Source organism: Petromyzon marinus, chromosome 36 (assembly GCF_048934315.1).
Source record: "Petromyzon marinus isolate PM22_M1 ecotype Great Lakes invasive population chromosome 36, UKy_Petmar_22M1.pri1.0, whole genome shotgun sequence".
NCBI classification, from domain to species: domain Eukaryota; kingdom Metazoa; phylum Chordata; class Hyperoartia; order Petromyzontiformes; family Petromyzontidae; genus Petromyzon; species Petromyzon marinus.
In genome coordinates, this window is record NC_133702.1 from 6,515,643 (window position 1) to 6,965,000 (window position 449,358).

The 449,358-nt window shown below is 47.2% G+C and overlaps 7 protein-coding genes across 22 annotated transcripts in view; 4 read left to right on the plus strand and 3 right to left on the minus strand.

Moving 5' to 3' along the window:
- The first annotated feature begins 14,287 nt into the window (after nt 1–14,287).
- On the plus strand, nt 14,288–44,987 carry LOC116949358 (zinc finger protein 800-like). Its single transcript, XM_032966583.2, has 6 exons — nt 14,288–15,649; nt 27,183–27,294; nt 27,899–28,010; nt 28,979–29,068; nt 35,159–35,296; nt 35,869–44,987. The coding sequence occupies exons 2-6, from the start codon at nt 27,202–27,204 to the stop codon at nt 38,016–38,018; spliced, it is 2,583 nt and encodes an 860-aa protein (XP_032822474.2). The 5' UTR covers nt 14,288–15,649; nt 27,183–27,201; the 3' UTR covers nt 38,019–44,987.
- A 3,557-nt stretch (nt 44,988–48,544) lies between these two features.
- On the plus strand, nt 48,545–60,742 carry LOC116949357 (sarcospan-like). Its single transcript, XM_032966582.2, has 3 exons — nt 48,545–49,744; nt 56,645–56,731; nt 57,612–60,742. Exons 1-3 carry the CDS (start codon nt 49,388–49,390, stop codon nt 57,990–57,992), a joined length of 825 nt encoding a protein of 274 aa, XP_032822473.1. The 5' UTR covers nt 48,545–49,387; the 3' UTR covers nt 57,993–60,742.
- A 10,002-nt stretch (nt 60,743–70,744) lies between these two features.
- On the minus strand, nt 70,745–160,619 carry LOC116949356 (protein bicaudal D homolog 2-like). Of its 3 annotated transcripts, XM_032966579.2 has the most exons (10): nt 159,017–160,619; nt 109,884–110,096; nt 91,369–91,521; nt 87,281–87,567; nt 85,797–86,031; nt 84,215–85,171; nt 83,829–83,980; nt 81,288–81,519; nt 78,113–78,198; nt 70,745–74,700 (listed from the first exon to the last, which is right to left on the minus strand). In XM_032966579.2, exons 1-10 carry the CDS (start codon nt 159,479–159,481, stop codon nt 74,559–74,561), a joined length of 2,922 nt encoding a protein of 973 aa, XP_032822470.2. In that variant the 5' UTR covers nt 159,482–160,619; the 3' UTR covers nt 70,745–74,558. The 3 variants fall into 3 exon arrangements, 2 of the variants coding, with proteins under 2 accessions (XP_032822470.2, XP_032822471.2); XM_032966580.2 differs by lacking the exon at nt 78,113–78,198 and having other exon boundaries at nt 74,583–74,700; nt 159,017–160,617; XR_012946044.1 differs by lacking the exons at nt 70,745–74,700; nt 78,113–78,198 and having other exon boundaries at nt 81,389–81,519; nt 83,745–83,980; nt 159,017–160,616.
- An 8,690-nt stretch (nt 160,620–169,309) lies between these two features.
- On the minus strand, nt 169,310–192,017 carry RTCB (RNA 2',3'-cyclic phosphate and 5'-OH ligase). Its single transcript, XM_032966578.2, has 12 exons — nt 191,813–192,017; nt 189,646–189,724; nt 188,490–188,557; nt 187,818–187,917; nt 187,370–187,526; nt 185,683–185,839; nt 184,477–184,636; nt 182,729–182,904; nt 179,917–180,105; nt 177,991–178,101; nt 176,348–176,467; nt 169,310–170,290 (listed from the first exon to the last, which is right to left on the minus strand). The coding sequence occupies exons 1-12, from the start codon at nt 191,903–191,905 to the stop codon at nt 170,183–170,185; spliced, it is 1,518 nt and encodes a 505-aa protein (XP_032822469.1). The 5' UTR covers nt 191,906–192,017; the 3' UTR covers nt 169,310–170,182.
- Nucleotides 192,018–193,411: 1,394 nt separating this feature from the next.
- On the minus strand, nt 193,412–210,111 carry LOC116949354 (mRNA-decapping enzyme 1B). The gene is made up of 11 exons (XM_032966576.2): nt 209,934–210,111; nt 208,467–208,507; nt 206,271–206,398; nt 203,430–203,496; nt 202,226–202,334; nt 200,703–200,801; nt 197,588–197,908; nt 196,248–196,859; nt 196,041–196,097; nt 195,221–195,406; nt 193,412–194,219 (listed from the first exon to the last, which is right to left on the minus strand). Exons 1-11 carry the CDS (start codon nt 210,060–210,062, stop codon nt 194,145–194,147), a joined length of 1,824 nt encoding a protein of 607 aa, XP_032822467.2. The 5' UTR covers nt 210,063–210,111; the 3' UTR covers nt 193,412–194,144.
- LOC116949353 (voltage-dependent L-type calcium channel subunit alpha-1D) lies at nt 207,891–434,208 on the plus strand. Of its 12 annotated transcripts, none has more exons than XM_032966575.2 (49): nt 207,891–208,254; nt 227,552–227,894; nt 230,220–230,325; nt 308,870–309,009; nt 317,688–317,830; nt 323,417–323,569; nt 324,500–324,696; nt 329,675–329,778; nt 333,974–334,146; nt 342,429–342,503; nt 344,524–344,611; nt 346,547–346,573; nt 349,369–349,529; nt 351,761–351,986; nt 352,491–352,698; nt 353,375–353,495; nt 354,402–354,516; nt 355,189–355,270; nt 357,072–357,132; nt 357,730–357,925; nt 359,673–359,802; nt 363,139–363,198; nt 366,011–366,117; nt 368,593–368,680; nt 369,771–369,878; nt 371,569–371,621; nt 372,531–372,677; nt 373,209–373,410; nt 374,335–374,493; nt 377,592–377,702; nt 381,766–381,849; nt 385,246–385,314; nt 385,761–385,889; nt 389,993–390,058; nt 390,959–391,050; nt 393,245–393,404; nt 393,899–394,026; nt 397,143–397,239; nt 400,591–400,693; nt 401,186–401,287; nt 401,426–401,556; nt 407,840–407,959; nt 409,083–409,459; nt 411,838–411,867; nt 415,018–415,146; nt 417,931–418,079; nt 420,549–420,670; nt 422,922–423,389; nt 425,875–434,208. In XM_032966575.2, the coding sequence occupies exons 2-49, from the start codon at nt 227,695–227,697 to the stop codon at nt 426,178–426,180; spliced, it is 6,603 nt and encodes a 2,200-aa protein (XP_032822466.1). In that variant the 5' UTR covers nt 207,891–208,254; nt 227,552–227,694; the 3' UTR covers nt 426,181–434,208. The 12 variants fall into 12 exon arrangements, with proteins under 12 accessions (XP_032822466.1, XP_032822457.1, XP_032822460.1 ...); XM_032966566.2 differs by lacking the exons at nt 207,891–208,254; nt 329,675–329,778 and adding exons at nt 221,732–222,127; nt 329,062–329,165; XM_032966569.2 differs by lacking the exons at nt 207,891–208,254; nt 385,246–385,314 and adding exons at nt 221,733–222,127; nt 384,084–384,104.
- A 7,842-nt stretch (nt 434,209–442,050) lies between these two features.
- The window catches only part of LOC116949350 (voltage-dependent calcium channel subunit alpha-2/delta-3-like), a 118,753-nt gene continuing 111,445 nt past the window's right edge, over nt 442,051–449,358 (plus strand). For 2 of the 3 annotated variants that reach the window (XR_004403898.2, XM_032966559.2), the window contains exons 1-2: nt 442,052–443,099; nt 447,360–447,441. Coding sequence is in view for 2 of the 3 variants with exons in the window: in XM_032966559.2 (XP_032822450.1) it covers nt 442,990–443,099; nt 447,360–447,441 (192 nt within the window). In the remaining variant the exon portion in view is untranslated. Of the gene's footprint in view, nt 443,100–447,359; nt 447,442–449,358 lie in introns of all 3 variants that reach the window. The other variant, XM_032966560.2, reaches the window with a different exon arrangement.

Below are 449,358 nucleotides of genomic sequence, written 5' to 3' on the forward strand. Positions count from 1 at the left end.
GATGGAGGACTCCCCACGCTGTCACCATCCTTCAACGATCCGTTCAGCTCCTGTGCACGAGCTGGCCTCATCGCTCCATCTTCCCGGTCACCAATACGATCCCCCCCCCCCCCCACCACCACCATAATTCGAACAGTGACGATTGTTTAAATAATAAAGTGTTGAAAAAAATGGACTCTGCAAACACATCCGTTTTGTTAAGCATCTGCTGCATGAGGATCTCCCCCATGCTGGTCATTGGGCCTGGTGGTTATCGCACTGCTCTATAAACCTGGACACCCGAGTTTGACTCCCGCTCACGGCCAACATCAATAACAAATATCTGAACTGGTCCTGGGTCTCCCCTAGGTCGACTCAGCCTTAAATCAACGCTGGGGCGACAAAGACGGTAGGGCGTGTTCCTGGTCACAAACCCCCTTGGCTTGCTCATAGCACTTGCCCCAGCAGTCTGTGAAAGGCTAAACAGCACTGAGGATATTTTTATTGATATAATACCTCATCAATGCGAGTGGAATGCGATATAGTTTACTTCGCTGTCCTCTGCTGCCCACCCACGTAGCCCCTCATCAGCCTACATCACCTGTTTCATACACCGTGGTCGGACTACGCAGGCACTAATTTACACATCGTTTGGAATGTCTGCCCCCAATGAAGCCTTCCATGTGGTAGAGACGACGAATTGGGCTTGGCATATCGTGCAATGAGATTTCAATGGGAAATTAACGTTGCTTCCAATGACGTTACAACACTGTGCCAATCAGTGGCTGATCCAGGAGGGAGGGTCGATTTCACCCACCCACACTTAAGATCCCCCTACAAATAGTATTTGATTGCATTGATTGTTTTGTTGTATTATTAACGTCGGGCCCTATTTCAAAAAAGCGTGACATTTCGAAACCAACTTCCCCCGCTTTCCTAGATCCGCCACTGACGTCAATTACAATTTAAAAAAACGTGTCTTCCAGATGAACATTCTTAACCATCGCTCAACGTCACATCACCACCATCATCATCAGCTAAGCATCCGTATAATACATTGGATCTCTCTCTTCATTGTGGCCAGGGCACTCATCAAAACTGACCTTTGATCTGAGGCCGTCTCGCGCGCCACGTGTTGCGAGTCGCGTTCACGCGACCCAGACCCGCATTGTCTTCGCGATTTACGTGTAAATCCAAACGTGTAAGCGCGCATCGATGTGTTTCGATTCGTGAATGTTTTCTAAACCGGTACTTGGCAACCCAAACGCTTCACTAACCTGCACCGACAAGCCTGGTGAATTACGGTCAAATAGAGACAGAGATTCCCCACCCCCCGTATAGCCTGGACAGACTTGGGATAAGTGCTGTTAGCGAGCACCTATAAAGGCCGGCACGGCGCACGTGGGGGTACGTGGCCAATACCACGCCCGAACGCCTTTGTCTCTCCAGTGGCGATGTTTACACACCGCACCAGGAACTCATTTGAGGCCGAGTCGACCTAGGGGAGGCCCAGGACCGGTTCAGATAATTGTCAGTGTTGGCCGTAAGCGTGAGTCGAACTCGTGTTACCGGGTTCGTAGCGCAGCGCGCTAACCGCTACACCAGCGCTCCCCACCTCCACGACCGACATGTTATGTAAAGGGCCTTCATCCAGCAGTGGATTGTCAAAGGGGTTGCATATGTGATGAAAACAAAACACGCTTTAGTTAAAGCACTAATTGAATTACTACCAACAGCATAGAGATAACGTCGTACCTTGCATTTCAATCGGGCTGAGACTACGGTTCCCATGAGCAAGCAGTCTGATGTACACGCATTACTATGCTAACGCTATGCCTTTTGTCATTCGTGCACGCCCCTGGTACGACCACGAGCTAAAACGTGGTCTGACCCCCTATAGGATTGTGCTTTGATACAGCCAAGTTACCCAAAACATGTTGAAGTAACAAAGCATACATTCTGTAACGCCATAAATAATAACGCAAAGATACAAATGACGAAATGTGCAGTGGACACCGACGGGCTATCTACCCATGGACCGTGATGATGATGAAGATAAAATACTGACATTGAATCGAATACAACTAACTTATATACTGTGTAAAAAACGCTTGTCTAAACTAAAACTCAACTTTGAATGTACTTTCCACCGCCAACATAGACTGAAACAAATTATTTGGTGATGCTGCTTTAGCAGTGGCGTACAAGCACGATTAAATCTGAAACTCAACACGTTAATCAATAATACCATGTTAAAATAAAAAATAGGCGTTATTTCGGGAAATGGTCCTTCTTAATAGCAGATGGCATACACGTGCCTGCATTCAGACACATTTTGATGCGAAATAGGCCCACTTGAATTAACAACAAAGCCCCAATTTTCATTAACGAACACGCTATCAATCCATAATAGAGGTTTTTTTTTTGGGGGGGGGGTGAGATCGCTGTAAATATAATTGTCGTTAAAACGCTTTTAATCGACAAACTTCAGGTGACTTTTAATAAAGCCCGAGGTCTGCAGAAAAAAAATTATTTAACCATGCCCCCTGCTGTTGAGATCGTTGGTCCTTCTATTATCCCAATCGATTAGTCGTCTTTTATGCAGGTCATTTAATTGTCCGTAGTATTTAAATTAATTTTAAAGAGGATGCTAATCAAAGCGCATACATTGCGTTTCGTCCATCTCATGCCTCGACCCCCCCCCCCACCCTTGATGTAAATTACTACTGAGGTGCACGTGTAGGACTGTAGCCATTGGAGGCTCACAGCACACAAGTTATCGTGGCTTTGGTGGAAATGACGATGTATATTTGTTAGAGGGAAAGCTTTGCATCGGCGTGTCTCGTCACGCCTCTGTGCCTGTTGTTAATATACATTTTGTCCTCTGTTCCTTTTCTCTCAATCTCTCTACGTGGGGTTCTGTCCAACATTTAAGAAAAATGAATCAAACTCGGCGTACACATTCTCCCATTGAGTAACAATACGAAGCATGTATTGACGTATCGAATCCGAACTTCACTGCACACTGGATACTGCCCTTCCTGACCCATGCGCTGCTTTTTGAGACTCTACAGTACTCCCCGTCCTCATCCGTGATCTATCGACTGCTGGATTAAGGCCTTGCACTGTATTTTAGGATACAATATTACAAGTAGCAGTAAACAATTACTGAGCCTTAAGCAGGAATTTACACAAGCATAATCGAGGTTTTTTTGGGGGTTAGATCGCGTAAATATATAAATGTGTCGTTAATCCCGCCACCACCTGACACAGCCAATTAGTAAGGTTTGTCACGTAAACATAACATGCCAATTCGTCACTAGTACAGCACACCGGTTGTGTTGGAGAGCAATGCCACAACATTTACAATGAGTACGACGTTTCGCCAGTAATTATAACTTGCTTCATCAGGCAACAGCCAGATTTGTGGAGAAATCCTCCTGTTTCGTTCATTTTAGAACCCAGTTCTACCCGTGGGCTCTAAATGGTAGCGAGTTGATTATATCAACCTCGTTACAAACGTTTGCTGAGAAAAAATATCCCATCCTATTACATTTGGTTTTGCGCTTAATTTGCCTAAATGTATCTGTGTTACAGGGTGTGTGGGAAAGTGCACCTCTGAGTGTATGTGGATGAAGACGTCACTTGATGGAATCTTAAGAAAAAGTTCTGCGATATCTGCTTCTGCGGGCAATTATATATAACGGGGTCACACTGCGCTCCGTGAGAGTTTCGAATCGACTCTTCGTCTCAACGCCACGACGCCAATAGCACAATTAGAAGAGAATTGCGGAATACAAAAAAAAGACAGAAGTCTCATGAATTCCTCAACTTAAGGGAAGGACGTCACACTAATTATCAATGGGTATAAACTGCATCTATGTTCCGCGGGGAATGGGCAAGATGTCGACGCGGTGAGGACAGAGGCTGGCGCGAGGCTGCGGATTCAAATGGGGCAGTGACGGCGCCAGGCGGAGGCGACCTTTGGAATGAAGTCACTCCCGCTGCGCGCCGTGCTCCGGACCCCTTTTTGCTGGATTAAGCCGGTGTCGTTGCCAAATTAACCACCGCGACCAGGAAAAACGGCGTTCACTGCTATTTTAATAACACCATCCAATGCAGTGTGGGATGTACAGAGCGTCTAAATGCAAGCGTAGAAACAAGGGGCATATGTGTTGCATAGCGAGGGGCAGGTTTTTTTTTTATATATATACAAGGAATTGAGCATAGACTTGAACAGGGGCAAGGGAGTCTACAGCACGGGTGGCATGGAGGGGGAGTTCAAGATTATGGAGCAGCAGAGGAGAATGAGCGACCTCCTACTGTGTTAAGGTCGCAGGGGACAGGAGGGAGATTCCATGGTGAATTTAAATCGACTGCTGGATGAAAGCCTGGCCCACGCTGTGTGAGTCATCGGAGTTGTTTGATTGAAATCCATTCTGCTGGTCAGTGCGGGTTGTTGAAGTCCAGAACTGGTTTATTTAGTACTCGTCACTCTTGTTAGCTGTGGCCGGGGATTGAACTCGGGACGCTGAGTCATTGTGCACTGAGCTAACCATTGCACGCAGGCGCGTTCCCACGTCCCACTGTGATAATACCGGAAAAATAGTAAATAAAAAAATGTACACATTGCGTTTACAGTTCTCTCTGTAGAACACACGTTTACAACTGGAACTTAAAGGATAGTGCGTCCTTTTATACAAGAAAGCCTCTATGATTATTACTTTTTTTGTTTCAAGAGGGTCATGTTTGGACGGTCAATGAGTTGTTTTGCCCCTGTGATGAAATCGAAGTGCCCAGAGAAAACTCATGTACACGAAGAGATAACCTTTGAATGTCCGCACAGAGAGGTTCACAACATATTTGCTCTACTGCCATCCCCTAGCCACCTCGCAGATCAGCTGGTTTGGAAGTTTGACAAATCTGAACGTGATCCACCAACCCTTTCATCCAACGCGCTCGATCAGACTGTGCATGGTATTGTTTCCTGTCTATCTGTCTCTTTTGTACAGTTTTGTTCGCTCGGTTAGGCTAAATGTCATTTTAATTAATTGTTAATATACTTTTCATCGTAAATAATACGATCTACAGCATAATTAATCGTACGATTCGATGCACGTATCGTTAGCTTATCAATATTCATCGGTAGATAAATACTTGTTTCCGTTATCGCGCCCGAGGCTCCGGGGCGTCTCATCAGAGCGCTTTAGATATTATCTCAACACGTTTGTCCGCCTCCTATAGTCACTAAATCGTTCATTAACAAGTTATTAGATCAATACCCGAACAATTTTACACTCCCACGATGGGAATAACTGTCACGATTGGATTCTTAAAATCTAGTTTTTTATTGCCTAACTCGAATATTCTCTCGCATATACGCCAAGTCGTTACTGTATTTATAATGTGCATATAACGTGATTGATTCCATGCATGCATTGTGAGCGTATTCATCGATTTTTATAGGATTCATCTTTACACGACATGTCTACTAGGAGTATATTGACCTGTCGAGTAAATAATCGATTCTTAAAGCAAACGATGTTTTAATTCGTGTATAAATCATACCCGTCGCTAGAGGCCGTTCACAAAAAAATGTGGATCGTCGAATCAAACCTTCAACCGAGAATATCAACAATGCGTCCAGAGCTCGGCAGGAAGTGTGAATTGGTGTTCCACACCTAACGGACGCCATACACGTAGACTCAGGGCCGTCCATAGGTAGGGGAGGAGGGGGCTGCGAGGCCCGGGGCGAATCTCCCCTGACGCCTTCAAACTAAACCAGAAGTATTACATCTGACACCGTGACTTCAAAGCGCCCCCCCCCCCCAGTGCTGGGCCCGGGGCGGTCGACCCGATTCGCCGTACCCCAAGAGGGACACGGCTCTGCCTGTCGTACACGCGTCGTGTACAGACAGTTAAGGATACGTAAATTTGACAGTAAAGAAGAAATCAATAAGTGGACTTGGGTGAGGAAACATCGCGAAAAGTTACGATGGCTGATGGAAGAGTCCGGTGGCGGGATGGCAACCTGAAGGAGGGAAGATGTCAGCGAGACGCAGCGATGAGATGAGATGGTGTGCAGGAAGAATCTCGATGGATTGCTGCGTCGCACGGCCGTGAGATGGCCACGGCGTGCGTAGTAACTCATCCAGCAGTTGATAGATCGTGCCTGATGGCGCCTATTACGATGATAAAATAAACGCGGGGCACTGCAAGTGTGTGTGTGTGTGTTTTTATTTGTAGTTAAATGTTTATGGTACTAAGCTATCAATGCCACGGTGTAAACATACACAAGATGTCTGCGCAATCATCGTGAGATGTACGATTGTGCTTAGATTTATCGATTAAAGTCGATGTTTACCGGCACGATCCGTGCATCGTATGTCGTATGATGTAATGAGCAACTCATGACCCCACTTCAGTCACGAGACGCCGAAATATTGACCACAATGCAACAAAAAAGAATATTTTCAAATGAAATCGCGACAATAGGACTGAGGTTTTGATCGAGACATGGGTTGGGAGTCCAACTTGGAAGAGTAACGTCGTATGAGGGAGTGGAGTAGGGTGGGATGTTTGACCATACTTCACCACACTAACCAGTGTGGGTTGGTGAAGGAGAGTGGCCCAGGTCAGGTTCGATTCCCGTGCCCGGGAATCGAACTTAGGCAATAATGTGTGCAGTGTTATACTGGTAGGAACGAAGTTGTAAACTGAGTGTACCAGCCTGCAATAGATTAATGTGTCCGTCCGTCCGTCCCCTTTCAATACTTTAACGAAGTGAAATCTCGTGCTGTTGGGTGTAAAATCAGCAATAGACAGTGCAGAGACTTGTCCTACCAGCCCACCCTGCAGGGACCTGTTAACCACTGCCGCCACCGCTCCTAATAACATGATCCCAGCCGGGAGAATTCGCGGCTCAGGCAGAGAATGTGTGTGACAACTCAAGTGACTGCGCGCGATCGTGCGTCTTCTTGCCGACACATTTGGAGCTTATTTGTGACATTTTGGAACAACCCCTATCTTACAACTAAAAAAATATACGACGGCAGTAAGTGGGCACGGTGTCCTTGCGGTGCCTGTAGACTTGTTCAAAGGTTAAATGAGGGGAAATGTGCAGCCGTGAATTTACCTGCGTACGCCACGGCTGGCAGGAGGGTCTCTTAAAAGTCGAGAGAGCTCCAACTGGAGGATATCTTGGCTTATTCTTCCACGCTGACCAGATTATTTTGAAAGTGATGGGCATGCAACCTGCCGCAGGGTTCGACTAATTGTGATGCACCCCCACTTATACCACCGGCTGCTCATGGGCGGAGTGCGGTGAAATTTAAGACACTTGCTCCAACTTTCAACTGCCACGCCCGGAGGTCGAATCGATCCGGCGACCTCTGGGCTCGCAAGTCCACCCAGTGTGAGAAACCATTCTTATAAGTACGCGCGGCGGTGGCGACCAGGTGCCTGCTTGACCCAAATGTTAATAAGGTCCTCGTGTTCTCTAAGCCCTCCTCCCTTCCACGTTGAAGTAGCAGATGAACGACGGTAGCGCGGCCATTGGAACATTGTCCTTGTACGTTGAACTTCTTTCGCACCGCACGCAGCCAACCGTGCTAATCGGATGTGCGGTGAAATGGATACATCGTTAACAAGAACAACCCCCCCCCCCGCCCCCACCAGAACAGAATAATAGCGCAGGCCCAAAAACCATGAATTTCAAACAGCACGCGAGGCCTTGCTTTATTCCGTGTGTATTACAAAAAATGGACTTGGCAACAACAACAAAAAAGAGCAACGGTAGTCCCAACAAGAAGCCAGACACGTGTCGGCTCATTCTCGATTTCTCTTTCCTCTTCAGCTCTTTCAGGTCCTCCACCTCCGCGGCGATTCTGCATCTCAAGGCGAGCAGCCCTTCAATTCTTCTTCAGGGACACCATTCGTGACTTTGCTCCAGCTACAACATTTGATCTTTTTTTTTCATTTAAGAAATTAGCGTCGTGGGTGTGACTTATATTCGATGACTTTACCATGAGTCGAACACATTTGTTAATTTTACAAGGGGGAAAACGTTTGATGACTTCATATTTTTTTTTGCAATATGTAATACAGTCGTACATAGGTCCTTAGGCGTTTCTCTCAGCCTCAGGCCCCTCAAAACCTTAGTCCGACCCTGGCGGCGTCACCATCCAAAAAGTCTCGTAATGATTAACAACGTAACGCGAGTGTGGTTAAATGTGGTATGGGAGTTTTTTTTTATAACACCCACGTGTTCCATCAATTCGATGAACACGTTAACCCACCACGTGCAACGCACACATCGAGCGGGAATGTGATCCCGATTAAAAAGGCAAACAAACGCTCCAAAAAAACAAAAATCTACGAGCGGATGATTGCTCGTCTTTTGGGATATGTCCGTTCAAGTTTCCTGCTAATCAGACCCGAAGTAAAGACGGCCCGTGTGTTTGAGCTGCTTTGCACGAAGTTGCTTTAAAATATAACAAAGGAGGGTTGAGTGGGACTCCCCGTTCCTTCACGAGCAACCCTCCACACCTCCGATCCCACTCCTTTCAAACGTGGAAATGAATGACAGCGCTGTACTTGATGGGCCATGCACCAACGCTGCAGCACACGTGCTCGCCATGGCGAGAAACCGCCCACACTACTCCCACGCACGTGGGAGAAATTTTCAATGTTCCAATCTCAATTCAACGTTGAGTCACGATGGACTTCTTCTACCCTCGTCGTGTCCACGATTTACGCATTACGCGATGTAGCGTGTGTGGAGCTGGGACGATACATCTATTAATCTACAAAAAAAAATATCGACCGTTTTTTCTTCTAATCGATTTAATACTCGTGTCAATTTAAATATTGGTGGCTGCCTCCAATATCTTGCCCTCTGAAAGCTGGGAAACCCCCATAATCGAGAACAAGCCCTGCAGTGTTAACGACGCGGCTGATGATGACCTTGATCAAGTCCACCCCCCCCCCCCACTTCAACTCCCGCCCAGCGGTACACGTGGGAGAACATATCCGACTTTGTTCGTCATCCGATTGAGTAATCGAATCGGCAATCGGTAGGGTCATTGATTACATACTTGATCGGACAGCACAGTTGTAATTGCGTGAAGCGGCGAGGCCGTGTTGCCCTGACCCCCTCCCGACCCCCTTGTAGGAGCGGGACGCTCCAATGGGAATAACCACAGCCTTAATCTGTGGGGCAATCGTCCGAGTTATGTTTGAAGCCAGCAATGGAGCAGAGAGAACCGGCGACCTATTTTGTAGTCGCGTGACGCGAGTTTCTCTGTCGCTTTTTGGTGACCCCCCCCCCCTTAATTGTAAAGGCCATTCGCCGTCCAAATCCCATGCGGTGTGTAAACAACAGGACTGAGTGGAACAAATGCGTTCATAGGTGCTCGCTAACAGCTCTTGCCCCAACAGTCTGTTAAGGCTATACAGGGTGGAGGCGTGGTGGTGTGTGGGGGAGGCGGGAACTTTATCTTTTGTTTGTCATCTCGATGCAAAAAGTGTTGGAAACAAAGATCAAAGACTCGCGCGCGCACGCGCGGCCCACAATGATGGGGGGGGGGGGGGGGGAACTCACCAACGTGTGATGATGGATGCCACTGCGAGACAACGCGAGACACTCGCTTGCCTGCCATCTCTTCGGAAAACAACAGCGATGCAAAATAAATTACCCACGCGGTACAGTGTGTCTTTTGTTGTTGTTGTGCCAGCGTGAACAACGTTGCGACATTCGCACGTGCGAGCGATTGAAGGAATGAAGGCAAACCTCGTGGTGTCGTGCAGATGACAGGGCGCAGGGTTCTGGCGGTGCGGGTGTCGTGCACAGGGGCTGAAAAAGTCACGCTGCCAAACTGGCTTGGGAATATGGATTATTATCGGTGTAAGGCACCACCACTAGAATACTTGAAAGGCGAGCTACGCCTATTGATGACAATCCCGAAGGAGACCTGGTGATCTGAAGCACTTGGTTTTTGTGTGCACACCACATACTTCCAGAGGTTTTCCCACTTTCGCCGATAAGGCATCACCGATGTGAGTGAGGGCCGCTACACATCTTACACCATTGGGTTTGCCATCTTGATGGGATGTGTTTTTAGCACGTTGCGTATATTGTCGGGTGCCGCACGTCAAAGGGCCGCACTAAGGTCCACCAGGGGCCGCCATTGGCCTCGCGGGCCTTGCAATGAACAGCACTGGGAGGAAACCAACGTAGTGTGGTGGATGTGACAACATCGGACGAGGATGCAGCGTATACCAAAACAACTCTGATGCCGACTCTTCTGGTTCTGATGTTCGGCACTGGTCGTGAATGACTCGGTGTGTTTGTCTTGGAAGGCGGTGACATGGTCGAGACGCAGCGCGTTTGGCCGCTTGCTGCAGATGTGCATTGGTTCAAGCCGAGCGGCCGCCCTGGTTAATATTGCGGGCCTGTGAACCGTAAATTCTCTACGCGCAGAGTGGACGTCGATGGTCGCGTGATGTTTTTCCGCAAAAGTAGACCACGTGTGCCGGTGCCAGGGTTCAAGTTGTACAATGTGTTGAACTTCTTTCGTGCTAATCGAAGGTGGCCAAACTTGAAAACGGCTCATTTGGTTAGAGCCACGTAGCAACATCACCCCACACTGTCAGGGGCTCAAGGACTTATTTAAACGGGGCAACGCAAGCTAGGACTGTGGGCCTCCCTCCTTTCTCTCACGGCTCACTTTTACTGAAATTGCCACGGATGTGTTTAACCCGTATACATCAATCTGAAGGCTATATAATTATATTGTTGTCAGATTTTGTTTTGTTTTCCTGTTGATTCGGGGCCCTCTTGTGGCCGACTGGGCCCCTATGCGTCGCATCACGCTGCATATTCCACGGTTGCATACCGTGAAACGACTACAGACCTATACTATGGTCTGTGAAACAAAGCGCTTTGAGAATAGTGCGAATACCAAATGTACAAAATAATAATTTGATTTGAATTGCGTCGCTGGTGTAGCCCCCACTCCCATTTCACTCCCCTGCCCCCCCGTATCTAGAAATCCCCCACCAGAATCAGTGTCCTTGCCAGCACCATCCTACTCCACCATCCACCCAAACATTAGGGGTAGTCACACATCCTTAGCAGCATGCCCGGCCGCCTTTGTCTCCCCAGTGGCGAAGTTTACACACCGCACCAGATTATCAAATGAGGCTGAGTCGACCTAGGGGAAACCCAAGACCGGTTCAGATAATCGTCTGACGTGAGCGGGAATCGAACTCGGGTCGCCGGGTTCGCAGACATACAGACAGAGGTACTCCCCCTCCCTATATAGCCTTGACAGACTGTTGGGGCAAGTGCCTGGTAGCGCACCGAGGTGAGCAAGACGCATGCGCACACACACACACACACAGAGTCACGCCTACACAGACAGAGTCACGCACGCGCACACAGAGTCATGCACACACACACAACAAAGATCTCCCATATAGCCTTAACAGACTGTAGGGGCAAGTGCTGTTAGCGAGCACCTATGAAGGCCGGAACGGTACACGAACTTCTTTCGGGGGTGGGTGGCCAGAACCACGCCCGGCCGCCTTTATCTCCCTAGTGGCAATGTTTACACACCGCACCAGGTACTCATTTGAGGCTGAGTCTACCTAGGGGAGGCCCGGGACCGGTTCAGATAATCGTCACTGGTGTTGGCCGTGAGCGGGAATCGAACGCGGGTCGCCAGGTTCATAGCCCAGCGCGTTAACCGCTACACCACCGCTCCCCACACGGGCATGCACACACACACAGAGTCACGCACACACAGACAGTCACGCACACACAGAGTCACGCGCGCACAGACAGTCACACACACACAGACAGAGTCACACACACACAGACAGAGTCACGCACACACAGAGTCACGCACGCACACAGACAGAGTCACGCACGCGCACATAGACAGTCACACACACACAGAGTCACGCACGCGCACACAGAGTCACGCACGCGCACACAGACAGAGTCACACACACAGACATAGTCACGCACGCGCACACAGAATCACGCACACACACAGACAGAGTCACGCACACACATACAGAGTCACGCACACACACACAGACAGAGTTACGCACGCGCACACAGACAGAGTCACACACGGGCATGCACACACACAGAGTCACGCACACAGACAGAGTCACGAACGCACACACAGAGTCATGTACACACAGAGTCACGCACGCACGCGCACACAGTCACACACACACACGGGCATGCACACACACGGGCATGCACACACACACAGAGTCACGCACAGACACAGAGTCACGAACGCACACACAGACAGAGTCACGCACACAGACACAGAGTCACGCACGCACACACAGACAGAGTCACGCACACAGAGTCACGCATGCGCACACAGAATCACGCACACACACAGAGTCACGCACGCGCACACAGACACACAGAGTCACGCGCACACAGAATCACGCACACACACAGAGTCACGCACGCGCACACAGTCACACACACACAGACAGTCACACACACACAGGCATGCACACACACACGGGCATGCATGCGGTGTCGGGAGCAAACCGTGACGCACACTCGGCTGACTTCTAAAATGGAGGAGTCGGTTTGAGCAGGGGGGGGGAAGCGCAGTGATTGAGACTAAAGGGACGATACTAAAGGGGGGTGGGGAGGCGGCGGGGGCAATACTAAATTAGAGGGGACGATACTAAATGGAGAAGTGGGATTTGGGGGGTGGCCAAGTGTCCGGAGTAATTCCTCCCGAGATATTTAAGGAAACTCTCCGCCCTTTAGTGGCGCGACTTTGACTGCTGCAGCACCAAGTCTTTACGGATGAAAAAAACCCCCACACACATCGCTCCGCGGAATCATCCCCACGCCGCGCGTCTAATCCGCAATCCACTTTTACATTTGTAAACAGCATTCAACAAGAACACGATCGAGCCATATGTAGCCCCCCCCCCATCTCTCTCTCTCTCTCTTCCCATTAAATGCCCCCGTACGCACGTGTCTAGACATTTGGTTCGAGTGTCAAAGCGCACATCGACGGGTCCCTTGATCACAACGACGTGGGGAGTGGTGTACGTGGGCATACGCACTCATGCCCCCACGGACAAAGATCCCCCGTATAGCCTGCACAGACTGTTGGAGCAAGTTCTGTTAGCGAGCACCTATGAAGGCCGACACGACACACGAGGGGTGGGGGGGGGGGGGGTGACCAGCACCACGCCCGTGCCGCCTTTGTCTTCCTAGAGGCGATTTATTTTTTTCTCGTCGCAACAGGTACTAATTTGAGACTGAGTCGACCTAGGGGAGGTCCAGGACTGGTTGAGATCATCGTCACGGCTAACCCCGAGGTGTCGGCCGTGACCAGGAATCGAATCGATCTCGGGTCGCAGTGGTCGTAGCGCAGCGCTCCCCACACTCCAACAAAAGACAAAGACGCCCCGTATAGCCTTAACAGACCGTAGGGGGCAAGTGCTGTTAGCGAGCACCTATGAAGGCCGGCACGGCACACGAGGAGAGGGGGGGGGGGTGGGCGGACCAGCGCCACGCCCGGCCGCCTTTGTCTCTCTGATGGCGATGTTTTACAAATCGCACCGGGCAGAAACGCGAGGCTGAGTCGGTTCAAATGATCGCCACGGTTGTCGTCGTCGTCCGCGTAGCAGCAAAAAAAATCGAATCGGAACTCGAGTCGAAAGCGTTCGTAGCGCAGCGCGCTTAAACCGCTACGCTACCGCTCCCCCGCGGGTGCCTCGACGAACTCGGGGCGGCCGCACCACCACGTGTTCAGGTGCGCACCACCACGTGTTCAGGTGCACACCACCACGTGTTCAGGTGCGCACCACCACGTGTTCAGGTGCGCACCACCACGTGTTCAGGCGCGCACCACCACGTGTTCAGGCGCGCACCACCACGTGTTCAGGCGCGCACCACCACGTGTTCAGGCTCGCACCACCACGTGTTCAGGTTCGCACCACCACGTGTTCAGGCGCGCACCACCACGTGTTCAGGCGCGCACCACCACGTGTTCAGGCTCGCACCACCACGTGTTCAGGTTCGCGCCACCACGTGTTCAGGTTCGCGCCACCACGTGTTCAGGTGCGCACCACCACGTGTTCAGGTGCGCACCACCACGTGTTCAGGTGCGCACCACCACGTGTTCAGGTGCGCACCACCACGTGTTCAGGTGCGCACCACCACGTGTTCAGGTGCGCACCACCACGTGTTCAGGTGCGCACCACCACGTGTTCAGGCAACTTGGCCAGGGGCAGCTGTGGGGGGTGGGGGGCTGCGCCTGTGCGCACGCTTCAAGAAGAGGGTCTCGCCGTGCGTAACAGCGGCGTGCGCGCATTCGCAAATCGTCGCGATCAACGTCGTCGCCGTCACTTTCATCGTCGACACTTTCGATCGATTCTTTGTTTTACGCGTCGGTTTTGTGTTTTTTTTCTCTCTGCTCAAGCGTATCTCTCGTGTTTCGTTGGTTATCATCATCATCGTCGTCGTCGCCGTCGTCATTATCATCGCCGAATGGGTCGTCGTCATTATTATTTGTCGTGTTCTTCGGATCGAGCAGTGACCGCCCTCCCCCATCGTCTGCCCTCGATTCGCACCGTGGTTGTCCCGGATCAGACATCGCCACCCCGAGACAGATCGCGACCCCCCCTTGCTCTGCCGAGTGAGTTATCGAACACCCCTCCTCCTCCCACCAACGTCGCTTCGCACGGCACCGTCACGACACACGCACGCCACGGGGGGAACGCGCGGCTCCTCCTCCTCCTCCAGCTTCCTCCTCCTCTCGAGCTTTCTCCTCCTCTCCCACCGCCACCACTACCAACACCACCACCACCTCCTCCTCCTCGCTGTGTATAATCCGTTCGGCCATGATCGGCGCCGGACACGCGAGTGCTTCAAAGATGGCAGCGCCCTTCCTGATTTGCGCCGTGTTCGCACTTTCTGTGTTGTGAGCCCCGCGCTCTGCCAGCCTCCTCCTCCTCCTCTTTCCCTTCCCCTCCCCGCTCGCCCTCCCTGTTTGTGTCGGCCGCTGTGGCTGGAGCCCCCGGGGCTGGAAGGGAGGGGAGGGCCGCGCGACTCTCAACTGCGGACGCAGCAGCTCGTGAGGTTGCGAGCGCCGCCGCGCACTCAACTCGCTGCGTGCGGCGGCGACGACGACGAGGAGGAGGAGGGGGGTGGTGGTGGTGGTCGCCGCTTCCCCTTCTCGCTTTACTCGGCGGCGGGGGCGGTCACCGCCGGACGCCGCCGCCTCGTCGCGACATCGGCCCGCGCCACCATCGCTCGCGTCTCCCACCAACCCCCCCCCCCACCACCACCACCGACGACGACGACGAAGACGACTCCCGACTCCGAGCCGTGGCAACTCAGCGCCGTCCCCTCGCCGCCACTTGGCCCGCCCGCTCGCCCGCCCGCTCGCGGCAAGTTTCCACTCGAGCACTTCGCGAATTAAAGCCGCGCAAGTCGCCGACGACGACGCCGCCGACGACGACGACGCAGCTATCGCTACCGACAACGACGCCGCCGCTGCCGCCACCACAACGAACAACCACCGCCGGCCACAACCACCACGACCATCACCATCATCATCGTCGTCGTCGTCGTAATCGGCGCGTCTCGCAACAAACAGTGACGACTCTCGTAAGGCCTCTCGTGCGACCGCGTGATTAACGTGTTCCGGTGGCTTTTGTCGAGGTCGTTGTCGTCGTCGGGACGAGGCGAGTGTCGATGAGGTTTGCGAACAGGAGGAGGAGGAGGCGGTGGTGGGGGGGGAAGAGGGCAACGGACCGTGCCGCTGAGATGGAAATGCGTAAACGTGCTGCGCCGCGCCGTTGCGGTCTTGAACAGGATGCCCGGGTGGCCTACACTTTGTCGCTGGCTTTGTACGACTCTTTTTATTTAGATCGTCACACTCTGGCAAGAGGTGCTGGTGAACGTGCAGTTGTGTAGTGTGTGTAGTGTGTAGAGTGTGTGTGTGCGGGGCACGGCACCCTAACATCATCAACACGTGCCTCGTCACCCGTGTCGGACCGCACCTCCCAGTCGTCTTAACACCGAGAGGAGGGGGGGTGGTTAGAATTCTCACGACTCGCGGCCACGTTTCATCGGAGCGTTGCGTTTAGAACCATTGCAGTTCGGCGTCTGTCTGCGGTGTGCGGGTTGGTGGTGGACAACAACTTGGAGGCAGGGGGGGAGGTCAACAACCACGCAAAGTCCATTGACGTCTCGCAGCGTCCGTCAAGTTTTTGTTTTCCTCCTCCACCCCCCGATCGGTGAGTTCGTGGTAAACTCTGCGAGGGAAACACGCAGTCGCTTCCGTGGCAAAAAAATAGGGGGGGGGGGGCGGCGGGATCCAAGGACGAAGTTACTGTAAAAGCTTTGAGTAACGCGACGCGCTTGGTACAATCGTGCGAAGCGGGCGGCTCGTCCGTCCGCCCGCGTGTCGCACAATACAGAGCAGCGGTTCGGGATAAAGTTTTTATTTCGCTATTGTGCGGGACGTTACGGCCACGGTTATAACAGGCTGCTGCTGCTGCTGCTCGCTGCTGCACTTGTTGTTTGTGTTCAGCCACGGCGCGACCCCCTCTGCACATGCAGGAGTGGTGCGTAACTGAGTGCGCGAAAGATACGCGTGATAGCGACGGTGGTTGTGTCGGTGGTGGTGGCGCGGCGATGGTGATCGTGATTGGTGATGATGACTGAAGCCTCGGTAGCTCGTCCTTCGTACACAACAGCACGAAGCAGTACACGGCGTTTGTGTACTGTATCATGATCAGGTGTGCGTTATATAAACCTGCCTGCAGGGGGGGGGGTTAGAGGTCACGTGTTGTGCTTTCCCCAGTTCGCAACAGTGTGACCCCCCCCCCCCGCTTGGGCTAGGCTATTAGAGATTGTGTCCGGAATAAATCACTCACAATGTAAGGTATATTACCTGGGACCTGTGGACGAGTCCTTTGGGTGACACTCATGATGGTGTTTGCACCTGGTGGGACGTGCTACGAGAGTCGATCCATGGCTTGACTTTATTTGGTAAAATCCACACGACAGTGCAATGGCATGGAATTATGTTAATAACAGGTCCTTTGCAAATCCACTGCTGGATGAAGGCCTCTACACAACTTTCGGCCTCGGCGATACTTCACCGCGATGGTCACTATGCGTTTGTGAAGGGGTGACCAGGACCCAGTTGATGTGTCACTTGTCACTGATGTTGTTGGCCTTGGCCTGGAATAAAGAGGAGGTTGCTAATCCCCCTATGCCACCACTCTCCACATTAACAATATGATAGTGGTGGCCTCAACATGTTGGGAGTGAGTTTTTAAAAGTTCAAGTGACCAACTTGGCATAGAGAGTTTGCGTCGGTTTGCATTGTTCCATATTCGTTGGTGTTTTGTAGACTGGTGACGAACTTGAATCGACAATTCAACTTGGCACAAATCAGTTATCATTGCAACCAGAGTGCACACACGTGTTAGACATTTGTGTAGTTGAAGAGTGACTGAAGAATTACCTTTTTTGTAAACTTAGTTTGATTTTGATCGGTATAGTTGTCAAGATTTTCAGAGGACACATCCAAACACAATTGTGTGCAGCTCATGATGTGTATGATTTAAAAAGCCAATGCATGCTCAGCCCAGTTGTGACTGGCAGTGGTGATCACCCATCATTGTTGGTTTGTGGATAGGCAAGGCCAGAGGTAGGGTGGGGGGGGGACACATAGTTAAGTCTCTTCAGCCCAGTGTCCGTTAATATTGTAGCAATAATACTAATACTGGTGCGCTTTAAATGATAAATTCCCACGTGGTAATATGCCACTTTGATGAGCTATCGTGTGTTGGCCACGTCACTTCTGAAGACGAACTACAAAGCTCAGTAGGCTTTACCGAGTGAAATAAAATAGTTTACTTCAAAGTTAACTGCAACTAAAACTGAATCTAGAAAACCCCCACTGAACCTTAAGACGTTTTTTTTTTCATGTTGATCCTGCTGCATTGGGATGTGTTTCACCAATTCCATTAATGAGTGGCATGAGGAAGTGAACCAGAGAACTCGTAAAAAAACCCCACACATGAGGGGCCGACACTCAGCACTGCCATTTCCTGGCCACCTCTTCGCTCCCCTCCTCACACCTTTAACACCCGGTGTTTCCCAGGCAGTCTTCCATTGCAAGCACGAATCAGGCTCGTGGCTTCTGAGATTCGACAAGCATTTGGCACGTTCAGGCCACATGCCCCCCCCCCCCACCACCACCACCGCTCCAGCCACCACACCATGGGCCCCCTCAACTCACTCGGGCCGCGGCACACAGAGTGATCACATTTCCAGGCGGCGTTAGTAAGGCACTCGTTTCGCGCCGTGTATTCGTATGATTTAGCGATATGAAGGCATTCGTTTCGCGTCATGTATTTGCTTCGTCCTGTCGCCACGAAGCGGCGCTGGCGTTCTCCGCGCACATTCGATTACTTATCTTGCACGGTATCCATGCCGCAGCCTTCGCCCTCCCTTAAAAGGCTTTCGTGTTCTCCTGGCAGGGTTGGGCAATGCGGTGGGGTGGAGGGGTTGTCGGCGCGACCCGTGTGTTGAGAACCGCTGGGTTCGAGGCAGGGCACCAGGCAGCTCCCTGTTCAGTGGAGGATTCACAAGGGAGGAAGGCATCGACTTAGCCTGGGGGTATGTGGGGGGGGGGAGACGCGGGGGCGGGTGGCAGACTGAAAAAGCCGCATTTGTAGGGAGAGGATGGGGAACCACAAAAGACCAGTCAGAAACATTTTGGAATCTGCCACCTGTTGGTCGGTCCTCATTCACCATAAACGGCTTACTTTTTCTTTTTTTACGGGATGGGGGCGCATTTAAACGAATGCGTGCAAAACTACAGCGTCAGACGCCATACATTGACCGTGTTCCCGGTCGTGCATAGTGATCCGTCGATGTATTTGTGGATATAAACTCGCGGGGGTGCTCTGGGAAGCGCGCGGGGGGGGGGGGGGGCACACTTTCACTCACGACTCACGTTAAATGAGCTCAAAGGAAGCGGTTGTGTCGACTGACCGGTCACACGTGAGCACGCTTGGGGACACCGCTTGTCGCAACAACAACAAAAAAAGACGCAAAAAAACTTGGTGATAATGTGCGGCGTCCGTGTGACCGCCCGTTATTCCGCGCGCGCACGTGCGCGGGGGGAGGGAGGGAGTGCAAGGGAGCGAGCGTTTGATGGCTTCGAAAATCCCGATCAACAATGCTGTGAACGCGCGTTGCTGCCGTCGAGGCGAGTGCCTTTGCGGTGAATAGAGCTTTGACGGAAATTCAATGGGGGTGGGGTGGGGGGGGGGCGCTTCTCTCTGTGCGCAAAACAAATTCACAACCGCTGCAAATTCACTGTGTCGCCAACCGAGCCGCTGGGCACGAACGCGTGGTGCAAATTGACCCCGGGGCAGGGCCGCGAGCGGTCACACGGAGTTATGGCCTGGCTGTGCCAGACCGGCTCGGTTACCTTGGCGCAAACGGCACGGCAGACGCGGGACACCGTTATAATAATAATAATCGTCGTCGTCTTGTGCGCATGCGATGGTCAGAGCGTACTCGCGCACGCAGGGTTTTTTCCCCGGTCGGTGGACGATCGTATACATGGGGAGCCACGGCGGCGAGATGTTAACTTTCTCGCCTGGTATGCAGGAGGTCATGGGTTCAATCCCAAACCTGATGCATGTATATTTGGAGTTTGCGTGTCTCCCCGTGGTCACATGGATTTTTCGCAGGTTCCTCGGGTTTTTCCCCCACATTTAGACTCGCCGAGTGTTTAGAGTATTGGGCTGCTGTAAATTTCCACGTGATAAGCCACTTCGTTGAGCGATGATTTGTGATAGCCATGTCGCTTCTGAAAAAAGGATTTATAGCTCAGTGGGTCTTACATGGAAAACAAAAACAAATGTTTCATAGTTTTAAATAGTTTCATATGGGGGGTTGCCATCCCTGAAGTGTAAAAAAAGGCCAGGTCATATCACGGGAACCAGAGCATCTCACAATACTGGAATAAATGCCATTGTCGTGAGTGGTGTATTGTTACACAACTGACAACTTTTTTTTACTTTTAATGCCCTGGGGACACTAGCAGATTTTCCACAATGGCTACTACCTCAACTAGAGGATGATCCTGGGAAATCTAGGACAGGTGGCAGCCCAATTGTATACAGTGGTGATCTATGACCTTTAGATTGTAATTGCTTGTGTTACCTAAACTTGATCATTGTAGAGCTCTAACCCTAACCCCCAGGGCTTCATTTCAGCCAGGTCTGTCTGGTTGAGCGACCCGGAATGTATTTCTGTAACACAGCAAACCATATCCAGGATAACTCTCGCTGTGGCTGTGGCTACTGGTCACGTGTCACGTACTCTGGCCTGGCAGCGACCCGGAAAATATAGCAACTAGGTCCCGGCCTAACCCTAACCGATCACTCGCAGATTACCAGACGAGAATAATGCCCCCAACTTGGGCTGTGGTTCGCAAGGTGCGTGTTGCGAAAGTGCAGCATGGACATGCCCTGTGTGGCGCCGTGGTAGCGAGATGTTAACTACCTCGCCTGATATACAGGAGGTCGTGGATTCGATCCCTGACCCTGACGCTTGCTGTATATTTGGAGTTTGCACGTTCTCCCCGCAGTCGCATGGATATTTCTCCAGAGTATTCGACAGTATAAACTTCCACGTGATGATAAGCCACTTCGTTGAGCTATCAATTGAGGCCAGGTCGCTTCTGAAAAAAACATGCATAGCTCAGTGGGCCTTAACCTGGTAAAATAAAAAAATGTTGAATAGTTTAAATTGACCACGCGGCTCTATGAGATGCGGTTATTGCGTAGCAGACGTGGGCACGAAGGAAGGTAGGAAAGGCTGCTTATAAGCAAGAGACGAGAATGCGAACATGAATGGTGAGATTACAGCATCTCGTTAGGGGAAAGGAAGCGCAATGAAGGAGTTTGAGCCCTGGCAGTGGTTGCTGATATTCTTGAAAAGATGAGGGAGGCGAGACTTGGGTGGTTTGGGGCACGTGTCGAGAAGAGACGAAGAAGACGCGATTAGAAAAAGTTAAAGAGATTAGAGATCCAAAGACTCATCGATGCAGAGCCCCGAAGACTCGCACAGAGACTTGCAGATGCACACAGTCTGAGTTTATTTTATTTGGTAAGTGGGATGATCCCATTTAGCCATTTGCCCAGATATTTTACGAGGCAGATCCATAGTGCGCGAGCGCAGCATCGGCAAAACAAAAACAATAACATCAATATTAGAGAGTACAGGGGTCCTTAAGGAATATTACACAACTAGCACAACTAACAAACACAGAGACTGAGAGACACACAGAGACCCAAAGACTAACACAAAGACCAATCGACTCGCACAGAGACCCATAGACTCGCAAAGACACCCCTAGACTCAAACAGAGACCCATAGACAAAAGGGCTATGGAGATGCCACTGGTGCAGTGCAGAAGGAGTAGAGGGAGACTCAGGGTGAGATGGGAGGATGCGGTGGAACACGATATGAGGAGCGTGGATGTGACTAGAGACGAGGTGCGGAACGGAAGCGCACGGAGAAATAAAATCCGTGCATCTGACCCCGCGAAGTAATGAGACGCGTGGCTTAGGAGAAGAATAAGAAGCTCGTGCAGCAGTGAAGAGCCGCACGAGCACAGGGCAGCACTCTCAGAGGAGGTGGGCGACCGTGGCAGACTGCCGTGCTTCAGCCGAGCACCCGACACGGGCGAAATGTTTCACCTTCACTTTGGCAGGGTAGCACAGGACACGGCTGCATTGGCGGAAAGGAACAGTGACGCAGCAATCGAGGTGTGCAGGCGGTGCGACTGCACCAGGGCCCCAGGGGGCCCAGGTGCCGGGCAACGTGGCGGGAGGCGGGGGACGTTTCAGTCCTTCCCGTCAGTTCCGATGCCGACCGCGCCACGCTAGTAAAGGGCGGGCGAGGCAAAGTGCTCCTCTGCAAGATGTGTAAATGTAACAATGGCGATATCGCGCTAATGCATTTTTAATTGCAATTAATGGAGCACTCGGGACGCACGGACATCAGTGCCGCACGATCCACGTTTCAAGGTTGCATCATGTTCGTCGGTAGACGCGCACAGATATGACACACACACTTGTGTGTGTATATATATTCGATTAGTCCTGCCCAGATATTTTCACTGGTCGGTGTACCACCTGAAGTGGCGCAGCTTTAGAGGTTCCAATTTACTTATGTGGCCCATAATAGGGATTAATTTGATAACCGCTTGAAATGAGTGGGATGATCAAGGAAATTCACTCTTCATTAGCTATGAAAAGAAATCGGTACAGGGAAAGTTTTGGCACCTGAGGCGGTACCGATGTCTGGTCTGGCCCATGGAATCAAAAGTGCAAATAAATCAGAGGTGAGGACTAATCCCAGTGCTAATACAGTATTTCCAGGTCAAAATATTCCCCTCTAGTACCCGATTGGTGCGGCTAAATTCCTCACAGCGATGGAAAATGAGGTCATGGACCTACAATTCAGATTACAATCATCGTCGATGTTATCCGCAAATTTACTCCCACCATTAATCTGGAAATATATTTGGAATAATAAGATTCATTATTATTCACGATAAATTTGCAGATAACAGGAAGGCGTTCCGTAATGCGGGATGGAAAAACTGGATGGTGGGAAGAACAGGACCACGGATAAATAGGAGTTTTTGTGGACCCTACAGTTCCCGTAGATAATTGGAGCAGTTTGGAGCAGTGGGTAGGAGGATCGCAGATAAGGGGAGATGTGCTGTGTTAACCTGTAATGTTAGGGTTGTGCGAGGGATGCTTTGCTACACACGGAGAGGTCAAGAATCTGAGTTGATCTGCCCACGTGAGGGTAGATGGACTTTCTCATGTTCAAAGAGCTCAAAAGAAACTTCCACCGCAGAATGAGGAGCAGGGTGAAATATTGTAAAGAAATGTTTAATAATTGCTGTTTGAGTCTAGCAGGAAGCACAAATGTTCGAATATTCATGGCAGCGTCGATGGATTAACTCGCACTATCTCACGCACAATAAGGGAATGTATGTGGCTGTCAAGGAGAGGCATTTCAATTTATGTCTGTTTGGAAACAGTTTTTGTCGCAGCGTCCTTTGTGTGATCAGGGCTTAACTGCAGCCGGGTCCGTTTGGGTCGGTAATCCGGAAAATATTTCTGCACTCGGCACACGCCATCCAGGATACCTCTTGCTAATGGCTGCGGCTGCGAGTCGCGCGCCTGCCCCAGTTCATCAGTGACCGTAAAAAAGTACCGCGTTCTTTCGGAAAATAATGCCCTGGGTGTGATGCTTGATCCGGAGCGGAGCAAGCCGCACTCTCTTTCACCTCGTTTGGTCGCATCTGGCGGAGGCAATTTTCTAAACACGCACGGGGAGCCGTCGGTGCGTGAATTCTCACTCCCACACTCTCTGCCCGACTTTGAAGTCCAATTAAGGGGGGACATCGCCGCCGTCGCCGCCGCCGTCGCCGCCGCCGTCGCCGTCGAATCTTGAACTCTTCTTTTATCCACGCCGTACATTCTGACAGCCGCTCTCTTAGCGTCGCTATTACGGCAAATCGCGCAGCCGTTGCCAACGCCGCCATCATCGCCATCATTACCGATATTAACGTGCGGCGTGGGAGCCCCGCTGGACGCCAATCGTACCCGCCTGTACGTGTGCACGGGTGGGGGGGGGGGGCATGGTGGGGTGGGGGGGGGGCATAGGCCGTGCCGTCGGAATGCTGAATTGCAAATCGGCACCTCGAAGGCGACGTTTGTCTGGCTCGTTTCGTCACGCGACTCGACAATTTTTGTCGGAGCAGGCCGCTATGTTACATCCCACCGTATACCCCCTCGCACTTGTTCTCCCCATTGCTGGATAACGGCCCTTTCCAAGCCGCTGCCATCTCAGAGTCTCGCGATGCAACAATCTGTATATATATCTCTCTGGCAGGCAAGGTGGTTCAACTGCTCCATCTTCGCAGCGGACGTGTGGCCAGTCCGTTGGGCCGTCACTCCTTTGTTAATCTTAACCACCGGTCGTCCTCCTTGTCTTAAATTTGCGTATGTCCTCTAATCCATATGTTCCTCTTCCTGTCTCTTAGCGTAATTCCAAGCTTAAGTTCCGTACGTCACAGCGGGTCATACGCACTGATTAACATTTGGCCTTTTAACAACATTGCTAGGTTGCCTCTTCCTTACGAGTTTCAGCTTTGTAAATGCAAGCATCTCACACCGGCGGTCACTCGCCTCTCTCTTGCCATCTCTTTCATCCCAGTCCGCATTCGCTTCACTGCTCTGGGCACGCCACACACTGATATGCTTCCCAGGCGTTTCCCTCACCGCAAATTAAACCGTGGTTACAACACACTGCAGGGGGAGTGGCGGCCCAAGCCGCCACCAGTGGCCCAGGTGCTGATCAGGAAGCCAGCTTGGATCTCTTGGGCGCTCTGCCTTCTTGGCTGGCGATTCGTGCTCGCGGGATGTTGCGTTGGAGAACGAGCCAGCAAACAACGCTGCAGTTGGGCTGCCCAAACGCCGGAGTTGGCCCCCCGATTTAGCAACGGCAGATTCGAGTAGCGGCTCGTGGCAAATTTCACTGGCTATTTTCGGCCCCTCTTTGGCAGCGCGACCCTCCAATTACTGTAACGACCGGCCAAGTCACGCGCCGGGATGTGCCGTGGCTCGCAGAGAAATTGTCTAACTCACTGGCTACATGTCGGCGAATGTTTATATCCGCTTTGTTAGTTCCGCACTTGCTCAACTTTTTGTTCCCGTTTTCACCTTTCGTACGCACGGTGGGCAGTGTTGATCGACAAGCATTCCCCACGTTGTTTGCGTCGAGGTTGGTCAGTGAGTGAGCGAGTGAGCCAGTGGACTGGGTCAGGAGTAGCCGTGAGGTAAATTATTATCTGGAACGCCGCCGGCGAAAGATCGAGACGGGCCAGAGGCGTTGCTGTGTGGAGGTGTTATCGGCAGCACTGGGGGCTTAAGTGGTTCAAGTCGGAGGTGGGATCAGGGTTAAGGGTCGGCTCTTGAGCAGCGTTGGGATTTCGAGCCGTGGGGTTAGCGCGCGCGGGGGGATTAGGAGGCTGAACGTTAAATGGGGCGGGCTAGGAAGTTTAGGACAATGCCAGAGGTTAGAATAGGGGTTTAGAAATTTAGAGAGGTCAGGGTTAAGTGTTACAGGCATTCGGGGTGAGGGTTAAGTTGAGGGTCCGACGGTCACGAGGTTAGGGCACTGCCAAAGAAGTGTCCCCTCCCGTACGAGAGACAAAACAGCTGGAGCACCCGGCGCAGCTCCACGCTCGCGCCGCATACAAATCGGCAACGCGGGGGGGTGCTCCCCCTGCTCAGAGCCCCGGGTGGTTCCGTTTGTTTCTGCGTCGTGTTCCATAAACAACGCGGCTTCCCCCGCCCCCCCCCCAGCCAGGCTGGGACCGGACACGGGCCTTGAACCTCACGATTTACGACCGGGGTTTATCGCAACGGCGAGTCCGCGGGGGCCATCGTGACTGGTTTCAAACGGTGGCGTCGCCTCCCCCCTCGGAGGCGGCGGCGTCGCCCCGACGTTTGGGCCCACCTTGCCCACGGCTCGAAGCGGAAGCGCGTGACGCTTAAAACGTCCACCCGTCGCACGGTCGGCTGCGTACGATGCGAAGGAAGTTAAACGTACATGCACGCGGAACGGTCACAGTGGTTAAGAACGGAGTGGTTAAGGGACCCCCGCGGTTGGTTTTGCCCGTCGAGAGAGATGAGAATCGTTCGGTGGAGAAGCAGGAAGAAGCAGGCCCGTGCCAGCAGGTGGATTGGCTGTGACCGCAAGTGTTGCTGCCCCCTCCCCCCCCCCGTGTACCGAACGAGTCACCGTGGAACTGCCGCCGTTCGTGGCGTCATCGCTGGTATCGGGAGAGGCTATCGCGTCTCACAGTAGTCGCTGAACTACTGCAGTGCCACGCTTCTTTTGGCAGGGGGCAATAGAGCCACGTTGCTGCAGTGCCACTGGAAAATGTAATTTCGTTTCGTCGATCCAATTTCGATTGATACAGCACGAGCGTCTTTTTTTTTTAAATGAGCATTTCCGGTCACTAAAACATACAGTTGCAAAGAGCACAATCGCAGTTGCAATTTGTATTTCTGTGCCGTCGAAATGTAAACGCATCTTGAATCGGCAGAAAAAAAGGTGGGCTTTCTTTTAGAGAGATAGGCAGCCAGTCGGTTTCAGGCAGAGGACAAAAAAGCCTTGATCCTGGACTTGTTTAGGGGCAGGGAGATGACAGCACAAACGATTGAGGGAAGGGAGTATTAGACCATCATTGCGGTGTCGGAGAACGAGTGACCTCCCATTGAGTAAAGGTTGACTTGGGGCTTCGACAGAAATCCGTGGTTGCTGGAGGTGAGAGTGCGTTGAGGAGAGGAGTGGAGAGTAGAGTGAGAGGAGAGGGGAAAGGAAAGGCAGGCGTGTGCATGGAGGGAAGTCGAGTGAGATGAGAGGGGAGAGGTAGGAGAGTGCGTGGAGGGGAGTAGAGTGAGATGAGAGGGGAGAAGTAGACCAGGGGTAAGTCCATAAAGGCCCTTTAAAGTGATGATTACTTTGTGAAGGAACATACATTGTGCTTTGACTTTACATATTCACCACACTTTCACCAATCAGGACTGACCAGCTTGGTGAAGTATGGTCAAATAACCCCCCTGACTCACACAGGCCTTCAACGAGGAGTGGGGGGATTCCATCTAGCAGTGAATTGATACAAAAGGGGGACCGTGCATGTAGGTGTTGCCAGAAATGATTGTCACACAAAACACACCTATATTGGCTTTCGACAGGTGTGTTCCATCCATTCGCTCCAGTGAACAACCATTTCACCTTCTAAACAAAGTAGCTCTGTGCGAGGCTGCGCGTCTCTGCGAGTCAATGGGTCTCTGTGTGATCTCGTATCGGTGCTTCCCGCGGGCACGCGTGGTGTAGGCGCTCGCTGCGCTCTAAAGGCAAAAGCAGCTGGACTTACGACTTGGAAGACACTGCTTTGTAGTCGCAACTCAACTCGTATCCACACGCAAGGAGGGGAAGAAGCAGCGCTACAAAAACCTAATACCGTTTCTCGTTTTGCCTTCTCGGTGCGTCGTCCGCGATGTCGCAGAGCGTGACGCTGGGGCGCGATGCAGTCGTCCGACTGCGGCTCGCTGATGGACGCGACGGCTCTGCCTCCTGACTCAACGAGAAGCAGCTGCCCGGCCGAGCTGGAGATGGAGGTAAGCGCCAGTCGTCAGTCATGCCCAACAAACTCGTATCCGACTTAACACGTCGTATTGTTCACGGCGAATGTGACGATTCGTAACAGGTTTTTTTTTTTTTTGGCCGGGCGGCGTAACGATCCGGCCAAATTTGTGTTGTTAAGAACCCTCCACCACCCAACACGGCCAGACAATTAAATTGCCGCATGTGCACGAGTTTAACAGCGCACCAATTTTCATTCTTTCAGCTCACCGGGTGCCTGAGGAACAATTCTCACAACTAATCGCGAAATTTGTTTGTGAGAATTGCTCTTTAACTTGCCGGCGAACAGAAACGACGACGATCGGTGCTTTTAAACGCTCGCACACGCACACGCACACACGCACACACACACACACACACCGCGCGCGACAATTTCTGCGTGGCTGCGTTGGGGTGGCGGAGGGTGGCGCGACACAAGTTTGGGGCCCGGACCGTCAGGCGGCCGAACCCAACGCCAAAAACAACAATTCCGAATCCCAACATTAAACTGCGTGCACCTCGCACGCGAGGGCGGGCAACGCGACGCCTGATCGCCGTTAGATCGGCACAACGCTCAGCGTCTACCGATGCCGTCTGCAGGTGGAGGGGGCGCAGGGAGCGGACGAGCCCGGGGCAGCGGCCGGGGGTTGCCCCGGTGTGCGGGACCAGGCCTGCCAGGCTGACCTGCGGGCCACGCGAAGCTGCGCGGAAGGTAACCGGTGCCAATTTCGACGTCCGTTTGTAATGCGCGCGTGTGTGGATGTACGTACCGTACGTAGCCGACCGTGCTAATCGGAGGTGTGGAGGAAGGATAACGAACTAAATACGTTATCCTGGACGTTTGTGGGGGGGGGGGGGGGTTTCTCTTAGAAAAATACAAAATCAAATTACGTTCTACGCGACGCTGTGCAGAAATTTACAGGTGCTGTGGGTGTCTTATTTTTATTGTTTTGTAAAGCTGAGTTTGCACGCTTTTGTCTGTTCGTACATTTCAAGAATAAAGTCGACTATTATGGCCACATTATCAGGCCTAATATCGAGTTTCAATGGGACTGCCACATTGAGTCCAGCTGCACTGACTGAATCGGACTGATCTTTCCTACGATTGAGTTGAAGACAAACTAAAACTTAATCTGGCAAAAAAAATAAGTAGTGTTTCCGTGATTTGCCGAGTTGCTCGAGTCATCTCTGCGTGGCCCAGCGGCGGTGCGTTCGCCGCTCGTTGCAGAGGTTCACGGTTCAAATCCGGCGGCTCCCTGGTTATTACTGCACTTGTGATAATAATAATAAAAACACTAAACGCCCAGTCTGCATCACAGTGAATGTTAAAGATCCCATGACGTCATTCTCAAGAGTAGGCCCATTGTATGCTGGCCAATTTTGCCACATTCGAAAATTACTAGTTTGGGATTACACACACCTCCTACTCGCAGACGAATGCCCCAGGCCACTCTTGCACGTGAGACGTTGACTTCTCAGCCGGTTAAACAAAATTACCTTAAACTCTCCCAGAAACACATCTGAGTTAAGATTTTCCCCCCCCCCCCCCAGAAATCCCCACGAGTTAAATAGCCAAAACTGCCTTGCTAGACAAAGTTAAGATTTTTTTTATTTATTGTTAATTTAGATTCAAATTCAGATGCGAGTTGTGCAAGGGCGTGTTTGTTACCTCCATTCCAGCGGCGGAGCTGGGGGACCCTCCTCTCGTGCAGCAGCAGCTTCACACGTCGAGGCACGGCGTCCGCCAGATCCTCGAGTGCCTCCGCGTCGGTACACAGCAGCCCGCGCACACACACACGCACGCACGCACGCACGCTCGCGTGTGCACGCACGTACAGCAGCGCGCGCACAGCAGCCTGCGCTCACACGCACAGCGGCGCTCGCGCGCACACACAGCAGCGCTCGCACACAACGCACAGGGGCACACGCGCACACAAAACAGCGCACGCAAAGTGTGCTGGCTGAACACAGTGTGGTGAGTGAGTGTGTTGTGATCTGCGGTGTGCTGATGAACACAGTGCGGTGAGTGAGTGAGTGTGTTGTGATCTGTGGGAGTGCTGATGAACACAGTGTGGTGAGTGAGTGTGTTGTGATCTGCGGTGTGCTGATGAACACAGTGTGGTGAGTGAGTGTGTTGTGACCTGTGGGAGTGCTGATGAACACAGTGTGGTGAGTGAGTTGTGATCTGTGGTGTGCTGATGAACACAGTGTGGTGAGTGTGTTGTGATCTGTGGTGTGCTGATGAACACAGGGTGGTGAGTGAGTGAGTTGTGATCTGTGGTGTGCTGATGAACACAGTGTGGTGAGTGAGTTGTGATCTGTGGTGTGCTGATGAACACAGTGTGGTGAGTGAGTGTGTTGTGATCTGTGGTGTGCTGATGAACACAGTGTGGTGAGTGAGTGTGTTGTGATCTGCGGTGTGCTGATGAACACAGTGTGGTGAGGGAGTGTGTTGTGATCTGCGGTGTGCTGATGAACACTGTGTGGTGAGTGAGTGAGTGTGTTGTGATCTGTGGGAGTGCTGATGAACACAGTGTGGTGAGTGTGTTGTGACCTGTGGGAGTGCTGATGAACACAGTGTGGTGAGTGAGTGTGTTGTGATCTGTGGGAGTGCTGATGAACACAGTGTGGTGAGTGTGTTGTGATCTGTGGTGTGCTGATGAACACAGTGTGGTGAGTGAGTTGTGATCTGTGGTGTGCTGATGAACACAGTGTGGTGAGTGAGTGTGTTGTGATCTGTGGTGTGCTGATGAACACAGTGTGGTGAGTGAGTTGTGAGCTGTGGTGTGCTGATGAACACAGGGTGGTGAGTGAGTGAGTTGTGATCTGTGGTGTGCTGATGAACACAGTGTGGTGAGTGAGTGTGTTGTGATCTGTGGTGTGCTGATGAACACAGTGTGGTGAGTGTGTTGTGATCTGCGGGAGTGCTGATGAACACTGTGTGGTGAGTGAGTGAGTGTGTTGTGATCTGTGGTGTGCTGATGAACACAATGTGGTGAGTGTGTTGTGATCTGTGGTGTGCTGATGAACACAGTGTGGTGAGTGTGTTGTGATCTGTGGTGTGCTGATGAACACAGTGTGGTGAGTGAGTGAGTTGTGATCTGTGGGAGTGCTGATGAACACAGTGTGGTGAGTGTGTTGTGATCTGCGGTGTGCTGATGAACACAGTGTGGTGAGTGAGTGTGTTGTGATCTGCGGTGTGCTGATGAACACAGTGTGGTGAGGGAGTGTGTTGTGATCTGCGGTGTGCTGATGAACACTGTGTGGTGAGTGTGTTGTGACCTGTGGGAGTGCTGATGAACACAGTGTGGTGAGTGAGTTGTGATCTGTGGTGTGCTGATGAACACAGTGTGGTGAGTGAGTGTGTTGTGATCTGTGGTGTGCTGATGAACACAGTGTGGTGAGTGTGTTGTGATCTGCGGGAGTGCTGATGAACACTGTGTGGTGAGTGAGTGAGTGTGTTGTGATCTGTGGTGTGCTGATGAACACAATGTGGTGAGTGTGTTGTGATCTGTGGTGTGCTGATGAACACAGTGTGGTGAGTGAGTTGTGATCTGTGGTGTGCTGATGAACACAGTGTGGTGAGTGAGTGTGTTGTGATCTGTGGTGTGCTGATGAACACAGTGTGGTGAGTGAGTTGTGATCTGTGGTGTGCTGATGAACACAGTGTGGTGAGTGAGTGTGTTGTGATCTGTGGTGTGCTGATGAACACAGTGTGGTGAGTGTGTTGTGATCTGCGGGAGTGCTGATGAACACTGTGTGGTGAGTGAGTGAGTGTGTTGTGATCTGTGGTGTGCTGATGAACACAATGTGGTGAGTGTGTTGTGATCTGTGGTGTGCTGATGAACACAGTGTGGTGAGTGTGTTGTGATCTGTGGTGTGCTGATGAACACAGTGTGGTGAGTGAGTTGTGATCTGTGGGAGTGCTGATGAACACAGTGTGGTGAGTGAGTGAGTTGTGATCTGTGGGAGTGCTGATGAACACAGTGTGGTGAGTGAGTGTGTTGTGATCTGCGGTGTGCTGATGAACACAGTGTGGTGAGGGAGTGTGTTGTGATCTGTGGGAGTGCTGATGAACACAGTGTGGTGAGTGAGTGAGTGTGTTGTGATCTGTGGGAGTGCTGATGAACACAGGGTGGTGAGTGAGTGAGTGTGTTGGGATCTGCGGTGTGCTGATGAACACAGTGAGTGAGTGAGTGTGTTGTGATCTGTGGGAGTGCTGATGAACACAGTGTGGTGAGTGAGTGAGTGTGTTGTGATCTGTGGGAGTGCTGATGAACACAGTGTGGTGAGTGAGTGAGTGTGTTGTGATCTGTGGGAGTGCTGATGAACACAGTGTGGTGAGTGAGTGAGTGTGTTGTGATCTGTGGGAGTGCTGATGAACACAGTGTGGTGAGTGAGTGAGTGTGTTGTGATCTGTGGGAGTGCTGATGAACACAGTGTGGTGAGTGAGTGATTGTGTTGTGATCTGTGGGAGTGCTGATGAACACAGTGTGGTGAGTGTGTTGTGATCTGTGGGAGTGCTGATGAACACAGTGTGGTGAGTGAGTGTGTTGTGATCTGTGGGAGTGCTGGCTGAACACAGTGTGGTGAGTGTGTTGTGATCTGCGGGAGTGATGGCTGGATAAAGTGTGGATAAGACAAATCAGCTTTTCTGATAGACTGGGTAGCCAAGCTGGGTGGAGGAATCAATGAGTGACGTTCACAGGAGCAGTGACAATGGTAGTAGCGATAGACGAGTGATAGGGAGGCGAATGACCGCCGGTGAACGAGTGACTGGAGTGACTCATTGAGGTCTGCAGCATCACTCATCCTGACTGCTTTGCGTTGAATTCCGTGGCTTTTTCAATTGTGGCTCCTGGCATGGCAGCAGATAAGACGTTTCCATTCTAAAGTCTCACAGGGAACTGTGCATCACCCTGTGTTGGAGCAGAATATCACAGCGGGCAGTGCTAGTTCTGCAGACATGGCTTTGCGTGGTCTCTTTTTGCGTTGTGAAAAAGAAAGAGATTTTGCTTTCTTTAAAAGTTATTTGGTGCTCCCACAGCTGCGCGCGCTCCCCAGATTCACCAATCCGCGACCGACCGATGTGGTTAAGTACGGCCGAACAACCCCTGGTTAAGTTCTCGGAGCTGACATTTGCCAAATGAAGTTTGGAAAAAACAGAAAAATCCAATTCAATACGAATTTTTTGTGCGTGCGGTCGTTGGTGACCAGGCTGAGGACCATAGACCTGGCTACACATGAGAACCAGGTTTAATCACGGGGTGGTTGCTCAGATTTTAAGCCAGGTGATCTCAGTGGTTGCAGCCTCAGCGCATTGATATGTTTGCCGCTCGTGCTGCCCTCCCGTCTACTTTATAAATTACAATAAACAAAACTCCACGCGTTTGTCAATAACACTGTGGCCTTAAGAGGAATAATTTATACTCGGTGACGTTTCGGGGGAAATAGCCCTTCATCCTAAATAAAGAGAGAGGCCAGAGAGACAGAGTGGATAAGAGTGGGAAACTGCACAATGCATTGTGGGGCCGAATAAAAAATATAATAATTTTTCAAATCTTTCCCCGATTATGTGTTTTTAATTAGTGTATGAATAGTTACACTGAGTAGATATTGATTAACAGACAAACCCTTCAGCAGTGAAATTTAATGTTAATTAATTACTTTAGTAATACAAAGTTAAATTAAGTAATCCTTATAAACATCGTTTCAATATCATTGTGTTTTTTTTGCTCATCGCTTCTGTGTTGAATGCCACTGTAAGGGCAGGCTGGATGTAATATAAAATAACTATTGAAAATACATTGTGGAAAAATTGTTAAAAATATATATAAAACGTCAACCCAATTTAATAATTAAATTGTGTAAAATCACTATTATTTAGGCTCACGTGTGTGTCTGGAAATCTGGTTGAGGTCTGCCATGGCCATTATATTCCATGAAATTCACTCCTTAATAATTCCGACAAGGACTCATTCTTGCCATGGTGATTCGTGCCCCTCGCACCCCCACTACGGTCCACAACCACGCTGCAGGAAGAATCTTACTGAATCAGAATCTTTATTTAGACTGGAGGAATCCGATGATATGATTTTTGTGTATCCAAGGTCTCAAAATATTAGGATGTATTCCGGGTAATATGGTGAGATTTCAAAAGCTATCAGAATATGTTTTTGTATTATCATAATCACAATATCTATTTGAACTGTAGGACATCCGATGAGCAATGAAGCTCTTTTACACAGATGTCCAGTCGGGGCGGGTCAGCAAGTTACAACAACAAACAATACAAAAGCGCTTCTCACCACAATATTTTCCTCGTATGGCTTGACTTTGGTACTCCCTCCTGTCGTCTCATTCTAAGCCCCTATAACCTTGAACCATTCAATTAACGTGTCGTTTTTTTTACCTTCTCTGCTGTCATTAGTTGTGTATGCTACACTGGCTTTAGAACTACCTTCCCATCGTCTCATTTTCCAAGCTCCTATAACCTTGAACCATTCAATAAATGTGTGTTCTTCTTTATTTGCTGTGCTATCATTAGTTGTGTGTTACTGGCTTTGGAACTCATTGTCTCTTTGTCTGAGTATCTCTAATCTTGCTCATTTCCCAAAAAAACCGTGTTGGCTCTTATCTGCTGTTCTGTCATGTGTGCTATCTATAGCTTGCTGCTTTACTTGGCAGTTGCGATCAAGGTGTACTTAATTGGCAAGAGAGAGAGGAAGGAGCCTTACTATCTACAGAAGAGCTCTGACATGCGTGAGGTTTTTAGGCTGTTTTAAAACAAACCCCCCCCCCCTCAATTTATATGACAATCGTTTTAATCGGCATCACGGTATTGAGGCGAAGAAAATGCTGTTGGGAACTCTCACGGAACGGTGCATCGGCCTGCGTTGGAGAACAGCCTGCCGCGGAAGGTGATATCACAGAAGTACTTCTGAGTTCCCTTCATGCGATTGCTTATCCACACTCCGTGTTGGCTCTTATCTGCTGTTCTGTCATGTGTGCTATCTATAGCTTGCTGCTTTACTTGGCAGTTGCGATCAAGGTGTACTTAATTGGCAAGAGAGAGAGGAAGGAGCCTTACTATCTACAGAAGAGCTCTGACATGCGTGAGGTTTTTAGGCTGTTTTAAAACAAACCCCCCCCCCCTCAATTTATATGACAATCGTTTTAATCGGCATCACGGTATTGAGGCGAAGAAAATGCTGTTGGGAACTCTCACGGAACGGTGCATCGGCCTGCGTTGGAGAACAGCCTGCCGCGGAAGGTGATATCACAGAAGTACTTCTGAGTTCCCTTCATGCGATTGCTTATCCACACTCGGGGGCAACTGCACTTTCACACGTGCCCTGCTATGGAGGCGTTTGTGGTATGGCAATCAACTGGATATCTTGTATTCTGACGACTGCACCAGTTGCCCAAATTGAGTGCAGAACCAAATTTAACGTCATGGATTCCTCGTGCAGTCGTTGCCGACTGGGCCGAGACCATTGGTGTGCAACTCTGAAGAGGCAAGCGTTAGCACGGGCAGCTGAAGTCTGGAAGAAAAAAACCCCAGGGTCTCACCGGTGCCGGCTTAAAGCTCTGACCCCTGATCCACCCGGACCACCTCCAGAGATTATAACCTTCCCTGAAGCTGTGGGGTTCAATTATAGGAGTAATTGGAATTAAGAGTTGGCTTGCGGCTTGTGTAAGTTCCTGCCACTGTTCGGGATAAGCGTTTACTCTTATTAACGTTAACCCCGAAGGCAGTGGTCTCAGAGATGGTGCGACTTGCTTGGAGGGTGGAGGGGAGACCGTCATCCAACAGTGGATAAATCATGCTTTATTTTGATGCTGTCCCACCCCCTGCAGGGACGCCACGTCTCAAGCAGCTGCTGCTGTGCGAGGTGGACATCATCTTCGAGTGCCAACTGTGCCGCAGCCTCTTCCGGGGCCTTCCTAACCTCATCGTGCACCGACAGAACTACTGCCACCCCTACGCGTGCACAGGTAGCGCCGCGTGCAGGCACCCCCCCCCCCCCCCCCCCTCGGCTCTTGGTGCTCATGAAACGCCGCCACGGGTTCCCCCAACGACAGATTCCAGACAACCTCCCCCACCCTCCACGCTTTGCCAGCATCGTTTGATTAAACGACGCATGCCAATGAGTAGCCCGTCGAGCAAAACGTTCCCCCAGGTTTTTGTGGTGAAGTAGGCTGAAATGACTCCCATTTCAGGGCGATAACAGCAATGTTTGGACAAATAAAAAACCATCGGTGATGCGCTGTTTTGGGCGAGGGGCTGTATACACCAACCAAGGCGATGAGATTCAGGGAAAATCTGAAACTGTAAGTGGAGTCTGCTGCTTTAACCAAACGCTGCTGGCAAATGTTGACTGAAGGCGATAAGTCCGATGGGTGAAAGTGTGATTTTATTTAACATTTTAATGGCTGTCTTTATTTATCCATGATATTTTTAATATTATATTCTGTCTCAAGTATTCCTTGACATTTTTTGCAAATGAAAAACGGCACATTCGCAATTTGCTCCACACTCTTTTTTCCTGCGTTCAATCCCCTGTTAGAAGACGACACCTTTTTTGAAGAGGACAACAACAACAACAACCACCACCGCAACCACCGCCGGGACACCATCCCCGAACCGGCACGGCCACAGGAGAAGCGCGTCGACTTCGTCATCCAGCTGGACCCCATCGCCACTAACCGCAACGCCGTCTACCAGCACGTCATCACCTCGGACGACCCCGAGTGGGAGGCCCGCGTCGCGGCCGAGCCGGGCCGCCAGGGCCCGTCGGGCACCGCCCCCGTGGTCCCGACGGAGGCCAAGGAGGCTGGGCCCGAGCCGAAGGCGGAGGCGACGGTCGGCCCGGCCGCGGACCAGACCGCGAGCGTCCTCTCGCCGATCTCGCTCGGCTACTCGTGCGCCGTGTGCGCCAAGAGCTTCCGGCTGCGGCGCAGCGTGCGGCGCCACATCCGCGTGGTGCACAAGAAGCTCGCCGAGGAGGTGAACCGCTACTTCTGCCTGGACGCGGCGGCGGCGGCGGCGGCGCTGGCGCAGGGGCAGGCGACCGCACCGCACGACCGCAAGGCCTGCCCCGTGTGCCACAAGAGCTTCGCCAACAAGGCCAACGTGCGGCGGCACTTCCACGACACGCACCACGACGCCAAGTGGGAGGTCGCGTGGAAGGAGTCGAGGTCGCCTGGCCGGGCACAGCCGTCGGCGCGCTCCTCGCTCTCGCCGCCCTGGTCGCTGACGCCCGTCAAGGTGCCGGCGCCCGCCAAGCGGCACGGAGGCGCCGGCGCCGAGATCCTCGTGTGGATCTGCCCGATGTGCAACCGCAAGCACGGCTCGCTGATTGCGATCAAGCGCCACCTGCAGCTCTTCCACAAGCAGAACAACTTCATGACGGAGGGCGACGAGGAGGCCGCGCCGCCTTCGGACGCCCCGACGGAAGGCGGCGACGGTGGCGGCGGCAGCGGCGGCGGCGGCGGCATCGGAAGCGGCAGCGTCGGAGGCGTCGGAGGCGTCGGCGGGGATCAGCCCGAAGATTCCTCAGTCGCGGACGTCCAGGAGTCCAAGGGGAAGCCGCCGGAGCAGAAAGAGACTCCCACGAAAGCCGGCGCCAAGGACAGAGACCCGAAGGCGCAGCCGCCCCCCGACAAACTGACGCACAAAGATAACCTGTGCACGATTTGCGGGCATGCATTCCCCAGCCGGGTCGAGTACAGGAAGCACATGTCCACGACGCACGCCGGCGACGTCAAGCCCGAGCAGAACGGCACCCGGCAGCCGGCGGAGCCGGAGACGCCCGCCAAGGGGGGCGGCGCCGAGCGGCAGCAGTCGCCCCGACAGACGGCGCCGCGGCCGGAGACCAAGGCCAAGGGGAAGCTGTTTGACCTGCGGCAGCTGTACTGCCGGCTGTGCAAGCGGCGCTTCTCGACGCGGCAGAACCTGCGCAAGCACATCGAGATGCACACGGACGGCGACCGCCTCTACGTCAAGTTCTTCCGCTGCCCGCTGTGCTCCTACGAGTCGCGGCGCAAGTCCGATATCCTGCGGCACCTCACGGTGGTGCACAAGCACACGAGCTGCTACCTGCGCCGCGTCGCCGGCAGCCTGGAGAGCCGCTCCATCAAGAAGCCGGTCGATGCCTTTCTCAACCGCAAAATCCGGCGCGGGCGGCTGCCGCACAGCGCCGGTCTCCGCGTGAAAGCGGAGCCGGGGGCCGTCAGCCGCACCGCGGACGGCGCCGCCGGCGGCGCCGGCGGCGGCGGCGGCGAATCTTCCGCAGCATCGCCGTTGGAAAACGCCGGCACGCCAGCGTCGGTGGCCACGCCAGTCAAAGCGAAGGGCCAGGCTGCGGCGCCGACGACGCCGACGACGCCGACGACACAGACGACGGCGCTGACGGCACCAAAGGCGTCGGCGCCGCCGGCGGCGCCAAAGACGCCAGCGGCGCATCCAGCGAGCTCGGCTCTGCCGTACCAGTGCGACGAGTGCGGGAAGACGTACACCAAGAAGTCCTTCCTGGACAACCACAAGCTGGTACACGTGCGGAGGGGCAGGAAGGCCGGGCAGAAGACAGCGACGGCGGCGACAGAGAGGAGCAAGCGAAGCTCCTTCCCGTGCCGCAACACGCGCTCGCGCTCGGTGAACCTCAGCGACCGGCGACGGCAGCAGCAGCAGCAGCAGCAGCAGCCGCCCGCCAAGTGACGGGAGCGGCTGGCGCCAGAGGGCCGTTGCGCTCCTCCGCTCTGTCGCGGTTTTGCCGTCTGGAGGACGCCGCTTCGTTTACGTCGTCCGCTGGTGAACAAGCGGACGATAAGCTGAACGTAAAAAAATTTTTTTTTTTTAAAGGTTCTTTTTTTTTTTTACTACACATCCCATCAGCCACACCGGCCTTCTGGGAGTGCATGATTTTAGCAGCATTGTTTCAACACAAGCAAACTCTGTACCGGTTTTGACATTCAAAGTCTCATCAGCAGTCGAAAGGGCATGAAACAATAGTGATGTGCATGTGCAGTGCGCTTGCTTAGATCCTTCTGCAACTTCAAGCGCAATGCATCCCATCTCATCCATCTTCATTTCCCCTGTGGCTGTACAGCACAAGGTATACGAGTAGGGAGGTGATGCTGCAATGTGGTTGTTTTCCCCCCCAAATCGGTCACTTGCGAGTAATTTATCAAATTTGGCAACTTTTTCACCACAATGCCAATGCTCATGGCCTATTCTTTTTCCGATCACATCAAAGGACCTTCAACGTCCACTGCGAAGCAGACCGTTGGCGTATTTATGGCCATTGCACCCCAGCCGCATTTACCAGGGCGGTCGCCTGTTTGGAAACCACGCGTGACGATGATTCACAACTTGAATTACAAGTTGCGTGAAAACAATTCGCGAGCGTCAGATGTGTCTTAACGGAAGCTAGCAAACTGCACGAACGAGATGGGGAGGGAGAAAAAAACGACAGAAAATAAAATGGGACGAATCGCGATGATTCTACAAATCTCCGCGACAAAGGGGAATGGCTCGTCCGACGCCGAATACAGACTGCAGCGTGTCTATCAACAGGCCAGCGTAATATTCTTTGAGCAACACTCAAAGGGGGAGGAGGTTGGTGGGTGTGAGGGGCAGCGGGGCGATGGCTTCCCTTTCCCTCCAGGAGATTACATTTCTCTCGAGCGGGCCACGTCACCCCCCCCCCCCCCCCCACACCGCATCGAGCGGGCAACGTCACCACGTCGCCCCGCGTCATCAAGCGGACCCACGTCATGACGTGCCGGTGGACGAAGCGACGCGAATGACCGACCGACTGTGCGGCCTCGGTGACGGTGAGACGTGACGATCGGGCTGCGTTCTGGATCGGCGGGGCGCGCGTGCGCAACGGCACGCCGGTGTGACGTAGTCCACACGCCAGCGTCGTGGCACGCACGGTGGCACCGGCAAGAAGCTCGCCGTAAATTCACGCAAAAAGGCCGACACGTGGTGGTAAAGTGGGGCAATTAGGCGCCCGTGAAAAACTTTAGTGTGTCTCAGAGGCGTCGATTTTAGCGTCGAGGAAAGAAGGCTTGTGGCAGGACACGGCCCTGGTAGGGATGAGCGGTCCCGTGGTCGTGGCTAACGACAGAGTGGCAGCCAAAGGAGGAAAACACGCCCTGCGTGCAGGAGCAAGATGAGCGGTTTCATCGCAAGGTCGGAGTGGGGGATGATGACGGCTTGGGGAGACCTTCACTCAGCAGTGGATAGATCATGGCTGTAGAAGTCAATGATGAAAATTAGCGAAGCTTCAAACTCGCATTGGACAGCAAGGGGACGCTCGCGGTGCATGCCAGGGGTTTGGTGATACACTTCGCCCGGCGATTCCATCATCAGTCATTATCTACGGTTGTGATTTTATTCAATAATTGGTAATTACTCAATTGGGATTACACAGAGCTTATCATCGCCATCCCCCCCACTGCTCCCCCACCCCCAGCCACCTCACTACCAGCTGACTAGTGTCCGTTTGCAAGCCAGGTGCTGAGTCACTTTGTGCCGCACAGGGACAGCTGCCACTGGGGGTGCCCTTTCACATGTGTTGAGATGAGACGTGAGATGTCAAGCGCCCTAGCGAGACGCCCCAGCGTATACGAGGGCGCTGTATCAAAAACAAATCATTGTCATCATCCTTGTCCTCTCTCCTATGTTCTGTCTCATTCGTATTGTCTGTCTTGGTTGTGCCATTAGAATTTGCGTATATAATCGGTATGCTTATTATTTGCATAAATTGTAAATTATCGATTAGTATACACCTGTATAGGAATCGATTTTAATTGATGTATTATTACATGCCTACTGAGTACATAGCTACAAGATGAGATATGTTTGTCTCATTTGGTTTAATTTTCCTTTAACTGTGATGTACACATACAGCCCCTTTGTCATTCCACTGCTGGCTGAGGGCCTCCTGGTGATGTAGCCCTCGACAAAACGATGGATCAGCGAAAGATCTTCGATAAAGATGGAATATCTACTGCACTACTTAGTCCGTGGGCCAGAGATAAAAAAAACGGTACCACCTAAGGTAGCAACACTTCAGTCCTACCGATTTACTTAGGTGGACAATGAGAGTGAATTACCGGGTGACCCACCAATTTCCAACGGGTTATCACATAAATCGCTATGATTGGCCACATCAAATCATTGGAACCACTAAAGTTACGCCACATGTGGTGGTACCAACGACGAGTGAAATATCTGGTCTGGGTTGCTCATGGACCAACCGAGCAAATCCAGCATCCTCACACAGTCACATACATCCCTTACCGTCACGGCTTTCAGCCGTGAATGGCAGAGCAGCCTCCCAAACATCTGACGCGGCGATGTCAGTGTCCACGACTGGACGAAGATCATCTCCCTATGCCTTTTGGGATTTGTAACATGGTTGCTATTATTATTATTCCGTTCAAAAGTGTTATTGTTGTGTTTTTCTTTAATCCTATCGCCGCGCGAGCGCACGGATTACGACATTCTGTAATCTGCCTTTGCGTCGAGGTGGCTGGCGGTCATCGGGAGTGAGATCAGACGGACCGCGGGGCGGTAGCGATGGGCGGCGCCATGCCCAGCAACGAAATGCGCCCCCCGGGAAGGAGGAGCGTGCGAACCCCACACTTGATCTTTTTTTCATGATTAAAGCATAATTATCACAACGCAGTACGGACATAAGGAAAAATATATTATCGTAACAAACCATCATGGTAGAGATTACAGCACATTACTAACTAGTTATTGTTACAATTTTCGGTGTGAAATTGTACAAGGTAGTACAAGGGTTGTGTTGAACGTTTCCTCGATATAAATGACAGTAACAATCGGTGGTGTAGCATGGTTGACGTGGGCCCTAGTGCAAGGAATTGAATGCGGGGCCCCCCCTCCTGTTCAATTTACCCCCCCCCCCCGTCTTCGAAGCCTGACGCTTGGACCCCATCGGCTCCATTGCAGTTGCACTGCCTGCACACTCGGTAGCTACGAAACCGAACACGGTAATAAAATGTGCGTTTCACAATTAATATTGTGAATGTGATCGCATCGCAAGACACTGAACATATTTGGTCAGCGCGCACACCAAGATGATTTGAATGTAGATTATTTTTGTCGCTTTTGTATGGGAAGGGACTGAGCGGTGGAGGAGGCCCACAAGCCAGGGAAGGGACCGTGTGGTTCGAGATACAAAATGAAAGCAATTCAAAGAGAGAGAGAGAGATGCACAAAGACGTCTGCAGAGGAGGGGAGGGGGAATGTCTTGAGCCTGCACTTGAACAGTGGGCAGGGTCTTTGCAGCATCGCGAGAGGCCGGAGCAAAGGATGAAACTTTACCGCACAAACTTTGCTTTTCACCAGTATACTTGTACATGTATTTCTGAATAGCAGCTTCAAGTGTAACTTGGGCAAATATCTGCAATAAATACTGTACCCGCAAACAGCGGTGCATAATGGGTTTAGGTGAATTATTATTTGTTGACACGATCATTCGTGATAACTGTATCGCCGGGGTAAAAAAAAAACATTGGAGACAACTTGAATTCATGAACGGTCTGTCTCCAATGTTCTCTCAATCATCGTCGTCGCAGCTGGCGGGGTAATCGACTGACGTGTACATGCGTTTGTTCAATTAAAGACTTAAAACGTGGAATTGATGGCATTACGTTTACGGTAAATCTGCCAGTTTTAGGAATCCCTATCTGCATTCAACTTTAATCGCACATTATCTTGGGAAATCCAGCTTTCATGCGGGATCGGTTAACCAGGTGGAAAAAAAATATACGTTAAACTTTGTTACGGTATTCTGCGGGCTATCAGATACACTTTACCCCCTCCCCTTGTATTGACACCGGGCCCAAGTTGTGTGGTGTGTCTTCTTAATCGGGTGAACGCGGCACACACAATAGAATTTGTTTTGGGTTACATCACGTGAATATATCAGTGTCGTTAAACTCAACACCATCCGACACAGCCAATTAGTAAGGGTTGTCACGTAAACAGAACATGCCAATTCATCACTAGTACAGCACACCGGTGTGTTGGAGAGCAAAGCCACAACATTTACAATGTTGAGTACGACGTTTCGCCAGTAATCAACTAGCAACATCGGGAGGACCAATTGTCATCATCAGGCGGACAGATTGCTTGATGAAGCTGGTTGTAATTACTGGTGAAACGTCGTACTCGGATTGTAAATGTTGTGGATTTGCCCTCCAACACGCCGGTGTGCTGTACGAGTGACGAATTGGCACGTTCTGTTTACGTGACAACCCTTACTAATTGGCTCTTGGGTGGTGGCGGGTTTAACGACACATATATTTACGCGATCTAACCCCAAAAAAAAACTCTTATGGATGACATTGGTCGCGAAAGCCGCCCACGTTTTAAACGGCACGCACCACAATCTGTCGCGGCGACTTGGTCCAACGCCATCTGTTGCGCAACAACAAGCGGAACCTTTCGACCCGTAGCCAGGAGATCATCGGAGTCGTCGCCTGGTCTCGAGAACGTCCTCGCCGTTTGTCTTCACGCGTCGGCGTGTGAACGCGACTTTCTTCGTCAGGGCGAAACGCCGCTGTGCGCCCCCAGCTCGGGTGAAGCGAGAGTTCGTGTTCCCCAGCCGCCACGTTCACCTGTGTTCATTTATTACACGGCATGATGCGTTCGGTATGATTATGATAAGACAAAAAAAATATTACAAAAGTTCGGTTTTATCGAGAGGTGCCTGAACGCGGCCAGGTGGCTCCGTGGTGGAGAGAGCGGCGAGCACATCGGAAGGTTTCGGAGTTCAAGTGTTGTTTGGGGGTGGGGTTGACTCTGCCCATCATCTCTCCAGGGACGATAAATTTGGTACCAATTTGTTGAAGCCAACAGTTGGTTGTCCTGTGGCTAGACCTGTCCTCCCCTCCCCCTGTTATAGAAATGTGGAAATTCCACTGCTGGCTCAGGGCTGTAAACAGGAGATGAGCACTAATGCCTCGGTGCTCATTTGAGCAGAAAATCACTTTGACTTTCATCTCAAAACATTAACAAATGCAATTTCTACAACGCATTTTAGCTCAACACATGGTGCTTAATTGGCGCATTGCCTGCCGCTAACGTGTTATGACCCCACCAACTGTGATCGTGAGTTAGGTGTTAACACATCTGTCGACTGCGTAAATTAAATCCACATACTTTGTGGCCAATTGCCACGTTGACAACTACTGTAATGTATAATTCAAAATTGTAATGATTTAACAGCCCATTTTCAACCCACTGCTGACTCAATATTCCCCATGCTGCACCAGTCACTGGGGTTGTTTGACCATACTTCACTATGCTGGTCATTGCAGGTTTTGTAAAAAGTTGGGGGGGGGGGAGGGAACCCCATGACCACTTTAGATTCATGCACCGTCATGCAAAGTTTCACATACGTTCACAACAAATGCTTTCTTATCGCAGACGATACAACCAGGGCCGGATTAATATTGTCTAGGCCCCTGGGCTACAGGTACTGCGAGGCCCCCAGTAATATTTCCAAAAGGAAAACAAAGTTAAAGAAAAATAAAGTGTTTTTTTTTACTAGGCTAACAAATAAAATTCAGCATTCACAAATGAAGTAACTTTTCACTTCATCTCTGGAGGCCCCCTGGGCTGCAGCCCCTAAAGCCCCCCACGCCTCTTAATCCGGCCCTGAATACAACCATACGTTTTGGCCAGGGTATTTACGTTGCGGTTCATCGGCAGAAATCGATTGACTTTAGTGAGGAGTTCGTGGAGCATGACCACTTGGCAAAGCATAAAAAAGCAGTTGTTGGGGGTGGCTTTTACTCCTGCGTAGGGTTTTGTGGGTTTGTTTTTCTCTCTCCCCCGCTCGGGGTTCTCGCCGCCGTGGGTCGCCCGCGGTTGGCCTCTCTCGGGTTTCCGCCGCGCTCGTCGTGCGGGCGGCAATTGGCGATTTTTATTCGTCTCGACGTTTCGGTTTCCTCCCAAGATAGCCGGCGGCGGCGGCAACAACAACAAAAACGTGGGCCCAGAAACTTCGGACGTCACGCGGAAGATCGGGCGGGGGGCGCCGACTTCCCGGTGAAGCAAAAAAAAATAAGTTTTATCGTAGGGTTTTGTAAACGTTGAAAAGTTGGATGAACTGCCTAACGACCTAACACGCCTTGGATATGTACAGAGTGCGACACGTAGCCGTTCAATGAATGTTGAGAAAAAAAACATTTAAGCAAAACTTTTTTTTTAAAAAAGCAAGTTTGAGTAGAATATGTAGCCAAGAAAAAAAATGTTCGCTTCCATCACGCGTGAGCTTTGTCTGAACCAAGCCACGGGGCTGTTTGTTTTTGTGTTTACTGTTTTCCTCCCTTCGCCCATCACCCCCCCTCCCTCCCCTCTCTCATTGGGCAGTTTTGCTCCTGCGAGCTGCTGAAAATGACCAAAGAATGCTAATGAAGAAATAAAAAGAGGGATATATATTTTATCGCGAGGTCGCGTCAAGTGCCGGACAGGAATGCCCGCGTTTGCGCGTGTACAGACGAGAGGCGGGAGGAGGAGGAGGAAGTGTTAAAAATGAAGCTCTTAAGTTTCTTGCTGCTCACAAAGTTGTTCCTGGTTACCGGTGGAGCGCGCGCGCGCACGCACGCACGCTGTGAAAATAAATAAAAAGTTTGTTCGGCAGCTGCTGCTCTCTTGCCACCTCTCCCCCTTCTGTGGTTTGGAATGATGTCGTCGGCGCCCGTAGCGAGAGGACGACACCGAGGCGCGAGCTGGGAGGAACCGCGGGGAAAGAGGTCACCACGCGGCGAGCCAGACCCCGCTGGCCCGGTGATCTCATTAGCGCAAGTAGCCATGTGCTGCGGGCCCTCCACCCACCCACTCACCCCCCGGGCTTTCAAGAGCCCCGCGCTAAATGCTTTCAAGCTAGCCAATTCCGTACTCTATTATTTCGGTAAAGTCACGTAGGTAGACAAATAAATCACGACGTTTCGATCGCAACACAAGCAATCGTCATCGGGTAGAAAGATACAGCAGTCGAAATGCTGAAAGGGCTGTTGCAGTGATTCTGCACTTGCTCTATTACTATAGTACTATACCACCGCCTACTTTTACGAACTACTGGGGTGTTTAAGGTTAGCCATTTGTCGTATTATCTGGCTGTATAGCAAATGAATAAAAGTACAATTACTTTACTATGCAAGTAAAAAAAAGTGTTTTAATATTTATTTATTTAGGGCCCCTTTATAGCATGCTACAGGGCCCGCACTAGCTTTAATCTGGCGCTGGAGCCGCCACCAATATTTGCCCAAGCTTGTGCAGTTCCTCTCTGTGTGAAGGTGTTATCGGCCAATTCAACCTTATGGCGGTACCCCAGGGTATACCATAGTGCCCCGGCTCTCGCATCATGTCCGTGATGCAGCTATTTTTAGTCTGTTGATGGTCGGCGATGCGGCAATCGACTCATCTCGACGAGCTGTACACGATGCACCACTACGGTGCGTACGAGCGTTCAGGGTTTCAGCGCAATCGTCCTCGCTGCATTTTGACATCGCGGAGTGGGGCACTGATATCGGATTGATTGGTACCCCAGTCGCGGAGTGAAGTACACCCCTGGAAAAAAAATAGTGTCCCAGAAATAAAATATTTAATTGCCTCGGCATATTTTGTATTATTTGGTACCCCGGATCAAAGAACGAGTGTTCACACGCGGGGGGAAACCCGGAGCGCCCGAAGGGAACCCCAAGGTTGCCAGGGAGAAGCACTCAAACTCAACTCCAGACGGAACGGGTGGAGTGAACATTTTTTGCTGGATTGCCGTGGTCTGGCGAGTCAGGGTATGTGCACCTCAACGCCCCACGGGGAGGGAGTTTCACAACATTTGTGCAGTGATTTCCCCCCCCCCAGCCCTCGGTAACTCCACAGTGCTGGATTACAGGCCACGTGCATAGCCACCGCCGCCGCCTAGCTGAATGGCTTCTATTATTTAAGAGTATTTCGAGGCTATACATTTCCACATAAGCCACTTCGTTGAGCTACCATTTGTGATCGGGTCGCTTCTGAAAAAATAAGTTAATAGCTCCGTGGGCTTTACCTGGTAAACTAAACAGATAAATAGTGATTTCGCTTACCGTTTCTCCACTTTGAACTCCTATCGTGTTTTCGTAATGTAACGGTCTGTCCCTGTGCCCTAACTGGACATGTGTGAAAAAGAGCTTCATAGCTCATCGGATTCCTCTTGCAGTCTAAATAAAGATTCTGGTTGACGTTAGGCGAAGGTAAATGTGCAGCTGACGTCATTTGTTGCTCCCGCAACTGCTGGCAGGAGGCCCGCCACTCGAGGGACATCTTAAGATTGCATCTTGGCCTACTCTTCCACACGAGACAGACTCGTTGGGGTTAGTCTTGACATTCGCCCAGAATTACACCCGATCTTGTCAGACCCTCAGAAGCTAATCAGGACGTTGAGCCTGGATAGTGCTTGCATGGGTTGTAATGTGCGCTGATGCCTACTTTATTGAGGGCGACATTAGCACGGAAAATAAAGATAGATTAGTGGGTGACTACCAGGCACAAAAACAGGTGTTGTGGGCAGTAGAGGGCAGTGCAGTTAATGTAATTGTTCTAATACCAACCTGGACAGACCAGTGTGGTGAAATGTGGTCCAATAACTCTCATCAATATATCCACACAAGTAGTTTCGTGATATCCGTGGAAGCAAAAATCCCCAGAGATCCCTTCAAGCCACATTTCTTATCCACAACAAGGGGGTACTAGCCCCCCCCCCCCACGACAGGGGGGTACCCCCCCCCCACAACAGGGGGGTACCCCCCCCCCCCAAAACAGGGGGGTACCGGCCTCGCGACCTCTTCATGCTTTTTGCCGCATGGCAGCCAAAATGATAATGTCATTTCGAGAGCTGGAAATCAATACAAATGAATTTCAGAACCAGGTCGAAGGTGATTGGTTTTTATTTGTGCATTCATTGGAGGCCAGGCCGAGAACAGAATCAGCAGTGGGCTCGGACTTGAACTCAGGCTCTCAACGTTACAGGACTCTGTGCTTAAACCTCCCAGAGCCACCCGGTCACACGTCCTGCAAGGAATTGACGAACGACCTCTCTGGAATGTACTCTGCATCAGAATTGTCGCGGCTGAGCGGTAATCAACCTCAATGCATACACGCGCTTATCCGATTAAAGATACAACTGCCAGATTACCAAAATCGGTACGCAAAAATAACAAAACGTTACCTACGCCTGGGAAAGTAACGAATATATTTCCAATGACTTTGCGCTCCGTCTTTCCCAAACAAAAATGAGAATCTCAACGGGCTCGCAACTGAATTCATAAAAGCACGATGATATATTTGACACGTTGTCTTGAGGCTGCATTTTAAACTGTGAACGGTCCCTCTGCGTGGGCGGCTGCACGCGTTGGAATCGATGGTATTGTACCCCGCAGGAAAGGGAGCGCTGTTGCTCAAAGGTGTGGCTAAATGATTAACTGCTCAGAAACAAAAAAGTGTGGTGTGAATTGCATGCAAGTTGAGATCTCAGGTTTCACAATGCCCTTTTGTCGTCCCGATCACACTCAAATGATCATTAATTTCGCCATGACCTATCCACTGCTGGATGAAGGTGTCCAGTCGAGTCGACGTGAACGCTCTGTCCCATGTAAAACAAAATTCAACGTGGATTTTACGCAGCTTATGTCTCATTGCGAGTGCATCGGATCACGACCTCTCTGGAGCGGCGTTCTTCCTTTGCCAGGCGCGCGGGGGGCCCCGTGGCCTTGAGTGCGGCCCCCGACAATACAGCAACACGTGACAACACATCCCATCATTTTAACACACAGTAGGCTTTCGCGAACAATATTATCCATAAGAGTTAGGTTTTTTTTGGTTTGGGTGAGATCGCGTAAATATAAATGTGTCGTTAAACCAGCCACCACCCGACACAGCCAATTAGCAATGTTTGCCACGTAAACAAAACGTGCTGTCAAACCCCGATGGTTTAGAATGTGTGGCGGCCCTCGCGCTGATGATGATGTCCTATCGGCAAAAAAGTGACTCCACCTCTGACACAATTAGCGAAGAGCCACTGCTTTAGAGAGAGAGAGATAAAAACAGTGAGCTCGCATGTTCTACGGAGGCGAGGCAAGTAACACGTCGTGGCACGTAGCAGCGACTACAAGGAAACGCACACACTGATGGCTGGACAGAGGCTGGGGAAGGATGGCCGTTTCGGGGGTGGGGGGGGGAGTTAGGAAACTTGCCCACTGTTTAAAATGCCGAGCCTGGAGATCGAACAAGCAACCACGAGGTTGCAACCTCAGCGTGTTTAAAGCAACCATTGCACCACGACAGCGTCATGGGGTTTATATTAAACCTCACACCCATTGCAGACGAGTGCAGACTTTGACGCCTCCAGCAACCCCTGTCATATCCAATGTCTTTGCGCCAGAGGCTCTGGGCTGGCTCACTCGCCGCATATGGGAAACACGTAATGCGAAAACATTCCGTGGTAAGGCAACCCCCAACCCCCCATCCTTCTCTTTTCCCTCCCCCTTCCATCATCTCTGCTCTCACTCGTGGCCGTCTCCTCATTCCCTCCCATGGTGACTCTCTCCACGCCGACGCGATTGGGGCTTGTCAACAATCCAGCCGCAAAATTTGTCGCCTATCCGCTCGGCAGCGCCGCTCCTGTCGCATTTTCTGCCCGGCCTCCTCCTCCTCTCTCTCTCACAGCCAGAAGAAGCCCGGCATCGAGGCTTTCGACCGATCCAGCAGCCAGCCTCCGCGTCTGGGAAGCTGCTGTGTTCCACTTCGCGGACATTCTCTCCCTCCCTACAGCCCCCACCACCTCTCCCCCCCACCCCCCCCCCCCAAAAAAAAGTTGGAATTTTAGTTTTGGAATTTTTAGCCGTGTCGAGTTGGCTTTTTGTCCGCGCGTGAAAGTCAGAGCGGAGTAGCAAGCAAGCGCGTAGCAACAACAACAACAACCACCACCAACCACAACAACAAAGCCAAGCAAGGTTGAAGCGCATCTCCAGCGGGGTTGGAGGAGATTGTCACGAACAAAGATGTCCAATTCCAAGGGCAAGGAGCGAGGAGTCGTGGGGACTCAGCCCAGCAGCCCCTCGGCTCCGGGTGGGGGCCTTGAGCCGTCCACTGCTCGTGGCGATCGCAACAAGGGACCCCCCCAGCAACAAGGTTATACTTCACCCAGCGGTGCACAGGGCTCCGGGACACGTGTGGAAGTGCAGGAGCAGCAGCAGGAGGAAGAGGAGAAGCTGTACAAGTGCTGTGGGTGCCGCTTCCCGCTGTTCGCCGCGATCCTGCAGCTGCTGTTCGGAGTGTCCATCGCGGTGGTGGCCTTCGTGATGCTCGGTGTGGCTCCTCTGGCGACCAGGGATGCTCCGCACTGGGCCGGCATCCCCGTAATACCGCACGCGCATTATCTCACTCACTCTCTCACTCACTCTCTCACACACTCACACACTCACTTACTCTCTCACACACACACTCACACACTCATTCTCTCACTCACTCTCTCGCTCACTCTCTCGCTCACTCACTCACTCACGCACTCACTCACACACTTACTCACACACTCACTCACACACTCACACACTCACTCACACACTCACACACTCACTCACACACTCACTCACACACTCACACACTCACTCACACACTCTCTCACCCACTCACTCTCTCGCTCACACACTCACTCCCTCTCTCACCCACTCACTCTCTCGCTCACTCTCTCACACACTCACTCACACACTCCCTCTCTCGCTCACTCACTCACACACTCACTCTCTCACACACTCACTCACACACTCACTCACACACTCACACACTCACTCACACACTTACTCTCTCACACACTCCCTCTCTCACCCACTCACTCTCTCATCCACTCTCTCACTCACTCTCTCGCTCTCTCACACACTCACAAACTCACACACTTACTCTCTCACCCACTCACTCTCTCATCCACTCACTCTCTCACCCACTCACTCTCTCACACACTCACACACTCGCTCACTCACTCTTTCACTCGCTCACAAACTCACACACTTACTCTCTCACCCACTCACTCTCTCATCCACTCACTCTTTCACTCGCTCACTCTCTCACACACTCACTCTCTCGCTCACTCTCTCACACATTCACTCACTCCCTCTCTCACCCACTCACTCTCTCGCTCACTCGCTCACACACTCACACACTCCCTCTCTCTCACCCACTCACTCTCTCGCTCACTCGCTCACACACTCACACACTCACTCACACACTTACTCTCTCATCCACTCACTCTCTCACCCACTCTCTCACCCACCCACTCACTCACTCTCTCACACACTCCCTCACTCACTCCCTCATTCACTCTATCACTCAATGTCTCATGCACTCCCTCTCTCACCCACTCACTCTCTCACCCACTCACTCTCTCACCCACTCACTCTCTCACTCTCTAATACACTCACTCTCTCACACACTCACACTCTCACCCACTCACTCTCTCACCCACTCACTATCTAATACACTCATTGACTCATTAACTCTTTCACCCACTCACTCGCTTTCTCACCCACTCACTCTCTCACACACTCTCTCTGTCATTCACTCTTTCTCTCACTCGCTCACTCTCTCACCCACTCACTCACTCTCTCACCCACTCACTCTCTCACCCACTCACTCTCTCACCCACTCACTCTCTAATACTCTCACTGTCTCATTAACTCTTTCACGCACTCACTCACTTTCTCACCCACTCACTCACTCTGTCATTCACTCTTTCACCCACTCTCTCACCCACTCACTCACTCTCTCACCCACTCACTCACTCTCTCACCCACTCTTTAATACACTCACTGTCTCATTAACTCTTTCACCCACTCACTTTCTCACCCACTCACTCTCTCACACACTCTTTCTGTCATTCACTCTTTCACCCACTCTCTCACCCACTCACTCACCCTCTCACCCACTCTCTCACCCACTCACTCTCTAATACACTCACTGTCTCATTAACTCTTTCACCCACTTACTTTCTCACCCACTCACTTTCTCACTCACTCTGTCATTCACTTTCACCCACTCTCTCACTCGCTCACTCTCTCACGCTTCTGTGTGTGTGTTCGTGCGCAGTGCGGGCCTCAATAGGGGCTATCTAAATTTACTTGCTGCAACCTTTTATACAGTACGGTATGTCTATACGGGGATCGTTGTCTTTGTGTCGATATGCGTGTGTGTGCAAGGGAACGTGTGTCTCTGTGTGTGAGACAAAGTGTGTCTCGGTGTGGGAGCACCCCCTCGTGTACCGTGCCGGCATTCACAGGTGCTCGCTAACAACACTTGCCCCAATAGTTCGTTAAGGCTATACGGGGTATCTGTGTCTTTGGTGTTGCAGCGGTGAATGAATTGCACTCCGAACTTGGCCACTTGAAGTTCAATTCCCAGCCACGGGTTCAACTTAGCTTGGTGGTGGTGTGTGTGTATAGGCGGTGTGTGTGTATAGGCGGTGTGTGTGTATAGGTGGTGTGTGTATAGGTGGTGTGTCAGTTTAACACGTAGGCTTTCGCGACCAATATTATTCATAATAAAGGTTTTTGGGTTAGATCGCATTATTATTATTATTTTAACTCGATCTAACCCAAAAACCTTTATTATGAATAGGTGGTGTGTGTGTATATAGGTGGTGTGTGTGTGTATATAGGCGGTGTGTGTATAGGCGGTGTGTATATAGGTGGTGTGTGTGTATAGGTGGTGTGTGTATAGGTGGTGTGTGTATAGGTGGTGTGTGTGTATAGGTGGTGTGTGTGTATATAGGTGGTGTGTGTGTATATAGGTGGTGTGTGTATAGGCGGTGTGTGTGTATATAGGCGGTGTGTGTGTGTATATAGGTGGTGTGTGTATAGGTGGTGTGTGTGTATAGGCGGTGTGTGTGTATAGGTGGTGTGTGTGTATAGGCGGTGTGTATGTGTATAGGTGGTGTGTGTATAGGTAGTGTGTGTGTATAGGCGGTGTGTGTGTGTATAGGCGGTGTGTGTGTATAGGCGGTGTGTGTGTGTATGCGGTGTGTGTGTATAGGCGGTGTGTGTGTGTATAGGCGGTGTGTGTGTGTATAGGTGATGTGTGTGTGTATAGGGGGCACAGGTGGTGCATCGGCCACTCATCTCAGTCGACCCGTGGCACCCGCTGGGTCTGCCCCGTGACCTCCTGCCAGCGGACGTTCGACGCTTCACGTAGCCTCAACGTGCACCTAGCCTGGCACAAGCGACGTGGTGACGTCACCGCCACTTAGTGGCGAATGGCGGTTGTTGTTGTGTGTCTTTGAGAGAGTTGGTACGTGCGTGTATTTGATGTTCGAGAGCGTGTGTTTGCGTGGATTGGTGGGGGACAGCAATTTAGCAGAGGACATTTCATATGCTACCCTTTCTGTGTGCGTGAGTTCGTGTGCGAGTCTGTCAGTGTGTGTGAGAGAGAGTCTGCGTGTGTTCACGTGTGGGAGAGTGTTAGAGTCTCGATGTGTGTGTATGTAGGGACGAGAGAGAGGAGTGTGGGAGAGTGTGAGAGTCTCGATGTGTGTGTATGTAGGGACGAGAGAGAGGAGTGTGGGAGAGTGTCAGAGTCTCGATGCGTGTGTATGTAGGGACGAGAGAGTATGATAAATGTGTGTATGTATTAAAAAAAGGCTGCGTGCACGCGTCTGTATATGTATGAGTGTGTGCACGTGTGAGAGAATGTGTACCTGGTGCGGCGTGTGAACATCGCCACTGGGGAGACAAAGGCGGCCGGGCGTGGTGCTGGCCACCCACCCCCTCGTGTGCCGTGCCGGCCTTCACAGGTGCTCGCTAACAGCACTTGCCCCAACAGTTTGTTAAGGCTACACGGGGGATTTTTGTCTTTAATTTTTTGCTGTTATTCTACGTATATATGTTGAACTTCTTTTGCACCGTGCGTAGCCAACCGTGCTCATCGGGTGTCGAGCAACAGCTCTAACGTTACATTGAGGAGGTTGAGCCAGATCATTGGGTCAGGAGTAACGGAGTGGTGTAATCGCTGTGATGATGCCTCCTTTGTATTTATGAATCGGGCATTGAGTCGTGAAATGTTTCATGGTTTTTATCTGGGTGACCGAAACCGCTCAGTTGGAGAGTTTTTTTTTAATTTCCCATTTGTGCCACGGTTCGTGTGGGGATGCGGTTTAGGGGCTCTGCCTCCCCTCCCCCCCATAGGCTTCACGGAAGATCGAAGCCAGGGAGGGATTATCTTCACCGGCTCTTCATTCTCTTAACACGGCGTACATGATCTCACTCGTTCTCTACTTGCAAACTCACGGCAAGACCCGCTTCTATTTTGACCACAAGCAACAAGAGGAGCCAGCCCACTTGTAAGGCTGGTCATTGCCCCTGACACTTCGCAGCACGTGGCGTTAGTGCAATCAATCCTGGTGGTTTAATAATGGACTGAGCCGGGCACGCGGCTATCTGGATATACTTTTGCCCGTGGGCTAATTTGGAGAAGTGTGTAAACGCCTGATGTTTGCGTCTAACAGTTGTCATGAGCAGCGCGGCTGCTTGGGAGTTTACCAATAACAAGTATGATATTTGAGCGTAGATTTACGTGACAAATTCGTTCTGGGGGAAGGGGTGGGGGTATAATTTTAAACTGGTAAAATAATCATGACAATGCTGCTAAAGAATTGTGGTTTCGTGGAATAGAGCCACAGTTCAGATAATTCCATACATGACGCTGTCCCTTATTTATCCACGAATGCCTCACGGAGTCTCAAGACTCTTGTTCAGAAGGGTCCTGCCGCACTGGTGAAGCTTGGTCATTGCCATCGGAGAGGTTTTTTTCGGCTTCATGTGTTGGGGGAGTAAACCGGAGCACCCAGAGCAAACACGCACGCGAATATGAAGGGATACCGAACACTCTCAGCACTCCGCACAGACGTATTGTACGCTGAACTTCTTTCGCGCCGTACGTAGCCAACGGTGCAGATGGATTCAATTTAAATACTCAATGCACGCAATCACCTGCAGGCTGAACCCGTTGTTCGACCTTGAGCACACTACACGTGGATTCAAGGATCCGTTATTGTGCCGCTATCGAACCGGCCAGCATGCAGCCCCCACGCACGGCACATCACGAGGTGTGCACACTGGCGGTCAGCCATCCGAGTCGGAGCCAGGCTCCAACCCCTCCGAGACCAGATGAGATCAGGCGGATTCAGGTTGATTTTTTTTTTATCATAGAGAATGATGACGTTTAAAGTTATTGTTTAAAATGTGTTTGTGTGTGTTGCTAATGGATTTGCCAGAGATATTTTTTTTAAAAAATGTAATCCAGTTGAGTGTTTAACCTTTTGTGTTGGCAGGCAACTTAATATTCACAAGGGGTGATGATGTATAATTAAAAAAGCATTGATAACAAATTATTAGTAGGTTCAAATGTGTTCGGCCTATGTTTGAACACTCGCTGCTCTGTGCATTAATCACAATAGCAGTCTGGAGTTGTTCAACTCAACAATTAAACTATGCGTGTTACAATATTAATTTTCTTCACAACACAGTACCCATGCCATGCATAAATATGTTCATTTATAATCAGTGTTTTACAATTAAAATCATTATTGACTCGCAGACTTCATTTTAAAGAATCTCCAAAACCGTCTTATTACAAACAAGATTTAAAGCGTGCAGCTGCATAATCGTATTATTAAATCCATTAAAATGCACATTTTAAATTACGTAATAAATGTATTCATTCACAAAACTCTCAAAAATCTCCACTCACCACATGAACATGGGCACAGGCCAAATATTATACTTGTTGGTGCCATACTCGAGATGCCAAAACTCCATTTGTACCAACAACTTTAAGTTGGTAAAAACATCCAATTATGTATTTGTCCCTCTAAAGATGACACCTCGAGTCATTTTAAATTCTAATGGCGATGTTGTGGCAATGGGTCCTTAAATATATATGCACAGAGCCTTTTACAGATGAACAGTTTATTAAATTAACGATAAATTTTAGTAGATATTTAGCAGACGACCCTTTACGTAATCAAATACTGTACGCATTGCAACATAAACTAATATATATTCAAGGTTTGATAATGTCTTCACTTGAGACGTTCCAATATGCTGCCTGTGATACTCAGCTCAGCGCCTCTGATCACCAAGCACTCGGTTAAAGCGCCGGCAGCACGCGTCAAGGGACTCGCTGTACGCGTGCCCAGACCAGACACTTCGCCTGCTGTCAGTCCCCGCACCTCCGATTAGCACGGTTGGCTACGCACGGTGCGAAAGAAGTTCAACGTACAGTAACATGTGCCATTGCTTTAATGTGCTTACAATGTCTTTATGTGGGCCAATGAGAGTGACTGACGGCTTATCGAACAATTCACTCTTATTATGAGTCATTGGGACAGAGCAGGAAAAAAAAATAACATCGTTAAGGAGAACGGGGGTGTGGAAACGGGCAAAGAACAAACCATTCGCCCGAACCTTTGATGGCTATTTTATCACCAGGTGTTGCATTAATGGGAGGAAGCATTTACATTTAATCTGGTTTCCCATCTCAGTTTGGACGAGATTCAACTGCGATTAGAGACAACTGTGTGTGCGGTCACGTGTAAATGAGTCCTGAGGACCAATTTGCAGGAGACATTTATACCACATCTGGCAGCCAAAACGAGACCGCGCGGTAATTCATTGTAATTGCATTCAAATTGGGTTCCCTCCGTTTGTTAGCCTGCTAAACTTAATTACAATTGAAGCGCTTTACAATTATACTGCTAAAACAACGTTCTAACCGCACTCTGCCCCATCCCAGAACATTAAGGCCATATGGATGTCCCATTTTTTTTTAAATCTGCATCACCTGGCCTCTGTATACCTTGCCCATATGCCATAATAACTTCAGAGCAGGTGATGTGCGTTTAAGTTGGGAAATTCCAAATTCCAGGTCGGGGATGTTGAGTGTACATTGGGAGATACAAATAATAATAATAAACGATGCAATTTATAACACGCACAACAATTCACGGACAAATAACCTGAGGTGTGGAGTCAAGCTCGGTGTTACCTGAGAGCCAGGCGACACGAGGCTCGTCGCCCTCGAGTGCCTCCTAGAACTCGGTGGAGATCGAACGCTGCTAACCTTGAGCGGGGCGATGGTGCTCCAGACGGCGGGGTTTGCCACGGATGAACGACGGACGCTCGGCAAATCCCAGATGGGGCACGCGGCGTTCTTGCCGAACGGGCTGTGCTCAATCACCGCCCCCCCCCGCCTCGATCCTCTCTCTATCTGTGCAGGTCTGCATCGTCGCCATCATTGGACTGGTCGTGCTGTGCGTGAACTACAAGGCGGAGGAGGACACTTCGCTACAGTTCTGCACAAAAGTACGCACGAAAACCGCGCTTTGACACGAAACCCGATTGGTTTTCCCAAACCCAAGAAGCGGGGTCGCTGTAGAGTGCGCAGGTGGTGTAACTACAGCAGCACCCACGGGGCCAGACAGGCCCCGGGCGTTTGGCTGGGATTAGGGGGGTTAAACTAGACATGCCCCCACACCCCAATGTAATTTTTAGTAGCAGGGCCCCCAAACGAAGCACGCTATGCCACTGAACCGTAGTCCAATATTCTATATTCAAATACTTATGAGGTTGTTACATGCTACACGCGCCTGATGATTGGTTAACACGTCTGACGTGACAAGAGAGCGTTGATTCAATTGAACGTCATCTATCAAAATGTAATCAATGTTTTATGCGGAGCGTGGAACAGACATACACACATTTGAATCAACACTATGTCTCATGGGATACATTAATGCACTTATATTACATGTTCTGTGTGTGTATATTAAGTGTGTAGGTGTATGTTTTACATCTAATGTAGATTTTTTTTTAAATTTACAATTAAGAGAGAAATTTCACTAACCTGCCTCTATTTATCTAGGCTATGCATATGTTCACTAATGCATATGTTCCTCTTTCTGTCTCGGTGCAATTTCAATCATGCACTTCTCCACATTTCTTCGTACACTTTTTAATATTTGTTCAACTTGTTTCATCAATGTCTGATCCATGTCATGGCAGGTAATACGCACTGATTTGAAAACTCTCTTCTTTATGCACAATTATGTACGTTTCCGCTGCTGGACCTGGCATTTATCCTGGGCGCTCGCGACACGTGACAGCTGCTTGGATCGCTCCACCGTATTGTGCGTACTTCATCCTCCCTTCCTCCCCTACCTCTCTTCTCAACCGCCGTGGCCAGATCACGTACTTCCTCCTGTGCGTGCTGGGTATGGCGCTGAGCCTGCTGGCCGTGTCCTTCTGCGGGCACCACTACACGCAGCTCACGCGCTACAGCTGCCAGCTCAACGCGCGCAGCGGCACGTGCGAGTGCCGCGTCGACCCCAGGGACCCTATCGCGCGGGTCGTGCGCTACGCGGGCGTCAGCGACTGCTCCGACGTGACGGGCAGCCTCAAGGCGTTCCTGCTCCTGCAGGTCGCCCTCAACCTCCTGCTCGCCATCGTGTGCCTGCTCACCTGCTACATCATGTGGAAGCACCGCTACGAGGTCTTCTACTCGGGGCTTCGCCTCTTCGCCGTGACCAGCGTCGGAGCGGCGGAGGCGAGCAAGCAGAAGGCCTAGGGAGGGAGGTGCCATCGGGCGAAGCTGCCACTCGTCCTGGGTTTGCCCGGGGCCACTGTTTTCGTGTCAAGGTGCCAGGCGGAGCGTTACACCGCAGGTTCGCGAGAGGCTGTGAAGGTGGTTTGGGTGGAGGCCTTTATCCAGCAGTGGATTGATCATGGTTGATGATGATGGTGAGTCTCGGTTTGAAAAAGTCTATTCCCGGTGTCCCGAAGAAATTTGATAAACTTGGGATTTTTGTCCCCGGTTTAAACATTTCTGGCCTCATGCTTGACCCATGATGTGGGCAAAGGGTGAGGGCTACTTGAGTAGTGGTGGGCAGAGTTGGGCGCCACGGTGGCTAGGAGATGTTAACTGCCTCGCCTGGTATACAGGAGGTCGTGGGTTCGATCCAGACCCTGATGCCTGCTGCTGTATATTTGGAGTTTGCATGTCTCTCTCCCCGTGGTCGCGCGTGAGGTTTTCTCCGGGTCCTCCAGTTTTTCCCTCCACATTTGCTTGCTATAGATTTCCACGTGATAATCCACATCGTTGAGCTATCATTTGTGGCCAGCTCACTTCCAAAAAAGAGCTGTACAGCCCATTGGGCCTTATCCTGGTAAAAAAAAATAATACTATTTGGTTCTTTCGGTAAAGTCACGTAGGTAGAAAAATAATAGATCACGACGTTTTGATCGCAACACAAGCAATCGTCATCAGGTGGGACAACTTAATTAAATAGACTTTTTAATAAATGTTTTCTCATACAACATCAGAGTGCAGCGCTACATTAAATACGCACTACAATGACAATAGTTTAAAGCGATTTGAAGCATGTTTTATATATATTTTTTGGGGGGGGGGCAGAGCTTTCTGGCGCTATATTTGAGGGGGGGGGGGTCTGACTTTTTGTGACGCCGTGTGACGAGGTAGGGGGGGGGGGTCAAAAATCGTCAAAAATCGCGTGACGTCATTTATGGCCGGCCCCTAAGTTATATTTGAAATGTGAACTCCAAGCGCGGTTCACGATGGCCGTCCTGGACTTTTTATCTATAATGAATCGCGAGGATCACGTGCGGTGACGGATCTGGGGCAGGTTGTTTCTGCAACTTATTTCCCTCCAGCCGTCAATTCCCCCACGGTGTGGATGTTTGCAGCACGAGGCCAGACGCACCGTAGTCTCTGATGAAGCAAATTCTGCATTGTTTCGTGTCAGCAGTGGTTGCGTGGAGGGAGGGGTCCAAGACATATGCTCCCGAATCCCCTCGCTGTCTGTTGCGTTAAAATTCTCATTTATTTTTCGCTCGCCCGAGACTATAAAATCTGCCGTGCTTCTATTACGGCTGAGATATCATAACAGAATGAAAATGGGGGGGGGCGATGGAAGAAATAAACTTATCTGTGATATTCTCGCACACCGATACATCATTGTTCGCCGGAAATGTGAGCTGCGTTTAGTTTGTAGCATTGCGGTAAATCTTTGGAAAATCTGTTCCTTGCATGGCCGATTTATGCAGTGAGGGAAAAAAGTATTTGATCCCCTGCTGATTTTGTACGTTTGCCCACTGACAAAGAAATGATCAGTCTATAATTTTAATGGTAGGTTTATTTGAACAGTGAGAGACAGAATAACAACAAAAAAATCCAGAAAAATGCATGTCAAAAATGTTATAAATTGATTTGCATTTTAATGAGGGAAATAAGTATTTGACCCCCTCTCAATCACAAAGATTTCTGGCTCCCAGGTGTCTTTTATACAGGTGACGAGCTGAGAGTAGGAGCACACTCTTAAAGGGAGTGCTCCTAATCTCAGCTTGTTACCTGTATAAAAGACACCTGTCCACAGAAGCAATCAATCAATCAGGGGCGGAGCCACAGGGGGGGGAGCTGGGGGGGGGGGGGCTCAGCTACCCCTGAAATTTTGGGAAAGTCGGTAATCGGGATAACCGGATATCCTGCTGCTGCAAAATGCTGCAGGCTGCCACCTTGTGCTGTCCTGTAGGCTGCCACCTTGTGCTGCCCTGCAGGCTGCCACCTTGTGCTGTCCTGCAGGCTGCCACCTTGTGTGCTGCCCTGCAGGCTGCCACTTTGTGTGCTGCCCTGCAGGCTGCCACCTTGTGCTGCCACCTTGTGCTGCCCTGCAGGCTGCCACCTTGTGCTGCCCTGGAGGCTGCTTGAGCGGCAGCCTTTCGAACTTATCGAACTTATTAGCCACATCAGCGGCTCCGACCTATTAATAAACTCCGCGTTCAAATCCAATAAAATTTGTTTTATGCATTTGTGTCGCCCATTGGAAAACATAAACACTGGATATCTCAGAATATTGAAGTCAGCCCCCCCCCAAAGTCAAAACCCTGGCTCCGCCCCTGACTTATAGTACACATGTTGAAAGTATAAACATGCTTTTATGATGTAAGATCTCAACGCATGAATTTTTTTTTATAGCTGTGGATTAAATTCCCCTTCCTACCTGAAAGTGATTCTGTAATTCGATTCAAGAACGAATTCTTTTTTCGGCGTTGCAGTGAATTGTAGCACCTCCAGTGGTTGCATGGATGATGTATGAACCCCCATTATTTAAAATATGTACAAAAATAACATTCATTCTTGATGCGATGCATGTCTCTTGAGCTCACGTATCGACATTAATCGACGGTTCCACCCCGATCGTTACCCGCAACCATTATAAACCTCATGTCAGTCCAGTATGATTTTGAAACATTTGTATACGGCTTCTATGTATTGTATGAATAAATGTGAAACTTGCAAGACTTCGCGTGTACCGCATTTAGTGTGTGCATTATTTGCTATGACACAGATCAGAAATGTGGACATAAACTAATAATATGGAAAAAAGGCTGAAAATTATGTAATCAAATGTGCCGAGAAAGACAGAAAAAGGAACACATGAGTTTTTGATTATTTTTTACCAGGTAAAGTCCACTGGGCTATGAGCTCTCCTCGCGATTTGACTTGGCCACAAATGATAGCATAACTAAGTGGCTTTTGTGGCAAAGTATAGCAGTCAAAGAATGTAAACGTGTGTCTAAACGTTGAGGGAAAAACCCGGATGCCCCAGAGAAAAGTCCACGTGGCCACGGAGTGCGAGAGAGAGACATAGAAACTCCAAATATACAGTGCGCGCCACAGTCGCGATCGTACCCACGACCTCCTGCATACCAGGTGGGGGAGATAACATCTCATAGCCACCGCAGCGTTCAGAGAACATAGAAATGAATGGGCCGGCCGGTCATCGAGGATAACGATGGAGTAGCAGGCAGCCTTTTCTTGAGAACTGCTTCTCGTGTTTAGTTTGTTGCCCTTCCCCCCGCACCTCCGATTAGAGCGGTTGGCTACGTACGGTGCTAAAGAAGTTCAACATCCGTACTGACATACAAGGGCGAGAACACGCCCAAACGGGGAATCGTCCCACTGCGGAGATGGAGCGATGAAATCGGCTCACGCGCAAGTGCTCGGTGGATTGTAGCACCGGGGGCCTCCTTGAATGTGTCCGCACGTTTGAAACCTCAGGGGGCCTTGCAGAGGAGATGCAGCTGGAAGGGCTCTGGAGGCCATGATGGGGTAAGAGGGAGGACCGAGGGCGAGACGGGAGGGAGGGTGGATGTGACCAGGGCAGTGCTTCTTCATCTTGACCGCAAGCCTGCCACCGTTTTGGTTTTTCAATCATAAACAAACAAAAAATTGTATGATGTTAATAAATGTATAGGGTTTGATGAAACAAGGTCGTTGTACTTGCGTGCCCGTGCCTAATTTGTGTTTTCGATTATTTACCGTATACAATAATCTGTGATAATGGATGATATCTCCATATATCTAAAAGGAAAAGTTGTGATTATGTGTGTGTGTTCAAAATGTTTAGCGTACTTCCCGACATGTAACAAACTTTAAATTTGCCATATGGGTACTTTCCAGACTGTACACCATGCAAACATTTTAAAATACACTTATTTTTTTGGGGGGGGGAGGGGGGGCTCAATAATGCATATATTTTATTGCACGGCAAGTGATCTGTGACGTCAAATCTGTCACGTGACCCGCGCATGTGGAAGCGTAACGCATTGTAGTGTAGTGGTTAGCGCGTTGCGCTACGAACCCGGCGACCCGAGTTCGATTCCCGCTCACGGCCACCACCGGTGACGATTACGGTATTTGAACCGGTCCTGGACCTCCCCTAGGTCGACTCAGCCACAAACGAGTAACTGGTGTGGTGTGTGAACATCGCCACTGGGGAGACAAAGGCGGCCGGGCGTGGTTCATCCAAGTCCCGTGCGGAGACGGCAAAAATGCAGATAACCCGCGCAAAATTGCCGCTTTGTTAACATTGCAGATAAAAGGCACAATTATTGAACAACACATGTAGCTGATTTTGAAAAAATTCCGATTACACCGAAATTTGCGAATAGTTGCAAATGTTGGAAGAATGGGACATTGATTGGGACATTTGATTCAAAAGGCAAATTGCTGAAAAGATGGACATTTTTCGAATAGAAGTGGAACATTCTACGAATTGCCGCCGACGGCGAAAATACCCAAGAGACGGGAAAAACGACTGGGCATGTCTCGCACCCCCAGAAAGGACATCTGGCACCCACTGGGGTGCGTGCGTGCGTGCACCCCCAGGTGAAAAGCCACTGCACTAGAGGAAGAGCCATGGGAGTAGATGGGGGGGGGCAAAGTAAAGTCGTGCCATCGACTCCATGTAATAAATGGAAAAGACGAAGAATCGTGAATGTTGGCGACGGTTTGTGATTTGGCGACAACTTCATCTAGCAGTGGATCGATCATGGACGGTGACAACGTGTGCGCGCGCGCGCTGCGCTAGGAACCCGGCGACCCTAGTTCGATTCCCGCTCACGGCCACCAACACCCAGTGACGATTATCCGAACCCGTCTTGGTTCTCCCCTAGGTCAACTCAGCCTCAAATGAGTACCTGGTGCGGTGTGCAAACGTCGCCACTGGGGGAGACAAAGGCGGTCGGGCGTGGTGCTGGCCACCCGCCCCCTCGTGTGCCGTGCCGGCTTCCACATGCGCTCGCTAACGTCTGTTGAAGGCTATACGAGGTGGGGGGTGAGTGGGGGCGTGAAGATCTTTCTTGCTACCTAACGCGCAGAAGATGAAATCGTTGCGGCTGGAACCACACCCCAGCGGTGATGTCACGGGATTGCAATGCTGGGGTAGGGCGAGTGGAGCGGGCGCCAGCGCCCAGTGGAACCCTCGCCTCTATATATATCGCGGCAAGTTCCTGTTTACGGCCACTCCGCTTCTCCCCATACAAGGCACGGCAACTTGCTGCGATCGCCTCCCCACACACACACACAAAATCTCCATCGGTTGAAGACTTTTGAAGCGTCCCGTTGACAACTCGGCCCCAACTGCAGGTTAAGCAATGCCATCGCCAAGCTGTAAGGCACTTCTCCGCCCTCTCCCCTCCTGCGTCTCTGTGTCTCCCCGCTCTGAAAAGGAGACGCATCGCTCGAGATAGTCGGGACCTGTTGAGCGGGCGTCTTATGCGCGCACGGAGTTGTTTCTATTGGGGTCGGGCCGTGGTGGTTGGAGCGTCTGAGCGACGCCAAACCAGTCGGGCAAAGACATTCCGCCCAAAAAAGTCCTTGGCCAAATATGAGTTTTTACATTTATTTTATTTTGTTAATTTTTTTACCTACGTCACTTTACCGAAAAAAACAAAGAGAATGAGACGAGCCCCCCAAAGCACTGCTACTACATGTGTAGTAGTAGCTACTACATGTGTAGTAGTAGCTACTACATGTGTAGTAGCTACTACTACATGAGTAGCTACTACTACATGTGTAGCTACTACACGTGTAGTAGCTACGGGCCCTGCACTTTCAAGGGCCCCGCGCTAAATGCTTTAAAGCTATCAATTCCGACTCTATCAATTTCAGTTCAGTGATTCTGCACTTGCTCTATTACTATAGTACTATACCGCATCCAAATTTTTATGAACGACTCGGTGTTTAAGGTTAGCGATTTGTCGTATTATCTGGCTGTATAGCAAATACAAAAAATACAATTACTTCGCAAGTTAAAAATGTGGGCATTAATATTTACGTGTTTTATTTAGGGTCCCTTTAACCATATGCTACAGGCCCCGCACTAGATTAATCCGGCACTGCCCAAAAGGACTGCTGTGGATATGCAACCATGACCTCGTGCTTTCAATTGTATCTTCGGCTCTCGACAACGTACCTTGCCATTCCACTGCTGGATGAGGCTCCCCCTCCCCCCATACCATGCTGACCACGGGAAGAGGGGTGATGAGGTTGTTTGGCCGTGCTTAAAATAACACTGCACCGTTGTGTGAGCGTACACAAAATCCCCTGCAGCAGCAATGCAGACCGTTGGGGCAAGTATGTTTTTTGTTGTTGTTGTTGCGAGCACCTATTAAGGTCCTTGTTCCCCCTAGACCCGTGGACCGATATCTGAAATTGTTTACAATTCCTCAAGCATGTTGGCCGCTGCTGCTCCCGCCTGCCGAATTAAAAATACGAGCGGTGTGGAGAAGCGGAGCGTGACAGGTGCTCGTGCTGCTATATCAATATTCAGAGTGCGCAGAAAGATATCATCCATTATTACATTTTTTTATAATTAGACAACAGTTTGAGGCTTGAGCTAGGCTGCTAAAACTACCCAGTAAACATGCAACGTTGGCAATGTGGTTGGAAACGATGGACCGACATTCCATGTTCATGGGGGATATACATAGACACACACACGCACTCCCCCACCGAAGGATCGTAACAGTATCGTGGTGGTGGGGTTTGTGTGTTATAATGACCCTATGAGCTATGTCGCCTGGAGTATTGTACTCCTGGGTAGGGTCTCCCTTGGCGAACAGGTCTGGGGGAAGGTTCCCCGCATGAATGGTTAAACAAGGATCATCAGAGAACCTCGCCCAGACAAGAGATACCGGGACACCGCCCTGGAGCCAGGCCTGGGGGTGGTTATTTGCCGGCAAGCGCCTGGTGGCCGGGTGATCCACGAAACCCGGTCGGGCCCAGCCCGAAATGTCTACGTGGCACCATGCTGTGGGCCCAGGATGAATGGTGAGGGGTGGGTGCGATGCCAGTATGGCAGGGAGAGGGATGGTCTCAGGCGGACTGGACCTTGGCGATGGACACTAGCTATTAGGACGTGGAATGTCACTCACTGGGGGGGAGAAGCCAGTGGAGGAGTTGTAAAGATACCGACTAGATATAGTCAGTCTCACTTCCACACTCAGCATTGGCACTGAAACCAAACTTATCGAACGGGAGTGGTCTCCCTCTTCCGGAGTAGCCCCCGGTGAGAGACACCGGGCGGGTTTGGGGATACTCACAAGCTCCTGGCTGGGTGCTGTTCAGTTGGAGTTTGTCCCAGTGGATGAGAGGGTTGCCTCAATGAGACTTCGGGTCTCACGAAAGGAAAACTCTTACTTGTCTGTGCTTACCACGAGAACAAGCCGCAAGGCAGCAGCAGTAGCCAAGCGCTGACTCGGAAACCAAATTCCACCCCACGCTCGAAATTTGTGGGTGCCATCGGTCAATTCACGAGCGTTCATATGAGTGTCATATCCACCCTGGGGCAGGGTGTGCAGGCAACGCTTTGGTGGTAGAAACGCTGTCGGCGGTGCGGACCTCCGAGCGGGGGCAGTTTGACTCCCTGCCAAGATGCCAAATGCCTCATCCCACGCACACACTCGGTCATCCCGGTCGCACTGTACGACGCTCGGCATGGTTCAAGCCACGCACCCGGCGTGTGAGAGAGTGGCATTTAATCAAACGGTCTCCCTCGCGTGCCCACGTATGATTATTATTATTCTTAGCTCTTTCGGTAAAGTCACGTTGAAGGGAAACAATAAAATAATAAAATATATTTTACCGAAAGAGCTAAGAATATGAATTACTGCAGTCACGAAAGCTTTAAATCAAAATTTATGATTATTATTGTTGTTATTTACTGCAAATGAGAAGGCAGCTGTAGTTACCTACAAAACTACACGCTTTAAAAAAACAGATACTTTGTTGACTGCTTTGCTTCTCTTGGTGGCTTGTTGTTACCGCACCTTCGATGAGCACGGTTGGCTACGTAGGGGTGCGAAAGAAGTGCAACACGCACACGTCCCGTGCATTTAAAGGACTCGACTTTGTTGAACAAGGCAACCAGCTACGTATCGCTACGTCCAATAAATTGTATGTTTCTCGTGTCCGTTTAGTCCAACCGGAGGACACTTCATTCTTTCAGAAAAACTTCCAACACCACCAAATAAATTGCTACCACACAGATTGCCAATACAAATGGCCCAGAACTGTATAACAATTTTTAGCAAGACTGGCAATTAAATAAAAAAGATATTTTTAGAAAATTTAACATTCTCGAATGCCTTGTAAAGGTAAAGGGGCAGCCCTGAATTATCTTACTCGTAGCACTGCTGGTAGATAGACTTCCACTAGACGGAGCTCTAGAGGATACGTTTCACCTCGTCTTACAGTACACACTTGCCAGATAGTCTTGGAATGAGTGTGAGTACCGCAACCCTACCCAACTTGCACGCGACCTGCCGATTTACTGGGCGTGGTGAACCCATTTTATACCACTGGGTGGCCAGAGGCTGGAGGGGGGGGTAGAATTTAAGGTCGTGGGTTTGATCCCGACCCTGTCGACGCCTGCTGGAAATTTGGAGTTTGCACGTCTCTCCCTCTCTCCCCGTGGTCGCGTGAACCTTTCTTCGGGTCCTCCGATTTTTCCCCTCCACATTTAGAAACCAGCGTTCAGAGTATTTTGCTACTATACATTTCCACATGATAAGCCAACTTGATTGAGCTATCATTCGTGGTCAGGCCACTTCTGAAAAATAAGTCAGTGGGCCTTACCTCGTAAAATAAAATAAAAATTCTAGTTTAGAATCTTGCCTTATTGTTTCATCTCCCATGCCTGGCAATTTCTTTGCATAACGTTTCACTCTCGCCGTGCTTCAGTTGTGCTCAGCGGAGGCTGGCATAACAATAGCCCACTGTGTGTTTGTGAGAGCCAGCCAGCCCTTGTCTCGCCCCTGCAATTGAAACCTGAGCCGGTGGCAATAACCTTTCAAAGACAATTGCCACAACAGGAAAAAGTGGCTCGACTGATGTTATTTAAAATGAATATCGAGTATTACGTTTCAAGTTTTGGCAGCCCAAAAACAAATTCATAACGTCTTCTTTCATGTCAGGGGAGGGCAGATTGAGTTTATACTGCGAGCGTGCGTGTTCGTGCGTCATCGGACGCTTGTGTTGCGACCGAAACGTTGTGTTCTTTAATTATATTTTTTCTATCTACGTGACTTTACCGAAAGAACCAGAGAGTATCTCACTTTCTATTTGAATGATCCAAATCTCACTTTCTGTTTGAATTCTCATTGTGCATCAGCTGACGGTACCCGTCGCACTGCGCGACTTTGGAATTCCCTCTTTTCTGTCTCGTCTTCCTCAGTTCTTACAAACGCTGTGCAATGAAAGAAATGCAATTAACGCGTATCCGTTACACCTTCAACGGTGCTATTTTGTTCCTGGCTGCTTGGCGATGCGGGCCTTTGGGCCCTGTGCTAAGGAACCATGATTAAACACACACACACACAACAACAGCAACACCCAAAGCCGTTTTCCATACTGTTTCCAATAATATGACATATTCATTATAAACGTCCTTGAATCACAACGTAAACATTATTTGTATTCAACGTACCACTTACACATTTTCCACTAACAGAATTGCATTCTCTTGTATCAACCCACGACTGACGCTAAAGTACCGCGTCGTAAGCATTGATTTCACAGCGGCAGCGTCCAGATTATAACTGTGATCGAATAGAATCTGTCACGGGTAGCATGTTTCTATCCGAAGTTAATTCACTGCGTCCAAAGGGCATTTGTTTGAACGTGAATGTACGTTCACATTACCATCCCGTTCGCGAGCGGAATACGGTTTATTTATTTTTTTCTGGGGGAAGACCTATACGACGTTGTTTATCCGTCGTGTCGATTTTCAAAATAACCTTCATCCGATTAAAAACAAAATATTCACATCCCTCTATCTCTCCTGCTGGATGAACACCTGCGGGATCGCCAGTTTAAAGAGTGCTGATCGCCAACCTTTACGACCACCGCTGCACCCCTCATTAACAGGTCCCTGCAGGGTTGGCTGGTAGGACAAGTCTCTGCGCTGTCTATTGCTGATTTTACACCCAACAGCACGAGATTTCACTTCGTTAAAGTATTGAAAGGGGACGGACGGACGGACACTAATCTATTGCAGGCTGGTACACTCAGTTTACAACTTCGTTCCTACCAGTAAAATCGGCACTTATTCCGATAATCGAACTGGAAACACGTTCTAGATTTGAAGCTTTCGTGACTGCAAGGATCCATACTCTTTGGTTCTATTCGGTAAAGTCACCGAAAAGTATAAAACAGCAAAAATAAAATGTAAAAAATCGTCGTGAATTTTAAATTTTTGTTGTTTTATACTTTTACGTGACTTTACCGAATAGAACCAAAGAGTATGGAAACGCGTTAGCTGATAGCAGCAATTAGGCGACACGACGTGGGCCCACTCTCTCTTGCCGACAGCCGGGCAAGGCCCTTTGGGGCACAGATGGCCACCATGGGATCCCAGCGTGGCTTGAAGCGCGGGCTTCGTGCGTTCCGGCGTTCCGGTTCCCCGCTGTGGAGCGAGCGTCGCTCCACGATGCAGCGCGACGATCGGTGGTGGGAGTTGATGTCCAGGTTGGTGGGCGACGTGGACGACTTCAGGATCGATGCTTGAGATACTGCATCCCAAAACTGGTATTTTATCGATATTTATCAGAGAAAATGCATTCTATATGTTTCATTACTATTAATGTAGGGCTCCATTAAAACAAAAATGAGATTTCAGGATTGCCACCACCCCCCCCCACCCCTCTGGCAAGTTTCTAGATCGACTAAAGCCACAATACGAAATAAGTGGTGTTGCAGTTCTTTGCTGAAGCCAAAGCCACTCACTGAGACGCCTCTACTGAGCCGGGTGCTCCCCACACGACGCCGTGCCCAATGTTGAGTGGCGCGTGTGAGCTCTCTGCAGATAGTGTGTCGCCGCAAGGCTGGTCCTTTAAACCTTCCAGCCCTTCAACGGCTACTACACTCGCCAGATACGCTGCCACATTTGTGAGTCCAGGATCGGACTCATCTCCCACTTTAGAAGCAAAACAAAAAATAGAGGCCAAAGTTCAAAGCCAACAAATAGCTGAACACTCATCCATCGAAGCAACGGGATAATCCTGAACAGGACTCGGCCATGGGCACTCCTAGCGTGGCTATTTCGGTCGGTGTCTGGAGCTATCGCCGTGCCGCACGCGGTGGAATCCGACGCATCTCGAGCCGGTCGCGTCCCCGCTGACGACTTCCACCACCGATAGCTCGGTGGCCAACAGGTCAGAGCAGTGGGGTGCCCAGATCTGGATTTGTTCATGGCACTGCATCATGTGTTTTTTTTGTAGGAAGCCACCTCGCGCGCACACGTGCGCAGCTGCAATTGCTTTCGATACTTTGGTGAAAAAATTGTTCCATAGCAAATAGGAGACAGCGGCGGATGAAGGCATGGCGGAGGCAATCATCAGCCCCCATTTGCTCCTCGAGACCCCAAAAATGTATGTTTTATTTAATACTTACCAGAGACAATACACTGAGCGATTTTTCTTTATGATTCTAGAGCCCACATTTAAACACCTTGACATTTTAGGACTGTCCCCCCCGCTCCCCATCTCAATTCACCTCTGAAGGGAGCCGAAGAGGTTTTAGTGTAAAAAAAAAAATAGCAACCCAACATCTGTTTTCAGTTAGGATGCAATGATTCATTCCTCCCCGTGAATTTGGTGAGTGTACTGCGTGCGATGCACCCAATGGCCTGAGTTTGATTGCCAGTCAGGGCTATCATGAGTGGCGAGTGATATCTGAACCGATCCTGAGCATCGCCCCATCCCAGCGACTTGCACCGAGCAGAGTGGTGAAGTATGTTCCAATAAAACCTGATGGCCGACATGTCGCGGGGAGACCATCGTCCAGCAGTGGATTGACAAAGGGCTGTACATAATGACGATTCGTCTTTAATCCGTGCTTTAAGAAGTTATTAAATCAATGTAGATTGCATGCAATGACGTGAATTAGACACAACGAAACTGACAAGGAAATTTGAACAAAAGTAGAAAAATCTGCAAAGTAGCACGTAGAGGTTTACATGCTTGGAATTTCACTTTGAGAGAGAATGACCAACACACGGATCAAAAAATATATGCAGAATAGACAAGTTTCAATCGACCATTTAAAAAAATGAACAAGGCGATTCTTGAGCATGTCACGAGAAGGAATGACTGCCGATGTTTGAGACTAATGATGGAGTGGAAGCCAAAGTAGGGAAAACACCAAAGAGGAAGACCAACGTGGAGATGTAGCATTGAAATCAGCTCATGTGCAGGGGCTATATGGATCGTTGCATCGATTACGTGGACATGAGAGATGGCGACATCTCGGGGTGGGGCTTCATCCAGCAGTGAACAGACCCTGGCTGATGAAGATGATAAAAATGTCTTCACGTGGGAAGCACCAAAGTTTGGTTTCCTCCTGAATTTAGAAGTGACCTTCACATTGCCACTTTTCCGGGGGGAAAAAAAACACAGACACGCGGTTAGGTTGAGGGTGTGACGACTCGCTCGGCGAACACAACGGCCAGAAGCAGGCGGTGAAGTTTAAATGTTTATTTGCAATAGCCAATCAATTCCAGAACAGGACTGGTTTGTACCAATTCAATGACGGGTACGTCGCATCCGTTGGAGGGCACGACCGCGCCACACACTGTGCATGCTGTGTATATACGGACACTTCAATGCAAGACAATTTGCTACAACAATATTTCTCTATCTTATGTCGTTACAGCACACACGTTGGCAAAAAAAGCCAGCGAAATCCACGGAAGGCTTCAGAGGCGATAACTTACGCAGGAATAGTTTACTTCGACAGTGGAGGGGCAAAAGCAACCCGCTGGTGGCAGTGGGCACCTGGTAAACTGGGAAAGCTTTTGACATTTTGTGGTGAAGTTAGGTTGATTTTTTTCGGTTCCGTCAAATGGCAATGGATCTGTAGCTCGGTCAAACTTCGCCCCCACATTAGCCAGTTCACAACACCTATCGGTGGTACTGCACCGCCAACTGGTTATTTCCACGATGACAGTGGTTAATGTGGAAATTTGACAATTCTTGCTTGAAATATACAATTCGGTTTTGATGCCCTGATGGTGCATTTGACACTCAAAGTGTCTACTGGTAGGAAACTGCTCAACATGTGAACAATAACTTTCTTAAAACATTTCCCAGTTTTCACAGCAGGGCCCCACGGTGTAAAATGCGATCTCCAACTATAAGTCTATCAACTATAAGTCAATACATCTCTTTGCCTCGTCTCTCTCTCTCTCGGCTTGAATGAAAGTGCCATTGCCAAAAAAAATCAGTCTGTTATAAAGCAGCATTAATGATGATCACTGTGAGTTTTTTTATCACTCCTCTCTTTTAGTTTGTATAAAGTTGAATTATTTATGGTTTGTCAACGTCCATAATTTTTCGTAAATAAATGAAAATAGAGAGAGATAAAGCATTTCCACATCCATTGCATTGTAATTGTATTTTTGGTCCTTCCGTGCATTTCCCTGGGCTCAAGACTTTGCCGCCTACTAGCAATGTGCATCTACGTGCCATAACAAATCGCACACACGTTGTCTAGCATTGGTGATAGCATTGCACAGCCTATGAGGGTGACGGTGGTCTGTTGCGCGCGTGCACTGCAAAGGCTCATCGTCCCGAGATGTGCCAGCAACGAGGCAACGATTTTCATGGAAGCACCATCCCGTGATAAAACTCCCAACAACTTTTCCAAATCGGATTTTTTTTCTTTTTTTAGGTTTTCGTTTTTAAAATTGTAAACAAAAGTAGTAGTATTTCTTATTTTTTTTTTTATAACAATAAATATCGCAAAAACGGTTTGGTTAATCGTATTCTTTTTGATATATGATATTTTTTTGCGCTTTATTTTTTGTAACGTTTAAATAAAGTTTTGCTTTGCATGGCGTGAAGGTGATAGTTTATTTTGATTGGAAAATTTAAAAAAAAACGGCTGCTGCCCAAGTCGTACTCGAGCAGCGATGGGAGAGTGAAACGCTCGACGTTTTTTTTTCCATTTCAGCAACACAAACGAACACCACGGAGGTCAAACGGAACATTGTTGTGCTTTAAGCTTTCTTAAAGCGCAATACGATGGGTTCAAGTTTGCCATCATAATTACGCATATTCATACACTTAAAACATATTTGTAACAGCTATTAATATCCAAGGACTATGCTTCAAACAGCATACCTGTTTTTTTTGCAAATTTCTGTTTGGCCTTTACCAAATTGCGAGCTGTTATTTCAACTAAAACATAGGCCTCTGTTTTGCAAGAGATTTTTAGGAAAACAATGTTTATTTTTTTTTTACAGTAAGCTGTAGTCTACTTTCGTTAAGGACATTAAAAAGTCGGTAAAGAAAACCGTAATAATAAAACAATAAAATAAATATTTAAAATACCCACAACAAAAATGAGTACGCATCTGCGAGCAGGTGCAAATTGTTTAGAAATAGCAAGTGGCAAGACCGCTAAAGTGATTGAAATATATAAACAAGGCACAACTGGTATCAAAGCAAAACGAAGTTTCAAACGTTGTAAGAATTATCTGTCTCGTTACTCTGCATGCAGGTAAAATCTGACGATCACTGCGATGGGCAGTGCCACTTCAAACATTCCAATTTGGAACCAATTTAACAGAAGGGTATGCATTGCCCACGATAGAAAAAGTTTAGTTTTTTTCTCTTTGTGCAATTGAAAACGCACGCTAACCGTATTCTTTTTTTTGTTCGTATCTTTAAAAAAAAAATCACTTCTCGTAAATGTACCGCAATACAAAGAATGCTGAAACTGCGCAACTTTGCATATTTTTTTCGTAACACTTTAAAATACGTGAAAGTCTGCATTAAATGACTGCTCAAACGCAACGTAGAAAACAACGCGCGGGTAATACTTTTGCCGTCGGGTGTGCAATCCTGGATCACGATCGTACAAAACGAGGGGTTTTGATTTAATTTGAAAACAGAGTGGGCGACGAACCCGAATCGGTGTTCACGTCACGGGGGTAACCGCCTGTTAAACACGCGTCGCTACGACACGCGCCCCGCACACTCACGCAAGGGTCGCTACGGCCAAGACGAACGACTACCCTAATTCAATGCCAAGGTACCTGTAAAGAGGGAGAAAACAATGCCGGTTGTTGTTTTTAAACGTAAGACAAAGCGGCAATGCAAAGGCGGGCGGGACAAACAAACAATAACACAACATCGGGTAAAACGTCAACAGCGGGGGGGGGGGGGATCAAAAAATCGAAATAGACGCAGCTCAAGGTGGCATGGAGGATGTAAGCCGGACACCTGAGGGGAGCGTTTGTTTCGGACGGAAACCGAACATACATTTTTAGCGGGTAAATTGCTGGCCGAGAGTGCATGGCTGTTTTCACCGCTCTCTCTGTCTGTTCAGAGGTTCCAACCAAACCGGCGTTTGACCGAAAATGGAATAAAATACAACTATTTGCAAGTTCATGAAAAGCCGGTGAGGCCTTGCGTGAGTCCCGATTTAAATCGAATTTGGAAATCTGGGTTTTCTTTCTCGACTCAAAGTTTCCTCCGTTGCCGTTAGTCTTTGGTTGATAGCGTTATAATCCTGTCGATGAAATAACATCCGGTTATTAGAGTTTGTGAGACTTTCATCTTGTGTTCAATTAATATGCTGAAGTGCCTCCTGCATTAACAATAGGCATTGATGGTCCTGAATATCTAAAACCAAGATTATTTTGTGACCAATAATATTTGGCTTCTAACTGGCCAAAAACGACAGTAATAATGTACTTAATAAATTGTTATTGCGCATAATACATACACGAGTCTCTGTATTAACTGTCCCCTGATATTTAATTTAACGAGTGTTAAAAATTGTAGTAACAAATACAAGCGTTATGTTAAGAATCCTAGATCATCGATGTGCTCACTGTAATTGTTAATGTCTACTTTTGACTGAGTAGACCAAGTAAGAATTTTTTTCCGTATTTCTAAATGTAAAGAGAAAATAACCTGAATTTATCAATACCACCTCTAAAGCTGCTAATCATGTAAACGCAGCACAATGTCTCTATGACGTCTTCTCGTCGTGGGAAAATTTCAACGTTTGCTGAAGTGGAGGCAGAGCGAGGGCTCTTGCCTTTTTAAACGGATGGAAGACTCGGTACAGTCATATTTGGATGCTGTATACATTTGAACCTTATGGCGGGACCTTGGGTTCCCGAATAAACGCAAGTCAAAATCGTAATTAATTAAAACACCGCGCACATGAACGCCGGCGACCCGCCTGGCGCGGACCACTCTGTTGTCGTGTCGCCTACGGTTGCACAATCGAAGACCCAAGCCCTCGGTTTACGCGCAAGGCCTAGGGCCTGGTGCGAGGCTCCGAGTGAGTCCCGGAGAGCGACGGCGGAGGCCTGGCTAGGCCCGAGTTTGTTGCGCCGAGCGGCGACGGCTCCGGCGGCGCGTGACCCAAGCGCGTCTTGACTTGGCGGGACGAGCTAGCGCTGTCGACACGAGGGAGAACAGTTACGGCCGTCAGACGCGAGCGTCAGGGCATCCTCCCCACCGGCACTTACGCTCGGGCAAAAAAAAAACGTCGTGCGCGCAACAGCTGAAGAGCCAGGATGGCGTGCGGGTCAGCGCTGCGTTTTTTTTAATGCGGTTAGTTCTCATTCGCCGTTTGTTACGGTTAGTGCTTGTTAATTAGACGAGCGTATTTCGGGGGGAATTGCTCATGCCAGCGACTGGAGTTCCTGAATGGGCTGCTAGCCACGATTAGCAATGTGCTTATTTAGTTTTGTTTTTGTTCAAAGTGAAATCAACAGCCATGCATTGCAAGTCAGCGTTAGTCCTGAATGATGATGAATCTACCGCGGGCAACTCGCGCTGCCCTCAAGGTGTGCGTATGCCAAGCTGCTACCAAGCCATGCCCCGTTAGTTTATTACTGTCAGCAGGCACAGAACATTTCAGCACAAGGTTCATACGTATATCGCACCATTAGGGAGTGCCTTAGCATGTACTACATGCACTTTCAACCCTCTTGGTATCGAATGCTGTGTCAAGGTCCCTTGTTGAAAAAGTCCAACAATCGTTTCACCCCAGGCCACATCACGCTTAAAACAGCGAATATTCTCCGGTAGACACAGCTGGAATTTGACTAGGAATTAAAATTAAAAAAATACGTCGGTCGCGGCACAGATCACAAAAGACGTAATTGGGACGTTTACGTGGTTTCATGGTCGGTGACCGACTGTGTTTTTTTAAATTTCCACTGAAGGCATCGAAGAGGCACTTTATTTTTTAAATCAACGTTATTGACTTCACTTGTCCAAAACTTCCCATAACGGGGAAGAGAAAGCACGGCGGAATACTGACTTGCCTTTTGTTTAGGTGTCTCATCTGTTACGCGAATTGACCTCGACACTCACAACCAAGAGGGTTATTTAGTTACCGACGACAATTCAATTCACCGACGACGGTACATCTCGTAAAGCACCATTTAACAATTTTTCTTCCTTTTTTTTTTCCTAAGCCAAGCAGGGGATTATACAGCTGTCACAATATTAGCCACCGAAAACGAACTAAACGAGAAAGTAAAAACAACACGGAAGAATCGGGTCCGTCTCGCGAAGGCAGCCCGACCACGCTATTCAACGTCAACTACTCGCACATCACAACACCTTTCCTCGGGAGGAATTCACCCAACGCCCGGGAATACAAAGTTTTTCGGCCTCCGGACGATAGACCATTATCCTCCGGAGACGATTCACCGTGCGTCGGACAGCTTGCAAATCGAGACTACTTTTTGGCACGAGGATCGCGGCTAAACACTGAACAACACACGCGTGCACGCGATAACGGCCGCACGTTTCTGGTCCCACGTGAAACGCGCGTGACACATGCAGCGCCAGCAACGTTTTTCTGCATCCGGTGGGGGGGTTAAGGGGTGATGCTACGAGGACGGCTCGGAGGAGGCCCAACTAAATGGGTCTGAGATTTGAAAACTGCGCAGGTTCTCCAGTGACGATTTGAGACCGTTATATTGGCCGCACACTTTACGGCCGAATATACGGCAGGATTACCACCTAATTAATGTTCCATTGGAGTGAACTTTAGGTTCAGTGAACGTGTGCGTGTGTTTTGGAAAAAAACCCCACACAGATTCACTTTAAACGGACAGAGTGTCGGACGGACTTTGTAGCGCTTGAAGTGACTATGAGGCCGATAAGAAATGTGAAACTGCCATTTCATGAATAAAGAAAAAGAGAATCTCATGCAGCTCATGGCCCCTGTTTTAATAATGGCAATATTGAGGGATACGGAAGTGAATGAAAGAGTTCAGGCAAGACAGGAGGCAATATAGTTACGGTCGAAGATGTTCTTGTTGAGGAATAAAAAACGCTGCCAAATTGCCATGCGATGTGTTGTCATGGCTTTCTCTGTAGACGTGCGGCGCAAAGCTCAGCTGCACAAAGGCCTCCGAAATATTTAAAAGCGTCCTCCAATAAATGTTCCTCGCATCACTCCGTTTGCCGTCTCGGCGGCCAACGTAACTGCGCGCCGCGTCCCATCAGCAGCAACCGAGTCTTTGAGTAACTTCAGCTCTGGCTTTTCGTGGACTCAAGTGGTAACAGATGCTATTCCCGAGAACAAGAAGTCACTGAGAATTTGGAACCACTGGTGATCCTCAAGCCCAGGGTCTGGCTGTGCACAGCCTCAAGGGGGAGCTGTGCGCGTACAAAAAAAATATCCAGTGTTCATCTTAAAGCCGCTTTGCAATTCCTACTGTGCCATGGGCAATAGAAACGTGACCTTTCATTTAGCCTTTTTTTTTAATCGCGCGTGCGCCAGGGGCTTATCTTACACCCAACGCTGCCCTGACACCGCGTGCCTTTGCGAGTGGTGCCGCCTGCTGCTGCCGGGTGCCCGATTGTGAAGTCGCCCAGGAGACTCGCAGCAGGAAAGGCCAAATTCTGGCAGCTCACTGCGTTACGGCTGTGTGCACTTCGTTGGCTTACTCGAGTACCCCCCCGCCCCCACACCCAAGTCAGCAATGCCGGCTCGACGTTTTTTGGTCGTTTGAAATCATTTATTACAAGCGCGCTATCGGCGTCGTAGCGCGAGAGACGAATAAGGCGCTGGATCATTTTTTGCAACGTACCCCCGTGTCTCGGAGATTGACCTGCGGAAGAGATCTTTCACAGGACTACTCCCCAAATAACCCTTCAAGTGGCCTTTTTTGTAAATCCTTTATACCGTAAGAGACGCATTTAATCCACTCACTCTGCCAAGAGATGTCGCACGACACTTAACGCGATCTTTTTTTTTTAACTCTCAGAGCTGGAATTTAGCCAAATGCTGTCATTGTCGACCGGCCCGAGACCATCAACTCACTACCCTGGCGAGCTCAGTTTAATCAGGAAAAGCTGCCCGGATTCGAACCCGGGCTCTAAGCTGTGTGGGCTTAACGCTCCGCTCTCTGAGCCATCGGCTCACCTCCACCGCTGCGAGACAGTGAACGAGCGCTGCCTGGTGTCGCTGCCACCAATGGCTGCAATCGTGCTCGGTGCTGCGATTCGGCGCAAGGACCCAACGAGCCGGACACGAACCCTGGTGCGCTGAACCCTGCTGCCCGGCCTGCAGGGATCGAGTCGTCGCGATCGGCGTGCTCCACTTTCCGGTCGGCGCACGGTACCGACGCTCGTCCGCGGCTCAAGCCCGCAAGCTCGTTTTCGTTCGCGTCGATGCAACCGTGTGGGAACCATGGATCGCACAGCGGCATCGTTATCGCGACCGGGGCGGCCGAGCCGCACGTGGAAGCCGATAGCTCGGGGACTTAGCGGGGAGAGGGCGGGGGGGGGGGGGGGAAAGCCGGAAGGAGAAGCGACGGGCGTCGGGGAGGTTAGCGGAGTTACCTCTCGCGAGCGACGCCAAGAGCGCCTCCGTGGGAGGAGTGGCTGGAGGAGAGAGCCAGCATGGAGTGGTGGCGCACGGCAAGAAACTGCCGTCAAGGAGAGACATTGTGGACAGACAAGACAGCGCGTCAGGTTAGGGGCGCCACGACAAGAGATTAAAAAGCTGGCGCTGAAAGCCACGGGGCGTGCAATGCAGCACAGCGGGAGGGAGGGAGGGAGGGAGAGGCAGAAGAGGCTGAAGATTTCCAAGCGACGATCGGCAGTCGTGACCGAAGCCTTATGAGGTCAGACGACCGTCACGCACGCTCATTGATTAGGATAAGACAGCGCCGGTGAGCAAGTGCAAGTCCCGAAGTGCATTTGTCCCAAAGTAATGAATTAATTTCAGGACTTGCACCCGATGCCTTTCGCTGGCGTTTCTCTCTCCAGGCAGAAAGGAGAGCGCTGCAGTGTGGGTAATTGGAGGCTGGCTGTGCGAGCGACGCCCAGCCACACTCGCTGTGGTCTGGGAAAAAGGGGCGGGCCTTCAGGAAAAGGAAATCTGGTATAAAATGTCAACGGCACATATTCGCGATAAAAAAATTTCAATGTAAAAATATAGAAAGTCTCTCAAGTTGTTAAAAATCTCAACACTGACAGATCGCAAAATGATTCTCGAGGTTTCGTCGTCACTAAACGTCGATGAATGCGATTGCTTGATTATTTTTGCCCGTATAAAAATAATTTGATGTGAGAGGTCAAATGAGTAAAAATTTGTTGCAAATTTTTTTTTTATATTCCTCATTTTAAGCACTTACTTTTTGACGCGTTTTGTTTGCGTCATTATCCGATGTACTAAGACAATGAACACTATTGCATATTTAAACACACCGAATTAAGAAGCCGCATAAGCTGGTCTGCGCTACGGGACATCATTTCCAATGAACACTGTAAATATACCCACGTGCCTGTGACGTCATACGTGGCCTCGATGTATTTCACAGGCATCACTTAAAGCCTTTGTCGTCATGTTCTCCGATTGTGTGTTCGGGCTGTACCGCGTGGATGTTTCAGCACGATGTCTGACATTTCACTCCTCGTGCCTGGGAGCTTTCCGAAACAGCTTCCCGAAGAAGCTCCCTGGCACGCGCGTGGCACGAAACGTCGGACATCGCGCCGGCAAAAGAAGCGCGGCACCACCCGAAAACGCACAGCAGAGGTGGACGCAGCGCGAGTACGAAGCCCTACGCAGAAACCGTCTCCCCTCTTAGATGGCCCAAACAAATTCGAGTAACGGCCTCCCAGCCATGCAGTCATGCACAGCCAGTAAAGCACTGATGATGCGGCGGTTACGCGAATGCCATCCCCAGTCCTTGCGCGACATGCCAACCCCGAGTGCGACTGGCACTGCGGGTGCACGCACGCACGCACGCAATCACGCCACCCCGCGCCGGAAATGCGTGGCGAACGAACGCATGCAGCAAAACCCACGTGCGGAGACTCGGCTCCTTGGTTAACCTCAGCGGGGCCTCGATTGCCTGCTCCGGGGGCCAAGTTTATCCGGGCCCTCTTTGAAACGGGGGGGGGGGGGGGGGGGAAACGGCAGTTTAATCTAAACGACCATTTGATGTACCACCGTGATCTCAAATCACATTAAGCACCGAACGGTTCCCTTTTGAAAGGGAGAGCCTTCTAGGGAGCGTCAGTTTACGCCTCAAATTGCTGCGGACGTGCGCGAAACCACCCAGGGAGTTCGTTGCATGCAAATGCACGCGGCTTGTTTTAAGTGTTTCCTTCGCTTGCGCCGCGCTCGAACCGCGCTCGCCCGCCCGCCCTGCGGCTTCAGCGCCCGTCTTTACCGGATGAGACAAGATGCCCCCGCCCATTGCGCAGAACTCCGATGCAGAACAGGGCATCGCGATATGAGCAGCAATGCACAGCATGCGGGTGTTGGCCTTCTGCCAAGGTTCATTCCAAAAGCGAGCAAATGCTTCTTCTTTTTTTTACTTACTACTACGAGGCCACCTGGTACGGATGCCAACGTGCATGCGCGGGGGAAAAGCTGGTCCGCGCAACGTCTAACAACACTCGAGAGACGGGTTGACGAGAAGCCATTCCGTTAGAAGCTAAGAGCTACAACACGCAAAGCATTCGCACCTGGTACTGCGAGCGCTCGCTGCGGCTGCCAGTGTGGCTGATAAAGTTACGAACGAAGCAACGGTACCGTATGTGTTAATTTACGATTGCGACTGTTAATACCACAGTTATCATTATTGTGGTTCTTAACGCGACCAGCAACGCGTCAGTTGCATTACCGACGATAACATTGATGGTCGCATAAATGTTATCAATTATCATTTAGAACCGGTTACTTGTGCTCACAACTGCACAGTTGCAAGTTTGGGGCAGCTTTTGTGCTGTGGCCACCAATTTAAATCGATGTGAGAAAACCAACAAAAGCCTCAGTAAGTTGGCATTTCACCGCGCTCACGGTACCAGTCGCTTTGTACACTCGCTCCATTTCGGCGACTCAGGTGACAGTGCCGGCTCTTATTTTGTACAGGCCAATAGGGCGCGGGCATCTTCGACGTTTAACAAAATAACAGGGCTAAACCTTCAGTTACAGCGTCACTACCCACCACTAACCAGGCATGTAACGATTCATCTCTCCACCCCGCAAATGTCAACCAACCGGGGGGTGTGGGGGGGGAGGGGTCATAATTCTATTCAAGAATTAATGATTTTTGTTTTATAATTTTTACCATTTCGTTCGTCTCGTTTCTTATTATCTTTTGTCTCGTTCGTACAGTTTTGTTCTCTTCAATGGCCACATTAGCATGCAATTTGCATATCATTATTACTCGCACAAATCAGAAAGATATCAAGATTCTCACGCGCGCGATTCAACGCACGCGTCGCAGCGCGTGAGAATCGACTTTCGACCCGCGGACCGTTACTCCCGTTACTCCCCCCCCCCCACCACCCCACCAGCCCCCGCCGACCTCGGCCGCATCCCGCGTCGTGACCCGCGACGCCGCCTTCACTGGCTGCCGTAGCTCGACGCCACGGGCGCCGGATGTCGGACGGACGATCCCAGCCGACCGGCGCCGGGCAGCGGCGCGACTCCCGGGGGCGGCAGCAGCAGCAGCGCCGACGACGGCGGCGGCGGCGGCGGTGGCGCCGGCGACGAACTTACTTTGGAGTGGGACGCGGCGACCGCGGCGGTCGACCCGGCGGCGACGCGGGGCCGGGCCCGGACGCGTCGCGAGCCGTCCACGTCCGTCATCTCCAGGTCCTCGAGGCGCTGCGTGAGCGCCAGCTTCTGCTGGATCGCCATGCGCAGCAGCGAGTTGAGCGTCTTCTTCTCGTCCTCAGCAGCGTTCAGCTGGCGCTGCATCTCGTCGAGCTGCGACACGTACTCGTCGCACCTGCGGGTTGGAAACGCCGGGCCGCGCGTCAAACATATATTTTTTTTTTTATCGATCGGAAATCGCTTCTTAATTTGAATGATACTTTCATTTTATATAGCGTCATTCGTGCACATACAGGAGGTCGTGGGTTCAATCACAACCCTGATGTCTGTATATATGAAGTTTGTGTGTCTCTCTCCTCCAGGTCCGGTTTTTCTCTCCACTTTGAGAAACATGCTTTTAGAGTATTTGGCTGCTATACATTTCCGCATGATGCTAAGCCACCTGGTTGAGCTATCATTTGTGGCCAGGTCGTTTCTGAAAAAGAGCTGTGTAGCTCATTGGGCCTTACTTGGTAAAAAAAAAAGTTTCAAGTTTAAAAGTTTAGTTTTATATTGATCCCATAATGCTGTATATTAATTGTATATCAGGACTAAATACCATATACAGGCAGTACCAAGCAAACGAAAATTCGACTACGAGGCCTACTACTACACATCCCAGACCACAATCCCAACTTCCCAATAAAGCCAAGGGGAAGCCTTTACAGGACGGGCGGTTGGCGGAGTGCCAAGAAAGTTACGCCTCATTTATAATTTATATCAATTGGTCCACTGTCCAAAATCTTGAAATGCTGCGGCCGGCGATGGTCGACCGCGATCCGGCACCGCGAGGGTGGAGCCGCGCAGCGAGCCCGCGGTGCATCGTTGAGCGGCAGCGGGATATCGGGACGTGCCGATGAATCGATCCGTCGGCTAGAGGAGGGTGTCGGACGACGTAATTTACCGCGTGAAAAAATAAGGAATGTGTTTTTTTTACCCTTTTACTTTTTTACTGTATTGTGAATCATTTTGGCCGTGAAAGCCTATGGGCTGAACTTGGTCCTCAAGCATAGCGAGTTGATGGTCTTGGCCCAGTTACCAATGTATGCACGCAAAGCCATCAGAGGAAGATGGATTTTTTTAAAGACTTAATTTCCCATATTCTCGAAGTGGCCCGGTGGCTCAGGGGTCAGAGTGCTGAGGCAGCACCGCTTATATCCTGGGTTCGAACTAGGATTGTCAAATAACAACCCAGTAATGGTTTTTGTAATAGGTTACCGGTCGCAGTGGTCAGGAATCTGTTAACAGTTTCCATTAGAAGTTTAACAACCAACGCACTGATTGCAACGAGTGAACGTGCAAACCTCGTGGTCCATTTTGCCGTAATTTCTCAGTTAAAAGGCAACGGTGGAATCGCGTGATTGCTGCTGGTTTGCTCACGCCACTGCCGGCGGAAGGATCCCCAACGAGAGGAAGCTCTAGGGGTTATTTGGTCTACTCTTCCAGGCTGGATAGTAATACCATTGTGCTAATTATTACACCACAGCAGCTCCTTTCGCTTCTCAGTTAATAAGATAGAACACATGTTATGTTTATCTATATGTGCAGCAAATTGGAAGCGTTTTTTTTTACCAGTTGTTTTCATTAGGAGTGAAAAACCCAAGTTCAAACCCAGGAAGCCGCCTGTGATTAAACCGGATTCCCAGTTTGGCTGACCACTGACTGCACAACAAGCCCACATTTAAATGTTAATTTTCATTGCATTTGGCTACTAACATGGGTTTGACTGGCACGTGACGAATGCCAATCTCACAATGGAGCGTGTGGGAAAACAGACAGGAATTCTCCGTTGTAAGCGGACGCCTGTGAGATTGAAGAGTACGATTTACAAGCGTGATTTAGACCAGCCATGATGTACGGTGCTGAACGCAAGGGCACCGCAAAGACGGACGTTACCCGCAGCGGAAATGAGAATATTAAGGTGAGCCTTAGGAAAAGCAATAGCAAGGAAAATTAGAAATAAGAATATTCGAGAGACGACGAAGTTGGAAGCAATGAATGACGAGACGAGAGAAGCGCGGCCGAGGTGGTGGGGGCACGCGCCCTAGCGGACAGACACCGAGGGCGAGGCGCGGAGCGTTCTGCCTGCGGACGTGCCAGGGCGAGAGACCAAGGGGCGGAGGAGCAAAAGGGTGAGCGTGAGAGACGAGGTCGAGCAGGCCATGACGGGCGACTGATCCGGGAGGGGGGGGGGGCCGGCACAAACGTGGCGAAAGCGGAGACCCCTCCCCCCCCCCCGCGAAGCGGCAGACTGAACCCGTCGCGAGGGCGAGAGCGCCGGTTTACCAGGCCGCTCCGGAAGGAAGAGGCTGCGTTAGGGCGGCATCAGTTCGCTCGTTTGTTAAAATTAGCCTTCCGTACCATGGATCTCCGCGAGTTTTCTTTCTTCCACTAAAACGAACCAATCTAGGGGATTACTGCCACGGGGCGCGTGGTGGGACGGACCGCGTGGCGAACATGGATCTCAGCGAGGAGAACGTCGCCGCGTCCTCCTTCAGAGCCTTCAGCTCGTTGCGCAGCTTCATCATCGTCTCGGCCACCATGGACTTCTCGTTCTCGTACTTGCTCTTCAGGTTCGCCAGCGCCACCTCGGCCGTCTGTGGTGGGGGGGGGACGACACCAGGGTCATTCGGGGCAGAGGGAGCAGGTGGGTCGGAAGCGGGGAGCGGGAAACGGCTCGGAGCACCTCGCGAAGGCCGACACGGCGCACGGTGGCGATGCTTTGCACGTTGCGCCAGGCGCTCTTTGGGATCGATTCGACCTCAGGAGAGGCCCGAGCGCCGGTGCGGACGACCGCGGGTGGGTGGGGGAGGCGAGCGGCGAGCGCGCACCTGCTTGTTGGCCTTGAGCACGGTGCGCAGCGTGGCGATCTGTTCGCGCTTGGTGCTCAGGAGCGACTTGAGCTTCAGGATCTCCTCCATGAGCGCCTCGCGGTCGCCGGACGGCGGCGCGGCGTCGTGCGCCGCCTGCGCCCGCTGCCGCGACAGCGCCGCGGAGCGCTCGACGGCGCGCTGCAGGTGGTGCACCTGGTCGCGGATCACCGACACCAGGCTGTGCACGCTCATCGGCTCCCGGCGCAGCTCGGCGGTCGGCGACGGCGCCGCCGCAGGGCGGTCCGTCGCCACGACGGCGCCCTTTTCGCCGCGCCGGAGCGGAGCGCCGCCGCCGCCGCCGCCGCCGCCCGGCTGTTCCGCGTCCTTGGCCGCCGGCGTCGGCGAGCGCCGGCTCCTCGGGTCCTTGTAGAAGTCGAGCATGACGCGGCTGGGCGTCTCGTTGTTGCACAGGCACACGTGGTGGTAGAGGCCGGCCAGTTCCTCGGTGAACGTCACCAGCTCTTCCTGCGCCACGCTCAGGCTGCCCTGGCTCTCGGCCGCCGCCGCCGCCAGGCTCTGCACCTCCTTCTCGAGGCCCAGCTTGCGCTCGCGCTGGCTCCGGTTCTCCCGCTCGAGGGAGCGCAGCTTCTCGCCGACGGCGACCAGCTCGCGCTCGTGCCTCGTCCGCTCCTTGTCGAAGAGCTCCCTGTACTCCTCGCCGAGCGCCCGCGAGCTCTTCAGGTCCTCCTGCAGCCGGGCCAGGTCGGCGACGAGGGCGCCGAACTCGTGCGACGTCGCGTCGGCCGCGTCCGTCTGCCGGCCGTCGGCGGCGGCGCCGGGGCCGCTCAGCGACTGCACGTGCTCCGCGAGCTTGCTCACGCGCTCGTGCTGCTCCGAGAGCACGCCCCTCGTCTGCTCCAGCTGCTTCTCCGACTCCTGCAGGTTGAGCAGCAGCGAGGCCTTCTCCTTCTCCATCTGCGGAGGGGACGCGCGGGTAGAACGTCACCCCACCGAACGATACGCGGGCAAGGTCGTTGATGTTTTGCCCCCCCCCCCCCGCCCCGGCTCCCAGCCCCTGACCCCCCCACCCGTTAAATAAATGTTTTGTTTTTGTTTGTTGTCGTCCCTCGACTGTGGAACCAGTTGTTTGACATCGACGTCGTGTCACGTTCATCGGCTTAAAAAAATCTCTCGCAGCTAGCGGCGCACCACCCTGCTGCCAAAGGATGGGCCTCGTAAGACGATGTTACGGAACTAGATGGAAATGCGGCTTAAACGGGGATCTGGATCTCAGGGCATGCCCTGCCGAGCTGGAGTAAGCCAAAGTAATTTAAAAACTAAATTTATCCGACGCATTGATTCTAAACCCAGGATCTCTGTGCGGTACCAGCTCAGCTCCGTGACTTCTGTGCTTTCCAGCTACTTATTAACAAAATAATTATATATTTGTCCCCAGAGCTGGAAAGAGCTAAATGAAGTGGCAAATAAAATTTTTATTTGCTACACTTGACAACCGGTGTAATCTCGGGGCATCCGAAAGCCTCGTGGATTCTAACCAAATGATCTCGCTTTGACTTGCCGTGGCGGCGGAGTTGCCCACCTGTGACAGCTGCTGCTGCAGTTTCTTCATCTCGCTGAAGCTCAGCTCGCTCAGCAGGTCCGACACGAGGCTGGGCGCCGGCGCGGAGCGCTGATCGCCAGGGGCGCCGGTGCCCTCGGCGTGGCCGTTGCTGCGGCCGTGGCCGTTGAGGGAGGGGCCCTCGCCGTTCGGCGCGTCCTCCTCCGCCAGCGACGGGCCACCAACCAGCGCCGAGCTCAGCTCCAGCGCCGACATCCTGGCGTTGGGACGACGGCGGCAACAACGGAGGAGGAGAAACGAGGCAGCAATGCGAGCCGATGAAATGAACAGCGACGTCCGGTTTGCTGCCTTCGCCTGGCAGGCGACTGTCGGTTGCCATTTCAGTTGGCCATACGAGTTACCGCCCGGCAGACGGCACGGACCTTGCCGCCGCACGCGCACGCCACCGCTAGTGGAAGAGCCTCCACGAGAGGGAGCGTTAGCCCATCTAAACGGGGTCTTTGGCCTGCTCTTCCACACGGCCAGATGTCTTGGAAGAGATGGGGGTACCCAAGAGTTTTCCCCAACACACGCGGTCAGCTGATCGACTCACTGCAGTGTCACCGTTTGTACTGCTGGGTGGACAGAGGCACGAGGATTTAAGAAACTTAAAGGTCCAGCGGTGGATCGACAAAGGTGCTATAAATCGCTGTTATTGTTAGACAATTGTGAAGAGACTGAAAACTGACATAGAGATCCTTAGACCTACAAATCTTCACATAGAGAGCCAAACACTTCACCATCCACACCAGACGGTCAGACCCAACCTGGCAGAAAAAAAACAACAGCTATGATTTGGATAAACTGGCCTGCGCCATGGAAACGTGGAATTGCCACAACTCGCTCAGAACCTCGATCCGTGTGATGATGCGACTTTGGCGGCAGCACGCTCGCCGATTGTTGCAGAGGCTCTCGGTTCAAATTCAGCAGATCACCCCGATTATTAATAGCGGACGTTAAAGATCATGCGATGTCACTCGCGAGCGTAGGTAGATCAGTCGGTGCCGGCGTCAGGATCCAGATTGCCAAATTTGAAAAATTACTCGAAATATTTTTCGATTGTATTTTGAATACAGCAATCATCGTCCCCTGCTGTGATAACTTGGCAGGACCCCCTTGCAAACGAATCCTGAGACTCAGTGAGGATCTCCTGGGTAAACAGTATTAACACCAATAATAATCCTGCCGTGAGAATCTCCCATACGAGCAGGATACGTGAACAACTCTCCGACGTGTTTCCGGATTGCTGCCGCGTGTCGACGTTCGACAATGATGTCCAACGTTTCTGCCTCCAGGAACCGAAGCTCCAAAACTGAAGAAGCTTCCAACCCACGGAGCAAACGGTGGGCAGGCATCATACTGAACAACAAATCGTAAAACAACCGCAGAAACACATTGGAGAGCCGTAAGAACACCTACGAAGGAGTAGAACTTACAAAAGTCTGCCCAAGTGAACCGTCGCTCACCCTAAGGGCTGCTGCTGCTGTTGCTGCTGCTGCTGGTGGTGACCATTGGAGAAGAGGCCCTGGATGACCTCCCCAGCGCCGCCGCCTCCGGTCACGGAGCCGTAGTTTCCGAGCTCGCGTCTCAGCGCGTTCTTCTGCTCGCGCTCCGACTTGAGCGTCTCGAGCGCCTCCTCCAGCTGCCGCTCAGAGATCGCCTTGAGCCGCACGGACTCCTCCAGCTGGCTGTTGAGGAACTCCGTCTCCTCCTCCAGGCGCCGGATCTCGTGCTTGAGCCCCTCGAACTCCACCTGCGACGGCGCGGAGTGCGCGCCGGCGATCACTATTAAAATACGATTCGCTATTTTTTGTTTATTTTACCGGCTAAGGCCCACTTGAGCTGTGTGGCTCAACGGAAGTGGCTTTTCATCACGTGCGGATTTTGTAGCAGCAGCCCAATACTCTGAACGCACGATGTCGATTCTCAATGCGGAGGGAAAAAACCGGAGGACGAGGAGAGAAATCCACGCGACCACGGTGAAGAAAGTGACACGCAAACTCCAAATATACAGGCGCCAGGGTCGGGATCGAACCCACGACCTCCTGTATACCAGGCGAGGTAGTTAACAGCTCCTAGCCACCGCGGCGCCACCGTGGGGGGGGGGGGAGAATTTTCAATGTGCCCGGCGCTTCGCTCGCTCTCGAAGACGGAGAGATCGATACGGAGGCAGCGGGAAACCACGGACAAGAAGACGCAAGGCAGCCAAAAACCACCGCCAACAATGACCCAAGCTCTGTGGTGCTACATTGGGATGTTGAACCAACTTCACTCATGGGTGGAAGCAAACTGGAGTACCCAGAGAGAAAAAAAACCTCTGGAGGAGGGTGGGGGGGCGACAATGCCCATATAGCTGGAATTAACCCACTTGCTGTACTGCCATACTCTGGAAAGCCAGAAGATGGCGACCTCGACACCAATGGGTAAGGAGATTCGTGGAACCGTGTGATCTACCAACCCTCGCCCCCCAAAGATGCTGTATTTAAGGCGTGCGCCACCAGCGCCCCGGGATATTTACTCCTACGCTGGTTTTAGTGACTGTGCTGTGTGGCTCCCCGATGTGTTTTTTTCAGGTTGCTCTGCGTGTCGTTCGGCACGATGTCCGACGTTTCGGTCCACGTACCGGGAAGAAGCTTCCAGCACATGGAGCAAAAATGACGGACGTCACAGCCTTAAAACAACGTCGGAGATCTACACGGGACGTTGGACCAGGGCCCAAATCTACAGAAAGGTCCACAGGAGAATATAAACTAAAAAAACATTTAAGGTCATAAGCTTGCCCAAGGCCGTTTTATCGAACGCGTGTTTCGGATATACACGGTTCACTGAACGAGGTACGTTTTTCCCGTCACACGGCGGTGAGGTTTCGGCGACACGCGGTTTTCACTCTGCCGAGGTTCGCATCTCCGCATGGACAAGCAGTGCGGCGCTTCCGCTTGAAGATGCTGCAGATGAATATCTCATCACCATCATTCGCCAACACACGAATGGAGCCCCCTCTGACTTCACAGGGCTGGTGTGGGAAATCCTAGCTACAGAAGGGAAATGTTTTTTTTTCCAAGCATTTATACTCCGGTAGTTTCTCATGGTTAACGTGGCCTACATGTTCAGGTGCAATGCATCTAAAGCCAACTGGGATACACGTGACGTGACACACTTAATGCTTTCTGTCACGCGACTGTGATAATCGAATTCACTGACCCAATAAATTGCTAGTTACATGTCCAACTTGTAAACCAAATTGTAAAATATTTATTGCATTGAACGGCCCTTTATAAATCCTTCTGCTGGATGAGGACCCCCTGAGTCGTGCAGGTTATTTGACCATATTTCACCAAGCTGGTAAGTGAAGGTTGGCGAAGGCAGGGGAGCCATAGATACAAGAGCATATGTCAGTATGAGCAATGGATTTTGCCGCACTGCCTCTCCGTGAACCTGCAAGCCTACGCCCGTTGTGTGCTCGGTGGACGCCCACCCAAGCACCGTGCAGCCTTAACCCGGCATAGCTTCCCGCGGTCTGACGCGTTCCCGGAGATGTGGACAGCGGCGGCAAAACATTACCGTGGTGGAAACTTGACGCTCTTCCCTCCCTTTCCGACGCGCGTGAATTCACGAGTTCCCATAAGCCGCCGGCGAGCCCTGTGGCCGCTGGCTCAATAACTCGTTAAGTCTTATCTCGGTCACTTCGGCTGGTGTGGTCTCTTGATTGATTTGCCCAATTCCCTCTCCGCGTCTCGCGAGCCAGCGGTTGGCGGGTGGGGGGCAACGGACGCCTTCGGGAAATCTTGAACGGGAAGGCGGAGTGTCACCCTGACCGTGTATGTATATATGTTGAACTTCTTTCGCACCGCACATAGCCAACCGTGCAAATCGGAGGTTCGGTGGCCATGTGGCCGCTCCGTTGAGCCAGCTGCTTGCTGATGATCACCACCAGCGGGCGTGCCCCCCCCGCCTGCTCAATGACTGAAGATGTGACTCAAAATTCAAGTGGCTCTTGTCTTGTAGATACGCCCCCAAGCTGTGGTAGGCGTCAACAGGGAGGTGTCCTGGGAAATGGCTGTGGATACTATAAGATATCTGTGATGAGTTCTGAAATTTTCTAAATACGTCCGACTTCTGCTTTACAGAGCCTAACATTTCGATTTAAAGCTTTCGTGACTGCAGGGAATCATCTTCTTTGGTTGAAGCACTGTCGTCCCGACAGTTCTGTTCTTTCACCTGAAGAAGGCCGCTTGTGTTGTGGCCGAAACGTCGTGATAATTTATTTGTCTTATTTTTATTTTATTATTTTATTCTCATTCTACGTGACTTTACCGAAAGAACCAAAGAAGAAGAGCCTAACATTTATTACACACTTTGGTGACATGAACCAAAATTTTACGGATAATGCTATTGGCGTCACATGAGATGAAGGATACTTTCAGAACTCTCTCAAAACGTAGTAAGCGTCCGCCTCCTCGTGTTATGGAACAGTCCGCTAAAGTGGATATCACAGAGTTACCTCTGAGATCCCTTCGAGTGCCCCCCTCGAGTCCACAAGGAAGTGGGAAGTAATTTCCCATCTGCCCTGCTGCAGAGTATTACAGTCATACTTTTTAATTTTTTGAGATGAAATTTATCCACGCTAAGAGAATAAAATAACACTGCCCCTTGAGGCCCAAATAAATTGTTATTTTATTGACATTTAGCAGACAAAACATGTCGATTTATTTATATACTTCCTGTGGGACCGCACTTCCCTGAGGAAATTTCTCGATCCGCATCTGGACATGGCTGAACCTATCAATTGACTATGCTCCAAAATCAAACAAACCCAAGAACTCAGCAGCGGCAAACTCGGGGACCGATGCCAACCATGCCACCAGGCCACCAAGCCACCACTCCACCCCACCACCAGACCACCACTTGACCACTCCACCACGCCACCATTCCACCACTCCACCCCGCCACCACTACACTACTCCACCACGCTACCACTCCACCCCATCACCACTCCCCCACTCCACCAGGCCACCACTCCAACACGCCACCACTCTACCACGCCACCACTCCACTACGCCACCACTCCACCACGCCACCACTCCACATCACCACGTCACCACGCCACCACTCCACCACGCCACCACTCCACCACGCCACCACTCCACCACGCCACCACTCCACGTCACCACTTCACCACGTCACCACCCCACCACGCCAACCCCTCCACCACGTCACAACTTCACCACGTCACCACGCCACCACGCCACCACTCCACCACGCCACCACTCTACGTCACCACTCCACCACGCCACCACTCCACCACGCCACCACTCCACCACGCCACCACTCCACCACGCCACCACTCCCCCACTCTACGTCACCACTTCACGCCACCACTCCACCACGTCACCACTCCACCACGCCACCACTCCACCACGCCACCACTCCACCACGTCACCACTCCACCACGCCACCACTCCACCACGTCACCACGCCACCACGCCACCACTCCACCACGCCACCACGCCACCGGCAGGAGGCAGGAGAGATGCGCCGAGTTGCGGGGGCTCACCTGGTTCTGGCGCAGTGTGGAGGCCTGCTTCTGCAGCGAGATGTTCTCCTCCTCCAGCTCCCCATAGTCCTGCAGCAGGCGGGACTCGCGCACCTTGTACTGCTTGATCTCGTCGCGCAGACAGCTGCGCTGCCGCTCCAGCTTCTCCGAGTTCTGACGGCCACGACCACACGCACGCGCACACACACAGAATGTTGATAATTTTAGGACTTGTATAATTAAATGATGTATTATTTATTCATATTTAGTTACTGGCTTAGCATTTTCTCGATGTTGCAGTCCTACCGTTTTGTGTATTCTTTGCCGTTGTAACTTGCTGACCCGACCATACTGGACATCTGTCAACAAGAGCTTCCTGGCTCATCGGATTCCTCCTGCAGTCTTAATAAAGATTCTGATCCTGACATATAAAGATCCCCCGGATAGCCTTCAACAGACTGTTGGGGCAAGTGTTCTTAGCGATCGCCTACGAAGGCTGGCATGGCACACGAGGCAGTGGGTGGCCAGCATCACGCCCGGCCGCCTTTGTCTCCCCAATGCTGATGTTTACACACTCCACCAGGTACTCATTTGCCTACCCAGGGGAGGCCCAGGATCGGTTTAAATATCCATCACTGGTGTTGGTCGTGAGCAGGGAATTTAACTCGAGTCGTCGGCTTTGTTGCCGGACGTGCTAAACACTGTGCCACTGCACGCGCGAACACAAACACGGACCGATTGCACGCGAAGACAAAGATTGTCCATGAACTCACGTGCCACTTTTCCCACCCAAGGCTGTGTCACGTGGTATCGGGTGATGTCACTATTGTCAGCCTGAAGGCATTTTTACTTCTTTGTACGCCTGATGCTGATGGAGAGCTTAAATTTGGGGTGGTTGAGCCAGACGATTGGGTCAGTAGTAGCCGGAGTGTTATCGCTGCGGTGATTCCTCTTTCTTATTCATAAATCAGGGCATCGAGTCGTTATTTGTTCCACGGGCTGTTATGGGTAACCATAGTCGCACACGGGATATTTTATTATTATTATCCATTCGTACACCAAATAACTGAACTAAAAACATATCATAAGGAAATTGTACAATACAAATTGCCCTTAAAACCCCAAAACATGAAATTTTAAAATCAGAAACGAACACCTAGCGCGTGCGACACCCCGCTTGCTTATTTACGCGTTAGGTGCGAGACGTTCGGCTTCGTGTGCAGTGGCCCATCAATGTGCGTGGGGAGCGGTGGCGCAGCGATTAGCGCGCCGCACTACGAACGCGGTCCCCCCCAATTCCATTCCCGCTCACGGCCAACACCCGTGACGAAATATCTGAACCGGTCCTTGGGCCTCCCCCAGGTCGACTCGGCCTCATATGAATACCTGGTGCGGCGTGCAAGACTTCACCGCTAGGGAGACGAAAGCGGCCGGGCGTGGTGCTGGCCACCCACCCCCTTCCCGTGCCGTGCCGGCCTTCATAGGCGTTCGCTAACAGCACTTGCCCCGCGACAGTCTGTTAGGGCTCTACGGTGGCGCTTTGTCTGTGTGTTGCGTTCGCTCTGTGACATGCGCCCTTCACACCTCCGGCGTGTCCTCGCCTCCTTCAAAGTCACGCCGCCTCCCCCCCCCCCCCTCCTCTTGGCCTTCGCTCATTTCCACCGCTGCGTGGGAGCGGGTCCGTTAATTGCTTGCATCATTATCAATATAAATACGTGGCAAAGCAAGATATGTAATTGAAATTGACCATAGTGGGCCCTTTGAAGAATGCGCGGGACGAAAATGAGCCGGCGGATTATGGTTCACCTGGTGATCCAGTTTCTACTTGATATCCTTAATCCCGTAAGCCTAAGTTAATTCGAGCCTTTGTCTTTTCGCGTCTATTTCTACTTCTGAAAGGAACCGCCTAAAAAAAAATAACTCTTTGTGAAACGCCTCAAGGACGCGAGGATCTCGCGAGATTCACCACTGCCTCCTTCCCCCCCTGGAGGTGACCGCTAAGCTCGAATGGCCGTCTGGAACGCTCTTCCTAACGATATTAGGATGTCACTGGAGCTGTGCACTTTGACATCTGGATTCAAAACTAATTTATTTAGAACTGTTTAGTCTGTTGTCCTTCCCCCCACAGTGCGATTTGGTTCTGTGTCCGTGTTGCAAGGGAGGTTCTCCAATGTGCGTGTTTTTGTTTGGGGTTGAACCAGGTGGTGATCAGAGTGTGATGTCCGACGTTCCACTCCACACTCCACGCGCTTGGGAGAGCTTTCGTGGGAACTGAATTCGGGTCGGATAGAGAGCGTGCCGAGCGACACGGGGGCCCCGTCCATAAATGACGTCACGCGATTTTGGACGATTTTTGACCCCCCCCCTCGTCACACGGCGTCACAAAAAGTCAGACCCCCCCCCTCAAATATGACGTCACAAAGCTCTGCCCCCCCCCCAAAAAAACATATAAAACATGCTTCAAATCGCTTTAAACTATTGTCATTGTAGTGCGTATTTAATGTGCCGCTGCACTCTGATGTTGAAGGAGAAAACATTTATTAAAACGTCTATTTAATTAAGTAGAACGTGTTGTCTGTATTTAATTCAAGCTACGCATTTTGACGTGACGTCACATTTCTCAACCGCCCCCCCCCCACCACCCTCCCATCGTCACACATCGTCACAAATGTCTGACCCCGTCCCCCACCCAGGTGCGTGACGTCATTTATGGACGGCCCCACGCGGTGCAACGCGGGATGCGCATCGGAGAGCTGCAGGGCGGCGTAACGACGGACGCCTCCGCAGGGCGGGACCCGACATTGTCCCTGGGCCCCGTGAGCCGCACGAGAGGCGAATCACTCGGCAATGGCAGGAACAGCAGCAGCAGCAGCAGCGTTAACGTGCAGAGTCTAGGAGGCTCTCAGTGCTTCTCAAGACACTTTACGGGGGACGGGGGGAGGGGGGGGGGAAATGCGGATCCAAGACTCGGGATGCAGGCACGGAAGGTGGAAGGCCGGGCGATTGCTCGCAAAACGTGCAAAGTGGACCGCGTCTGGAGGATAATCCCAAAGGCCAATGCGAGTTCCTCGTTTCAAAGGCACTGCCTGCTAATCCTTCCCGTCTCCACACTCGCCCTTTTGTTAAAATATTAACATCTCAGCGGTTCGTAAATATCAAAGTGTCCAATGAGCGAGCCTAAATGGTAATACAGAAATTAATCATACCATTAAGCAAATAAAAAAACCCACCGACTCCCTCCACCGAGCAATCATTGTAGTCAGGTTCTATTTACATTTTTGCAAACCTATGCGGACACGTAGGTTAACCAAGAGATGCTGTAATTTTCCCAGCCTTATCATTTCATCCTCATTTCCTTTATTCCTTACACATGAGAGGCATCTGAGCAACATGAATAATGTACAAAGGAAACCCATCCCTTTGCCTCTACCAAATAAAAATATCCCCCATGTAGCCTTAAGAGACTGCTGGGGCAAGTGCTGTTAGCGAGCACCTATGAAGGCCGGCACGGCACATGAGGAGGGTGGGCAAGCACCATGCCCGGCCGCATTTGTCTTCCCAGTGCTGATGTTTACACACCGCACCAGGAACTCATTTGAGGCTAAGGCAACCTACTGGAGGGCCTAGGACCGGTTCAGATAATCGTCACTGGTGTTGGTGGTGGCCGTGATTGGGAATCAAACTCGGGTCACCGGATTCATAGCTCGGCGCGCTAACCGCAGCATCACCGCTCCCTACGACTTTCCCTTGACCGCACACACGCGCGCGCGCACGCAATCGTCAGATACCCAACACAAAAGGACACCGGGGCACACGTGATGACAATGCAAGTGCACTTAGGCACCCTGAGAGATTCGTCTCAGTCTCCCACTTTGCTTCTGCTTCTTTTCCTGCTCCCCCCCCCTCTCCACCCTGCGGGAGAGCTTGCCTGTGGCAGAGGAAGGGTGTGGGCCCCCGTAAGTAGCCAGACTTGAACTCGTGACCCCCGAGGAAAGTGGGTCAGTCGCGATGGGACCGCGCTAATTCCTCGCCAGAGGACGGGAGATTGAGCGCACGCAATCGCGGCGGATGGCAATTCGTGGCTCGACGACTTCTTTACGCTGTTGTTTATTTAAATGTGCAGAGCCCGACACGGAGGCAATGATCTTTCAAGTATTAATGTTTGTCTTGCGTCTGCGCGGTTTGTGAAAAGCGCTTTCCGACGTATAATGCCGCACTGCGCATACTGACGTGCAGAATTAATAACGGCGGCGAGAGATGAAAACTCACCGAGGCTCTCAGGACTCTTAGATCAGGAGGGCCCTGCATTGGGATGTGGTGGCCAATGCCGGCAATTTGAGTTTTTGGCGTATGGGAGGAAATTTTAATACCTAGTGAAAAGCCACTTGGTAGCAAGGTTAACTCATCAAGCCCCACGCAGACAGATTCAATAATATATCGATATGACTTCGCTTAGAGAGGCAAGTTGAATTCCTGGCCATGTAGAACACGAGTGGCAGGTGGTATCTGAACCTGTCCCGGGTGTATACGAGATCAACTCAACCTGAAATGATTGCCTGATGCAGTGTGCGAGCATCAGCACTGGAGAGACAAAGGTGGCTCTGCATGGGTCTGGCCACACCACTGCTCGTGTGCAAATGAACAGCACTTGCCTCAACACTCTGAGGGAATTGTCCCTGTGTATCTTTGTATGTTACTTATGGGTATGTATAAAGATACTAATTATTATTACATAATTATTTACACCCATTAGTCAATCCACTGCTGGCTGAAGGCATCGCCATGTCGTGTTGGTCACGTGTGTTTATTGACCATACTTCGCCGCACTAGTTAGTCCAGGCTGGTTTAAGTCGGGTTCGGTACCACTGATTTTAAATAATTTTCTGGTCATGTTAACTGTTGCAAGGATTTAAACTCGGGTTACCGGGTGTGCAGGGAGCTAATCACTTTATTACTTTTCCCTTATGTACACTATAATGCACATATGCATGATAATACTATATATACACACACAAACACATAGATGTGAATACAAACAAAATCACTGGTTTGGCTGAAATTAATTCACAACAATATCTCATCTATTTAATATTGCATGGAGAAAAAGCAATAACCCACTTTCATATAAACATGACAAATCATCTCATTTGGAATCTGATCTGGAGAAGCAGATTCATTGCCATCCCCTCATTCTCATCGACACCATCCCCCACCCGCTCCCCACCTCTTCCCAATGTGTTTTCGACAGACAGTGGACCACAGCAGCGGCAGCTGCCTCAGCAATGTTTCCAAAGGGAGGGTTTAATCGTCTGCGGAATCGTCCACGGAAACAAAACGGCACTTGAGGCCACGGCCCTGTGAACTTTGCTACCGCGACTTTGGGCAGCGCAGTGGCACAATCACGTGCCTGGCGTGCGGGCCAGCGACCCGCCACACCGGCGGCGGCGCTCGTCGACTTCACGGCGCTCCCGAGCTGCAATTCTTCAAAAACGCCGCTCCGAGGGGAAACACAATTTACGCGCTCGTAAAAAGAGCGACTCCGACCAAGGGCAGAGGAGACGTTGCGCACGAGAGACATGGCGTCTTCGCCTCTCCCCGCCCGCCCGCTCGTCCGCCCCTTGCATCCCTCGATCGCTCGTCCCCCCGGCGATGATGATGATGATGACAATGACGACAGTCGTTTGTTGTGGTCCCCTTTTCAAAGGGGCTCGGGCGCTCGCGTTGGAAATGTTGGTGTTTTTTGGTGCCGTCGATGAAGTTTTGTTGTTTCAGCCAGTGATAACGACTCGCACTAGCGACCGAGGGATGACCGACTGACGAGACGATAATAATTATTCTGAATGATGACGCAGAATAAGTTAATTCAGTAAAGTTACTAGAGGGAACTGCACACAAACATTTAATAACTGAAGGCATTTGACTAAAAACGCTTTACCGCTTTAGTCAACGAGACCAAGAGAATGACTCCATGAAATGCACAGACGAGGCCTCGAGTGAGATCCCACATGCCGGCGTCGACCGGACTGAGGCTGCGCCTAAAATAAACGACGCTGACGAGAGTGACACTGGCCTTATGCAGGACTTCACCTCCGTATGGCGGAGAACCGCGCACTTTCTTTCCTTTAATTGCCTTCCTCAGAGGTGTTTTTTTTCTCACAGAAAGCAAGGCTCAGGGGGAGGACGGGGAAGTGACAGTCCCAGTCGGCTCCGTCTAGACGCCACATGCCGTCACACCGCGACCTTTAAAAGAGCTTGGGGCAACAACAAAAAAATAAAAAAAACCCGCTGCCGCTGAAATGTAGCTCGAGTTCTTTAAGGTGGGAAAAATAAACAGAAAGGTCCGTGTTACTTAGCAGGGTCGTTAAACTCTTAAGGCGGAGAGGACCAGATAAATAAAGGGATGAATAAAAGCGACCAATTAAATTTGCCCTGACAAATTAAAGGCACGGGACTACTACGGGAGGCACGGGACCGGACGGTCAGGTCTCCCGGGAGACGGGCACAAGGATTGTAGAATCTTGGCAAAAAATGTTTTAACTCGGCCAAACGTCCGTGAGCCATTTCCACTCCTAAATCAGTGGCCGAAGCCAAGTGCTGTCTCCACTGGGCCTCCCCCCACTTCCCAAACAGCCCCCACCCGCTCCACTCCTCCTTTACTAAAAACAACAAAAAGTGTCACCGATGTAACATTCCCGAGTCATTTTGGCGACGTGCATGCAAGCCCTCCTTGCATGCATTCGGGCCAGTCCGCTAGGTGACGCCGCACCAGGTATTCATACAGAGAAACACTTCAACGCGGTGCCACGAACTGAGTTTCTGGGGCTCATGGAAAAGCGGTCAGAGTCTCAAAACTCATTTTTTTCAGGAGGGTCTTGAATTGGGGATATTTGTAAAATCCCATTGAAGAACTTTTGGCAAAAATTTGGAGGGGTGCACCCCGGTGGAAAGCCAATTACGTACATGAGAGTGTACCACTCAAAGCTCCACACAGATTATATTTAAGAGTCTGTTGCTCTGCATCGCCCGCCATTTCACAGCAAGTCTCCCATCCAAGTGCTATCGAGGTTTAATCCGGCGTAGCTTCTGGGATGCGCCGAGTGTGGACGATACCATCAGCGTGAATTGGGTCTCAGGCCCTTGATCCAGCATGGAGCAGCTGTTGCGTGAAGCATCTGAACCCATGGAGAATCACGGCAGATGCCCGGGCTTTATTGACAATGTCATCGAATTGTTAGAATCGCACACGCCTTGCGTTAGCGTCTGTATTCAGGGCACATTGAAATGAGCATATTTATCGATTTTGTTTAGCAAGCCAGAGTTTGTCAAGGCTTTTCCTGTGCACCCCCCCTCCTTCCCCTTGCTGAAGCAATGCAATTATGGTGAATAACTGCGGTCAGCGTTTTCCTGTGGTGGGATTTAATGAGGGGGAAAGAAAAATAATTGCGCAAAAGGCATTTCAAAAATAAAAAAAATGTGAATAAAGTTATGGTTCAAACTGACAGGACGTCAATGTATTTTTAATGGGATATCATTCGCGGGTTAAAAGTGTCCGGCTGAAAGACAGCCCCATTCATCGGATGTTACAAGTCACCCTTTTATTTGAATAATTGCTGTTTATTCAAATGAAAGTTGTTTGGAATAATCACTACGCGCCCTGTTAAAAACCGTGTCCTTTTTTGCAAACGGGATAAAAATGTACATATCCTTATTATATGCTGGAGAGTGGTCGGGCATGCCTATAATTCGGTAACGTGGAGGCGAGGGTTGGTGGCTCACACAAAACGTAGCGAAAGTCTCTTCCCGTGGGACATCAAGGTGCCATGCTCTGGCTCGCCAGGAGAAGGCGGTACAGCAAATGTGAACTCCTCCGGTCCCTTCTGTACGGGATACAGCGTTTCCCCCTTTGCACGCGTGGGTTTTCCCTGGATGCCCCAGTTTCGTCCTTCATGTAAACGCTCATTAATTGGCCGATAACACCTTCGTATAAAGAGGACCGCAGAGCTTGGAAGGGAAGGGTCGAACGGCCGTAGTTCCTCATCGCCCCAAAGCTATTATGTCTCTTTGAGGGCGAGCGGATGCTGTACACTTTTAAAAGCTGAAATCATTATTATTTTCCAAATAATTGTGCGTTAATCCTGGAGGTCACTCGTTTGTTCTACCCGACGCGGCAGTTAAAAAATTACGCAGGTTTCTCGACATTTCACTGCCTACGTCCACCCGGCAGCGTAAATGGGTTCATTACGGTTAGCGGATCGGCAGGTCGCGCGTGGGGTAAACTGTGGGAATACTCCCACTTTTTTCAAGACGCCTGGCCAGCGTAGGAAAGTAGGCCCCTCCTCTTTTCCGAACATAGATGGACTCGTCCATCTGAACAAACTGTCAAATCGCTCTCCGTGGTGCTAACGTAAAAAAAAAAACCGCCACTTTTTTCAAATTTTCTTGCTGTAGTTTTCACACCTGATGATGATTGCTTGTGTTGCAGTCGAAACGTCGTGAGAATTTTATTGTTATATATATTTTTTTATTTTATTGTTTCCCTTCTAAGTGACCTTACCGAAAGAACCAAGAATATGAATCCCTGCAGTCACGAAAGCTTTAAATCGAAATTTAGGCCGAAGTACCCAATCGAGGGGCTAAGGCTGCCTCTTTAGTGGAGGCGCCTCTGCCAACAGGAGTGTGAGAGTCGGCGAATAGAGGGCTGCTGCTACCTCTGAAATATTCTACTTTGAAATTAAGCTACGTGGGATGGATTCCATCCGAATCGTGGAAAGTTATAATCAGCAGATTACCGTAAGAACAATGATGCCAGTAATGACCGATCAAGAGAATTGATTGCATTTTGTAAAACGGTAAACATCACTCGAGTCGTAAGAATCGATTTCGATTGGAATAAACGGCGTTATACCTCCTTATTGTACAGTCGGTGAATGTCACAGGGCGTGCGACTGAGTAGGTGTGTACATTGCGATTTTATACAGAATATTTATGGAGATTAGAAACAGTGCTTGCAAAATAGACTGGGCTTTTGATCTTATAAACTTCACCTATTTTAGGTATTAATTTGTTTGTGATTTGCTGACTTTTCATCCACGTTGCACTCCTATCGAGTTTTTGTATGGTTTGTCGTTGTACCTTTTTTGACCAGTCCCGACAGTACATCTGTGAAAAAGGGCCTCATAGCTCATCCGATTTCTCCAGGATAAATAAATATTTAGATTCTGACTATATTTTAAGTGTAAAGCAGGATCCCTCTTATCATTCATCCACTATACTGAATTTCTCCTTCATGATACTTTCATACTGGCAAAAGAGGTCCCATGATATAGCTGCTCAACCGGAGCTCTAAGTGTTCTGATACTTGCATTGTACTTGTACTGTTCACCCTTTGGCATTCTCCCGTCTGACACTGGTAGTGAGACAAGGCCCTAAGGAAGGCTGTCTCTGGTGTAGGCAAATCAGTTTCAAAGACAATGCCATATATTGTCAGAGCACGTTTGTTTGCATGTTCACCACAAGTACTGCATGTGGTTAATGTCGACTTGATTCCTTACAAAAGGGATCGATTTGGTGTTTGAACATCTTAACACCTCGCGCTTTATTGCCAGAAAGGGTAAAACCTAATCTTACGTTTCATACTTTGATACCGGCAAAATGATAGGAGATATTCCAAAATAAAACAGTATCGCAAACTGAATTACAAAGAACACTGCAACACCGCAAAAGCATAGAGCGTGGCAAGGTGTAATCGTCAAGAGGAGGTAGAGATGGGTGGAATGTGCATGGAGGAGGGCGTCAGGTCACCGAGACGGGGTCAAAGGAGTGGCACCCCGGGAGGTCGGCGACCAGGGGGAGGAACCTAACAGCCAGACCGCCACAGCGGTCCGTGACGGTCGGGCGTCGACTTTACTACTGGACCTAGCAGAGGGAGGGGAGAGCGATGGAAAAGCGAGGTGACATCAAAGCACTGGCCACCATAACCTCTTGGCCTTCGGCGACGAGGTCGTGATCATTATTTTCCACGGTTAATCCGGTTAACCGTGGAGAATCGGGCCTTTGGCTGTCATTCTGCGACCAGTCTCATGCAGTGGCTGTCATCCCTTCTAGCAGCGTGCCGTTCACAAGCACACTTAACATTTCTTAATAATTACAACGATGTTTTTAACATGCGTATGTTCTATAAACCACGTGGACCACTCTGTCTCTCAGTGTAATTCCGCGCCTGCATCTCTGCATGCTTCTTCGTGCACTTATCAGCTTTCCCCCCCCCCCCCCCCCCATTTCTATTTGCCATCGTCTCTGTTTACGAGCCATATACGTCATCCGATGACTACCGAGCCAGCTGAACAATATTATTGCTGTGCATAAGCCTCCGCAATACGTACGGTCACAAAGACACGTCCAGGCAAACCAACGTTCATTTATTCGGAGTGGCCCCCCCCCCCCGTCACGATCTCAACCCCAGGGGGGCTTTCGGCGTCCACAATCGGCCGCGTGTCTCCGCGCCCGCCAAACTGCGCCGCCGCTCTCGCTCGCGAGCCACCAACGCTTCGCGGGCGCTCGCTGTTAAGCACCGACGGGAGGCCACGTGACGGGAAGGGGAGCCTCCGTCATCGACCTGGCAGATGCGGGAGCTCGGAGGTGAGCGCAGAGTCAACGCGGTGCAGAAGGACGCCGAGCACAGCAAAGCCCGCCCTTGACACCGCCGAGAGAGATTGATGCAAGGGTCCGCGAGGCAGCAGAGAGAACACACTTTCGCTAATGACGTTTCCCTGCAGGCCATTGCTGTATTAAAGCGCAACAACAACAAAAAACACTCGAACAAACGCGGGTTGTGGTTTCGTCGCAAAACTCGAAACAAATCAAGTAAAAACACTTGAGGCCATGAGGCGACGTGTTTCCTGGAGCGATGATTTCCAGCAGATGCCTCCTTAAGCGGCACTCCCCGGAGCGGTTTTGACTTTTCCGAGTCTCATCAGCAGCGTGTTACCCGTTAAACGAACGCTGCCAGGTTGCCTGATGTTGTAGGCATACGAGCGATCTGCAAACACTTTCCAGTACATTTTAGCACAAGTGTAAAACATAATTTCGCACTCCCTAGCTATCCACGTAGACGGTGCTTCTTAGTGGGTAGAGCTGAATGGAGTTCCAAACAAATCGCAAGCACCAACCACCTTGTGAAAGACCCAAAGCAGAAGATCCCTAGGTTTGAGATTCCACGAAGCTCATGGTACACCCTGAACCACCTCTGGACAAACCATGGCAGATGTGGATACCTGATTCACCAATGGAAAATTAAAAACCCTCCAGTAGTGTGCCACTGTGGTCATCCAAAACGGACCGTACAGTGTATCACGACGCAATGACCCGATCCACAAATACGAAGGAGACATCGCAGCAATACACTCCACGAATCCTGACGTGGTTTTCTGGCTTGGCCACCTGAATGTGAAATTGTAGCTGTTGTTCTGCATCTACATCAGCCATACGAAAGAAGAAGATACTTTTATCACTACACAATATTGCTGCATTATATTTTGAAACCCGACTTGATGTCTTCAGCTTATTTTTCCATAAAATATAAGTTTACATTGAGTATATATATCTAGCAATGTACACATGTTACATTGGCTCATAATGACATTTCTTTGCATAATAATTTGCAGCTTCTTGGGTCAACCCACTGCTGGATGATGGCCTTTGCAAGCCGCGTCGGCCATGGCAGTTGTTTGACCATACTTCACCACGTTGGTCAGTGTGGGTTGGTGAAGCCGGGAGCCCGGGAATGGTTCAGGCGTCACTCGGCACCGACGTTAACCGTGGCCGGCAATCGATCGAATTCGGGTCAGTGCGCGCACCACTGCGTCGCTGGGTGATACAGCGCTTGCAATTAAACGCAGACTATTTGATACAAACAGACACAGCCAGACATGCCCCAACACACAAATTGTGTTTAAGCCACAACGTGTTCGGGCACAAGCACAGACACACCCAGCGGAGGCAGGGCATAATGCCGAGAACTACAGCCGTAACTTGTTTTTTTTAGAATTACTTTGTTGTTGTTACGTCGACTTGTTTACTCAGGAAAGCCTCACTGAGCTTCAGGAGTCTCTTTTAGGCGCGTCCCTGCCAAGTTTATTTCAGTCGAGGCGATGTTGCTGCCTTGTGTGATGTGCAATCACAATTGAGTAATTTGCAGGTAATTTTTCAGCATTGGGATGTTTTGGCCAATACCTGTAAAAAAAAACAAAGTTTAGCCATGGGAGGAAATCAGATGAACCGGAGGAAACCCATGCTGAACAAGGAGAGAACATACCAACTCCACACACAAAGGCGCCCCTCCAAAGTGACGAATCGAACCCAGGCTCCCTCACATTGTGAGGCGCAAGTGTTACCGCTCCTCCGTTCTGCCTCCCAACCTGCCCCAGAGATTCTAGAGGCGCTCTCCCCCACCGGCTTGGCGAGAGTGACGCCGTGCCGTCTCGAGTCGTGGCCAAGAACTCGACGGAGGGACGGCAGCCTCACCTCCCGGGGTACCGACAGAAATGTCATCCCCAGACCCCGCGTCTCATTTGGCGGAAAGTCAAAACGTTGAAATCACCAAATTAATCACGCCACGGATTCATTGATTACAATAACCAAGTTAACCCATCCATTTCTTTGTTCGTTCAACTATGTGCTTATTTACGTATCGAATTATACAGTCCACACTCGTTTCATATATATTTTTTGCCTTTTGCCATGGGCTGATCTCGGCCGAAAGGTGTTCAATTTCAGCTGCGGGGGGCGGGGGGGAAGTGTAATTTCTCAAGAGCGGCCGTCTTGCCGACGCAGCATGGTGCGTCGATCCTGCTGACACGCGCTCCCCGAAGGAGCCGCTCCTTAATCAAACGACAGCTCCGGCGCGGGGCGGGGGAGGCGCTGGCAGGCGTGGGGAGGTGAGCGGAGGAAATGAGAGTGACTTGGGAGCTTGTGGGGAGGTAAGGGGGAGATGATGCGGGGGTGATGATGCGGGGCAGATGATGCAGGAGAGGTGAAGGGAGGCGCAGTGAGGTGCAGAGAGGACAGTCGAGGGGCTGGGGAGGCACGGGGAGGTTGAAGGAAGGTGCGGGGAGTAGAGAAGAGGAGTTGCTGGAAGTTGCTGAGAAGCGATTGGGAGATGCTTGGAGATGTGGAGAGGTCATGTGAGGGGACGGCAGTTGTGAGGAGGTGCAGGGAGGAGAGAGGAGGTAAGTAGTCACTGGAAAGCATAGGAAGATGTAGAGATGTATGGCGATGTGACAAGAGGTGCTGGGAGGTGTGGTGAGGCAGAGAGGCCGAAGACGCTTGGAGGAACAGGTTCGGCTCCTGTTCAACACCACCGGATGGGTGCCACACCTCTCATGCTCCCAGATGAGGAACAATATCCCTAGATCTCGGATCGTCCATTCCCCCCCCCCCCCCATGCTCTCTAATCACTAATGTTGGTGCAGGGCGATATTCTCCACCCTTGGCTAAACCGTGACTGGGAAGTTGTTTCATGGTGTGGCGACGCCTTTGGCTCCAAGAGCTTCCAGTGACTGACAGCGCAAACTTGACTCTTCCAACTGTTCCAATGCAACATCTCACAAGCAAGCGTTAATGAGCACAATGTAATGCTGAGGCCAGATTCACATCTTGAAGCAATGGTTGAAACTGTGCAATTTTCCCCGTTACGAATAACAGAGACGTTGGCACACTATACCAAAGATCGGAAATAAAGTGGCGTTTCCCCCTATTTTACAAGAATACATATCTGTACTAACTCAATTCTTCCGAGGCCCTGTTAGTTCAGAACACGCTCGCTTGGTAAAATCGTGCCCCGTTTATATTCAAATATTTTGAATCATTACTGCAACTATGTAGGTTTCCACCGTTGGGCTGTAGAGCTCTCCGATGCATTTTCATCATCGCCATCACATCAGCGCAGATATTTTCATTCATTCCAGAACACGTGATTTAATTTTGCATTGACCACGGCGATATCCGGACACGGCTGTGATCTACGCGACAGGCGATGTCCTCAACCGACGATGCCACACTGTCGACCGTCTCTTGCGGCCACACAGCTCAGGCCTGAAATAAAAACGTGGTATCCCATTCCACGTGCCCTCCGTCCCCCACAGCACACTCGCCCAGACATCACCGGTGGAAACGGCGTTGTGGCTGACGTCCGCTTGCGTGGAACTTGCTATTAAAATCAGACAGGCTAAGTGGCTTTACACCAGTCACGCTCAACCACTATGTGTCAATGGTTCTGCCATCAGTGTGGCCAGGTTGTTCTCCCACGTGTATCCTTCATTCCAACGGAAAGTGGAGTCCAATTTTGCGTGACAATCACAGCCCCCCCCCCCCCCCCCCCATACATGGTGCGTCTGTGTGACAGTGAAATGGGCGAGCCTCAAATGAGTACCTGGTGCGGTGTGTAAACATCGTCACTGGAGAGACAAAGGCGGCGGAGCGTGGTGGTGACCACCGACCCACTTGGTGTGCCATGCCGGCTCCCAGAGGTGCTACTCGCTAACAGCACTTGCCCCAACAGTCTGTTAAGGCTATACGGGAGATATTTGTCTCTGGGCGAGGCTTGTAGTGGGGAGCAATAGCGAAAAGTTGAGCGGTTAGTGCACTGGGCCACAAAACCTGGCGACCCGTGTTCAATTTCGGGCGTGGAACATCCGAAACGGTCCTCCAGCCTCCCCTAGGTCGATTGAGCCCTTAAATGAGCGCCCTAGTACGGGGAGCGTGTAATCATCGTAACTGAGGAGACGAAAGTGGCCAAAGCACAGTGCTGACAACTGCACCCCAGCCTTAATAGGTGCTCAATAATGCGCTCACTCGAAGAGCATGCGATAAGGATTTAACAAGAAACCCCATTGTCTTTGATTATGGGGAGTGGTGGTGCAGTGGTTAGCACGCTGTGCCGTGCTTCCACTCTACAGTCATCCTCCTTGCCGCGATGTCCTTTCTAAAAGCTCCGTACGTGTGTATTAAGTGCTGTACATGTATTGTACACGTGCGTGTACATGCTACGATCATAGTTTCCAGAGTTCGATTCCCGACCAGGGCTAACGATCAGCGTCGAGTGATATCTGAACAGGCTCTGGTCCTCCACTAGATCAACTCAGCCTTAGATAGGTAGCTCGTGCAGTGCATCAACATCAGCACTGGGGAGACAAAGGTCGTTGGGGGCATTGTTCTGATACCACCACCACCACCACCACCTCATGCGCCATGCCATGTTCTGATACCACCACCACCACCACCTCATGCTCCCTAACAGCACCTGCAACCAACAGCATAAAAAACATGGCTATATGGGTGAGCTGTGTATTGCTTTGCATGAAGAGCAGTCGGGCAGTGGTGAGCTCACCGTGCTGTGAATGTGGCGATCTGCGTTCCATCCCCAGCCACAAGCTAACATAAGTGGTGAGCAAAACCTGAACCACACACAAAGTGCTTGCCACATGAAACATAACACCTTGCTGATCTCGTCAAGGAGCATAATCCATCATGCGAACTCCAGTCAATCCTCGCAGCGGTTTTTGGCTTGGTGCCATCACGAGGGCCCGATGCCGTCACGAAGGCCCGGCGCCGTCACGAGGGCCCAGCGCGTTGAGCGGTGGGGACAGGCTGGGAATTACCGTCTAAAAAGGTTGGCTATGACCGGCTGATCGGGTTGACGTGGGATTTGTGTTCCCGTGGGATAATTACGTGAAATGAATTTTTCCCCATGCAGGGGTTATCGTACGTGACACAGCTCTTGTTTGTTCACTCGATTTCTCTCTCTCTCCCTGCCGGCGGAATAATGCTTATTGAGATTCGGTCACATTTTACACGCGACATTATTCCAAATGTTTTATGGATTTTATTGTAAATTTAAAGCGGCTTTTGACCGGTTTAAGCGTTTGGTGCCATTTTTACGATAACTCACATGACTCCCCATAACCTTCCACAGTTATGTACTTATAAATTATTGCCATTCAGGTTAACAATGCAATCAACAATACTCTTTTTTTTTCCATTGCAATAAACGGAGCGGCCACTAGTGGCTTCAGAGTTCATACGATCCCATAACGTACAACATATATATGTATTGAATATATAATATTAAAACATTGTTTTTACCACTGTTATTTCAAACATATATCTTGATCTTTAGGAATCTATATTAATTGATTCATCCGTGCATTGTTACACCCCTAATGATTACTGTGTATTTCATCACTTGTAAAAAAATTAATACGTATGTATACAAAATTCAGTTGTGTCTCCACATATGAATATAATTATTTTACTTTACCAGCCTATTGGGCTTTCCACACCGACATTATCGAGCGGCGTTTAAGCAAGCAAATTCTGGACCAGGTTTCCACTTTTTGGGTCTCATCAGCAGTTAAGAATTGTTAAACAAATGCTGCCGAATTATCAGATGTTATTGGCAAGAGCACACTCCGTTTATAATTTGAATCCCCATTCACACTTGTAATTTTGTAATATGGGTTGCATCAATCTGCACATTTTTACACTCATTATTTTGTGCAAACATTACAAAATATAATAATGGGCGTTTGCTTCTGGCACGAAAGGCACTCCCATTGTGAAATCCGCGTTGACCCTGCCCTGCAAAAGTGAGTTGGTGAATTCGGGTGTTCGTTGCCATCTGACCACATCATCAGGTGTGACTAAGGTGCATGCTACCACACGGCACTCGTAATCGCCGTCCCATGAAGCCCTCCCACCGTGCCCACCGTGCACGGCCTACGCACCTTGAGGTGACTCAGAATTGCTCATTTTGGGTGCAGTTTTTGGCATTTGCCAGTCACCATAATCTCCACCATCCCCTACCACACGTATTCTTTGGATATTTCGGTAAAGTCACGTAGATGAAAAAAATAAAAATAACAATAATGAAAATAATAAAATGAAAAGAACTAAATTAAATCACGACGTTTCGGGCGCAACACAATTGTCCGTCATCAGCTTGTGTTGTGCCCGAAACGTCGTGATTTAATTTTGCTATTTTCATCATTATTATCATTTTTATTTTTTATCTACGTGACTTTACCAAAAGAACCAAAGAGTATGGATCCTTGAAGTCACGAAAACTTCAAATCTAGAACCACTACCACACGGTTGGGGGGGGGGGGGCGGTCTTTAATGGCTGCAAACAATTAATTGGTGGATACGCCGTGGTTTACACCACGTGATCATCATGGGACCTTTTTCTTGCCAGTATCAAAATATAATAATAGGTTTTACCCTTACTGGCAATAAAGCAGGTGCTAAGCTGTTAAAACACCAAACAAGAACCCTTTGCAAGGAATCAAATTTGCATTAACCACACACACGTGTGGTGAACATGCAAACAACAAAAACACGCTCTGGTAGTATATGATGATGCATCGTCTTTGAAACTGATTGGTCCACACCAGAGACAGCTTTCTTTAGAGCCGAGTCTCAAACAGTGTTAGACCAGAGGACGTCAAAAGGCGAACAGCACAAAGACAACGCCACTATCAGGACATTTATAGCTCGGGGTGAGCAGCTACAATATGGGACCTTTCTTGCCAGTATCAAAATATAAACCATAGGTGTTTTTTGTTTGCATGTTCACCACAAGTACTGTGTGTGGTTAATGCAGACATGATTCCTTGCAAAGGGTTTATGTTTGGTGTTTTAACATCTTATATGGCTGTCACCTGATGAAGCGAGTTGTAATTACTGGCAAATCGTCGCACTCAGATTGTAAATGTTGTGGCTTGGCTCTCCACCACACTGGTGTGGTGTACTAGTGACGAATTGGCAACTTTCTGTTTACGTGATAAACCTTACTAGTTGGCTGTGCCAGGTGGTGGCGGGTTTAACGAGATCTAACTAAAAGAAAACTGTATTATGGATGATATTGGTCGTGAAAGCCTACGTGTTAAGCTGTTTTCACATCTTAGCACCTGTTTTATTGCCAGAAAGGGTAAAACCAATTCTTACACCACATGACCAATCTGCTTAGCACAAGACCAGCCTTGATGGGCATTCCGATGGGCCATATGGGCAGAAGGTGGGCCTCACGTCGGCATGGAGGTGAGAACATTCCTTCTGTGGCCAGCGGTTAGCGATTGAGTTGGAGTGGCCATTTAAAAATGGGTGGTGCTGACGGAGGGTGGGGGTGCGAGCTCACCACTTGTCCCGGTTGAGCCTCCCGGATATTTAGGATCTCCAGCGGCCACTTCTGTTTCCGCTCAAATCGCTCATTGAGCGACGGCCACCGTCGTAGGGGGGGGGGAAACGACCTTCGAACCCCGTGTCAACCGATCCCGGCGTCGCGCACACGCACACACAACAAGACAAAGATCCCGCCTACAGCCTTAAACAGACTGTTGGGGCAAGCGCTGTTTGCGAGCAGCACCTGTGAAGGCCGGCACGGCACACGAGGTGGGGTGTGGGTGGCCAGCATCACGCCCGCCCGCCCGCACGCCTTTGTGGTGCAGGCCGCTCCCCTCGCACGCACGCACGCACGCACGCACCTCCTTGAGCTGAGTGGCGAGCGTGGCGAGTCGATCGACGTCGGCGAGGGCGTTGCTGAGCGCCGTGCGCGCCGCCTTGAGCTCGCCCTCGAGGCGCAGCCCCCGTGCCAGGTGCAGCGCCTCGCGCGTCGCCGACTCCTCCAGCAGCGTCTCCTCGCGCGTCTCCCCGTCCTCCGCCGCGCGCTTGTGGTTCGAGTACGCCTGCCCAAACGCCTGGGGGCGGGACAGGCCACACGAAGGCGAGTTCAGACGGACGGGCGGGTATCGGGGGGACGGAGGAGTTCGGATCGGGGTTGTTGAACGACACTCCGGGCAAACACGTGACCGCTTCCGTCGCCGATTACCGGTTAACGAAAGTTTTCAGGAGGAATTTAGCGACCGGTGCACCGCTTGGCACAGGCGGACGTATTAAACGGCACAGCGGCTCAACTCATCGCGCGGCACCTTTGCCATTATTTCCCGGTTAAAAAGCTAAAGGTGCAGCCCTGCAAATTTTGCTCCCATGCCTCGTCACGCCAGAGGGAGCACTCGAGAGTGTATTTGGTCTGCTCTTCCATGCTGACCAGACGTCTAGGAAGAGATGGCCGTACCCAAAGACTTTCCCCTACCGCACGTGACCTGGCGATCGACTCGCTTGCGGTGAACCCATTTACGCTGCCATTTACAACCAGGCGGACAAACAACCAGAGAGAAAGACAGACAGAAAGACAGACTGCCTGACAAACAAAAAAAACAACAAATATACGGACAAAATGACAGAGAGACAGACAACCAGACGGACGGACAGCCAACCAGACACCCATACAGACATAAGGTCAGCCAGGCATTTTCCTCTAAAACTTTCACAGGAAACCGCTCATCGTGCCGGCGAGGGGAATGCAAAACACCTGACGAGGCCCTCCCCACGAAACCCAGACGGCGACAATCGCCCGACTGGTTGATGGAACTCGGCCAAATCCCCGCTCCTCTGTTTAAAACCGAGGCGCATTTGCCCACTTTGGCCGTGAAATTGCATTATTCAGTTTACAACCGAGCTAAGTCGGCAGGGACAAAAGCCCGACAATGCAGCTCAGTGGGCCTGTCCCCCCCCTTGACAGTATGGATTTACGAGTCCCCGAAGGCTTCCCCCCCCATTACATTTGCCCAGAACTGCACTCGCTCTCGACGGGGGCATTAAGAGCATAACCGGCGGCTTCTTCTGTGCTGGTGCCATGCGAAGGCAGCTTGTGTTTGCGTTGTGCGCTCTCTGTGCCCGAGCGCGTTGCACATCACAAGCATCGTCGATGGCGAACGGGCCCTCTTTGCGATGCCATCAAGACAAATACCCCACCGCCACCCGTAAAGGGCCGTCCATAAATGACGTCACGCACCTGGGGGGGGGGGGTCAGATATTTGTGACGATGTGTGGCGAGGGGGGGGGGGGTTGAGAAATGTGACGTCACGTCAAAATGCGCAACTTTAAATAAATATAAACACGTTCTACTTCATTAAATAGACTTTTTCAATGAATGTTTCCTCCTACAACATCAGAATGCAGCGGCACATAAAATACGCACTACAATGACAATAGTTTAAAGCGATTTGAAGCATGTTTGATTTTTTGGGGGGGGGGGGGGAGCAGAGCTTTGTGACGTCATATTTGAGGGGGGTCTGACTTTTTGTGACGCCGCGTGACGACGGGGGGGGGGGGTAAAAAAAATCGCGTGACGTCATTTATGGACGGCCCCTAACCTGTAAGGGGCAAGTGCTGTTAGTGAGCGAGCACCTATGAAGGCCGGCACGGTACACGAGGGGAGTGCTGCGGTCAGCATCGTACCCAGTTGTCTCCCCCAAGTGCTAATGTTTAATAAACACTGCAGTAGGTACACATTTTAGGCTGAGTCGACCGAGGGTAGACCGAGGACACGTTCAGATGATCGTCACCGGAGTTGGCTGCGATCGGAAATCGAAAGTGGGTTTCAAACAAGCAGTGGGCCAACCACCGCACCACCGCTCCCCACCACAATTGCGGCGCCCCCACATACAAACACAGACTCCCAGGAGGAAGCCAAAGCTCCCACCCCCCTCCCCCGTCTCTCACGTCGACAAATTAAATTCCACGAATGCCGATGCGAGCAAACTCCACAATGTGTCGGAGGGGCACGGAGGGGCACGGTGGGACGTAAGATTGTTTTCCTACCCTTTCTGCCAATTACATTTCAAATGTGCCATCACATAGTCACGTTACGAGACAAAAACACACATTTGCATTTATAAAGCGCGCCGGTTAGCAGCACATCATAATTTTGCGTTATAAGAATTGACCGCAGGATGACATCGCACAAACTACTTCTAAAATAACTTTATTAAGTCTCATGGCCACACGAGGCAATGCCCTTTTTATGTCCTAAAAAAAAAGAGCATTCCTCACGTATATTTCATATGTTTGAATTATTAGGACTGAAACAAGCTAATTGAACTGACAAACCCAATGTATTATTGCGAGTGCTTTTGTACAGTTAGGGACCGTCAACGCCCCCCCCGCCCACGTTTAATCACAGGGGGGGGGGGGGGGAGACCAGTAGAACTAAATGAATATCAGCGGTGTGTGGCTCAGAAATCTGACACAGTCAAAATTTATCTCAGAGCCACCCAGCCACCTCTTGGCCTGAGGCAGTCTTAATTATGGTTGGGTCGCAAAAACCCGCAATTTGGAGCCCGTCTGTCTCAGCAGTGGCGGTTCGGCGATCCGATACGGCACTGGAATATCACCCCCTCAGCCACCCGGCCTCCTCTCGCTCTGCGGGACACTTTGGGGAGCAAGGAAGCTCGGAGTGTCTGCTTCGAAGCGCCTGCGGCCGTCCATGAGCTCGCACACATCAAGAGTTTCTGACCCCGACACCCCCGCTCTCGCAGACAGGTGCTGCAGGAAATCAAGAGAGAGCCCCCCCCCCCCCCGCCTGCTCGCTGCGTGTCGGTGCAACGGCCAAATTAGCGGCGGAGTCATCCACTGCATAGCCCTCCGCTACGCCTGCTCTTCACCGCGGCACGAGCCCCTTCCAGTACAGCGGGATACAAAGTGAGAAAATAAATCAGTTCTGATGCGGGGGTCTCGAGGAGTCAATTTGCATTTTGCTTTGACACGGAGAAAAAAAAATTACCCGGTAACTTTTTCCCTCTCCGACGCGCCGCGTGTAATACCTTCAGCGCCAGGTAAAAAAAAAATATGCCGCCGCCACCGCCATCTGCTCCGTCGGAGGAAACGAGCGGCAAGACCAGAGGCCCGCCGTGGCGGAGCCGAAATTCGGTCAAATTAGCTTCCAAAGTGGACCGGCGGCACCGCGGTGCTGCTGCGGAAAATCAACTCAATCAGCGGACAGCGTCGCGAGAAAAAATGCACTAGGATGCTCCCTCCACCCCAACCGACAAATCCATACATTTTTTATCGGTCTATTTGAAAGTGGGTTACTGTGGAGGGGGGCATTGCCACAAAGTGGATGCTTTTCAACAGACGCCGGCTACCTGCGCTGCAGTGGAATACAAATGTCTTGCGTCTCGTAAAGAAGAAACCGGGTTCTGCCTCGGGCTACGGGAACTGCTGTCCGTGCTGATAAACATCAAAATGTGTGGTCGGGCGTCAAAATGCTATCGCTTGCAATCAGCGTGCAGAGGTCAACATTAAGGGCCGCCAGGTCACGTGCAGGCACGCACGCGACCGGTTACAAACGACACAACGGAAGAAACGCGCGCGAAGCAAACAGGGCGCAACGCTGCTGTTCCAGCCGCTGCTTTTTTCGGCACGTGCCGATGCGTCGATTCGTCTTTTTTTGAGTTCGATTCTCTCGATTGCGACACGCGAATCACCCTGTGCGTGTTTTGGAGTGAATTATTCATGATTTATTCAAAACGACGACGTGCAAATGGTCTGCCAACGTACATTAAAGCGAACTGATGAAAAAATTAGAGGGCGAATATCACCGAGGGACATGACAGAAATGAAGCAATAAATATGATCAAGTAAAAGGGACGGCATGAAGGAGACAGGACAAGATACGGAACAAACATTACGAACAAAACTATGTCAATGACACGGAAACGGTACAAATGATAAAAAAAAATATTCTCAAATCTTGAATCATGACATTTCAACAAATCGTTGGAGGATCAGGTGAATCTTTACACGCCTGATACTCGTTGCGTTCGTACATTATGCAGAGCGTGCACAGCTATTGGAGTTCAGCGACAGCTGCCTCGTGTGCGCGTGTCTGAGTATGTGTGTGTCTGAGTGTGTGTGTGTCTGAGGGCGGAGGAGCGACGCTCACAACAACGAGCGGAGCGCCGGGTGGCTAAAGCACAGCAAGTTGGCACAGTAGGGGGCACAGGTGGTGCATCAGCCGGTCATCTCGGTCATCTCGGTCATCTCAGTCAGTCGACCCGTGGCACCTGGGTCTGCCCCGTGACCTCCTGCCAGCAGGCATTCGACATTGGCGAATGGCGGTTGTTGTTGTTGTTGTGTGTCTGAGTGTGTGTGTGTCTGAGTGTGTGTGCGTGGAGCGGTGGCGCAGTGGTTAGCGCGCTGCGCTACGGCCAACACGAGTGACGATTATCTAAACTGGTCATGGGCCTCCCCTAGGTAGGCTCAGCCTCAAATGAGAATCCTGGTGCAATGTGTAAAAACATCGCCACTAGGGAGACAAAGGCGGCCGGGCGTGGTGCTGACCACCCACCCCCTCGTGTGCTGTACCGGTCTTCATAGGTGCTCGCTAACAGCACTTGCCCCAACAGTCTGTTAAAGCTATACAGGGGATCTTTGTCTTTCGAGCAGTGGTGCAGTGATTAGCACACCGCTCTATGAACCCGGCAAACTGAATTATTTTCCTGGGCCACGGTTCACATTGGTGGCAAACAAATAAGCCGGTTCTGGGCCTCCCCTATTTTGACCCGCGTCGCCCCTCTTTTTATAACAGACGTTCGAGAATTATAATCGGGACATTTGTTAAACCACTTCGTGTGCACAGATGTAAAAACGTCAGCAATGGGTAGACAAAGGTGTCCGAGGCATGGTTTCTGGCCACACCACCACCTCGTGCGGCGCCGTGGTCGGCCCCAACAGTGTATTAAAGGTTACACGGGGTGGGTGGGGTGGGTCTTTGCGCTTGGCGTGCGTGCGTGCGTGCGAGCGAGCGCGTGCGGCATTTTCCGCGCGAACGCTCCGGTGGGCCGGCGGCTCCTCCGTCTCAGGAGGAGGCTGCCGCGTCTCCGCGTCTCCCGGCATCGCGGCGGAGAGCCGTGGTGTCACCACCGCCGCCCCACGGCACCGGGGGGGAGGGGGGGGGTTAGCGGGTTTAATTACGGTGCAGATCCCGGAGCCCACTCGCGCTCTCTCTCCCACAGCCACGGTAGGGGCTTTGGTGGGGGGGGGGAATAATAATGATGATGATTAAGCTACAACGAGGATTTTGTTGTGCTTGCCGCGTAGGTGTCCGCGGTTGTGCCGCGTTGGCTGTTCCCCGACGCGTTTCTGGGGTCGCGCCGCGGTGCCGTTCGGCGTTGTGCCGTCGATCGCTGAATGGGCTCCCGGCACGTGAGAAGCCAAGGGTCACATGGTGCGTGCAATAACAGGCGCTACAACACAAAAAAACACGCGACGGAGAGGTTTTGTTTGGCTTTGAATTGCCTCTGTTTTGTCTATGGCAAGCTACAATTGTAATTTTGCACGTTGTGCAATTGCCTTTTAGTCTTGTCATTGCCTCATAATTCAGGTCTGCCTTGAAGTGTCGACTTGTAGGCTGAATTGGCTCTCACCCGGTTGAAACAATGGAAATTAATGAATACATTTTTATTTTATCCAGGAAGGCCTTAATGAGTCTGAAGGGTCCTGCTTGGGTTGTTTGGCCGTCTCCTTTTTTGAGTCACACGGTTAGAAACTGGAGCGCCTGAAGAAAACCCACAAATATACAAGAGGACATCATACATTGACGACATGCTTGTGGTACAATCTCCTACAGGCACCTCAAACCGTTATAAGAAAAACTTTTAGCGGACGTTTCATTTGTCATGCAACTGGCAAGTGCAAGTCCTTGTCTTTTAAATGTGACAGGTGCTGACATCTGCAGAGTGATCCTAACCTCGTATTGCTTGGGATGGTAACACATCTCTGATCCTGCGATGATGAGCTGCCCATCAAGTCCCCGTGCATTTCGAGAAAGCATTTCCCCTCATCCATCAGCGGCTGTGGTTGCCACTTGTCCTGGCATTCCCAGGATTATCCTCTCTTTGTGGTAGCAGCTGCCCTGGGAAATATGCACATCTTCTTGGGACATTAAAAGCCCCGTTCTTTTTGCTGGTTACGTGATAACGCAACACTCAAGAAAATTTAAAAACACGTAATTCTCCGCCCCCCCCCCCCCTTCCATTATCGTGAGACAATCCTTTTTTCCCCCGTGACACGTTCCCGGTTTTCCTACACCTCGGAGTTGGCAACCCTGGGTCTGAGGCGGAGCAACGGCCTCAACGTTAGAAGCAGCACGGCCACCCCCTTATTATTGTTCGGATGTTTCACGGCGGGGAATGAGACAAACTCGAAAGCCGAGCGAGATCAAACGCGCGGCCGAGAAAGTTAGGGGCATTGTGCGGCGCGCGAGCCGGCGCCACCGTCGCTCGCTGCAGGGCGCTTTCTGACCCGGCGATCTCATTTTTCCCAGTCCGCTGGCACGCTTCACCCTCCTCGCTTCCCCCCAGCCCCTCCGCCGCCCTCTCGCTCGCACACGCTCGCGAGCGTCTCTTTAACCTTCCCGCGGTACAGGTTCAGGCAGCGGCGTGTCACTCCGCACGTGCGTGGCCGCTGCCCTCTATCAGGACGGAGAGGGGAGAAAGTATAAAGTGCGCGCTGCGGTTAATGGAGCGCGGCGGCTGGGAGCCGGTAACGGGAGAGGCGGCGATAAATTGGAACGCGGCCGAAAGCGCCTTCCGGGCCAAGCGTGGGTGCGGCCACGAGCGCGAAACTCTTTGCAACCCAGCGCCCAACTTGAAGGGGGGGGGCAAATGGGGACGTTTTTCGAGGTGCCCAAAACTCCCAGTGGGGACTCGGGAGTAAAAATAAAATAATAAACCATGAAGAATGTACCATCGTCGTCGGCCATGGTCTAATCCACCGATTGGATGAACGCCTCTCCAAAGCCACTGCCGCCTCTCACGATGCTGAGACGCGACAATCAGCTCGGGCTCCTCCACCCGCAAACCGATGTCGTCGCCCCACCTCCTGGCTGCACGCTGCCTTCTGGTGGACGCCCTCTTGGACGCGTTACGTTCCTCGGCTGCCGCTCCGCGATTACTCCTGACCATCGGCCACCGTCCCTTCCAGTGACGTATCCTACCCGAGCCGACTCACTTTTCGGAACGGTTTGATGCCATGAGCCTGCGCACGCTCTCGGTGTCTTTCTCTTTCCGTCACTTAATGCGACTCTTTGCTTTTTTCGTGCGCTTTTCAGCTTTTGTTCTGCAGTGTGTATTTTTTCTTCTTAACGACCGTGTTTATGAACCACGGTGTCACAACAGGAGGTAGATTGCACTGATTAAAACGTCTCTTCCTACGGCACATTGGAAATGTCATTTTGTAATGATCAAGTTCAGCTTTCCAAAAGCACTCAAACTTGGATAGAAGTCGACCCCGTTCATTCCTGTAATTGTTTTAACATGAGCAACATGAACAATGCTGCATTTCATTAATTGCTGTTTTATTAGGTTGTTTTAATTTCATGCTTCAATTTTCCCCATCTGACACAGATTCACCCTTCCTCCCGCCTCGCACGCGCATGCGTGCATGTGTGCGTGCGCGTCTGTTCGTGTGTGCGTGCGTGCGTCTGTGTGAGCAGAGTGTGGTGTGCGTTGCTGTTTTTGAGAGCAAAGATGCATGAATACGGCCCTGTAGAGCAACTACTTGGCTCTCTTTTGCAACGAACTTGGAGAGATCAAGAACACAACTTGATAATAATTCATATTTTACCATACATGGCATAGCCATCGGCGCTACAGGGCTGCAATCAGGTGATTCCTGGAGGCCCTCATCCAGCAGTGGATAGATCATAGCTGCTGACGCTGACGATAATGACGACAACTCATATGGAGAAAATGGGAAGAACCGCACACGTGTCAACACAGGAATCCCTCAAGGTAATGACAGGAAGCAAACCGCTCGCAAACGCAGCCACTCCCATCGCATTTATCTCCCTGTAAACCTCCAGAATTTTATCAGGGACCTCAATTATGGCTCATATCTGGCTCGCGCGTGTACAAAAAAAAAAGGAGGAAAAAAATCGCAGTAATAATTACAATTTAGCATTTTTTATTTACGGCAGGCAGAGAATTAATAGTTTGGCACATTGTTCGGTGACTGCTGGGTTATGTCTCCAGGCAACGGGGTGTTGACGTTTATCAACAACAAGGATGTGGTGGTTATGGGCAGGATTGGACAAAAGGGGGAAGACAGGACAATGTCCTTTAGTTCCTGCGTTCCGTTTGCCATCGCCGTGCGAGTTGAATTCCCCCGGGGGGCGTACGGCAGTGTGAAAACACAACACCAATTAAAAGCCCGTGAAAATATTTGCCTAAATAAATAAATAACCGTTTATGCTTCGAAGAACCAGACCAGATGCTATTTAGATAGTTAATTATCATCGTCATCATCATGATCATATACCATCAGCCATGGTTAATCCACTGCTGATTGAAAGTCTCCCCCAAGCCGCTACTACCTCTCACATTTCTGCGATGTAACAAAGTTTCCATGACAATAATAATACAAATAAATTATTTATAGTCCTGTTGATCCACTGCTAGATGAAGCCCCCCCCGATGCTGTGTCAGTCATAGGGATGTTATTTGACCATACTTCACCACGGTGGTCAGTGCGAGTTGAAGGTGCTTGCTGGTAATCGAATTCAGGTCGCCGAATTAACATTGCAGTATTTAGGTGCCAAAACATGTAACAAAAATCTCCAAAAAATCTATATGCAATTCAGTAAAAAAAAATCCGCTTTTTTTCATCGTCAACCCCTTTTACAACACAATTCCTAGAAACTACTCGGTCAATACCACCCGCCGGAATCTGCCATGAAAGGCTCGGTTTTTAATAAATCACATCCTCACTGTGGGTGTCGTTTTGTCTGCTCTCTGTGCCTCGGCGACTGTGAAATGTGCTTGGCACTGGAGGGAGGGGATCTCGGGGTGGTTTGGGCGAGCCATCGGACAAAGGCGGTTCACCGCATCGCACGCGTTCACATGCGCTTCTGCGGCCGTCTGGAACGCACGTCCCTTCCGATATTCGGAAGCTGCTGGAGCGGTGCATTTTTAAATCATCTAGACGGAAAATTCATTTCTTTAGAACTGCTTTTTGTGTTTAGTTTGTTGTCCTGCGCCCCCCCCACGCCGCACCTCCTATTAGCACGGTTGGCTATGTACGGTGCGAAAGAAGTTCAACATACCGTACATGCATGCATTAAGGCGGGGACCGTGAATCGCACGAAAACTGCTGAGCTATCGAGGCTTGCACTGTGGAATGCCGCCGCCCCTCCCAAATAGCCAGAGAGAGCTCCGCCACCCACTCGCAGCTGCCCCCACGCCTCGTGGAATTGTTGACATTTTTGTTTCTCCGAGATCCCTCGAGTGAACCGCGATCTTCTGCTGTGTAAGGATCGGCCAGAAAGTATAAATCTTAATCTTAGGTAATGCCAAGACCGCTGGACCGACACTCTCAACCGCCCTGCAATCGTCCCAGGCATTCAGCCCTGTTGTGCGACCTTGATAACAAAACAAGTGGGGAGTGTATTAAAAACTGGATAAATGCACTTATTTAAAAGGTTATTTTCCAGGCACATTTAGTCTTTGCTTTTAATGATCAAGCGACAATTTAAAGAGCACAAGTGGGAAGGTCAAGGATAGCAAAGTGGGCTTGGGCAGGACGCCACCGGGAGGGACCGGTGGCCAAGGATGGCGATGGGAATGGCAGCCAAAGGGGGTGACAATTGCCCGATTGGACGGCTCCCTCGGAGATGGAGCGATGAGGCCAACTCGCGTGCAGCAGTGTGTTGCATCGTGGCCTCGCAGGACCGTGAGTGACGGGTGATGGCATGGGGGGAAGCCTTCATCCAGCAGCGGATAAATGAAAATGATGGTGACAAACTGTACACACTTTACAGTAGTAAACTGCGGTATTCTCCAGCCTATCATGAAGATGCTTTAGATGCAAAGAAGCATTTTTGGATCTAAAAACGTATATGAGGCACCACATTAACCCACACCGAGACTACTTTAACACAATTAAATTATCATTCACAAACACCCGACGTGTATATATAGGACATATTTAGGAAACCGATTTTTCAGGCGACGATTATATTATCATGGTTTGAGGATACTGATCAGAGAAGGGTTGATTTAAATTCTGACTCATCTATAAGTCTCCAGGTGTAGGGTCACAAAAACACAGCTCGCGGAAACGATAACGAAATCAAACACAACCTTAATAAATCCACTCTTTGCACCTTATTCGCGTGAGGGTTTACTTTCTTCCTTCCTGTTTGGGAGCCCCGACATTCCCCCCCCCATCCCCCCCACCCCGTTACGTCTGGCTCACATTACGATCAGCCGCAGCAAGCAATTGCGCTCCGCGCTAATGAAATGTAAATTAAAACAAAGAGCACAGCGTCGAATTTTCACCGAGGGGTTTTTACTGTTTCGTCGCAAGGGTGAGTCAGGCCGGCGGGGATAGCGAGCGCCAAGCCGTTTGTCGTCGCCAGCCGTCATCTATACTCCCCGCTGGACGAAGGCATCTCCACGGCGCAAAGAATGCAGCTCACCCTGCGTGCACGTGAGCTCATCTCGTCACTCCATCTTCTCGGTGGTGGCACTCTGGGGCACATTATCTCCGTTAATACACACACTAGGCTTTCGCGGCCAATGCTATCCGCAACAAAGGCTTTGTTGAGGTTAGCTCGCGTAAATATCAACGTGTCGTTATACCAGCCACCACCCAACCCAGCCAATAAGGTTTGTCATGTAAACAAAACGTGCCAGTTAGTTACTGCTGCAGCACACGGTGTTTTGGAGAGTGTAGCCCGCAACATTTACAATTCGAGTATGATGTTTCACTGGTGATTACAAGCGGCATTAATCAGGTCTGACATGATAGGCTTACAGTGATGCCATCACCTCCAACTCAGGTAGCTCGGCCAAAAATTTATTGGGCGAGCGCATTTATCCCACAACGCACCTGCGATTGGCTATGTATGGTGCAAAAGAAGTTGAACATACATGCGTATGACCCGTTAAAAAAAGGAGGCGCTAACAAGGCTCGTAGCGTGAAAGCACACACACACACAACACAGCCGGTGTGCCGAGTCCAATTTGTGCATTAATTGTCACCATCAGCACAGGGCAAACTGCAAATTATTCAAACGCGAGCCAGGCACGGCTCCACAGGTTTAACGCAGCCAGGGAAAATTGGGCGATAATGAAGATGTCCTTTGCAAGGAGAGGCGGGCTGTGGTGGAGGGAGGGCACGTGCCAGGCTCGCGAGCGTCGGGGAGACACCGCCACCGCTACCAAACCGCCCTGGCCACCTCCACAGACAGAAATTGATTTTTGCAGGAATGGTTGCGGTGGTGGTGGTGGAAAAAAAAGGCGATATTGATCGTGTCGGCCTTTTAGCGAAACGGCCTGGACCCAATGAGGAGACTGTTGTAGCTGCTATAGGGGCGCGCGCCGTTAGCAAAACGGCGGATATTCCAATTCCCGGCCGGTGTTTCACCGCGGGCACAATAAAGTGTCGCTCGTGACGTCTGGGGTAAAACGACCGCGTAACAAGCCAGCGCAAACGCGGGCAAAGTGGCATCCTGCGTGAGGGAGGCCGGTGGTGGTTGTCGCCCGGCATTTGTGACATCTCGCCGGCGAAGGTCAGCGCTCGCTCTCAATGTCGCCCATTACGATTGGGATCAATCCCATTATTGGCCGCGCCACGCGGAGCATGGGGGCAGATTTATATCTCGCGTCCGCAGCAGTTTTTTTTCCGAGCGCGAACTATTCCTCCCCTGATCTGAGTGAGCTTCAACGAGAAATAGAGAGAGGAGTGAGGGAGGGAGGGAGAGAGAGAGAATGCGGCACAGTGGCGGAGGGGTGGGGGGCAAGACTGTGGGACCAGCAGATGGGGGGAAATAAATATCGAAGGGAGGTGGAGGTGCCAAGCAGTGTGAAGGGTGTAACCGAACTGAAGGAATATGGCAATGCAAAACCAGCGCACTCGAGCGCTGTTTATCTCAAGTGGCGCTGGCTCCTCAGCGGTCCGAGGGTGCCCGCATGCGCCTAGGCAGCGGCGGCAGATGTTTTAATTTAGGGGCCAAATCCGAAGAGTCCACGCGGCCAGGCGCTGTGCCCTTCATCGAGCGGACGCTCAAGGTGGAGTGGAGCGCAGCCAGTACAGTGAACCCCGGAGGAAAGGGAGAGAGAGAGAGAGAGCGGAGGGAGGGAGGGAGGCACAGAGGAGTGCATAATCCCATCTGCTGCCACAGATCGAATCGGGGCCATACAGTAAACCTGCACGGGCGCACGGCCACGAGGATCGCGGGAGCATGGATGGCAGCAGTGGTAGCGGTGGTGGTAGCAGTGGTAGCGGTGGTGGCAGTGGTAGCGGTGGTGGCAGTGGTAGCGGTGGTGGTAGCAGTGGTAGCGGTGGTGGTAGCAGTGGTAGCGGTGGTAGCAGTGGGAGCGGTGGTAGTAGCAGTGGTAGCGGTGGTGGTAGCAGTGGGAGCGGTGGTGTTAGCAGTGGTAGTGGTGGTGGCAGTGGGAGCGGTGGTGGCAGCAGTGGGAGCAGGGATGGCAGTGGTAGCGGTGGTGGTAGCAGTGGGAGCAGTGGTGTTAGCAGTGGTAGCGGTGGTGGCAGTGGGAGCGGTGGTGGTAGCAGTGGTAGCGGTGGTGGCAGTGGTAGCGGTGGTGGCAGCAGTGGGAGCAGGGATGGCAGTGGTAGCGGTGGTGGTAGCATTGGGAGCAGTGGTGTTAGCAGTGGTAGCGGTGGTGGCAGTGGGAGCGGTGGTGGCAGTGGGAGCGGTGGTGGTAGCAGTGGTAGTGGTGGTGGCAGTGGGAGCAGTGGCGGCAGTGGGAGCGGTGGTGGCAGCAGTGGGAGCAGTGGTGTTAGCAGTGGTAGCGGTGGTGGCAGTGGGAGCGGTGGTGGTAGCAGTGGTAGCGGCCGTGGGAGCAGGGATGGCAGTGGGAGCGGTGGTGGTGGCAGTGGGAGCGGCCGTGGCAGTGGGAGCGGCCGTGGCACGCGACGCCGTGGCGATTAAACGCCGCTGCCGCCAATGGCCAATGAAAGAGCCACCCCCCTCTTGGGCAAAATTCATTCGAATTACAAATTACTGGAGCAATGCGACGTATATACAAATGGCCTGACACCCGTTCTGTTGTGTTCCCTAGATAGACATGACTGATTGCTCTGAAGTGTGCAAACTTAGATGGCGATTACAAATGACAAAAGTGATCAAAGTGAGATATTTCTAATACATGGGATTTAGATACCGCCCCATGTCTGCCTTGAATGCGCCCTCTTCTCAGTGAGGCTAAGCAGGGATGAGCCTGCTTTGACCTTGGAAGGTTGACTACAAGGGCTTGTGGGTCGATGTCAGCCGGGTGGAGGAACGGTGCTGCAAGTGCATAGATGGCAGTGCAACAATGGGCTCAGTCCACAGATGAATCAGTGCATTGTATCTAACTGTGGATTGTATTATCCCCTCAAAGGTGTGTAGAGTTTGCTTGTTTTTTTTTATTCTCCAGGTTAAGGTTTCCTCCCACATGAAGCCAAATACTCATGAATGGAAGTGGCCAAACATCCCAATGGATGTTCCTCCAGAAAAACATAATAATCTTGAGACTCGGTTGTGGCTTTTGCCAGGTAATTAAAGGGCATTATAATATTATGATTATTGTTTAATTGCTTTTGGAGCTCATGCGTGAGGTAAAAAAGCGTGTTAATCGGCCATGCCACAGCCATGTGTGGAAAAAGGGGATGGGTCGGGTTGGGGTTTGGGATTATGAGCACCGATTGCCTGCAGCATTACGATTTGAGTAACAATATTTTGGACTATAGTTCTTTTTTTTTTACACACAAACAACAATACAAAATAAAGACCAATGGGTGGGGTCATTCCAAACATTGTGTGTTGTGTTGTCATTTTTTGTTATTTTCCTGGCTTGCATCCTGGGATACGTGCATTTATTGGTATTATTTTACATATAGTAATGGTGGCGAGATGTTAACAAGCTCGCCAGGTGGGTTCGACTATGACCCTCACGGCTATAAATTTGAAGTTTGCGTGTCTCTCTCCCCGTGGTCACGTGGATTTATCTCCAGGCCCTCCGGTTTTCCCTCCACATTTAGAATCAACATCGCGCGTTTAGAGAATTTGCCTGCTATAAATGAAGCAATTGGCGGGACCCTGGGGTCCCATCACTGGGGAAAACCGCGTAGCGACACGAGTCTTGCCTAACCGACAACAACAAAACTAGTGGTCAATCGATTGGCCTCGTCGAGAGCTACTCGGGGCACTAAGTTTCGTAAAAAGTTGAAAAATTACATAAACACGTTAAATTCACTGCCTGGGGGGCGGCGGGCTGGCCTTGGCCAAGAAGCTGAGGATCGACGGCTGACCGGAGGGCGTCGTCGCCGCGCGCGACTGCGGCGGACGCCCCCGAGGGCTCGCGTTTGGCCGGTGGGGTGGCGCCCATCGTGTCGATCGCCGCCTGCTGGCGCTTGTTGGCGCGAGTTTGAGCGGGCGGCGCGTTGCTGTCGGGATCACGAGTGGGCGGACTAAAAAATAATAATAATTATTGACCTGATTTTTGCGGGACCCCAGGGTCCCGCCAAATTATTCAAATGTCCACGTAATAAGCCACTTCGTTGAACTATCATTTGCAATAGCCAAAGTCGTTTCTGAAAAATACCTACTGTATGTATCTCAGTGGGACTTACCTGGAAAAATAAATAAAGATGGAAGTTAGAGAGATGTTATTGACTGTGAAGAGAAGCGGGCTAGATAGAACACTTCACCAGGAGGGAATGATTGCCTGTGACGGAGGCTAACACCAGAGTGGCAGTCCTAAATGAGGACACACACCTAAGGGGTGCCCACTGTGGAGATGGAGTGACGAAATTAGCTCATGTGCTGGAACTGGATTGATCACTGTATCGCAAAACCAGCTTGGGGGAGGGCATTCATCCAGCAATGAGTAGATCTTGGCTACCGATTACGACGATGTCATTTTAACTATTCAAACCAGAGGTCTCCTATTGGCACCTGCTTCCGTTCCTCCGCGGTTGGCTACGTATGGTGCGAAAACATGTCTAAACTTACACACCCTAGCCCATGGTTGGCAAACCAAAAGAACAAGAAGGGCCATTTTATTTCGAATTCGATAAACAACTCAATATTTAAATAGCCGCAAGGCAAGTGGTGAACACGTGACGGTGGGTTCTTAATAAAAAACGTCACGAGGCCAGTCCTTAAAGAGCCGCATGCGGCTCCGGACCCGCAGGTTTTCCAACCCCTGCCCTAGCCCATCTTGCTCCTGCTACTTCCTGCCCCTGCTCCGCCAGCTACGACCAGGCCTAACCCAACCCCTATCACTACCCCAACCCCTCTGATTAGCGCGGTGAGAAAGAAGTTCTAAAGTGCGTACGGTGAAGCTCCCCTGGGTAATTGTACTTTTAATTTAATAATAACTGCTCCATGCTGGGATTAAGAGTTTAAAGTCCCCACGTCGGGCGGGGTGGACTCCAGTTGTGCAATCTAATTATGATACGGTGTGTAATGCAGAGGCCACATTTAGCTGGGTATGAATCCTGCGCATTTCTAACACAGGCCTGAACACATTGCACACAGCTGACAGGAGTGAGATTCTGAAAGGACGGCATAGTTTACAAAAAATCCGCTCTCCATCCCTCTCTCTCCCATCCTCATGATGGCACCACCGTATGATGCTGAAAATTCGATGACGTGAAATTTCCCAGTTTTCTCAAGCTCCCACAGTGTAAAATAAAAACCTCAAACTATAGTCGATAAATCCCTATCACATCCCTCTCTGGTCTGCAAAAAAGGTCATTGCCGTCTTCAGTATATGCAAACCGTTGTGGAACTGACCGTACTTTGAGTTTAATTGAAGCTCTGTTTGAAAGGCAATTTCCTCTTTGTCCTGATGGCGATTAGGAGTAATGTTTACCGCCTTTTTTGTTTTTCAAATTTTAATATCTTCCATTAGTGCCACCATAACAGGGACCCCTCGAGAGTAATTAAGCCTCCTGTATGAGTAAACATTACAGCAAACAAAAATAGTTAAAGTGAAATAGTTTTGATGCTTTAAACTCCTTGGAGAAACTGTGACCTTTTCGTGTTTGTGTGTGCGTGGAGTTTATTCGATAAGGAAGCAGCCACTGGGGAAAACGGCGGGGGGTTCTCTGAAAATCTAAGCACATTTACCCAATCGGAGCGCATTACGGTGCCCGTTTAAATATTTAACGCAGAAACCGCCTCTGTTTGGTTAATCAAGCTCATGCCGCTTGCATGTAAGTGGGCGAAGGCGAAAAACGGTAGAGGAGGAATAGGGCTCACGCAATATGAAGACCATGTCCTTGCTTTCAACCCTGCACAGTGTGGCTTTTTAAAGAGGGCGAGGGGGGGGGCATAGAAAAAAGGCTCTGGGGGTGGGGGGGGGGCAAGGCACAGTGGGTATGAAACGAACTTTAAACACATTTTAAATGCCAAACAATGAATAATGCAATTACTATACCTTACTTTGTCCTTCTCGAGCACTCACCTCCTCTGTCTAGGGGGAGAGGCTGTGATGGCGTGTCGCTTAAATTGCACTCATTTATGTGCCAATATTTTCTGACTTGAATATAAGAATTTAGCAAGGAGGGCTGAGCCTTCCGAATGGGCGGCGGCGGGGGGGGTCTCAGCCCTTTCCAGCATCCCTCGCCCCCACCTCGATGCTGTGAAGGTTGCTAGCGCTTGCATCATTCACAGGTTCGTTTCTCCTCCTTCACATAGGGAGGCGATGAGGAGGTGATAGCCTCAGCCGTTTGCGCGCCGTGTCGAGGTGAATTACACCGAGTCCTCTGGGGGGATAGGATCTGCTAAATCTGTCAGTGTCGGTGCCAATCAACTGGATGCACGCCAATTTGTGCAGCTTGATCGTAAATGAGAAATGGCGGCTTTCAGCTCTCCGATGCGTTTTCGGGGCTATCCCGCCTGTTGTTGAGCACGATGCCCGGACCTTGCACTGCTACATGCTGGGAGCTTCGTCAAGAAGTGAAATGCGGTGTTCGGTTCCTGATGAAGACGCTCCCAGAAGGGAGAATCTGTCCCCGAAAATCACAACCTGAGCGTCGTGCAGCGCAACCGCGAAAATCTACGGCAACGGTGGAGCGGTGTGTGCTGAAGAGGACCGCTCCTCTTGTCTGCAGCTGCCGTCGAGCAACCTTAATATCGTCTCGACGCCGCTGAATTCTCAATTCATTTTGTCACCCGGCTCAAATAAAATTTGCACATAAAACCCGATGTGAAATGCAAGAGGCCGTGGCGCGCATCGACGCTTTACATAAATCGCTCAGATAGCGCCGGGGATGCGCGGCGTGAAGTTTCCCCTCGCCGCCTCTGTGGAGGCCCTGGCGCTGGCTCAGCGGCGAAAAGGAGGGTTTTTTAATTTACGTTCCGGTTAGAAAATTGGGGGTTTAAAGAGAAAAAAAAAGCCCAGCAGGACCATTGTAGCCGCGGCCATTTAATTCCCAGCGCGTGCGTGGCAAGGCGTGCGTTCGACTTGCTTTTTTTCCTCCTTTCCTCAGCCGAAGTCGATCTGTAACCTTGGCTGAAATTAAATACCAAATAAAAGCCGCGCGTTGAGGTCATTTGAGGTATACATGCAACAGCATTGGCTGGAAGTCAGTTTGTTTTATTTCGGTTTTTTTATCCACCCTGCCCCCGCCCTCCCCCCCTCTTAATTTGTTTGGGCTCGGATGCTGCCACGGTGATGCAGTGGTCATTGCACTGGACTAGCTCAGTCGCTTATCCCTACGCAGTAGGTCATGGTTTCAACCCCAACCCTGATGCCTGTATATTTGGAGTTTGCGTGTTCTCCCCGTGGTCATGTGGATTTTTCTCTGGGTCCTCCGATTTTTCCCTCCACATTTAGAAGCATGCATTTAAAGTATTTAGCTGATATTAATTTCCACGTGATAATCCACTTCACTGAGCTATCATATGTGGCCAGGTTGCTTCTGAAAAAGAGCTATGCACCTCAGTGGGCTTTACCTGGTAAAATTAAAATAAATGTAATGGTTTAGCTTAAAAATTCCCACAGTCGCCTCTGCCCATCCACACATATATAAATGGATGCACCACAGTCGGTTGATTGGCAGGCCACGTGTGGTGGGGTGAATTGTGGGTACTTCCACCTCTTCCAAGATGTCTGGCTGGACGAAGATTAGGCCAAATATTCTCTAGAAGATTCCTCTCTAGAGCTCCCCTCTCGTGGAGGCCCTTCCACCAGCAATGGGATGAGCAAGAAAATTTCGGTCCTGCACCTTTTGCCTTTTGTCTTTGCTCGTTAAAGTGGAGGCAGCAGCTGCTGCTGTTGCGAGGAGAAGGAGGAGGAGTAACAGAGACAAGGAGCAGAGGGTTAATTCGGGGCCCTCCCCCCTGTTTGAGAGCACACGTTTGTAAATATTTAACGCCCCTGAAAATCTTTAATGGCATGCTGACCATTAAATAAAATGAGCTTTAAAGGCATGCGCTCAACAAGTTGAAGCCGAGCGCTCTAAATGCCACGCATCTCTCGGCTGGGAGCGCTGTTCGTTGTGATTTGCAGCGCACCGCAAAAACCTGACTCCTTGCTTGGCTTGAGCGTCCCTTCAAAAGTTTGTAAACTGGCCATGTGTGTTGTGTTTTTTTGTTGTTGTTTCTACAAAAACACCGCCATCCAGTGAGTAGCCAGTGGTGGCACAGGCCCGTTTGGGATCCTAAACAGGAATAATTCAATGTATTAACTCCTCGTCAGATGGCAGAAGTGATATAGACGAGGTAGAGATGTAGTCTGTTAGAAGAACTGCGGACACAAATGAAGATGTCATGAGATGAGCGACAGAGAAATTCAGGATGCAATGAGAGCTGTGGCGAGACGAGAGACACAGACAAGACGGAGTTGAGAGAGCTCAAGTAGATTTGTTGAATGTGAAATGAACTTGCCATATTTATGATGAGCATTCGAGCTCCCATCTGAAACCCCTCTCTCTTGCTTTAGCGCCGCCACCGTCTGCGACGATCGAAGCTGTCGCTTCCCAACTTCTGAGCCCCGGGGCGTCGCGATAGCCGCAAATTTGGTGGTGCCGAAGGTCGCTCGTGCAAGCAGAGCTTGATGGGCCGTTCTGCCCAGAGCGCCCGCGCCAAGCGGACACACACTTTGCATGCTTAAATTGCTCGGTTAATTCGACCTTGAACTCAGATGACCGTGCACAATGGTTCTGCGGCGGGCTGCCAAAGCGGGAGGAAGGTTTGGCAGAGGCAACGCATGCGGAATGTGCGATCCAAAGGCTTTTCGAACCCCGCACAAACACGACTCGTGCCGTTATTAAAGCTCTCACGGTATCCGTTGTGTGCACGCGGTGACATTTATTTGTTTTCGTTTGCCGAGCACACAAAAACAAGTGCATTATATAAGCGGCGAGTGAAGACTACATGTGTCTGTGTAGAATTGTTCTGAATGGTAGTAAAACGTTTAATAAAGTTAAAACAGAATGTAATTATTAACAATCCATTATCATCATTGAAGGCTGTAATCACTAACTGTTCGGCGATTCACGCCTTGCATGAATATGGGCTCGCCGAAGACAGAACGGTACGGCGATGTAGTACGAGCTGAGAAACGCACACACCCCGGCCATACAGTCACGTCGGTAGAATGCCACCGGACAGCAATCGGTGCAAAAGCAATGGCAAGACCGGTGGAGAGAAACGGTGGGACAAAGCACGGCAGAGAAAAAAGATGGACCGATGGAGCTAAAGAGGAGGCGGAGGAGGGGGCATTAAAACAAAGAGGAATGGCACGAAAACATCAGGAACTAACGGGAAACGGTCTTCGGCAAGAATTGAGGGATGTTGCTGCTGGAAGTCCGTGAACCCAGCGGCCTACAGAGAAGGGCGGCTGAGAGGGGGGAGGGAGTGAGGGAGAGAGAGATACCCGAGCAATTGCCCAAGCCGCTTCTAGGGCAGTCATTGATTCAGGATTATCACAAATTAGGGCATCAAAGAACGGCAGGACTGCTCTGCAGTCGGAGCCGGGCTTAGGTCACCGCTAAGAAGCCCCGTGTAATAAATGTGTACAATAAAATAGGACACTGCTTCTCCTTCCATACAAATGAGCACCAGTCCCTAATAAACACTCCGGGATATTGAACAGTGCCCTTGTACTCTAAGGCGGGTTTAAATGTTAGACACTGTGCGACTACCAATCACAAAACATTCCGCTTGAACAGAACAAGTAAACATTTTTTCCCCATAATTAATCTTCAAATTTAAATAATGGCGAAGTTACTATCGGCACGAGGACTCACAATGGAGGTTAGCTTGGCAAACCGGGTAACTGGGCATGAGCCTGCAATGCCCGGCTGCCATGGAATTGGGCCATCTGACAATCAGCTCCAGCTGCCAATAGCCTCTGGCTGAACAAAGTTGAGGTTTTCAGTTGGGCCCAAATGTGAAACATGACCAGCTTCCCAGGTAAATTCCCAGCGAGCTGGCAACTAAACATTTGCTGATGCTGTGCACAGTTCTCAATTATACTACTGTGGTGTTTTGTTGTTTAATTAATTCTATTGATGTTTGTTTTTAATACTGTTTTGTTGTAGAATTAATTTTCTTCATCGTGTTATAAAATCTTTTTAACTGCAGGTGTTATGTTTGCCTCTGAAACTGTTATGTTGTATGCTTTATGACGTTTGATTATGCATTTTCAGCTGCAGTGCTCTAAAACCTTGCACTATTACGACACGACGTTGAGAGAGAGATACACACCATGTGTGTGTCTCTCTCTCTCTGTGTGTGTCTCTCTCTGTGTGTCTGGCTGTGTGACTCCGTGTCTGTGTTTTGTGTCTCTCTCAAATTTAGCAATCTTTGAAAGAACGTAATCAACCACGTAGGGTGTTGACTGTTGTGTTAGCCGACTTTCTGGGTTGCATTGCATTGTGTTTCTAAGTTTACTAGGTTTATATTCTTAGTTTTTTCGGTAAAGTCACGTTGAAGGGAAACAACAAAATAATAAAAAATATATATAAAACAATAAAAAATTCTCACGACGTTTCGACCATAACTCAAACGGTCGTCTTCAGGTGTGTTGGTTTGCATAAATTTATTTTTAAACGGCGCATTTATTTATAAAAAAAACCGTTAGCGCCACGCGCAACGATTTGGCAGTTTATTTAGGACTAGTCCATCTATATTCTGAAAAGAGGAGGGGGGAGACGAAAAATTAATGTATGCTGTCTGAATGCCACTGTAAGCGTGAACAATCAATTAAGACCTGAAATGGTTTATCAAATCTTTCCAATGATTGCTAAGATAGAATCCATCTTCTCGGTTGAAATTGTCTCTGTGCTTGTATATGTGGATAGCCTCATGAACGAATCGAAACGAGAGATTCGTTCATGAGGCTATATTTTGTTGTTTCCCTTCAACGTGACTTTACCGAAAAAACTAAGAATATGAATTACTGCAGTCACGAAAGCTTTAAATCAAAATTTACTAGGTTTGTTTTCTACCTGATGACGATTGCTTGTGTTGCAATCGAAACGGCGTATTCTATTATTTAATTTATTTTCTTTCTACGTTACTTTACCGAAAGAACCAAAGAGTAATAGAAAAATTGTTCAACTCATGATTATTAATGGGGGGGGTGGGTTGCCCCATGTGGAGGGACGTCACCTGCTAATGATTATTGGGGAGGGGTGCGGCATGTGGAGTGACGTCACCCGCTCATGATTATTAATGAGGGGAGGGGTGCGGCATGTGGAGCGACGTCACCCGCTCATGATTATTAATGGTGGGGGTTGCCCCATGTGGAGTGACGTCACCCGCTCATGATTATTAATGAGGGGAGGGGTGCGGCATGTGGAGTGCGCGACCTTCTTGTGCGTTAGTGTCAATTTCCACGCTGGCATGAATATTAAGAAGGGGGGGGGCTCTTTTGCAGTGACGTCACACACGGATGTAGCTCTGTGTTGCGTAGATGTATTATTTACCGTCACTTTCTGTAAAGAAACGTCATATCTGAAGCGACTTTGCGAACTAAATTGTTTAATTCAGCTCGACCTTCCTCTGCGTTAGTGTAAAAATCCACCCACTAATGAATATTAATGGCGGGGGGGGGGGGCTCATGTGGAGTGACGTCACGCGCGGGACGGACAGACATTTCTGGGTGATTATAGTAGGCAACTAGCAGGTAATAATCGACGGAGTGGCCGCAGAGGAGTGGGACGAGTCGGAGGGTTGGTACCTCCAAAAAAAAGGAGACGGAGCGACGAGATCGGCTCGTGTGCAGGTGCTGGATATAATTATCGCATCACGTCATTGTGAGTGTCACGTCATTGTGAGCGTCACGTCATTGTGAGCGTCACGTCATTGTGAGCATCACGTCATTGTGAGCAACACGTCATTGTGAGCAACACGTCATTGTGAGCATCACGTCATTGTGAGCATCACGTCATTGTGAGCAACACGTCATTGTGAGCGTCACGTTATTGTGAGCGTCACGTCATTGTGAGCGACACGTCATTGTGAGCAACACGTCATTGTGAGCATCACGTCATTGTGAGCATCACGTCATTGTGAGCAACACGTCATAGTGAGCAACACGTCATTCTGAGCGTTACGTCATTGTGAGCGTCACGTCATTGTGAGCATCACGTCATTGTGAGCGGTGGTGGTGGCTTGGGGTGGCGGCCTTCATCCAGCGATGGATAGATCGGAGTCGGCGATGACATTTGGTGTTCAAATGTTTAACGAGTACGGTAAAACCTTGGATTTTGCGAGCACAATTCGTTCCGGAAACGTGATTGTAATCCACAGCGCTCGTAAATCAAAGCACAACGTAGATCAGTTGTGATCACGTGACGCTCGGCAGACAAAGCGTATACACGTACTTGCTCGTATTGTAAGACCCTCGCTCGTTTATCAAATTAATATGTATTAAAAAAAATTTGCTCGTCTTGCAAAACACCCGCAGAGCAAAGTTACTCGCAAATCCAAGGTTTTACAAGTATATATTGTTGTTGTTGCCACTGCTGCACTGGCTGTTTGCGGTGTGCGATTCCACGCGATTTGCTGCTGTGCACCTTTGCGGATGCATTCATCGTTCCTACCAGGACTGCCTTGAAAAATATTTATGGCCTCAACAGGTGCTAGCCAATGGTCCTTAAACAAGGAAAAATGTAATTAAATCGTTCTTGTGTTTCTCGTTACAAGGTCACCGTGCCAATGAATGCGGCTGCAGAATAATGATCATTCATGCAACTTTTAATATCCCTTCCTCAGTGCTGCTTCATCACTGCTGGAAGAATGCATGTTTGCTCAAGATCACCGCTCGTAAAAATGTGAATCCTCAAATGTATTATGTTTACGAGCGACCACGCCATTGAATGATGTCACGCCTGCCATTCCCGCTTGCTTCGTTTGTTTGATTTGTGAATTGCAGAATCCACAAATAACATCAGCGAGATGATCATTTTTTTCGTGGAACAAAATTGCAGGCCATTTGTTGTGCACAACTTGTAGCATAAGCAGCCTAACGTTTTCTATTCTACGTTCAAGATAAACGCATCGAATCGTGCAGTCAAAAAAAATCGATTTTTGTTGTGATTTATGCAAACTGTATGCTGTTACTTCTAGGCTATTGGAATAAGTGAGAAAGAACAAACGAGAAAGACGACACACAAACTAGACAAACGAGATACATAAGAAACACATATTTTTTCGCGTGACCACAAATCATGACAATTCATCAAATCTGCGAGTGGTGTGGTGAGAAGTGGAATAATCATCATCATCATCATCACGTGCTAACAGGCAACACCAGAACCGGAGCAAAAAAAATATATATTTTTGTAACCAAATTAAAATCCCACAAAATTTCGCTCATTTTACGCCATCCCGTCTGTAGCTAAACAAAGCAGCACCCTTGAAGGAGCAAAACAAAATTAAATGTAAACAAAACCGAGGAAGACTTTTATTGTTTGTTCTCTTGGGCCCCAGGGGGTGCTGCTCTTAAGAGTAACAGGCGGCAAGCAGCAGCACGACTCGTTTCGACGGTAACAGGCGAAGAAGGTGAGAACCGCCGTCGACTTTGAGGCCACCCCCCCCCTCTCTCTTTCCCTGCCCGGCTCGGTCCTGCTCAGGGCAGTCTATGGGAGCTCCTGCCCCAGCTGCCCTTCTCGCAAAGCGCCGTGGGGAGCTGCTGTTGAGAGGGCGAGCGAGTCCAGTGTGGACTGACCACATAGGAACACGGAACGCCGGCGCGAACATTTGTCCCGTCTTGCATTAGGTTTTGTTTGTTTGTTTTGGTTTGTTCCTCCTGCAAGAGGAGTTGGAGGTGTTGGGGGCGACGATTGTGATCGAGACGCTCGTGGGAAAACGGTTGAGGCACACGTGGCCGAGTCAGCAGAAAGCAATACTCCGCACGGGATGTGTACACCGTGGTCTGTGTGCATCACACTCACATACTGTGTATGCATTAATGTCATAATGAGTACACACGCATAGGCATACAAATTGTAAATGTTGTGGATTTACTCTCCAACACACCGGTGGGCTGAAGTAGTAACTCATTGGCGCGTTCTTTGCGTGACAGGTGTATACACAGGTGTGTGCACATACAGACACAGGTGTGTACACAGGTGTATACACATACAGACACGGGTGTGTACACAGGTGTATACACATACAGACACGGGTGTGTACACAGGTGTGTACACATACAGATACGGGTGTGTACACATACAGACACAGGTGTGTACACAGGTGTGTACACATACAGATACGGGTGTGTACACATACAGACACGGGTATGTACACAGGTGTATACACAGGTGTATACACAGGTGTGTACACATACAGACACAGGTGTGTACACAGGTGTGTACACATACAGACACGGGTGTGTACACATACAGACACGGGTGTGTACACAGGTGTATACACAGGTGTATACACGGGTGTGTACACATACAGACACGGGTGTGCATGCAGGTGCAGGAGGGATGGGGTATATCCCCAGGATGTGGAGCAACTCGTCCGTGACTGATGTATACAGTATATACATACTGTATATACACATTGTGTATACCAGTTTAATACGTAAGGAAGCTTTCGCCACCAATGTTATTTATCATACATGTTTTTGGGTTAGATCGCCGTAAGTATAAATGTGTCGTAACCCTCCACCACCCGACACAGCCAGCAAGGTTTGTCACGTAAACGACGAGTGCCCATGAGTTTACTACTTCAGCCCACAGGTGTGTTGGAGAGTAATTAAACGATTACTAATCTATTATACAATTACAATAACCCCCCTGCTCCCCCACCTCTGACCTCTGCATCTGATGGGTCCAGTGATGAGGTCGTTCTGCTGCTCGATGTAAGATCAGAAGCAGGTGGATTGCTTCACTATTCTGGCAAATCGCCCGATGTTGCTGGTTGATGTAATTACTAGCGAAAGGTCACGGTACTCACGTTGTAAATGTTGTGGATTTTACTCTCCAACACACCGGTGGGCTGAAGTAGCAAACTCCTTGGCACGCGTTGTTTACGTGACAAACCTGACTGGCTGTGTCGGGTGGTGGAGGGTTACGACACATTTATAATCTTGATTTGAAGCTTTCGTGACTGCAGGAATCCATACTCTTTGCTTCTTTCGGTAAAGTCACGTATGCTCTCTCGCTAGTTCAGCAGTTCCACTGCAGGATTATATTTATTCCGCCTGAGGACGACCACTTGTGTTGCGATCGAAACGTCGTGATTTATTTTATTTCATACCTACGTGACTTTACCGAAAGAACCAAAGCGTTTATACTTACGCGATCTAACTAAAAAAACCTTTATTATGAGCATAGGTATTACACACTTGGATATTAATATGGCCGGCGATAAAATCACCCTGAATGCGCCTGATCTTTGGTCAGATCTCGGAAGCTAAGCAAGTCTGAGCCTGGTTAGTACAGAACTCGTACTGATGGGAGACTGCCTGGGAATAAAACAATTGTTATAAGCGTTTAAGTTTTAGGAGGCCAGGTAATGGCTGGCAGTGGAAAAATGGAATCGGTCCTTTTGTGATTTATGCAACTTACAAACAAATAAAATGGTCGTGCCATAAACACACAGATCATAAAAAAACGAGACGTAGTGTACAAAGTGACGAAAAGTAGAATATTATTTAATCAAACCGTGACACCGAATCGTGTTGATTGATCCATCTCATTCGGGGCAGGAGGAGTGTTTGTTTATGGCATGCCGACTTAACGTCTCGTCATTGCTACCTGCATTAAACATTCTATTGATGCATCCTCTTAACGCCCAATAATTAATTTTCAGTCGGAACGCCATCTCTGATTAATTGTGTCTCCCGAACACAAAAGTTGTAATTAAACGCGCACTCTAACTAGCGGGGAGCTTCAAACTCTCACCCATCTCGCGGTAATAATTCATCTCATCCCACTGCATATATTAATCATTTATTTAAAAAAAAAAACCCATAAACAATCCCGTGGCATTAATTGAACGCTGCTACTACTTAATTCCAAATTTCGCTCATTCGCAAATAAGTACAATATTCTTGATGGATGTTTTTTTCTCTTCTGTGTGCCACGTACCGCTATTTGTCAAGGAGTCTCTGAAACTGATTGATTTGGTTCACTGACGCTGGTTTTGATTTAATTGGTTGAGCTAAATAAAAAAAAGCCCCCCCCCCCTCCATCATGGCTTGCAGCAAGTAGATTGACTTGACCTAAGCAACAAACGATTATCCGTCATAGCTATTAATCTTGCTAAATTTTTTTTGTATCGCAGAACAAAAAAAACGTACTCTTGCAATCAATTAATTTGTGCCGAGGAGCTATACATCTCTCGCCGTTTTACACCCAAAATGCACTCGCTTCCAACAAAAATCTTGGCCTCCAGAGAATTAAATTGATTACGAAAAAGCCTCGGACTTGACGCTTTAATAAAGGATCTTGACAAAAAAAAACAGTTACAGTATCCGGGCCCAAGGATTATTTGCAATCGACAAGTAAATCTTGACTTAAAGCTTTCGTGACTGCAGTAATTCATTTTCTTTGGGTCTTTCGGTAAAGTCACGTAGAACAAAAAAAAATACAACAAAAAAACTACGACGTTTCGATCGCAAACACGAGCAATCGATCGAAACGTAGTTTTTTGTAAAATGATTTGTTCTACGTGACTTTACCGAAAGACCCAAAGAATATGAATGGACAAGTACTCAGGCGCATGAATAATAAAAAAATGTTACGTGTGCTGTACTGTACAAACGAGCATAGACGGAATGTATAGGTGGTATATGCATAGCAATTATGCACGAGAGGGAGGAGGTGGGGGGTATCGTCGACAACGTGACCGCTGTGAAGGTAACCATACAATGGAAACGCGTCGTCAACTTCTAGCCCGAAGCGACGCTTCACGGCATCAACGGAAACGCCGCCGCGTACCCGAAGCTGTGATGGGAGGAGGGTGCTCACGACACCACGACATTCAGGTTGAGATGTTCACGCACAATCTAGCCGTACGCCAGCAGAAGAAGATGAGTTGCTGGAGACGATTGTGTCAATTGGCAGAGTGCTCCGCACGATGTTTTGTACAATATTGTTATTTTGTTCTCATACCTGTCGACCCCTTATCAGTGCCCTACCTTATTACAGGCCAATTCAGACAGTATTGGTCATCCCGTGGTGCCCTTATAAATCTCAACGTTCATCCTACAAAGTCCATCACAAGGGAGAAACACAAACAAATAGACAAATTGTACTATTATTTTTGCCCGTATTGAAACGGCTGTGCGCCGTATGGACCCGAAAACTCAATTTCCCTGTACAAGAATACGGGGTAACCCGTATGGGTTGACGGGTATGTGTTCTCACTGTCCATGGTATAGAGAAAGGGAATTTGTCAATGGAATATGATAATCTAGCGGAATGTGTTCGGAATGATGACTGCTGGTGAAACGTTAATTTGAGAAACCGGTGCAGATTTTTTCGGGCTTAATCAAATGTTTCTGCTTCACGTACGTCTGGAAGATCGGTAGGCCGACAGCCTGAAATACATTTAATATTCACGTAGACATGCAGAGCGATAGTTTAACACGTAATTGTATTAATTAGCTAGAAAGCTCTTTAGCAGTTGTCCATTAGGGGCGGGTTAGAATGTTACGACAACAAATACGAAAACACGATAGGAGTGCCAAGTATGGGAAAGGTAAACACATCACAAAAAAAAAACATTAAAAGAAAACTAAACTTTTTATTTCACCAGGTAAATCCCACCGAGCTATTACCTTATTTTTAAGAAGCGACCTGGCCACAAATGAAAGTTCAACAAAGCGGCTTATCATGTAGAAATTCACAGCACTAAAATAAATCTTAACGCATGAGCATATCGTGTGCATACTGAACCCTTGTCCGTTAACCCTCCGCTGCAAGAGAAGTCTCCACCCACTCGGGATTAACCTGGACGGACTTGGAGTTGGCATCTGTGTTCACAGTTGGCGGAAAATGATTTGCACCGAGATCTGGTGTGTACCGCGTTGAACTTCATCACGTTGCACTGCATAGTTTTCATAGGCCGAGGCCGCCTGAGAAACGGCGTCCACGTCGTGCGGGCCATGGGGGTCGTTTGACCATACTTCGCCGCCACGCTGCTCAGTTTGGGCGAGTAAAGGCGGCGGGAGCAGACGACGCGGGGTAATTCACACTTGCGTAAATTGTGGGGGATACATCGGGAGCGTAAGAATCAATTTAAATCAATGAACATATGTATGCGTTGCAGCGTGCCAATATAACCACTGCAATCCTGCAGTATACAAAAAATCTAAGAGCAAGAAGCACCAACGGCATCCACGTACACACAAACACGTGGGTGTGCGTCTCGCACACGATAATGAAGACATACCAAACACACACACACACATGGGCAGCGCACACATTACGCAAACGACAAAGCCAAACCAACTAGCAGAGTAGGACGGATTCCAATCATAACCCTGTCTTCGTGTCTGCAGGCAAGTCATCCTGCCAGACCGAGACAGCCCCGAACCGTCCCGGTGGCCCATTAGCACATCGTGAAAGGTCAAGTCTGCTCAGCTATGCGGTACGGATGGCTCTTTATGGTGACCCTTTGATCTCCCTTCTGCGATGGCTTGCAAGTAGCATTTGCTATCAAGCGAGTGCCATATGGAATAAAAGGTTAAAAAAAAAGTTTGCCGTGCAGGATGCGGCCCTGAAATTGGCTGCGCACTGCGAGCGCAAGGGCCTCCAAAGGAGCGGGCTCTAGAGAGGTCCTCTGGAGCAGTGTTCTTTATTGCAAGGCCCGCGGGCCACTGGCGGTCCCTGGTGGCCTTGAGTGCAGCCCCCCTCAATACACAAATGCAAAAACACCCCTTGCAGGCAGTGTGGCGGCCCTCACACTGATGATGTTTCATCGGCGAACGTGGCCCCCCCCCCTCTGAAAATTAGTGAACACTGCTCTAAGAGGATATTTGATCGAGTCTTCCAAGCTGGTCAGATGTTTTGGAAGAGGGCGGGAGTGCCCACACTTCACCCCACCACACGCAAACTGCTGCTGATCGATTCACTCTGCGGTACCCATTCACACTGGATAGGGGCGTGGGCAAGGGGGGGGGGGGGGTATTGAAACACCCTTACCCGTTGCTTCAACTGGCACCGGGAGATTGGATCGAACTGTGGATTTCAAGTCCAGTGTGCTGACCGCTACACCAATGTGGCAGCATCCCGTATGGAATGTTGTTTTTTTCAAGTCCGATTTGCTTGTGTGTGTGTTTGTTGTTCCCGAGACGTCGCTTTAAGGCAAATGATTTATGTCTGAAGCTGTACTCACAATAGCAGAAGGTCCTCAGGCAGAGTTAAACACCTCAATGCTCTTTGGGTTTATCACGCCAATTAATTACTCACGAAAGCCTCGCTGAATCTCAAGACTCATATTCAGATCAGCCCGACCCTGAATATTTCGGCAATTCCATTTATGATTAATACTGCTGCGTAGGTTTTTTTTTAATGACCGTACTGGATAGCAGTTCTCGAATGTGTTTTTAGGGTTGTACCGCATGTTGAACATGCAACGCATAAAACACGTCAAGAACGCATCCAGCGTTTGGTGTGTGGGAGGAAACCGGAGCGCCTCGAGAAGGCCCGCACATACGAGGGGATGATGCTCAAAAATCTGTGCAGATTGATGTAATCCACCGAGAGAGACCCAACCCATTGAATCCATGTGCAGACTGAACCCACTGCTACCTCTGCCTTTTCGTGGCCACTTCACAGCCGCACGCCTGCAACGTCAGGCGAAGCCCTGCCGGTCACCCATCCAAGGAGGCCGCGGTGACCAGATGTTAACGCCCTCGCCTGGTCTACATGAGGTCGTGGGTTCGATCCCGACCACGACTCCTGTATATTTGGAATTTTCACGTTCTCCCCGTGGTCGCGTGGATTTTTCTCCTGGTCCCTCGGTTTTTGTCCCTCCACATTTAAAAGAAACGCATTTAGAGTACTTGGCTGCTATAGCATTTCCACTTCGTTGCGCTAACGTTTGTGGCCAGGTTGCGTCTCCAAATGAGCTATATAGTTCAGTGGGCCTTACTTGGTAAAATGAAAACTAGTTTATAGTAAAATTTATAGTTTAAGAACCGACCACCCAAACTGAGATGGTGTGCATTCAGGGTGATTTGGCCACAGGCCTCTTCATCAGAACTTCTGAACAGAGAGGTCACGAACGAGATGGGGGCCCATTAGGCCCCTCCAGCTCGTTAGGGCAGGACACTACGGACAGGCAGGAAGGCAGCCAGAAACCGGCGCCAACAATTATCTAAGCTCTGTGGTCTGTCAGCAGGGGAGGCGTGGGGTGGATTCTTACGTACAATACCAATTGACTACTTCGCAGATACTTTTTTTGTGCTAATCTGACACACTTGAGACCACGACACCGGCACACAATGGCCCACTCTTGCAAAAGACGTCACGGGGTCTTTAACGTCCAATGTAAAGCAGACAGTGCGTATATTCTCACTGTTGATAGACGCCACAGTATTACCCAGGGCGGCCGCTGGATTCTAACCGTGAACCTGTGCAACAACCGGCGAACGCCCTACCACCGGGCCGTGTCGCTGCCCCTATTTATAGGTCTGCTTGCATGAATCCAATGCTGCTGAAAATATCAACCCTGAAGGCTCTGCAGCCAATGGGATGTGTCAAAAAATACTGCTATTTTATTTGTCATAGAGACAAATATGGGAAGGGGCATTATGTCTGCTTATTGATTTTGTTACTTATATTCTCCACCTAAATTATTATTACTGGTGTGTTATATACATTACCATTAGGTCACTGGTTATGTCACTTCTAATTCGTGATGGTAAGAGCTGCGAACAAGGCACAAGTGAGTGGGAATGCGGAACGACGACACGGCAAACGCACGTTGTCAGCGACTATGCAGGCGCAGAGGGCATTTGGCAAGCACGCAGCCCACGGCCATTTAAGGATGCATTTTCTTCCTATCGGCGTTTGTCACCAACCGGGAGGGTGAGCCCCTGAAACGTAAACAAAGCACAGAGGCGCTATCTGATCCATCCACTTGCTCTTTCTGGCAAGAGGGGGCTTCTTTGCCACGACGAGCTCACAGCAAAAAAGGGAAAGTTATTCACAACTTTGAAAGTGCTGCGCTAGTTTGCCACTAACTACATTTACCACAGCAAGCAGGATCTATTCTTTAAGTCAAATCGTGACCCAGCATCGCAACAATTATTTTAACTGCTGGGGAGGTAAACTGTTACACCTCTAAAAGTATACTGAATCTTGTACTGTTGAAGCGTAAAAAAGACGAATATCCTCCGTATCGCCTTAACAAACTTTTTGGGCAAGTGCTGTTAGCGAGCACTTATGAAGGACAGAATGGTACATATGGGGCAGGATGGCCAGCATCACACCCGGTCACCTTTGTCTCACTCATAATGATGTTTACACACCCCACCAAGTACTAATTTTAGGCCGAGTCGACCTAGGCCAGGCCCAGGACCGGTTCAGATAATCATCACTGGCGTTTGCTGCGAGCAGGAATTTAACTCGGGTCACCGGGTTCGTAGCGCAGCACGCTAACCTCTGCACCACCACTCCCCACAATATAAGCGCAAATCACACACACACACACGTCAAGTCCACGAGAATTCATCATAATCTGAAAGCCCCAGCTGCAGATATGTCTGACAAAGTGGCATGAAAATTGCAGACTTGAATGTTGAGGCCGTGTAATTAGTCGGGGTTCCAAAATTGGAGCAGATGTCTGCATATAATACCTTCTCACCCCATTAGACAGGGGGATCCCAATCCCACGTGGTGCAAAAGGGCGATTGTGAGTACCGCTAGCAGCTGCCCTCTGCAATCACTCGTGTCAATAACGTGCTTTATTTACGATTAGGCAACGCGGCATCAATGCTGCAACATGTTATTACCCTAACTGGTAATCAAGTGCGTCATTTGTGAATATATACATACAAAGACCCTCCTGTGTTGCCGAGGGGAGGAGGGCCCAAGACCGGTCGAGATCATCGTCACTTTGGTGTTGGCCGTGAGCAGGAATGCAACTCGGGTCTCCGGTTAGGTAGCGCGGTGCGTTAACCACTGCACTACCGCTCCCCAACGTACACACAACTGTACATACACATGCTGCACTTGTACACGAAAGGGCATTCGAGAACTGTTGCATTATGCTCGATGAGCTAAGCGCTTATTTTGAAATAATTAATTAAATATGAAACAATAAAGGTTCCACTGTTCTGAAACTAGAAGATTAATACTCGAAATATGTTGGGGCAAATAAGATTTTTAAAAATGCCTTTTTCGGTCGCACAGTGTGGGGAGCAGTGGATTTGAATTCAATTGTTCATTCTAAATTATGAAACCAGGTTATAATAAATCATTTCATTCACCCAGGGAGGTTTCGCTGAGGCTCACAACTCTTACTCTACAGGAGTTCTACATCAAACTCTCTTGGGAAAGTTGGCAAATTCCTTAATAATTAATGTGTTCAGTAAGTTAGATGCGCTGTTTCAACTAATTAGGCATTTTACGTATCAAAATGCCATTACAGCTTAGACCCAAATCATCAAAACTACTGCTGTGGCATAATCAACAAAAGAGGTAAACTTTTGCGGACAGCGAGGCTTGCACTTTTAAAAATAGATTCAGGCCTCGTGACTTTCACGGATGCGCAGCGGTGTTTCACGGGCTTGTGCTCTACAGCTCTCCCCGGGGTTGTTACCGTGGCATGTTCCATCGTTTCGCACCATGTGGCAGCCAGCATCGTGGGCAGTTTGTCACGAAGAAATTCCACCTCCCCCCCCCCCACAGCGGTGTTTAAATTCCCAGTGGACAGTATCGCGTCCCAAAAGTTAGTTCATTCTGTGTGTAGGTTGGAAGTGCTACGTAATTTAATATAATGAACGCATAAACTTTGACGTCTACTGGCCCACATGGGTGCAGAGTCAATTCCAGACCACCGAACGGACTTTAACTGGAGCCTATGGAGTTTTCAGCATGGGCGTGACAATTCACCCCCTTGCGATTCAACGAACAGATTCACCACCTTGCGGTTCGGTCAAACCTGCCGGCACGTGGCGGAGCGAAACGTCGGGCGTTAACGCCGAAACGGCAAGCGGCGCAAACCCCGAAAAAACACAACACGATGATAGCTGCTGCTGCTGCTGCTGCTGCGGCGGCGTCAGCTTATTCTCCGACGACAGCAGGCGCCAGCTGAGCCGAAGGGGTTCCGACTCGTTGTAGTCTGTACCCTCCGCCGCTCGTGAGATCCCTGGACCCGCAAGCGCAGCTGTCGGGAACAGGTGCGACCCCGATTCCGCGGGGGTTAGCCACACCATACGGCTGGGCTAGCCGCACCACCGGACGTCACGTGACGGCGGGGGTCACCATTCCTTTTTCTCACGCCGAAGGAGAGCGAACGTCCTTCTTTAACCTTGCCGAGAACAGCGGTGTGACTTTGAGAAATAAACGGCATCGCTTGCAGAGGTGGCCCCGGGGGTTTCTCTGCAACGACATCCTGAGTTCAAATCCGGGTTGCATCCGCCCGTGATTGAACCGGTTTCCAAAGTGCAGTGAGTTGATGGTCTCAATGTGGTTACCGACGTGATAGCACAAAGGGCCATCATGTTCAATTACCTTTTTTCACTTACATTTTGATAAAGTCAGCATCAGTTTTATTGAAATGAGACGAATACCGTTTGCAGAGAATTAAAAGTTCTGCCCCACTTTGAGCGGATGAAGAGGCCTAATGAAGTGACTTCACAGGTGCTGCAGTACTTCCTGCGACAGCATCTTACGGGGAACGTTTTCTAGCACAGGGCGATGCGCTGCTGGATAGCTGCAGAATTCCGAAGGGAAGTTTCTTCACCTCGTGACGTAATGCTAACGGGAAGTATTAACCGTTAAGTAGAAACGTGAAGGTAAAAATGCACCTCCGAAATTCCCTGTCTCACCACTGATGGCAGAAGGACTTCTCCCTACAGGGTGTCCTAGCAGGGTGTCCGAGAGAGAGGGCCCCTCTCTGAGAGGCTGTTGGACTCACCGTTCCACACTGGCCCAGTTACGTTGGAAGAGGTGGGAGTACCCACACTTTACCCCCCCTCCCCCCCCCCCCATATACCTGCAGATCATCTAGCTGCAACACAATCGCAGCGCGAAATGAATAAACTACGATGCGAATACTTGTGACGTGACCGACACCCCAATTCCTGGCCTCTTGTTTGGCGCCGCTGGACACCCGCAGAGAAACGACGATGCCACGTCGGCCGCTGTGTGTTCCTCCAAAGGGCAACGTGGACTCGTTAGGGCCCTCAGTGAAGGGAAGGGCTGCATGTGAAGGGCACTTACCCCCCCCCCCCCCCAGCCACCATGGCCGTGTAATACTGATCCGAGCTCAACTTTTTAGAAGCTACAACGCAGCCCTTGTTGTGCGAATATGGCCTTGTTTTCCCCAACCAATAAATGCTTATTGGAAAGAGAGAGGAGAAAAAAAAAACCCCGCCACGTGTTCGTACAGTATCCGTGGCCGTGCGTGTCTGGCAGTGGGCCCCAGTGCAAGGAATGAAATTTGGTCTCCCTGTGATCTGGGTTATAGATCCCTCCCGCTCCCCCATCTCCCTCTTCACAGACCCGGTGGCTGTCCTGCCCCAAACCCTGCCTCCAGCCCGTTGGGCAGTTCAGTTGCACCGCCTGCACACACGACAGCTACACCACGAAACACTTCTCTACGTATTTGTCTTCCCGCTGCCAGGGGCGTTAGCAGATTTGATACCTCCAGACACTGTCAAGACGGAGAGAGGAAACCGTGGATGAGAGAATAAACGTTTAAGGTAACGGACCTTATATGTAAAGTGTATCCAGGTGTGTTGTACTAGTGACGAATTGTCATGTTTTGTTTACGTGACAAACCTGACTAATTGGCTGTGTCGGGTGGTGGCGGTTTTAACGACACATTTATATTTACGCGATCTAACCCAACCAGTCATCCTGCAGCTCACCATGGTAGAGTGCATACAACAATTATGCTTCCATGTATACATGCAACGTTGGGCCAATGTTGTCTTTGGGAATCCACATGACACCAACGCTTAGCAATTCCCGGATAAGTTTGACTATTGCGTATGTATGTTGAACTTCTTTCGCACCGTACATAGCCAAACGTGCTCATCGGAGATGCGGGGCGGGGGGGGGGGAAGGACAACAAGCTAAACACAACAAAGCACTTATCACGAAATTAGTTTTTCAATCTCAATTTAAAAGTGCCATAGCTCCAGTGGCTTACTAACATCAGTAGGAATGGTTAGCCAGAAGCTGCTGTGAGGATGACCGGCAGGTTCGCGTGATGATCTGTGCTCCTCGACTGTGATCGGCAAAGGGTGTCTTGCGTTTCACCTTGCGGCAAGCACTTCTCTGTGTAACGAGCAGCGACTATTTGCGGGCGGGGGGGGGGGGGGGGGTGAAGCCCCCCTGCTTCCCCCTCCAAAAAAAACCCCCAACAAACGTTGCCCCTATTCTTTGGGTCTTTCGTTAAAGTCACGTAGATAGGTTAAAAGAATATAACAAAAAAAACTACGACGTTTCGATCGCAACACAAGAGACCTATCTCCGTGACTTTACCGAAAGACCCAAAGAATATGAATTCCTGCCGTCACGGAATCTTTAAAGTCAACGTTGCCACCCCACCCCCTCTCGCGTGGCCCACCGACTAATACGGCACGAGGCAGCGAGGCATTCCATCGATGCCTAAAACACCCACAACCACCACCAGGCAGAGACTCCCGCACGCCATCCCATAGTTCATCATAGTTCATCGGTTCATTTATTTGGTATAGCCCTGTGAGCCATTCGGCTCTTGAATCGGGTGCAACCGCAACAAACAAAAAACAAAAACATGAACAAGAAAACATCTTAAAGTGCCTTTATGTGACTGTGCAAACAGAAAATCCAGGAAAAAAAACCATCAAAATATTCCTGAAATAGCACCGCACACCAACGCTGTGTGCAAAAATCCCAGTGGGATGCAAGTCAAATAACAACAACAACCACAAGACAACTAACATTAAGGCCATCAGTCTAACTCCGTACTACAATAAACAAAAACATGGCCAAAACAAAAAAACCGTTTTCGAAATCACCAAAATAAAAGCCATAAATGCATCCCACGTTGAAATAAGAGCCCCGGGTTTTGCAGCTGTGGTAGGAGCAGAGCGCACTCCGGCACGGACGATGTGCACGAATGGGGAAAGGGGGCCGTCCATAAATGACGTCACGCGATTTTGGACGATTTTTACCCCCCCCCCCTTCGTCACACGGCGTCACATAAAGTCAGACCCCCCCCTCAAATATGACGTCACAAAGCTCTGCCCCCTCCCCCAAAACCAGATTTCCATTTTGAAAATAAAACACGCTTCAAATCGCTTTAAACTATTGTCATTGTAGTGCGTATTTAATGTGGCGCTGCACTCTGATATTGTAGGAGTGTTGTTATAACAATTAGTGTTGTTATAACAATTCTATATTTATTTAAAGTTGCGCATTTTCATGTGACGTCACATTTCTCAAACCCCCCCCCACTCCTCGTCACGCATCATCACAAATGTCTGACCCCCCCCCCCCAGGTGCGTGACGTCATTTATGGACGGCCCCAAAACAAAGAGGCGGGCACTGTTTGCACGACGTTTTAGCAGCCAAAGTTTTGGAATTTTTTCGCTTGGAGGTGGTGGTGGTGGTGGTGGAGGGAGACGTGGCCGGAGATTGTTACCAACAGGGTAAACATTCATACCGTGGAGCTCGCGTGTTGGAAGGAGTTTTACACGCTTTGCAACGGCGTAATGTGTGTGGCCACGAGGTGCGAATGTACGCTGATGAATGTATCACTCGACTGCGCGTTTTGTTTTTAAAGCACCGTCGCTGCACACGTTTATAAGAGTTTGGAAAAATAGAAGATGAGAGAGAATTTTTCCAAGTCCAGCAGTGCGAGGGAAGAGAAGCAGTGTGTGTGGTGGTGGTGGTTGTTGTTGTTGAGCAGTGTGGTGAGTGTGGTGTTGTGGTCTGTATTGGTGGTTGTTGTTGAACAGTGTGGTGAGTGTGGTGTTGTTATCTGCAGGGTGGTGGTGGTTGTTGTTGAACAGTGTGGTGAGTGTGGTGTTGTGGTCTGTAGTGTGGTGGTTGTTGTTGAACAGTGTGGTGAGTGTGGTGTTGTTATCTGCAGGGTGGTGGTGGTTGTTGTTGAACAGTGTGGTGTTGTGGTCTGCAGGGTGGTGGTGGTGGTTGTTGAACAGTGTGGTGAGTGTGGTGTTGTTATCTGTAGTGTGGTGGTGGTTGTTGTTGTTGAACAGTGTGGTGAGTGTGGTGTTATCTGTAGTGTGGTGGTGGTTGTTGTTGAACAGTGGTGAGTGTGGTGTTGTTATCTGCAGTGTGGTGGTGGTGGTTGTTGAACAGTGTGGTGAGTGTGGTGTTGTTATCTGCAGTGTGGTGGTGGTGGTTGTTGAACAGTGTGGTGAGTGTGGTGTTGTGATCTGCAGGATGGTGGTGGTTGTTGTTGAACAGTGTGGTGAGTGTGGTGTTGTTATCTGCAGGGTGGTGGTGGTTGTTGTTGTTGAACAGTGTGGTGAGTGTGGTATTGTGGTCTGCAGTGTGGTGGTGGTGGTTGTTGTTGAACAGTGTGGTGAGTGTGGTGTTGTTATCTGCAGTGTGATGGTTAACCACAGTGTGGTGAGTGAGTGTGACGTTGTGATCTGTTGCTTCTCACATCCGATTAGTACGATTGGCTTCGTACGGTGCGAAAGAAGTTCAACATACATCCACAGTTTGGTAGTAGTTGAGCACAGTGTGGCTGAGACGAAACAGTAATTCTGATAGACGAAGTTCTCAACATGAGTGAAGGTCACGAGAACAATAGCTATGGGAGTAGCTACAGAATAGCTATAAGGAGGCGACCAGTCAGAAAATGAACGAAGTGAATCCGTGAATGCTGGATCATCAATCAACCCAAGTTCCTTGCCACTAAATTATCTAAAGCGCAGTGAGTTATGAATTGGGTGCTCTGCCTCTTGGCCGAACGTCTGCTGTGTACAGCAGCAGTAATAATAATTATTTTGAGTTAGTTAAGGCCTTGGCACGTAAGAGAAAAAAAAACAAGCTTTCTTCGACGCCAGATTATAGTTACACGGCCCTTCCATAACAAGGTCACGTGAGATTAATTCTAGATTTGATTCTAGAGATTGTGCCAAGCAGATTAATTTGGCTTTTGCTATGGACAAGAATATCATTGTTGAATGAGCAGTGGTGTAGGGTTGCCAAATTGTGTCTGACAAGAGTACACAATGGTCTGCGACATTGAGGAACCTGCTACCCGTGTTGAGCTTTCACGGCTCTGCTGTGTCACTCTTCGACGCGTTATCAGGTGGTACCATGTGTTGTTACTCTATTTAACCAACTATTAACTTTTTTTATTTTACCAGGTAAGGCCCACTGAGCTATACAGTAGAAACCCCTCTTACCGAACAACAATGGCAAATAGAGCCCAATTTTCATACTCTCTGGTTCTTTCGGGAAAGTCACATAGATAGAAAAAAAAAACAATGAAAGAAAACACGACGTTTCGGTCGCAACACAAGCGGCCGTCTTCAGGTGAGAAAAATTATCTGCTGTTGTGGCTTAATATAGGCACGGGGGGGAAGGAGGAGTTTGGCTGTAGGAGTTAGGAACAGGGGGGAAGGAGGAGTTTGGCTGTAGGGGTTAGGAACGGGGGGGAGGAGGAGTTTGGCTGTAGGGGTTAGGAACAGGGGGGGGGGGAAGGAGGAGTTTGGCCGTAGAGGTTAGGAACGGGGGGGGGGGGAGTTTGGCTGTAGGAGTTAGGAACAGGGGAAGGAGGAGTTTGGCTGTAGGGGTTAGGAACAGGGGAAGGAGGAGTTTGGCTGTAGGGGTTAGGAACAGGGGGGGGGAGGAGTTTGGCTGTAGCGGTCAGGAACAGGGGGGGGAGGGGGAGGAGGAGTTTGGCTGTAGGGGTTAGGAACAGGGGAAGGAGGAGTTTGGCTGTAGGAGTTAGGAACAGGGGAAGGAGGAGTTTGGCTGTAGGGGTTAGGAAAAGGGGAAGGAGGAGTTTGGCTGTAGGAGTTAGGAACGAGAGGGGGGGGGGAGTTTGGCTGTAGGAGTTAGGAACAGGGGAAGGAGGAGTTTGGCTGTAGGGGTTAGGAACAGGGGAAGGAGGAGTTTGGCTGTAGGGGTTAGGAACAGGGGAAGGAGGAGTTTGGCTGTAGGAGTTAGGAACAGGGGGGGAGGAGGAGTTTGGCTGTAGGGGTTAGGAACAGGAGGGAAGGAGGAGTTTGGCTGTAGGGGTTAGGAACGGGGTGGGGGGGAAGGAGGAGTTTGGCTGTAGGGGTTAGGAATGGGAGGGGGGGGGGAAGGAGGAGTTTGGCTGTAGGGGTTAGGAACAGGGGGGGGGGGAGGACGAGGTTGGCTGTAGGAGTTAGGAATGGGGGGGGGGAGGAGTTTGGCTGTAGGGGTTAGGAACAGGGGGGGAGGAGTTTGGCTGTAGGAGTTAGGAACGGGAGGGGGGGGAGGAGTCAGAGCCCAATTTGTTCGCTTACCGACCCGTTCCCCTGTTAACGACGGGCTGTTGTAGGTACAGTAAATATTAATTAACGCATTGTTTAACCATGCTTCTTTTAACATGCGTCTATAATGTCGTTAGTATCTTTATGTATTAATATCCACTGTTAAAATATAAAGTACGTTTTTGGGTAAAAAAAGGTAACTTTCGATGCTATCGCAACGAATTAAGCCCTTGGCGTGTTTCCTATACTCCGTTTTTATCGTTAAGAAGGGTCATACTGTATAGCTCTTTTGCAGAAGCGATCTGGCCACAAATGATCGCTCAACAAAGCCGACTTACCGTGTAGAAATTCAGAGCAGCCAAATACTCAAGTCGCGTGATTCTAAATGTGCAGGGAAAAATCGGAGAACCCAGAGAAAAATCCACGCGACCACAGGGAGAACACGCAAACTCCCAAGACTTCAGCGTCGGGATCGAATCCACGACTTCCTGCATGCCAGGCGAGGTAGTTAACATCTCGCCACCCCGGCGCCCATTCGGCACGATGTCCGACGTTCCGCTCCACGTGCTGCGAGCCTCTTGGCAGCAAAATCGGACAACCGTGCCGAGCTACGCCACGCGGAAATCTATCGGTGAGCGGTAACCACTGCACTTGCCTCTACGCACAGAGGTTCTAAATATGACACCGGCGTGACACAAAATGCTAATCAAGCTGCCAGTGCAAGCAAAGGCGGCACACGCAGCTATCGGCTATGCGGTGCTGCATTTTGTTCCACTCTAAGTTTAGATTTTAGTCAAACAACTGAGGTGACACTTGAGAGGGATATATCAGAATAGAAGTCTGTAAGTGTAACAGATTTTAGACATGTTGGGAGTAAGAAAATGGATGTGCTCCCAGCTTATGCCATGACGTGCACAATACCCGTACACAGCCTTGGATTGACACCGTGCGGATCGTGGTTTTTACTTGACCATACTTCACCATGCTGGTCAGTGCGGGTGGGTGAAGGTAAAAGGCCATAGATGCAAGGGGTAGAGAAGCACAGTAGAATTGGTGTTTGCAGCAATGCCCTCTGACACCCACGATGTAGCCCCATAGCCTATAAGATCGGTTATGCACGACGAGCACCCATTAAAAATAATTCAAGTGATACTATCGTAGGGTTGAATAGCGTCGACTCTTTAAATGGCCTACACTAAAGTCATTGCATATGACAAAAATAAACTACGGCCCTTTGTCAACCAGTAAACGATATTATATAAACAACTAAATATTTCACATTATAAATGGATACTATAAAATATATCGGCTATGAGTATATATCATGTAGTAAGGGCTATTTTTAAATCTGTATAGGAATTGCCTATAGCAACACCATCAAAGGCAAGCCGAAGGGGCAGTGATAGCCAAACAGCGGACAAAACATCCTTGAAAACAGTCATTGTTACTCATAGTTCATAGTTCCATTTATTTGGTATAGCCCTGTGAGCCATTCGGCTCTTGAATCGGGTGCAACCAAAACAAACAAAAAACGAAAACATGAACAAGAAAACATCATAAAGTGACTATGTGACTGTGCAAACAAAAAATCCAGGAAAAAAAACATCAAAATATTCCTGAAATAGTACCGTACACAAACGCTGTGTGCAAAAATCCCAGTGGGATGCAAGTCAAACAACAACAACCACAAGACAAATAAGATTAAGGCCATCAGTCTAACTCTGCACTACAATAAACAAAAACATGGCCAAACCAAAAAAACGTTTTCGAAATCACCAAAATAAAGCCATAAATGCAATGTAACAGTGATCATAGGGACTGTGACCAAACTTTTAACAATAAACTACATAAATAAATTATAACACCAAACCCTAGAGCCATAGCTGGCTGCATGAGTCACTCCACAACACACATTGTAATTTACAATGAGTATGGAAACACAATCATTATCTGTCGATCCCCAAACTCTGCATGGGCATGATCTCGATCGTGAAACTTCCAGCCACACCAAATTAGTAAACCAGCGACAACTCCTGCTCGAAACTTCAACGCAGCCTAGGGCCATCCTCTGTGCGTGCAGCATCGATTCATTAATGATCGGTGAGGTGTGTGTGTCATGTATTTGAAGAGCAGGGACAATTTCCCCAGAGGCCAAGCCCGTCTCCGCACAATTCACGCCCCCCACACCCCTCCCGTCTCCCTTATTTGAATTACAATGTGTAATTTAACGTGAATTGATGAGCTTCGTTCACCTGATAAGAGCCCCCCCCCCCCGCCCAGAATAGAATGCCACCTTCTCTGGGAGTCGCTTTGTCACATCGGTCAATGTTCCACTTGGTATGCACGAACGGGGGAGGATTTCTATAACAGGAAAAAAGCAATCATTAATGTCACCTGCTCCGCCTTCGGTTCAGCCCAGGTGAAGAGGCATCCTTTCTGCCGCGTGTCGTGCCGATGTCCGTACGTGATCGGACGGCGTTAAACACGGCGCGCACCAATGTACGGACGTCGAGCAACGTGTCCAAACAAACCGGTGACCCAGCTACCAACCGGACCGCCGTGGAAACAAAAGGGCAGGACTTTCAACTGTAAAACTAGAGAAGATGCGGATACCTAATGCATGAGTGGGAATTCAAAAGACTCTACCCATGTGCGACTGCGGATATGAATTGCAAACCACGGTCACCTGAACTTCGCGCTGCCCCAGATATAGATTTAGAGGCGATGGGCGCCTCTTCAATCCGCCTAATGTTAGACACAGCAATTGAGCGGCTAAGTTATGGACAACTGAATCTGTAAATGCCGTATGAAAGAAGCGTAAAAACAAATCTTACGTCCACTCACACAGCAGATGTTCAAATGTGTCTGCATCACCCGCTCCTGGCCATACTCGCAGAAGAGTTTGACGCGGCCAATACTGCTCGCCTGCCATGAACGCAGAGCACATGCCACTGGCACGGACACGTGAACACGTGGACATGTGAACACATGGACATATGAACAAACCGACATGTATATAATATTACCTCGTTATTCACGAACTTGCTATCCGCAATTGTGGCTATGCGCGAAGTGCATCCGGCACTCTACACGACTGCATCATGCCAGAGAGAGAGATACAGTCATGAGAAAGACAGTGATGAGAGAGAATGTGATGCAAGAAAGCGATGAGATAATGAGATCAGAGAAAGTGATGAGGGAGACAGTGGTGTGATAAAGAGATGAGAGAGAGAACTTTTCGAAGCTTTAAAAGCATCTGCAGACTTAGCGTGTACGAGATATAACTTTAAAGCAATGCATGTTTTTGTCTTTTGATCATTTTTACGTATTTAATAGATCATTCATGTATTTACGGAAGGTAATTCATTAAAATTTTGCTATTCACGAGCATCTCCAGAACGTACTCGCAAATAGCGAGAGAATACTGTATTCCATCCCTCCACCTCTGCAGCAGTCATCCTCTCTGGCGTGTTTGGCTGTCACTCTGTCGTTAGTCTCGACCGCCGGTGGTCGCCCCATCGAGTGAGGCGTCCTGCCCAAGCCCGTTTACTTTACTTCACAGTCTTATGTGTACGTACGTGTGTCGAACGTCTTTCGCACCGTACATAGCCAACCATGCTAATCGTAGGTACGGCGGGGAGGAGGTACCGACAATAAAAGTAAACAAAAAGCAGTTCTAAAGACTTTAGTTTTCAATCCTGATTTAAAAGTGGCTTCCAAAGTCAATTTAGGCGTCTCTCATTACGCGTTTATTTTCTCATTCCCGGTTTCCTCTTTCTGTCAGCCGGTGCCATTTCCAAGCAGCTCACATGCACGTGCTTTCTTTGCCTGCTCTACAGGGTTCAATCTTCTCTGTCGGTGTCCCCATGTTTGCGATGCGCGGGGCCCCGTCAGGCGACGTGCACTCGTTGGAAAAATATACTCCTCTTTCAAGATAAATGCGAGAAAACAAAAAGGTCATCACGCGCGAAGAAAAAAATCGCTCGGCAAAACGGATATAATTGTTGAAGGGACACACAAGTATAAACACGGAAGGGTTTTTTTTTTTACAGTACTGCCATATCTCGGGAAACAAATTAATGAGATGGTGGCAAACGAGGGCAGGTTGCAGTTATTTTGAAAAATCTGAACTTGATTATGCGTCTATTCATACCAAAGTAAGGTCATTACACAGACGATCGGGGGAAGATGGGGTTTCGGATGGTTAAAAAGCCCACCCATTTTCAACTGTCACATCCAGTTAGCGGTAATAAGCATTGGGTTAAATCGTACGGTTGCCAAATTACACATCGAAGCACGGCTGATTATCCGTCTTGCTTGGAAAAATTAGGTGGACGACCGCATGTGCGGAAATGTTATTTGGCAAGGAAGATTCCTTTCCCTCTGAAAGCTGAAGAGTCATCGCGCAGGCATTTAGAATGTAAGCACAACAGCAGATGGTCACGTGACCCTCTGACACTTAGGGGCCGTCCATAAATGACGTCACGCGATTTTTGACCCCCCCTCCCTCACACGGCGTCACAAAAAGTCAGACCCCCCCCCTCCCTCAAATATGACGTCACAAAGCTCTGCCCCCCCCCAAAACATATAAAACACGCTTCAAATCGCTTTAAATTATTATCATTGTAGTGCGAATTTAACGTGGCGCTGCACTCTGATGTTGTAGGAGAAAACATTTATTAAAAAGTCTATTAAATTAAGTAGAATGTGTTGTCTATATTTATTTAAAGTTGCGCATTTTGATGTGACGTCACATTTCTCAACCCCCCCCCCCCCCTCGTTACACATCGTCACAAATGTCTGACCCCCCCCCCCTCCTAGGTGCGTGACGTCATTTATGGACGGCCCCTTTGCAGCCGCACACACACTTGCAATCCTACTGACAATGCAGTTACACATTCGCACAAGTGTCATGTTCACCTTAACCTGTCCGCCTCGACAGAATGAGTGCAGGTCGTATGTACACTTTGTATGTTGAACTTCTTTCGCACCATACAAAGCCAACCGTGCTAATCGGAGGTGCGGAGCGTCGTACGGAGGATTATAATTATCTGACGAGAGAGTCAGCACTGTGCTGCAACATCTTGGCACTCGTGTTCCAATCACGAACAGCACCTCCGATTAGCACGGTTGGCGGCTACGTACGGTGCGAAAGAAGTCCAACGTACATACATGCAGGACACTGTTGTATTGCACATCAACGTATAACACAGACACATTTGTCAATACTCAGGTGCGTGTACAAGTACTCCTACTGCACGACCCCATGCCGTGCAGGTAGTGGGGCTTATCTGACCATGAACCACCGCGTTGGTCATGGGGTTGACGAATGCCGAGAGCGTAGACGTTTTAGCATAGTACAGTACAACAATAATTGGTATGCATAAATACATGTATTAAGCATGGTGGTCACCCATCCAAGAACTATCCAGGTCCAACACCTGCTTAGCTTCAAAGATGTAAATACATTCATTTACATCTCTATGTCATGCCACTGCTGGACGAAGGCCTCAACCACACCGTGGTTGTTCTTTGACCATACTTCACCACGCTGGTCAGTCAGAGTTGATGAAGTGGAGGTGGATGGGGAGGGGGAGCACACAGGACCGGTTCAGATATATCACTGGGACTCGATGCAGACGTGCATCGAGAACAGACTTTAGGGGTCAGGTGTCTACTCTGTGACAGCTGAGGGATCCTAGCATAAGGTGGGGAGGGGGATAAGGTTTGCTGCCATCATCGGCACTGGTAATAATGATCTCGCCACCTCGATAGGTACTGTATATGGTCACACGGAGGTAATTTGCATACCAAATTTATTGCACATTTGGCACGGTTGGCTACGTACGGTGCGAAAGAAGTTCAACATACATTGTGCACTGGCGAGGAGCATTCTGGGTTAATGACATACGCAGCCCACCCTGATGTGTCTGCATATGCATGTCAAATGTGTTTTAGTCTAACTTAAAACTTCGGCTGTACGTCGATGCTGTTGGATGTTGATTTTCAATTCAACAGAGTTTATTCGTGGAGTGGGCAGACATCCCAATTGAGGAGTTTCTTAAAAGAAAACGCCGCGTGGCACGGCGAGGCATATTAGTCTTTATATATGCATGTACTGCATCCATACGCACCGCGTGCGTGTGGATAATACATGGCATGCGCCACACAAGACGTTGAAGATCCCGAGAGGTGTAAAGCGTGTGTCGTGGACAACACTAACATCCAGTTGCGATGATGGCACGAGATGGATAGGCAAAACAACACAGCGGACACGCATTATAGGGGTAATCTGCTCCGCGACCGGCATGCCACAAGAGACGTCCTTGGAGTGCCGCGGTGTTTTTTTTGGCAGAGGAAAGGAATGAACCTTACTCTTCGCAAGCCATCACATACGGACCCTCTGTGCCGTTCAGTGGCCGATCCAGCTCCCCCCCCCATACCTCCCGCCCTCCCCTCTCCCCATTGGTCGTGGCGCTGTACATCAGATATCCGTCAGCACCCACTCCCGGCCCTCTGTTGAGATGCCACTTTTATCGTGGATTGTGTACACAGGAGGAGCTGTGGAAGCTCTGATTGGCGCATTCTTATATGAACCCTGTGAACTCGACTCACATCTGTGGCGAGTGATATCAGAATTGGTTGACGCCCCCCCACCACCAACCTGCCTTGACCTACGTGGTGAAGTATGGTCAAATACCCCCCCCCCCCTCCCTTCTTCCTCCACATTCACGACAGAAATATCGTATCGATTAATGGCTGGACATTATTGTGTAAACAGGTACATACGAACTGTAATTCACATTGGCAATGGACGTAATTGTACTCTAAATAGATTGACATTAAACAATGCATATATGGCCAGGGTATATATGCACAAGTAGTTTAAACATTATGTAAAACTGTTTCATAAAAGGCGATTTTTCACAAAACATTTCCAACAGCCATTTGTATATTATGTAAACGGAGAGACACATAATGCATTCCGGAATAATTCATTCAAGCAAATATATCTGGACTGATTTTTTCCAGTTCTTATGAGTCTGATTTCATGCTGTAGGGCAATATTCAACCTCGTATCAACCATTCGGCTCGGCGCATTTCGCCAAACACAAACGAGGTACACAAAAAGACCACATTGGCGACGCAGTCATTTGAGAATGCTAATCATGACCCGCAGCCGCAATGCGGGATGGAGTGTGTGTGTGTGCACGCGCTGGGGATTTCACTGCCCAGGTGTGCAGCCACACCAAACAGACGCGCACGCGCCTACAGGTAAACACAGGTGTAGGTAGCGGAGTTAGCGCGCCCTGAGCTTCGAACCCGAGTTCGATTCCCGCTCACGAACAATAACAGTAGGGGCGGGGGGTAGGGACGGGGGAGGGGGGGGTATCTGAACCCGGGTCCTGGCGCTCTCGTAGGTAGACTCAGCATTAAATGAGAACCCTGGTGCGGTGTGTAAACGCTGTGTGGGGTGGACGTGCGTGTGTGTGTATTTGCGTATGGGGAGCGGTAGTGTAGCGGTGAGCGCGCTGCGCTACGAAACAGGCGAACCCCAGTTTGATTCCAGCTCACGGCCAACACCAGTGACGTTTATCTGAATCGGTGCTGGGCCACCCCTAGGTCGACTCAACCTCAAATGAGTACCTGGTGCGGTGTGTAAACATCGCCACTGGGGAGACAAAGGCGGTCGGGCGTGGTGCTGGCCACCCACCCCCTCGTGTGCCATTTCGGCCTTAACAGTTGCTCGCAAACTGTCCCAAAAGTCTGTTAAGGCTATCCGAGCGAACCTTGGTAACAATATTGACAGATCACGTTGAAGACCAGGCCAAGAGGCCATGAACGATGACAAACGAATGGAAAGAAATCTTGAAAAAAAAAAGTGCTCCGAAAAAGAAGCAGCGTGGAGGAATTACACAGACAGGAAAGAGGGACACGCGGATCTGGGGGTAAAAAAAAAAAACGCAAATCACAGAGACATCGCATTGACCTGGGCGGGATAGTCTGGTGACAAAATGTCAGCCCGGGGAATGGAACCAGCGCGCCCGAGAGGACCAACCTCCTCGGAGATGGCGAAATGAGATTAATGGGTTCGCGTGCAGGAGTGAAATAATTGATTGTGGCACCGGAGGCCCGTGAGGGAGGGCGACTGCGTTTGTAGGTAGCTCTTCATTCTCCATCCATCAGTGGATAGACCATGGCTCACGATTATGTTAAAGATCCCCCCTCAAGACCATCAGTCTCTTAATCAAAGGACACCCAACACACACACACAGATGTCTACTGGACATCTGTGAAAAATGGAGCTTTACAGCTCATCGGATTCCCCCAGTTAAAATTCCGTATTCTGATTCAAGACTAGACATCTGTGAGAAAAATAACTTTACAGCTCATCGGATTTCTCCAGTTAAAATTCCGTATTCTGATTCAAGACTAGACATCTGTGAGAAAAAGAGCTTTACAGCTCATCGGATTTCTCCAGTTAAAATTCCGTATTCTGATTCAAGACTAAACATGTGAAAATAAAGCTTTATAGCTCATCGGATTCCTCCAGTATAAATTCCGTATTCTAATTCTGACTAGACATCTGTGAAAAAAGAGCTTTATAGCTCATCAGATTCCCCCAGTATAGACGCAGAATTCTGATTTTTGGTCAACACACAGCCACGGAAGCGTGCACCCACCTCCTTGAGGATCTGCAGTTCCTTGCGCATGACTTCGCACGCCTGCTCCAGCTCGTCGTGTTGCTGCTGCAGGATCTGCTTCTCCTCCAGCACGACCAGGCCGTACTCGGCAGCCTGGATCTTCTGCTTGCTCGTCTCCGCCAGCTCCCGACTCAACCTATCCACCTCGCCGAGGAGCCAGCTCTCGCCCTCCTCCATCGCGGCCCGTCCGCGCGACGCGTCGCCGCCGATGTCCGCGCCGGCGCAGGGAGACGAGCAAGAGGATGAAGCCTTGGGTGACGATGTCGACGACGATGATGAAGACGACGACGACGACGATAGGGATGAGTAGGACGAGGTGGTGGAACGGCAGGAGCTCGACGGTGAGAAGCCACTGCACATCGTTTCGTCTCCGTGGCCTCCGGCAGTCGTTCGGCACAAGACGGTTACGTCCTGAGCGCAGTTGGCCACTGCGGTGCTATCCATGGTGCAGGACCCTCTTGGATGTCACGCCACGGGTGACGCCGGGAAGAGCCCAGTTTCTCTCTCTCTCACACCCTCCCACCCCGTTCTCTCTGTTGATCTAATAATCTCTGATTCAGTCACGCCGAATGACAGACTCGCTCCTTGCTGCAGCGTCTCAACCTTCAACTGCTGTGTCCTACTACAGGAGCACACAGGACTGCGCATGTGTGTGTGTGGCTATGTATGTGTGTGTTGTGTCCTTGAGTGTTTGCGCGTGTGCAAGATGGGTGTTTGTGTTTTGTTTGTGTGTGTTCTGTGGTCGGCGTTTATAGTTGTGTATGTGTGTGTGGTGTGCTGGATGTTTAGAGCTGTGAGTGTGTATGAGTGTGCATATGATGTGGTGGGTGTTTCTAGCTGTGACAGTGTATGGTTGTTGTGGTTGTGCGTGTTTTTTTTAGACGTGTGCTTAAGTGTTTGCGACTATGCGTTTGGTTTTTGGGTTATGCAGTATCTATGCGCGCGCGCGTGTGTGTGTATGTGTGTGTGTATGTATGTGTGTATGTATGTGTTGTTGTATCCGCTAGCGCAGTCCGTCCGTCAGTCGAGCCACCCGCTCCGTTGCTTTGCGGCGTTTACGCGACCGGAGAACACCGTCGTGAAGTGGCGCGCACGCTTCGGACACAACCCCTCCGCTGTCCTATTCCGCTCCTCGTTCGCTCCCCTCGCCGCTCGCTCCCCCTTCTCTCTCCTCGCTGGCCGGGCGAGCCGAGCGCCTTGCCTTCATCTCGCTTTAAGGGGGCGCGAGGAGGAGGGCGAGGAAGGCGATGGTGAAGAACGGGGAGCAGCGTGGAAATCCCTCCCCGCCACGCGCGTCGCCATCTGTGCGCGCCGCCCTCGCGGCGAGGAGCGTAGCGCAGTGCAGAGCCGGTTGACGGCGAGGGGGGGAGGATGAGGAGGAGTCTGCGCCTGCTAACGCCCCCGGTTTCTTGGCTGCACAGATGCCTATTCCTTTGGTGATGTCATGGCTGGGCCTCCCCCCCCCCCGCCTCTCTCCCAACATGCCAGAGTGTGTGGGTGCAGAGACTTTGCGGCTCTGGTGGTGACACGTCAGCTGCCGGCTACAGCAGCATTGGCTCAGAGAGGCACATTGCACAGGGAAAGATTGTGGAGATTTGGATTTGGAGAGGGTCGTTGCGGGGAGATGATGGTGGTGGTGGTGGCGGGGAGGGGGGAAGGTGGGAGGTCTCCTTCCTTTTTATTTTGGGGAAGAGGGAGAGAGAGAGAGAAGTCACTGCGCCGAGAGAAACAAAAGTGGTTAGCCCACCGTGCTTCGAACCCGACGGCTCCGGCTAAACAACAGGGGCGCGTGATAATTCTAAGACAGGCCTTGTTCTACTCACTCGTCACCAACCCTGATGGATGGTGGCACAACAACACAACACATTCATGACCGACATTGTATGGCGAGGCATTTATTTTCCATTCGTGGATTTAGAATGGCTGGAAGTCAAATTTTGTATATATTAAAAAGTGCGTGGCCCAGAAAACATGAATTTCCCTTGCTGCAAGATTATATATCATTCGCCGTCTGCCAGCCCAATTCGCAGCGTTTAGAGGGCTTATCTTGTTCCTCAAGCCTATTCTGTATTAACGGGTTTGGAAATGTTTTCAGGGCGAGTTAAAAATAATCACCTTGTACAAGGCTAAAGGAATGCCCTTCCTTCCTCCAGTAATGTCAATGTGCAGTACTGTACATGGTAGAAGCGTATACTGGATTTAATGTTTGCAACGGAACTTCATAACGTTTTTGAGCATAAGTCACAACGTGAAAATTATTCCCAGTGCTTCTTTTCTGTGCAGCCCAGACTCAGTGGTGGAAATTCCCCATTCTTATGACGAGGATTTCCAAAATAAAACTTTTATAATTAAAAAATTTAGCGTGTTTACTGTACATAGAAACTGTAAACAAAAATGATTCAGATATATTTAGGCCTACACGTGGAAATACAGTACATAATTATACTCACGTAGTCAACGAATCACGATGTCTAATTAGCTCTCTGATATAATTGCCTGCCTGTTCAAAATATGCAGCTGGTAAAGTCGTTTTTTCACCGCGGCGATCGGTGCGCATGCGTGAAAGTTTGGGGAGCATAGACTTGGGAACGTTGTGCGGTACAATAATGAATGTTGCAGCACACTGCCCTCTGCTGCGCGGCACGTCGGCCATCGGCAGCTTTAAGCACCCGTGTAATTGCACGTTGGGGCGACCCATCCAAGGAAGGCTTTTCAAGCTCAACGGCGACATCTAACAAGATGAAGAGGGTCTAACGACAGTGTCGTGAGGTGAGGTCAATGGCTGGGGAGGCACTGGCTAGTGTCAGAGCCAGATTCACACACTGAGGGGGGCGTGGCCTCACGGAGGGGGGCGTGGCCTCACGGAGGGGGACGTGTCTAACACGCCCCCATCAGTGAGGCAGATGTGATGGCTGCCTCCCCTGGTGCTTTTTCATTGCAGTTTCATGACGAGACCAGCGAGCCTAAATATCTTTATACATATACGTGAAATAAGTTACCTGGAGTATGGAAGGCGAGACAATTAAATGAAGGGGTCTACAAACATTACATTGGTGACATACTGAGATAGTAACAGGCACGTGCTTATTGCCCGCGCTCCATCCAGTTACTGAGGGGTTGTGCAATCAGAGGGGAGGCTGAGCTCGTCGCTGCCTCACCTCTCGTCTCTTCCTGTATTTGCAACGGAGCTTCGCAAATTTGGCGATTTTGACTATAACAATGATTGGAATCGTACAGAAATGACATTTATAACACAGATCAATGGAAAAATCTTAATTTTCATTAAATTTTTTTTTACTTTTCGTAACAGCTATTTTTCCATTGGAGTATGACAGGTGAGGCTCTGCCTAACCCTGCCTCCCCTGACCGCACGTCCCTGGTCTACGAAATAAGACGGTCGCGATCAACGTTGCCATCAAAGGAAATTATGAACAATTCCTCTCTTGGTGGGTTTCACAGGGTAAGCAGGTGTTAAGGGTGTGCCGCGATCTTCGGCGACATAACGCGGCGCAAAGCGATCAGACGTGGGTCTTTGACGGGACGCCGGGTCCAATGGCACAGCAACAGTGCCACGCCAGACCGCGCGCGCAACTTTGATCGCCCATTCACGCAATGGCACTTGTGACGCGCGCACAAACACCGCCGCCACGTGGAGTCTCAACCGAGCGCTTGTTGTCCACTCACACGGCGCCCACAGTGCCCTAGCCCAGGGGTGCGGAACCTTTTTTTGTTCTGCCAAGGGCCATTTGGACATTTCTAACGTCATTCGCGGGCCACACAAAATTATCAACTTAAAAATGAGCCTGTTATATTTGGTCAAACATTTAACTCGCCCCTAGTGTGATGGCTGGAACTGCTTCTCTTTGGTGAGGCGTGTGATGATGTTAGCTGGTATTGATGATGTTGCTACTCGCAACTGCTTTTCCAAGTTTGCTCCTAGATTTGTTGAATTTCGAGTCCCGCCTGCGGTTGCCTTGGCAGGGCCACACCAAATGATTTCGCGGGCCTTATACGGCCCGCGGGCCGGGCGTTCCCCACCCCTGCCGCCTAGCCCCTCGTTCTCCCATTCGCACGTGGCTTCTTGATGTGGTGACTCAATATAGCCCCCCCCCGTCCCATACGGCTTGTTTGTTAATCCACTTCTGGATGACGAAGGCTCCCCGCAACATGTAGGTTCCCGATTTGAAGCTTTCGTGACTGCAAGGATCCATACTCTTTGGTTCTATTCGGTAAAGTCACGTAAAAAACAAAAAATAAAAAATTCACGACGTTTCGGCCACAACACAAGTGGCCTTCATCAGGTGAAGGGACCAGACACTCCAGCGCTGTCCTCTAGACAGTCTGGTCCCTTCACCTAATGAAGGCCACTTGTGTTGTGGCCGAAACGTCGTGAATTTTTTTTATTTTTTGTTGTTTTTTACGTGACTTTACCGAATAGAACCAAAGAGTATGTAGGTTCCCGTCAAGACGTTTGCAAATGTTTGCCTGGACTGTGTTGCTGACCGAAATCGCCCTGAAATGCGCTCGATATAGTCGGATGTCGGAAGCGGATCGCGTCTGAGCCTGGTTCGTATGCGTGACGGGCCACCAGAAGTTGTAGGTGTGGCGCGGCGAGGTAGCCAGGTGGTGTGTATCACCCCCTGAGAATGCGCTCTGGGTTCTGGAAGAGTCGTCACTCAACAACTCTGTGGTTCTTTCACCTGGGTGCGAGATGCCCTTTCTGGGAGTAGCTAGACGTGGTCAGATTTTCTTCGAAGGTAAATCATAGAAACAAATGAAGCACGGGCACGTAATTACAACTACGTTGTTTCATGAAACCTATGTATTAACATAAAACTTGTTTTTACGATTGAGAACCAAAGGTTAAGAACTATTGCTCTACAATGTATCGATTATAATCGATACTTAAGCTAATACGGATATGTGCATTGAACGTAAGCGCATGGGTTACTGGCGATTTGTGTAACTTGTATGCCTGTGTTAAATGTAGGCTAATGGCATTACGACTATAATGAGCCAAGAATGTCTGTGTGTAACGCGCGTGATGTCACTCCACATGCCACACCCCCTTCATTAATATTCATAAGCAGGTGGATTTTTAAGCTCACGCGGTCGAGTGGAAATATTCTTTTAGCAAATTTGCTTTAAGTTTGACGTTTCTTTATTGAAAAGTGAATCTAATAAATAATTCTACGCTGCAACAAAGTGGATTTGGTGTCTTGATTTATTTCTTCAGCACTTGAGACAAAAGGTAAGTCTAATTAATGCTTCTACATTATGGTAATATAGACAATTCTCGGTGATTTCCCTGATATTGTATCGAATTCAAATTTCTTTCAACCCCAGCGACCGAAAGCAGAAGCGAATAAAGTATCAGAGCAGTGAATTTGAACCACTTGATACTCTGGTCAAAACCATCACACTACCATATATAGCAGGCGTTACTAAAAAGATTTCCAAAATTCTAAACAAACACAAGATCCAGGTCCGGTTCAATACAGTACACAAAATTCGTGATCTGATCCCATCCGTGAAGGATGTCATTCCTGACTTACAGTACCCCGGGGTATACAAATTGAGTTGTACCTGCGGTGATTGCTATATCGGGGAGACAAAACGACATGTCTCTGATCGAATTCGCGAGCACAAATCAGATTTGAAACACGGCAAAACGAATTCTTCTGCCGTGGCTGATCACTGTTACAACGCTGTGGGTGATCACGATATAATTTTCTCCGATACCAAGGTTCTTTGCAAACCCACGGGTTTTTATCAGAGATTTGTTCACGAGGCAATTCAGATCTACAAACACAGACACAATTTCAACCGAGAAGATGGTTTCAAATTAAGCAACCATTGGAAAGATGTTCTAAATCGAACTAAACATTAAACTAATTTCAATGGTACAGTATATTTTTCAAGTAGTGGTACCCCAAACTTTCGCAGCTCTTATAAATTCCCTTTTCACACCATCAATAGGTAAACTCCCCCCCCCCCCGCGCCAAACGGCAAGTCCACCGGCACGTACACCACCTCTTTTCTAAAATCGGCCAATCAAATGCTAATTTTTATGCTAATTTCTTTGCAGGGCACCTTGTTTGCTCGCACACCGGTCTGGGCGTGGTTGTGTTTCGCTAAATTCTCCTGTTTGATTTGTACTAGGTGCCTCGGTGAATGTATATGCTCTGACTTTAACATAGCTATTTCTGTGACCAGTTACAAGCTAATCACTCAGCTATTTCAATGCTAAATTCTATGCTAATTCCTTTGTCAAGGGGTGCCTCTGCGGATGTGTATACTTTAACTTAGCTATTTCAATGAGCCATTTCAATGCTAAATTATATGCTAATTCCTTTGTCAAGGCGCTTTGTTTCTTCTCACACAGCTTAAAGGTCGCGATCTGAGCGTGGCTTTGTTCGCTCCAGCGCTGTCCTCCAGACAGTATCGTCCCTTCACCTGATGAAGGCCGCTTGTGTTGTGGCCGAAACGTCGTGATTTTTGTTATTTTGTTTTTTACCTACGTGACTTTACCCAATAGAACCAAAGAGTATGGATCCTAGCAGTCACGAAAGCTTTAAATCTAGAAGTGTAGTGAAGTGTTTTATGACTAGTTTTGTGCAAGAATCACTGCCATTACATTTACACAAAATATACAATTATGCTCAATTTTTTCGTAAATATTACAGCTTCCGTCCTAGGACGGGCAAACAGGCTCGTCAATAAATTGTACAAAGGAGACCAACGAACAATACGAGGAAGTTAAAAACGAGATGATAATCAGACCGCGACCCGAAACGTCGCACCTAATTCCATAGCTGGGGGTGGGGGAAGGTTTGTAATAATAACAACACCAGAACTGTTACTCTGCTCTTAAGAAGGGGCATTGCCTGAAACGTCAGTTTTATTCTAAGACAGTTATAACGACGGATGTGATTTGTTGCCTTTGTGCGTTAAATTACCATTACTATCGTGATCGATGGCGGCGGCTTTGGTAGGCCTTCATCCAGCAGTGGATCGATCATGACCGATAATGCTGATGTATTCAGTTACAGCCTTAACAGACTGTAGGGGAAAGTGCTGTTAGCGAGCACCTGTGAAGTCCAGGACGGCACACGAGGGGGTGGGTGGCCAACACCACGCCCGGCCGCCTTTGTCTCCCGAGTGACGATGTTTTTACGCACCGCACCAGGTACTCATTTGAGGCTGAGTCGACCTAGGGGAGGCCCAGGACCGGTTCAGATAATCGTCACTCGTGTTGGCCGTGGAATCGAACTCCGGTGGCCAGGTTCGTCGCGCAGCGCGCTAACAGCTACACTACCGCTCCCCATTAAATTACATACACACATACTGTATATTACTTATAAGATATATATGGGTGTTTAGCTTACATTTACACATGGTTTAACAATGGACTGTAATGTCGCATCGCTTATGTTTAAGGCTATAAAAGGCAATTGTATGGTTTAGGTTACTTTGGCTGACACGTGTTAAGTGGCCAAATTTGATCAAGGGGAAATCGAGATTACTGCACATTAAGCTGCACAGATGAAGGGCAGTGCATGCTAATTGCCTCGCTTTGCAGCATCTGACGGCGAAGTGCTGACTGAACACAACACGCACGCTACATGGCATTGCCTCCGATCTCACGCGCCAGCATTGCCCCCACAAGGTTTATTTCACTCGATGGTAGCCAACTCTTGTTTCCATAATTTGCAATCCTTAATTCCCCCCAGTTCATTCGCCGCTCTCCTCCCCCCCACCACCATCCACCACATGTAAATGTGCTGAAATTAAAGCTGTCATGGCACAAGTGAATGCATTGATTAATCCCACAAACCGTAGTGATGCCGAGTGGGAGGCGTTGCATAAGCACGGGAATAACAACAGCTCAGCACAATCGTCAATAACACTGCCCAAAAAGGAAAATAGATATTTAATAGGCGACGTTTCGGACAACGGCCCTTCCTCACAACAGAGATATATTTCAGAGCAGAGGTGCAATGAAGAAAGGGGCATAACAGGCACGTTGTCAAATTTCTATTTTCTCCTTTTTCGGGCAGTGCTGTTAAATTAATTGCGATTATCCGTGTCCCACTTGTTGCTCGGTCACGTTTTCGGACAATAGCTCTTTGGGATCACGTGCGCGAACGTGGTTACTTGCCTCCACGTGGCGAGAAAAACTCGTCGCTCCGCGAGCCACTTGCGGTGGCGATGCACATATGTAACCCCCCCCCCCCGTGGGGTTGGTGGATCAGACACGGATGGGAGCAAGGCCTGCAACGATGATGAATCATCACATTTGTTTAACACCTAAGCCATTTGAGACCGAAACAGGATAACTTCTTCACACAGTTGGCAAATAGTCGGATGACGCTGGCTGTAAACACTAGCGAAACGTCACAGTACTCAAATTCTAAATATCGTGGATTTACTCTCCAACACACCGTTGTGCTGCTGATGTAGTAACTGATTGGCACGTTTTCTTTACGGGACAAATCTTGCTAATTGGCTGTGTCGGGTGGTGGCGGCTTCACGACACATTGATATTAACGCGATCTAACCCTAAAAAATAACTTTATTATGGATCTTCACGATTTACAGTCGCTACTCGATTCAAGAACACATTTTTGTGTCACGTGAACATTGCGGCGCCTCTCGTGGCTGTCGAAGGCAGGAGGCATGCAATTACATTTGAATGGAAATACCAGTCTCACATGCGAGTCAAAGGCAAGTACTGAGCGCAACATTGGATTTTAATGGGATGCATCGCTACATACCCAGGGTGAGCCCCATCCAAGAACTGCCCTGTGATCAGCGATCACTTGAGGTCAACCGAGATTTACATCGATTGGGACGGACGCAAGCTTGTTAAATCCCAGTATCAAGGTCCGTTATCACAACCCTTCAACCCCTTTGACGTGCGGCACACGTTTATTGCCGATAGCGCATCAACAATAACTGTCCCTCGCCGCCTGTAAAGGCAGCGGACAAACCCTCGTCATATCTTACCCCCTACAATGTTTTAACTCGTAGCTCCAGCTCAGCTGCAACGATGCTATCACCATCAGCAACCGTGGTTTATGCACGGCCGGATAAAGGCCTCCGCGTGCTGTGGCCATCCCTCACAGTCCTACGATGCCACAATCCCCTACTGCACATTAAACGAGGCAATCGCTCACCTCCGCAATGATCGTGCTTTTGGGAACATCCTCGTCTTTGGTTGTCATTCCATCACCAGTCTCGTCAATTGGCTAGCAGCCCTCCTGGCGATGTGTCCATCCCCCAAGTCCACATTTCTCAAGTCAATACGAGCAAGCCTTATTTTAGTTTGTTACCTGATAAATGTGCTCCCGTTTCTGTCGAAGTGTATATGCAAGCACGCTTCAGCCCCTCGCTTCCTTGCACATTTCAAGTTATTTTTCAAATTGATTGCTTCCGATCCATATATTTCCACAAAATAAAACATCGGGTAGTCGTGGCAGATATAAGTAAAATAAATAAGCAGACGGTCTCCGTCATAAATCTATAAATTGCAGAGCTATATGGAGACAGACGTGTGCATATACCCACGTGTCCCATACGGCAGAATACACCGATTGAAAATCTTCGTTTAAACATTGTTGTTGCGTTTTATGACATTATATATCCATTTTGTCGTTTAAAACAAGGTTACTGTTTCTCTACTTTACTCTTTAAGTTAAAAAAACACCCCAAGCAACCCACAAAACGACATCTTGTTTTGCAATTTTAACAAACCTTTCCATTAGCCCCGAATGCAATTGATGTATGATGCAAACGCATACCTTTACACACTGCAACACGTAGAAACGTGATGGTACTAGCAAATACACAGACCTCACCCATTTGGGGGCGGCGCAGACGTCAAACATAAGAGCCTATTTGAAGATCCTATGGCCGAACCTCTTCGCTTTGCTTCATCCTGGCGGTAGTGGGCGATCATAAACGAGACCAGGGCCATGTGAACCATGTCCGATGCACGATTGGCAATGATTACAGGACGATCCGCAACTGCAGCTGTGCAGACGAACTTCACACAATGGAACACATCGTCAACAGTCGCCCATTGTACTCGCTTATCATTGGTGAAGACGAAAGTTAAATCCGCATCCGATGATGTACTTGACGAGCCATCTAAACTGATCTACCCTTTTGTAAATGTTGCTATTTCCATACGACAGACCCATTTGGGTTGAATTTACTGTAAATGGAGATGTGAAAAAATGATTAATAGCAGGCGTAATGTTGCAATAATTGAATTTAAGTGCAATTTTATTCAAACCATTCAGAACAATGAAGAATGGATCATTTTCCCAGTAGTGTACATTCTGCAGACCTGGCTTACCTATATATGAAAATAAATCACGACTACAAGTGTCTCTGCAGTAGCATTTGTGTTGAGAGCCACTTTCTTTTCACAGATGCTGATAAATAAACATGACTCCTGCTAGAACGCTCGTTGGCAACGCCACACCTCGCACAACCACTCAAGACAGTCTTTGCTTTTCACATCTATGAATTAGCTATGTGCATTGTGCCATATCCCCTAATGCACGGATCAATTGACACCCAGGATTGAGCGTGAAAATTGGCCACCATGGAAGAAAGCAGAAGCGGAAAATGTTTCGAGATAGTGGCTTTATGAACGAGAATTTTCACAATATTAAGCCCTCAAATTAAAAATACATAAAATGTAAATTAACGGACTACACTTCCAGGTCACTCTTGCAACTTAGACTATCCTGGTATTTTAAGTTCTCACCTGAAATCAAATAAAAATCTGCATTTAAATGCTCCCATAATTGCTGTAAACGTCGCGCTGTGCGCACGCAAGGCTCTTGCGAAAACTCCAACCCCCCCCCCACCACCGTGAAGACTCAGACTCAAAAGACTGCTTTCTCTTTACTGTTAATAGATATGTTTTAATGGCTCCAAGGCATTCCTCATTATGCCGAGGCTACCAAAGGCAGGACCTGCCCATGCATGCGCGCACGATCTTGCGTGTGCGCGCGTGTGTGCGCGTGCGTGTGTGCGTGCGTGCGTGCGTGCGTGCGTGTGTGCGTGCGTGCGTGTGTGTGTGTGTGCGTGCGTGCGGACGAGAATGGGGAGACGGGGTGCTGGGCCTCATCAGCCCTTAATGACGGCAATGGGTCGCAGCTTGATGGCCTTCTTGCTGATGCCAGCCGAGTGGCACGTGTCCACCACATCCGTCACGTTCTTGTACGACTCTGGCGCCTGTCGGGTGAGAGGAGTGACAGATCAGACAGGATTCTCTTAGACACATTTGCTCACAAATGCCCCAGGATGTGTACAATAGGAGTGCAGCGGATGCATCGATTAAGCAACTACAAATGAGAATCAATTATTAATATTTACATCATTTATATGCCGTTACATTTAGGTTGATGGAGTGAACAACATTTCACCAATGAGACAGAAACGGCAAGACAACACTTAACAAGACGGGACAGAATTGACTCTTCAACTGAAATGCTCTAGGGGGAGAATCTTAACACGCCAACTGAAATTCACGATGGTGTAAAATAAAGAATTACCGCACTACTGTGAGACAATGCTATATGAGCATAAATGGGAGAGAGGGTTATCATGCAAACATTATTTGCAATATAAATAAGTGGCACAATAGGCCCTTTGCCAAAAAACGCAGGTCAAAATGAAAGGATGGAAACACAAGTACTCAAAATTAACCGCGTGAATCGCAAGATAGGTAACGTGGTTACATTGCAATTTTGGCGACCGAATAAAAAAACAGATTGAACGACGCAAACACATAGCACATTCAATTAGATATTGCGGGGCGTGATTGGGCAGGTGGAGAGAGGTGCAGGAATTAGGTGGGAAGGAAGGGGGGTGGTGGTGATGAGCAGACGGGCGGGTGATGAGAGCTGCTGGGAGAGGAAAAACAAAACGCTCGCGCACGCTTCCTAAGAATAGCTTCTCCCGTCTCATACACAGGGGCATGCTGGAGTCACTGCTTTTGCGCAATATTCAGCACAAGTCGGGGGGGGGTTGCGAAAATTGCTCCAGATGCAAAAGTGTGTTGATTAGTTACAGCGTGGTTATACACAGGCACACTTAGTGAAGGTGAGATAGAGGGTAACCAATGCTAATGTAAGATAATTTACGATGTATTTCTTACGTGCTAATTATTAAACGGCTAACACTTTTCGTATGTATATTTATAACAAAGGGGAGGGGGGATAGCGGTGGTGCAGCGGTCCATGCAAAGTCTTATTAAAGTGGGAGCCCAGGTTTCATTCTCTGCCAGAGCTAACGTCGGTGGTGAGTGCTATCTGAACTGCTCATATCATCCGCTCCTTACCCTTCACTCACTCGACATGACCGGCACGGTGAAGTAGTGAAACAAGCTCCACAATGTGGGAAGGCTTTCATCCAACAGCAGATCGACATAGGGACGTATATTTCTCATAACAGGATTGCAAAATGCACAGTAAATATACACGTGCAGGCATGTACACATACACACATGATGGGCGACGTTCGCAATTTCCCCTGCTGTTGAGGTGTTCAGACACTCAACAAGGAGAGTGGAACATGCAGAACATGTTAATTAAGTGTATGCATCATCAGTGCAATTCATCATACCAGAAACAATCCCATGCTTCACCGGTTTAGCAACAAAAACCTTCATTTCCCAGACCTCCTAACTTGCTTGAATTGAATCTTGACAACAGAGTGCAGTGGAAATATGCAGAGTGCTTGGTTTCTATTTCCAGCTAAAGCTGCGTCCACACCGGCAAGTAACCACAGTAGCTAATTTCCCATGTCGAGGGGAGAAAATTGAAAGGAGTGATATTCTTGTTCTCATTGTAATAGACCAATTCCAAGTGATATATAAGCCTTAAAACTTGGTAAACAGTACATGAGATAGACTCAGTGTGTGCACGATATGGAGGGGTGGGGGGGGGGTTAGAGGTGTTGCAGTGGTTAAATCATTGTGCGATAAACTCAGAGACCCGAGTTTGATTTCCAGCCACTTCTAACATCGGTCTAGAATGATATCTGAATCGGTCCTGGGCTCCCTCTTCACCAAACCGCGCTGACTGGCCAGGTGATTTATTTTTCGAAGAACTCCATCAGTGACACACCACAGGGATGCTTTTATCGAGCGGTGAATTGAGAAAGGGCTGCAAATAATTATTCTTATTTTTGTGCATTTTATTGCACAGCAACACATTTTTGCTGTCACCAACCACTACTTATTAAGAAATTAATTTATCCACTCGTTACGAGAGGTTAAGAATGTATAATGGTCAATGCAGGGAACCCAGGGAAACCCAGAAATGTTTCAGATATCACTCACCACTGATGTTCGCCATGGCTGGCAATCAAACTCGGGTAACTTGGTTCAATGCTCTAACCACTGCATTAACCATCCCAATCACCCTTTACTGGAACAACTAGGAAGTAAGACTATATTAACCCCGGTGCACCCAGCAAACAATATATTTTTAGACTTTACCAGGTAAGGCCCACTGAGCTATATAGCTCTTTTTCAGAAGCGACCTGGCTATCACAAATGATAGTTCAACGAAGTGGCTTACGATGAGGAAATTTAAAGCAGCCAAATATTCAAAATGCATGTTTCTAAATGTGGAGGGAGAAACTGGAGCAGGAGAAAAACACACACGACCGCGGGGAGAGAATACAAACTCAAAATATACAGGCGTCAGGGTCGGGATCGAATCCACGATCTCCTACATACCAGGCGAGGTAGTTAACATCTCGACACCATGGCGCCCCTACACACGGGTCAACTTATCTTGTGGAAACACAGGACCCTAACCCAATTTTTAAGAAACAATTATTTGGTAGACTGCCTCATAACACTCACAAACGCTGCTGCCAGCGTTGATAACATTGCTTTACCGCAAGCCTGGGGGGACAGGAGCAATCTCTGGGCTTGCTGACACATTACCATCAGCAGAAGCAGCAATCCTGGCGTGACTCGATACACGTGGGGGGGGGGGGGCGGTGGTCGGAGGGGAATACAGCCACGTGCCTCATATGCAGGAGAGATCACAATCGCGGAATCCTCATGGTGTCTGCCACACGACATTAAGTCGGATCAATCGAATGTCGCAAAAGAAACCCCAAAGTCATTTAACCGGTGTCTATTATCTGCCGTGTCCCCAAAGCACGCTCTCATGCAGAGCTGCCAATCTCTATCTCGCTGTAATGAACTGCAACGGCGTCAAATTCAAAATGAGGGTATTTTTAATTCGTCACCCCCACGAGTCTCTGCTTCTTTGGTCAGCATGCATAATAGCAATGCCTAAACGATGAGCATTAATATTTAAAAGCTCTGCAGACCAAAAAAAAAGAATGCATTTCCAATGTGAATTAATTTGATGCTTTAATGCTGTGCAAAAAACTATATATTATAGAGAGCAGCATTTGCGTTTCATGAAATGTTCTCAAACAGAAATTACATTTGGTAGAATAATCTTCCAGTGGCTGTACTTCGCTTTAAACAGTCAAAGGTTTTCACAAGTTCACTAAGTAAGCGTGGTTTCATCTCTCAGCACTTCAGATGTATACTGCACATTATCCTGAAATGAATGTATAGTATGGTAATATCTAAGGAAAATGTGGCTCTATCTCCTTGGATGCAATAACCTAATTGGAATGAGTTTTAATTGTTGACAATGTCAAGTGCAAATGAACAGAGCTATGGAGCCATCATCGAGGGGATTTCTGGTCGGTTCCGTAAATGAATGGGAATTACAACGTTCAGGCAAGACAAGCTTATTGATGAGACAAAAACGTGGTAGGCCAATTTACAAGCGAAACAACACCGAGGAATGAGGACACAAGTTAATCAGTGTTCCCTTGGATCGGCAGGCACGTTGCCCAAACATAATTGGCTTGCACAGTGTATTATATTATTAACTCTATATGTAGTGTGTGGATATATACAACCTAAGGATCAAGAAAAAATATATGAATAATATATAATTTTTATAGGGGTGTAATGATGCATCAAGTCATCGATTAAAATCCATTTTCACACTCAAAAACACGTGCACAGAATCATATATGTGAGATTAGCCTATTTGATAGTTATAGATGTTGCACTTAATTAGTTAATGTGAAAAATAATTTTATAATTGCAGAATTTCATCAAATCTCCAGGGTAGGGAGGGGGTGGGGGCATTCGGTGTAAGCCAAATGTACTAAGTGCAATGCACTCAACTGAACTAACGACATAGAGACATGTCAAAGCAAGGAATACATATTTTCCAAAGTTCACGCGAAAAAAAATATACTTTCAAATTTTAACGCTATGCAAATGGCGAAGAATAAAGCAAAGGGTAGCGGCAATGAATCTCAGACAGAGGTGGTGAGTGCCTCGCAGGCACACTGAAGGTGACACTTGAGCCGGGCTGGCTATGGATCATTTCCCACACAACCTGGGGCGGCTTCATCAGAGCACTGAGCACAACAACCCGTCCTCATGAACACTCGAGCCACAGCCATCGTACCCTATTGATGAGGCCAGACAGGAAAGTGCTAACGACCACATTAAATATCAAAGCAGCGCGCGGTGGGGGCCTGGGAGAAGGTGGCGGTCGTGCGAGTGTGGGCCCCATGCCGCGCCCGTCGCTTACAATTTACGGCACAAGTACACTGCAGACATCAGCTGCGATGTCTGGGTTTACGGCAGCCCGTTTCACGATAATAACCCGGGGTTAAATGAAGGCTGCAAAATTGCGATTTTAAATCAGTTATGCGAGGTTCCTATATAAAGGAAAATACGCAACAAAGTGTACGAGGATGGCACTCACGTTCCAGCCTTGGATTTCACTTGGCTAAGCAAGGTTTTTTCGACATGTAGTTATTCGTGCACGGAACATTTTTGCGAGCGAACGTCACAACTGGGAGCAATGTTCGTGAAAAAAATTGAAGCTGTTTTATGGGGCGTGTGTCCGAAGCACGTTTCATCACAATAGCCTGGTTGTCAGCAGCCAATGGCGTGAAGTCAATACAGACGGTGTTCCGTACTAGTAAGATCAGATTCTGTACTGGTACCACCAAGCTAGCTGGTACTATTTATTACGAGTTAGTACTAGCGAGCATGAGCTAGCTAGTTGATGTACTCCCCTCTGTGGAGAATGTAATCACTGACATGCACACACCTACATCGTTCCAGTCTATTTCACATGAATGATAAATGGGCAGAATTCATAGGATGAAAAATTTCACGTGGCGGTGGAAGGGAAAAAACTTAAAATTTTTATGACTCATGACACTTAATCGGGAGAAGTAAAGTTTACAAAGAGAATGCTTATCGCCGCAGTGCAGTGTCGCCAAACTGCTAGCTTCCGAGGCTCAATGCTTCTTTTGACGTCAAACGGCCTTAATTAAAATCTTAACATTGGGTTGGCTTCAGTTAAGGTGCACGCCGCTACTTGTATGTATGTCGAACTTCTTTTGTATCGTACGTAGCCAACCGTGCTAATCGGAGGTGCCGGGGCCCTGTTTGTGTCAGTGGATTATTGCCGAGCAGAAAATGCAAAATTCAGCCTCAACACCGGCACAGCATGGCCTAGTTTTTGCATAAATGAGCGAGAGCAGGGTCCCTTAATGCCCACGTAAGAGCGAGCTTAACGTTCCCTTTGATATGCCGCACCAATCACATCACTGTGGGGTGCCGGATTGCGTTTTGAACCAGAACCGTCTTGGACGCGAGCGATAACTGCTCTCGCACAGAGCTTACTCCGGGTGCCCTGCTGCCCGCGTGATAGAGGCCAACAGCCAGAGAGACAATCGCGCACACTTTAACATTATCGTCGCTTCGGGAGAGTGCTGCAATGCATCACCCACTGGCAGGAACTCTTAAAAAAAAAAAAACTCCATTCGCAACAGATGGCTCTGAATTAACTGCTCATTAGTGCTGTATCTCTAAAGGCATGTGGCAGCAAATAATAGATAATGGATGGGTTAATAACGAAAAAAAGCACGAGTCTCAAGCACACGCGTGCGGAACGGCTGGCATTTATTATGCCCGCATTCCGGGGAGATGGGTGTAGTTTTTGTGTTGTTTTTAAGTGGGTGATCAGACGGGGAAATGTACGATCTGCGACGGCCACTGACGACTGCCCAATTCAAGCAATGCTCGCTTCTGATATAAGGAGGGGGGGGGAGGGCGTTTGAGGGCTACGGATGGGAGCGGAGGGGCTGGGTGTGCATGAGTGAGGTGGGTGCAGCAGGGGAGGGGCGGTGGAGAATGCAACCATGAGGACGTACCTCCTCCATGACAAGCTTGGGCGAGGCGACCCGGATCGCGATGCCTAGGTCGGCAAGTTTGTTGAGCACATCCTGGTAGTCCAAGTTGCGGCGAGACTTGGCGCGAGACAGGGCCCTCCCCTGTCGAGCATGCAACAAAAAAAACATGCGAATTAAGCAGATTATCGCAGTGTGTGTGATCTTAATTATAAGAAACTTAATTTCTTCGCCTGTGACTCCGTCTGTCAGTCGCACATCACTTAGTTGAGTCATTTATATAGTACAGAGTTGATCAAGGGCTCATTTTGACCAGAAGAAACAAAGGAATTATGGTGACCTTGGTCAAAAAAACCATGGTCAAATATTTTCACCATGCTACTTTTACAGGGATATTGACATTCCTTAATGCTTTTCATATTCTCCAGATTTCTCCGAGCTGAGAATTACATATAATTTGTAAAATAATAATCCGGGCGACACATATAGACATATGTGTCTACATCGGCCACTTGAGAATTTGGGATGGGCTTAATGCAGGCAGACATTATTTAATTTAGACTCAGGTCACTCGTGCAATTCATTTCTATTAAGGATTGTGATTTACAAAATGATTCATCCCATTCATCGAATGGGCTGGTTGCAGCCTATATGTATAATTACCTCTGAGTCAGCACGCTTGCCACTTAGGCATGCATGGGTACTGATTTCATCGGGGTGTTACAACTTTGAATATACCAATATTACATAATTTGAAATACAGTGGCCACGTGGTACCGTATAAAAGTGCAATGGCATTATATCCTCATTTGAAAAGCACCTGTAATTAATTTTAAAAACTTTACAAATCTTTTTGTAGGTATGGTAACCCAAATCTTTTTCGAAAAAAGAGATAATGTGCATTATATACGAACTGCAGATATAGCAAATGTCAGCGTCATAAAATACGAAAAGAATTCACACCTGCAACCTTGATTAAATATTGCACAGTTGTACGTACTATGATAACATTCTAAATTGAAAGTCAATGGGTCAAACGGCTCCCCAGTTATGGGTCATTGAAGATTTGACCTTTTTTGGGTGTCCGAGGTGTCAAGTTCAACCTTACAAGCCATAACTCCCGCATTTTTAAATCTCCAAAGAAACACTGGTTAATTTAATTAAATGAATAATTCAACTAACAGAATTTCGATTACTCGTATACTTCAGGCCTACATCATTTCAGAAAAGAATTAACTGCTGCATAAAACAGTAATAAAAATAAACATTTGCAGAAAAAATTGAAATGAATTTCTGCATGAACAATGAACATATGTTCATGTAAGAATGCCTCATTTATTTATTCGCCGCAGCATAACACGCCGCGCAATAGATTTCTCATGAAACTTGATTTAGGCGATGTAATTAAGGCACGGCGAGATAATTTCAATACCGTGCTGAGGAAAGAAAAAAAAAATTAACAATGGTTGAAGAAAATGAATCAATCAATTACCCGCGCAGGTTTCTCGGCGCATAAATCAGGCGGCGCGAGCAGATTTTTCGCAAGCGCGGCAGCACGGCGTCGCAACGACAGCGCCATTAGAACACCGCGGGGAAAATTAATGGATTCATTCATTTTGGTAATAGTCGGCGCACAGAACAAAGCATTGGCCTCGGATGGGGCTCACCGCTCCGTGGCACGTGGTACCGAAAGTCTGCCTCATGCCCTCCTCCGTGCCCGTCAACACGTAGCTGCAGGTGCCCATGGTGCCGCCGATGAGCACCGGCTGCCCGATCAGCTGTGCGGGAGGGTGGCGGAGATAAGACGGGACAGAATTCAACGTGAGGCAGTCAGGTGGATTGATGACCCAGCTCTCACCGATTCACTCCAGTCACCGATTCATCGGAAATCATTAGACTCATCACTCTTCTATGGCTACTGCCATTGATAATGTTCCCACGAACAGTAGTCCCTAGATTTCTTCACCAATGTTGAAGACTCGGGACTACCAGGCTGACTTGTTTTGTTTCATCCATACTGTGCTCAACAGCCACACTGCTGCTCACAACACCTCTCTCTTTACGCATCTTTCCTCGTACTGATTGACTTTGGAATTTACTTAGATCATGTCTTTTCTCAAGTTCATATAACCTTGGTCAATTCTAGAAAGGTATTAACTCTTTTCTATTATACCTTCAAGAGTACTCTTGCTAATAATGTCACAAGATCTTTAATGTCCGCTGTAAAGCAGAACGTGCGTATTTCTAGGGTTATAACACAGAGTATTAACCAGGGCGGCCGCTGGCTTCGAGCCTCTGCAACGAGCGGCGAACGTGCTACAGCTAAGCCATGTCACCGCCCTAATAATAACATTGAAGATCATCACGGGCCAGTGAAATTGGTGCCACCACTTCTTTCCTTCTGCCAGATCATTCAGCAGTTGCATGGTTGAAATCGAACCTACGAGGTCTAACCCTTACAGGAGCCTACCGTGTGGACGCTATAGTGCTTTTCAGCAGAATCCAAGTAGCTGTTACAAAAAAATATATATTTTTTAACAGCCAGGGGCTGAACACTCAATCACGATTTGTCTTTTTTTTTTAAAGCCCAAGTGCTGCGCTTTGAAAATAAATAAATGTAAAGCTCTTTGACCTCAAACGAGGGGTAAGCAACAAACAGGGTTACAATTCTTCGTCCACATTCAGGAAAACTGACGTGCTGTGTCAGTCACGGATCAGACGTACAAATTTGCAGTCACGGTTTGAGGCAGTGCCTTGTCGGAAAGGTCAAAAAGTCTGAGATACTGCTCAGGCAAAAAAACAGTCTCCTCCACCTTGATAACACACGTTCAACACCCAAACCAGGGGCAATTCCTTCCAGAATATAACAAAAATATCACCACCAGATCAACATTAATGGTGGTAATCAATAGCAGATGTCCTATAGATAGACTTGTACTACCTGCCATGGAATGAGATGTTTTTAAGCAGTACAATATTTTTCTTTAAAAAAATTTTTTGGCAAAAGACCCCAATGCAGGACGATCCTTGAAATTGGTAATTTGGTCTTGAGGCTCAGTGTGGCTATTCTTCAGCGATAAATACATGGTACTGTTATTACATTATTCAAGAGGAATTGGCCACAGTGCAGAAACCTCTTTGAAAATAGTCTGAAGACTCATCTCGGCTTTTCTGGACAAATAAGTGGGACTATTATTATACCACAAGCGCTAGACCGCCGAAATTGATGCACACCACCGATCATTCTCTTGAGCATGGGGACACCGATTCTAGACTTCACAATAGTGGTATCTGGTTGACGAAATGCACTGATCTACTCCCACCCTCCGAGTGCTTTGATTGCAACTGCGGCCATCCAGCTATAAGTTGCTACAGGGTTATATTGTCAGCAGAGAGTATTGCGTTATGATCTGCACAGTGTGGGGCAGGCGCTAAGCTCGTAGTGGATTGCCAAAAGGGTTGTAAATGTAGATGCATATTGTGAACAAAATCATCTACTTGCATTTTTATATCACGGCATGGTATGTGGAGGCATGGAGGGCTGTGTCTGCTCAGTGGTTCGGGTCTAAAGGCACAGGCCCCTGCCCGCATACCTGGTAGTCGACGGGGATGAGCGGGTGGTGTGGGGGGAAAGCTCGTGTCGATCCCTTGCGATGAATGAGCAGCGTTCGAATCTTCCCATCCACGATGTGCTCCTCCACCTTAGCGATGTTGTGCGAGACGTCGTAGATCACGTGCATGTCCAGGTCGTCGGGCGTCGTGTTGAAAACCTTTGCAAAAGCCTGGACAACAATAACATGAATGACATTGGCACCACGTCGATAACACATTCTTGCGGAGGGAGCTGGTAGGAACGTTGGGTTGCTCGTTCAATGGCCAGGGTCAACGCCGGTTTGTGCCCGACTGTGAGGGCGGGCACAAGCTGGCGTGAGTAGGTTAAACGTTGAGTTTTTTCAGGGCACCACGGGGTGACCAGCCCCTCCCCACCCAGGCCCACCCCTCCCACCCAGCCCCACCCTCCCCACCCAGCACCTCCCCACCCAGCCCCTCCCCACCCCCTCCCCACCCTCCCCTCCCAGCCCCTCCCTCCACACCCAGCCAACCCCACCCTCCCCAACCAGCCCCTCCCCACCCTCCCCTCTCCACCCAGCCCTACCCCTCCCATTTTTGGATGCACGACGGACGGACACAATAATCCCCTGTGGGCTGGTGTAACCAGGAGGTTCCTACCAGTATAATTCCTGTGCTGTGTCCCACGAGACAACATACCGACACGGTTAAGAAAAGTAAATGGGCTTAGGCAGGACACACCACCGCGAGAAGGCGTGACGGCACATGAATGAGACTGGAGACAGCGAATGGAGAGAACGCAGAGATGGAGCCATGAGATCAGTTCACGTGCAGGGGTGAGATGGATTGGAGCAGCTCTGGATTGTGAGGAATGGTAACGATCCGAGGTAGCCTTCATCCAGCAGTGGATAGACAATGGCTAAATTGGTAACAAAAATCATTCTACCGTAATTGCTGCTCGTGCATGTTATACTGCAACCCTTTGATGTTAAGCAACCATCCACTGCGCCACTGCTTTGACAAAACTATACCTATTTTAAAATGGGTATAACAAAATCTTCAGTTCTATTGCAATGTATAAATATTAGAAGCCCTAAACTTGTATTACTTAGGATTTTGTGCATTGACGTTGTTGACCGTTTGTCATACCGGATCGTTTTTTTTTCCCACCCAGGGGTTCCCTTGAAAAAAGATAATTAATCTCAACGATTTCTAACCTGGCTTTAAATAAACCCCATAAATGAATTCATGAGAAATGAATGAACACAGGTATTCCATGGCCAACTTTATGGTAAATCAGAAAATATTATTCTTTGGAAAATATGAAGTCACGCCCCTTCTGTCCGAGGCTCCTGCACACGTTTTAACGAAAGCTTAAAAAACCCCAAACCAATCGCTATACAACTTAGCACACAGCTTACCAACAACCATTACCCAAATCTGTCTATAATATGGGTACAGATGGCAGTGAAATATGAAAAAAGAAAATGTTTTTAAAAATTAAAAGTGAATGCAATGTGATGCTATGCACCATTATCATGCGTGCCTGCGTTAGGATGTTAGCACGTAGCTTAAGTCACCGACCATTTGTGCGTTGGTACGTTTGCACGACCGCTTGTGTTGCGATCGAAACATCGTGGCTTTTAATTTTATTTTTTGTATTTACGTGACTTTACCGAAAGAACCAAACAATATGAATTCCTGGAGTCACGAAAATTAAGTCAAAATTTAAGCACATTTATTTATACATTTCGAACCCCCTAACAAAACGGAGTCTCCCTTAATCGACTGGCCCATCTGTTTGTTTGACAAATGATTATGTGAAGGATATCCAACTTGAGATTTTTTTATGTTCTCATTAGTAAGTAATAGTTGTGCTTAAAAAAAAATCTCTGTAGGTTAATAAATCTCCTTTTACATTTCCAAAGCCATTTGTGTGAAGGACGTAACCATAAACCATAATGTAAACATACGCAAGTCTGAAACAGTAAAATCTCCTACGCTTAAATCACCTTCAAATATGTGTCGCAGAAATCAATTATTATCTATAATTATAGATGCAAGTACGAAAGTAAAGATGATTAATTATTGGAGGTAGGCTTACAGGCTCATGCCAAGTACTATGTGGAAGAAAATCAAGGTACAAATTACAGGTGAGAAAGAGAGCTTCCAATTCAGCCTTCACTTCAGGGTCACTGCATTACTTGAATAATTTTAATAAAATAACAGCTGAATGAGTGCTCATTCTGACCAAAAAGTATTGGTGATGAGCTCATACAAATCGACTGAAACCGTCACTACGTTAAGCTAAAGGGTTTCTATATATTTCAAAACTCTTCCCATTTTTTATCTTTTTGACCTGTAAGTAAGAAATAGTTTCATAAAGGTGCATCCCAGCAACTGCTCACTCACGCCACTGCTGGGCGGAAGCGGCCTCCAGAGAGATCCTCTAGAGGGTATTTGTCCCACTCTTCCACGCTGGCCATACGTCTTAGAAGAGGCGGGAGTACCGATGCTTTACCCCAACACAGGCAACCCCGCTGATCAATTGTGGCATACAAAAATACATACGGTTGGGATGAGAGGCAAAGGGGGATTCAAGAAACTGGCGCATTTCTTCAAATGCCACGGTGGGAGGTTGCAAATCCAGTGCGCGCTAACCACCACAGCCAATGCATGATCAAGTAAATGAAGAAAGATACGGGTAACGTGTAGGAGGCAAATTGGGATATCAGTAAAGGAGGGAAGGTACATAAACCATGCCATCTCACGAGCGTTTTCTCGAAATTCCACAAGCGACCGCCGAGTAACTGAAGCGGACTACCACGGGGGTACCTGACGGGTGAGGAAAGTCATGGAGGAGCGGTTGACCCAGGCGTAGTTTCCGGCAGCGGCCATGGCTTTTAAGTAGTCCTGCCCCTCCTGCGACTTGATGCGAGCGCAGGCAAGCTGCCGGTCGTTCACGATGATCTTATCTCGCTTCATTGCCTTCTCCATCGCCACCAGCGCATCTGTGTGCACCAGCACAGGTTCAGTGTAGACGTTTAACAAAAAGGACCTTTTTTTATTCTCATATGAGCAGTTTTTTTTTTTTATCACGTTCTTTTACATGGTAAACCTCGTGGAGTTGAAATTGCCTGCCTTGTGACGATGTCGAATTCACCAGACGCCGCAGGGTTTACAAATGTGCTTTTGTTTTGAAAGAAAAAAAATGCAAATAGGACAGAATTCAATTATCAGTGTGCACGAGTAACTATCCACTAACAAGTGGGATCCTTTGGAAATGTACAAAGCAAAAAGACCACAGAGTCCCTAAGGCAAAACACAAAATAATTTTAAAAATTCTCACATTCGTTTAAAATGCATTCCAAGTATCTCTTCTAAATAGAGTAAAAACATTGTAAATGCATCTCTTGGACACACGAGACACCGTTTAGTATAGGCCATGAGATAATAATAAAAGAATGGTATTGGTGACCTATGAGAGGAAATATCTGAAATAAGAAAATAAATCCATTATTTGATGAGGATGATATTCAGCACCCATATAATTACGTCTTGCACCACTACCAGTTTTCTATTTGTAATGAATCTTACCCTGCAGAGAAATTAGCGCGAGATTATCTTTTACATTTTTTTGCGCGCACCCGATAATGCATTCATAGAAATGTGTGGAATAATTAAAGTGTCAAAATCCGGCTCGTCACTCAGAAGACCAAGTGTTGACACCAGCCTGGAGCCGAGGATGCACTAATTGTGGTGGGCAAAATGCTGAGACAAATTCAGCATTAAAATAGAGGGGAAAAATTAATGAACGCACACATCCTCATGTTATTTCTGAAATAATCAGCTTCATTTGGCACATAAATTATGCACCACCAGGGGTTTTTTCCAACAAAACCGTGAAAAAACCGTGAAAAAACTGTGGGTGTTAAATTTTAAATCTGAAAAGCAATTATCCAAAATGTCACTTCAGAAGCTGAGCAATTGGAAGCACTTGAAGTGTCTGTAAAAGGTGATCTCGAGGTCTAGAGCTCTCACTTCTAGGTGCAGCGATCTTTAGCTCGTAATTCATATCTTGGCCACACTAAAAAAAGTAAATGTGGGACCGTTACCAAATTGCCAGCTTTTGTATGTGGCTGGTGATATTCCCTCAGCACCAGCAGCAAAATTAAGACTGCGTGCTGCTTTAAAGGGAAATTTTACTTCTGGCAATACCATGGAAGCATCTCTTTAGGACAGTAACCATTATCGACACACTCCCACATACATATTGAAATTAAAACATGCAACAATGCAGAGAAAATGAATTAACGCATTCATAAGGAATGCAGATAATTTGAAACTGGTTATGAAACCCAGAGGGGCATTTAAAATTAAAAGTTAATTCCAATATATTTCAATATCTACAAAACACAAAGTATTTGTCCACATTCATTATGACAATGATATTTATCAACTGCCTGTCCTCTTATTCTCTTAGGATGCCCCCATATTACCATGTATTTGTTTGCATTCCCATTACAGCACCTGCAAGACTATACCCAAAGAGTGACCGTGGTCTGCTGAACAGATGACCTTACCTGTGGCCACCTGGTGACCAAGCCCCCGACTGCCGCTATGGATCATGACGCAGATCTGCCCGGTGTGGTCGATGCCCATCTTGCGTGCGGCGTGCTGGTCAAAGATTTCATCCACCACCTGAATCTCAGCGTAGTGGTTCCCAGCACCCAGTGTGCCCAGCTGTAAGGGGGATTCAAATGCAAATTGTTATTCATCACGAGCTTGTTTGCCCGTCCTAGGACGGAAGCTTTATAATTGAGCAGAGTATAATTGTATCTTGTGTAAATTTAATGGCAGTGAATCTGGCACAAAACGAAGTCATAAAACACTTCACTGCAGTTCACTGTAGCACTGTATATAACTGACCTTCAATTTGTTCAAATTCACTGCTCTGATACTTTATTCTCTTTTGCTTTCGGTCGCTGGGGTTGAAAAAAATTGGAAATCGATACAATATCTGGAAAATCACCAATAAATGTCTATTTTACCATAATGTAGAAGGATAATTTAGATTTACCTTTTGTCTCAAGTGCTGAAGAAATAAATAAAGAAACCAAATCCACTTTGTTGCTGCGCATAATTAATTATTAGATTCACTTTCAATAAAGAAAGCGAATTTGCGAAAAAAATTATTTCCGCTCAACCTTCTCCTGCGCGAGTGTAAAAATCCACCCGCTCATGAATATTAATGACGGGGGGGGGGGGGCATGTGGAGTGACGTCATGCGCGTTACACACAAACAGACATTCTTGGCTCATTATAGTACTAATTATCGTCACTCAGCTCATGATTAATCCACTGCTGGATGCATTCACAAGCCACTGCCACCGAACAGTGCATGTGTAAAATTGGGATTTATAAAGTGTCTAAATGCAATCGCATTTAAACATTTTTAAATTGTTACATTGAATCCTGACTCTCAATTGTGTAAATTAATAGAATCAAACAGTGGGAATGAGAATGAATTGATACATGCCTCGTTAGAACATAGAACTTTACAGCTCTGAGAGCTCAATCAATCCATGTTCATTTGTTACACAAAATAATAAATTTTGCCAGTAACCAGCTAGTTTACAAGGGAGATCTAGGGCACATCAGCACAGAACAAACACAGCGTTATCCACTAGTTTCCGGCAGACAAGCAGTGTGAATCTCAGGCAGAGGGCTTTGTGTGTCAAGTTGGCATGGCAGGGGTGAGTGCCTTGGAAATCAAGCAGCCTACGTACCTGTGGTAGCCCCCTCTTCTTGGCCTTAGAGGAGACCTTGTTGGGGTCAGCCTGCAGCATCCTGCCATACTCCTCGCAGTGTTCTTTGTCCTCTGCCCAGGCATAGCCTTCGCGCAGAGACCAGTCCACTCCCATCTCCAGAGCCTCCTCCAAGTCCCTTTTGACAAACCACAAAGATCCCCCTATAGTCATATCGACTGATGGGGTCAGTGCTGTTAGCGAGCATCTATTAAAGCCAGCATGGCACTAAAATGGCATAGTGTGGCCAACACCACAGCTGGCCAACTTGAGTCTCCGAAGTGCTGATATTTACACATGGGCACCAGATACTAATTTAAGGCCAAGTCGACCCAGGGGAGGCCCAGCACCAGGGCAGATATCACTTGCTATTGATGTTAGCCATGGCCAGAAATTGAACCCAGGTTGCTGGGTTCATAGCACAGTGCACTAATCAATCAGCCACCACTCTGTTTTTGGCACACATCATAGCATAGTGACCTAGCCACTATGCCACCACTTCACTTATGACACACACGCCCGCACAGACACAGTTAAAAGGCATCCACGTCAAACTAGTTTTGCTCAGAACATGAACCACAGATGCGCAAATAGTCTTGATGGTGTAGCTGTGATCTCAACAAACAAAATGTCCTTTCCCTCTTAATGTGCTAGGCGTGTCCACGACGATTTGACAGCCACTATGCTACGATGAACAGTATAAATAGGGTAAAGCTTGCCAAGATACACCATTAACAATGATGCACATAAGCACACACCCTCGGGGCCCTGCTTAGATCCCCATTTTATTTCAATTACTTTGTGGAACAGATTGCTGGAAGAAAGCCAGACATGGCATGTGGTTGTGAATTCATATATTATTTTAGAAAGCCACATGAAGTCACAACATAGGAATTTTTTTGCCGTGAACATTTTATATACCAATTTTATTTTAGAAGAAAAAACAACGACAATACCCTTACAAAATTTGTTTAACACATTACGATATAAAGTTAGGCAATTTAAAATATAAATAGTACACACACATCACGCTGTCTGAGATCACAGCTCATAGCCACCCATGATTAACAGCAGAGGTAGGGGATATTTGCCTCAGCAAGGGCTAAACAGGACTTTCAAAAACCTTTAGCATGAACACATTTCTTTTGCATGATCCAATAATGTGAATACTAATTAGGGCTCACGTTCTTTCTAAAACAGTGTTACCAGGTCAAAAAAGCCCCTCTATTATCCACTTAGAGTGGCTAAGATGCTTCGCAGCAGCAGATGCATATCATTTGCTGGTCATTACGAAGTGGTAAGCCATAGTTGCCGCAGTGGTGAGATGTTATCTCCCTCGCCTGGTATGCAACAGGTCGTGGGTTTGGTCCCAACCCTGATGCTTGTATATTTGGAGTTTGCAAGTTATCTCCGTGGTCGTGTGGTTCTCCGGGTTTTCCCTCCACATTTAGCAACATGCGTTTAACATTATTTGGCCGCTATAAATTTCCACACGATAAGCCACCTCGTTGAGCTATCATTTGTTGCCAGATCACTTCGGGAAAAAAGAGCTACATAGCTCAGTGAGCCTTACCTGGTAAAATAAAATAAAAACAGTTAAATAAAGTCATGGACCATATGCTCCCCACCCCTGCATCAGAGAGAACTCTTGTGTGCAGGCTGCACTCACTTGGCACCCATGGGGATGACTCCCTTGGAACCGACCCCGACGGGGATGTGATCGAACAGCGCCTGCGCCAGCTGCTCCTTCACAGGCTGCACGTCGCTCTCCTCCAGGTTCGTGCGCAACAGCCGCACACCGCAGTTGATGTCAAAGCCCACGCCGCCTGCCGTCGTGTCAACACCGCTGTTTATTTTGGTCACAGTCTTCGTCTATTCAACGACTGCCCGTGCAATGTTAGTCAAGTCTTAAGTTTGTGGATTTCATTTGGTATTTAAATTATAAATGCGGACTCGATTTACGCCGGAGACGTTTTTTTGCCAATGAATAGTTCACATTGAGCGAAATGTATGATTTCTGCAGTGCTTCATGAATATGTATTGGCGGCTTGCCAGTCACAAATGCGCTAGCAAAGTGCACGCAAAGGACAATGCTCCCGAAAATATTTCCACCATACCTGGCGACACCACAGAGGTGGGGTCTTCCATGTCGAAGGCAGCCATGTTACCAATGGCAAAGCCATAGCCAGAATGAACATCCGGCAAGCCAATGGATTTCTGCAATGGAACACAGGCATTGGTATCAGAGAACAGCGCCTCCTGCTGTCAAGTCTACAGGTTGTGAAATAATGCAAGTGCCATCTCAAATGTGAGATGCAATCACTCATTGCCATTGCGACTGGTGATAACATACAGCAGGATTCTTCAACTGACAGGCCACATGTGGTCCACGGAAAGGTCTTGGAGTGGCCAACTGACACATAAATACAGACTAGTGAGATAAAATAAAGATATGACAGACCTGGAGAATAGATGCAGATTAGGAGATCAAACAAAAGTAAACAAGAGATCAAGAAGCAAGGGGCACAGATTTGTGGTCACATGTACACAGCTCATGATGCCATGTGATGCCATAACACGTGGGCTGTCAGCACACATCAATTTTATTACATGGGCCATCGGAAAATATAATTGAAGAACCCTGCTTATGAGTATTAAGACCTTGGGGATAATGTAAAGAAAGCACCCAGGCATCTTCACTTCAGTGGTAACCTAATGCAATGGCAATTCAATGCTGACAAGTAGAGCAATGTGTTTCACAAAGGAGACAGGTAAGCTGCTTAACTTACATGTATAATGCCGGGCAATGCAGCCACATTGCCGATCTGCTTCATAGCTGGCAGAAATCCACCAATTCCTATAATGCACAATGAGACACGTTACTCACAAATGAAAATGATAAGAAAATGTGAAAAAATGTCACTTTTAATAGTTAATTGAGAGTATTTTTCAATATGCAATATCACAGTCACCACTTGCTATACCAACAAGTGGAACCCACCAACCAGGAATAAGTCTCAGCACCGAGCCAATCTCTAGGACTCAGACAGCTCTGGATTAAAACTAATCGTGTTAACACATTTGCCATTTGTTTAAATCTATTGTAACTAGCCTTTTGCCCGTCCTAGAATGGAAGCTGTAATATTTACGTAAAGAAACGTTCGCGTAGAGTTATTTATTTTAGTAACATTCAACAAAGAAATGTCAAATTTAAAGCGAATTTGCGTAAAAAAAATGTCTTGCTTATGATAGTAATGACGGGGGGACTATTTTGCAGTGACGTCACGTACGGATGTAGCACTGTGCTGCGTAGATTTATTTTTGACCGTCACTTTCTGTAAAGAAACGTCTTATTTGAAGCGACTTTGCAAAAAAATATATCTTTCCACTCGACCTTCTTCCGCGTGAGTGTAAAAGTCCACCCGCTCATGATTATTTTATTATTAATGACGGGGGGGGGGTGCGGCATGTGGAGTGACGTCACGCACGTTACACACATTTCTGGGCTATTATAGTAGTAAATTAAGAAACACCGTCTCAGCACTGTGTAGTGCACCATCTAGCTGTGTCAGTAAGAAACTTCACCTCATCTTGCTCAAGTACAGAAACAGGGAGACTAAAAGCTATTTGGAAGCCCGAGGCAAAATGCAAGATGAGGCCTCCTTTCCAAGACGACTTACAATGAGGTCTGCAGAAAACTGCCCGACCTTGTGCCCCAATGTCTTGCTTATGATTACTTTGCAACAAGGTTCTAAAAACATTTATTCTTATGAACGTGATGCAGCGTTTGCATCGTACGGTTAATAAATCATATTAATCGAACAACCAATGCATCATGACGTGTCTCCTCCATTTGTACATCATTCACTGTACATATTTATTATCTCATTTGCGGGAAACAGACATTTATGACACGTGGCATGCACTTGGATTAATAACTTGTACCTCCTCCTCTGCAGGCATTTCTGAGCTCCTCAAACATGAGCTTCTCCAGCTGGTCGTTAACAAAGAACTTCCCTTCGACCTGCAGCCAAAAAAAAACAGGACACGCACCAATGAAGTGTTCTCTCTCTCTTACATAAGATTTCCAGGTGCTTGGTAAACATGTCTGTGAAGACGATTGTCAATGTGGATATTTAAGTCAATGAGATTTTTAAATCTGTTTGAATCTAATATTGATATTTATATAATACTTTAAGACTGTATAACATACAGATTCAATAACTCAGTCTTAAGTAATCTTTCTCCAACAAGTACGGACAGATGCCAACACGTCACAAAATATAGTCCATGCATGGCAACGTTTCCAAGATGTGCTAAAATGATCTAAGATGACCACCAATTTTCTATTTAAAGCTTTCGTGACTGCAAGGATTAATCTTCTTTGGTTCTTTCGGTAAAGTCACGTAGAATGAGAATAAAATAATAAATTAATAAAATAACACAATAAAATTCTCACGACGTTTCGGCCACTTGTGTTGACGTTTCGGCCACTTGTGTTGTGGCCGAAACGTCGTGAGAATTGTGTGTTATTTTATTTCATTAATTTATTATTTTATTCTCATTCTACGTGACTTTACCGAAAGAACCAAAGAAGATGACCACCAATGTCAAACAATTTTAGAAACGCATATAAAATTCCACATTTGGCAATAACTGACTACAAATGCACAAGTTTACAAATGGCTATATACCCTACAATAAACTGTAATCATAATATGCAAGCAACACTATCGGATAAATGTATATAACATGAGAATCAATATATAATTGCATTAACAATCACCTAAAATGTGCAAACCCCGAATGTAGTGATTGCATGGAAATACAGTACAGCACAGCATTGCAGGTGTAATGATGATGTCACCCAAATAATAATAATAAACAAGTTTACTCTGTAGGCCCAAACTTTGGGCCTGTGTCCTCGGGTGTACGACACGAGTTTGAAGGTTTGTCCATAATAAAAGCAACATTAAAAGGTACGGACAAGCATGCTCGAGTGACTGAGTTTTAACACATCACTGAAGTGGCAATGATAAGATCACGCACTAGGTCCGAATGAAGATTTAAACGCATGTCAGACATCCAGGGACAAGCGACCTTATTGTTGTGTCACCTACAAGGGTCAGAGAGAAGCTAGCTGATTTTCGTGAATCGTGTAGCAGGATATCCGCCGTTTGTTGAATTGAACACAGTATTGAAGTGCAATATGTTAATCTATAAATACTATAACTTAGTTTGGTGATGTTTGAATGAGTGAATACAACTCAAGGGGACCGGCTGAAATAGTGAAGTTGATTTTTTTACTTTGAGAATTCGTTAAAACTGTAGTGTAGTTGAATAGAACAGCCAAATTCGCATTCGAATTTGTCACCAGTTGAATTTGTGAAGTTGAAATGGTAAACAATTTACTTTCTTGATACAGGTATCCCTCGCTTTATGCGGTAGATGCATTCCCAGGGCGCACAAAGCGAAGCCGCAAGAGGCATGTCGAATAGCGCACAGAGCACAAAGCACCCACAATGTTGTCCCACGTCCGAACGCATAGCCGCATCAGTGAATTCAAACCGCATATAGCGAATTTTGGTGAGAAACAAGTTAGCCGCATATACGCGAAATCGCGTAAAGCGTTATTTTTGAATAGAGTTGAGCTGTATTCTTAGCTCTTTCGGTAAAGTCACGTTGAAGGGAAACAATAAAATTAATGTTTCCCTTCAACGTGACTTTACCGAAAGAGCTAAGAATATAAATTACTGCAGTCACGAAAGCTTTAAATCAAGAGTTGAGCTAGCTGAATACAGTACTGCACTTCAGAGCGCAACACAGGTTTGAATATACGTTACAAGGCAGCATTAATTATGAACTCCGGTTACTTTTACCAATAGCAGACTAGAATATTCATTCAAACACAGCGCTGGGCACGCGACTGCAGCGGAGCCGCAGCTGAAATAAAGTGACAGCTGCGAGCCACGGACTCAAAAAACATCGTGCCCGGTGGGCGGCGCGTTCGCTGCCGCCAAGGCCGCGCCTTTCCCGGCCGGGCCATCCAGGCGATGCCGAGGCTTGGGCCGGGAGCCCCGGGAGTTTGCAGCGGCAGCAACAGCGGCAGCACCTGCATGTTGGGCACGAATCCTTTCTTGATGCGCCAGCTGTTCTTGTCGATCTTCTCGAGGAAGGCGATCTCGTCATTGTAGGAGCGGCTCATGGTGGCGCGTTCGTCGTCGAGTTTCGTCTTCGATCTCTGTCGAGCACTGGGCCACGCTGTCAGCCCTCCTTGCGTGACGTCGCAGTGCTCTCACGATGTGGAGGGGGCGCGGGGGGGGGGGTCAAAGTTGAGCCGCGAAATGAATGAACTCATCAGACCGGGGCATGCGAAAGCCATGCTGAGCCATGTGAATAATTCCACGTACCGTGTCAGCCCCATACGGTTTACCCCCAATTCTTGCACGGGGAAATTGAGTTTTCAGGTCCGTACGGCGTACAGCCGTTTCAATACGGGCAAAAAAAAGTTTCTTTGTTTGTCTTTCTCCCTTGTGATGAGACTTTGTCGGATGGACGTTGAGATTTATAAGGGCAGGGGGGGGGGGGTTACCAATAAGGTCGGAATTGGTCTGTAATAAGGTGGGCACTGATAAGGGGTTTACAGGTATGATGCAAAGATGGGTGACCACCACATTATGGATAGGTTTTTATAGAGCTGTGCCGGGCAACGTGGTGGGCTGCAGAGGGCAGTGCCGCAAATACCATTGTTGTGCAGTACTTCTATGCCCCCCTCCCCCCACACTTTACCAACCCACCATGGTCGTAATGGTGCAGTATGCACAGTTGAAGCTGGTTCTCATTTTTTCCAGAAATTGATTCACTATGGCTGATGCTTTAACAGATGCCATCGGTAGGTGCTATCTTGTCAATGTTAACCAGCAACAAGCATAACATGTTTTTTTGCGCCGATGGCCCATGGTTTAGAGAGCGCACTTACCAATAACATGGTAATTTAGCGGTACAGTATTTGTCTACCACACCTGGCCCTTCTGAGACCCAAAAAGTTGGGACCAGTCCAATGTCTTTGAGACTGACAGAATATATTTTACTCTTTTGTGAACATGGAATTGAAGATTAAGTACTATTGGGAATGTCATTAAAACGTTCGCTAGAAGCTGTTTTCATTTACAGAAGCACTGGTTATTGATAAGGGTGGCTTTTATGAGTGGTCCATGAGATACATAACGGCCGTGCCAGAATGAAGAGAAAATCCTGTTGAGATTGTGTTCACCAGTTCATTTGGTGGGTCAGCTTCTTACTCGCGTTTTAATTGCAGTCAGTAGTTAGCATTCGAGGCTTGAAGACGCCCGATCAATGTGTTCATAATAGCTGTGATGCATTAAAGAACTCGATTGAAAACGCAGATTTAGATGTTATCAGCCTCTAAAATCAAACTACTGGGCTTTTGCCCAGTAGTGTGATTTTAATCTCTCCATCTCTTCCACGGCCTCCTTTAGCGTCTCATGCCTTCTCTCCAGAAACAAAACGCGATAAACTTGCACTGCATTATACCACTGACCATTCACTCAAGGATTTACTCTTCTCTAACACAAATGGTTATTAGGCTCATTATCTTTTTGCATACACGTTGTTGTAAATCTAGAGTAATGTACATGGGAATAAATATTTACAAGAGCAAAATTTTAAAAAAACACATGCGATTGAATAATGCAGTTTGAATGTTTTATTTCAAATGTCTGTGCCGTACAAGTTTTGAACAAGATACACAGATTTCCATGTGCTCGTGGAAGTCAGAAAGCCCGTGAGGACCAATACAATTATACTGTGCACTGCATATGCAAGAGGATGTGATAACGTTTGCCAGTCACAATAACTAAGTTGATTGAAACAGCTCAAATTTTAATACTCTCCAAATTCGTTAATACTTTCCCAAACATACTGCAAAACTCTCCTGTTACAATGAGATTAATTCATTATCATTCTTTCAATAATCCAGGTAGCTTTGAAATCACAGTATAAAAGTACAAATATACATGAGCTTCCAACAATCCGTAAATAAAAACACACGATCTTCAAAACTTAGGATAAAAATAGTAAAACATTTCTGCAAATTTCCATCTACAAAAGTAGTGAAATTCATACAATTATTTACTTGTAAATTATAACGCCATAGGGAATGCTGAAACAGGTTTAAAACATTTTATTCAGTAAAGACAAATTAATAAATGCTATATCTCACTTTGTCCATAAGATTACCTCATGTACAAAATAAACAGCTTGCTACATCTAAAAAATGTCAGAAAGCTTGAGGCTGAACATTGAGTATTAAGAACGGAGAACTAAAATAATGATGTGATAACTGTCTTTCCTTAAGTACAAGTAATTTCTACATCACAGTGCCATTTTACTTCCAGTTTCACTAATTTCGAGGCAATGATGAATTAAAGATTGAGAGAGGCTTTTCTTGAACTTTCCAGGTATGCTTCATAGATGACATTGAGGAATTCATTATCGTTCTGGGGAAACAAGAGAATGAAAACAATACAATATGGTAAAGCAGTTGGCGTCATTTGGTCGATCACCATATGAGACTAGGCTCTAAGAAAAGCTGTCTCTAGTGTGGACCAATGAGTTTCAAGGACAATGCATAAATTATCAGAGTATTGTTTTTTATTTCCATTTGACTGCAAGTATTGTGGTTAATGTAAACATGATTCCTTGCAAAAGGAGTCAGTTTTGTTGCCAGAAAAAAGGGGAAAAACCCTATTAGTACAGTTAAAAGAACGCAATAGTATTTTAGAACTAAATTATAGCATTCTTTAGTTCGCTTCATATAATGTGGTAATGATTTGATATCAATGTTAATCTTTTAGAGATAATCAATGTGGGATGTGTGTGTTAATTACTGAGGCTGAATACTTGTCAAGTTTTAAATAATCTATTGCTGCATTGAACATATTAAAATGCTCAACTGTATCATATTCATGCTCAATTAATACCCATTGTAATGTAATGGTGTACTGTACTTTAATGTAATTTGCATTGTGAAATAAATTAACATATTCGTCACTACCTTGTTATTACAATAACTTGATTTTAGCTTATGCGATGGTATTTCAATATAGACTTTCAATATGTAACCTACATCAGTGAGTTTCAAATGCCAGTCAATAATGGCATGGCCCGTGATAATGTTCAAGCTTTATTCCACAATACATTTAACTTTTCTTCAAACCATCAAGAGGGCAAAACAAAAAATACCTATTCTTCCAATGTGTAATTGTAGAAGGGAGCGGGGTTCTTTTGATCATGGAACACATTTTCCATCAAGCTACAATAAGGAAAATTTTGTTTACATGAATGCCAGTGTAGAGTCCCATTTAATCCACTATTTTTTCTATATCAAAATCACACTGATGGGGGTTACATATTAAATGGTTATTTATTGCAATACTCAACATAGTTCTGGACATTTACTCAAGCATCCTTTGAGACAAACGCCTTGAAGCGCCAATACCTTGAGCAGGTGAATAAGGGTTTCCTGCAGGTGGGACCTGCTCACGACAACATGAGAAGTCTCGTGGGCCATCTGGGGAGGCATGCCTTGTGCAATGGGAGCATTGGGCGCTGACAATTTCACGGAGGACTGCTGAAATGTCTGCGGTGAAAGCAGGACTCCGGCCGCCATCGTCCCAGTTATGTGCTGTGGTGGGATGAGCCTCATATGAAGACACACAGCTATGGGTAACAGGCATCGTTACAACCACTGCATATGCTTGGAAACATGCAAATACTGAAATACGTAACAAGCCGTTACACAACATACTTAATCAAATGCACCCTCGCATGACAATCAAGATGTATATTGGTTCTGCCCCCAGTGTATAATTTGTCACATTAATTTTGTGTCAATGCTGTGCGACTTGTATGCTACCAACTGAGGCAAAGAAAAATGGCTGTAGATTAAATTACAAAAGATGTAGGTATATGCCCTGGTAAGCTCATTAACTAGATGTAATGATTATGCCCACTATACTTTTATCTATTTCATCAACCAACTTCATTCAACCATGTAGGGTATTAATCTTAATCTAAGTATATGCCCATCCCTATACTTCTACGCATTCGTCTCCATTTGCTTATTCGTGCATTTATTTATTTACTCATCCCATGATGAATACCTGATATTAAACATTATTTGTAATGTAGCTTTCATATGGAACTGATGCCCTGAATTGTAAAGAATGTCACGTTAGTAATGTCAATGCTTTCTATTAACATCACGTAACCTTTACAACAGCAATGCAGTGAACTCTAAAGCAGTATAATAAACTCACAGGAAATGGTAATGTGAGGTTTTCACGATCACTTTTTGGCAACTTTTTCAAATCCTCCTGTAAAGTACACCACACAGCACAACTTTGCATAATACGGCAACACTAGATTCACTAAACACAAGACAAAAACCTCAAAGACTCAACTTCTCCACTCCTCAATGCATCACATCGCACACAATACTGCACACTGGCAATTTCAATGCTCACCTGTGACAAAAGCGTCACTATGGGCCCTTGTGTTTCACTGCAACCGGTATGTCCAGGTTGCTGCTGGTGCTGCTGTTGGTGCTGCTGTTGGTGCTGGTGCTTCTGTTGGTGCTGCTGTTGGTGCTGATGCTGCGGCTCCGGTTTAACTATCTGCAGTTTCTGCAGCAAGTCAAAGAGAGGTGGCTCTGTGTTCGACTGCACGAGCCCAGCCACTGGCTGAAATCCGTTCCCCTGCGGCACCGTGCCCGGAGTCTGTCCGCTCTTCAAAACCACGTGCAAATCGGCGGGCTGCAGCGCGCTCCTCAGATGAGGTGCGCCCTGGAATTCTGGGCCACCTGCTTGCGGAACAAAGCAGCTTCCCGGTTGCATGGCGGGCGCGTGGGGCAGCCTGACGTTGTGCCAAACCTGGCCCGTGGCAGCGCCCGAGTCTGCGGTGCTGGGCGGCATCTGCCGAGCTGTCACCGGGCTGCCGAAATCTGGGCAGCTTTGAACGATGGGCATTGCGGCCCCCTGCTTCGCGGGAATGCGGTTGCCGTGCAGCTTCTGCAGCAGCTGCTCATTCTCGCCCCTGTCTTTATTGCACTCAACCACATACGGCAGGCACTGGTGAACCTGCAATAAATAATAAAGGGATACTGGGAATTAAAATGTTCCAAGAAATTACACATCTTAGGAATCAGGTGGTTTGAGTCTAGGGAACATTCATAATGGCAGCTTGTAATTATATTAAAAGCAATAAATGCATTAAATCAAACAGTAAAGTTGTTAATGTTAGGTATATCATGGTCCTGGTTAATTTGTGCATAATGAAATTGTAATAATGTTATATCTGCCATCAACTCGCTTCACTATTTGATTTGCGAAACCACATTAACAGGACCATCCCTCTATACCTCTTGCAGAATAGACATGTAACAATTCACGGGTAAAAATCTGTTCTTACTTTCCTCATGTATGTACAGTTTGTGATCAATTAACGTGAACGCTGCAGCCAGTAGCGGCGCGACATTCACATAAAAAATATATATTTTTTAATTAATTCCAACACTAAGCGGCAACAATTTATTCATTCGTGAGGAGGGGGTGAATGGTTACAAATGAAAGCACTTGACACTCAATGACTCAGACTTGGTAGCAGTATAAAAACTATTAATAATTTAGAATGTACAGCCCTTTATCAATGCACTGCTGGATGAAGGCTTCCCAACACTGGGGTCCATGGGCACTGCATTGACCATACTTCATGTTACTCGTTAAGAGACTTTGCGAGGATTTTCTCTCTTTATTATTAATATTACTTCAGTATATACGCCTGGCCCGTGCTTTCGTTATATGGTCACCTGTGCGGGCAACTGACACCGGCCCTCAGGGTGTGGCGGCGGCGGCGGCGGCGGCGGCTCGTGGACAGACGCATCGGCGTACGGCAAGTGGGCCTGCGGCGCCACCTGCTGGAAGCCATGTCTCTCTCCAGCTGTCGTATGCTGCGAGGGTGCAGCCTGCTCGTAGGATAGGGCCCGCGCCACTGCCAGTTTGCAGGAAGACTTGGTCCCCTGGGACACGGAGTCACAAGGGGCGGCGTTGCATCCACCGTCCGTCTGTGCGCATGTACCAAGCAGCGCCGCCACGCTCAGCCGTCTGTTGCAGGAGTCCTCTGGGGGATTCTGTGAAATTGGTTTTGAGTTGATTATTTACTTTTTCTGACCGATTAACTTCTCTCCAGAATGATAAAATGGCACGTGTTTGCAGCCACTGTAACAAAAAAAAACTGACACCGTTACAATTTCAAGTGAGAATGGCACACCGTGGGTTGTTTTGAAGTGACAAGCGGTGTTGCTCATGGAAGTGGCACGGCGCAAGTCTCGAACGTATAGCTCGTATAGATGTGAAAATTGGCTTTTATCTGTTTTGTATTCGTTTAAAAAAACGGGATACTTAAAATACATGTATTACTGTTTTCTCTAAACATAAATAACAAGAAGTACATAGGGAATATATTTTCAGTCCAATATGTACATAGTAATAGGTTTTTACCCTTTTATCTGGCACAAAAACTGACACCTTTATACAAGGGATCATGTTTGCAATAACCACAACACAAGTAGTCAAAATGCAAACAAAAAAGACAACTCTGATAATATGCACTGTCCTTGAATTTGATTGGTCCACACCCGAGACGGCTTTTCTTAGAGCCCAGTATCCAATGGTGTTGGACCAAAAACAGCGCACCATCAGAGTATTGAGAGCTCGGGGTAAGCACTCCTTTGCCAGTAACAAGATATAGTAATAGGTTTTTACCCTTTTATCTGGCAACACCATTGGAGACTGGGCTCTAAGAAAAGCTGTTTCGGGTGTGGACCAATCAAATTCAAGGACAGTGCATATTATCAGAATAAAGGTTTTTGGGTTAGATCGCGTTTATTTATAGTAATAATTCACTACTAAAGTAGTGAATTATTATTAAATAATTCACTACTAAAGTAGTGAATTATTACTAAAGTAGTGAATTATTTGTCTTTTGTCAACGTGACACTTTTTTTTTGCTGATTGGCCGTGTCGGGTGGTGGAGGGTTACGACACATTTATAAATAAACGCGATCTAACCCAAAAACCTTTATTATGAATATTGGTCGCGAAAGCCTACGTGTTAAACATATTATCAGAGTTGTCTTTTTTGTTTGCATTTTGACTACTTGTGTTGTGGTTATTGCAAACATGATCCCTTGTATAAAGGTGTCAGTTTTTGTGCCAGATAGTAATAGGTTTTTACCCTTTTATATCTTGTTACTGGCAAAGGAGGTCTCATAATGCAATATGTACATGTGTGGCTATGTACAGTGAGGGAAAAAAGTATGTGATTCCCTGCTGATTTTGTACGTTTGCCCACTGACAAAGAAATGATCAGTCTATAATTTTAATGGTAGGTTTATTTGAACAGTGAGAGACAGAATAACAACAAGAAAATCCGGAAAAACGCATGTCAAAAATGTTATAAATTGATTTGCATTTTAATGAGAGAAATAAGTATTTGACCCCCTCTCAATCATAAAGATTTCTGGCTCCCAGGTGTCTTTTATACAGTTAACAAGCTGAGATTAGGAGCACACTCTGAAAGGGAGTGCTCCTAATCTCAGCTTACCTGTATAAAAGACACCTGTCCACAGAAGCAATCAATCAGATTCCAAACTCTCCACCATGGCCAAGACCAAAGAGCTCTCCAAGAATATCAGGGACAAGATTGTGGACCTATACAAGGCTGGAATGGGCCACAAGACCATTGCCAAGCAGCTTGGTGAGAAGGTGACAACAGTTGGTGCGATTATTTTCAAATGGAAGAAACACAAAAGAACTGTCAATCTCCCTTGGCCTGGGGCTCCATGCAAGATCTCACCTCGTGGAGTTGCAATGATCATGAGAACGGTGAGGAATCAGCCCAGAACTACACGGGAGGATCTTGTCAATGATCTCAAGGCAGCTGGGACCATAGTCACCAAGAAAACAATTGGTAACGCACTACGCCGTGAAGGACTGAAATCCTGCAGCGCCCGCAAGGTCCCCCTGCTCAAGAAAGCACATATACATGCCCGTCTGAAGTTTGCCAATGAACATCTGAATGATTCAGAGGACAACTGGGTGAAAGTGTTGTGGTCAGATGAGACCAAAATGGAGCTCTTTGGCATCAACTCAACTCGCCGTGTTTGGAGGAGGAGGAATACTGCCTATGACCCCAAGAACACCATCCCCAACGTCAAACATGGAGGTGGAAACATTATGCTTTGGGGGTGTTTTTCTGCTAAGGGGACAGGACAACTTCACCGCATCAAAGGGATGATGGACGGGGCCATGTGCCGTCAAACCTTGGGTGAGAACCTCCTTCCCTCAGCCAGGGCATTGAAAATGGGTCGTGGATGGGTATTCCAGCATGACAATGACCCAAAACACACGACCAAGGCAACAAAGGAGTGGCTCAAGAAGAAGCACATTAAGGTCCTGGAGTGGCCTAGCCAGTCTCCAGACCTTAATCCCATAGAAAATCTGTGGAGGGAGCTGAAGGTTCGAGTTGCCAAACGTCAGCCTCGAAACCTTAATGACTTGGAGAAGATCTGCAAAGAGGAGTGGGACAAAATCCCTCCTGAGATGTGTGCAAACCTGGTGGCCAACTACAAGAAACGTCTCACCTCTGTGATTGCCAACAAGGGTTTTGCCACCAAGTACTAAGTCATGTTTTGCAGAGGGCTCAAATACTTATTTCCCTCATTAAAATGCACATCAATTTATAAAAATTTTGACATGCATTTTTCTGGATTTTGTTGTTGTTATTCTGTCTCTCACTGTTCAAATAAAACTACCATTCAAATTATAGACTGATAATTTCTTTGTCAGTGGGCAAACGTACAAAATCAGCAGAGGATCAAATACTTTTTTCCCCTCACTGTATGTGCAATGCTCAAGACATACTGCCACTTGTTGATGCGTCAAACTTGTCATTGGGGCAACGGCGAGTATCTCTGTGGTGCCAGGGGCACCGGCTGCATTTGTTTCCTGTCCCGGTCTCGTCTGTGAATCAATGAGAACAAAAATATATCAAAAATATCCAGAGGCAAGGTTGACAAAGAAATATATTTGAATTAAAATGCTGCAAATTACCCTATTTGTATTCAACAAGATGATGGCTGATGATGACCAAACACAAGTGTATTGTGTAATGTTTGTCTTTACCCCAATTTTTGTTTACAATTGTGCGACCGATGCCGTGTCTTGAGACGAAGCATCCATTCGTATCTCTAGCAAAGTAACGTATCCCTTCATGTTAAGAGATTGGCCCAGGGAAGTGGATATCACGGAGATACCGGATATCCCTTCAAGTGACTTCTGGTCCACACATTAGGGGGCAGCAAATCCCCACCCGCTCTTAGAGAGACATATGTTCGGAACATAGATGGACTCGTCCATCTATGTTCTGAACATAGATGGACTCGTCCATCTATGTTCTGAACATAGATGGACTCGTCCACCTGAATAACGGCCAAATTGCTCTCCGTGGTGCTAACGTTAAAAAAACCGCCACTTTTTTCAAATTTTCTTGCTGTGGTTTCACACCTGATGATGATTGCTTGTGTTGCAGTCGAAACATCGTGAGAATTGTATTGTTTTATATTTTTATTGTTTCCCTTCTACGTGACTTTACCGAAATAACCAAGAATATGAATCCCTGCAGTCACGATAGCTTTAAATCAAAATTTATATTTATTTTACCAGGTAAGGCCCACTGTGCTTTGTATATCTCTTTTTCAGAAGCGACCTGGCCACAAATGATAGCTCAGAAAAGTAGCTTATCATGTGGATATTTATAGCAGCCAAACACTCTAAACGCATGTTTCTAAATTTAGAGGGAAAAACCAGAGGACTCGGGAAAAAAAAAAATCCACACCACAGGGAGAACATGCAAACTCCAAATACAGGCCTTAGCGTCAGAATTGAACCCACGAGAGCTCCAGTATACTAGGCGATGTAGTTAACACGTCGCCACCGTAGTACCTACGTTTAATCACAGGTGGCTGCCGGGACTTGAAGCCAGCTCAGCAGTGCCAGTTTAGTGCTCTGACCTCTGCGCCGCCTATCAGAGGACCGTATTTAAGAGAACTTGATGATTGGCAACTAAATTTTGATTTAAAGCTTTCGTGACTGCAGTAATTCATATTCTTAGTTTTTTCGGTAAAGTCACGTTGAAGAGAAACAACAAAATAATAAAATATATATAAAACAATAAAAAAAATCTCACGACGTTTCGACCATAACTCAAACGGTCATCTTCAGGTGTGTTGGTTTGAAGATGACCGTTTGAGTTATGGTCGAAACGTCGTGATAATTTTTTATTGTTTTATATATATTTTATTATTTTGTTGTTTCTCTTCAACGTGACTTTACCGAAAAAACTAAGAATATGATTGGCAACTAGTTTGTGTGTCATGTGTGCTGACCTGCTGGTACACCTCCCGTGCTCGGTTCAGCATCTCCAGGATATTAACAGCTTTCTCTGTGCATGCTTCACGACTTTCTGTGCTTTTCCCACTTGATTTTTGAGCTAGCCTGCATTGTGGACAGAGCAAGGACATGCACAATCGATTTCCATTGCACATTTATAGTGCAGAAAAAATATTGACTGTGTGACCATTTCCATATACTAATACTATTTAATATGTGTAGTGTCTAAATATGACATCTCAGAATGCTGTACAAAAAGTGGGCATATTTATTTTATCGGTAGAAAAAGACGCAGTCATAAGCAGATGAAAAAACCAAGGGTATTAAGCCTGGACTTCAACAGGGTCAGGGAGTCGACAGCACAGATGAATATGGGGAAGGGAATCCCAGACTGAGGGCAGCAAAGAAACTGGGCTTTGACAGAAAGCCTTGTTGCTGGAGCAGAAAGTGTGTGGAGGTGAGATGACGGAAGGGGTGGAGGAGGGGAGATTGGCAGGGGCGAGATCACGGGGGATGTTGAAAACGAAAGTGCTGTTTCAAAATGTTTCCCAAATTAGATTTGGAGCTAGTCAAATGATTGGGAGTATTGGTGTGATGTGGTCTCATTGATGTGTACGGGTGATTGAGCTGATCAGGAATGTTCTTCTGTCGTGAATTTTGTTAGGAGCTGGCTTGGTAAGGGGAAGAGTTAATAACACCCCACACACTCAATCAGCTTTGATAGACATAGAGCCACTCTGCAATCATATAGTCAAATGTTCTATTAACGTGACAAAGTTTATCCCAAAGCACATGTTTGCATCATATTTCAAAAAAATAACTGTGTGCAGTGTAAATGTGCTTCCAATCTGTTGAAATTTGTGCTTCGGTAAAATATAATTTCTCACATTAGACATTCAAGGTATAAATTCATAAACAAATACATCGAACCATTTTAGATAATAAATGTGATGCTTTGTAATGTACAACATTAACAAAATACTTGAGAAATTACCTAAAAAAGTACACAGCTAAAAATACAAACACACAGTACACGTGTCATTCGTCATTTGCTTTTTAGAATTGTATAATTAGGACTCGGATTTATTTGCATGAGCTTACTTCACTATTAACAGGCATTTCATGCATTATCCATCACAAAGGGTAATGGACAGAGTAGGAAAATAAATAAGTTGCAGCTGGAATTAAACGTTCACTTACTCGGTCATCAAATTTGCAATCCGAAGGCAGTCATTCTTGTCATAGAACCAGATGCCATGTATGGATACTGTATCACAAAGTTAGAACAAACAAATGATATTAAATGGCCTATAAAGAGCATTTTTTCAGTGTGAATTTTCCTAAAAAAACTAAAATCTCTACATCAAAACCCAATAACACATTGAACCCATTGATTACAAATGTGTTGGCTTCGGGTGACCTTTGACAGTCACACATGACATACATAAAAAAAAATTCAACCTTCAATCACCAACATTTTTTTTTCTCAGAAGATACATCTGTCCTTGAGCTGAATATATCTTTTAATACCACCCAGCCACAGCAACTATGTGCCAGCCAACGTGCCTGCAAATTTATTTTTAGTTGCAGGCAGCACACTGCCTAAATCCCCATTGTTATTGTTGCTTTTGTCGAAGCCATATTTGAACAAGTGCTCACTCAGTTTAACCTTTATTATGAATATTATGAAGTGCTCACTGTTAACAAAACAAACACCAAGGATTTGCAGGGCATTTGTTTTTTTTTCAATTGAGGGCTTTACTTTTACTTAATGTACGAACTTCGGTTTGTAAAATGACCAGTTACGTTTGCTTGTGTTGACATACATTTATCAGCTGTAAACATACATGTAAGAGGCTTTAAAATACATTTGTAAAAAGCACCATTCGATTCGAAATCCAAAGTTTCAGTAAATGTACATTCTGTTACAAAGGTTGTTCTTTTCAAACATCAAAACTTTAACAAGACATTAAAATCAATGCTTCCCAGTGCTTATGAACACACGAGCAAATGCATATTAATGGTGTGTGTGAGTGAGATAACAAATAATTTTGGAGTTTCCATTCTATTGACTGTGATCAATTGGTCCAAATGGCTTTGCCTTTTTTGGAGTTGGGCTGTTTGGGATCACGTTGCATTACAACACAACCATCTCCCAAACCCTGGCACCACAAATTACCGTCAGTCATCAACTATCGCTGAACGTCTACTCAAGCCTCCCGACGTTAAAAAGGGGACTGACCGCAGCTCAAGTAATATGTAACACAATGAGTACAATGGACGTCAGGCACAGGAGTTATTCAATGGAAGTGGAGTGCAAAAGAATTAAACCTCGATGATACTGGAACACCGGTGTATCATTCATAACAGGTGATATACAAAGATTCCGACGTGGATGCTTCAAGTGTTTCAATTCTTCTGTGCGACATGGATGCTTCAAGTGTTTCAATTCTTCCGTGAAGGGTGCACAACTGGGGGGCAGTGTAAACAAGAGTAAAATGAAACGTGAAGGATACTGCTTGTGCTTAACTCCGCTGATGTGACTGCTACTGATGGAAGACCTTCACAAGTGGACTCTACGCCAAAGAAAGTGGTGCTACGTGGATTTTTTTTTTTCATTTTTAATGCCAACAGGTTTTGCTTGTTCTGGGATGCTACGATTCATCTCAATATATGCCGACAACTAAAGCATTCAGTATCACGGCAATAACTTCAAATATGAGCATTCGTAGATTTAGCGTGCGCTATTTAAATCTGTACTGCGACACAATGTTGGAAGATCAAAATGTTTACCTTTCGAACATAATCGAAAAAACACACAGACTGCTGGAAGATAATACTCTTGGTTTGGAGCATAACAGAGGTAAACACTTGCCTACATTACATATTCACATTTCTGCTTAGATAAGAAATTACATGAAATGTTATTTGTTTTCCTGAGTCATGCTGTTCATTTGGTTTATACGTCCGATATGCTTGTCGAAAGGATCCAAAAAGCAACCTCCATTCTGAATAAGTTACACAATGTAAAACTATGAATGGATATCACACTGGGTTAAATTGTAATTAATGTAGTTAAATCAACTGATTTTAGCTGCACTTGAAAGCAATGCAAATAAATCAGTGAACATTAGAAAGAAGAACGGGGTGTCTTTTGAAGTTACATTCCACAAAGTGTCTAAAAATACACGTGCTTAGGCACACAGCTGCAGCCAAGTCAACTCATCTTCAAAAAATCTCATTAAGACGTAGGACTTCCTACACACAATATACTACTACATAGGATGTGCATGATGCACATCTACACACAATCACAGTGCATGTAGGTATTAAAACACTTTACTGCACCGTGTAAATTATCGATGAACTTAAAGAGAGGTTCCTGTATGTAAGTAAATTGACCATCCTTATCAGAGAGCACAATGAGGATTGCATAGAAAGTAATAACAGAAAGCCACCGATATATTTTTTTTGTTTAACGCTTAAAAGTGCATAAATAATTTAATGATATAGGCCAAACCTACCCTAGCAATTGGACGAAACATGACAAATTCACTCAAATTTGTTCCAATATTTTTTTGGTTTGTGCGGTCTCATTTATAAATAATTTTCTTTGTTCCAGTTTGGTTGTTTCATTACATTTGTCACATGAAAGTAAAATAAACATATCAGTTACACAAATCGTAAATGGTCAATTATTACATTACAATTTGATGCGCCATGAGTGTAAACATCGATTTGAACTCGTGAACGGATGAACCTTCACATGTCTACGCTGCAGTTGAGCCACCAATTAAGATACAGCTTTTGATTTATCTGTGGTTCATGTCCACTCAAACAAGATCTATACAATGAAGTTCACTCTGTATGAGACTAGTGAGCAGAGTACCATGTGTTCCAATTCGTGCCTTCCTCGTATAAATAAACGAATACCTGCCCGTTATATAAACATTTGACCCACTGAACCAGCCAAGGATGACGCACGCGTCGTGTGTCCCTGTTCACCGCGGGATTTAAGATGCACTCAGGACAGATGCTTACAGTCTGCAATCCTGTAAAGCAGGAAAGGATCCTGCAGCTTGAAGTCCAGATCTTTTGTGATGGGCTGGATCAGGTTGTCCATGCTCAGCCTGTTCATTATTGTAAAGCCATTGTGAGGGGATGCAGACCTGTGACAGATTTACACCCACGCGTTATACAAATGAAAAATAACATAGCAGGCCGGGTGTAGAACTTTTCTAAATGATCAATGGTCATCATTCAAATTGACGAGGCCAAAAACACTGTTAATCGTATTATATACTTTCATTCTTATAACCTGTCACTCAAATAAATGTGTTGAGGGATGTTCATATTATACAGCGAGGTAATTCCCACGACGTGTTGGTCATGGGGAGTTGACCATACTTCACCACAATAGTTGGTTGGTGAAATGAGGGGCAGTAACAGTGCAGATATTACTTGGCAATTATGCTAGCCATGGTTGGGAATGGAACTTAAGTCAACGGGTTCATAGCAGAGCACCACCGTGCCACGACTCCACCAAAATAATATAGTTGATTAAATGTATATATATAGAACTGCTGTGATATGCCCAAAATGTACAGTGACTACGATAATTTTATTGAACTTCAAATGTCCATATTATTCACTCCAAGCATATTCAACTCATGGTTTTCAATGTCTTGAAGATTCAATGTGCGTAATCAAAATTATAATCATCCTTTGTTATAACCAAATAAATTAAGATAAACAAATATATTTCAAGGCATTCCTATTTATCATTAGTATGTTCATGGAGCTTGGCCCCATTGGCATTTACCCCCATGTTATACAGCTACATAAAGCAGCTAAAGGAACCCATCATAATTGAGAACAGATTGCTTGTGCAAATAAGATTCATTGTAATTGGATTATATACTTTAAAACATAGAGTAACTCTGCAACGCACTGTACTATAACAAATCCATTTAACAATGCAACCACCAACAAACGTACTAGACGAAAATATAACCAGCATTGTGCTTTACAAACACATGACTAATTATCACTACAAATGTACAGCCCATGTGTTGTCATGTCTTTTTTTACATTTCTTTTCGCGTGCATTTATCTTAATGGAGGTTTATTTTGGGCTAAAGCGCGTAAATATAAATGCGTGTCGTTAAGTCCGCCACCACCCGACACAGCCAATTAGTACGGTGTGTCATGTAAACAGAACATGCTAAATCGTTACTAGTACATCACACCTGTGTGCTGGAGAGTAAATCCACAGCATTTACAATTTGATTGCGATATCTCGCCGCTAATTACAACTAGCATCATCAGGCGACAAACATTTATCTAACCTGCATACTTTTCTAAAGAAATAAAACTATAAATATGTTCTTCAAATTTAAATCAATATAATGTAATTAAACCCATACACGAAATTGCTAAAATGACAACTATTGACCGAATATGTACTTATCAAAACATTTCAGCTACTTCGACAGGAATTAGGGCACTCGACAAAAACAATAAAAAACTAAATGTTTAAATTAATCCACTTTTAAGCCCTACAAATTATTTCAAAGACTCTCTCAAAAAAACGAGTAACAAATATTCTCTGCTCAATCGCCAGGCTGGCTGGGAAATCAGATCCGGTTCCACTGTCCTGAATGCTAATTGGGAAGCCTATTAAGATTTTAAGCCTGCCCCGCTGTAACGTGACCTTCACTACTGGCTTGCTCTAGTGCGATTTAAAATCTCACTGAAAACGAGGGAATTCTAGTGAAGGCCATCTTCATTACTGAATTAAGGGGCATCTTCTCGTGAGAACTTCGGTAAAGAGTATTTTTTTTTTTACACCGCAAAAGTCGTATGTCACTGCAAGCAAAGGAATTATTAGAGAGAAAAAAACAGACAATGTGTTCGCGAGCAACTAAAGAAAGTCGTTGATACAACTGATCAGCATTACAACTGGAAAATGCGTCACTGCAACTGGCAAAAGCGCTGTTAAAGGCAACATGCTCTCCATTGTAAGGTAAGAACATTCAACAATGAAACAGATTACATTACCCGTGTAACAATAATATCTTCAGCCTTGTATTTTTTTCAAGTCTTATACTGTCCACTTAACAAAAACACTTTACCCTAAAAGAACGGTGTAAACATGAACATTTGTTGCATATGTGTTAAAGCGATGGCCTACGGTTAAATGTTGTCATAATGGGTTTTGTGAAGGTAACGACTTACCTGGCATATACAAATAATGTACCTTCAACTTCAGTTTTCTCCTAAACAGCGAGGAAAATGGCATCTTGTGGTGAAACAATACACTTTTGCTGTACAACATTTTAAACAAGCATCTTCATGGCAGAAAAGTGACTTTCATAAATGCCAGCAATTATACGAATTTATGGCTCACATGAAGCTGCAAACCTTATTGTGCTTCTAATTTTATATCCATTCTAGTATAAGTATGCTTCACGGATTCGCTATACTTTTTCTATCCTCCATTACAAAATCATCAATGCAGTCTGTGAAATACTGTACATATCGACGTATTAACGGACTACGTTCCAGTCAAATGTTGTACGTAACCATAAATAAAAAAAACTGCGTTACACAGTTTTTGGTCGGCATAATAAGCACGGTATCAGCACTAAGTTGATTTTTGTTTAGTTTGTATTGCTCATGTCAAATATCCCATCTTTAATTTCACGTTGCAGGCGTGTCACAAGTATATAGCGGACTTGACAATTACTTTTGCTTTTGTCACGATGCGTTTTAATGTCACGACAGTCTTGTCTGTAGCGCGTAATGTTCAATATTATCATCAGCCGCTGTCATTCTCTGTTGGATAAAGACCCCCCCCCCCCATGCGCCGCATTATCTGTAATTGCAAGACTTTTTGAACAAACTGCAATGGGGCAATATAGCACTAACATGTTACAGCTTCGCCACCGACCTTAGGCGTTAAGAAAGCCAGTCACACTGCTCAATGTCAGTTTAAGGCTCTGAGGCCAGTGGTGTAAATTCCAAATTCCTGTGGTAGAGTCGAGCCGATCCACATGAGTCACCGCTGACTTTCCACAAAACAGTACTCACTTTATCGACCTCTGAAACGTGAAAGACCGCGACCTAACATGTGGTCAAATTTGTACGCTTAATACAGTAACATTGTACTGCACTAACTCTACTACAGTATATCCTTTTTTTGTTAATCTACTGCTGGATGAGGGCCTTCCTACGCAGTGCGGATGGTGGCGCGTATCTGACCATACTTCACCACGTTGGTCTGTGCGGGTTTGTTAATGAGCGGTGGGCTCACAGAAGTACAACGTCAACTTCACCGATGCTTCTCAATATAGACGTTACACTTTATTATCACGGAGACAGCAGAGTTTAGAAGTGTCGGTGATTGCCGGCAGAAGAGGTGGTGGGAGGGGGACGCTGACCATACTTCACCACGCTGGTCAGTGACAATGTCGATGAGACAGCAACCCACAACGCACGCAAAGCGATGCGCACTGCCGTTATGCAGTTACGGTGCTCGTGGCGCGCCGGGCCTCTCCGGGGGGTGGGGGGGGGAGCCTCCCTCGAACCTGGGCGAGCAGCCTAGGCAAGACCGAGGCTTCTCCGTCAACCCCGAGAGACTTGGCCCCAAGCCCTCGCAACACTCCTCCCGCTCCTCGCTCGTCACCGCCTCGGCGAACTCACCCACTCGTTGGAGGCCGTGTTGTAACTGTAGAGCGCGACCTGGCTGGCCACGTCCACGATGCCCGAGACGTACGGGTCGCGTTGCTGCAGTGCCGCCAGACTGATGCCCCTCACCCTGTCCGTGGCCATCTTTGTCTTTTAAGAGTCGCTGTGACGTCATCACACGATCCGCGTGACGTCGATTTATTGTGATTGTCCCCCCCTCTTCTCCCCCGACGTCATAACGAGAACGCGCGTCGCCTGGTTGACGTCATCGCGAGCGTAAACAAATAATCGATCTGACGTCACACCGCACGTAATCGTCACGCTCTGGCGTGTAATTAGGGATGAGTCTCATATGTCAGATATTGGATGTGATGAACTTTTACAACTATTTCGGATATTTTTTAGGACTTTGGCATACATTTCCGAAAATCGGGCCTGGACACTAAATGTCGATGCGTTTTGTTTACGATAGATCCTAAACATGTGGAAAATAGCTTTATAGCTCATCGGATTCCTCCAGTATAAATATTATGATTATAAAGTACAATACCTGCATTGTTGCTTCCACGAGGTCACGTCACACCACACCTCCAGAAATGGTATTTGCCCATTATCATAAATTCAGTTTCATTTCTAATTTGTCCATTGGGGCTCCTAAAATGTTAATTTGCAGACTTTGCTTATTACAGAAATCTTCATGTCACTGTTGTATGCAAACGAGGATATACCCCTATCTCCTGTTCAACACTTCAATGACAAATCTACCAACCATCCTTTTATCTCTTGATGGCTACATCCGATTAGCATGGTTGCCTACGTACGGTGCAAAAGACGTTCAACATACATGCGTACAAATCTCTCCTAACGTCCTCTTGTGGCTACCAGAACTTGACTAGCATTTAATAAACTAAACTTTTTATTTGACCAGGTAAGGCTCACTGAGCTAAATAGCTCTTTTTCAGAAGTGACCTTGCCACAATTGATAGCTGAACAAATCGGCTCATCGTGTGGAAATTTATAGCAGCCAAATACTCTAAACGCGTGATGTTGATTCTAAATGTTTAGGGAAAAACCGGAGGACCCTAAGAAAAATGGACGTGACCACAGGGAGAACACGCAAACTCCAAATATGCAAGCGTCAGGGTCGGGATCGAACCCACGACCTCCAGTTTACCAGGCGAGGTAGTTAACATTTTAAAATCGTGGCGCCTTTTTTAGCTCCTGAACATATTTCCACATGTAAGAATAGAATATAATCTCTATTTACCATCTTTTTGCATTGAAGGCACTTTGCCATCATCTGGAAGTTCGTTAATTTCTTCATAGATTTGGTATAATACTGCATCATCATGGAATGTAGTAACCTCAAGAACCGTAATAATATAGCTGGGCCTGTAGATTATAAGTACTCTTGAATCCTAAAACTCTATGCCTGATGGCTGAAGTGATTCAGAATTTCAGTCATTCATTATTATCTGTCCCCCTATTATAGAAAAGCTTGACACTATTAAAATGTAAGCAATTATTTCTTTCTTCTCAGCTCACCAAGTCCTCTATGTACCAATCTGGGCTGCTAGATTGGTCAATTTAATACCCAATTGTTTTTTTTTAAGCTGCTGCGCGTATACAATTGCTTTTGTTCGATTTTTTTGTCCCCTGCATTGTGTGCGATGGCAGCGTTTTGATTCGAATGGACAGACCTCAGATAGTCAAGACGTCTCTGTCCTCATAAAATTCAACACAGTGATCACATAATCTGGCCCGATGCAAGATACAGCATAGACAACCACGTGGGCTATCGCTAACTAAAATAATCGGTCATTGTATTGGCTCCAAAAACCTACTTTTAAAATGACAAACAAGACAGTTATCATCAGTAATCTATGGGTCAGGATAAATTAGACAAAATCTAAGCAACATATTCAAATTCCAAAGAAGCACAATCATTAAATGGATGGAGCCACTTTAAATCATATATGAGAATAATAATGGGCAGTTCACTAAAAGTTGTGGCAAGGTAAACAGCAAAGAGTACGGATTATAATTATCTGAAATCACAAGAGATGATGAAGAAGAGAGATTTGTCATTAATTCAAACTATTATAAAAAGCACAACAGAATATAGTTTGCAAATGGCTGATGAAGGGTAATTGAAAACGCATTATTTTAAACGCCATCGATACTGATGGTAGTGATCAACTAATATTTAATGAAAAAAACAATTGGCCACACATTCGGCTGGACTTATTGGCCAATTGCAGCGCTGCATAACACACATTCATTTTGCTGGCCTATTGCTAGGCAATGGCAGACCATGGCAACTCCATGGATATGTGTCGGCTACTATACAATCTTTACGCACATTATTTACAAATTTACATGAAACGTAAATGCAGTTAATTATATTTAGTTCCCGAGCAGGTGGTCAAACTCTTTGCTTAGTTGGCCTCTCTGGGCAGGTCATTTTGGTTAGGTGAGATTGGAGCTCAGTGGGTAGAAGTCTGGGTCCTTGGCGGATGAATGGGTGTTACTGCGTGTGTATTTTTTTTAAGTCAAACATTCATCAATTGACCATTCAAAACAATACAGAAAAAATAGTATGATACGGTTAAATAACGTATATATTACGTGTTATGACTTCCAAACTCATTGATTTCTGTGTATTTCCGCATGTATGTGTGTTCGTATCAGAATGGTGGTGCAAGGCCTGGCTGTGGCTAATATAAGTGGCAAGTGATATCTCAATGTGTCTGAGGCCTCCCTTAGGTCAGCTCAGCCTTAAATGCATACCTAGTGTGGTATGTACAACTCAGCACTATGGAGAACAAAGGCCACATTATCCACTCAAGTGGCATTCTGGATTTAATAGGTGCTCGCAAATAGCAATTGCCCAAAGAGTTTGTAGGGCAACATGGGGTATGTTTGTCATTGAGTGTTTGTGCATCTGTATATATATGCATTTCAGTTTGTGTGTATCTGTGTGTGCAGGACAAGTTAAAGCTTTTCAACAATAGACTCCTAAGTATGGCTTTATTATAAAACCTACAACAGAGCATCTGTTGAAGCGTTGTATTGCTTAGCATCCGAAAATACTGAGAATTTGAATAACGTGAAACATTTATCAAATCCCCAACGATCCCATCCATTTCGAATAACATTTCTCACACAAAAAAAATTACGAACGTATATATTTTCAAATCAACACTAAGAATGGCACATTCATTTTCAACAATGCAATCCCCGCTAAAACTTATCATCATTAGCAATCACATTACGGCGCACAATGGGTGTATGTGAGCGCACCTGCGGAATTGAAATGCAATGCATTTACCCCATGTGAAATGAATGCAACGACGCATGATCCATCTCTCAGTGATAACACCCTTAAATGTAATTGCATCGCACTGGAGACGTGCATTAAAGAGCACGGGATATTCCACGGGGACATTGCTCAACGCTCCCCCATTATCCTGGCCGGTTAACTGTTTGGGATTTACATTTTAGAGCATGTGTCAAGTGAAGTGTCCCCGTGGGAGTGAAATGGGATGCTGTTGAATGCACGGGATGACCTGCAGGGGACATGGCAACCCTGCAGTGTTTCTATTTACTTACGGTCTGAGTAAATGTTGCGCAGCGAGCAAACCCAGTAAGTTTGGGATTTTAAAAAAGCAATCTTAATAAATCACCAATGCTTTCCTCCCAAGGTTCTGGCTTACAGGTGTATATTATCTTCCCTATCATTGTCGTAGCTGTCAAAATCACTCCCATCATCATCATCAGCAGCCATGGTCCATCTACTGCCCGATGAAGGCCTTCCCGAGCCATCATCATCTCTTACGTTGCACATTATTCTCTTGAAAATGTATACAACATTCAAGAATTACGCAATTATCTAGTTACCCGGATGTATATGTGTTGAATGGACACTAACCGTTAGAACAGTGGCCATTGAAGCTGCTGGAAATACCAAAACAGAAGAAAACGGCAGTGGTGGGTCAGGGCAGAACACCAGAGGAGGGGTACGGATTCAGGGAAATGGTCATTCGGGTAAGTGGGATGGCACTCCAAAATGTGTTGCTTTAGCGCTTTGCGGATAATAACATAACGTCAAGGCAAAGCAGCTGTTTCAGCGGTGAATAATAAAATCAAACTATATTTAGATCAATCAGCCTTTGGGCTTTTTGTGCCAGTTTTTTTTTATTGAAGCGGGTAAATTGTTGACCTGCTTGGACGTTTTTGAGTCTCATTGGCAGAGAGTGGATTATGAAATAAATGCTGCTGGCCTTACGTAATGAGCAAGAGCCTACCATGTACCCTGGGGGCCCCATTCAGTGCAATGCGGGAACAGTATTCAAATCTCACACACTACCATAGCTGGTTAACCAGTTGGTTTTGGTTAGGGATAGGGCTAATACGAGTTGCTGATGGTTAGTTAGCAAACACTCCATATTTAAGACGTGCATTTACATTGTATTCGTATTTCAAACATAACATCAAAACAAGAACAAACATTTTTAATGAAAGTTTAGCGAGAATGCTGTGAATATAAATTCAAAGCCAACTTTAAATGTTCAGCAACAAGAGATTTAAACATAAAGTAAAAAAGAGAAATAAAAATAATACGTTGAAAACAATAAAAGCAAAAAACCCACGACGTTTCGATCGCAACACAAGCGGTCTTCATCAGGCGTGGTTTTATTTTATTGTCAATTCATTATTTTTATTTAACTTTATTTGTTTATTTTCAGTTAATTTATTTAGATTTTTTTTCTTCATATTTACGTGACTTTACGTTTCTAGTGTTTACACTCCCGTCACCAAATGTACCGCATGCGACCCCCCACGTTACACGGCACGTATACAGGCAACGCATATCTCATGTGAGACGTGCACTCCCGCAAGCAAAACAAACGTCACCGCCTTTTCGATTTAAAGCTTTCGTGACTGCAAGGATTCATCTTCTTTGGTTCTTTCGGTAAAGTCACCGTAGAATGAGAATAAAATAATAAAATAAAACAATACAATTCTCACGACGTTTCGGCCACAACACAAGTGGCCTTCTTCAGGTGAAAGGAGCAAACCTGTCGGGACTACAGAGCTCCAAATGAGTAGTCCCGACAGTCCCGACAGGTTTGCTCCTTTCACCTGAAGAAGGCCACTTGTGTTGTGGCCGAAACGTCGCGAGAATTTTATTGTTTTATTTTATTATTTTAGTCTCATTCCACGTGACTTTACCGAAAGAACCAAAGAAGGTCACCGCCTTTGTCACCAACACCGCCTTATAACAACAAAAAAAACATGCTGTGAGTGGTGGTGCAGTGGTTAGCACACTATGCTATCCGGAGATTAAACCTAACTTATACGTCTCACATCAGTGGTGAGTGTGATATCTTAACTACCCCCGGGTCTTCCCACCAACAAACCAGTGCCGGATGAAGCTAGTGCGGGTCCTGCAGCAGATGTTAAGGGGCCCTAAATAAAAACAAACGCATAAAGATGGAAAACACACTTATTTTAACTTGCATAGTAAAGTAATTGTATTGTTTAATTTGCTATACAGCCAGATAATACGGCAAATCGCTAACCTTAAACACCCGTTCATGTAAGTCGAAGGCAGTATAGTGCTATAGTAAGAGCAAGTGCAGAATCATTGAATCGGAATTGATAGCTTGAAAGCGTTTAGCGCGGAGCTCTTGAAAGTGCGGGGCCCGTAGCACGTGTAGCTACTACTACACGTGTAGCTACTACTACACGTGTAGCTACTACTACACGTGTAGCAGCTGCTACACGTGTTGCAGCTGCTACACGTGCAGCTACCACACGTGTAGCTACTACTACACGTGTAGCTACTACTACACGTGTAGCTACTACTACACGTGTAGCTACTTTTGCTACGAGGATAATACGGCACTACCAACAACCGCTTGACCGGTGTGATAAAGTGTCGTCAAACAACCACCACGGCCTGTACGCTAGAGGGATTAGGCCCTAATCGAGCAGTGAATTGACAAAATATCTCTGTTTATATCTCATCATTATCATCACGAGCCTGCGGGACGAAAGCCTCCCTAAAGGGGCCGTCCATAAATGACGTCACGCGATTTTGGACGATTGTTGATCCCCCCCCTCGTAACACGGCGTCACAAAAAGTCAGACCACTCCTCAAATATGACGTCACAAAGCTCTGCCCCCCCCCCCCCAAAAAAAAAATGCTTCAAATCGCTTTAAACTATTGTCATTGTAGCGCGTATTTAATGTGGCGCTGCACTCTGATGTAGGAGAAAACATTTATTAAAACGTCAATTTAATTAAGTAGAACGTGTTGTCTATATTTATTTAAAGTTGCGCATTTTGATGTGACGTCACATTTCTCATCCCCCCCCCCCTCATCACACATCGTCACATGTCTGACCCCCCCCCCTAGGTGCGTGACGTCATTTATGGACGGCCCCAAAGGGGGTCGCCACCTCTCGCACCCCTGCGATGCAACACGTCACCTGTCACTCGATCATCACTCTCGGCAATCGGGCATCATCCCTTCGAGCCACTTGGCCCGTCCAGGCTCGATTGTCTTTGGGGCCGTCCATAAATGACGTCACGCACCTAGGGGGGGGGGGGGGTCAGACATTTGTGACGATGTGTGACGGGGGGGGGGGTGAGAAATGTGACGTCACATCAAAATGCGCAACTTTAAATAAATATAAACACGTTCTACTTAATTAAATAGACTTTTAAGAAATGTTTTCTCCTACAACATCAGAGTGCAGCGGCACATTAAACACGCACTACAATGACAATAGTTTAAAGCGATTTGAAGCATGTTTTATTTTTTTTTGGGGGGGGCAGAGCTTTGTGACGTCATATTTGAGGAGGGTCTGACTCTTTGTGACGCCGTGTGACGACGGGGGGGGGGGGAGTCAAAAATCGTCCAAAATCGCGTGACGTCATTTATGAACGGCCCCTTTCCGTGAAATAAATAAACTCTGCAGATTCGTCACTGACATTGCCTTAAAAGGAAATACATACTGTAATATAGTCAGTAACGTTTCGAGCAATGGCCCCTCTTCATAGCATATCATGTGTGCGATGATAAAGGGTCATTGCTCGAAACGTCAACTATTATATATGTTTTTTTTATTTTAATGTAGTGTTATTGAAGAATGTATAACGTTGTTTTGTTCATTTTCCATCCGCACCACTGCCAACGCATCACCATAGAATAATTTGTCTTAATATAGTTAGAATTATGTTTTTTTTTTAATATCTGCGCGTGGCTCCTAATGTACAGTATATGTTCCTCGTGCACTACTCAATGCTTATTTTAACACTTTAAATTCTTTCCACAATTTCCATAATTTCCGTTCACGTCTATGCTTCTGATCCATATGTCATAGGTTGTGCACGTTCATGATATTTAACGAAACAATATTTGCTCGTAAAAACGGATGATCTTTCGAAAGGCGTTACAGACGCCACGCATAGGCACGGTTTCTCCGTCCTTAAAGTTGTATTTTATTTGCTTTATCCACGTCGCCCTCGATACCAGCTGCTTGTGCTGTAACCCAATAAGCAAAAGCAACGTTGAGCCAAGGCTGGCATGTGGTTGGAACGAACCGTTGGACCAACGTTGGCCCAACGTTGCTCCGATGTCCAAGTGGCCTCTCGCCGTAACGTTTCGTTTGTTTTACATTCGCGAGAGAAGCACGGGACGCGACAGATCTGCTGTCGACGGTGCATCATAGACGTCGTTCCACGCCGGTGTCAGGCGGCTCGTGTGTATGGCTTCACCTACCCCCCCAACTCCCTCCTCCACATAACCACCTCGGCGTTTGGCAGTGGCGTCCGCGCAGGTGTCTCATTACTCCTCTCCCGTCTCCTCTCGCCCGTTACCTGGAGCCCCCCTATTGTGTGATGGCAGGGGAGCTGCTATTTTGGGACGAGAGAGTCAGGTGTTCCTCGGGTGACGCTCTAGCTGAAGGCGGGCTATAGGGTTAACTGCAAGTTATATCAATTTCCAGTTTCACGCACCGCTCCGGCACCATATTGTCCGCAATTGTAGGACGCTCTAGAAAGTTAGACGCGTCCCAACATTGTTCAGCGTTGGTAAACAAGTCTGGTCACTTACACACACACACCTACGGGATTATAAGACGCACCTGTCACTTTTTCTTTAACATATACAGGTGGCAAGTGCGTCTTATAATCAGGCCAATGTGGTGTGTGAGAGCATGACAAAACCCATATACAGTACAGTAAAACGGGAATGTTTAAACTTACTTTTGATGCATTCGTGTTTTCATTCGGGACATGAACAATATATGACAAATTAAGATTGAATATAATGCACTAATCAATAGCGCGTATTGGTAATTGTAATTTTTGTACATGCAAAATAGAGTAGTTCAAAAATAGTTGTAAAAAATGTAAATTAAATAGTTAAAAATAGCGTGTTTATATTCAATTCCCTGGTCACTCTTACTTCAGAGGTAATCCTTAGTGTCTCCATAATAAAGACATAGGTGCCCCGTCTAGCCTTTGACAGATTATTGGGGCAAGTGCTGCTAGTGACCACCAATTAAGGCCGACGTAGCACACACAAGTGTTGTGGTATGGCCAGATCCACATCCCACAGCAGGCTTTATTGTACCCCCAGTGATGATGTTTAAACACGGCACCATTTAAGGCCGAGTCGATCTAGCGAATGCCCGGGACCGGTTCCGATATAATTGGCCAATTGTGGTGTTGGCCGTGGCCGGGAATTTAACTCAAGTCGCGGTGTTACTGGTAGGAACCTCCTGGTTACACCACCAGCAGCCCACAGGGGATTATTGTGTCCGTCCGTCCGTCGTGCATCCAACAATGGGAGGGGTGGGACTGGGTGGAGAGGAGAGGGTGGGGAGGGGCTGGGTGGGGAGGGAGGGGCTGGGTGGGGAGGGGAGGGGCTGGGTGGGGAGGGGAGGGGCTGGGTGGGGAGGGGCTGGGTGGGGAGGGGCTGGGTGGGGAGGGGCTGGGTGGGGAAGGTGGGGAGGGGCTGGGTGGGAGGGGTGGGGCTGGGTGGGGAGGGGCTGGTCACCCCGTGGTGCCCTTATAAAACTCAACGTTTAACCTACTCACGCCGGCTTGTGCCCGCCCTCACAGTCGGGCATATTTGCTGAATACACCACGTGGTGGTGCCGCCGTTGACCCTGGCCACTGACCGAGCAACCCAACGTTCCTACCAGCTCCCTCCGCAGGAGAATGTGTCATGTAAGCGCTAACCGCTGCATCATCGCTCCTGACGCCCTGCACGTCAGCGAGGTTTAATTTATGTAGGTTAATTAACATCGGCACAAAATGCTGTCCTGTACGCGTAATATTAAAAAAAAACATACGGTTATTTTTTTAAAAGCTAGAATTGTGATTATAGCGGCATCTAGTGGCTGGATGCCCCACGTGATCCCATCGCGTACAGCTTCTTCTACGGACTTTAAATACACCGACGTGCCATTTGACCCTTGCACGGCGAGCTTAATAATTGCTGCTCATGAACTTTACAACACTAATTGTATGCGCTCGTCCTACTGTAAAGTGTATCCTTTAGTTCAACAAACATAAGGGGCCGTCCATAAATGACGTCACGCACCTGGGGGGGGGGGGGGTCAGATTTTTGTGACGATGCGTGACGAGGGGGAGGTTTGAGAAATGTGACGTCACATCAAAATGCGCAACTTTAAATAAATATAGACAACACATTCTACTTAATAAAATATACGTTTTAATAAATGTTTTCTCCTACAACATCAGAGTGCAGCGGCACATTAAACACGCACCACAATGACAATAGTTTAAAGCGGTTTGAAGCATGTTTATTTTTGGGGGGGGGGGCAGAGCTTTGTGACGTCATATTTGAGGGGGGTTTGACTTTTCGTGACGCCGTGTGACGATGGGGGGGGGGCGGGTGGTCAAAAATCGTCCAAAATCGCATGACGTCATTTATGGACAGCCCCTAATGTGCGGTAACTCAGTGGCATCCGAGTCATATTTCCTGCCGCGGCTCCTTACATCGGTGGAGACGTATATCCGAACAGATGCTGCTTTGATCCTTACTCCACTCATCACCATCACGCACTGCAGACCAGTGCGGTGAAGTATGGCCAAACACCCCCCCCCCCCCCCCCGGAAGCCGGCCTTCATCCAGCAGTGCATTGACACAGGGTCCTGCAAGTAATTACAGTACTCAGCGGCATACTTGTCTAAAGCAGTATCTCGCCGATAATGCGTTCCCGTTTGATCACAGAATTCCCTTGGTGATCTACATTGCAAAAGCGATAATGAATCTCTCCATTGGTTTCTATTACATTGAATTACTTGCACAGTAGTTACGGGGTGCCGAGGATCGGCTGCTGTCCTTTGTTTAACCAGGTGAGGGCCTATTGACATTCATTATCAAGAGGCCCATTGTCTAGGAGCGTTTTCAGTAACGGAACGTAATTCACATTGGGTATGTGTACTCCTGCACGCGTGCGGAAAAACAATTACGCGTAGCATTCGTCGTTGGTATTAAATTAGAGCAATCTAATTGATAATGGTAATAGTTTATGAAAAACTATGTATTTTTTAAACAGACGATGGCCTAATTTGTTCCCACGAGTTGAGAACACGAGGAGATAGAAACGTGTGCAAGGCAAGTGCAGAGGAACTGGGTTTGAGTCCGAATTTCAGATACGCGTACCCGTAATAAAACTGATCGTTTCAGTTTAATTTGACTAAATTCTTGCTTTAGTTGTAGTAGCTAGAAAAAGTATTTTGGAAAAAAAAACCAACACATTCGTCAATAACACTGCCATATTCTTAGCTCTTTCGGTAAAGTCACGTTGAAGGGAAACAATGAAATAATAAAATATATATAAAAAATAAAAATTCTCACGACGTTTCGACCATAACAAAAACGGTCGTCATCAGGTGTGTCGGTTTGTATAAATTTATTTATTTTTATTATTATTTTATTGTTTTCCTTCAACGTGACTTTACCGAAAGAGCTAAGAATATGAATTACTGCAGTCACGAAAGCTTTAAATCAAAACAACACTGCCGTCAAATGAAAATATATGTAAGCGGCGACGTTTCGGGCAATGGCCTCTCATTCTTAGCACAATATAAAACACATTCAGATTGACTGACGTGCGGACACACATTTCCACGTTATCAGGGCGTGTGCGAGCGCGCGCCCCCTAGTGAATGAACACAATCGCACTCAAAAGGGACCTCGGCAGAAATTCTGTGACATCTGCTTCTGCGGGCCGTTCTCTCGCAGAGGACGGCTGGGTGAAGCGCTTCGCGAGAGCTCCGAACGAACACTACCAAATGACGACTTGACGTCGACAGCACACTCGCGATAAACTAAAATGTAACACTGGAGAGACACAAACAAAAAATAAGAGATGCGCGGAGCAGTCCAGATATAAAGACACATTCGTAAACACTGACTTGTGGAATATTTATCACCTTCATCCCCCCAATCCCGCGGTCTGCCCCCCTCCCTCCCGAAAGCAGGAGGGGGGGGGGAGAGATTTTTTTTCCATTTTCCGGAGCTTTGCCCCGGACAGCTCCGGCTGAAATTAATTCCTGTTTCATACATAACACGCGCATATGCGGATGGGAAGAGAGGGAGTGTCATTCGGTGGACAGCGATTTTAAATTTTAACGAAGCAAGTAAATAGAAATATAATCTGCCGGGTCGGTAAGGGGGGAGCGGGCAGGCTCGGGGTGGGTAGAGCGGTGGTGGTGGGGGGATCGGCAGGGAGGGATGCAAGGAGGATGCGAGGGTTGGCTGGTGGGGGGTTATGATGGAACAGAGAGGTGGGGGACATTAAGCGACATGCGCTGAGTGAGGCTGGGGGTAGCCGGCTTGCACGTCGTGCGCTCTTCGGCTGCGGTAGCAACGCTCCTGATGAGGGCTGTGCGCTGCGACCGTCATCATCACCACCACTATCAGCAGCAGCGGCAGCAGCGGAATCATCACCATCAGCAACAGCAGCAGCAGCATCATCATCAGCAGCAGTGCTCCTGTCGGCTTCGTCACTCGGTGGAACAATGGGAGTGCGCTGATGTGCGCCGCACGCTTCTCAGTGCCACATAGCTGCTCCCCCGCTCCTAGCTGCTGCTGCTGCTCTGCGCGTCCGGTGGATTTAATGAAAGGATGCACCAGTCGGGAGACACCAATGAAGCAGGCGAGTGATGCTGATGATGATGGTGGTGATGATGATGATTCATAAACGCGTTGAGTACAGCTTCACATTCTGTGTGTGTGCGTGCGTACCTTGACTATCGTGTGTGAGTGCGTTTTCTGCGCGAGCGTGTGTCGGTGCATTTGTGTGCGTGAGTTCACCCGTGCGTGCGTGTGTCAGTGTATGTGTGTAAATGTCAGTGTGTGTGTGTGTATGTGGGTGAGTGTCGTGTGTTGTGTGTGAGCATTTGTGAGTGTCTCTCTGTGTGAGTGAGTGTACGGAGTGTTTGTGTGTACGCGTGTGATTGTCGTTTGTGTGTCAATTATGTCTATAAATGTATGTGAGTGTGTGTACACGAGGGTGGGAACGGTGGTGTACCAGTTAGCACGCTGCGCTATGAACTTGGCGACCCGGGTTCGATTCCCGCTCATGGCCAACACCAGTGACGATTATCTAAACCGGTCCTGGGCCTCCCCTAGGTCGACTCAGCCTCAAATGTCTGGTGCGGTATGTAGTTAAAATCGCCACTGGAGAGACAAAGGCGGTCGGGCGTGGTTCTGGCCACCTACCCTTCTGTGTGCCGTGCCAGGCTTCATAGGTGCTCGCTAACAGCACTTGCCTCAACAGTCTGTGACGGCTATACTGGGGATCTTTGTCTTTGCGTACACGAGTGTGTGTCTCTTGAGAGCCTGAGTTTCTGCGTGTAAATGTATGAGTCTGTGTCTTTGTACGTGGGTGAGTGTGAGTGTGTGTGTCTGTTTTTATTTGTAAATGGCGAGCGGTGGCGCAGCGGTTAGTGTGCTGCGCTATGAACCCGTAACGATTATCTGAACATGTTCTGGGCTTCCCCTAGGTCGACTCAGCCTTAAATGATTGCCTGGTGTGGTATGTAAATATCAGCACTAGAGAGACAAAGGCGGTCGGGCGTGGTGTTGACCACCCACCCCCTCGTGTGCCGTGCCGGCCTTCATAGGTGCTCGCAAACAGCACTCGCCCGCACAGTCTGTTGAAGGCTACACGATGCGTTTATGTGCTTGAGTTTATCTGCTTGTCTCTGTGTAAGTGTGTGTGTCTCTCTGTGTCAGTGTGAGTCCGCGTATGTGTGGGCGTGTGAATGTATCGTGTGTGTCAGTTATTGTGTATAAATGTTTGTGCGTGCCTCTCAAATATTGGTGTGTGTTAAGTGTGTGACAGAGTGCGTTTCTGCGCGTGTCACTGTGTGCACGTGTCCGTTTTTGCACATGTGTGTGTATATCTTGCGTCCTGTGAGCACGTGTGTACATATGAGAGTGTTCCCGTGTGTGTGTGTGTTCTTGTCTTGTGTGTGTGGTGTTAAGGTGTCTCCCAGTGTCTTTGTGCGTGTGTCAATTTGTGCGCACGTTTTGTGGTGGTGTGTCGGTGACGTGCCGTGTTTTTAAGTGTGTGCAGTTGTGTGTATCTTCGTGTGTACGTGTACGCGTTTGTGTGTGCGTTTGGCAGTGTGTTTCGGTGTAAGATATTGCATGTAAATATGTTTGAGTGAGCGTCCCAATTGTGTGAGTCTATGTGTACTTGTGTGTGTGAGAGAGACTGTGTGTGGATGGAGTGGTTCATGCGCTGCGCTACGAACCCGCCTGCCCGAGTTGGATTCCCGCTCACAGCCAACAACAGTGACGATTATCTGAACCGGTCCTGGGCGTCCCCTAGGTCGACTCAGCCTCAAATGAGTACCTGGTGCAGTGCGTAAACATCGCCACTAGGGAGACAAAGGCGGTCGGGCGTGGTGCTGCCCACCCACCCCCTTGTGTGCCGTTCCGACCTTCATATGTGCTGGCTTACAGCACTTGTCCCAGCAGTCTGTTAATGGCTACATGAGGGATCTTTGTCTTTGTTATTTTGGGGGGAGTGGCGGCGCAATGGATAACACATTGCGTAAGGAACTCGTCCGCCTGAGTCACGGATATCATCGATGCTGAGATATTCGGACCAGCCCTTGGTCTCCCCGAGGTCAACCACATCTAAATCAGTGACTTGGCTCATTGTCAAACATCATCAATGGGGAGACAGATGTGACAGGGCGTGGGAATGGCCACGCCGTTTTATGGCCGTCATAGGTACCCGCTAACAGCACTTTCCGCAAAAGTAAACACATTCTATACGGGGGACCTTTGTTATTGCATGTATGCTCGTGTATCAAGGTGTGTGTTTTTACGTACGTGTATTTGTTTGAGTCTGTGCGTCATGTTTTTGTGCAAGTCTGTGTATTTTTGCGTGAGTGTTCGTTTTTTTGTCAGCATGTGTCAGTAATTGTGGGGTATTGGTAGGTATTAATGCATCGCTACATATGTATGTATGTATGAGAGCAGAGCCTTCGGATCTGTGGTATATGACGTGTCTGTTAATGTGGCACCTCTGCATGCAACCTCTCAATGTGTCCATCACACACAGTTGCACCGATGATATTGCAGTTGTGACTGTGGAAAAGGCAGCCATCACAACTGGGGCACTGGCACATATCTTGTCATGTGGGGGGACATTCTCTTTTGTCAAAATTAAGAGTCGCTGCGCATGTGGAGTCTGGCATGAGAAACGGCAGAGCTTGCCTTCATCATGACACCAAGTCCACCACCCGCCCGTGAATAATTGCAGCTATTAATACACCGCCACAGACACAAGGCAGTGTGGCAGTTTTATCATAAACACGCGCATAGATGTACTGCGGACAGCGGAAGTCTTCGGTCAACATTTATTCACAAATGCCCTGCGCGTGTTAAATTCAACAACAAGCAGGTGCTTTTAATTTTTTTAACACGGTTTTTTGTGAGCCTTTTTTTTGACCCCTCTCAATGTCATCGGCGAAAGTGGCGAGCTCTGGATTTTTTTTAAGACCGCCCCCCCCCCCCCCCCCACGGCGAAATACCTTTTGCCTTTTCTGGGGTCGGCCGTTTTTAACGCCGTGGCTCTGGGGAGATGTGATTTAGTGGCGTGTGGACCGGGCACGTGTTTGTTATAAAAGCACCTCCCGCCTCGTCCGACATGACGGTGACCTTGCTCCAAATATGAATCAAGCGAATTTGGGACGGGGGGAGGAGGGCATCGTACGACGGGGATCGCACGTAGCCTGGGCCACTCACTCTGGGCCACGCTCGTATATTGAATTCAGATGCGATCGCGTTTACGGTTGCCGTGTATTTGCGCTCCAAAGTGACAATGCTGTTGGGGGATCTTGCTCCGTCAGTGCTGGTGGGTTTTAATGACGCTGCAAAAAAAACATCGTCGCAGGTGTCAGGAACTGGCTTCCAAGCTGTATACCTTACACTTCTTTTGAATATAATGTTACCGATCCGTTTTCATCTCATTTTTAAGCGATGACTACCGTGCACTATATCATTCCCAAACAATTTTAAATGGGCGCACGTAAATTACAATCTGCTTCACGTGAAAAATGGAACGTTTGCGATTTTTTTTTAAACTGATCAAAAACAGCAATATAAAATATATTGTATTTTCTTATCCAAATGGCATGAAGAGGCCCTCATCCAGCAGTGGTGTGACAACAGGGTTATGCAGGAAAATGTGGTATATAAATATCAAAGGCATTTCATTGGCATAGACAAATTATGATTTGAATGTATTGTTTTGTGTTTTTTGTAATAATGGATAACTAAAAACAAAGAAAAATTTGCCTTTAAAATTAAATGACACAACGTTGTCATCTTTATTATTGGCTCATGCTATCCCACACAATCATGTCAGAATGTTGCTTTCATTATTTTGGCAATTGTCTATATTATGAAATATTAAAGTGCAAAAAAAATCGTTATTTTCAGTCTGGTGATTTGCCATCAACATGTGAAATATTAAAATTTACACCATCTGTAAAAACTTTTTCAAATCTAACGATTATCCCATAAAACACCATGTGTCATGCCTGGATTAAAAATGACCATATTGTGTTCAGCATGGAAATATACAGTACCCTAATACAACTGTGGTAGACAATCATCGCAGTGGTTAGCGAACTGTTCTATGAAACCTTGGACCTGCATTTGATTCGGAGGGATGGCTGGAATCTGAGTGCAAAATTATATCTGAAACATTCTTGAGTTTAGGTTTCTAATTAGTTTTTCCTCCCCTTAGCGAACGTTTAATTAATGTATTCATGTGATGTACAGCTTTTTAAATACCTTGTAGAAAGCCTTATACATGGAAATTATTATTTTATTATAATATTATCAGCAACCCTCCTTGACTGCGATGGAATGGCGATGCCACCATCCAGCAGTAGATTGAAATTAAACTGAAATAAGTTGAATACATTTTATTGGTCCAATCCCACAGTTAATGGAATTACTGTACATCATGACACATAGAACTTTATCATCACAACATTTAACAAGCTCCATTTGGGGTTTTATGGTTTCTGAACGTTCATACACAGCAGCCTGGCGCGAAACATTAAAAAGCCCATTTCATAATCACATATTGCAATTATGTTACTGTGGGATCACCGACATATGTAGACTCACATATTATAAGAAAGAGATGGACTCAGTGATTTTCCTTAATCTAATGATCCTTGTGTATCACGGAAACTCGACGCTTTCGTCAACAACACTTCGACCTTAAAAGGAAAGATGTATAATGAGTGACGTTTTGGGCACTGACCCTTCTTCATGGCACAGCACTGATGTGGTCTTTTTGTTGTGTATAACAAAATGTTGTTGTGTGTAACAAAATGTAGTTGTGTATAACAAAATGTTGTTGTGTATAACAAAATGACCACAGCAGTGATCTGTGGGCGAAGGTGCTTTCTCTGCTGTGTACAGGGTTTCTTTGAACAAAAAAAGAGGCTTTTTAACACGTATGCTTTCGCGACCAATATCATCCATGAAACAGTTTTTTTTGGGTTAGATCGCGTAAATAGAAATGTGTCGTTAAACCCACCACCACCCGACACAGCCAATTAGTAAAGTTTGTCACGTAAATAGAACATGCCAATTCGTTACAAGCACAGCACACCGGTGTGTTGGAGAGCAAATCCACAACATTTACAATCAAAGTACGACGTTTCGCCAGTAAATACAACTAGCTTCATCAGGCGACAGCCAGATTTGTATCTATAAATGTGTCGTTAAGCCCGCCATCACCCGACTCAGCCAAATAGTAAGAGTTGTCAGGGAAATGAAACGTGCCAATTGGTTACTACTTCACCGCACCGGTGTGCTGTAGAGTAAACCCACAACATTTACAAATCCAGTAAGACGTTTCGCTGGTGATTACAACCATTTATATTAACGCACATCTAATTAAAAAAAAAAAAACCCTTTGTTGTGGATAATATTGGTCGCGAAAACTTTGCGTGTCAAACGGACAGGTGTCATTGTGTATCCACTTGGGCATCACCGGGTGATCTTTTCCAAACCCCCCGCCTCGTCCAACATCCAGGCACAAAGCATGCGGCTGAAAGTTGCGGGCGCAGCCTATCCAACGGGGGCGGCGGCGGCGCTGGGGAGTCCAACTCCAGCCAGGGCTTCCTGTCCTGGCAAGCGGCCATCGCCGCGGCCAAAGAAGCCAAAGAGGCCGAGGAGATGAGCCGGGCGGCCGAGGGCGAAGCGGGGGCGGCCGCCGCCCCGGGGGCTGCCGCGAACGCGGCTCAGCGCAAGCGGCAGCAGTACGCCAAGACCAAGAAACAGGGCAGCAACGCCAACGACCGACCCCCGCGGGCCCTCTTCTGCCTCGATCTGAACAATCCGCTGCGACGCGCGTGCATCAGCCTCGTCGAGTGGAAGTATCCTTTGGCTACCGAGCGCGCGAAAATGTGCGGGCACGCGAGTAGGTGGGGGGGTGGGGGGCCGGCCCCCGCCGCTTTGTGACCGGAGGCACGGAAAATCCCCAGGGGAGATGAGGGGGAGATAAGGAGTCAGGGAGACGTGGCTGCGGGCTTGGTTAAAAGAACATGTGACAAAAAAAATGTCAAATGGCTTCTATCTTATCTTGGGAGAGAGATGCACACCCAAGTTGTTTGTCCTAGCTCGTCCGATGAATTGTTACAGTTGTGTTAATAAGAGCAAGAACGATTTTAAGTGGCTTACAGGTGTGCTTTCGTGGTATTACTCTGCTGCAATTGCTGTGCCTTGTTAACATAATGCTATGCCATCTGATTTCGGTAACATGCACATGTGCAGCCTTTTAATCCACTTTTTTGGGAGGGGTTCCCCACACCATGTGGGCTATGGAGGTTATTTGACTGTGCGTCACTGTGCTGGTCAGTGTGGGTTGATGAAGGAAGGGAGCATCGATATTGTTCAGTTCAATGAGCGCTATCCAAGATCAAAACTAGCTTGACTTCTGAGATCTGACAAGATTAGGTGAATTCCGGCTGATTTGTTTATAGGCGACCTGAGAGCACGTGAAAGGTAATCCATGAACAATGGCAAACCTGTGTCAAACAGCCACGGATACACAGTCTAGGTGTGCCACTACTAGAGTATTGACATTTGTTTTTTGTTTGCATCTTTAAGCGCTGGAGATGGGGTTTAGCGTTGGTGATAGAATACGGATAGATTGGCTAATGTGCCCTGTGCCCTAGTCGTGTACACCTCCAATTGGCAATATAACTTTCCAAATTTGATTTCCTTTTCACTTTTGATCTTGACAACAACGCCTTGTAGCTCTTTTGCTTTTACAATTTTCTGAATTACGCGACTGCTCATGGAGCCACTGGACAACTGATAATCACCCCCTTATCAATCTGCCTATCGGACAAATTGTTGTCTTCATTTTTTCCATCATGAATTTAATCTTGTTTACATCTTGGAAGAATGATTATATTCATATGTATGCGGTGTTTAGTCGTTCCTCTCTCTCACAAGTGATTTGAATTTCCATTTAAATCTAACATTATCATGATTCTGGAAGTCCTTCCAACGGATGGGGGTGTGGAATTCCCCCCACCCCCATCACCTCTGCATACCACACGTGTTGCACACGTATGGTATGCAAATGGACCTTTGACCCACAGAGCAGCGTCGGGACTCATTATGCCCTCTCTGCAATCCCAGCACCAGTGACCTGATTAATACCCATAGACCCAAACCTCTCATCTGTGTTAACGAGGCTCGGAGGTTTTAAATTGCTAATGAATGCAACGCTGTCTTCTTAGCAAGCCACCTGCCAAATCGATGACAACCGTTGGAGAGAGAGCGAGCGAGAGAAAAAATACGCTTAACAAAATGCTGACCCCCTCTCCGTACACAATGGAGCACACGCAACGGCGCGTTTATGTTGCGAACATTTTTTTTTAACAAAACATCGTCACATAAATCGGGTTGAAAATCTATTCATCTAAATCCGGAGACTACATTGGGAGTCGATGCGGCTTACACATAAGGAGGGGGGGCGGGGCTGCTGCCGTGCACGGTGGAGCTGTTCATGGTGCTGAAAGGCACTTTGCTGTAAACACTGCCTCTGCACTGCTGACGTGAACGCATTCAACGCATTCAGATCACTATATTTTTTTCTACGTGGATATGGCCTGTAGATGGTTCCCCTCGCGCTCTCTCTGAATCTCTCTGAATCTCTCTGTGACACATTATGCATTTTTTTTTTAACATAGCTCTGTGCATTCGTATGGCATTAAGATGCGCGTCCCCCCTGAGGGTGGTGTCCTTGCAGCGTACAGTAGCGCAATACCTTTTGCTCTAAAAAGCAACGGATTAGCAATTAATGGTCACCACATTCATTAGGCGAAACATTTACTTTTACGGTGTAGGCTTTTAACAAACTGTAAGCGGAACAACGCCATTAAACACCAGTTGTACAATTATGACTGATTAACAAAATGCTTAACTAAACCCCGCGGTTGAACACTTCTCGACAATTTACCTGGCCTATAAAATTGAGCGTTGAGCCAATTAAGTTTCATCCGCGGTCAATGTGCACATTAACTCACAATTATGGGTTCACAATTAAATGATTTGTAACAGGCAAGACACATTTACAACTGCCTTGCTTTCTTTACGGTGGCTTGCGACTGCAATTAATTTATGCTGTGTTCAACGGTGCGCGTTTGACAGCATTTTCGGTTGTTGTCTCCCTTAACCCCACACTTCAGGCCATTTGATTTGTTTATCCTCGTGGCAATATTTGCCAACTGCGTGGCCTTAGCCGTCTACATCCCCTTTCCAGAGGACGACTCCAATGAAACAAATCACAATCTGGTGAGTCCCTCGTGTATCCATTCGTGCCTGAGATTTCAACCCGCGCTGTGTTTGTCTGGCGTGCATTTCCGTGCGTGGTGGCGCTGTCCTCGGCAGATTTTGTGCTGCAGTCCACATGACCCAGCTTTGATCCCTGGCCGTGCACATTATCTGCAGTTGGCCTGCCCTTGGGTTGATGCAGTCTAAAATTGAGGACAATCAGGGTGTGTATGTTCGTCTTTGTTGTGTACGTGTTTGTGTGTCTCTGTGTGTGTGTTATCTTGTGCGCGGGAGCGGTTGTGTAGCGGTTAGCACGCTGCGCTACGAATCTGGCGACCCAGGTTCGATTCCCGCTCACGGTCAACACTAGTGACGATTATCTGAACCGGTCCTGGGCTTCCCCTAGGTCGACTCAGCCTCAAATGAGTACCTGGTGAGTGTGTAAACATCGCCACTAGGGAAACAAAGGTGGCTGGGCGTAGTGTTGGTCACCCACTCCTCGTGTGCCGTGCCGGCCTTCAAAGGTGCTCGCTAACAACACTTGATTCAACAGTCTGTTAAAGGCTATACGGGGGATCTTTGTCTTTGTTATGCTGCAACGCTAGGTATGGGGAGGAAGAGGTGGCTGGGGTTGTTGATGTTTTATTCCATTGGGAGGGATGGAAGGGGGGCAAAGCCTAATTTTGGGGAGTCCCCTTTCAATGTATGCACTCATAATGAGATTACAGAAGAGATATAGGCATTAGGATAGATATGGAGCGAGATAAGAGGAGACATACAAATGAGACGGAGATGCAGTGAAATTTGAGTAATGTATACTTGAGACGAAGATTGAGTTGGTTGAGAGAAGAGAGACACAGAATGGGGATGAGAGCTATTACTTTGCTTTTATATGTTTTTGAGCATGTTGTGTTTACTTAGGATTTGAATTCGAACTGATATTTTGGTTCATCCGAATTTTTTGTCCACGAATCTTGGTTTCCCGGAGCTGCTCAAAGCATTTGGCTTATTTGTTTTTGCCTTATGCCACCCCTGTCTCCACCCACTTTCCCGTGAGTCTTGCCAACTGTAATAAACATTTGCTAACAGCGCTATCCCCAGCCATTTTGCAATGCCAACAAGGGAATTAGTATTGTTTTTAAAAGTTTTAATATATTGTGTGTGAGCACGAGTAACTATATCATACGATCCTGGCAATATGGATTGTAAATTTTGATTTAAAGCTTTCGTGACTGCAGGGATTCATATTCTTGGTTCTTTCGGTAAAGTCACGTAGAAGGGAAACAATAAAATAATACAAATAAAAAAAGATATATAAAACAATACAATTATCACGACGTTTCGACTGCAACACAAGCAATCATCATCAGGTGTGAAAACCACAGAAAGAAAATTTGGAAAAAGTGGCGGGGTTTTTTTTAACGTTAGCACCACGGAGAGCGATTTGGCAGTTATTCAGATGGACGAGTCCATCTATGTTCGGAAAAGAGGAGGGGGGAGACGAAAATAATGGATGCGGTCTGAAAGCCACCGTAAGCATGAACAATCAATTAAGACCCGAAATGGTTTATCAAATCCTTCCAATGATTGCTAAGCCAGAATCCATCTTCTCGGTTCAAATTGTCTCTGTATTTGTATATGTGGATAGCCTCATGAACGAATCTCTCATGGTAGCCAGATGGCTTGCAGATAACCTCTGTCTTGGAGAAGTCAATGTCATGTGAGCCTACTGAATTATAACAGTGATCTGCCACGGCCGAGGTGTTGGTCCTACCCTGTTTTAGGTCTGCTTTGTGTTCACGGATGCGGTCCGAGACATTTCGTTTGGTTTCTCCAATGTAACTGCTACCACAAAGGCAACTTAGTTTGTAGACGCCAGGATACTGCAGTTACATTGTTCCCTGGCGTCTACAAACTAAGTTGCCTCTGTGGTAGTAGTGGTCTTAATTGATTGTTCACGCTTACGGTGGCTTTCAGACCGCATCCATTATTTTCGTCTCCCCCCTCCTCTTTTCCGAACATAGATGGACTCGTCCATCTGAATAACTGCCAAATCGCTCTCCGTGGCGCTAACGTTAAAAAACCGCCACTTTTTTCAAATTTTCTTGCTGTGGTTTTCACACCTGATGATGATTGCTTGTGTTGCAGTCGAAACGTCGTGAGAATTTTATTGTTTTATATATATTTTATTTCTTATTGTTTCCCTTCTACGTGACTTTTACCGAAAGAACCAAGAATATAATATGGATTGTATTCCTGGTTGTCTGTCACAGCATTAACAATTGGTATCTGAAACTGTCCTGGACCTCCCGAGGCTTAATCAGCATAAATTGAGTACAGTCCTCAGTGTCTTCTGGGAACACAGTGTAGCCCGAGTACCATCATGTCCCCCTCGTGTTCCTGTGTTCCTCGCTCACCACAATAATAGTTTATCACGAACGGCACTTCCCCTAGATATTTAACCAAGCCAACGATGCAATAATGTTTTGTTTGATGATCATTGTGTGAGTGTATGCACATTTGTGCTACCATGCTGATGCTGTGGGGTTGATGCCTGTACAATTATAGCACCAGTGACAAAGTACAACTTACTTGGGGACTGAGGTACAGGTGAATATAGATGAAAAGGTCAGATATGTGAACATCAACAGAAATTGATGGATACTCAATGAACAAATAGGTCACGCTACAAAAACGAAGCACAAACTCTTAAAAGTGGGGAAATGCTCCACTGTGCTTTAGAAGTAAGCAAACATGAATAATACATCACTGCGTGTGAAAACGTCAGATTGGTGGATATGTACAGAAGATGACAATTACACTGTGCAGAAATACTGCATCGGGTGTGGGTGGTTCATTGGTCATGGTGATGGTAAAACATGCGACGTTATACACCATACAGGGTGGTCAGATGTCTGGTGACCCCCAAGTAATTTACCCCCATTGGTTTCCTTTGCATATTAACTTCTACTCATATTCACTTCTGTTTTATATAACATAATTAAATGGGGGGGGGGGGGGTCACAAGACATCTAGACCACGCTATACAATACAATTTTGACATGATGTCGTGTCTAAATAAATATGCATGTCAAGAGTGAATGTACACTGTGGGTGGGGAGGGGGGGGGTGAAGGGGGCACGTAGAGAGATGATGGTGTGGTAAAGGTGCTGCTGTTTGAGACCCTTCAAAGTGGACAGACATTAAGGTCCTGGAGTGGCCGAGCCAGTTTCCAGACCTTAATCCCATAGAAAATCTGTGGAGGGAGCTGAAGGTTCGAGTTGCCAAACGTCAGCCTCGAAACCTTAATGACTTGTAGAAGATCTGCAAAGAGGAGTGGGACAAATCCCTCCTGAGATGTGTGCAAACCTGGTGGCCAACTACAAGAAACGTCTGGCGTCTGTGATTGCCAACAAGGATTTTGCCACCAAGTACTAAGTCATGTTTTGCAGAGGGGTAAAATACTTATTTCCCACATTAAAATGCAAATCAATTTATAACATTTTTGACATGCGTATTTCTGGATTTTTTTATTGTCATTCTGTCTCTCACTGTTCAAATAAACCTACCATTAAAATCATAGACTGATCAATTCTTTGTCAGTGGGCAAACGTTCAAAATCAGCAGGGGATCAAATACTTTTTTCCCTCCCTGTAGATGCCAGAGTAGGGAGCATGTGAGTGGGAGCTCGGGCAAGATTAAAACAGACATGGAGGCGGCAGGGGCGAGGCGAGATGTGAGTAATCCACAGTGGATCTGGCAGACAGTGAGGGAAATTGTTACCTGAAGTTATCTTTTCCGCCACCCGCTCCTCCTCCGCCCCATAGCTTTAGTCAGCCAAGAAAAAAAACAACAGAAGAGTACTTTGCGTAGCATTTTAACACGTAGGCTTTCGCGACCAATATTATTCATAATGAAAGTAACTTTGGGTTAGGGCGCATAAATATAAACGTGTCGCTAACCCACCACCACCACCACCTGACACAGACAACTTGTAAGGTTTGTCGCGTGAACAGAACGTGCTAATTAGTTACTGTGCCAGAATACCGGAATAACGGCACAATTGTACTTACCAGCGAAACATCACTGTACTCAAATTGTAAATGTTATAGTGGGTTTACTCTCCAACACCCCGGTGTGCTGTACTGGTAACTAGTCGGCACATTCTGTTTACGTGACAAACCTCGACTATTGGCTTTGTCGGGTGGTGGCGGGTTTAACGACACACTTATAATGACGCGATCGAACCCAACGTAACTTTTACTATGAATTTGCGTAGCGTGCCCGTGAATGTCACGGCAGCTGTGTGTGGAGACGAAGGTGGGCAGACTTTGTTTTTGTTGGGTAGCACTGGTCGTGACAAAAGCAGCTCGTTAATATTTGCTCACGAACAGCACTTTGCTCTGACAGACCCCGTGAGGCTAAACGGGGAACGGGCGGGGGCGAGCGATCTCCGCGTTGGAGTCGTGCACCATTCACTTCGCACCCGGGGGGGGGGCGGGTGGGGGGCAGTGTTCTGCTCTAATGTGGTTGTTGGTGGTGTACGTGCGCACGTCTCCCACACACACACGTGTGTGTGTGTGTGTCAGTGCCACTGCAATTCTCCGCCAGGGCTGCACTATTTTCCCAGTTGTAATTCAATTATTAACAGACACGGTTGAAGAACCACTGAGCCCTTTGGGGGAAGCGGCGGCGGTGGGTGGGGGCATTCTCCGCTAATGAGAGTTAAGGAGTGATGGTGTGTGCCATATTTTGTTTACTCAGGTACATTTACAGTTGATTTTCGTTGTAATTATTGCTTTTGGTGGTGCTGGCATGGGGGTTCTTATTGGTTTGTCCTGTGGATATAATTACTGGAAGGTTTCCCGTCCAGAACATGACGGCAGCTTCGGTAAGCTGATTATTCCCGCTGTAAGTCTGGATTATGCTATAGCTTCATTCCCCGCCTCTGTTTTCATCAGAGTTCTCAACATAACATCGAATTGCGTCACCCGTTCCGGGTTATATATATATACATTTTTAATTTGCGTAATTGTCGCACACGTCCTCGGGAGGAGAAGTCACTGCTGAGTATTTTTCCCCGTCCTGTGTTGGCGTAGCAATGGGTTTCATTTGGGTTTTATTTATTTTTTATTCCAGCTCATCCTTGAGTAGATTTTGTGTTATTAAAACACACACACACACAGAGACACATACTTTCTGAGTGTAAAGTCACATTAAAAAAGAAATGGTGCTTTTAACTAGCCATGTGTGGGGAAAAAAAAATGTAATTATGTAAATTGGCAAAGTTTTCCTCCAGAATGAGAGTGATCCCAACAGCGCAGTGCAATTACCACGGTGCTACCAGATTAAGGTTGCCTTTCATTATTAATGTCGGGCTTCTGACTTTAGACTCGTTCGGTGTGATTGCTTATACCTGTGAGATTCGTAAATGAGATATGCGCTAAACCCCTCGCATGGCCTTTGGCTTTTGTTGGGTTACTTGTACTAGCGGCTGCCTTTTATCAGAGTGGCACATTCACATTTTCTAAAGTCTGCGGACAAAATATGTAACTTTATTTCGCGTCTCACCTTTCCATTTAAAGTCAGGCTTCAGGTGAAGAGTCTATGTGAAGGTTGACGGTGACGTTACCTTTTTATTGTATTTTAATCACAGTTGCTGAGCACAGGCCAAACGTTCAAAGCCATCAAGTAGCCAGTTTACAAACAGCGCTGTTTGAAGGTGCAATAATTAACAGTAAATTGGTTTATTGAATTCATCAAGGCGATCAGAACTTGAGAAAAGCGACGAGGGGGTGGGAGTTCCAGAGATGAGCGGCGTGAGGACAGAAAAGTGCCTTGCCCCGCAGCGTGGTGGCTGAGCACAGTGTGGATGAGATGAAACGGTCAGGCTGGTCGACAGAGTCGTAAACATCGGTGGAGGAATCAAAACAAGTGAAGTTTCTGGGAACGCCACTCACATAGTCGTGATAGAAAATTAACAAGGGGGGCAACTGCACCGACAAGCGAGTTATCTTGGAGCGAATCAGTGAATCTGCGAGTGCTTAAACCTGTGGTGCAGTGGTCCGTGCACTGCGCTAGAAACCTGGTGACCTGAGTTTAGTTCCGGTCGTGGCTGACAAATAGTGGCGAGTCGGGTTCGAAGCGAACCTGGGGCCCCTCCATTGACCAAGCTTTGCTGAATTGACAATGGGCTATCAATTATTATAGCAATAATATTAATTTGTAAGATATATTTTTTAAATTTAATGGCACGTGGTCTTCCTTGTCAGAAGACAATAGTATAATTATGCAACCAATAATCTTACTGTATTTATTGATTAATTGGTAGACTTCATTGTTACCAGGTGAGAACCTCTTTAGACTTAAACATGTTTTTAATGGTGAACTGAGTCAACAAGAGGCAACGACACAGCACAACGCAAGCCTGACTTGCACAGATAAAACTAAATAACATAAAGAAATGAGAATCGCGCACAAAGTTAAACTAAAGTGTAAAAAACAACTGTTGAGGGACTTTCAGAAAATCTGAGAATATTTCATTTACATCGAGTCCAGCGTTTTCACGAACATGTATAGTGTTGTCAATCCACTGCTGGATGAAGGCCCTCTCATGCCGAGTGTTGGTGGCTTTTTGACTATTAATCACCCACTCTGTACCAGGACGGATAGTGAAGGGCAGGCCCAGGACCGGTTCGGTTGTCACTCACTACTGATGTTAGCCGTGGCGGGGAATCAAACTAAGATCGCAGAGATTCATATGCTTGGTTCATTCGGTAAAGTCACGTCGAAGGGAAATAAATTAAGGTAAATTTTTCTTATTATTTTATTATTTCCCTTCTACGTGAATTTACCGAAAGAACCAAGAATATGAATCCTTTGCAGTCACGAAAGCTTTAAATCGAAATTTAAGATCGCAGAGTTACCACTCCATGAAGTTAATAATAATATTACAACGTTAATCACACACCCCAACCAACAAAAATCACAGCGAGTAAACTAGCTTCGTTTTTTTCTGCACCACAACGACAAACAATCAATGGACCAACTCCAGCTGTTGCAGTTACTCCACAGAAGATGCCAGATTGCTCACTGTCAAGAAGTGCTAAATGTGTGGACTGTGAATATTGAATTTGGTGGAGGGTGATGGCTTTGAATCAAAGGGGAATAAGCGGCTGATTGAAAACCTAACGTTGCTAGGGAACGGCTGGGATGAGCTCGGTGTTCTGTCCACTTTCGGAATTAATTTTCGTCAGAACAATTTAACTGTGTTGCGTAATTAAACTAATTTCATTTTGAAAGAAGAAAACAAAAACAAACCAATGAACCTCTTCCTGCAAAATAAGGGTTTGTGTAATGTCAACGACGTTCCTTCGCCGTGTGTCTCACAGTTATATTCTCTCAGATTTGCGGTGGCGAGCATGCACTCTTGTAGAATGAACGCGGAACAATGTAATACAAAAGCAGATTACGTTGGATAAATATGCCCGGCTCATGTAATTGAAAAAGGGAAAAAAAAATACATGCTTTACATTTATATCAACGTCATATACAGTGCCGGTTTACCCACATATTTATTACCAAAAAATTCCCAATCTTCCGAGAATACAATATGTTTCTCAATGAGAACTTGTGTCTGTAGACTGTTGTTGTAGTATTCATACTTATTTCGCATAAGCAATCATCATCTTTCTGAGCTTCGAAGCTGCATCCAATTTGCATTTATCAACAGCAGCTCTTTTTCTAAACGCAAAGTGCTGTTGCATGAAAACGAGGGCAAGCCATGAATGTAACCAAATGTCACTTTGCAATTGACGTAGATTGTGTGTTGCCTTATTGAGAGTTCCCCCCTGTTTTTTTTTTATTTTATGTATGTATGTAAGGTACATGTGCGTATCTTGGCTGGCTATAACATGAATTAGGGGATAGACCTGTAACATGGCGCATGAAATTTAATCTAATTAACCTTTCCACGGTGAGTGCTGCTCTGTGTTTTTGAATTGAGTATCTGCCATTTATCCACTTGTCGGCTGCTTCAAGAGCTGCGCGGAGTGAACAGATTGCTCGGCAAAGGCACAGTTTTATGTATTTTCTCTCTTATTTCAGCCGTGTTGTTTTCCAGATACGTGAATAATACGGCCGAATTTCATTCCTTTAACTATGCATTCCTGTCTATTTTCAAGAATGAATTTTAAACAAACATGTTCTAATTTTTTTTCTTACATCGACACGCAAGTTTACATCTTGATTCGAGAGGTGTTTGAGCGCTAGAGCCAGAACATCACTGCTTTATTTGACAAAAAGACGAACGGGGAGGGTGTAAAAGTGCGCTGGCGTTGGGTGAAGATTCGCGTGAGTTGTGGGCAGGTCCGCTGAGAGAATTCGGGGCCCCGATTCGTGACAATGTTGGCTGGGGGCCCTCAACCCTTCCCATTGCCCTATCACCTTGGTCAAAGGTAGCAACTGTGACGAGGCCGATATCCTATCCTGCGTCATAATGATCTTGGTAAACACATTTTTAGAACAGGGTTCTAAATATATATTTTTTATTCGTTGCTTAGATATTGCCCGCAAAATTACATTGCCAAGTACTCTACAATTAAGTGTTTATCACAGCAATTGGTTTGATATCTACGATATTTGTTACTTATTTCTCGAGTTTCATCCTTCAAACCTTCCTCTCCAAGCATGCCTTCAGACCCCCTCAATCTCTTCCTTTCTCTCCTTCCCTTGCTCCCCCCCGCCCCCCTCCCGGTTACCTTCCGTTCATTGCGTACATTTCTGCTCTCCGAGACGCCCGTATACGTTGTGGGCCCATTGCAAATTAAAATTGCCCATGTTAGGTGTCGTCATTGGGAATGCATCGTTTGTAAATAACACACAAAAAACTACCGAGCTAGACAATTTGTATCCCACTTATATTAACACGTCGATTTAATAACCAAAGAGGTTTTGATTTTTGAGCTTCTTGGGCCACCATTCCAGTTGTACCCCTCCCCTTTCTTCTCCTTCCCCCTTCACCCCTCCCCCCTTCACCCCCCCCCCCCCCCTTTCTCCCCCTCCCCTCCGTCCTGGTTGTACGCAGGCAGCGTCAGGACAGGGAGTTCCTCCTCTGGGTGGGGGGCGTTGGGGTGTCTTTTGGCTGTATTCGTTAGATTGAGTCCACTCACATAAATTGCATTCTTTTCATTCACATTCATGTCAGACAGTAAATAACGGACAAACAAGGCACATGAAAGAAAAGATAAGCATTTTAATGGCATAACTTACATCAGCTCAACACGGAGGATAACACCAGTTTGTATTGATTTTCTTTCCCTGGGGCAAGGCGTAGGAAAGAAATGTGATTGCTCCACGCGCTAGATAATTAAATTGTTAACATTTGCAGATGTGTGTGGTGCGCACACGTGTACTGGTCACCCATGTTGCCAGGCTCTGATGCAACGATTCTTATGTTGGGTCAAATGCATTTTATTGGAAAATGTAACATTTGTAGCCTGAACACCAGACTCCTTAATAGCATTGCCACCTCTGAGGTTCGAAAAAAAAACCTGGGATATTGGACAATACTGGAAGAGAGGATGAATGCTAAACTATTAACTATATATATTTTTTACTAGGTAAGTCTCACTGAGCTGTGTGGCTCTTTTTCAGAAGCGACATGGCCACGAATGATAGCTCAGCGAAATGGCTCATCAGGTGGAAAATTAAAGCAGCCAAATATTCAAAACGCACGTTGATTCTAAATGTGGAGGGAAAAACCGGAGGACCCGGAGAAAAATCCATGCGACCACAGGGAGAACAGGCAAACTCCAAATATACAGCGTCAGGGTCGGGATCCAACCCACGACCTCCTGTGGACCAGGCGAGGCAGATAACATCTCATAACCGTGGCGCCCAAGGAGTGGTATATTATTGTGTAACTGACGAAAATCCAAGCTCTTAATATCTCCGGAGTACTTGACAGATTTTCTTAAAATTACGACACTCCTGGGTAAATCAGGACAGATGCAAATCCTACTTCATAACAATTTCAAATCCTTCATTTGGCTGTATGAGCTCAAGGGGAATCTTTTTTTTTTACTATTCAGACTCTGGGCACTTTGACTATACCAAGCCTATTGAATGAGTTCTTACTTTCTGAATATTCTCCACACTGCGATATGGAAAAGTCCATAAAATTTTCGCTAAATAGTCACACTTTTGCCAGTTCCAAAGGCAAATAGTTCTCAACTCTCACGCTTGGTTGGAAATTAGCGTTACATTTAAACATTAATGAGGACTTGCAGGAATACTGCTCACAGATACCAAGGTGCCATCCTAATGGCAGGTGTCGCCCTAATGCCTACGAAACAGTCACCTTGAATGCATCCAATCTTGTCGGATCTCGGAAGCTAAGCAGGATTTGCTGTTTTATTTTCTGGGATGAGAGAATATCTGGGCACACCAGGTGTTGTAGGCATGGGATATGAGGTAGCCCAGCAATGACATTACAGAAATTAATTGAATCTGTATGCGTGGAGCTCTGCGTATTATCCCTCATTTGCATGAGATTTCACTGGGTACTCCAGTTTCCTCCGACACACCACGTGCCCAACAATGGAATCATCCAAACCTGCCAATATAAGACCCACGTATGAAGGAGTATTGAGAATCAGTTAACCTTTCTTGGCTAAATGAAGGGCATTATGATAATAATTGTTCATAATCCTCAATAAATTAAAGTCAAATCGTCGGGCTCCGTGGAATTCGTTCCAACATGTGACCTTGTTAATCCACTGCTGGATGAAGCCCCCTCCCTCAAGTGCCGTGTTATTCGTGAGGTTTTTTTTTACCATACTTCACCATGGCTATCAGTGCTTATAGGTGAAGGGGCAAGGGGGGGGGGGCGGCCCAGGACCAGTTCAGACATCACTAGTCTCTGATGTTAACCGTGGCTTGGAAGACAATTAAAGATTCTGGGCTCATAGCATCCAAGATTGGTATTCCTCAAGTGATATTGTTTCCTATACCGGTAAGTTAGTCAAATGATGTGTGCTGGGCTAGATTGTGAGGTACTCCCTATTCTTCCAAGGCATCTGGCCAGTGCGAAAAAAAGTGGGACATTTTGGCCAAAATTCCACCTTTAGGGGCTTCTTAGAGCTCCCTCTATTGAAGGCACTTTTGCCAGCAGTGGCGTGAACAATAATTTGGAGGACTGCACTTTTACCTTCACCTTCATAGAAACACGGCATCATGCCGGGCGATGTTAATACAAATGCGTTCATATTTGAGGTCTAAGGCAGATTACATCGGCAGCTGCGCCAAAAAAAAAAATATCTAGCGAGCAGTAGCGTGCATGTGACTGCATCGGAGTCGCTGCCACTAAGCCCACACAGTACTCAGTCTCTATGGATGTGAACGTATCTGTCCAACCAGAATTACAGTCTCACTCCAAACACTCCATGTTGACGAATGCAGAGTGTATGGAGGATATCGTTGAGGAGTACGCCTACGTGACGACGACAACAACAACAACAACAACATGTTCGTCAATAACAGTGCCATAGAGAGGATATATATAATAGGCAACATTTCTGGCAATGCACCTTCATGTCTTCTCTGAGGCGTTTGGGGCAATGGCTCTTTCTTCATAGCATGAAGGGGGCCACTCTACACGGCCAATTAATCCAGAAAAATTGCGTGTGGATTTGTCTCCAACACACCGGCAGTGTCCTGCTGCTGAAGCAGTCACAAACTGGCACGATTGTTCATCACGTTACAATTTTTTCCTTTAGTCGCCTATGTCAGCTGGAGGAGGGTGTACGGCGCACTTTTTACTCACGCGACCCCCCAAAAAAAAGACCCAATTATAAGTCATGTTGGGCGCGAAAAGCCCGCATGTTAAATTTAACGTAGTATCCATTTTTGTTGTTGTTGTTGTTGCTGTTGTTGTCTGCAATGATTGCTAGGCAATGGGGATGCAATGTATTCATTGTCACTTCATACCCAGCAAGCAATGAAGTGGAAAACCGTTGTAAGTTTTCTTTTGGTCATGTTTTTGGATGGGCTCGGAAAATCCACAGGCTTGACATCGCTTAGTTGTTTTTGTGATAATTCTGCCACACGGGTTCAAGATTTGCCTTCGAAGAGCCATACATGTAATGCATATTTGCCATTATATTCTAATGGTTTTCATCATGGAATTGAAAACAATTGGCTGTCATGCAATATATTTAATGTGATGTTTTATTCTTGCTTCTCCAGCATCCATATGGCAAGCAAGACAATAAAAAACGAATTTCTTCATTACGCAACATTTTATGTTATTCTCAATTTGAAATTAAGTAATTATGTACATGGAACGCTGTCGTGGTGTAATGGTTATCACGCTGGACTTGAAAGCCAGAGATCGCCGGTTTAATCTCCCGGCGCGGCGTTTGGAACAATGGGCACGTTTCTCTGCCCTAGACATCGGACAAAGACGTTCACCGCATCGCGTACTCTCAGATTGGTTTCTGCGGCCATCTGGAACGCTCTTTCCTTCAGATATGAGGAAGCCACTGGAGCTATGCACTTTTAAATCAGCTAGATTGAAAGCTAATTTCTTCAGAACTGCTTTTTTGTGTCTAGTTTGTTGTCCTCTCCCCGCACCTCTGATGAGCAAGGTTGACTACATACGGTGCGAAAGACGTTCAACAAAGCATAGCTCCTTTTATTCATGTCGCGCGTACGGTGCCGATCGCCGGAATGGTTTACAGCCTTTGTTAGCGGGTTTGCCTGTTTCGCCGGATCGACCCGCGACTGCCGGATAATGTTGGAAGCCGGATAATCGCGCGTCGGATAATCGATGATCAACTGTACATACGTGTCCACCCGGTTGGCAGCATGAATGGGTTCACCACAATTAGTTGATCGGAAGGTCACAGTAAGTTTGGGGTGTAGTTGTGGGTAACTCTTCCCGTCTTTCTTGTAGAGGGGCTGTTTACCGGATGCCCTTCCTGCCAACAGTGGCATGAGCAAAGCAATTGCAGGGTTGCACCTTTATCTTATTTCCACAATATTTTATGTAATGGTGTAATTGTAAATTACGTAAATACTGAACACATTTAAAACTCTCCACTGTGCAAGAGAAGCAGGCGACCTGTCCTAATGACGAGCGGCAATAATTTGTCGTTTGTTTTTGCGTGTGTTGATGCTAAGAGGAGGGAATCATGATGGGAGTGTTTGTGAGTGAGGAGGATTGTGGGAACGGTATTTACAGGCAGATTCTCGCTTGAGCAGGCTCCCTCTGGGCTGAACCTCGTACATGTGATTAATATTTTATTTATTCATTACCGTTTCCCAACTGTGCGAATGTGGCAGTGGTGGTGGTGGGAGGCTTTTAAATGGCTACGGTGTAAGTGTCACAAGTGCGGCTCTGTTTGAGTCTCTCCCGCGTGTGCTCTTTAATGATCTTGTGTCATTCTTTGGACATCATCGGCATGCACAAAAACGAAAGATCCCCCTGTTTAGCTAGCAGGTGCCTATTAAGGCCAGGGGAGCGGCGTGCCAGTAAGTGGTGTGACCACCACCATCATCTTTAATCATGATCCATACATCCACTGCTGGATGAAGGCCTCTCCAAGCCAGTGTCACCTCCCACCATCCTGCAACGTAACAATCTAGCAAGCACCGGCACAAGAGTTGATTTCGTGACTCCATCTCCACGGAGGCTCAATATTTATATGGGTTCTCTTCCTTGGCCAACGCCATGCACGGCTACTAATTTCATCCCAATGCTGATAGTCACGCACCACACAAAGGCTGAGTCAAATTAGGGGAGGTCCATGTCAAGTTCCGATACTATTATTATAACAATAGCTTCCATTCACCACTAAGTGACGATATCACCACATAACTTGTGCTCGGCTAGGTGCACTGTGAGGCCACGTTACGTGTCAAAGGCTTACTGCCAAGAAGTTATAGAACTGACCCACGTATTATGGCTGAATGAACTCACTTGCGACACACACACACATACACCATCTCTATAATTCCCACTCAGTTTAATTCTACAGTAATGTTGCGTCCAAATTTTGCCCAGTCTTGATGTGCACAACTGAAGATGCCTCAGCCTATCCTAGCTTTATTTGAAATAAATGCAGCTTGGGTGTGCAATGTTTATGCAATCCAGGCGTCCACTTGAACGGGTGCCCTAGGACACGTCCCATATTTGAGATCCTTTGGATTATAGAGTTCAGCTAGGATTAGGCATGGGGTCGATGGCAAAGGTAGTTCCATCGAGGAGACGCTAGCGTGACGGCGGTAATGGACAAGGAAGCGTTGCGGTTATCAGTCACCCAGTTGCGTGCTACTCTTATCTGCCCGCCCGCTGCCTCTGGTGCAAAGTCCATTCCTTGTTGGCGGGGACCATCCAGATTGCCACCTTGCCAGCTGTCGGCTTGTTTGCCTATTCCACTGCGAGATGGCGCGGCAAGTCTCGAAACGTCTGAATGCGTTGAGCGCGGCATCTGGTCGAGGCGTTTATATTTTATTTAGAGATATTTGCGGCGCTTCGCGGTGCGCGGTTTCTAAAAATGGAAACCCCCCCCCCCCCCGTAAATAATTAAAAAAAGAAGCGTCAAGTTACGGCGATGGCCGACAAGCGTGTGATTTGTGGCCAAGAACAAAATGAAAATGTCAAAAAAATTTAATAAACAAATTAACACGGAGAAATACACACGAGCCACGGTGGGAGGGGGGCGAGGGGGAGTAGTGACACGTGTGGTGGGGGGCAGTGCGCGCTACGCATCCGGCGTCTCGATTCTCGGCCACATCGGATATCAACTGCGAGTGATATATCTGACCTGGTCGTGGGCCCTACACCCGTTCACCAACTCTAACTAACTGCAAACTAACTAACAAGTACGCTCAAACAAGCCGCGTGATTGACGCGGTCTGGCGAGGCCTCTTATCCAGCAGTGGTGGATTAACAAAGGGCTCGATATTATCATTATGTGCATGCATAGTCACCTGTCAGATGCACAGGGTATTTATTATCAGCACAAATGCTGTACTGTAAGCCTCTTATTGTATACAGACTTCTTTAATGTGACCTCAATATTGCGCTTTCAAAGCTAACCCTGCCAGTCAATAACATAAACTCAATTATTTATATACACCCCCCCCCCCCATCAAAACATTAACATATTAGACATGTAAATGCGTGCATGTCTTTCATAATTTGCTTTGAAACAACGCACGGTTGTGCGGTGGCGTACACACACACGCCTGATAAATTATGCCAAATTAATGGAATGCAAACCTAGAGCACACAAACCGTACAGCTCTAATCTTTGAGCAAGATAATTGCTCTTTGTGCATTCTCATCCGCAGACAAACGTCGTGGCCGCCATTCGATCGCCAAACACGCGTACGGAGAGACGACGAGTTCGTGCGAGCAACAGGGACACATTTCGGATTTAAATATTTTTGGACATTTATATTATTTGGGTCTTTCGGTAAAGTCACGTAGATAGGTTAAAAAGATAATAATAATAAATAAAACGAAAAACTACGACGTTTCGATCGCGACACGAGCGATCAAAACGTCGTCGTTTTTCGTTGACTTGATTATTTTTTGAACCAATCCACGTGACTTTACCGAAAGACCCAAAGAATATGAATTCCTGCAGTCACGAAAGCTTTAATTCAAGATTGTTGGGCATTCTTAATGTTGAAGACAAATTCTAGATCTTTGTTGTTTTTGTTGTTGTCGTTGCTGCTGCGGATATACTGTGTTTGGGCCATCATATACGTTGTGTACTAGTTAAAAGAAAAGTCTTCGTGCTCACATTTGGGTGATGTCACGTTACTTTTGGGACGGAAAAGCTTGGAAGTGACATCCTCAAAAAAATGTTTTCGGATGAATCCTAAATTAGGGAAGAAAAACTAAATCTGATCTTACAAAATGTTATATATTCAAGATTTAAACTTGATTTAAAACTTGCGTGACTGCAGAAATTGCTTTTTGGTTCTTTCGACGTGACTTTACCGAAAGAACCAAAGAATATATTAAAGATTTGTTTGCATAAATCCGAAATTATAGAACGAAACCCCCCAGTTGAGTAAAAGTGTCTTGCGTTCGTGTGTCCCTGTACAGCAGAAGCAGGTTGCATTTAACAGCCTTCCTTTGATCTATATAGCATGTAGTTTAATCAGAAACATGGCCCAATTGACGTAAATTACCCCCCCCCCCGCCACCACCATGAATTGCAAACGTAAGTCATTAGATGTAAGAGAGCGGCTATGTTGTTCCAGCTTCATGAAGGGGTCGTGGGTGAGAGATAGTTGTCTATATCTGGAATCTAAACCCTCAGCGCGGGAAACAGGGGAATGCTGAGGCACGTCTTAGGCTGCACAGGTTTAAATCTGTTATAAGAAACCCATATTATTTGAACCGGATATGAATCAATTGAAACTCGGCGTCTAGTTTTGAGCGGAGAGATGTGGGTCAACATTTTTGCATGGATACATCACAAACAGCAACGCAAGTTTCTGAGTGCCAAACATGTAAACGTGGATCAATTGAAGAAATGACGACAACATTGTTGCCCATTTGGTGTCAGCCTCTAGCTGGGTAAAAGCTTCTTCCATTCCTTCCTGAGTGGCTCCCGTGCAGCAGTCGCCCTCGCGCCTGCTCTTTCATCCCTCGCTGTCTGCCATCTCTTGCGCTGTCTTCCTCTGCTTTTTTTTCCAGTCCGTAGTTAATTTCGTCTCTCATCTCAGTAATATATATTTGAAAAAAAAATATGCAGCCGCAATGGTGTATAACAATACGATGGCACCACGATATATTACAATATAAAACAGGAGCAATGCATAGCAATTTCTCGCACGATGAGGAAATATTACAAACGTTTACGTTCATACTATTGATGCACCCCATATTTTATCCTTTATTTTAGATATCTGAAAAATCAGGCCTCGTTGTAGATTTTTGGTCGATATTTTTTTTGTCCGAATTTTACAAAAACTAAAGTGACGTTACTGGCATCACTTCTGCCGTTTTCCCAGCAAGGATAGTTGGTCACGTGGCTTCCAGGGAGATCACTTTTGCAAGCCAAAAGACACATATATAACATGCAAAATTATGCAAATGTCCTAAAAGTACCTTACAGTTAGATAAAAAAAAATCTGTGTATACGAAAATCTCATCCTTAATGTTTCAACTCTACTGTCTTGAGACGTGAATGGATCAGGACATTGCAAACTACTTTTTTTTTTATTTAACCAGGTAATCCCCACTGAGCTACATTATCTCTTTAACACAGGGGTGGGGAACGCCCGGCCCGCGGGCCGTATAAGGCCCTCGAAATCATTTGGTCTGGCCCTGCCAAGGCAACCGAAGGCGGGACTCGAAATTCAATAAATCTAGGAGCAAACCATGAAAAGCAGTTGCGAGTAGCAACATCATCAATACCAGCTAACATCATCAATACCAGCTAACATCATCAATACCAGCTAACATCATCAATACCAGCTAACATCATCAATACCAGCTAACATCATCAATACCGGCTAACATCATCACACGCCTCGCCAAAGAGAAGCAGTTACAGCCATCACATTAGGGGTGAGTTAATTAAAAGTTTGACCAAATATAACAAGCTAATTTTGAAGTTGATAATTTTGTATGGCCCGCGAATGATGTTATAAATATCCAAATAGCCCTTGGCATAAAAAAAGGTTCCCCACCCCTGCAGTTTAACAGAAGCGACCTGTCCTCAAATTATAGCATCCCAACGAAGCGGCTTATCAAGTGTAAATGCATCGCAGCCAAATACTCTGAGCGTCTAAATTGACACCCGCGCCATCCACGGCCGTGGGAATGTAGGGCGAAGGCGCGCGGCGACGATGACCTCCAGACTTAACTCTTCCTCAGAGTCGGAGCCCTGCTGCCGTCACTGGGCCGTCGGTCGTCTACACGCGCTCACATTTTGCGATGGAAATGCCTGCGCGAGATATAGTCCAGGCGAGGTGCGGGTGGGTGGTGGGGGGTCACACTTGTAAATTCAGTTTTTAAGGCCACGTCAGATCGTGGTGTCTTTGTTCTCCATCATAGCCGCCATACGACGCTGCCAACGCACGTAAACAATGTATTTTCAATCCGGTGCGGCCTTTATCAAGTATTCCAACTGTGTGTGTGTGTTTTTTAATATATTATATTTGGGAACAAGAAGAAAAAAGCTACGGGGGAAAAAATGTCTTGAGAAACGAAATGTTAATCGTGCACCGCAAGTAGGGCTGTCACCTGAAGTAAATAAAAAGGGATGTCTCATGAGGAAGATGAATATTTAACCATTCTGAAAGAGGGAAATACGTCACGTTAATGCATTGTCTTGAGCAGTGAATTACAGTATTACGTAATAATCTCGATTTTAATTACGTAACTCTAGTCTTTAATGTCGCAGGAAGACTTTACAGATTTCCCAGGACAGCGACTTCAAAGGGACGATGATCCTCTGAAAAAAAATAACAGAACAAGTGGCAACCCAAACCACACACTGTTGTATTTGTGTAAAACGTAGTTTCGGAATTTAGTTTGTATTTAGGAATTTAAATTCAAACTTACATCACCTATCACCTGCGAATGTGGGGATAGATAAAAACAGCGTGCATCTTTGCGGTGCTGCCCTATATCAAAGTAGCTTTGGAAAAAAATGTTGAATGAAGGTTGTTTATTTAACCTGGGTGGAGAGGAGGCGGTGGTGGCAGGGTTGGTATTCAACAGACTATGGTTCTGTTCCTCTGAATTGGCCACGGACCGAGGAGGCTGGCAGTAACAGTACTTTCATCTCAACCAACCTGATTGGCTTGTGCGACTTATATTTGTCCTGCATGTCACTTTGGTATCCGCAAAAAAAAAAACTGAATTAAGTGCTGAAGGTCTGATGATATTAAAAATAATAACAAACAATTTTTAACGAGCGCATATATTTAACAAATTGGACACAACGTTCGATCGATAACTAGTATGGCGACGAGGTCGGTGCTCAAAGTCACTGGAACGCTAGCCTGAACGGTTGTGGGCCTTAACAGTTGACAGCCTGAAGAGGTGAGTGCCTGAACAGGTGAGTGCCTGAACAGGTGAGAGCCTGAACAGGTGAGAGCCTGAACGGTTGTGGGCCTTAACAGTTGACTGCCTGAACAGGTGAGTGCCTGAACAGGTGAGTGCCTGAACAGGTGAGTGCCTGAACAGGTGAGTGCCTGAACAGGTGAGAGCCTGAACAGGTGAGTGCCTGAACAGGTGATAGCCTGAACAGGTGATAGCCTGAACAGGTGAGTGCCTGAACAGGTGAGTGCCTGAACAGGTGAGAGCCTGAACAGGTGAGTGCCTGAACAGGTGAGTGCCTGAACAGGTGATAGCCTGAACAGGTGAGTGCCTGAACAGGTGAGTGCCTGAACAGGTGAGTGCCTGAACAGGTGAGAGCCTGAACAGGTGAGTGCCTGAACAGGTGAGAGCTTGAACAGGTGAGTGCCTGAACAGGTGATAGCCTGAACAGGTGAGAGCATGAACAGGTGAGTGCCTGAACAGGTGATAGCCTGAACAGGTGATAGCCTGAACAGGTGAGTGCCTGAACAGGTGAGTGCCTGAACAGGTGAGAGCCTGAACACGTGAGTGCCTGAACATGTGAGAGCCTGAACAGGTGAGTGCCTGAACAGGTGAGAGCCTGAACAGGTGAGTGCCTGAACAGGTGAGTGCCTGAACAGGTGAGTGCCTGAACAGGTGAGTGCCTGAACAGACGAGAGCCTTGAGCTGATGCTTGGCAGTGGATGGTGCTTCGATGCTGCCCGTGTATAGATGGAGACAGTCCCCAGATGGCTGGTTCTGGGTACGATGAGCAGATCAGTAGATGTACTCTGTAGCATGCAGTGGTTTGCTGTGGTCAGTGTAATAATAAACAGGTCCCTGCAGGGTGGGCTGGTAGGAACATTGGAATTTTGCGCAATTTTAGGACATTGTTACTTCCAAATGTTGGGTGCAATAAGACATATCAAGTCTCTGCGCTGTCTATTGCTGATTTTACACCCAACAGCACGAGATTTCACTTCGTTAAAGTATTGAAAGGGGACGGACTGACGGACACATTAATCTATTGCAGGCTGGTACACTGAGTTTACAACTTCGTTCCTACCAGTATAATAACTAGCTTGTTTGCCCGTCCTAGGAGGGAAGCTGTAATATTTCCGAAACATTTTCTTAGTTCTTTCTGTAAAGTCACGTAGAATGGAAATAAACTAATAAAAATAAAACATAATAAAATAAAATTCTCACGACGTTTCGGCCACAACACAAGTAGCCTTGTGTTTTATTTTTAGCCTTATGTTTTATTTTTATTATTTTATTTCCATTCTACGTGGTGACTTTACCGAAAGAACCAAGAAGATGAATCCCTGCCGTCACAAAAGCTTTAAATCGAAATTTACGCAACAATTGAACAGAGTATATTTGTATCTTGTGTAAATTTAATGGCAGTGAATCTGGCACGAAAGTATGTCATCAAACACTTCACTGCAGTTCACTGTAGCACTGTATATACAACTGACCTTCCATTTGTTCAAATTCACTGCTCTGATACCTTATTCTCTTCTGCTTTCGGTCGCTGGGGTTGAAATAAATTGGAATTCGATACAATATCTGAAAAATTACCGAGAAATGTCCATTTTACCATAATGTAGAAGCATAAATTAGACTTACCTTTTGTCTCAAGTGCATAAGAAATAAATAAAGACACCAACTCCACTTTGTTGATGCGTATAATTATTTATTAGATTCACTTTCAATAAAGCAATGTGAAACTTAAAGTGAATTTGTGAAAACATATTTCCGCTCGACCTTCTACATGAGTGTAAAAATCCACCTGCTCATGAATATTTATGACGGGGGGTGGGGGTGCGTCACGTGGAGTGACGTCACGGGCGTTACACACAAACACTCCCATACACTATGTATGGGAGTGGTAACACAATATATGGGAGTGGTAGCACTATGTATGGGAGTGGTAACACAATGTATGGGAGTGGTAACACTATGTATGGGAGTGGTAGCACTATGTATGGGAGTGGTAACACTATGGGAGTTGTAACACAATGTATGGGAGTGGTAACACTATGTATAGGAGTGGTAACAGTATGTTTCGGAGTGGTAACAGTATGTATGGGAGTGGTAACAGTATGTATGGGAGTGGTAACACTATGTATGGGAGTGGTAACACTACGTATGGGAGTGGTAACACAATCTATGGGAGTGGTAACACTATGTATGGGAGTGGTAACACAATCTATGGGAGTGGTAACACTCAGCACTGCCATCTGCTAGTATGCCAGTGGTTCTTAACGTGGGGTGCCAAGGTGGCGAGATGTTAACTACCTCGCCTGGTATACAGGAGGTCGTGGGTTCGATCCCGACCCTGACTCTTGTATATTTGGAGTTTTATGTTCTCTTTCCTCATGGTCACGTGGATCTTTCTCGGGGCCCTCTAGTTTTTCCCTCCACATTTAGAATCAACATGCGTGTAGAGTAATTTGGCTGTTATAAAATCGCACATGATCAGCCACTTAGTTTAGCTATAATTTGTGGCCAGGTCGCTTCTGAAAACAGCTATATACCTCAGTGGGTATTACCTGGTAAAATAATAAAATAGTTTTAGGTTGAGATATTTGTCATTGCATACACTTTAATTGTGGGTGATGTTTTATTCTGACCTTTCACACAGTGTCCAAAATGGTTGTGGGATGCGGTCGTCATGTGCAGTTGATGGCTTGCAGTGCATTTTGATATTTCTTTGTGCAGAAATTTATCGGCAGCAGTTAGGACTGAAATTTCCTGTTCTCTACGCACGCTGACCTCGGGGTGAGAAAGCTAAACCACTTGGTTAATTAGCCTCCAAATTAAATTCATTTTCACAGCAGTCATCGCATGCAAGTGGCCAAACTTTCTCTGCGATGAAGAAGCTATGGCTTATACACGTGAGCTTCTACCCTTCTACTGTTCTAAAGCCTCTGCTCAGCATGAATTATAGTCTCAAAATCATTCAATCATTAAACAAAAAAATAACAACAGGCCCATCCCTCCTGTGATGGCATGCAATGTATGCCATTTATTTCTCATTCATTTGCCCCTAACGAAATCACTCTTAATGCTCCCTATCTCGTCTGATCTCAGACGCTAAGCGGGGTCAAGTCCGGTCATAACTTGTATGAAAATGACGACCACGATGGGTCCCCGGGTGTTGTAAAGTGTCTGGCTGTGAGGTGGCCAGGAGATGGCGGTGCTAAGAGTCACTCCCCATTGCACGAGTGGGTTTTCCCCAGACACTTCCATTTCTTCCCATATGCAAAACATCCCAATGAAACAATACTCAAGATGGCTAAATAATAGCAAAATAAGAAATGCCTCCGTTGGTAGCAAGACAATGCAGACAGTGGCCCTTTATTACAGTACATACATGTGTGTGCTATAAAGAAAGGCCATTGCTCGATATGTCACCAATTACTCTTTGTTTTTTTCGGTAAAGTCACGAATAAATTTAAAATAAAATAAATAATAGATCAACGTTACGGTTGCAACACAAGCAACCGTCATCAGGTGCAAGCTCGGAGAGAGACACAGAGAGAGAGAGAAAGACAAACACAGACACAGAGAGAGACATACACAGAGAGAGAGAGGTATTATCCTCGTCACAGAGGCGTTGTTTCTCTGTGTCTCTGTGTATGTGTATCTCCTTTATGTGTGTCTCTCTCTCTCTCTGAATCGCCTCCAGTGCTGTTGCTGCTGGCGGCAATAAAAGTTGTTTAAAAGTCAGTCTCTGTGTTGTTTGTCTCTCTCTCTCTGTCTCTCTCTCTGTGTGTGTCTCTATCCGTGTCTGTGTTTGTCTCTCTCCGTGTCTGTGTGTGTTTGTCTCTCTCCGTGTCTGTGTTTGTCTCTCTCTCTCTGTGTGTCTCTCTCTCTGTGTGTGTCTCTCTCTCTGCGTGTGTGTCTCTCTCTCTCTGTCTCTCTCCGTGTCTGTTTTTCTCTCTCTCCGTGTCTGTGTGTGTCTCTCTCCGTGTCTGTGTTTGTCTATCTCTCTGTGTGTGTCTCTCTCTGTCTCTCTCCGTGCCTGTGTTTGTCTCTCTCTCTGTCTCTCTCTGTGTTGTTTGTCTCTGTGTGTGTGTGTCTCTCTCTCTGTGTGTCCCTCTCTCTCTCTCTGTCTCCCTCTCTCTCTCTGTGTCTCTCTCTGTGTGTCTCTCTCCGTGTCTGTGTTTGTCTCTCTCGCTGTGTGTGTCTCTCTCTCTGTGTATGTCTCTATCCGTGTCTGTGTTTGTCTCTCTCTCTCTGTGTCTCTCTCTCTCGGTGTGTGTCTCTCTGTGTGTGTCTTTCTCTCTTGTGTGTGTGTCTCTCTCTCTCTGTCTCTCTCCGTGTCTGTTTTTCTCTCTCTCCGTGTCTGTGTGTCTCTCTCTCTGTGTGTCTCTCTCTGTGTTGTTTGTCTCTCTCTCTGTGTGTCTCTCTCTCTCTGTGTCCCTCTCTCTCTCTCTGTCTCCCTCTCTCTGTGTGTGTCTCTCTCTGTGTGTCTCTCTCTGTGTGTGTCTCTCTCCGTGTCTGTGTTTGTCTCTCTCTTTCTGTATATATGTCTCTCTGTGTCTCTCTGTGGTGTTTGTCTCTCTCTCTCTGTGTGTCTCTCTCTCTGTGTATGTCTCTATCCGTGTCTGTGTTTCTCTCTCTCTCTCGGTGTCTCTCTCTGTGTGTGTCTCTCTCTCTGTGGTGTTTGTCTCTCTCGCTGTGTGTGTCTCTCTCTCTGTGTATGTCTCTATCCGTGTCTGTGTTTGTCTCTCTCTCTGTCTCTCCGAGCTTGCACCTGATGACGGCTGCTTGTGTTGCACTCGAAACGTCGTGATCTATTATTTATTTATTTTTCTTTTATTTCTACACGTGACTTTACCGAAAGAACCAAAGAGTAATTCCTGCAGTCACGAAAGCTTCAAATCAAGCTGTCACCTATTATACATTTTTTTTCTTTTAAAGACCACAGTTTTATTGATGAATGTGTTCAGTGTTCGCTTTTAGTCACTTGTGTGTGTGCACCACCGCCAATGCATTTGCACCAAATAATCTTGTTGGAATTTCACGACTCATTCGGATGTTGGGCCATTCCTGGAATGAGGAGTGTTTTTTTTCTCTCTTTGTTTTCACGTCGAATATCCCGAGAAAAACCGCTCACCATGAAAATGCTTACACGGATGATAATTCTCAAAGGTTCGCACAGATGGGTGCATATCCCGCTTGCTCTGCTGCCCCTTTCCTGCTCACCTCGCAGGCCACCGAGTTTGTGAGTTTCACGGTCTCACACTCCGCGATCCCCCAACTCTTGCCTCAAGGGTGCTGCCCCACAGGAATGTACCGCTGTGCCCTGTGCGTATGTACGACTGAATAAGCCACGTAGGTTCAAGTAGTAATTTTTGTGTCTTCCTTCGCCGGGTAAATGCGTACTGTTTGCCAAGAAATTTTGGACAGCTTTATACTTAAAGACTTAAATCTGTTCCCGCTTCATTCATGGCTATGTAACTACCGTAACGGTCTCAATCATCAATGTTTGAATATCTTATGTCCGAACGTCATGCGGATTGAGGAGTGCATTTTCCTTGATATTCTTATCTTAGGAGAGACAAAAATCGTATTGGTTATGAAAGATGTATTTTGCTTGATTACAGTACATTTCAACCAGTAGGTTGTAGTAAAACCACCGACTAAGAATACCATTAAAAGCGAAACAAAGGAGGAAAAGTCCCATTGTTGCATGGAATTGGCTGCTCGGATTTTCTTTTTCTCTGTGTTTATTTTCTGTGCCACTTTTCTCATCGCATCCGCTGTCGGCCAGTGGTGGGTGCCGTATGTGGCCTGCAATTCAGCACTGTGGATTTAGCGAGGGTCGGCGGATCGCACGAATGTTGCTAAAGCTTCCATCCCATGGGCATCGTGGTGCCATGCGTTGGCTCGCCGGCAGAAGGCAGCACAGCAAGTGTACTAATCTCCATAGGCTTTCATCTGTACAGAGATCGAGCGTTGCCCCCTCGCTTGTTGTGCGTTTTCTCCGGGTGCTCCTGTTTCCTCCCACACGTGTAAACAGTCATTGATTGGCTGAGGACACCTTAAGGCGAAAACACATGTAGCAGGACCCTCCTGAATAAAAAAAGAGTCTTTGGATTTGTTGTGGCTTTCATGGATAAATAAATAAATACTCTTTGCTTCTTTTGGTAAAGTCACGCAGGTATAAAATAAATAACGACGTTTCGGGCGCAACACAAGCATCCGTCATCAGGTGAGAAAGCTCTCCCACGTAGGTAGAAAATAAAATAAATCACGACGTTTCGGGCGCTTGTGTTGCGCCCGAAACGTCGTGATTTATTTTATTTTATACCTACTTGGTGACTTTACCGAAAGAGCCAAAGAGTATGGATTCCTGCAGTCACGAAAGCTTCAAATCAAGAATGATAAATAAAACAATTAATCGAATCACTGTACTCATATCTTGTTTCCCCGCATCCTCCATTCTCACCCACGGTCTCCCTCCACTCTGATCTAAGCGAAGAAAGGTATAAAAATAAAATAAAATAAACTATCCCAGTTCATGTTCTTCATTCTTAAACATTCACGTAAAAGTGTACATTTTGCACTTTACCAAATTAAAGTTGTACCAATGGATTAAAAGAAAAAAAACATCCTCGTGGAACAAAAATATGCAAAGAAGCGTGTGGAGATGCATGCTTGGAATTGCGTTAAGTGACAGGAATGCATGGATTACAGGACATATGCAGGTTAAAGATAGAATTGTGCCTGTTGCGAGAGTAAGTGGGATTGGGCAGGACACGTTGCTCGAAGGGATTATGGGCATGTGGCTGGGCATAACTACTAAGTTGGTACCACAGGAAGGAATTTTTGCCTGAGAGAATGACATCAGCTCGTGTGCCGCTGTCGGGTGATTTGTTTCACCGTTGTGACCGTGGGGGATTGGCGATGGTTTGGAGGAGGCCCTCCTTCGGGTCGTGAATTGACAAATGGCTGAGGATAATGATGCTCTGGCCTTCTTGAAATGTTATTTTGTAACTTAGCAGTGCTTTTCGGGTGAAATAAAAGGGCGTTGATAAGCTGCCGACCATGATCTGGTATCAGAGTTAAGGTCGGTTAATGGGACGACGATGAAACGGTGAAGATCAAATAAAAATCGTCGTTATCTCTGGGCTGGCCGTGGCGATCTCATCTCCAGTCAATAACGCGTTCGCCGAGAGGACGTCGCACACAGCACTGAGCGTGCACTGAATGTACGTACTGTGTGTTGAACATCTTTTGCGCTGTACATAGCCAATCGTGCTAATTGGAGGTGTGGGGCAAGGAAAATAAACTAAACACGAAAGGCAGTTTGAAAGAAATGAGTTTCCAATCGAGATTTAAAGGTGTATAGCCCCAATGGCTTCCTAATGTCGGGAGGAAGAGCGTTCCAGACGGCCGCAGAAGTGCATCTGAAAGCGCGACGCGGTGACCGTCTTTGTTAGACGGCTAGCCAAAAGCCGCCGCAAGGACGACCGAAGTTCGCGTGATGGTTTCGGCTCCCTGACGAGCTCAGCAAGGTATTGCGGTTCATTTGTGGCGAGCACTTTTGAGCGTAAATAAGCGTGACTTGATCACGCATTCGTTCGGCAACCGGAAAGCCAATACGGCTCGGCGAGCACTGGACGGACATGGTCGAACCTTGCAGTTCACCCATCACGACACGTGCCAAATAATTTTGTGCACGCTGCAGCTTGGCATTGAAGCAGCACTGTCTGCAGGAGCCACTGCAAGATTAAGACGTCGCTTTAATAATCCGCCGGCATTTTCAGAGATAATGCAGCGGCTCAATGATGGTGTTTATTTGGTCTCTACTCTCTTGTCGTTCTATTGACGAACGTAAACTCCGGTACCAGATAATGGCTGACAGCTTATCAACACCCTTTCTTCATCATCTTGGATTTAATTTGCTCGTAGTGTTACATGCACACGCGATAGAGTGCACGATATGTGCACACAATGCTCGGATTATTATTAATTGTTCATATTATTTGGTGCTTTCGGTAAAGTCACGTAGATGGAAAACAACAAAATAAAAAAACAAATACTCACGATTTAAATTTCGATTTAAAGCTTTCGTGACTGCAGGGATTCATATTCCTGGTTCTTTCGGTAAAGTCACGTCGAAGGGAATTAATTAAGTAATACAAATAAAACAATTAAATTCTCACGACGTTTCGATTGCAACACAAGCAATCATCATCAGGTGTGATTGCTTGTGTTGCAATCGAAACGTCGTGAGAATTGTATTATTTTTATTATTTTATTATTTCTCTTCAACGTGACTTTACCGAAAGAACCAAGAATGTAAATACTCAACGATGTTTCGATCGCAACACAAGCGGTCGTCTCTCCGCCTGATGACGAACGCTTGTGTTGCCATCGAAACGTCGCGAGTTTTTGGTTTTGTTATTTTGTTCTTTTCTATCTACGTGAATTTAGCGAAAGAACCAAAGAATATGAATTCCTGCAGTCACGAAAGTTTAAAATAAAAATGTAATTGTTAATAATTCATATTCGCCAGAGGTGCAGCCACTGCTGCTAGAAAGGCCCCCGACGAGAGGGAGTTCTAAGAGAGGCCCTCTAGGGGGTGTTTTTGGCCTACTCCTCCATGATGGCTAGGCATCTTGGCAGATGTGGGAGTCCCCAGACTTTGACCCCACCACGCTTGACTGTGGTCTTGCCCTGATGTGCTGCTGGGTTGACACAGGTGAAGGGGCTTCAATAAACTTTCCGGGGGATCAAACGGGCGGTCTCTGGGTTGCAAACTCAGTGTGCTCACCATCACACCACGGCAGCATCCGCACAGTGCACATACCGTGTAGATTTTGGCGTTGCAGCTATTGCGTAATCTGTAATGTTTCACCAAATGTCGCATACGCTTGGATTATTATGATTCGGTGAAAATTCCTAATGGGCATTTCCGTGGCAGTGGCCATGCTGTGACTGCAGTGAATTTCCCAGCAGCGTGTAATGAAGTCAATTTCTACTCGTCCCACTGTGCCGGTCTTTCCATTACAAGCGAAAGGTCCACTTAATTTTTCTTGAGAACATTTAACACCACGCTAATGTGACCAGGGATTTTCTGCCGCCGTGTCGTAGCTAGTGCACTGGATTTGCAGTCCAGGGGGTCGCGCACTTTGTTTTGCTCTCCTGCATCAGCAGTTGGACGTACGTATGTTGAACTTCTTTTGCGCCGTATGTGGCCAACCGTGCTAATCAGAGGCGCGGGCGAAGGACAACAAAACTACACGCAAAAAGCAGTTCCACAGAAATTAGTTATCAACCTCGATTTGAAAGGGCCTAGCTCCAGTGGCTTCCAAATATCGGAAGGAAGCGCGTTCCAGACTGCCGCACGCGATGAGGTGACCGCCTTTGTTTGATGGTTTGCCAAAAGGAGCTGCTGCCAGGATGACCGGAGTTCACGTGATGGTTTATGCTCCTTCACGAGACAAGCAAAGTATTGTGGTTCATTTGTGGCAAGCACGTGTGTAATGAGTTCGACCTTATAACAAAAGGGGGAAATGTCTTAAATTCCCTAAACCAACCCCTACCACCACCTCTGTAAACGCAGCAGTATAAATAGGTACACGACTATTCGTTGATCGGGAGGTGGCACGTGGTGGGTAAAGTGTGAGTGCTCACAACTCTACCGAGGGGTCTGACCAGTGTGGAAGAGTAGACCAAAATATTATCTGTATGGGTTTCTCTATTGGGGGCTCTCTCTCTCTCTCTCTCTAGTCGAGGCTCATCTGCAATCAGGGGCATGAGCAAGATATTTCTGGGCTGCACCTTTAACCTACTGTGCTTAATTCCACTGAGGTGCTTACAAAGAAATATATAGAAGTGGCCAAGTTGGCTCAGGGAGCCAACGCCGCTTAACGACATTGAGCTGAAACACCGGTACAGACGATACTCCAGCACGGGGTGATGACGTTGCTTTGTTCTCTGCACAGCCATTAGGATTGAATGCTTCTCTCTTTCATGACACATTGCTGACAAAACCAATTGCAAATGTAAGTGTAAAATATTGCGATTGGTAAGTAAATACACATTTGTGGATTTTTTTTATTTATTTACACACAAAGCTAACTTTGGTTAACACGACAAAGAAAATATAGATTTTCAAAGTTTTCCGCGCATTCTCATTCATTTGCTTCTGTTAAATTGAATGGTTATTCTGCACATTTCTCAATGCAATTCACATATTTACCGATTACACTGCTCGACTTTAGCTGTCTTTGCTCGGAAAAGATTTTCAGAAGATGTGTCGTCATCGTGACTTGAAATATAAGGCATGTGATGAAGCATTCGCTGTGTGTGACAAGATATACGCACAGTGATGCTTATATGTATTTATGTATGTATAACTTCTTTCGCACCGTACGTAGCCAACTGTGCTAATCGGAGGTGTGGAAACATGCAATTATTATAACTGTAAATTCGCTGTGTTGCTCGGCAGACTTTATTCAGGGCAGTACTAATCAGATCGAAGTGGCGCTTCAATGATTTGCCTTATGCAACATTACAAATACCATATTCTTGGGTCTTTCGGTAAAGTCACGTCAAAACGTCGTAGTTTTCTGTTGTTTTTGATTATTTTCTTTGAACCTATCTACGTGACTTCACCGAGAGACCCAAGAAAATATGAATTCCTGCAGTCACGAAAGCTTTAAGTCAAGAGTAGAAATACCTTTAAACATACATTGATGTTATTTTAAAAATTCCTCTTATGCTTTTTTTTAGATTTACGGGTTCACGATCCCATGGAAGATGAATCCATGCATGAATGGATGATGGATGCTGTACTGTGTATTGTCTGTCCTGCCTGATCTCATGCCTATAAAAAACAATAAGATCAAGCTAAAGGTGCAGCCCTGCACTGTCTTGGCCATTCCACAGCTAGTGGAAGGATCTACATTTTTAGGGAAGCGCTAGAGCAGTGGTTCTCAACCTTTTTTTGGCAACCTGTACCTCCTTGTTGAACTTTGTTTCAACCTTCAAACTGCGGCACGATCCTGGGTGAAGTGTAGTGAAGCGCAGGCGATCGAAACAGGCACAGGTACCGCTGGCATTGGCCAATCACGTGTGTGTTGAACTTCTTTCGCACCGTACGTAGCCAACCGTGTTAATCGGGGGGGGGGGGGGGGGGCGCGGATGCCGCCTCCACCTCGAGCGGTTGACAGCAGCTGGAATATTTAGGAAATACGTAATCAAAACATAATCAGCAATCAGTTCATTTGGGGCGCAAAAAGGCGCCGCGCCAACGAGGCTGCGCTGGCACCGTGCGCCTCGGCCACTTGTTGTTGTTGTTTAGGCAAAGGGAGTGTGGCAGTGTTTGCCACAGATGGAGGAAGAGCACTTTCCCCTCGAGAGCCGCTTGTCAAGAGAACTAAGTGCGGCTCTCAGCCAGACAAAGGTCAACATCAAGGCATAGGCAGCAGGCTCAATCCCAGGAGTGCTACCGATGCAGCACCTGCTGGCGTTTCGGAAATTCCATCCCATCGCCAATGGCTCCGATGGGACGGAATATGAGCGACAAAAGTAGGTGTCGTTGATGGGGGTTGAATTGGTTAAATATACATATTTTGTTGTTATTTCTTTGAACCATCTATGTGACTTTACCGAAAGACCCAAAGAATATAAAGGTAAATAATTGTTGGGGCTGGGTTGGGGGGGGGGTTACCGCAGCCAGAATTGTGTCAATCTCTGCTATAAAGGAGGCCCGTTGTCCGAAACGTCGCGTGTTTTTGTTTTCCTCTTTAGGGCAGTGTTATTGACGGATGTGTTGGGTTGTTGTGTTGAGGAGGACACCCTTGCAGAACAGGGGGAGAACATACAAACTCCGCAACACAAAGGTGCCCCAGTCTGGAATTGAAACGGCGCTGCGGTGGAGGGGTGTTAACTACCCCGCCCGGTATGTGGGGGGCTTCGTGGGTTCTATCCCCATCACGACGCCTGCATATTTGGAGTTTGCATTGTTCTCCTCGTGGTTCGCGTTGATTTTTCCCCGAGTCCTCCGGGTTTTCCCTCCACATTTAGAAACGAGCGTGTCGATTATTTGGCTGATATAAATGTCCACGTGATCAGCCACTCCGTTCGTTGAGCTGTGATTTGTGGCCAGATTGCTTCCGAAAAAGAGCTATATAGTTCAGTGGGTCTTTCTAATATTTTATTGACGGATCTGTTGAGCTATTATGTGTGCCTGTTCACCACGACCAATGCAGCCTTCATGCATTATCGGTGTTGAATTAACTCGGTGTCCGTTAGTTGGATTGTACAGGCAGTTTCTGTGCGCGAACGTCACTGATGGCGCCACGCCGCGCAAAGCATCGACGTTCAGTCAAAGTGTCGTCGCTCAAGCTCAGGTGTTCAAGTGGATTTTGTTTACTCGCTTGAGAGGAATTCAAGAGACCAAGAGTCTCATTTGCAAGATTGACCTGGGACATTAGTCTGCCAGTAGGGGGTGGGGAGGCGATGCTTGCCATGTATAATCCCGTTTCAGCAATGTTGCGGGTAAATTGTCGAATGTGGACTTTGTAGCTGGCCTACGAGATTGTCCTCACCCGTCTTCAAGACCCTCCATGGATTCTCCCGTGCTCAGCCCTTTCATCTAGCCCGATTCCATGGCACATGCCCTCTCATCTCTGATCCAGTAACCGAGACCTTCTCTCGAATCTCTTTGTTAGCCGACGCCCAATGGGAGGTCGTTTCTGCTCTGCTGCTGCTCCCTCCAAATGTGTTCGGATTTCCTCTCCCTAGGCCATTTCGTACTTACTGCCAGCTTCCATGCCCAAGCCTAGACTCAAGACGTATCCCCTTCTCTTCTGCCTGTAACTGTCTCCTGTGATATTCCTTCATTCGCACTTTGCTTTAAAAGTAGACCGCCCTCGATGGACACCCGAAATTATCGGAGCGTAACAGTGTATGGATTAATTGACGCATCGGTTTTGCACATCCGCATAAAATTGTGCTCTTAAGAATGAATATATATTGCGTTATGTGTTACGTGTTGTTAGTTTGTGTGACTCCTGCTGCCCCTATAGAGGCGCTACATTGCACCGAGATAAAAAAAAAGATTTAATCTTGAATCAAATTTCCACCGTTGTGAATATAATTGATCGAATCACGATGGTGACTAAGCATTACGGGCCTGCTATTCTCCAGCGTTTTGAGACGCAGCTGCACCTAGATGCCACGTACATCCAAATTAGGTGACACTGCACTGCGCTCTCATTCCAAGCAATTCTGAAAGAGGACCGTGGTCCGAAACGTTTGCCGACCGCAGCGTCAGTAAAGGTCGCTCGCACCATTTCGTTACTTTCGTATTTCACTCCCCGTCAGTTTTCTTCCGGCAGTTGGCTAAGATGGAGCGCGTGCCTTGTGAATTACGGATCAGTGGTTGGATTAGCGAGGAAGCCTCTTAACAGCTTTAAAGTCGAAGTGTGACGCTATAGCAACATGTTCATGTGCACTGTACCCATGCGATTGCTCCTGGAACGTGGCTATGGCAGTTGTTTATTATTGTTGTTATGCAAATGCGTTGACATTTTTTTTAATATATACATTTCTTCTGCGGAATTCTTATTTAAAATTTTCACACCTTGTAATTGTGTTGTTTTTTTTCTCTCACTCTCGCTTTCGTACGTGTTTGCAACAGCTGTGCGTCCCCCCCCCCCATTTGCCGTGGGCTTGCTTAATACCGCAGGCAGTTCCACTTAATTATAATGAGATGTGCTGACATTTTTGTGTCAAACAACGAGCGCTTGCAATTTCGTGCAACGCAGAAGAAGAGGCCGTCACGAATGTCCGCCACTCGAAGTAAGACCATAACGCCAAGTCCAGTTACATTCTTATTCAGTTTATTTTATTTTATTCAAGCCAAATCAGTGGGTGCGTTGGGTTATTCATACGATGATAAATGACACGCAGTCTGTCCCTGCCCATCACGCACGGCTACTCGGGTATGCCCGCCCCACCCAGGCCGGCGTGCGTCTGCTGTGGTGACGTCACAGCGCACCATCTGCGTGACGACGTCACCCGCATCCCACAGCGTCGATCCGGCTTCGTGCGTCGCATTGACGTCACGCCTTCCCCCCCACCCCCACCCACAACAACAGCCATTCGCCACTAAGCTGTGGGGACGTCACCACGGCGCATGTGCCAAGCCACGTGCACTCTTAAGGCCACGTTAAGTGCCGAATGCCCGCTGGCAATAGGTCACGGGACAGACGCAGGTGCCATGGGTCGACTGATTGAGATGACTGGCCGAAGCACCACCTGTGCCCCCTACTGTGCCAACCACCCCACCCACCCCACCCTCCTCCACCTGCACTTGGGATACGCTGCCACACGATAGCAAGTTTTGCTCGCTGGCTGGCTGCAGGGAGGGACAGAGGGTCACGTCCAAAGGACTTTTCAGACTTCTACTGTCAGATATGTAGATGATATAGGCATTAATGTCTCGAACAAAGGTGGATTTTTTTAGTTATGGCTGCAATTAATTTAAAATAAAATTACATTGTGTGATGAAAATAAAGGTTCATGCATGTTAATATACTGGCCATTTTGATTTAAAGCTTTCGTAACTGCAGGGATTCGTATTCTTGGTTCTTTCGGCAAAGTCACGTCGAAGGGAAACAAAATAAAAATAAAAAATGTATAAAGCAATATGTATATTTTTTTATTTTATTGTTTCCCTTCTACGTGACTTTACCGAAAGAACCAAGAATATGTACTGGCCATTGTTAAACCACTGGTGGATTAAGGCCTCATGTTGAATAAATAGTGAGGTTTTGACCATACTTCACCATGCTGGTTCAACTTGGTAAAGGGAGGAGGGCCAGGACGTATTCAGATTCCGCTTGCCACTGACGTTAGCTGTGGCCCAGAGTTGAACTCTGGTCACTGGGTTCATGAAGCAGCTTGTTAACAATCAATGTGTCACCACCCCTCCCCCCCCTTAACAAAGGTATGGCTTTAAATATCAACAAAGAGCCACCGATGATCTATTATAACATAGATGTGGGAAGTTTCACGCAAGCATTTATATGTCTTTCGTGCGTCATAAGATACAGGATGGATATAAATAGAAATACTTTGGCTGTGATGGCTATAACTGCCCATCTAATCCACTTTTTTGACTGGCCTTTGGTCTAGCACTGGTGAGACAATACCATGACAGAAGCTGTCTGCCGGTGCAGGCAAATAAATTTTGAAGGAAGATATTTGTTTGCTTTTATTAGTATTATTTCATTTTACCACAAGCACGTATTCATGTAGACATTGATGCTATGTAATTGGTGTCTATTTGGTGTTTGAACATATTAACACTGGTATTTACGCCAAGAAGGATACAGCCTTTTTTTAAAATCATTCAATCGCAAGATTTTGTTTTGAAATTCTTCCACTAGTTAGGTGACCAAATTATCCTGAATGTGTCCAATGGCATCGGATATCCGTAGCTTAAGCAAAGTTGAGCATGGTTAGCACTTGTGTGGGTGACCACTATGTAGGTATGTCACAGAGGCGACAGTCGTCGGCTATGTGTAAGCGATGGAGGGAATTGATTGCAAGGAAACAAACAGGTACATACAATCGTGTTGGGGGCAGGGGGGGTGATGATTAAATACATAAACATCTTGACCTGATTGACGGGAGATGTCATCCGTTACCCAGGGTGTGCCTGGGAAATTGGCTCAGCCCCTGCAATTTAATGGGGCTGTAGATAGCCGCTTTACATAGCAGGGGCTGTAGAGGGAGGCCGGAAGCTGTTAGTGCATACCGGTTTTCCTGGTGATGGCCCCGGTGGTGGCCCCAGTGGTGGTAATGTTGTTGGGGGCCTGTGAGTTGTAAAGAAAACATGCGTGACGAACGCTGTTTTTGAGTTCACCTAACACCGCAATAGAGACCAATTTACAGAGCCGGCATGAGAGCAATGAACTGGAGGGCTTTAAAATTCAGACGTTAAGTAAGCATATTAGAAAGTCGGCTTGAATCGATGAGAGGACAAATACCGCAGTTCTGGGAACATCGAAGCTCAGGCAGCAGTTAATGGCTTAGAATAGGGGAAGACATTTTCATATTTTGGCCGTGTCAGCTGAGATGAGTCTATAGATTTCCTCAATAGCAATGGAACACAAGCTGAGCAGACGGTTACATACATAGAAACGCGTGGCTTCCAGGCAAAATAATATTTGACAATAACAGGGCAAAAAATGTTGATCCGTGACTGCCGAACTCGTTTGAAGAGACGCCAAATTGATCTTGATCAGTGGATTGAATAGAATATCAATTTGGCACTAAAATGAAGGATAATGCTCCATACTTAATGTACTCGTGTGCGAACTTCAGGATGCACGCGTACATTCCCAATCAAAAAGGATCCTGAATATACAGCACAGTAAGTTAATCATTGTCGATACCTTTACTAAATGTATTTGATTGCTCCTGCAAGGACGTGCACTGTGGAGATGGAGCGATGAGACCGGCTCGTGTTCAGATGCTAGACGGATCGTACCGCAGGACAATGAGAGATGGCAATGACTTTAAAGGCTTTCGTATAGCATTGGATTGATCATTGCTGCTCATGGCAGCTGCAAGAGGTATTTTTTCTACTTTAATCTTTCAAACTGACAACTCGTTCTTGTTGGTGGCATAAATGCCTCTACTAGAGGGAACTTAAAAGAGATTCTACTCGTCAATGCTAGCCAGGTTTTAAAAAAAACGAAACTACTTTTACTTTAAGGCCCACTGAGCGCTTTCTCAGACGCAATTTGGCCACAAATTATAGCTCAACGAAGTGGCTTGTCACGTGGAATTTGATCGTAGCCAAAATTCTCTAAAACGCATGTGTCTAAATGTGGAGGGGAAAAACCGGAGGACCTGGAGAAAAATCCCCGTGACCGCGGGGAGAACATGCAAAGTCCAAATATACTGGTGTCAGGGTCGGGATTTAACTCACGATATCCTGCATACCAGGCAATGTAGTAAACATCTTTCCACAAGGGCACCCAGATATCTTGGAAGACGTAGGAGTTCCCACACTTTACCCCACCGGATACGACCTACCAATCACTTAACTGTGGTGGACACATTTGTATTGCTGGATACTTTTGCGGAGGGATGCAAAGTACTTGCCCCATCGTGTTCGGAGATGGAATTGAGATGGTAACCTGGATTGCAAGTCCAGTGCGCTAATCATAACATCAACACTGTCGCGATATCCCTTCCAATGAATGATATTCAAAAAAGGGCAAGCATTGAACACTGAGCTTTAGTCTCCTGAAAAGTTCTGACTATAATGATGCAAAGGAAACTTCTTTGCCACCTTTGGAAATCATTGTTGTTTATGGCAGCCTTGCTTTGTCCAGGTGTCAAGTGGCAGCCTTGTTTTGCCCAGGTGCCAAGTGCCTTTTCTTCCGTCGCCTTACTTTTACCAACCCGTTCCGAAAAACTGCTGTTGGAATTGCAATAATCGTGAGGTTTTTTTTTTTTAGAAAGCTCTCCAGGACCAATATTTCAACCAAAGATAAAAAGGAACGCCCAAACGAGTGGTATTTTCCAAAGGCCTGTGATGTTGGCGCGATGAGGCAGGGGTGTACCTTGTGTTCTTTTTCACATTCTCTTCCAACTCCCCCAGGGGCCCTGCCCTCTTTGAGCGAGCATCCATGAGATTGCCGCTCGCCGATAAAGAGTTCCCGCTCTTTTGCCAGTGCCCTCCGCCCTAAGCGTTGCCGTGTGGCATTCCGAGGGCATAGCCGGCCGGTCGGTGGTGGGTAATAGGGGAGGAGAGTCGAGGGTCAGGTGGTACCAATCCCCTGCCTTAGCTGAAATGAAACTCTGCATGCACTTGGTGGTGGTACGACAGTAGAATATTGTGGGGTGGTCCTAAGCCAGGTTTGATTTCTCACTCGATGCTGCTAGACTGCCTTGGAGTGGGGATTATTGGCATAAGGCACTACCACTGGGGTACGAGGTATGCATATCTATAGTGTTCCTATATTCCCATAATCCCATAAACAGCCGTAGTAATCATTATAATAATTGAGCATTATAATGTTAATAAAAAAGGTAATGCCTGGAATGGCATACCGAACTGTTCTGGCTGAAATTAAGCGCTCATCCTAATCAGAAATTACTTATCGAGTGCCGTGCTACTTTAAACGCACCTAGAATGGAAACTAGATAACTTAAATACATCACATTTTTGTGAATTATTCATTTGAACAGACTACAATTACAGTTATTAATAGTCTCATAATTAAGAACTTTTGTTCACCCATATTTTGACGTCATGAATCCAGGGCCTCTTAAGCTGCTTGAGGCCTTAAGGTTTTGCTGAGTTTGGCCAGCACCGACACGGCCTGCTCTCTCTTTACCCGGGAGAATGTCCAACTTTGCTCTGCAAACCAGCTGGATAACATAGCATGCCTTGTGACCTGTACTACTGGACATCTATGAAAAAGGAGCTTTATTGCTCATCGGATTCCTCCAGTATAAATAAAGATTCTGATTCTGAAATACATCTGCTTGAGTCAACATGCAACTACTGTAGTGCTGAAAGGATTAATCAATAAAAAACCTCATTATTTATTTTAAATAGTCAATTAACCAGCAGTCAATTTTGAATGGTGGACACTTAACATGTAATATCCACAAATCAAAAACGTTGGAAACACCCAGTGCGATGTGGGGAGCGATGTGGATGGCATCATCGAGCTCCGCCCACCTCGACCTCGGGTCAAATGCCATTACAGTTCAATATTATCTGTGAGGCAGATTATCTGGATTGCGGATTAACCGAGCCTCCAGAAAAGAGGTTAATCAAAGCACTGATCGATATATGAATCAATTATTGCATTAATTCGTAGTCGCAGCTCTGCATACAACCTCTGGTGCCGTTGCGAAAATGTGTCACTCAAATAGATTGCTTTGCAATAACTGCGTGCAGCTTGAGTTTGAATTACGTGAGATCAGCTGCCTGACTGACTCCTTAAATCCGTATGGAATATACAATGAGCAATAACACGCGCGCGTCTGGTATACCATGCTCTGTTTTTTGCCTTCATTTTAACATGGGTAAAAAATGTAAATAAACAGTTGATTGTGAATAGACCAGAACAACAAGACAACTGTGTATGCACGCTAACGTTAAATTTACTGTAAATATTTGCCTGCCATCAATGATGTTTAAAACATTAATGTTTATTATTTTGTTAGATGAAAATCCTGTTTGGCCAGTTACCCAGCTAGTTCGCAAGAGAAATCCGTAGTGCATGAGCACAGAACAAATACATCATCAGCAGCATCATCATCACAATGATGCGTACAGAGCAACGGACATCACCGGTACAGAACACGGCAGAGGTTACAGGCGACAACAATACGTGACCACAACAAACAAATACCCCATCATGTCAAACTTAACACAATTTCTGGGGCTGAATGCATTTCCGATTAATGTTGCTGGAAATAGAACGCGCGTTCGCAGGTGCGTGCGTACGCACACACACGCGCGTGCACACGCACACACACGCGCGTGCACACAACAACAACCGCCATTCGCCACTAAGTGGCGGTGACGTCACCGCGACGCTTGTGCCAGGCCATGTGCACCCTGAGGCCACGTGAAGTGTCGAACGCCCGCTGGCAGGAGGTCACGGGGCAGACAAAAGGTGCCACGGGTCGACTGACTAAGATGACTGGGATGACTGGCTGATGCACCACCTGTGCCACCTACTGTGCCAACCTTCTGTGCTTTAGCCACCCGGCGCTCCGCTCGTTGTTGTGAGCGTCGCTCCTCCGCCCTCCGTTGTTGTTGGAGGGCGACTGCCTCCAACTGCCCAGTAGCGTCCTTCACGAGCCTCCTCCACAGAGGCTGATCTTGACACCGCTTGTACCAGTCATCGGCAAGTCCACTCAGCTCCACGTCCTCCTGTACCACATCACTCCATCTCTTCTCTAGCCCGTGCCGCGCCCGTTTAGCCCCCTCGATCCGGCCGAACAAAAGCTGTTTCGGCATGCGGTGGCTGGGCATGCGGGCTACATGACCCAGCCAACGCAGCCTTGCCTGCCGGAGGAGCTCACCGATGGGACCCTGCCCAGATCTTTCAAGGATTTGTGAGCTCCTCACACAATCCAGCCTGGTTAAACCCAGGATGGATCGTAGGCAGGCTAGCCTAAATATTTTTAACCGGCGAAGATGTTACATTAGGGGGGTCCACGTTTCGCAAGCATAGAGAAGGGAGGGAATGACCGTGGCCGAGAAGACCTGAAGCTTAGTGCGGAGCGACAGACCAGGTAGCTTACACACAGCGTTACGCAACCGATGAAAAGATATTGCCGCTCGACTGATTCGGAGTAAAACCTCTGCTGTTAAACTGGAGCCGGTCATAAGCACACTGCCCAGGTATGGGAAACTCTCCACTCTCTCCACAACTGCCCCATCACCGCTTGGGAGTAGTGGGGGTGGAGTGTCCGATGGTACAAAATACCCAGGCAGGTGCTTAATTTTGGTGGGGCTAATGGTAAGGCCCCATCTCTTAGTGGCACGCTCCAGTCTCAGCAGCAGCGTCTCCAACTCCTCCTCTGAACGAGCAGCTATTACCAAATCATCGGCATACATAACGTGGTTGAGCAATAGGGAGCCATCCTTTGACCGCACCCGGGCATCGATCAGCCTCCCATTATATCTGTACCAAATGGAGATTCCCCTGGTACAGCTATTGAAGGCTTCACGAACTACGTGGTCAAAATAGATGTTAAATAATGTGGGAGCCAGAGGACATCCCTGTCGCACCCCAAGGTGTACAGGGAATGGCTCTGACTCCCGGCCACGTTGTTTTACCCGGGCCCGCTCACCATCATGAAGGTCCTTAATGATCGTGAGCAGAGAGTTAGGGACTCCAAAAGCACGAAGAACAACCCAGAGCCCAGGCCGACTGATGGTATCAGAGGCCTTGACCAGGTCAATAAAGCAGAGATGTAGGTCTTGCTGGAATTCCCTACACCTCTGCTGTAGCAGACGGGCAGAAAATATGGCATCTGTACAGGACCGCCCTTTCCTGAAACCACATTGGGGCTCCGCAAGCCTCTCCTCAGCGTGCCTGGCAAGGCGATGTTGAATAATCCTTGCCAGGACCTTTCCCGGACACTGAGGAGTGAGATGCCCCTGTAGTTGTTACAGTCTGTGAGGTCCCCCTTCTTAAAGAGGGGGACCACCAGGGCATCCTTCCAATCCTGCGGAACCCGTCCAGTGGTCCAGACTGTTGTTATGATGTCATATAGGGCAGTCTGGGCACAAACGCCACCCTCCCTCAGCATTTCGCTTGGGAGATCATCTCTGCCCGGTGCCTTTCCTGGTCTCAGACTCCGGATCACCTTCAGTACTTCCTCAACAGATGGCACCTCAGCCAGCCACTCACAGGGGGTGACTTCCTCCAATATTTGAGGCACCGCAGCCTCAGCAGGGTCATCCCCACTTTTGTGCCACTATGTTTTCCTGGCTGAGGGATTTCCCCTCCCCCAGGACCTCACAGAAATGCTCAGCAAATCTGCAAACCTGTTCCTGGGGGTCGGAGATTGGATCACCGTTTTTTCCCCTAATGATGGTAATAGGTGTGGCGGTGCAGGTTACTTTTTTGATCGAGTTAAATAGAGATTTGTCAGTTTAACACGTAGGCTTTCGCGACCAATATTATTCATAATAAAGGTTTTTGGGTTAGATCGCGTTATTTATAAATGTGTCGTAACCCTCCACCACCCGACACGACCAATCAGCAAAAAAAGTGTCACGTTGACAAAAGACAAATAATTCACTACTTTAGCCCACCGGTGTGTTGAAGAGTGAATCCACAACATTTACAGTTTGAGTACGACGTTTTGCTGGTAATTACATCCAGCATCATCGGGCAATTCGCCAGAATGGTAAAGCCCTCGCTTGCTCCCGGTTTTAAATAGAGCAGCAGGGTGACGTCATCATTTAACTCATATCAGGTGCAGTGATTTGAGGCGGAGGGGGGGGGGTATTGTAATTATATAATCGATTAGTAATCAGTTAATAGTTATGATTAGTAATGAGTTGTAGATTAGTAATTAGTTGTAATGTGTGTTAGTGAGTATATGCTATGTTAGTAATCCGTTAATTAGTATGTGTTTCCCCTATAAGGAATTGTAATGTGTATTATTTAATAATACGCTTCCAGGCCGCACTAAGCCTGTAGCTGTCAGAGCGATTAAAGTTATTTTTATTCCTCTCAATTTCAATGGATTCTCTAATTAGTCTTTTCCAGTAATTATTAGTTTTACACAACACTTCAACGTGATCAAAATCAATTGAGTGTCCTTGTTGACAAGCATGTTCTGCCACTGCCGACAGTTGTGTTTGAGATAATTTAATATTTCTGTGATGTTCTTTTAGTCTTACGCTGATGTTACGTCCCGTCTGTCCAATATAGCATCTGCCACATAAACAATTAATCCGATATACACCTTCTGTTGATAATTTAGGTAATGCGTCTTTAGTGCAAGATACTAGTTTTTTAAATTTTGTGTACTGTACCAAATCTTACTGTAATGATCGCGGGCCACTGAGGCAGACTTCATCTCCTCAGCAACCCGCGACCACCACCCATCCTTGCAGTGCCTCACGGCTCTCCGAACCTCCGAGCGAAGGCTGCGTGCGGTAAGCCTCCTCATTCTCTGACGTGGAATTCTGTAGCCGATGACAGTGGGCCTGTCGCTTTTTCTCAACTATCCTGAACACCTCCTCTGTCAGCCAGGGTCTCTGGGGAGGTCTGGACCGCGTACCCAAAGCAGCCATTGCAGTTGCATGAGTCACAGTCCTAAACCTCGCCCATTTACCCTCGACATCAGGAGGAGTGGGGGACGATGCCAACCCCAGCCGCAAGCGATGATGAAATTCTCGCTTGCAACTTTCATCAGATAACTGAGACCAGGCCACGTTAGGTTGGAATGGGGTCCTGGGTGTACACCCACCACCGGAGTGGAAGAATGGCAGGCGCATCTTACAGATGACTAGTCGATGGTCATAGGGCAGATCAGCTCCACGGTAGGTCCTGGTGTCAAGGACATGGGCTCGCATCCGCTGGTCCGTCACTATGTAGTCCAGCAGATGCTCTTGCTTGGACCCGGCATGCATCCATGATGTTGTGTGGATGCGCCGATGCCGGAACAGCATGTTGGTAATTACAAGCCCATGGGCTGCACAACAATCTAGCAGCCTCCTACCGTTGTTATTGAGCTGATCTGGCCCATGCCCTCCAATCACTCCAGACCAGGTGCCAGCATCATGACCAACTCAGGCATTGAAGTCACCCATCAAGATTACTCTATCCCGAGGGGCCACTTTAGCCAGCACCTGTGACAGGAGGCCATAGAAGGCATCTGACTCATCGGCTTTGCCTGCATCTCTCCACGGATGTTCGTCTTCGGTGGGGGCATAAGTAACCACGACCACCACTCCTCGCCTCCGGTTGATGGGAAGGCGAGCCCAAAGTAGCCTGGGGCTTACATCTTCCCACACCTCACCGCCACGCTCCCACGCCCCCTTCATTCTTTTGTTCAAAAGAAGAGCTACACCCTGTTGTTTGGCAGTCTGCTGCCCCGAGTAGAGGACTGTCCACTCCTCATGGTGGCAGGAGTCAGAACCGGTCCACTGGACCTCCTGAATGCCACAGATATCCAGGCGGTACCGGTCCAGTTTCCGACAGAGGAGTAGCAGCTTCTCCTCCGCAGTGAGCGTTCGAACATTCCACGTGGCCACACGAAGTGGCTTTTTGTTGTTTCTGGAGGAGCCCCGAGGGTAGAGATTCAATCTCCTGGCTCTGCCCATTTGAGTTTGGCCAGGAGACGTCATAGACGCCTGTACCCCCGGGGCCTCCGGCACAAGCTTATTAGTTACATTTTTTATTCTTGGTTTCGTGGTAAAAAATGTTGAAGGTGGAGGGGTTACCAGCCCCTCGCACCCGTCCAGAGCCCCCGTTTAGCCACTATGGTGGGCACAGATGCTATGAGAGGAGGGGCCAATCGGAATTGGCCCTCCCCCCACAGCACTGTCCACAACAGAGTTTCCCGTCGGGCACCGCGAGGAGGTAGGGGGTTGTTTTGTTGTGCGTGCACACACACACGCGTGTACACACACACGAGGGCAAATGTAAGAATTGCCTCGAGACAATCGGCTGTAAACAACATTTTTTAAGCCAAATTGCGCTACTGTGGCCAAGAGCAACGTCAGTATCCCCAACCTATTCACTGCGCTGATTATGTATGGTCCCATTTTAGTTTTGCAGCGATTACATCGGTGACGACGCCCGCGCACAGAAGGTAGAAAGTGAAAGCGGAGGTAGATATATATGTACGCAGAAAAAAAATCAATTATTCTGATGAAATTTGCCAAAATCTTAGACTTCTGTCTTGACAAGGCTTGTGTCAGATAAAGGCTGTTAGCGTAATGGTTGGCACATCCAGAGGTTGTCGATTGTATTTCCTGGTGCAGCAGTTGAAAAGAAAATAGAAATGTATTAAATCCGCCGCTGTCAGCACAGCGGCTCGACAGGTCGCGTGTGGTGGGGTAAAGTGTGGGTACAGCTTGGAAGACGAAACCAAAATGACCTTTTTCCAGAAGGGCTCTTGTCCAAGATCCTTGATAGTGTGGAGGTCCTTCCATTTGGAGTTATTGTGAGGAAGTAATTGCAAGCCTGCACCTTTACCTTCCCCTCCTCTCACCCATGCGATTGTGCACGTGCTCACTGTGCGCGATGAGTCACAACGTGTGATCTGGTTGTTCGGCACCGTTCAACGTAGTAACGGCTCGCATTACATGCCCTCTTGCGTTTGTGCCTGTTACGAGTGTGAATGTCAGCTCTGCAATCAATGAAACGTATTGCCAGCAGATCTCTTTAAATTATTGGCTGCGTCTACATATTGTCTTCATGACTAAAGTGCAACCTTGTCCGCGTGGCTGGCTGCCACATATTAACCCAAACGTCCGCCTTCACCCGTTGGCCGTAATCGCAGGCATCTTCCATTACACCGAGGATTTGGATGCTCAGCGCCTTCTTTGGAATTGCAAGCAACTAAGACAATTCCCTGATATTTATTAGACCGCCCGCAGTCGGCCCTGTTTAAAATTAGCATTACGGCGGCGGCGTTGGCCATTTAAGAGGCCCTCTCAGTCCCCTGCAACGTGGAACGATGCGACCAGTTCCATGCAACTTTGCCCACAGCTTGATCATGCCATACACAGTTTTTTTAAAATTCTCGAATGCTACGGTTGGAGCTTATTGAACATCGCATGTTTATATTTGTACCCCCACCCCCTAGCCTGCGCTTTGCCAGCCACACTCTCCTCCTGGACCCGCGTGATTGAGATAATTGTCACTCTTTTTAACGGTTTCTTACGTGTGAGTAAATGGGCATGTGATGTTTATTTTATTGCGTTTCTGTTTCGCTGACTGCGCGTTTGATGCCCTGCGACATTAAGATCTACTTTGCATATTCTTTGTATTCTTCCGTCGCAGTGGCTGTGTTTGAACAGCAGTGAGCATAGATCTGCCTTCTCGGTTGTTGAGCTACGACTTTAGCTTCCGTCGATGCCGAGTTCCAACGCCTTACATTTCCTCCGTCGAAAGATCTGACGGTGACGAGTGTCAATGATGTACTCCGGCTGTGTTGTGTTTCGCGGCCACACCTCAGGTCACGATGACCAACGCTCAGCCATGGTCAATATGTCCTGGACAATGTTGAGCCACAGACAACCGCTTATCGTGGAGCCGTGGGCGATCCAATTAAGCTGTTGGGCATATTCACGTGGAATATACCGCAGAGCTCTGGTGACTTAAGTACCGATGTAAGGAATGTGGGGCGCATTCAGACGACTGTACGCCACACGCCACCTCGTTAAAAGCCGTTCGCCACCCCACAAAACCCAGCGGGGGACCCTGTTTGGACAACGGAGGCACTCAGCGATGATTTCCACGGAGCTCGCGGACGACGTGTACCAAGTGGTTCTCAACAAAAAAAAAGAAAAACGGTGGCTGTTGTGTTGTCATGACCACTGGGCAACGAGGCTCGGAAGCGCAGGGATTGGCCCAATTGAGTCCGTGTCCTGTTACCGCGGGCGCCGCGCCGGTCCCTGGCCCATGTTTTGTCTATCCCTCCTCCCCCCTCCCTCCCATAGCCCCTTTGATTCCAGAGGGAGGCCATCCTAAAATGGGTTAAAATCACAGGCAGGATAAGTACCTTAAAAAAAACCCCAGAGGGGAAACTATCTTTTAAAATGGTTTCAAACCAGCGAGGGAAGCCATTGACTATGCATCCACGTCGGTATTAATAGTATTATTTGTTAAACAGGGACAGACCCTTGAGATTCACATGTTACTTCCAAGAGGATGCTGGAAAGATGGCAGTGATGCAGAGGTTCCACTTAATATTTACAGAGAGACTAAATAAAGATGTAAACAATGTCACAACTGGCTACTCGATTGATCCGGTTAAAACATGTGTGCTCCCTTTTAAATCAGCGCTGGTAAGCCCACCCATCTAGCCTAGTTGTACCATATAATGGTAACACTGTGTAACACATATTCTTGGTTCTTTCGGTACAGTCACGTAGAAGGGAAACAATAAAATAATAAAAACATACAACAATAAAATTATCACGACGTTTCGACTGCAACACAAGCAATCATCATCAGGTGTGAAAACCACAGCAAGAAAATATAAAAAATGTCCCTCCTACATGACTTTACCGAAAGAACCAAGAATATGAATCCCTGCAGTCACTGTGTAACACATTTTTTGTTCCTGGGTAGTAAGTGTTATTTCCTAATTGCTCATGCCTCAAATGTACAGAAAATGGCTATTATTCCCAACACAAAGTTTGCTTTTGTGACCAGGACAGTGATATTTTGAAACTTACCTATTTTCAATGAGAAAACGGGCGAATTTGTGTCTTTTCGTTCACATAAAGTCAGAAAAAACAACATATGAATCAAAATTAATATGTATTTATACTAAAGTAATACAAAAATGACTACAAAAGATTTAGACATCAAGGCGCACTACCACAGGCGGGACTGGCCACAGCGGACCGAGTTCTCTGTGGGGAGGAACAACGTCAAGTGGGAGCCACTGGTGGACCCCCGGAAGGTGCTGATGCCACCACTGGACATCAAATTGGGCCTTATGAAACAATTTGTCTGAGCTGTAGATAAGGAGTCGGCAGCCTTCAAGTACCTTCCAGACTTCTTCCCTAAGCTGTCTGAGGCAAAGGTCAAAGCCGGTGTCTTCGTCGGAACACAGATAAAGAAGATCCTGGAGTGCAATGAATTCCCCAAGAAGCTCACTAGTAAGGAGAAAGCGGCTTGGAACAGCTTTGTCGCAGTGGTTCGTGGCCTCCCGGGCAATCACAAAGTCGAAAACTATGTGGAGCTGGTTGAGACTCTGGTGAAGAACTACGGCAGAATGGGCTGCAGGACGTCCATCAAAGTCCATATCCTTGATGCTCATCTTGATAAATTCAAGGAGAACATGGGAGCGTACTCGGAGGAGCAAGGCGAGCGCTTCCACCAGGATATACTGGACTTTGAACGCCGCTACCAAGGACAGTAGAACGATAACATGATGGGAGACTACATTTGGGGGCTGATTCGTGAATTTGATTTACAGTATAATCGTAAATCTCGAAAAACGACTCATTTCTAAATCTTTTGTAGTCATTTTTGTATTACTTTAGTATAAATGCATGTTAATTTTGATTCATGTTGTTTCTGACTCTATGTGAACGAAAAGACAAAAATTCGCCCGTTTTCTCATTGAAAATAAGTCCATTTCTAAATATCACTGTCCTGGTCACAAAAGCAAAGTTTGTTGGGAATAATAGCCATTTTCTATACTTTTGAGCTATAAGCAATTACGAAATAACACTTACTACCCAGGAACAAAAATTGTGTTACATCGTGTAATAAAAGGAAAGGCTTTACCCTCTCAGCCAATAATACAGGTGTTAAGATGTCCAAACACCAAAGAGACACCAATTACTCCATCTCAAGTCTGCATTAACCAAACACATGCCTGTGGTACAACGTGCAAACAAATATGCCTTCATAACGCATGCATTATGAGACCTCCTTTGCCAGAAACAAGATATAGGAATAGGTTTTTACCCTTTTAACTGGCACAAAAACTGACACCAAATTCAAGGACAGTGCATATTATTATCAGAGTTGTCTTTTTTGTTTGCATTTTGACTGCTTGTGTTGTGGTTATTGCAAACATGATGCCTTGAACAAAGGTGTCCGTTTTTGTGCCAGTTAAAAGGGTAAAACCTATTCCTATAACGCATGCATTGTCCTTGCAACGGATTGGCCTACACCAAGAGACAGCCTCCTCCATCGCTTCGTCCCACAGGTCTTCTTCGGCGCTACAGAGCAAAGAACACCAAAAAGTGAACAGGACAGGGACGGTGCAAACGCTAAAGCATTAATAGCTCTGCTCAAGCAGTTTTACCGCACGTGACAGTTGTTTTCTGCTCTGATTTATATTCCCTTCATGGCTGAACTGTATTCTATCAGTTTATTTCGTTGCTTTTATCGTTTTGGTGACCCGGGTTACTCTTGCAAAACGAGACGATTCTGGTCTCTTTTGAGTTTGCACCCTGGCGAAACAAATTACGGTAAAACCTTGGATTAATGCGAGCACAATTCGTTCCGGAAACGTGATTGTAATCCAAAGCAACTCGTATATCAAAGCACAACGTGTATCAGTTGTGATCACGTGACGCTCGGCAGACAAAGCGTATACGTACTTACTCGTATTGCAAGACCCTCGCTCGTTTATCAAATTAATATTTATTTAAATTTTTGCTCGTCTTGCAAAACACTCGAAGACCAGATAACTTTTTCCCTCCTGATGACGATCGCTTGCGTCGTGAACGAAACGTCGTAGTTTCTAAATGTACTTTTATTTCATAGACTTTTATTTTTTTCTATCTCTACGTGACTTTACCGAAAGAACCAAGACTATGAACTTGCCACTTGTCCAACCGCTTGTGGACTTGCCGTGTTGGCCCAGGGGGTGGGTGGGTGGGGGGGGTAGCACATGTGCAGCGAATGTGTGCACAGATTCTGTTGTTGTTGTTGTTATCTCGAACTCACAGAGAGACCGCATTCAGCATGCACACCTGCTTTCCCGATTCACTCTGCCTTCCTCTGAGTGAACACTCTTACCACCACCACCACCCACCCACCCACCGCCTCCCATGTGCTACAAAACCAACATTAACAGGGTATTTAGCTGCGCACGGACGAGAGTTATATTCGGTGGTGGGAGAGTGGCTGGCGACCGATGACGCAATCGTGTCGATTTGTACAACGCAAGAACAGAAACATTTTCGTCTCAAATGTCTTATGTTTTTTGTTACCGAAGTTGTCGATTATTAAATTCGCACACTTTCAGTTGTGACGCCCCTCAACACATGGAACAGCATAGCGCCATCGTTAAATGTGATAATTATTCCACCCTGGGCATGCTACGGTACGTTACAGCGTTCTCAACTCAAACAGTGTTTATACAAAAAGTGTGTTTAATAACGTCTGGGAGGCCTGCAGTGTTCGTGTTGTTCATCTATTCTTAGGTTTAATATATTTGTAGATTTTGCAATCTTGTTACCCATTGACTTTCGTATTTGATAAATTACACCTCGTTTCGTAGCTCTCATCAAAATGTACCTTCTATTAATTTGTGCTTTGCGCATATTTTAAATTGCCTTGCACTTTATATTCAGCGTTGCTTCATATATCGCCGATTTAGAATTGCAGCAGTGACGCAGTGGTTATCGCACTGCGCTATAACCACGGACAAATTCATTACAGTCGTGGCTAATGTCAGTCGCATATGGTGCTCGAGTCGGGTCCCGTCCATCCCATAAGCCAGCTTCACCAACTCGACCTTGCCTGAACCAGCGTGGTGAAGTATGATTGAGCACCCCCCCCCCCCTCCCCCATGGCAGACACGGCGCGGGGAGGCCTTCATACAGCAGTCGATTGTCAACGATCTGTATTTACTCCTATAATTAGTATCATGATTAGGTTCTCATGGTGACAACTTGCGTGCAATTCCAACCCTGATATCTGTATATTTGGAGTTTGCGTGTTCTCCCCGTGGTCGCGTCGATTTTTCTCTGGGTCCTCCGGTTTTCCCCTCCACATTTAGAAACGTGTGCTTGGAGTATTTGGCTGCTATACATCTCTACATGCATAGCTCAGTGTGCCGTATACCTAGTAAAATAAAATAAAGGTTTTTTTTAATCCATAAGCATTTCCTTAATTTAGAAGCAGGTAAAAGCGCTTGTTATATTTTTTTTTATATTTTCCATTGCTTGCACAGCATTATTTAACTTCATCACCTCTGCCATCCGCGCAACCCCGCACTTTCTTACCCCGGCCGTTACACACGAGCATTTGTGACTCGTTCTTCTTCGTATGGCCGATGTTGGTGGAGAGCGACAACTATAGTTTTAAAGTTTGAGGCGCTTCAGCTGGATAAATGCGTCAGGAGTAGCGGAGTGGTGCGTCGTCGTGATGATGCCTCTTGCGTCTCTGTGAATCGTGCTTCGAGTCCTTCTCTGTCCCACGGGCTGCCACTGCTCTTGGTGACCACAGTCTCCGCACGCCGAAGAGTTTTATTTTTATTTTCCACATTTGTGCAAAGAACCCTTCCAGTCGGATGAAGAGATAAAGAGAATTGTACCGAGCTGTGATATTTACACAGTGGTAATGCACACCTTGAGCTTGTAATGACTATACCACAGCCCTTTTAAGTTATGCCAACTGCGCAATTTGTACCCTTGCTAATAGGCACCGGTGAAGTGAAAGTCCGAAGCCCATCAGTGGCAGGACACAATATCAAAAACCCCACTCCTGGTTAATTAACAGGAATAGAATGTTACCTTCAACACTCGTACTCTTTGTGCTGAGACAGCATGCACCGAAATCTTATTATAAGGACATTAGTGTACCACGTGCTTTGATTTAACACTGTATGTTAATGGTGCATGCCCTGCTCATTCCAATGCAGTTACATTGAAAACAAAAGTTAAATAATTTTTCTAGGGACCCAAGCAGGACATGGTTTCTCAACGGATGTATTCTTAGTCATTGGTAAATTATAAACTAAACTAAAAACCCTTTATTTTTTTATTTTTACCAGGCAAAGCCCACTGAGCTATATAGTTATTTTTCAGAAGCCACAAATGATGGCTGAACGAAGTGGCTTATCACGTGGAAATGTATCGCAGCCAAATACTCTAAGCCAGGGGTGGGGAACGTCCGGTCCGCGGGCCGTATGAGGCCCGCGAAATCATTTGGTGTGGCCCTGCCAAGGCAACCACAGGCGGGACTCGAAATTCAATAAATCTAGGAGCAAACCTGGAAAAGCAGTTGCGAGTAGCAACATCATCAATACCAGCTAACATCATCACACGCCTCACCAAAGAGAAGCAGCTCCAGCCATCACATTAGGGGTGAGTTAATTAAATGTTTGACCAAATATAACAGGCTCATTTTTAAGTTGATAATTTTGTATGGCCCGCGAATGATGTTATAAATATCCAAATGGCCCTTGGCAGAAAAAAAGGTTCCCCACCCCTGCTCTAAGCGCATGTTTCTAAATGCGGACGGAAAAACCGGAGGACTCGGAGAAAAATCCACGCGACCACGGGGAGGACATGCACACTCCAAATATACAGCAGGCGTCAGGGTTGGGATCGAACCCACGCCCTCCTGCATAACAGGCGAGGCAGATAACATCTCGCCTACGATTAGTAGGCATATGATTAGTAGCCACAGCCATAATGAGAGGTATACAGAATGTGGCGTGCTGAGCACGTAAATATTGATATTTTACAGGCCACTTATCCAGACAGACCCGGTTGAAATCAATCCCCGGAATTAATCCATCCATACCACACGCGTGTATATATTCCTTCTGTTTGATTTATAGTCTTGGAGACTCTAAGATTGTGATTTCAATAATTGAAAAAAAAATTGCTCTTGATGCTGTTTACGAGTAACTTGTTAATTTTGTTTTAAACCGAGAGGTGACTGAAGCCAACGTTCGAGGTGAGATTGCCTAGTCGAGAACAAGCATCAATATTAATTCCACGTAAAATAAAATATTGATCTTCAAATTTAAGTTGTGAATTAGACCCCAAGGAGAGTTACTGGTGCACGAAAAATAAATTCGGTTTTAATGTGATTATGATATATCTTTTTTCAAGGACTTGTGCAATTTTTGGAATTTGACATTGGTAAAGCTCCTAATGATATTGAAAAAAGTTTGAATGGTTCCAGGATTTTGGAGAGAAAAAAATTCCCATCATGCAACATGTTCCAGGGTTTCTTGAAGACAAGTTCATGCACAGTCCTTTGTTCACCCACTGCTGAATGAGGGCTGCTCCATGCCACGTGGATCGTTGAATTATTTTGAGCATCCTTCACCATGATGGTCAATATGGGTTGATGAAACCTAAAACACGCCTAAGATGTGTTCACAAAAGCTTTCAGTGTTGTGGTCTCATTCATTATAAAATGACTGCTGACATAGGAGCCCACGGTGTGTCCACCCAGCTGCCTTTGTCTCTCCTGTGCCGATGTTAACCACGTGAGCCAGATTCAGACACCAATTGCGTGTACATGCTGGTATACACACAATGACATACAATCACAATGAATAGTTATTTCCCGTTTAGCCTTCGACGATAGCCGTCCATAGGGAAGATGTTAGCGAGCCCCTATTAACGTCGTCTCAGCACGCAAGGAGGTGGTGTGGTCAGCGCAACGTCCAGCCCACCTTTGCCTCCCATGCGCTGACGTTCTCTTACCACACCAGATACCCACTGAAGGCTGAGTTGGCACGGAGGAGGGCCAGGATATTTTTCAGACGCCACCTTCCCCTCGCGCGGTTCGTCATTTTGAGGTGATCCCAGGTCGCCGTAATTATAGCGCAGTGTGCAATCAACCATGATAACAAAGATAAATATCCCCCGTATAGCCTTTAACACCCTGTTAGGTGCTGTTAACGAGCGCTTATTAAGGCCGTCACGGCGCCTGACTTGGGGTTGGGGGTGTGTGGAGGTGGTGTCTGGTTGGAACCCAACTCGGCCACCTTTGTTTCCCCAGTGCTAATATTTATGCATTGCACCAGGTACTTAGTTAAGGCTCGGTTCAAGACCAGTTCAGACATCACTCACCACTGTTCACCGTGAGCAGGAATCGAACATGGGGAGTTGGGTTTGTGGTGCGGTGTGAGAACCACTCGGCCACTGGTCCCCACGAACACAAGGATATCCAGTATAGCCGATGCCGCCGTTCTTCATTGCAAGGCCCGCAGGCCACTGGTGGCCCCTGGTGGCCTTTTGTGCGGCCCCTGACGTGCGGTGCCCCCGAAAATACAGCAACACGTGACAACATATCCCATCAAGCTGTCCAACCCCGGTGGGATCAAACGTGTGGCGGCCCTCACACTGATGATGTCTTATGGGCGAAAGTGGGCCCCCTCTGAAAATGAGTGAAGAACACTGACACGGTCTGTTGGGGCAAATGCTCTTAGTGAGCACCTATTCAGACCGCGACGGCACACAGGGGGGGGGGGTGGGTGGCCAACACCACGCGCGGCCGCCTTTGTCTCCCCAGTGCTTATATTTACCCACTGCATCAGATACGCGTTCCAATATTTACCAAGCATTAGTCACTTCCCGCACACACATACAGATTCACACGTGTGTTTCGCTTGGAAGCCAACTTCAGGCCATGTTCATTGCAGTAGTGTCGAGAAAGTAAGTCCAGGACGCATACATGCACAGGCACACACACTGACATCTCAATCACCAGGAACTGACCTTGGATCAGTGGGTCGGTAGCCCGATGCATTAACCATTGCGCCATAGCCTCCCGCACACACACTTACGCACACAGCGAGACTCTCATCCGTGTTTCGCTGGTTATCTGCATTCGAGCCTTGCCAATGTTTGCTGCAGTCGCGTTGAGAGAGCGGGGCCAGGAATATCCTGAGCCTAAGGCACATCCGTGGCCATTATTAGCGCGCGTGCTCTTGATGCTTGAACGAACTCGCTTGCTGGATAATGGTAGCTTTGTTGCCTTTTGGCTTAGCTTCTGTCACGTAATGAGCACCTTTGCATGTAAGAGACCACCAAAGCGACGACTTGCCCAGCGCCTTGCAAGACAACAGCTGGTTGTGCGTGGCTCTTTCCTTTCTCTAGAAACAAAATATCCCTTAAATTTTGATTTAAAGCTTTCGTGACTGCAGGGATTCATATTCTTGGTTCTTTCGGTAAAGTAACGTAGAAGGGAAACCATAAAATGATAAAACAATAAAATTCTCACGACGTTTCGACTGTAACACAAGCAATCGTCATCAGGTGTGAAATCCACAGCAAGAAAATTTGAAGAAAGTGGCGTTTTTTTAACGTTAGCACCACGGAGAGCGCTTTGGCAGTTATTCAGATGGACGAGTCCATCTATGTTCGGAAAAGAGGAGGGGGGAGACGAAAATAATGGATGAGGTCTGAAAGCCACCGTAAGCGTGAACAATCAATTAAGACCCGAAATGGTTTATCAAATCCTTCCAATTATTGCTAAGCCACAATCCATCTTCTCGGTTGAAATTGTCTGTGTTTGTATATGTGGATAGCCTCATGAACGAATCTCTCATGGTAGCCAGATGGCTTGCAGAGAACCTCTGTTATAATTCAGTAGGCTCACATGACATTGACTTCTCCAAGACAGAGGTTCTCTGCAAGCCATCTGGCTACCATGAGAGATTCGTTCATGAGGCTATCCACATATACAAACACAGAGACAATTTCAACCGAGAAGATGTATTGTGGCTTAGCAATCATTGGAAGGAATTGATTAACCATTTCGGGTCTTAATTGATTGTTCACGCTTATGGTGGCTTTCAGACCGCATCCATTATTTTCGTCTCCCCCGTCCTCTTTTCCGAACATAGATGGACTCGTCCATCTGAATAACTGCCAAATCGCTCTCCGTGGTGCTAACGTTAAAAAAAACGCCACTTTTTCCAAATTTTATTTCTGTGGTTTTCACACCTGATGATGATTGCTTGTGTTGCAGTCGAAACGTTGTGAGAATTTTATTGTTTTACATTTTTCTAATTTTATGGTTTCCCTTCTAAGTGACTTTACCGAAAGAACCAAAAATATCCCTTGCCATCTATTTGCGCACAGCGTAGAAGGGGGACCTGTCTTTGTAGCTGGATTAATAGTTTCATCACACCGCTCGTACCTTGCACGCCGTGAGCTTCAACCGTGCACTGTTCTCCCCCTTATCACCCCACCACCCCGCCATCTGACGAAATGAAAACAATTCATCGTATCGAGTTCAAGAAAATAATCGTGCGTGCCTTTGACCATGGAACCGTTTTTGTCCAAATTCTCCACAAATAGCCGGAGATAATTTGATAAGGGTCAGATGCAATAAGTCCTTAATGCATCTGCCATCGCTCGAAATGGCAAGTGTTATGTGGGGGGACGGGGGAGGGTTGGGGACATCGTTAAGGATTTGAATGGTTTTTGGATAAAATTTGCATCGGAACCTCAGTTAAGCGGGCTCAGATTAACATGAAGGTATCACACGTTGTATCTGACTGCCACGACTGTACCCTCCTCATCCGCACAGTGAGGATGATTGTGCCTAACAAGATGTAATTTGTCGGCACGGATGAATGAATGCATTGACCCGGGACTTTGCTGCAAACATCGTTATTGTGGGGGCTTTTTGTTGCTTGCTGTTGCTGCCCCAGTGGTGCAATGCTTAGCGCATCTGGACTTGCAATTCAGAGGTCGCCAGTTATATTCAACCTCCGGGTGCAGAAATGGTGAGGCAAGTTCCTTAAATCTCCCCCCCGCCCACGCCCGCTCGCCTCTGTCCATCCAGCAGTGGAAATGTGAACCATCACAGTTGGCCAATCGGAAGGTCGCGCGCGGTGGGCAAAACCGAATGCTAGGTTCAAGGCCAGTTTCGACATCAGCGATCCTAAGAATATGTTTGTAGCACGGTTGGCTACGTGCAGCACGAAAGAAGTTCAGCATACGTACATACATCTGGCCAGCATGGGAGAGTAGGCCAAAGTAGCGTTCAGAGAGGCTCTCTAGAATGGTGGGAGCGTGTAATTGCAGGGCCACGCCCTCGCCTAAACTTTCAGATGAAAAATCTCACCTGGGTTTTAAATCTCACCTGGTTTTATGTACGTGACAAGCGTGGCACAGTGACAACAAATTTGTGCTTGTTTTTTTTTTCCTAAATTGTTGTACCCACAGTAATATGAATAGCGTGTGCTTCATGGTGCCATCGATTTACCATTACATTCAAGTGCGGAGCTAAATGTCACACGAGGGAAGGATGACATGGGACGCGAAGCGATTGCAAGCGCGAGTGGTGGGGAGTGGGGGGGGGGGCTGGCTAGAATCGGAGAGTCCCATTAAAACAATTACCAATGCCGCTGTACATGTAATAAATAAATAATGGTCACGCCGCCCCCCCCAAAACAACCCAAACGTCCCGGCGAATGTCGTGTGAAGATGTCCGTCGCGAAACGCGCTGGGGCAGTTGCGTGCGCGTCGTTCGGCACGTTTCCCATCAGACGCACCGATATATACACGGCGGGCTAACGTTCAATCAAGCAGTGGATTGATTTCACTTTCTCTACCCCATATACATCTCTGTCATATTAGTGGTGGCTTTGAGCTTTAACCACAATGCATTGAGGCCATGGAGGGGGCGGGGGGCGGGGGGGGGGGGCGGTGTGGCCGGTGGATGGCTTGGAGGCTTGGGGGTTAGTGGTTGGGGGGGGGGGGTGACAGCGCACTCTGCCAATGCACTCTCTCAAGATGCACACGAAGAGCCGAGCCGGTGTTTCAAGGGACGCTTGCCCACAGATGACAATTTAGCGCTGCGGTTTTTTTTTACTGTCATTGGCTGACGATGCCTAACCCTGACCACTAGTCTAGCCCGTAATCCTTACCACAACCCCGACCTACCTATTTGTCATATTTGTCTTTGTTTCCATTATATGGGGCTGCACTGTTATTAGAATATATATTATTCACTGTAAAGTATAATTCTGTACTATACAGGATTTTTCTAAATGGTTTAGGAGGTCCTCCTGCCCTCGATTTGTGGTCTGTCGCATTTTCCATATTTGAATCAAAAGCCTTTATGTATTAATAATAACAGAATATCAAATAATTTAGCAATGTGCACGATAATTTCTGTAATGTAGTTGGGAAGCACTGAAGATTGTATTGCATTGGAGAGTGGCCATACACATGCTTCGATGTCCTTAAGTCAACCAGAGATAAGAATACTCAGACGGATGTTGAGAATATTCCTTCAGTTTGTTGTCCTTCCCCCACACCTCCGATTAGCGCGGTTGGCTACGTACGGTGCGAAATAAAGTTCTACACAAATACTAAGGAGAAAGGAAACAGACTGAAGACTTTAGAGCTTAAGCAGAGAAGACGAGGGAGGCGAGATTTTGACTGTCCGAACTTTTGTTGAGAAGAGACAGAGAAGATGAAATGAGTAACGCCTAAAGGAGATACCACCCGGTACAGAGTGCAAGGCGTAGACGGAAACCCGAGTGTGAGATGGGAGGATGTGGTGGAACGAGATGTGAGGCCATTGGATGTGACGAGAGAGGTGGAGCCGGATGGAAGGGACATAGATACCGGACTCCGTGCAGGCGAACCCATGCAATAATGGAACTTTCGGCTTCGAAGAAGTCAACCAACTGTCCCGCATTTTTCGAGGCTTGATGCTCAATTGGTGAGTGTTCAGTTTTCTCGCGGGGCATCTCACGGTGGTACAGTTGGTTGTCCCACTGGCTATTTGCCGAGCTGAGGCAAAACCAGGCCGTGCAATGGTGGCCTCAGAAGACATCTGAATCTGCCTTGGGGGGGGAAGGGGAAAGCAGGAAAAGGGGCGGAATAACAAACAAATCCGTCAGACGTTGCATCAGTCGCAGGGACGTGCGGTCAGGGGAGGCAGGGGAGGCAGAGCCTCATCTGTCATGCTCCAATGAAAATAACTGTTACTATATATAAAAAATATATATATTAAGATTTTTCCACTGATCTGTGTTATAAACGTAATTTCTGTACGATTCCAGTCATTTTAAAAGTCAAAATCGCCAAATTTGCGGAGCTCCGCTGCAAATACAGGAAGAGACGAGAGGTGAGGCAGCGACGAGCTCAGCCTCCCCTCTGATTGCGCAACCCCTCAGTAACTGGATGGAGCGTGGGCAATAAGCGCGTGCCTGTTACTATCTCAGTGTGTCACCAATGTAATGTTTTGTAGACACCTTCATTTAATGTCCTCGCCTTCCATACTCCAGGTAACTTATTTCACGTATGTGTATAAAGATATTTAGGCTCGCTGGTCTCTTCATGAAACTGCAATGAAAAAGCAGCAGGGGAGGCAGCTATCACATCTGCCTCACTGAGGAGGACGTGTCTAACACGCCCCCCTCAGTGAGGACACGCCCCCCTCAGTGAGGCCACGCCCCCCTCAGTGTGTGAATCTGGCTCTGACACTAGCCAGTGCCTCCCCAGCCATTGACCTCACCGCACGTCACTTATCAGTCGGTACACCTCAACGTGTGATGATAACATTGCACGTTCATTGCATGCGGCGTCAGTGGAACCGCTTGCGTTCTGCGGTGGCAAATCGCCCTGGCGGCTCCTGTCACTGCGTCGGGCTGGCTCGGCACGGCCCCAGTGCGGCTCAGTTGTGTGGTGGGCAACGAGCTATCAGAGGCACCTGCTGCAGACATCTGGGACCTTTCTCAGGGCCGCATGCGCCTGCCTCTCGAGTCATTGGCAGGGCACGATCATTGAGGAAAGATGAAAATCAATTTCCCCAAGGGGCTCCTTCATAAATAAAATGACATGCATTAACCTTCGCGTCGTCTAAAATTAAATAATGTTTTTCTTTACCGTTTGCTATCGACGACCAGTGCGTGCGTGACTGTATGTCTGTTTGTCTGAACACTTCGGATCACAGTTGTGTCGTTTGTGTTTTTGTAATCCAGCCCACCCCCCCCCGAGTTTTATCCAATCAGCATTACGTCATTAGACGAATAATCCATTCAGATCTCTCGCAGAGCAGTGCGACCCTTCGTGTTAGAGAACGGCCCACGGAAGCGGATATTGCAGAACTACCTCTGAGATCTTTAAAAGTAGACCACTGGCTCACACATTTAGAAGGTAGCGCTTTCCCACTTGATATGCTTGTGAGAGTAATGAAAAGTCAAACTGATATTTATTCCTCAGTGTTGACATTTTTTTAAACCAAATTACGTACAGAACCACATTTCACGTGATGTTGTTTTTGTTTTGATTTAAAGCTTTCGTGACTGCATGGATTCATATTCTTGGTTCTTTCGGTAAAGTCACGTAGAAGGGAAACAATAAAATAATAAAAATATAAAACAATACAATTCTCCACAGCAAAAAACATTCTTGCTGTGGTTTTCACACCTGATGATTGCTTGTGTTGCAGTCGAAACGTCGTGATAATTTTATTGTTTTATATTTTTATTATTTTATTGTTTCCCTTCTACGTGACTTTACCGAAATAACCAAGAAGATGTTTTTGTTGTTGTCATTGGTGACCGGGCTGAGACTACAGATGAGAGCCCAGCTTGAATCGCATCACAGACGGCTGACTGGATTCTAACCCAGGATTTCGGCAGTACCGGGACACCGCTCTGACCCCTACAAGGCACCTCTTTGATTTATACCTTGACAAAACGGCTGAAACGCATCGGCTCAATGATTTGTCACAATTGTCGGTGATGGACACAGACAATGGCGCGTTTTACCAAAAAATCGGACGAATAGGAAAAAAATCCAACAGGGCCCTTCGTGTAAAAAAAAATCTGATATCAATCTGGTAATATACAAGTCATATATTCATCCCTGTCATCAATCTGCATATGAAGCCATCTGACCCTTCATTTTTGCATTCATTAATTGTGACATATGCATGTAAATAGTCATAATATTAGGAATCATTTACGGCCCTTTGTCAATCCACTGCTGGATGAAGGCTACCCCACACTGTACTGGTGATGGGATTTGTTTCACCACACTTCACCACGCTGGTCAGTGTGGGTTGGTGAAAGTTGGGGAAGGGGGGTTAGGACCGGTTCAGATATCACTCGCCACAAAGACGGCCACCGCATCGCGCGCCTTCAGATGCACCTCTGTGGTCGTCTGGAACGCTCTTCCTTCCGATATTAAGAAGCCACTGGGGCTGTGCACTTTTAAATATAGTTTGAGAACTCATTTGTTTCGGACTGCTTTTTGTGTTTAGTTTATTGTCCTTCCCTCGCATCTCCGATTGGCACAGTTGGCTTCGTACGGTGCGAAAGAAGTTCGACATCCACATGTGCGTTAGCAGATGCCGGATATCGATCTTCGGTTGCTATGGTCATACCAGTGCAGTGCACACACCATTACGTCCTGCTCCTTCCCGTATATGTATAGGGTTCATGTGTATAGTAGGGCCATCGTTCTGACGTCATCCCACGTGCACACAGGAGTGCTGACACCACCTCTGTATCCACAACCACACAGAGGAGCTCCCCCAATCGGTCAAAACAAGGAAGAAAAATCGTTCACACGCATGGAGCAAGCAACGATTTCGAACCCACTCACTTTTACCCTCGGAGGTATTTAATCAGCGGTGAAAGTGTCATGTTTCAAGCAGTTAAATGAAAAAGGTTGTCACACGCAGCGTGACGTGTGATGTCACACGTAATGACGGTCAATGGGGGGGGGGGGGGGGGGGAGAAAGACCAGGCGTGTGCTTTACATGGCACGCCATTGCCTTGCCTGGCCTGGTAAGGCAAAACCCTTTCAGCGCTAGGTTTTATCCTCAATTTTTTTTATCAACTATTTGATTCACGTGGCCAGTTTCCTCCAGGGTAGGATCCTAAAAGCAACGCAACTTTATACAGAAGGATTGTGTTAATGTTGGATCAACTTTATGAGTTATTGTGTTGCCCCTCTCGTTACAGACATATGGGACGTTGTGGGGAACTAATGGATTTAAGGTTTTCAACCCTGGTTGGAAAGCATTAAAAAAGTAGTGGGCACTTATCCCTAATGCACCTCACGGAAGCCGTGTTGAGAATGTCCAGAAGCTTTTTTTTCTCTGAGCCTCCGCTGGAGAATATTCCAGAAAAAAATGCATCAAGTCCAGAGAGAATTGCCCAATACGGGTAGTGTTAGAAAATACATTCGCACGTACTTTTAAAAAGGAAAACACTTCAGGGTCGTTCCCATTATGTCCCTGGGCGTCCTTTGAAGTCACGCACGTTTCCATTTTCTTGCATAAGAGTTCACCAAAGGGCTGCCCGCTATTTGCAAAAGAGGTGTTAAACATCCTGAAACCGTTCATTCCTTTCAAACAAACGCCTGCAAAGAATTCGCCGACATCATATTCCCAAACAACAATCGCAGTCGCCAGGCAGATCGCGATTGAGGTGAACCCATACACCATTTCTCTCCCTTCGCAAGCCCCGTAACCACCTCGTAGCACGCCATTATTTCCGCAAACGTTGAGCGTCTGGAAATCGATGGGCTTCAAAAAAAAAATCTGTTTCGGATCAGCCTGCTGCTGCACGAGCTGAGTGAGCTGCCGTTTACTTTGCGGGCCGTGAATTATAAGTTGAGCAAACAGATCTTAAAAGGTTTTTTTTTGCTTTATATATACACGCGCGCGCTGCTTTCCGTAGGGCTCAACATGCAGGGTGACCCAGATGGGTTACGCATGCCGCCCCCCCCCGCCGCCGCCCCTGAGCAAACTACAACCTACAACCAGATTCTCAGCAGACACATCGCGGCCACTTGAGCGACAGGGGAAGCAAACGAGGCCCACAGAATATGTACAAGCGGTTGGCGAGATGACCCTTCTTGTCTTCCTGCGGGAAGGATGCTGACGTTCCTGTGCAGCGCCATTGCTGCATATTAACTGCCATCAATGCATTTCAACAAGTTGATCCACGTACCAAGTCTTCTTCTTCATCTTCTTCCATTTCACTTTGAAAAGAGCAAGAGGCTACAACTGACATTTTTAATTCTCTCAGCCACTGCACAGCATCCGGGGCGGTTGCCGAGTGGAGTCCGAGTGGAGTTCTTCCAGAGTACGCGCGATGAGTATAGGTTGGGAGGCCATCAGTGACACGCCTGACGGTTTGCACCTCACCGCATTCGCAGATTCGCGAGTCTCGTGATCGTTGCATTTATGGAGGAAATTTCCACGCCCTCCTCCCGTGCGTGTGGTTGGTGTTGGGACGCGGTTGGGACGCGGTCCCCACTCTGTCGTTGTGGCGGCAGAAGAGGAGCCCAGGGGACTGCTCCTCCGTGGGACCTTCGGCGCGGCTCGTGTTTCGGCACGCCACTCTTTGTCCACAAATTGCGCACCATTTGGTGGCGTGGGGAGGTCCTTATTTAGCTGACAAGATAAAAAAAAAATCTGAATCTTTATACCGGAGGAATCGGATGAGCTTCATAGCTCTTTTTCACAGATGTCCAGTCGGGGTGGGTAAGTCGAGGCATTTGTCCAAACTAATCATTGTGGGTTGGTTAAGGCCAGGGGGCCTAGGACAAATTCAGATATCACTCACCACTCATGTTATCTGGAGCTGGGAATTGGAACTCAGGTCACTTGGTTCACGGGGCAGTGCACTAATCACTGCACCTCCACCCGTATTTGAGTAATAATTGCAAGAATTGCAATAACGTGAAGGAAATATGTGATTTGGATGAAATAATGGAGCTGATGTGTTTTGGGATTTGTTCAAGTACAGAGTGTATTGCCTCTCATCTGTGAAAATGTCAGGGGTTAGGGCAGGTGCAGTTGGTTGGCAATCAAAGTAACAGACGGGAGGGCACTCTTCGTCCTATTGTGTGCCAAAATATCTCCTCACCCTCAACATTTTCTGCGGCTAAAAGCACTTAATATGATCGATTTTTGTTGTTGTCAGTGAAACAAAAAATGCAAATTGGATGAAATTATCAGCTGCGGTGACTTCTCCCAATGCTCCTGTTATCCGCAAAAAAAAATCCACGGATAATGAGATGAATTCAGCTCCTGCGGCGACCAATTCTGAGTTGGCTCCTTTTATCTGAGTGTGCAGGATGGAAAATGGGAAGAATCCATGAAATGCGTTTTTGTAGATCGATTCAGCGTCGTGGAAATCGGCGCTCTGGTTAATAACATCCAGGTGGCTCGGCAGTCTTAACGCGCGGCGGGCAATCGGAAGGTCGCGAGAGTGCAAATCTTATTTGGAAATTTACTCAACCCCAATGATCTATGCGGGGGGTCGATGAAAATGGGTAACCAAATTTGTGGGGAGGTCAACAGTGAGTTGTCCTTTAGATAAACTCGCCCCTGCCACAGGAATGTGGAATTTCCACCACCGTCTTAGGGCTGCAAACAGGAGATGAACACAGCCTCGATGCTCATTTGAGCAGGAAATCACTCTGACTTGGCCGTGGTAGTGTGACATGGTAGGGCTAATGGTTCCACCTTGGCTTCCGGTAGAGTGGACTATTTTGCCCTCTGCCTTTCAATCCGTATTTAACTTGTGTAGTGTCATTGATGATGGCACTATAGTATGGCGACAGTTCCGTGTGAGTGGTACTGTATATGCGGAGCCTCTCCCTGGCACCTGAGTGAACATACCAGGACAGAGGCTGAGTAAACCCGAGGGGGCACGTGACAAGATGAGGTGGTAACGAGGACCAGGGAGGAAGTGAGAGGAACACGTGATGTGGGTCCTGAACCATCGAGAAGGATCTGGAAAAGGGGGGCGTGGCTAAGGGCGGGGCCTGGCCACGCCGCAGCGGATAAAGGCCAAGTCTCGGTGGGAACCGAGGTTGTTCATCTCTGGGAAGCAACCTCCGTCCTCGTGGTCTTTGATCTCCGGTCTTCGCGCACGTGGACCAGGCAGCTTGTTGGCTGTCCTGGTCCGATTTAGTAGTTGTCCCATCCAGTGTGTAAATAGCCATCTCCCCCCGAGTGTATATAGTTAGTATAGGAGTGGTGGTTCACCACCCTCTGTCGTTGTTAAGAGTTCCTGTGATGGTTAGTGGAATAAAGCGTGTTGCCTCCAAGTTCAAGAGTGCACCTCAGTTGAACCCACGACACTTGTTTAAATATATATGTGAAAAAATACGTTGGTGTTAATTGTCTCCGTGTGATAAAACCACGTCAGATGTGTGGATTTTATTCGTCTCAAAGTGTTCGCCTCTTATAACCCGTTCAAATTCTATATAAAGTGCCTGTTCAGTACAAAAGTATTGATTATCGTGGCGGTGTGTACGCAGAGCTCACTAAAACATTCATAATATTCCTTATGAAGTAATAAAACCGTGCACGTCCTCGGTTATACATTTCCAAGATTTGTGTTTTAGGGCCCACGTCAGTTTTTTTGTGACCGCGCACCGTCAAGCTAAGACGTTTCAGAGCCGGCTGTGACAACAACATCCTGTGCCGAGGTCTCCATGTCCCCCTCCGTTCGCGTGTTTTCTGTCCAATTTATCCGATTCAGCACGTCTACCTGCCAGCCTCCAGTATCATTTGATCTTTGAGCAATTTATGGCAGTGGCAATATTCAGCATGTTTGACCAATTGCTTATTTATGAGTCCAGACTTAAATAATTCCTCATTCTCTTTTGCCTATGACGGACAGTCTCTCTCGAACAATAAAATCGTTAACAAGGATATATGCAGCCTCAATTTCCTCTGTAATGTTCACGTACACATGTTTTGCACAGCCTCATGAGACGCATTTGCATTCCGATGCTCTCTCAACATTGCCCTGTTGTGCTGACCTATTCTCGTGCCTTTTGACTGTTAAGGAAAACTGGGCTTGGACTGGGCACGTGATTTTGTACGCGTATGTTTAATTTCTTTTGCACCGTACGTAGCCATCCGTGCCAATCGGAGGTGCAAGGCAAGGACATCAAACTAAATACAAAAAGCATTTGTCAAGAAATACGTTTTCAATCTAGACTTAAAAGTGCATAGCTCCAGTGGCTTCCTGATATCGGAAGGAAGAGCGTTCCAGACGGCCGCAGAAACGCATCTGAAAGCGCACGATGCAGTGACCGTCTTTGTTGGATGGTCAGCCAAAAGCCGCCGCTGCGAGGAGTTCGCGTGATGGTGTATCCTCCTTTGGCGAGATCAGCCAGGAAGCCAATGTAGCTGGGCGGGCACGGTTGGATCTTGCAGTACCCGTCACGACACGCGCCAAAGGATATTGCGTACGCTAAGGGATGATGTCCAGTGGTCGAGACCTACCGATGGAGTGGCAGCCAAAGGAGGGGAACACTCCCGGGAGGGTGGCGGCTGCTGGCGCGGAGCAATGAAATCGACTCGAGTGCTTAGTGTGCAGGAGCCACGTGGGATTGTCGCGTCGCAAGACCGTGAAGGATGACGTTGGCTTGGGGAAGACTTCATTCAGCGGTGGATAGATCATGGCTGGTGATGATAATGATGATTATTCCGTTAATGTGTTCAAACGCACAGTTTTATGAATAAGCGTACAAAAAGGAAATGTAGTAGAATTTAAGTAATCCTTTCTGGTGATAGAATAGTAAATTACGTATAGAGAGCTCCTTTCCACTGGGTAATCGAGGTTCTGTAAAGCACTAAGATCAATATGAGGCCAACGGGAGGAAAAAGAAAGAAGACAGAAGGAAGCTAATTTCGAGATACGAAAGAAAGCAATGATGTGTTTTGAGGCGGGCTCTAAACTGCCATTATATGACATCTTCGTGTATAATACCAAAGGCACGCCGTTATATTATCGCTTATACACAGTGCTTTGCCGCGCGTGCAGCACCTTGGAATGTAATTTAGGTGCAGGCTTTGCCGGTGTAATTTCAAATCCATTTCAATGTAATATTGTACTGCGCCGTGATACGAAAGTAACACAACTTGCCACGTGCGCCACGATTTATTCAGCTGTTCTAATGAAAGCTATCAACATGTACAACGATTGACGTCTCCCTTGTTTGTTCACAGTTCCAAACTGCCCCACGGTGTGACAGCACTGTGGGTTTGTAGTCGTTCGCAGCAGTTGTACCGGATGCAGTTGATGTATATAGATTATTCATATCGATTATTATCGATTATTATCGATTGCTAAACGTCACGATTGCATGCACACTTCGATTCACGTGGCAAGCAACGTTTCCCAAAGCATATATTTGAGACGTTCCGATGATCATATCGCGCAGAATTGTATGCACAACGTCTTTCGCACCGTACGTATAGCCAACCGTGCTAATCGCAGGTTGCGGGGGAAGGACAAACACATCTCATCAGATCTCGAAAGCTAAGCCGGATTTCGATCCTGGATAGTGCTTGTATGTGTAACCATAGTACATGGTCGATTGTTATCGGCCTGGGAGGCAACGTTGGGAGCCGAAAAGGGCAGCAAAATCCACTGTTGGACGATAATTCTATGCGTCTGACGCTTCCTGCCTTTTACAAATTCCCACCGGCAGTTCGTCGTGAAGTATGGTCAAATAACCCTCACGAGCCACACGGCCCTCGTCCAGCAGTAGTTTGTCAAAGCGCCGTACATACGTGTCCGCACACGCACGTGTGGTATGTAATGGGTGGGGTTCACATCACCGCGATGTGCGGAAAATCTCGAATCTTGCATCATTATGGAGTAGCGCGTAGTGACAATTTGCTCTGATACTTGTAGGTGCATGTGGGACAGCGGTTGGGATGGGAGGAGGAGGATGCAGGTTTCTGGCTGATAAGGTGGTGGGGGTGGGGGGTCGTGAATTATTCCGCCCCCTGTATAGTCCCGTGTCTCGATACGAGTGTGGGGGTCCTTTAATTTGCGTGTAACGGTCGCTGTTGTCACTTCTGCCCTACACGTCTCCCCCGGGCGAGGGATTGCTACAGTATAGGTCAGCACGTCAGTGGAAAATACATAAACCCCTTTTAAATGCTGATCCCAGCTCGCAAACCCCCTCCACCTCCCCCCCACAGACACACAGACACACACCCTTTTGCTTGTTCACGTGAAGCTACAGTTGGGCCTGGACGGGTGTCAGCCGTCCGACCAATGATTGATCGATGAGCTCATGCATTTATTTTCAAGTAGGAATATTTTGCGGAATAGCCCCGCCCCCCCCCTCCCCCGCGAGCCATCCGTGCAGAGACAAAAAAAATTAAAGCTGCGCCCAAAAGAGACTTTAACACGTAGGCTTTCGCGACAAGTATCATCCATAATACAGGGGGTTTTTTGGGGTTAAATCGCGTAAGCTGGCTGTCGCCTGATGAAGCTGGTTGTAATTACTGGCGAAGCGTCGTACTCAGATTGTAAATGTTGTGGCTTTGTTCTCTAACACACAACCGGTGTGCTGTACTAGTACACTACACTATACACTACACACTAGTGCTGTAGTAGTGACGGATTGGCCACGTTCTGTTTAGGCGACAAACCTTACTAGTTGGCTGTGTCGGGTGGTGGTGAGTTTAACGACACATTTATATATTTATGCGACATAACCCAAAAACACCTGTATCATGAACAAAAGTTATTTTTTGGGTAACGGTTTCATTCGTCGCTGTCTCAGTCCTCTTCAGATAGTCATGGGTTGCAAAATAAGTGATTCATATTTGAAGGCGCAATTAGCCTTTGTTTTTGGTGATGGTTTACCTAAAGTTGCACCTCGTTTTGTTTTTGTTGTTGAAGGATAAGTATAACTATTTTACATTTCTGTGAAATAAACACCCATTCCATATCTTACAATATAATTATACAAATGCGATGAACGTATACAGTACTGTACATCCAAATAAAATCGTATCTCAAAAATAATGAGCAATAAGAGGCAAACACAAATTGCATAGCTGTCAAACCCATACGGTTTACCCCGTATTCTTGTTCAGGGAAATTTAGTTTTCGGGTCCATACGACGCACAGCCGTTTCAATACGGGGCAAAAATAATGATACGGCCAAATAAAAACGTATATTTGTAATCCTTCATAATTTTATGTTTATTGTTGTACATTTACAACATGAGTGTGTGCATCCACATATCAAGCAAGCAGCATCAGCATGCACAATTACAGACAGTAGCACAATAAGTAGCATCATTGACACCAATTATAAAAATGTAAACATAAATTTTCTGTTTGTTTAGAAAACTATTTTTTGCTTATTTGTTTGTGTTTCTCCCTTGTGATGGGACTTTGTGGGATGAACTTAGCCATTTATTATGGCCACGGGGTGACCAATAAGGTCTGAATTGGTATTTAATAAGGTAGGGGCACTGATAAGGGGTTGACAGGTATGTAGTGGTGAATGTAGTGGTGAGTGCACTAGTGGTGAGTAGCAGTGGTGATTGTTTGTCTTTCTCCCTTGTGATGGCACTGATTAAGGGGTGGACAGGTATGGAAATTGTCAGAACCAGGACTTTAAGTAAAATCTAAAAGTCCTGGTTCACGACGACCATCCAACAACGACCACCCAACCGCTCTCTGTCCGACTTTACTCCAAGCGGCGTTCGAGACAAAAAGAAATTGGACATTGCTTTTCGTTTCGAACAATTCTGCTCGACATCGGCCATGATCACGGTGGGGGGCGGACGACACAAAGTGAGCGCTCAGCGTTCTCAGCAACGATATATATTTTTTTAAATCACAAACTCGACACGCACACTGTAAAATAAGGACGCGGGGTGAAACAATGGGGGGGACGGATTTCGAGGCTGCAGCCACAGCCACGGGGCTCTGCAGGGTATTTGCACGTAAGCCGATTTTAGTCCACTGGGGGAGGAGGTGGTGGTGGTGGTGTGGGGAGAACCGCACACAAATAGAAATATGTGGGAGAGAGCGAGGGAGAAATACCAAGCAATAAATACGTCGTGCTCGCGGAAAACATTAGGTCACCGCGAGCCCTTTCACCCGAAACGCCGACGGACACGCCGTGCGTGTTGCAGGAGGTGGGGGGGGGACACACACACAAAACGACGACCTGGGGGGCTTTGATGGCACCACCGCAGGAGGCGGCTTCCTCCCCCCACGTCCCCGATAACTGGGTCAAGGTGCGTGCGTTAGCGCGGATTTGCTCAGCGGGGGGACAACGGGGCTGATGCCCCCCTCCTCGCCGCTTGTAATCCTCGCGCAAACTGCCGCACGCGAGCGACCGTGCGTGCAGTGTGTGTGTAGTGTGTGTGTGCAGTGTGTGTGTGTAGTGTGTGTGTGCAGTGTGTGTGTAGTGTGTGTGTAGTGTGTGTGTGTGTAGTGTGTGCAGTGTGTGTGTGTAGTGTGTGTGTGCAGTGTGTGTGTAGTGTGTGTGTAGTGTGTGTGTGTAGTGTGTGCAGTGTGTGTGTGCAGTGTGTGTGTGCAGTGTGTGTGTAGTGTGTGTGTAGTGTGTGCAGTGTGTGCAGTGTGTGTGTGTGCAGTGCGTGTGTGTGTAGTGTGTGCAGTGTGTGTGTAGTGTGTGCAGTGTGTGTGTGTGCAGTGCGTGTGTGTGCAGCACGTGTGTGTGTAGTGTGTGCAGTGTGTGTGTAGTGTGTGCAGTGTTTGTGCAGTGCGTGTGTGTGTAGTGTGTGCAGTGTGTGTGTAGTGTGTTCAGTGTGTGTGTGTGTGCAGCGCGTGTGTGTGCAGTGTGATGTACAGTGTGTGTTTAATGTGTGTGTGTAGTGTTTGCAGTGTGTGTGTGTGTGCAGTGTGTGTGTGCAGTGCGTGTGTGTGTAGTGTGTGCAGTGTGTGTGTAGTGTGTGTGTGCAGCGCGTGTGTGTGCAGTGTGTTGTGCAGTGTGTGTGTAATGTGTGTGCAGTGTGTGTGTGTAGCGCGTGCGTGTGTGTGCAGTGTGTGTGTAGTGTGTGCAGTGTGTGTGTAGTGAGTGCAGTGTGTGTGTAGTGTGTGTTTGCAGTGTGTGTGTGCAGCGCGTGTGTGTGCAGTGTGTGTGTGTGTGTGCAGCGCGTGTGTGTGCAGTGTGTGTGTGTGCAGTGTGTGTAGTGTGTGTTTGCAGTGTGTGTGTGCAGCGCGTGCGTGTGTGTGCAGTGTGTTGTGCAGTGTGTGTGCAGTGTGTGTGTGCAGCGCGTGCGTGTGTGTGCAGTGTGTGTGCAGTGTGTGCAACGCGTGCGTGTGTGTGTGCAGTGTGAGTGCAGTGTGTGCAGAGAGTGTGTGAGTGCAGCGCGTGCGTGTGTGCAGTGTGTGTGTGTGCAGTGTGTGTGTGTGCAGTGTGTGCAGAGAGTGTGTGAGTGCAGCGCGTGCGTGTGTGCAGGGTGTGTGTGCAGTGTGTGTTTGCAGTGGGTGCGTGTGTGCAGAGAGTGTGTGAGTGCAGCGCGTGCGTGTGTGCAGTGTGAGTGCAGTGTGTGTTTGCAGTGTGTGCGTGTGTGCAGGGAGTGTGTAAGTGCAGCGCGTGTGTGTGTGCAGTGTGTGTTTGCAGTGTGTATGTGTGCAGAGAGTGTGTGAGTGCAGCGCGTGCGTGTGTACAGCGCGTGCGTGTGTGCAGTGTGTGTATAGAGTGTGTGCAGTGTGTCTGTGTGTGCAGCGCGTGCGTGTGTTCAGAGTGTGTGTGCAGTGTGGCGGTGCAGAGAGTAAGTGCAGAGTGTGTGTGTGCGGAGAGTGTGTTTGAGCAGTGTGTGTGTGCGTGCAGTGTGTGTGTGCAGAGAGTGTGTACAGAGTGTGTGCAGTGTGTGTGTGCAGAGATTGTGTGTGTGCAGAGTGTGTGTGCAGTGTGTGTGTGCAGAGTGTGTGTGCAGAGTGTGTGTGTGCGGAGAGTGTGTGAGCAGTGTGTGTGTGTGCGGAGAGTGTGTGAGCAGTGTGTGTGTGCGTGCAGTGTGTGTGTGTGCAGAGAGCGTGTGTGCAGTGTGTGCAATGTGTGTGCAGAGATTGTGTGTGTGCAGAGTGTGTGTGCAGTGTGTTCATAGAGTGTGTGTGTGCAGTGTGTGTGTGCAGTGTGTCTGTGTGTGCACGTGCGTGTGTGCAGCGCCGCGTGTGTGCTCGCTAAAATAGCACGTGTCCCTACAGTCTGTTCAAGCTATAGGGGGGATCTTTGTGCGTGGTGAGCTGTAGGCTAGCGGTTAGCGTGCTGGTCCCGAGTTCAATTCCCGCTCAGGTGACAACAACCAGTGACGATTATCTGAACCGGTCCTGGGCCTCCTTCCCTAGGTCGACTCAGCCTCAAATTAGTACCTGGTGCGATGTGTTAGCACCGTCACTGGGGAGACAAAGGTGACCGGGCCGTGCTGGCCTTCATAAGTGCTCGCCTACAGTACTTGCCCCAAACAACGCCTGCAAGAGACCTTTGTGTGGCGTTGCGTGCCTGTGCATGTGCGTGCGTTAACTCTCATTTATCCCCATCAAGCGAGTGCCCCGTGCGGTGTATAAACATCACCGCTTGGCGTGCTGCTGACCACCCACCAACCTCGCGTACCGTGCCAGCCTTAATAGGTGCTCGCTAACAGCACTTGCCCCAAACGTCTGATCCGCTTATTCCGGGGGGGGGGGGGGGCGGAATCTTTGTCTTTGTCTTTCCATAGCAAGGATTTTGCCCTGCGTGTCTGTGCGCTGCGTGGCGCGCGCGTGCGTTGCAGCAGCGCCGTGCAATATGCGGGCGGTCACGCGGTCCACGTTGCCGCAAGAGCGGTGCGCTCTGACGGCGTGGGGCACCGGTCGAGCTGCGCCAACGTCAAATCGACGACCTCCGTTTGAGCCCAATTCGATTGGCATCGTCGCGGAGTTGTGCAATTGCAAACTTTAGCGTTGTCGCACCCGAGTCGCGGTGCACAAGAGCGGGGTATGTTTGCGCAATGGGTTTTGTGTTTTTTTGGTTCGAGTGAAGCGGTAGCAGGCAGACGGATGGAAGTGCGTGGGCGGTTCTCGTAGTTATCTTTGCCGAACTAATACTGTGTAGGAACCTCCTGGTTACACCACCAGCCCACAGGGGATTATTGTGTCCGTCCGTCGTGCATCCAAAAATGGGAGGGGGTGGGGCTGGGTGGAGAGGGGAGGGTGGGGAGGGGCTGAGTGGGGAGGGGAGGGTGGGGAGGGGCTGGGTGGGGGGTGGGAGGGGTGGGGCTGGGTGGGGAGGGGCTGGTCACCCCGTGGTGCCCTTATAAAACTCAACGCTTAACCTACTCACGCCGGCTTGTGCCCGTCCTCACAGTCAGGCATATTTGCGGAATACACCACGTGGTGCCGTTGTTGACCCTGGCCATTGACCGAGCAACCCAACGTTCCTACCAGCTGCTCTCTCCGCAGGAGAATGTTATTTGAGCTCGAGCCCTGAATCAAAATTGAGAAATTTGTAACCTTTTACATTTCCACGTTTCTTACGTGTTCAGCAAATGACAATTGCTCTATCTGCAAAACGAGTACGGCGAGGATTAATTAGCCATACATTAACGATGTGTTTAAAACATTTATTTAACGTGTAAAACGCCCGGCGTGCACCGGTCTGAGTTCCGGCGTGGTCGCCCAGACCATTGGGTTGGGTGTTGAGAGTGAGTGAGCTATCCCGAGGGTGGCCGCGTGCTGCAATCCTGAGTTCAAATCCTACGATCAAACCGGTGTGTTCAAAGCACAGGGAGCGGCATTGATCCTCCTCTCTCAGTGGCCAGGGCCGTGTAGGAAACAAAAAAAGTGCCCGCACCCTGCTGTGTTTTAACAGATGTCACTGGAAAATGATCTCGGAGGTAGCTCTGTGATATCTGCTTCCGTGGGACGTTCTTTAAGAATGAAGGATCGGGCTCTGCTCGGCCAAAGATCAGAACGGATACTTAATCGCGTGAAAAATAAGAATAGGTTTTACCCTTTCTGGCAATAAAACAGGTGTTAAGATGTTCAAACACCAAATGGATACCTTTTGCAAGGAATCAAGTCTGCATTAACCACACGTACTTGTGGTGAACATGCAAACAAAAACATGCTCCGACAACGATTTAATCTCGTGTCACGGCACCACCAATAGCACAATCGGGTAAACATTGGGTGAAGATAAACTATTTTAAGGAGATTTATATATTTTCTCTTCTAGAGTATGGCAATGCATAAACCGACATTCCCAATTGCCGCTTCTCACAACTGCATGCTGCCGGGGATTTATTTTGACTTCCTCTGGCTGGGTTTTTGTTCATCCCCCCCACCCCCACCACCAGCAGTCTTGGCTGACACTGGGACAAACATCGGGCACACCTCATTCCCTCCAGGCGAACGCAGAAAACGGAGAGCTCGCTCTAATTATTGTGATTGATAACGTCCGCAGTAATCGTATCATTACTAGTGCTTGGACGATTACTCCTCAGAGCACACCGATTTTATCCGCTGCGCTCTCAGCGTGGTGCAATATTAGCCATCGCCACCCACCTGACGTTGGAGGGTGTCTTCCCACAGCGCCAACGAATCCCACCTCTAAAAAATAATCCCGGGTTTGAATGCAGCTTTCAGCCACCTGTGATTAAACCGGGGATCCTCTTGCATAGCCCGTTGATCACCAATAATTCTAATAATATAAATCTTTATCCTGAAAGAAATACTTGATGAGGATAAATTCCACTTCTGAGAATGACAAACATCAGTTTGACTGCCATTTCTCGATTATTTCTCTGCGGCAGAACGTGCAACAAATTGTGCCTGGTACTGTGTAGATTTAAAAAAAAAGGTACAGATGAAGGGATCTCTGAATTAGTTTCGTAAAAATGTATTTCCATGGGCTGTTCTCTAAGGCACGAGGTTGTGCTGTTCTGCGAATGTTCGGAATAAGCACTTTACCTCGTGACGTGATACCGTTAACACAATTGGAATAAAGTTGTGGAAATAGCCTAAAATACATCGACATTTTTCTATATTCTTTAAAACAGGACAAATCAGATTCTAAATTCCCCCGGTACTCATGGCTCCGCACGATTTCGCCTGCCTTTGGTAACGACTGAAAATGGCAATGCGCAGCTTATGCTCATCTCACACACTTCCTTTCCGTCACCGTTCCTACCCACGTTCTGGAAATCAGCGGGGATTCACGGTGATGCAGGCGAGACTTGCGTTAATTTACCGCGCTCAGGAAGGGCGATGATGGCTTTTGGGCCGTTGATGCGACAGACGCTTGGGTCCACCAAATGCTATTTTCAGTGCTCCTGCTACAGGAGTGGAGAGGAGGTGAGCGGCTTGTGTCTGCTATACGACCGACGTGTAACAGTCGAACGTGATATATCTACTGCTCGATGAAGGTCTCTGCCCGAGCCCTCGCCATCTCTCACGATCTTGCGACGCAACGTTTGGTTTCATCGCCCCAGGTCACCGATTGACATCCTCTTGGGTCGCCTGTTCCCCCCTCATTTTGGCTATCTCTCAAACGTCGGTCTCGACCACCGACCGTCAACGATTCCAGCGACGTGCCCTGCCCAAGCCCACTTACTTTTTTCCCTGTTAGTCGACGGAATCGGTGTACATCACCGGCAAAACGTATTCGTAAGGCGCATTGAACCCTGGCAAAGGGATGACAACGAAGCAAAGGCTAACAAATGAACGAGAGGCCACGGAGAGGCGCGCATGCTTGGAAGTGCAGCGAGAGACGGGAAGAACTCATGGAATAGGTAGGATTGCAAGCGAGAGACATCGCGTTGGCTGCGAATATTTTTTTAGGCGATCCCTGCCCTGTAGCATTTTAAAGGAAGAGGGGGCACGACACTGTCGCTAGTAAACAAACTGTAAACAAATGTTAAGCGCTAAGCAGAATGAATGATGCTGCAATCTCTTGTCTATCGTGCATTTGGCTCCAGCTCTCACCCTCGTATGTGTTAGTGTACGAGGAGAGTCTGCAAAACGCATAACTTTATTTTAATTTTTACTGTTTTTTTTTTACGTTGTAACATTTTACAAGTTATTTCAGCCATCTCCAGCCCCGTTCCGCAAAATCACCACGGGGCTGGGTGGGTCACCATCCTTCGAACGCAAAATCACCACGGTGCTGGGTGGGTCACCATCCTTCGAACGCAAAATCACCACGGAGCTGGGTGGGTCACCATCCTTCGAATGCAAAATCACCACGGGGCTGGGTGGGTCACCATCCTTCGAACGCAAAATCACCACGGGGCTCGGTGGGTCACCATCCTTCAAACGCAAAATCACCACGGGGCTGGGTGGGTCACCATCCTTCGAACGCAAAATCACCACGGGGCTGGGTGGGTCACCATCCTTCGAACGCGATTAGCAAATCGCATTGTTTCAAATTGCGATTTCGATTTGAAATCGATTAATCGTTTAGCCCTACTACAGAGCAAGATGACCCATATATATGTCACGCGATCCCCGTCTTAATTTCTTCACGACGCAGCAGGATGGTCTGCTTGCGCATGCCCCGTCCGTCACGACGGCCACGCTTTTTTCCACCGCTGCTGCCGTGCGCCGGTGCACGGCAGCAGGGGGGGGGTTTGCGAGTCTCGAGGAAGTGGCTCAGCGCGAACCCATCGCTTCACTGCCGGCTACTGCGTGGGGATTTCTTTCGCTTTGTTTTTTGGGTTGCAAACGGCTTTGACGTCTCCTCGTGTGACTCGGGATTCATCGGCGGCGGCCCTCGGCGCCGAGGTCCCCGTGACCGATGAGGAATTCGTTTGAGATGCTAACCCCACCACCACCACCACCAATCCTCTCTCCTCATTTCACTCTCTTAAAAGCACGACGGATCGCATTTAACCATCGCCGATAAGACTTGGGTGTTTGCTTGGCCTCCGTTTTGTGGGATCGATCGTCGGGCGTATTTGTTAATGTTGTACTTAATCGTGAGGGCGCGCAGAGGCTTGCATTATTGTGTGTGTGTGCCAATTATAGTGTGGGGAGCGGCAGTGTAGGGGTTAGCGCGCTGCGCTGTGAACCCGGCGACCCGGGTTCAATTCCCGCTCACGGCCAACACCGGTGACGATTATCTGAACGGGTCCTTGGCCTCCCCTAGGTCGACTCAGCCTCAAATGAGTACCTGGTGTGTAAACATCGTCAAGGCGGCCAGGTGTTTTGCTGGCCACCCACTCCCTCGTGTGCCTTTCCGGCCTTCATAGGTGCTCGCTAACACCACTTGCCCCATCAGTCTGTTATGGCTATTCGGGGGATCTTTGTATTTGTGTCATTTGACACCGTGGCATGTCAAGTGAAATGTATGTTCGTAATTTATTTTCGAGCCCTTTGTGAATCCACCGAGGAATAAGGGCATCCTTGTGGCATGTCGTCCACCCTGGTTGCTTTACCATACTTCACCACGCTGGTTGCTTTACCATACTTCACCACGCTGGTTGCTTTACCATACTTCACCACGCTGGTTGCTTTACCATACTTCACCACGCTGGTTGCTTTACCATACTTCACCACGCTGGTTGCTTTACCATACTCCACCACGCTGGTTGCTTTACCATACTCCACCACGCTGGTTGCTTTACCATACTCCACCACGCTGGTTGCTTTATCATACTTCACCACGCTGGTTGCTTTACCATACTTGACCACGCTGGTTGCTTTATCATACTCCACCACGCTGGTTGCTTTACCATACTTCACCACGCTGATTGCTTTACCATACTTCACCACGCTGGTTGCTTTACCATACTTCACAACGCTGATTGCTTTACCATACTTCACCACGCTGGTTGCTTTACCATACTCCACCACGCTGGTTGCTTTACCATACTCCACCACGCTGGTTGCTTTACCATACTCCACCACGCTGGTTGCTTTACCATGCTTCACCACGCTGGTTGCTTTACCATACTCCACCACGCTGGTTGCTTTACCATACTCCACCACGCTGATTGCTTTACCATACTTCACCACGCTGGTTGCTTTACCATACTCCACCACGCTGATTGCTTTACCATGCTTCACCACGCTGGTTGCTTTACCATACTCCACCACGCTGGTTGCTTTACCATACTCCACCCCGCTGGTTGCTTTACCATACTTCACCACGCTGGTTGCTTTACCATGCTTCACCACGCTAGTTGCTTGACCATACTTCACCACGCTGGTTGCTTTACCATACTTCACCACGCTGGTTGCTTTACCATGCTTCACCACGCTAGTTGCTTTACCATACTTCACCACGCTGGTTGCTTTACCATACTCCACCACGCTGGTTGCTTTACCATGCTTCACCACGCTGATTACTTTACCATACTTCACAACGCTGATTGCTTTACCATACTTCACCACGCTGGTTGCTTTACTATACTTCACCACGCTGGTTGCTTTACCATACTCCACCACGCTGGTTGCTTTACCATACTCCACCACGCTGGTTGCTTTACCATGCTTCACCACGCTGGTTGCTTTACCATACTTCACCACGCTGATTGCTTTACCATACTCCACCACGCTGATTGCTTTACCATACTTCACCACGCTGATTGCTTTACCATACTTCACCACTCTGGTCTGTGTGGGTTCGTGAAGGAACCAGGGGCGGTTTAGTGATGACTCGATACTGACATCAGCTGTGATCGGGAATCAAACTCGGGTTATCTGGACTCATAGGGATGTGTGCCACCTCCTGTCCACACTGCCGTACGTATAATACTGCAATCAATATCAAGACAATCTAAAGTGTGTGTTTTTTGTCTTTTTCAAATGTTGTTCCTGTTGTGTTATTGTCTTCGTGTGATGAGACAAAGATCTTTCCCTTTGGAACTCTCATCACCACATGTTGAGGAATGGCCCGTGAAACGTGGTATCACAAAACCTGCTTCTAAGATCAACTTTGAGCGAGATTTCTTAATCACACGCTTATGAAGCGTGCTTACCCACATGTCCTGCGTACAGACGGACGGTTGTAGCATTGCATTCAAACTAATACTTTTTTTGTTATTTCTCGGAGGTGAAATTAATTGGAAAAAAATACACATCTTAAATTTTGCCGTAATTAGTGACTAGGCTGATGCCATTAACTCGCTGCCCTTGAGAACCCAGATTCGATCCCAATATCTCTTCAATGCCGGCTCAATCCTCCGAACCTTGAGCCAAAGAATCCTATGACGGTTTGAAAATTAATTATCCAAGCTATATTAAAAAAAAGTGAGATTCTTTATATTGTATCAATATATAAGATTGAAATTCGCCAAACATTGTAGGATAATACAGTGGGAAAGGTACAGTGGTTACACTAACGAGAGCTAAAGGGTACAGGTCATTAATTATATTGCTGAATCAAATGCTCTGTAATTAGTATATTACCCTTGGAAACATCGCAGAGTTGACGTATTAGGCCACTTCAGTGCATCAATCCACCATTCTCAACGATCTGTAATAATGAGGCGCTGTTGTAGAATTGCTGTCCGCCTCTGTGTAAAGATCTGCATCCTCACTCCTCGTACTTTTTATTGAACTGAAACACGTTGCTCGCATATTCATCTTTCAAATGAGGCTCACAGATTACATATCTGCAGGCGTTGGAGATATATTTTGTTTTTGTGAACAACTCCCCCTGCAATTACCCACACTCTTGCACTGGCGCTTGCAGAATATTAAACAGCTAATGGGTGGCGGTGGATGGAAGAGTTGTGGTGCAGCGGTCGGTACATTGTGGGTACGAACCTGGCCACCTAAGTTCGATTCCCTGACGAAGGCCAACATTAGCGCCGATTGATATCCAGACCCGCTCGTGGGCCCTCACTCCAGCAACCAGCACTGACCAGAGTGGGGGATAATTCCCAACACCCTCCCCATGACTGACATTAGAGAGGCCTTCCATCCAGCAGTGGAGTGACAAAGGGAGTGGATATTACCGGATAGCAACGGTTTAATCCATTCACACACATTTTCTTTGTCTGTGCTGTGCATTATGTTATCATTTTCCTCCTGCTTGACAGGGTCAGCATGGTAACACGGACTAAGCCACCAAAAAATCCATTCACAGTCATGGCAGGGAATGGCAAATTGTTGTTTTTGTTGATAATGTGCGCAGCAATGGGAATGTGTGCGTAATTAAGTGGAAAGCAGCTTGTCTTTCTTCACTGGGAAAAAAAAACTCCCCCAAAAATCCTAATTTTCAAATGATGTCATCACACTTGACACATTTGCATCTTTGATCAAGTTGGTGCAACTACATACTATGACAGCACGCGTTTTGGGGCTCATCAACATGCCAGACTGCTTACTTTGTCTCAAGGACAAAATGCTCTTTGTGCCCTTGGATATGGATAGAGGGGGTGTCGTGTTTATGCGGCAGATTAATATTATTGCTCCACGTGCTAAAGAAGCTCCCAGCCTGTGGATCAAAACGTCGGACATCATTCAGAACAACACGCCGGTATAAGCGTCGGAGAGAATTACTGACGACCGCATTGATGCGTTTCTCTTTTTTTTCAGGAAAAAGTGGAATATGCGTTCCTAATTATTTTCACAATCGAAACGTTCCTGAAGATCTTGGCGTATGGACTCGTCATGCATCCCAGCTCCTACATTCGCAACGGGTGGAACCTGCTCGACTTCGTCATCGTCATCGTGGGGTAAGGATGCACGTTCGTGTGTCGGAGTCTGAATCTTTATTCATCCTGGCGAAATCCGACGAGCTATGAAGCTCTTTTTCGCAGATGTCCAGTTACAACAAACGCTGATGGTGCCATCAGCGTGTGCTGATGGCACCAGATTTCAAACACACTGTTGCCTTGGTGTAACGGTTAGTGCACTGGAATTGTAATAACGCAGAGGTAGACCGTTCGATTTCATCTCCCCTGTGCAGCAGTTAATATAACGGTGCAAGTTTCTTAAATCCCTGCCCCCGTCTCTGTCCACCAAGCAGTATAAATGGGTACGGCACGGTGAATCAATCGGCAGGTCGCGTGGTGTGCGGTGAAGTGTGGTGACTCCCACTTCTGCGGGGAGCAAGTGGCATTGCGGTAAGTGCGCGGCCCGCTCCCGAACCCGGCGACCCGGGTTCGATTCCCGTTAGCGGTCAACACGAGCTGACGATTATCTGAACCCGTCCTGGGCCTCCCGTAGGTAGACTCGACCTAAAATTAGTACCTGGTGCGGTGTGTAAACATCGCCACTGGGGAGACAAAGGTGGTCGGGCGTTGTGTTGGCAACCCAACCCCCCCTTCATAGGTGCTTGCAAACAGCACTTGCCCCAACAGCCTTTGTCGGCTTTATGGGGGATATTTGTCTTTGTGATCTCAGCTCATCCACGATGTGTTGCCAGCGTGGAAGAGTAGGCCAAGTATCCTCTAGAGGGGCTTTCTAGAGCTCTCTCCTGTGAGGTCCTTCCACCAGAAGTGTTGTAAGCAATACAAATAATTTATTTACCCTCTCAATATTCTATGAATTGTCAATATTCTCAGGATCATGATTCGATTTTAAGAATGTATTTTACTGTTGTTGTGGCAAGTGTAGCACCTCTAGTGGCTGCAGGGGTCATGTGAACCAATGAAGTACAACATGTAATCTAATTGACAATAATATATTCTTATACACGCGGAAATCAACGCAAGTATCATGAGTGCAAGATTATGTTTTAATCAATGGATCGATGCGTGGTTAGAAGCCAATTATCTACTGTCTATTTAGCAACAGTTATTTAATTAATTTCCATCATTATTCATTAACTAATTACTGCGTTTACATGAACAATTTACAGAGTATTTTTTTTATCATCATTTAATTATCAAAGAAAGCTCACACACGACCACTTTTGAGCAGGGTCTCCTGCTTTCAGAATGTTTGACCCATTTAATGAGAATGTGTCTTTGCGAGGTGAACTAGTATCCGCAGACACACCGAGTATGAGGGGGGTGACCAGGGTCTCTACGTATGTATAACCTCTTTTGCACCGTACGTAGCCAACCGCCTCTCGAGTTGGCTTTATACACCAAGTCGCTGTTCATCTCCCAGCGTCGCCTCCCATCTCAGCGAGGAGGGGCGGAGTGTCGCTAATCCGTGACACGCATCACCAATCCCTTCGCCTCCAAAATTGCCGGTCGGCGGCGCAACGCAAGCGGTCAATTTACGAAGCCTGCCGATGTGACCGCCATCTCGCACGGCGAGGCGCGTGCGTTGTTAGCTCACAGGGACCATTGATGAGGCGGGGGGGGGGGCGGTGGCGGCGGTGGGGGGGGGCTGTGAAAGTTACGGACGAGAGGGTTGAGCTGGCGCATCTAGATGTAACCACATTTTTTTTTACGGTGCATTCGTGTTTGTTTGCACATTTTATTTAAAACTATAAATTGCATCGATGCGGTGGGAGCGGAGCACGGAGCGCGTCTTAGATCTGCGCAGCGGTACTGTTAGCGGAGTTTCAGCCCGACACATGAAGCCCAACGCTTTTCCCTTTGTTCTTTTGTAACACTCCAACTCTGTGGAATGCCCGCCGCTGTAGAATTCAATGTCGCCTCGGACGCTCAAGCTCGTGCGGCGCCACTGCCTCGAGTGAAGTATTTCCAGGTCCACGCGCGTTCATGCTGCTTGGCGTTCGGCGTGGGGTCGTGACGCGCTCGCCGTGTCCCCTCGGAGGTTCACGGTTGGAATCCCAGCGTGCGTTCGCCGTTAAAATACCGCGCGACGTCCGCTTCGCTTTGGACGGTAAAGACCTCTTGAAGTAATTTACGAGAGCAGGCTATTCCGTGCCGGCTTCATGGTCCAAATTTGCCGAACTTGAAAAAAATTACCCCCAAATAACGCTTGGGATTAATTAAGGACCTTCAACGAAATGAGCGCGCGAGGTGTCTTGGGTAAGCAAGCATAAAATAATAATAAAATTAGGACGTGCTAATGCATTTTCCTTTTAGCACATGTGTGCGCTTTCAGTGTCAAATCTGTTTCAACACCTCCCGTTAACTTGGCATGCAGGTGTGGAGCACTACATCGATAATATATAATGATTGCCTCAATTCCAAATATTTCCCCACTCAAATGTGCACGGGAACCACGAATGTTTGTGGGCATCCATAAAATGTCCATGGCGGGAGCCAGTCTGATTGTTAGCACGGACATTAATGAAATCCTACAGAGTGAAATTCGCCCCCCAGAGGGATGATTAATCGAATACATCCCCAATTTTTGAACTCGAATCGCGGTGTCCGGCGTTCTACGCGTAGCACATCCCCATCCAAACGTAGCTGGCGTCTCAGGACGCGGTGCAGTGTGCAGCACAGGTCATGAACTGTACGCCCGGACGGCAAATGATAGCGGACGCTCGAGCGGGGTGCCACGTGCTTGGATGCATGCGTCTCAATCCGCTTCACCCAGGACGCTTGGTTGTTCCTCGCGGCCGGATCCACATTGATCTTCGCACACACTCGTGACAGAAACTCAACACCTTCGCCAATAACAGTGCCCTAAAGAGGTAAAATTATATAATGGGTGATTTTTTCAGGAAATGGCTCTTCCTCATAGCAGCTGAGAGATCTCTGCTCTGAATAAGGGCCATTGCCAGAAGTGCCCCCTATTATATCTTTTTTTCCTCTGTAGGGTGTGTTATTGACGAACGTGTCGAGTTTTTTTGTTTGTTCGTTGCACACCACTGCCAACGCAGTAATCGCACGTAGAAAAAAAAAAAAACCGTGCAATCCAGCAGCGGCTTGCTCGTTCGCTACGCGTGTCGACCCGCACGAGCCAGCACGGCACGCGTGGCGGAGGCAGCGGCGAAGACGCACGCCGGGCCTCTGCTGCGTGTGGCGTGTGGCGCGCCGTTCCGACGCTCTCCACTGGTCACGTTGGGCCCTCGGGCCTACCCTGACCTCGGCGATTACCCAATCATCGCTGTCTTGACCACACCGCCCCCGGCTAATGGCTGTTTGATAGGCCCTGTGTGGGTCTTCACCTGCCATGTCACCGTCATTGTCCATGTAACGAATGGAGATAATTTAATGCTGCGGCAAGCCAGGGAGGAAGCAGGCAGAGTGGTGATTAAATTGGTGACGACTTACGAAATAATGCCGTCCTGTTTTTTTTTTCCTAAGATATTCCTGTTCCATTATTTTGAGCCATTTCAGAGGAGATAAAACCGGTCGTCTGCGAAGAGGACTTAACGGCATACTGTATACGAAGTAAAACAATGAAATCACGATGTGTTTATAACAAATAGTACCAATCTTGATTTGAAGCTTTCGTGACTGCAGGAATCCATACTCTTTTGTTCTTTCGGTAAAGTCATGTAGTTATTATTTTATTTTATACCTACGTGACTTTACCGAAAAATACGTACCACTCTGCGTTAACGATGAACCTGTGATTGTTAGGTGTGTTTTTTGTATTTATTCATAAGCAGGTTTTGGATTATTTTCCATCAAATGAGTGAATGTCAATATGAATTATCTTAACGAGGTTCAGGGCACCCATTTGGAATTTGAAAAAACGAGCACTAAATTTATTTTTGATAATTACACATTCTTAATTTGCACCTTCAGTGGAACCTCCGGCCTGTCTTTTAATCGCCATTCTGCCATGATGTTGCATTTCATGGGGACAAAGTCTTTACGTGTTATTGCACACAAATTAAGTCCATTTTTATCAGCCCTATTATGAGACTCTTGATGAAATGACACGGCAACGGTGCAACCTAACCTCTGCGTTCGCATCTATTCACGCGCGGCAAAAACAAATCTGTTGCATGTGGGGAGGAATGCCTCGTTGCGTTGCTTAAGGCGAGCGTTTTAGAGTCAGGGACATAATGCGATCGCAATAAATAGACACGATCTTCACCACTCGAGCTAGAAATCCATTTCCTTACATCACAATTTGTCGCGTCTCCTATCGGCACATAAGCGCGGCGGTGTAGGTTACGTCCTGAATCTTCAGTGATTATTAAACCTATTGCCTCCACAGTCGATAAAATAGGAACAGCTTTGTGCGCATGTCAAAAGTGGTTGTCCTCTGGATAGACTTGCTCCTGCCATAGAAATGTGGTATTTCCACCATTGGTTCAGGGCTGTCGACGGGAGATGACCGCTGCCTCAATGCATATTTTGAACGAGAAATCAGTTTTGCTTTTACCGATGAAATCCAGCAGAACACAACCTGCCGCTGCAATTTATACGGCTTCAGCTCCCTGTTGCATGGCAAATGTGGAAGCATTATGCTAAGTTTATGCCCTGCAGGACCACTGAGCAAGCAGTTCATAAACATTTGGAAAATATGTTGACATCTCAATAATTTTCACCCCTTGACTCAAATGAACAGCACCCACAGAGGCATATGTTTATTTATGATGTATTCATTTTTAATGGATTTGTGTTTTTCTTGTATTACCAGCGAGAGTCAATAATTACAAATATTTATCACAGTTTACGTAAGCATTCCTGTTTATATGCAGCTGTGGAATATCACTCTGCAGAAAAGAAGACAATTTGAGGTTTAGACTGACACGTGAGTATATTTGGATATATCATTGATTCAGCAGTGAAATAAATCATTATGCTGATGAGACACACGTAAATGTGTGCGTGTAACAATTGGTTATTTACAATTTCTGCAAATTACTTTTGCTAACCAATGACCTTGCTACGTCGATGCCAATTTTATTTGCGGTGAGCAACAAGCTGCGCCGAAGAGGGCAAGGCAGGGAGCTGCGATACAAACGAGGGGGGGGGGGGGGTGGGACGATGCTGAAGTTGAAAACGACTCGTGGCGATGGATCCGATCGCTGGGAAGGGGCGAGGGTGGGACGCAAAAGGGGGGCGACGGCGGGGGGTGGGTGAATCGTTGTGCGCTTGCTAATGAGGGGTTCCTCTAGATTTGTCAGCGGTGCAATGAATGATGTCTCGTGGCGTTAACGAATAACCTGAAGATACTTCCTCGCTGAGACACAGTCTCCCCTCTTAAGTGCTCGCTGCTAGCTTCGGGGGGGGGGGGGGGGCGTTGGGGAAATAAAATCTCGCTAAATCAGCGCACTCTTACATCACGATCGCTAATAAGAGTGTCGGACACATTGACCCCGTGCCCCCATTTCACTGCGCTCCAATTGTGGCTATTTCCACGAGCAGAGGGGGTCCGTGCCACGGCTAAAACCTCCTTCTCATTCTCCCTCCCTTCCCCCCTCCTCATCGTCACACCTCGTCAACCAAGCACTGCACGCTGCGCCTCTGCGCATGTTCGGGTGGGGAGGATAGGCACGTGTGTTCACAAAATTAAACTGCCATCCACATTTTTAAAAGCTCGAAAGCTACAGCTCGCTTTTGTGCACACGCAAACAAAAAATGTTGACTCGCGAAAACAGAGTGCAAAGCTCATCCGTTCTTTCAGAAGCTGCAAATATTGTAAACACCGCGAACATACTTTACGTTTCTGTCACAGCACGGATCGTCTGGTCGCGCATGCAACGGCGCAGCCGCACACGTGAGCCCGTGGCATCGTTCGCCAAGGGTAAATCGTCGTGTTGCAGCGTGAGAACCAAGCCAGCGGAACTGCCAAAAATTTGCAGAACGAAAATGTTTCCACTGCTGAACCCTTAGGCCCGATTGCTCCGGGGCCGAGTGTCGCAGTGGCTTGAAAGACCCACAATGTGCTGTTTGGTTCGTTCGCTCGTTTCTCAAACCGCTCGTCCTGGTGAGGGTCGCGGCGGCGGCAGCGTGTTGAGTAGGACGGTCCAGACCTCCCTTTCCCTGACTCCGGCACTACATTACTATACGCTACTACACTACACTATACACTACTATACACTGCTACGCTACACTGTACACAGACTCGAGCCCTTACTGGGTATTTCCCAGACGTTCCCAGGCCAGCCGAGCGACGTAGTCCCACCAGCGAGTCCTGGGCCGGCTCCGGGGGTCTTTGCTCAGTTTCGGAGCATTATAAAAGTACAGCGCGTTGTTGACCCACTGCTGGACAAGGGACCTCCCCACTCTGTCTCACTCAGGAGGGTTGCTTCACTGTGTGCTACACGCCGGCCAGTAGAGCTTGGTGAATATGGGGAGCATACAAGTGGGATCATAGAGGCGCAGTGCAACAATTGATTTTGCTGCACTGCACTGACCTAGGCCTATAACACCTGTTTATGCACCCATCCAAACACTATCCAGGCTCATACCAGCTTAGCTTCTGATATCTCATGAGATTGTGCACCTTCTGTGCTATTTGGTCACAGGCTGTAGAAAGTTATGGACAGTAAAATTAATTAAATACAGACCACCGTCTGTTTTTTACCGAAAAAACAAAATACAGGGTGCTTCACAAATATGTTAACACTTACATGGGACTATCGTTTTAAATGTAAAAGGAATGGGAAATATTCCACTGTAACATGATAACAAATGTATGTTAATAGCTTCAAAAAGTCAAAGAGTCTCCACTTGTTCGCCATCGTTGTCAACAGGTGGCCTGGAATCTTCTCCAGGTGATCTCCAGAGCCCGGAGGCAGCAGCACATTTCTTGTGGACTTGTTGCAAATTCTCCGAAGTGTTCACATGTTTTTGAAGCAACCTGTAACTTTAATCAATTGGCTCATTGGCCTTTCCGATCGATGTTATCCAATACGCGTGGCGTGATTCACTCCCCCCCCCCCTCCAACCCCCAGCAATTTAGTGACTTGGCAGGATTCAGGGTCATGATTTGATTCAAGAATTTGAGATTTTTTAAAAAGTTGTTTTTAACATGGCAGTCAATGGCAGCAGCTGTCCTGGCTTCTGGTGGGGGGGGGGGGGGGGGGGTGACATGAACCCATTACATTCAACACACATAAGAATAACACTTAAACATTATTTCATATACACTTCTTAAATGATTAATTATCGTGAGTTTAACAATATGCGATGTTAATTGTTGAATAAATGCACCATTACATCCTTATTCACCACCAGCATATAAACTTGATTTGGCGCTTTCGTGAGTGCAGGAATTACTCTTTGTTTTTTTTACGGTAAAGTCACGTAGAAATAAGAAATAATAAAATTACATAATAGCGTACGACGTTTCGATTGCAACACAAGCAATCATCATCAGGTACAGAAGAAAAAAAACAAAGAGTAATTCCTGCAGTCACGAAAGTGCCAAATCGAGTTTGAGCCACCTCTACGGGGAGGTGTGAAGTCTGTGTCTCTGCTGGTGTGTCTGCCTTTGTGTTTTGGCTTGGGTTTGTGTCACTGTGCTGTCTCTGCCAGTGTGTGTGTGTGCCTTGGTGTCTCCGAGTGTGTGCTGCTGCTTCCTCCACAGCCCCCTATGTGCTTGACAACTTGTGTCATCCACCCGCGCCGTCCTTTTGATGGATACTCTCTTCATGCTAATTTGTGTCCCATTGTCTCTCAGTCCCAGCCCCGCCGTCTCTGTCTATTTAAGGCCTCGACACAGAGATGCTGCTTCACTGTGTGCGTGTCTCTCCCCATGTGTCTCTGTGCTAACTCGTTCTGCTTGGATGTCTACATATGTGTATGCGGTCTGTATTCTATCACTCTCTTAAATGTCACACTTAACTTGCAATTTTGCAATCTTTGAAATAGCGTAATCAACCAGACCATGCGTTAATTGTGTTTTGACCGACCGTCTGTGTTGCTTTATATGGTTTCAAAAAATTGCTAAACCCTGTTTGATTTAGTGTGCTCCTCCGTCTCTCTCTGTATCCCCTGGTGTGTCTGTGTTAATTCCCTCTACTTGGGGCTCTGTATATATATATCTGCAGTTATGTGTTTCCTCTCTTAAATTTAGCTCTTCTGTACCTGATGATGATTGCTTGTGTTGCAATCGAAACGTCGTACGCTATTATGCAATTTTATTATTTCTCACCAGCATATAATCATATCATTTATGCAGAAACCACACTTCACTTTCCTGCATCTGTATTTTGCAAGGGTCAAATGATATTTTCCTGCAGCAATGAATGGGAGCACCAAATACACGGCTTGCCTTCAGCTCAGCAATGCATTTCTGGGTTTGCTACGGAGTGTCGTTCGGAAAGACGCCCGACGTTTCGCTCCGCACGCTGGGAGCTCATTCAGGGACAGGTCTGACGTGTCCACATTCGGTGAGACTGAGTTGACGGGAGCGTTCAGCGTCCGAATAGCGGAACGTCGGGCATCGTGCCGAAAAAACACGCGGCACGACCCCGCGACGCACCGCAAGAGACGCGCACAGCACAAAAACGAGTTCGTAATTCACTCGCGGACGGACGGACGGACGATTCGAGACGATCACGCGCGCGCGTGCGCGTCCCCTCTCTCCCCCCACCCCCGCCCCCCGCCGCCGCCTCCACCCGCCGCAGGTTGTTCAGCGTCGTGCTGGAGCAGGTGACGAAGGTGGGAGAAGGCGGCAGCCCCATGGGAGGGAAGTCGGGAGGCTTCGACGTGAAGGCGCTGCGAGCGTTCCGCGTGCTGCGCCCGCTGCGACTCGTCTCCGGCGTGCCCAGTGAGCGCCGTCGCCCCCGCCCCCCTTCCCCGTCTGGTCCGCTGGCGCTCGCACCGCGAGACATCGCTCACGACCGGTGGTTAAAGGGAAAGAAGAACACAAATTAAGGGGAGGGGGGGGGGTGTGGAAACCCTCGGCACGTTCGTCAGTAACACCTTTTGTGGCTTGATTTGAAGCTTTCGTGACCGCAGGAATTACTCTTTGTTTTTTTCGGTAAAGTCACGTATAAATACGTACGCTATTATGTAACACTTTTTGTGGCCCTAACAGGGTAAAAATATAATTGCCGACGTTTCGGGCAATGTCCCTTCTTCGTATGCATGTATCTTTGTTGACCTTATTTCGCAGCGTGCGTAGCCAACCGTGCTGTGATGAAGGGACAGTTGCCGGCAGCGTCACCAATATTTGTATAGTTTTCCTTTTAAAGCCACAATGTGCTTCGCTCATTGTGCACCACTGCCAACGCAGCATCGCCCAATTGTAAGTTGCTTCAAGTGGTGTGCATCGTACCGGTAGGAAAATAAACCGACAGTACAATAGACTGCATCGGCTAAAAGATAACAAAAGTACAAAACAAGCGGATGCACTCGTGAGTGCTCTCTGATTTGTAACGACCCTTCCTGCCAAATTGAGAGATAATGCCAGGATATCGGCGAGGTGAGCACTGTATTTAATGTATTTTTGATGCTGTTGTGCAGTTTGAAATTGGTCCCTCGGTTAACGATGTTAATTGGTTCCATGAAAACCATTGAAGTTATCGTGAATCGAGTATAGGAAATACATGTTAAAGGCATAATTTGTTCCAAGACGATCGAAAGTTGACCTTTTTCACCTTAATACATCGTTTGTAATATTTAAACACGCATATTTTTCATAAATAAACGTTATAAGAACATATTAAAGCATTCATATTAATTGAAACATGGATAAATGCTGAATAAATGGAGCATTAAAAGGTGCACAAATAGAGCATAAAATAAAAATTCTTACTATAGGTGAAGAATATGGATGGCTTAATAGGTTGATGGAGAAGGTGGGGTTGGCTGAGGTCTGCCGAGTCCGCTTAGGAGCGCTCCGATTGGCCAACATTGGTGGGTCCACGTGATATCGTGAACATCGTTAATAGAAAATCTATCGTCGATCGAAACAATTTGACCACTATGGAAGGCGGATTGTTAATCGAAATATCGTTAATCGATGGCATCAAAAAACCAAGGCACCACTATAATTAATACTTAATGACAGGAGCAGGTCGCTTCAATTAAAATGTGGAATGTGGGGGCAACTTGTGATCATAATCCACCAGTGGTGGGCTCGCACCAGGCCATTTATACTGGGAAGATCAATATACCTGCACTGCATATGTTCACACAAAAATCTACAGCTGGATATTGGAATTATTTAGATGAGATGTGATTGATGTACGATGCTTTGAGATGCTAGGGCAGATAAGAATTGACAATCGCCATCCATATTTAGTGGGGAGAATGCTGATAAATCCACTGCATTTGCATTTTCGTTATTTCAATCAACAGGTAAGAGCTCAAAGTCTCTTTTTCAAAGTAGAGTTGGGTCAGATAAGTAGTTTGACAATTATAAATCTGAAAAAATAAATAACACAAAATATTCAAGACCGTAATTCGTTTAACACAAATAGAAGAACAATAATTAATTAAATCCATTAAATTAAGTTGGCAGTGCAAATCAAATGATTAACCAGATATATTGAAATGTGTGTATATGCCCAGCCACCGCATGCCCAAACAGCTTTTGTTCATATTCTTGGTTCTTTCGGTAAAGTCACGTAGAAGGGAAACAATAAAATAATAAAAAATATTAAACAATAAAATTCTCACGACGTTTCGACTGCAACACAAGCAATCATCATCAGGTGTGAAAACCACAGCAAGAAAATTTGAAAAAAAGTGGCGTTTTTTTTAACGTTAACAACACGGAGAGCGATTTGACAGTTTGTTCAGATGGACGAGCTTTCGTTCAGCCAGAATAGAGGGGGCTAAACGGGCGTGGCATTGGCGAGAGGATCTGGAGCTAAGTGGGCTTGCCAATGACTGGTACCAAGTTCGGCCTCTGTAGAGCAGGCTCGTAAAGGACGCTACTGGGCAGTTGGAGGCAGTCGCCCTCCACCAACAGCGGAAGGTAAAAGAACAACGCTCACAACAATGAGTGGAGCACGGGGCGGCTAAAACACAGCAAGTTGGCACAGTAGGGATCACAGGTGGTGCATCTCAGTCAGTCAACCCATGGTACCTCTAGGTCTGTTCCGTGACCTCGTGCCAGCGAGAGTTCGACACTTCACGTTACCTTACAGTGCACATAGCCTGCCACAAGCACCGTGGTGACGTCACCACCACTTAATGGCGAATGGCGTTTGTTGCTGTATGATTGTGAGTGAAGGGCGCTGTGTGCGTGTTTGTTCATGTGTACGTGTGTGTGATGAGCGTCTGCTGCCATGTACAGGTGAGGGTTATTTTGCCGGACCCTTTCTACAAAATTAAACTTGTTTCGTGATATTGCATTGACAGTACAAGCACAATTAACAAAATATCAGCATACAATATTGTGTCGATAACACTGCCCTCAGTGGAAATATAAATAAATATAAAATATATGGCAATTTGGGTAATTGCCATTCTTCATGACATTGCTCACAATACTTCATGGTGAAAATGGTGGTCCCACTCTCACCGTTCAACAACATCCCACACGTGAAAATGAGGAGGCTTACCGCAGCCTTCGCTCAGATGTTTGGAGAGCTGTTCCGCACTGCAAGGATGATTGGCGGTCGTAGGCTGCTGAGGAGATGGAAAAGTGCCTCGGTGGGCCACGGCCACAAATCACTCAAAAAATAACTTACAGCACCACTGCAATTTATTCCCTTAAGGGCCAGAATGGTAATTTGATTTTCAGCCCTCAGCATTAGGTCTGCAGATTTGCTGAGCATTGTTGTGAGATCTTGGGGTAGGATGATCTCCTCAGCCCAAACACAACTATGGGACAAGGACAATTTTTGCACAGATGCCATATTCTCTGTCCATCTTCTACAGAATAATTGTGTTAGGGATTTCAACAGGAACTACATATGTGCCCTTTTCACATGGATAAGGCCTATGGGTTGCTGCAACTCTGCTCAAGATTATTACAGAAATTCTCAATGGTGGACAGTTCCGGGCAAAGCTGCATGGCAAAGAGTCGGTACCATTCCCTGTACATCAGGGTTTTTTTTTGCCCCTAACACTATTTATGTTTTTTTACCACATAGTTTGAGAAGATAACCATGGCCGTTCCGATGCAATTAACATGTGGTACAAATACAATGGCAGGCTGATCGAAGTCTGCGTGAGGGCAAGGAGTGGCTCTATACTAATGAATCACGTCGAGCTCGCTGATGACTTACCAAACTGCTGCTCAGGCTGACAATAAGTTTGAGTCTTTGCTCATAAACCTGGAGCTTTCCACTATCAGCCCTCCCAAAACAAACACCGGCCTGGGTACACCGTGTCATCGTACACTCCACATCCTCAGCTCTCCATGAGTAATGGGGTAATTGTTGAGAGCATGGAGGATATCCTGTACCTTGGCAGTGTGCTCATTACCAGCCTCGGTTTGGCCGCGGAGGTCTCACTCCGAATCACGAGAGTGACGTTATATTTTCATCCGCTGCGCAGCGCCGCGTGAAAGCTGCCTGGATGGCAGTCAACACGAACCTCCGGGTCTTCTCGAAAATAATCATGAATTATTTTCTCTGTCACCTGAGCAACACTGACCCCTTTACATATTCTTTGGGTCTTTCGGTAAAGTCACGTAGATAGGTTAAAAGAAAATAACCTACCTACGTGACTTTACCGAAATACCCAAAGAATATGAATTCATGCAGTCACGAAAGCTTTAAGTCAAGATTTGACCCCTTCACAGTTAACACCTGCACTGATTCGGAACATTCAGCCTGGCCTAACTGCAGTACGTCGGTGAGCACCTCCAGCAAGTGAGGCTGTGTTGGCTGGGTTATGTGGCCCACATGCCCAGCTACCGAATGCCAGAGCAGCTTCTGTTTGGCCGGATTGAGGAGGCTAAATGGGCATGGCACGGGCTAAAGAGGCGATGGTTTGATTTGGTACGGCAGGATTTCAAGCTCGTTAGATTTGCTGATAAATTGTACCAGGGGTGTCAAGGTCAGCCTCTAGGAGGAGTCTTGTGAATGGTACTACATGGGAGTGGAGGCAGCCAACCTACACCAACAAAGACAGAAGCGATGCTTACAACAATGGGCAGAGCATCGGGCGGGTAAAACACAGCAAGGTGGTACAGTGGGGAGCACAGGTAGTGCATGTTTCAGTAACCTATTAGTCATCCCATACAAACCTGAGCCTGCCCTATGATTTCCTGTCGGCGAGACTTCGACACTTCACACGATCCGAAAGTCTACATGGCCTGGCAATAGCACTGTGATGATATCACTGTCACTTTGGGGCGAATGGCAGTTGTCGAGCGAGTGTTGCGATGCATGTGTCGGTGCACTTTACTCGGAACCTGGCGGTCAGAGCTCGATTCCCGTTCACAGCCAACGTCGGTGATGAGACTCTTACCGAGGGCCTCCCCTAGACTCAGCCTTACATGAGCACCTGGTGCGGTGTGTAATCATCAGCATTTGGGAAACAAAGGCGGCCGGGCGTTTTGTTGACCCGCCACCCCCTCGTGTGCTGTGCCAGCCTGTTCGCTAGCAGCACTTGCCCCAACAGTCTGTTCACGGCTATACAGGGGTTCTTTGTCGTTTATATGTACGAGTGAAACGGACTGTGTGTTTTTGATAGTGAGTGATGGGTTGGTATTTTGTGTGTGAGTAATGAGTGTGATTAATGTGTGCACGAGAGCGCTATATATGAGTGTAGGGCATTGTGTGTGTGTGTGTGCAGTATTTGAGTGTGCGTATGTGATTGTGTGAGAGCGCGAGTGGCTTTGTGTGTGGTGATGATGATGATGAGAGTGTGCATGTGAGTGCGGTTGTGTAACATTAGTTATTGGACTATGCTACACTACTGGCAGACTCCAGTTTCATTCCTGGTTATGATGCCCATACGCCAGACGCCAATCAGATTCTGTACCTCGCTTTGGCTTTCCCGAGCTTAACTCGTCCTGAAACAACGACCTGGTGTGGCGTGCTTAATGCACACTGGTGAGATAAAGGACGCTGGGCTATGACGATGCTGGTCACACCTCACCATGTATGCCGTGCCAGTCTTAACGGATATATAATAAGCAGGAAGGAAGTCTGCCTTCTCCACTTAAAAGAACAGATGTTTGTTGTCCCTCAACCTCTTGATCTTCCGGATTAACATTATCCGGCAACATTTACTTAACAGGCTTAACGTTGCTGATGAGGGTGCAAAAGGTGAAGAGGTCACTGGACACTAAAAAAACTATTTTGGAAATATGGACTTCCTGCCTGCTCATTATTGAACCATTACCCTTAATTATTTAACCGTTACCCTTAATTCAGCATCCACGGCGCGTCGTAAGATCCGATTAGTTTGTTCGCTGACAGCATTGATGATATTTTTCGAAAATCAGGCTTGCAGGTCGTGCTCAATTCCATCATCAAGGCCATGGTCCCCTTGCTCCACATCGCCCTCCTCGTCCTCTTCGTCATCATCATCTACGCCATCATCGGCCTCGAGCTCTTCATTGGCAAAATGCACAAAACCTGCTTCTACGTCAACACCGGTAAGAAGTTGCCTTGGGGGTTGCCAGTTTAGAGGAATGTTGATAGCAGGTTTCAGCAGGTAAATATTTGTGTGGGAGAAATGGATATTTGTTGCCCGTCCCCTCCCTACTTATTGCCTCCTAATGCAATCGGGTGAGGGTTAGGCTCATGGGTAAGACTTCGGGGTATAAAGGCACCGAAACAGGACCAAAATATAAAACTATACTAATTTGGGCGAAATGAAAACACGGCCACTGTTTTATTAGTACGTTTGGAGATTGCACCTAACATTATGGTTTACATTTTAGAGTACGCTGAGAAAGTTTGCTTCGGCTCAACAAAATAAGGGGGTACAAATATTTGTAATGGTTGCTTGGTAAAAAAACAAAAACACGAATTGCGTGGGAATGCAAGGTTGTTATATTTTATAAGCAATGTCAATGTTCGAGGTGTCTGCATTTATGGCCGAATTCACACCTGTAATGGTGGCTAAGGGCAGATTCGGCTGAGGGGAAAAGCACAAAGAAAATGTATGCCTCTAATGTCTTCAGTCGAGCTCCTAAGATAAATGCTTGACAAATTATGATAATTTTATTTATATAATTTTGTTATCCATGATGCACCCTGCACTTGTGTTTAACAATGTATTCCTCCGCACTGCATTGGTTTGTGGTTTCTTAATGAAGTCATTTAGGAGGCACGCATTACAATTGGAAAACTTTGCCCATGGCGCGCCGGCATACATGGCCAACTATTTCTAGAAACGTCGAGAAGCAGACGGCACGTAGTATTTTAATATGTTAACGGTTAACACAGCCGCGGCATTACCCAGAGGTGCGGTCGCCAGAGTCCAACTGTAAACACACCTCCGATTAGCACGGTTGGCTGCGTAGGGTGCGAGAGATGTTCAACATGCGACAATATTTGACCCAATCCATGGTGCCAACCAGACACGATGGTGGAGGACGACCCAACGCCGTGCGCCTTCGCGGGCCACGGCCGACAGTGCGCGATGAACGGCACCGTTTGCCGGGGCGGCTGGCCCGGCCCCAACGGCGGCATCACCAACTTCGACAATTTCTTCTTCGCCATGCTCACCGTGTTCCAGTGCATCACCATGGAGGGCTGGACCGACGTGCTGTACTGGGTGAGACGCGCCGCTCGCAGCCGGCGCTCGCGGCTAACTTCGCCCGCTCCCTCGCAGCCGCGTCGCGACGGGTGGATTTAACAAACGCGCAGAGCCGTGCTGCCCACGGACAGCAGGAAGGCACAACTCCCATTCCTATGCCTTGTGTGCGTGTAATTGTAAATATACTATAGACTTTTGATTTAAAGCTTTCGTGACTGCAGGGATTCATATTCTTGGTTCTTTCGGTAAAGTCACGTAGAAGGGAAAGAATAAAATAATAAAAATAACGTTAAAAAAACGCCACTTTTTTTCAAATTTTCTTGCTGTGGTTTTCACACCTGATGATGACTCCTTGTGTTGCAGTCGAAACGTCGTGAGAATTTTATTCTATTGTTATATATTTTATTATTTGATGGTTTTCCTTCTACGTGACTTTACCGAAAGAACCAAGAATATACTATAGATTATTTGTATTTTTTATTTTATTTTTTATTTTACCAGGTAAGGGCCCACTGAGGTATGTATATCTTTTTCAGAAGCGACTTGGCCGCAAATGAGAGCTCAACGGAGTGGCTTATCACGTGGACATTTATAGCAGCTAAATACTCTCAAGGCATGTTGCTAAATGTGGAGAGAAAAACCGGGTGATCTAGATAAAAATCCACGCGACCAAAGAGAGAGCATGCAAACTCCATGTATGCAGGTGTCAGGGTTGGGATCGAACCCACAACCTCCTGTATACAAGGCGAGGCAGTTAACATCTTGCCACCGTGGCAGTTTTATCGTCACACTGTGTTTAAAATGCTCTCAGCCTTGTCCGGACCACCAGTTCACTTGCTGAATGTTAGTTTTACCGCTGCCTGTTGGGTTGGCCACATTTTCCAACTCTTTGAGTTGGTGGTCTAATCGACAATATGGCCACGATTCCGCTCTTGAGCTCGTGGTCTGGACAAAATTGAGAGCATTGCACATGCAATGTGGTAATCAGATAACACGGTATGATGGGAGTTGTGCCTTCCTGCTGTTTGTCTGGGTGTATCCTTTCGCGTGTTGTTAGATCATGTATGCATTTTCCTGTTGTGATGGGGTTTGCCACCATGTACGGACAGCGTTGGAGTTAATTCGCCGCTGGTCATGTAATGTGGGGGGGTATACACATCAATAAGAAAAACATGGGGAAAAATCATGCATATGCTTGGATTCTGTAACACGCTCCAACGTGTATTTGTCCTCGGAGGTAATTCAGTAACAATAGCAGTGGTGTCTAATCCAAACTGTACAACGAGCCACACAACATCATCCATTGCCTAGGTCAGGGGTCAGCAACTTGCGGCTCTGGAGCCGCATGCGGCTCTTTGAGGACTGTCCTACGACCATGATGGAATCCTCATTGTTCCTCCTGAATCCAAGGCTCGACCATTGGGCGGAGTGTCCTCTCTAGTACTCTGGCGTTACCTGGTATGCTGAGGAGTGTGAGTCCTCTGTAGTTGGAGCACAACCTCTGGTCCCCTTTTAAAAAAATGGCAACCACAACTCCAGTTTGCCAATCCAGAGGTACTGTACCCACCTTCCATGCAACATTGAAGGGACGTGTTATCCACGGAGCTCCTACACTGTCTAGCGTTCTAAACAACAATGGGCGAATCTTGTCCACCCCAGTAGCTTTGCCGCTACGAAGGCCCTTGACCGCCGAAGTAACTTCAGCAGCCGTGAAAGATCCTACCCCCCCAGCTGTTTCCAGGGCTGCCTCTTGAGGGGAGGGCATGTCCACTGAGTTGAGGAGCTCCTCAAAGTGTTTCTTCTACCTATCTCCCTAGTTGAGGTCAATGTTACGCCACGCTTCCTGAAAACAGCCAGGGCCACGTCCTGTAGACCCTTCCGAAGGCGTCGGATGGTTTGCCAGAAGATCTTCGAGGCTGCCCGGTAGTCCCTCTGCATGGCCTCTTCAAACTTCTTCCATGCCCGGGCTTTCGTTTCAGCGACTGCTACAGCTGCCACCCTCTTGGCAAGCCAGGACCTCTCAATCGAGTTGGCAGACCTTTTTCCGATCATAACTAAGAAAACTTCCTTCTTCAACTTGACAGCTCCCCTCACCATTGGTGTCCACCAGTGGGTCCTAGTGTTGCCGCCATGATGGGCACCAACTGCCTTGAGGCTCCAGCTTTTCACAGTTGCATCCACAATCGAGGTCTTGAACAACGTTCACTCGTACTCAATGTCCACGACCTCCCCTGGATTGAAGGAGAAGTTTCCCCGGAGGTAGAAGTTTAAATATTTCTACACCGGGTCTTCCACCAGACGTTCCCAGAAAACTCACACCATTCATTTGGGCCTTCAATGTCTATCTGGTCAATGCCCCAAGCGTCGGATCCAACTTACAAGTTGACAGCTCTGTCCCTCTCTTTATCCGAGTGTCCAGAACATACGGCCTTATAAAATCAATAATTGACCTTCAGCCCAAGGTGGTCTGGTACCAAGTACACTTATGACCACCGTCTTGTATTCCCATACATTGCGGCTCTTGAAGAATTGAAGAGTTTTTTTTACCGGATCCGAAAAAAATGGCTCTTCTTGTTATTTTGGTTGCCAACCCCTGGCCTAGGCCAAGAAGGCTTAACTATTCAGTTTAGTTTTTTTTATCGCCAAGATTTTGCCAACACTATGATCAATTTGGCCGGTTTTATAATGTTTATGGTAATAATAAAAGAGTATTCAGGGGAACCAAGTCCAGGACATTCTCATTACATTAACTGCATGAGCTTGCGTGTGACTATATAGAGGGCTGAATGGGCCATTTGAAGGAGAGGGTTGGTGGTGAGTTTTATTTTGAAAGCTCAGTTAAGTCTTAGCTGGTTTAAATACAAATTATTATTATAATCTTAACGAATGGCAACCATATTACCTAAGTAGTTTACACTTCTTTGCCAAATAAGGGAAACCCTGGCCTGCGGAAAAAAAATAGCATGTGTGTAAAATGAAATAAACAAATTATGATGTTGCATTGGTAGTGGTGCACAATCCTCAAAGAACAATAATCTATCAAATTTGTCAATGGTACTGCTTCCTAAATGAGACATATATACTGTATTTATCTTTGCTATGAAGGAGGCCCATTGCCTGAAACGTCACCTATTGTACACATCATTTTAGGGCAGTGCTATTTCCAATTGCATGGGCATTTTGTTACGTGCGTTGGTAGGTTTCAATTTTATTCAAGCAGAGTGCCCATTGATGCTATACGTTCCCTTTTAAAGAAAGATCTGGGTTATTAAAAAGCAATAATAAAAACAAAAAGCCAATTGGTTGAGATATATATAGAGAGAACATTTTAACAATTTAATGTCCATGCATTTGTGCAAAATATAATTTGATGAATAGTTCAAGTTAATTTTGTTTAACCAGGCGGTGAGAACACAAGATAGCAGGATGTCTCATTGCAAGAGTGACCTGGGGTATGAATCAGTGTATCAGTAGGGGGGCATGTATAATCCGAATTGAGTAATTGGCGGTGTAAATTTAGAATTTGGCAAATTTGGACCCTAATTTCGGCACACAATGGGCCTCCTCTTGCGAATGATGTCAGGGGATCTTTAACGTGGACTGTAAAGCAGACGGCATCTAGTATTATTATTAGGGTTATCACATGCACAGTGATGACCAGGGCGGCCGTTGGATTCGTACCACGAACCTCTGCAGCACGTGACGAAGGCGCTACCGTTAGGCCGCGTTAATACCCAGCTGAGTAGGTGATGCTGTGTCTACATTTCAAGCCGGAGCTGAATTGCAATGCAATTTTACAAAATTAAATAAAACGACCAAATAATGACGCCAACACTGACATGATAAATAAAGACGCATAGACACATATAGAGGGGTGAATTTAACCTGTGAGTTTGAATGATTCATTTTATACACGTGTCGCGTATGTGATTTAAAATGATGCGTTTTTAGGCCGACGTGAAATGTCGAGAATGAAAAGATTCGCTCAGCACGTGATTGCTCTCTGTGTTGTCTGACCCCTAGTTAAGTCGTGCCACTTCACCTCACCTTGATTCTGTTGTAGCCTCGTACGGCCTGGGACACGCATCTTGGGACTCCAGAAGATAAAACAAATATATCAAACAGTAGCAGCGGCGGCGGCGGCAGCAGCTAAGCACCTTCAGAGCAACGGAGAGCTTCTTAAGCTGTGATCCCGTCTACACTTTCTCCCCCCAGAAGCCCTTAAATGTACACCTGGGAATTATCTGAGTGACACGCAACATTTTTTCTTCTTCAGATTTACTCGTTCCTTGTTTTGTTTAATCCCTATGTTCGTCTAGAGCATGTTTCCCTCCGCAAGCCACAAGCAGTAAACCCCATGTTCTGTGTCACCCTCCTCCACAGATGAATGACGCCATGGGCTTTGAGTTACCCTGGGTTTATTTTGTCAGTCTGGTCATCTTCGGATCGTTTTTCGTGCTTAATCTCGTTCTTGGTGTATTGAGCGGGTAAGCCGGAAGTCTTGCTTTTGATTTTCGTTTGTGTGTGCCGTGTGGATGCTGGAAATCGCTGGCATCAATGGAGGCGTCGCTTGCTAAGACGTGCCCAATTTCATTTATTTTTAAACACCACAATGAACATTCCGATTTGACGTAGTTCTTTTGAATAGTTTTTTTATACACCTCTGGTACGTGTTTAATAATATATATCCTCACAATCGTAGGTCCATTTCACCGCCACGCTTCTTTTTAGATGTCTGATTAACCTTGCGAGAAATAACCCCACCGTCGCTGTGCTCACGGCGACGCGATTATTCCCCGGCGACAATGCTGCGCGCACACTGCGAGTCTTCACAGCCAGCCAAACGATCGCGCACAAAGCAAAAAAAAAACCTGAAAACCCTTTCTGCATACAGATCCTCCATTAATGCGAATCAATTTCCAGCGATTGCCCAGCATCTGTCAGAAAGTGTGTTGCCCTCCTAACCACACTTATCCCGTGTCCTTCCATTTTCCAGGTAAATGATGCGATTGGGAACGAGTGGCCATGGATGTATTATGTTAGTTTAATCATCGTAGGCTCTTTTTTCGTGCTTAACCTGGTGCTCGGTGTGCTGAGCGGGTAAGAAACTTCAGCTTCCAAGTTTTAATCGTCAATCTTTATTCATGATTATTATTACTACTACTGCATTCCTGTCTGTGAGCAACTGCGTGCTCTTTTACAACGCAATATTTCTAAATATAAAGCAAAAAATAAGTCTTGCATGACGAATGGCGCTTCTCTGTTTGGCTGGCACGTGGAGCTTCATGCTGAATATGTTGTGGCGAGTATCAGACCGATGCCCACGCCACAAAGACCAATGGCAATTCCAGACTCTCCAAGTGTCCTCAGCAATGATAGGTGCTCTGGAGCCGTGCGTTCGTTGATCATGTAGATGTGAGTTGTCCAAACATCCCAATGTAGGATCGCAGAGCTGAGGCAATTTATTGTTGCCTGTTTCTGTTTGCCTTCCCACTTGGCTGTGGTGTTCCGCGCCTCTGAATCATTCTCTCTCTCTTTAAGAGTTAACATAAACCCTGCGCATTACAAGTGCTAAATTATTATAATAAAACCTGTGCGGCCAGGTGAGATGGTAGTACAGCAAAGGGATTAATGAACCCATCTATAGGGAGCTTACAGTGTTAGTTCCCTCGTGTGTGTGGGGGTTTTGCAGGTACTCCAGTTTCCTCCAAAACGCAAACTACTTGTTACTGCAATTGGCCGAACATCCCAACGCAGGGCTCCATTAAATACAGAGAACGATAGTTTCCTTGATACATAAGTTAAAGTGTTACTGCTATTAGATCCCACTTGCAGAGTGTCCTCTGTGTTAATCCAGAGCCGTTCTCGGGCTTATTTTGCTGATGTTAGAAGCCTTGTTGTCGTAAAAGGTGCGACCTGACTGTGGCTGAAGACCACAGCATATGTCTGCAATTTATATCTCCCGTGCGATTTCAGCCCGGTGGGTGCCATCAGCACTGACAAAAAAAAGTGAAATCCTCTGTCGGGATGGGAGCCACTCAGAGGGAACGCCGAGTCCGGCTGCGCTCGCATTACAAACCGCGGCTCCCCGTCAATCGGCACCCAACGGGCGCAGTTTCTGCCTCTCGTGTAGTCGGCACTGGCTCTGCGCGCTCGCGCGCCGCGTTAAGGTCCGCGGGTCCCCCAGAAGCGGTCCGAGTATAGAGCCCAGAGGCGTCTCGCCCGATCCCGTCACACCCCCGGATCACCGTGAAGCGCCACGTGCCACGTCGCCCGTAAGCCCCGTGCGGTACTTGTTAGAGCCCCCCTGCTGCCTTGCCCTCTTCCTCCCCAACCCCCTGACACCCTTGGCTCATTGTTCGTCTTCCATCGCGTGTGCTTGGAGGGCCGTCCATAAATGACGTCACGCACCTGGGGGGGTGGGTGGGGGGGGGTCAGACATTTGTGACGATGTGTGACGAGGGTGGGGGGGGGGTTTGAGAAATGTGACGTCACATCAAAATGCGCAACTTTAAATAAATATAGACAACACGTTCTACTTAATTAAATAGACTTTTTAATAAATGTTTTCTCCTACAACATCAGAGTGCAGCGCCACATTAAATACACACTACAATGACAATAGTTTAAAGCGATTTGAAGCATGTTTTATATGTTTTTTTTGGGGGGGGGGGTGGACAGAGCTTTGTGACGTCATATTTGAGGGGGGTCTGACTTTTTGTGACGCCGTGTGACGAGGGGGCGGGGGTCAAAAATCGTCCAAAATCGCGTGACGTCATTTATGGACGGCCCCTTGAGGACAAAGCCCATCCACGCCGCCGTATGGTTTTGCCGGTGTCTTGTGCCGAGGCGCTTTGTTAAATGGCCAGCTGGGGGGGGGGGCGGTGAGGGGGAATCTCTTTGAAACCCCCCCTCCCTCCCCCCCCCAGCGAACGATCGGTTTTGTGATGGGAAGTGTGAAGCGGACAAAGTGGCAGCTGACCGCGACATTGCGAGCCGCCTATCACTTTCTCCGCGATTGTGCACCAGGGTGTGTGTGTGGGGGGGGTAGGAAAGTTATTTTTAGGCGAACTCGCAAGAAAAGGGTGATGTACTCACCTTGATTAAGAAATATAATAACACAAAGGTAAAAATAATGTCAATAATAATGGCAGCAATGCTCAGCGTGCAAGTCTACTGTGGACATCTACCCAACCAAAATAAACCAAATGTATCGAAATACCCTTGGAAAACAGTGCTTATATACAAGTACAAAATGCCTCGATGGCTCAATGTAAGGAAGGACAACATTTCACAACTTCTGATCGCTTGCCAGGCCCACCAAAACCGGGCAGTCTGGCTCCAAACTGTTGACATTTTTTGAGGGTGAACAAGTTTCTTATGCTGCCAGACGCACGATGAACAGCCTTGATTCTGATGCAGGTCGTTTCAATTTTTATGAAAATGCATTAGCAACCATAATGTGGTGGCCCGAGATCACATGCATGCACCCACACACAAGAGACACAACATCTAATGTTGCAGTAAATCTGCAATGCTGCCAATCTGGCCCTGGCATAAATGTGTTTTTTTCTCGACGGTGCACACTACTTATTTAAATAACGTGCACAGTCGAGACAAATAATGAAGTTATTACTCTTTATTTTTAAATTACATGAGGTTTTGAAGTTTACACGGAGCGGTGTTTTTCATCAGGTATAAATTATCTGGTTATTATTACTCGTCGTTGTGCCAACGTCTGAGTTAATTACGGTTCACTGGTGCACAATAAAGCATTGTGTCGGTTTACTATGGAGCCGTATGCGAATCTCGTCCAACTTTAGTTGACCCACAAATAATTTGAAATATTTCGTAAATTTATTGTCGCCCTAATGAAAACGCACAGGCACTAATAAGTTTAGTGTTGAAAGGCAACTCTAATCACATAATCGTTATTCTCAGCATGCAGGCAGTACACACTGTCAGATATACTCTGTGCTTTCTAAGATAATTAATTCATTAATTTGACCTTGAATTAAAAGATAAAACTTAGCTCTATTTCTGGCTGTCAACTTAAAGCCTAATGCAATCTGGGGGGGGGGGGGGGGGGTTGGGGGAGAGTGGTGCAATGGTTGAATGCGTGGCTTGCAATCAGAAAGTTTCAAGTTCAAACCCTGAACAGGCAGGTCGATGAATGGGAACCACCTTAGAAATGTGGAATTTCCACCACTGGCTTTGATGTTAAATTTGAGACAAATGACGCCCTGTGCTAAATTGAGCAGGAAACCATTTAAACTATTTAATGGGCATTCTAAACATATTAAAAATGTTATTTACATTAAACAAATTCCATCCTTTCTCATTCCATGAATGGACGAAGGCCTTCCTGTGCCATGTCATCCGTGGGATTATTTACCAGACTTCGCCACGCTAGTCAGCACAGGTTGCTGAAGGATTGAGTGGGTGGGACAGATTCTGATATCACCCATCCCTGATGTTGGCCCTGGCCAGGAATTGAACTTGGGTTGCCAGATTCATAACACAGTGCACTAAGCACCGTCGCCACTGCTCCGCCAAAAATGTACGTGTAACTTTATTACGAATGACATTGTTGCTTTTATTATTGAACATGAGAATAAAAAACAATAATTGTAAATCAAAATCAAACGGTGAAATGCATTGTGGCCTCCAGTGTGGCCTGTGATTTAGCAGCGTGACAAACAGTGGAATGAGGAATCAATGGTTGGCTGCCCATTTGCTACCGGTGATGAGCAAAGCCTGATACAAAATTGATTGGACAAAAAAATCGGTGACCACTAAACCATCGCCTTCCAAGTGGCTCGTTACGTTCAAAGATACACGGGGTGATTGTGACGCAATTAAACTCTTTCATGGGGGAAAAAAATAATGCAGGAGAGCAATTTTGTAGTTTTTTTATGAGTACCCTTGAAATTCAATTGAATGCCGATAGACTTCCACTTTTCTTGGCATTTGTAATATTTTACAATGAAACTACTGCAAAGAGTGTAATTGATTCCAATGGCTTTAATTGCTTGGCGTGGTTTCTCTGCTTTAGAGCAGCTGTAATATAATTTGTTGGCCCAATGCTTAGAATGATTTGGCAGGGAATTTCGGCTACGGGAAAGCATTCAGGGGCAATCGATCGTGCTGCCATCTGTGACGCATCATCTCTGAGGTCTCAAACGAAAACAAATCACAGGCTGAGGATGATTGAGGAGCGACGTCGGCAGAGCCTTACAGACGTTCAGCCTCCCTCCTTCGCCTCTCCTCCCGCCTGTGTCCCGTAACGAAACAGAGAGTTCTCCAAAGAGCGAGAGAAGGCCAAGGCTCGCGGAGACTTCCAGAAGCTGCGGGAGAAACAGCAGCTGGAGGAAGACCTCAAGGGTTACCTGGACTGGATCATGCAGGCCGAGGACATCGATCCGGAAAACGAGGACGAGACAGGCGGGGATGGAAAGCCACGCAGCAGTACGTCCCCAAGCGGCACACGGCAGTCGTGACCTTTCGTTATCTGTGACCTTTCCTGTTTGCGCGGAACCCATCGCATTTGTTCTCAGTGGTATGAACCGCAAAACCTCCACACCCTCATCTGACCTGACCCCACTTTCTCCCCCTGTTGCCCTCTTCCTCCCCCCGTACCAACCACGGCCTCCCTACATCCTCAAAAAATGTCCTAAGATTGCCAGAAATGTGCCATACTGATCTAGTACACTATTAACAAAGCTCCTGATTCATCGAAATAAGACATGCTATAATCTTAGTTTTTTCGGTAAAGTCACGTTGAAGGGAAAGAACTAAATAATAAAATATATATAAAACAATAAAAAAAATTCTCACGACGTTTCGACCATAAATGTAACGTCGTGAGAATTTTTTATTGTTTTATATATATTTTATTATTTTGTTGTTTCCCTTCAACGTGACTTTACCGAAAAAACTAAGAATATGAATTACTGCAGTCACGAAAGCTTTAAATCAAAAGACATGCTATGTATATTTCTGCGTGGAATATGTAACGCTCTCCAACATGTGTTTGTTATGAAAAAATATTTTACTCGGGATTGAAGTTGATGGGGGTAGCTGTTGGAGCAAAACGCGTTTGCTCATTTGCAATGAGCACTTTTTGCTCTGCTTTGTGTCTCCCACGTTTCTCGGCCAACACTTTGATACATCTAACCGGCTTTCAGTCGAGTACATGTCCCATACCAACGCACCTTTTTTATTCGAGAGTTTGGTTCGTATTGGATCATTTTAACGTAAGGCATAGTTAGAATCAGGATTTGTATTCGTACTAGGGGAATCCGATGAGCTATGAAGCACTTTTCTACAAATGTCCAGTTATAGTGACGTGCCCTTCCCCCTCGCTGTTCCAGACGGACATGACAGACAGAGCCAGTGCATTAATGCTTTGTAGCCACAGTTGACAGCATTCGAAACAAAATGATCCCTGTTCTGCCGTTGGCTATACAATGGACATTAAAGGCCAAGGAAAATAATGCATAAGAGCAGGCAATTGTACATCGTGTAATGGCATACACCTTCCAAGTTTAAATAATATCCGCAACAGTTCATTTGAGGCTACGTTATTTCTCAACTGAGGCTGAATATTCCTCTAATAAGACCCAAAAACCCCATCGATCTAAACAGCAGGTGCACGTGTACAACTAAAATTTAATTTAGCTAACTAATTGAGTTAATTAGGGTACTCGGGTGAAGGTAATTCAAATGAGTGCGGCAATAATTATTTCGGTACTGAAATCAGATCATGCGGGTTTTCAAAATCCTCTCTGGTTTGTCTTGAGGCTAGGAAAAACAACGTTCCTTTCCCGCAGTTTATAACCAAAATTTACATAGAAATGAGACAATCCAAGTCGTCATTGTGTGGGGAAGCTTCTTGTCATGTCCACAGGGAGACAATCCCTCGGAGATTGAGATTCATACTTGCATCCAGCATTTGACAATGCGGTGCCTTGCAAAGACTGTCAAGTTTAAAAGAGTGGTTCTTAGAATAATGCTACTTTTAGTTTGCGTTAATATCTCTTGGCTACTGTTTTCAGGAACACGTTGCACCCCATTATCATCAGTTTGATATTATTAAACAACTACATTATTGTTTTTATCCAAGGTCTAACAATATTGGGATTTATTCCTGGTAATATGGTGAGATCTCAAAAGCTATCAGAATATATATATTTTTATCAGAATCTTTATTTATACTCGAGGAAATCCGATGGGCTACAAAGCTCTTTTTCAAAGCTGTCCAGTAGGAGTGGGTCAGAACGTTGGTATCTGGATGGGTGACCACCATGCACAAATAGGTTGTTATTAGGGCTTGTGGGCTATGGGGTGGGCAGCAGAGGACACTGCAGCAGCATCGATTGTTGTAATCTACTTATACGCAGGCACAACTATGCTCTCGACCTTCAGCAACCCGTACTGACCAGCGTGGTGAATAAATAAAAACGAAAACACCAAACCCGTAACCCTCACGCTTCGGTTATAGGTCATGCAGTGACAAAAGATGGACAACAAAAGGCCATCTGTGCGCGTGACACGCCCACAGAGTGTCTGCTGCGGAAGGGAAGTCACAACATCACGGAGGGCGGAAGCCTTCGGTCGCTGTGAAACTTCAGTCGAAAAACACGAAGACGAGCGGTTAGGAGTGGAAAGCTTTGTGCCTCGACAATGCACGCGTCAATTGAACCGCAACTCTCACGCGCCCTGGCCTGAAGACTGGCTGAAGAAAAGAAAAAAAATCAATTAATTGAGCTCCACTCGTGGTCAACAGTGGCGTTACCTTGTATCGCTCACGTCTCTGGCACCGAGCGCGTGCGTATTGTTGTAATCGCGTGTCGTGCGATGGGCCTTCACGGTAGGGGGGGGCAGGATCCTCGCGGGTGATGTCCGTTAGTTTCGCGAGGAAAGTATCGCGATCGATGATGCGCCCCCGTTAGTTGATACATTTTGTTCGATCACGTGTGCCACCGACGGTGTGGTTTTCTTCATTTAGTTTTTTTTATATATATATGAAAGGTCTGAAAAATGTCAGTCTTCGTCATCCCAACATCGGCTGACAAAGATCATGTGTACAAAGTATGAAAAATAAGAATAGGTTTTTACGCTTGCTGGCAATAAATAAACACATACTTGTGGCAAAACATTCAAACAAACATGCTCTGGTAGCATATGCAGAAACTGACTGGCCTACACATTGTGTACAGCAAGGCTCTATCTACTGTTGGGGCAAATGCATTTAGCGAAGCACCTATTAAGGCCAGCACAGTGCACATGATGGTGGTGTGGCCAACACGATGCCTAGCCACCTCTTTCTCCTCATTGCTGATCTTCGCATGCTGTGCCAGTTACCCGTTTATGTTTCAGTTGTCCTAGGAGAAACCCACGACAAAGTGCAGATACCACTCATGTTGTCCGCACACTCAGATTTCATGCTTGGAATTACATGAGGTGAAGGAATGAACTATGCGGATCAAAGTACGCAGGTTATAAGACGGCATTCAAACTGTTTAGAACAATAACTGGGCTCGGGCAGGGCATGTCACTTGCAGGAATGTTGACTGATGGTCAAATGCATTCACGGAGTGGCAGCCAAACGGATGGAACGTGTCCGAGAACGGTGACATCCTCTCGTTTGCAGGTGGATTTTTCGCATCGCAGGATCATGAGATATTGTGGCGGTTTTGGGGAGGCCTTCACCCCGGAAGTGGATGGATCATGGCTTGGGATGATGATTATGGGTGAAGAGGCAATGCTATTTTAAGAATTCCATAAACTGTAGCCACGCATTTACATTGCAATGAAATGTTGTTCAGTCTGCAGCAGGAGTGCATCTCAAATCATTCTGCATCTCACCCACATTCCTAGCGTACACAAAAATAGCCCTCTTGTGCGTAGTTTTGGTTCATAGCTGCAAATGCATGTCTGGCTTGATTAAAGTACAGTAAAATTGACAGATTCGTCAACAGAAGTAATCGGTATACACAGCTGTCTCGCCTCTCATGACTTATTAAAGATACTTTGGCATTTGTTAAAATTAGACTTAAAACATCTCTTGAAAAGCATTGGTCAGACTTGATCATGCGGGGATCACATACATTGTGTAACCTTCTTACATTGTTCGTATTACATTAATGCCTGGGACTTTCATTAAACGTATTTGCGTATCGATTTATAAATAGCGATTCTTATGGCCAAGTTGCATGCATTAAACCATGCATAGTAAGATTATCAATGTTGTATTTGTATATGCTGTATGTAAGTAGTTAGTGCGATCCCTGCAACCACTCGAGGTTAAGGATGCTGCAATCCACCATACACTTTTGCTTAAAAAAATGTGATTCATGAAGCAAATTATGACAGGGATATAAGAGGGGAGTGTGGGGTAAATAATTATAAGCCTAGTTTAAAAAAAAAAACTACAGTCTGTTCTATAACGTGGTAGTTGCGTTCCTGAAGAACACCGCGTTATGGAAAATCTCGGTAGAATAAATATAACAGATGGAATGCGTATGCAGGCTGAACAAAGACTCAGGTGCGTGGGTAGCATCTAGAACCATCCAGCAGCATCCCACCTTGTGCAATGCCACCTCGAGGCAACCCTACAACCGCTTATTGCTCCTCGCACGATGTAGTTCTGTTCACTCAATCGCGCTATATCCAATTCCCATCTGCGTTATATATATAACAAAAAAACGTGTTCCCTCATACATTCACCGTGTTATATCCAAATCGCGTTATGAAAACACGCGTTGGAGGAGAACAGACTGCACTTCGAAATAAGTCAGACAAAATCTTGGCAAAGTTGGACCATGACGTTGCCACGCAATGGCCTGCTCTTGAAACACGTTGCCACGGAAGTGGCACGTGTTATCATTGCTAATACGTACGCGCAGTAATAACCAGGGCGGCCGGTGGATTTGAACCGTGCACCTCCGCAACAAGCGACGAACACGCTCCGTCACAGGGGTCACGTCGCCGCTCAAAGTTACATCGTGGGTCAAAGTTTTTTAAGTGAATGTAATTCAATCGTAGATGTCGTTTGCGGAGGGCCTCTGAATGATGAATCTGCCCTGCTGCACACGCGGAAATTGTTTCCTGCGCTGGGTTTCTAAAGCCAGTGTCTCGGGCTGCATGTGCGGTTCTTTGATGGTTAGCAGCGGCGCGCGTTCAATCAAACATTTATCAGCGTGAAAGTGCAGTAACTTCACTCCAGTGACTTGCGATGTGTGTGCGTGGAGAACACGGCGTTCTATACTTTTCACACATTTGTTATTCTAGCCTCTCCGATTAATATTTATTACGTGGTTTTCGCATTGTACCCGCGTGTTTGTTCTGCACGATGCCCGACGTTTCGCTCCTCCCGCCAGGGGCTGCTGCTGCTTCTTCGTCTTCTTCAGGAAATGGAGTTAATGCACCAGTGGCTTGAAATAACGGGCAGCTGCTGTACAACGCAACAGCTGGGCAAACCTAGCCAGTCGTGTTCGTCGTTTTCTCCGGAATATAATAATTGGGTGCACCAGTGAGTTGGTTAACAGGTTGCATGTGGTGGGCTAAGGGGCCGTCCATAAATGACGTCACGCACCCTAGGGGGGGGGGGTCAGGCTTTTGTGACGATGTGTGACGAAGGGGGGGTTGGGTTGAGAAATGTGACGTCACATCCAAATGCGCAACTTTAAATAAATATAGACAACACGTTTTACTTAATTAAATATACTTTTAAATAAATGTGTTCTCCTACAACATCAGAGTGCAACGCCACATTAAATACGCACTGCAATGACAATAGTTTAAAGCGATTTGAAGCATATTCTTAGCTCTTTCGGTAAAGTCACGTTGAAGGGAAACAATAAAATAATAAAATATATGTTTTATATATTATTTTATTGTTTCCCTTCAACGTGATTTTACCGAAAGAGCTAAATAATATATATAATCTATATATAAAACATATATTTTATTATTTTATTGTTTTCCTTCAACGTGATTTTACCGAAAGAGCTAAGAATATGAATTACTGCAGTCACAAAAGCTTTAAATCACGATTTGAAGCATGTTTTATATTTGTTTCGGGGGGGGGGGGCAGAGCTTTGTGACGTCATATTTGAGGGGGGGGGGTCTGACTTTTTGTGACGCCGTGTGACGAAGGGAGGGGGGAGGGGAATTGTCCAAAATCGCGTGACGTCATTTATGGACGGGGGGAGGGGGGCACAGCATGGGTGGGAATGTGGGGATGGGGTGACCGGGACATCGGTTCGAAAACGGGTGCCTGGGAAGTTCCACTCACAGCCGCACCAGCGACATGAGCACGGTCGGCTACGTACGGCGCGAAAGAAGTTCGACGTACACGCATACAGTATATATATTGAGCCGGCGTTGGCAATCGCCAATGCCGACCATCCCCACCACCCCCGTACCGCGAGCACGCACGCGCACGGGCGACAGTTCACGCGCGGACTCTGCCGTCTCCCAAGCGCGTGGATCGAGCCACTTAACTCGCTCGAACGGACACGCGCAGCTCGCGGCACGTGACCACCACCACCCTCGGCCCCCATCGAGACTGGCGGCGGGCCCAGTGGAGCTTTTAAGTGGGGAAAATCACTCGGGAGCGCAGGGCGGCACGCTCGTTTATTGGCCAGCTTGCCCGGGATACCTGAAGGGCTGTGGGGATGGTGGCGTGCGTGGGTGACACGGTCCACTGCTTCGACACCAGACCCTCCCCCACTACCCCTTTCAAAGTTTGCCAATTAACGAGTGAGCGCGTGGCAGAGGAAGAGGGTGGATAAATGGCGTGATTTGGTCACGGATTTAAATTTGCAGGGTCTGACTCATTTTTGGTTGTTATTATTATAATTATTTCAAGGGCACCGCGCCTCTTCGTGAAAGTGACCAACCGCCTGTACATTTTGTGCCAAATCAACCGGTCAACTTCGCAGCAGGCGCCGCGAGACAATTATAACAGTGGCCGCCAAGGAGCCGGAGCGATGGCATCGCCTCCGTGTGTAGGTGGTTAACATCGCGGTTCTGAACCGGTACTGGGCCTCCCCTAGGTCGACTCGGCCTCAAAAGAGTAGCTGGTGGGATGAGTTAAACGTCGCCATTATGGGAGACAAAGGCGGCCGAGCGTAGAGTTGGCTTACACACCATCTATCTCGTGTGCAGTGTCGGCCTTCATTAGTGCTCGCTAACAGCACTGACCCCAATAGTGTGTAAAGGCTACACGGGGGGTGGGGTCTTTATCTTTATTACATCGCAGGATTGTAGGAGGCGGACGTGCCTAGGGAGGCCTTCATACAGCAGTGGATTGGTCATGGCTGATGACGATGATTGCGACAATAATTATTGCAGATGGGCACTAAATATTGACTTCATTGATTAATGGAAAATCATGCTGTCGCCTCATTGTATATATAATATTCTTAAATAACGTTTCTTCAAAATGAAAAAAGTAAAAACATTGCCAAATCGTTCAGTTCTGGTGATCGTATATTTCAGCGCCGGTGTGCTTTATTTTTGGTTTTTCATCGTTCTCATCTGTGTTGTTGATTTCACGGTGTGCGTTGTGTGTGGTGCGGCGTGTAGGCACCGTTTGATTTGTGGTTCATGTTGCGTGCTGCCTTGAATGACCCTACGTGAATGACCCTACGTGTCACCACCGGTTGTCAGTGTTTCCAGGACCATCGAAAGAGTATTTGGCAAACAAAACCAATTTTCCTAAAATTCTAAGACATCAAATTGAGCCCTACCTTTAGAAACAAACAAAAAAAACTGGTTGAAAGCAGCGCGTACGAATTTCCAGCGGGCCAGCCACACTTATTAACATTCCCAGCAGCAGCTGCGTGGCGAAGTGACTGGCCATCTGCTGTGAAAATGTTTATTAACTTCTCAAACTTCCAGCAGTTCTCAGCGTAAGCCAGTGGAATTTGTATTTATCAACGTCGGCCATTAGCCGAAACCAGGGGTGGGGAACCTACAGCTAGGAGGCCGAATAAGGTCCGTGACTCAATTTAAATAAGCCCGTGGCCACATGAAGCCTGCCAAATCGAAATGGCCCACCACATTAAAAAAAAAACATCACTGAAACTAACGGAGACTACTTTAACGCTCTCAGTGTAGCGCCCTCAGTCACTTCTGCCACTTGGAGGGTCTCTTGCAGCGGCAAAAGTGCCTGAGGTGTGTTTTAAAGTATGGCCCGCACAAGATATTTTAAATGTCCTTTTCAGACTTCAGTTGAAACAGTGGTGCAAACCTCTTCAACACCAACCCACCTCTGTGCACGCAGAAGTGTAAATGGGTACACCCACAGATAGCGAATTGACATGTCCTTTGTCACGAGGTAACAACAATGTGGATACTCCCACCTCTTCCAAGATATTTGGTCAACTTGCAAGAGTAGGCAATCATATTCTGGAGTGAGCTCGCTAGGTCTTCCTCTCCGCCAGCAGTGGCCTAAGCAAGCAATTGCGGTGCTCCACTTTTGCCCTTTGCAACCGAGGCCCTCTGTACGGAAGCGGTTACCCCACCCCCGGGTCTAAACGATTAAGTCCATCTCTAAGTGGATCGGCTGTTTAGGGAAATGGTGGGAAAGGTGCCAAATACTGCGGTCTCACGGAACCCACGGTGCGTTGCTGTATCCGGTAACGATTCGCTTCGATAGAGCTTGATTGTTGCCTCGTGTTGTCGATGTCCTGTGTCTGTCTCCCCCACATGGACTAACCCTGAGTATCCCTTTGAAGGGATAACATTGGCCGATCTGACCGATAAGAAGAAGGGAAGGTTTGCTTGGTTTAGCCACTCCAATGAGACCCATGGTAATGTTGTAGCATCTTCCTGTGTGGCCTCTGTCTTTGTCCTTGCATGCATTGCCCTCATATATGTACACGCATACATACTGTGTATGCAGTGCTTAGCCTTATACGGTATGTGCATGTGGTTTATATATATAGGGCGGTTTGTGTTTTGCTCTGTCTGCTGTGAGCGTTTATCATTCTGTTCTGTCTCAAGTGCCATGTCTCTTCTGTCCTCTTTCACTGCAATGGAACCTGGTGCTTTTAATCCAGAGATATTATATATTGGCTTGCCTGCCTTTCAGTTCCATTTGGAGATAAATACTCCGATCACAGCTAAATGTTGCCTTGTCCATTCAAACTCAGCATGTGCAGTTTGAATAGAACATTTGATCTTCTTCTGGGGCAGGAAAGTCCATTTTCCAACGTGTGATTAAATCACTTTCTCATTTCTGACGTGTGCTGTTGTCAGTTTTTCAAAAAATACTTACAAATGGCCTTTGATTGACGCTTATTGGCTTGAATTTTGTTTTTGTGTGTTCTTCTATTGCGTGAGGTTTTATTTTGTTCTGCTGTTTCGATGTTAGTGTAAATTAAAATATGAAAATGTTATGTGGAGCATAAGGCTTGTTGCTTAATGTGTAAAATGTGTTACAAAAAGGGAGATATTACATTTATATGGAAATTGCTGCAGTAAATTCGCATAAACTTAAAATTGTGTTACGGCGAAATATGTAGAATTATTTTATAATAGAAATATACTTGGTCCACTTTAACTTGTTTTATGTTTTTTTTTCCACAAACTGGTGGATTATTTATCATTGAGTTAAACTAAGATTGTTTTAAATTTTAATGTTTTTATCAGTAAATGCCTCAGTCAGTGTTATGTATGACGGTAATGCACGTGTACCAGCCTGGTGAGCACTTCTGAATAATTCCTCATCCACGGCAATGTAAATATTTAATAGCTGAATTGCTAATCTGCACGTTGGTGGAGGGGAGGGGGGGGTCAACACCAGATAAAAATTACACTCGGTGCAAATTCTTTCGGAGAAATTGGCGACGCACAATTCGGCGAGCAAAAGTGCATTCGCGTTCGTCTGTCGCCTGCAGATAGAAATATATTTTCATCTTATTTGGTGATGTTGCTGCTCCTACATTGGCCGTGGTGCACACGCACACACACAAAAAAAACGAAATAAACTCAAATGCGTTCGTTAACAACACTGTGTGGTCTAAAAAGTAAAAGTACGTAATAAGGTGACATTTTGGAAAACATTGCCTCTAATCTGCTTTTCATTTTAAGGTAGTCTTATTGAAAAATGCGTTGAGTTTTTTTTGTTATTCATATTGTCCTAATTTTCTGAAAACCTTTAACAAGGAGTCCGAGCTAAAATGTTGAAATGCACGTGACGAATTGTATAAATAAGTTAGAGCCTTTGCAAATAAGAGTGTTTCATTAAGTAAAGCGTTTTAATAATTCTGCAACCTATGTCACTGCAATTTTGGTAAAAAAATGTGGTAAATGGGGCACGATCCTGATGCTCGTGCAATTTTTTTTTATACAGATCATGCCACTAGATGGCACACATATCACGTAATCAAAGGAAGAAATCCTTGCACAACTGCACATTGGAAGAGCAGTGAGCTGTTTATCATTTATGTTTTAAGAGGGTGTATAGACGAATGAAATGTAGCAAAATAAGCGACAATTCAGTGACAGCTGTATTTAGGAAACATTTACAAAGTAGCTGCATTGACACAAAATGTATTTCCCTTAAAAAATCACACTGGCAACATAGGCTACAGAATAATTAGAAAGTTATATCAAAACACTATTACGGTCACGTCACTGAATCCGATTAAAATAATTCCGTACGCATAGGCGATTGACGAAACCGATTTTAATGACATGAAGTTGTGATTGCGGCACACGATTGCCAGGCGATCTCGTTCAGAAGCGGTGTGCAGGGCGAGGCGTGTGGCATTGCATGCGCGAGTGGAGAATTCCCCACGAACAAACACCACTCCTTTGTGTCCACAGCGAGCATCCCTGCCAGCGATGCCGACTCCGTCAACACGGAGAATACAGGGCACGAGGCCGAGTCCCTCTGCTGCTGCGTGCGCCTGGCGTGAGTCCTCCGCTTTGTTGTGCTGTTCTACTCTTCTCTCTCAGCCTCCGCGATCCAGCCTTCTGTGGAATGATGTAGAAGAGAGTGAGAAGGGAGAGGAGGAGAGATGAAAATGCGCGCGTGAGAGAGGAAGCGATGCGACCGAGAGTTTGCGGTGGCAGGCGCTGAGCGGTCTGTCACTGAGTCACGTTCAAAACCTTAATGGCCAGTTGCGTTACACAGAAACATCGCCATCTGTTCCTGGCCAGCCGTCATCAATCTAGCCTCTTCACTTGCGACGCCCCAGCTCCTAAAAGTATTCGGTCATTCGGTCGCTGGCAGCTCATGTGCAGCCCTCCACACCTTTCCCTTCCAGAGGGAACCCATTCCGTGTGTGATCTAGGCAGCCACAATTCATATGGTGGCACCCGCTGAAAATAACATTAACCTGTTCTTCCTTATTCAATAAATTGTCACAACTAAGTCTCACAATGCTAATAAAGAATATATTTTAACGTTACGGTGAATGTAGCGGCCTCTAAATAGAAGCTCCATGAGTCACGTGAAATCTTTACAAACAGTATATATGAATAAAAAAACATACATTACTACACATGTGATTTGATGCATGTCGATTTATAACACATTTTAATATCTTGTTAAAAATTGTTCTGCTCTTAATTTGGATGAATTCTAGCTCTGAGATTCAATATATCGGTTTCACTATCATGAGACAAACATTGTACTCACGTGCCAGAGTGGGCAGTAAATGTCTGCATTCTATTACGTGCACCAGAGGTCACTTATATTCTTAGCTCTTTCGGTAAAGTCACGTTGAAGGGAAACAATACAATAATAAAATATATTGTTTCCCTTCAACGTGACTTTACCGAAAGAGCTAAGAATATGAATTACTGCAGTCACGAAAGCTTTCAATCAGAGGTCTCTTGCTTGCTTTTCAACATCACTCCTCCTCCTCCGGTTTGCTGATAAACCAAATCAGTCATCACATTTGCCCATGACGTGACAACTTGATTTGATTGGCTCTGTCGGGTGGTGTAGGATTATAGTTAAAACATGTAATCCAAAATAAACCTAATCATGAGTCAGTGGCATATATTTCATAATGAGGTATTATGTGTAGCTTAAAAGCACCTATATTCATTGTGTCCAAGCAATGAGTCCAACTGTTCTTTAAAAACTGACCCTGATAAAGATGTCATGTTGTTTCTTATACGAAGAGCATCATTTCTTAAAGGGCTGGTGGAGAATCATATTCACGTGTGTGTGTGTGTGTGTGGAGTTGCAGAGATAGTGTGTTATGTACGGGTTTTCTTTGAGTACTCTGGTTTCCACCCACATGCAAAATATATTCCACCTACATGTAAAAGCCAAAAAGACCAAACCCTTCAACTGGGAAAGTATTGTTATTGACAGATGGTGCAGACATACGGGTAGGTAAAGGCAGTTGTAAAATAAATGGTTTGTGACAGAATTGATATTCCCTAAAAGTCAGGACAGGAGTATAGAGATTTGAAATTTCTAATGAAAGTTAATTTTAATGTTTCTGGTTTTATATTTTAATACTTTAATTAGCTCGGGGGTTTTGTTGTTGTTGTGATGATTGATGTCCAAAAATGTATCCACAAATGAATGAGCTCTCATTAATGGAGACGAGAGTGTCAGGTTTAGTTTTCCCCCCAAGCTTACCGCAACTCCTCTGTCCTAATTAAAACGCCACGCTTTATGATTAGGCTTTATGGGATTAGGCGCTGTTATTTCACCCCTATTGCGGTCCAACACATGTCACACAGTACGTCCTGAGCCGCTAATACTCATCAGTGTTTTATGCGCGATGTTTGTTAAGTATTGTGTAAAGTCTTATGTGCGTGTTTGTTGGGTTTTTTAAGACGCCATTTTGTTTTTCCATTGTCTCCATTTTGTTTTGTCTTGCAGATTAGCAATTTCTAAGTCAAAGTTCAGGTATGTTGCACCTGGTTTTTATGATGCATCAATGTGTGTGTGTAGCAACGTGGTTGATAAGATTCTATATTGCCAGAAAGCAGAGGGATGTTGCTCGCTCTCCCGCTTTGTTTTGTTGTGTCTCATTTATTCCCATGTTACTTTATTTGCGTAAAATCACAACAACCAAGGTTTACAGAGCGAGCGTCTGTCACGATAACTCATGAAAGGCCGTTTTAAAATTTAAAACAACAAAACTCTGAAAATGCTATGAGGAAGATTTGAAAATAGGTGTCTGGGTGCCTCGTAAATTAGAACGCTATGCTGAAAACATTGAGATGCTGGGTTTAAATCTGGGTTTCAGTTAGCAATGATGTCAGCTTGATCAGGGATAATTAAAGCAAAACTCATTCGATAGTTAGTTTTCTCTTTATTTAGTGAAATTCCAGCTCTGGTTATTTACCAAAATCAGTTTGAGATCTGAAAACACTATTTTCGTGGCACAGGGAAGGAGTGCACCCTGAGAGTGAATGAAGAGGCTTTTTAAATTGACTTCCCAAGTAGTTATGTGACATCATCTTCCAGAGCTGTTCTCTGATAGCGTGGGGATTAATGTCATGACATGATACTGAGAACACGATTGATATATCACTTGTAAAAAAACATAATCTACATAAAAAAACGACTTTGAAATGCGTTATTTGATGAGAAAAAAATTGCTAATAAATGAAAAAAACATTAAATAAAAGGTGAAATAAATGAATACAATTATTAGCTTTTTAATCATTAATACAAAGGCTTGATTGAATTGTAGAGTTAATTTAATAGTTTACAACCACATAGAGGGCTCAGTGACCCTGAGATCGATTACCTGGATAGGCAAGTCATCATTAGGCATGATTAAGTAATTTGCAGGTAATATTTTTTTTTTTACAATGACTCCAGTACGCAATGGCCTACTGCTTTTGAATTACGTCACAGGATCTTTAACATGCACTATGAAGCAGACAGCGCTTCATTTATGGTTAATACACCCACCGTATTAACCAGAGTGGCCTGCCCGATTTAAACTTTGGACCTCTGCAACAAGCGGCGAACACGCTACCACTGGGCTACGTCACCACCTCAAGGAAGGCCTCCCATTGCCATCACTCATGATCCGGCGATGCAACAATCCATCTTGCGCCTGCGCGTCAATTTATTTCAGTGCTCCGTCTCCTCGGTTGGAATATTCCCGGGTGCGTTCCATCCTTTTGCAGTCATTATTCTTGACCGTCGGCCATCGCCTCTTGCATTGGGCATGCCCAGATAATAGCCTGGCATCCATGGGTCAGGCTGTAACATTGGAATGACCCCTTCTGCAAAGATAATAAAGTTCCCACGTTTTTGAAGCCTCTAAAATTATTCAAAGACTGTGAAATTGTTCGTGCAAAAAATGGTCAGGCTGATTACGTGAAGCCTTCCTCTTCCAAACAGGGTTGTGATATTTAGTGATTTTTGATGGCACAATATGTTTATAACCCGTAACCAATTGTGATTTCATGATGCTGTCACATGAATGGGAGGCGTTATGGCCGTAAACTAGATATGACGTAATTTATGTAGAGCAGAGCAATGGGTGAATATCTTATAAAAAATGAGTTAGGCACGCACAGGCGATCAGCAGAGCGTAGGCAGGATATAATGAAACCCCCCTCCTGTAGTGAAACAAGGCACTTGTGGGCATCAGTACAGCATGTAGGTTCCTGGTCTATGCCTGTATTATCCCCCATTCTATGCGTGGGGTTTCTCTGGGCACTTCACATGTAAAAAAATGCTCAATAATGGACAAAAGTCCAAACACCACCACCGGGTAGGATCATCTTGCACAAGAGTCGTGAGACTCAGCGCTGCTTTCCCGCGTAAATAACGAGCCATCGTTACTTCAATGTTGCGTGGCACATCGATTAGTTTACTGGGCTATTAACTCGGCGACTGGCCTGATATTGATTCCTAGGCACGGCTAACATCCGTGGCGAGTGACATCTGAATCGGTCATGGGTTTCCCCTTCACTAACCCACACTGATCAGCATGGTAAGGTATGACAAAAAAACATCCTGCTATGCCACATGGGCATGCAAAGGCCTTCAACAACGGTGGATTGACATTTTTATGCTGATAAATGTGTCAACAATAAGCTGTAAATTATTATCCTTTTGATGTCAACAATAATGAATAATTAAACATGTAGAAGTTTATTATCTTGGTTCTTTCGGTAAAGTCACGTTTCCCTTCTACGTGACTTTACCGAAAGAACCAAGAATATGAATCCCTGTAGTCACGAAAGCTTTAAATCAAAATGTAGAAGTTTATCCCTACTTAAACAAGCATGGCGGGCGGGGTGGGGGGTGATCCCGAGGCAGTGGTGGAGATTTTACATTGCTAAGACCGGGGCCAGCCTCACCACAGTATGAATAGCCCTACTTTTACCTTCTCACAAGGCGGCGATCATTTTAACACACGGGGTTCTTACAGGAGGCCCCCTTAAGCCAAGTTTGGTCTTCTGGCTTAGGCCACAGGTGAAGCGGTGGCTTTTTTTAAATTTCTGCCGAGCTCTCTCGCCATGGCGCCCTCCTGCGGGCATCTTCTGGAGTTGAAGCGAAGACGATGCCCGCAGAGTAGCACGCGGCGGCGAAAGTGTGACGGAAGAAATTCTCAACACGCAGCCGAGCCCAGGAAAGGCCACCCTTGGTGCCTCATTTTATTGACCCCCGAGCGGGCTAATGTACTGCTGAGTCGACCACAGCAAGCCCTAGGTGCTCCGTACCCATTGCAGCCGGCGGTGGCGGAGGTGGAACCGGTTCTGCAGAAGGAAGACACGTCTCACGGTGAAGTCCACTGGCTTCTACTGGGTCGTCATCATCCTGGTCTTCCTCAACACGCTCACCATCGCCTCTGAGCACTACAACCAGCCTGACTGGCTCACGCAGGTCCAAGGTAACAGCGGCCAGTGCACATTATAAACGAGTGCCCGTACAACGAGGCGTTTGGCATGAAGTGACCTTTTTTCGTGGTAGTCATTGTCATTGCTGTCATCGTCATCATTGTAACAACCATCGTCAGTGGATGACAATAAACATTACTCAAGACGTGACTTCATAATCATCATCAAGATGATTGCTATTCTCGTCACAATCTCTGTAATCATCAGTGGATGACATGTAAATGACGACTTCATAATCATCATTATCATAGTCGCTATTGTCGCCATCAGCACCTTGGGATTTGGCTGCATTTGGACGGTCTTAATGGGGGAGAGTAATCCAACGGGAGGACATCGGTAGTGCAGTGGTTAACATATTGCACCATGATCCTAGCCACTAGAGTTTTATTCCCGGCCATGGCTAACATCAGTGGGTGAGTGATATCTGAGCCGGTCGTGGGCCCTCCCTAACTGATATTTCATGGGAACGTTTTCATTCCACAATTGATTGTCAAAGGCCATACATGATTTATTTTTATTTTATAAATCCAAAGTTGTATCACTTTCCTTATCATCATCATAATCATCTATATCAGGGGTGGGGAACCTTTTTTCTGCCAAGGGCCATTTGGATATTTATAACATCATTCGCGGGCCATACAAAATTATCAACTTAAAATTGGCCTATTATATTTGGTCAAACATTTAATTAACTCACCCCTAATGTGATGGCTGTAACTGCTTCTCTTTGGCGAGGCGTGTGGTGATGTTAGCTGGTATTGATGATGTTGCTACTCGCAACTGCTTTTCCAGGTTTGCTCCGAGATTTATTGAATTTCGAGTCCCACCTGCGGTTGCCTTGGCAGGGCCACACCAAATGATTTTGCGGACCTTATACGGCCCGTTCCCCACCCCTGATCTATATAATGAAATTACAATTGTCATTGTTAACACCGTCAGAGAAAAATGTGAATATCATCATAACTGTCATCATTATAATCAGCTATTAAAAACAATCGGAAAAAAAATTCATACGTATGAACTTCTTTCGCACTGTACGTAGCCAACCATGCTAATCGGATGTGTGATGTAACTGGTATTGACCAAATGTTCTGATGCTGAAAAAAATCGCCCACAAATTACTCAATTCGGATTACATACCAGCAAACATTGCCCACTCGTGCAAAAAACTTGGCAGGATCCTCCTGAAATGGAGTCTTGAGACTCAGTGGGGCTTTCCTGTGTAAACAGGAATCGTAATAAAACAAAATCATCACCATCATCATCAACTATGGTGGCACTTCATTCGGCCGTGTCTTTCAATGTAAGAAACTCATCGATAAACCACAACTCACCAAATCAATCGGCGATTAAGGCTTTGTTGAATCAAGGGACAAGAATTAAATTAGTGTGGCAGCAAGGCACAGAATGTTGCAAATGCAGTATATTGGGTTGCCAAACAGTTCAACATCCTCTTCAGGAGATAGCTGTTGCCTCGCTTTAATACAATTTTAAACAGACAATGTGTTCGCAACATTTTCACACCTCCTCTCTCCATGCATCCCCAATCCAAATGTTAAAAGAAACGCAATGAACAGTATGTTCTTAGTTTTGTAGCGCTCAATAGAAAGCACTTTCTGGAACTCCTGCCACCCCCTGCTCATTCGCACCGTTCACTCGCGCTCCCTCTTCAGTCTCAGACTTTTATCTCGCAAAATCAATTATGAATCATATTCCACTTGTCTACTGAGGAAAGCCTGCCTGAGTCTCCATTCCTATTTTGTAGAAGTTGTCCTTCCAAGATGTCCGCAGCAGCGGGTTGATGCTGGTGCTTTTGTGTGATCCCAATTGAGTAATTTGCAGGTACATTTTCAGTATTGGGCGGTTTTGGCCAATGCCCATTGCATTGTATGGTTTTGTTTAGCAATTGGAGGACACCGGAGAACCCAGAGGAAACAGATCTAGAACAGGGGGAGAGCAGAAAGGTGCTCGAGTCAGGAACCAAACCCAGGGCTTTCTTGCCGTGAAGCACGGCGCTACCCTGCCGCCCAAACACTTCACACTTTCCCCCTTCGCTGCTGTCTGTGATTGCCGCTATTACCCACCATAGACGCAATCCTGTATTACGATGCGAATGAGCCGTAGGAGAATCAATTCTTGGATGAACCTGCGAGGGTCAGAATCGTGATGTTGGACCTCTCTCAGCAGTCTCCCCACCCACCCGCATGCTGCGTCCCGTGCGCAGACATCGCCAACAAGGTGCTGCTGGCGATGTTCACCGTGGAGATGCTCACCAAGATGTACAGCCTGGGCCTGCAGGCCTACTTCGTGTCGCTCTTCAACCGCTTCGACTGCTTCGTGGTGTTCGGCGGCATCATCGAGACGATCCTCGTGGAGTTCGGTGTCATGTCGCCCCTGGGCATCTCCGTGCTCCGCTGTGTGCGCCTCCTCCGCATCTTCAAAGTCACCAAGTGAGCGACTCGCGGATTGGGGCTCGCCCGTGAGAACAATCGCCGTTGCGTCGCGTGTCGTCCAACAATTGTAAATGTCGTGGGTTTACTCTCCAACGCACCGGTGTGCTGAAGTAAGAACTAACGGGCATGGTTTGTTTACATGACAAGCCTTACTAATTGGCTGTGCCGGGTGGCGGTGGGTTAACGACAAATTTATACTTATGCCATCTAGCCCAAAAGAAAAACCTTTATTGTGGATAATATTAGTTGCGTAGGCCTACGGTTTAAACTGATGATAACCGCGCCCCAGGCTCTGCTTAGGCCCGGGGGTAGATCCATACATTGCGTGAAGTCAGTGCGTCACGGTTGTGAGGTAAACCATGGCTCGTGACCAAACTCACGAAAAAAAAAAACACCTGCACCGTGAGGGCCCCGTGCTGGCCCGGCTCGGATGTGCCAGTGGAAAAGGGGTATTTGGGTCCACGGCGCTTTTGTTCACAATGCTCGCACTCTACCCCGCAGGTACTGGGCCGCCCTGAGCAACCTGGTGGCTTCGCTGCTCAACTCCATGCGATCCATTGCCTCCCTGCTGCTGCTCCTTTTCCTCTTCATCATCATCTTCTCGCTGCTCGGCATGCAGCTCTTCGGGGGCAAGTTCAACTTCGACGAGACGCAGACCAAGCGCAGCACGTTCGACAACTTCCCGCAGTCTCTGCTCACCGTGTTCCAGGTCAGGCTTCGAGCGCCGCCTGCGGCCAGGCCTCCGTCGCTCCGCGAGCTTGCACGTGCAGACGTAGCTCCGCCCGAGCACATGGAGCGAAACGTCGGACGACACGCAGCACAACCACGAAAACCAATACGGCGACACACGCGCGTGCTTCTCCCATGCTCCGTTCGCGATATCGGAAAACATCCGCTCCGTTTTTTGTAAATCACACAGTGTGATGTTTTCAAAGTGCTATTTATTATACACAAGTGGTATTTTCTGTAGTTCAACTCAATAACGAGGTGGAAGGGCTCGTGCATACTCAATCTATCGACTTCTTATTGACCATTAAGAAGAATTAAGTGGATTTGGGCAGGACACGTCGCTGGTGGAGATGACAGCCGGTGGTGGTCGACACGAACAATGGGAGTGGCAGCCAAAAGCAGGAGGCAGCAAGATGTGCGAGAGGACGCCAGATGCGGAGATGGAGCGAGGAAATCAGCCTGTGTGCGGGAGCTACGTAGATTGTTGCATGGCAGGACCGCAGGAGATTTGCGACAGCTTGTTGGCGAGGCCCCTCCCCCCCCCCCCCCATCCAGCAGTGGATAGATCGTCACTCATGACGACTGCGATAACGGCGATAATGAGCGTGGCTGCACTGAGACTCATCATGTGACCCCCCCCCCCCCCCCTCCACCAGATCTTGACAGGAGAGGACTGGAACGCTGTCATGTACGACGGCATCATGGCGTACGGTGGGCCCTCCTCCACGGGAATGCTCGTGTGCATCTACTTCATCATCCTCTTCATCTGCGGTAACTGTATCCTCGTCGCCGAGCGGAAAGCAGAACCTCCGCCCGCACCGCTGTGCGCAGATGAGAGGCGTAAACTCCCTTGGTCACCTTCAGCCCCACGGACAATGTCACCACACGAGCGCTGGCTGGATTTATTTATCTGTTGTCACCTATTTCACTTAACTTGTAAAGCGTTTTGTAGGTGCCGGGGATACTGCCGTGGTGCAATGGTTAGCACGCTGAACTTGAAATTCAGAGGTCTCCGGCTCGATTTAATCTTCGCTAGTTTGGCATTTTAAACAATGGTGCAAGTTTCTGGAATGCCCCCATGCCTCTGTCCACCCAGCAGTGTAACTCAGTCGATTGGTAGGTCGCTCAAGGTGGGTTAAAGTGTGGGCGCTCCCACTTCTTCCACGGCGTCTGACCAGCGCACTGAAAGTAGGCCACAATACCCATCAATATAGGGTCCCTCTTGAGCTCTTTCTAGTGAAGGCCCTTTCGCCGGTAGTGACGTTAGCAAGCAATTTCAGGGCTGCGCTTTTACCTTTGCATTTGTAGGTACCTGTGCACTGACTGCGGTCCAACACACGCTGTTACAAATGAGCCTTATACAAAGAGGCCAGTGTTCCCATTATGAGCTCAATACATCACTCGGATGATTCAGCTCTAAAAGAGTCACGTGCATAAAATATGATAGAAAGAAAAATAATAATAAAACACCGGGCATTGGTTGCCATTATTTATTTATACTTTGTTTTATTTCAGAACAGAGATGTCATTAGCTCGTCACGCGGGCTCACCCGAGCTGAATGAGAGTGCTGCAGGCTTTAGGGCAAATGCGGTACTAAAAATTGCCATTTGCCCGAATTTGGCCGAGCTGAGCTCCCCAGTTGAAAGTGCAGGTTTGGATCCTGAGCGGGTGTTGGGCCACAGACATCCTTCTGAACGTGTTCTTGGCCATTGCCGTGGACAACTTGGCTGACGCTGAAAGTCTCAACACTGCGCAGAAAGAGGACGAGGAGGAGAAGGAAAAGAAAAAGAGTGCCAGGTAGAATCATCATCATCAATGACGTCAACATCTATAAATGGCAATCGTACTGTCATTGAATCATCATTGTGGTCATCATCCATCTAGCAGTCATCCTTTCATCAATCACTCATGTATCATCATTGTGAACATCATTAATCGTCCGTTAATGATCATCGTCATCGATTGCGGATGATGTCTGTGAGGGTTTGAAAACGTTGAACTGTTATTTGAATTTCGATTTAAAGCTTTTTTCGGCCCGATTAGAATATTTTGAAAAGCTGGTATTTGGCCAATTATCAAAGCAAAGGGAATATGTGGCTCATCCATAGCGTAATCGTGATGAAGACATCAAAATGTACAAGAAAATATAATTAAAAGATGTAATTTATTCAATTAAAAAGCAATGTTTACGAACATGTTTACATTACGGCTTGCTAATAGAGAACATGAACTCAAAGCCATTTTTCGCTCGCTTAAAAAATGTTTGTTTGATAATATTGGGCTGGAAAGCCAATAGGTTGATGGAAGGAAACATTTTAATTGAGTGACTGCAGATTATACTTTACACCCATATAGGACGATGTCATATCCTTAACATCACAAACCCACAATATTCCATATACATGTACGTAACTGTACAACGAAGGGGAAATCCGCTGACTCGCGGATGCTGCTTTCACACCATCGCAGGGCAGAGAAAAATGGCAAGTTGGAAAAGAAAGAGGACGGGGAGAAGGGCAAACTCGATAAAATCGCTGATGCCAGCACCAAGGTACGATAGGACATCATCAGCAGCAGCAGCAACACCCAGCGCTCTGGGCACACACACACACAGCCAAGGGCACTACTCTAATTGGTAACCACCTGTTCATGCAGCGTGTCCTTGTGGCTGCATCCAAAACTCAATTGAGCGCTCCCGACGTATGCACCAAGTGGCCTTTGTACCAAGTTTACCAGAATTCCAGCTGGTTTGCCCACCAGAGGGTCCGTGAGAAACGTGGCCTAACATCAGCCAGACGATGGGCCAGGTGACCTGAACGCCAGGTAATTTACACACCTCGGTGTGCGTGTGAGTTGTCTTTTACATTATGTGATCTGCATACATTGGTGGTGATTATACAGCTGCATTTTACCCAGGCACGTTGATATATTTGATGCATTTAATTTATGTTATATGAGCATTGAAGCAGTGCTCATCATCTGTGTATAATTCATATGGCGCAGGTGAGTCTCTCCAGGGGACAACCACTGTTGACTGTCTTACAAAGTGGTACTAACTTTATCGACCTCAGAAGGATGATGGGCTGTGTGAATTCTCAATATAAACATGCATTTTGAATATTTGGCTACTATAAATTTACACATGATAGGCCACTTCGTTGAGCTGTCATTTGTGGCCAGGTTTCTTCTGAAAAAGGAACAAATAGCTCAGTGGGCTTTACCTGGTAAAATAAAATTGGTTTAGTTTATTTAGAGTGATTTGCTTGCCATTCCTATACTTTGTACTCCTTTTTTTTGCATTTGTTTGTGTAACTTTCTGGCCCGCCTCTACTTGACATCCGTGAAAAAGAGCTTCACAGCTCATCGGATTTTTCTAGAATAAATAAATATTCTGATTCTGAACTCGGAACCTTCCAAATGCGAGCCACTCGCTCTACGCCTGAGGTACCTGGTTGGTTAAGGAATTAAGGGAAATATAATCACTTAACAAAGAAACTTAACAAAAACTATTTTGCTGATGAAACTATTTTTAATGGACACATTGGATTTGTAGTTTTGTCATTATGAATATAATTGACTTTTAATTATACCCTACTCAACAGCTAAAATTTGCTCTCCTGGAATATTAAGTTGTAATGCTTTAATTTAGACTGTGTTTTGCTTGCTGTTAATGAAGTGTTTATTATTGCTGTATTATTAATTGCTGTTTTATTGTTCTCTGTTTAATGTTTGCATTGACTTGAGGTGTCTGGTTGCTTTTGCAAGACGTGGAGTCGTCGTTTTTCACAGTTGTCAATTAGCTGTTAAGAAGATAGGAGGGGGACATATGTCAGTGGGGTATCAGTACACGGATCACCCTGTACAAAGAACAACAGACGCAATTATGAGTAACAACAGGGTTTCTCTATCACTGTCACTGAAGGTCAACTCGTCCTTAATAAGGTCAGTCAGCTGAAACACTCAGATCGTCCTTTCCTGTCACTGACAGTAGATTATTATATTTTTTGTACTCACCTGCTGCTCAGTCTCTCTTAATTTGCCATCCTCGTTAATTCACAATGAATGAGCTTACGTCCTGACGAGCAGACATTTTTAACACCATGGCACGAAGCTTCGAGCTGAGCCACAGGCATGATCTAAATGCCTGCGTCGCGCGAAGGACGGTGCACCAATGATGCGGCCGTGACCTTCATGTTTCCTTTTGTGGTCCAATCGACGCTGGCAAAAGGTCTTCTGCACGCGATCAGTGCGGTGGTAATGATGGGCACACGACGCCACGCATCGCGCGAGCCCAAGGTACACCTCCGCAATGCCCTGCGGTAACGATGGGCGGCGGCCGATTTATTTTGTAGTTGCAGATTACTGCCGACGACGGGAAGAAGGCTCTTCCATCCTCCGGATCTCACGCCGCAGGTAACGCTTCCATATATTTTCGTTGTGGGAATTAAGAGCATCTGCTAGCTTTTAATTTGAATAACGGGCTCTGATCCGGTTGAACAAAGCGAGCGGACACAGGGGGTTTGTGGAAGAGGTGTGGAAACACTCGGACACGCGGGGACGATGGCGGTGCAAGTGTTGTTCTGCCTGGTAGACTGGAACAGTCAGAAACGTCGTGTAAAGTTCTCAAGGAATGAACATCAGCGCCTTCCTCGTGGCCTTGGTGCTGCTAGAATGCCGTGAACGCCGAATGCGTTCACTCGCGTGGATTTTTCTCCAGGTCCTCCGGGTTCGCCCCTCCACATTCAGAATCAACATCACGCGTTCAGAGTATTTGGCTGCTGTGAATTTCCACATGATGGCCAGGTCGCTTCTGACAAAGAGTTTCAGAGCTATATAGCTCAGTGGGCCTTAACCTGGTAAAATAAAAAGTTTAGTTTAGTTTAATTGTGACCAAGTCACCCTGAACCCCCGCCCGATCTCAAAAGCTAAATTTCGCGAATGACGCTCGCCCCAACGATTCTAAACGGGCGGATCCCACTGCGTGTTTGCCCGCGCGTTTTTCGTTTGAAGATGAGGCGGCGGAGGAGGAAGAGGAGCACCTCGGCGAGGGGGAGGAAGAGGAGGAAGAAGAGGAGGAGGAGGACGAGGAGGAGCCGGACATGCCCTCTGGTCCTCGGCCCCGTCGCCTCTCTGACCTCAACCTGAAGGAGAAAGTGGTCCCCATTCCAGAGGGGAGCGCTTTCTTTATCTTCAGCAGCACGAACCCGTACGCCGCATGCCTCTCCTCGCATCTCCCCTTGTCCTCGAAAGTCTAAAACGTAGCCCACTGATTTGTTTACACGGTTGCTTGTGCAAATGCTGCTGCTCTGGTGAGTGTCCGCAATGTTGTAGTGGTTAGCGAATGGAGAAAGGGCTGCAAATGATGATGATGATGAATATTACAGTTATTAAAGTATACTGCATATACCCATTCACCAGCGATGATGCCGTGGTGTAATGATTAATGCACTGGACTTGCAAGCCAGATGCTCCCTGGTTCAATTCCACCTCCTGGTGCATCATTTGAAACAATGGTGCCAAGGTGGAGTATGGTGAAACATCCCCCCCATGGCCAATACGACATTGGGCAGGTGTTTTATTCAGCAGTGGATTGGCAAAGGGTTGGCTGTGGGCTTCATAAGGTCAAGCCCAAGGTAATAAAATTACAGTATGGGAACCTGATAATCACATCATTTAACAAAGGTAATAATTTGCGCTTTTATAGTGCCTAAATGTCCTTACACAGTAGCTTGGTACGAAACATAAATGAGCCCATTAAATGTCCACGTTTTTAATATTTATGCCTGCATTGTTTTGGGGATTGTGGACCCAGCCACGTATATCCAATGTGAATAGTTGTGTAGATACACTTGGGATGTGTTTGGAGGTTAAATCAACAAAATCAGAAAAAAATTGGGCCTAGACACAAAATTCCAGGCAATATGAAAGTATGACATCACATATTGACGTCACACTTCTTTGGCATCGGGTGGCATTGCATTTGTCAGCACGAAGATGCGTAAACACCATCGCATCGTAAATTGATCTGAATATCTGAAATAAAGATCCAACATTGTCCTTCAAAATCCCAAAAATCCCAGGTCTGAAAAATGTACCACCAAAACTCATTCTTGCATTCCGAGTGCATACGTGTCCCCTTTATAATCGTGCGTGCGATTGCAATTTTCGTACCAAAGCAGCCCGCTGCGTGGTTTAATTCTAGCCTCCCCACTGCGAAACAAAATTAGCTCAGCCACGACGTTTTTTGTTGTGTTCATGAGGCATGGGACCACGTGGCCAAGCGCACTTCGGTGAGCCTCCCTCGAAAGGCCCCGATGAAGCCGCACGCCGGCGCACACCGCGGAAGCTTGGAGTGCGAGGCCCGCGGAGCGCGATGCTGTGCGAATTAGCTGTCAAGCGTGCACGGCGGGCGAGACATGTCCGCGCAGCCATTCTGCTCATCGAGCCTTGAGCCGCGTCCCTGCCATTCCCGTAGTGCCTTGGCGCAGGCGCTCCCGTGCTCGGCTGCTGCGAGCCCCGCCAATTAGCGCGCGTCTCTCGCTGGCGACGCTGGCAGCAGGGGGAGCTGCCGCCGTGCAGTGGTTAGCAACGCTGGACTTGAAATCCAGAGGTCGCCTATTCAATCCTGGCGGTTTCTAAAATTCCCCCACCCTATGCCTCTGTCCGCCCAGCAGTATAAATGGGGCGCACCACAGTCAGTCGACAAGGCCGGTCAGGTGCGGTAGGGTAAAGTGTGGATGCACCCAACTCTCTTCCAAGATTGTCCTGGCAGTATGGAAGAGGAGGCTAAATACCTAATAGACGGGCTCTCTATAGCTTTGTCTGGTGGAGGAGGCCTTGCTTGCCAGCAGTGCCTTGAGCAAGCGGTAGCACGGCTACGCCTTTACCACCGTTTAGATCGTGATGCCGTGACGCTGGCGTTTGACGTTTTGTTTCTGTCTTTCTTTCTTCAGCGTTCGAGTGTGTTGCCATCGCCTTATTCATCATCACATTTTCACAAACCTCATTTTGGCCATGATCATGCTGAGCAGTGTTTCTTTGGCCGCGGAGGACCCAATTCGCAATCATTCTTTCCGAAACAACGTGAGTGACTTCCCTTAAGAAATGAACATGACACGGCACCGTACATCACTTTACAACTGTGCATATAGTCAAAACGATAACACCAGCATGTATCCGACCTTACATCTCTAGCATGCCAAGATATGCATTTGACCTTTTATGATTTTTTTGTTATTTGCTTGTTCGTGATATTTAGAAATGAAATAATTTTTGTTTTGTAAGAATGTTGTTTTATTTGTTGTTGTTGTTGTTGTCGTCGTAACACTGCCTGTTGTGTTTGCTATGAGTTGCGCACGCTGCGTCTGTCTTGCCATGCTCGCCCTATCCTGCTGTCATGATCCCCGTTTATCACATTCTCGAAAAAGCATTTGTATTTGAGAACAGTGGCAACCAAATGACTCCTGCCTTCGCAATTGTTCTATTGTGAAGGATAACACGCGCACCTCGCACTGTCCGGCGAGCAGTGATTGGCATAAAGGTACACAGCGAGCGGTTATGGGATTTACAAATGAAAAACATCAAATTCATTTACAATATATAAAAACAAAATCTATTCACCAACTCTCAGCAAAGCAATAGAATTGCTAATTCACTGAGAGCTGAATCTCTCTTAATTGGCCATATGGAATCATAATGTTGTGTTTCATGAGTCTGAACCTATTTTGTATATCCCAGCTTCACAGTGGCACAGCCAATATGTGTGAGTACACCGCTATTCCATTTAGTGCACCTGTCAGAGAAGTCTAATTCATGCTGTTTTAAGCACTGTGGACGTAAATAATATGTTTAACACGTAGGCTTTCGCGACCAATATCCATAATCGAGGTTTTTGGGCTAGATTGCGTGAATGTATAAATGTGTCGTTAAAACCCGCCACCACCCCGACACAGTCAACGAGTAAGCGTTGTCACGTAAACAGAACGTGGCCAATTCGTCACTAGTACAGCACACCGGTGTGTTGGAGAGCCAAGCCACAACATTTATAAACTGAGTACGACGTTTCGCCAGTAATTACAACTAGCTTCATCAGGCGACAGCCAGATGGAGGGCTATTGCCAGAAACATCACCTGTTACATATTTCACCTTTAACGACAGTGTTATTTGTTCACGGATGTGATGAGTCTTTTTTTGTTTGAGCGCCACGGCCAACACAGGAGCAGCATCGCCAAATAATTTGTAAAACATGGAATGGATCATTTGAAGCTGGATGGGGTTTTTGGATGCTGCCATCCAATCTTGTATTGCAAATATAAATGCTTTTATATACACATTTTAATGCTGTTACCGTTTATACGTAAATAAAGTGAATATTGCATATACTGTTGCTCAGATCAGCTTGTTAGCAAACAACAACCTTCAGTCGGGTGTGGAAAACGCACTGCGTGTTGGAGCACGTGGGCGTGTGTGGATTTATTTTTCACCTGACTGTCCTGGGATTGTCACTTGAAATGCACGTCATTCCACCCACGGCAGATGTCTCTACCCAGCGCAGCCCCAGCCTGCTTGACTGGGGTACCAGGTGGCCAGGGTACATGGTCCAAAACCAATAGTCCTTGTGCCACCTGTGACCCCTGCATCAGATTTGAGGACTCTTGATTACTGTGGACAGCAGATCCTTAAAACTGTCATAGTTGCCGCAATTGATACCACACACCCAAGGCCTGCGTATTGTTATGTTGCATTGGTCTGACCCTAACGTATGGCCCGGCTATATCACACCACGGCCAACAATTGTGAGTTTACTCTATTCCGTATATAGTGCACTGGCAGAGAAGTCCTGAGTTTTAACATTATGAGACCTCCTTTGCCAGAAACAAGATATAGGAATAGGTTTTACCCTTTTAACTGGCACAAAAACTGACACCTTTATTCAAGGCATCATGTTTGCAATAACCACAACACCAGCAGTCAAAATGCAAACAAAAAAGACAACTCTGATAATAATATGCACTGTCCTTGAATTTGATTGTCTCGGGTGTGGACCAATCAAATTCAAGGACAGTGCATATTATTATTATCAGAGTTGTCTTTTTTGTTTGCATTTTGACTGCTTGTGTTGTGGTTATTGCAAACATGATGCCTTGAATAAAGGTGTCAGTTTTTGTGCCAGTTAAAAGGGTAAAACCTATTCCTAAGTCCTGAGTTGTGCCGTGGACGCTGCCGTGGTGTGTGACCGTTTGCACACCGGCAAATCTTGAAGTCCCGCCACCTCTGTCCACCCGGCAGTATAAATGCGCACAACAAAGTTCGTCGATGGGCTTGTCGCATGTGGTGTGGATACTGTCACCTCTTCCAAGATTTTCCGGCCAGCGTTGAAGAGTTAGACCAAAATTATCCTCTGGAGGGGCTCTCCAGAGCTTCCTCCAGTGGAGGCTGTCTTCCGACAGCGAGCGGCACAAGCAAGTAATTTCAGCACTGCACCTTTGCCTTAGCGTGCCGGTGAAGGCCACGGCCGATTGGAAATGCCGCCGTGTGTTTATCGTCTCGTTCACTTGCGTGCGCCCGACCCAGATGCAAACACCTGCCGGTGGGCACGGCGTCTCAGCGCATTCCACGGTGGGATCGCTGGGATTTTGGGTGAAAGGTCGGGAAGGATTCGGGGCACGAGTCCAGGGCAGCGTAAGCACCAAAGCAACAATCGCCCCATGATGTGCCGCTGTGCACGCCGGAAAGTCTGAAATAAATTGGCAATCGAGTAAATAAGTGGAAATCGCCCTTTTACCATATTATCCTGGGCTAATGGTGTTAAATATCAGTTAAAATGTAACTATAATCTATTCCCCGTCTTAAAATTTTGTTCTTATGACTACCCAATAAACCAGTTTTAAAGGGTATCGCGGTCACTGAAACGCTGGCAATTGATAGCTCTCCTGGTGTATTTACAATGTGTTCAGGAGTGAGACTCACATTCGCCGTGGTGATATGGGAGGCGGCACATTGCCGATCCTCTTGTCCACATTACAACCCTCCTCGTATCCGTGCAGACAGTGGATTTACATAATGACAGTGGTGATTTTCTACTATTTCCCATCAAATCCCTACACAGAACCCGGTGCAAATACTGGCGGCAGTTTGGAGTCGAACCCCCGGTTCTCAGTAGTGCTGGCTCAGCACTTTAACCACACACTACACACGTACTTATCCGTGAAATATCCACAGATACGTTCAGAGAAATCTGTCCCCGGATAACAATAGTGACAAATAATACGGTTGCCAGTAAGAGGGACACTGCCATATTTAACTTCTCTGTGGTTGTTTGCTTGCAAGCTGCTCTGCATATGTGTGGTGGTTCTTGATAAGCCACAGGAATGTTCTGCTCACCCTGTTTTTATCCCCTCGATGTTCCGCTCTTGCAGATTCTCGGTTACTTTGACTATGCTTTTACAGCCATCTTCACTGTTGAGATCCTCCTGAAGGTAAACATGTTTCCTCCGTGTCGCGACCGGCCAAAGTAGTTGCTGTAACAACGGTGATGGTGCTGTCCTTGCCTTGCAGATCCTAGGCTATGCAGATTATGTCTTCACTGGTATTTTTACGTTTGAGATCGTGCTGAAGGTAAAGCAGAGTGCGGTGGCCACTTAGGCATCCTCGCTGCTGTGGGTGTGCCGTGCCAATTCGTGTGCCCCCCCCCCCTCTCCCGCGTTCTTCAGAAGACTCTCTCTCTCTCCCTCGTGTAATATGCCCACGACGTTGGGTGGCACTAGTGGCCCTTCCCCCCCCCCCCCTCCTCCGGTGAAGCTTGTGTTGAATATTAACATTGAAAATATTCAGTTAAAAATTAATTACTAGCGTTTCCTATTTGGCTACCCGACGACAAGATCACAAAAAATTGGTCAACGGAGTTAATATATATTTTTACGTTGCAAATTGTAGTACCAAATACATCTCGTGCACTACTTTAAATTCGCAAATACCAAAGCCACTTGCATCATTAACAAACACTGCATTGCAATGTTGGAAACATTTTTTATATACGAATGGTGCAGGCGATGGCTTTTTTTTTACATCATTGACTTGTCACGTATGTCACTTCTGAGGTGGTCTCTGATAGCTACCACTGTGATAAAGCATTTTCATCTTTGTGTTTCTTAAATTTTTGCCAGTGCACTGCCCTTCAATGTTACTTTTACTTTGGCATGCCTTTGACAGCCAAATATAACAAAAAAGCTTGACCACATTGAACCAATGCAAAAACCAAAGTTTGCAGCAGGCTTCAAATTGTCACTTTTACATTTATGACAGTGAGCCCGCTAATTATAATGAGGGCGTTTGTTTCAAACTGAATGTATTCTGTTATGAACACAAGGTTTTTAGTGCTTTTGTTTGGAGTTCCTTTGAATGTTTGCAGGGCATGAGTTTCAGCTTATAATACATTGTGTCAGGACAAGTGTTATATAATTATGCAAATAATTTAATGATTCATGCTGTGTTGCTCAGGGAAATGTTTATTATTTGATTTTGTATAGAAGTAGGAATTTCTGCAATATATCTACCACGTTTATCAATCTAAAATACAGACACACACAAAAGCGTGACAGACGATAAATAATCTCCGTAGGTTATTGGGATTCTGCCGTACGGCTCTCCGAAGAATCTCCCGGCCACAGGGAATGAAATGTCGGATATTATGAGTCATGCCAAAGTACGCACTCCACTTGCTTACCCGCTAGCTCCGGACCCAAAAACACATCGGAGGGCTGTGAGGTTAGCAGGTGGAATGTGAAATTTGAGAAAAATATGTTCTGCTCAAAAGAGCGTATATCTTGTTATTATTCCTGAACCAAAAGTGGCAATGCCACCTTTCTATGGCATGGGTGAGTCAATCTAAAAGACAAACATTCGTTGACGTCTCACATAGTTGTACCCATTTTATTCATCCAAGAGAGCTGATTGGCTGAGTTAACCCCCGCAGCGGGATGTGAACTCGCACGCATACCCCAGTCGGGGTATTCATAAACGGGTGTGAACTATCACACATTTATATATTTACGTGATCTAACCCAAAAAACCCCCCCTCTATTATGGGTGAACTATCAATTGCCATGCCCACACGTTGCACATGAAAGCTGCAGACAGACAACATTGATACAAATTCTCTGAGCGCACAATGAATCGTTTCAATCTGCAGCATAACATTCCGTGCGCACGACGCACAGTGAGGTGTCCATGCATTCCACGAGGAGACGCACGCACGCAAGCGCACGCACGTACGTATGTACACGTGCCCCGTGCCCAATAGTGAAATCTGTTGGGAGGGCCTAGTAGAGACGGCTTGGCTTCATTCATTCAGAGGCGCCTGGTACAGCCTCCCGAGTATCGCCACGCGCAAGCCTCATAATTTGAGTAGATTTGCATCGGAATTTTAATGAACAATTTATTCATCCGCACACAAATGCCAAGGACAGCTCGAAATAGAGAAAATGCCACGGCGTAACCTTTCGTTTATCCCCATTGCGAAATGCTGCGGATAGTAACAGTGCACCTGCACAATTATATACGTAACGCAATAGTACAGAGAGAGAAAACAATGCTTTGCAGTGGACAAAATAAAAATACGACGAAAGTGCCTTTCTTGCATGGGGCATCTGCGCTTGATACATATGTGATTTTAATGCAATTGCAATCGCACAATCTGGCGGTGTCCGAGGTGCGTCCTCAAATTCGGGCACAGCCCCTCCCACCTCCCCTGATAAAAAAATGTTTTTATCAAGATGACCATTGTGGTGGGTCGCGCGTGAACCAGCGCTCGATAGCTGAAGCGCGCCGCCGATTTGCACGTGACCCACACGAGCGCCCTGGGCATGAACTTTGGCGCTCTCCGTCCAGTGTCCTCCCTCGTGCGCTGCCTCCTGTGCACCTCACTGTGCAGACCTGCCACCAAAAATAACGAAATGAGAGTCGTGGCAGGCACGACCTATGTCTTCTCCTCCTGTGTGCCCCCAACAGATGACTGCATGTGATTATTATTTTTACTCTGGTGGTGGCGGATAGAGGGGGATTCTTTTGTAAATGTAGCACCTCTGTGCCAGTTATTATCATGAAAGTGAAGTCTTTTTTCTAGAGAGGCTAAACAAGTGCTGTGAATTTTATTTTTCCTCTCTCTTGCATGCCATGATATGTTGCTTGTAATGCGGGAGAGGTATTACAACGTAACATTAATAACATTGGAAGGGGTAATTTAACCGTCTCAAGGTCGTGTTAATGCAAGTGACTGTTTCTATTTAACAGATGACCTCCTACGGTGCGTTCCTCCACAAAGGCTCCTTCTGTAGGAACTACTTTAACCTCCTTGACCTCCTCGTGGTTGGCGTTTCTCTGGTCTCCTTTGGAATTCAGTAAGCCAAAGCCCCTAGCTGCACACCACACCTGCTGAACACACAAACACTGCACCACCTTAAAGACACACATATATATAGGTACTATAATAAGGCATACCATTACATGGCATGAGGGAATAGCCTCGTCTATTCCGCAGTATGTATTCATTTTTAAATATTACTTTAGAAAAAGTACGAAACATCATGATGAAAGACTCATGCAAATTCAGATTAAGTTCTTGTAGGGATATGAACCTGACATTTATCACAACTATAGTCTGGTGTACGCCTATATCTAAAATAATAAATAAATAAACGTTAATTTCCACATTTGGGCTGCTGAACGTGAATGGGCACAAAGTATGATTGGCTTCACACATTGGGCAGAGTCAGCGTAAAGTTTTACATTGCTTTAAGTAATTTGAGTGCATGGGTGCACTTAGAAATATTCAATTTCCATCATGAGTGAAATGGGTAATTTCATCACCTGTGGCGTGTGACAATAATGTCAAAAGAAAATGGGCAAAAGAATACAGGCTACTATTTATAATATAACCACGCTCGTTCACCCCCATTATCACATTCACTTGTACATGAGATGTTAATTGAGTGTGGCTGTTGATTTGTTGATTTGTAAGAATACTAAATCTTGTTCGATGCATGTGCTTGTGTACCTCTACTTGCTCAGTCCAGTCCATGCTAATTTGTATCCATTTATCTCTGTCTCCGCCCCCCCACTCTCCCTCTATTTAATGCTTCGACACAGAAGCATTGTTTCACTGTGTCCCATGTGTGTGTGTCTCTCTGTGTGTCCCTGTGCTAACTCTCTCTCTGCTTGGATGTCTATATATGTGTCTGCGATCTGTGCTCTATCACTCTTAACCTATAATTTAGCAATCTTTTAAATAGCGTAATCAGCCAGCCCATGCGTTAATTGTGTTTTGACCGACCCTCTGTGCTGCATTATATTATTTCCAAATTTTACTAAGTCTTGTTCGATTTGATGTGCTTCTCCATCTCTCTTTGTCCCCCGTACATGCTAAGGCCTCGGCACGGAGACCCTATCTCTCTGTGCTCCGTACGTTGTGTCTCTTTGTGTCTCTGTGTTAACTCCCTCTGCTTAGGTGTCTGTATATATCTGCGGTTCTGTGTTTCCTCTCTCTCTCTCTCTCTTAAATTTAGCTCTTCTATGCCTGATGACGATTGCTTGCGTTGCAATCGAAACGTCGTATGCTGTCATGTAATTTTATTATTACTTCTTATTTCTACATGACTTTACCGAAAAAACCAAAGAGTAATTCCTGCAGTCGCGAAAGCGCCAAATCAAGTTTGAGGGTTGGTGGAGTTTACATGTTCGTGCAACTTCTAAACCCGCTGGGCTGCGAGAGTTGGCCAGGAGATGGTGGCTTGGCTAAGTGCGGGTCCCTAAATCCATCTGTGCAGACCTTTTTGAAAACCTGCTTGCAAACCACTCAGACGATGGAATTGGCTATCAGTTTCAATCTTGGACTCTCCTGGAAAAAAGTTTTGAGATACGGTGAGGTTTTTTTTCTGGAGAAATAAATCATTACATAATATTGAAACGATCATTCTGTCTTAAGAGTTGAGCTCACTTGAATTGCATTCGCAGAGATGGATTGTGCTCATCTTTTGGGTAATGATTCAGTTGCAAAGTGGCCGTGGCTTTGAATGGAGTCTGACTATTTTTTCCAGCCCTGAACTGGAACAACGCAACAGTCAGAATATAGTTGTCATCTCTGAGGTATCAAACACCAGGACATATAATGCGAAGAAGAATATTTCACTGTCAGAGGGAAGAACTACATGCGAATGCATCGTCTTAAGGAGTGTATAATTATACAACTGACAAAGACCCAGGGACTTTTCTTTTTCCAGGAAGACTTCCAGATTTTTCTCACAACAGCTACCACAAATAGATGACGGTATGGGAAAACCAGGACAGATAATAACAAATTCACATTTCTAAGGAGCATTTCATCAGCAGATTCCAATGTGCCGTTGGTGGCAACCCTTAGGTTTAGAGCCTTTTTGAAGCCAGGACAGAGGTTAGGGATTACTAGCTTTATTTTGGTGATTTCTAAAACATATGGTTAAGCTATGTTTCCTGCGGAAGTGCGGAGTTGGCCTGATAACTTTAATCTAAATTGTCTCATGGTTGTTATTGTTTGTCTTGCATCACACTGGGATTTTTGCACACAGCGTTGTAATACGGTGTTTGTTTTTTTTCTGCAAGATTTGCTGGTTTATCCAGGATGTTTCTGTTGCGCGTTGTCGCTTTAAGATGTTTCTCTGTTCATATTTTATTTGCTGCGGTTGCACCCGACTCAAGAGCCGCATGGCTCACAGGGCTATACCTAATAAATGAAACTTGAAACTTACCTGCCCCGCGGCCAGTTTGCTCACGCCCTCATGGTCACCGCGTGGCACAATGGCCACCTCTGACCGATGGTTGTTGTCGACTTCTCTTTGTAGATCAAGCGCCATCTCCGTGGTAAAGATCCTCCGCGTGCTTCGAGTGCTAAGGCCTCTCAGGGCCATTAACAGAGCAAAAGGCCTCAAGGTAAAATGTCGCCCCGTTATCTCGTACGCCGTGGCTCTCTCGCTCTCTCTCCTTTCATTAATGCGTATGATGTTGTCACGTCTGAGCCCTTTGGCCCGCTCACTCATTCATAAGTCCAATGAGTGATTCATATGAGTTGCCCTCATTGAATTACACGTACAATATGTAATAATGATGAGCAATGGTCAATTGGCTGCTCAGAGTTCATAGGAGTTTGCATGGAGCCGATGATGGTGGTGAAGATTATATGTTGATCATGGTTTTGTTTATAATGATTGTGATGATTGAATGATTATTATTGAGAATGATGAATGTTGTGATTATTATATTTATGGTAGTGATGCATTAATGATGATGATGGTGGTTGATTGATGATGATAACATTTATAATAATTATTATCACGATTTATGGTGAGTCTAATGATGATTCAGATGTATTTCTGCTGGTCACGATGATGTATTTATCATGATGATTGAAATATGATGATGATGATTTTGATGAATAGATGTAATGATGCTCAATGTTTTTTGTCTGAAGCTGATCTGGCCAGATTTTGCCATAAGACCCTTCACACGCGGACATAGTTGGACAAATAAAATGTTCACGTGTACAAGCGTTTAACGCTTTATTGTTATTTCCGCTCAGCGCTACATTGAACAATAGTTCTCACAACCAAAGCTACCTACCACTTAGATACAACACTTAAAAAACAAAAAAACCTTCAGGACAAATCCAGGAAGCCGAGCATCTTCCTAGATTTTAGTATGACTTTCTTGTATTTTGTCCTGAAGATGCTTAACGTAGTTTTGAAGCCAAACGTGGCATATCTGATCGCTGAATTTGGTTGTGAGGGTCGTTCTTCAACTTACCGGTGAGCTAAACCAATAACTATTGCCACGTGAAACACTGGTACGTGTCACATCTACATTTGTTTGCCTATGTTGGGTGGTGAAGGGTCTTGGAACACATTTGACCAGATCACTTAAAAAATGGCCTGACCCAAATAATTATCCATGAATTACAATATTGGCTGCGAAACCCTGTGCGTTACATCATGCACCTGGTGGTGTGTGCTGATTTGTCGGGCAGCACGTGGTCCAGTGCGTGTTCGTGGCTATTCGGACCATCGGCAACATCATGATCGTCACCACACTGCTGCAGTTCATGTTTGCCTGCATTGGAGTGCAGCTCTTCAAGGTACGCTGAAGCCGCCACGGGGCTGTTTGCTAAGGGATCTCGGAAATACAGTATAACCCCCCTTAACGACGGTAATTGGTTCCACTCGCTTAACGACATGTTTCCACGTCAAAGCGCAACAATGCTCCAACGCTCAAGAATGAATGTCGCTGATTGCCCAAGGCCTAGTCAGACCACTTTGGAGCTCACCGATTGGCCGAAATGGTCCGTCGCATGCTCGTTGTAAGCCCGTCGTTAACAGGCGAATGGTCGGTAAGCGAACACATTGGGCTCTATGGAGGCCCATCGTTAAGCAATTAGTCGTTAACAGGGGTGGTCGTTGAGATGAGTTCTACTGTATTGAGGAAATGCCCCATTCTCGTAATGGGTATTGATAATAATTAAGAGTAGTTTACAGGCTTTCATCAATCTACCGTGGGACAGAGGTCTCTTCTCACCCAAGCTGTCCCAGTCAAATGGGCCGTTTGATTATACATTGCCACGCTGGTCTGTGCAGGTTGGTGAAGATGGGGGAGCAATGACGTGAGTTCATGGTACAATATTTATTTTTATAGCCCTCTGCTGCCCACAATGTAGCCCTTCCGGCAGCAATCGATGACACCTGCTTGTCGTGGTCTCCCATCTGGGGATGAGGGCCCAGGACCTGTTCAGACATCACTCTCCACTGACAGCAGTAAATAACGGCCGGGAGTTGAACTCGAGTGGCTGTGTTTATAGTGCAGTGCGCTATGCACATTCAAGCCAAGCGACCCTCATTTTCTCCAAAGCGTGGCTGATGGAGCCGCGGGGAGGCTTTCCACATTCCAGCAGTGGATCGACGAAAGGCTGAGCATCATTGGCGATTGTTAACTCGAATACGCCTTGCAGGCCCATGGGAGTCCACGCCCCGGGTGAACGAAATGGAGCAACGCGTTGAGCAAATCGAGCGCAGTGGCGTGTTCGCTGCGAAGCGGATCTCTCTTCCGACGAGAGCGGCAGCCACACATTCACGATCGCACGTCGCGTGTGAAATGTCCGGGGGGGTTGGGGGGGGGGTGGTGGTGGTGGTGGTGTGATGGTGGGGATGATTTGTGCGTTGTCAAAATTCATGAGCGCTCAGTATGTTCACACGCTCGGGCCCTTAGGAAAGCCACCATCAAATATATACAGAGTTTAACAAATAAATTGTTGCATGGCTGCTGCCATGGTGGCCAAGGTTAGCACACCGAATGTGCAATCTACAGATTGCCGGTTCCATTCGATCTTCCGGAACAGTTGAAATAACGGTGCAAGTTTCTTAAACACCACTGTCCACCCTGTGGTGTCAATGAATCTACACCGGTGAGTCGATCGGCAGGTCGTGTGTGGTGGTATAAAGCGTGGGCATTGCCACCTCTTCCAAGATTTCTGGCCAGCGTGCAAACAGTAGGCCAAACACTCTGGGGGAGTCCTCTAGAACTCCCTCCAGTAGCGGCCCTTCCTGCCAACAGTGGGCCTCAGCAAGCAATTGCAGGGCCTGCACCTTTTACCTCGAGAAACAAACGAATCACTAAATAAATAATCACGCGCTCACCGAAACGAAGCGAAAGTTTGAAGCACACCGCACGCACCGCTGTTCGCGTCAAACCGGGTTGCCGTTTGGGTGTGAAGGGTTGCCGACAACACCGCCGAGAGTTTTCCGAGCTGCGATAATTCAATTCCTCTCCCGCAGGGGAAGTTCTACAGCTGCACGGACGAGGCCAAGCACAACCCCGAGGAGTGCAAGTACGCGCTGTTCCTGCGCGCGCCACACCGCGCCTTTTGCAATGCGTCGCTTTGTGCATCCCGTGTGTCTGTGCGTGTTCACGCCGCATATTAGTCCTCGGCATTGTTGGGGGACTGCAGGGTGGGACGAAGTTGTGAACACGTGCGCCTCGCAAGCAGGAAGCGCCTGGGTTCAATGCCTGATACGGGTGCCTTCCCTTGTGGAGTGTGGATGTTCTCCCACTCTGGTCTGCGTGGGTTTCTTTTGGGTTCTCCGGATTCCTCCCAGAGTAAAAGTAAAAAAAAAAAACATAAAATGTCATTGGCGTTAGCCAAATATCCCAATGTAGCAGGAACCTCTTGAAAAAATGGTCTGTAGACTCTGTGGAATTCCAGGGTTAATAACTAAATGGTATTACGATAATAATAATACGAGCGATACCCAAATAAATAAGGTCTACACTTCGTGTTCAACAGATTTAGAATTGTAGACACTCGTTCATGGGAATGTTATGAACATGTGGCCATTTATTAATTATCTCAGTCCCCACGATTTTATACGAACATTCACATGCGCAGCCCTTGTGTCAATCCATGGCTGGCTGGATGAGGGCTTTCCCATGCCATGCGGATGGCGAGGGCTTCTTGACCATACCTCACCACGCTTGGTCAGGGGAGCATAGATATTGGAATATTGTACAGTACAACAATGAGATAGATCAACTGCTTACGGCGCTCATGACATTCCCACGAGTAAAGTATGAATAAGTCCCTAATTCAACGAAATTCCTATGCGTCGCCTGAAGCGTCTCCTATGAGCCGCAGGCCCCCAAATGCAACCGAGTGCGATACTCGCATTGCTGCCTCCCCGCCCCCCCCACCGCCCCGCCGATGACGACGTGTTAAACCGGAGGCGCCCTCGTTTTCCAGGGGAACGTACATCGTGTTCAAGGACGGCGACGTGAACCAGCCGATGATCCGCGAGCGCAACTGGCACAACAACGACTTCAACTTCGACAACGTCCTCACGGGCATGATGGCCCTCTTCACCGTCTCCACCTTTGAGGGATGGCCCGCGTAAGGGACGGACGCAGCAGGGCCGCGGTGGCGAGGGTGTTCTGGTGCCGGGCCAAAAAAAGAACGCTTTTGTCAAACAAAACCGCACTGCTAATGTCGTTGCGCTTACGCATTTTAAAGTGCCAATAAAAACTAAAAACGTGTTTCACTGGAAATTCAGGACAGTTACATGGCCGAGAGGTTCACGGCCATGGTTAGAGGTTAGTGGCCACCCTGGTTAATATTACGGATGTATCAACGATTAACGCGTGTCGTCTGGTTGACTGTGGATGTTAATATTCCGTGCCGGCAACATGGTACCAAATTTACCAAAGTTTACTCGCAACTTGCTTCATTGGGCAGCCACATAGCAACGTTGGCCCCCTACCGGCAGGCTCATGTCTATGTGGGGGCCAGTAATATGTTCACCTGGTGCTACGCAATAACAGCTGCCACTGAGGGTCCTCTACTTGAGGTGGCAGTGAGGTATAAATATTAAGTGATGATGATGATGAGGAGAATGCAATGTTTTTTTGCATTTGCATTGGGCAGGTTGCTGTACAAGGCGATTGACTCCAACGCAGAGAACTCTGGGCCCATCTACAACTACCGCGTAGAAATCTCCATCTTCTTCATAATCTACATTATTATCATCGCCTTCTTCATGATGAATATCTTCGTGGGTTTCGTCATCATCACCTTCCAGGAACAGGGAGAGAAGGAGTACGAAAACTGTGAGCTTGACAAGAACCAGGTTAGTATCCGGGCACTGGGTGGAGACACGGCAGGCGACGTGTGAAGGGAGCGCCGATTGCTGCTTCATTTTTATTCAACATTATCAGCACCAGCCATGATCTATCTCTTGCTTGTATGATGATGGCCTCCCCAAATTGTTCCACGTCTTGCGATAAAAAAAAAATCCATCGAGCTCATGGATCAAAATGTAATCAATAGAAATAAAAATTCGGAGCTAATATCATCGCTTCATCTCCAGGCTGGACGACCTGCAAGGGCATGTTATCTCTCTTTGGCTGCTACTCTTGTCGTTAACCTTGACGACTGAGAATCATTTCTTCCAGTGACATATCCTACCCAAGCCCGCATCACTTTCTTAACTCTCAATATACAATGTCTTTGACTTGCGTATGTTCTCTAATCCGTACGTTCCTCTTCCTGTCAATCAATGTAATTCCAAGCATGTTTCCCTTGATCTACCACATGCTTCATTGTTCACTTATTGGCTTTTCTTCTATTTTATTTTCACCAACCCGTGACATGCGGGGATTTGTTTGCTAGTTTGGGTGCCACGGTGGCGAGATGTTTTAACTACCTAGCCGGTTATACAGGAGGTCGTGGGTGCGATCCCGATCCTGACGCCTGTATATTTGGAGTCTGCATGCGTTTAGAGTATTTGGCTGCTATGTAATTCCACATGATGAAAAGCTACTTCATTGAGCTATCATTTGCGACAGCCAGGTCGCTTCTGAAAAAGGGCTATAGAAGCTCAGTGGGCCTTACCTGGTTGAAAAACATATTTATACTCCACCGTCATTTGAGACATATTTCTCCTCCTGGCACTGCTGTTGGTTCTTGCATTATAATCGGAACGGCGAGCAAGGGACCTCTCCGCGAACCAGCAGCGGTGCGATTGACCAATCGGGGCGTTGTGTGCACACAGCGTCAGTGTGTGGAGTATGCCCTCAAAGCCAAGCCCTTCCGCCGATACATCCCCAAGAACCCATACCAGTACAAGTTCTGGTACGTCGTCAACTCAACCGCCTTCGAGTACGTCATGTTCGTGCTGATCATGCTCAACACCCTCTGCCTTGGCATGCAGGTCAGTACCTGTCTGTACAAAAGGAGCGCTATGCAAACGCAAAGACAAAGATCCACACCCCCCCGCCCCCCGCCCCCCCCCCCTCCCCACTTAGTCTTAACAGACTTTTGGGACGAGTGCTGTTAGCGAGCACCTATGAAGGCCGGCACGGTACGCAGAGGGGTGGGTGGCCAGCATCACGTCCGGCCATCTTTGTCTCCAGAGTGAAAATGTTTGAACATCACGCCATGTACTCATTTGAGGTTGAGTCGACCTAGGGGAAGCCCAGAACCAATTCAGATGATCTTCACTTGTGATGGTCACGAGCAGGAATAAAACTCGGGTCGCCGGATTTGAAGCGGAGCGTGCTAAACGCTGCACCACCGCTCGACACAAAACAAAGACACACAAACACACACACACAAAGCACACGTTCACACTTAACTCCCATGAATAGCTCCCCCCTGACTGGTGTGACCACGTGAGCTCTCAAAGAAAGATTTTAATCCACGTGAAAATGTGTCTCAGCTCTCCCTTGTGTTTTTGGGTTGTAACGTGACGTACGACGCTTCGCTCCACGTATTTGCGAGCTTTTTCACGTGGAGCGGAACGTCGGACATCATGCCAAACGACACGTGGTACAAACCAAACACAAACCGGAGAGTTACACAGCGCACTGCTTAAAACCTACGGAATCATAAAGGTCCTATTGTTTAGTTATGACCTAAGCCGTGCATGTTCTAGACTCTCTGACTCCAGTTTGAAGCTTCGCTAATGAGAAAATAGACTCATGTCAAGGTCAGTTGCTCTGGCATAAAGACCAAAATGACATCACTGTATTTAAACATATAGCAGCGATGTCACATGCCAATGTCACGGGAGTACGATAATGATACACTTTAATGTCTATTTTTACAATGATGCTTCAAATTCAGTGTCCAAATTGGTCAAATTAAAAAAATCATACCGTAAATTACTCAACTGGGGACAATGCATAGCAATCATCTCCCCTCCCCTTCTGTCAGACAAACACCCCAGGTCACTTTGGCAAATGGACTCTTGGGTTTTCACCTGGGTAAACAAAAACACTTGAATTTAAACTTAAAACTCTTGTCTCATAGCCTGGGATAACCAGCCTAGGTTCATGCCTAGGCTGGATAACATCTCGTCACTGTGGGTGCCACGGTGGCGAGATGTTAACTACCTCGCCTGGTATGCGGGAGGTCGTCGGTTCGATCCAGACCCTGACGCCTGTATATTTGGAGTTTGAATGTTATCCACGTGGTTGTGTGAATTTTTCTCCGGGTCCTCCGGTTTTTCCTTCCACATTTTGTTGAGCTATCATTTGTGGCCGGGTCGATTCTTAAAAAGAGCTATATAGCTTAGTGGGCCTTACCTGGTAAAATAAAAATAGTGTTTCGTTTTTTTGTTTAGTGGCTACAATCAGTGGTGTTTGTGACACTGCCGAGCGGTAGCAGCTTGGTGCAGAGGTTAATGGGTCGAACCAGGCGACCGTCCTGATGAACACTTTGGATATATTTAACAAAAAATACATACAGTACGTGCCATCTGCTTGCCAAGTGGATGTCAAAAGATCCCGTGACGTCATTCAAAAAAGAGTAGGCCGTGTGTTTCAGCATCATGGTACAAATTTTCCAGCTGAGTGGATTTAGATAAACTATGTGTCGGCATTGCCCCCCTACTACTGGCAGACTATATTGGTCTGTGAGACACAGCACCATTATGAGAGCCATTGTGCTGTACGAATGGCGTGAATACCAATCATGTGAATTATTAGCATCATTATTATTACTATTAATCAAGACGTTCCCATGGACCGTGGCTACCAAACTGCAGGCAAAAAAAATGCGACTACCACTTGAACACATGAGAGGACAATTGTTATCCCGGGGAGCAGCATTGGCACCAAACGTCATATAAGTGATCACTGGCCTATGGATTAATGTCCATCTGTCACTGACATTGCATCACGTTTTCTGTCTGCCTGTCTATCTTGAGAAATGCATGGTCCGGGTCTGTCACCTTTAGTTGTTCACTATCAGCATCACGGCTGGGGAACATCTTTGCTCGGAACTGCCAATGTCAACCAGAGGACCGGTTGCCCCCTTGATATGCCCTTTATTTTATTCGTCCCGGAAAGCCTCTCAGAGTCTTAAAGACTCTCTCTTTTTTTTTTGGAGGGTCCTGCATTGGAATGTTTTGGCCAATTCCATTCAAGATGCAGAGTGGGAACCAGAGTACACAGAGAAAGCCCACACATTCAAAGTCCTACACAGACGGATTTGACACTCAAGTTTTCCGCATTGCCACCTCTTAACCACCTGCAAACCCTGTTTTGTTTAGGCTTTTTCGTACTTCTGCGTAATTCACCAACCCTTGCCCACAAAGCACTGAATCACAGGCGTGCTGCCAGCTCACCTGACATGACAGCTGTGCCGGTGATTACCGGCAATACAGCTTGGATATACGCACGTGCCTTGAGTATTAATACATGTGATACACTGCGCATGTTGTGCCAGATCGCTCATCACCTCAAATGCCATCAAATATCAGAGGCTGAGCAGCGTGGAGCCTCGATGTAGTACCTGAATGACTGACCACCATGCCGAACAGGGTTACGTCATGAGGCTGCGGGGGCCATGTGGTGAGCGGCAGAGGGAGGGCAGTGCAGCGAAAAATCCATCGCCATATTGCACCTCCATGGTCACCTGTCTACACTCTCTCTCTGCCTTCGCCCACCTGTATTGCACCTCCATGGTCACCTGTCTACGCTCTCTCTCTGCCTTCGCCCACCTGTATTGCACCTCTATGCTCCCCTGTCTACGCTCTCTCTCTGCCTTGGCCCACCTGTATTGCACCTCTATGGTCCCCTATCTACGCTCTCTCTCTGCCTTCGCCCACCTGAATTAACCAGCATCTCGTTGTATGGTCAGTGAACCCCCCGCGACACCACTCGGCGTGGATCGACGCGGACGCATATCGCCCGGCGTCACGGCGCTACCGAGCAGTAGCGCTTGCCGCTTCAATGGGTCCGTCCGCTGTTGACACTTGAGCGCGTGAAACACACTGAAGACTGCCCCTTGTTGTTGTTTTTTCAGCATTACAACCAAACCTTCCTGTTTAACTATGCCATGGATATCCTCAATATGGTGTTCACTGGGCTCTTCACTGTGGAGATGGTCCTCAAGATAATTGCCTTCAAGCCGAGGGTAAGCCTTTGCTCTCGGCACACTGCGGAGAGACGCCCACTCCGCCTATTCATATTCGCCAGCTCACCAATCCACCTACATGAAATGTGCAACACATATTAATATATGCGTTTCATCCCATATGACTTATATACGGTGGGAATTGCCAATATTGATGCGAGATAATAATGCGATGTATTGTATACATATCAAGGGCATGTGCATTACTTTCTCTGTACTCGCACCATACCCGTACTGCAATGTGCACTTCAACATGCCATACACTGCAATACTCGCCAGCCGTACAGATTTAAACGGTAGCTGTTTAAATGTTATTTTTTTTTTACCGCACGCCAGTTTTCAAATGTGATCTTCAGCCATGCTCAATCCACTGCTGGATGAAGGACTCCCCGAGCCGCTGCCACGTCTCACCCAGGCAATGCAATAACACTTCTCCTCGCACAGAAGCTACTCGTGCTGCTTTGCAAAAGCACAGTAACCGCATGAAAGAATAGTTTATTATTTTTTTATTAATTTCAGTTTTTGTTTCTCCCGCCAAAAAAATATTGCCCCAATTTTTGCGAGAAAAAAAGTCGCAAATTTTTCCCTTCTAAACCGGTGCTGCCCAATAGGGGGTTCAAGATTCGGCAAGCCTGCAGCTGCAAACAATAGGGTTGGCAAGTATAATTACTTCATATATATGTGTGTCTGTGTGTATATGCAATTTTACACAGCTACTCAATACGTAAGCATCCCCTAGGACTGGAGACGAGGTAATGAGATTGTCTAGGTAGATAAGTTCACGTGAATGCACCGGCAGGGCGGAGCGGCCGGTGAATCACGCGCTGCACGATGAACCTTGGCTCACTTTCACGGCCACGGGTTTAACTTCAGTGGCAAGCGACGTGCGAAGCAGCCACCTCCCCTTCACAAGCCACACTCAGCAGTGTGGTGAAGTATGGCAAATAACAACAACAACAACAACCAAGCCTGTGTGCGGGGAGGTGGTGGGGGGGGCCTTCATCCCACAAGTGATTGACAATGGCGTGCGAATTAAGACAAAGATCCCCCGTGTAGCCTTGTCAGACTGTTGGGGCAAGTGCTGTGAGCGAGCACCTGTGAAGGGCCGGCACGGCACACGAGGGGGCGGGTGGCCAGCACCACGCCTGGTCTCCTTTGTATTCCCAGTGGCGACGTTTGCACATGGCGCCAGGCTGAATTAGCCTAGGGGAGGCCTGGGACCGGCTGAGATAATTCTCACCAGTGCTGGCCACGAGCAGGAATCGACTCTGGTTGCCCAGTTCGTAGCGCAGCCCGCTAACCGCTGCACTCACACACGAACAAAGATCCCCTATGTATCCTTTAAAGGGTGCATTCAAACAAAACATCCATAACAATTACACAGAATAGCCAAAGGTCTTCAGTGTAGTCTATTTAACTGTAACATTTATTACTACACACGACAAGTGGTGTAGCCAGAAACATGCGCTCCCAGCTGCCTTTATATCCCCAGTGTCAACGTTGCCCACACTATTGCACCGAGTCACCAATTCTAGCCTGAGTCTATATAGGCCAGATTCGTAGATCCATTACCACGGGGATTTCCGTCAAGGTTGGAAATGGAATCTCCTGTCTACACCTTCACGCAATGACATACGGTTAAATTATTTGTCCCCTGTTTATCCACTTATCCACACAAAGCACGGTGGGGGGGGGGGGGGGTCCCCATTCTGTTATCGGGCAGCAATTCAGGTTGGCCGGGCACACACGAGAGGGTGGTGAGGCGAGCACCACTCCCAGCCACCTTAATTCTCCCCACTACTCAGATGTACACACACCACCAGTGAGTCAACTGAGGCTGAGTCGATCGAGGGGAGGCTCAGGACGGGCTCAGATACCACTCGCTACGGGGAGTTCAACCGAGTTCGCTGCGTTTGGAGTTGCAATTGTGTGAACAACTCCACTCATAAATTTTGATTTAAAGCTTTCGTGATTGCAGTAATTCATATTCTTAGTTTTTTCGGTAAAGTCACGTTGAAGGGAAACAACAAAATAATAAAATATATATAAAACAACTCCACTCATGTTACCGCTACACGCACGCGTGTGCACGTGTGCCTGCATACACAGAGAGATGGCATTCATTCGTAATGCAGTGTAATGCGTGCTTTACAGGACATGCCTAAACAATAAGGGCAAGTATAATTAACTTGTGTGTCTGTCATATGGGATTAGGCTATGTGTCATTGCTAATGACGGACTAATTTAGTAGACTAATAAATCATTTGTGGTCATCTCGTTATTTCTTGAAGCACCCCATTCCGTGTTCTGGGCCTGCACTGTTCAAGCAAAGCACGGATATTCCCCAACAGGCAGATTATGTGTTGATGTCCTAAACAAATGCATTGCAGGTGTTTGTCAACAAAAAGGAACGGATGCTTGTGAGTTCTCAGCCCTAGGCTGCCACACAGTTTTGTTTGGCTATGGAAAGCTCTTGATTTGTTTTCTTCTATCAGGATCATGAAATGACTCGACCAAACATTTCCCTCTGCCCCCATCAAAACCACCCCACTATTTGGACCCTAGCGTGTGTGTGTGTGTGTTTGTTCCCCTGAAATCCTGCATAAGAATAACCCCAGGATCTGTTCCGTGTGCTATGCCGTGCGACCTAAGGATTCATTCTCGGCATTGCTTGCAAGTGCGTGTGCGATGGCTATAATAGTTCGGCTGCTGTAGGAATTGAATCGTGGTGACGTCCAGTGAATTGGATGGTAATAATGTGTTCATTCCAGAAATCCCACGCCTGATATCCGAGCAGCCGAATATTAATCAAAACACCCGCTCTAGCACTTGCAGAATGGAAACTGCGTTGCAGCAACACGGCTAACGTGGGTGCTAATGAACAATGCACGCAGGAGAGTGAATTTTTGCGCTTTGTAAAATGACAACAGTAGATGTGTCAAATGTTTCTCTGAGCTGATGGTGACGTGCCCCCTCGCAGACGGGGGGGGGGGGGGGCGGGGGGGTGCTCATTGCCTGCCCAGACAGCCTGGCAGTGGTGCCAGTGAGAGCCAGTAGTGGCAGTTCTTAACATTCACATACCCCAGACACGGCACGATGTGATCAGAGCTCCATATCCAAAGGAGCTGTTTCTCTCTTCCTGAAAATTTAACGATACATATTCGGCAGTAAAGATGTCATCGTGAATGTTAAAGTGTCCCCCATTATCTTGAGTAAAAATATTTTTATGAAGTTGTGCCAATGCCTCGATGAACAACTTGGGGTTAACAACTTGGGGGTGGACAGTATTGCCAAAACAATAGGTTTGTATCCGTTTTATGAAGATGTGAATCTGGCCCGTAATTTATTTAAATAAATGGAATTTAACGTTGCAAAATTACGCACCATCTTGGTGGATTTTGGCTCTAAGATTGTTAAGATATAAATAAACGTGCCAATGTCTGCTTCTCACGGGTAAAAATAGAATGATGCTTACGAACATCGTCTAGTGGGATTTCTGGACAAATGTTTTCCATCAGAAATAGTTTCGGCTGCCAATTCTGGACCAGTTTTGCCTATTTTTGCCTCTCATCGGCAGCGTGGCCTATCAGACAAATGCCGACGCGTTGCCCGGTGTGACGGACAAGAGCCTGCAACACGCTGGGCGAGCGTCGTGTTGTCTGCGGATCGCTCTTTCCCATAACGCCAGGGCAAAGCAGCAGCAGAAATCCTTAAACAGGTCACGCACTGCTGATGAGCCTGATAATCCCAAAATCGGTGCAGGGTTTGGTGCTTCCAAAACTACTGCTGATAAAGATCGATTCAACAAGGCTGTAGGCTCATGGACGTACATTCTATTTCGTTTTATATTTGGTTGGCCAGACAAACATCTGTCCCTTCGTTTGTCACGTGTGGAATGTTAAGTCGCTGTGGTTTTTTTGCACCTCGAGTGGTTCCCCCCCCCCCCCCCTTTATCTGAAACCATTGCCAGTGTTTTCACAGAGTTCCCCGGGATGCCGAGTCGCCGTTGACCTCCTTGCCCCTGACACGTCTACCCTTGCGTCCTGATCCTCGTGTTGTCTAGGGCTATTTTAGTGACCCCTGGAACGTGTTTGACTCCCTCATCGTGATTGGCAGCATTATAGACGTCGTTCTCAGTGAAATCGACGTGAGTATGTGAGCCACCCTCGTCCCTTCTCTCCCTCCTCTCGTCCCCTCGCTTATCCCCCCTGTCGCCTCTCGCCGACATCCGGCCCAGCCGCTTTGCGTTCATCCTCCTCCCCCTCTTCCTCCTCCACCCCGTGTCTCTGTTTGGCAAGTCACACATGACTACACACCTCCCGGTGAACGTAGACGATCCCGCGGTGAATATAGGAGAGGGTTTTTAATGCAGTGCCTAATTTATTGCTGTACCTTTATTCAATTCATTTTTTGGCCATCGTCATTTTGGTGACCCGGCTCACTCTTGCAAACGAGACGCATCCTCGTCGCTTGAGTTCTCACCGGTTTATGCAAAAGAAACTTAAACTTAAGACACCTTTCCGAAGGTGGCTGGGTGCTTCAGAGACCAATACTTTGCGAGAGCATTGAGCCAAAACCGCAGGAAGTTTGAATCTGGGTTTCAGTCGGCCGTGACTATACTGGACTCTCGAGTGCAGTGAGTTGATGCTGTTGGTGCAGTCACCAATAACCGCATGACTTTTCGATTTAAAGCTTTCGTGACTCGCAGGGATTCATATTCTTGGTTCTTTCGGTAAAGTCACGTGGCTGCATGTTTTTTAAAATGTTTAAAGTCACGTGACTTTACCGAAAGAACCAAGAATATGAACCGCATGACTGTTATTTTTTCATAGCTCCTGGTGAGCATAAGCATAAACATGGACGAATTGGAAGCCCTCTCTGTATTCTCCCTGCAGGTTTAACGTCCGAGAGGTAGGCCACCAGGATTGTGGCAGCAAATTGACATCGTTGCGTCCAGCTCAAGCTCGAGTTTGTTCTTAGAGTCAGCGTCATTGGTGGCTGCATGTTTTTAAATGTTTATCTCTTCTGTTCTTTTGTTGTTGTTGTTGTTGTTCTTCTTTTTCTTCCATTCCCTCCTTTGTTTTCTGTCTCTCCTCCTCTCTCGCTGCCGCTCGCTGTGCACAGCACTATTTCTTTGACGCATGGAACTCGTTTGATGCCTTGATTGTTGTGGGTAGCGTCGTTGATATTGCTATCACCGAAGTGAACGTAAGTACTCCGCCGCTCATTTCCATTTCCGCGACGATCGATTTGAATAGGTGCCCTTCTGCCTCCACACTTATTTACAGGAATGCTTAAACGGTGCTGAAAAAGGCATAAAAACAATCGAGGGACTGCTTTGGCAACTTGAAAATACGCTAAATTTGTAATTGACGTTGTGTTTAGTAGGACATATACTGTAGGCTGATATTTCATGCAATGTCCCTTCTTCACACCAGAAAGATGACAGAGAGACTCTTTTTATTGGGAGGGACCTGCTAGGTTTGTTGCAGTTTGCCCCTTCACCGTACAAGGAGTATGCAGCGCTGGCCTGCAAGTGGGCATGAGTTCGCCAGCAGTGGGTGCGATGTTGCAATGTGTTTTTTACGCAATTAAGTACGGTAAATCCGGGTATTTTTTTTTATAAATTGCCAAATCTAGACTGTGGTGCTGACACACACACACGTTGGCATGCTAGACTTTTCAATAAAGTCCACTGTGAAGCGAAGCAGATGGCGCCGTAGTATTTCACGGATCATCGGACCTGCAGTGTTAACCCAGGACGGCCGCTGGGTAGAGTGAAAGGGGTGACGCCGAACAACCTGGTTAACTGGATTCTTCGCTCGCGACCACAGCTGAGCGATTGAGTGTGTGGGCAGTGCAGCGGCCCAAGCACCAGTCTAAGAAGAGTGGTGGGGGTGGGGGGTGAGGGGAATTGGACACGGGGCTCAGTTTCAATCCTTGCACCCAAGGGTGCATGCTACAGCCACTGGGTGTTGAGTCCAAGACAATGGGAGTGGGCATGAATTGTTTGTGCATAAATCACCGGCTCATTGTCATTGTTGTTGTGTCTGCATGCGTGCTCTACCTGCCCATACTGCGCGTTTCGCTGCAAAAAGCCGCCCGCCCGCGCAAATCACCACTTACCCACTACCGCCAAAACCACCCCAACCGCACAACGTACCCCGCCTACACCATGCTGACCCTCACTGCTACCACCACCATCGCTCCTTCCCTTCCTCCCCCCGCGTCCCCTACCACCATCAAAATGGCTCACCTCTTTATTCTCCCCACAGCCACTCATGTCATCTTATTTATTTTGTTATTCTACTTTTTTGTGCCCATTTTTTTTCCCCCCTCGTCGGCCGCTTCCCACGCTTGCCGCTTGCTTCTATCCATCAGAACGGAGGCCACCTGGGAGAGGTAATGCACCATCACGCTTGCCGTCCACTTCGCCGTGCCGCTCGCCTGAGTTGCCGCCGCCGCGGACGCCCCCGCGGGCGTTTCTGAACGTTGTCCGCTTGCCGTGGGCTCTCGCCTCTTGACTAGCGAGCCTCCGTGGCACTGACTCTTCGCAGTGTTAAGATGGTGCCTTCGCACAGGTGGAGTTGGTCATCAAGAAGCTGCGAGAATGGTTCAAATTCGGGTCATGAGAATTTCCCAGGTTTTCCGAGTGGAGGCCCCTCTGCGGTGGCATAAGCAAGCATTTGCAGGGCCGCTCCTTTAACTTTTTTACGTAATGCAGAAAAACCTCATTGAGGTTCAAGGTTATTTTTAAGAGGGGGTCCTGCATTGTCTTGATCGGCCATTGTCTTTTTTAAGGAGTATTTTGGATGTGACAGGAAACCTCAATAGCCAGAGAAAGCCCACGCATACGTGTGCACAGCACTAAAAGGTCGACAGAGATGGGCACATTAATACATTTGATATATATTGCCAACACCATGGCCACCTCGCAATCCAGCAGTTTTGAGAGTCCAAAAAAATATTTGCCTTCAAAATGCCAGATTGCAAACTCTCCTTGATCCCGCAAATTATGTCCATCAAAATTCGAAGCCACTTAGAGGAAAATTGCGGGTCCTGGCTCTGAACCCTTTTCCATCAGAAATATCTACACCAATGCTTACCGGTACGAGCATAAAAGCTGAAATCATTTATTGCCCAGTCAACGTTTGCTCAGTGTTAAGAAATGTCAGGTTTTTTTTTTTTACCAACGTCGTCGATTATGTTGTGTGAACGGATTCACTTGGCTTTTATTCAGTGTTTAAGATATTCTAGTTTCCCGAAAGCCTGCAAAGGATCCATTTTGGTTTTCTCTGTGCCTGTATTGTGCATATTCGTCTTTACTTGCATCGCATCCAATGACGTTTCGTAGTGTGGCTCTCATTCTAGCGTACTCACTTGCCTGTCCCGCTGCATTATTAACCCGATTGTGTGAATTTCTGAGTCTTCTAAAAATCACCAGCATGCCATCGCGCGTCCACGTTACGCAGACGACACCACCGTGTATTTTGTCGATTGTGAGAGACTTCACTTCATCCTGTCTGTGTTCCCCTCTTCGAAGCCAACTGGAACTTGCCCTTTAGATGATGATGTTCCTGTCGCTGATACTAGTTTTGATCTGCCCACGATGGTAAGATGGGCCATACAGCGGTGCCCTCTCGTCCCTTCCCCAGCACCTTGTGCCATGACTCCAATGCACGCCCTGGCATGGTCACACTCCGCCCCCCACAACTCCTCCCTCTCCTCCAGCCATCGCAGTGTGTTTTTTTGCAGTGATGTTTACGTTTTGGGATGCACTCTGGGTGGCATTGCGTCGCCTTTTTTTTTCGTTTGCGCCAATTGCTGCGTATTCAGCATGGCTGTCCAAAACTGAATTTTTTTGCGTTTGAGACGTTCACGCGACCAGAAAAAACCCCAACAACAACCTTAGCGCATGGTGTTTTTTGTTGTCGTTTTGTTTTTATTTGCTGTTTTGTGATGATGCGCTATGTGCGGACGAGGACCCAGAATGGGCGCGCGGACAGCACACGGAGCTCGGCGCTAACGTCCGCATTGCTCGTCGATTTTATCCGGCAGAGTTCCGAGGACAGCTCCCGCATCTCCATCACATTCTTCCGTCTCTTCCGTGTGATGAGACTCGTCAAGCTCCTAAGCAAGGGAGAGGGCATTCGCACCCTCCTGTGGACCTTCATAAAATCATTCCAGGTGAGAACTGCGTCAGGTCCGGGATCGACCTTCATCAAGTCCCGATGACCCCCTCTCGCAGTGAGAAATTCAATTTGCACAGTGCAAAGGTCTGTACACTCCTCCGGTAAATCTGAAGCTCCGTGGAAGTGCCAATTTTGCTTCCCAGTTGTCTTTGACAAAATAGACCTCCACCTTAAATGGGTTCTCACCTGGTTATAAGCAGAGGTCATCTACTTTGTTTCCTTATCCGGGGAATTTTGCATCCTGGAAGCGTCAAACTGAAGGTGAACACCCAAACACACGTGGCCGCAAACTTATTAAATCATGGCAATAGTCGGAAGGCATGCAACAAGTTTTGTCAATGAATTCTAGATATCCGATGTATTGTCTCAATTTGGGGTCACGTTTAGATTGAATAATTGATCATCTGAATCTCCTTTATCTCTGGCCCCCTTTGTACAGTTTCTTATTGTTTTAGTCTATTTTATAGCGTTTGGTTCATTCTATTAGTCTCTGTGTGTGTATATATTGTTGTTGTTACATTTTGACCTGCATCTCCTGGACGTTTATGAAAAAGAGCTTTATAGCTCATCGGATTCTTCCAGTCTCAATAAATATTCTTATTCTGATATATATGACAGTGTTCAGTTTACTGTCCATATAATTTGAATACATAGTTCTAATTTGCGGCCTTTTGTCAATTCACTGATGGATGAAGGCCTCCCCATGCCACGTCCGTCATGGCAGTAGTTTGACCATACTTCACCTTTCTGGTCTTTGTGGATTGGTGAAGATTTGAGGTGGGGGGGGGGGGCAGGGGGGGAATGGCAGAACCGGTTCCAATATAATTTGTCACTAATGTCAGCCGTGGTCTAGAATCAAACTCAAGTCACTAGCTTGAGGGCAAATAGTGTTTACTGCTCTAGCATGCGTGCATATATATACACACCAAGGTTATTTATTAATTGTAACATACATTAATTTTTCCATGCATAATCAGGCTAAGAATATTTTTGTTGTTGTAATTGACGAATCGGTGTGTCACTGCGTGCCTCGCGGACTTTGATTAAATAGTTTGTCCTGGGCCCTCGCGCGACAATGGTATTGCAGCGTCGCGATGCACTCCAGATGTGAATCGTCGCTGGCTGACTCGTGCAAGCGCTCGTCATGACTGCGTGCAGTGGCGTCCCACAGAATGGATGTCGCTTCACTGGAAACTTAAGCTACTCGTAAATAGAACGCCTAGAACCGAGTTCGATGTAGCTTCCTTGACACACTACCAAGTGTTCGTTTGACGTGTTCGTTTTGTGCTGTTGCCCCCACGACTACAGCAAAGTCGCTTAAAACCCATCAAGTATCCATCCCACATTCACTTTTATTTTCGGTAACAGTTTTTTTTATTTAAATTGACATCACATTTTTTTCAGTGAGCACAAATCTTGTAAAGCACGGCATCGAATGGAATTTGAATTTAGCCGGCATGGCCTAAACACGCACCACGAGGCAAGATAGATGTTTGCTTTACCATTAGCAACATGTGTGATGGATTCATTCTGCTTCCATAGAGGAAACTTCCCCGGTTAAAAATCATGATCCATACATATCATGGTTACGGAATTGGAGAATAAATGCACATACAGTGAGGGAAGAAAGTATTTGATCCCCTGCTGATTTTGTACGTTTGCCCACTGACAAAGAAATTATCAGTCTATAATTTTAATGGTAGGTTTATTTGAACAGTGAGAGACAGAATAACAACAACAAAATCCAGAAAAACGCATGTCAAAAATGTTATAAATTGATTTGCATTTTAATGAGGGAAATAAGTATTTGACCCCCTCTCAATCAGAAAGATTTCTGGCTCTCAGGTGTCTTTTATACAGGTAACAAGCTGAGATTAGGAGCACACTCTTAAAGGGAGTGCTCCTAATCTCAGCTTGTTACCTGCATAAAAGACACCTGTCCACAGAAGCAATCAATCAATCAGATTCCAAACTCTCTACCATGGCCAAGACCAAAGAGCTCTCCAAGGATGTCAGGGACAATATTGTAGACCTACACAAGGCTGGAATGGGCTACAAGACCATTGCCAAGCAGCTTGGTGAGAAGGTGACAACAGTTGGTGCGATTATTTGCAAATGGAAGAAACACAAAAGAACTGTCAATCTCCCTAGGCCTGGGGCTCCATGCAAGATCTCACCTCGTGGAGTTGCAATGATCATGAGAATGGTGAGGAATCAGCCCAGAACTACACGGGAGGATCTTGTCAATGATCTCAAGGCAGCTGGGACCATAGTAACCAAGAAAACAATTGGTAACACACTACGCCGTGAAGGACTGAAATCCTGCAGTGCCCGCAAGGTCCCCCTGCTCAAGAAAGCACATATACATGCTCGTCTGAAGTTTGCCAATTAACATCTGAATGATTCAGAGGACAACTGTGTGAAAGTGTTGTGGTCAGATGAGGCCAAAATGGAGCTCTTTGGCATCAACTCAACTCGTTGTGTTTGGAGGAGGAGGAATGCTGCCTATGATCCCAAGAACACCATCCCCACCGTCAAACATGGAGGTGGAAACAGTATGCTTTGGGGGTGTTTTTCTGCTTAGGGGACAGGACAACTTCACCGCATCAAAAGGACGATGGATGGGGCCATGTACCGTCAAATCTTGGGTGAGAACCTCCTTCCCTCAGCCAGGGCATTGAAAATGGGTCGTGGATGGGTATTCCAGCATGACAATGACCCAAAACACATGGCCAAGGCAACAAAGGAGTGGCTAAAGAAGAAGCACATTAAGGTCCTGGAGTGGCCTAGCCAGTCTCCAGACCTTAATCCCATAGAAAATCTGTGGAGGGAGCTGAAGGTTCGAGTTGCCAAACGTCAGCCTCGAAACCTTAATGACTTGGAGAAGATCTGCAAAGAGGAGTGGGACAAAATCCCTCCTGAGATGTGTGCAAACCTGGTGGCCAACTACAAGAAACGTCTGACCTCTGTGATTGCCAACAAGGGTTTTGCCACCAAGTACTAAGTCATGTTTTGCAGAGGGGTCAAATACTTATTTCTCTCATTAAAATGCAAATCAATTTATAACATTTTTGACATGCGTTTTTCTGGATTTTGTTGTTGTTATTCTGTCTCTCACTGTTCAAATAAACCTACCATTAAAATTATAGCCTGATCATTTACTTGTCAGTGGGCAAACGTACAAAATCAGCAGGGGAACAAAAACTTTTTTCCCTCACTGTACATACATACATACACACGAATCCCTTAATGTATGCGTGCGTGCATGCATATCTTGCGTGGAAAACTACACGCCATTGTATGCGCCTCTTGAGACAGACTCTATTTATAACGAGACATTTGTGAGAAAACACGAGAGGACATTTGAGGCACAAGTCTACACAGAGCAAAATCGATAAAAAAATAACTTGTGTTCCAAAGTCTATTAAATATGGAACAATGGACCGCTGCAGGGTATACTGCGTCTTGACAGTTGCTATGTAAACTTTAGTTTCAATTTCCAAAGCGTTTTTACATGCGAACCAATAAACTTGAGCGTATCGTGACATTGCGATTCGTTCCATCATTTCTTGTCAAAGCTTATCGGCGCAGCGGGTAATTACAGAATCAAATACGTGAACAATGAAATAAAACATTACGCGTGAATAGCGGCGGAAATATATATATATAAGTCGATAATGCTTTGGGGAAGGAGCGGTGGGCACAGTGGGTAGCGCACCGCGCTACAAATCTAGTATCCACAAATCTAGACCCGAGTTCGATTCACAGCCACGGCTAACATCAGTGGCCAATTAAATGGGAACCTGGGCTGGGGTCCACCCTTCACAGACCCATGCTGACCAACCAGCAGTGGATTAACAAAGGAGTGAAAGTGACTATCGTTATTTAGCATGCTTTCTTAGAAATGTATGTTGCAACCGAACCACTAAACTTGAATGTATCGCGACAATGAGGATTCGTTCCTTCGTATAAGGCCAAAATGCATTTAGGGGAAGTTTGCTAGTGTGGCCAGTCCGTATTTTGTGACGCACCACAACTATAAAGTACCGGAGTATACCATGATGTTATCGCGTTTATTTTCCTTGCTTCTGTCCACAGGCCCTGCCATATGTCGCCCTGCTTATCGTGATGATGTTTTTCATCTACGCCGTGATCGGAATGCAGGTGATTCCTACGCATCGATGTGGATCACACAGTGAGAGCGTGAAGTACCGCAAACAATACCGAGCTTTAATGGCATATCTGGAAAATCAAATGTAATCGGTGTAGTTTTTTTTCTGTTTTTGTTTGCTTGTGTAGGTGACTCCGATGATGAGACTTGACCGGAGAAGAGGTTTTTCCCCTTTTATCTGGCAACAAAACAGCTGTGTTAAGATGTTAAAAACACCAAACTGAAACCTTTTACAAGGAGTCATGTCTGCATTAACCACAATACTTGTGGTCAAAATGCAAACAAAAAACATACTCTCATAATATACGCATTGTCTTTGAAACTGATCGGTCGACATGAGAGACAACTTCCTTCGTCTCAAACGGTGTTAGACCAGAGGACACCTGTTTTGTTGCCAAATAAAAGGGGAAAACCTCTTCTCATATTTTGGTACTTGCAAAGGAGGTCCCATGATGTAGAATTGACTGGCTAAAGCCTGTCCAGAGTTTGCCTGCATGAGCAAATGCTGCTATCAAACATAATTTTGGAATTAAATTTACTATAAGTCATGGCTCTGCATGAAATAATACTTCAATCCATAAGCCCATGGGCTTTCTTTCCAAGCTAAAACATGATTTACTGAGTAGATTTTCACAGTTTTCTTCCAATAACTCTCTGATGTGTTGTCGGGTTGTACCACGTATTGTTCTGCACGATGTCCGACGTTTAATTCCACGTGTCAGGATTCACAGCACACCCGAATAACAGGTGGTAAAACCCAAAAATACATCGGAGAGGTGACAACTTATTTCTTGTGGAGAGATGGATTCTTGTATCTGTTAATTATTACATTAAAAAAAAAACTATATTCGTTTGATTTGTATCAGCATTGACGATCTTCTCTTCTTTGTCAGATATTTGGAAAAATCGCGATGCAAGATGGAATGCAAATCAACCGCAACAACAACTTTCAAACATTCCCTCAGGCTGTGCTCCTGCTTTTCCGGTAAGCGATTGAGCGCTCGTTACTTCCCGTCGGCTGCGGCCGAGCTCACAAAGCAGGTGGCCGCTTTTGAGCATCGCACCATCTGCCGAGCCTCATTGCTTCATCCAGACCTCTTCAGCTTTGTTGTCTCTGCTGTTCCAAAGAATTAAGCACAACCTCTCCGCTACTCCCGACGCGATTATCTGGCTCAACTACCTCGGTATAAAATTAAAGCTGCTGCTGCTGTAAATCAACATAAGCCATACGAGACGAAACAACAAGAAGAAGAAGAAGGTGATATTCCATGGGCAACAAGATTCCGCCAACTTTTTTCAAATTTTCTTGCTGTGGTTTTCACACCTGATGATGATTGCTTGTGTTGCAGTCGAAGCGTCGTGAGAATTTTATTGTTTTATATTTTTTTATTATTTTATTGTTTCCCTTCTACGTGACTTTACCGAAAGAACCAAGAATATGAATCCCTGCAGTCACGAAAGCTTTAAATCAAAATTTAAGATTCCATGGCTAACGAGGGATATAAATACATTTTTCAGAAAATAAAACAAAAACGTTAGCCTCTTTCACTCTAAGCGTCTGCGACCAAAGTGACGAGCCATTTGAAAAATCTGACATCATAGACCCCCCCTTCCTGGGAGCAATTTCACCTCCTGGGTAAATCCTGCACGCAACGCCCTGACGGCTGGCTCCTGCGCACAGCTCCATGTAAACCCTCGTGCCCTCAGAGTAAAGCAGCGGCCGCTCCTTTACCCAGAAATAACTGCCCTGTGCTGTGCACAATGCCAAACATGCACATAAACAGGTTTTCATTCAGAATGTATTTACTTTAAAATGGTCTCGTTTAGGCATTCTATCCAAAAATCTAAAACCTACGGACTACTGATTGTGCATAATGTTAGCACTAATTAACTGTGGCAGGGAGCAGCTCACCGGCGTGTATTTAGCGCTGATAGTCAGCATCATTGTGGGATGCTTGTCAAATTTACCAAACACCAGGTGGGGTGGTTGCTTACCAGGGGCTAGGAGACGGGGACTTTTCTGTGGGGATTGGGTTTCCAAAATCCACTGAGAGTTCATTATTGGACGTTTCTTCATTTCGTGGCGTGAATAAAAACAGGGAGGAAGGGCAAATCTAAAGATGAAATAATGTACAAGAATTTCCACAACATCGGCCACAATTGGTCCGGGAAAACATCCTGTAATCCAGATGCAGATTTCTGTTGTATAAAATTATTTTGCAGAGAAGATGAAAGATCCAGAATTGGAAACACATTCAATATACTCGCATCTGTCCACAAATTAGTCACTAGGAAGAGATTTCCAAGAAGCCTTATTAATATTTTGTTTTTCCAAATTGAACAGGAGTCACTCATAAACAGTGGTGTCAACGTCACCCTATATTTTGCATGTATCCTCAGAAAAGAGCCACAGCATTTACTTGCTCGTTTCCCAGTATTTGAGCTTCGGGGGTTGAATTTTCATTTTTTCCAATTTCTTTTAACTTTTGTGAATTCCTTCCCCCCCCCCCCCCATCTTCCTCTACCAAAATAAACCCTTTTACACATTACACATTATATCCACCCACGTTATTCCTGCGTGAAACTCAATTTCTCTTTTTACCGCTGCTGGTGGTGAATCTAGGAGGTGTCACAGATTCTGGTTTTACTAGCATCATCTTCTTATTTCCGTCGCTGTCATGGTAAATGTATAAGTCTTCCCAGGACATTAATAGTCTCCTTTTCTATCAGTTGAGTAGCTGTCCCGGTAAATTTGTAAGTCTTCCTGGGTCACACAAAAAGTTCTCCTTTTCTGTCAGTTGAGTTTTCTTTTTTTGTCGACGAACAATCCTTGGCTGGACTCGGCAGTGGTCTCAGGGCTCTTCCTCCGGACTTGTCATTTGCACCAGTCAAGACAGTACATATACCATACATCGAGTTCTCTCTTCTTCTCAAATTTCGATATCCCATTCTTCTTCTTTGGTTCTTTCGGTAAAGTCACGTAGAATGAGAATAAAATAATAAAATAACACAATAAAATTCTCACGACGTTTCGGCCACAACGCAAGCAGCCGTCTTCAGGTGAAAGGTACAGACCTGTCGGGACGACAGTGCCGGTGCTTTTTGCACCTTGGAGGTGGCAACTCCCGGCGATGCTAATCATCCCCCCCCTCCCCCGGGGGTGGCTTCTGCTGTGGCAGTTGTGCAACGGGCGAGGCGTGGCAAGAGATCTTGCTCGGGTGCATGTCCGGCCGGCGCTGCGACCCCGAGTCGGACTACAACGTTGGGGAAGAGTTCACCTGCGGCAGCAATTTCGCCATCATCTACTTCATCAGCTTCTACATGCTGTGCGCCTTCCTGGTGCGTCTCGCTCGCCACGACGCTCGGAACGATCCACAGATTCATCAAACTTTTAAAGTAGATTTCATGATTCCCGCGAGTGATGAAAATTATGTGTGGAGCAGTGGTGCAATGGTTATCACACTGCAGAATGAAACCCGGTGAATTTTGTTTAATTCCCGGCCACAGCTAATGTCGGTGGTATGTCATTTCTGAATCTGTCTGTGGTGTTAGGATTAATCCAGCAATTCATTGAATGAGGCCGTAACAGCCACGTTTTCTCATTTGCCAAACGTTTAAAGACTTTTCACTCCGAAGTGCCCCCTCTTTGAAACAATTTTTCTAAACGAAATTCTAATATTGACAGGAACATTTCTGGGGAGGTTAAATGACATGAAACGACGCATGGCTTAAGGCTCACCATTGTTCCACCGCTTTTGCGATGATCCACAATGTAGGTTGTTCTTTTTTGGCCATCCTCGTCGGTTAATTTCCCCGCATTCTCCGTCTCTCAGATCATCAACTTGTTCGTGGCCGTCATCATGGACAACTTTGACTACCTGACGCGAGACTGGTCCATCCTGGGGCCTCATCACCTCGACGAGTTCAAGAGGATCTGGTCTGAGTACGACCCAGAAGCCAAGTGAGCCCCCCCCCCAATGATTTTGTGGCCAAATCACCCCTGAATGTGGCCACAGTCTCGTCAGATCTCAGAAGCTAAGTAGGCTTGAGCATGGCTCGTATTTGGATGGGAAGACGCCCGTGAATACCAGTATGGAAATTATTTCTTAAATCTATGTGGATTTCCGAACGCATGAGCGGGTTTTCTGCGGATACTCTTGCTTCCTCCCAGATGCCAAATAAACTCATTACAGTAAAACCTTGGATTGCGAGTAACTTGATCTGCGAGTGTTTTGCAAGACGAGCAAAAATGTTAAATAAATATTAATTTGATAAACGAGCGAGGGTCTTGCAATACTAGTAAGTACGTGTATACGCTTTGTCTGCGGAGCGTCACGTGATCACAACTGATTTACGAGTGCTTTGATATACGAGTGCTTTGGATTACTAACACGTTTCCGGAACGAATTATGCTCGCAATCCAAGGTTTTTCTGTAATTGAATCGGCCAACTGGCCAAACATTCCAATGCAAGACTCTCCTCTCATGTGTGTATGTGTGTGTATATGTGTGTATGTGTGTGTATGTGTGTGTGGGGAGCGATAGTGTAGCGGTTAGCGCACTGCGCTATGAACCTGGCGACCCGGGTTCGATTCCCGCTCACGGCCAACACCAGTGACGATTATCTGAACCGGTCCCGGGCCTCCCCTAGGTCGACTCAGCCTCAAATGAGTACCTGGTGCGGTGTGTAAACATCGTCACTAGGGAAACAAAGGCGGTCGGGCGTGGTGCTGGCCACCCACCCCCTCGTGTACCGTTCCGGCCTTCATAGGTGCTCGCTAACAGCACTTGCCCCTACAGTCTGTTAAGGCTATACGGGGGATCTTTGTCTTTGTGTATGTGTGTGTATGTGCGTGTGTGTGTGTGTATGTGCGTGTGTGTGCGTGTGTGTGTGTGTATGTGCGTGTGTGTGTGTGTGTATGTGCGTGTGTGTGTGTGTATGTGCGTGTGTGTGTGTGTATGTGCGTGTGTGTGTGTATGTGCGTGTGTGTGTGTGTGTGTATGTGCGTGTGTGTGTGTATGTGTGTGTATGTGTGATCGATGCCCGGGTGCGGTCAAGGGATGGCTCCCTATTGCTCAAGCAGCTGCTGCTGAGACTGGAGCGTGCCACTAAGAGATGGGGCCTTACCATCAGCCCCACCAAAACTAAGCACCTGCCTGGGTATTTTGTACCATCGGACACTCCACCGGTGATGGGGCAGTTGTGGAGAGAGTGGAGAGTTTCCCATACCTGGGAAGTGTGCTTATGACCGGCTCCAGTTTAACAGCAGAGGTCTCACTCCGAATCAGTCGAGCGGCAATATCTTTTCATCGGTTACGTAACGCTGTGTGGAAGCTACCTGGTCTGTCGCTCCGCACTAAGCTTCAGGTCTTCTCGGCCACGGTCATTCCCTCCCTTCTCTATGCTTGCGAAACGTGGACCCCCCTAATGTAACATCTTCGCCGGTTAGAAACATTTAAGCTGACCTGCCTACGATCAATCCTGGGTTTAACCAGACTGGATTGTGTGAGGAGCTCACAAATCCTTGAAAGATCTTGGCAAGGTCCCATCGGTGAGCTCCTCCGGCGGGCAAGGCTGCGATGGCTGGGTAATGTAGCCCGCACGCCCAGCCACCGCATGCCGAAACTGCTTTTGTTCGGCCGGATCGAGGGGGCTAAACGGGCGCGGCACGGGCTAGAGAAGAGATGGAGTGATGTGGTACAGGAGGACGTGGAGCTGAGTGGACTTGCCGATGACTGGTACCAGCGGTGTCAAGATCGGCCTCTGTGGAGGAGGCTCGTGAAGGACGCTACTGGGCAGTTGGAGGTAGTCGCCCTCCAACAACAACGGAGGGCGGAGGAGCGACGCTCACAACAACGAGCGGAGCGCTGGGTGGCTAAAGCACAGCAAGTTGGCACAGTAGGGGGCACAGGTGGTGCATCAGCCAGTCATCTCAGTCAGTCGACCCGTGGCACCTGGGTCTGCCCCGTGACCTCCGGCCAGCGGGCGTTCGACACTCCACGTGGCCTCAAGGTGCACATGTCCTGGCACAAGCGTCGTGGTGACGTCACCGCCACTTAGTGGCGAATGGCGGTTGTTGTTGTATGTGTGTGTGTATGTGTGTATGTGCGTGTGTATGTGTGTGATGGGGCAGTTGTGGAGAGAGTAGAGAGTTTCCCATACCTGGGCAGTGTGCTTATGACCGGCTCCAGCTTAACAGCAGAGGTCTCACTCCGAATCAGTCAAGCGGCAATATTTTTTCATCGGTTGCGTAACGCTGTGTTGAAGCTACCTGGTCTGTTGCTCCGCACTAAGCTTCAGGTCTTCTCGGCCACGGTCATTCCCTCCCTTCTCTACGCTTGCGAAACGTGGACCCCCTTAATGGAACATCTTCGCCGGTTAGAAACATTTAGGCTAGCCTGCCTACGATCCATCCTGGGTTTAACCAGGCTGGATTGTGTGAGCAGCTCACAAATCCTCGAAAGATCTGGACAAAGTCCCATCAGTGAGCTCCTCCGGCAGGCAAGGCTGCGTTAGCTGGGTCATGTAGCCTGCATGCCAAGCCACTGCATGTCGAAACAGTTTTGTTTGGCCGGATCGAGGGGGCTAAACGGGCGCGGCACAGGCTAGAGAAGAGATGGAGTGATGTGGTACAGGAGGACGTGGAGCTGAGTGGACTTGCTGATGAATGGTACCAGTGGTGTCAAGATCGGCCTCTGTGGAGGAGGCTCGTGAAGGACACTACTGGGCAGTTGGAGGCAGTCGCCCTCCAACAACAACGGAGGGCGGAGGAGCGACGCTCACAACAACGAGCGGAGCGCCGGGTGGCTAAAGCGCAGCAGGTTGGCACAGTAGGGGGCACAGGTGGTGCATCAGCCAGTCATCTCAGTGATCTCAGTCAGTCGACCCGTGGCACCTGGGTCTGCCCCGTGACCACCTGCCAGCGGGCGTTCGACACTTCCCGTGGCCTCAATGTGCACATGGCCTGACACAAGCGTCGTGGTGACGTCACCGCCACTTAGTGGCGAATGGCGGTTGTTGTTGTTGTTGCTGTATGTGTGTGTGTATGTGTGCTTGTTTACTCGCCGTCGTGTCTAGGGGACGAATAAAACATCTGGATGTTGTCACACTCCTGAGAAGGATCCAGCCTCCCCTGGGGTTCGGTAAACTGTGTCCGCATCGCGTCGCCTGCAAGGTATCGTCTCTACACGCACACTCCGCTGTACATCGTTTCCTTTGTCAATGTGTAGTGACTGCTCCAAAAGGCTCGTTGATGTCATTGCTCTTAAAACACGGAAGCTTATTTTCCCCGCATTGGCAATTACAGCTAAGAATAATGCTGACTTCTCATTACTCCTATACATTTGTGTTACTAATGTGCTTTCTAGAACTCCAACTAGTGAAGGCTCTTCCACCAGCGGTGCCATAAGTAAGACGTTACAGGGCAGCACCTTTACCTTTTACTAAAGAACACTTTTACTGTTTTTGGCAAACAGAATGTTGCCAAAAAAAATACAATTTCCAATAGCAGTTTTGACCGCGGTTACCTTCCACATGCAAAAAAATCAGAACAATATTTTAAAAACAATTTGGCCAAACATCCCGCTTGGGGGGACTATCCTGCAGGGAGTCTTTAGATACTTTCGAGGAAACTTTCTGAGCAAATTCTGATTTTGGATTTTTTATTTTGCTTGTCACCAACCAACCAAGAATGCAACCGGTATAGCCTGAGATAGTGCTTGGTTGAGTTACCAGCAATGCAGAACAAGTTGTTATAGGCCAGGGGTCGGGAACCTTTTTGACTAAGAGAGCCATGAAAGCAAAAAATTTGGAAATTTATTTCAGTGAGAGCCATATAATATATTTTAAAAGTGAATTCAACTAAATGTCAGTATAATAAGCCTCTGAATTTATTCTTTTAAATAATGTTGTTATAACACTCACCATTAATGCGACTTCTGGTGCTGCATGGATTTGCTGATGTCTTTGTAGTCGGGTTGGTACTTGGTGAGGTTAAGCTTCATGCAAGCGTTGAGGCTTTCATCCGTTAAACGTGATTGTAGGTTGGACTTGATGTTTTTAAGATGTGAGAATGACTGCTCACATGCATACGTAGATCCAAACATGGTCAATACAGCAATACTCACACGCTGCAGTGTGTGGTATGTGACAGGAAGCGCGTTCCAAGTTTTGAGAATCAGCTGGTCTTCGGGTTGGAGTTTTTTCATTTCTGTCCACATGTGCTTGCTCGCCAACTCCGCTTTCTGTCGTGTGATTCTTTCCAAATCTTCATTCAGTGACTTGAACTTATTCACCCACATGTCTGAGGCCTTCAGGTCAGCCACTTCTGCTTCAAAATCTCTGACGGAGACACCAGGGATGTAATTCAGGTCGGCTGTGTTCAGTGAACACTCGTTTGGATGGGTGATGAACTTAAAAAGACGAGTGTGCTCACGAAATTCTCCAAAGCGTGCTTTGAAGGACTGTAGGAGACTGGATGTGCAGCCAGCTAGCTGGTGGAGATCAAGGTTTTGAATGGGCTCACTTGCTGTGCATGCATCTTTAAATTGGCTCAGTTTTTCAAAATGTAGTAAACGACCTGTTTCAAGATCCGTGATGAAAAGCTCCAGCTTGTTTTCAAAAGCAAATACAGCTTGTTGAATGGATAACACTGTATTTCCAATGCCTTGCATTTTCACGTTGAGCTGGTTCAGATGTTTAGTCAGATCTACGAGATAGTAAAACTTGAGGAGCCACTCGGTGTCGGCTAGCTCAGGATGCCCGACGCCTTTCATTTCAAGGAAAGTCCGGATTTCGTTCAGGCAAGCCGCAAAACGGCTAAGCACCTTCCCTCTTGACAACCAACGCACATTGCTGTGCAAAAGCAGACCAGGATAGTTATTTACAACTTCATCCAGCAGTGTTTTAAACTGGCGATCATTTAAGGCTCGGGCAACAATAAAGTTGATCACACGAATGACCAGCGACATCACTTCGCCAAACTGCCTGTCACACATCTGAGCACAAAGTGCCTCCTGGTGTATAATGCAATGGAAACTTAGGATGGGTCTATTTTCATGTTCACGGAGAAGCGCCACAAATCCTTTGTTTTTCCCCACCATACACGGAGCACCATCAGTACACACTGAGAGAAGTTTATCCATAGGTAGACTTTTTTCTTGAGCAAACTCCATGAAAGACTTGGATAAATCCTCACCTCTTGTGGACCCTTTTAATGGCAGAACAGCAAGACTTTCTTCGCGCAGTGTGTCACCAACAGCATATCTTGCAATCACGCTGAACTGCGACAAATGGCTCACGTCTGTTGACTCATCCAAAGCCAGAGAAAAGAACGGCGCTGCATTTATGTCCTTCACTTGCGTTTCCTCCACTTTGTTTGCCATCACGATGGTACGATCATGAACAGTTCTTGCCGACAGAGGCATGTCTTGTATCCGTTTGATTATCTTGTCTTTGTTCGGAAGATCATCAAAAAGTTCATTGGCTACATCCAGCATGAACGTTTTAGCATACTCGCCATCTGTGAATGGTTTTCCGTTCCTCACTATTGCTAAAGAACCAGCAAAGCTAGCCGAATTATAGTCACCTTGCCGGGTCCATACGCGGAGTTGCTGCTGGCTAGCTTGCACCCTGCTCAGAAGCTCTTGGCACGCTTTCTTTCTGCTGTCTCCCGCAGGGTATTTTGATGCAAAGGTAGCGTGGCGCGTGTCGAAGTGCCGCTTTACATTCGACCGTTTCAACGATGTAATTTTGTCATTGCAAATTAGACACACCGCAGAACCCGCTCTCTCCACAAAGGCGAATTCTTCGGTCCATTCGTCCTGAAATGTACGATACTCGTCGTCTTTTTTTCTTTTCGCCATCTTCTTCGTCGAAGGGTTAGCTTTGAGCTAATGACCGAGCAGACGCAGTCTCAGACTGATTCAAAAGGGGGCGTTTACCTGTTTTACCCAGCAACGGCAAACGTAGGCCAGTATCATCCAATTAAAATAATGGACAATTGCTCCTGCAGCCCTGAACAGGACATGCGCAGTGAAAAATCGATGGATGGATTAAAACAAGTGAGAATATTTTGTTTTATCTGCGAGCCATATGCAATCATCAAAAGAGCCACATCTGGCTCGCGAGCCATAGGTTCCCGACCCCTGTTATAGGCTGTGAGGCTAAAGTGCTTAGCAACACAAAGAGGTGCAGCACAATCCATTGTTGTACTGTACTCTTATGTACTCGACAAAATCATTCACACGGCCCGCACGGCATGGGGATGCCCTCATCCAGCAGTGAGTTGACACACGTGGATATATTTATCTTTTTCAATTTGGGTATAGTGACAATTATCATTCATTAGCATTATTCAGCACTCATAAGCCACACTGGATACATAGCCCCTGGAAATGGTTACTACAATGCAGAGGTTACTACACAAGACCACTCGTGCACCTCCGATTAGCACTGTCGGCTACATACGGTGCAAAAGAAGTTCAACATACATACATGTGATTGTCTGTGCTCACTCTCCTAACAGAGGCTGGTCTCAATGAACATGCCGCTGAACAGCGACGGCACGGTCATGTTCAACGCAACGCTGTTCGCCCTGGTTAGAACGTCCCTCAAGATTAAAACGGACGGTGAGCTCCTTGCTTTGTTCTTGGTGACATCTAAGGCCGTTTAAATGATGGGCAAATAAGGACTTTAAAAAATTCCTTTGGCGAGCCGTACGTTAGTTGACGCTAGACTTTGATGACGCCACGACTGTATGCATTGACTGAGTGTGGCGCTGAAATAAAAAAAATGAAAACACTACTTTTCCAGGTCAAAAAATATTCCCATCCCAGTACCCGATTGGTGCGGCTCAGATAACCTGCAGTGACGGATCAATGTTGTGAGTGGGATGTTTCGCCATGTGAAATGAAGTCACAAGTCAGATTCAACCCATGCGTGGAAGGCTCCCCCACCTTCCAAAGTGTGTTTGTGGATTATCTGTATTGTGGAGAATGAAAGAAACAGGAAAATAATAACGACGGTGCAGTGGAACAATGTACAATTGGCGAATGTTCTCGTAGCTCTATACATACTGCTAGTATCGAGTCTCAACAATATACGTAAATTCTGCACCCAAGGGAATTTGGACCAAGCCAACGAGGAGCTGAGAGCAGTGATCAAGAAGATCTGGAAGAGGACCAGCATGAAGCTGCTGGACCAGGTCATCCCTCCGTCAGGTGGTAAGTGGCCGTGTGTTCTTTATGAAGGTCACTCTAATCGGTGTTCTGCACCCACTGTATTGTCCCCTTGTTTGAGACTCTGCCCACCCACTGGCACAACGCCGGTCCGTTACGTGTGCGCGTCGTCAATCGCAACAGATGACGAGGTGACGGTGGGCAAGTTCTACGCCACCTTCCTCATCCAGGACTACTTCCGCAAGTTCAAGAGGAGGAAGGAGCAGGGGGTTCTGGGAAAGCACCCGGCCCGGAGCACCACGATGGCCCTCCAGGTGAGCAGCTCCGTTTCTCAAGAGGATTGTCTTCTCGTCACTTCCCCGTCTTCCTTTACATTCCTCTCTCCCATTATGCACATAAATATTTCTACCGTCTTCTCTCCCTTCTTCTCTCCTCCTCTCTCTCCCTCACCTCGTCCCATATCTCCCCTACCTAACTCTATCATCCTCTCTCTCCTTTCCTTTACCTATATGCAAATTATTCTTCCTGTCGTCTTCCCATCTCCTCCTCTCACTTCTTATCTCCTCTGTCTCGCTCTCCTCTCCCAATCTCTCCCCCCACCTTCCTCTATTCTCGTCTTCATGTTAGAGAGCATCCCATGGAAGTGGATACCACAGAGATACCTCTGAGATATCTTCAAGTGACCTCTGGCCTACGCAGTAGAGGGCATCACTTTCCCATGATGCCATCTCACTCAGAGGCAGTATCAGCACCAGACTCTGGCCCTCTCCTGCTCGCCACCTGCCTCCCCCTTGAGCCTGCCCTCTGGCATCCCCGTCGATCACTCCCCAGCCACCAGCTGACCACCTGCCCCCCCACCCTCTCGCTCAGTCGCCGGCACAGCTTGCCCAGTTGTGCGGCAGGGCGAGCAAGAAGTGTGTGCAGCTGAGGCCGTGCATCGTTACTGATGGTCTAGCACGCTCAAAGGCTCCCTGGGAAATGCGTCTGCTGAATATTGCCCACTGTGCAGTTTGCATTGTGTTTATTTTGTGTGTGTGTGTCAAGTCATGATTATTTTTAAATTGTTTAACCAGGCGAGAACTCCAAGCACACCAGCATCATCTCAATTCCAAGGAGTGTGTGCACTTGGGGAGCGGTGACATAATGCATAGCCCGCTGGTGCGCTATGAGTTAGGTGATCTCAGTTCTATTCCGCCTCACGGCCTTCATCAGTGGCAAAAAAATATCTGAACTAGTCTCAATCCTGGGCCTCCCCTATGCCGACTCAGTCTTAAACGAGTAGTTAGTCCGGTGCGTCAACAACAATACTCGGGAGACAAAGGCGCGTGGCAATGGTGTTGGCTCCATCACCCCCTCGTAAGCCGTGCCGGTCTTCATGGGTGCTGTTTATCTTCACCTGCTCCACAGCCTCTAAAGCAGGGGTGGGGAACCTGTTACATTTGGTCAAACATTTAATGAACTCACCCCTAATGTGATGGCTGGAACTGATTCCCTTTGGCGAGGCGTGTGATGATGTTAGCTGGTATTGATGATGTTGCTACTCGCAACTGCTTTTCCTGCTCCTAGATTTATTGAATTTCGAGTCCTGCCTGTGGTTGCCTTGGCAGGGCCGTGTAAGACCCATGGCCCGGACGTTCCACACCCCTGCTCTAACGGCTATATCGTTGTCTTTGTCTCTATAGGTTTATTTTTACTCGCATCGCTTCTTACCAAGAGTCCATGAACATTAACGCGCTTATGGATTATGAATGTAATACAGCAGCAGACAAAAAAAGGCATTTCCATATACACAGACTTGAATTATTTCAAAGAATTTTAATTAGAGAATCGTTTCGCCTGCAAAACACACACACATTATAATGCAGCAGCTTCCGCGTTAACACTGGTTTTGCTGAAAGACAATGATTTTGTTTTTTAATGCACGCAAAAGGAGAACAGGGGTAGATTTGTTTTTATTTGCATGTCTGAAAACAATTGCATATTTGTGCCTCGGTAACACTCGCTCGCAATGATGCAAACTCGGTACCAACAAGGCATCGAAGCAGGCAGAGAACGTATTCCTTAGGGGGGATTTTTTTTGTCCGTACATAATTATTGACTACGATGGGGGGGAGGGGGGTTTGCATTCTGTGGCACCTTGGCTTGCTTGCACAGCAGAGGAATTCTGAAAGTAGGCCAAGGTGTGGAGCGATGACCGTGGCATTGTGTGGAATGGGTGGCGAGTGGGAGGCTGGGTTCTGTTCGTGATTGTAGCCCCCCCCCTGCCGCCCCCCGCCCCCCCCCCGCATTTTTGTGCCCCCCCCCCACTTTCCCTCCCACTTTCTCCCACCCAGCTATCCCCCTCCTTCCCACCCACCTCCTGTGGACCCTTACCAACAAATTTAATTTGGGTTAAAAAAAAGCAGATGCGCGAACACTCACGTCAGCAACATTACTTGAATGGCATTCGCTGCAGAGACGATCGACCCACCGCTATGCATGCAACACTCCCCCCCCTCCCCATTGTAAAAAAAAATATGTAATCGTCTACGTGAAAAGACGTGTGTTCGGATGGGATGTTGCCGTGGTGTCCGTGATTAGTAACACTGGAATTTGCAATCCAGAGGTCTCTGTCTCAATGGTTCAATCTTCCGGCGTGGCATTTGAGGGAAGGGGTGGGCGTCGTGGTGTTGCGGACCCCAGCAACCGGAGTTTGTATTTTTGACCACGGCCAACATCAGTGGTGAACGTGTGAACCGGTCCCGGGCCTCCCCTCAGTCAACTCGGCCTCAAAATTAGTAATTGTTGTGGTGTGTGCATATCAGAACTGGAGAGACAAAGGCGACCGGGCATGGTACTGTCCACACCACCCACTTGTGCGCCATGCCAGTCTTATTATTTTATTTTTACTACAACTTTTTTTTACCAGAAAAGCCTCACGGAGGCTCAAGACTCTTTTTCACGAGGGTCCTGCCAGAGCTTCGCTGTAGGGGGCGGGATGTTTTATCTCTAATCCCAAATGAGGAGATTTCAGATCATTTCTGAGCATTGTGATGTTCGGCCAATGCCAGTTAGATTGTATGTTTTTTTTTGTTTAGCTATGGGAGAAAACCAGAGAACCTGGCGAAAAACTATACAGAACAGGGGGGGGGGGGAAACATACAAACCCCACACAGAAAGCTGTCGGTCAGGAATCCAACCCAGGAGCTTCTTCTTTTGATGCACACGTGTTACCCTTTGCCGCCTTTAACAGATGCTCGCTATCAGCACTTGCTCCCCAACAACAGTCTGTGCGCGGCAATAGGAGGGGCGGTATTTGTCTCTGCGTGTATGCCAGTGCATGCAAATCACCCGCCCTCAATGTTCACTGTGGAGCTCACGCGCACTGCAGCAAGGCGGACGTTCGTCCACGTGCGCCGACCGTCACGGCGGAGGAATTAATTTTCGCCGGGGCTTAAACCCCGAGCTTACGAAGAAGGCAGACCTCGTTGGAAAGTCCAGCTGCCCGCTTGCCTGGGGCGGCTGCCAAGTCTGCCCAGAAGGCTCTGCCGTGTCAGCTCAGTGGACTGAGGTCGTCGGCCTCGCAATAATCGGACGTAACGCTCGTAGCGCGGGGCCGGCGTTCGCTGTCGCCGATGCACTGGAGCCTTCAACGTGACTTTGGCGGGGATGGGGAAAAGGGACACTCGGTGCACTCTGACAGACTGACGAGGTTCCCCAGGTGTCGTGGTGACGAGACACAGGAGGCTGGCACATATGTCCCACCAATTACCTGATGTGCGGAAGAGGCAAATACATATTTTTTTAAGTATTTAGTTGTCCGCTCGGAGGAGATTCGTATATGTTTATGTTTTTGAAGGAGCAATCGTAAAAGTTATTTCCAATTTTCAATCATGTATAGATTTTTTTAACCCAATATATATTGGTATATTTTACGAAAGCCATTACCTTCGCTTCTTGCGAACAAATTGTGGAGGATTTTCTGATCACTAAACTTGGGCATGTAACAATAGATCTATAATAGAGGTTTTTTTGGTTAGATCTCATAAATATATAAATGTGTCGTTAAAACCCGTCACCACCCGACACAGCCAACTAGTCAGGGTTGTCACGTAAACAGAACGTGGCCAATTCGTCACTAGTGCAGCACACCGGTGTGTTGGAGAGTCGAGCCACAACATTTACATCGCTTCCAATATAATTCTTACAGTGATGATACGTGCATCGAATCATCCGTTTGAGACTCAATTGTTCACAATGTATGAAATCTGTATGTGGACAATAATGTAACAATACATTTCGACGAGACAAAGAAATTAGAAACAATATGAATTAAACGTGAAAATTATATATATATTTTTTTATATATAAAGAATTGATTTATGAAAATAATCAGAACCTCCCATATCGTGGCAAGTCTTCGATTCATCATCATCATCGTCACCATTGTCAGCGATGATGAATCCACTGAAAGGATTGTTACATGCTGAATTAAAATATATTTCGATTTAAAGCTTTCGTGACTGCAATGATTCATCTTCTTTGGTTCTTTCCAAAGAAGATAAAATATATTTATAAAAAATTCATGCCTTAAAAATACACACAGACAAAGATTCTCCCGTATAGCCTTGGCAGACTTTTGGGTCAAGTGCTGTTAGCGAGCACCTATGAAGGCCGGCACGGCACACAAAAGGGTGGGTGGCCAGCACCATGCCCGGCCGCCTTTATCTCCCCAGTGGCGATGTTTACACACCACACCAGGTATTCATTTGAGGCTGACTCGACCTAGGGCAGGCCCAGAACCGGTTCAGATAATCGTCATTGGTGTTGGCCGTGAGCGGGAATCGAACTCGGATTGCCGGATTTGTACCGCTGCGCCACCGATCCCCACACAAAGACACACACAAACACCCGAATAAATTCATAAAACTTCTTCCCACAGTATTAACATCCTGGCAAGAGAGCCCTTGAGAAAGTGCGCGCGCATTTTGTCAAGGACGACGGCGCGGCGTTATCATATTCGCGCGTTCGGCATTAGCCGCCCTCGGCGCACACGCGCAGGTGTTCCCATGCGACCGCCGACTGCGATACAGGCGGTGGGGCTGTTATTCGGAGGCTCGAGTGTCTGGCCCGGCGTTGGGGAGCCGTGATGGCGGGCCGCAGTAATCGCCCGTAGAGATGGATTAGCGTGCAAGCTTGTCTGCCACTCGGACAGAGCTGCCGCTGGTGCGGTGCCAGGCCGTGGCTTCGTCTCGCGGTGCCCGCCGGCAGCGCCGACCTTGACAACGGCACCGTTGTTTAGCCCCAGCCTCATCGTAGTCACCCACGTTAGAAAGTATCGTCAATTTGCAAAATTGCGAGCACGTGAGCGGAGGGTGTTGGTGGATAGGCCAGAAAGTCCCTCAGCTCAAACAGGACTGAGCACTCGCTTCTTCTGCATTATATTCATGTACATGTGCCACGTTCTCCTTTCCCCCCGATGTATTTTAAAGCAAACGTTTTGAGTGGTGTTATAATCTGGCGGGTGCGCATCTGTGTTTGCGTGTGACAGGATTTGTATAATTTTATTGACGCCGGGGGACAGGTTTTGGGTGATGTTTTATTTTTTTCGGAGCGTCTTACAATCCGGTACAGAATACGGTGGAGTGCTTTTGTCAACCCACAGCTAGATGAGGGCCTCCCACACACGCCATGCTGGTTGTGGAGGTGATTTGATCATCCTTCACCGCGCTGATCAGTGGGGATCGATGAAGGGGGGGGGGGGGCGTAAAGACGTGGAAGCGTAGAAATGCAGTACGACAATGGATTTGGCTGTACCATCCCTCCGCTGGTCACGATGTCGCCCGACAGCGGTGCAAGACGCGTGCGTCACGTGCCGTGGTTGCCTTTGCAAGCACTTCACAGGAAAGGATCAGCCCTGCTTCGCTTCCGAGATCGGGCACAATCCGAGTGATGTGGTCATGGGCAGATTTCCACATCATAATGAAAGCTCTTTTCACACTCGGGAATGAAAATTCTGTTTTATCAGCTCAAAAAGTTGAACATCTAAAAATGCTACTTGCCACTTTAGCTGAGTGAATGCAGTAATTTATTTTAGAACGCAACTTCGGAAATGTACAAAGGCAGTTGGAAAACGTGATTGCTAGGGAAAGATGCGTTATCTGAAATATTTTCCAAGTTATACTGTCTAAAAACAGTAAACCTTGTGATGATGGCATATATATAAGTGGCTACGATGGACAACACACAAATTGAGCTTTGCCCCCTCTCCTTTTAAATTCCAGTGAGATCTAGAAGCAACGATAATGCCAAAGAGCCTTCAAAGAGTCAAAGGACAACAAAGCGCTGTGATTTCAGTCCGAATGAATGATGCAATTAATGATTCCCTTAGAGGGCTGGCAAATGATACGAATGCACATATTGGCGGTACACCGGTGGTGAGCGGGAGCCAGACGTGACTCCCCCTCTGTATACCCCTCGAGCAACCTCCCTCATCCCTCGTCTTGGTGTTGTCTCTGCTATCGCAAGGCGAGTCGTGACTCCCCCGCTCGTGTGCATCGTCGTCGTCCCCCCCGCCCCGCCCCCTCGTGTTGTTGCATTGTTCCGTTTACTCGACAGGCGGGCTTGCGGACGCTGCATGATATCGGTCCAGAGATCCGCAGAGCCATCTCGGGTGACCTGCAGGAGGAGGACGCGACGTCTGTGCACTCGCAGGAAGAAGAGGAAGCCATCTTCCGGGTAAGTGGCTGACACCAGATGTGCACTCTCAGCCAATTTCACTGGGGACAATGTGTCACATGATCCATCACCATGGTCTAAGGCCTCCCCATTGGTACTTTCTTTTCAAATTGTTTTCATATTACTTTAAATTTGATATTGATTGTGATACAGGCATTTTTGTCACGAGGTGAAGTATCCATTTTGAACAATCGCAGAGCAGCGTGTGTTAGAGTACAACCTACGGAGGTGGATATCGAAGAGCTACCTCTGAGATTCCTTCAAGTGACCTCTGGTCCACACAGCAGGGAGCAGAACTTTTCCCATCCATGGGAGTAATGTTCATCACATGACAGACTGGCATTTTAATTGGCAGATGTGAAATTTAGCCACGTTAAGTCCAGAACCAAATTTCATGTGATGGATTTTTTATCGCGTGCAATTATTGATGACCCAGCTAAGACCGCGAACACTTCAGAATTCAGTTCAATCAGATGTGGCTGCCCGATTCTAACCCTGGCTCTCAGTGGGATCAAATCCGGACTGAGTGCCAGAAAAAAACCACAGGGAACCCCATTGCCAGGATGTAATCAAAACGGCCGCAGCAGACTGCTGCCCAGTATGGCTGTGAGCATGTCAGCCAGTGTCACGAATCATAATACGTTCATTACATTTTTCCTTCCATTTGTCACACGATGTGGTGCACAGTACATTAAAATGATGATGTAATCAAGTTTATGTTTGCAAGCATTTGTGTGTTGGCATTATTGTTCGACATCTAATGACACTGCAATTAATCGTTTCTTTAAATTCATCAATAAAATATTCTCTTATTTAATTGCACCCCTGATTTGTGACAATTTATAGAATTGTTGGTGGGAGGAGATGCATTGTTACGTGCCCACGTTTTGCAATTGCCCTCCAATATGCTTTCTCGTTGTATCGCGTATTATTCAGCTCACTATCTGACATTTTGCTCCACGTGCCAAAACGTCGGACATCATGGTATAACTCCAAACACCATTCGAGAGCCACGCAGCACAACTGCGAAAACTTACGCAGCGAGTGTTATCAGTCTTATTGGTGGAATATTCACGATTCAGAAACGCCGATTTCTCTGATCCTCACACCCGACACCACGCAGAGATCCGGGGGTCTCTTCAGTGACTCCGTGGGGCCACAGCCATCGTCCGAAAGGAAGGACACCCTCCCGCAGAGCCTGGCCACTCAGCGGCCGCTGCAGCTGCCCAAGAACACGGAGGACGACCGCCACCAGGGCAGCTGCGGCCAAGATGCGGAGGAAGGACCGGAGAGCCACCTGCTCGGCAACCACCACGTGCAGCCTGGCCAGAATGGAGCCAAGCTTCCGGGTTCTCCGCCCAACTCCAACATCAACAATGGCAACAACAGCCACCTGCCCGCGGCAGGCAACTGCAAGGGGGGCTTGTTCCCATCTGACACGGGGCAGCACGCGTCCCTGCACCACCCCAACGGCACAGTCAGGAGGGCCTCGGCTAAAAGGTATCGTGTGTGTGTGTGTTGGTGTGTATGTCTTTGTGTGTATGTGTGCGTGTGCACGTGTGGCGGGGAGCGGAGGTCTTGTGGTTAGCGCGTTGCGCTATGAACCCGGCGACCCAAGTTCACGGCCAACACCAGCGACGATTATTTGACTCGGTCCTGGGCCTCCCCTAGGTCGACTCAGCCTCAAATGAGTCCCTAATACGATGTACAAAACATTGCCACTAGGGAGACAAATGCGGCCGTGTGTGGTGCTGGCCACCCACCCCCTCATGTGCCGTTCTGTCCTTCATAGGTGCTCGATATCAGCACTTGCCCCAGTAGTATGTTAAAGCTATATGGGGGATCTTTGTCTTTGTGTGCACGTGTGCTCTCAAACAGTGTGGAGCAACTAAGACAACAATGAACCGAGCACCGGGTGGCTAACACACAGCAAGTCGGTACAGTGGGGAGCACAGGTGGTGCATCTGTCAGTCGTTTCAATCAGTAACCCCATTACACCTGGGTCTGTCCCGTGACCTCCTGCCAGCGAGCGTTCAATATTGCACGTGGCCTCAAGTGCATCTCGCCTGGCACAAGGGCCGTGATTACTTGACTGCCACTTAGTGGCGAATGGCAGTCTCTGTTATTGTTGATGCTAACGGTAGTTAACCCCAACAAGCTTATATGGCGAAATCAGTGAGCTTTGTCTCTGTATATGCTTGTCTCTGGGCAGGGATCGTAGATTTCAAAAATAATAAGTAAAAAAACAAGTTTTTCATTGCACATACATTTATTTGCACTCTAAATTAGAAAATAAATGTCTTTGACCCCAGAATTCATAAAAGTTGATGTGCTGAATAAAAGTGAGTGGCTTGCATAAGGCAAATTAAACATATTGAAAGGGCATGGCGGGGCGGAATGTGCCGGTTTAATTGTTAAAATGAAGTAAAAAACACGAATGGGCCTAGCATCGGCGGGACCTGGACCGGTTTTTATAATGAAATCTTGAATTATCACGCGAGATGAGTCTGTATATAATATTTCAGCTCGTTGGGCTTCGTTGATCCGAAGATATTAAGCGCCAAGGATTATAAACAGATAACAGGGCAAAATTAAATTCAAGTGTGTAAAAAAAGTCGCTGCCTGTGTGGTTGAATGCATTATGGACGTGTGGTGTTGCAGATTTTATCCTATTTTTTTATTTTTAACATCGTGGTGAATGCCGTGGCCTCGAGTGGCAAGAGGAGGTCAAGCAAACCTATCACTTGCAACATATACAAATAAAAAATATATCGATTCCACAATCAGATAAATCCATGGTTTAATTCCTGGTTACGATACTCCACCACGCCAGTGGCAACTGGTAACTTAACCTGCACGTCCCCTAATTTGACTCGGCCTAAACTGAGCGGTGTGGTGTGTTTGTGTGTGTTTGTGTAATACCATCAATTGCTATTATAGTGTGGTGCTGTGATTAATGGCAGCTGTTTTGTGACAAAGGAGAAATTTGTGGTACTGTTTGCACCACACCTCATGCGCAGTTCCAGCACAAATAGGTGCTCACTGACAGTCTGTGAGACCATACAAGAGACCTCTGTGCACAGAAATATACATTCTATGGAGGACACATAAGCCATGTAACATCAGTACTGATCATATTATCGAATGGCATTATCAAATAACAATATAAATAATAATACAATTTGCACATTGTGCTTATGCTGCCCAGAGTAAATTATATGGGCCATTTAATATTTTTTGCAATCGGTTGAAGCCTCCAGATCGAATGTTGACAAACATATTGATCGAGGATTGTGGGTGGATGTGAGTGTGCATCTCTAATGTTCTGCGGGACATATCTATTTATGGTTTACCAGTCGGTGGAGAGCAATGGCGCAGGGGTTAGCACACTGTGCGACGAACCCGGCGACCTGAGAATGTTCCGCTCGCGGCCAGCATTAAGTGGCTAATATCTGAACCGGTCTTCGGATCTCCGCCTAGTTCGACTCGGTCTCAAATGAGTACCTTAAGCGCTGTGTAAACATGGGCACTGGGCAGACGAACGTGGCAGCGTGTGTTGCTGGCCACGACTCTGCCTTGTGCACCGCACTCACCTTCGTAGGTGCTCGCGAACATAATTTGCCCCACCAGTCTGTATGGCTATATCGGGGAATCTTTGTCTCTACGTCTAGTTCATTGTAATTTTCTGTCCTTCCGTTTTCGATGGAAATATTTTATCTTTACAAACACCAAATCTAAAGTGGTTTTTATAAATTCATGAGAAGCTGTTTGTTTTGCAGGGTAAATTGCACCATGTTTAACTGTTTTCCGCTAACCAATATATATTTTTTTCCTATTCTGCCAACATACGGACGTGATTATATGTATTTTTTTTAAAGCCGAAATCGCTACTATGAAACGTATGTACGGTATGTACCAGTCTTCAGGTCAACGTGTGCATGTTATGTCTTCTCTCAAAGCCCACGAAGCTGTATAATGCATGACTTATTTCAAGTGTGTTTGTATCATGACCGACAGTCATAAATACTTAAAGTGTTTCCAAACTGTAATAAGGTTGGATTTAATGTGTCATACATTACATATGTGTGTGTGTGACTCAAAATGTGGCTCCAATTCCATTGGGGAGGTGGCTCCTGTTCGGGCTTTGCCTTTTGTCAACGATCGTAAATCAATTATCATTAGCAATGCTATGGGAGGATAGTTGTAATTTTTAAGCATTTAATAATTTTCAAGTTATATAATTTGCGCATATACTCATGATGTACGCAATCTGATTGTGCATTGTAAGGAATGAATTTTCACGATCGATGCTACTTGAATGAAAATCTCCTGCAAATGTTAATTGAACGAATAAGACAGGTAAAACAATACGTAACATACGAGATAAACGATACAAATGAGGTTTAAACAAAGTAGATGAAAAGGCTCGATTTTAAAAAAAATATAAACACAACCACAATTTTCGACAATTCATCGATCACCCTCGCAGGTACTAATATTCTAACCTTCGGTGGTTTCGACACGTATTGAGCAGAGACAAAGAATATGCAGCTAGAAGGGCTGTGGAGACGCCACCGGTGCCAGACAGACGGAGTAGAGGGGGGGGGAGATGGGAGGAAGCGGTGAACTATGTCGACAGTGGACGTGAATGGAGGCAAGGGACGCAATAGAAATGCGTGGATAAATAGCATAACCAGACCCTTCTACTGAGAAGAAACAGGCAATAGGTGAACCAATAATGGCATGCGTAGTATCATGAGAGATGCACCTTCACACAACAGCGCGGCGTTGGCACGCTGCGGTGAAACCCGGGCTGGACCTTCCTCCCGTGTGGGATGGACCACGCTGGCGGATGTGTTTGCCGCACCAGCCCTTTGAGTGTGCACGCTTCCCCGTCAGTGTGCGCCACCCGTATTTGTCGTAACTCACGTCGCGTCTCATCTCTCGTTGTGGCTCGTCTTGCCCATGACACCGTGTCGTGTCTCGTATCCACGTTTCCGAAATGTATTCTTCAGTTTGTTTTTAAGAAGCAGTGACAACAGTCCCAAGATGTAAATTTTAAACATAAAAGAATAATAATAATATTGATACGTTACAACCCGTCTTCAAACCACTGCTGGATAAAGGCCTCCCCAAACTGTCGGTCATCGAGGCTGTTTGACCATACTTCACCATGCTAGTCAGTGCAGGTTTGGCGAAGTGGGCCACCATGACTTGTTCAAACATTACTCATTACTGATCATAATAATTCCATTTCTATAGTGCTTTTCATCAAGGATCTCAAAGCGCTGTACAGGAGACAGCCGCAGCAGACACTGGGCATAAACAAAAATAATCATATTATAAATACAATGATGATAGCTACTGCAAAGAGTCGAGTTTAGATCACATCTTCCTACTGCAGCGTATGCTTGCGCCTCGCAGTAAGAAGGACCTGGGTATTCAAAACTAAACCAAACGATTGTTTTTATTTCGCAATTGAGATGACACGCAGCAACATCACTCTCTACTGCGGAAACTTGGCAGGACTGTCCTGAAAAATAGTCTTGAGACTCAGTGAGGTCTTTCTGGGTAAAACAAGCATAATATAATATAAAAACTATACGTACACAATAAAACAGCTATTATCAACAGACATAGGAAGGTCTTCATCCAACAGTGTAATGATAGAGGGCAATAAGTTAATTCGATTAATATTTCCAAATTGTCATGTAAATAATGTGTAAAGAGCTACACTAATTATCTCTTAAAACAGTTGTAATTAGTCATTTGCCTTTAAATAAATGCCCAGTCACGGGGGTGGTACCATGGTGTAATGGTGAGCGTAGTGGACTTATAATCAATACGGATATCGAGTGAGAGTCTGGCGGTAAGAGTTAGGAGTTATACCGCGATATAATTAACGTTTAATGAGCACAACTTCTTCATTAAGCCAAATTATCCTTTCAGGCTTATGCCAATTCAACATAGAGCTTCACTTCTCCTCCCTCTTTGATGTCATTGAAAGCAGCGATTGTTGCGTGTGCAAATGAATCATTCACCAATTGCATTTTCACAATAATTTCTCACCCACAGTAAAATCAGGTGGAATCTTCAAAGCTAATTATGCTCACCCTAATTACATTCACTGGGCCCTTGATACTCATATGATATAAATTCAAAGTCAAAGTTTTGTCTCTGCTCAAATGAACATTGGGCAATTCTCATCGCCATTGGGAGCCCCTGAGTGTTAGCGTACAAATTACACGTTCGTGTGGCGGGGACAATGATCGTCATCAGTAAAACATTATTTAAAATGACGACCCAATCTTGCGTAAATTGACTGAAAATCCTGGACCTGCAATGCGATTAGGGAACTCACTCAATTTCTCCATAATTCACCAGTGACTGCTGCTGAATCAAACTATAAGCAAGGCGGTGCACAACTTTGATCCAAAGCTTTGGAGGCAAGGGTTGGTGGATCAGATTAAAAGGGTAATTGATCGGCAGTGAAGCCCCCAATTGAAAATTAAAATTTTTCACCTTCAATTTGTGAATCGCCTCTGACCAAATCAACCGGTCTCCTCAGATGTCAAAAGTGAAGCAGGAATTTGGCCTGGATACCACATAAGATGGATAAGTACCCTGCGCAAATAGGCTGCCGTAGGCTTGCGAGGCTTAGCGGTGGACAACAGAGGTCAGTGCAGCAAAATCCACCATTGTGTAATATTTCTATGGCAGGATATAGGAGCAAATGACCACCTTTGGTCTTCCCCGTCGCACTGCAGTCTCTAATAACGTCACTAATGTTTCCGAGTCCGCCTCTTCATTCAGACTCGGTCACGTTGTGACGTCATGGTCGCGCCTAGGTCGTCGGCGCGCAGTCAAAAGTCGTCATCACGCTTGGGGATTTTCACCATTGGCTAAAATGAAAACGAATTTTTTTGAAATTTCCACCAGGTTGGGCACTTATATATTTTTTTAAACCTCGCTCGATTCGCTGGCAAAACGAGAACGCGGTCGTGCGAGCGCGTCCACGTGCGAAGGGACGGACCGTGTCCCCGCGCTCTGTCCCGCAGCTCGTCCACGGGGGACGGACGTGTCCCCGTCATCCAGAGGGAGGCGGCCGTCGACGATGAGGACGGCTACGCGGCGGAGCCCAGCTTCTACAGCGACGACGAGGAGGGCAGCCCCCTCACCATGGACAGGTGCTCAACCCCATGCCCACTGGAACGGCCGGAACATCGTCGTCATTGCTCATTGCCCCGTGTTTGTGTGGCTGCCGGAAAACGCGGAACCGCTGGCACAGTATCACATCTCCATCCGTCGTCGTCTTCATCATCAGGCGTGACCAATGCGCTGCTGGATGAAGGCCTCCCCAAGCCATTGAGACATCTCACGTTCCTGGGATGCAGCAATCTATCTCGCGCCGACCCGCACATCAGTTAATCTCACCGTTCCATACGCGTGATCGTGTGTACTCTTTCGGGCGTTAAACCCTCCTTTAGCTGCCACTCTGTTGTTAGTCTCGACCGTCATTCCTTTTAAGCGATGTGTCCTGCTCATGGCCCACTACGTATGTGCTGCCTGCAGTCGCTGTCTCAAGCACACCAGGCAATTGTAGCAGGATCTGTGTATGGATACAGGGCAGTACACTTTGTATTTAGGTCGCATATGAATTCAATTGAATCTTATGATGCTGTACAAAAGGAGTGGGAATATACATCGTATTGAGAAAGAAGCAGGCAGGCAAGAGACAGGAAGAAGAAAACAGGGAGGCCTTGAGCATGGATTTGAACGGAGGCAGGAAATCAAGAGCACGGATGACTTGGGGAAGCAACAGAGGGGACAAATCATCCTCAGGCAGGAGTCCACGTGCTTCATTATAGAGGTCTAACGATCCTTCAATTAAGTTTGATTCTCACAGCCAGGATATGTGCATCAAATAATGTGCGTGAGCATAGATTTGTGACGATTTATGTAATGTATATGCAAATCGATTGCTCGTGTTGATGGGATGGAACAAAGGTGCACACGTGAAACGGAACAAAAAAGGAGCAGTACAACTGAGATGGTCAAAACGAGACGGTGAAATAATTCCTAAATAAAGTTATGACATTTCACATAATTTCAGGGCGGTGAGTCGGGACATACCTACTTCAAGCGTTCATTTACAGAAATGGCCAAAACATCCCGATGCAGGACCCTCCTTAAAACGAGTCTTCAGGCCTGGTGAGAACTGTCCTAGGTAAACGGAGGCCATTTATAATAATTATTGTCTCCGTTGTGTGGTTCCAATAGCAGCAGTTTTAATATGGAAGGACTGCACCTCACCTCTTCCAGTCTTGGAGTAAGTGTCCGTGTGATGGACTTACAATCGTAATGCGGTGTCAATGCACGGTGGGATCTCGCCAGTGCATTGCATATTGGGTGTGAATGCGGTGAAACAGCACCGGTGTCCACTGGCCGGAGGGGCCCAGTAACGGTGCCAAACACCCTACACCACTCGTTCTTTCCTCGACTTGTCCTCCAATGTCGCTGTTTGGAAGTGGAAGCTCCGATAAAAGCTTGGATGACATAAGTCGAAAAGATTATTTGTCCACGCATTCCAAAGCAGGGACTGCCATAAAAAAATGGCTGTTGGGACTCAACATTCATCTTTACTCTTTTTAAAATAGAGCTCTTATGTCACAGATGTACGTCGTGGGCTGTCAGAACATTTGACGGTTTTTCTCGTGAGGAAAAACGTACTTTCACATCACTGCAATGGGCATGCTCTAGTGCCATTGCTGAATATCAATATAGATATATTCACGTTCATATTTATGTGTCTATTGATATTCGTTCGCGACTCAATCCGCTTGTCCTGGTGAGGGTCGCGGCGGCAGCATATTGAGTAGGGCGGTCCAGACCTCCCGTATATATTGATATAGGTATGTGAATAAGCACTTGCAATCCACTGGTGTGAAATCGCTAGATTTCCCCTATTGTTGAGTGACAAGACGAGTTAAACACATATTAAACACATATATTCCCTCAGTTGTATCACCATTGGTGCTATAGGCAGAATGGCGAAGGATCCAATCGGATCTCTTGCAGGGCACAGTGCATTACCCCCACCCCTCCCTCCTATTAGAGAACGGAGCATGGAAGCAGATAACACAGAGCTACTTCTGAGAGCCCTTCTAAGTGCGTAAAGTGGGGTTAGAGGTAGGATTAGAGTCAGTGGTAGTGCTAGTTGTTGGTTATTATTATAGGCATGGCTATGATTTAGTTGGCGAGTGTCTTCTAACCTCATACTATTTCCACGCCCTCTATACTTCAACGTAGGGCCGACTACAGCCATTGTTCCCGTAAACTTCACTTCAATACCAAATGACAAGTTTTACCAGACTGAACGTTTCCTCTCAATTGTATGCCGTGTTCAATCGACTGGATTGTAGGATAGAACCTTTCTTTTCCACCTCCTTTATTCTCCCTCTACCCTATCATCACTATTCCCTGGCTTCTCTGTTTTCTCAGCTCAAGACACGTATAAGTTATTATCTGCTCTGTTCTCATCAGCTCGCTCTCTCTGTATTGGTGGCTGCTTTGAATTTTAGGCCATTAGGCCTGTGCACATTTAAGTATAATGAGTCACCCGATATCTGCGTAACTTAAATTTATTGTATTATTATTAGTAAAGAAAAATGATCTGCCCAAAGTGAGACTTACACTACAGGAATCGTATTAACACCGATTTATGTTTGTGCAATATTTTCGATTTCATTATGTGACGCAGTTTTTTTCCACGTGACCTCCAGTGGTTCCGTTGCTGTACTATGTTTTATTTGTTTAGCTTTCGTCATGTTGGTGGCCCAGATCACTCTCGCAAATGAGACTCCTATCCGGGTCCCTTGCGTTCTCACCGACTTTCACAAAATAAACTCGAAACTGGATCTTTGACCATCTGTGTTGTGATTCTGCACTTCACAATGCTGTGCCCACTGCAGGCAATACTACAAGGAGTCGAGCGGACGCTACCGGGGAGCTGACCGGCAGTACGACGAGCCGCTGACCCACACGTCCTCCTGCCGCTCCCACGACAAGGAACTGAGCAGGAATCCCCAGCGCAGGAGACTGCTGCCCCCAACTCCGCCAGGTGAGCCGGTTGGCGGTCACCCACCAACCCCGCTGGGTCGCACAGGGCCCGGGAAAATAATTTATATTTTCATGCCGCAGACTTACGCACCCTGATCTCTAATTACGGGTGAGCGGATCCTTGAGATCCTGCCGTGGTAGAACGGTTAGCGCGCTGGGCTTGCAAGCCAGAGGTTGTGACGGTTGAAACGATGTTCACCTTACATTATGAGACCTCCTTTTGCCAGTAACAAGATATAGTAATAGATTTTTCCCCTTTTATCTGGCACAAAAACTGACACCTTTATACAAGGGATCATGTTTGCAATAACCACAACACAAGTAGTCAAAATGCAAACAAAAAAGACAACTCTGATAATATGCACTGTCCTTGAATTTGATTGGTCCACACCCGAGACGGCTTTTCTTAGAGCCCAGTCTCCACTGGTGTTGGACCAGAAGACGCCAAAAGGCGTACAACTCATAAACAGCGCACCATCAGAGTATTTAGAGCTCGGGGTCAGCACTTACATTATGAGACCTCCTTTGCCAGTAACAAGATATAGTAATAGGTTTTTACCCTTTTATCTGGCACAAAAACTGACACCTTTATACTTGTGTTGTGGTTATTGCAAACATGATCCCTTGTATAAAGGTGTCAGTTTTTGTGCCAGATAAAAGGGTGAAAACCTATTACGATGTTCACCTTTTGGCGTTCTCTGGTCTGGCACTGGTGTTGGCCAAGCACTTTCAAAGACAATGCATTTCTTATCAGAGCATGTTTGTTTGCATGTTCACCACTAGTACGTGTGGTTAATGCAGACTGTATTCCTTGCAAAACGTATCTATCTTAACACCTGTTTATTGGCAGAAAGGGTTAAACCTAATCTTATTTTTCATACTTTGATACTGAAAAAAAGTTCCCAAAGATGTAACAATGGGTAAGTTTATAAAATCCCACCCACCCCCGACCCGGTCCACGATCTGTCCACCCAGCAGGATACAGGCATACCAGTGAGACGGGTAAAGTCTGGGTACTCCTACCTCGTCCAAGACACCTGGCCATGCCAAACGTCCCTCACGAGGAGTCCCCGCGAGCTCCCTCGAGTATAGGCCCTTCTGGCTCAACCCAGCACCGGCTGTCTGAAGAAGAATATTTTAATTCAGCAATTATTTAATTCGTAGACAAATTCTACTTGATTTCATTTTGATAATTTATTCAAAAGAACATCAGCTTTTTATTCTTTGGTTCTTTCGGTAAAGTCACGTAGAATGAGAATAAAATAATACATTGATAAAATAAAATAACACAATAATATTCTCACGACGTTTCGGCCACAACACAAGCGGCCTTCATCAGGTGAAGGGACGAGACTGTCTGGTAGGACAGCGCTGGATGATGAAGGCCGCTTGTGTTGTGGCCGAAACGTCGTGAGAATATTATTGTGTTATTTTATTTTATCAATTTATTATTTTATTCTCATTCTACGTGACTTTACCGAAAGAACCAAAGAAGATGAATCCTTGAAGTCACGAAAGCTTTAAATCGAAATTTAACATCAGCTTTCTTGAAAGAAGAAGCAGTTGCAGTCTCACCGGGGTGCCATTAGGCCCCAGGCATTGTGCCGGACAGCGTGATAACGGTGGCATCGGCAATGACATGGCACAAGACACGCAGGTGTTATTTGTCCTCAAGTGGAGCGAATATGCGCACTCACCGGTGAACATGTGTTCTCCCCAGGGAACTTGTTTGTAGCCTCGGGTTAGGGTTAGGCACGACATTGGTTCGTGCAAGGTCCGGACCAAACAGATGGTATTAAAAGGTAAAACTGTCCCTACAATAAACTGAGAAATAATTTAACAAATAAGTTTGGAAAGTAATAAAACAAATTAAGGCTTTCGTTGAAAATTCATGTCCATAACAATATGCCAAAACAATTGTTACTTTATTATAAAAAAAAATAAGGGGATACAAATATTCAGAAGGGGATCCAATATTTCAAAATATTGGTTTCCAGAGCCAACGCATATTATTTCCTCAGGGGAAAAATATTTTGGGGGGGGGGGGGGGCAATATATATATCCTCTGACACCGGCACTCCTTGCTGCTCACTGTGCATGTTTGTGTGTGCGCGGTGCATGTATGTGTGTGCGTGTATGCGTGGGGAGCGATAGTGTAGCGGTTAGCGTACTGCGCTACGAACCTGGCGACCCGGGTTAGATTCCCACTCACGGCCAACACCAGTGACGATTATCTGAACCGGTCCCGGGACTCCCCTAGGTCGACTCAGCCTCAAATAAGTACCTGGTTCGATGTGTAAACATCGCCACCTGGGAGACAAAGGCGGCCGAGCGTGGTGTTGGCCACCGACCCCCTCGTGTGCCGTGCCGGCCTTTATAGGTGCTCGCTAACAGCACTTGCTCCTACAGTCTGTTAAGGCTATACGGGGGATCTTTGTGTGCGTGTGTGCGTGTGTGCGTGTGAGCGCAGGGAGGAGACCCTCGTTTAACATCGACTGCCTACGGAGACAGTCGAGCCTCGAGTCGGACCTACCCATGTCCTTGAACTACGCACCCAATTCGTCCCTTCCTCTGCGGCTCGCCCAACAACAGGTGAGGGCAACGCGGCGAGTGGCTGTTGCGGGCCAGATTCACATCTCAACATAAGGGGCTTTGGTGATTTTACCCATTGCCTGTGATGGGAGGCATTGTGCGCTTTCACTTACATCAGACAAAAGACGTGACTGAGATCTATGGTTTGGATCTGGGTTTTTCAGCCACCTGTGAATAAGCCAGGTTCTCAAGTGTAGGATGGTGGCCCTTCAGCTTGGAGTTTGTGTCACTGAGCTTGCACTATTGAGATACCGGGTTCAAATTCTGGCAACACAAAACACCATCATAACAAATGTAATGCTTTACTTAATTTGGCTTAGTCTGGCTCTTTTCTGTGTGAAGAGTGGTGGAGTAGTGGTTTGTCCACTGCGCTACAATCCAAGAGATTTGAATTTGATATTTAGCCACGTATAATGAGTAACAATTGGTATCTGAATGTGTGGGCCTCTAAATGTACTCAGCCTTAATTGAGTACCTTATGCTGTGACGGGGAAACAAAGGTTAGCAGGAATAGTGCTAACCAAATCCTCATATGTACTGCTTACCTTCACAGGTGGTTGTCAACAGAGTCTGTAAGGCTTTGTCTTTAAAGGGAAAGGTTCGTTTAGTTTGAACGTGCGCAATTTCAAGTATTTTCTTGTTGGCATTGGATTTATATTTTTTTCATGAAATCATTAGTACGCTTTTTTAACTTTAATATCTCTTATCTTTCACGGGTAATCCGAAAAAAATGTGACGAATTCCCCCCCCCCCCAAAAATTGCCACGTGTTTATGATTGTTTTTTTTGTCCCACGCTCATACAACGACCTCGCTTTACCTCTGCGATGAAATGGTGACAATGTGGGTGGAATTGACTCGAGCGGCTCAAAAAAAGACTGATGGTGATTTACATGTGACTGACAGTTATCGCATTCATCAGAGGCATTGTTAGGCCGAGGGTTGGGGAGATAAGTGCCCAATTAGCTGAGGCTGCTCGGCCAGCCTTGCATTAGGAATGTGATTGGTAATAATGTCAAATTGCATTTGAATTGAAATGAAAATTCTTGGTATCATTCCTTTCTCTCTCTCTCTCTCGCTGGATTTGATGGAATGCAGCATTCATTTATTGCAGACCTGTGGCCAGTAGGATTTGTGCTCAGTAGGCCAGTAATAACAAACCGAGTTCTAAATAAATCAATCAGTTTCTCATTTGGACGTGCATTGACTTGTGTAAAATCATGTGCACATTTGGAAGGATGCATTATTGAGCAATGTATCACTTTACATTAACAATGACTTAAGACCAAAAGTTACCGCTCTCCACTGACATGTGCTTGTAATAACTTCACAGCGATTTTTTTTTATCCATGGCACATTTATAAAAAAATAAATTACTTGCTGTGTATTTGACATCTCAATGTGGCTTGGATTCACTGAGTAAAAGGGTTGTGTTTTATCATATCAATTGATAAATATCAATATGAATAAGTGTCCCAGCGTTGGAGCAGTTGTCACTTTGTATTGAACGTTATTACAGGTTTTAAAAAAATATATATTGAGCCTCTCAAGCAGAACACCTCTTGTTGCACGGATGCAACATCCCAAACATTTCTGCAGTCCATTCCTTCCGTGGGGGTGAATCCAGTCTTCTGTGGCAGCCACCTGGCTGTCGAGTGCACAGGCAGTGCAACTGCACTGGAGGTCATTGTCCCAGAGGGGTCCCACGGCCCACACTACGAAGAGAGAGGGCATTGTGCAGGGGGGCCTGTTCCATTCTTGGGTCCAAGCTTCGTAGCAGAGAGATAGAGGGGGCAGAGAGATTTTAGTTAATATCAGGGCAGTTGGAAACCTTCACTGTACGCCATGGTGATTGCTTTTTAAGAATGTTTCTAAATGGACAGTTTAACATTTTAATATGAAGTTACCCATCAGTAGATACTTAGTAACCCTTGACATTTTAAGCATGAACTCATTTGTATTGAGTGAAACGATCAAAAGTTGCTGACACACGGCATCCTGGGTAACCATTATTCAGCGTGGTATCTTACTGAAGGGAGACCCATTGTCTATAAAGCGACATGCTCATTATTATTCTCATTACTTATTCGAATGGAGGGGCTTGCAAAGAATGTTCAAGAAACACCACCTCCCCACCACCGCTTTGCAGCAAGGTTGAGGAATCGAGTTTTATTTCTCGTCCTGTTCGACCGCTTCCTGACGAGTGAAGTCGACGAACTCTCGTCGCGTCCTCCCACGTGCGAACAACCGCAGGTCCTCGCCGTGGCCGGCCTGGATGGCTTCGCCGCTGAACACCGGCGCCACTCATCGGCGCATGCGACCTCGTCATGGGCCACGCCACCCGCCACGCCATCCTCCACGCCGGGCCGCGGCTCCTCGTACCACAATAGCCGCACGATGCCGCCTTCGCTGGCGCCACCGTCGTTGCCGTCCCCCACGTCCTCGCTGCCGCGGCCGCCCTACTACACGCCCGCCATCCTCATCGAGCGCGCCGACTCGCGAACATCCGCTACCTCCGCCCTCCTCCACCACCACCACCAGCATCACCACGGCGGCAAGCTCAACGGCAGCCTGCCATCAGTGGACCGCAGCTCGTGGTACACGGACGGGCCCGACGCACCGTACCGCAGCTTCGTGCCGGGAGGGCTCGCCGTGCCGTCTGCCCGACTGCGGGATCGATACGCCGAGACGCGGGGCAGCGCCGACAGCCTCGTGGAAGCCGTGAGTCGTCGAGTGTGCTGCCCTGGCGGGGTGCTTTGCTTGTCTCATACACTGGTGCCCTATTGTTTGTGGGCCATTTTCAAGTGGTAGGCCTCACGTGGCAGTGCCATGTGAAATTAAGTCGCAGGCTGCGTACGGCCCATGGGCCATAGGTTCCCGCCACCTCAGTTTTAAAGAGTGTTGACACAGTCTGTAACCCACATTGACCGGTCTCTCAGCTGCGTCCAATTGCCTTCACGTTCAAATGCATGCTTTAAATCTCGTAAAGATCGTCCAATGTTAATTAAGCATTTGTATAAAGTCATGTTCCTTTAAGGAACTTACCATTTGTGAAAACTAACCAAATCGATACAAGCTTTGTCCAAAACCTGGGGACACAAATCAGAGCAAAAAACACTATTTGCAAACATGCAGTCGAGTGACAGATATTCTTCCAAAGATAAATGCATCTTGGAAAGCATTTTATAGCGTGTGCACGTGCATGATTTTGCCAACTAGTTTACATTATGTTTCATATTATTTAACCGCATGCCATTCCTGTTAAATCCGTTGGCATCTCTCCCGAGAGCCGTGCAACCCAAGCAAACCTGCACGACTTTCATGGCGTTGGGGGAGGAGGCCTTCATCCGGCAGTTGGCGGATCGACAAAGATCTGTGAGATGACGCTAGAATTTGGAATATATCCCACCGAATGTCTCGAGCGCATCGGCAACATTTCGAGCAAACGCTGCTTCGGGACGCAGGGTTGCGCGTGGCGTAGGAAGTGGGGCTGGGTTGAGGATGCCGAAATCCCCTCCCCACCCACCCACCCACACCTGGGAGCAGCTATGCTGCGATGAAAGCCATTTTTAATGAAAATTGAATCTCTTTGTACAGAAGCCCACAACCTCATTCCGTGGCCAGACGAGCTGGAGCAGCTGCACAGTGTACTCGAGCAGGGGAAGGTTACAAAGAACAGATACGAGGAGACCCTGTGCTGTGTGACAATTCGCATGTTCAGTGTAAGCGGGGAGAAACTCATTTTTAATGGGCTAGGTCGTGCCTCCCCTGGACTTTCCGCCAGCTGCTAACCGAGCTCTGACCCTTTGTCGACAAATACATTTTTACATTAACGGGCCTGGGTATTGCATGAATGAATCCTAATATGCATTTAGGCGTGCAACAATTCAACCCCGTAACAATTCGGTACGCTTTCGTGATTCAATGAAAAAAAAATTGATGGTGCTTTTTTTTACCATTGTGAATGTTGCACCCGCTTGTGGTTAGAGTGCTTCCATTAAGTAAATAAATAACACACGTAACACATGCAAACCTAAAACAATGTATTATTAAATGCATAATTTTAACGCAGAAATTCTGAGTGCAAGAATTAATACTTGTTGATGGATTAAGGGGAAGCCTGACTACTTCCCATCTGTGCTCCCCTGCTGTGTATTTTGAAGAAGACACTCTTCTAAGATTTAGCCAGTTGCGGTATAACAATATCGCCCTCTCCTGTACACATGTAGCTGGTGCCACAGACACTGCCTCAATCACAAACGGTTTCTCTCAAGCTATGATACGGTCAAACTTCAAAATCCATAATGTATTGATCAATATACATCACTCTGAGCAGTACACATAGAATGTGGTTATCACACGACTATCTATGTATGAAAGGTGATCATTTGAGAACCGAAAGTAGCACAAGGATAAGCAATGCACCATGGCATTTTATAACAAGCAAATTTGTTGTTTTGAAAGGTCTGGCCATACCTGGAGATTAGGCAAAGATATTTCTTGGAGAGAACAGTTTCGTCAGAATCAGAATATTTACAGTATTTATACTGGAGGAATCCGATGAGCTATAAAGCTCTTTTTCACAGATGTCCAGTCGGGGCGGGTCATCACCTGCACCTCACTGCCATCTGTGAGTTGAAAAGCAACGCATATTGATTGCATATCAGAGAGTATACAAAAGAGTATGTTTGGATAAGGCAAAGTGAGAGAGTTGTGGACATTGCATGGCATTCATCATCCATCCGTTGTGGTAAACGGACAACAGTGGACACTGCCAAGATAATGGAATGGTACCAAAGGAGGCACTTCCACATGTGGTAGAGTAAAACGTGTGCTTCTTGCAGCCTCTGTATCCAAAGACACAGGGGAAAAGACACACAGGCAGTGTTTAATACGTATGCATGTTGAACTTGTTTCACACCGTACGTAGCCAACCAACCTAATCGGAGGTGCGGGGAAGGACAAGAAATTCAACAAAATACAACGTTCATTAAGAATTCACTCAAATAGGATTATAGGCAGTCAGTCACCGGCTTAGATAAACAACAAGGTCTTGGGCCTGCACTTCACCTTGTGCAGGGAGCCGCTAGCTCAGACGACTTTGCGGGGGGGGGGGGGGGGGGCGGGGCGGTGAGTTTCACACGACGGGCACCATTGTGGACGAGCGGCAGAGCGCACGCCGTGTTGCTGCTGCGCTTGCGCCTAGGTGCTGATATCGGAGGGGCTCGGCCGCTTCGCCCGCGACCCACGCTTCGTGGCGGTCACCAAGCACGAGCTGGCCGACGCCTGCGAGATGACGATGGACGAGATGGAGAGCGCCGCCAGCCACCTCCTCAACGGCAGCCCCACCACGGGCGGCGGGGGCGGCCTGCACGCCCGCTCGGCGCCGGTGACCCCGCGCCGCGACTACGACCCCCAGGACTTCGGCTCGGGCGCCAGCGACGACGAGCCGGTGCACGTCAAGTACGACGAGGACCTGTCGGACGAGATGATCTGCGTCACCACTTTGTAGCGTAGGCCTCCCGCCCACCCCCGCCCCGCCGATGTGTGGCGAACGTCGCGATCGCTCGTCCGCCCGCCCACCTGCTTCCCTGCCCGTCCGCAACCAAAAGCCGGACAAGCGAAGGGGACGCGTGGGAGGTGTGGAGGAACACAGCTGGAAGAGCACCCCCGTTGTGACTCGACATGTGCCGTTGAGAGCGATGCAAATGGCGGGGTGGCCACTTCATGGGGCTGTCTTCCAGTCGCCGAGAATTTCCTTCGACGCCTCCCCGCCACCCCCCCCCCCCCGCCGCCCACCTCCAGACCAACCCCACTCCACGCATCCTTCCCTCGAGCACTGCTCTCTGAGCCGCTTTCGTAGTAAAACGATGCCAATTGGACAGCATTTCTGGGACCATTTTTCGCTCGAGCAAGAGCCACGGGCAGTGCCGCGTTGGCACCTGTTGATCGGAGTGGCGGCCCTGGCCCCTTCGCCTACCGTGCGGTAGCGGAGGATATGTGCCCCTGAAGTATTGTATTAGTGCAAGAGTCACGTGGAGGACGACAAGGACTCGTTGCGCCGTTATTTTATTCCTTGGCTCGTCATTGAGCGTTGTTTTTATCGTTAAAATAGAACACAGAGGCAGGAGGATGGATCTTCTGTGAAAGAATAAGCTCATAAGAAGCGACCACGAATGTCGCCCTGTTTGGCAAGACCACAGCAGGAATCATCAGTGTTCATAGAGACACATTCGAAGGACGTAGTGCGGCTCAGACACTTTTCAAAACATCATTCTGCACAGCAGATATTTGCATGTCCGCCATACACATGTATACCACTTGCCCACAAGTGTGATTTTATACAATTTTGCTTAAGAAATTGAATTACGTAAAAGTAGTAATATGATTTATACTTCACTGGGCATGCATGGCACATACATTTTAAGGCGTGCATTCTACAGCTCTGCTTTGTATCTAATGCAGACACAATCATCATTCATTTCAGACCATATCGTTACCATGAGCCTGTTTTATAAATAGGCATAGACAGCACAAATCAGCTAAAGTTTATTTATATAGAGATATAATATACATACCTATTGCTGTAAGTACTTGAATGAAAACTTGATCTAATTATTTTTCAAGCATAGCTCTTCAGGGTACTGAAGATAAGAGATTTAAAGTTGTTTTACAACACGTGAGTATTTCTAATAAAACATTTGTTTAGTATTTCATAAAAAATGGGGAAAAATATATATCAGAAAATCAAGCAGTTTGGTCAAACAGAATGACATTTTTAACACTTTTAAATGATCTTTGCACATAGTATTCCGTGGAAAGCTGAACCCACACGCGAGATGCGTACACTCAATGTGTCTTCACATGCAGCGATCATATTTTCAATGTCTCATCTTGGTAGTGGAATGCAGTCAGTGAAAGTGGCACGGTTTCGCATGGATTCAACACCTGGCAGTTTGGTACAGCCCCAAGCTCAGTCCACATAAACGCCACACCCCTCCTGGTCACTCATTTGAACGCGAAGGCGAGTGGACGCAGCTGAGAGACCGATCCATCTGTGTCAATGCTCTTTAAAGCAGAGGTGGTGAGGGGGGGGGGACCTATGGCCCATGGTGCCGTACACAGCCTGCGACTTCATTTCATTCGGCACACTCAGCCACGTGAGGCCTACCACTTAAAAACGGCCCACAAACAATATTTATCACCGCAAGCATCTAAGCCTCACTAGTCACGTGCAAGTGAATAATATGTTCGATCCGGCAACACTTGCGTTTCCCATATTAACACGCTCACTCACCTCCTGTCACTGCACGGGCCCAACTAACAATATATCCATCACTGCAAGTATCTTAATCAGACTAATTGCATAATAGAGGGGAGTATTTTCAACCCGGCAACACTGTGTTTCTAGTTTTAGCATGCTCGGTCACTTCTGTCACTGCAAGGGCCTCTTGCAGTGACAGAAGTGACTGCCGCTGTGTTAATGCTTGGCCCGCCAAAGGTAATTGAAGGTATCATTAGGCCCTCAGTGAGAGAACGGTGCCTCAATGCTGCTTTAGAATGTCAGCCGGCCCCTCGCAACAGTGGGAGCTCCGTGTTGGTTGTGGTGTTGACGTGTCCACTGTGGTCGAGCGATCGGTTGGTTGGACATGCCAGGTCCTGCAGTAGTAGCGTGGTTGCCTACTCAGGGATACGCGATTCTTATCCGCCGCAGGGAGAGTTACCGAGGATAACCGTTTCAGTACTGCGTCAACACTTTTATTAACTAAAATGCTGCAAAACTACTGATATTGACATACAACAACAACAAAAACTCATTATGCGCTGTCGTAGAGCATTATGGGCAATGACAAAAACAAAGATTTGCATTTGTCCCAGACGTAAAATATTTCTGAACCCACCAGCCCATGGGGCTCTCCATAACTTAGCATTATCGGTCAGCAATTAAATCGATTGGCGGTTGCCCGGGTCACTGCAAACCATTGGTGGGCCGGGCATAGTTTAAGGTTTTTTTCTGGGAGCATCGCTGGTACCACCACCCTGTCCTGCCGGAGGGCGACGCTGGGAGCGATGGTGATGAGGACGATGTCGATCCCGCCAGCACGACCATGACCGCCGGCCGTACCAAAAGAGCGCCTGGTGCGCCATTGCCTCCAAGTGGTCTCGCTCCCAAAGACAAGGGGGGTGGCCGCCCCCGTAAGAAGCAGAACGTGCTGGGGAATGACCAGACCAGCATCCTGATGTACTTTCACAACAAGCAATAAACAGCCGTTGCCACGCACAAATCCCCAGCAGCCCCCCTTTGTTATGGGTGTTTTGCGTTTGTTTTTTATTTCCATATTTGGCGTGCGTATCGGGCTCAGTGACATCTCCCGTCTTCATAGGCCTTCTGGTTTCGGAGTTATGGAGGTCTTGGCACCCCCGGGTCACCGCCAATCGATTCAAATGTTATTCGGAGTTTTGAAACAAATTCCACCGAGTAATATTCGCGGGAAAGACTTGTGGGCTGTTGGGCGGCTAAACATATTTTACTTTCTTCACGAGAGACGAACGGGTAAGTCTCGTATCGTATTTACACAAACGCTCAGGCAAACGCGCACACGTACATGCATTAGACGCGCCTCCGTCCGAAGTATACTCACGCCGGCATTAAAAAAAACAACAAGAGAAGACGTGGTCATTTGTTAAACCCGGCTAAGCTCTAGGCAGGCACTGTTAGCGAGCATGTGGGCCTTGTTGATGCCAGTTCGGTGTCAGCTGCTTTCGTCCGTCGTGTGTGGACGCTGTCTCCGCTGCAAGCAGACGCTTATTTCTAGGATGGACAATGGAAGGTTCGTATAGCAATTGGCGCCAGTGTGAATGATGGTTAATTGATTCCAGATCGCTCGGATGTTAACACGGCATGAAAATCACTGCGCAGTCACACCGCACAACACGAGTGAAGACACACACACACACACGCATAAACTCAAGACCACCTAACGTTAGGTTTGTTTCGAATGTATTAAGTTGCTTTGCCGTTGCTCTTGAGCAACATGTACGTACAAGCTTATAGATTGCAGCCATGTGTTGTCGTTTTTATAAAAAAATATCAATCTTAAAATTTGTACAAAATGTAAAACATGGATATACTTTTGAGCTATAGACGTTTGACGCATGGGTTGCACACGTGCGTTCAAATCAAGAACGCAATTTATATATATAAACGTTCGTCAGAGAAGTATTTCACGGACGCAGTCTAGCGTAGTGCCATCGTTTCAGGTGAATTTATGAGTTTGCTAAGCGTTGTTTCTAATAACAATTTAGCCTATGGTGCCAGCATAGAAACATCCGCTAGCACAATACTCGCAAGGCACGGCGAATCACGTCCATCGCCAGCGGGGTGGGGCCCTCGATGTTGCGTCTTCGTCTCGCGGCTGCGTTGCCGGTAAACGCGGTCCTCAATTTCACCCGTCTCAGAGTCGTGTTGCCCGGCGCATTGCCTTGGGATTCCGACGTCTTCATCTACCCAGTAAGAGAGCCCGCTGCATGACCCCCCCGCTTCGATCGCGCGCATTTCACGTGGAGCAACGTTTCACGAGACATTACATTCAATCTACCCTTAACTTGAACAGAGCGAAGAGAAAACGTTTCCCGTTGGCGCACCGTTCCCTTGTTCCGTTTCTGTTGTACGTCGATGCACGTTAGCCGGCTTCCGTTGCCGTTTTGTGGTTTTATTTTTAGTCACTCTCTGTTTAAAAAAAAAAAATGTTAAGGCCGTAGCGTTGACCCAACGTGTTCATCATTGATGTTCTCATTGGCTTACCAAAGAACATGTTTACTGAGGGGAGTGAGAGATCAGCTGTCAGGTTTAGGGCACTGCTATTGGGCATAAATCTTACTGAAAAGCTCGACACACAAGTGTTGTTGTTCATTTCGATTTCGTGGCAAAGGTTTGCGTAGGCCACTGCGTCATTCTACAGGAACAATAAAATGCGGAGAAACAACTGAAATCAAGTATTGACGCAGCATTGAACTCGCGAGGGTGCTTGCCATTAAATTCCTCCTTCTTGCAATCGAGAAAGGCATCGCCTGGGTCATTCTAAAATCCAATGTGAATTTTTAAGGTTAGTAAGTACTCTGACAGACACTTTCAAACACTTGCATTAGGTGTAAAGGTTCACCAAAACAAACAGAATATATTTATATTAAGCAGAATGTATCCCCCCCCTCCCCCCACCGCACCCAATGCATATTTCTTACAAATTACTTTCTCTTGATGGGACATGGGCCCATGGCACGAGATTTCAGTTCTCACTCGGTGAAATGGGGTCTGTGAAAGAGGTTTTCCCGCACTCCCTGGTGGTTTTTCACGTAAATGTTTTTTGGAAGTTTGGCGAGTCGTGAAAGGCTTGTCTGGCCGTATGTAAAGAGGGGGTTACTTTTGTTTTTGCATCGCTGTACACCACCACGCGCACACGCATTTGAAATACTCTGTATTACACCCGTGTTTGTTGAATCTGTGCTCAAGACGCCATCTGCAAAGGTGATAGGTATGGGGATTTCAGGTCATTCGTTGTTTTATTGCTGTTCATTGCAAGTGACAAAGTGGATTGACTTACCCACCGCTGACAGAAGCGGAGGGGATATCCTTACTGTGGCTTTCCCCCTAAAAACTCCAGTTACACAGCCCCGCCTTTCCCACTATGAGCAGCCATTCATCCAGTTGCATTGATTGGCCAACCACGTTACCTTGAATGAAAATGTTGATTTGATATGACGTCTGGACGGGGACGAATGGGAAGTGACTGACCACACAAACTGGAGTTTTGAGAAAAGCTAATTTCGAGCATTGATGCTGACAATAGATCGCCCGGATTTTTTTGTTTGTTTTTTTGTGTGTGATTTTTTTGGTTTGTTTAGAAAATTAATCCAGAACAAAGACACACTGCAGACGTGCTTAACTGCGCTAGTGTGCCATACCCACAGCCTGAAATTTCTACCGACTTTCCATCCATTAGGCATGAGGTCTGATCGCAACAAAAAAATTAATGCTATATATATTTAAAAAAAGTTTTGCTGGCTGGCTGGCGCGCGGGTGGGCAAAAGTGCGGTGGCGACGTCACCGCGCTCATCTGCGTGATGACGTCACCGGCATCACGCAGCGTTGAGCCGGGTTCGTGCGTCGCCCCGACGTCACCCCGACGTCACCCCCCCCAAAACCCACCCACCCTCCACCTCGGCCATGTGTCCCGCGCACGTGCGGCGGGGCAGTGCTCGTGTTTATTGATTTGTGCACACTTTTGTCTGCTTCGGAGCAATTGTGCATTACCCTTGTTCATCTTGCTGCAAACATGTGACTCATTTTTTGGCTAATTATATTTTGTTTGCAGCAGCAGTAGCACTGGGTGCTGATACAGCTCACACTGCATTGACTGTTGATGGGATAAACGTTGCAATTTGTGTGCTCTGCGAATGACAAGAAAACAAATATTTATATAGACTGTATAGGCCTACGTATATACTGTATATATAAATGTGTCTATGTATACATATACCTCTGTGTATATATGCACATACAGACACATACGACATGATGTATTTTACCTTGCACTTTCACCTGAAAGTTGACGTGCCGTTGGGTGACTTGTTCGAAAAGTGAATCACAGTAACAAAGGGCTTTCATAATATTAAAGTAAAAATAAACAAGCTTATAAATGTATTTTTTTAACACAAGATGATGGTGAAACGCACGTGTTTTTTTTTTGGGAGATGAGTCTGTTGCTGCCCAGACCTGGGGGGTCAATAATACATTACAATTACAGAAGCATCGTTGGCTGAAATTCCTTTTATTTTGTGATGACATTTGTAGTGTTGACCCCTGGTCTGGATGCTGTCTCTGCGGTCTGTGACCTCCTGAGCTTTTCCTCCTGACGGCCGCCCACTTGGATTACGCGAGAAGTGGGGGATTTTTTGTTTATGGCCAGCCAATGCGATCCAACGTTGGGTTATCCACGTCGTGTTGCACATACTGTTGATAGGCTTATTGTGAAAGTTACAACGTGCGCGGGGAGGGGTTTTTTTCGTATGATTTCACGAGAGGCAGAAGGAAATAATTGTCTTATCAAATCAACGGGATGGAACCGATTTCGTCAGATCTCGGAAAGCTAATCAGGGTCTTGCTCCAGAAGACCCGCTGTGCGTAGAACTGCTTGTTGTAGGCTGCAGGGCTGTGTTGTGTTCAACAGAGGACGGTGCAACATAATCCATTGTTGTACTGTACAGACCCCGTGACCCACACGCTCTGGGGAGGCCCTCATCTGTTGGTAGAATTTACAAAAGGGCTGAACAGTCACATGTAAATAAGACCACTCAAATAAAATATTAATTTTGAAATTAGAAAACTAAATACGGTAAGTAATTTGCTATCCGGTTTGATATTTCGATTAGCATAAAACAGGGTAATATCTCAAACATCAAACTTCATTAATCAGCAGTGATGTTGATTAACTGATTCCAACATAAGCATGAACGTTTTTTTTAGCAAAAATAAATTTGCTTCTGCAAAATGTGATTCAAAGCAGCCAGATGCAGCGACATTGGCTCAAATAAAAAAAAAATCTTAAAGGAGCCAAAAACATCGATGTATTTGTTGCCAATATGGAGATAAGAGTTTGTTCTTCCTACCAAGAGATCACAATGTTACCAATTGTTGTACTCGCTCACCAATCGCGGGGAGACTAAAACATGATTCGGTCGTCAGTGCAAAGTGGCTGAACCAACATGTGCGTCACATGCATGATGTCACCGCGCCTGTGGAAGCTTTCTGCGAAAACCAAGACATCGTGCTTGGCTCTGCACCATTTGATTATTATTATGATAATTTTTTGTTTCTGTAGCTGAATAAAAAAACATGAGAAAATGAACTTCACAGCAGCCACCCACATTTTGTATTACATTGATGTTCATGCTTCTTGCTTGGCACTTCATCGGGGGGGGGGCTATTTAAAACTATCGTGGCCAGGCTGCTGTTGAACAGACTCGTTCGCTCTACGCGAGTCCTATCGACGCTGTTAAATCTATGCTACTACTGTTGTCGTAACTGTACAATTGATTGCAGAGGAAGGACAATAGATTTGTTTTGTCATAAAATAAAATGTACACATCAATATGCGGCTTCTTTGGGTTTAATATATGGATTTTTCCAATGTGAGATGGATAAAAAAAAATTGTGTTAATATGCTTAAGCGCAAGGCTTACTGGGCTAGTTTTTGAGTGGCGGTAAATTTGTAAAAAAATAATAATACTTAAAAGAGTTAATTACTAAATTACTAGTTGATGCGTCTATTTAGGCCCACGTGTACGCATCAATTGTATATTGGGGGCTAATGTATTCATGCCGTTGCTTAAGATGTTAAAAAGTATAGTATACGTGTGGTTCTATGCACACTTTAATGAGGAACTCTCAAAGCTTTTTAACACCCGTACATTTCTTTAAAATGCAAAAATTTACTTTTCAAAGGTTGTTTGCTTAAATTAAATAAAACACAAAAACAATGCACCTCATTGCAGTCATATTTTTTTAATTGCACAATATATGAGCATTGGCATTTTTATTGTAAAGCAATGACTTGTCAAGTATAGCTTCATGTCAATCGATTTAATTGAAATGTTGTGTGCGAAGAATCAAGTAATTCATAGAATATGAAATATTAATATTTATTAACATTTAACAAACTTTGCTCAAATATTTTTAAAGGCATTATTTTGCTTGCTTTTTTTTTCAAAAGTGGCCACAATTATTGTGCTTAAATGTATTGTACGCATATTAAATATGGGTTGGAGCAGTGGCATACGGGTCAGTGGACTGTGCTATAAACCTGGTTATCCACGTTTGATTCCTGGTCATGGCTAAAGTTATCGGCTAATGACATCTCAACTTGTCTCTTGCCCCTTCCCTTCACCAACCCGCATTAATGAGCATAGTGAAGTACAGCAAAACCTTGCCCATCGCGATGGTTATGTTCTTGAAAACAGCCACAATCGCCAAATTCGCGATCCGCAAACTCAAAGGCAAATAGAGAAAAAGAGGATTTGGTTCAAGGTTCATAATACAACACCCCCCTGCTTTTTTATGTTACCTTACATCAACACAAACAGGAAGCGTTTTAACCTAAAATATGATTAATATTTTCTTTACCGTTAAACATAACTTGTACAGTACAGTCAATGTATAGAAGGAAAACAAACACGTAATTTTAGTGTACAGTAATATAACCGGATTGAGTATACGCGTACATAAATGTACACTAAGAGCGAGAACAATCGTGGGTGGTCAAAAGCCACATTTGCTTCACCGGAGTGCTGGGTAGAGGCACGTGATCCTGGGACCCGCGATGGGCTTGCACGGGAGTGGCACGACGGCAAGACGCGTGGCTCCTTCCGCGGCAACGCCATCGCGAGCGACGCAGTGCCGACGCGTACAAGGAATCTCGCGGTCGGTCGCGAATGGTCGAGCCACAGGGGGGGGGGGGTGGTTGGTTGACGCCATCGACCAACTCTACCTCGATACAATTCGCGCTAATGCTCAGATCCGCGATGGTGGAAACCCGCGAATGGCAAGGTTTTTGGTGTGTAGTCGCACAAGCCTCTTGATTGACATGATGCAGGGAAGCCTTCATTCAACAATGGATTGACAACGAGCTTTAAAACGTGTTATCCTAAAACCGGTGGGTTTTTTAATCCATTAAAAATGCATATTTTGCTTAACATTCCTAACATTTGCCAAATTATGACGCAATTTTTTTCGGTGGTTAAAATGTACACATTGTGATGTTTGCATAGTTACAGCACGGACATAGCTTTTTTTTACGTAAATTACTCAAATAAACCATCAGCCACTGTGCGTGGTAATTTTATGGAGTTAATGTGAAAAAGGCCTTTGCTTTTACTGTTGGGTGTAAAAATTAAAGTTGTATTATTCGTATTCATAGCTGCAATTACACACTGATATTTTCTCATTCAATTTTAACTCGCTCCTGCCTCCGGCGAAAGGGAGAAAGATCATTTCTCCTGGGCCGTATTTGTACTGCACCGTGCTGCAGTGTTTTCCACTGAACATACATGGCAGCCTTCATGTGCCTTGCAACCCATTACTTCAATTTGATCTCTCGGTGTGGTCGTTGAAACCAATGGGGGGCAACTTTTTAAAATCCCTTCTCCTGTCTACTCAGCAGTATGAGTACACCACAGTTAGTCGATATGCAGTTCACGTCTGGTAGGGTAAAGCGTGGATAATCTTACCCCTTTCAAGATGCCAGGCTAGCGTGGACGACAAGGCCAAATCCCCATTAAGAGGGTATCGCTAGCGTTCATTAGTGAAGGGCTGCCCACCAATTGGCTGCATCTTTACGTTTACTCCTCGTCCCACAAAAGCCTTAGCTTGCTATCCTACATTTAACTCCGACCTTATCTCTAGCCTGGACATTGACAATATTCCTAACCCTAACGCTGATCCTATCCCCAAAAACACTGACACCCTCTTCAGTCTTCGACTGTGATAAGGCCTAATGATAGTGCGTTCGCTGCTTGTTACAGAGGTTCAGGGTTAAAATGCAGTGGCTGTCCGGATTATTACTGCAGCTGTTCAAACCATAAAAATGCACGCTGTCTGCGTCACAGTGAACATGAGAGATCTCCTGACCTCATTGCCCAAGATTAGGGCAATGCGTGCCGGCATCACGGTCCACATTTCCCATACAATTAGTAACTAAATAGTAACTAAGTAACTAAAATTGGGATTACACACTACAATCATCGCCCCCTACTGGCAGACGAACGCCCCAGCAAACTCTTGCAAGTGAGACATCCATGGGCTCTTGTGTTTTCCCCCGGTGAAACAAAATGAACTTGGCATCGAGGAAATTCTCCACGCGGCGGCGCTATGTGGTGCTGTGAGCGACGCCTGACGGATTGGTACCATGGACAGCTGCATGGCTCCCCCATGCATGGCTCCCTCTGCAGTGACATACGGAGAGGACCGTCGAATTGTCGACCGGCATTTCCGATTTGTAATTTCCCTGTACGTCGTTCGATGCCACCAATCGGATTCTCAAACATATTTAGTGTTGGGGGCACATGCAGGTATGTGACGGTATACGACAGAACACCCAGCACGTATACAGGAGTTGTTAAAAAAAATGTTCCTTAATATGATATACGTTCCTGCTCTGCCCCATGGACGATTGCGTTAATTCAAATCAATACTATGAACCACAAAACACACACACGTGAGCAATCACCATAATCGTAATCATCGACAAAACATGTGTTGCGATTCGTCTTTTCCGTAAAAATCTGCATTTAATTCTGAAAATGCATTTTTATGTGGAACTACTGCATACATTGTTTATCTTTACTCACTAACAAAAATCGTAGCAGGAATCTCTGAAAATCACGCTGTTTGACCGAGGTAAAAGCTGTTGTTCATGTTGGTGATTGTGTGCATACAGCGCACCATCACCAACAATATTGCTTACCCTAACGCTGACCCTATGCCCAAAACACTGACACCCTCTTTAGATCTGGAGAGCGGGAGTGTAGCGGTTATCGGTAGCATAGCGGTTAGTGCGCTGCACTGTAAACCCGGCGACCTCACGGCCAACACTGGTGACAATTATCTGAACCAGTCCTGGGCCTCCCCTTGATCGACTAAGCCTCAAATGAGTACCTGTTGCGATGTGTAAACATCACCGCCGGGGAGACAAATGGAGTGGTGTTGGCCACCCACCCCTTCGTGTGCCGTGCCGGCCTTCATAGGTGCCGATCGCTAACGGCACTTGCTAAGGCTACACGGGGGACCTTCGTATTTTGATGCCCCCAAGAAGGGAGATGCTCAGCACGGCCACTGCCACGTTCGCCAGGCAGAGTTGAGCGGCTGCCTTAGCGAACGGCAGCCACCAGCAGCCCGGTGAGCAGCAGGGGCAGTGTTGTTGTGACTGCACTGCCGTAAACAGGGTAGAGGAGTTTTACCGATGCGTGCGTTCTCGTCGTTGTACTGCATAGCTCTCCGATGTTGCTTTCGCTTGTGCCACATGTTGTTCGGCATGGTGCCTAACCGTTTCGCTCCACTTGCTGGGAGCTTCACTTTCTGAAGGAATCCCCAGCACCAGTGGATTCATTATGGTGGTTGTTGATGATTATATTTGATATAGCAATAATGCTGTACATACACCCCTGAATGTGAAAACGTTTCAAAGTGCAGCATGTGTACACGCCACGAGAGAGCCACACACTTTTGTCGTGGTTTTATATTTTAAAAAAAACGCACTCAAAAACTCGATTAAGTAAAAACCGAACAATTTTTGCACGGCAGTTAAAACAAGCTGACAGTGCGTCTAATTCTGACATAAGCTCCTACGTAGCACATCATGACATACATTTGAATAATTATCATTCTTGAGGCTTAGTGCTGAGTTCCCCAAGTGAAATCCACTGAGCATCCCTGCATTCTCATTTATAAGCTGTTGGCACAGCAATTGAGTAATGGACATATTTTAAAAAGTGACGATGACGAGTCTTAGTCTCTTGGATTTTGTTCAACGGTGGCTCCAGCATCACCCCCCTTGTATTTCATTTATATATTTATCAAAACACGTTTAGAGTAGTTTGCTTGTCAATAATCATCGTCCGTCGTAAACATGAATTGGCACGAATCGCGCATGTTACAGAAGTTACAGAAACAATCGTGATGGGTGTCGATAACGTTCATAAACACAGCTCCCGCAATACTACTGCGTAAGTTTTCAAGGTTATGCTCTGTAATTCTCGGATGTCTGTTCGAGTTGTACCGTGTGTTGTTCGGCATGTTGCCTAACATTTCACTCAACGTGCCAGCTCCTGAAAAAGCCCCCAGCACATGGCAGTGAAACGTCAGACTTCATGTCAGAGAGCACGCGGTGGATCTGAAAAATACATCTGGATAGGCCTTGCCTTGCTTTCCATTGCAGTTGCTTTTGCGAAGAAAAGCCACTTAATGTGGTGGCGGAGGTCACTAATGAGACAAAGAGTGGAACGTAATGTATTTGTGAGCCGATATTTTATCCTACCAAACGATTTCTGCGATATTAAATCGAGAATACAAATACGATCACGTTTTAAATGTAAAGCCATGGACATTTTGAAACACATGAATTACTTGAATAATGTATTTACATAGTCTGGCTTGAACATAAATAGATGTGATTGGTTACAGGGCCGACCATGCAGTCTAAAGGTTATCTTGTCAAGCACATAATGTGACCTTTAACATTAGACAGGCTCTGGTGCAGGCATTCGTATTCACTTAACATTAAAATACACTCTTTGCTATCGGCCCCACTATCTTCACAATGTCCAGATAAGCTCCTGTTGATATTTTAGAAAACACAGACCAGACAGCTCTCAGCTTATCTCATTCGGCTCCAGCTCCACCCACAACCAATCTGAGCATGCTTTTAAAATTGACCAATTCTCTGACTGTTTAAAAAACAATTTTCATGACCCTCTTTTAGGAGGGTCTTGCTGACGTTTGACCGATTTTATTTGGGATGTTTAAATAATCATTCGTTCAGGCGTCGTCAAATTACCCAGATAAACCCCACATACACAGGGGGATAGCACTCTAAAGGTTGACACGCATGGAATTATGAACCCAAATAATGTACTGCCATCTCCTGGTTCCATCATAGCCCAAATATGGGAATTTTATTAATCTAGCTATTGTCTGCAAAGTGCCACCATACCCTAATAACAACAAGAAGGCCCATAGAATTTGTACCTCGCGTCCTTAGAACTTGATCGTGTTTAGTGGCAGAGCAATCTTCTCTAGGGCAGTATTCCACAAACTTTCTGGGCCTGCAGACCACTATCAACCTTCAAGACATTTTGCGGACCGCCATGCAGTGACCTCTATCGTGTTCTGTGAAAAACTACGTCTGCAACAGATCCGCGGATCACTTCCCATGGGCATGCGGGTCACCAGTCTTCGACGGACCATGGGTTGGAGACCGCTGCTCAAGGAGATGTCCTCCTTCACAAGGGACATGGAACTAATGTCCTTTCCATCCCTTCCTCAATAATGACCCCAACAACCCTTTAGATTTCAACACAAATCAATAAAGACCTCCACTTCGGTCACCAGCACAACTCACGTTGCTATCATGCAACATTTCCAACAGAGGGCGCTATTGTGATTATAAACTATATTTCTTCATGCGCAGAGCTGACATTCCACTCAGCACAAATTGTCAATGAAAAGACTGCGCATCCATACGTGCAAGTAGATATATATTTTGAAACAATGCTGCGCTGCACTAAAAACGTTGAATACCACTGCACGCATCCTTCCACTGAGACGATGCCATCGAGTTTGCACACACCGTCCCTGGCAGATGCATGCAGATGAACACGTATTTGTAAAGCACCGTGCTGTGGTATGGACAATGTGTTATTCAAAATCCGATGTCGGCGTGGGTGCGCGAGGTGGCAAGCAATGGCCAGCTGTCTCGCCAAGAGCGATGGAACGTGCATCGTCCGCACGCCGACAAGGCAGGCGGATCACGAGCGCGTGTTGCACGAGCAACAGACGGCCGCCTGCAGAGGGCAACGAGGTGCCTCGAGGAGGACGAGGTACTTCAGCAAGTACGTTGAACATTTGTTGGCGTATTCGCGTGAGTGTCTTTAAGCAGAAGAACGTGTTTGGATTGTTCCAGGAAAAAAAAAACCCCAATGATCTTGCTGAATTATTAGTTCCACCTGAAAGTGCGGAGTGGAATCAAAAGTGAAGCACAACTGCTGAGTGTCCATCAAGACAATTCACCGGCTCACAGACAGCGTGGTTGAGTGGCTGAAGAACCCCAGACATCAATGTATAGCATTTGTTGCTATTTCAAATGTCAGCTGCTTATCTGTGCAAATGCCACACGAACGAAAATTAATCCCTACTGACAGACTTGACCCTTCATACTGAGCATAACCAACACGAAAACATTTAAAACTTAATGTGAGATTTGCACATACATATAATGCTATGCGAAACTTATGAATGGCCGTACATATAAAACTTGCCCTTTTATTCGCCCACTCGTGTGTATGGGTTTGATTCTGTTCTGATGCTGATGATACGACATGCAACTGCGCAAATGGTCAAAGTGCGTGCTTTGTGGCGATGCTGTTATTGTTTTGGTCGGCAATAACAAATACATCACATCATATACATGTGCTGTGTTTCTATCATAGCCATTATAGGTTGTTGCTGTCGATGATAAAATAATTATTAGAATTTGCACTTCTAAATAAATAAGCAGATACAAAAGTGCACCCCTGCAATTGTTTGTTTATGCCAACATTAATTTGTGAAAATACATGTGATATATATTGCGGCATACAAAATTGTCCAAATGTCCTTCCTCAAAATTTGGGCCAATAATGCAAGTCAATATGAAATTGTGTTCGATAGTAAACAAAGCAGCACAAAATTGTGACAGATGCAAATAAATATAGCAGCACACAACCGAACAATCAGCCACAAGCCACAACAATTAGCACGTGCGACATTTCATCACATTGATTTTGGTCTGCAAAAGAGCTATGATATGACCTCAGAAATGTCCCATAAATACTTGGGGGAATTGGTCAATTTCTTTTCCGCCATTTCCTCCAGTTGCTTTGGTTTCCCAGGAGATTTTAAAAAAAACCCATAACATTTCAAAACTTTGGAGGGAAAAACATTAAAACGTGTGATTGTTGTTGGGCTTGATAGATATTGCTTTGGGTCGCCACGTGTACTTGGGATTCATTGACCACTGGCGCTCAGAAATTCAATTTCATTGTGGCATTGTGCCACGATGTTGTAACTGCTGCTCTCACACACGCGTCGACTGGTCTGCTGTAATATCCCTATCTCGATTCGCAAGCTTCATGCCATTTCCAAACTGCACAAAATACAGAGACGAGTAACGTTAAGTGATGGCCGTCATAGGCTGTGGTTCACATACACGGGACGTGAGAGCTACGGCAGGAGCACGGGACGACGAAATCAGACCGTGCTGTCTGATCAGCATTTTTACGTTTGTTTAAAGTTTATACTTGGAGAAGAAGGAAAAAAAGGGTGATGCTCCAGAGTTTTATCGTGCGGCAGCTTGTGGGATGATGCATTCTTAAGCAATTCAGTATACTCCAGTTAAGGACCAGCTTTGATTTACGTGTTAATGGAACTTCAGCAGATTCTGGCATTTTATCGACTGCACAGTCAGTGCAGCATGGTTATGAGTCATTTGCCAGAAAATATATATTCATATATACGTATATAATTTGCCAAACCCTTACATGCATGGTACAATTGTGACTTAATTTCCAAGCTGCGTTATTGGGTACGTGGCATTATAATTGTATGTCATTGCACATGAGCCACAGGCAAAGGCTCCGCAGAGTGCCTGTCAAATTATATGGTATTCTGTTCCTCTCCCTTTCCAGCTCCCTCCCATTCAACCCCTCGCTCGCTCGCTCCCTCGCTCACTCCCTCCGTCCATCCGTCTCTCCTCTACACCCCCCCCCCCCCGCCTCAAGCCATCCCGCACCGCAAGCGAGCTTGCAAGCGCCTGTAGGAAGCACCGTGCGCGCGTTCCCTTTCAGCACGGAGGCCGGCGCATGGCCGGGCACGGAGCTTAGTTTCCTTTGCCCCCCGGCGTAGCCGTCGCAGGTAAATTCGCGTGGCACATATTGGAAGTGACAGGAGCGAGAGCCTCATCCTATTTAGGCAGGCAAGGAGGCTGGATTAGGTGTGTACAGTGTGGAGCAGGAGCACCTGGCAAGAAGCATCCTTCCTCGGAGCACGCAACCCGGCGTTGCCAGCGGCGCGGCTCCACGGCCAACGAAAAGAGAGGAGCGGCGCCTTGGAGGGAGGACACACTCGATAATTTTTGTTGTGCATTTTTTTTTTGCTTGCTTGCGGAGGATTTAGAGACTCGGGACATTTTGAGTTTGATGGCCGAGAGATCTTCGCGGTTTTTGTACGGAACGATGACGACGAAGAGTAGGCACTTCGCGACAAAAACTTAACCGTGGTGGTGGATTGACCATGAAGCCCGTTTCATCGATTTGACGTTGACTTTGTTACATTATATTAGTGTCCTCGGATTATGGGGGCAGCCGATCGTTTCACAAATGCGGCGCTAAGTGACGAGAGCATGCGCAAGTGCCTTTTCGTGTCCATTTGAGCGCCGCATGCGTGTGGACAGGCTGAAGGGAATTCTCCAAGTTCGCTTTGTATTCGTCTGTGGGGCTGATCGTGAAATCGGTGGCCATGCAGTTGGGCGGACAGGCGGTGGGTGTAAGGCTGGCATGCGTGGCTCTCGCCCTGAGCTGCATCGCCCTGCACGCGACTGACGCGCAGAAACGGTTACCTCCAGAAACGTAAGTGGCGCTTTTGACGTGCATTTCATGACGGTTCAGTTCACCCTCTTGTGTTTTTTTGTGTGACTACATGTGCAATTGTTTTCTTTTTTATAATACAATGCATGAATTGTTTATTTACTTTGTTTGTAACGCTAATTATTAAATTATACTTATTGTATCAAGCACCTTGCAAAATCCACCCAGGGACAATACATAGTTTTTTTTTTATAGCAGTGGCAGTCCTATAAGCATTACGCCTTTTTCTGGTTATGGATTGTCAGTGGATGAGCTTTTAACCCATGCTTCAGCATAATGTGACACTTGTGCATAAACCCATGGTAAAATTGCTCGAATGGTTCACAAACATCCCGGGGGAATTCAGCACCATTATTTTTTTTAAACTATTGATTTACAAATTGGGCCCAGTGGCTTAAGCTGGAACGAAGAAAGAGAGAGAGAGCAATGTTGTGAGCCAAGGACATGCATGGAGGGAGGCATCACTCCATAACTGGGTTCAGTTATATACATATAACTGAACACAGAGACAATTTCAACCGAGAAGATGGATTCTGGCTTAGCAATCATTGGAAGGATTTGATAAACCATTTCGGGTCTTAATTGATTGTTCATGCTTACGGTGGCTTTCAGACAGCATACATAAATTTTTCGTCTCCCCCCTCCTCTTTTCCGAACATAGATGGACTCGTCCATCTAAACAAACTGTCAAATCGCTATCTGTGGCGCTAACGTTTTAAAATAAATAATTAAATAGAAACCGCCACTTCTTTCAAATGTTCTTGCCGTTGGTTTTCACACCTGATGATGACTGCTTGTGTTGCAGTCGAAACGTCGTGAGAATTTAATTGTTTTATATATTTTATTATTTTATTGTTTCCCTTCAACGTGACTTTACCGAAAGAACCAAGAATATGAATCACTGCAGTCACAAAAGCTTTAAATCAAAATTTAACCGCCTCTACGGGGAGGGTTTCCACATAACTTTAAGATCCTTCAACAAACTCCGGGATAAGAAGGCTCAGCTGATCGAGTCTCTCACCTTTCAGAAGAGATACCGCGACTGGGGTAATACCAATCGCATTTACACTGACCTCTGCTGCTGTAACTTCTAATGCGAAACAAATTATTTTCAAAACTAGCTTAGCTCTTATCTCAGAGAAAATCAGACTTATACGCACCGAACTAGATCAGTTAGACAAGACACTCTACAAATCACACTTATCATTGGCGGCAACAATGTCCACATCGGATTGGGAACATGTAGACAATATGACTGCCTCTTCAGCTGCTACTATGTCCGCCAAATGTAAGGACAACCTGATTTCCAAATTTAACCTCCTCTCCAACAAAAGACCAGACCCACACACCAAAAAGCTAGACGTTAACAAAGTCGTAATTAATCGCAGTAACAGTTCTATTTTCGATGGTCTGAAATCCGTTTTAGCTAAAGGTCTAAACTTTGCAGTCACACCTAAACACATACCAGTTAATAATATCATTGCCCAAGTAGACGCTGCAGACGTAGCAAGATCTGAAATCGCTGCAACCCTCAAAAACGCTAAGATGCCAGCTAGCAACCTCAGCAAAGATGAGCATTTTGAATTATATTTAAATTAAATAAGAGGGATGACATTGTAATCCTCTCAGCCGACAAGGGCAATGCTACTGTCATCATTGGTAAAATAGAATATAACAACACAATTAAATAATTACTCGACGATGGCAGCTATACAAAAATAAAAAGAGATCCCACCAACAGCCTCGTCACACAAACCAACAAAATAATTTCTGATTTAACCGCATTAATTGATCAAACTAAACAGTTTTCGTTGAAACCTTCTGCTGCCAGGCAACCAAGATTATACGGCTGACCAAAAATACATAAAGTAGATACACCCCTTCGTCCCATCGTCTCTACTATCAACTCCCCCACCTACAAACTGGCTCGTTTTCTGTATGAAATCCTGCAGCCTTTCACTGGAAAAACCACCTCTGCGGTACAAAATTCTACTCACCTGGTATCGACAATCAAGGGTATTTCCCTGTCCCCAGACGACCTGCTTGTCAGTTTTGATGTGGTGTCCTTGTTCACCAAAGTCCCGGTACCTGACACCATCGCTATCATTGAAGACTTGGTTAATCAAGGACTAAACACTGAGGTACCCCCCCTGGTGATGCACTGCTTAACCAATACATACTTCACTTGTAATGGAACTTTCTACAAACAAATTGAGGGCACCCCAATGGGCTCCCCCCTATCTCCGGTTATAGCCAACATTTTCATGGAGAAATTTGAGAGTGATGCCATCCAGACTGCCACTCTGCGCCCAACCTTATGGAAGAGGTACGTGGATGACACTTTTGTCATCTGGCCACATGGCCGGCCTACTCTAGACCAATTCTTCGACCACATCAATTCCATACACCCAGCCATCAGATTTACCATGGAAGTCGAAAAAGATGGCAAGCTACCTTTTTGGATGTCCTAATTAAAAAGAGACCTAATGGTTCAATGAGCCACTCTGTCTACAGGAAAGCTACCCATACGGATGCTTATCTGAAACCGGATTCCCACCACCATCCATCACAGAAGAATTATCTCATCAAGACTCAGCACCATAAAGCCCAATGCATATCCGACCAGGAACACATAGGCAGCGAACTCAAGCACGTACACCAAGCTCTTAAGGCTAATGGTTACTCCGACTATACAATCCGCAAAGCTATCACTCCAACCATGAAGAAGGATCCTCTTGAGGAGCGTTTCAAAACCATCACTTTACCTACATTGCGGGGATCACAAAAAAGATCTCCAAAATCTTGAATAAACACAAGATCCAGGTCCGTTTCAACACATTACATAAAATCCGTGATCTGGTTCCGTCTGTAAAAGATGTGATTCCGGACATACAGTACCCTGGTGTCTACAAACTAAGTTGCCTCTGTGGTAGTAGTTAAATTGGAGAAACCAAACGACATGTCTCGGACCGCATTCGTGAACACAAAGCAGACCTTAAACACGGTAGGACCAACACCTCGGCCGTGGCAGATCACTGTTATAATTCAGTAGGCTCACATGATATTGACTTCTCCAAGACAGAGGTTCTTTGCAAGCCATCTGGGTACCATGAGAGATTCGTTCATGAGGCTATCCACATATACAAACACAGAGACAATTTCAACCGAGAAGATGGATTCTGGCTTAGCAATCATTGGAAGGATTTGATAAACCATTTCGGGTCTTAATTGATTGTTCATGCTTATGGTGGCTTTCAGACAGCATACATTAATTTTTCGTCTCCCCCCTCCTCTTTTCCGAACATAGATGGACTCGTCCATCTAAACAAACTGTCAAATAGCTATCTGTGGCGCTAACGTTTTAAATAAATAATTAAATACAAATCGCCACTTCTTTCAAATGTTCTTGCCGTTGGTTTTCACACCTGATGATGACTGCTTGGGTTGCAGTCGAAACGTCGTGAGAATTTTATTGTTTTATATATATTATTATTGTATTGTTTCCCTTCAACGTGACTTTACCGAAAGAACCAAGAATATGAATATGGGTTCAGTTGTTCAACTCCACCACTCGTGCACGCATAGCAAGTAACGGCATGTACCAAGTAACAAGGGCGCATCCACTCTTTCACGCACCTCCGATTAGCACAGGTGGCTACGTACGGTGCGAAAGAAGTAAAAAAAATACATACGTTATATAGCCACCGCAGGCCTCCATACAAATGAGCAGCCAAGTTGGCTGGGTTGGGCAGCACAAATATGTTGGGTGGCAGATCACCGCTCCAGTTCACACATTTGACAAACTCCGTCTCAGGTTTTTATACTCTGGGTTAACGTGCAATTGGTTACGTTGAATGCAGAGAGAGAATACGCCTTCTCTATCCTTCATGTCAAATTAAAGCCGTGCAGAGAAAACCAATGTCATTGTTTATTATAATGACAGACGAGAACACCTGGCGTTCATAACCAGAAGGACTTGGTCTTTTCCCAGTAATGAACAGCTGCATTGTTACTTACTGACATCGCTTGCCAAATCGTCAATCAAACCGCCTGCATTCGCCACCTGCAAGTAGTAAACCGCGAGACGGGATTTGTCGCACCTGTGAACTTGACCCTCTGCGAGAAGCCACCGAGGCGCTGGCACGTGAAGTCCCACCGAGGATGTCCCCCCTCCCTGATTGCGCTAAGCCCCCGATTTCCATCGCCGAGACCTAAGCCTGTTACCGCGTTTGCTCCTCGCAGCGTACGAGAATGGGCAAGGACATTTGCGGAGGAGATGCGGTTCGTTTCCACCCGCTACTCTGGGTACAGCTTCATGCAAAAGGTACACAGCGTCGCCAGGGAAGGACGCTTGACACGCCGCGACTCAACGCTCACACTCGGCACGTGTTTTACATGCCGCACGCGTGTGTCCGGGGGAGCAGGGATTGAGACAGATGGACGAGACTGCTCATGGAATGGCAGCCAAACGAGGGAATGCGACTGAGAGGATGGCCACGATGCAGATTTAGCGATGAGATTAGTTCGTGTGCAGGAGATGTGAGATTTTTTTGTGACATTGCGGGATTGCGATAAAATGGAGAGGCCTTCATCAAGCTGTGGATAAACAATGGCTGATTGTGATTATTGATGATGGGTGGGATTGTTTACCCCTCCCATCTTTACAGCAGTTTCATTCATTGTTGAATTTCAGGGCTGCGATTTAATTCATTAATCAATTAAGATTTTACACTTGTGGTCAATAGTAGCACCTTTTGTGGCAATGGGGATCACGTAAACCCAATACGCACAACATATACCAACTAGAAAAAAATCTGTTCTTACACGGACAACTTAGCTGCGTTATCCTGAGCAAAATATGTAATAATCAATTCAATTATGCGTCTTTCTTGTGGTGAGGTGATGCAGTTTAATCTGGGCCTTAGATCAGAGGGGGTCTCCGAAAACTGACCCAACTGAAAGGGTTGCCACACCTCCTGCTTTTCCTGAGATCTTCTTGTTTGAGGTCGCCATCCAGACAAATCCGAAGACATTAAACGTTCCAGTGTTTGTGCCATCTTGTGACAACACACCTCACAAGACGATGCATGCACAGTGCGTGTAGTTGTCGCCTCTTCAGTTCGTGTGAGATATTCGTCTTTCAGTAGCGTAACGAGCGTGGGTGCAGTGGGTGCCTTGCCCCCCCCCGCCCCTCGTGGCCAAAGCTACAAGATAGGTCAGCTTTGACAACTACCATGAGAGATATGTTTTCAAAAGTGTAAAAAGAACAAAAACTTGTGGGGGAAAAGCGGTTGAAGTGTATTTTCAAGAAAACGCGTTCATTTCACGTTCCACGTTTTATTGTAATTAAATGGGAGCGGAAACTTTTGGGTTTTGCAAATTGCGCAAATACAATTTTGGGCCTCCCCCCCCTGGCCAACTGCCGCACCTCCTGAGCCGATAATGTAGTTCACTACGCCGATAATGTAGTTCACTACGCCGATAATGTAGTTCACTACGCCGATAATGTAGTTCACTACGCCGATAATGTAGTTCACTACGCCGATAATGTAGTTCACTACGCCGATAATGTAGTTCACTACGCCGATAATGTAGTTCACTACGCCGATAATGTAGTTCACTACGCCGATAATGTAGTTCACTACGCCGATAATGTAGTTCACTACGCCGATAATATAGTTCACTACGCCGATAATGTAGTTCACTACGCCGATAATGTAGTTCACTACGCCGATAATGTAGTTCACTACGCCGATAATGTAGTTCACTACGCCACTGTCTTCTTGCCATGGTGTGGCAGCGTTTTTGTACCTCAGAGGTGGTATCACCTTCCGAGGGGTGGGCCTCAGAAGGGCCCTCATCAAAAACTCTCAACGTTAAAAAAACCTCTTAACAATGCCACAGCGCTCAATGCCAGTGATTGAATGGGATGCGGTTTTCATCCCACAAGAGTCCTCATCAATTTGCACAGTCATGCACCATGAAGGCACATCTGCCGTTTGTTCCTGATCAGTCTGTAGAGATGACCCAGTTTTTTTTTTACACTGCACTGCACATGGAGAAGCAGTCATTCAGCAATGATCAGCTCAGAGAAAATGCTGCTGCTTGACGGCATTGCTGCTGAGCACAAGAGTGGCATAAGCAAAGCTTAGTGAAATAGAATAGATTTTTTACCCTTTTATCTGGCACAAAAAAAACTGACACCTTTATACAAGGGATCATGTTTGCAATAACCACAACA

Coding starts and splice junctions, on each gene's coding strand:
- LOC116949358 (XM_032966583.2), top strand. CDS start 27,202: ATGCAGTCGTCCGACTGCGGCTCGCTGATGGACGCGACGGCTCTGCCT. Junction 28,011..28,978: donor CACGCGAAGCTGCGCGGAAG/GTAACCGGTGCC, acceptor CCTCCATTCCAG/CGGCGGAGCTGGGGGACCCT. Junction 29,069..35,158: donor CCTCGAGTGCCTCCGCGTCG/GTACACAGCAGC, acceptor CACCCCCTGCAG/GGACGCCACGTCTCAAGCAG.
- LOC116949357 (XM_032966582.2), top strand. CDS start 49,388: ATGTCCAATTCCAAGGGCAAGGAGCGAGGAGTCGTGGGGACTCAGCCC. Junction 49,745..56,644: donor CGCACTGGGCCGGCATCCCC/GTAATACCGCAC, acceptor CTATCTGTGCAG/GTCTGCATCGTCGCCATCAT. Junction 56,732..57,611: donor CGCTACAGTTCTGCACAAAA/GTACGCACGAAA, acceptor CGCCGTGGCCAG/ATCACGTACTTCCTCCTGTG.
- LOC116949356 (XM_032966579.2), bottom strand. CDS start 159,481: ATGGATAGCACCGCAGTGGCCAACTGCGCTCAGGACGTAACCGTCTTG. Junction 110,097..159,016: donor AACTGCAGATCCTCAAGGAG/GTGGGTGCACGC, acceptor TCCCGCCCCCAG/GCGTTTGGGCAGGCGTACTC. Junction 74,701..78,112: donor CTTGGCGTCGCTCGCGAGAG/GTAACTCCGCTA, acceptor TCGTGTCGACAG/CGCTAGCTCGTCCCGCCAAG.
- RTCB (XM_032966578.2), bottom strand. CDS start 191,905: ATGAGCCGCTCCTACAATGACGAGATCGCCTTCCTCGAGAAGATCGAC. Junction 187,918..188,489: donor CATTGCCCGGCATTATACAT/GTAAGTTAAGCA, acceptor GTTCCATTGCAG/AAATCCATTGGCTTGCCGGA. Junction 184,637..185,682: donor AGAAGAGGGGGCTACCACAG/GTACGTAGGCTG, acceptor TCCCCCTTACAG/CTGGGCACACTGGGTGCTGG.
- LOC116949354 (XM_032966576.2), bottom strand. CDS start 210,062: ATGGCCACGGACAGGGTGAGGGGCATCAGTCTGGCGGCACTGCAGCAA. Junction 196,860..197,587: donor GGTGTCAGTTGCCCGCACAG/GTGACCATATAA, acceptor TATTTATTGCAG/GTTCACCAGTGCCTGCCGTA. Junction 194,220..195,220: donor CCCTTATTCACCTGCTCAAG/GTATTGGCGCTT, acceptor TTGTTTCCCCAG/AACGATAATGAATTCCTCAA.
- LOC116949353 (XM_032966566.2), top strand. CDS start 222,097: ATGCACCAGTCGGGAGACACCAATGAAGCAG. Junction 346,574..349,368: donor ATTTCTAAGTCAAAGTTCAG/GTATGTTGCACC, acceptor TACCCATTGCAG/CCGGCGGTGGCGGAGGTGGA. Junction 415,147..417,930: donor AGCCCCCTCACCATGGACAG/GTGCTCAACCCC, acceptor TGCCCACTGCAG/GCAATACTACAAGGAGTCGA.